Genomic DNA, 467,682 nt, shown 5'->3' on the forward strand with positions numbered 1-467,682 from the left:
TGTGTGTACGCATGCGTGTTGTTGTATCATGGAACTTGTACATGTATGGCGTGCTTTGTTTGTTGATTTAAGATCCTTCCTGATCGTGTCTAGAAACATAATACTGGCGACGAGGACGGGATATAACAAAGATTAATGGCTTCTTTTGGGAAAATTGACCTATTCCAGCCGGAATCTGAGGAGTTCTCGGCGTATCTAGAACGAGTAGAACTTTATTTCGAAGCAAACGGGATCAAAGAAGATAAACAAGTACCAGTTTTTCTTAGTCTGTTGGGAGCGAAGACGTACAGTCTTTTAAGGACGCTTGTTGCACCGGAGTCTCCAAGGAGCAAATCGTTTAAGACGCTAGCAGAATTGTTAAAAGATCATTACGAACCCAAGCCCTTGGTGATCGCCGAGAGATTTACGTTTCACAGAAGAAACCAACGTCGCGAAGAATCTGTCATGCAATACTTAGCGGAGCTTAGAAGATTGGCCACTCATTGCAAATTTAAGGATCATCTTGACGAAGCGTTGCGTGACCGCTTCGTCTGTGGTTTGATCAGCGAGACCATTCAGAAACGACTATTGACGGAAGATAACCTTGATCTCAAACGTGCACTGGAGCTAGCACAAGGAATGGAAGCAGCTCACAGAAATGCACAAGTGCTTCAGGACAACAGCGAAACTACTGAATTAACAGTAGCACACAGTGGTAGCAGGGGACCCAATACAGTTGCTCAGATGCAAGGAGAGGAGGAAATTGATCGGGTCAGCAGGTACCCCAGGACACAAGGAGCCAGTAACACAGGGAGGAGTTGCTATAGATGTGGTAGAAGTGATCACCTGGCACACAATTGTGTCCACAAAGACTCAGTTTGTCATCACTGTAAGAAAGTTGGACATTTAGCAAGAGTATGTCGAAGCCAACCACAAAGTAAAGTGCCAGTAACCAAGAACCATTGGGTGGAACAAACTACAAGTAAACCGGAAGAAGATGTCACAGACCTTGAAGAAGATGTGATATTTAACCTAACCTCAAGGACGACACCACCCTACCAAGTAGTAGTGGAAATCAATGGGCAACTGATCCCCATGGAGATTGATACTGGAGCAGCGGTGTCAGTGATGTCTCAAGAAAGTTGGGAGGCCAGATTTGCAGAGTTAACCCTGGAGCAACCTTCACTGTGTCTCCGTACCTATACGGCAGAGAAAATGGCAGTTTTGGGAGAGACGTCGGTAGTGGTGAGGTATGGTAAATATAAGGGTACACATAAATTGTATGTTGTAGAGGGCACGGGTCCTACCTTACTAGGCCGAGACTGGTTGCGTTCCATACCTCTAGATTGGGCTAATATCAAGTCAGTATCGGGAATTGATTCCAATGTAGATAGGTTAATGGGAAAGTACCCTGAGGTTTTTCAAGAGGGGTTGGGCACATTGAAACACTTCAAGGCCACACTTCACTTGCTACCAGGTACCACTCCCCGCTTTTGTCGCCCTCGTCCCCTTCCTTTTGCAATTAGAGAGCAGGTAGAGGGGGAACTGGACCGTCTAGTTGAGCAAGGAATCCTGCAGAAGGTCGATTATAGTGATTGGGCAGCCCCAATTGTGCCAGTGCCAAAGAGTGATGGGGCAGTACGCATTTGTGGCGACTATAAAGTAACCATCAACCCCTCGCTGCAGGTGGACAAGTATCCCTTGCCCAGGCCTAATGACTTGTTTACATGCCTAACGGGGGGTAAGGTGTTTACCAAGCTTGACTTGACAGCCGCTTATCAACAAATGTTGTTGGATGAAACATCTAGTAAATTAGTAACCATCAATACCACTAAGGGTCTTTTTAGATACACGCGGCTTCCTTTTGGTGTAGCCTCGGCACCGGCAGTATTCCAAAAGACAATGGAAACCATCTTACAGGGTATGCCACAAGTTATTTGTTATTTAGATGACATTTTAGTTACTGGTCGTACAGAATCCGAGCACACTAAGAACTTAGAAGAGGTGTTGTGCCGATTGCAAGAGCATGGAGTCCGACTAAAGAGAGAGAAATGTTGTTTTTACAAAACTTCTGTGGAGTATTTAGGACATAGCATTGATGCTAAGGGGGTGCACACTACCAAGAGTAAGGTTAAGGCTATTCAGGAAGCACCTATACCTAGAAATGTACAAGAACTTCGCTCTTTTCTAGGGTTGTTGAATTACTATGCTAAATTTATTCCAAACCTGGCATCACTGTTGCGACCGCTGCATGTTCTTCTACAGGCAAAACAACCGTGGAGATGGACTAAGGATTGTACCACTACATTTAACAAGGCCAAGAACCGTCTGGTAGTGGCACCAGTGTTAGTGCATTACGACCCTGACCTGCCGCTGTGCCTAGCTGGGGATGCTTCTGCTTATGGTGTTGGGGCTGTATTGTCCCATGTCTTCCCAGATGGCTCAGAGCATCCCATTGCTTTTGCGTCACGCACCCTCACTTCCAGTGAGCGTAATTACGCTCAAGTAGAGAAGGAAGCCCTCTCCCTTATATTTGGGGTAAAGAAGTTCCATCAATATGTTTATGGCAGGGAGTTTACTCTGGTGACTGACCACAAGCCGCTTACCACCATACTGGGGCCCAAAGACTCTATTCCATCTCTGGCTGCTGCTCGGTTGCAACGCTGGGCATTATTACTAGCCGGGTACTCTTACAAACTCAAATTTAAGCCTACCAGTACACATGGCAATGCTGATGGCCTTTCAAGGCTACCGCTCAACGATTCTACTGCCGTGGGCTACTTACCAGATGCTGCAAACTTTAATATTGCACAAATTGATGCGTTGCCAGTGACATCCGCAGAGTTGGAAGTTGCTACACGAAAGGATGTTGTTCTCAGCAAAGTCTTGTATTACACTAGGACGAGGTGGCCAAATACCATTAAGGAGCCTTTCAAACCTTACTGGAATCGACGCTTGGAGTTGTCTATTGAAGGTAACACACTCTTGTGTGGGGTACGTGTAGTTGTACCACTAGCGCTTCGTCAGCGGATTATGGAGGATCTTCATCAAGGCCACCAAGGTGTAGTGCGCATGAAGGCACTGGCTCGAAGCCACTTTTGGTGGCCAGGAGTAGATAAGGACATTGAGGAGCTAGTGAAGAGTTGCTCTGCTTGTCAGTCAGTGAAGCATGCGCCTGTTAAGGCACCATTGCATCCTTGGGCTTGGCCCACAGTTCCATGGGATAGGGTACATGTAGATTTTGCTGGCCCTTTTGCCGGTAAGATGTTTTTATTAGTAGTGGATGCGCATTCTAAGTGGCCAGAAGTGTGCATTATGTCCACTACTACCGCTACCAAAACTGTTAATGTCCTTCGAGAAATCTTTGCTAGATATGGCTTACCGCAACAACTTGTTTCAGACAATGGCCCCCAATTTGTAGCCGAAGAATTTTCCTTGTTTTTGAAGTTAAATGGTGTCAAACATATCCGGTGTGCTCCATACCACCCTGCCTCCAATGGTGCTGTTGAGAGAATGGTCCAAACCATGAAACAATCTCTCAAGGCAGGGTTGAGTCAGGGAGTTCCAGTTGAGCAAGGTTTGATGAAGTTTTTGTTACAGTATCGTATTACCCCACATGCTGTTACTGGTGCATCGCCTAGTTCCTTATTTTTGGGCCGTACTATACACACGCGTCTTGATCTTCTCCACCCTAATATAGGCTCAAGGGTGCAAGCTAAGCAACTACACCGGAAAGCTACTGTAGATACTCACCGGCGGTTATGCCAGTTTGCTGCTGGGCAGCATATTATGACACGAGATTTCTACAATGGGGCAAGGTGGATACCGGGTACCGTAGTAGACCAGACAGGGCCAGTATCCTATAGAGTTCGGGTCCAAGGGGGGAGGGTATGGCGTAGGCATGTAGACCACTTGTTAGAAGCCAGTGGTGAAGGTGTTCACCGAGACCACTTACAACAGAATGCTGACAGTGAATTGGATGTCATGCCTGACAGTGAATTGGATGTCATGCCTGGGAATAACTCTGCCTTACGGCCTCCCACTACTGGACAATCTGACACTGCAGCTCAAGCTGATGAACAGTCTGAACCTGTTGCTGATGCAGACTCGCAAGGTCACGAGGTCACAGATGCTGGAACTGAGTCAACAGAGTCTCCCAGATATCCCACAAGACAGAGAAGACCTCCACCACGCTTCAAAGATTATGTTGACAGTCAAGGGGTGCATCAGATTTAGTGGGGGGGAGATGTTGTGTATCTACTGAACTTATAGTTATAATTGTAATTGTGATTTCTACTTGATTTGTAATTATCAATATGGTATTTATATCTGATTGTAATCGATGATCATGAGTGTGTGTACGCATGCGTGTTGTTGTATCATGGAACTTGTACATGTATGGCGTGCTTTGTTGATTTAAGATCCTTCCTGATCGTGTCTAGAAACATAATAATAGTCAGTAACAAGGCTTAATATTTGAACTAAATCTAAGTTAGTAAAGCTTTTACAAACCTTTTGGAACTATCATTTAATAGTATGGGCAGCTTTTCTGGCTCCAAATTTGGCAGCTGTAGACGTAGGCTCCAGGGGCGGATCTAGGATTTATAAAAAGGGGGGGCTAACTCAAGGTACTAATCTCTTGGGTAGAGATGTGTGAAGCACACTTCCCAGCATGTGAAGCATGCTGGAACTAGGGGGGTCTGGGGGCATACCCCCCCCCAGGAAAAATTTTGAAAATAGATGCTAAAATACTGCAATTTGGAGACATTTCCACATAAAATTCATAATATTTTCTGCCTGTAGATATTTTATATACTGCCTCTAGATTGTAGTAGGTATGGCTCTCTGAAGCATTTTGCTAATGGAAAAGTTTGGGTAGGTTACAGACAACCAAGTACATGATGCACCCCTCTCACAATTGCACAACACTGAATAGCTAGATGCATGTTAGAATAATAATGTTGAAAGTGGAAAATTTTGAATTTTGAACAATACAAGATTGAATCTGAGAGCATTTTCGATGGAAATTGTGTACCTGAATTAAGTATTGCCATACATATTAACTACACAAGTAGATGAATGAAGCCCTTTAAACAGACCAATGCACTTCATTGTATGCATAGGTGCTGGTAGATTTGGAAAAATTCTATAACAGAACTAACTACATGTTTCCAGTGAATGTTCTATTAGAGTAGTTAGCTGACTGCTCTATTAGAGTAGCTATCTCGATCTTGTACACCTCCAATGCTGATCCAAGTCCTTGTTGCATAAACTTTAGCATAAATCCACTGATAATACCTTGGAAAGATGTTTATAAAGTGGTTTTATGAGTATTTGTATTATTAGTGATCATATAATTATGCTAAGACAAAATTTCATTATAATACTCAGCATATTGATCAAGTAAAGCCTAAATATGAAGGGGGGGGCTTCAGCCCCCAAAGCCCCTCCCCCTCCCCCCTGGATCCGTCCCTGGGCTCTGGTGGAACAGCTATAGCGCTAAAAATAGAATACAAAGCTTTTGCTAAGTAAAAGGCCATAAACTGAGTCTATTTTTGTATGAATTTTGTGAACTTTATCGAAAGAACCTGTTACTGGCTAGCTAGCTAGAAGTTGAGTTATAGACTAGGTCTATTAGCTAGTCCCCGGCATAGCTGGTGGTGTGTTACTAGTTGAATACACAACAACTAGTTTGTTATCTAGTTAGTTAGTGTAGCTTAATAGTTAGTTAGTTTACTGACCTGTTAGCTAGTTAGTGTATTAGGTAGGATATTATGTTGTTGGTTGGTCTTGTTGTTAACCTGCAGCTGGAGCAGCCATAAAGTGAGTGATAAATTGTGTTGTGTAAACTCAGAGGTGGAGAGTATTAAAGAAAAACTGTTTTAGGGGGTTTAGAATAAATTGTTAGTATATTCTCGCATACTATAAATATACGGACTTCCTGCATAGTGAAACTTTAAAAATAATAAAATGCTAAATTGTAGGATTTTCTTGTAAATTCGTAATATCCGGAGTCAGTACATAAAATGATGCTAGTAAGTATTAAAATGGCTGACCTCCTATCTGTAGCTAACTGACCAGTTTAGCTATGACCGGAGTTGGTGTAGTTAAACTGCAGCAGCCGGCTAGTGTGTGAGCCATTCTGCTCTACTCCATCTCTGAGCAACTGTCATGAGGGAAACTAGTCTGGTTGAGGTGGTTAACATATTCTAACAAGTCCACACATTCCCATTTCTGCCCACATCCTTTAATGGAAGTGACACAAAATTTTCATTATGGCTATTTCCACCTCATGGATTTGTAAATCTGCAAAATTTTCATTATTGTATTAGTGAGTTTGTTGAAGTGTCTTGCTCAAGGTTTTCAGCCATAATGAATAATAATCGCCCGCCATCATCATTTTAGGAAATGTTTGAAATGACAATCAACTTGGTTTGGTGTTAAATAAAACAATTCTTATCAACTTTTACAATAAAATAACAACACGTGTGTGGCGGGATAATAGTTGTAAAATAGTACAACAACATAAACTAAACTGAACTACTAGAAGTGTTACAACCAGTAAACTGTTAGCTTCTCTTGTATTCCTTGACTTCTTCTCTTTGTGTTGATTTCTTGTTCTATTGATCTAATCCTGTCCTTAATTGCTGGAGGGTAACTGGGAACAACTAGCAGTTGTATAGTATTATTGCCCCTCAGGGCTTGTAGTATCCTTGTTATGGCTTCCCCACTAATGGGGTTGCCACTCATCCTCAGCTCCACTAGTGACTTGTTGGTAGCTAATGATGTAGCAATGTCCTCAGCCACATCATCAGTAATGGTGTTGTGTTTAATGTTGAGCTCCTTCAACTTGTTAGTATCCTTCACTGCAGTGAATAGTGTTCTTGCTGCAATGGAGGATAATGAGGTATAGGACATGCCCAGTCCTGTTAGCATAGAGGAGGGATGGGTCAACATGGTGTAGAGCTCTTCACTCTCCCCAATTGTGTGGTTAACACTAATCATAAACACTTCTACTTTGCAACTGAGGACAATGTCACTGATGAAGGAGGAGGATGAGCTGGTGAGGCCATTATTGATCAACCACAAGTTGTTGATGATGACGTCACCGTTCTTGAGGTACTTGTGGATGGTGTGAAAGCCGCGATCTTGGATATAGCAGTCGGACAAGTTGAGCTCCACCCATTGCTTGTGGGAAGAGGAGGTGAGGAAGAGTGATACACACTCGAGATCAGTAGCTGATAGGCTAGTGAAGCTAAGATGGATTTCTTTGTTATTGAAGATTTCTGCCTCTTCGATGGATTTACACATCCTGTCATCTCCAGCCTCCTTGAAGCATCGATACAGGCGAAGACATTTTAACTGATTCTTAAGAAATTCACTGGAAATGTCGGTATTATTGTTTCCACCAGACAGGAATTGTTTAAAAGAAGATCGTTGTCCCTTCGTGAGTGTGACGTAAATGAAGAACATGTTTGCGTGAAGATCGCTCCAGAATTGCTCGCGAAGGAGACGAAACTCTTCGTCTTGTCGAAGGTCAGTTATAATATAGTTAGCCGCTAGGTATTCCTGAATAGTGAGGTGGAGGAAGTTAAATGTCGTTGTTTTCCCTGTAAGGCTAAAATGTTGTACAGCTTGTAATAGCCCAAAGCCATTAGTCCCCCCAGGAGTAGCTACCATGTCTGGACAAGCTGCTCGAATTTGTCCAGACGTAAATACCAGTTTGTTATTGTTAAGGGCCTCAAATGAGAGCTTGGCTAGTTGTTTAACTATCTTATCGTAGGGCTCCGGCAGGGTTGTGATATCAGTGATGGTGTCAGGTAGAGGGTGACCAGACTTGGCAAGATGTCGGCAGATGGTGAGACAGATGAAATATTTGTATAATTCTGTGGAATTGCTAGGGAGGGGAAAACCATTTTTATGTAAGAACAAAATGACGACCATGTTAAATGGAACAAAACACAGGCTATTGATGGTGACATGATGCTGAAGATATTGGGTGAGCTGTTTGATTTTGTGTGGTTGTTTCTTGAGTGCCTGTTTTATAAACTGTTCTCTCTCTAGTTCAGCAAATCCCAAGATGTCTACCTTGAGAGATGCTCGTTCACGAAGACTCACTGAGGCATGTGGACGAGATGACACTACTATACCACAAAGGGGTAACAATTTACGATTTAAAATTTTAGCAATTAAACTACTTTTTTGTAGTTCTGCTGGAAATTCATCGTAACCGTCTAAAAGAAATGTGATGTCTTTCCCACCATTTGCAAAAAGATAATCACTGCAAGCTGTTGAAATTTCCTTAGCTTTGCTGTCTCCTTCACAGAAAAGACAAAGAAGATCACTGATTGATGTAACCCTCCAAATGTTGGGATCACGCAGACAAACCAGCAACACTATTTTAAACAATGTTAATAATAGAGTCTTTCCCCATTGACATGCAATGTGTTTCAATAAAACAGATTTGCCTATGCCAGGTGCACCTTCGATTAGTACAAATCTTTTCCCATTACTCTCCTCCAATGGGGTTAGGATTTCTGCAACTTATTTAGTGACAGTGCTGGTATTGAGGACATGTTGTAATGTCTTGTGGCTGTCTAGCTTACGATGGTGTTTGGGAGCTAACTGACCACTAGCTATTGAGTCAATGTCACCTGTTTGGGTTAGCTTGGCCATTTCCTTATCTTGTTCTTTAGTACGCTGCTCTTGATGCTCGATGAGAACTAGTGGTGTATAATCCTTCGGTTGATCTGGTGGCCATGTGTCTTCATCAACACTGTCTTGTACATGTGAATTAATCATGGCCACCCTCTGGGATAGGATGGAGACTTCTACAGGATAAACAGCAGCTAATGTGGAGTACACTACAGTACACTTCACCTTTGACTGGATCAGTGATAGTCAACTTGTCCGTGTTGAGTTTGGGCTCAACTTGACCTAACCAAACAAAACATGTCATAACTAGCTACTAGCAATAGTTACTATACATAATTATTGTAACAACACACAATACATGTACAAACTATATAGTTACCTCTAACTGGATCACCAGACACTGCTGGTGACTCAATGGCAGTGAACAATTTCTCCCATGAAGCAGTCGTGTCCACCCTCAACCACTCTGAGAACATTTCATTACAACAGTCCTTGACACTGTGTGGGTTGTCCTTTCTGATGGCTCTCAGTTTAGCATCAGTCAGACCCAGTTCTACTCCTATCTCCCTCCAGTCTGCAGCATATTGTGGTGTGACATGTCGCTGGAGCTCCAGCAGTGTTGGAGTGGTGGACACTGTTAATCAATTTTCACATAATTTTTTTTTTATCATATCAAAGTTAAATTTCATGTTCTAATACCTTTGTTAACATTTTTAAACTGGTGCAGTCCTTGAGAAGTAGAAGAAGTAATATTACCCATTGTAATTGTACTAAAACACAGTACAGCTGCAGGTAGATGGTAGTTCACAACTACAAAGAGCTGACGGCCTTCGTGATCAATGAATATAATGGGTAACTAGCCACACCCTTCTTATTATTGAAATGACTCATTTTCAACGTCACCTCCGTTATTATAGTAAAGGGCGCGCGATAGGTAAGTCCATCAGGATGACGTTGCTAACTTACAACAGAATTAGAAGACGATTGTTTATAATTCGTGTAACCTAGCTCACATGACATACCCTTTTTGCGTGTATATCCTTTTATGATACATCATTCCTTTATCAGTTACATCACATGTTCCAGAGGGGTTTTTCCCCGATGTCTAGCCGCAATGGTGTGAACACCAGTGACAGTTTATGATTGGTGTTCCATCAAGTCATGTCCTTGAATGATGTGCACACTGCAGCCTCTGTTGGACACACAACTGCTGTGCCTGTCTACTGTTGCCCCTTCCCCACCCCACACACAGACAAATAATTTATACATCACAACATAGATTGACTGTAGTCATCACAAATCAACTGTTGTAATATATTAAACAATTTGTTATGATTAACAATTGCTGGAGAAAAGTTGTTGATAATTTATTGACTTGTTCATCTGATCATTTCCTCCAGTACTGTAGGAGAAAACACAACACATTACAACATGGTCAACCACAATATACTACACTAGGAGCCCATAACCACTATAAGGAGCAAAGGAATATTTAACATCCATACATGACCTCTACTGACTGTTGTTAAATTCCAACTACACCTTGTGGTATGTATGGACTCCTACACACAACACACTCTGATACAGTCACTCATATGCACACGCTTTAGCTGCTACTGTTAAAATTTTAATGGTCATGCCTACCTAGTAGTGAAATATAGGGCCACCTGTACACCAATAAGGTACATGCTAGAGTTAGTGTTGGAATTGTGGAATTTTTGATTGGCCGTAAATATTATGTCAAACATTTGAACAACAAGATTTTGAAATATTTTTAGCGGATCAAACAGTACTACAAATGAGCCAAATTTCAAGATCATGTGTAATTGCATCCATGAGTTATTAAATATTTTTGAGGGTTCAGCTCAACGTGAACATACTATAGAGGTGTACCGATATAAGAAAACCAAACCGATCTGATATGGTTTGAAACCGATACGATACCGATCCGATATACCGATATAACTAAGTGTAGTTATTTATATTTGAGGAACCACATATGCCATGTTCAACTTTATTTTAACCATAGATATACTAAACTTTACAACGGGATTGGAAATGGAAGTAACTCACGTGACGTCTCTGTACAAATTCCCAATGTGACGTAACAAGTTCGAAAAAACATCCGTGTTTCGCTTGCGCTAGTTAGTCGCCATAGATACTGTCCGTAGTTACGAGCACGATATTATTTCTAATGGCTTTATTTGCCAACTATTAGCAATTTATCCGCTTTTAACTTGACGAATCGGTTAACCTAGCCTTGTACACAATAACAGGAATGCGTGTGCAACCACAAGAGGCTCAATACCAGAAATTTGAGGTCATGGGCCTACTAATTAAAAATTAAATTGACATACAGTGTTGTATTGGCAATACATCTCAAATAGCGGTGTACAATGTCCGCTCTGTAGTGAATGTAATGAAATATGTATTAATAGAGGCTAAATGACCCATTTGGTAGGATTGAAGTCCGTCTACATGTGGCAATACAGACTATGGTTCAGTAGGCCCAAATGTATGGGTTTAACATACAATAAACTCACTCACCCTACGAAGTAGGTTGAATCTGTAACCAATCATTTTCACCTTATTATTAACGCGTAGGCTAAAACCTTCGCTAAATACAGCCATCTACTTGTGGTTCCAGGCCGTCCATAAATGTCCAGCGATGCTCCAACAAACTAGAAACTGCTTCAGTCTATGACGTATTGCCTACGTCATTCGTCATTAATAGGCAAATCCAGCACTGACCTTACTTAGAAAGCTCAATCCAACTAATTATAGGTGTTCTGTTTTCTCCAGCACGTAAACTACGAAAGTAGTAGCTAGCTGAAACCGGCGCCAAATGAGATAGTCTACTTTTCAGGGTATATTAAACTCATGTAGCTACATCGAACTAGAAAATGCTTGTAATAAAATCAGCAGATTATGATGGATGTTCTTTTTTAAACTAAGGAGTTTTGAGCATATATGCAGTTTATGCACGTACACAGCGCAACACATAGAGCATGCTCTCGTCTAGGGGGGCCTGGGGGCATGCCCCCACCGGCAGAAGATTTTTTGAGAATTTACCCATCTAAGGTTAAATCTGGTGTAAATTTGGACCAAAAATTGCTTGACTAGTTATGCTAGCGATAATAACAAAGCAAAACGACTGAAATATGATGTGATAGACCAGCTTCCTACAGGACAAGACACTTATGGCATACGCGTTGTGATACAGGCTACACATTACCAGAAATTTAGTACATTTTTTGGTCGTGTGCATTAGCAGTGGCGGATCCAGGATGGGGCATTTGGGGCAAATACCCCCCCCCCCCTTCACGAAATTGCATACAAGATCGAGATACTCTAATAGAGCAGTCAATTACTCTAATAAAGTAGTCACAATGTTCATGAGGCAGTGTAGCTTACCTATGAAGCTATAAATAGGATTTTATTTTACGTAACAGACGTGATATAGTTGGTAAGGATAACTAGCTATTATTGTTGCGACCTTTTTTTTTTTTTTTTTTAGTTTTTTTGGTCTTCAACTGTTTTTGAGAAAGGTGCCCCCCCTCTTTCCAAACTCTGGATCCGCCCCTGATTAGTGTAGACAACCTGTGTAAAATATTCATATAATACAATCACTTTTGAATGCGATGTTTTTAAAGCTATGCATATGTTGGAATAAATGTCTAATGATTGAAACCAACACATTCCAAAGGGTTTGAAGCCATTTAGTCCCTAACCACGATATTATCTTGCACTAACCTCAAAATTTGCTTCCACTTAGTACACTTCAAAGCCATACTGTGTATGTAGTGTGTGTCTGTGTCTGCATGGTTTAATCTAGTCTGGCGCCGCCCGCCCCTTCACATAAAGTAAGGGTCTGGTGAAATACAGATACTAAATCATTTCTAGCGCCCAGGTTCGGCGCTAGCCAATCAGTGCATGCCAATGACGTTCACACAGAAATCGCCTTGGCAACACAATGCTTTTGTTCGAATTGAAGTGCAATCATCTGACGTAACAAGCATTACGTGCGCTGTTTAATTGAATTCCTTTTGAAATGATAAGGTATTTGTATTTCACCAGACCCTTACTTTTTGCGAAGGGGCGGGCGGCGCCAGAATAGGTTTAATCATGGCACATTTATACCTCATAAATTAGAGTGTTAACCACATCAAAGGGATACTCGAAATAACTGTTTGTGTGCTTTAACTTTCTCAGTTAAGGAACATTGTGTGAGATATAAACTTTTTTTTTCAATTTCTGTTGTAATTTACAAGTACATGTTCCTTTATAGCCTGCAGCTCGTCTATACAAAACCATTCATCCGGAAGCCACAAGTCACCGACTAAACTGATGATTGTTTCTAATGTGCATGCATGTGTGCATGTTATTGCATTTTGAGTTGATTGACTATAATGTAGTCTGTATCCAGGGGCGTAGGCAGGATTTCCAAAAGGGGGGTTCTGCCCTAAGTATAGAATCTCCACAGCGGAGGTCTGGGGCCGTGTACACGTGTAAACATGTGTATTCTTATAAATTCATTCGCAATAGCGAGTAGAGGTACTTGAATTCCTCTGCCTTAAGACCTGTAGCTACCCATTTCAGTGGATTTGTGTAAGTTAATTCAGTTCTAGTTAACCAGTATCACGATTTAAAAAACTTAACTCTGAAAAGGGGGTTCGTCCGAACCCTTTGAACCCCCCTGGCTACGCCCCTGGTATCATCACAACGCGTACGCCATAAGTGTCTTGTCCTGGAGGAAGCTGGTCTATCACATCATACTTCAGTCGTTTTGCTTTGTTATTATCGCTAGCATAACTAGTCGAGCAATTTTTGGTCCAAATTTACACCAGATTTAACCTTAGGCCACTCCAAGTCATACCTTAGTTTCTGGTCACTCCCAAGCCTACAAATGGATGCGGGCGGGCGGATGATCAGGACTTCATGACTATAGACTCTACTGTGACAATATACTGTATGGTATTATTATTTGCTCAATTTAGCAAATTCATGTTGATTTTATACTTAACCAACAACATAAGTAGTTGTGCTTCGGCAAAAAATGCACTAGGAAAGTTGTTGATGGATCATGGCTAGCTATACACTGATGTATAGCATTTAAGTATATATTTATTTATTTATTTAGAATATACTATAGGAAATGTTTTGCTCATGTAGCTACTTATGCTTTCCAAGTGAAATAAATGTCTCATTAGCTATGTCAGGAAAGTATTACTATGACTTATAGCTAAGTTGTTCAAATGATCATGATACACAATGAAATTTAACTTCTATTTTCACATCAGAAATTCTTCATTCAAATGTAAAGTCTTAGCCCACTAGCTATGTGTTTCCAGCCTTCTATTCAGTAACCTTGAGAAAAGTAACTGTCAAAGTTTTGAGTCATTGAGTGCATGCTCCAGACTACTGTTTTTTAGTGATCATCTGGGAATGTTTAAACTATAAGGGTTTCTACTTGCCAATCTAATTTTAGTTATGGAAAAGTTTTAAGTTTTAGCTCACCGAATGTTGCCGGCTTTCCATACCCCTGTAGTGTTCAGTGATAAGGAATTAGACTAATCATTAGAGGACTACATTTGAATTATAAAGTTAAAGCTATGGCCCATCTGCATGGACTAGTAGTTAATGCTACTGAAATTACTTTGGTTACAGAAGCATTAGTAACAGTTATAATCTGAACAGCTATATAATCAAGGACAAAACTAGCTATAGTTAGAAACATTTTATTAGTGTGGCATATATACCTAATATTAGAGTTAAGAGTAGTGTGACTGCTCTATTGGAATCCCTGAATGCTCTATTAGAGTATATCGATCTTTTGCAGTAAAAAATAAGTGTCTTGCTGGGTCACGTGCACTTAAGCACCTGTAATATTAACAATAGTCCTCATAAACTAGGGTTTCAGGTTTACCATGCAGGCGGGTGACCAGAAACTAAGGTTTGACTTGGTGTGGCCTTAGATGGGTAAATTCTCAAAAAATCTTCTGTGGGGGGCATGCCCCCAGACCCCCCTAGACGAGAGCATGCTCTAGGTTTTGCACTGTGTACGTGCATATATGCTCAAAACTCCTTACTTTAAAACAGCACCCATCATAGTCTGCTGATTTTATTACAAGCATTTTCTAGTTCGATGTACGTGATTTTAATATACCCTGAAAAGTAGACTATCTCATTTGGCGCCAGTTTCAGCTAGCTACTACTTTCGTAGTTTACTTGCTGGAGAAAACAGAACACATATAATTAGTTGGATTGAGCTTTCTAAGTAAGGTCAGTGCTGGATTTGCCTAATGACGTAGGCAATACGTCATAGACTGAAGCAGTTTCTAATTTGTTGGAGCACCGCTGGACATTTATGGACGGCCTGGAACCATAAGTAGATGGCTGTATTTAGCGAAGGTTTTAGCCTACGCGTTAATAATCAGGTGAAAATGATTGGTTACATACAGACTCAACCGACTTCGTAGGGTGAGTGAGTTTATTGTATGTTAAACCCATACATTTGGGCCTACCGAACCATAGTCTGTATTGCCACATGTAGACGGACTTCAATCCTACCAAATGGGTCATTTAACCTCTATTATACAAAATTTCATTACCTTCACTGCAGAGCGGAAATTGTACACCGCTATTTGAGATGTATTGCCAATCCAACACTGTATGTCAATTTAATTTTTAATCAGTAGGCCCATGACCTCAAATTTCTGGTATTGATTATAGTCAATCAACTCAATTAATTTAAAAATGCAATAACATGCACACATGCATGCACATTAGAAACAATCATCAGTTTAGTCGGTGACTTGTGGCTTCCGGATGAATGGTTTTGTATAGACGAGCTGCAGGCTATAAAGGAACATGTACTTGTAAATTACAACAGAAATTGAAAAAAAAACAAAGAAACAAACAGTTTATATCTCACACCATGTTCCTTAACTGAGAAAGTTTAAGCAAACAAACAGTTATTTCGAGTATCCCTTTGATGTGGTTAACACTCTAATTTATGAGGTATAAATGTGCCATGATTAAACCATGCAGACACAGACACAGACACACACTACATACACAGTATGGCTTTGAAAGTGTACTAAGTGGAAGCAAGTTTTGAGGTTAGTGCAAGATAATATTGTGGTTATGGACTAAATGGCTTCAAACCCTTTGGAATGTGTTGGTTTCAATCATTAGACATTTATTCCAACATATGCATAGCTTTAAAAACATCGCATTCAAAAGTGATTGTATTATATGAATATTTTACACAGGTTGTCTACACTAATGCACACGACCAAAAAATGTACTAAATTTCTGGTATTGAGTAAGGGAAAGTAAAGTACATGATAAGCCGTAAATATGGACCAATTCTACTCAATAGTGAACTGACATGTCCACACTCACCATGGGTACCAATGGATAGCCCTTGTCAGACGCAGGAAAAGTTCAAAAAAAAAAAAAGAAAAAAGAAAGCTGAGATATGCAAAGTTTAGCGAAAAAGTACAGTTTTAACATCAGGGGAATTTTGACGCCTTACACATGAAAATGAAAGGACCTATTCTGCCCAATAGTGAACTGACATGTCCACACTCACCATGGGTACCAATGGATAACCCTTGTCAGACCCAGGAAAAGTTCAAAAAAAAAAAAAAAAAAAAAAGCTGAGATATGCAAAGTTTAGCTAAAAAGTACAGTTTTAACGTCAGGGGAATTTTGACAACTTACACATGAAAATGAAAGGACCTATTCTGCCCAATAGTGAACTGACATGTCCACACTCACCATGGGTACCAATGGATAACCCTTGTCAGACCCAGGAAAAGTTCAAAAAAAGAAAAAAAAAAAAAAGAAAGCTGAGATATACGAAGTTTAGCTAAAAAGTACAGTTTTAACGTCAGGGGAATTTTGACGCCTTACACATGAAAATGAAAGGACCTATTCTGCCCAATAGTGAACTGACATGTCCACAATCGCCATGGGTACCAATGGATAACCCTTGTCAGACCCAGGAAAAGTTCAAAAAAAAAAAGAAAGCTGAGATATGCAAAGTTTAGCTAAAAAGTACAGTTTTAACGTCAGGGGAATTTTGACGCCTTACACATGAAAATGAAAGGACCTATTCTGCCCAATAGTGAACTGACATGTCCACACTCACCATGGGTACCAATGGATAACCCTTGCTCTTTGTTATTCACAGAGAAAAATTATACTCCGTGTTGTTTGTAATAAAAAGCCACCAGTATGTCAAGAGGTAAGCGAATTATGTTATGGCCACACTGTTTCATTTTTGTAGACTTTTCACAGATTCTCTGTGTTGGGAAGCAACTTAGGTAGTTTTGTTTTGAAATCTATATCAAGTGTGTAGTGTAATGGGCAACTTGGATTTATTGTATCAATTGTCATATTGTATAAAATTACTGCTTACCACTTTACACTTGTGGACTTTTAGTACGCCCATGACCAATGCTAGATATCAATTTACAATACCATCAACTGCTACCACACTTGGGGGGTGTAAAGTGTGTGTTGGATTGCTCTGAAATCAAAGCTGTATGGCATGGGGATGAAAGACAGAATCTTCTAATAAGACACAAAATTTTGAAGAAATCATCCAAGCCACATGATTAGCCACCCATCAAAGAACACCAAATGACAGTGTACTGATGACCAACAAGCAAGAGCTCAAGATGCACTACCAAATTATATGTTTAAACAGTACATGTACTTTCGAAAGAAGTGACATAACACTTATAGCTACACTGCACACGTAATTCATAATCACGTACACATATTACACTGTACAGTTAAAATATCCAAAGTGTATGGTTTGTTTGTTAGTTAGTGTGAGAAATTGTTGACTTAACACATTCTGGCTGTAGTGGTGGGGCTACCTTTAGCCAACTCTGTAGCAATGGTGAATGGCTTGTGTGATTAACTGAAGTCATACTGGGACCAATCAATCATGTTTATCCACTTTGTAGTATAATGCCACATAAGTACTAAAGCTTCCATACAGGCCTCCTGCAAATCTATGAAATCATAGAATGACCTGGACTGGGAATTGAAGAATGTGGCCTGGTGGACCAAGTGTTCTATTAGACACAGTATGGTATGCAGGGGCAGTGGAGAAGGGGGGGGGGGGGGGGGCAATAGGGGCTGCAGCCCCTGTGAAAAAAACTATGGGGTGGGGGGGGGGGGGGCTAGCCACTCTAAAATTATCTGTAGCTCTGATGGAGAGCCTAGCTTAATAGCATCATTCGAGATACTCTAATAGAGCAGTCACAGCAGTGCAGTAAGCTACGTATGCAGTTATGAATAAGGAGATACAGTCTAGTTGGTAGGGGGCAATTACTGCGAGCAGGTAGTGACCTTTTTTTGGTCTTCGACTTACAACTAGGCCATGGAATCACTAAGCTAGACCCTCAGCCCCCCCCTAAATATAGATGTCTCCGCCGCCTCTGATGGTATGGAATGCACTGCATCTAAAGTCCGTTCTTTCAAATATACGACTCAGTACAAGGTCACGCGTCGTTGAAATCAGTCACTAAGGCCACTCCAAGTCATACCTTAGTTTCTGGTCACTCCCTAGCCAACAAAAGGATGCGGGCAGGCGGATGATCAGGACTTCAGGACTATCATAGACTCTTACATATACACCAGTAATACTGTAATGTTATTAATTTTGCTCAATTTACCCATTTCATATTGAGTTTACAACCAAGCTTAACCAACATTCTTATAGCATAACAATTGCTCTTACCATCATTAGAATACTGCTCAACCATCTGGGACCCCTATCATCACACTAGTATTAGTAAACTAGAAATGATTCAACACCGCGCTGCTCGTTTCGTTGTGAACAAACCCTGGCACAGATCTAACCAAAACCATGATAGCATCACAGACATGTTAACCAGTCTTGAATGGCCTACACTTCAAAACAGAAGAACACTTGCTAGACTCACCTTCCTATTCAAGATTGTCAAGAACTTACTAGCAATACCTGATCATTGCTTACCGTCACCAACTCCAGTGTCCTCCACCCATGCTCAACATCCTCTCAAGCTAACTCAATTGCAAACAAGAGTTGATGTGTACAAATACTCCTTCCTCCCTCGAACAATTATTCAATGGAACTCCCTTCAAATTCCTAACATCGACACAATAGATCTTGATACATTTAAGAATGCTGTAAGTAATATAATATAATATGTGATTGTAATGCTCATTAGTGTGTTGCCCCTAGTGGGCTTTGCTAATTAACAATAATAATAATAATAAAAAGTAGTTAATTATGCTTCTGCAAAGTGCACCAGGAAAATTGTTGATGGCTAGCTACACTGCTGAGCACAACAATGTGTAGCTAACACTAAGGAAAGGTCTGCTCATGTAGCTACTTTTGCTTTACAAATGAAATGTTTCATTAGCTATGTCAGGAAATTATTATTTATTAGCTAGCTAATAATAATCCAAAACTATATTAAAACATCAGAAACTCTTTCAAATGTGAAGTCTTAGTCAACTATATATGCATGTGTTTCCAGCCTTCTATACAGTAAACCTTCAGTAAAGTAGCTGTCAAAGTTTTGAGTTGAGTTGTTGAGTGCTCCAGGCTAGTGTTTTTCAGTGATCATGTGGGAAAGCTAAGTTAATGTTTTAACTAAGGGATGCCATGCACTTGTTAATTTAGGACCATACTTGCAATTATTTAATCATGGAAAAGTTGAAGTTTGAGCTACCCAAATGTTACCGGATTTCTAGCAGTGATCAGTGATAAGGAAGTCCAAGTTTAGATCCACTAGAAGAGTTACTAGATTAATCAGAGGACCACATCTGAATTGTTAGGAAAGTTTAAGCTATCATGATGGTATATCTGATCATTAGGCTAGTGATCAATGCTACATACATACTGTACTGAAGTTACTTACTGGCAACAGAAGCATTACTAATAGCTATATAGCTAATCAAGGACAAGTCAAAAACGTTATAGTAGTATCTGTCTATTCTAGTATTAAAGTTAAGGGTAGTGTGACTGCTCTAATAGAGTATCTCGATCCTTTGCAGTGTTTAAAAATCACTGTCCTTGGTCACGTACACTTAAGCGCCTGTAATATTAATAATAGTCCTCATAAACTGGGGTTCCAGTTTTCCATGCGGGCGGGTGACCAGAAACTAAGGTTTGACTTGGTGTGGCCTAAACAAACTGGATAAATCATGCACCAGTGTCCAATGTGACACTACCGAAAATTCGCCGAAATACGGCTCTTGCAAACTCTTGCTATTATCCTGGAAGACTTAGCTGCTTCATCCTGAAGTGAAGTTAGCGACAAACAGATAACTACGGACACACCTGCTCGCCATCATCGTCCTTAGCAACCGCACTATGACGTAAACCGAAACACGGATGTTATGGTGCGCGAGTTCCGTTTCCAATCCCTATGTGTATAGTATATCTATGTTTTAACTACTGAAGAAACTACTGAAGAAACTACTGAAGACCGTCTTAAGATTATTGGCTATGCTTGGTTACCCATGGTGGTGTGGTCTCTATTGACAGGCACCCACAAATATTTTAATACATGGCCCTGCCAAGATTAGTCCGGATTACTCCACATTTTAATGGCTTGTAGAGATGGCTGGTTGTTTTATACTTTTCTCTTGGTTCATCTTATTGCTGTTTCCCCAGGCCAACCACTATGAGTGTTTGTTGTATGATTGGTAAGCTTTGTGACAACAAAACAGTAATTTATCCATGCACTTAGACGGCTTCGCGTACTGCTTTTAGACAAAGAAGATAACTACTGTTTCCCGCCCTTGTTAGCTAAATAATAGATAATAGGGTTTATAATGTGGCTTGATCATTGGACAGTGTCCTCAAGATAGTCCAGTTGTATATCGGTGTATCATATCAGTTTTTAGCAGCAATATCGGCTCCCACCGATATAGTATGCACCTATCAATGTCAAGCCCCACCCCACCCAGTACGGGCTATGTGGGGCGTTAGGAGGGGATTTGAACTTAAATTTTGCCCCCAGGGGTGGGGAATTTGAACAAGCGCTCTATAGTAGCATAGATCCTTTACAGTAGGTTTATACGTGAAGCGCGAGAGCACACGTGATAAAACCGCAGCACATCGTGTACCTTTGCCACTGTGGCTTCTGTTTTTACAACACGTTGGTTCTCAAATCCCCTTCCTATCCCCACCTCATAGGGTGGGACTATGTGGGGATTTGACCTGATAATTCACCCCCAGGTAGGGGAATTTGACTTTCCACTTGATCAAATCCCCACTATATCCCCACCCTCCCCGTACTGGGGGGGGTGGGGCTTAACATTGATAGGTGCATAGTAGAAATGTCTATATCGGCTATTGTATCGGTATATTGGTACACCTCTAAAATAAATTACATATTTTACAGGAGAATAAGGCACAAGAGAATATTTTACACACTGGCCTCATGCAATTTACACAATGTATTTGTGACAGCAAACAATTGTGTTAGCTGAAGGTTTGATAGTTTATAGCCACAATTAGTTCAACCCTGATCAGTGAAACACATTACATCATCATGTAGGTTACATCTCAATGTCAGAATTTGAGAGTTGTTGTCAACTACTGGAGCAGGTGACTGGGACACATTTCCCTCCAGAAACTGTCAAAAACATGGCTGTTGCCATGGATATCAACCATGATGGACTAATTTGTTTTAATGAATTCCTTGAATCATTTTGACTCTGTGACACATGATCAACTTATCACAATAATTATTATTTATCAGAAATGTGAAAACATTATAAATACACTATTATTATGTACATTATAAAATAAAATCATTGAAATGATAAAGGATTTACCTATCGCTAACTGACGGACAATGGAAGGTCATCGTCCATAGTTACACTCTCAATGTACTTTCTAAGTTTTTTATGTGTTTGTATTGACATGGTAGCAATAGTTTGGTCGATAAGGTACTGTGGTAACCAACCCTAGCAACACACATGTTAACATCACCATGGCAACAAGTTAGGTAGTCACACACCTTCAGGTCAGTATCACACAACCAAACAAACAGAGTGTTCTTATCATCAACTGAAACTAACTTGTATCTTCCAGGACCATTCTCTCCTCTGTCAGTGTACAACCAGTATGGCATTATAGAACATGACAATTTTATGTTTCACAATGTGGCAGGTCAAGTATTTTGACAAACTAGATCACATGATCCCTTATAAGACTACTAAGATGGTTATACACTCCTGTATATTGTACTAGTAGTCAATAGTGTAGTAATAATGGAACTATGGAATATGGAGAAGTTTATTTCAGAGGAGGATTAACTCCTATACTTGTATCAAGATACTCTAATAGAACAGTCATAAAATCCAATAGAGGGTACACACCAGGCCTGGTACACACACACACACGCACTGTATTATTCATACCAAGAGCATCAGTATAATTATCCCTTTGGCCCCTACGTTAATAAATAAAAGTGTTTCGTTAAATGCGAAAGCCACTATATTGGCTCTTGTTACATGCATGCGTTCAAACACACATTTTGTAAACGAAACATCCTATGAATATACAGTTTGGATCACGCTACTCTGCAGTTAACGGATATTATCCTAAGCTTTATCCGAACATTGTATCACATTTGAGCGTGATGTAAGGTGAATTTGCGTTTGAAAGAATTTTTAAGACAATACTTGCGACGATACTACCTGTCACAAAGGAGAGACAGAATGTAAAAGTTATATGATGTTGTAGATCTATCCTTCATGAGCAGTTTAATGCAAACCACGAAGAAATAGGTGGTCCCTACATGGAGTAACAGGAGCCCAAGTTTCTATGTCAAAATGCGTATTTTTTGTGAAATGTCTTTCGTTTTAAAGAACCATTTAGGGGCCAAAGGATTAAAGTGTACGGCACCAAACACCTCAAATTCTTGACAGTGAACAACCATCATGAATCTCATATAAAATTACTTTGACTTGGGTACAATAACTCACCACTAGAGCTAAACAGAGCTACTCACTCAACATGTACAAATAGTTGAGTGTAGCTTTGGGATCTTTATAATATATTTTTACTTAAGTCACAATTAGACAGTGAAACATAAACAATTCTTTTCTTACCAGAGTGTATCACCAGTTACTATTAACAACACTATCCTACCATTATGTGACTGTCTCAGCAAAAATCCATCTAGTTTGCACAACTTCCAAATTTATATAAACCAGATGTGTACCACCAGGTGAGGGGGGGGGATGCATGTGCCTGGTTTCCTAAAATTGGTTTGGTCAAAACTGTGTGTCTGAGTGTCAGTATGTCTGTCCAACATCCACATGAGCAAACAGGCTTTGAGTTACAGAAAATAAACAATGAATAAAAGTTGTTACGTACTGTATTAAAATTTAGCTTTCTGTTTACGTTGTGTTTACTTGAGAGGATGTGGCCAGATCAGGTGAAACAGTTTAGTAGAGGTTAGCCTATGTGCTGTAACATCTGTATATAACGACTGAAAAACAACACAACAGGCCTTGTATGCTACCAGGAATGGCATATCTTCTCGAGTTGAAAGGGGGTGTATCCCCTTTGTACGTGAACAAAAATTAATGGCAGCCATGAGGCTTTGTGAAAATGAAAACACAATAGACAAACCATAAAACAGTTAAGAAGATACTTCTTCACGTAATTTGTGGTTTAAAGTGGTTTGCTCAAGTTACACTTCCTTAGCAATGTTTTGTAACAATACATGCAGTACATTAAAATTAAATGTATTTAGTATTTCACCAATTATTTTGTAATTTATCAATTATGTTGCTATGCATGGCGAGAAACAAATTAATAGCATGCTGTGTGTTAAGAGTTATATATTCAAGGGATGGTACGTATTTACTGGGCGCCTGGTTTTTAGGAGTAGAAATCAACTTGTTTGTTTTCTCAGAATTATCTCTAGTGTCCAAGGAATGGATCACCAAAATTTCAGAGTAATTTTGTCCTAGACAGTAGGAAGAGTAAGGAAATTGATTTGTACAGTAACTATATTAAAAATAAAATAAAATACACTTTTGTTCTCACTAGTCTACAACATTGAGATTAGCTTAAAATGTTCACCAAGGAGTGGCAAATCCATCAAGGTATAGTGTTAGTCCTGTAGTCACTTACACATATGGTATGAAGGTAGTTTTACTGAATGAGAACAATTTTGTTTACGTTTACTCCATCGTAAACAAACACACACAACACACATACTGTTCAAACTACAGCAACAAAACAAACATTTTTCAAACTCTCCATGAGCAGGTGAAAAAGATGGTGTATAGTTTTGAGTCTGGCTTCTCTGAATAATGGCTTGATTAAAATTTGCAAATTTTTTCTTCGTATAATTATAGCATGTGTGATTTAACATTATTTTTTAAATGAACACATGCTTGTGTGAACTAGGTGAGTTTTTGCTGAGATAGTACAAGTCACATATATGGTAATACACACTGACCTAATTCTTCTACTCTTAGAAGGCATTGAGTCATGTGAGACAGCCTTCCCTACTGCGTAGTATGCTACTCCCAGTAGCGTACGGTGACAAAATCCCTACATGATGACAATACTGTAGGTGACAACACACACTCAATGTTGGACACAACAACATGTCAAGTATACAAGGGATTACTGAAATATCACCGTTGATAATAAAAAGGACAAATACAAGGAAAATTTAGGAACTTTTTAAGTTCAATTAGTTCAATTAGGGATCACTGCAAAATGTAGTGAAACAAGAGAGATTGACTATACCTGCAGATACACTTGAAGGAATTCATTATACTAAACCTTCATGACCCCTAATAAACAATATTATCATACTGTACTGTATGACAGGTATAAGGAAAAATAGGAATTTTAGGTTCAATTAGGGATCATAGAAAAAAGTAGAGAAACAAGGGAGGTCACCTACACCTGAAGATATACTAGTGGACATCTGATCCCTAATTCAGTCATGTGTGTAGACTGAAGTAGGGATTAAATGTCCACTAGTTGAAAGGGGGCATGTCCATACAAAAATTAAGAGCAACTTGCCAAGATGATTTGCGTAAGAAAATGTGATAGACAAAGTTAAGAAGATACTTCTGTACATTACTAGTGGGTTAAAGTGGTTTGTTCAAAGTACACCTTCTTAGCAGTGCATAGCAACGTAATTACAGAACTACAAAATATTTCATCTATTACAAAATACAAATTACTATGATAATAATTCTTCATGTAGCAACAAAGAATAAATACACATTGTTAATTAATTCCAGTTAGTAAATGTTTGCTGCATGGTGGCTGGTGTTTAGAAATAGCACAACATCAACTTGTTATATAACATAATTATGACTACTGAACCAGCACACACTGTATCAAAGGAAAGAATGTGCTAGGCTTGTAAATTTTTCATCTGAACACACGTTGTCTCAACAATCAATTACTGAAGAGTGAAGTGGTCATTATGTTTTGTTATCAATCAAGTGGTTACGGCATTTAGTGTAACAGCAGCTAGTCAACATAGCCTCAGGGAAGCTGTATCACGCTATCATTCATCAACACCTTGTGTTGTTGTCAGCAAAAATAACTGGAACACAGAATTAGTCCATGATGCATGTATTGTACATACTGTGATTGGCGAAAAGGTACGTCTCAGGACAAAGCAATGAAACAGTGAAGAAATCAAGCCCACAGCCTTATCAACTGTTGATTTATACGGTATCAGTCACTTATAGAAACTTGTTGGTAGGGTTTGGTGTTGGTCTGAAGGCTTGGTTATGCCTAACCAATACTGCTAAGCTGTCAAAAAGGAAAAGTGAGGCTGGTTTCTAAGAAAGCCCAAACCTCCATGATCCCTACTATACAGTACTACCATACTGTATGATTATCATTGACTCAAATATTCCACTAGTTATAGTATTTGGTAACATTTTGATATAATGTGAAACTTAATCAGTACAAGTGTTCAACTATTATAACAATTAGTTTGTTGACATGTAAAATGTGTGGAAAGGAACCTTTTCACAAACCAGGTCACATATCTATCTTAAAATGTTTCTGATATACACCAAATCAGTGTATCATACAGTACGATAGTACTGTATAGTAGGGACCACAAAGGAGTAGGCGTGGCCCACAAAATAACATCACCCAAAAACAGCATCAATTTCCCCTGACGATGATGAGGCAGTATTGGTTAAGTAAAACTAAGCCCAAACAAGTCTTCAGATTGACCCGAAACGCTTTCAACAAGTTGCTATGGAATTTATTTATTTTAATTTATTTAACAGAATTTTCTACTGACTGACTGATGCCTTCAGACAAGCGTAACTCAATAACAACTAAGGCTACGGGCTTGAGTTTTCACTGTTCAAAGTTGCTTCAGCCTGAGAGGTGCCTTTTGGCATACTGCAGTATGTACAATGCATTCTTCATGGACTTACCAGTGTCCTCCTTTGTGTCCCATTCATCTTTGCTGACAGCGAAGTGTCGATTTGGCAGTAGCACATGATGGCTTCTCTTCGTAACAGAAATCGTCCGTATTTTTCATAGTGGCTATTTTGATTGCAAAGGTGCTTTTCATACAGTTCTTGATTCGTACTGCTGTGTAATGGGTTGAACATAGCCAACAATGAAGCGTAATGGATACTTCACTTTTCAGACAATAATTGATATAGCTGAGGTGCGCAGTGCCATTTCAGATTCGGTATGCGTGGGTTCACCAGTCATTTACAAAAAAAAAAAGTTAACAAACAAGTATACAGAAATATTTGGAATTTTAAACTAGAGTAGGGACAGTAGCACATCGATAAAAAGTACTGAAACAAGCTGGAGTAGTGCATGATATTAAATCACAGTAAAACAATAAGAAGTGTTATATCCCTACTGTGCATTTCCATTATGGTATCTTGAGTACAGTAGGGATATAATACTTCTTATTGTTTTACTGTGATTTAATATTGTGCACTACTCCAGCTTGTTTCAGTACTTTTTATTGATGTGCTATGGTCCCTACTCTAGTTGAAAATTCCAATTTCTGTATACTTGTAGTGTGTTAGTAAGGTGTTTACAATTTGTACTTACATACCAACAACAGTTTCTATAACACTTGATACAACTACTCACACACTTCCACCTCATGTTGTAGTAGCTTACCTTGTACTGATAATACCTCCTCCTGCCTCGGTAGACACCACATATGTTAGGTCGGTGTTTTCATTGATACGATAAAATGACTATATTCAAAACAAGCTGTCATTGTAGTCATGTGAGCCACATGTTACCTCGGCAACTGCAACATGCGGGTTCCAATCCACCTGATGTTCAAACTGATAATATACGAATTGCCATAGTGTGATAATGTTGACGTTAATGATGCTCTGTGTAACAAAATCTGATTGGCTGTATTGCTTATTGACAAACCCAACTCACTCCTCCACTTCTTACGGCCACCTATAGATCGGCTGTAGCACATGACCCCACCCTACAGTGCGTGACAACATCATTGGCATGGAAATAATAGTGACACACCTCTTGTCGCTCTAGTTTCCACCCATCCAATGAGGACAACAACTCTTCAGTCACTGCCAGGCTCTCCACACCTTGTTGTATATAAGAGTGATCCTATAGTGACACTAGTAATGGTGTTGTATACTACACCACTAGCTCACCAGTGCTGACAGTGTTGCTGCCTCTATCTCTTCTGACTCTTCAGGAACTACATCAAACCTCTGTACACTGGGACTATCTGTAGGGGAATACAACACATAACACTTTGTAATACTCACTACACTATAAACTATACAAACCACACAAAGTTGACTGTCCTATACATGGTCACACCTACCCAGTGAAACATGGGACACCTGTACACTACTCAGGTAATTACTACAAAGGTAAATCCCCCTGGTACAGGATTGGTATCCTACAGGAGGCTGTACCATGTATCACTGGTGAAGGTGCGGACACCTGCAGAACCTCTTGTATACACACAAACAGACAGACTTACGTGGAGGTGATGTTCTAGGAGTCACAAACACACTGGTGGTCATGCTAGGTGCAGTGCCTCTCCTCGACTCTTGCACAAGTTGAACCCCTCCACTAATTCTTGAAGTACTCTCCTCCAAAATGACACCATGAGATGGTTTCAGCTTGCGGGGCCATAACCATGCCTTCCAGCTGAGCCAGTTAATTTTCTTATACTTGCTTAACTCCTTCGGTAGGTACTGGAAGGAATACAATGTAACAAAACCACTACCTCAAAATAATAGGAGGATGTTAGCCATTTTTAAACCAAACGTGCACCCACACTCAGGCTGACTGTGGGCATGCACCTAGTTTAATTTACTGAAATTGTTCTCATAAAAATGTGAGTGTACCTATCTGTCTATTGTGAATTGTGTATCTGTGGTCATCAAAGTCTGTGGTGTAAATGAGCCAATGAGAACGAGATTTGAATAGGATTACTCACATGTGATTGCCTATTTCAAATCGAAAAAATACTTTATGACTATGGATGCAGAACCCACAATATCTCTCATGTTAAGCCACGTGAGCAAGTCACCAAAATGGAGAAATAAAGGCTCATTAAATTAAAGCAAAGGTATGCTTTGGCTCAAAAGTGGTTTCATTTCAACTAAATGGGTAGAGAAGTTTACAAAATGGCCACTTAAGTACTACCTCATATTTTGAACCCTGCACAATTGACTTACATTAAACTCCAGGAAGAAGAACTCTAAAGGCAAAGGACAACACCAGAATGAAGAAGGTCAATATGTACACTAGACAATCACAATCTGACTCTCGGTGATACTAAATCAATGACATCATAACATACATTACCATGACAACCTTACATCAAACTGAACAGCCTTGATCAATACGACAACAGATTCAATACGACAACAGATGAAGCCGCAGTAGTGATCTATAACCATAGCAACTTAATAATGACATCATACAAGATACGGGGCAAACAGTTGAGCTTGTCATAGTCCGGAAAGTATTTGTCATTTAAATATTTTCATGGTTTGCTAGTAACCACAAAAATTTAAACTATTTCAACAAAATTTTTCCAGACTACAATATAAACAATAAATTGAAGGGATTGTTATATCATTAAGTTTGTATGTGCCTTTTATAAAAAGTCGTGAAACTCATTTTAAGAATTATAAGTTCAAATTGGGATCAAAGAAATAAAAAGTAGCGAAACAAGGGAGGTCACCTACACCTGAAGATATACTAGTGGACATTTAATGCTTCATGGACTTATCTGTGTCCTCCTTTGTGTTCCATTTATCTTTGCTGACAACAAACGGTGACAATTAGCAGTAGGGCAGCGTGATGGTTTCCCTACATAACAGGGATCGTCTGAAATTTCTGTTGTGAGTGGATTGATTGCAGAGGCCCTTCACGTAATGTTCTTCCTTAGTAACACTGTGTAACAGGCTGAACATAGCTGAAAGTGACCACTTTACTTTTCAGTAATCTACTATATAAAGCTGAAAAGCTGTCTGTCTGTCTGTGACCCAGCTAACTCCCAAACAGCAGCACCGATTGATACATAAGACGGCTAGTGTGGCAGTTAAGTAGCTGTTTCTAATGAGAGGGCAAAAGGTGTTGATGGTGGGATAACCAGCACTTTTGATGATAGGGAAAATGCTCACCCCTAGTTACGCCTCTGTATACGTGACTGTTGTGTTAGTGTGACTGTTCTATTAAAGTATCTTGAGTCAGCCAAGGGGTGTACAGCTAGCTATAGACCAATAATGGGTAAGATCATCTTGTTTACTGGTAATAAAATATGTAGCTAGATCATTGAAAGGTGTCGTCTCCACACTCTATTGCTATTAGTCTACCTAGATTTTTATTTGGTGGGCATGGTTGTGAACCTATCACAAACGGGATCCCAATTGCAAATTCGAAGTTGCAGATATCTAGCTAGTATACCTCTTGTAGTAGCGCCAGGACTGAAGTGCTTCTGAAATCCAGCTTTGAAATAATTCTGTGGCATCTAAATATGCTACTGAATAAATTCCTTGGTGCCAGCTTGATGGCGACTAATATGCAGCAAATCCGGGGTGCACTTTGCTACACCAACAATCTGAATAGTAACATAATGGAATAAACATACTGGCGATGATACAGCAGCGATATAATTTCAACACACACTGGTCCCCATAAAGTTATGACTGGTCCCCATAAAGTTATGACTGGTCCCCATAAAGTTATGTGCATCATGTGATCAAAATATTTTTAAAATTCCATGGGAAGCTGACACGTGACGTGCATCTTAAATGTTCGAAAATGGATTCCAAGTTGTGTGAATCAGTGCGATGTGTAATGACAAAATAATTGACTTGAAAAGTGTTTTACTGAATTTTAATAGATGTTACCGTAGCTACCAGTCCACGGACAAGAGTCCTAGTTCAACTCCGCTAAGTCGACACAGCTGGTCAGTCGTAGAGAACTAAGAGAAGAATGAGATAATTGACCTATGCGGAATCTACTAAAATAATGTTTGATTTTTTGGAAGCCACTGGCTCTTCTATTCTGGCTTAATTTGAAGGCACATAGGAAACTGGAAGATGCGGGAAATTCCAGTATGCATGTGGACTAAAGGATTCATTTTATGATGGAGCTAAATAAAGGCAAGGTCAAGTTGTAATATGTATAGTGAAGGTCACATGCATGCACAAGGTTTTGGTGTGCTGTTATTCATCAAGTCTCCTGCGCCTTTATTTAGGATACGGTGTATTTATTATTATGCCCCCTGGCTTTTATCTAGGCGTTTTATTGAAAGCATGGGGATAGGATACTCAGTGGACGATGGTGATTCATTGTCTCTGTTGCTTAGTTTATGCAATGATATTTTGTCTCAGCTAAGTATTAATGTATCTACGTATTTTCTTATGATAGTTAGATTTGGCAGCACTTGGCTACAACCATCGTGATCATCATCTTCATCGATGGATACATACAAATACAAAGGAAAGCATAGTTAGAGGCATGCATGCAGTAGGTGTATTAATACCTTATAGCTATAGGCATTGTGTGCATACACCTTTCATAAAACCTTATATAATGCCTCACATGAAGGTGAGCATGTTTTTTGTGTGCATGTATGTTGCATTTCCCTACCATCAGAAATTTTCTAGCTATGCTCCTGCACGTATACAGTCAACTAGCTGCGCTACAACAAAAACTTGACACACTAGTATTTGAAAAATTTTTTTGTTAATTTAAAAATGAAGTAGGGATCTATGCAATAAAAACTAGGAAAGCAAGACAGGAATGATGGTATTACAGCATAGCTTGGTGGGAAAGTCCCTACTTCAGCACATAAGCTATAATTTTGTTCAATGCCAAAGTAGGGACTTTCCCACCGAGCTATGCTGTAGTAATACCATCATTCATGTCTTAATAGTTTTCCTAGTTTTTATTGCATAGGTCCCTACTTCATTTTTAAATTAACAATTTTTTTCAAATACTAGTATGACTTAAATAATGAGATAACCTGTCCGCCGGTATTTGTTATTTTATGAGAAGCTGATAAGGTAATCATCAGGTATATTGGTTTCATTGTACCACAGATCTTAAAAACAAACGAAAATAAAATATGTGACCAGATCTGCAAAACCCCACATGTTCACACATTTTCAAATTGCATTTTTGCACATTATTAGGATTCTGTTTTATTACATTTCATTTATCTACAACTGTACGTACTGTAGACAGCCAAAGGATGGTCAACTGAAGTTTCAGTCCAAAATGCTGACAGATTTAGATGCAGTGCTACTAAGTGGTAACAACAGAATAATTGATGTATTCAGTGTGGTGGTGTAGCCAGGCCTTCAGCAATGGGTGGGCACACTCACCCACACATTTCACCCCATGCAACTATCTAGCAGAAAATGTGAGTCCATCCTTAGTGGACCATATACATACATGTGGCTTAAAAACTGTTTCAAAAGTGCATAAATGTGTCTAGCTGGCTATACGCTATGCTGCTGTTCCTGCAGCTTATTTCACTACTACTGCACGAATGATATAGAAGCTAGAAATAAAAACTAACATATTACACCTCCTTGTCTTGTTCTGTTAGCTCATCTGCACTTGTACACAACTCTTTCTACTCTTAAGATAGTCGTATGGCTTATTCGCAGTCACCACTGAATCTATCGTCTCTAACTGACTTATCTAACACCAGAGAATTTAATTTTCCTTTATCACTTTAGGCCATTTGATCTCACCAATAACAGAACCCGTGCTGCTACGCACAACAGTGTTCCTCTTTCCCCTGCCTAAAATTGGGATCACGTGATGCTGTGCATTAAATAGAAAGCACCAAAACTACTCGGATCACACAATATAATCATTGAACTTATCTCACTAGCACAGCTGTTGATTTACAGTGCTGTCAAGGTAGGCACTACTCATTTCTTGTTGGTAATAGCATTAATGGGTGTGCGCCAATGTCCCAGGAAAATATGGGTAGGCATGTGCCCACCCTTGACTATGCCACTGGTACAGTGATAGTATACGGACAATTAACTACAGGTGTTTAATTAAATGACCACAACTTACAAATGTAGTCTTATACGGAGTTGTAACTTACACCGCAACATTTTCAATGAACAGGCGAATCCATTGCCAGGGCCGGTTCATTTTTTTAACATTGGGTGGGCCAAATTGTTACATACTAAAGTAACTACTGTGCTTGCAAAATGCAAAGCATTTTTCCCTCTAGGGGGTAGCCAGTATCCAGCTTAAAATTTTTGCCAGTCCATTTATCCAGTTTGAAAATCCAGTTGAAAGCTGCCAGTTGAAAGCTGCCAGTTGCAGCTAATGTTGGTTTAATATTAACTTACAAAAGCTTGATCAAACCTTGTTAAGTTACGTATTGTCTTCTCCGTGATAGCCTTCTGGCAAGTGTGGCAAAACACTACATCAGAATATAGTTAATGAAGAAAGCTACCCCATGAATGTTGGCAAGAGCAATTCCTTAAAACCATGTATCTCTGTGGGAAACCTAAAAGTAGTAGCATAGGGATGAAATGGCTTGTCCAGTTTAATGTCAACATGTGTTGTCGCCAATCCTAATTAAATAAAAGCCATAAATGCCTGTCCTAAATAAAGACCGGGGGTGCCTGTCCTAAATAAAGGCCAAGGGTGTTACCTTACAAGGTTCAGGGAATGATGTGAGATAACAATTATGAATGGCCTCCTACAACAACTACAACTATGACAAACAATGTCAACAGTAGCTGTTACAAGGAGAAACATGAGTCAGCTGCTTCAGTGACAATTGGGAACCAGGAATCAGAATGGTATGTGTGTAGCTGAGCAGTTGCATCTCCTTGGTAATGAAATCGGCTCTGCCATATTTTTGTTGAACCCTGGCAATTGCTTGGTTACTGTGGTAGCATTTATCTGCATTGTAGCAACTTTGGTTTAGTGTATAACATTGGTATGGTACGGTGTGCTATTGTAGGTTGTTCTAATCAATCTCCAGAAGACAAATGCCACTTTTTCAAGCTTCCAGCAGTGATACAACACCAGAGAAGCCAAATATGTGAAGTGACATCAGAATGGAGACAGACTTGGTTAAAGGCAATTTCACGGGAAGATTTGACTAAGAAAAGCTTGGCTAATGTGTTTGTCTGTGGAAAGCACTTCAAAAAAGGTACAAGCTTTAGCTGGCAAGCTAAAGGTAGCTATACTATTACCACAGATGACTAGGATATGCATATTCGGTGTAGCAACTGCATACATCACCATGGGCTAGTGGAGTAGCTATATTGTAGCTGTGTGTCTATAGAAATACAAAATTTAGCTTCCAAAAAAAAAAAAAATTGCTTCAACATGAGAACAGGCTTCCCCTAATCCTACCATGCATGTACAATGAGCAGATTCTACATCTCCATCATCTTTGCATTTAACCCACATTGAGAGGAGGGGTTCATTAGCTCTCTGCAAATGTCTAACCTATAGTGTAAGTATGATGTAATGTACGGTGACCTCAGTATAACATGATTTACCACACCACATACATATAGCCAGATATTATTATTATTATTGTACAAGACAGCTATTGCACTCTATATACAAGAGCCACACAATTAGCAGACAGAAGGTAAACGCTTGCTAACTACTACACTAGTTGAACCACCGCACGAGTACAGATACAGCCTTTCCAACAGTCACAACTCTATTATTGTCATCAAGTTTTTGACACCAAGGACATTTACAAACCCGCTTTCAAGATACTTATACGTTTCTAAGCTTTTAAATGCCTTAAATTTTTCTGATGTATAAAACTCTCTGCCAGGACCAAGAAGTCCTTCTGTATGAAGCTGTTCTGCTGGGATGCAGTATGGATCACCTATGCCTGAAACCTTTTCTAAATATCTCCTTTTGTTACTAAGGACTAAATTACTGGCGTATTCACTGAGTCTCTGACTTAATTCAGGTGATGCCATTAGTTACACAACTCTAGCCTGCAAAAAAATATGGCGACTGATTTTGTTACAAAGGAGATGTAACCACTCTATTGCTCAGTTAAAAATATTTAGGGCAGTAATTATTGGGTGGACTATGGCCCACCTGGCCCACCCTCTTGTCCATTGCTTGGTAAGTTATGTCTTAATGGTCCTTCCAATGACCATGCAGGACGAAAGCAAAAATCGGAGAAAAAGATAAAGTGAACCACATGTCCAACACAAACTCAAACTTCTCTTTCTTTATGGAACACAACAATAACAAGGTTTTGTTGTTAGCACTTTCCATCATCACTAAACAGATGATCAAAAATTTACAGAATTTTTCTTTCATAATTCTAAATTATTGTACCCTTTGTGTTTAATACATTTATCAGGCTTGAGCAAACATCTCGGATTATTACAGATCCAGTCACAAATGTTGTAGCATTTCTACATAACAACACAAATACAACTTTATTGTCACAGATGTTTTAGCCCAACTTATTAAAAGGACAGTAACATGACACAATGATCCTCAGGTATTAACAACTATAACATTTCAACCATACAAGTTGTGATCACTAATAATGTTTAAGCCTATCCCCTGTACTGACTTGACACATTACACACACTGTAACAACACACATGCTTGTAATATACCAAAGGTGGCTTACTCACCACAGATCCAGACATGAGGAACTCAAATCTTTAAGTTGAACCATCTCAGAACTATACATTTTGATCTCATTCCTCTAACTGCTCATGATTATCCAGTAGAGTCTACATGATGGCAATAGATGAAACAACATGGATGTCTGTATGTGTGTACAGTATATGAGTACATTTAATAGATGTATAATTACACAGCGTATGGTTATTGTTTTCAAAACAGACAATATATACAACATGTGTCAACAACTAATCACTCACTTTGGCAGTGGTTCCATCTTGACCATAATCCACACTACAAGCTAATGGATCTTTTCCTGTCATCCATCACTCTACCTCAGTGACATCACCATAATACTGTGTTAATACAACATACACACATACAGGATGTACTACAACAAGTGTTGTTACAAGTACACAAGGACATAATACATGTACACTACATATACACACAAACACACATGTCATACACACACAATGTACACACATATTATTACAACATACTGTAATATACATACCTGTTGTTGTTGATTACCCTCTTACAGTCTTTGTTTACTATTAGCACATAACACTCATTCAGTTTCTTCCACCTCTCTTGTAGAGTGACTATCCTCACACCAATAGCCTTACTGGCATGGACTGCCTCCAACTTGACGAAATGTTGTCGATGTCCTTCTATCTGGTGTTCAACAACTTGATGTTTCTGTTGTAAGCTAATAAGAAGATTGTATTAACACACAGTTAGGATATACACACTCAAGATGTTAAAAAGTTTAGATAAATCATTAATAAACTGAACAACTTCACTATATTTTCTTACTATGGACTATTTGTGTATGTGTAACGGAGTCTCCTTAAACTAACTATATATATTCATATGTAGTGTATGTACAGAATAGAGTACAATCAAATTAAACAGTGTTACAATAGACAATAAGGTGTAGTCATATCATGTGATGTAACACTACATGTCTACCTCATGTAATACACTTGTTCATGGTACATCATTCATTACCAGATCTACAAGATTACCACATGTTAGTGTAAGATTAATTCACTAGAATGGATGACATCATGGATGAAATATTTAAAAGATTTCGTAATTTTGTGAGCACTTGTTTCACAATGAAGAAGGTGACAACAACATAAATTTTGATTCCCAACACAAGAGTAATTTTAAATTTTTTGTTTCATCTCAGTGTTCCCAAGGAGACGTAAGATATCAGCATTAGTCTGCCTTGTATTGAATGAGTGATTCACTATCTTTTAAGTGTTCACCTTCACCCTGGTTGTGGGAAGGACATAATTAACTTTACCCAGCAATGGCTTTGTCTGTTTATAGAGAACTTGATGGTGTAAATTGCATCTCTGTAGAGAACTACATTTGCAAGTTACAACCATTTTATTAAGCACCTGTAGTTTAAATTCCATATTGTCACTGTACAAATCGATCTTTCTGTTGTCACCACTTTGTAGTGCTGTAGCCTCACAAGTTCTCTGCTTCTGAGGCAGAAACTTTGGTTGACCATTCCTTTGGCTTCTAGAAAATTTAAATTTGAAAAACAATGCACTAAAATGTGAGGTTCTTGTAGATCTGGTCACATTTAAATACATACAATGGATAGATATGGTTTCATTGCACATGTCAAGGACTGCAGACCCCACACTGCATAACCTACACTACACGTGCGCGCACGCGCGCGCGCGCACACACGCACACACACACACACACACACACACACACAAACTTACTGTATAAGACAGTTCGGACATCTTTGCCAGTATCAGCTTGTGCTCTTTCTCCTTCATCCACACCTCCTCCTCTTCAGTTTGATGAGAAAACTCTTGCACTTTATGGGATTCCTGTAGTCGTTGGTGACATGTTGGTGAGGTCAGCACAAGCCTTGTCCATCTGAGCCAGTTTTTGTTTGATAAGTAAACTATCTGGATGACCTGGGGAATGTATAATGTACCGTACCCATGTGATCAGTTGGTTTAACTGTGGGTTTAATATGGAATATATATAACAAGAACAAAAAAACATACATCATGTGATTGACATATAGACTGACACTGGTGGTTCACAACACAACCATATATGGTGAATACAATAATAAACAACCACAACAGTAATTAGTAACAGGAAGCAATAATATTACCAAATGTGGACATCAGTTAGGGCTGATTGAAATTTACCTTCGAACATTCGAAGCTTCGGTGTTAGCTGTCAAGTTACAGGTTTGCAGATGATGTACTGTTGTATACTACTATTCACTCACAAGATGACTGCCACAGACTACAGCAAGACTTTGACACTTTAGAACGGTGGGCACTAGATTGGAAAATGTCATTTAATTTACAAAAATGTGAATTTCTCAGAATTACCAACAACAAAACACCCAATATTAGCTCAATACACTCTGCAAAACCAAACTATAAAGGAAGTAACTCATGCAGAATATTTAGAGGTGACTATTGATAAGAATTTATCCTGGTCAGAGCATATCAAACAAATAAATAATAAAGCCAATAATGTAAAATGCTTTTTACAACGTAATATAAGCAGGTGTCCCCCCAAACCAAAAGTAATTGTTACGAGGCTCTTGTTAAACCTATATTAGAATACACAAGCACTGTCTGATCACCCCACACACAGAGAGATATTGATACCATTGAAAATGTTCAAAGGCTGTTCAGCAAGATTTGTAACTAACAATTATTCCCGGTATAGAAGTGTGACTGAAATGTTATCCAACCTGAGCTGGCCCACGTTAACCAGATGTAGAAATGAACAGAAGGCTATAATGTTATATAAGATCATAAACTGCCAAGTTGACATAAATGCTGACAATCTTCTTATTCCTAACCCTGACATCTACCACATCAGAGGACACAATAACAGATTCATGATACCTACCAATGACAAGGATTGATTCTTACAAATTTTCTTTTTTTCCGTCCGCTATTAAAATTTGGAATTCCTTACCCCAACATGTGATTAATTTGACAGAGATTGAACAATTCAAGTACAACCTAACTGGTCTAGACACTATTTAATTAATTGATTGGTAATTATTTATGATTGTAATTGTACTATTGTTTCTTTTGTGCACCACATTCTTCTTGAGGTTTGCACAATACATTTCATATTTCATATTTCTTGTATTTATGCACATCCTTCTTAAGTTTTATCTATCTAATCCTATTTAATAAGTCATTTGGAAAGTGCATAGCAGCAGTACTGAATGGTGTGATCGATCTATTGCAAATGGGCGTGTCTGCTATACTGCAATCATGTATAGGTAAACACCAAGTAATGACTAAAAGGATGTTTTCCATGTCTATCACCTTATAAGGTGTTTTAAGGCTACAACTATGGTAGCAAGCTGAATTGCAATGGTTTAAAAGTGGGCGTGGCACACAAAGATCAATTGTAAAGAGAAGAAACTGATCACACAAGAAGAATAAGCAGCTGCAATAAAAGACAACAACGTTTCTTTGTAATTCCTTTGTAGACCATGAGTGCATTACGAAGCTTCAAAGGATAGTTTTATAATTTGAAGTTTACTTAACCTTCGAACCCATGAAACATTTGAAGCTTCATCCCAGCCCTAGTATCAGCGTAAGCTAATCAATTTAACAGTATTTCCATATAAGGTGACACCCAGTACTATAAATACACTGGTGTAACATGTGGATAACACAAGTGATAAAGACATGACTACTATTGTTTTACTACAATGTAAACAAACACATGTAACTCATGTTTGTTTCATGGTACAGAAAGATATTCTTACTCTACGTGAAGAGGAAAATCCATTGGTATATTAGATATTTCAATTCAACTCTTCCTTCACCGTTTACTGAATTGATAAAATGTTCATAAACTTGAACAACAAGGGTAGGTTTATAGGGAGGTGTTGAAGCACCCTTCTCCAAAATTTTACATGAAGCTACTAGAAGCTGTACAGCAGGTGCAATCGCATCTTGCACTTGTGGTGTGTGTGGGCAATGAAAAGATGGAAATTAAAGGGAATGACTAATCTCTATTAAGAATTAACAAAATGGTTATACCTGAGGCTGCTAAAAATGTTCTAAAGAACAGTCAACAGACCCTACAAGACAGTGTGTAAGCTGAAATTAAACCCTCTTCTTGACCTGTGTACTGATCTCACCATTGTGCTTAAAGTTTATAGCTAGGGTTTAGCTGGGACTACATTGAAATTTGAATTTCTACTAATACACTAACTACTAAATGGTAAATTAATCACAGTATGGGAACTGACATCTTAAGTGTCTAGATGATCTGACATGACCGGTAGTATAGATTGGGAAATATTTTTGCAACAAAACAATTTGTGTAGTAAAATTTCATCAAATTTTGAAAGTTTTATATGTTACACAGAATTGTGTATGATGTTATGGAAGAATGAGGGATTTACAAATTAGGGATCTAGGGTTTAGCTGGGACTACAGTAACTTCATGCACAATGCTACAACCCTGATAAACCTTACTACAGTCAACAGTTTCTTTACAACATACACAACACAATTATTATTATTTACACACTCATTCCAACCAACCATGATCAATGAACTTGTTAGCTTGTCATCTTCATCCTGTCAGTGATGGTAACAATATTATCCTCCAACAAGCTATACTTGTGTAGTAGGTCTTGTACACTTAGTAAGTGTTTATCATAGTCCTCTGACTGTAGTGACATCTAGTGGTAGTGGAAGGAATATAATAACATGTTGGTAATGTGTTCATGTGGATGATATATGTACACCCAATCTGTGTAGAACACCAACACTTCAATTGTTATTTTTTTAGAATTTTAAAACACTCTAATAGAACATCTGTGTATTAAACACAAGTTGATGTGCTACTTCTAAAAACCAGGCGCCATGCAGCTAGTTGTGCAATAATACATAATTAATTTATTGTAATTCTCGAATTTTGTAATTCATGAATTTTTTGTAATTCTTCAATTATGCTGCTATGCACTGCTAAGGAAGCGTTTGTTAAACAAACCAACAAACCGCTTTTAACAACATATTATGCACAGAAGTATCTTCTAAACTGTTTTATAGTTTGACTATTGTGTTTTTCCCCACAAATTGTTTCGAAAAAGCCTCACAGCTGCTCTTCATTTTCATTCAGGAACGTAGGGGATACGCCCCCTTCCCAACTCGATGGGGGCTATTCCTGGTAGTCTACGAGGCTAGCGCTGTTGTTTCTCGATTGTTAAAACCTGAAGGGAAGGTAATTCACGAGGTAATTCACAAAGTCTGAGGAGACTCGCTCAACCCGTATTTCAGACCACCGAAAAGAAACAACCCAAGAGCAAAGTTTAGCTGTGCGGAAGTTTAGTACAGCCTTCATTTTGCTTTTATTTCTTACATAAAAGCTGCTTTTACCATTTAACGATTTTGCTCACGTCGGTGTGTACAAACATAGATAGGTAGAAGGTACAGACAAACATAGATAGGTAGAAGGTACAGACAAACATAGATAGGTAGAAGGTACACATACACACACACTTTTACGAAAACAATTTCAGTAAACCAAGTGCATGCCCACAGCTGGCCTTTGGCCGGCTGTGGGCACAGGCCTGGTTTAAAAATTTCACTGAGGTTCCACCAAAATTGTTTTGTTGAACACACTCAACAGAATCATCATGTATATACATTGAACACAAAGTCTAGAGGTGTATTACACATGTACACACACACACATGTACACACACACATGTACACACACACACACACACATGTATACACACACATGTACACACACACATGTACACACACACACACACACACACACATGTACACACACACACACACACATGTACACACACACACACACACCTGTATTATTCCCATATCAGTGAGACACTCATCTCATTAAATTTACAGTCATCAGATCTCTCTGACTGGTCATGTGATCTTACAATAGTCCACTTTAGCCAGTAATGTATCCCACATGTTCTGTATTGACTGGATCCTGGTATATAATACACATATACAATGATGGTTACAACACAACATGTTTCACACACCTAGACTGTATACTCTAACTATCATGATAACTTTCTTGTGATAGTTCTCTACCAAGTTCCCTGATGTCTTCAATATGTGTGGACTACATAATAAAGTAGTAATCAACATTAGTATAGTGTAGTACATATTTCTTGATCTGATCCTTTTACAGTCAACAGATAATCAAATCAATTGATCATGAACTACTTCATTAAGTTGTTATAAGGGACAATAACACTTGTGTGGTGGGTAGACTACAAAATTGTTTGTGTAAGTGAATTTGATCACACAGATGACACTGTTCATTAACATTACAGAGTTCTGTTCAATTACTCTAATAGAACATACAAAGTTGACAAAACACTCTAATAGAACAGTCACTATAAACACTACACTACCTACCCTGTATTCCACATCAGTGTGGATAGCCTCATGTCTCTTTAGTGCAGAATGCATGTCACGTCCATTATCCATTTCATCAAGTATTTGTGTCATGTCGTAGGCAAACTCCTCTGCTAAGTGTTCCAGTTTTTCTTGTCTACATGCAAATACACCAGGAATACTTTAATGGGGCAGTACACCAAGCCATACAAGTGCAGAAACCATACAAGTGCCACAAGTATTTGATGTAGTTTTTATGCAATTAACAAGTGATTGTGGTTGGGAAATGAACAACAATTCTCACTTCCTTTTACAGCCTGCTACAACATTTTGTTGTGGAATTATATGTACAAGTACACAAAAAAAATTTGGAATTTTCATCTCGAGTAGGGACCATAGCACATCGATAAAAGTACTGAAACAAGCTGGAGTAGTCCATGATATTAAATCACAGTAAAACAATAAGAAGTGTTATATTCCTACTGTGCTCAAGATACCATAATGGAAATGTACAGTAGGGATATAACACTTCTTATTGTTTTACTTTGATTTAATATCGTGCACTACTCCAGCTTGTTTCAATACTTTTTATTAATGTGCTACAGTACCTACTCTAGTTGAAAATTCCAATTTTTTTGTGCACTTGTTTGTTAACTTTTTTTGTAAATAATTATTATGACTGGTGAACCCATGCATACCGCATCTGAAATGACGCTGTGCACCCCAGCTATATCAATTATCATCTGAAAAGTGAAGTATCCATTACGCTTCATTGTCAGTTATGTTCAACCTGTTACACAGCATTATAAATCAAGAACTGTTCAAAAAGCACCTCTACAATCAACATAGCCACTATGAAAAATACGGACAACTTCCATTACGAAGGGAAGCCATCACATGCTACTGCCAAATCGACACTTTTCGCTGTCAGCAAAGATGAATGGGACACAAAGGAGGACACTGGTAAGTCCATGAACAATGCATTGTACGTACTGTGGTATGCCAAAAGGCAACTCTTGTGCCGAAGCGACGTTGAACAGTGAAAAAATCAAGCGCATAGTCTTAGCCATTATCAAGTTACGCTTGTCTGAAGGTATCAGTCAGTCAGTCAGTCAGTAGAAAATTCCATTACATAATTTTAAAATAATAAATTCCGTGGCAACTTGTTGAAAGCATTTCGGGTCAATATGAAAGCTTGTTTGGGCTTACTTTTACCTAACCAATACTGTCTCATTGTCGTCTGAGACTGTTTTTGGGTGATGTTATTTCTTGGGCCACGCCTACTCCTTTGTGGTCCCTACTATACAGTATGATAAACAGGTTATTTAAGCCAAGTAAAATGATTATAAATGGCCTGGAAATGTAGCCACAAGAACAGCAGCACTAGTCCATTGTTAGACCATTAATTAACTGAACAAGCTTGTTTACTACAAGTTCTTGTCAGTGCTACAATCATGACAACATGACAAGTTAGTACCAGCTGCTAGAGCCTGGCTGTTCATGACTAGTCTCATGCCAGGCTACCGTCTGGTGACAATGCTCGAGTTTCTTGGGCCCGGAAGTGCTATCCAGCCAAAATATTGGCTGGCCAATCAGAATCGACGAGTTGTATAATCGCATGAATGTATTGGAAGTAGACGAAAAAGAAGATGATTTAAAGCCATTTATCAGAAGTTACTCATCAAGGTTGTTCAAAATGTTTGTTGTCAAGTTGTTTTCTCCGATCTCACCTTATGAATCGTGACTCGACGTTCCACCAAAAATGAAACGCTACCCTCTACTAATACGATAAATGAAGAGATCGCATCTAGTAAATGCCCTATTCTGAGTTTTACTTTATTCCTAGCCATTTTCGAATGGTTTTTCACTGTTTTAAATCGATTACGCAACTCCTCGATTCTGATTGGCCAGCCAATATTTTGGCTGGATCGCACTTCCGGGCCCAAGAAACTCGAGCATTGTCACCAGACGGTGTTTGCGCATTAGCGCGAGCCCGGTTGGGCATGAGACTAGTTCATGACCTGATAGAGCACAGGATAAAGTTTTTTTGCTACAAAAAAAAAAAAAAATTATATGAACTAGAGAGAAGATACCTTACTTAAAAAATAGCACTGTTAGTCTGTTACCATAGCTTTGCTCACAATTATCCCGTGAGAAGATCACTACAAGTTCACCATTTAGTGGTATAATGTAGTAAAACACAACATATTTCACCAGATGTAAAATCAGCACTTGTATGGCTTGGAACATACTGTCCCTTTAAGTACTAATCTCAGTACAAGTTGTCATGACTGGAAACTTCCATTATAGTATAGCGACACAACCCAAAAATTGTGCACTTTTTCATAAAGCCATGAAACTTTCCACATAAATAGTAGTCCTCAATACATGTATTTTTAGATATAGTACCATCGCTGATTTGACCTTTGGTGACCTTTACTGCCATTTTTGTACAGAAAATTGATTATTTTTGTCTTTAACTCCCTGAGGTGGTAATTAACTTGTTAAAACATGGTACCAAACAAAAGATCTTACTGATAGAAACAACTTGGTTTTTATTTGAAGTCAATAGGTGATTTCATTCTTAAGTTATGAGTATTTTTATTAGTTGCAAAATTTGATAAATTTATGCATAATTATCTGCCCACAGGTAATTCACACCTCAAGGGAAGGTAAATTTATCAAATTTTGCAGCTAGTAAAAATGATCATAACTTTGTAATGAAATCACCTATTGACTTCAAATAAAAACCAAGTTGTTTCTATCAGTAAGATCTTTTGTTTGGTACCATGTTTTAACAATTTAATTACTGCCTCAGGGAGTTAAAGACAAAAAATGATCAATTTTCTGTACAGAAATGGCCGTAAAGGTCACCAAAGGTCAACTCAGCGATGGCACTACATCTAAAATTACATGTCATGAGGAGTACTATTTATGTAAAAAGTTTCATGGTTTTATGAAAAAGTGCACAATATTGCCAATTTTGGGGGCTACGCCGCTATACTATTAGTAGAATTAGGGATTCCAAAATTAAACTGGGATGTAATAGTTTTAGTTATCAACCATTTTTGGTGTATTAGTTCAAGTTTTAAGTGACTGATACCATAACTGATAATTTATATGACGTCATTTAATTGTTGTTCAAGATGGTGGCATATACGTAGTGAATGAAATGGATCATTATGGAAAAACAAATGTGATGGATTTTAGAAAACCGATCCAAATTACACAACAGAGATGTTTCAAGATAACATTATAACTTGCCAAGGGATTGACCAATATCACTACCGATATTTATACAGTAGCAACAGTCTGTACATAAACAACTGGTTTCACATTATCCATGTGACTGTTTAGAATTATTATTCACTCTACACTATGAGAAGCCATATCAGTACACACACTTCTAGTGTTTGTTACTGGAAAGCTTATCACAGTCTTTACAAATGAAGCAATTCAGTATATTATAGTACCTTTGTACATAGGATAACCAAGGAAACTTGCTGTACCAGTTTTCTCACAAGCCATTAAAATACAGAGTAATGCAGAAATATTCGTTTAAGCTACCACCACAGGCAGAGCATAACATGAATACATACACATGTTGTACACTTCAGTTTGCTTAATGTAAATATCAGATCAACTATCGGCGTATTTTGGTGGCATCAATATCGGATATCGGTACATGTCAAAAACCCATATTGGTACACCTCTACAAGAGATAGACTTCAAAATGGAGGTAAACGTAGGTACAATTGAACTGACACAAGGGAACAAACACTTCACCACACTGGTAGTACACTACACAGGTATATCAACACTTCAACATCTACAAGTAGTCACTCACTAAAATATATCCCAGAGCTGAGTTGAACACTGCTGTAGCCTGTACAATGACAGGTTACCACAGGCTAATGTCTTTTCCTCCGGATCCCACTGTTTTTGTCAAGATGACACCGGATGAGACAGCTAGGAGGCATCACTTGACGACCAGTAATCTACATAGCAACTAGTTATTAACAGGTTAACATGATCTAGTTTACCTTTGTAAGAATAGTGGGTTGACCAGGGACATTATAGTGACTCTACCAGCAGGCAAGGAACCAGGATCATCTCTGGTTTCAATCGTCCTTATAGAGGTATACAATAGTTGACTAACACTAGCTCTACACTGCTTATCTTTACAGTAGCTCCAAGGCCATAGTTAGTGTTGGTAATGAAAAATCAATCTCTATAGTTTCTCCTCCAACTCTGGGTGATCAATCCTACATCAAAATCATAGGCTAATAATACGGTGATTTCCCTTGCTGTTTCTGTAGCGTACAATTTAAATATTTTTCAGTTTTCTTAATAAAAAATGGGCAGTAGCATCAGCGATGCTGTTAGCACACTTCAATCTTTGTACATTACATGTGGTCATTATACTATCGAAAACAGATGTCTGTTCTTGGGGAAATGGATGCTGTGAGTTTCCAAATCATAGTGTAAGAGAGACATCAGCTTGCATTGACACGTAAACACTGTAAAGTTCCACTAAATAAGGTCAGAAAAGGTGACCGGACCTTTTAAGCAAGTGTATTTTGTAGAGCACCTCATCTAATAACCCAAACAAGCACTGGACAACATTCTAGATGTTGCTTCCTCCCCATTTTGAGCCAAAATTCGTCTAATTTACTACACAGCTATACCCCCAAATAGAGGTATTTGGTCTCTACCAAACCCACTGTTTAAACTAGACCATTGGTAGGCTCCATCCCCTAGTCTCGCGTGGCCAGACCCTTTTTTCCCTGCAGTTGACCGCGCGCGGTCCGCACGAAAAAAAAAAGGGTCTGGCCACGCGAGACTATCCATCCCCTAAGTTACACGTTAGGGGGTCGATTTTTCATTGCCAACTCGACTTAGTCTGGTACATCGCAGACCCTATCCGCTGGGGCTTATCTATTAGAGATTATAAGCTCCCACTGGAAAGGGCGCTTATAATCTCTAATCGATAAGCCCCAGCGGATAGGGTCTGTGATGTACCTAGTCTCACGGCGCCCGACCCTAAAAAGAGGGTCTGGTGAAACTGTGTACAAAAAGTTTGGTGCTGCCGGAATGTTGGAAGCTCCAATCAGATCGCTCCATTTCAAATTGATTATGTAATGCGTACATTTCAAAAGATTCGCGGCTTACGGTTAATTACATCTGGTGACTTTGCCACTTAAAATCGTTGAGAAAACGGCCATACAATTCTGTTGGGTTCGTTATAATGTTGAATAAATAAAGTAGCACCATTAGTTTGGTAATGCTGTAAGCGGATCTGGTTGAATGGATGTTGTGACGTAAACAGTACACTTATGTAACACTTAAACGTCATCCAATAAACATTCCAGAGTTCAAATTTTTTGTACACAGTTTCTCTTTTTAGGGTCGGGCGCCGCGAGACTACGATGTACCAGACTAAACTCGACCATAGTCCAAAGTACACGTGATTACTCATAGTACAAACCTTCTCTTGATCATTTGTAACCAGGTTTGTAACACGAAATGACATCGAGTTGTCCGCTCTTCTCGAGGCTCTTCTCTGTGATCTCAGGATCTGCAAGCTACCCGACGCTACCAAGTGTCACGAAACTCCTGTAGACTCACTCGTCTTCTCAGCTATCATGTCCTGACTCCCGAATCATTCGTTCCTGTTTTCGCTTTCCTTCCGATACCCTCAGGCCTGCGCGGGTACACTACACCTGCTATGGCTGTTCTAAATAGTGCCTGTGCCTGTTCTTATTAGCGCACATTGTGCAAAATTGATGAGCCCATAATATCTATGATGAGTCGTTCATCAACTCCCCACAGGTGTGTTAGTCTCGATGTTAGTGTATGATGGTGAGTGGTCCACTGTACTCAAGGAATGGCCGAGTCACGTGTTCAATTTCGAGATGGATCTTATATTAGTTGGCTGCGTAGATAATCTATGATGTCGATGTTGAATACCTGCTTTCACGTAAGTGTGTGTATGTCTCTGCTATTGGATGATAACTGATTGTGTCCTTACACGCTCTTTATTCATAATCTCAATGCCATGTGCACTGTGGGTTCAAATCCGCGTAGTTTCAATTTCTTTATTATTACATGATCCTGATTGTATGTTAGTTCACTAATTTGTGTAAGAGCAGGACTCACAGGCATTTGCCTTTTTTTACCTGTATGATTAGGCCATACCTATTGGATTTTATGTTGTACAGACCTGACTGACTGTATTTTCAAGGGGTGGTCACTACAAATAGTCTTGTAGAACCATCTGTGACCAGAATCAAGGTTTTTGATCAACGAAAATATACCTTGATCACTTGATTTAGCCTTAAAAACAGCCTTGATTGCTTGATAATTTAGCACATATTTTTGTAAATTTTTGTTTTGGTTGTGAGCTAGCTTAATCACCGCTTTCTAGGACGTCTTGATCGCTTGGTTCAGTGCTAATTTACCTCTTGATCGCTTGATTTTATTTTGATCCTGGTTGCAGATGGTTCTACAGGACTATTAGTAGTGACTACCCCTTGATTTTTCATGACCTGAAATAATAGTGATAATCATATGATATACGATCATGTGTACCAAGATGGTCAGTGTTGTGTGTGCCAGTGAAAAGTCAGTTATTGGGATGACTCCTCTGAGGATCAAAGTCTTAAAGGTAATAGTGAAAATCTTCCAAACAAATCAGTTTCTTAGTACTCAAGAGGTTTGTTTCATTGTACAGTAATACATTGTGGTACTACAGAACACCCTATATGCTTCATGCAAGGCTTTTTGCAATTGTGGCTTGTTTATATGGTAAAATTCACCAATAATACTTGAATTTTCTATTGTGTATTACAATCATTATCAAATTGACCGACCTACCTACCCAAATTTTCTAAGGTTGCTTGTGCAACATAACATTCAATAGGTATGGTCTTATTATTATTATTTTAACAAAGCCATTTTGAACTGTGACTCAAATCTCTATCCTTTTCCATAATTCCTTGCTTGCTAACAAGAATCACTAAATTGATGCGATGATTTACGTATGCAAAGTTGTTAATTTCCCAGTTCCAAAATAATTATTTCTTTCTGTCAGTCATTCTTTCATTCAAGCATCGAGCCCACTGGTTATATGAAGGTAAGTGAGTTCGAGGCAAGTTGGAGTAGGCCTGAGACCGTGAAAGACATCATTATGCTTAATAGGCAAATAGGGTCAGGGTCGGGTTCAGCTTTGGTTTCTTCTTCACCAAGTGCAGATTCTTCATATAGGTTACTTCTTGAATCACATTTATAAGTAGGGAGGGTACGTAAGGGCTAGTAGCCAGCAGCAGTAGCAGAGCCAGTACGACACCGTCACTCATTCGGTAGACTCCACTAGATACTAAAAGCATTGTGGGGCAAACCTGATCTAGAAGACTTGGTAAGCACATTAATATGTTAGCCAGTTATAGGATCAGTAGCTAACACTTGAATTGGGTAACTTTGACCCCTTGGATGGTGTGATCTTTGCTGAAATATCACCAAAAATCATATAGCTAGCTCTGATCAATAATTCGTAATGTTTGTATGAGGGACCTACAGTAGCTATATAGCTATCTTGATCTGCACAAAATCAAGTTCAATTTTGATCAAATAATAACACCTAGTTACATCTCTACTGGTGATAGAGAACTGTTGACTGGTCTTGATAAAGTCAAACATTTATTCTACACACTACTGAGTGTTTTTGTTGAATATGATACTCCCCCATACAAATATTACACATCTTTCCCTTCTTCATTGAAGTGTGACTTCCCATGGTCATTGCAGTACACCTAACTCTCTCACACTCTGCACCTAGCCAATTTATATAAACCGCCATTATAGAATAAAATGTCATACAGTAGCTAATTGTTTAGTTTGTACTGAATTTTGTTTGTCTTTGATTGTTGGGCCATTCTTAGCTTGTCACGTTCTCTTCTCATTAATCTCTCCTCTCTTTCCATATTGGTCCAGAAATTATTATCATAAGTATGATTGATTGTTATGATTACAAGTAAAGTAGTTGCCATTCTTCACAAATAATTAGTCTTCTGGTATAAAACTTTGAAAAAAGGAAAAGACAAAAATGCAAAACTTACTGGGCTTAAACCCTGGACCAGCAGACTGATTCCTTCAGACAAACATAACTCAATTGAAAAGGTAAGTGAATTTTCTACTGTTAGTGACTTGATTGATGGCAGAGACGCTTCCCATTCATTTATAATGTTGTGTAATGTGTTGTAATAACTACTTCACTTTGTGGCAGTAATTGATAGTTGGGGGGTGTGTTCAGAAGCTTGTCACCATTGTTTCTTTTGAAGCAGTATAGCAGTCATAATTATTTACAAAGAAATAAACCAAAAATTACTAGGAGTTTTAAGTCCGATTAGTGATCATTCTATCTATCTATATATAAAAAGCCGTCCGTCCATCACGCCGCTTACTCGCCAAACTTGGTGTGAATCGGCACAATCTATGCTGATAATGAAGCACTCATCATCCGGCTACTCTTAAGATTGTTATCACGAGTTCACGCATGCTTCCATTCGCTATCTACAGCACGTAGAAGGCCAAGATGTAGACAAAACTCGAGCAACATTCCTTTGAAAACCACAGCACATACCATTCAAGTGGTAGAACACCTGACTAGTGTGTTTAGAGGTCGTGGGTTCGAATCCACGTGTTGGCAGATTTTTTTTCTTTCTACTCAGTACCTTTTTGTGTACACCTTTTTAAAACACGACTTTTAGCTCATTGTATCTTGGCATGCAAAGCACATATCGATGTGGGACTTTAGCAAAATTAAATGCCCCTCATCTGACAACTTGAGTGTTGTTGTAGCAAATCAATACGTGCTTTTGTTCACTCTTTGTAGGGCTGGTGTAGGGAAGGATCACTGAAAAGTTGAGTTACATTCCTGTCAAAACCACAGATAAACAACTGTGGTGATCTGTGCACCTCCCTTAACCCCAAGTTATTATAACCCCGTCTAGGTCATAACTTTTTTTTTCACTTTTGGGACCTTTTTGATGCACCTTTTTGCTCTATCTGTTTCATGCAAGTCTTCATCTACAAACTCTTATGCTCAGTTTTTCAGCACTGGCACTTAACTGCCTCACATCATAGGGACTCTTATAGCACTTTTGGGATAGGGCAGGCAAATTGCCAACATATTTGTCCATCTGTGTGTTGGTCCAGTGTGTTGTATTAGAGTAGGTAAAAGCTTTCACCAGTATCCAGAATATCTACATCTTTGTTTTAAGCACATAGGTGTGCACTGGCATACAAAACTGTTTGTTCAGATTTACCTCATTACTGCTGTAGTAAATAGGCAGCTTGCATGATTACTACTGTGCATCTGATAAATGTTAATACTGGAACCATGTAGATACCGTAGTTTACACTGAGGAACTGCATCTGACCTGGCACAACTGTTTCACTATAATCCTGCTTACATGCTTTCACTCTAAAGGATCATACATTACCTTAATGGTCAATTACACTGCAGGTGTTTTAAACTGGTTTTTGTATGGTAAGATTGTGTTGGCTTTAAATTATGCTGAAGTTAATTTCTCTTTGTGACAGTCAGTAAGGTAAACATCATGTAGAAACTGAAACTGTACCATGTGTACACCACCTGTAATGTAGGGTATACTGTATATACAATTGCCTTAGCTCACATGCAGTTTAACTAATTAGCCTTGCATGCTCATTATTTCACTATATGTACTACATAAGGATCATGTAGGACACTAATATTTATGCTTGGTTCCCAATATATTAATTATTGTTACATTAGTTGTCCTGCACGTAAGCAGCCAAGGTTTTATTTGTTCTTCACAGCACGTTGAAGTCACTGGTAGGGAAGACGCACTGAATAATTGAACTACATTCCTGTCAAAACCACAAACAATAAACTTTAGTGTTTTGCATCATTAATTCCAGCAGGATGGCTAAGGTAACCTCGTACTGTTAAAAAATGTGACATCACCATGTACTGTACATAGCTACATGAGCAGTGCTGGTGTTTAATGCTTGGTCCCACTTCCTGGCATTAAAATGTTTAATGTGGAGGTGGTCCTGTATGTAGGTCAGCTACCAATGCTAGTATATAATATAGTGGACATTTAATCCCTACTTCAGCCTATACCCATGACTGAATTAGGGATTAAATGTCCACTAGTATATCTGCAGGTTTAGGCTACCTCCCTTGTTTCTCTACTATGATCCCCTTAATTTTTCCTTATACTTGTTGTTTACTTATTGTAACATTATTATGACTGGTAAACCTGTGCATACCGTTTAGCGATGTTCAGCTTGTTTCACAACATTACAAAATGAAGAACAGTATGAGAAGTGACTATTCTCATTTACAAATGTAGGGAAGCCATTGAGGTACTGCCAATCGACACCTTGGGCTGTCAGTAAAAAGAAATGGGATAGAAATGAGGACAAAGGTAAGTCCATAATATGTGCATTGTACGTATTGTGGTATGCCAAAAGGTACCTGTCAGGCTGAAGCAACGGCAAACAGTGAAAAAATCAAGCCCATAGCCTTAGCTGATATCGAGTTATGCTTGTGTGAAGTAATCAAACAGGTGAGCAGGCAATTAGTCAGTCAGTAGAAATTCCTTAAATGTTTTGTAGCTACCTATCGGAAGCATTTAGGGTCATACTGAAGGCACTTTTGAGCTTGGCTGTACCTAACCAATACTGCCAAGGCACCACGAAGGTATTGTGAAGCTGGTTTTTGCAGGCGATATTTTTGGCCAGAAAAGGTAGTGCTACACCATAACTTCATGATATGTCCTTCTACTCTCCTCAGTATATCATACAGTACTGTATATTAAGGATCATGGAGGTTTGGGCCAAGTTTGTTCATTTCTCTTTTATAATTTATGATGTACACATGACCAAACTAACTCAAACTCTCAACATTTCTAACCGAACTACAAGTGTGTCCTTTATACCTTCAGATGTAGACATTTCTTACTAGACCATTGTGAATATGACTGTTTGTGACATCATGCATCCATAAAAGTGCAATAATTGTTAGCGTTGTACCACACTCGTGACACTTAGGAGACATTGTTGTTACATCGTAACTTCACAATACACCCTTCTACAGGAGTATATGACAGTAGGATACTCTCCTCAGTATATATATTACAAACTGTTAATACTACCAAATTTATAGTGATTTTACAATGACAGACTATTCTATCATAACATGAACACACATACTACACACACATGAATACTATTGTGTACATAAAGGAACACACACTACACTATCCTCTACTACACACTGATGGAGTATACAATATCAACAAGTGATGTGTTCATTATGAAGTATCATAATCCACAGGGTCATCACTGGAGGTGGTCCAGTCTAAAGTTGAAGAAGTAGTGTCTGGTCTAAGTGATGTACTGCAGAGTGAGCCCCACCCCTTATGATGTCATCAGTGGAATTATTTTGTGCTAGTCCAAGAAGTTGGAGCTGATGGAGTGACAACAAGTGTTGATGTTGTCCTTGTTGAAGAGACATTTTGAGAAGTTCCAGTCCTCACATAGTCACAACCAAAATGACAAGGACACCATCCCAAGGACAAACAGTCAGGGACGAAGTTGGAGAAAGCTAAACGTTCTCTTGCCAGCTCATTTGAAATCCAAAGTACAAAATGTTGTGTACATTATCACTATTAATATTATTATTATTATTGTTGTTGTTACTTGTAGGGTAAAAGGAATAAAGTGAAACAACAAAAGGTAAAAATTATTATACAGTACACACTAGTACTCCTCTAGTATTTGAATGTGTAATTTGATTATGACATGTTGTCCTTAATTTAAGACATTTTATTATACAATACTTTAGTTACTATTCCATTGGTGACCCACAATGACAACCTGTATCATACAGTACGGTAGTACTGTATATTAGGGATCATGGAGATTTGGGTTTTCCTAGCCAAAAAAAAATCACCCAAAAACCAGCTTCACAACTCCATCCTGGCACCTTGGCAGTATTGGTTAGGTATAACCAAGCCCAAAAATGCCTTCAGTACGATCCTAAAGGCTTCCAATGAATTATTACGCAATATAAACAATATTTATTCAATGGAATTTTCTACTGACTGCCTGCCTGCCTGCCTGCCTGCCTGCCTGCCTGCCTGCCTGCCTGCCTGCCTGCCTGCCTGCCTGCCTGCCTGCCTGCCTGCCTGCCTGCCTGCCTGCCTGCCTGCCTGCCTGCCTGCCTGCCTGCCTGCCTGCCTGCCTGCCTGCCTGCCTGCCTGCCTGCCTGCCTGCCTGCCTGCCTGCCTGCCTGCCTGCCTGCCTGCCTGCCTGCCTGCCTGCCTGCCTGCCTGCCTGCCTGCCTGCCTGCCTGCCTGCCTGCCTGCCTGCCTGCCTGCCTGCCTGCCTTCAGGCAAGCATAACTCTATAACAGCTAAGGCTATGGGCTTGATTTTTTCACTGTTCGACATCGCTTTGTCCAGAGACATGCATTTTGGCATACCGCAGTACGTACAATGCACACATCATGAACTTACTTTTGTCCTCCTTTGTGTCCCATTTCATTTTGCTGACAACCCAAGGTATCGATTCACAGTAGCTCAATGCATGGCTTCCCTATAGTACGTTTGTAAACGGGAATCGTCCGTATTTTCCATGGTGACTGGATTGATTGCAGAAACGACTCTTACACTTGTTCTTCGTTTGTAACGCTGTGTAACGGGCTGAACATAGCTGAAAGCGAAGTGTAATGGCCGCTGCACTTTCGAGGCAGTAATTGATAATTGAGGGAACACGAATCATCATGTTTTCGTGGTGACCCTTATAAAAATTATTGCCTGTTATCAGCCTTCTGCAAGCCTGTCAATGTTATAATGTCACTAGCCTGTCACAGTACTGTATTCAAGATTATACTGTTGTACCATTCCTGGGGCAGGCCTGTCTAGCAGGATTGCTGCAGGATTGGTAATAGTATTGTGGCAGGTATGTAATTTCAATTTACAGGCCTGTCACAGTCAAGGACCGAGGTATCCTGAAAAAAACATTGTACAACAGCCCTGGAACATACATGTAATGTGTTGCTATGGTGATCACTGTTGCTACTGGTTACTGTATTGCTTAGCTCACTTAGCAAGTTCCTCCACCATAGAGATTATTTATCACGACACACTACCATATGTCGTGCGGCCAAGAAAGCCGACGACCACACCATGAGTATATTGACAGGAAGAAAGAAAACAGCTTTTTCATGCGTGCATAGCTCCATGGCCCCTTGTCCAAAGCACATCATTTTTGCATTATAGCTGTCGCTCAGGTAGGGTACACCACACAGAAAATTTGATTAAAATTGCAATAGCCATTTACGAGATATGGGCGTTCAAAGTTTCATTTTAATTTCTTTGTTTTTTTCTTATGCAGTACAGGGGCTTCGATTTTTTTCTTTTTGCACACTTTGCAAAAATTGCTATAAAATGCAAACGTGTAACTCATTTGCCTCGATCTTTGGCACAAATGAAGAACGTGTAACAGTGGATTCATGTACCAAGTTTGTTGTGAATCTGAGGAATATTCAAGGAGTTATGAGCATTTATTCACATAAAAAAATATCAAACTTCCATCACGGCTACAGGGTAAACCAAGTATAGAAGTAACTTGAAAATTGGTGTGTAGATAGGCGTTACTTTGTTAAACTAACATTCAGGCTGCTAATAGTTCGTGCAACGTGTGTTAATTACGAGTCCTAGTGCATCGTGAAGCCACACGACTAGAAAGTTCCATAAAGCATTTAAAGCATAGCCGCGAGTGCTATCTGAAAAATAAAGTACGAGGTGCGTGGCCGAGATGCTAATAAAGCACTCGGCTTCGCCTCATGCTTTATTAGCATCTCGGCCGTATGCCTCGTACTTTATTTTTCAGATAGCACTCGCGGCTATGCTTTAACATATACATAGATCTACCAATAGAAGTTCTAGATTGTTCTAGAACATTCTATGTATGTTCTATTGGAAGTCCTCAAAAAATGTGCACTCTATTAGAGTATTACAATAATATTTTCAAATATTGAATTAAGTCATGCAATGAAATACATGTATAAAGTCTGTCTTAAATAATCATCATAGTATCTACATAGAAAAGAAAAAATGTGAGTAAAAACAAACCTCAAAGTCAGCCATAGGTGGCTTTTGGGCCTTATAAAGTACAAAAAGAAGTGAAATCACACAAAAACAGCCAAGCTGTGAAAAAATAGTGCGGCCTTAAAAATCCTGGGTGAAAAAAGTTGTGAAATCAAAGGTGGCGGCCAAAAAATAGCTGCAATGATGTTAATGCTAAAAAAAAATTTAATAATGGCTGTAGCCACATAACATGCTTCGTGGCTGAACGAAGGGCGCTGGGAGCCATAATTTATTGATACTAATTCGTGCATTAGAATACTTTATATCAATGAGCCTTATCCACAATGACGTTTTATGACATCACGAGAATAAAAATGGCCGCGATAGTTGGGGGACTGTTATACAAGCGCCTATGGAGAAAAATTTTTGATTGCTCATATTTCAGCCAGGAAAGAAGATATCGAGTTCTAAACAAAAGATGCAGTCAAGTTTTATATAAGACATTACGATAAACGAGTTTTGTCGTGTTTCAAATTTTTTTCTAAATAGTGTACGTTTTCAATAGCTTTTGTTACTTTATAACCATACCTGTTGGTTAATGGTCAATGTACCACTCTGCGTGGGTAGTTCAAAGGCACCACCAGTGCCATAATTTGTATATTGCACTGCTACAGACCGCAGCGAGTGCATTATAACTTATAACGCACTGGTTGCGGTTTTGTAGACCACAACGAGTGCATTATAAGTTATAATGCACTGACCGCAGTGCAATATACAGATATTGCACTGGCTGCGGTTTTGTGCAGCATACCACAAGTGCCGGTGGCGAAGACCACTGCGACACCTCACCTAATAGGTGGAAAGACACTTCATAGATCACTCGAATTCTTTTATAGCCTGACATGTAAAGGTCGATTGTGGGCTATAACGTCACCAATACGTATAATGTTTTCAAGCAGCCAATGGCGATTGAAAAAGCCAACGCGGGTGGCCACAACTCTAGTCTACATATATAAACGTACTTATACACCTTACTAGTCTGGTGCCATCTTAGCCCAGATTAAACTGTAGTCCACTTCGACAATGACTCAATAAAACAAATAAATATTAGAGGTGTACCGATATAGAAAACTAAACCGATCCGATACCGATACGATATGGATTAATCATTTTGAAACCGATACGATACCGATACGATATACCGATATAACTAAGTGTAGCTATTTATATTTGAGGAACCACATATGTCATATTTAACTTCATTTTAGCTACTGAAGAAGAAACTACTGAAGACAGTCTTAAGATTATTGGCTATGCTTGGTTACCCATGGTGGTGTGGCCTCTATTGACAGCTCAGACTGTAAGGCACCCACAAATATTTTAATACATGCCTCTGCCAAGATTAGTCCGGATTACTCCACATTTTAATGGCTTGTAGAGATGGCTGGTTGTTTTATGCTGTGCTCTTGGTTCATCTTTTTGCTGTTTCCCCAGGCCCACCACTATGAGTGTTTGTTGTATGATTGGTAAGCTTTGTGACAACAAAACAGTTAATTATCCATGCACTTAGATGGCTTCGCGTAGCGTGCTGCTTTTTAGACAAGGAAGATAACTACTGTTTCCTGCCCTTGTTAGCTAAATAATAGGGTTTATAATGTGGCTTGATCATTGGACAGTCCTAAAGATAGTTCAGTTGTATATCGGTGTATCGTATTGGTTTTTAGCAGCAATATCGGCTCCAACCGATATAGTAGAAATGTCTATATCGGCCACCGATATGATACGTATCGGTATATCGGTACACCTCTAATAAATATATTCTAAATAATACTAACCTTTATGTTCGATTGTGGGAACCAGTTTTGTCATGCCACCAGATTCGAGTTTAGCCAGTGTAAATAGTAAGAATTAGACTAGTATCGTTTAGTAGTTAGGTTTTGTTTACTTAAACCGTCTATTTGGCTGCTTTTTTTCGCTCGAGAGAATCACTATGGTGATTGGTCTGGTGCTAGGTCTATATGGCACGCTGGCATGCTGAGCACTACATGATGAGAGTCGAACAGCAAATACAGGTTAGTGATGTAACCCATGGCGTACTGGCTTTCAATATCTCAGGTGGCTGCGGTGCTGCGGGGGGAACGTCATCGCAGCGTCTGGCTTGGTTGCCCACAATCGATGTTAGAGGCCTGGCCTTTGTGGGTGCTCTGCCTGTATGGGCGCACTTGCCTTCAGGCCCTCAGGCTCGTGCGTTTATATCAGGCAGGGCGCTCGTGGCCATTGTATAACTATATAATATCTCCATGCCAAGCTGAAATATGAGCGATCGAAAATTTATCTCCATGGGGGCCTGTATGGCAGTCTCCCAACTATCGCGGCCATTTTTATTCTCGTGATATCATAAAACGTCATTGTGGATATGGCTCATACTGAGGTGTTGGGGTTGAATGGGTTGAACTTTTCTTTGAGATCACATGAGATGTTTGATGACGCATGACCAACCTCCTCTTCCTCTCCATCTTCCTATTATATATTAAAGGTTTCATTTTGTATTTATAATCTTGCTAACAAGTAAACTTTTCATTGTGGGATTCAAAATGTAGCAGCTTTACATCCACACCTCAAAATGAATGAATCTTTACAGGCCTGCCACAGATTTTGACTATTTCACAGGCTTGTTACCAGTTTATAGTACAGGCCTGTATAAAATGCTACACAGGCCTGTTGTACACAATAGAGCAGGTTACAGACCTGCTAACATACAAAAATGACTAATTCCATGCCTGTACCAGGACTGAATTTTTGTAACGGGACTGGATTGTTGCAGAGACACTTCTTCTACTGTTTTTCGTCTGTAGCGCTGTATAATGGGCTGAGCATAGCTGAAAGCCAAGCTTAACAGCCACTACACTTTCAAAGCAGTATTTGATAGCTGGGGCACGCGTTCTGACAAAAACATTAATTCTGGTGCCAGCCTTTCTTTTGATGCAGTATGCGTGGGTTCACCAGTCATAATAATGTTACAAAAAAGGTAAACAAACAAGTTTAAAAAATGAGGAATTTTAAGTTCGATTAGGAATCATAGAAAAAAAAAGTAGGGAAACAAGGGAGGTCACCTACACCTGCAGATATACTAGTTAACATTTAATCCCTAATTCAGTCTTGGTCTTGCGATATAGACCGAATTTGGGATTAAACGTTCATTAGTATATCTGCAGGTGTAGGCAACCTCCCTTGTTTCCCTAATTTTTGTTCTATGATCCCTAATCGAACTTAAAATTCCTCATTTTTCCTAAACTTGTATCAGGTAGTAATGATGTTAACATTTCGATGTAATTTAATTAACACCTAATGTCCTAGAAGTGATGTATATGCTATTAAAAGTTGTCAGGTTGTCATAGTGATGGTTGTGTACATTTTCTGGTTGTCCTTCATGATGAAGTTGTTATATTGTAGTCGTGATAATGTGTGAGGTGTTATGTTGGTGGTAGTGTTGTAAGTAGTGATGTGGTCAGGATCATGGATAATATATATGTTATACATGGATTGCAAATGTACATAAAAAGTGTATTATGAATGGTATACAGTCTTTGTAATACATCAAAAAATTTTTACAGACTTGATATTGGTAGAATAACACAATTCTCTCAAAGTTGCAGAATGTTTTAAAACATACAGAGCCTTGTCATCAGATGGTAGTGTCTTGTTATCATCCATAAAGTTGTTTTGTTGTTGGTCGTTGCCTAGTTTAACAGTTAACTACTATGACTGTTTGTGGTTAGTATGTTGCTCTGGTAGGTTAGTGTAGGGTAATCTCTGACTAGGTGATAGTGAAAGAAAGGATAGCTACTCAATTTAAAGAACACAACTGTGTTTTATTTCTTAAGCTATTATAACCTGATGTAGGATAAGCTAATGCTGAATTATCAAGTGGATGAGGTGTGAATGGCAATGTTTATCATGGCAGTGTAAGTGTATACTTACACATACTTGGCACAGATGAAGGAGCAGTAACTGTTCTGTTTTTTTTTAAGCAACAGAATGTGGTGAGTTGGCTTCGTGTGAAGCTACACCACAGTGAAACGTTAAGACAACTATGCACCTGGCAACGGAAGCTACCAATATTCACTCATAGAAACTCAAGTTCATTCCATTGCTATTTACTAGAAGAATGAATACTAGAATCAGTTTTGTATAAAATATTACTTCCTCTGCATAAAATAGTTGGTTTCAAAGTTTGTCCCATAAACTTTTGTTACAAGAAATGTTTCACCGTTTTTGAATGTCCTTAATTTAAGACATTTTAACATACAATACTTTTAGTGACTATTATTGAAAAGATGTTTGTTAAATTGTTTGTTGTAATTTATTCACATTGATGGTATTGTATGATGCAATCACCTAATCAGTTAGTAGGTAAATCAAACATATTTCTTGTGTAAACTGAGATTTCCACTAATGGACCACAACACAAACGTGATCTCATATGACAACTATTTGATAGTTCCACTATAAGAAATGTGTAGAGGAGTTCATTATTTTGTATGGGCCTCATTCAATTACTACTCACAAGTGAGCAAAACATGTGTTAACAAAATCTACTCCAACTACTTGTGTACAATATAAGGGGCACGAAGTGTGGATGGATTAGGTGTTGTTCAGTTAGAAGTATCCAATCCAGTATGGGGTGTCTTTTCTATGATTTGATATTTAGTTCGTAGGATTTTGATTGGTAGAAAAGTTTGGAATTGTATGTTTATGATGGGACCCACCTTTGTAGATGTGGGTGTGTATATTAATTCTCCTTATTAGTATCAGTTGACATTAATGTCTTAGGTTTATTGAAGTGTGGTATTGTATTGAAAGGGACCATCTTGTTTATGCTTCACCAAGTTGGCTATCTCACTAGAGGCCCTTTTAATGATCACAACTCTTTGATTCAGAGCATGTCAAGCTACGTAACAACATCAATAGTCCACCAAATGATGATAGTGACCAGACAACATCACCACTAGCTGAGGCTACTGTACCACTTAACAAACCACTCAGGATCACCACTAAACCTCCACTACCTGCCGATCAGTTCCCCATCAATGATTGATGTTAGCAGCCGTTTCTTGCACACTGCCTTTGATTTCACCCTGCATGTAGTTAGTTTTTTCATTATACAGTGGAACCTCAGTTATCTGAACCCCTTGGGACCAGAGGTGGTCCATAAGTCTGAAAATTCCGTATCTCTGAAACTGTGTATAAATAACCTTAAAATAGCATAAGGAAAAAAAATTGAATTATCGTTATTTTCAACTACCCTAATAGAACAGTCACTACTCTAATAGAGCAGTCATTTCCATAGTTTGGTTAACTGAGAATACGGATAAGTGGGGTCCGGATAACTGAGGTTCCACTGTACGTTCTTCAAAATTAAAACCTTCAAAATTCATATTTTGCTGTTCCTACGAAAATTTCTGTTCAAAAATAACCAGTTATACGGTACTCATTTTTTAGCATGCCTTAATCATATGATCGTCACATATTGCACTTCATCTTCATGGTGTTTAGCTCGATTTCTTCCAAACCAAAAAAGGGTTTGAGGTTTGATAGTTAACCTACTACCTACATAGCAATTTTCATTAGCAGATTTACCCTGTACACCTGACAACATATTAGTGTTGATTGATTGGTAATAACTCCACAACTGTTTATCTTGTAACTTGTTACCAAGATTGGCCTTTAAGTGTGCAAAAGGAAAGAGAGAAAATGATCTGTGAAGGTTTTTGTAACTCTTGAATGCCTGTGGCAATTATACTCAAACTTGGTACATGGACTACTGAAGGTGAAGAGCATTTCCAATCAAAAATTGTCTCATTTCATAAAAGCAGCACGGATGAAAATTGTGTCCTATCAACAACCACTGGAGTGGCATACTGGCTCCACATGACACACTACCATGTGTCTTACAACACACACACACACACACACACACACACACACACAGACACAGACACAGACACCACTGTCTTCCAAATAAAGCCCTATTACATTGTCACACTTACCCAGTGAAATATTGTGTGCTATGAGTCAGTGTTGGCAAATTGTCCCAGGACAGGATTAGTACCGTAAAGGAGTACATGTATGTCTCACAGGTGAAGTGTGGGCAGGTCCCCATCAATACAGCTGGGTAGACTACTTCCCCAGTTAACACCAGGTTCCCATTAATACAGCTGGGTAGACTACGTACTTCACCAGTTAACACCAGGTTCCCATTAATACAGCTGGGTAGACTACTTCACCAGTTAATACCAGGTCACCATTAATACAGCTGGGTATACTACTTCACCAGTTAACGCCAGGTCACCATTAATACAGCTGGGTAGACTACTTCACCAGTTAACACCAGGTCACCATTAATACAGCTGGGTAGACTACTTCACCAGTTAACACCAGGTCCCCGTTAATACAGCAGGGTAGACTACGTACTTCACCAGTTAACACCAGGTCACCATTAATACAGCTGGGTAGACTACTTCACCAGTTTACACCAGGTTCCCATTAATACAGCTGGGTAGACTACTTCACCAGTTAACACCAGGTCCCTATACAGCTGGGTAGACTACTTCCCCAGTTCATATTAATACAGCTGCATAGACTGCTTCTCCCTTAGAGTAGTTCATCCACCTGAGTTAGGTGTTGTTTAGGAGCCCAGGAATAGGTGGACACAGTTTAGTGGATAATATGAAACTGATAGGTTAACAGCGTGAGGAGTTTGGATTAGTCAAACATGGGATTTTGGAAGGTTATGAAACCGCTTTTTGTAGATCCGATCACATTTTTGCTTTGCTTAGCTCACTACTGTAATAGAACATACACTTGTACAAAATACTCTAATAGAACAGTCAGATTTTACTGCTGACAATCAAGGATGTACCAAACTACTTATAACATGTATTAGTCTATTGTACACCTAATGTACATGTAAAGTCACTGTGTGATTGCTCTTCTATAGACCTGCTATTTCTGGAAGTCATTGAGGCAATATTTAAAGTGAGACACAGTTATCCTCATACAGCTAACACTCACCATCCACACACAGAGACTGCTATAATAATGCTAACACTACTTCAAGATCCCCTGATCCAATGTGTTGACATGGAGGACACCATAGACTACATCAAGAATGAGATACCAGTGAAGGTCATGGATAATGTACAGGACATTGTTGAGGCTGTACTGACACGCGACATCAATGCGAGATAACACTACAAAGACCCTTTACACTCAGTGATGTGTTCGATTAGGTCTTGGTCCTGTTGGTGTAGAGACTTGTTACTGGTCCCACTGACATCAACTCTGGGATATTCATGTCAATAGCTAAACTAGTCACTGGTGTCTATGATACAGGAGCAAATCACAAGGTAGTGTCACCACATCCTAGACTAGTCTCATCTCATCCCCTCACAGGTTGGAGGAGTTGCGTAAGAACCTTCAGTGTCCTCCACTAAACAACCAGTACACACAGAGACCATACTACAGGATGACATGTTACACACACCATCACTAATTTCACAACTCTTCATTCCCGTGGGTGCCCTACACATGTATAGATATAGTATACCACAATCGGTTCCATAGATAGTAGAGGGTGTATTAGTGTCCTCTACTATCTAAGGAACCATTTCTCATGATTTTAGTAGTCCAAAGGTGAGGCTATGGTTTGGGTTTAGCCATATTCATTCAGGGTACCAGCTTGGTACAGTGGTTAGGGCTCTAGTGTATTATGAAAAGTCACAACAGGCATTGTGAAATTAGTGCTACCCCCATATATGGTCTTGTCAATTGTTTATTTCATTTTATCGAATGTAGTATTTAAGTTGATTACATCATCATGTTGGGGCTTCCCCATTAACTAATATAGGAACTATTCTATTTTGTTCAGTGAAGTCCTACATTCACCTTGTATAGGAACACCCTCTGAAATGTGGACAAGTTTGATAATCGTGACTACAGTCACATACCCTCTACAGTAGTGTGAAGATGAGGTGTTAAGTGTTTCATCCTGTTGGCAGTATTATATTATATTTATTACTGTGCAGCAATCAAAAGATTATAACGCACAGGTGTGATCATAAAAGTTACTTAAGTTATTACAAAACTCATTAGGGGTAGAGGAATTAATTACATCATCAGGGAGTTGGTTCCATAATTTGATGGTTGATGGGAAAACTAGTCCCATGTGGTACACACATCTTGGATCATGAGGTTGTAATATGACATAGTTGTAGGATGTACCTCTCTAATGAGGACACTGTTTATCAGTGAATATATGGCTTCTATTATTCAGTACAATTGAGAACAGGTAGTAGCTCACTTCCAAAATAGTAAAACACTCTGAAAACGTTCACCTAATGCTTGGTCTTCAATAAGTAGTTACATTGAATGGGACTTTTTTCTTCCTGCACGCATCTCCGTAAGCTACGTGATGTCTATGAAGGAGCCTTGTGGCGGTAAATAACACAACACATGCCCTCGGGCAAAGTATGGCGAATAGCCAAGTTTGGAGTGAACTTGAATACAGCAACTCCTTGAATCGTGTTAAACAAATTAAGCGCAAGTAGCGCTTACTCTGAAAAGGCGGGATAGTTTCCAGCTGCTTATTCGTTGCTAGGAAATGAAAAGTTGAGAGCAAGTTGAAGTTGTTAGAGTAGCTCGTTGTAGTGTGGCTATAGTCAGTAACAAGGCTTAAGACTTGGACTAAGTTAGTAAAGCTTTTACAAACCTTTTGGAATTATCATTTAATAGTATGGGCTGCTTTTCTGGCTCCAAATTTGGCAGCTGTAGACGTAGGCTCTGGTGGGACAGCTATAGACTACAAGAACGTCGCAAATCAGCTAGACTAGTTTTACTATATAAAGTACTACATGATTTATTAATTATACCGAACTGTTATCTCCCATTTAAATCTACTGTATTACGGACCCGACACTCACACAACTTTAAACTAGTACCTTACCAACCAAGAATTGATGTATATAAATATTCCTTCCTCCCAAGAACTGTACCAGAATGGAATAGATTAGATGATGAGATTATTGAGACTGACTGTGTTGAAGAATTTAAGCAAAAATTAGCCCCTTCTATGTATATAGTTAAGTAACTTATCGTAGTTGTATATATTTTTATAGTTTATTATTGTAATTGTACATATGTATATAATTAAGTAACTTGTCGTAATTGTACATACTTATATAGTTAAGTAACTAATGGAAATTGTACACATGTAATTGCACATCAGCATTATACCCCTGGAGGGTCCTGCTGATTAACAATAAATAAAAATAATAAAAAAATAAAAATAGCGCTAAAAATAGAATACAAAGCTTTTGCTAAATAAAAGGCCATAAACTGAGTCTATTTTTGTATGAATTTTGTGAACTTTTATCGAAAGAACCTGTTACTGGCTAGCTAGCTAGAAGTTGATTTATAGACTAGGTCTATTAGCTAGTCCCCGGCATAGCTGGTGGTGTCTTACTAGTTGAATACACAACAACTAGTTTGTTATCTAGTTAGTTAGTGTAGCTTAATAGTTAGTTAGTTTACTGACCTGTTAGCTAGTTAGTGTATTAGGTAGGATATTATGTTGTTGGTTGGTCTTGTTGTTAACCTGCAGCTGGAGCAGCCATAAAGTGAGTGATAAATTGTGTTGTGTAAACTCAGAGGTGGAGAGTATTCAGGGGCGTAGGCAGGATTTCCAAAAGGGGGGTTCTGCCCTACACGTGTACACGTCTAAACATGTGTATTCTTATAAATTCATTCGCAATAGCGAGTAGAGGTACTTGAATTCCTCTGCCTGAAGACCTGTAGCTACCCATTTCAGTGGATTTGTGTAAGTTAATTCAGTTCTAGTTAACCAGTATCACGATTTAAAAAACTTAACTCTGAAAAGGGGGTTCGTCCGAACCCTTTGAACCCCCCCTGGCTACGCCCCTGGTATTAAAGAAAAACTGTTTTAGGGGGTTTAGAATAAATTGTTAGTATATTCTCGCATACTATAAATATACGGACTTCCTGTATAGAAAAACTTTAAAACTAAAAAAAAATTGCTAAATTGTAGGATTTTCTTGTAAATTCGTAATATTCGGAGTTACTACATGAAAGTGATGCTAGTAGTATTAAAATGGCTGACCTCCTAACTGTAGCCAACTGACCAGTTTAGCTATGGCCAGAGTTGGTGTAGTGTTGCTAAACTGCAGCAGCCGGCTCCATTCTGCTCTACTCCATCTCTGAGCAACTGTCATGAGGGAAGCTAGTCTGGTTGAGGTGGTTAACATATTCTAACAAGTCCACACATTCCCATTTCTGCCCACATCCTTTAATGGAAGTGACACAAAATTTTCATTATGGCTATTTCCACCTCATGGATTTGTAAATCTGCAAAATTTTCATTATTGTATTAGTGAGTTTGTTGAAGTGTCTTGCTCAAGGTTTTCAGCCATAATGAATAATAACCGCCCGCCATCATCATTTTAGGAAATGTTTGAAATGACAATCAACTTGGTTTGGTGTTAAATAAAACAATTCTTATCAACTTTTACAATAAAATAACAACACGTATGTGGCGGGATAATAGTTGTAAAATAGTACAACAACATGAACTAAACTGAACTACTGAAAGTGTTAGATGAACTCAACTGTTAGCTTCTCTTGTATTCCTTGACTTCTTCTCTTTGTGTTGATTTCTTCTTCTATTGATCTAATCATGTCCTTAATTGCTGGAGGGTAACTGGGAACATATAGCTCTTGTATTGTATTATTGCCCCTCAGGGCTTGTAGTATCCTTGTCATGGCTTCCCCACTAATGGGGTTGCCCCTCATCCACAGCTTCACTAGTGACTTGTTGGTAGCTAACGATGTAGCAATGTCCTCAGCCACATCATCAGTAATGGCGTTGTTGCTAATGTAGAGCACCTTCAACTTGTTAGTATCCTTCACTACAGGGAATAGTGTTCTTGCTGCAATGGAGGATAATGAGGTATTGCTCATGTACAGTCTTGTTAGCATAGAGGAGGGATGGGTCAACATGGTGTAGAGCTCTTCACTCTCCCCAATTATGTGGTTACCACTAATCCCCAACAGTTCTACTTTGCAGCTGAGGACAATGTCACTGATGAAGGAGGAGGATGAGCTGGTGAGGCCATTATTGTTCAACCACAAGTTGTTGATGATGACGTCACAGTTCTTGAGGTACTTGTGGATGGTGTGAAGGCCGCGATCTTGGATATAGCAGACCCACAAGTCGAGCTTCGCCCACTGCTTGTGGGAAGAGGAGGTGAGGAAGAGTGACACACACTCGAGATCAGTAGCTGATAGGCTAGTGCCGCCAAGATTGATTTCTCTGTTATTGAAGATTTCTGCCTCTTCGATGGATTTACACATCCTGTCATCTCCAGCCTCCTTGAAGCATCGATACAGGCGAAGACATTTTAACTGATTGTTAAGGAATTTGCTGGAAATGGCGATCTTATCGTCTCCACCAGACAGGAATTGTTTAAAAGAATATCGTTGTCCCTTCGTGAGTGTGACGTAAATGAAGAACATGTTCGCGTGAAGATCGCTCCAGAATTGTTCGCGAAGGAGACGAAACTCTTCGTCTTGTCGAAGGTCAGTTATAATATAGTTAGCCGCTAGGTATTCCTGAATAGTGAGGTGGAGGAAGTTAAATGTCGTTGTTTTCCCTGTAAGGCTAAAATGTTGTACAGCTTGTAATAGCCCAAAGCCATTAGTCCCCCCAGGGGTATCTACCATGTCTGGACAAGCTGCTCGAATGTGTTCAGACGTAAATACCAGTTTGTTATTGTTAAGTGCCTCAAGTGAGAGTTTGGCTAGTTGCTTAACTATCTTCTTGTAGGGCTCCGGCAGGGTTGTGAGATCAGTGATGGTGTCGGGTAGAGGATGACCAGACTTGGCAAGATGTCGGCAGATGGTGAGACAGATGAAATATTTGTATAATTCTGTGGAATTGCTAGGGAGGGGAAAACCATTTTTATGTAAGAACAAAAGGACAACCATGTTAAATGGAACAAAACACAGGCTATTGATGGTGACATGATGCTGAAGATATTGGGTGAGCTGTTTGGTTTTGTGTGGCTGTTTCTTGAGTGCCTGTTTTATAAACTGTTCTCTCTCTAGTTCAGCAAAGCCCAAGATGTCTACCTTGAGAGATGCTCGTTCACGAAGACTCACTGAGGCATGTGGACGAGATGACACTACTATACCACAAAGGGGTAACAATTTACGATTTAAAATTTTAGCAATTAGACTACTTTTTTGTAGTTCTGCTGGAAATTCATCGTAACCGTCAAAAAGAAATGTGATGTCTTTCCCACCATTTGCAAAAAGATAATCACTACAAGCTGTTGAAATTTCCTTAGCTTTGCTGTCTCCTTCACAGAAAAGACAAAGAAGATCACTGATTGATGTGACCTGCCAAATGTTGGGATCACGCAGACAAACCAGCAACACTATTTTAAACAATGTTAAAAATAGTGTCTTTCCCCATTGACATGCAATGTGTTTCAATAAAACAGATTTGCCTATGCCAGGTGCACCTTCGATTAGTACAAATCTTTTCCCATCACTCTCCTCCAATGGGGTTAGGATTTCTGTAACTTGTTTAGTTACAGTGCTGGTATTGAGGACATGTTGTAATGTCTCGTGGCTGTCTAGCTTACGATGGTGTTTGGGAGCTAACTGACCACTAGCTATTGAGTCAATGTCACCTGTTTGGGTTAGCTTGGCCATTTCCTTATCTTGTTCTTTAGTACGCTGCTCTTGATGCTGGATGAGAACTAGTGGTGTATAATCCTTCGGTTGATCTGGTGGCCATGTGTCTTCATCAACACTGTCTTGTACATGTGAATTAATCATGGCCACCCTCTGGGATAGGATGGAGACTTCTACAGGATAAACAACAGCTAATGTGGAGTACACTACAGTACACTTCACCTTTGACTGGATCAGTGATAGTCAACTTGTCCGTGTTGAGTTTGGGCTTCACTTGACCTAACCAAACAAAACATGTCATAACTAGCTACTAGCAATAGTTACTGTACATATTGTAACAACACACAATACATGTACAAACTATATAGTTACCTCTAACTGGATCACCAGACAATGCTGGTGACTCAATGGCAGTGAACAATTTCTCCCATGAAGCAGTCGTGTCCACCCTCAACCACTCTGAGAACATTTCATTACAACAGTCCTTGACACTCTGTGGGTTGTCCTTTCTGATGGCTCTCAGTTTAGCATCAGTCAGACCCAGTTCTACTCCTACCTCCCTCCAGTCTGCAGCATATTGTGGTGTGACATGTCGCTGGAGCTCCAGCAGTGTTGGAGTGGTGGACACTGTTAATCAATTTTCACATAATTTTTTAATCATAATTTCATGTTCTAATACCTTTGTTAACATTTTTAAACTGGTGCAGTCCTTGAGAAGTAGAAGAATTAATATTACCCATTGTAATTGTACTAAAACACAGTACAGCTGCAGGTAGATGGTAGTTCACAACTACAAAGAGTTGACGGCTTTCGTGATCAATGAATATAATGGGTAACTAGCCACACCCTTCTTATTATTGAAATGATTCATTTTCTACGTCACCTCCGTTATTATAGTAAGGGGCGCGCGATAGGTAAGTCCATCAGGATGACGTTGCTAACTTACAACAGAATTAGAAGACGATTGTTTAAAATTCATGTAAGGCCACTCCAATTTGTTTTTATGTTTCTGGTCATCTGAAGTTTGGTTTTAGGTGCGGGCGGGCGGAATTCAGCAACAAAGCAACAATGATGTGACTGCTCAATTAGAGTATTTTTGTGATTTTCTGACTGTTTTATTAGAGTATACAGGGCCGGAGGAGGGAAAATTGGGTTGGTCAGGCCATTGACTATAATGTTGAAATTGCTACTGTATACATGCCAATGAGAGAGGAGCTGTTGCACAGTGTGTGAAGCACACTCTGCGAAGTGCGAAGCACGAGCATTCTAGGGGGGTCTGGGGGCATGCCCCCACAGGAAATTTTTGAAAATTAGACACTCAGATATGCAATTTTAGTGATATTTCACTGCTAGTTAGCTATATAAATATGCTCAGGTCTATCTGTTGTTCTTCAGACTTTCTATACTATGTATAATTGTAGACCTGACATAGCTACAGCAGAGGACACAGCATGAAGCTTGCTGTATGGTTCATTTAGTTATAGCTAGCAATTAGAAGTTCAAGGGGGGTCTGGGGGTGCAACCCCCAGGAGCTGCAGAATTTTTGCAATTTAAAGGTTTGAAAATGCCTTAAAATTTAAAATTGATGCTAAATTTTAAAGTAAAACTAGCTAGCAAATTGCAACTTTCCCCCCAAATTTCACAGGGAACCCATGCAGCATGGCCCCTTTAGCTAGGATATAATTACTATACAGTGAATTCACACAGCTACAATAAAATGCTACACAGCTGTATACTACTATACTGGTTTGTATGAAGTGAACGGATCATCACGTAAATATACTGGTGGACAGTCACGAGACCAATCAGCATTCGAAAATGGCGCGATGTGGGTGAGACTGAGAGTTTGCTCGGTATCTCGACAGGACGAGTGGGTAGTTGAAGAGGAGTGATTTCTACTCAACATCTCATCCAGATGGCCACCATGTAATGTATGAGTGTGCAGCTTCTTGCCGAGGAATGAGTCATCTGGTTTGTCACTGCCAGCCCTTCGCCCAGTAAAGGAAGCCAAGAGAGACAAGCCAAGGAATGCTAATGATTATTTTATGAAGATTGAATTGTGATATAAGTGTGTTGGTTTAGAATCAAAGAAGATACCTGCCTTACACGTGATAAATGCCAACTGTCAGCACACGTGATACTGTTCGTAGAACCCACAATCATTTCTGTACAAAACGATACGAATGCAATGCTGTACTGTAAGGTAATTGGAGGTACTATACGTGTAGTTCTGTGCTTTAGTTAGGCTGAGAAACTAGGTAACTACTCGTGTCATGCATTTTCAATAACATCTGTAAAATGTACGTAGCTACATGTAGATGTGATCGTCCAAAGATTGCATGAGAGTAATGTAGCTAGTTCGAGCTGGTCAGCTAGTTGGTTCAACTCCAGATTATTGGTCCGGCTCAGGCCTGACCAACCGGACCGTCTCCTCCGGCCTTGGTATATCGATCTGTACTATGCACTATTCCCATTTCTTGCAGGTTTTCACTGATAAAAGACATATAGTGACACGTAAGCAGTTAGATTTAGCATGTTTGTAGCAGCCCAATATTTGTTTCTGAAATCCAGCCTTTTCAAAAACCTGATGCGGGCATATTCCCCATGTATTTCTGAAATTTCACTTTCTGCCAAAAGGATGCGGGCGGTGGACCAGAAACATAATTACCAATTGGAGTGGCCTAACCTAGCTCACATGACATACTCTTTTTGCGTGTATATCCTTTTTTATGATACATTATTCCTTTATCAGTTACATCACATGTTCCAGAGGGGTTTTTCCCCGATGTCTAGTCGCAATGGTGTGAACACCAGTGACAGTTTATGATTGGTGTTCCATCAAGTCATGTCCTTGAATGATGTGCACACTGCAGCCTCCATTGGACACACAACTGCTGTGCCTGTCTACTGTTGCCCCTTCCCCACCCCACACACAGACAAATATACATCACAACATAGACTAAAATATTGACTGTAGTCATCACAAATCAACTGTTGTAATATATTAAACAATTTGTTATGATTAAAATTGCTGGAGAAAAGTTGTTGATAATTTATTGACTTGTTCGTCTGATCATTTCCTCCAGTACTGTAGGAGAAAACACAACACATTACAACACGATCTACCACAATATACTACACTAGGAGCCCATAACCACTATAAGGAGCAAAGAAATATTTAACATCCATACATGACCTCTACTGACTGTTGTTAAATTCCAACTACACCTTGTGGTATGTATGGACTCCTACACACACCACACACTCTGATACAGTCACTCATATGCACACACTTTAGCTGCTACTGTTAAAATTTTAATGATCATGTCTACCTAGTAGTGATATATAGGGCCACCAGTACACCAATAAGGTACATGCTAGAGTTAGTGTTGGAATTGTGGGAAGCCAGAATAGTACACCACAGGATACTGTAGTGTGAAGGCAGGGCCGTAGCCAGACTTTTATTTGGGTAGGTTCTTTTAGAAAAAAAGTGGACCTTTTTTGAGGCTCTTTTTATATCAGCATGCGAAGCATGTTGAAACTAGGGGGGTCTGGGGGCATGCCCCCCCCCCCCCCAGGAAATTTCTTGAAAATAGACACTAAAAGGTTGAGATTAGTGGAATTTCAGTCAATAAAATTAACAATTTTTAGGTAGGCTCAAGACCAGCTATTTAGATGACATCTGGGAAATATCTCTACTGCTACTGTAATTATACCACCTGTGATTATACCATCTGTGTCTATAATATATTGGAATGTCACAGTGAATAAGAATGGGAAAGATTGAGCGCTCTGTTGGATTGTGCATTGAAGCATGGATGCTATTTATGGGCTCTGCATGGGAGGGGCTTGCCCACCAAAAATTTTATATTATGAAAGTTCTAGTTTAGACAACAAATATGGTTTGTAAATAAATTAAGTAATTACATACAGATTTTAGAAGAAAACGTAATTCTGACTGATCTATTAGAGTGATTGTTTTATTAGAGTGATTGTTCTATTAGGGTGGTTGACTGCTCTATTAGAGTATCTCGATCTTGCATTGCATTACAAGCACTGAATGAGCCAGCTACTCGGAGCACTTAATTTAGCTTCCTATTAGTGGTGTTTATTAAACTGGAGCTAATGGACTTTTGCTACTGAAAATTTGGACTTGTATACTAAAATTGTGGACCTTTTCGCTAAAATTGTGGACCTTTTTACTGAAATTGTGGACCTTTTCCCCAAGAGGGTGGTTCTTCCGAACCCCCCCTGGCTATGGGCCTGGAAGGTGTGGACACTTAAAGTCACACCTGATTCTCACTGGTCATGTGAGACATTGACGGTTAGTTGGCATTTGCTTCCCCTATTGATACAGCTAGGAAAACTGGTTCCAGTTAATACCTGGTCTCCAGGTCCCTGTTTTTGAGGAAAACTTCTGCGAATTTGGCAAGAGCCTGAGAATAGCATCTTGAATCACCAAAGTTTCCCTCCATACACTACGATCGGCTTTTATTAGTTTGACATGGTCACTATAATGAATTGGTCTCGTTAATAAGATCATGACATAAACCTTACCTATGTTTGGGACCTAGCCATTGACATGAGGTGGTCTTATTAATGAGGTCAGGAAGTACACCTTAGCTATGTTTGGGACCTACTTGACATGGACACTACAATGAGGTGGTCTTATTAATGAGGTCATGAAGTACACCTTAGCTATGTTTGGGACCTACTTGACATGGTCACTATAATGAGGTGGTCTTATTAATGAGGTCATGAAGTACACCTTAGCTATGTCTGGGACCTACTTGACATGGTCACTATAATGAGGTGGTCTTATTAATGAGGTCATGAAGTACACCTTAGCTATGTTTGGGACCTACTTGACATGGTCACTATAATGAGGTGGTCTTATTAATGAGGTCATGAAGTACACCTTAGTTATGTTTGGGACCTACTTGACATGGTCACTATAATGAGGTGGTCTTATTAATGAGGTCATGAAGTACACCTTAGCTATGTTTGGGACCTACTTGACATGGTCACTATAATGAGGTGGTCTTATTAATGAGGTCATGAAGTACACCTTAGCTATGTTTGGGACGTACTTGACATGGTCACTATAGTGAGGTAAAGAAGACATACCTCTTCAAAGTTCTCTTCCACCAGACTAGAGTGTTGACACTTTTGAGTCAATTTCTTCTGCACTGTTGTAGCCCAGTTGCAGTAATACCTGAAATATGATAATACTGGAATTCTTTTATAGACAAAATACCTCATTATCAGCTTGACAGGTGTCATAATTCTTGACCATGCGATGGTGAACTGAGGGGTAAGTAGTTCTAGTGTTCCTTGTGAACCAAACAGCTGGTGTATGTTAGATATTGAGATAGTGTTTCATGTAAACTACAAGGAAATGAGAGAAAAGCCATCATATTAACAACATGAGTAAAACTACATAAGTTAGGTGAGGTGAATCCTTGGACACACACTACCACAGATGGGGCAGTATTACCCCACAAGTGGGTGTGGCAAGGAAAGAAGAATACAATATATATATATTACAGTTGCTGATATACACGTTTTAACAATTTGATTTACTTTAGGTTGGGTGAAATTAATTGAATACAGTTTGTATAGTGTATACAATTTCATCACACTTGTCACATATTATGTGTTATAAACTAAACAATGATTTTTCACTGAATCATACAGTACGATAGTACTGTATAATAGGGACCACAAAGGAGTAGGTGTGGCCCACAAAATAACATCACCCAAAAACCAGCCTCAATTTCCCCTGACAACAATGAGGTAGTACTGGTGAGGTAAAACTAAGCCCAAACAAGCCTTCAGATTGACCCGAAATGCTTCCAACAAGTCGCTACGGAATTTAAAATAAAAAAATTAATGGAATTTTCTACTGACTGAGCAACCGACCGACTGAGTAAGTAAGTAAGTAACTGACTGATGCCTTTAGACAAGCATAACTCGATAACAGCTAAGGTTATGGACTGGAATTTTTCATTGTTTGATGTCGCTTCGGCCCGAGAGGTGCCTTTTGGTATACCATAGTACATACAATGCATTCTTCATGGACTTACTAGTGTCCTCCTTTGTGTCCCATTCATCTTTGCTGACAGCGAAGTGTCAATTTGGCAGTAGCACATGATGGCTTCCCTTTGTAACAGAAATTGTCTGTATATTTCATAGTGGCTATTTTGATTGCAGAGGTGCTTTTCGAACAGTTCTTGATCCAAAATGCAGTGTAACGGGTTGAACATAGCTGAAAACTATTCGTGATGAATACTTCACTTTTCAGATAATTGATATACTGTATAGCTGGAAAGTTTGGCGAATTTGGCGAGTGAACGATGTTTCGCCAAACTAAAATCCACCAAATTGCTTGGCCAATACAAATCTGTAGTGCCATTTCAGATGTGGTATACGTGAGTTCTAATAATAATATTTTCAAAAAAAGTTAACAAACAAGTACACAGAAAAATTTGGAATTTTCAACTAGAGTAGGGACCATAGCACATCAATAAAAAGTACTGAATCAAGCTGGAGTAGTGCATGATATTAAATTACAGTAAAACATCCATTATGGTATCTCGAGCACAGTAGGGATGTAAATAGCATTTCTTATTGTTTTACTGTGATTTAATATTGTGTGGACAACTGATTATTAACATAATTTAGTACCAGTTATAGAAGAGTTTAGAATACTGGCAAAATAACCCAGCTATTGTATATGCTGTTAAATTAAATTGCACAAAATAATGTCTGTGATTGCATAATCAAAATATCAGTACACACACATATCATGTTATTGTGATATTCTGACATGTTGATATGAATATCACCAACAAGTATATGTTAAAGCATAGCCGTGAGTGCTATATGAAAAATAAAGTACGAGGTGCACGGCTCAAGATGCTAATAAAGCACAAGGCGAAGCCAAGTACTATATTAGCATCAAGGCCAAGCGCCGAGTACTTTATTTTTCATATAGCACAAGCAAGGCTATGCTTTAAATGATTTATGGAACTTTCTAGCCGTGTAGCTTCACCATACACTAGGACTCGTAATAAACATGCATTGCACGAACTATTAGCAGCCTGAATGTACACAAACTAGTTTAACAAAGTAACTCACGCGTAGTTCATCATAGTTTGGTAAGACGTTCATCGCGTATTTTGGCAGGTTTGGGTCGTAACCTACATCAATTCTATTTTGACACATGGTGAAGTATTTCTGTGATATCTCCAGGACTTGTCTGTTTACATTAACAGACGTAACAGCAACGTCCCACCCATCATCGAAACATTTAGGTATGTCTATAAAAGCAATCCAGTGGTAGAACTTGTATTGGCTGGGGTGATTGATCACTCAGCGCGGCGAGGCTATCAGCCTTCACCGGCTTGGGTGATTGGTCATACTGGCGTGAGCCCCACAGGCTATTAGCCTGCTAAAGCACATGGTACAACTGTGCTTTATTGCCCACAAAGAGTGCTTTATTGTGAATAAAGCACTCTTTGCGGTGCAATAAAGCATTGTTTGCCCTAAAGTGTACTTTATGAAATTTAAAGTACACTTTTCCCTTTGATCTCCCCCACGCAAAGTTCTATAATACATAATAATGTAGTCTTGGTATTGTACATACCTCACACACCACCAGTCAGGGTTAGTCTTCTCAACAACTAAACAGACACACATTGTAATCCCACAATGAAAAATAATTACTACATGTAATACTGGCATGTACGTGTACAGTAAATTAAATACTTATTGTAGTTTGTATGAAATGAGCAGTGTGGTTGCCAAAGGAAGCAGAAAGGAGGGTTGGGAGCTTATAGCTTCCCTCCTCCCTCAGAATGATATGCCAAAATTATTCTTCTTGGAGTGAGGCTGAAAACCATGAAAAAGAATATACTCGAATAGAACGCTCAAATACCCTAATACAACAGTCAAAGAACTTAACGTGGTCCTAAAATTAGGTTAAAAACAAATTGAATCACTGATCTCTTACTTTGAGACTTGGTACATATCTTACCATTGTACCAAGTATTTCCAGTTGTCTAAAGGCTGTTTTGTATTGCTTATCAATGTAAATTATTAGTTATAATGTACAATATCTTGTAAAGTATTTGTACAAATGTTCCTTATCTCTTCCTTCTCAATACTTGTCCCTTACACTTACACAAAGCCTTCACTTGTGGTAATCTTATCTCTTGTACCATATCTTCATCAACCTCACGATCCTCAGTAAACTCTTCCTTATATTCCACCTCCACTGGGACCTCTTGTAGTGACCAGATCTTCTGCTGCTGTCCAATCCTGTGTATTAAGGGTTATCGTAATAGAGAAGAAATGTGGTATGTAAATGAACTGATGAGTTATTGTACTTGTGTTTGACCAACAATTAAGGACGGTGGATTTAAGCAACACTAAAACGTCACTAACTGCCAAATCAGGTTGCTTGATTTCATTGTACCACAGGTCTTAAACAACATACTAAAAATATGTGACCGGATCTGCAAAATCCCACATGTTCACACATTTTCAAATTCCATTTTTGCACATTACTTGGGTTCTATTTTACAAGTACACGCACAGTAGGGATATAACACTTCTTATTGTTTTACTGTGATTTAATATCATGGACTACTCCAGCTTGTTTCAGTACTTTTTATTGATGTGCTATGGTCCCTACTCTAGTTGAAAATTCCAATTATTTTTGTGTACTTGTTTGTTAACTTTTTTTGTATATAATTATTATGACTGGTGAACCCACGCATACTGCATCTAAAATGGCACTGTGCATCCCAGCTATATCAATTATTGTATGAAAAGTGAAGTACCAGTTGTCAGCTATGTTCATTGAACCCATTACACAGCATTTCAAATCAAGAACTGTTCAAAAAGCACCTCTGCAATCCACGCATACCAAAAGAAAGAAATGGTTTCCTGCACACCAGTTTATTGCCTGAAAAGTGAAGTATCCATTATGCTTCGTTGTCAGCTATGTTCAACCCGTTACACAGCAGTACGAATCAAGAACCGTTCGAAAAGCACCTCTGCAATCAAAATAGCCATTATGAAAAATACGGACAATTTCCGTTACGAAGGCAAGCCATCACGTTCTACCGCTAAATCGACACTTTGACAGCGAAGATGAATGGGACACAAAGGAGGACACTGGTAAGTCCATGAAGAATGCATTGTATGTACTGCGGTATGCCAAAAGGCACCCTCTTTGGCTGAAGCAACATTGAATAGTTAAAAAATCAAGCCTGTAGCTTTAGCTGTTGTTTTGTCTGAAGGCATCAGTCAGTTACTCAGTCAGTCAGTACAAAATTCCATTATTAAAAAAAAAAAAAATTCCATTGAAAGCATTTCAGGTCAATCTGAAGGCTTGTTTGAGCTTACATGTAGTTTCATTTAACAATTTTGCCTCATTGTCGTCAGGGAAAATTGAGGCTGGTTTTTGGGTGATGTTATTTTGTGATCCACGCCTACTCCTTTGTGGTCCCTACTATACAGTACTATTGTACTGTATGATTACATTTCCTTTATCTACAAATGTACATACTGTAGACAGCCAAAGGATGGTCAACTGAAGTTTCAGCCCAAAAAGCTGACAACTTTAGATGCAGCGTTACTAAGTGGTAACAACAGAATGATTGATTTGTACTGTGATTGTACGGACAATTAACTACAGGTGTTTAATTAAACTACCATAGCTTACAAATACAGTCTTATATACGGAGTTGTAACTTACACCACAACATTTTCAATGAACAAGTGAATTGCTTGGTAAGTTGTGTGCTACTGGTCCTTCCAATGACCATGTAGGACAAAGTCAAAAATTGGAGAAAAGATAAAGTGAACCACATGTCTAACACAATCTCAAACTTCTCTTTCTTTATGGAACACAACAATAACAAGGTTTTGTTGTTAGCACTTTCCATCATCACTAAACAGATGCTTAAAAATTTACAGAATTTTTTAACCAGGCTTGCGCCCACAACCGGCCTTTGGCCGGCTGTGGGCGTACACCTGGTTTACTAAAATTGTTTTCGTAAAAGTGTGTGTGTGTACCTATCTATCTACCTATCTACCTTTGTCCGTACGTACCCACATGAGCAAAATCGTTTAATAACAGTAAAAGCAGCTTTTACGTAAGAAGTAAAAGTGAAATGAAGTCTGTAGTAAACTTCTGCACAGGTGAACTTTGCTCTGAGGTGGTTTCTTTTCGGCAGACTGAAATACGGGTGTGGTGACTTTCCTCAGAGTACCTTCCCCTTGAGGTTTTCAGGCATTTAGCAACTGAAAAACAACGGTGCAGGCCTCGTACACTACCAGGAATAGCCTATCGCTTCGAGTTGAAAGGGAGCGTATCCCTTACGTATGCGAACGAAAATGAAGAGCAGCTTTGAGGCTTTGTCGAGAGAATTTGTGGGAAAAAACATGTTAGTCACACTATAAAACAGTTTAGAAGATAGTTCTGTGTGTAATATGTTGGTAAAAGCGGTTTGTGTAACAAACGCTTCCTTAGCAGTGCATAGCAACGTAATTGAACGAATTACGAATATTTCATGAATTACAAAATACGAGAATTAGCTAATAATATTATGGCACAACCCAAAACTACCCTATTATAAAGTAGTAATACATAGTTGGTTAATTCATAGTAGTATATACTGTCTAGTTAATTCCAGATGAGTTAGCTAGCTGCATGGCGCCTGGTTTTTAGAAGTAGCACAACATCAACTTGTTTTCTTTCATAATTCTAAATTATTGTACCCTTTGTGTTTAATACATTTATCAGGCTTGAGCAAACATCTCGGATTATTACAGATCCAGTCACAAATGTTGTAGCATTTCTACATAACAACACATGTGCAACTTTATTGTCACAGATGTTTTAGCCCAACTTATTAAAAGGATGGTAACATGAGCGTAAATTGGATGGCTGCAGGTTTGAGGCTATCTAGGTCCAGTCATGGATTTTTTCTCCTTTCTGCAACTTTTCAAACACACCTTAAGTAGCTAATGTCTTAGTAGCTAAAGTCTTTGAACAGGCTGTAGGACCAGGTGTCCTACAGATTTTCAGCACTTGTGCTGTAAAGCTTTAATAAATTTTTTTTAAAAATGACACAATGATCCTCAGATATTAACAACCATAACATTTCAACCATACAAGTTGTGACAACTAATAATGTTTAAGCCTATCCCCTGTACTGACTTAACACATTACACACACTGTAACAACACACATGCTTGTAATATACCGAAGGTGGCTTACTTACCACAGATCCAGACATGAGGAACTCAAATCTTTATGTTGATCCATCTCAGAACTATACATTTTGATCTCATTCCTCTAACTGCTCATGATTGTCCAGTAGAGGTAGTCTACATGATGGCAAATAGATGAAATAACGTGGATGTCTGTACGTGTGTACAGTATAGGAGTACATTTAATAGATGTATACACACTGTATGGTTATTGTTTTCAAAACAGAGAATATGCAGAACATGTATCACTCACTCACACACACAGCACACTCACGCATGCACGCACGCACCCACCCACATACACAAACACACACATATTATTACAACATACTGTAATATACATACCTGTTGTTGTTGATTACCCTCTTACAGTCTTTGTTTACTATTAGCACACAACTCATTCAGTTTCTTCCACCTCTCTTGTAGAGTGACTATCCTCACACCAATAGCCTTACTGGCATGGACTTGACGAAATGTTGTCGATGTCCTTCTATCTGGTATTCAACAACTTGATGTTTTTGTTGTAAGCTAATAAGAAGATTGTACTAACACACAGTTAGGATATACACACTCAAGATGTTAAAAAGTTTAGATAAATCATTAATAAACTGAACAACTTCACAATATTTTCTTACTATGGACTATTTGTGTATGTAGTGTATGTACAGAATAGAGTACAATCATATTAAACAGTGTTACAATAGACTAATTCACTAGAATGGATAAAACATCATGGATGAAATATTTAAAAATTATAAAAGAATTTGTAATTTTTGAGCACTTGTTTTGCAATGAAGAAAGGTGACAACAATATAATTTTGTTCCCCAACACAAGAGGAATTTTAAATTCTTTGTTTCATCTCAGTGTTCCCAAGGAGACGTAAGATATCAGCATTAGTCTGTCTTGTATTGAATGAGTGATTCACTCTCTTAAATTTTCACCTTTACCCTGGTTGTAGCAACGGCTTTGTCTGCTTATAGAGAACTCGATGGTGTAAATTGCATCTCTGTATAGAACTGCATTTACAAGTTATGACCATTTCATTAAGCACCTGTAGTTTAATTGCCATATTGTCACTGTACAAATCGATCTTTCTGTTGTCACCACTTTGTAGTGTTGTAGCTTCACAAGTTCTCTGCTTCTAAGGCAGAAACTTTGGTTGACCATTCCTTTGGCTTCTAGAAAATTTAAATCTGAAAAAAAAAATGCACTAAAATGTGAAGTTCTTGTTGATCTGGTCACATTTAAATACAGTGGAACCCCTCTAAGACAGACACTACTGAGGAAATATATCCTTTATATGGAGGTGTCCCTATTTAAGGGGTTTTCTAATATTTTATTTTAATGCATGAGACTAGACCAAGTGGTGGAGCAAGATGAGTTATGGTACCATGTGAACCAGATATGATCAGTTTAATAGCAACAGAAGTGATGTTATTGATCATGGGTTACCTGTGGTGTGTGGCCTCTACTACACTATCCAGACAATTACTGAGGTACCACAAAAATGTTATACATGCTCCCATTAAGACTTGTCCAGATTACTCCATATTTGATTAGTACTCAAGATGGTTGGCTATACAGTTTATCCTGTAGTGCAGTGTATTCTTAAAGTACACCAGCTACTATTATCAGAACACCTGGGTAAGAACATTAATAGCAGTACACCTGTACTTGAAGTATATTCATATGGCTTCTCGTAACTTCAGCGTTTTAATTTGTCTCACACTTTGTAGAACTAGGTAATACAGTGTTTCTACATTAAATGATGTAGTTCGATTGATACAGCTGAGAGATGATAAGTTGTTATAAGGGACAATAACACTTGTGTGGTGGGTCAACTACAAAATTGTTTGTGTAAGTGAATTTGATCATACAGATGACACTGTTCATTAACATTACACAGTTCTGTTCAATTACTCTAATAGAACATACAAAGTTGACAAAACACTCTAATAGAACAGTCACTATAAACACTACACTACCTACCCTGTATTCCACATCAGTGTGGATAGCCTCATGCCTCTTTAGTGCAGAATGTACGTCACATCCATTATCCAGTCCATCAAGTATTTGTGTCATGTCTTCCAACCAGTTCTCTCTTAGTGATGACTTGTAGGCAAACTTCTCTGCTAAGTGTTCCAGTTCTTCTTGTCTACATGTAAACACACCAGGAATACTGTAATGGTGCAATAACCCAAGCCATACAAGTGCTGAAATCATACAAGTGCAACAAGAACTTAGTGCATTTTTATGTAATTAAGAAATGAACAACAATTCTCACTTCCTTTTACAGCCTGCTAAAATAGCAGCATTAGCCCATTGTAGAACTGAACAGGCTTGTTTACTACAAGTTCTTGTCAGTGCTACATTCATGACAACATTACAAGTTTGTACCAGCTGTTAGAGCCTGTCTGATGTGGCTGTTCGTGATGGGAGTGTATAAACAGTGGAATGGACTACTGGAATAGTGGAATACTGGAATGATTGGATTGAATTTTAAAAGTTCAATATTATTTTTACATCTGAATAAGTACAACTCCTCCCCTTATGTAAGTAAATAAATAGTATACTTCACCTCACCATTACAAATGTAATGTACTGTAAAGTCAGTTATGAACATGGGAATACCAAGAAGACACCTAACTTAACCCTTGTTCCTTTTTTTTAAAAAAAAAATTCTACGTTACTAATTTATAATTTGTTATGGCTTCGTACATGGAAACTCATGTATTTTACTGCATACTTTTACATCATCCATAACTCATGTGGTGTCACCTGCATCAGCAAATGGATACACCTGTACAATCTGTATAAAGTAAAGTTTGGAAAAGTAAGCTGCACCACGTCAAAACAGAAATGTGTGACCGATTCGTTCTCAAGGCTATTTTACCTGCTACAAAGAATCAATGTGTGGAATCTCCCATGAAAGATGCTTTGAACTGCAACGCAAATGAAGCAGTGTTATCACCAAATTATTGAATGTGATTCACTCAATGAATTTCTGATTACTTACGACAACCAAGGCTGGACCTACTTATTATTTTATGCCTAATTTTGTAATTATGTATACTTGTTCCTATTGTTGTACTGGAGCTGTGATGTTTCAGCTCCCTGGGATACTATCAGCAACAAGCTGCCTATCCCAGTCACAAATCAATCAATCAATGAATCAATGAATCAATGAATCAATGAATCAATCATTCAATCAATCAATGAATCAATCAATCAATCAATCATTCAATCAATCAATCAATCAATCAATCAATCAATCAATCAATCAATCAATCATTCAATCAATCAATCAATCAATCAATCAATCAATCAATCGATCAATCATTCGCATCAGCTGCAGTCCAGTGATATGCGAGCCACTGAAGTGGAGAGTCGTCATGAAATCTGTTACCAGTTTGTCAGAGACGGGAACAATGCAAGACAAGAGGTGAGAAGAGAGAAATGGACTTTACCGTAGTTGTGATGAGTCAAGAAAAGAATTTTCTGAGTCTGGTCTTTACACTAGCTGTGGAAAGATCTAACGACAAATTAAAACTGGCTAAATGTAGAGCTGCAGAATTAGACTGAGATGATGAACAACATGATGACATGTGAAAAATTGCAGAAACTATTGAAGCAACACAACTAGATGAACTTGACAAATTGTTTACTGAAGGTGATGCGCACGGTTTGGGAGGGGTACTCAAGAATATTTTGGAAATGGATCATAGGAAACAGAGAGATCAGTTTCTTCATGATCAAGCTACAAACAGTAAGTGCTGCTTATTTACCAGTATACTATTTCAGTGTAGTATACTATTACCAGTATACTATTTCAGTGTACTTTGTCATAATAGCCTGTGGGAAAAAGAGTAATAATTGGAGTATGATAACTATCAGAATTGGTAATCTGTTGATTTTGCCTGTGCATTGCTTAAAACCATTTGATAATTTCTAGCATTAGCTGTGTTTACGTGAAGCCCAGCTGCTTACGAGGCCTCAAAGAGTTTTAAGATTCTACAGTTACCTTCACAGATCACATTAGTCACACACAGGAACCTTTCTAGGGCTACCAGCAGACGCATTGAAGATCAGATGGCTAACTCCACGATTTACAAAGAGTGTGTGAAGGATGGAAAGAGAGAAGATGGAGTATTAATATGTGATGAAGTGGAGGTAGCTTGCCAGCTCATGTGGAATTCTCAAAGTCAGAAACTTATGGGTTTCATGGCAAAGTATGTAATGGGAATCATTTTGTATTCAACCATCTGTTATTTTACAACTTGGGATTTACTACAAATTGATGTGTATGTCTTTTAAGACTTTTGTAAGTAGTTCTTTGTCACTTATCCAGGATACTTTGTATCACCTTTATGCATATCAAGCTCAGCTGTGAGACGTATTGCAGGAGGGAAACTAGATTCAGTCCATCATGTTGTGCACACCCAATTCAGCAGTGTGTTGCTCCACACCACAGTGGAAAGCATTGTAGAGACCAAACCACTACTATTATTGAACTACCCTTAGTAAAGAAACAATACAATAAAGTACACAAACCATCATAAATATTATATATTTAGAATCTTTACCTCCTTCAGGGTACTATCAACATTACGAAGCATTGGTATGAATGTTGGGTGTGGGAAGTACATGAAACCGAGGTCACAGGACTTTAGATAATTAGACTTATCTTTAGAGTTAATCACTTGTAAAATTGTTATTTCTTGGGAAATGTGATCTTTTCTACTAAATGGTGCTGTGTTAATATCATAAGTGTAACATTTCACAGAGTGCAGCTCCTCCAAATCTATAATATATGTCATCCCCATCCATTGACATTACTACCGGTGCTTCATCACAGTCTTCACTTTCCTTAATGAGCGAGCTTTTCCTTCTCTATCATCTTTCTTTAATTTTTTATTGGCTTTGCCTTTTGTTGATGCAGTAGGCGGTGGCTTAGTTTCACTCCTTCCTCGACTACTTCTGGGTGTGCATTTCTTGGCGTTCCTGCCCAAACACATTTGCTGTAAGTTTCTGATGCTTGGCTCATGTTCCATTGATTCACCTAGAGCCGTTCTATTCACCATATCGATATTCTCTGAGGTGTTGCGATTCACCTTTATTCTTGTCGAGCTTCTTGTTGCCATGTCTGTAGTCGGGACGATTTACAGAATTTTCCGTTATAGTATGGCACATTCCGCTGCAATAATTAAAGTGAAGCCATAGCACTTTATGGGCTCATTTATATACATTTATACTAGCGTCGGATACTCTTCCTAAACACTATTATAAACTATTGGTTCCACTGTATAACATAATCTAACTAGTACAATTACAAAGTAAACAGTGAACAAATCTCATGACACAATGACATCACCCACAACAGATACTTACCAGGTATAGTAATAGTATAGGAGTAACCATTATCCCCTATCATCATCACCATGACAACACCACATACTAGTACTCACTCACTAAAAAACTCCCCAGAGCTGAGTTGAACACTGCTGCAGCCTGTACAATGACAGGTTACCATGGGAACATCATGATCAACAAGAACTAACATACATCATTTCCTCCTACTGCCTTTGTCAAGATGACGGCAGATGAGACAGGAGGAGGCATACACCCGACAACCAGTAATCTACATAGCAACTAGTTATTAACAGATTAACATGATCTAGTTTACCCTTGTAAGAATAGTGGGTTGACCAGGGACATTAGTCGTAGTGACTCTACCAGTAGGGAGACCAGGCAGGGAACCAGGATTAGCGTATATGACTGGACAAACAGGTACATCCTGATATTCATCATAGCTTGAGTGAGGTCCTAGAGACAACTAATAACACCTAATGACTGCAGTTAGCTACCTCTGTTCTCATTGACATTCCACTGGTTAGGAATATTGCCATCACTGAAATGTACTTTACCGTCACCTCTGGCTTTAATGGACCTTGGATATATAATAGTTGACTATCACGTGCAGCAGCTCCACTCTGCTTACCTCCTTTAGCTCCAAGCCAAGGCCATAACTTAGCCCACGTGATTACACACACTACGCCAAGTAAAAACCAATTCTTTTTAATCCTTTGTAACATATTAGCAGCCAAATGACATCGTGCTGTGCGCTCTTCCTTGTCATCTGCACCACCTGTCATCTACTACCATGTGATCAAAGCCGTGTGGTACCAGTAACTTACTAGTTCTAAATAGTGCACACAATTGTTCTAATTAGTGCTACTAATGAGTTTGCAGCTGTGTTTGTATTATGTGTGTTGGTTCAAAGAAAGGGATTTTAAAGTGGTTTCGTCAAGGATGGATATCTGCTTTCGGTTCAGCTTTCAGGTACTTTCATTGTAGGCCTACGTAGTTAGAAATGAAAAGGTTTAATTGATGATCTTTCCCTGCCATATTTAGGGTATCACAGTAAAATCATTTTCACACCTAATTTTTCAAAGTTTTCCCTGGGGAAGGGGACCCCATGTGCTTTGCACACTTGTAGTAATCCTCTCTAAAACCATAGATAACTCGATAATCTATAACCCCCCATTTTAACTTACCCCCACCCCCAGCTTAACAATCTGGAGGATTGAGCCCTACATAGTATCAATAGTTCATGTTATGGACTATTGATAGTATAGATTCATGTATGTCTGCTGTTGTATGGCTGCCAATGGTTGGTTTAGTATCTATTGGCCAGTGTTGTACATACACATCAATTAACATCAAATGAGGTTTTCATGAACAATTGTCCCTACCCATTGTAGGGTGGTGGTAGCTAGTGTATAGTCTTGCATAGCCAGACCCTATTTCTCCGAACGGCACTTATCGATTGGAAATTATAAACGCCTGCTCCGAAAGGGTCTGGGGACTCTACAATAGAATAGTTCTGCAGGCAGATCACTGTGTGATAGTAACGAAGCGGTAAGCCAAAGAGCTCTCGTAATACTAGACTCAAAGCAGAGAGCATTTCTCTTTAGCTACAACTTATAAGTTACATAACAACCAACACCACAACATGGTTACAATCAATCATATTACTGCATGCGACTGCACGTAACTGTTCATAATTATGTAATAGTACAGTATTAACTGGTCGTCGGTCAATTCTCGACATCCTCCGGGGCAGGGCCAAGGATCTCCTTGCTCCATTCAGATATGTTTTCCTTGGCCTTAGCAGCAGAACGTCTTATTGGGCGTTGTGTCATCAGTGGTGGATGTTCATCATCATCATTCTTAAGTTCTGTAACAGTCTCATTCTCACCAGTCGATATCTCTAATGGATAAAGTTTAGAAATTGGTCGGTTTGTTCTTCCACTATTGGTCTTCACTTCTACAGCCCGAACATATCCATCGTTCCCCTTGATCAGCCCCTTGATCACTGCCATTTTCCAAGTAAACCTAGGTGAATCATCATGTATGAGCACCACATCTCCAGTTTTAATTGTTTGAGGAGCACATGTTCCCTTCACCTTGTAGAATTCTCTAAGGGCAGTGAGATACTCTTGCTTCCAGCAACCTTTGAAATGTTGAAGTATCTGGGCTTGATGGGTGAAAGCTTCACGGATTATTGGGCCAGTAATGTAGTCTGGATCTGTAATATCTTCCTCACTAACTTGTTGATATGGTAATGCTCCAATCCTCCTTCCATATAGTAAATGTGATGGACATAGTGGTTCTGGATCGTTCAGATCAGTTGAAGTGTATGTCAGTGGGCGATCGTTCAAAATGGCTTCAATTTCAACGACAATAGTTTGTATTGCAAGCAGTGATATAAATGTCCTCCCGAGCACCTTCTTGAGGGTGGTCTTGGTAAGCCCAATGAGCCTTTCCCAAAAGCCACCATACCATGGTGCTCTTTTGGGTATGAACTAGCTGCCATGTTGTCCCTTGTTTAGTTAGTTGTTCACTAAGGGTAGTAGAGCTAAACATCTTCTCGAGTTCCTTTGCAGCTGATTGATAGGTGGATGTGTTATCCGAGATCATGAGTCGAGGAAGGGACTTCCTGCCAACAAACCTTCTAAATGCTTGCAGAAAGTTCTCCTCTGTTAAGTCAGTTACAACTTCCAAGTGTACAGCTCTTGTGTTGGCACATGTGAATAAACATATGTACACTTTCTGTTCTCCTCAGTTACGTACAAACAAAGCTCCTGTAAAATCTACTCCCGTTACACTAAACGGTGCAGCACACAATGTGTGTGACTTGGGAAGTGGAGGTGCCTCTGGTACAGAGTATGGCCTTCCTGAAACCTTTCGGCAAATTACACATTTCCTTACTAAATTTCTCACTGTCTGACGAATTCTAGGTATCCAATACCTTTGGCGCAGAGCTGTGATAACACTGTTTACTCCACTATGGAGTTGGTTGACATGAGTCATGTTGATGATTAGGCTTGTTAGTGAATGCTTTGTTGGCAGAAGGTAGGGAAATTTTGACAACTCACAAAGTGGTGCATTGTGAATTCTTTCACCGCATCGAATGAAGCCATCCTTGTCCAGAAATAAATGGAGCTGTCTCACAAGTGACTTCTTCTTTCTAGAATTAGATTGTAGATGTTTGACTTCTTGATGAAAGTAAGTCTGTTGGCAGTTGTAAACCCACTTGGATAGAGAATTGTTTATTTCTTGGGTGGAAAGTATTCCTGTGAGGCGAGCATTGGGATTCTTAGTGTTGTGGATAAATCTTGAAAGGTAAGCAGTGATTCTTAGCAGCCTTGTCAAAGAACTGTAATTGGAAATTGATAGAATCCTGTGCAGGCCTGTCTGTTCAAATGACATTGCTTTATCATTGACCACCTCATCAATGGTAGGCTCTGTCTGCAAATGTGATATTTCAGTCTCATTCTGTTTCCACTGTGGCCAACTTGATTGCTTGGTAAGCCAAGATGGACCGTACATCCAAAGAGAATCATAAAGCACTTCACTATCTGTTCCTCTTGTTAAGAAGTCAGCAGGATTATCTCCAGTAGGACAGTAATTCCACAGTGTTGGTGGGAAAGTCTGAGTGATTTCCTGGATGCGATGTGAGACAAATTGTAACTTCAACTGTTTCTTGCTGGAAATCCAATGCAACACAATTAGACTGTCTGACCATATATGGATTGGGATATCATGATAATGGCCACCTAAAGAGGTAATAACAAACTTGTGGCTACAAGAGCTGCCATAAGCTCCAGTCTTGGGAGAGTAAGTTTGCTAAGTGGTGCAACTCTTGTCTTTGCAATAAGAAATGTTGTGTGACTACCATATTGAATGTATACCACAGCTCCATATGCCTTGAGACTGGCATCTGCAAAGGTGTGGAGCTCTTGAACTTTGTCAGAGTCATTGTCCAAGGGAAAGTACTGTCGTGGAATTGTTACTTGAATTGCCTTCTGTAAGCTGTCTACTATGCTACTCCATTTGTCCTTCATTGTGGCTTCCAGTGGTTCATCCCAATCAATGTTCTTCTCCCAGAGTTCTTGCATTAACAGCTTGGCACGTATAGTAACTGGAGAGAGAATGCCCAGTGGATCAAAGATCCTGGATGAGCACTGTAAAACTTTCCTCTTGGTAACACCTGAATCAAGAGTAGAATCAATTGGCTTTGGTGAAAAGCTTATTCTGTCTGTTGATAAATCCCAGCTTAAACCTAGCATGTTTACTATCTTGTTAGAGTCAGCAATTTTCTCTTCTTGTACAACAGCTTGTAGTTGGGGGCTGTTAGAAGCCCAACTCCTCAAATTAAAATTTGCTTCTGACATGATAGCTCTTGCTTTCCTGAAGTATTGCATGACATTCTCTTCAGTAGCACCACCTGAGATAATGTTGTCAACATAGAGATTCTTTCCTATGTTTTCAGCTATTTCAGAGTCTTGATTTTTGAGATGGAGTCGAAGAGTGGCATTCAACATAAATGGTGAACTGGTTGCTCCAAATGGCACCACTTTGAAACGATAAGTGTCAAATTCTGATTCTGGGTCCTCTGGATTTGACAGCCACAGGAAATGGGTAAAATCTCGGTCATCATGATGGAGTTGTACGTGTAAAAAAGCTTTTTCAATATCTGTAGACACTCCATACTTGTGGATGCGAAAACGTAAAATAATCGAGCAGAGATCATTGATCAAAGGGCGTCCAACTTCCAGGCAGTCATTATGACTTGGATAATTACTCGACATTCCGCAACTGCAGTCATAGACTATGCGAATCGGGGTTGTACTAGACTCTTTCTTTACATGGTGGTGAGGTAGGTAATGTGCTTGACCATTACCCAGAAAAGGTGTCTGATCAATTGCTACTCTTTCTATGAACCCTCTTTTCTCTTGTTCTTTGATGATTTGATCATAGGTTCTCATGAGGTCTGGTGTGCCTGCTAGACGTCGGACTAGAGATCTGGTTCTTTGCTTGGACACCTGATAATTTGATGGCAGTGGTGCATGGTCTTCCTTCCAAGGGAATTTGACCACGTAAGACCCATTGTCTTGTCGTGTGATTGAACTATGCAAGTAAGTGTCCATGAAATGGTCAGAGTCTTTCTCAGCAGGAAAAGTTCCACTGGATTCAATCATCCAAAATTTCTCAAGTGTTTGGTCTTCATTTACGTGATTACCCTGAATAGCAATGTGCATGCTTGTGATTTCATTGCAATGATCTGAGACAGCCAATGGACCAGAAAGAAGGTAGCCCAGCTTGGATTGTACCGCTGTAGGTCCATCTCCTCTCACAACATGATCTTCCACAATTTTCCAATAATAATCAACCCCAATCAATAATGATATGTCAAATCTGCTGTGGCTTACCATTGAATGTGCTAATGTTAAATTTCTCAAGTAAGGAAGTTCTTGTAACTTTGAACTTGAAATGCACTGAAGTGGGGCAGCAATCTTAGGAACTATCAACACTGACAGTGGAATCATTTCACCTGTGTTACTGACAATTCTAACGGAGGCCACATCTAAATACTGGGGTGACATGGCATCAGTTCCAAAGGAAGCCAGAGAGACTTGCTCTTGTCGAAGAGGTGTTAACTGTAATGTGTCTGCTAACTGTAATGTGTCTGCTAACTGTAATGTGTCTGCTAACTGTAATGTGTCTGCTAACCCTTTAGATATAAAGGAGCGTTGGGCACCTTCATCAAATAGAATGTTCGCAGTAGCACTGCCTACATCAGAGATAACATTAGTCACTGCAGTTTTAAGTAAGCAAACAGAGTTATCAGGGTTGCATAACACGAATGTTTGAGAATCAGTTAAAGCTATTGTGGCTGCTACAGGAATGGTTTCCTTTGGCGTTTGATTAGATTTTGCTTCAGTAGACTTGCTTGAACTATCCTCCATAGACTGTTGTGGCTTTGTACTGACAGCATTACAGATGCTAGTGTGGTGTTTATTGTTGCATTTCTTACAGCGAGCATGAGAAGTGCATTGGCTAACTCTGTGTTTGCCCAAGCAGTTGAAACAGAGTCCTTCCCTTTTTATGTGTTCTAACCGTTTCTCAGTGTTGACAACTGCATTACAACTATTTGTAGTGTGTATGCCCTTACAATAGACACATGTAATCTTCATAATTGGCCTACTGGTACCTTTATCTGATCTGTAATTCCTGTGGTGGTCAGCACTTCCAGAACCAGTATGTAGGGAAGCTGTAATCATTGGTGGTGTATCAAGTGGGCAGGTAGTGGCTGCTCCTTGCTCAAGTATTTGAATCTCTCTTAGCAGTGCCTCTTGGAGCTGATCAATGCTCCAATTCGAATTGTTTTGCTCCCTTGCTAAATTATGTCTGACCTCTGCTGGTAGTTTGCCCCAAATAATTGGTATCAATAAAGCACCATATGATTCCTGAATTATGCCCAAGGAGAGCAACCCTCTAATGTGACCCTCAATAGTGTCATAAAATGCTCTAAGATCAACCATTGCATTCTTTGGATTGGGAAGATTCAGCAGTGCCTGCATGTGTGCATTCTTAACCTTGTCTGTTTGTCCAAATCTCTCTTTCAATATGTCAATAGAATGAGAATAATTCGCATCAGTGAGCGGAAAACCTGCCACAGCTCTTGCAGCTTCTCCCTGTAGCTGAGCTCTCAAATAATTAAATTTCTGCACTCCTGATAAGGTAGGGTTCAAGTCCACTGCTGCACTGAAGGAGTCCCAGAAAGTTTGCCAAGATAGAGGTTCACCACTAAAGGTTGGTAAGCTCAACTTTGGAAGGCGACTGACACTGCTCTGACTCATCGTACTTCCATGACTGCTACTGTTACTTATCTGATTCTGAATCACCTGACCATCCTCAGACGGGTTTATCACATTGTGTGATTGTTGCGCTGGCAAGAAAGGTTGTGCCGACAGGCTAAGACTTGGGCCTTGACTTGAGTCTTCATGTCTCATTGGGGTGTGTGGCTCTGTAGGTATGGTCGAATATGTTTTCCGAGTAAGAATTCACTTCATTTAGTCCAATCTTTCAATAATAGTGTCTTGGATCTCGTCAGCTTCATATACATCCTTTTCAAGTTCCTCTGGCTCTACTATGAGCACTGAAATTTTCTCGTCCAGCTCTCGAAGTATATCTCTCTTCCGAGTAAGTTTCTCAAGGGATGTGCTCAAGGTAGCACGTTGTGAGTCGTTCAGTGGTTCGCTGGACTCTGTTATTTCGTCTACACTGTGGTAGAGCTTCATTAAGTGAGAGCGGTATGCTCTGCGAGACGCCTGTAAGTGCTTCAGTTCCGGGCCTCCATTGTTTCCGGAGTCGACAGTAACTGTGGTAAAGAGAATACAACAACTACAAGTTTCTCAGAGTAAATTTGCTTGCCTTCTGGGGTACCGTTCTCACTCCAAATGCCACGGTACCACAGCTTTTTCATAACGGGTTACAAAGGTAGGCGTAGCTAGCCGTAAGGCGAAGCGAATCCTGGTCACAGCACCAATTAATGTGTGATAGTAACGAAGCGGTAAGCCAAAGAGCTCTCGTAATACTAGACTCAAAGCAGAGAGCGTTTCTCTTTAGCTACAACTTATAAGTTACATAACAACCAACAGTACAACATGGTTACAACCAATCATATTACTGCACGCGACCTGCACGTGACTGTTCATAATTACGTAATAGTACAGTATTAACTGGTCGTCGGTCAATTCTCGTCAATCACTCCTGGGTAGGGGAGTGTTAATTGACCTGAACCACGAACTAAAGAGGTGACAACAACTGAGCAGGCGCTTATAATTTCCAATCAATAAGCACCGTGTGGAGAAATAGGGTCTGGCTACGTGAGACTTTCTTGTGTACAGGTTGTGTCGATCTTCATGTACATCAGGAGGTATATGGAATTGGGACTGAACCGTAAAATGTTATCCACTCAAATACAGCCAAGCTGTAAATAGGCGCAGCCTTCAAAAACCTGGGTCAAGAGTTGGGGCGAAGAAGATTACTAATGCGGCCTTTAAAACCCTATCATTACCACCACTTCTTGGCTGCTACCTTTGATTTCACAACTTTTCACCTAGAGAAAAGGCTGCACCTTTTTTATAGTTTAGCTGTTTTGTTTTTTTTTTGTTCTTTTTTTGTTTCACTTCTTTTGGAGGATTGGCTTTTACTACCATACAGACAAATTGATGATTGTTATTACAATCTAGCAGTTATTATTAAGGGTTAGGTGTTGTGGAGGTCCATGATTTGAACCCTGGACAACTTTGTTTTTGCTCCTTGCTGACTGTATATTAAGAGTACCTCAGCTCCATGATCCTACAATTGTTGGTTACTGCTCTGTAACTCGGCAGCTATTACTCCAATTTCTTTCAAACATACAGTACAGTGTAGTAGGGATCATGAAGGTTTTTCTGGTCTAATAATCATCCCAAAACCTTCCCTCCATGTCATCTTGAATTATTGGTTAGTATAATCAAACCCATAAATGCCTGCAGAGTGATCCCAAACTCTTCCAACAAATTTTGTGGATCTTTAAAATATATATTGAACTGAATTTTCTGTTGACTGTCTGACTGATGCCCCCAACCAAGTATATATCCTTTGTCCTTAATTGTGTCCCATCTCCACTATTGTGTAGTTGTTGATTTGTGATAACACGTAATGGCTTCAGCTGAGCTTGAGAGATGTCTGTAATTTCTGTAGTAACTAAACTGATTACAGAGACACTTCTCATGTTGTTCTTTACTTGTAATACTGTATAACGGCAGAACATGTCTGAAAATGATGCAGAATGACCACTCCACTTCTCAGTACCGTATGATACAAAATTTTGGCAGGAGAAAATTTTTTGCAAATTTGGCAAAATGATTTCAATTCACCAAAATATTCTAAATAGACAGAACGCAGTATGACACAAACATTCGCCAAAATATTATCTGCCAAATTCACCATGAATTAAGTTTGTCCCATAAACTTTTGTTACAAGGAATGTTTCACCGTTTTGTGTATTTGATATTGTCCTTAACATACAACACTTTTAGTTACTGTTATTGTACACATTTCTTGTAGTGGAACTATCAAATAGTTGTCATATGAGATCATGTTTATATTGTGGTCCATTAGTGGAAATTGTGGTTACCTTAGTGTACACAAGAAATGTTTGATTTACCTACTAACTGATTAGGTGATTGCATCATACCATCAATATGTAAACAATTGAGCAAACATCTTTTCAGGCGTTCAGTGTTTTGTATGGCCCCCCATTTTACGAACTCTATCCACCCAGTACGGCTCACCCCTACTGGAGGCCCCGCCATATGGCGTACACCACACTGGGCAAAGGCTTCCTTCCTTCCTCGGTCACTGGGAAGTCAATCTATAAGTTGTCAAACGAGCAAACCCGTGATCTTATTAGTTAGGCAACAAAACCATTTTATTACACACATTGTTATTATTGAAAGAACTGAATCTGATAAAAGAATTTCTACCAATTTTAAGCACCATATTTGGTTGTGCAATTACGTGTAGCAGTACATCAGGGCTATAACACAAGTGGTGATGTTGTCTGGTCACTAACATCATTTGGTGGACTATGAATATTGTTAGCTTGACATGCTCTGAATTAAAGAGTTGTGATCATTAAAAATGGTTGACATTAGTAGCCATTTCTTGCACACCGTGTTTTATTTCTGCATGTCAAGTCCGAGATCTGCTCCCAGTTGCACCTCAAGCCCGTCTCTGTCACAAACACTCTTAACAGCTAGTTTTAATTACTTAGCAATCAAATTCAAACAATATGGACTTCAAAAACATAGCCTAATAGTATTACTAAGTTCAGCATAAGAAGTGTCAAAGCTACAACGTGGTGGATCACATGTCACTGCTCTTCTTCAGATCACGTGCCTTACAGCACTCTTTCACAGTCCAGTTGATATATATCACTTGTTTGTGTAATTATTAACTCCCAAAATTATCCATAAGCTGGTTATGGGACTGAAGTTTTACTGTAGGAAGAAGGGAAAATAATATTTTTAATATCAACTATTAAATTGTTATAATAGAATATCATCATACACCAAAAGGACAACTTCCTTGTAACATAGCTGAATCCTCTGCTGAACTCTGTACACAACACAGGGTCTTCGGGTTACTAAATTCCATAGAACCCTGTGCCTTAAAGTCTAAGACCTTCTTCATGTTTATTATACACACTAACACTGACAACACATCACCACCTGGAAATTAATCTTAAGAGATGTAGTAACTGTTTCTTTCTACTAATTAATGCTACATTTAGCAGCTGTCAAGAGTGTTAAGGTACAACAACTACATAAAGGGTCTAAATAAGTTATGACTACAGACCACAGGGGTCTACATAATATAGTAACCCAATCGTCCTGTATTGTGTCACCTCAGTGAATATGTAGCTGACTGCTGTAATACTACTCGTCAATATATGACATGTTCACAAAAGATTTTCTTGTTGTAGTGACTGGTCAACCGAGCACTTAATTTAATTTTGTCTTGTAATTATTGTTGCTATTGTTTTTGTTTTTTTACATGTACACACACCTTGCCGTGCCCACAAGATCTCATTTGCTTGATCTTACTGTGGTCACATGAGACCGAGAACTAATAATGTATTGTATGTATCATCTTATTACTAATGATGGTTCTCTCTCTGGTGACTATACTATTACAGTATTATCTCAATCATACAATTGCAAGTACAGTGAAACCTGTCTATTCCGGTCATCATAGTTCATTGAGGAGGTGGCTGCATTATACAGGTCACTTTGTACACAGTTGGCACATGTTGGGATTTTTATAATGGCCAGTTTAGACAGGTGACCTCTTTATGCAGTGACCTGATTAGACAGGTTTCACTGTGATTTTTTCATTACAACTCGATGGTTGTAAATCTGATATCCGTTTTATTAGCATACCTTAATCATATGATCGTCACATATTGTTGCTTTTTACACTTCATCTTCATGGTGTTTAGCTCGATTTCTTCCAAACCACAAAAGGTTTGAGGTTTGATAGTTAACCTACTACCTACATAGCAATTTTCATTAACAGTTTTACCCTGTACACCTGACAAAATATTAGTGTTGATTGGTTGGTAATAACTCCACAACTGTTTATCTTGTAACTTGTTACCAAGATTGACCTTTAAGTGTGCGAAAGGAAAGAGAGAGAAAAATGAAAGAAATTAAAATGATCTGTGAAGGTTTTTGTAACTCTTGAATGCCTGTGGCAATTATACTCAAACTTGGTACATGGACTATTGAAGGTGAAGAGCATTTCCACAGCAAAAATTGTCTCATTTCATAAAGGCAGCACGGACGAAAATTGTGTCCTATCAACAACCACTGGTGTGGCATGCTGGCTTCCACATGACACACTACCGTGTGTCTTACAACACACACACACACACACCACTCTCTTCCAAATAAAGCCCTGTTACATTGTCACACCTACCCAGTGAAATATTGTGTGCTATGAGTTAGTGCTGGCAAATTGTCCTAGGACAGGATTAGTACCATAAAGGAGTACATGTATGTCTCACAGGTGAAGTGTGGGCAGATCCCCATCAATACAGCTGGGTAGACTACTTCACCAGTTAACACCAGGTCCCCGTTAATACAGCTGGGTAGACTACTTCACCAGTTAACACCAGGTCCCTGTTAATACAGCTGGGTAGACTACGTACTTCACCAGTTAACACCAGGTCCCCGTTAATACAGCTGGGTAGACTACGTACTTCACCAGTTAACACCAGGTTCCCATTAATACAGCTGGGTAGACTACTTCACCAGTTAACACCAGGTCACCATTAATACAGCTGGGTAGACTACTTCACCAGTTAACATCAGGTCACTATTAATACAACTGGGCAGGTCCCTATACAGCTGGGTAGACTACTTCCCCAGTTCATATTAATACAGCTGCATAGACTGCTAATCCCTTAGAGTAGTTCATCCACCTGAGTTAAGTGTTGTTTAGGGGCCCAGGAATAGATGGACACAGTTTAGTGGATAATATGAAACTGATAGGTTAACAGCATGAGGAGTTATGATTAGTCAAACATGGGATTTTGGAAGACTATGAGACCGCTTTTTGTAGATCCGATCACATTTTTTGCTTTGCTTAGCTCACTACTGTAATAGAACATACACTTGTACAAAATACTCTAATAGAACAGTCAGATTTTACTGTTGACAATCAAGGATGTACCAAACTACTTATAACATGTATTAGTCTATTGTACACCTAATGTACATGTAAAGTCACTGTGTGATTGCTCTTCTATAGACCTGCTATTTCTGGAAGTCATTGAGGCAATATTTAAGGTGAGACACAGTTATCCTCATACAGCTAACACTCACCATACACACACAGAGACTGCTATAATAATTGTAACACTACTCCAAGACCCCCTGATCCAATGTGTTTACATGGAGGACACCATAGAATGCATCAAGAATGAGATACCAGTGAAGGTCATGGATAATGTACAGGACATTGTTGAGGCTGTACTGACACGCAACACCAATGCGAGATAACACTACAAAGATGAGTATCCCAGAGTTGATGTCAGTGGGATCAGCAGCAAGTCTCTACACCAACAGGACCAAGACCTAATCGAACACGTCACTGAGTGTAAAGGGTCAATAGCTAAACTAGTCACTGGTATCTATGACACAGGAGCAAATCACAAGGTAGTGTCACCACATCCTAGACTGGCCTCATCTCATCCCCTCACAGGTTGGAGTTGTGTAAGAGCCTCCAGTGACCTCCACTAAACAACCAGTATACACAGAGACTATACTACAGGATGACATGTTACACACACCATCACTAATTTCACAACTCTTCATTCCCGTGGGTGCCCCTACACATATATAGATATAGTATACCACAATCGGTTCCATAGATAGTAGAGGGTGTATTAGTGTCCTCTACTATCTGAGGAACCATTTCTCATGATCCTAGTAGTCCAAAGGTGAGGCTATGGTTTGGGTTCAGCCATATTCATTCAGGGTTCCTGCATGGTACAGTGGTTAGGGCTCTAGTGTATTATGAAAAGTCACAACAGGCATTGTGAAATTAGTGCTACCCCCATATATGGTCTTGTCAATTGTTTATTTCATTTTATTGAATGTAGTATTTAAGTTGATTACATCATCATGTTGGGGCTTCCCCATTAACTAATATAGGAACTACTCTATTTTGTTCTGTGAAGTCCTACATTCACCTCGTATAGGAATGCCCTCTGAAATGTGGACAAGTTTGATAATCGTGACTACAGTCACATACCCTCTACAGTAGTGTGAAGATGAGGTGTTAGTGTTTCATCCTGTTGGGCATGCCCATGTGGTACACACATCTTAGATCATGAGGTTGTAATATGAAATTGTTGTAGGACATACCTCTCGTTTATCGGTGAATATGTGGCTTCTATACAATTGAGATCAACTTCCAAAATAGTAAAACACTCTAATAGAACGTTCACCTAATGGTCGGTCTTCATCACTTCAATAAGTAGTTACATTGAATGGAATTTTTCTCCTGCACGCATCTCCATTAGGTGGTGATTAAATCTCGGATAAGCTACGTGATGTCTATGAAGGAGCCTTGTGGCGGTAAATAACACAACACATGCCCTCAGGCAAAGTATGGTGAATAGCCAAGTTTGGAGTGAACTTGAAGTACAGCAACTCCTCGAATCGTGTTAAACAAATTAAGCGCAAGTAGCGCTTACTCTAAAAGGCGGGATAGTTTCCAGCTGCTTATTCGTTGCTAGGAAATGAAAGTTGAGAGCAAGTTGAAGTTGTTAGAGTAGCTCGTTGTAGTGTGGCTATAGTCAGTAACAAGGCTTAATATTTGAACTAAAACTAAGTTAGTAAAGCTTTTACAAACCTTTTGGAACTATCATTTAATAGTATGGGCTGCTTTTCTGGCTCTAAATTTGGCAGCTGTAGACATAGGCTCTGGTGGGACAGCTATAGTGCTAAAAATAGAATACAAAGCTTTTGCTGCTTTTGCTGCTTTTGCTAAATAAAAGGCCATAAACTGAGTCTATTTTTGTATGAATTTTGTGAACTTTTATCCAAAGAGCCTGTTACTGACTAGCTAGCTAGAAGTTGACTTATAGACTAGGTCTATTAGCTTGTCCCCGGCATAGCTGGTGGTGTGTTACTAGTTGAATACACAACAACTAGTTTGTTATCTAGTTAGTTAGTGTAGCTTAATAGTTAGTTAGTTTAGTGACCTGTTAACTAGTTAGTGTATTAGGTAGGATATTATGTTGTTGGTTGGTCTTGTTGTTAACCTGCAGCTGGAGCAGCCATAAAGTGAGTGATAAATTGTGTTGTGTAAACTCAGAGGTGGAGAGCATTAGAGCAAAACTGTTTTAGGGGGTTTAGAATAATTTGTTAGTATATTCTCGCATACTATAAATATACGGACTTCCTGCATAGTGAAACTTTAAAACTAACAAAATGCTAAATTGTAGGATTTTCTTGTAAATTCGTAATATCCGGAGTTACTACATGAAAGTGATGCTAGTAAGTATTAAAATGGCTGACCTCCTAACTGTAGCTAACTGACCAGTTTAGCTATGGCCGGAGTTGGTGTAGTGTTGCTAAACTGCAGCAGCCGGCTCCATTCTGCTCTACTCCATCTCTGAGCAACTGTCATGAGGGAAGCTAGTCTGGTTGAGGTGGTTAACATATTCTAACAAGTCCACACATTCCCATTTCTGCCCACATCCTTTAATGGAAGTGACACAACATTTTCATTATGGCTATTTCCACCTCATGGATTTGTAAATCTGCAAAATTTTCATTATTGTATTAGTGAGTTTGTTGAAGTGTCTTGCTCGAGGTTTTCAGCCATAATGAATAATAACCGCCCGCCATCATCATTTTAGGAAATGTTTGAAATGACAATCAACTTGGTTTGGTGTTAAATAAAACAATTCTTATCAACTTTTACAATAAAATAACAACACGTGTGTGGCGGGATAATAGTTGTAAAATAGTACAACAACATAAACTAAACTGAACTACTAAAAGTGTTACCATGGCCAGAACTCAACTGTTAGCTTCTCTTGTATTCCTTGACTTCTTCTCTTTGTGTTGATTTCTTGTTCTATTGATCTAATCATGTCCTTAATTGCTGGAGGGTAACTGGGAACAAGTAGCTCTTGTATTGTATTATTGCCCCTCAGGGCTTGTAGTATCCTTGTCATGGCTTCCCCACTAATGGGGTTTTCACTCATCCTCAGCTCCACTAGTGACTTGTTGGCAGCTAATGATGTAGCAATGTCCTCAGCCACATCATCAGTAATGTTGTTGTAGCTAATGTAGAGCTCCTCCAACTTGTTAGTATCCTTCACTGCAGTGAATAGTGTTCTTGCTGCAATGGAGGATAATGAGGTATTGTCCATGTTCAGTCTTGTTAGCATAGAGGAGGGATGGGTCAACATGGTGTAGAGCTCTACACTCTCCCCAATTGTGAGGTTATCATTAATCCACAACTTTTCTACTTTGCAGCTGAGGACAATGTCACTGATGAAGGAGGAGGATGAGCTGGTGAGGCCATTATTCCACAACAACAAGTTGTTGATGATGACGTCACAGTTCTTGAGGTACTTGTGGATGGTGTGAAGGCCGCGATCTTGGATATAGCAGTCCCTCAAGTGGAGCTTCACCCACTGCTTGTGGGAAGAGGAGGTGAGGAAGAGTGACACACACTCGAGATCAGTAGCTGATAGGCTAGTCCAGCGAAGATTGATTTTTTTCTTATTGAAGATTTCTGCCTCTTCGATGGATTTACACATCCTGTCATCTCCAGCCTCCTTGAAGCATCGATACAGGCGAAGACATTTTAACTGATTGTTAAGGAATTTGCTGGAAATGGCGATCTTATCGTCTCCACCAGACAGGAATTGTTTAAAAGAATATCGTTGTCCCTTCGTGAGTGTGACGTAAATGAAGAACATGTTCGCGTGAAGATCGCTCCAGAATTGTTCGCGAAGGAGACGAAACTCTTCGTCTTGTCGAAGGTCAGTTATAATATAGTTAGCCGCTAGGTATTCCTGAATAGTGAGGTGGAGGAAGTTAAATGTCGTTGTTTTCCCTGTAAGGCTAAAATGTTGTACAGCTTGTAATAGCCCAAAGCCATTAGTCCCCCCAGGGGTAGCTACCATGTCTGGACAAGCTGCTCGAATGTGTTCATACGTAAATACCAGTTTGTTATTGTTAAGGGCCTCAAGTGAGAACTTGGCTAGTTGCTTAACTATCTTCTTGTAGGGCTTCGGCAGGGTTGTGAGACCAGTGATGGTGTCGGGTAGAGGGTGACCAGACTTGGCAAGATGTCGACGGATGGTTTGAAAGATAAAGTGATGATGTAATTCAGTGGAATTATTGGGAAGGGGAATTCCCAGTTGGTAGAGGAATAAAAGGATGGTCATATTCAATGGAGCAAAACAAACACTACTGATAGTTGGGTGATGGTGAAGATACTGGGTGAGCTCTTTGATTTGGTGGGGGTTTCCCTTAACTGACTGTTCAATGTAGTGTTGTCGTTCCTGTTCAGTGAAGCCCAAGATGTCTACCCTGACAACTGCTAGTTTCCTAAGACTCACCGAGGCATGTGGACGAGATGACACTACTATACCACAAAGAGGTAGAGTTGTTCGATTAAGAATATCTGTGATTAAATGGTTCTTTTTAAGGTTTTCTGGTAATTCGTCATAGCCATCAAGAAGGAGAGTGATATCTTTACCACCATTTGCAAGAAGGTAATCACCGCATGCTGTTGAAATTTCGTCAGTTCTTTTATCTGTGTACCCTTTGCAGAATATTTTAAGGAGATCACTGATTGATGTAATACTCCAAATGTTGGGATCACGCAGACAAACCAGGAACACTATTTTAAACATAGATAGTAATAGTTTCTTTCCCCATTGACATGCAATGTGTTTTAATAAAAAAGATTTGCCTATGCCAGGTGCACCTTCGATTAGTACAAATCTTTTTCCATCACTCTCCTCCAATGGGGTTAGGATTTCTGCAACTTGTTTAGTTACAGTGCTGGTATTGAGGACATGTTGTAACGTCTCTTGGCTGTCTAGCTTACGATGGTGTTTGGGAACTAACTGACCACTAGCTATTGAGTCAATGTCACCTGTTTGGGTTAGCTTGGCCATTTCCTTATCTTGTTCTTTAGTACGCTGCTCTTGATGCTGGATGAGAACTAGTGGTGTATAATCCTTCGGTTGATCTGGTGGCCATGTGTCTTCATCAACACTGTCTTGTACATGTGAATTAATCATGGCCACCCTCTGGGATAGGATGGAGACTTCTACAGGATAAACAGCAGCTAATGTGGAGTACACTACAGTACACTTCACCTTTGACTGGATCAGTGATAGTCAACTTGTCCATGTTGAGTTTGGGCTCCACTTGACCTAACCAAACAAAACATGTCATAACTAGTTACTAGCAATAGTTACTAACTAGTTACAATGTTGATCATAATAGGTGCCTGAAAAGCATTGAGCATAATAAGGAGAACACTTGTCATGCTATAAATCCTTACTTGTCAAAACACAAATCCTAGATATACAGTGGACCTTTGGTTATCTGAATACCTTTGTTCTCAAGAAATGATAAAAGTGTTGGATAACTGAAGCCCATACATTAATACAGAACTCTGTGAAACTCTAATAGAACATACACCTGTACTCAAAATACTCTAATAGAGCAGTCATTTCTGGTTTCAGATAAACAAGGGTTGAATAAATGAGGGTGTACTGTATTTTAATAGAACAGTCAGAAACTCTAATAGAACATTCAGGGAGCTGACTGTTTATTAGAGTATGTTGATCTTTTCCTTTGATATACATTTTGACAAGCAGACATACTGAGGCATAGCAACTGGGGGTTGCAGGGGCTAGAGCTCCATCCACTCTTATTTTAAAAGGGCTTATTTTTTGATATACTCTAGTTATAAGAGTGGTCAAATACTCTAATAGAGCAGTCAAATACTTTAATAGAGCAGTCAAATACTCTAATAGAGCAGTCATATACTCTATAGTGCAGTCAAATACCCTATAGGGCAATCAAATAAGTTAATACTCTAATAGAGCAGTCTATAGCAGGGGCATAGGCAGGATTTTCAAAAGGGGGGTTCTGCCCTAAGTATAGAATTTCGTAGGTGTGCACATGTAAACACGTGTACACGTGTAAAAATGTGTATTCTTATAAATTCATTCGCAATAGCGAGTAGAGGTACTTGAATTCCTCTGCCTGAAGACCTGTAGCTACCCATTTCAGTGGATTTGTGTAAGTTAATTCAGTTCTAGTTAACCAGTATCACGATTTAAAAAACTTAACTCTGAAAAGGGGGTTCGTCCGAACCCTTTGAACCCCCCTGGCTACGCCCCTGTATAGGGCAGTCAAATACTCTAATAGGGCAGTCAAATACACTATAGGGCAGTTAAATACTCTAATAGAGCAGTCATATACTCTATAGGGCAGTCAAATACTCTATTAGAGCAGTCATATACTCTATAGGGCAGTCAAATACTCTAATAGAGCAGTCATATACTCTATAGGGCAGTCAAATACTCTAATAGAGCAGTCATATACTCTATATGGCAGTCAAATACTCTATTAGAGCAGTCATGTACTCTATAGGGCAGTCATATACTCTATATGGCAGTCAAATACTCTAATAGAGCAGTCATATACTCTATATGGCAGTCAAATACTCTAATAGAGCAGTCATATACTCTATATGGCAGTCAAATACTCTAATAGAGCAGTCATATACTCTATATGGCAGTCAAATACTCTAATAGAGCAGTCATATACTCTATATGGCAGTCAAATACTCTAATAGAGCAGTCATATACTCTATATGGCAGTCAAATACTCTAATAGAGCAGTCATATACTCTATAGGGCAGTCAAATACTCTAATAGAGCAGTCATATACTCTATAGGGCAGTCAAATACACTATAGGGAAGTTAAATACTCTAATAGAGCAGTCATATACTGTATAGGGCAGTTAAATACTCTAATAGAGCAGTCATATACTCTATAGGGCAGTCAAATACTCTAATAGAGCAGTCATATACTCTATAGGGCAGTCAAATACACTATAGGGAAGTTAAATACTCTAATAGAGCAGTCATATACTGTATAGGGCAGTCAAATACTCTAATAGAGCAGTCATATACTCTATATGGCAGTCAAATACTCTATTAGAGCAGTCATGTACTCTATAGGGCAGTCATAAACTCTATATGGCAGTCAAATACTCTAATAGAGCAGTCATATACTCTATATGGCAGTCATATACTCTATAGGGCAGTCATATACTCTATAGGGCAGTCATATAGTATATTAATTTAATTTATTTATTAAGGCTTTACAGCACAAGTGTTGAAGGTCTATAGAACACCTAGTCCTACAGCCCGTTTAAAGATGTTACATAAGTGTGTTTGAAAAGGTGGAGAAAGGAGAAAAAATCCATGACTGGGCCTGAGCAGCCTCGAATCTGCAGTCATCCCATTAGCGCTCGAACACTTACAGGAGTCTGCCAGGCAGTCAGGATATTTTCTCCTTCTCATATCCATAGGAACTCTAGGGAGTGACTTATTATCTCAAAGTACCCCTTGTGGAACCAAACGGACATTAGTTTATTCATTTAGTCTAATAGAGCAGTCAAATACTCTAATAGAGCAGTCATGTATTAAAGCAAAGTTAAGCCAAAAATAATTGTTACAAAATTTAACCTCAAAAGGCAAAAAAAAATTCACCCCAGACCCCCTAGAAGGTGTGTGTTCCACATATAGTGAGATTTACACATTGTACAAATTGTATCAACCAGTCACCACCTTACCACCCCTCACTTTAAATTTTGTGCCTAGCATCTGCAAAGGATTTATAGTCTCTACTTCAGCCACTTATTATTATTTACCCATAAAGTACACATTTGTTAACAAAACAACTGACAAATAATGTTGAACATGATAACTGTTCAAAAGCATAATAGGTGAATCCCTAATTGTAACAACGCACAATACATGATAATTACCTCTAACTGGACCACCAGACACTGCAGGTGACTCAATGGCAGCAAACAATTTCTCCCATGAAGCAGTGGTGTCCATCCTCAACCACTCTGAGAACATTCTGTTACAACACCATTTCAGGTTGGTTGGGTTTCCAGCTTCTATTTCCCTCAGTTTAGCATCAGTCAGACCCAGTTCTACTCCTATCTCCCTCCAGTCTGCAGCATATTGTGGTGTGACGTGTCGCTGGAGGTCTCTTTGCGCTGGAGTGGTGGACACTATACGATAATTATAATGAACAATAGCATAAAATTCACGCTTTTAAAATTAGCAGTTTAAATTTTCGCGTGACATTGACCGCACCTACCTTTATTACTACATTTAAACTGTTCTAGTCCTTGACCAACAGTACTAGTAGCCATCAAAATATACACACAATAGTAGTTGAAGTAGTCCTGGGTGTATGTAGTTATATTTGAAGAGGCCGCGCTGTAATAGGTATTTATAAAGGGCGTATTACACGAGACGGTTCTGTATGGCTCACCAGTTGCCTATTCACTTGTCAGTCAAACTCCTACGCTCTTTACCTTGTAATCGTCTACTCGATCGGAACCACTACAGGAATTTGATCCCTTTTCGCCGAGGGGTCCGCAACGCAACCTGAATCTCGTACACCTTGAGCCTGAATCTTTGTGAATCTTTGAATCTTATCACGAGATTTTCCGGAGATTTCCCGGATATTGATCACGTGATCTACGAAAAATTCGCGATCAGCTGGAGGTGTTACCTCGTGTCGTTCGAGGTGTCGTTGCACTGACTTGGCTAACGCAAGAGCTCACCTTTGTCTGTTGCTAACACTGGTCCGTTGTGATAGCTGGCAATAGCTCAGGTGTTGACTGTGTTGTACAATAGTTGGTTATTCGATCAGTGCTAGCTCGATATCTGAAGCTACAGTGGATTTGGCTCAGGACTTGGACAGATGCGAGGGCAGCTTGGAGTGAGGTGTGGAAGGCAGACTAAATGATGACAGGTACATAGAAAACAAACCACTTCGCGTATGGATGCGTATGAAGGACAAAACTTTGCTGTCACGGTTATAAATCGTGTTAAATCCATGTTTCATCAAGAAGTTTTGTCAAGCTAGGTTAAAAGCCTAATCCTTGAATAAAATCAACAGGCTTAATAGTGTTGAGACTAAATTGAGGACTGAATTGCAGCCATGTTGTGCTTTTTCAATAATACCAAGCTAACAGTCAAGGTTGAAGTGCCAATTTCCTCATATTCATTCTTTGCAAGCAAGATTTACAGAAAATGACACCAATGCCCACAGGATTGACATCGTTGCAGATACTTTTGGCAAACCGTAATCATTGAGTAGTAGCATCAGCTAGTGGAAATGCTGATAGTGCTGATGTTATTCTATATGATTCTAAGTACTCTTTGCTCCATGAGCACACAAGATTACTGCTGTCGCAACTTGTGTTTACCAAGAACAAGTATTTTACCGTTGGAATTGCTAGTGTTAACAAACAATCTGGAGACAATGATTGTGGACTGTTTGCAGCCGCTTATATTACCAGTATTGCCCATGGACAAGATCCATCATCAATTGTGTACAATCAAGGCTTGATGAGAGAACACTTACTTACTTGCCTTGAGACTAAAAGAATGGTCCTATTTCCGACTATCAGGGAGAGAAGAGTGCTTCAATCAAAGATTGTGAAAACAGAAGTGTATTCTAGTGTTACTGTAGGTCACCAAATGACAAGAAAAAGGAAATGGTGTGATGTGGCCAAATGACGTGTAAAGAATGGTTTCACTTTGAGTGCATAGGCACTGATAACAATATTGTACCAGGACAAAAATGGTTTTGTAAAAACTGTAAATGAAAAGTGAAATCCTTACAGTTAATATGTTATGTTAGTGTACACACGGCATGATTACTTGTCATGCATGATCTTGATGTTGGTGTATAGATGTATATAGTACATAGTTTTCTTCTGAATCTCAGTCCAACTTAGCCATCTCCATGGCATGTACTAAAAATGGTGAGGTATATTTATATACATGATACATCTGCTACAAGAAATATTGCACTTGTATAATACGAGCAGCTACAACTGCAAATTGCCTAATGGCACTATAGTGGCAGCCTATATAATTATATATAAGCTGGACATTCGGTAGTTAAATTTTGGTACAAGGAATCATCACAGAGCCAGTATGAAGAGCTAGCTAGCTACTGAGTCCATGCTGCTTGATCAGTGTTGTCCAAGTTACATAGCTACAATGCCAAACTTATTATATTCACTAGCTGAAGAGAGAGAGAAAACCATCATTATTATATGAGACACAAACATTTACACTAACATTAAGGAATCCTCGGTCACATGCGACCACCAGACATGCAGGGTTGGTTAAAAATGCCTGGGTGGGCATGGCAAGGGAGTACAAAACATAAAGAAAGTATACATGCACGGTACATTTAACTAACTAAAGAGTCAGTCTGGGGAGGCAGGAAACCACTCACGACAATCCCTAGTCATAAATATTCTTTGAGATGCTGTAATACACTTCTGCGAAGCAGAATCCAAAACTTCCCTTAGAGCTGCTTTTGACACTAATATATCCTGGTGAACATTATTTAGTCGCTAGAATGCCGACCGCTGAGCTTTGGCCGGGCTAAATTTGATTGAATCCTCGACGGCGAATCTCGGGTGAACCTCACTGCCTGAATCTAGGGTGAATCTCACTGAATATATACTCGGGTGAATCCCACTGAATCTCGAGTGAATCCCACTGAATCTTGAGTGAATCCCACTGAATCTTGGGTGAATCCCACCGAATCTCAGCGAATCTGCATGAATCCCGGGGAATCTTAGTGAATCTCGACTGAATCCCTCGGAATCCCTGAATCTCCGGTGAATCCGTAAAGATTCTGAATCTCGTACGCGATTTCGCTGCGTTGCGGACCCCTCGCTTTTCGCAGCCAGTTTGATATGGGACTTCCGGTAGTGATTTACATAGTGGGGGCGTGGCTGGTCCACTAATTAATTATAATATATTCCTCTGAATGACAAAACAGATTAATTGGTTAATATTTAATATTGCTGAGAGGGGGCTGATACTGGACACATACTGGTACTACTGGTATAACGAGTTAGCTACCATCATGTCCTCTAGTGGCTACTGCTCACGTGTTTACCACAAAACCCTCTACTACTGACAATTACATCAAATACAATGTGTATATTATCCAGTTGTTGTCTCCTCATTAGTTACATCACATGTGTCAGAGGGGTTTTCCCTAATGTCTTTCCAGGCTACAATGGTGTGAATACCAGTTACAGGTGAGTTAGTGATGGAGTGTGAGAAGTGTTCCATCAAGTGATGTCCTTGAACAATGCCATATTGTACTAGAGATGAGCACACAGCCTCCTTGTTGTTCAGTTGGACACACAACTTGTAACACCTGTTGAACTTGTCCACTGCTTGTTTGTAGTCACCCTAAATGATAGCAGTACTATGAGCCACTATTACATAACATCTACAAGTTCCTCTAGCTAACCAAACAATTGCTCATTTGTCCAATAGCACTACAAGCTTTAGCAAGTTGATCCTACAGACCAGCCTTCTCACTCACTTCAACATACTGGTCAAGGTAGATCAACTCACCCAAACTACAATGACACATTAACATCACATCATTCAACTGATCATCACCTCTCATAAGATCTTGTTAATGCCTCACAAGCCAACCCAACACCTTCATCATTCCCAAAGTGTTTACACCTCTCCAAATACAACCTGTGATACTAAAGGGACCACACTATTACCAAATATGGTCTACACTTGTATTGCTAGCCAAATTTCAACTATTGAATGACATCTACATCTAGCACACAGTTCGTCAGTCACCCCCTGTAGTAGACACGCCACAATCACGGTCATGTGATCTGATAAGAAATTATTTCTAGATAACATTTGTAGTTAACTAGTTTTGTGTTAGCCTAAGTAATTTTTTTGATGAGTTACAACACAACAACATGTACAGATGGAGATATTATTTGTATATGAATTACACTTGTTGTCATGTAACTTAATTAACATTATAAACTGTAGTACTGTAACAGTGTAGTGGTGTGTAGCTTTGGTGGTCAATTCTGAAGTACTGGAATACAATTCAGACTATAGTAGCTGATTACAATAACATTTCAGTGATAACAGGTAGGGTAGGTGACAATTATATCATATTTCCGTCAAGGTATTTCCCAGGTAATACTTTATAGCTGGAAATTTTCACAAATTTTGCAAGTAATGAGATGACTTTGTGAATTATAATCATGAAATGTTTCAGGTTTATACACACAGCTATTACCTACCAAATACATTTTCTAGACTTTTGTGAATTTAAATATGCAAAAATGTAGACATACAGACGGACAGCTTATAATATTGTAATGTATTAAAAATGTGTTAATTGTTAGTTAGTTCCAGTTGACCCATATCCTCCTGATCCTCTTATAGTATCATCCAGTTCATCAACCTCTACTACTGATGGAGTAGCTATCCTCTCTATTATCAACTGAGCTATCCTGTCTCCTTTATGAACTGTATGAGTAGAGTGATCAGTGAGGTATGGTGTAACTGAGGGGTCTGTAACTTGGTGTACAAGATTTCATGGCAGTATTTGAACATTTCGTTGGAAACATTTTTGTGTTAATTGCAATACTTGAATCATGTGATCTTAAGTTCCAAAAACTTTAGATTTCAAAATCAAATCTCTAACAATGCTGTACAAAAGTTTAAGAGTTGCAGACTCCTCGTATGAAATCATTATGCTACACATACTGAACTATCATACAGTACGATAGTACTGTATAGTAGGGACCATAAAGGTGTAGGCGTGGCTCATGAAAAAACATCACCCAAAAACAGCTTCAATTCCCCCTGACGACAATGAGGCAGTATTGGTTAGGTAAAACTAAGCCCAAACAAGCTTTCAGATCGACCCAAAATGCTTTCAATAAGTTAATTGCTAAGGAATTTTCAAAAAATTATTAAACAAAATTTTCTACTGACTGACTGATGCCAAAGGCTTGATTTTGTTTGACATTGCTTCGGCCTGATAGGTACCTTTTGGCATACCGCATTACATACAATGCATTCTTCATGGACTTACCAGTGTCCTCCTTCATCTTGGCTAACAGCGAAAAGTGTTGATTTGGTGGCAGCACATGATGGTTTCCCTTCATAATGGAAATTGTCTCCGTATTTTTCATAGTGGCACTATTTAACTGCAGAGGTGCTTTTTGAACAGTTTTAAATTCCTAACAGGTAGAGCTGGGTGATATCACAATTTCCTCCCAATGATATATCGCTATCATGATATTACTAAATATCACAATATCCATACTAAGGTGTATAGCAATAAGAAATAACCAGCACTTTCCTTGGATATAATTTGACTAGCACTTCCATCAAAGAATTGCATAAATATGTGTAAATAAGCAGAATTACACTAAATACAGAGAATCACTGAAATACGACATTGCAATTTGAAGACAGTAAGTCACAGTATCAGATGTAAATATCACGATATACAATAATATCGTGATATTGCCCAGCACTAGTAATGGTTGAACATAGCTGACAATGAAATGTAATGGATACTTCACTTTTCAAATGATAATTGATAGCTGGGACGTGCGGCACCATTTCTTTCTTTGATGCGGTATGCATTACGTGGGTTCACCAATCATAATAATTTCGTTTAACAAAAAGTTGACAAACAAGTACACAGAAATTTGGAATTTCCAACTAGAGTAGGGACCATTGCACATTGATAAAAAGTACTGAAACAAGTTGGAGTAGTCCATGATATTAAACCACAGTAAAACAATAAGAAGTGTTATATCCCTACTGTGCCATAATGGAAATTGTCATAACAATTTAATGCTGTTACAATAACGTGTGTGTCTTTACAAGTGTAGGAGTGTGTGTACCCTTTATTGGAGTATATGACTGTTCTATTAGAGTATCTTGAGGTAGGAGCTAATCCTCTCCTGTAATAAACTTCCTAGTTTCTTTTAGGGCTGGGACGAAGCTTCGAATGCTTCGTGGGTTCGAAGGTTAAGTAAACTTCGAATTATAAAAGTATCCTTCGAAGCTTCGTAATGCACTTATAGTCTACGAAAGAATTACAAATAAACGTCATTATCTTTATTGCAGCAGCTTATTCCTCTTGTGTGATCAATGTTCGTCTCTTCGCAATTGATCTTCGTGTGCCACGCCCACTTTTAAACTATCGCAGTTCAGCTTGCTACCATAGTTTCAGCCTTAAAATACCTTATATAGTGATAGATAATACATGGAAAACATACTTTTAGTCATTTTTCGGTATTTACCTGTGCATGATTGTAGTATAGCGGACACGCCCATTTGCATTCGATCGATCGCGTCATTCAGTACTGCTGCTATGCACTTTCCAAATGCTTACTAACTTATTAAATAGGTTTAGAAAGATAAAACTTAAGAAGGATGTGCATAAATACAAGAAAACCTGTAACTTGACAGCTAACAACGAAGCTTCGAATGTTCGAACATTTTATTAGCAAATATTCGAAGGTAAATTTCAATATTCGTCCCAGCCCTAGTTTCTTTGTTACTACACTATTAACTACTAGTACAATAGATACAATTATTGGATGGCTAGCCACCAGTATGAGAATTTCTACCCTACTCAACCCATTTAGGGCTCCAAGTGCTATGCTGAAAGAAGCCATATAACTACTGTTTATTGCTGAAAAGTTCATCGCAGTATAAACAATGAAGCAGTTACAGTACTTTAGAATAAATGTCACAGGACAACCAAGGAAACTTGCTGTACCAATCTTCTTCACAAACCATTAAAGGGACACTAGTGTGACACTAGCAAAGCCTTGTCCACTATATACCATATTAGACTATGATATAGCTCATTTAGAGGGTTACTAAATCACTTAGTCATCTGACATGCTCATTTAGTCACCTACACATGTTCATTTAGTAACCCGCCCTCAGGCAATTTTGTACGTGAAAAATAATTATAACACGAAAGGTACACTGGAGTACTTGATAATACTGTAATACAATTCTTCTCCGTGTTCTGCGATAATTCTGGAGAAATAGTAGACTAAGTGGCATATCTACTATAGCTCTAGCTGTTACTCTAGTTACCGGTCGAATAATTATTTTTGTGGGCGCTGTAAGGACTTCAGGAAGAAACCGTTCTGCTATTCTGCATTGCTCTTTCATGCCACCCTAATGCTCTGGCTATAAAGGTATGTACTTTAAACCATAGTCTAAATAAGTTAGACACCGCGACCAACGGGAACTAAGCAATTTAGTAACCCCTCTGGCCCTTAGTAGCGCCCTCGCTGCACTCGGGACGCTACAGCCTCAGGCCATCAGGGTTACTATAATCGCTTAGTTCCCTTGGTCTTGGTGTCTAACTATTATCTAGTGTCCATTAAGTACAGCTGTAATCTGAGTTCTGCACATTTCATTATTTCAGACATCAAAGATAAAATTAATGGTTTTGTTTGAAAATCTTAATTTCATTTCTGTAGCCCCAACAGTATGCACGTCTGTTTCATTACTTGTTCATGATTATCACAATTTGAGGTGTAATCTCTCACATCTTCATAGTCGGGTAATCAAGACAACAGTAGCAGGCCCTCAGAATTCATACTGATTACATCATAGTTGTAACATGGACATGAGTGCCCATGTTACAGCTAATATGTAACACTTCCATTCAGGCTGATAGCCTTGATGCCAATACAAGTGTAACTACTGGATTTGTTTTATATGCATGTCTGAAAGATTTGATTTTGGTTAGGCAGTAACATTGTAGCTACAATTGTTATAATAAACGGACAAGTCCTACAGATATCATGGAGAAGTTGAGTAGGGCTAATTTCAGGGGATTCACAAGTGTTTTAATGCTTTCACATTGTTTAAAGACTAATCACAATGTATACTAAAGACCTAAAGGGGTAGGCTTCGTTATAGAGTGGTTAACTTGTGTCATCCGTAATGTGGGGCATGTCCCTCGGGCGTGTCTGCATTCAAAAACATGCTGAAACACTTGTGAATGCACTGTTAGACTAGTTCTTACCTTTAAGTAACATTTCCCAACTTGTAGAACTGCAAGGATACTGAAATGCCTTCATTTGAGTGCTTCTTGTGGTGATCATCACGTGAGCATTAATTTATTCTCACAGTTTGAGATTTTATAAAACAAACAGAGGGTGGTACCGTTACTTTATCCACGCTGGCTTTGATCAAAGTGGCTTGCTCTTTTAGAAGTGAAATCAATTGCAGCAAATCACACCCACTTTCCCGTGATATATAGACCTTATTCATTTAGAACAGTAAGCGCCCTCTGATATCATGCAAAGCCATACAAGGATCCCTATTTACCATGGTAATAGCTTTATGGACACCATTTTGAGTTCTAAAACTGGGCGAGCACCAACGGTTGCTATCATGTTACTATAGTTATGGTACTGCAAATGGCAAATTTGGTGGAGAATTGTTATGTTACTATGGTTTCAGTACTGAAAATGGCAAATATTGGTGGACAACTCCTTCGCAACGAGATATAAGCGCTATGAAATTAATTCAGTGAATAAGGTCTATTTCAGTGTATACCAGTGTACATTTAGATGTCTCCCTGTAAACACATGGCAAATGTATCCTCTGGAATTCCTTTGATCTGAGGTGTGAAAGTGTTACATACTAATGTATCACTTGTGGTTATGTGCCAGTCAATTCCTCTAGAAATTGTATTACTGTGTATGTGCATCTCCTCCACCCACACACTGTACTGGCCATACACTGTTTGTACATGTAATGGTTGTAACACGAGCATGAGGGCATACATATCAGGTAGAGGTGTGTGATATATCGAAAATTTATCGATATCGCGATAATTTTCCGGTATTATTATCTTATCAAATTCGATATTGCAAATGCTGATCTCGGTATTTTATGGATTAATTGATATATCGAGAAAATTTAGATAAAATTACAGTATTTTGGTCTGTGATTGTGCAATCGCGCTAGAAATAAAGGTCAGTTATGTGCAATTTAACCATTTAAAAGCTTATCTACCAGTTTCCTAGGCTTGTTAGTAGTACTACATAATGTTTTCAGTGGATCTATTACATTTAAAGCACATCTATAAACATCGGCTGCCCACTTAATTAATTTTCCCACACCATTTAATTAATTATCGAAATCAAATCGATATCGTGATATTTTACTAATTATCTATCGATATTATATCGAAATCGAAATCCTGATATCGCACACCACTAATATCAGGCAAAGCCTGAATGCCTCGTGTTACAGCTAATATGTAAGACTGTACCTAGAGTCACGGCAATCACATGAATAAATAAAAAAACTTTGACAAAAAACCTAAGAAAACAAACAAACAAACAAAAAAAGGGTTATAGTTATTATATTAGTTTCATAGTTATTATATTAGTTTCATAGTTATTATATTAGTTTACACTATCATCATGGCTCTTGTAGCTATTAGCTTTTACTGTTGATCAAATATCAGTTGCTACTCAATGGTTGTCAGTTGTTAAAAATATACTAAAGAAGTGCAACTAAGCCTCCACCATAGATAAAGTCAGTCCTCTGTTTCCCGTCTACTGCCCACATCTTGCTCCAAATGTTTCATTATTCTGTATTCTTCCATTATTTTCCTTGTATTCTGTACAGGGTCAGTAACAGCCATCTTGTAACAGTGTCAGCAGTGTGATCAAGTTGGTACAAACTCACATTTGTGTTATTGTTAACAAGGAAGGTACAACCTTAAGCGTGTTCTTATGATAGTGCCAAGCAACAATGGCTTGAAAAACTGCCAATCTTGTAATGGAAATGGACCGCCCATATGCAAATACGTTTGAGTCCAGGACGGGAAACAGAGTGTTTATATGGAGTGGCCTAATATACCCTTTTCAGCAGGAGTATAATAATGCCTCAATGTGAGGCAGGTAGTGAGTGAGCTACTCACTGATGTATGATGACGTCTTGTTGAGCACATGTCTTGTTTAACTGGCAAGACACCTGACACTCAAGTGTAGGAGCACACAGAGTTACCCCCTCCACATGTGCTTACATAGCACTTATTAAATGGATTTTAAAGCACGGGTATTACATAGATTTTGAATTAAGTGCTGGAGACATCATTTGGGTATGCACTTCTGTGCAAAAACCTGTTATATACAAATGTATTTTAAAATTAAAATTGTCGTGTCCTTTTCCAACTACCTGCCACAAACCATCAACAAACTGCTTAATTAAATATTACAGCATTTGTAAGGCTGCTCTCCAGCTATAGTGTAATATTCTCAGTTATCCAGACACAATGTCCAGACAATAATAAAGTGAACTGCAATATTGACTGGAAATTGTCTGGTTGTCAAACGTTGTTTGAGCTCTGTACAATATAGCAGAAAATTTTGGCAGAAGATTTTGGTGAATTGATCTTTGACAGAAATTGGCAAATGAATACACCACAGTACATTACCAACCCAATTTAGATACCACAAATGACAAAAGTTTGGCAAAATATTGAAGCCTGATTTTCAAAAATTTCCTTGGGGGGGGGGGGGCATGCACCCAGACCCTCCTAGAAGCAGAGTGTGCTTCATACACTGTGTGGTCACCTTTAACAAAATCCTAGATCTGCCCCTGGCCTATTTAAAATTTCTGGTTATGCCCCCGAGAGTGTAAGCCTTGGCATATCTTTGGAGACATACAGTAACACTATTAAAGTCACAACAATCCAAAATGGTATATGCAAAAAGTTTGATGTAAAAACATTTGTAGATGAGTGACTATGGAATGATTCAGAGGTAAGTTTTTGTAGCTAGGCAGTTATATAATAGCCAATTATTTGCATGATGAGGCCAGGATTACCTGTTTCTCATACACAAAATTTCCATGAGGGTGGGAGGTCATTTTTCATTATTCATTATTAAAGAAAATACTCCAAATCAAGTTGTCTGTTACTATAAAGGTTAGCTAAAGTCTTTTAAGAACTAGTACTTACACTTTACCATCATTTCTGAGGTGCAAGTGATATTTGCTGTGGTAGGGTTGGGAAAAAGCTTCGAATGTTTCGTGGGTTCGAAGATTAAGTGCAGTACTGCTCAAACGCAACGTCATCTTGCAAAAGTGTGAGCGATCAATAACTCACTAATTAAAGGGCATGGCACCTGTTTCGCTCACGAGTATTCATCCTGTTTCTTTTGGGATGAACATTGGCAAGTGAAATGGGTGTCACAACCCTTAATTAACGAACTGTTTAATCACTCACACTCTCGCAAGGTGACGTTGCTTTTGAGCGGTACTGTAAACTTCAAATTATAAAAGTTTCCTTCAAAGCTTCGTAGTCTACAAAAGAATAAACGTTACCACTTGCAATCCATCGATCACGTCAGGTACTGCTGCTATTTCAAACGTATTAAATAACATTAGAAATATAAAACTTAAGAAGGATGTGCAAAATACAAGAAAACCTGTAACTTGAAAGCAAACACCAAAGCTTCAAATATTTGAACATTTTATTAGCAAACATTTGAAGGTAAAGTTCAATGTTCATCCCAGCCCTATTTGCTGTGCTGTAATATGATAGCCAGTCTTCTTAGCTTCAAAATACATGTGCACGTGATTGATAACAGCAATAATGAAATTAGAGGAGTTGGGTTAAAAAGGGATGCAGGCAGGGATGAGAAACAATTAATCCAAGTTTGTCTGGGGATTTGGAAGTTTGAACACGAAAGGTGATCTATGCAATCTACTAAAATACTCTAACAAAACAGAACAACCAAATACATTTGTACCTATGGCTGTGCTTACTGAACTTTTAATAGACGATATGCACACTTTATTACTCGAACGAAAAATGATCAATTAAGTGTAGATGGCGCAAAACTCAACGATAACTTAAAAGCGAAAGTCCCATACAAAAGTATGGGAAGCAAATGCGGCTCGAGCAATAACTCACCACTCGAGCTAAGGACAGGCCATCTCGCTTGCCATACACTTCTTTCCCGCAAAAGAAGTGCATGGCAAGCAAGATGGCCTGTCCTTAGCTCAAGTGGTGAGTTATTCAAAAGAAGTGTATGACAAGCAAGATGGCCTGTCCTTAGCTCAAGTGGTGAGTTATTCAAAAGAAGTGTATAGCAAGCAAGATGGCCTGTCCTTAGCTCAAGTGGTGAGTTATTGCTCAAGCCGCATTTGCTTCCCATACTTTTGTATGGGACTTCCGCTTTTAAGTTACTGTCGAATTTTGCTCTGTCTACGCTTAATTGATCATTTTACGTTTGAGTAATGCACCTATCAATGTCACGCCCCACCTACCCCAGGTCGGGTAGCAGGTGGGGATTCGTCACCCAAGCTCGTCCCCAGGGTAGGGGCATTTGCAACGTGAATACCTGTACTTTTCCATACTGTTGTGATTCCCGGGATAATTAGTAGGGGATTCGTAACTCAAAGTTGTCCCGGGATAATTAGTAGGGGATAATTAGTAGGGGATTCGTAACCACCAGTCAGGGTTAGTCTTCTCAACAACTAAACAGACACACATTGTAATCCCACAATGAAAAAAATATACTACATGTAATACTGGCATGTACGTGTACAGTAAATTAAATACTTATTGTAGTTTGTATGAAATGAGCAGTGTGGTTGCCAAAGGAAACAGAAAGGAGGGTTGGGAGCTTATAGCTTCCCTCCTCCCTCAGAATGATATGCCAAAATTATTCTTCTTGGAGTGAGGCTGAAAACCAAGAAAAAGAATATACTCGAATAGAACGCTCAAATACCCTAATACAACAGTCAAAGAACTTAACGTGGTCCTAAAATTAGGTTAAAAACAAATTGAATCACTGATCTCTTACTTTGAGACTTGGTACATATCTTACCATTGTACCAAGTATTTCCAGGTGTCTAAAGGCTGTTTTGTATTGCTTATCAATGTAAATTATTAGTTATAATGTATAATATCTTGTAAAGTATTTGTACAAATGTTCCTTATCTCTTCCTTCTCAATACTTCTCCCTTACACTTACACAAAGCCTTCACTTGTGGTAATCTTATCTCTTGTACCATATCTTCATCAACCTCACGATCCTCAGTAAACTCTTCCTTATATTCCACCTCCACTGGGACCTCTTGTAGTGACCAGATCTTCTGCTGCTGTCCAATCCTGACCATCCTGTGTATTAAGGGTTATCGTAATAGAGAAGAAATGTGGTACGTAAATGAACTGATGAGTTATTGTACTTGTGTTTGACCAACAATTAAGGACGGTGGATTTAAGCAACACTATTAAAACGTCACTTGCTGCCAAATCAGGTTGCTTGATTTCATTGTACCACAGGTCTTAAACAACATACTAAAAATATGTGACTGGATCTGCAAAATCCCACATGTTCACACATTTTCAAATTCCATTTTTGCACATTACTTGGATTCTATTTTACAAGTACACGCACAGTAGGGACATAACACTTCTTATTGTTTTACTGTGATTTAATATCATGGACTACTCCAGCTTGTTTCAGTACTTTTTATTGATGTGCTATGGTCCCTACTCTAGTTGAAAATTCCAATTATTTTTGTGTACTTGTTTGTTAACTTTTTTTGTATATAATTATTATGACTGGTGAACCCACGCATACCGCATCTGAAATGGCACTGTGCATCCCAGCTATATCAATTATTGTATGAAAAGTGAAGTATCAGTTGTCAGCTATGTTCATTGAACCCATTTCAAATCAAGAACTGTTCAAAAAGCACCTCTGCAATCCACGCATACCAAAAGAAAGAAATGGTTTCCCGCACACCAGTTTATATTGCCTGAAAAGTGAAGTATCCATTATGCTTCGTTGTCAGCTATGTTCAACCCGTTACACAGCAGTACGAATCAAGAACCATTCGAAAAGCACCTCTGCAATCAAAATAGCCACTATGAAAAATACGGACAATTTCCGTTACGAAGGCAAGCCATCACGTTCTACCGCCAAATCGACACTTTGACAGCGAAGATGAATGGGACACAAAGGAGGACACTGGTAAGTCCATGAAGAATGCATTGTATGTACTGCAGTATGCCAAAAGGCACCCTCTTTGGCTGAAGCAACATCGAATAGTTAAAAAATCAAGCCTGTAGGTTTAGCTGTTGTTTTGTCTGAAGGCATCAGTCAGTTACTCAGTCAGTCAGTACAAAATTCCATTATTAAAAAAAAAAAAATTCCATTGAAAGCATTTCAGGTCAATCTGAAAGCTTGTGCGAGCTTACATATGTAGTTTCATCTAACAATTCTGCCTCATTGTTGTCAGGGAAAATTGAGGCTGGTTTTTGGGTGGTGTTATTTTGTGATCCACGCCTACTCCTTTGTGGTCCCTACTATACAGTACTATTGTACTGTATGATTACATTTCCTTTATCTACAAATGTACATACTGTAGACAGCCAAAGGATGGTCAACTGAAGTTTCAGCCCAAAAAACTGACAACTTTAGATGCAGCGTTACTAAGTGGTAACAACAGAATGATTGATTTGTACTGTGATTGTACGGACAATTAACTACAGGTGTTTAATTAAACGACCATAGCTTACAAATACAGTCTTATATACGGAGTTGTAACTTACACCACAACATTTTCAATGAACAAGTGAATTGCTTGGTAAGTTGTGTGCTACTGGTCCTTCCAATGACCATGTAGGACAAAGTCAAAAATTGGAGAAAAAGATAAAAGTGAACCACATGTCCAACACAAACTCAAACTTCTCTATCTTTAGGGACTACAACAATAAAAAGGTTTTGTTGTTAGCACTTTCCATCATCACTAAACAGATGCTTAAAAATTTACAGAATTTTTTAACCAGGCTTGCTGAAATTGTTTTCGTGAAAGTGTGTGTGTGTACCTATCTATCTACCTATCTATGTTTGTCCGTACGTACCCACATGAGCAAAATCATTTAATAACAGTAAAAGCAGCTTTTACGTAAGAAGTAAAAGTGAAATGAAGTCTGTAGTAAACTTCTGCACAGGTGAACTTTGCTCTGAGGTGGTTTCTTTTCGGCAGACTGAAATACGGGTGTGGTGACTTTCCTCAGACTGCTTTCCCCTTGAGGTTTTCAGGCATTTAGCAACTGAAAAACAACGGTGCAGGCCTCGTACACTACCAGGAATAGCCTATCGCTTCGAGTTGAAAGGGAGCGTATCCCTTACATACGCGAACGAAAATGAAGAGCAGCTTTGAGGCTTTGTCGAGAGAATGTGTGGGAAAAAACATGTTAGTCACACTATAAAACAGTTTAGAAGATAGTTCTGTGTGTAATATGTTGGTAAAAGCGGTTTGTGTAACAAACACTTCCTTAGCAGTGCATAGCAACGTAATTGAACGAATTACAAATATTTCATGAATTACAAAATACGAGAATTAGCTAATAATATTATGGCACAACCCAAAACTACCCTATTGTAAAGTAGTAATACATAGTTGGTTAATTCATAGTAGTATATACTGTCTATGGTTATTCCAGATGAGTTAGCTAGCTGCATGGCGCCTGGTTTTTAGAAGTAGCACAACATCAACTTGTTTTCTTCCATAATTCTAAATTATTTTACCTCTTGTGTTTAATACATTTATCAGGCTTGAGCAAACATCTCGGATTATTACAGATCCAGTCACAAATGTTGTAGCATTTCTACATAACAACACATGTGCAACTTTATTGTCACAGATGTTTTAGCCCAACTTATTAAAAGGATGATAACATGAGCGTAAATTGGATGGCTGCAGGTTTGAGGCTACCTAGGTCCAGTCATGGATTTTTTCTCCTTTCTGCAACTTTTCAACAGTGATGGGCAAGTTACTTTTTAAAAGTAACTAGTTACATATTACATATTACTTGCAGCTGAACTATTTAGTTACAGTTACATATTACCAATAAAATAAAGTAACTGTAATAATATTACATATTATATTACTTTGTGCCCACAGCCTTAAGCTGTCACGTTTGAAACTACCACCTTATCACGTGACATGATTGCGTTGTTAGACAATGTACAAATCTTGATTATAAGTAAGAAGCTGGTGAATAAGCCTCATTCAGTAGTCTTCATTACTTCGTTGTGGCTAGGCGTTACTCAGTGGATTACTAACGAGATCAGTAACTTCGTTACTTGTAGTAATACTATTACGTAATATTAGATTCGTTACAGTAACTATATTACTTAGGTAACGCGTTACATTTGTAAGTAAAGTAACTTGAGTTATATTACCTGTTTTTATAGCGTATTTCGTTATATTACTTAGTTACCACAAAAGTAATAATATTACGTAACGCGTTACTTATGTAACGCGTTACTCCCAACACTGCTTTTCAAATACACCTTAAATAGCTAATGTCTTAGTAGCTAAAGTCTTTGAACAGGCTGTAGGACCAGGTGTCCTACAGACCTTCAGCACTTGTGCTGTAAAGCTTTAATAATTTTTTTTTAAAAAATGACACAATGATCCTCAGATATTAACAACCATAACATTTCAACCATACAAGTTGTGACAACTAATAATGTTTAAGCCTATCTCCTGTACTGACTTAACACATTACACACACTGTAACAACACACATGCTTGTAATATACCGAAGGTGGCTTACTTACCACAGATCCAGACATGAGGAACTCAAATCTTTAAGTTGAACCATCTCAGAACTATACATTTTGATCTCATTCCTCTAACTGCTCATGATTGTCCAGTAGAGGTAGTCTACATGATGGCAAATAGATGAAATAACGTGGATGTCTGTACGTGTGTACAGTATAGGAGTACATTTAATAGATGCATACACACTGTATGGTTATTGTTTTCAAAACAGAGAATATGCAGAACATGTATCACTCACTCACACACACACAGCACACTCACGCATGCACGCACGCACGCACCCACACCCACACACACACAATGTACACACATATTATTACAACATACTGTAATATACATACCTGTTGTTGTTGATTACCCTCTTACAGTCTTTGTTTACTATTAGCACACAACTCATTCAGTTTCTTCCACCTCTCTTGTAGAGTGACTATCCTCACACCAGTAGCCTTACTGGTATGGACTGCCTCCAACTTGACCTTCTCTCCATTCTGACGAAATGCTGTCGATGTCCTTCTATCTGGTGTTCAACAACTTGATGTTTTTGTTGTAAGCTAATAAGAAGGTTGTATTAACACACAGTTAGGGTATACACATTCAAGATGTTAAAAAGTTTAGATAAATCATTAATAAACTGAACAACTTCACTATATTTTCTTACTATGGACTATTTGTGTATGTAGCATATGTACAGAATAGAGTACAATAGTGTTACAATAGACAATAAGGTATAGTCATATCATGTGATGTAACACTACATGTCTACCTCATGTAATACACTTGTTCATGGTACATCATTCATTACCAGATCTACAAGATTACCACATGTTAGTGTAAGACTAATTCACTAGAATGGATAAAACATCATGGATGAAATATTTAAAAATTATAAAAGAATTCGTAATTTTTTGAGCACTTGTTTTGCAATGAAGAAAGGTGACAACAATATAATTTTGTTCCCCAACACAAGAGGAATTTTAAATTCTTTGTTTCGTCTCTGTGTTCCCAAGGAGACGTAAGATATCATCATTAGTCTGTCTTGTATTGATTGAGTGATTCACTCTCTTAAATTTTCACCTCTACCCTGGTTGTAGCAACGGCTTTGTCTGCTTATAGAGAACTTGATGGTGTAAATTGCATCTCTGTATAGAACTGCATTTGCAAGTTATGACCATTTCATTAAGCACCTGTAGTTTAATTGCCATATAGTCACTGTACAAATCGATCTTTCTGTTGTCACCATTTTGTAGTGCTGTAGCTTCACAAGTTCTCTGCTTCTAAGGCAGAAACTTTGGTTGACCATTCCTTTGGCTTCTAGAAAATTTAAATCTGAAAAAAATGCACTAAAATGTGAAGTTCTTGTTGATCTGGTCACATTTAAATACAGTGGAACCCCTCTAAGACAGACACTACTGAGGAAATATCCTTTATATGGAGGTGTCCCTATTTAAGGGGTTTTCTAATATTTTATTTTAATGCATGAGACTAGACCAAGTGGTGGAGCAAGATGAGTTATGGTACCATGTGAACCAGATATGATCAGTTTAATAGCAACAGAAGTGATGTTATTGATCATGGGTTACCTGTGGTGTGTGGCCTCTACTACACTATCCAGACAATTACTGAGGTACCACAAAAATGTTATACATGCTCCCATTAAGACTTGTCTGGATTACTCCATATTTGATTAGTTATCAAGATGGTTGCTATACAGTTTATCCTGTAGTGCAGTTTATTCTTAAAGTACACCAGCTACTATTATCAGAACACCTGGGTAAGAACATTAATAGCAGTACACCTGTACTTGATGCATATTCATATGGCTTCTCGTAACTTCAGCGTTTTAATTTGTCTCACACTTTGTAGAACTAGGTAATACAGTGTTTCTACATTAAATGATGTAGTTCGATTGATACAGCTGAGAGATGATAAGTTGTTATAAGGGACAATAACACTTGTGTGGTGGGTCAACTACAAAATTGTTTGTGTAAGTGAATTTGATCATACAGATGACACTGTTCATTAACATTACACAGTTCTGTTCAATTACTCTAATAGAACATACAAAGTTGACAAAACACTCTAATAGAACAGTCACTATAAACACTACACTACCTACCCTGGTGTCCACATCAGTGTGGATAGCCTCATGCCTCTTTAGTGCAGAATGTACGTCACATCCATTATCCAGTCCATCAAGTATTTGTGTCATGTCTGCCAACCAGCTCTCTCTTAGTGATGACTTGTAGGCAAACTCCTCTGCTAAGTGTTCCAGTTCTTCTTGTCTACATGTAAACACACCAGGAATACTTTAATGGGGCAATAACCCAAGCCATACAAGTGCTGAAATCATACAAGTGCAACAAGAATTTAGTGCATTTTTATGTAATTAAGAAATGAACAACAATTCTCACTTCCTTTTACAGCCTGCTAAAACAGCAGCATTAGCCCATTGTAGAACTGAACAGGCTTGTTTACTACAAGTTCTTGTCAGTGCTACATTCATGACAACATTACAAGTTTGTACCAGCTGTTAGAGCCTGACTGATGTGGCTGTTCGTGATGGGAGTGTATAAACAGTGGAATGGACTACTGGAATAGTGGAATACTGGAATGGTGGAATACTGGAATGATTGGATTGAATTTTTAAAAGTACAATATTATTTTTACATCTGAATAAGCTCAACTCCTCCCCTTATGTAAGTAAATAAATAGCATACTTCACCTCACCATTACAAATGTAATGTACTGTAAAGTCAGTTATGAACATGGGAATACCAAGAAGACACCTAACTTAACCCTTGTTCCTTTTTAAAAAAAAAAAAAATTCTACGTTACTAATTTATAATTTGCTATGGCTTTGTACATGGAAACTCACGTATTTTACTGCATACTTTTACATCACCCATAACTCATGTGCTGTCAGCCGCATCAGCAAATGGATACACCTGTACAATAATCCGTAGAAAGCAAAGTTTGGAAAAGAAAGCTGCACCACGTCGAAACAGAAACGTGTGACCGATTTGTTCTCGAGGCTATTTTATCTGCTACAAAGAATCAATGTGTGGAATCTCCCATGAAAGATGCTTCGAACTGCAATGCAAATGAAGAAGTGTTATCACCAAATTATTGAATGTGATTCACTCAATGAATTTCTGATTACTTACGACAACCAAGGCTGGACCTACTTATTATTTTATGTATAATTTTGTAATTATGTATACTTGTTCCTATTGTTGTACTGGAGCTGTGATGTTTCAGCTCCCTGGGATACTATCAGCAACAAGCTGCCTATCCCAGTCACAAATCAATCATTCATTCAATCAATCAATCAATCAATCAATCAATCAATCAATTATTCAGTCAATCAATCAATCAATCAATCAATCACCTCAGCTGCAGTCCAGTGATATGCGAGCCACTGAAGTGGAGAGTCGTCATAAAATCTGTTACCAGTTTGTCAGAGACGGGAACAATGCAAGACGAGAGGTGAGAAGAGAGAAATGGACTTTACCGTAGTTGTGATGAGTCAAGAAAAGAATTTTCCGAGTCTGGTCTTTACACTAGCTGTGGAAAGATCTAATGACAAATTAAAACTGGCTAAATGTAGAGCTGCAGAATTAGACTGAGATGATGAACAACATGATGACATGTGAAAAATTGCAGAAACTATTGAAGCAACACAACTAGATGAACTTGACAAATTGTTTACTGAAGGTGATGCGCACGGTTTGGGAGGGGTACTCAAGAATATTTTGGAAATGGATCATAGGAAACAGAGAGATCAGTTTCTTCATGATCAAGCTACAAACAGTAAGTGCTGCTTATTTACCAGTATACTATTTCAGTGTAGTATACTATTACCAGTATACTATTTCAGTGTACTTTGTCATAATAGGCTGTGGGAAAGAGTAGTAATAATTGGAGTATGATAACTATCAGAATTGGTAATCTGTTGATTTTGCTTGTGTATCGCTTAAAACCATTTGATAATTTCTAGCATTAGCTGTGTTTACAAGAAGCCCAGCTGCTTACGAGGCCTTGAAGAGTTTTAAGATTCTACAGTTACCTTCATGGACCACATTACAGTCATACAAAGGAACCTTTCTAGGGCTAGCAGCAGACGCATTGAAGATCAGATGGCCAACTCCACGACTTACAAAGAGTGTGTGCAGGATGGAAAGAGAGAAGATGGAGTATTAATATGTGGAGGTAGCTTGCCTGGAATTCTCAAAGTCAGAAACTTATGGGTTTCATGTCAAAGTATGTAATGGGAATCATTTTGTATTCAACCATCTGTTCTTTTACAACTTGGGATTTACTACACATTGATGTGTATGTCTTTTAAGGCTTTTGTAAGTAGTTCTTTGTCACTTATCCAGTATACTTTGTATCACCTTTGTGTATATCAAGCTCAGCTGTGAGACGTATTGCAGGAGGGAAACCAGATTCAGTCCATCACATTGTGCACACCCAATTCAGCAGTGTGTTGCTCCACACCACAGTGGAAAGCATTGTAGAGACCAAACCACTAGTATTATTGAACTACCCTTAGTAAAGAAACAATACAATAAAGTACACAAACCATCATAAATATTATATATTTAGAATCTTTACCTCCTTCAGGGTACTATCAACATTACGAAGCATTGGTACGAATGTTGGGTGTGGGAAGTACATGAAACCGAGGTCACAGGACTTTAGATAATTGGGGATGGCAGATTTATCTTTAGAGTTAATCGCTTGTAAAATTGTTATTTCTTGGGAAATGCTATCTTTTCTACTAAATGGTGCTGTTTTAATGTGTTGATATCGTAAGTGTAACATTTCACAGAGTGCAGCTCCTCCAAATCTATAATATACGTCATCCCCATCCATTGACATTACTACCGGTGCTTCATCACAGTCTTCACTTTCCTTAATGAGCGAGCTTTTCCTTCTCTGTCATCTTTCTTTAATTTTTTATTGGCTTTGCCTTTTGTCGATGCAGTAGGCAGTGGCTTAGGCTCTGTTTCACTCCTTCCTCGACTACTTCTGGGTGTGCGTTTCTTGGCGTTCCTGCCCAAACACATTTGCTGTAAGTTTCTGACGCTTGGCTCATGTTCCATTGATTCACCTAGAGCCGTTCTATTCACCATATCGATATTTTCCGAGGTGTTGCGATTCGCCTTTATTCTTGTTGAGCTTCTTGTTGCCATGTCTGTAGTCGGGACAATTTAAAGAATTTTCCGTTATAGTATGGCGCATTCCGCTGCAATAATTAAAGTGAAGCCATAGCACTTTACGGGCTCATTTATACACATTCATACTAGCGTCGGATACTCTTCCTAAACACTATTATAAACTATTGGTTCCATTTTATAACATGATCTAACTAGTACAATTACAAAGTAAACAGTGAACAAATCTCATGACACAATGACATATCACACACAACGGATACTTACCAGGTATAGTAATAGTATAGGAGTAACCATTATCCCCTATCATCATCACCATGACAACACCACATACTAGTACTCACTCACTAAAAAACTCCCCAGAGCTGAGTTGAACACTGCTGCAGCCTGTACAATGACAGGTTACCATGGGAACATCATGATCAACAAGAACTAACATACATCATTTCCTCCCACTGCCTTTGTCAAGATGACGGCAGATGAGACAGGAGGAGGCATACACCCGACAACCAGTAATCTACATAACAACTAGTTATTAACAGGTTAACATGATCTAGTTTACCCTTGTAAGAATAGTGGGTTGACCAGGGACATTAGTCGTAGTGACTCTACCAGTAGGGAGACCAGGCAAGGAACCAGGATTAGCGTGTATGACTGGACAAACAGGTGCATCTTGATATTCATCATAGCTTGAGTGAGGTCCTAGAGACAACTAATAACACCTAATGACTGCAGTTAGCTACCTCTGTTCTCATTGACATTCCACTGGTTAGGAATATTGCCATCACTGAAATGTACTTTACCGTCACCTCTGGCTTTAATGGACCTTGGATATATAATAGTTGACTATCACGTGCAGCAGCTCCACTCTGCTTACCTCCTTTAGCTCCAAGCCAAGGCCATAACTTAGCCCACGTGATTACACACACTACGCCAAGTAAAAACCAGTTCTTTTTAATCCTTTGTACCATATTAGCAGCCAAATGACATCGTGTTGTGCGCTCTTCTTTGTCATCTGCACCACCTGTCATCTACTACCATGTGATCAAAGCCGTGTGGTACCAGTACTAGTTCTAAATAGTGCACACAATTGTTCTAATTAGTGCTAGTAGTGAGTTTGCAGCTGTGTTTGTATTTATGTGTGTTGGTTCAAAGAAAGGGATTTTAGAGTGGTTTCGTCAAGGATGGATATCTGCTTTCAGTTCAGCTTTCAGGTACTTTCATTATAGGCCTACGTAGTTAGAAATGAAAAGGTTTAATTGATGATCTTTCCCTGCCATGATTAGGGTATCACAGTAAAATCATTTTCACACCTAATTTTTCAAAGTTTTCCCTGGGGAAGGGGACCCCATGTGCTTTGCACACTTGTAGTGATCCTCTCTAAAAACATAGATAACTCGATAATCTATAACCCCCCATTTTAACTTACCCCCACCCCCAGCTTAACAATCTGGAGGATTGAGCCCTACATAGTATCAATAGTTCATGTTATGGACTATTGATAGTATAGATTCATGTATGTCTGCTGTTGTATGGCTGCCAATGGTTGGTTTAGTATCTATTGGCCAGTGAACGGCACTTATCGATTGGAAATTATAAACGCCTGCTCCGAAAGGGTCTGGGGACTCTACAATAGAAAAGTTCTGCAGGCAGATCACTGTGTGATAGTAACGAAGCGGTAACCCAAAGAGCTCTCGTAATACTAGACTCAAAACAGAGAGCATTTCTCTTTACCTACAACTTATAAGTTACATAACCAACACTACAACATGGTTACAACCAATCATATTACTGCATGCGACCTGCACGTGACTGTTCATAATTACGTAATAGTACAGTATTAACTGGTCGTCGGTCAATTCTCGACATCCTCCGGGGCAGGGCCAAGGATCTCCTTGCTCCATTCAGATATGTTTTCCTTGGCCTTAGCAGCAGAACATCTTATTGGGCATTGTGTCATCAGTGGTGTATGTTCATCATCATCATTCTTAAGTTCTGTAACAGTCTCATTCTCATCAGTCGATATCTCTAATGGATAAAGTTTAGAAATTGGTTGGTTTGTTCTTTCACTGTTGGTCTTCACTTCTACAGCCCGAACATATCCATCGTTCCCCTTGATCATCCCCTTGATCACTGCCATTTTCCAAGTAAACCTGGGTGAATCATCATGTATGAGCACTACATCTCCAGTTTTAATTGTTTGAGGAGCACATGTTCCCTTCACCTTGTAGAATTCTCTAAGGGCAGTGAGATACTCTTGCTTCCAGCAACCTTTAAAATGTTGAAGTATCTGGGCTTGATGGGTGAAAGCTTCACGGATTATTGGGCCAGTAATATAGTCTGGATCTGTAACATGTTGATATGGTAATGCTCCAATCCTCCTTCCATATAGTAAATGTGATGGACATAGTGGTTCTGGATCGTTCAGATCAGTTGAAGTGTATGTCAGTGGGCGATCGTTCAAAATGGTTTCAATTTCAACGACAATAGTTTGTAATGCAAGCAGTGATATAAATGTCCTCCCGAGCACCTTCTTGAGGGTGGTCTTGGTAAGCCCAATGAGCCTTTCCCAAAAGCCACCATACCATGGTGCTCTTTTGGGTATGAACTAGCTGCCATGTTGTCCCTTGTTTAGTTAGTTGTTCACTAAAGGTAGTAGAGCTAAACATCTTCTTGAGTTCCTTTGTAGCTGATTGATAGGTGGATGTGTTATCTGAGATCTCGAGTCGAGGAAGGGACTTCCTGCCAACAAACCTTCTAAATGCTTGCAGAAAGTTCTCCTCTGTTAAGTCAGTTACAACTTCCAAGTGTACAGACAGCTCTTGTGTTGGCACATGTGAATAAACATATGTACACTTTCTGTTCTCCTCCTGTGTTACGTACAAACAAAGCTCCTGTAAAATCTACTCCCGTTACACTAAACGGTGCAGCACACAATGTGCGTGACTTGGGAAGTGGAGGTGCCTCTGGTACAGAGTATGGCCTTCCTGAAACCTTTTGGCAAATTACACATTTCCTTACTAAATTTCTCACTGTCTGACGAATTCTAGGTATCCAATACCTTTGGCGCAGAGCTGTGATAACACTGTTTACTCCACTATGGAGTTGGTTGACGTGAGTCATGTTGATGATTAGGGTTGTTAGTGGATGCTTTGTTGGCAGAAGGTAGGGAAATTTCGACAACTCACTAAGTGGTGCATTGTGAATTCTTCCACCGCATCAAATGAAGCCGTCCTTGTCCAGGAATAAACGGAGCTGTCTCACAAGTGACATCTTCTTTCTAGAATTAGATTGTAGATGTTTGACTTCTTGATGAAAGTAAGTCTGTTGGCAGTTGTAAACCCACTTGGATAGAGAATTGTTTATTTCTTGGGTGGAAAGTATTCCTGTGAGGCGAGCATTGGGATTCTTAGTGTTGTGGATAAATCTTGAAAGGTAAGCAGTAATTCTTAGCAGCCTTGTCAAAGAACTGTAATTGGAAATTGATAGAATCCTGTGCAGGCCTGTCTGTTCAACTGACATTGCTTTATCATTGACCACCTCATCAATGGTAGGCTCTGTCTGCAAATGTAATATTTTGGTCTCATTCTGTTTCCACTGTGGCCAACTTGATTGCTTGGTAAGCCAAGATGGACCGTACATCCAAAGAGAATCATAAAGCACTTCACTGTCTGTTCCTCTTGTTAACAAGTCAGCAGGATTATCTCCAGTAGGACAGTAATTCCACAGTGTTGGTGGGAAAGTCTGAGTGATTTCCTGGATGCGATGTGAGACAAATTGTAACTTCAACTGTTTCTTGCTGGAAATCCAATGCAACACAATTAGACTGTCTGACCATATATGGATTGGGATATCATGATAATGGCCACCTAAAGAGGTAATAACAAACTTGTGGCTACAAGAGCTGCCATAAGCTCCAGTCTTGGGAGAGTAAGTTTGCTAAGTGGTGCAACTCTTGTCTTTGCAATAAGAAATGTTGTGTGGCTACCATATTGAATGTATACCACAGCTCCATATGCCTTGAGACTGGCATCTGCAAAGGTGTGGAGCTCTTGAACTTTGTCAGAGTCATTGTCCAAGGGAAAGTACTGTCGTGGAATTGTTACTTGAATTGCCTTCTGTAAGCTGTCTACTATGCTACTCCATTTGTCTTTCATTGTGGCTTCCAGTGGTTCATCCCAATCAATGTTCTTCTCCCAGAGTTCTTGCATTAACAGCTTGGCACGTATAGTAACTGGAGAGAGAATGCCCAGTGGATCAAAGATCCTGGATGAGCACTGTAAAACTTTCCTCTTGGTAACACCTGAATCAAGAGTAGAATCAATTGGCTTTGGTGAAAAGCTTATTCTGTCTGTTGATAAATCCCAGCTTAAACCTAGCATGTTTACTATCTTGTTAGAGTCAGCAATTTTCTCTTCTTGTACAACAGCTTGTAGTTGGGGGCTGTTAGAAGCCCAACTCCTCAAATTAAAATTTGCTTCTGACATGATAGCTCTTGCTTTCCTGAAGTATTGCATGACATTCTCTTCAGTAGCACCACCTGAGATAATGTTGTCAACATAGAGATTCTTTCCTATGTTTTCAGCTATTTCAGAGTCTTGATTTTTGAGATGGAGTCGAAGAGTGGCATTCAACATGAATGGTGAACTGGTTGCTCCAAATGGCACCACTTTGAAACGATAAGTGTCAAATTCTGATTCTGGGTCCTCTGGATTTGACAGCCACAGGAAACGGGTAAAATCTCGGTCATCATGATGGAGTTGTACGTGTAAAAAAGCTTTTTCAATATCTGTAGACACTCCATACTTGTGGATGCGAAAACGTAAAATAATCGAGCAGAGATCATTGATCAAAGGGCGTCCAACTTCCAGGCAGTCATTATGACTTGGATAATTACTCGACATTCCGCAACTGCAGTCATAGACTATGCGAATCGGGGTTGTACTAGACTCTTTCTTTACATGGTGGTGAGGTAGGTAATGTGCTTGACCATTACCCAGAAAAGGTGTCTGATCAATTGCTACTCTTTCTATGAACCCTCTTTTCTCTTGTTCTTTGATGATTTGATCATAGGTTCTCATGAGGTCTGGTGTGCCTGCTAGACGTCGGACTAGAGATCTGGTTCTTCGCTTGGACACCTGATAATTTGATGGCAGTGGTGCATGGTCTTCCTTCCAAGGGAATTTGACCACGTAAGACCCATTGTCTTGTCGTGTGATTGAACTATGCAAGTAAGTGTCCATGAAATGGTCAGAGTCTTTCTCAGCAGGAAAAGTTCCACTGGATTCAATCATCCAAAATTTCTCAAGTGTTTGGTCTTCATTTACGTGATTACCCTGAATAGCAATGTGCATGCTTGTGATTTCATTGCAATGATCTGAGACAGCCAATGGACCAGAAAGAAGGTAGCCCAGCTTGGATTGTACCGCTGTAGGTCCATCTCCTCTCACAACATGATCTTCCACAATTTTCCAATAATAATCAACCCCAATCAATAATGATATGTCAAATCTGCTGTGGCTTACCATTGAATGTGCTAATGTTAAATTTCTCAAGTAAGGAAGTTCTTGTAACTTTGAACTTGAAATGCACTGAAGTGGGGCAGCAATCTTAGGAACTATCAACACTGACAGTGGAATCATTTCACCTGTGTTACTGACAATTCTAACGGAGGCCACATCTAAATACTGGGGTGACATGGCATCAGTTCCAAAGGAAGCCAGAGAGACTTGCTCTTGTCGAAGAGGTGTTAACTGTAATGTGTCTGCTAACTGTAATGTGTCTGCTAACTGTAATGTGTCTGCTAACCCTTTAGATATAAAGGAGCGTTGGGCACCTTCATCAAATAGAATGTTCGCAGTAGCACTGCCTACATCAGAGATAACATTAGTCACTGCAGTTTTAAGTAAGCAAACAGAGTTATCAGGGTTGCATAACACGAATGTTTGAGAATCAGTTAAAGCTATTGTGGCTGCTACAGGAATGGTTTCCTTTGGCGTTTGATTAGATTTTGCTTCAGTAGACTTGCTTGAACTATCCTCCATAGACTGTTGTGGCTTTGTACTGACAGCATTACAGATGCTAGTGTGGTGTTTATTGTTGCATTTCTTACAGCGAGCATGAGAAGTGCATTGGCTAACTCTGTGTTTGCCCAAGCAGTTGAAACAGAGTCCTTCCCTTTTTATGTGTTCTAACCGTTTCTCAGTGTTGACAACTGCATTACAACTATTTGTAGTGTGTATGCCCTTACAATAGACACATGTAATCTTCTTAATTGGCCTACTGGTACCTTTATCTGATCTGTAATTCCTGTGGTGGTCAGCACTTCCAGAACCAGTATGTAGGGAAGCTGTAATCATTGGTGGTGTATCAAGTGGGCAGGTAGTGGCTGCTCCTTGCTCAAGTATTTGAATCTCTCTTAGCAGTGCCTCTTGGAGCTGATCAATGCTCCAATTCGAATTGTTTTGCTCCCTTGCTAAATTATGTCTGACCTCTGCTGGTAGTTTGCCCCAAATAATTGGTATCAATAAAGCACCATATGATTCCTGAATTATGCCCAAGGAGAGCAACCCTCTAATGTGACCCTCAATAGTGTCATAAAATGCTCTAAGATCAACCATTGCATTCTTTGGATTGGGAAGATTCAGCAGTGCCTGCATGTGTGCATTCTTAACCTTGTCTGTTTGTCCAAATCTCTCTTTCAATATGTTAATAGAATGAGAATAATTCGCATCAGTGAGCGGAAAACCTGCCACAGCTCTTGCAGCTTCTCCCTGTAGCTGAGCTCTCAAATAATTAAATTTCTGCACTCCTGATAAGGTAGGGTTCAAGTCCACTGCTGCACTGAAGGAGTCCCAGAAAGTTTGCCAAGATAGAGGTTCACCACTAAAGGTTGGTAAGCTCAACTTTGGAAGGCGACTGACACTGCTCTGACTCATCGTACTTCCATGACTGCTACTGTTACTTATCTGATTCTGAATCACCTGACCATCCTCAGACGGGTTTATCACATTGTGTGATTGTTGCGCTGGCAAGAAAGGTTGTGCCGACAGGCTAAGACTTGGGCCTTGACTTGAGTCTTCATGTCTCATTGGGGTGTGTGGCTCTGTAGGTACGGTCGAATATGTTTTCCGAGTAAGAATTCACTTCATTTAGTCCAATCTTTCAATAATAGTGTCTTGGATCTCGTCAGCTTCATATACATCCTTTTCAAGTTCCTCTGGCTCTACTATGAGCACTGAAATTTTCTCGTCCAGCTCTCGAAGTATATCTCTCTTCCGAGTAAGTTTCTCAAGGGATGTGCTCAAGGTAGCACGTTGTGAGTCGTTCAGTGGTTCGCTGGACTCTGTTATTTCGTCTACACTGTGGTAGAGCTTCATTAAGTGAGAGCGGTATGCTCTGCGAGACGCCTGTAAGTGCTTCAGTTCCGGGCCTCCATTGTTTCCGGAGTCGACAGTAACTGTGGTAAAGAGAATACAACAACTACAAGTTTCTCAGAGTAAATTTGCTTGCCTTCTGGGGTACCGTTCTCACTCCAAATGCCATGGTACCACAGCTTTTTCATAACGGGTTACAAAGGTAGGCGTAGCTAGCCGTAAGGCGAAGCGAATCCTGGTCACAGCACCAATTAATGTGTGATAGTAACGAAGCGGTAAGCCAAAGAGCTCTCGTAATACTAGACTCAAAGCAGAGAGCGTTTCTCTTTAGCTACAACTTATAAGTTACATAACAACCAACAGTACAACATGGTTACAACCAATCATATTACTGCACGCGACCTGCACGTGACTGTTCATAATTACGTAATAGTACAGTATTAACTGGTCGTCGGTCAATTCTCGTCAATCACTCCTGGGTAGGGGAGTGTTAATTGACCTGAACCACGAACTAAAGAGGTGACAACAACTGAGCAGGCGCTTATAATTTCCAATCAATAAGCACCGTGTGGAGAAATAGGGTCTGGCTACGTGAGACTTTCTTGTGTACAGGTTGTGTCGATCTTCATGTACATCAGGAGGTATATGGAATTGGGACTGAACCGTAAAATGTTATCCACTCAAATACAGCCAAGCTGTAAATAGGCGCAGCCTTCAAAAACCTGGGTCAAGAGTTGGGGCGAAGAAGATTACTAATGCGGCCTTTAAAACCCTATCATTACCACCACTTCTTGGCTGCTACCTTTGATTTCACAACTTTTCACCTAGAGAAAAGGCTGCACCTTTTTTATAGTTTAGCTGTTTTGTTTTTTTTGTTTTTTTTTTGTTCTTTTTTTGTTTCACTTCTTTTGGAGGATTGGCTTTTACTACCATACAGACAAATTGATGATTGTTATTACAATCTAGCAGTTATTATTAAGGGTTAGGTGTTGTGGAGGTCCATGATTTGAACCCTGGACAACTTTGTTTTTGCTCCTCGCTGACTGTATATTAAGAGTACCTCAGCTCCATGATCCTACAATTGTTGGTTACTGCTCTGTAACTCGGCAGCTGTTACTCCAATTTCTTTCAAACATACAGTACAGTGTAGTAGGGATCATGAAGGTTTTTCTGGTCTAATAATCATCCCAAAACCTTCCCTCCATGTCATCTTGAATTATTGGTTAGTATAATCAAACCCATAAATGCCTGCAGAGTGATCCCAAACTCTTCCAACAAATTTTGTGGATCTTTAAAATATATATTGAACTGAATTTTCTGTTGACTGTCTGACTGATGCCCCCAACCAAGTATATATCCTTTGTCCTTAATTGTGTCCCATCTCCACTATTGTGTAGTTGTTGATTTGTGATAACACGTAATGGCTTCAGCTGAGCTTGAGAGATGTCTGTAATTTCTGTAGTAACTAAACTGATTACAGAGACACTTCTCATGTTGTTCTTTACTTGTAATACTGTATAACGGCAGAACATGTCTGAAAATGATGCAGAATGACCACTCCACTTCTCAGTACCGTATGATACAAAATTTTGGCAGGAGAAAATTTTTTGCAAATTTGGCAAAATGATTTCAATTCACCAAAATATTCTAAATAGACAGAACGCAGTATGACACAAACATTCGCCAAAATATTATCTGCCAAATTCACCATGAATTAAGTTTGTCCCATAAACTTTTGTTACAAGGAATGTTTCACCGTTTTGTGTATTTGATATTGTCCTTAACATACAACACTTTTAGTTACTGTTATTGTACACATTTCTTGTAGTGGAACTATCAAATAGTTGTCATATGAGATCATGTTTATATTGTGGTCCATTAGTGGAAATTGTGGTTACCTTAGTGTACACAAGAAATGTTTGATTTACCTACTAACTGATTAGGTGATTGCATCATACCATCAATATGTAAACAATTGAGCAAACATCTTTTCAGGCGTTCAGTGTTTTGTATGGCCCCCCATTTTACGAACTCTATCCACCCAGTACGGCTCACCCCTACTGGAGGCCCCGCCATATGGCGTACACCACACTGGGCAAAGGCTTCCTTCCTTCCTCGGTCACTGGGAAGTCAATCTATAAGTTGTCAAACGAGCAAACCCGTGATCTTATTAGTTAGGCAACAAAACCATTTTATTACACACATTGTTATTATTGAAAGAACTGAATCTGATAAAAGAATTTCTACCAATTTTAAGCACCATATTTGGTTGTGCAATTACGTGTAGCAGTACATCAGGGCTATAACACAAGTGGTGATGTTGTCTGGTCACTAACATCATTTGGTGGACTATGAATATTGTTAGCTTGACATGCTCTGAATTAAAGAGTTGTGATCATTAAAAATGGTTGACATTAGTAGCCATTTCTTGCACACCGTGTTTTATTTCTGCATGTCAAGTCCGAGATCTGCTCCCAGTTGCACCTCAAGCCCGTCTCTGTCACAAACACTCTTAACAGCTAGTTTTAATTACTTAGCAATCAAATTCAAACAATATGGACTTCAAAAACATAGCCTAATAGTATTACTAAGTTCAGCATAAGAAGTGTCAAAGCTACAACGTGGTGGATCACATGTCACTGCTCTTCTTCAGATCACGTGCCTTACAGCACTCTTTCACAGTCCAGTTGATATATATCACTTGTTTGTGTAATTATTAACTCCCAAAATTATCCATAAGCTGGTTATGGGACTGAAGTTTTACTGTAGGAAGAAGGGAAAATAATATTTTTAATATCAACTATTAAATTGTTATAATAGAATATCATCATACACCAAAAGGACAACTTCCTTGTAACATAGCTGAATCCTCTGCTGAACTCTGTACACAACACAGGGTCTTCGGGTTACTAAATTCCATAGAACCCTGTGCCTTAAAGTCTAAGACCTTCTTCATGTTTATTATACACACTAACACTGACAACACATCACCACCTGGAAATTAATCTTAAGAGATGTAGTAACTGTTTCTTTCTACTAATTAATGCTACATTTAGCAGCTGTCAAGAGTGTTAAGGTACAACAACTACATAAAGGGTCTAAATAAGTTATGACTACAGACCACAGGGGTCTACATAATATAGTAACCCAATCGTCCTGTATTGTGTCACCTCAGTGAATATGTAGCTGACTGCTGTAATACTACTCGTCAATGTATGACATGTTCACAAAAGATTTTCTTGTTGTAGTGACTGGTCAACCGAGCACTTAATTTAATTTTGTCTTGTAATTATTGTTGCTATTGTTTTTGTTTTTTTACATGTACACACACCTTGCCGTGCCCACAAGATCTCATTTGCTTGATCTTACTGTGGTCACATGAGACCGAGAACTAATAATGTATTGTATGTATCATCTTATTACTAATGATGGTTCTCTCTCTGGTGACTATACTATTACAGTATTATCTCAATCATACAGTTACAAGTACAGTGAAACCTGTCTATTCCGGTCATCATAGTTCATTGAGGAGGTGGCTGCATTATACAGGTCACTTTGTACACAGTTGGCACATGTTGGGATTTTTATAATGGCCAGTTTAGACAGGTGACCTCTTTATGCAGTGACCTGATTAGACAGGTTTCACTGTGATTTTTTCATTACAACTCGATGGTTGTAAATCTGATATCCGTTTTATTAGCATACCTTAATCATATGATCGTCACATATTGTTGCTTTTTACACTTCATCTTCATGGTGTTTAGCTCGATTTCTTCCAAACCACAAAAGGTTTGAGGTTTGATAGTTAACCTACTACCTACATAGCAATTTTCATTAACAGTTTTACCCTGTACACCTGACAAAATATTAGTGTTGATTGGTTGGTAATAACTCCACAACTGTTTATCTTGTAACTTGTTACCAAGATTGACCTTTAAGTGTGCGAAAGGAAAGAGAGAGAAAAATGAAAGAAATTAAAATGATCTGTGAAGGTTTTTGTAACTCTTGAATGCCTGTGGCAATTATACTCAAACTTGGTACATGGACTATTGAAGGTGAAGAGCATTTCCACAGCAAAAATTGTCTCATTTCATAAAGGCAGCACGGACGAAAATTGTGTCCTATCAACAACCACTGGTGTGGCATGCTGGCTTCCACATGACACACTACCGTGTGTCTTACAACACACACACACCACTCTCTTCCAAATAAAGCCCTGTTACATTGTCACACCTACCCAGTGAAATATTGTGTGCTATGAGTTAGTGCTGGCAAATTGTCCTAGGACAGGATTAGTACCATAAAGGAGTACATGTATGTCTCACAGGTGAAGTGTGGGCAGATCCCCATCAATACAGCTGGGTAGACTACTTCACCAGTTAACACCAGGTCCCCGTTAATACAGCTGGGTAGACTACTTCACCAGTTAACACCAGGTCCCTGTTAATACAGCTGGGTAGACTACGTACTTCACCAGTTAACACCAGGTCCCCGTTAATACAGCTGGGTAGACTACGTACTTCACCAGTTAACACCAGGTTCCCATTAATACAGCTGGGTAGACTACTTCACCAGTTAACACCAGGTCACCATTAATACAGCTGGGTAGACTACTTCACCAGTTAACATCAGGTCACTATTAATACAACTGGGCAGGTCCCTATACAGCTGGGTAGACTACTTCCCCAGTTCATATTAATACAGCTGCATAGACTGCTAATCCCTTAGAGTAGTTCATCCACCTGAGTTAAGTGTTGTTTAGGGGCCCAGGAATAGATGGACACAGTTTAGTGGATAATATGAAACTGATAGGTTAACAGCATGAGGAGTTATGATTAGTCAAACATGGGATTTTGGAAGACTATGAGACCGCTTTTTGTAGATCCGATCACATTTTTTGCTTTGCTTAGCTCACTACTGTAATAGAACATACACTTGTACAAAATACTCTAATAGAACAGTCAGATTTTACTGTTGACAATCAAGGATGTACCAAACTACTTATAACATGTATTAGTCTATTGTACACCTAATGTACATGTAAAGTCACTGTGTGATTGCTCTTCTATAGACCTGCTATTTCTGGAAGTCATTGAGGCAATATTTAAGGTGAGACACAGTTATCCTCATACAGCTAACACTCACCATACACACACAGAGACTGCTATAATAATTGTAACACTACTCCAAGACCCCCTGATCCAATGTGTTTACATGGAGGACACCATAGAATGCATCAAGAATGAGATACCAGTGAAGGTCATGGATAATGTACAGGACATTGTTGAGGCTGTACTGACACGCAACACCAATGCGAGATAACACTACAAAGATGAGTATCCCAGAGTTGATGTCAGTGGGATCAGCAGCAAGTCTCTACACCAACAGGACCAAGACCTAATCGAACACGTCACTGAGTGTAAAGGGTCAATAGCTAAACTAGTCACTGGTATCTATGACACAGGAGCAAATCACAAGGTAGTGTCACCACATCCTAGACTGGCCTCATCTCATCCCCTCACAGGTTGGAGTTGTGTAAGAGCCTCCAGTGACCTCCACTAAACAACCAGTATACACAGAGACTATACTACAGGATGACATGTTACACACACCATCACTAATTTCACAACTCTTCATTCCCGTGGGTGCCCCTACACATATATAGATATAGTATACCACAATCGGTTCCATAGATAGTAGAGGGTGTATTAGTGTCCTCTACTATCTGAGGAACCATTTCTCATGATCCTAGTAGTCCAAAGGTGAGGCTATGGTTTGGGTTCAGCCATATTCATTCAGGGTTCCTGCATGGTACAGTGGTTAGGGCTCTAGTGTATTATGAAAAGTCACAACAGGCATTGTGAAATTAGTGCTACCCCCATATATGGTCTTGTCAATTGTTTATTTCATTTTATTGAATGTAGTATTTAAGTTGATTACATCATCATGTTGGGGCTTCCCCATTAACTAATATAGGAACTATTCTATTTTGTTCTGTGAAGTCCTACATTCACCTCGTATAGGAATGCCCTCTGAAATGTGGACAAGTTTGATAATCGTGACTACAGTCACATACCCTCTACAGTAGTGTGAAGATGAGGTGTTAGTGTTTCATCCTGTTGGGCATGCCCATGTGGTACACACATCTTAGATCATGAGGTTGTAATATGAAATTGTTGTAGGACATACCTCTCGTTTATCGGTGAATATGTGGCTTCTATACAATTGAGATCAACTTCCAAAATAGTAAAACACTCTAATAGAACGTTCACCTAATGGTCGGTCTTCATCACTTCAATAAGTAGTTACATTGAATGGAATTTTTCTCCTGCACGCATCTCCATTAGGTGGTGATTAAATCTCGGATAAGCTACGTGATGTCTATGAAGGAGCCTTGTGGCGGTAAATAACACAACACATGCCCTCAGGCAAAGTATGGTGAATAGCCAAGTTTGGAGTGAACTTGAAGTACAGCAACTCCTCGAATCGTGTTAAACAAATTAAGCGCAAGTAGCGCTTACTCTAAAAGGCGGGATAGTTTCCAGCTGCTTATTCGTTGCTAGGAAATGAAAGTTGAGAGCAAGTTGAAGTTGTTAGAGTAGCTCGTTGTAGTGTGGCTATAGTCAGTAACAAGGCTTAATATTTGAACTAAAACTAAGTTAGTAAAGCTTTTACAAACCTTTTGGAACTATCATTTAATAGTATGGGCTGCTTTTCTGGCTCTAAATTTGGCAGCTGTAGACATAGGCTCTGGTGGGACAGCTATAGTGCTAAAAATAGAATACAAAGCTTTTGCTGCTTTTGCTAAATAAAAGGCCATAAACTGAGTCTATTTTTGTATGAATTTTGTGAACTTTTATCCAAAGAGCCTGTTACTGACTAGCTAGCTAGAAGTTGACTTATAGACTAGGTCTATTAGCTTGTCCCCGGCATAGCTGGTGGTGTGTTACTAGTTGAATACACAACAACTAGTTTGTTATCTAGTTAGTTAGTGTAGCTTAATAGTTAGTTAGTTTAGTGACCTGTTAACTAGTTAGTGTATTAGGTAGGATATTATGTTGTTGGTTGGTCTTGTTGTTAACCTGCAGCTGGAGCAGCCATAAAGTGAGTGATAAATTGTGTTGTGTAAACTCAGAGGTGGAGAGCATTAGAGCAAAACTGTTTTAGGGGGTTTAGAATAATTTGTTAGTATATTCTCGCATACTATAAATATACGGACTTCCTGCATAGTGAAACTTTAAAACTAACAAAATGCTAAATTGTAGGATTTTCTTGTAAATTCGTAATATCCGGAGTTACTACATGAAAGTGATGCTAGTAAGTATTAAAATGGCTGACCTCCTAACTGTAGCTAACTGACCAGTTTAGCTATGGCCGGAGTTGGTGTAGTGTTGCTAAACTGCAGCAGCCGGCTCCATTCTGCTCTACTCCATCTCTGAGCAACTGTCATGAGGGAAGCTAGCCTGGTTGAGGTGGTTAACATATTCTAACAAGTCCACACATTCCCATTTCTGCCCACATCCTTTAATGGAAGTGACACAAAATTTTCATTATGGCTATTTCCACCTCATGGATTTGTAAATCTGCAAAATTTTCATTATTGTATTAGTGAGTTTGTTGAAGTGTCTTGCTCGAGGTTTTCAGCCATAATGAATAATAACCGCTCGCCATCATCATTTTAGGAAATGTTTGAAATGACAATCAACTTGGTTTGGTGTTAAATAAAACAATTCTTATCAACTTTTACAATAAAATAACAACACGTGTGTGGCGGGATAATAGTTGTAAAATAGTACAACAACATAAACTAAACTGAACTACTAAAAGTGTTACCAGTAAACTGTTAGCTTCTCTTGTATTCCTTGACTTCTTCTCTTTGTGTTGATTTCTTGTTCTATTGATCTAATCCTGTCCTCAATTGCTGGAGGGTAACTGGGAACAACTAGCACTTGTATTGTATTATTGCCCCTCAGGGCTTGTAGTATCCTTGTTATGGCTTCCCCACTAATGGGGTTGACACTCATCCACAGCTCCACTAGTGACTTGTTGGTAGCTAATGATGTAGCAATGTCCTCAGCCACATCAGTAATGGCGTTGTTGTTAATGTTGAGCTCCTTCAACTTGTTAGTATCCTTCACTGCAGTGAATAGTGTTCTTGCTGCAATGGAGGATAATGAGGTATTGGACATGTACAGTTGTGTTAGCATAGAGGAGGGATGGGTCAACATGGTGTAGAGCTCTTCACTCTCCCCAATTGTGTGGTTATAACTAATCCACAACTCTTCTACTTTGCAGCTGAGGACAATGTCACTGATGAAGGAGGAGGATGAGCTGGTGAGGCCATTACTGTCCAACCTCAACTTGTTGATGATGACGTCACAGTTCTTGAGGTACTTGTGGATGGTGTGAAGGCCGCGATCTTGGATATAGCAGCTGATCAAGTAGAGGTCCATCCACTGCTTGTGGGAAGAGGAGGTGAGGAAGAGTGACACACACTCGAGATCAGTAGCTGATAGGCTAGTGCAGCTAAGATCGATTTCTTTGTTATTGAAGATTTCTGCCTCTTCGATGGATTTACACATCCTGTCATCTCCAGCCTCCTTGAAGCATCGATACAGGCGAAGACATTTTAACTGATTGTTAAGGAATTCACTGGAAATGGCGATCTTATCGTCTCCACCAGACAGGAATTGTTTAAAAGAAGATCGTTGTCCTTTCGTGAGTGTGACGTAAATGAAGAACATGTTCGCGTGAAGATCGCTCCAGAATTGCTCGCGAAGAAGACGAAACTCTTCGTCTTGTCGAAGGTCAGTTATAATATAGTTAGCCGCTAGGTATTCCTGAATAGTGAGGTGGAGGAAGTTAAATGTCGTTGTTTTCCCTGTAAGGCTAAAATGTTGTACAGCTTGTAATAGCCCAAAGCCATTAGTCCCCCCAGGGGTAGCTACCATGTCTGGACAAGCTGCTCGAATGTGTTCAGACGTAAATACCAGTTTGTTATTATTAAGGGCCTCGAGTGAGAGCTTGGCTAGTTGATTAACTATCTTCTTGTAGGGCTCCGGCAGGGTTGTGAGATCAGTGATGGTGTCGGGTAGAGGATGACCAGACTTGACAAGATGTCGACGGATGGTTTGAAAGATAAAGTGATGATGTAATTCAGTGGAATTATTGGGAAGGGGAATTCCCAGTTGGTAGAGGAATAAGAGGATGGTCATATTCAATGGAGCAAAACAAATATTACTGATAGTTGGGTGATGGTGAAGATACTGGGTGAGCTCTTTGATTTGGTGGGGGTTTCCCTTAACTGACTGTTCAATGTAGTGTTGTCGTTCCTGTTCAGTGAAGCCCAAGATGTCTACCCTGACAACTGCTAGTTTCCTAAGACTCACCGAGGCATGTGGACGAGATGACACTACTATACCACAAAGAGGTAGAGTTGTTCGATTAAGAATATCTGTGATTAAATGGTTCTTTTTAAGGTTTTCTGGTAATTCGTCATAGCCATCAAGAAGAAGAGTGATATCTTTGCCACCATTTGCAAGAAGGTAATCACTGCATGCTATTGAAATTTCGTCAGCTCTTTTATCTGTGTACCCTTTGCAGAATATTTTAAGAAGATCACTGATTGATGTAATACTCCAAATGTTGGGATCACGCAGACAAACCAGTAACACTATTTTAAACATAGATAGTAATAGTTTCTTTCCCCATTGACATGCAATGTGTTTTAATAAAAAAGATTTGCCTATACCAGGTGCACCTTCGATTAGTACAAATCTTTTCCCAACACTCTCCTCCAATGGGGTTAGGATTTCTGCAACTTGTTTAGTTACAGTGCTGGTATTGAGGACATGTTGTAATGTCTCGTGGGTGTCTAGCTTACGACGTTTGGGAGCTAACTGACCACTAGCTATTGAGTCAATGTCACCTGTTTGGGTTAGCTTGGCCATTTCCTTATCTTGTTCTTTAGTACGCTGCTCTTGATGCTGGATGAGAACTAGTGGTGTATAATCCTTCGGTTGATCTGGTGGCCATGTGTCTTCATCAACACTGTCTTGTACATGTGAATTAATCATGGCCACCCTCTGGGATAGGATGGAGACTTCTACAGGATAAACAGCAGCTAATGTGGAGTACACTACAGTACACTTCACCTTTGACTGGATCAGTGATAGTCAACTTGTCTGTGTTGAGTTTGGGTTCCACTTGACCTAACCAAACAAAACATGTCATAACTAGCTACTAGCAATAGTTACTAACTAGGTATAATGTTGAGCATAATAGGTGCCTGAAAAGCATTGAGCATAATAGGGAGAACACTTGTCATGCTATAAATCCTTACTTGTCAAAACACAAATCCTAGATATACAGTGGACCTTCGGTTATCTGAATACCTTTGTTCTCAAGAAATGATAAGGGTGTTGGATAACTGAAGCCCATACATTAATACAAAACTCTGTTGAAATACTCTAATAGAACATACACCTGTACTCAAAATACTCTAATAGAGCAGTCATTTCTGGTTTCAGATAAACAAGGGTTGAATAAATGAGGGTGCACTGTATTTTAATAGAACAGTCAGAAACTCTAATAGAACATTCAGGGAGCTAACTGTTTATTAGAGTATGTTGATCTTTTCCTTTGATATGCATTTTGACAAGCAGACAGGCATAGCAACTGGGGGTTGCAGGGGCTAGAGCTCCATCCACTCTTATTTTTAAAAGGGCTTATTTTTGATATACCCTAGTAGAGTGGTCAAATACTCTAATAGAGCAGTCATATAGTCTAATAGAGCAGTCATATACTGTAATGGAGCAGTCAAATACTCTAATAGAGCAGTCATATAATCTAATAGGGCACTAATAGCACAGTAAAATACTCTAATAGAGCAGTCATATAGTCTAATAGAGCAGTCATATACTCTAATAGAGCAGTCAAATACACTATAGGCAGTTAAATGCTCTAATAGAGCAGTCAAATGCTCTAATAGAGCAGTCAAATGCTCTAATAGAGCAGTCATATAGTCTAATAGAGCAGTCATATATTCTATAGTCAAATACTCTAATAGAGTAGTCATATAGTATGTTAATTTTATTTATTTATTAAGGCTTTACAGCACTAGTGTTGAAGGTCTGTAGAACACCTAGTCCTACAGCCTGTTTAAAGAAGTTACATAAGTGTGTTTGAAAGGTGGAGAAAGGAGAAAAAATCCATGAGTGGGCCTGAGTAGCCTCGAATCTGCAGCCATCCAATTAGCGCTCGAACGCTTACAGGAGTCTGCCAGGCAGTCAAGATATTTTCTCCTTCTCATATCCATAGGAACTCTAGAGAGTGACTTATTATCTCAAAGTATCCCTTGTGGAACCAAATGGACATTAGTTTATTTATTTAGTCTAATAGAGCAGTCAAATACTCTAATAGAGCAGTCAAATACTCTAATAGAGCAGTCAAATACTCTAATAGAGCAGTCAAATACTCTAATAGAGCAGTCAAATACTCTAATAGAGCAGTCATGTATTAAAGCAAAGTTAAGCCAAAAATAATTGTTACAAAATTTAACCTCAAAAGGCAAAAAAAATTCACCCCAGACCCCCTAGAAAGTGTGTGTTCCACATATAGTGAGATTTACACATTGTACAAATTGTATCAACCAGATCACCACCCTTACCACCCCTCACTTTAAATTTTGTGCCTAGCATCTGCAAAGGATTTATAGTCTCTACTTCAGCCACTTATTATTATTTACCCATAAAGTACACATTTGTTAACAAAACAACTGACAGATAATGTTGAACATGATAACTGTTCAAAAGCATAATAGGTTAATCCCTAATTGTAACAACGCACAATACATGATAATTACCTCTAACTGCACCACCAGACACTGCAGGTGACTCAATGGCAGTAAACAATTTCTCCCATGAAGCAGTCATGTCCACCCTCAACCACTCTGAGAACATTTCATTACAACAGTCCTTGGCACTGTGTGGGTTGTCCTTTCGGATGGCCCTCAGTTTAGCATCAGACAGACCCAGTTCTACTCCTATCTCCCTCCAGTCTACAGCATATTGTGGTGTGACGTGTCGCTGGAGGTCTCTTTGTGTTGGAGTGGTGGACACTACATAGTAATGATTTTATTTCCCTACCTCCTCCTTCCCCCAAATTGTAATTATACTCATTAATTATACTCATTAATATACAATTATGACTATATATTAGTAATTATAATGAACACTAGCATAAAATTCACGCTTTTAAAATTAGCAGTTTAAATTTTCGCGCGACATTGACCGCACCTACCTTTATTACTACATTTAAACTGTTCTAGTCCTTGACCAACAGTACTGGTAGCCATCAAAATATACACACAATAGTAGTTGAAGTAGTCCTGGGTGTGTGTAGTTATACTTGAAGAGGCCGCGCTGTAATAGGTATTATAAAGGGCGTATTACACGAGACGGTTCTGTATGGCTCACCAGTTGCCTATTCACTTGTCAGTCAAACTCCTACGCTCTTTATCGTGTAATCGTCTACTCGATCGGAACCACTACAGGAATTTGATCCCTTTTCGCAGCCAGTTTAATATGGGACTTCCGGTAGTGATTTACATAGTGGGGGCGTGGCTGGTCCACTAATTAATTATAATATATTCCTCTGAATGACAAAGCAGATTAATTGGTTAATATTTAATATTGCTGAGTGGGGGCTGATACTAGACACATACTGGTACAACGAGTTAGCTACCATCATGGCTACTGCTCACGTGTTTACCACAAAACCCTCTTCAATAATGTACTGACAATTACATCAAATACAATGTGTATATTATCCAGTTGTTGTCTCCTCATTAGTTACATCACATGTGTCAGAGGGGTTTTCCCTAATGTCTTTCCAGGCTACAATGGTGTGAATACCAGTTACAGGTGAGTTAGTGATGGAGTGTGAGAAGTGTTCCATCCTTGAACAATGCCATATTGTACTCGAGATGAGCACACAGCCTCCTTGTTGTTCAGCTGGACACACAACTTGTAACACCTGTTGAACTTGTCTACTGCTTGTTTGTAGTCACCCTAAATGATAGCAGTAGCTACTATTACATAACATCTACAAGTTCCTCTAGCTAACCAAACAATTGCTCATTTGTCCAATAGCTCTACAAGCTTTAGCAAGTTGATCCTGTAGACCAGCCTTCTCACTAACTTCAACATACTGGTCAAGGTAGATCAACTCACCCAAACTACAATGACACATTAACATCACATCATTCAATTGATCATCACCTCTCATAAGATCTTGTTAATGCCTCACAAGCCAACCCAACACCTTCATCATTCCCAAAGTGTTTACACCTCTCCAAATACAACCTGTGATACTAAAGGGACCACACTATTACCAAATATGGTCTACACTACACTCACTTGTATGGACTTGTGTTGCTAGCCAAATTTAGACTACCGAATGACGTCCACATCTAGCACACAGTTCGTCATAGTTACCCCCATGTAGTAGACACACCACAATCACAGTCATGTGATCTGGTAACAAATAGTTTCTAGATAACATTTGTATATAGCTAACTAATCACACAGGCCTGTGACCTGTTGTGTTTGAGTCTAAGTAATTTTTTTGATGAGTTACAACACAACAACATGTACAGATGGAGATAGTATTTGTATATGAATTACACTTGTTGTCATGTAACTTAATTTACATTATAAACTGTAGTACTGTAACAGTACATCATCATGTAGGTTATATCTCAATGTCAGAATTTGAGAGTTGTTGTCAACTACTGGAGCAGGTGACTGGGACACATTTCCCTCCAGAAACTGTCAAAAACATGGCGGTTGCCATGGATATCAACCATGATGGACTAATTTGTTTTAATGAATTCCTTGAATCATTTCGACTCTGTGACACATGATCAACTGATCACAATAATTATTATTTATCAGAAATGTGAAAACATTATAAATACACTATTATTATTTACATTATAAAATAAAATCATTGAAATGATAAAGGATTTACCTATCGCTAACTGACGGACAATGGAAGGTCATCGTCCATAGTTACACTCTCAATGTACTTTCTAAGTTTTTTATGTGTTTGTATTGACATGGTAGCAATAGTTTGGTCGATAAGGTACTGTGGTAACCAACCCTAACAACACACATGTTAACATCACCATGGCAACAAGTTAGGTAGTCACACACCTTCAGGTCAGTATCACACAACCAAACAAACAGAGTGTTCTTATCGTCAACTGAAACTAACTTGTATCCTCCAGGACCATTCTCTCCTCTGTCAGTGTACAACCAGTATGGCATTATAGAACATGACAAATTAATTTTATGTTTCACAATGTGGCAGGTCAAGTAATTTGACAAATTAGATCACATGATCCCTTATAAGACTACTAAGATAGTTATACACTCCTGTATATTGTACTAGCAAATAGTGTAGTAACAATGGAACTATGGGATATGGAGAAGTTTATTTCAGAGGAGGATTAGCTCCTATACTTGTATCAAGATACTCTAATAGAACAGTCATATAATCCAATAGAGGGTACACACACTGTATTATTCATACCAAGAGCATTAATTAAACCTTTGGCCCCTCGTTAATAAATAAAAGTGTTCCGTTAAATGCGAAAGCCACTATATTGGCTCTTGTTACACACATGCATGCGTTCAAACATATATCTCGTAAAAGAAACATCCTATGAATATACGGTTTGGATCACGCTACTCTGCAGTTAACGGATATAATCCTAAGCTTTATCCGAACATTGTATCACAATTGAGCATGATGTAAGGTGAATTTGTGTTTGAAAGAATTTTCGGCTGTTTTTAAGACAATAGTTGCGACGATACTACCTGTCACAAAGGAGAGACGGAATAAATAAGGTTAGTAAAAGTTATATGATGTAGATCTATCCTTCGTGAGCAGTTTAACACAAACCACGAAGGAATAGGTGGTCCCTACATGGAGTAACAGGAGTCAAAGTTTGTATGTCAAAATGTGTATTTTTCATGAAATAACTTTCATTTTTAAGAACCATATAGTGGCTTTAGGGGCCAAAGGGTTAAAGTGTACGGCACCAAACACCTCAAATTCTTGACAATGAACAACCATCATGAATCTCATATAAAACAAGTACACGAAAAAATTTGGAATTTTCAACTAGAGTAGGGACCATAGCACATCGATAAAAAGTACTGAAACAAGTTGGAGTAGTCCATGATATTAAATCACAGTAAAACAATAAGAAGTGTTATATCCCTACTGTGCTCAAGATACCATAACGGAAATGCACAGTAGGGATATAACACTTCTTATTGTTTTACTGTGATTTAATATCATGGACTACTCCAACTTGTTTCAGTACTTTTTATCGATGTGCTGTGGTCCCTACTCTAGTTGAAAATTCCAAATTTTTTCGTGTACTTGTTTGTTAACTTTTTTGTAAATAATTTTATTATGACTGGTGAACCCATGCATACCGCATCTGAAATGACGCCGCGCGCCCCAGCTATATCAATTATCGTCTGAAAAGTGAAGTATCCATTATGCTTCGCTGTCGGCTATGTTCAACCCGTTACACAGCGATATGAACCAAGAACTGCTTGAAAAGTGCCTTTGCAATCAAAATAGCCACTATGAAAAATACGGACGATTTCCGTTTCGAAGGGAAGCCATCACGTGCTCGCGCCAAATCGACACCTTTCCCTGTCAGCAAAGATGAATGGGACACAAAGGAGGACACTGGTAAGTCCATGAAGAATGCATTGTACGTACTGCGGTATGCCAAAAGACACCGGTCGGGCCGAAGCGACGTCGAACAGTGAAAAAATCAAGCCCGTAGCCTTACCCGTTATCGAGTTACGCTTGTCTGATGGCATCAGTCAGTCAGTTACTTACTTACTCAGTCAGTAGAAAATTCCGTCAAATAAAAAAAATTTAAAATTCTGTAGCAACTTGTTGAAAGCGTTTCGGGTCGATCTGAAAGCTTGTTTGGGCTTAGTTTTACCTCACCAATACTGCCTCATCGTCGTCAGGGAAAACTGAGGCTGGTTTTTGGGTGATTTTATTTCGTGGGCCACGCCTACTGCTTTGTGGTCCCTACTATACAGATACTATCGTACTGTATGATTACTTTGACTTGGGTACAATAACTCACCACTAGAGCTAGACAGAGTTTCTCACTCAACATACACTACTTTTCAGGTAGAGGAATTTGTTGCTAGCACTCATGACTGGTCTATTATCATGTAATGAAGTAATTCACTAAGCTACAACAATGTTGTGATGTGTTAAAGAAACACGTGTTCATTAGAACATTTTAGGTCTTTACCAGGTGAACAGTTTAGTAGAGGTTAGCCTGTGTGCTGTAACATGTGTATATAACAACTGAAAAACAACATAACAGGCCTTGTATGCTACCAGGAATGGTATATCTTCGCGAGCTGAAAGGAGGCATATCCCCTTGTACATGAACAAAACTTAATGGCAGCCATGAGGCTTTGTGTAAAAGAAAACACAATAGACAAACCATAAAACAGTTAAGAAGATACTTCTTCATGTAATTTGTGGTTTAAAGTGGTTTGCTCAAGTTACACTTCTTTAGCAATGTTTTGTAACAATACATGCAGTACATTAAAATTAAACGTATTTAGTATTTCACCAATTATTTTGTAATTTATCAATTATGTTGCTATGCATGGCGAGAAACAAATTAACAGCATGTAGTGTGTTAAGAGTTAATAAATTCAAGGGATGGTATTTACTGGGCGCCTGGTTTTTAGAAGTAGAAATCAACTTGTTTGTTTTCTCAGAATTATCTCTAGTGTCCAAGGAATGGATCACCAAAATTTCAGCTTGTGGTGAGTAATTTTGTGCTAGACAGTTAGTCTGGTTGTTGAAGGGTTGGACCTTGAAGTAATTGGTATAGAAGAAAATTTGGTATCAAAAGAAGCAGAATTCTTTGTAGAATGACATATCCAAAGTCCACCAATAACAACTTTGGGGAAATCTTTTTATTCCTTATTAAATTTTTTACCGCCAACATTTTCAAGGATCATGTTATTTTGTACAATTCACAAACTGTAAAACAAATTACCATAAAACTATATATATATAATATTGTTTGCTATTGTCTAAGGAATTTGATTATGCAGTTTTTGTTTACACAACGGTAACCAGTACTAACCACAAGAATCTTATAAAGCCATAACTAGTAAAAATCGGACTGTCAGCTTTGTGAGAACATTGTAACACTAGCAAACAGTGTACTAATGTTCCTTACAATACAATAAACACTGCCAGTCTTCTTATAATTGAAGCAAAATACGTTAAGGCTGGTTTTCAGGTTCTTTACAACTACGCATATGCAAACACACACATGGCCTAAAAGCCTCTTATGGAAAAGTTGCACTACAATTTCGTAACTTACCTCCTGCCTTTGCTTATCCTTCTCTTGTGTAGACTACATGGTTATCGTTTCAACATCTCTTTAGTATGCTAGAAACACACCACAGATGAACAGGCGATTACGTAATGTTACGCGGAATAGTGCGCGAAGGAATCATTTACCCATGTTCCCGTGCTTGTAGGGGCGTACAATTTTCAGGATAGGTGCATTTAACGTATGAAGAAAGTCACAGCATGTCGCGAGGTTTATAGCATCAGGCAGAACGATCAAGCCTGCAAACTATTTTTGATGATCTTGCTTGTATTATTTCAACTGTTTGAGTCACAATGGCTGATTAAATGTTACACATGGTGTTGGGATATTCAGTTGTTCAGCTTGACTTTGGATGTACATCAATGTGGAATATAATGTAGTTATCATCAAGATGGGTTCAAATCAATAATGGGCAGAAGGAGTACCTCAGATTTTCAAAAAGAACCGTGGCAGTTAGAAAAGGCTTTCTGTCTGCATAAAACCTGAACAATTTGTTTTAAGTATGGCTGAATGTCCATCCACAGTGCCAGAGAAGATTAGAGTATAGCTGTAATGGCATAGTGTATGGAGTTTGTAATTCATTGATTGTCAAAACAGCTATAGATAATTCCCATACCATGCAAGTTACCACTACCATCTAATGATGCCACATTGTGGTCAACATTATCTGCAACCCACTGACACTCTGCAAGCAAGTTATCAAGGCTTTCACTCTGAATAACAGATTGTGTGTATCTGTTTACCTCATCATAAACTGATGGAGTAATCTAGCTGTGACTGTTCATTTACAACCCAAACCCATCTCAACACCAATGCCAAATAGTGTAGTGGTTATAACAGATTTTGGTCTTGCAGACTGTATAATTGAATGACCAAATCACCAATGCTGTTCTGCTCAGGTTGTATAAGTAAGAGTCACCAGGAATGTTTGCAGATGGCATGGTAACCATTCCAATAACATTAGCATTAGCAATATCTTCATTAGTGGGGTATGATTTTGTATAATGTATTCTTTCCCTAATTTCAGCCCTTACGATTTTAGCTGCAGCACTAACTTACTAAGCGCTCTGCTTCCTCTTCTATGTTTTCTTTCTTTTCCAAATACCATTTGTCATTGATAGTATAACCTGCCATGTTTCTAAAGCACGAGACACACCCACACCCCTTAACCTCTGCAAAGAATATGCAGCCTTCATATTGTTCGTGTAATTTTTGTTTTAGCCATTTAGGAGTATAAGTGTCAGATCCTCCAGAAAATTCTCTCATCTTGTCATGCAATTCTGATAGTGTATAGAGCTTGGCATCAGCCTCTGATTCAAGCCACTGGTCCAACATGTGGAACCAATGCGGAACCAATGCAACATCCCTTTGTCCTCGGGCCTACCTGGAAACTTTCTATTGATTAAGTGTTTCCTTTATTTAGCAAAAATCGTGAATAACAATTTGCATGGCAGGGGCTTCCCTAAAGAGCGGTAGAGTGGCACAGCACCACTCTACTTTATTCAAAGTTCCTTTGATGTGGTAATAGGAATGTATATAATTAACAAATTGACTTTGATGTTGGTAGCAAATTGACAGTTTCACCGCTCTACTTTGTTTGGCTGGGGAAAGCTCTGCATGGTAATTTGCCTCTGCTGCAACTAAGTCAAAACAGCCATACAGACGTTTTTGAGCCTCAGATGCCCACGTATCACCCCTTTTGTCACAACACTCTAGTAGATTATCACGCATAGTAAGTGTTGTAACATTGTGTATTTTGTTTCTTTCTGGGTGGCGAGCATCACTTTAACTTTTTCCCCACATAGCATGCAGTTTTCTTCCAATTAAATGATATCAAGCTAGATATCAACCTTTTTGCTTGTGGAAGCTGATCCTCTTCAACACTGCTGCAACAAGTGACCCTTCTTTGGTTCGACTGCAGCTTTTATGTACTAAGACTTTTGCAATGGGAGTCTGACTGATACATTTAGTAAGGTGGGAATGAAGCATTCGATGTCCACATTCTTTACTGAAACTAATAAGGCTCATAATATAATATTACCCTTTTCTGTCACTGTGATAGCTTTATCACTTTAAAATTCTTGTTTGCATATGACACAACTGTCTACTTCAATTGTGCTAACTGCTCCTGAAGATCCCTCTTCGACTATGATAAAACTTGGTCTACAGACAAAATACACACAACTTCAAAGCAGCTACCAAATTTTAATGCAGTTAACTTGTTGATGATAATACAAAAATTAAAGATAAATTAATAATGATCATTACTACATGCGTAGATAGTTAATAGTCAACAGCTTACCTTACAATAAAAGCTTTATATCGCGAATTTCAGTGATCAAGCGCTAAGCTGGTGTAGCTCTCAGAAGTTAGAAGTACTTTAATAAGCTCAACTAAACTCAAACACTTAATACTGTACTCATACAAACAACAAATTATGCTCTGTATTTATACTACAAAAACTGAATTACTTTACTGCCTGATGGAAGACTTACAAAAACAAAAGACCTAATACAGCAATAGAGTCACTTTAACATTGTAAGGCTGCCTTATATCTATAATAATTAATCATACATCATTTCCTAATTACAAAACAAAACTCCACCATTGCTAGGTGTATACTAGTCTGGCATAGCCCAACCTGCATGCGGAGTACTCCAGCTATTCCAGACATACATAGGCCATTATTTAGCCACACACCTGGTAGCTACGTATCTTCTAAAATAATAATGGTGAAAGATGCTTATTGACATTTTGCATTAATGTTATACAAATTGTACACTTGGCATTTTTGATGAAACAAGTCAAGTATGGGTGTAAGTTCATGTTGAAAAACTGAAGTCAGGCTAATTAATATAAATGGTCATAAATTAAATTCCCCGAATGCCATTGAGGTGGATTTTGGATATGTTGTTGTCTGAAAAATTCCGCTTCTTTTGATACCAAAATTGCTTCTATACCAATTTCTTCAAGGTTTGACCCTTTTTTGATGTTTAACAGCCAGACTAAGTAGGAAGAGCAAGGAAATCAATTTGTACAGTGACTATATTAAAAATAAAATAAAATACGTTCTCATTACTCTACAACATTGAGATTAGCTTAAAATGTTCACCAAGGAGTGGCAGATCCATCAAGGTATAGTGTTAGTCCTGTAGTCACTTACACATATCATATGGTATGAAGGTAGTTTTACTGAATGACAATAATTTTGTTTACGTTTACTCCATCGTAAACAAACACACATAACACACATACTGTTCAGGCTACAGCAACAAAACAAACATTTTCAAACTCTCCATGAGCAGGTGAAAAAGATGGTGTATAGTTTTGAGTCTGGCTTCTCTGAATAATGGCTTGATTAAAATTTGCAAATTTTTTCTTCGTATAATTATAACATGTGTGATTTAACATTATTTTTTAAATGAACACATGCTTGTGTGAACTAGGTGAGTTTTTGCTGAGATAGTCACATATATGGTAATAAACACTGACCTAATTCTTCCACTCTTAGAAGGCATTGAGTCATGTGAGACAGCCTTCCCTACTGCGTAGTATGCTCCATTCTTGTACTCCCAGTAGCGTACAGTGACAAAATCCCTACATGATGACAATACTGTAGGTGACAACACACACTCAATGTTGAACACAACAACATGTCAAGTATACAAGGGATTACTGAAATATCATCGTTGATAATATAAAGGACAAATACAAGGAAAATTTAGGAACTTTTTAAGTTCAATTAGTTCAATTAGGGATCATTGTGAAATGTAGTGAAACAAGAGAGATTGACTATACCTGCAGATATACTAGTGGACCTACTTCAGTCTACACACATGACTGAATTAGGGATCAGATGTCCACTAGTATATCTTCAGGTGTAGGTGACCTCCCTTGTTTCACTACTTTTTTCTATGATCCCTAATCAAACCTAAAATTCCTAATTTTTCCTTATACCTGTCATACAGTACAGTATGATAATATTGTTTATTAGGAATCATGAAGGTTTAGTATAATGAATTCCTTCAAGTTGAAAGGGGGTGTGTCCATACACACACACACACACTAACAAAAATTAAGAGCAACTTTGAGGCTTTGCCAAGATAATTTGCGTAAGAAAATGTTATAGACAAAGTTAAGAAGATACTTCTGTACATTATTAGTGGGTTAAAGTGGCTTGTTCAAAGTACGCCTTCTTAGCAGTGCATAGCAACGTAATTACAGAACTACAAAATATTTCATCTATTACAAAATACAAATTACTATGATAATAATTCTTTATGTAGCAACAAAGAATAAATACACATTGTTAATTAATTCCAGTTAGTAAATGTTTGCTGCATAGTGACTGGTGTTTAGAAATAGCACAACATCAACTTGTTATATAACATAATTATGACTACTGAATCAGCACACACTGTATCAAAGGAAAGAATGTGATAGGCTTGTAAATTTTGTACCTGAACACATTGTCTCAACAATCAATTACTGAAGAGTGAAGTGGTCATTATGTTTTGTTATCGATCAAGTGGTTACGACATTTAGCATGACAGCAGCTAGTCAACACAGCCTCAGGGAAGCTGTATCATGCTATCATCCATCAACACCTTATGTTGTTGTCAGCAAAAATAACTGGAACACAAAGTTAGTCCATGATGTGTGTACTGTACATATTGTGATTGGCGAAAAGGTACGTCTCAGGACAAAGCAATGAAACAGTGAAGAAATCAAGCCCACAGCCTTATCCACTGTTGCTCCCACAACATACCATATCATACACCATACACCCACTATACAACTCTTTGGATTGTGCCACCACAGAAGGTTGGCTATAATAATTATTGACTCTTGCACAGCATACAATAAGAGACACTACAAAACTGATCAAACTTGAATTATATAGCTACATTGCAAAATCTGTATGTTTTGTGGAGTGGGGGCTAGCAAAATTATAATAAACTGAACAAAAAAATTTTGAGCTGACCAGCCCAGAACAACTCAGGGAAAAAACCTACAGGCACACTTTCTTTTTTTTTTTGGCCATGTAGGAAAAAACCCAAAGTGCTCCACTCCAGTGTGTGTGCCAGTATAAAGTCAAAATTATGAGTCTCCTTCTCCTACGATCAGTTATCTAACATCTGAGTCAAGGAAAACCAGAAGGGAGGGTGGGTGGGCCCAACCTGTAACACTCTTGTGGCCTAGAATGAATTATAATATTTCACAACACACTTTTATACCGAGCATCACGTGCTACGCATGACACAACCATGACGTATTAACGTGGGAGCTTATTTTCTGTCTAATTCATTTCATTCAAACGCCAGAAAATACACATTTATACGGTATCAGTCACTTATAGAAACTTGTTGGTAGGGTTTGGTGTTGGTCTGAAGGCTTGGTTATGCCTAACCAATACTGCCAAGCTGTCATGAAGGAAAAGTGAGACTGGTTTCTAAGAAAGTCCAAACCTCCATGATCCCTACTATACAGTACTACCATACTGTATGATTATCATTGACTCAAATATTCCACTAGTTACAGTATTTGGTAACATTTTGATATAATGTGAAACTTAATCAGTACAAGTATTCAACTATTATAACAATTAGTTTGTTGACATGTAAAATGTGTGGAAAGGAACCTTTTCACAAACCAGGTCACATATCTATCTTAAAATGTTTCTGATATACACCAAATCAGTGTATCATACAGTACCGTATAGTAGGGACCACAAAGGAGTAGGTGTGGTCCACAAAATAACATCACCCAAAAAACAGCCTCATTTTTCCCTGACAACAATGAGGCAGTATTGGTTAGGTAAAACTAAGCCCAAACAGGCTTTCAGATCAACCCAAAACGCTTTCAACAAGTTGCCATGGAATTTAAATAAAAAAAATTACTGACTGACTGATGCCTTCAGACAAGAGTAACTCAATAATGGCTATGCTTGGTTTTTCTCGAAGTTGCTTCAGCCTGAGAGGTGCCTTTGGCATATTGCAGTACGTACAATGCATTCTTCATGGACTTACCAGTGTCCCCCTTTGTGTCCTATTCATCTTTGCTGATAGCGAAAAGTATCAATTTGGCGGTAGCACGTGATGGCTCCTCTTCGTAACAGATATCGTCAGTGTTTTTCATAGTGGCTAATATGATTGCAGAGGCACTTTTCAAACAGTTCTTGATTCGTAGTGATGGGTTGAACATAGCCAACAATGAAGTGTAATGGATACTTCACTTTTCAGACAATGATTGATATACCTGGGGCACGTGGCGCCATTTCAGATGCGGTATGCGTGGGTTCACCAGTCATAATAATTATTTACAACAAAAAAAAGTTAACAAACAAGTATACAGAAAAATTTGGAATTGTCAACTAGAGTAGGGACCATAGCACATTGATAAAACAAGCTGGAGTAGTCCATGATATTAAATCACAATAAGAAGTATTATATCCCTACTGTGCATTTCCATTATGGTATCTTGAGCACAGTAGGGATATAACACTTCTTATTGTTTTACTATGATTTAATATCGTGCACTACTCCAGCTTGTTTCAGTACTTTTTATCGATGTGCTATGGTCCCTACTCTAGTTGAAAAGTCCAATTTCTGTATACTTGTAGTGTGTTAGTAAAGTGTTTACAATTTGTACTTACATACCAACAACAGTTTCTATAACACTTGATACAACTACTCACACACTTCCACCTCATGTTGTAGTAGCTTACCTTGTACTGATAATGCCTCCTCCTGCCTCGGTTGACACCACATATGTTAGGTCGGTGTTTTCATTGATACAATAAAATGACTATATTCATAACAACCTGTCACTGTGGCCATGTGAGCCACATGTTACCTCAGCAACTGCAACATGTGGGTTCCAATCCACCTGATGTTCAAACTGATAATATACGAATTGCCATTGTGTGATAATGTTGACATTAATGATGCTCTGTGTAACAACATCTGATTGGCTGTATTGCTTGTTGACACACCCACCTCACTCCTCCACTTCTTACGGCCACCTATAGATCGGCTGTAGCACATGACCCCACCCTACAGTGCGTGACAACATCATTGGCATGACAACAATAGTGACACACCTCTTGTCGCTCTAGTTTCCACCCATCCAATGAGGACAACAACTCTTCAGTCACTGCCAGGCTCTCCACACCTTGTTGTATATAAGAGTGATCCTATAGTGACACTAGTAATGGTGTTGTATACTACACCACTAGCTCACCAGTGCTGACAGTGTTGCTGTCTCTATCTCTTCTGACTCTTCAGGAACTACATCAAACCTCTGTACACTGGGACTATCTGTAGGGGAATACAACACATAACACTTTGTAATACTCACTACACTATAAACTATACAAACCACACAAAGTTGACTGTCCTATACATGGTCACACCTACCCAGTGAAACATGGGACACCTGTACACTACTCAGGTGATTACTACAAAGGTAAATCCCCCCGATACAGGATTGGTATCCTACAGGAGGCTGTACCATGTCTCACTGGTGAAGGTGCGGACACCTGCAGAACCTCTTGTATACACACAAACAGACAGAGTCACATGGAGGTGATGTTCTAGGAGTCACAAACACACTGGTGGTCATGCTAGGTGCAGTGCTTCTCCTCGACCCTTGCACACGTTGAACCCCTCCACTAATTCTTGAAGTACTCTCCTCCAAAATGACACCATGAGATGGTTTCAGCTTGCGGGGCCATAACCATGCCTGCCAGCTGAGCCAGTTAATTTTCTTATACTTGCTTAACTCCTTCGGTAGGTACTGGAAAGAATACAATGTAACAAAACCACTACTTCAAAATAATAGGAGGATGTTAGCCATTTTTAAACCAAACGTGCACCCACACTCAGGCTGACTGTGGGCATGCACCTAGTTTAATTTACTGAAATTGTTCTCATAAAAATGTGAGTATACCTATCTGTCTATTGTGAATTGTGTATCTGTGGTCATCAAAGTCTGTGGTGTAAATGAGCCAATGAGAACGAGATTTGAATAGGATTACTCACATGTGATTGCCTATTTCAAATCGAAAAAATACTTTATGACTATGGATGCAGAACCCACAATATCTCTCATGTTAAGCCACGTGAGCAAGTCATCAAAATGGAGAAATAAAGGGTCATTAAACTAAAGCAAAGGTATGCTTTGGCTCAAAAGTGGTTTCATTTCAACTAAATGGGTAGAGAAGTTTACAAAATGGCCACTTAAGTACTACCTCATATTTTGAACCCTACACAATTGACTTACATTAAACTCCAGGAAGAAGAACTCTAAAGGCAAAGGACAACACCAGAATGAAGAAGGTCAATATGTACACTAGACAATCACAATCTGACTCTCGGTGATACTAAATCAATGACATCATAACATACATTTCCATGACAACCTTACATCAAACTGAACAGCCTTGATCAATACGACAACAGATTCAATACGACAACAGATGAAGCCGCAGTAGTGATCTATAACCATAGCAACTTAATAATGACATCATACAAGATACGGGGCAAACAGTTGAGCTTGTCATAGTCCGGAAAGTATTTGTCATTTAAATATTTTCATGGTTTGCTAGTAACCACAAAAATTTAAACCATTTCAGACAAAATTTTTCCAGACTACGGTATAAACATTTACATACAATAAATTGAAGGGATTGTTATATCATTAAGTGTGTATGTGTGCTTTAGCCTTTTATAAAAAGTCGTGAAACTCATTTTAAGAATTATAAGTTCAAATTGGGATCAAAGAAATAAAAAGTAGCGAAACAAGGGAGGTCACCTACACCTGAGGATATACTAGTGGACATTTAATGCTTCATGGACTTATCTGTGTCCTCCTTTGTGTTCCATTTATCTTTGCTGACAACAAACGGTGACAATTAGCAGTAGCGCAGCGTGATGGTTTCCCTACATAACAGGAATCGTCTGAGTTTTCTGTTGTGAGTGGATTGATTGCAGAGGCCCTTCACGTAATGTTCTTCCTTAGTAACACTGTGTAACAGGCTGAACATAGCTGAAAGTGACCACTTTACTTTTCAGTAATCTAATATATAAAACTGAAAAGCTGTCTGTCTGTCTGTGACCCAGCTAACTCCCAAACAGCAGCACCGATTGATACATAAGACAGCTACGTAGTGTGGCAGTTAAGTAGCTGTTTCTAATGAGAGGGCAAAAGGTGTTGATGGTAGGATAACCAGCACTTTTGATGACAGGGGAAATGCTCACCCCTAGTTACGCCTCTGTATACGTGACTGTTGTGTTAGTGTGACTGTTCTATTAAAGTATCTTGAGTCAGCCAAGGGGTGTACAGCTAGCTATAGACCAATAATGGGTAAGATCACCTTGTTTACTGGTAATTAAATATGTAGCTAGATCATTGAAAGGTGTCGTCTCCACACTCTATTGCTATTAGTCTACCTAGATTTTTATTTGATGGGCATGGTTGTGAACCTATCACAAACGGGATCCCAATTGCAAATTCGAAGTTGAAGATATCTAGCTAGTATACCTCTTGTAGTAGCGCCAGGACTGAAGTGCTTCTGAAATCCAGCTCTGAAATAATTCTGTGGCATCTAAATATGCTACTGAATAAATTCCTTGGTGCCAGCTTGATGGCGACTAATATGCAGCAAATCCGGGGTGCACTTTGTTACACCAACAATCTGAATAGTAACATAATGGAATAAACATACTGGCGATGATACATCAGCGATATAATTTCAACACACACTGGTCCCCATAAAGTTATGACTGGTCCCCATAAAGTTATGTGCATCATGCGATCAAAATATTTTTAAAATTCCATGGGAAGCTGACACGTGACGTGCATCTTAAATGTTCGAAAATGGATTCTGAGTTGTGTGAATCAGTGCGATGTGTAATGACAAAATAATTGACTTGAAAAGTGCTTTACTGAATTTTAATAGATGTTACCGTAGCTACCAGTACACGGACAAGAGTCCTAGTTCAACTCCGCTAAGTCGACACAGCTGGTCAGTCGTAGAGAACTAAGAGAAGAATGAGATAATTGACCCATGTGGAATCTACTAAAATAATGTTTGTTTTTATTTTGGAAGCCACTGGCTCTTCTATTCTGGCTTAATTTGAAGGCACATAGGAAACTGGAAGATGCGGGAAATTCCAGTATGCATGTGGACTAAAGGATTCATTTTATGATGGAGCTAAATAAAGGCAAGGTCAAGTTGTAATATGTATAGTGAAGGTCACATGCATGCACAAGGTTTTGGTGTGCTGTTATTAATCAAGTCTCCTGCGCCTTTATTTAGGATACGGTGTATTTATTATTATGCCCTCTGGCTTTCATCTAGGCATTTTATTGAAAGCATGGGGATAGGATACTCAGTGGACGATGGTGATTCATTGTCTCTGTTGCTTAGTTTATGCAATGATATTTGTCTCAGCTAAGTATTAATGTATCTATGTATTTTCTTATGATAGTTAGATTTGGCAGCACTTGGCTACAACCATCGTGATCATCATCTTCATCGATGGATACCTACAAATACAAAGGAAAGCATAGTTAGAGGCATGCATGCAGTAGGTGTATTAATACCTTATAGCTATAGGCATTGTGTGCATACACCTTTCATAAAACCTTTTATAATGCCTCACATGAAGGTGAGCATGTTCCTTGTGAGCATGTATGTTGCATTTCCCTACCATCAAAAATTTTCTAGCTATGCCCCTGCACGTATACAGTCAACTAGCTGCGCTACAACAAAAACTTGACACACTAGTATTTGAAAATTTTTTTTGTTAATTTAAAAATGAAGTAGGGATCTATGCAATAAAAACTAGGAAAGCAAGACAGGAATGATGGTATTACAGCATAGCTTGGTGGGAAAGTCCCTACTTCAGCACATTAGTTATAATTTTGTTCAATGCCAAAGTAGGAACTTTCCCACCGAGCTATGCTGTAGTAATACCATCATTCATGTCTTAATAGTGTTCCTAGTTTTTATTGCATAGGTCCCTACTTCATTTTTAAATTAATAATTTTTTTCAAATACTAGTATGACTTAAATAATGAGATAACCTGTCCGCCGGTATGTGTTATTTTATGAGAAGCTGATAAGGTAATCATCAGGTATATTGGTTTCATTGTACCACAGATCTTAAAAACAAACGAAAATAAAATATGTGACCAGATCTGCAAAACCCCACATGTTCACACATTTTCAAATTGCATTTTTGCACATTATTAGGATTCTGTTTTATTACATTTCGTTTATCTACAACTTTATGTACTGTAGACAGCCAAAGGATGGTCAACTGAAGTTTCAGTCCAAAAAGCTGACAGATTTAGATGCAGTGCTACTAAGCGGTAACAACAGAATAATTGATGTATTCAGTGTGGTGGTGTAGCCAGGCCTTCAGCTATGGGTGGGCACACTCGCCCACACATTTCACCCCATGCAACTATCTAACAGAAAATGTGAGTCCATCCTTAGTGGACCATATACATACATGTGGCTTAAAAACTGTTTCAAAAGTGCATAAATGTGTCTAGCTGGCTATACGCTATGCTGCTGTTCCTGCAGCTTATTTCACTACTACTGCACGAATGATATAGAAGCTAGAAATAAAAACTAACATATTACACCTCCTTGTCTTGTTCTGTTAGCTCGTCTGCACTTGTACACAACTCTTTCTACTCTTAAGATAGTCGTATGGCTTATTCGCAGTCACCACTGAATCTATCGTCTCTAACTGACTTATCTAACACCAGAGAATTTAATTTTCCTTTATCACTTTAGGCCATTTGATCTCACCAATAACAGAACCCGTGCTGCTACGCACAACAGTGTTCCTCTTTCCCCTGCCTAAAATTGGGATCACGTGATGCTGTGCATTAAATAGAAAGCACCAAAACTACTCGGATCACACAATATAATCATTGAACTTATCTCACTAGCACAGCTGTTGATTTACAGTGCTGTCAAGGTATGCACTACTCATTTCTTGTCGGTAATAGCATTAATGGGTGGGCACCAATGTCCCAGGAAAATATGGGTAGGCATGTGCCCACCCTTGACTATGCCACTGGTACAGTGATAGTATACGGACAATTAACTACAGGTGTTTAAGTAAATGACCACAACTTACAAATGTAGTCTTATACGGAGTTGTAACTTACACCACAACATTCTCAATGAACAGGCGAATCCATTGCCAGGGCCGGTTCATTTTTTTAACATTGGGTGGGCCAAATTGTTACATACTAAAGTCACTATTGTGCTTGCAAAATGCAAAGCATTTTTTCCTCTAGGAGGTAGCCAGTATCCAGCTTAAAATTTTTGCCAGTCCATTTATCCAGTTTGAAAATCCAGTTGAAAGCTGCCAGTTGCAGCTAATGTTGGTTTAATATTAACTTACAAAAGCTCGATCAGACCTTGTTAAGTTACGTATTGTCTTCTCCGTGATAGCCTTCTGGCAAGTGTGGCAAAACACTACATCAGAATATAGTTAATGAAGAAAGCTACCCCATGAATGTTGGCAAGAGCAATTCCTTAAAACCATGTATCTTTGTGGGAAACCTAAAAGTAGTAGCATAGGGATGAAATGGCTTGTCCAGTTTAATGTCAACATGTGTTGTCGCCAGTCCTAATTAAATAAAAGCCATAAATGCCTGTCCTAAATAAAGGCCAAGGGTGTTACCTTACAAGGTTCAGGGAATGATGTGAGATAACAATTATGAATGGCCTCCTACAACAACTACAACTATGACAAACAATGTCAACAGCAGCTGTAACAAGGAGAAACACGAGTCAGCTGCTTCAGTGACAATTGGGAACCAGGCATCAGAATGGTATGTGTGTAGCTGAGCAGTTGCATCTCCTTGGTAATGAAATCGGCTCTGCCATATTTTTGTTGAACCCTGGCAATTGCTTGGTTACTGTGGTAGCATTTATCTGCATTGTAGCAACTTTGGTTTAGTGTATAACATTGGTATGATACGGTGTGCTATTGTAGGTTGTTCTAATCAATCTCCAGAAGACAAATGCCACTTTTTCAAGCTTCCAGCAGTGATACAACACCAGGGAAGCCAAATGCGTGAAGTGACATCAGAATGGAGACAGACTTGGTTAAAGGCAATTTCACAGGAAGATTTGACTAAGAAAAGCTTGGCTAATGTGTTTGTCTGTGGAAAGCACTTCAAAAAAGGTGGTAGCTACACTATTACCACAGATGACTAGGATATGCATATTCAGTGTAGCAACTGCATGCATCACCATGGCCTAGTGGAGTAGCTATATTGTAGCTGTGTGTCTATAGAAATACAAAATTTAGCTTCCAAAAAAAAAAAAAAATTGTTGCAACATGAGAACAGGCTTCCCCTAATCCTACCATGCATGTACAATGAGCAGATTCTACAACTCCATCATCTTTGCATTTAACCCACGTTGAGAGGAGGGGTTCATTAGCTCTCTGCAAATGTCTAACCTATAGTGTAAGTATGATGTAATGTACGGTGACCTCAGTATAACATGATTTACCACACCACATACATATAGCCAGATATTATTATTATTATTGTACAAGACAGCTATTGCACTCTATATACAAGAGCCACACAATTAGCAGACAGAAGGTAAACGCTTGCTAACTACTACACTAGTTGAACCACCGCACGAGTACAGATACAGCCTTTCCAACAGTCACAACTCTATTATTGTCATCAAGTTTTTGACACCAAGGACATTTACAAACCCGCTTTCAAGATACTTATACGTTTCTAAGCTTTTAAATGCCTTAAATTTTTCTGATGTATAAAACTCTCCGCCAGTCCTTCAGTATGAAGCTGTTCTGCTGGGATGCAGTATGGATCACCTATGCCTGAAACCTTTTCTAAATATCTCCTTTTGTTACTAAGGACAAAATTACTGGCGTATTCACTGAGTCTCTGACTTAATTCAGGTGATGCCATTAGTTACACAACTCTAGCCTGCAAAAAAAGATGGCGACTGATTTTGTTACAAAGGAGATGTAACCACTCTATTGCTCAGTTAAAAATATTTAGGGCAGTAATTATTGGGTGGACTATGGCCCACCTGGCCCACCCTCTTGTCCATTGCTTGGTAAGTTATGTCTTACTGGTCCTTCCAATGACCATGCAGGACGAAAGCAAAAATCGGAGAAAAAGATAAAGTGAACCACATGTCCAACACAAAATCAAACTTCTCTTTCTTTATGGAACACAACAATAACAAGGTTTTGTTGTTAGCAGTTTCCATCATCACTAAACAGATGATCAAAAATTTACAGAATATTTTCTTTCATAATTCTAAATTATTGTACCCTTTGTGTTTAATACATTTATCAGGCTTGAGCAAACATCTCGGATTATTACAGATCCAGTCACAAATGGTTTAACATTTCTACATAACAACACAAATACAACTTTATTGTCACAGATGTTTTAGCCCAACTTATTAAAAGGACAGTAACATGACACAATGATCCTCAGGTATTAACAACTATAACATTTCAACCATACAAGTTGTGACAACTAATAATGTTTAAGCCTATCCCCTGTACTGACTTAACACATTACACACACTGTAAAACACACATGCTTGTAATATACCAAAGGTGGCTTACTTACCTCAGATCCAGACATGAGGAACTCAAATCCTGTCTAAGTTCTTTAAGTCAGAGCTATACATTTTGATCTCATTCCTCTAACTGCTCATGATTGTCCAGTAGAGTCTACATGATGGCAATAGATGAAACAACATGGATGTCTGTATGTGTGTACGGTATACGAGTACAGTATATGAGTACATTTAATAGATGTATAATTACGCAGTGTATGGTTATTGTTTCCAAAACAGACAATATATACAACATGTGTCAACAGCTAATCACTCACTTTGGCAGTGGTTCCATCTTGACCATAATCCATACTACAAGCTAATGGATCTTTTTCTGTCATCCATCACTCTACCTCAGTGACATCACCATAATACTGTGCTAATACAACATACACACATACAGGATGTACTACAACAAGTTATAGTTATATCCCATTACGAGGGTGATATCATTGTTATTACACGAGTCTGAGGCGGAGCCAAGGACGAGTGTAATAACAATGATATCATCCGAGTATACGGGATATAACTGTTTTATATCCCAGTGCGCGGGAGTGTGCAGAAGTTTACGGATAGTAAATTAAGTTCTGGTTTAAGTTCCTGTCACTGTGCTCAAGGTTTCGTCCGAATTGTGTGGAGATTCTACTTCGTAGCTACAAGAGACCTTGCATACTGCCTACAAACTGTAGCGAAGGGTGGTGTTACGAAGCAGAGGTTCCAGGTACGATTCGCCTTCGTCAGAAGTTGGTATGGTGGTGTCGCGTGATGTGCAAGAGAAAAAAAAAGACCAACAAGTGGCTACCGTAGTCCGAGATAGAACGATAAAACTAGAGGAAGTTAGTTCTTCACCACAGTGACCATTGGGAGCGATTGCTGGAGCGAAATCGTCACAGACTGTTCTTGACATTTGTTAAACTATCGTATTGGTAACTTGTAGTGTTACTGTGTAAAGGATTAACAGTTTTCTTGTAAGATTTAGCTAGTTTTAAGTGCTGTATTGGTGTGTTTTGTATCAATATTTCCTTATTTGGCTCTTTGTTCCATTGGTAAAAAATACCATTCACGGTTATTATGATGTCACGAACGAGACTGAGTGGCTCCGCAACAGGGTGATAAGTTCGTTATTACTGGGTGATAACTAATATATCGTACAGTAGCAGCGCCGCTCTGTCTAGCTGTATGGTAGTTATAACCCAGGGCGGCGCTTTGATACTCCCACGCACTGGGGTTTAAGTGTTGTTACAAGTGCACATTCACAAGGACATAATACATGTACACTACACACACACACAAACACACATGTCATACACACACAATGTACACACATATTATTACAACATACTGTAATATACATACCTGTTGTTGTTGATTACCCTCTTACAGTCTTTGTTTACTATTAGCACACAACTCATTCAGTTTCTTCCACCTCTCTTGTAGAGTGACTATCCTCACACCAATAGCCTTACTGGCATGGACCGCCTCCAACTTGACGAAATGTTGTCGATGTCCTTCTATCTGGTGTTCAACAACTTGATGTTTTTGTTGTAAGCTAATAAGAAGGTTGTATTAACACACAGTTAGGGTATACACATTCAAGATGTTAAAAAGTTTAGATAAATCATTAATAAACTGAACAACTTCACTATATTTTCTTACTATGGACTATTTGTGTATGTAGTGTATGTAGAGAATAGAGTACAATCATATTAAACAGTGTTACAATAGACAATAAGGTGTAGTCATATCATGTGATGTAACACTACATGTCTACCTCATGTAATACACTTGTTCATGGTACATCATTCATTACCAGATCTACAAGATTACCACATGTTAGTGTAAGACTAATTCACTAGAATGGATAAAACATCATGGATGACATCATGGATGACATCATGGATGAAATATTTAAAAGTTATAAAAGATTTTGTAATTTTTTGAGCACTTGTTTCACAATGAAGAAGGTGACAACAACATAAATTTTGATTCCCAACACATGAGTAATTTTAAATTCTTTGTTTCATCTCAGTGTTCCCAAGGAGACGGAAGATATCATCATTAGTCTGCCTTGTATTGAATGAGTGATTCACTCTCTTTTAAGTGTTCACCTTCACCCTGGTTGTAGGAAGGACATAATTAACTTTACCCAGCAATGGCTTTGTCTGTTTATAGAGAACTTGATGGTGTAAATTGCATCTCTGTAGAGAACTACATTTGCAAGTTACATGCAACCATTTTATTAAGCACCTGTAGTTTAAATTCCATATTGTCACTGTACAAATCGATCTTTCTGTTGTCACCACTTTGTAGTGCTGTAGCCTCACAAGTTCTGGCAGAAACTTTGGTTGACCACTCCTTTGGCTTCTAGAAAATTTAAATTCGAAAAATAATGCACTACAATGTGAGGTTCTTGTAGATCTGATCACATTTAAATACATACAATGGATAGATATGGTTTCATTGCACATGCCAAGGACTGCAGACCCCACACTGCGTAACCTACACTACACGTGCGCGCGTGCGCACACACACACACACAAACTTACTGTAAGACAGTTTGGACATCTTTGCCAGTATCAGCTTGTGCTCTTTCTCCTTCATCCACACCTCCTCCTCTTCAGTTGGATGAGAAAACTCTTGCACTTTATGGGATTCCTGTAGTCATTGGTGACATGTTGGTGAGGTCAGCACAAGCCTTGTCCATCTGAGCCAGTTTTTGTTTGACAAGTTAACTATCTGGATGACTTGGGGAATGTATAATGTACCGTACCCATGTGATCAGTTGGTTTAACTGTGGGTTTAATATGGAATATATATAACAAGACCAAAAAAACATACATCATGTGATTGACATATAGACTGATACTGGTGGCTCACAACACAACCATATATGGTGAATACAATAATAAACAACCACAACAGTAATTAGTAACAGGAAGCAATAATATTACCAAATATGGACATCAGTTAGGGCTGGGATGAACATCAGTTAGGGCTGGGATGAATATTGAAATTTACCTTCGAACATTCGAAGCTTCGGTGTTAGCTGTCAAGTTATAGGTTTGCAGATGATGTACTGTTGTATACTACTATTCACTCACAAGATGACTGCCACAGACTACAGCAAGACCTCGACATTTTAGAACGGTGGGCACTAGATTGGAAAATGTCATTTAATCTACAAAAATGCGAATTTCTCAGAAATACCAACAAAACACCCAATAATAGCTCAATACACTCTGCAAAACCAAACTATAAAGGAAATAACTCATGCAGAATATTTAGGGGCAGTGGCGTAGCCAAGGGTGGGCATGGGTAGGCATTTGCCCAACCATCACAGTTTCTTGCCCAACCATCACAAACTTTTGCCCAACCATCACAAGTAGCTTAAGATTCACGCAAGGATTCACAGCAGCACACAAAACAATCCTACTTTAATACTGTAAAGCGTAAACGTGTACCTCATTTGTTGAACCATGACTTTGAAGAAGGGATCGTGATAGATGGTGTATCACGTGATCCATTACACGGGAAAATCCCTTGGGAAGTCCCTATAATTACACTCTTTGGCGCGATTTAAATTCGAAATTTAAAATGGAGCTCAAACGTGGTACACTATAGTCGTAGTACCGTATCTCTAAGTCACAGTGAGTGATAATCGTCAGTAGGATTCAGTGTGGATGGTGCTGGCAGCAAAAGATTTCGTTTCAGTGGACTTGTCAAGCGTATTTTTGGATAAGGAAAGTACCATATAGCCTAACTTACTGCTGATGAAAGAAAATGGGAAAACCTACTCTTCTATAGATAACAACAATGGCAGACGACTGGAAATGGAGAAAAGGTCAAGTCATTATAAAGTGTCACGTGCACAATTTGTACTGATTAACCGAGTTGTGGTTGGCACCAGATTCATGCAAAATGTACATTGGCTGCTATAAGTCTGGGACAAAGCATTCTTGGCATGTTGATATTTGTGATAATACTCATTATAGTTCATAAATTAGCGTCCCCGGCCTTAATTTGGGGCCATGTGGCGTTTACTTTACAATGCATTACATATCGTTGTGGTGGTTGGTCTGTAAGCTATACTGCCGGTTGATTGTAGTAAATATGTGATGAACTGTTTATATTGTTGGTTCTTGTAGATTCAGCAGTTTGATGTCATGTGATGCTCGGCTACGACGATCGTCGGTGGATGCCTGCCCTACGAGTTTAATAGAATAGCATATAGCTAGCTAGTAAATTTTTGCATGCATGCAAGCAGCCGATTTGCTTATACTATAGCATAGGTAGTGTAGGCCTTGTGTGCATGCACTTTTCAAATTTTTCTTTGATAATGTCTCACATGAAAGTGAGCGTGTTTCTTGTGTGTGTAGTTAAGTTGATGTTATGCCCAACCATCAAATATTGGCTGGCTACGCCCCTGTTTAGGGGTGACTATTGATAAGAATTTATCCTGGTCAGAGCATATCAAACAAATAACTAATAAAGCCAATAATGTAAAGTGCTTTTTACAATGTAAGATAAGAAGGTGTCCCCCCCAAACCACAAGTAATTGTTACAAGGCTCTTGTTAAACCTATATTAGAATACACAAGCACTGTCTGGTCACCCCACACGCAGAGAGATATTGATACCATCGAAAATGTTCAAAGGCGTGCAGCAAGATTTTTTTCTGTCCGCTATTAAAATTTGGAATTCCTTACCCCAACATGTGATTAATTTGACAGAGATTGAACAATTCAAGTACAACCTAACTGGTCTAGACACTATTTAATTAATTGATTAGTAATTATTTATGATTGTAATTGTACTATTGTTTCTTTTGTGCACCACATTCTTCTTGAGGTCTGCACAACACATTTCATATTTCATATTTCTTGTATTTATGACATCCTTCTTAAGTTTTATCTTTCTAATCCTATTTAATAAGTTAGTAAGCATTTGGAAAGTGCATAGCAGCAATACTGAATGATGTGATCGATCTATTGCAAATGGGCATGTCTGCTATACTGCAATCATGTATAGGTAAACACCACTAATGGCTAAAAGGATGTTTTCCATGTCTATCACCTTATAAGGTGTTTTAAGGCTACAACTATGGTAGCAAGCTGAATTGCAATGGTTAAAAAGTGGGCGTGGCACACGAAGATCAATTGTAAAGAGAAGAAAACTGATCACACAAGAGGAATAAGCAGCTGCAATAAAAGACAACAACATTTCTTTGTAATTCCTTCGTAGACTATGAGCGCATTACGAAGCTTCAAAGGATAGTTTTATAATTTGAAGTTTACTTAACCTTCAAACTCATGAAACATTTGAAGCTTCATCCCAGCCCTAGTATCAGCGTAAGCTAATCAATTTAACAGTATATAAGGTGACACCCAGTACTATAAATACACTGGTGTAACATGTGGATAACACAAGTGATATAAAGACATGACTACTATTGTTTTACTGCAATGTAAACAAACACGTGTAACTCATGTTTGTTTCATGGTACAGAAAGATATTCTTACTTTACGTGAAGAGGAAAATCCATTGGTATATTAGATATTTCAATTCAACTCTTCCTTCACCGTTTACTGAAGTGATAAAATGTTCATAAACTTGAACAACAAGGGTAGGTTTATAGGGAGGTGTTGAAGCACCCTTCTCCAAAATTTTACATGAAGCTACTAGAAGCTGCTGTACAGCAGGTGTAATCGCATCTTGCACTTGTGGTGTGCGTGGGCAATGAAAAGATGGAAATTAAAGGGAATGACTAATCTCTATTAAGAATTAACAAAATGGTTATACCTGAGGCTGCTAAAAATGTTCTAAAGAACAGTCAACAGACCCTACAAGACAGTGTGTAAGCTGAAATTAAACCCTCTTCTTGACCTGTGTACTGATCTCACCATTGTGCTTAAAGTTTATAGCTAGGGTTTAGCTGGGACTACAGTAACTTCATGCACAATGCTACAACCCTGATAAACCTTACTACAGTCAACAGTTTCTTTACAACATACACAACACAATTATTATTATTTACACACTCATTCCAACCAACCATGATCAATGAGCTTGTTAGCTTGTCACCTTCATCCTGTCAGTGATGGTAACAATATTATCCTCCAACAAGCTATACTTGTGTAGTAGGTCTTGTACACTTAGTAAGTGTTTATCATAGTCCTCTGACTGTAGTGACAACTAGTGGTAGTGGAAGGAATATAATAACATGTTGGTGATGTGTTCATGTGGATGATACATGTACACCCAATCTGTGTAGAACACCAACACTTCAATTGTTAATTTTTTTAGAATTTTAAAACACTCTAATAGAACATCTGTGTATTAAACACAAGTTGATGTGCTACTTCTAAAAACCAGGTGCCATGCAGCTAGTTGTGCAATAATACATAATTAATTTATTGTAATTCTCGAATTTTGTAATTCATGAAATTTTTGTAATTCTTCAATTATGCTGCTATGCACTGCTAAGGAAGCGTTTGTTAAACAAACCAACAAACCGCTTTTAACAACATATTATGCACAGAAATATCTTCTAAACTGTTTTATAGTTTGACTATTGTGTTTTTCCCCACAAATTCTTTCAACAAAGCCTCACAGCTGCTCTTCATTTTCATTCATGAACGTAGGGGATACGCCCCCTTCCCAACTCGATGGGATAGGCTATTCCTGGTAGTCTACGAGGCTAGCACTGTTGTTTCTCAATTGTTAAAACCTGAAGGGAAGGTAATTCACGAGGTAATTCACAAAGCCTGAGGAGACTCGCTCAACCCGTATTTCAGACCGCCGAAAAGAAACAACCTCAGAGCAAAGTTTAGCTATGCGGAAGTTTAGTACAGCCTTCATTTTGCTTTTATTTCTTACATAAAAGCTGCTTTTACCATTTAACGATTTTGCTCACGTTGGTGTGTACAGACAAACATAGATAGGTAGAAGGTACAGACAAACATAGATAGGTAGAAGGTACACACACACACACACACACACACACACACACACACACACACACACACACACACACACACACACACACACACACACACACACACACACACACACACATGTACACACACACACATACACACACACATGTACACACACACACACACACACCTGTATTATTCCCATATCAGTGAGACACTCATCTCATTAAATTTACAGTCATCAGATCTCTACGACTGGTCATGTGATCTTACAATAGTCCACCTTAGCCAGTAATGTATCCCACATGTTCTGTGTTGACTGGACCCTGGTATATAATACACATATACAATGATGGTTACAACACAACATGTTTCACACACCTAGACTGTATACTCTGACTATCATGATAACTTTCTTGTGATAGTTCTCTACCAAGTTCCCTGATGTCTTCAATATGTGTGGACTACATAATACAGTAGTAATCAACATTAGTATAGTGTACTACATATTTCTTGATCTGATCCTTTTACAGTCAACAGATGATCAAGTCAATTGATCATGAACTACTTCATTAAGTTGTTATAAGGGACAATAACACTTGTGTGGTGGGTCAACTACAAAATTGTTTGTGTAAGTGAATTTGATCATACAGATGACACTGTTCATTAACATTACAGAGTTCTGTTCAATTACTCTAATAGAACATACAAAGTTGACAAAACACTCTAATAGAACAGTCACTATAAACACTACACTATACCTACCCTGTATTCCACATCAGTGTGGATAGCCTCATGTCTCTTTAGTACAGAATGCATGTCACGTCCATTATCCATTTCATCAAGTATTTGTGTCATGTCGTAGACAAACTCCTCTGCTAAGTGTTCCAGTTTTTCTTGTCTACATGCAAATACACCAGGAATACTTTAATGGGGCAGTACACCAAGCCATACAAGTGCAGAAACCATACAAGTGCCACAAGTATTTGATGTAGTTTTATGTAATTAACGAGTGATTATGGTTGGGAAATGAACAACAATTCTCACTTCCTTTTACAGCCTGCTACAACATTTTGTTGTGGAATTATATGTACAAGTACACAAAAAAATTTGGAATTTTCATCTCGAGTAGGGACCATAGCACATCGATAAAAGTACTGAAACAAGCTGGAGTAGTGCATGATATTAAATCACAGTAAAACAATAAGAAGTGTTATATTCCTACTGTGCTCAAGATACCATAACGGAAATGTACAGCAGGGATATAACACTTCTTATTGTTTTACTGTGATTTAATATCGTTCACTACTCCAGCTTGTTTCAATACTTTTTATTAATGTGCTACAGTACCTACTCTAGTTGAAAATTCCAATTTTTTTGTGTACTTGTTTGTTAACTTTTTTTGTAAATAATTATTATGACTGGTGTACCCATGCATACCGCATCTGAAATGGTGCTGTGCGCCCCAGCTATATTAATTATCATCTGAAAAGTGAAGTATCCATTACGCTTCATTGTCAGTTATGTTCAACCTGTTACACAGCATTATGAATCAAGAACTGTTCAAAAAGCACCTCTACAATCAACATAGCCACTATGAAATATACGGACAACTTCCATTACGAAGGGAAGCCATCACGTGCTACTGCCAAATCAACACTTTTCGTTGTCAGCAAAGATGAATGGGACACAAAGGAGGACACTGGTAAGTCCATGAAGAATGCATTGTACGTACTGTGGTATGCCAAAAGGCAACTCTTGTGCCGAAGCGACGTTGAACAGTGAAAAAATCAAGCTTATAGTCTTAGCCATTATCAAGTTACGCTTGTCTGAAGGTATCAGTCAGTCAGTCAGTCAGTCAGTAGAAAATTCCGTTACATAATTTTAAAATAATAAATTCCGTGGCAACTTGTTGAAAGCATTTCGGGTCAATATGAAAGCTTGTTTGGGCTTACTTTTACCTAACCAATACTGCCTCATTGTCGTCTGAGGCTGTTTTTGGGTGATGTTAGTTCTTGGGCCACGCCTACTCCTTTGTGGTCCCTACTATACAGTATGATAAACAGGTTATTTAAGCCAAGTAAAATGATTATAAATGGCCTGGAAATGTAGCCACAAGAACAGCAGCACTAGCCCACTGTAGACCATTAATTAACTGAACAAGCTTGTTTACTACAAGTTCTTGTCAGTGCTACAATCATGACAACATGACAAGTTAGTACCAGCTGCTAGAGCCTGGCTGTTCATGACCTGATAGAGCACAGGATAAAGTGGTTTTTTTTTGCTACAAAAAAAATAAAAATAAAATTATATGAACTACAGAGAAGATACCTTACTTAAAAAATAGCACTGTTAGTCTGTTACCATCGCTTTGCTCACAATTATCCCGTGAGAAGATCACTACAAGTTCACCATTTAGTGGTATAATGTAGTAAAACACAACATATTTCACCAGATGTAAAATCAGCACTTGTATGGCTTGGAACATACTGTCCCTTTAAGTACTAATCTCAGTACAAGTTGTCATGACTGGAAACTTCCATTATAGTATAGCGACACAACCCAAAAATTGTGCACTTTTTCATAAAGTTATGAAACTTTCCACATAAATAGTAGTCCTCAATAGATGTATTTTTAGATATAGTGCCATCGCTGATTTGACCTTTGGTGACCTTTACTGCCATTTTTGTACAGAAAATTGATTATTTTTGTCTTTAACTCCCTGAGGTAGTAATTAACTTGTTAAAACATGGTACCAAACAAAAGATCTTGCTGATAGAAACAACTTGGTTTTTATTTGAAGTCAATAGGTGATTTCATTACAAAGTTATGAGTATTTTTATTAGCTGCAAAATTTGATAAATTTATGCATAATTATCTGCCCACAGGTAATTCACACCTCAAGGGAAGGTAAATTTATCAAATTTTGCAGCTAGTAAAAATGATCACAACTTTGTAATGAAATCACCTATTGACTTCAAATAAAAACCAAGTTGTTTCTATCAGTAAGATCTTTTGTTTGGTACCATGTTTTAACAAGTTAATTACTGCCTCAGGGAGTTAAAGACAAAAATGATCAATTTTCTGTACAGAAATGGCCGTAAAGGTCACCAAAGGTCAACTCAGCGATGGCACTACATCTAAAATTACATGTCATGAGGAGTACTATTTATGTAAAAAGTTTCATGGTTTTATGAAAAAGTGCACAATATTGCCAATTTTGGGGGCTACGCTGCTATACTATTAGCAGAATTAGGGATTCCAAAATTAAACTGGGATGTAATAGTTTTAGTTATCAACCATTTTTGGTGTATTAGTTCTAGTTTTAAGTGACTGATACCATAACCAATAATTTATATGACGTCATTTAATTGTTGTTCAAGATGGTGGCATATACGTAGTGAATGAAATGGATCATTATGGAAAAACGAATGTGATGGATTTTAGAAAACCGATCCAAATTGCACAACAGAGATGTTTCAAGATAACATTATAACTTGCCAAGGGATTGACCAATATCACTACCGATATTTATACAGTAGCAACAGTCTGTACATAAACAACTGGTTTCATATTATCCATGTGACTGTTTAGAATTATTATTCACTCTACACTATGAGAAGCCATATCAATACACACACTTCTAGTGTTTGTTACTGGAAAGCTTATCACAGTCTTTACAAATGAAGCAATTCAGTATATAGTACCTTTGTACATAGGATAACCAAGGAAACTTGCTGTACCAGTTTTCTCACAAGCCATTAAAATACAGAGTAATGCAGAAATATCCGTTTAAGCTACCACCACAGGCAGAGCATAACATGAATACATACACATGTTGTACACTTCAGTTTGCTTAATGTAAATATCAGATCAACTATCGGCGTATTTTGGTGGCATCAATATCGGATATCGGTACATGTCAAAAACCCATATCGGTACACCTCTACAAGAGATAGACTTCAAAATGGAGGTAAACGTAGGTACAATTGAACTGACACAAGGGAACAAACACTTCACCACACAGGTAGTACACTACACAGGTATATCAACACTTTCAACATCTACAAGTAGTCACTCACTAAAATATATCCCAGAGCTGAGTTGAACACTGCTGTAGCCTGTACAATGACAGGTTACCACGGGCTAATGTCTTTTCCTCCGGATCCCACTGTTTTTGTCAAGATGACACCGGATGAGACAGCTAGGAGGCATCACTTGACGACCAGTAATCTACATAGCAACTAGTTATTAACAGGTTAACATGATCTAGTTTACCTTTGTAAGAATAGTGGGTTGACCAGGGACATTATAGTGACTCTACCAGCAGGCAAGGAACCAGGATCATCTCTGGTTTCAATCGTCCTTATGGAGGTATACAATAGTTGACTAACACTAGCTCCACACTGCTTATCTTTACAGTAGCTCCAAGGCCATAGTTAGTGTTGGTAATGAAAAATCAATCTCTATAGTTTCTCCTCCAACTCTGGGTGATCAATCCTACATCAAAATCATAGGCTAATAATACGGTGATTTCCCTTGCTGTTTCTGTAGCGTACAATTTAAATATTTTTCAGTTTTCTTAATAAAAAATGGGCAGTAGCATCAGCGATGCTGTTAGCACACTTCAATCTTTGTACATTACATGTGGTCATTATACTATCGAAAACAGATGTCTGTTCTTGGGGAAATGGATGCTGTGAGTTTCCAAATCATAGTGTAAGAGAGACATCAGCTTGCATTGACACGTAAACACTGTAAAGTTCCACTAAATAAGGTCAGAAAAGGTGACCGGACCTTTTAAGCAAGTGTATTTTGTAGAGCACCTCATCTAATAACCCAAACAAGCACTGGACAACATTCTAGATGTTGCTTCCTCCCCATTTTGAGCCAAAATTCGTCTAATTTACTACACAGCTATACCCCCAAATAGAGGTATTTGGTCTCTACCAAACCCACTGTTTAAACTAGACCATTGGTAGGCTCCATCCCCTAGTCTCGCGTGGCCAGACCCTTTTTCCCCTGCAGTTGACCGCGCGCGGTCCGCAGGAAAAAAAAAAGGGTCTGGCCACGCGAGACTATCCATCCCCTAAGTTACACGTTAGGGGGTCGATTTTTCATTGCCAACTCGACTTAGTCTGGTACATCGCAGACCCTATCCGCTGGGGCTTATCTATTAGAGATTATAAGCTCCCACTGGAAAGGGCGCTTATAATCTCTAATCGATAAGCCCCAGCGGATAGGGTCTGTGATGTACCTAGTCTCACGGCGCCCGACCCAAAAAAGAGGGTCTGGTGAAACTGTGTACAAAAAGTTTGGTGCTGCCGGAATGTTGGAAGCTCCAATCAGATCGCTCCATTTCAAATTGATTATGTAATGCGTACATTTCAAAAGATTCGCGGCTTACGGTTAATTACATCTGGTGACTTTGCCACTTAAAATCGTTGAGAAAACGGCCATACAATTCTGTTGGGTTCGTTATAATGTTGAATAAATAAAGTAGCACCATTAGTTTGGTAATGCTGTAAGCGGATCTGGTTGAATGGATGTTGTGACGTAAACAGTACACTTATGTAACACTTAAACGTCATCCAATAAACATTCCAGAGTTCAAATTTTTTGTACACAGTTTCTCTTTTTAGGGTCGGGCGCCGCGAGACTACGATGTACCAGACTAAACTCGACCATAGTCCAAAGTACACGTGATTACTCATAGTACAAACCTTCTCTTGATCATTTGTAACCAGGTTTGTAACACGAAATGACATCGAGTTGTCCGCTCTTCTCGAGGCTCTTCTCTGTGATCTCAGGATCTGCAAGCTACCCGACGCTACCAAGTGTCACGAAACTCCTGTAGACTCACTCGTCTTCTCAGCTATCATGTCCTGACTCCCGAATCATTCGTTCCTGTTTTCGCTTTCCTTCCGATACCCTCAGGCCTGCGCGGGTACACTACACCTGCTATGGCTGTTCTAAATAGTGCCTGTGCCTGTTCTTATTAGCGCACATTGTGCAAAATTGATGAGCCCATAATATCTATGATGAGTCGTTCATCAACTCCCCACAGGTGTGTTAGTCTCGATGTTAGTGTATGATGGTGAGTGGTCCACTGTACTCAAGGAATGGCCGAGTCACGTGTTCAATTTCGAGATGGATCTTATATTAGTTGGCTGCGTAGATAATCTATGATGTCGATGTTGAATACCTGCTTTCACGTAAGTGTGTGTATGTCTCTGCTATTGGATGATAACTGATTGTGTCCTTACACGCTCTTTATTCATAATCTCAATGCCATGTGCACTGTGGGTTCAAATCCGCGTAGTTTCAATTTCTTTATTATTACATGATCCTGATTGTATGTTAGTTCACTAATTTGTGTAAGAGCAGGACTCACAGGCATTTGCCTTTTTTTACCTGTATGATTAGGCCATACCTATTGGATTTTATGTTGTACAGACCTGACTGACTGTATTTTCAAGGGGTGGTCACTACAAATAGTCTTGTAGAACCATCTGTGACCAGAATCAAGGTTTTTGATCAACGAAAATATACCTTGATCACTTGATTTAGCCTTAAAAACAGCCTTGATTGCTTGATAATTTAGCACATATTTTTGTAAATTTTTGTTTTGGTTGTGAGCTAGCTTAATCACCGCTTTCTAGGACGTCTTGATCGCTTGGTTCAGTGCTAATTTACCTCTTGATCGCTTGATTTTATTTTGATCCTGGTTGCAGATGGTTCTACAGGACTATTAGTAGTGACTACCCCTTGATTTTTCATGACCTGAAATAATAGTGATAATCATATGATATACGATCATGTGTACCAAGATGGTCAGTGTTGTGTGTGCCAGTGAAAAGTCAGTTATTGGGATGACTCCTCTGAGGATCAAAGTCTTAAAGGTAATAGTGAAAATCTTCCAAACAAATCAGTTTCTTAGTACTCAAGAGGTTTGTTTCATTGTACAGTAATACATTGTGGTACTACAGAACACCCTATATGCTTCATGCAAGGCTTTTTGCAATTGTGGCTTGTTTATATGGTAAAATTCACCAATAATACTTGAATTTTCTATTGTGTATTACAATCATTATCAAATTGACCTACCTACCCAAATTTTCTAAGGTTGCTTGTGCAACATAACATTCAATAGGTATGGTCTTATTATTATTATTTTAACAAAGCCATTTTGAACTGTGACTCAAATCTCTATCCTTTTCCATAATTCCTTGCTTGCTAACAAGAATCACTAAATTGATGCGATGATTTACGTATGCAAAGTTGTTAATTTCCCAGTTCCAAAATAATTATTTCTTTCTGTCAGTCATTCTTTCATTCAAGCATCGAGCCCACTGGTTATATGAAGGTAAGTGAGTTCGAGGCAAGTTGGAGTAGGCCTGAGACCGTGAAAGACATCATTATGCTTAATAGGCAAATAGGGTCAGGGTCGGGTTCAGCTTTGGTTTCTTCTTCACCAAGTGCAGATTCTTCATATAGGTTACTTCTTGAATCACATTTATAAGTAGGGAGGGTACGTAAGGGCTAGTAGCCAGCAGCAGTAGCAGAGCCAGTACGACACCGTCACTCATTCGGTAGACTCCACTAGATACTAAAAGCATTGTGGGGCAAACCTGATCTAGAAGACTTGGTAAGCACATTAATATGTTAGCCAGTTATAGGATCAGTAGCTAACACTTGAATTGGGTAACTTTGACCCCTTGGATGGTGTGATCTTTGCTGAAATATCACCAAAAATCATATAGCTAGCTCTGATCAATAATTCGTAATGTTTGTATGAGGGACCTACAGTAGCTATATAGCTATCTTGATCTGCACAAAATCAAGTTCAATTTTGATCAAATAATAACACCTAGTTACATCTCTACTGGTGATAGAGAACTGTTGACTGGTCTTGATAAAGTCAAACATTTATTCTACACACTACTGAGTGTTTTTGTTGAATATGATACTCCCCCATACAAATATTACACATCTTTCCCTTCTTCATTGAAGTGTGACTTCCCATGGTCATTGCAGTACACCTAACTCTCTCACACTCTGCACCTAGCCAATTTATATAAACCGCCATTATAGAATAAAATGTCATACAGTAGCTAATTGTTTAGTTTGTACTGAATTTTGTTTGTCTTTGATTGTTGGGCCATTCTTAGCTTGTCACGTTCTCTTCTCATTAATCTTTCCTCTCTTTCCATATTGGTCCAGAAATGATTATCATAAGTATGATTGATTGTTATGATTACAAGTAAAGTAGTTGCCATTCTTCACAAATAATTAGTCTTCTGGTATAAAACTTTGAAAAAAGGAAAAGACAAAAATGCAAAACTTACTGGGCTTAAACCCTGGACCAGCAGACTGATTCCTTCAGACAAACATAACTCAATTGAAAAGGTAAGTGAATTTTCTACTGTTAGTGACTTGATTGATGGCAGAGACGCTTCCCATTCATTTATAATGTTGTGTAATGTGTTGTAATAACTACTTCACTTTGTGGCAGTAATTGATAGTTGGGGGGTGTGTTCAGAAGCTTGTCACCATTGTTTCTTTTGAAGCAGTATAGCAGTCATAATTATTTACAAAGAAATAAACCAAAAATTACTAGGAGTTTTAAGTCCGATTAGTGATCATTCTATCTATCTATATATAAAAAGCCGTCCGTCCATCACGCCGCTTACTCGCCAAACTTGGTGTGAATTGGCACAATCTATGCTGATAATGAAGCACTCATCATCCGGCTACTCTTAAGATTGTTATCACGAGTTCACGCATGCTTCCATTCGCTATCTACAGCACGTAGAAGGCCAAGATGTAGACAAAACTCGAGCAACATTCCTTTGAAAACCACAGCACATACCATTCAAGTGGTAGAACACCTGACTAGTGTGTTTAGAGGTCGTGGGTTCGAATCCACGTGTTGGCAGATTTTTTTCTTTCTACTCAGTACCTTTTTGTGTACACCTTTTTAAAACACGACTTTTAGCTCATTGTATCTTGGCATGCAAAGCACATATCGATGTGGGACTTTAGCAAAATTAAATGCCCCTCATCTGACAACTTGAGTGTTGTTGTAGCAAATCAATACGTGCTTTTGTTCACTCTTTGTAGGGCTGGTGTAGGGAAGGATCACTGAAAAGTTGAGTTACATTCCTGTCAAAACCACAGATAAACAACTGTGGTGATCTGTGCACCTCCCTTAACCCCAAGTTATTATAACCCCGTCTAGGTCATAACTTTTTTTTTCACTTTTGGGACCTTTTTGATGCACCTTTTTGCTCTATCTGTTTCATGCAAGTCTTCATCTACAAACTCTTATGCTCAGTTTTTCAGCACTGGCACTTAACTGCCTCACATCATAGGGACTCTTATAGCACTTTTGGGATAGGGCAGGCAAATTGCCAACATATTTGTCCATCTGTGTGTTGGTCCAGTGTGTTGTATTAGAGTAGGTAAAAGCTTTCACCAGTATCCAGAATATCTACATCTTTGTTTTAAGCACATAGGTGTGCACTGGCATACAAAACTGTTTGTTCAGATTTACCTCATTACTGCTGTAGTAAATAGGCAGCTTGCATGATTACTACTGTGCATCTGATAAATGTTAATACTGGAACCATGTAGATACCGTAGTTTACACTGAGGAACTGCATCTGACCTGGCACAACTGTTTCACTATAATCCTGCTTACATGCTTTCACTCTAAAGGATCATACATTACCTTAATGGTCAATTACACTGCAGGTGTTTTAAACTGGTTTTTGTATGGTAAGATTGTGTTGGCTTTAAATTATGCTGAAGTTAATTTCTCTTTGTGACAGTCAGTAAGGTAAACATCATGTAGAAACTGAAACTGTACCATGTGTACACCACCTGTAATGTAGGGTATACTGTATATACAATTGCCTTAGCTCACATGCAGTTTAACTAATTAGCCTTGCATGCTCATTATTTCACTATATGTACTACATAAGGATCATGTAGGACACTAATATTTATGCTTGGTTCCCAATATATTAATTATTGTTACATTAGTTGTCCTGCACGTAAGCAGCCAAGGTTTTATTTGTTCTTCACAGCACGTTGAAGTCACTGGTAGGGAAGACGCACTGAATAATTGAACTACATTCCTGTCAAAACCACAAACAATAAACTTTAGTGTTTTGTATAATTAATTCCAGCAGGGTGGCTAAGGTAACCTCGTACTGTTAAAAAATGTGACATCACCATGTACTGTACATAGCTACATGAGCAGTGCTGGTGTTTAATGCTTGGTCCCACTTCCTGGCATTAAAATGTTTAATGTGGAGGTGGTCCTGTATGTAGGTCAGCTACCAATGCTAGTATATAATATAGTGGACATTTAATCCCTACTTCAGCCTATACCCATGACTGAATTAGGGATTAAATGTCCACTAGTATATCTGCAGGTTTAGGCTACCTCCCTTGTTTCTCTACTATGATCCCCTTAATTTTTCCTTATACTTGTTGTTTACTTATTGTAACATTATTATGACTGGTAAACCTGTGCATACCGTTTAGCGATGTTCAGCTTGTTTCACAACATTACAAAATGAAGAACAGTATGAGAAGTGACTATTCTCATTTACAAATGTAGGGAAGCCATTGAGGTACTGCCAATCGACACCTTGGGCTGTCAGTAAAAAGAAATGGGATAGAAATGAGGACAAAGGTAAGTCCATAATATGTGCATTGTACGTATTGTGGTATGCCAAAAGGTACCTGTCAGGCTGAAGCAACGGCAAACAGTGAAAAAATCAAGCCCATAGCCTTAGCTGATATCGAGTTATGCTTGTGTGAAGTAATCAAACAGGTGAGCAGGCAATTAGTCAGTCAGTAGAAATTCCTTAAATGTTTTGTAGCTACCTATCGGAAGCATTTAGGGTCATACTGAAGGCACTTTTGAGCTTGGCTGTACCTAACCAATACTGCCAAGGCACCACGAAGGTATTGTGAAGCTGGTTTTTGCAGGCGATATTTTTGGCCAGAAAAGGTAGTGCTACACCATAACTTCATGATATGTCCTTCTACTCTCCTCAGTATATCATACAGTACTGTATATTAAGGATCATGGAGGTTTGGGCCAAGTTTGTTCATTTCTCTTTTATAATTTATGATGTACACATGACCAAACTAACTCAAACTCTCAACATTTCTAACCGAACTACAAGTGTGTCCTTTATACCTTCAGATGTAGACATTTCTTACTAGACCATTGTGAATATGACTGTTTGTGACATCATGCATCCATAAAAGTGCAATAATTGTTAGCGTTGTACCACACTCGTGACACTTAGGAGACATTGTTGTTACATCGTAACTTCACAATACACCCTTCTACAGGAGTATATGACAGTAGGATACTCTCCTCAGTATATATATTACAAACTGTTAATACTACCAAATTTATAGTGATTTTACAATGACAGACTATTCTATCATAACATGAACACACATACTACACACACATGAATACTATTGTGTACATAAAGGAACACACACTACACTATCCTCTACTACACACTGATGGAGTATACAATATCAACAAGTGATGTGTTCATTATGAAGTATCATAATCCACAGGGTCATCACTGGAGGTGGTCCAGTCTAAAGTTGAAGAAGTAGTGTCTGGTCTAAGTGATGTACTGCAGAGTGAGCCCCACCCCTTATGATGTCATCAGTGGAATTATTTTGTGCTAGTCCAAGAAGTTGGAGCTGATGGAGTGACAACAAGTGTTGATGTTGTCCTTGTTGAAGAGACATTTTGAGAAGTTCCAGTCCTCACATAGTCACAACCAAAATGACAAGGACACCATCCCAAGGACAAACAGTCAGGGACGAAGTTGGAGAAAGCTAAACGTTCTCTTGCCAGCTCATTTGAAATCCAAAGTACAAAATGTTGTGTACATTATCACTATTAATATTATTATTATTATTGTTGTTGTTACTTGTAGGGTAAAAGGAATAAAGTGAAACAACAAAAGGTAAAAATTATTATACAGTACACACTAGTACTCCTCTAGTATTTGAATGTGTAATTTGATTATGACATGTTGTCCTTAATTTAAGACATTTTATTATACAATACTTTAGTTACTATTCCATTGGTGACCCACAATGACAACCTGTATCATACAGTACGGTAGTACTGTATATTAGGGATCATGGAGATTTGGGTTTTCCTAGCCAAAAAAAAATCACCCAAAAACCAGCTTCACAACTCCATCCTGGCACCTTGGCAGTATTGGTTAGGTATAACCAAGCCCAAAAATGCCTTCAGTACGATCCTAAAGGCTTCCAATGAATTATTACGCAATATAAACAATATTTATTCAATGGAATTTTCTACTGACTGACTGCCTGCCTGCCTGCCTGCCTGCCTGCCTGCCTGCCTGCCTGCCTGTCTGCCTGTCTGCCTGCCTGCCTGCCTGCCTGCCTGCCTGCCTGCCTGCCTGCCTGCCTGCCTGCCTGCCTGCCTGCCTGCCTGCCTGCCTGCCTGCCTGCCTGCCTGCCTGCCTGCCTGCCTGCCTGCCTGCCTGCCTGCCTGCCTGCCTGCCTGCCTGCCTGCCTTCAGGCAAGCATAACTCTATAACAGCTAAGGCTATGGGCTTGATTTTTTCACTGTTCGACATCGCTTTGTCCAGAGACATGCATTTTGGCATACCGCAGTACGTACAATGCACACATCATGAACTTACTTTTGTCCTCCTTTGTGTCCCATTTCATTTTGCTGACAACCCAAGGTATCGATTCACAGTAGCTCAATGCATGGCTTCCCTATAGTACGTTTGTAAACGGGAATCGTCCGTATTTTCCATGGTGACTGGATTGATTGCAGAAACGACTCTTACACTTGTTCTTCGTTTGTAACGCTGTGTAACGGGCTGAACATAGCTGAAAGCGAAGTGTAATGGCCGCTGCACTTTCGAGGCAGTAATTGATAATTGAGGGAACACGAATCATCATGTTTTCGTGGTGACCCTTATAAAAATTATTGCCTGTTATCAGCCTTCTGCAAGCCTGTCAATGTTATAATGTCACTAGCCTGTCACAGTACTGTATTCAAGATTATACTGTTGTACCATTCCTGGGGCAGGCCTGTCTAGCAGGATTGCTGCAGGATGGTAATAGTATTGTGGCAGGTATGTAATTTCAATTTACAGGCCTGTCACAGTCAAGGACCGAGGTATCCTGAAAAAAACATTGTACAACAGCCCTGGAACATACATGTAATGTGTTGCTATGGTGATCACTGTTGCTACTGGTTACTGTATTGCTTAGCTCACTTAGCAAGTTCCTCCACCATAGAGATTATTTATCACGACACACTACCATGTGTCGTGCGGCCAAGAAAGCCGACGACCACACCATGAGTATATTGACAGGAAGAAAGAAAACAGCTTTTTCATGCGTGCATAGCTCCATGGCCCCTTGTCCAAAGCACATCATTTTTGCATTATAGCTGTCGCTCAGGTAGGGTACACCACACAGCAAATTTGATTAAAATTGCAATAGCCATTTACGAGATATGGGCGTTCAAAGTTTCATTTTAATTTCTTTGTTTTTTTCTTATGCAGTACAGGGGCTTCGATTTTTTTCTTTTTGCACACTTTGCAAAAATTGCTATAAAATGCAAACGTGTAACTCATTTGCCTCGATCTTTGGCACAAATGAAGAACGTGTAACAGTGGATTCATGTACCAAGTTTGTTGTGAATCTGAGGAATATTCAAGGAGTTATGAGCATTTATTCACATAAAAAAATATCAAACTTCCATCACGGCTACAGGGTAAACCAAGTATAGAAGTAACTTGAAAATTGGTGTGTAGATAGGCGTTACTTTGTTAAACTAACATTCAGGCTGCTAATAGTTCGTGCAACGTGTGTTAATTACGAGTCCTAGTGCATCGTGAAGCCACACGACTAGAAAGTTCCATAAATCATTTAAAGCATAGCCGCGAGTGCTATCTGAAAAATAAAGTACGAGGTGCGTGGCCGAGATGCTAATAAAGCACTCGGCTTCGCCTCATGCTTTATTAGCATCTCGGCCGTATGCCTCGTACTTTATTTTTCAGATAGCACTCGCGGCTATGCTTAAGCCGAGTGCTTTATTAGCATCTCGGCCACGCACCTCGTACTTTATTTTTCAGATAGCACTCGCGGCTATGCTTTAACATATACATAGATCTACCAATAGAAGTTCTAGATTGTTCTAGAACATTCTATGTATGTTCTATTGGAAGTCCTCAAAAAATGTGCACTCTATTAGAGTATTACAATAATATTTTCAAATATTGAATTAAGTCATGCAATGAAATACATGTATAAAGTCTGTCTTAAATAATCATCATAGTATCTACATAGAAAAGAAAAAATGTGAGTAAAAACAAACCTCAAAGTCAGCCATAGGTGGCTTTTGGGCCTTATAAAGTACAAAAAGAAGTGAAATCACACAAAAACAGCCAAGCTGTGAAAAAATAGTGCGGCCTTAAAAATCCTGGGTGAAAAAAGTTGTGAAATCAAAGGTGGCGGCCAAAAAATAGCTGCAATGATGTTAATGCTAAAAAAAATTTAATAATGGCTGTAGCCACATAACATGCTTCGTGGCTGAACGAAGGGCGCTGGGAGCCATAATTTATTGATACTAATTCGTGCATTAGAATACTTTATATCAATGAGCCTTATCCACAATGACGTTTTATGACATCACGAGAATAAAAATGGCCGCGATAGTTGGGGGACTGTTATACAAGCGCCTATGGAGAAAAATTTTTGATTGCTCATATTTCAGCCAGGAAAGAAGATATCGAGTTCTAAACAAAAGATGCAGTCAAGTTTTATATAAGACATTACGATAAACGAGTTTTGTCGTGTTTCAAATTTTTTTCTAAATAGTGTACGTTTTCAATAGCTTTTGTTACTTTATAACCATACCTGTTGGTTAATGGTCAATGTACCACTCTGCGTGGGTAGTTCAAAGGCACCACCAGTGCCATAATTTGTATATTGCACTGCTGCAGACCGCAGCGAGTGCATTATAACTTATAACGCACTGGTTGCGGTTTTGTAGACCACAACGAGTGCATTATAAGTTATAATTCACTGACCGCAGTGCAATATACAGATATTGCACTGGCTGCGGTTTTGTGCAGCATACCACAAGTGCCGGTGGCGAAGACCACTGCGACACCTCACCTAATAGGTGGAAAGACACTTCATAGATCACTCGAATTCTTTTATAGCCTGACATGTAAAGGTCGATTGTGGGCTATAACGTCACCAATACGTATAATGTTTTCAAGCAGCCAATGGCGATTGAAAAAGCCAACGCGGGTGGCCACAACTCTAGTCTACATATATAAACGTACTTATACACCTTACTAGTCTGGTGCCATCTTAGCCCAGATTAAACTGTAGTCCACTTCGACAATGACTCAATAAAACAAATAAATATTAGAGGTGTACCGATATAGAAAACTAAACCGATCCGATACCGATACGATATGGATTAATCATTTTGAAACCGATACGATACCGATACGATATACCGATATAACTAAGTGTAGCTATTTATATTTGAGGAACCACATATGTCATATTTAACTTCATTTTAGCTACTGAAGAAGAAACTACTGAAGACAGTCTTAAGATTATTGGCTATGCTTGGTTACCCATGGTGGTGTGGCCTCTATTGACAGCTCAGACTGTAAGGCACCCACAAATATTTTAATACATGCCTCTGCCAAGATTAGTCCGGATTACTCCACATTTTAATGGCTTGTAGAGATGGCTGGTTGTTTTATGCTGTGCTCTTGGTTCATCTTTTTGCTGTTTCCCCAGGCCCACCACTATGAGTGTTTGTTGTATGATTGGTAAGCTTTGTGACAACAAAACAGTTAATTATCCATGCACTTAGATGGCTTCGCATAGCGTGCTGCTTTTTAGACAAGGAAGATAACTACTGTTTCCTGCCCTTGTTAGCTAAATAATAGGGTTTATAATGTGGCTTGATCATTGGACAGTCCTAAAGATAGTTCAGTTGTATATCGGTGTATCGTATTGGTTTTTAGCAGCAATATCGGCTCCAACCGATATAGTAGAAATGTCTATATCGGCCACCGATATGATACGTATCGGTATATCGGTACACCTCTAATAAATATATTCTAAATAATACTAACCTTTATGTTCGATTGTGGGAACCAGTTTTGTCATGCCACCAGATTCGAGTTTAGCCAGTGTAAATAGTAAGAATTAGACTAGTATCGTTTAGTAGTTAGGTTTTGTTTACTTAAACCGTCTATTTAGCTGCTTTTTTTCGCTCGAGAGAATCACTATGGTGATTGGTCTGGTGCTGGGTCTATATGGCACGCTGGCATGCTGAGCACTACATGATGAGAGTCGAACAGCAAATACAGGTTAGTGATATGGCCCATGGCGTACTGGCTTTCAATATCTCAGGTGGCTGCGGTGCTGCGGGGGGAACGTCATCGCAGCGTCTGGCTTGGTTGCCCACAATCGATGTTAGGGGCCTGGCCTTTGTGGGTGCTCTGCCTGTATGGGCGCACTTGCCTTCAGGCGCACTTGCCTTCAGGCCCTCAGGCTCGTGCGTTTATATCAGGCAGGGCGCTCGTGGCCATTGTATAACTATATAATATCTCCATGCCAAGCTGAAATATGAGCGATCGAAAATTTATCTCCATGGGGGCCTGTATGGCGGTCTCCCAACTATCGCGGCCATTTTTATTCTCGTGATATCATAAAACGTCATTGTGGATATGGCTCATACTGAGGTGTTGGGGTTGAATGGGTTGAACTTTTCTTTGAGATCACATGAGATGTTTGATGACGCATGACCAACCTCCTCTTCCTCTCCATCTTCCTATTATATATTAAAGGTTTCATTTTGTATTTATAATCTTGCTAACAAGTAAACTTTTCATTGTGGGATTCAAAATGTAGCAGCTTTACATCCACACCTCAAAATGAATGAATCTTTACAGGCCTGCCACAGATTTTGACTATTTCACAGGCTTGTTACCAGTTTATAGTACAGGCCTGTATAAAATGCTACACAGGCCTGTTGTACACAATAGAGCAGGTTACAGACCTGCTAACATACAAAAATGACTAATTCCATGCCTGTACCAGGACTGAATTTTTGTAACGGGACTGGATTGTTGCAGAGACACTTCTTCTACTGTTTTTCGTCTGTAGCGCTGTATAATGGGCTGAGCATAGCTGAAAGCCAAGCTTAACAGCCACTACACTTTCAAAGCAGTATTTGATAGCTGGGGCACGCGTTCTGACAAAAACATTAATTCTGGTGCCAGCCTTTCTTTTGATGCAGTATGCGTGGGTTCACCAGTCATAATAATGTTACAAAAAAGGTAAACAAACAAGTTTAAAAAATGAGGAATTTTAAGTTCGATTAGGAATCATAGAAAAAAAAAAGTAGGGAAACAAGGGAGGTCACCTACACCTGCAGATATACTAGTTAACATTTAATCCCTAATTCAGTCTTGGTCTTGCGATATAGACCGAATTTGGGATTAAACGTTCATTAGTATATCTGCAGGTGTAGGCAACCTCCCTTGTTTCCCTAATTTTTGTTCTATGATCCCTAATCGAACTTAAAATTCCTCATTTTTCCTAAACTTGTATCAGGTAGTAATGATGTTAACATTTCGATGTAATTTAATTAACACCTAATGTCCTAGAAGTGATGTATATGCTATTAAAAGTTGTCAGGTTGTCATAGTGATGGGTGTGTACATTTTCTGGTTGTCCTTCATGATGAAGTTGTTATATTGTAGTCGTGATAATGTGTGAGGTGTTATGTTGGTGGTAGTGTTGTAAGTAGTGATGTGGTCAGGATCATGGATAATATATATGTTATACATGGATTGCAAATGTACATAAAAAGTGTATTATGAATGGTATACAGTCTTTGTAATACATCAAAAAATTTTTTTACAGACTTGATATTGGTAGAATAACACAATTCTCTCAAAGTTGCAGAATGTTTTAAAACATACAGAGCCTTGTCATCAGATGGTTGTGTCTTGTTATCATCCATAAAGTTGTTTTGTTGTTGGCCGTTGCCTAGTTTAACAGTTAACTACTATGACTGTTTGTGGTTAGTATGTTGCTCTGGTAGGTTAGTGTAGGGTAATCTCTGACTAGGTGATAGTGAAAGAAAGGATAGCTACTCAATTTAAAGAACACAACTGTGTTTTATTTCTTAAGCTATTATAACCTGATGTAGGATAAGCTAATGCTGAATTATCAAGTGGATGAGGTGTGAATGGCAATGTTTATCATGGCGGTGTAAGCGTATACTTACACATACTTGGCACAGATGAAGGAGCAGTAACTGTTCTGTTTTTTTTTTAAGCAACAGAATGTGATGAGTTGGCTTCGTGTGAAGCTACACCACAGTGAAACATTAAGACAACTATGCACCTGGCAACGGAAACTACCAATATTCACTCATAGAAACTCAAGTTCATTCCATTGCTATTTACTAGAAGAATGAATACTAGAATCAGTTTTGTATAAAATATTACTTCCTCTGCATAAAATAGCTGGTTTCAAAGTTTGTCCCATAAACTTTTGTTACAAGAAATGTTTCACCGTTTTTGATTGTCCTTAATTTAAGACATTTTAACATACAATACTTTTAGTGACTATTATTGAAAAGATGTTTGTTAAATTGTTTGTTGTAATTTATTCACATTGATGGTATTGTATGATGCAATCACCTAATCAGTAGTAGGTAAATCAAACATATTTCTTGTGTAAACTGAGATTTCCACTAATGGACCACAACACAAACGTGATCTCATATGACAACTATTTGATAGTTCCACTATAAGAAATGTGTAGAGGAGTTCATTATTTTGTATGGGCCTCATTCAATTACTACTCACAAGTGAGCAAAACATGTGTTAACAAAATCTACTCCAACTACTTGTGTACAATATAAGGGGCACGAAGTGTGGATGGATTAGGTGTTGTTCAGTTAGAAGTATCCAATCCAGTATGGGGTGTCTTTTCTATGATTTGATATTTAGTTCGTAGGATTTTGATTGGTAGAAAAGTTTGGAATTGTATGTTTATGATGGGACCCACCTTTGTAGATGTGGGTGTGTATATTAATTCTCCTTATTAGTATCAGTTGACATTAATGTCTTAGGTTTATTGAAGTGTGGTATTGTATTGAAAGGGACCATCTTGTTTATGCTTCACCAAGTTGGCTATCTCACTAGAGGCCCTTTTAATGATCACAACTCTTTGATTCAGAGCATGTCAAGCTACGTAACAACATCAATAGTCCACCAAATGATGATAGTGACCAGACAACATCACCACTAGCTGAGGCTACTGTACCACTTAACAAACCACTCAGGATCACCACTAAACCTCCACTACCTGCCGATCAGTTCCCCATCAATGATTGATGTTAGCAGCCGTTTCTTGCACACTGCCTTTGATTTCACCCTGCATGTAGTTAGTTTTTTCATTATACAGTGGAACCTCAGTTATCTGAACCCCTTGGGACCAGAGGTGGTCCATAAGTCTGAAAATTCCGTATCTCTGAAACTGTGTATAAATAACCTTAAAATAGCATAAGGAAAAAAAATTGAATTATCGTTATTTTCAACTACCCTAATAGAACAGTCACTACTCTAATAGAGCAGTCATTTCCATAGTTTGGTTAACTGAGAATACGGATAAGTGGGGTCCGGATAACTGAGGTTCCACTGTACGTTCTTCAAAATTAAAACCTTCAAAATTCATATTTTGCTGTTCCTACGAAAATTTCTGTTCTAAAATAACCAGTTATACGGTACTCATTTTTTAGCATGCCTTAATCATATGATCGTCACATATTGCACTTCATCTTCATGGTGTTTAGCTCGATTTCTTCCAAACCAAAAAAGGGTTTGAGGTTTGATAGTTAACCTACTACCTACATAGCAATTTTCATTAGCAGATTTACCCTGTACACCTGACAACATATTAGTGTTGATTGGTTGGTAATAACTCCACAACTGTTTATCTTGTAACTTGTTACCAAGATTGGCCTTTAAGTGTGCAAAAGGAAAGAGAGAAAATGATCTGTGAAGGTTTTTGTAACTCTTGAATGCCTGTGGCAATTATACTCAAACTTGGTACATGGACTACTGAAGGTGAAGAGCATTTCCAATCAAAAATTGTCTCATTTCATAAAAGCAGCACGGATGAAAATTGTGTCCTATCAACAACCACTGGAGTGGCATACTGGCTCCACATGACACACTACCATGTGTCTTACAACACACACACACACACACACACACACACACACACACAGACACAGACACCACTGTCTTCCAAATAAAGCCCTATTACATTGTCACACTTACCCAGTGAAATATTGTGTGCTATGAGTCAGTGTTGGCAAATTGTCCCAGGACAGGATTAGTACCGTAAAGGAGTACATGTATGTCTCACAGGTGAAGTGTGGGCAGGTCCCCATCAATACAGCTGGGTAGACTACTTCCCCAGTTAACACCAGGTTCCCATTAATACAGCTGGGTAGACTACGTACTTCACCAGTTAACACCAGGTTCCCATTAATACAGCTGGGTAGACTACTTCACCAGTTAATACCAGGTCACCATTAATACAGCTGGGTATACTACTTCACCAGTTAACGCCAGGTCACCATTAATACAGCTGGGTAGACTACTTCACCAGTTAACACCAGGTCACCATTAATACAGCTGGGTAGACTACTTCACCAGTTAACACCAGGTCCCCGTTAATACAGCAGGGTAGACTACGTACTTCACCAGTTAACACCAGGTCACCATTAATACAGCTGGGTAGACTACTTCACCAGTTTACACCAGGTTCCCATTAATACAGCTGGGTAGACTACTTCACCAGTTAACACCAGGTCCCTATACAGCTGGGTAGACTACTTCCCCAGTTCATATTAATACAGCTGCATAGACTGCTTCTCCCTTAGAGTAGTTCATCCACCTGAGTTAGGTGTTGTTTAGGAGCCCAGGAATAGGTGGACACAGTTTAGTGGATAATATGAAACTGATAGGTTAACAGCGTGAGGAGTTTGGATTAGTCAAACATGGGATTTTGGAAGGTTATGAAACCGCTTTTTGTAGATCCGATCACATTTTTGCTTTGCTTAGCTCACTACTGTAATAGAACATACACTTGTACAAAATACTCTAATAGAACAGTCAGATTTTACTGCTGACAATCAAGGATGTACCAAACTACTTATAACATGTATTAGTCTATTGTACACCTAATGTACATGTAAAGTCACTGTGTGATTGCTCTTCTATAGACCTGCTATTTCTGGAAGTCATTGAGGCAATATTTAAAGTGAGACACAGTTATCCTCATACAGCTAACACTCACCATCCACACACAGAGACTGCTATAATAATGCTAACACTACTTCAAGATCCCCTGATCCAATGTGTTGACATGGAGGACACCATAGACTACATCAAGAATGAGATACCAGTGAAGGTCATGGATAATGTACAGGACATTGTTGAGGCTGTACTGACACGCGACATCAATGCGAGATAACACTACAAAGACCCTTTACACTCAGTGATGTGTTCGATTAGGTCTTGGTCCTGTTGGTGTAGAGACTTGTTACTGGTCCCACTGACATCAACTCTGGGATATTCATGTCAATAGCTAAACTAGTCACTGGTGTCTATGATACAGGAGCAAATCACAAGGTAGTGTCACGACATCCTAGACTAGTCTCATCTCATCCCCTCACAGGTTGGAGGAGTTGCGTAAGAACCTTCAGTGTCCTCCACTAAACAACCAGTACACACAGAGACCATACTACAGGATGACATGTTACACACACCATCACTAATTTCACAACTCTTCATTCCCGTGGGTGCCCTACACATGTATAGATATAGTATACCACAATCGGTTCCATAGATAGTAGAGGGTGTATTAGTGTCCTCTACTATCTAAGGAACCATTTCTCATGATTTTAGTAGTCCAAAGGTGAGGCTATGGTTTGGGTTCAGCCATATTCATTCAGGGTACCAGCTTGGTACAGTGGTTAGGGCTCTAGTGTATTATGAAAAGTCACAACAGGCATTGTGAAATTAGTGCTACCCCCATATATGGTCTTGTCAATTGTTTATTTCATTTTATCGAATGTAGTATTTAAGTTGATTACATCATCATGTTGGGGCTTCCCCATTAACTAATATAGGAACTATTCTATTTTGTTCAGTGAAGTCCTACATTCACCTTGTATAGGAACACCCTCTGAAATGTGGACAAGTTTGATAATCGTGACTACAGTCACATACCCTCTACAGTAGTGTGAAGATGAGGTGTTAAGTGTTTCATCCTGTTGGCAGTATTATATTATATTTATTACTGTGCAGCAATCAAAAGATTATAACGCACAGGTGTGATCATAAAAGTTACTTAAGTTATTACAAAACTCATTAGGGGTAGAGGAATTAATTACATCATCAGGGAGTTGGTTCCATAATTTGATGGTTGATGGGAAAACTAGTCCCATGTGGTACACACATCTTGGATCATGAGGTTGTAATATGACATAGTTGTAGGATGTACCTCTCTAATGAGGACACTGTTTATCAGTGAATATATGGCTTCTATTATTCAGTACAATTGAGAACAGGTAGTAGCTCACTTCCAAAATAGTAAAACACTCTGAAAACGTTCACCTAATGCTTGGTCTTCAATAAGTAGTTACATTGAATGGGACTTTTTTCTTCCTGCACGCATCTCCGTAAGGTGGTGATTAAATCTCAGATAAGCTACGTGATGTCTATGAAGGAGCCTTGTGGCGGTAAATAACACAACACATGCCCTCGGGCAAAGTATGGCGAATAGCCAAGTTTGGAGTGAACTTGAATACAGCAACTCCTTGAATCGTGTTAAACAAATTAAGCGCAAGTAGCGCTTACTCTGAAAAGGCGGGATAGTTTCCAGCTGCTTATTCGTTGCTAGGAAATGAAAAGTTGAGAGCAAGTTGAAGTTGTTAGAGTAGCTCGTTGTAGTGTGGCTATAGTCAGTAACAAGGCTTAAGACTTGGACTAAGTTAGTAAAGCTTTTACAAACCTTTTGGAATTATCATTTAATAGTATGGGCTGCTTTTCTGGCTCCAAATTTGGCAGCTGTAGACGTAGGCTCTGGTGGGACAGCTATAGACTACAAGAACGTCGCAAATCAGCTAGACTAGTTTTACTATATAAAGTACTACATGATTTATTAATTATACCGAACTGTTATCTCCCATTTAAATCTACTGTATTACGGACCCGACACTCACACAACTTTAAACTAGTACCTTACCAACCAAGAATTGATGTATATAAATATTCCTTCCTCCCAAGAACTGTACCAGAATGGAATAGATTAGATGATGAGATTATTGAGACTGACTGTGTTGAAGAATTTAAGCAAACATTAGCCCCTTCTATGTATATAGTTAAGTAACTTATCGTAGTTGTATATATTTTTATAGTTTATTATTGTAATTGTACATATGTATATAATTAAGTAACTTGTCGTAATTGTACATACTTATATAGTTAAGTAACTAATGGAAATTGTACACATGTAATTGCACATCAGCATTATACCCCTGGAGGGTCCTGCTGATTAACAATAAATAAAAATAATAATAAAATAAAAATAGCGCTAAAAATAGAATACAAAGCTTTTGCTAAATAAAAGGCCATAAACTGAGTCTATTTTTGTATGAATTTTGTGAACTTTTATCGAAAGAACCTGTTACTGGCTAGCTAGCTAGAAGTTGATTTATAGACTAGGTCTATTAGCTAGTCCCCGGCATAGCTGGTGGTGTCTTACTAGTTGAATACACAACAACTAGTTTGTTATCTAGTTAGTTAGTGTAGCTTAATAGTTAGTTAGTTTACTGACCTGTTAGCTAGTTAGTGTATTAGGTAGGATATTATGTTGTTGGTTGGTCTTGTTGTTAACCTGCAGCTGGAGCAGCCATAAAGTGAGTGATAAATTGTGTTGTGTAAACTCAGAGGTGGAGAGTATTAAAGAAAAACTGTTTTAGGGGGTTTAGAATAAATTGTTAGTATATTCTCGCATACTATAAATATACGGACTTCCTGTATAGAAAAACTTTAAAACTAAAAAAAATTGCTAAATTGTAGGATTTTCTTGTAAATTCGTAATATTCGGAGTTACTACATGAAAGTGATGCTAGTAGTATTAAAATGGCTGACCTCCTAACTGTAGCCAACTGACCAGTTTAGCTATGGCCAGAGTTGGTGTAGTGTTGCTAAACTGCAGCAGCCGGCTCCATTCTGCTCTACTCCATCTCTGAGCAACTGTCATGAGGGAAGCTAGTCTGGTTGAGGTGGTTAACATATTCTAACAAGTCCACACATTCCCATTTCTGCCCACATCCTTTAATGGAAGTGACACAAAATTTTCATTATGGCTATTTCCACCTCATGGATTTGTAAATCTGCAAAATTTTCATTATTGTATTAGTGAGTTTGTTGAAGTGTCTTGCTCAAGGTTTTCAGCCATAATGAATAATAACCGCCCGCCATCATCATTTTAGGAAATGTTTGAAATGACAATCAACTTGGTTTGGTGTTAAATAAAACAATTCTTATCAACTTTTACAATAAAATAACAACACGTATGTGGCGGGATAATAGTTGTAAAATAGTACAACAACATGAACTAAACTGAACTACTGAAAGTGTTAGATGAACTCAACTGTTAGCTTCTCTTGTATTCCTTGACTTCTTCTCTTTGTGTTGATTTCTTCTTCTATTGATCTAATCATGTCCTTAATTGCTGGAGGGTAACTGGGAACATATAGCTCTTGTATTGTATTATTGCCCCTCAGGGCTTGTAGTATCCTTGTCATGGCTTCCCCACTAATGGGGTTGCCCCTCATCCACAGCTTCACTAGTGACTTGTTGGTAGCTAACGATGTAGCAATGTCCTCAGCCACATCATCAGTAATGGCGTTGTTGCTAATGTAGAGCACCTTCAACTTGTTAGTATCCTTCACTACAGGGAATAGTGTTCTTGCTGCAATGGAGGATAATGAGGTATTGCTCATGTACAGTCTTGTTAGCATAGAGGAGGGATGGGTCAACATGGTGTAGAGCTCTTCACTCTCCCCAATTATGTGGTTACCACTAATCCCCAACAGTTCTACTTTGCAGCTGAGGACAATGTCACTGATGAAGGAGGAGGATGAGCTGGTGAGGCCATTATTGTTCAACCACAAGTTGTTGATGATGACGTCACAGTTCTTGAGGTACTTGTGGATGGTGTGAAGGCCGCGATCTTGGATATAGCAGACCCACAAGTCGAGCTTCGCCCACTGCTTGTGGGAAGAGGAGGTGAGGAAGAGTGACACACACTCGAGATCAGTAGCTGATAGGCTAGTGCCGCCAAGATTGATTTCTCTGTTATTGAAGATTTCTGCCTCTTCGATGGATTTACACATCCTGTCATCTCCAGCCTCCTTGAAGCATCGATACAGGCGAAGACATTTTAACTGATTGTTAAGGAATTTGCTGGAAATGGCGATCTTATCGTCTCCACCAGACAGGAATTGTTTAAAAGAATATCGTTGTCCCTTCGTGAGTGTGACGTAAATGAAGAACATGTTCGCGTGAAGATCGCTCCAGAATTGTTCGCGAAGGAGACGAAACTCTTCGTCTTGTCGAAGGTCAGTTATAATATAGTTAGCCGCTAGGTATTCCTGAATAGTGAGGTGGAGGAAGTTAAATGTCGTTGTTTTCCCTGTAAGGCTAAAATGTTGTACAGCTTGTAATAGCCCAAAGCCATTAGTCCCCCCAGGGGTATCTACCATGTCTGGACAAGCTGCTCGAATGTGTTCAGACGTAAATACCAGTTTGTTATTGTTAAGGGCCTCAAGTGAGAGTTTGGCTAGTTGCTTAACTATCTTCTTGTAGGGCTCCGGCAGGGTTGTGAGATCAGTGATGGTGTCGGGTAGAGGATGACCAGACTTGGCAAGATGTCGGCAGATGGTGAGACAGATGAAATATTTGTATAATTCTGTGGAATTGCTAGGGAGGGGAAAACCATTTTTATGTAAGAACAAAAGGACAACCATGTTAAATGGAACAAAACACAGGCTATTGATGGTGACATGATGCTGAAGATATTGGGTGAGATGTTTGGTTTTGTGTGGCTGTTTCTTGAGTGCCTGTTTTATAAACTGTTCTCTCTCTAGTTCAGCAAAGCCCAAGATGTCTACCTTGAGAGATGCTCGTTCACGAAGACTCACTGAGGCATGTGGACGAGATGACACTACTATACCACAAAGGGGTAACAATTTACGATTTAAAATTTTAGCAATTAGACTACTTTTTTGTAGTTCTGCTGGAAATTCATCGTAACCGTCAAAAAGAAATGTGATGTCTTTCCCACCATTTGCAAAAAGATAATCACTACAAGCTGTTGAAATTTCCTTAGCTTTGCTGTCTCCTTCACAGAAAAGACAAAGAAGATCACTGATTGATGTGACCTGCCAAATGTTGGGATCACGCAGACAAACCAGCAACACTATTTTAAACAATGTTAAAAATAGTGTCTTTCCCCATTGACATGCAATGTGTTTCAATAAAACAGATTTGCCTATGCCAGGTGCACCTTCGATTAGTACAAATCTTTTCCCATCACTCTCCTCCAATGGGGTTAGGATTTCTGTAACTTGTTTAGTTACAGTGCTGGTATTGAGGACATGTTGTAATGTCTCGTGGCTGTCTAGCTTACGATGGTGTTTGGGAGCTAACTGACCACTAGCTATTGAGTCAATGTCACCTGTTTGGGTTAGCTTGGCCATTTCCTTATCTTGTTCTTTAGTACGCTGCTCTTGATGCTGGATGAGAACTAGTGGTGTATAATCCTTCGGTTGATCTGGTGGCCATGTGTCTTCATCAACACTGTCTTGTACATGTGAATTAATCATGGCCACCCTCTGGGATAGGATGGAGACTTCTACAGGATAAACAACAGCTAATGTGGAGTACACTACAGTACACTTCACCTTTGACTGGATCAGTGATAGTCAACTTGTCCGTGTTGAGTTTGGGCTCAACTTGACCTAACCAAACATAACATGTCATTACTAGCTACTAGCAATAGTTACTATACATAATTATTGTAACAACACACAATACATGTACAAACTATATAGTTACCTCTAACTGGATCACCAGACAATGCTGGTGACTCAATGGCAGTGAACAATTTCTCCCATGAAGCAGTCGTGTCCACCCTCAACCACTCTGAGAACATTTCATTACAACAGTCCTTGACGCTCTGTGGGTTGTCCTTTCTGATGGCTCTCAGTTTAGCATCAGTCAGACCCAGTTCTACTCCTACCTCCCTCCAGTCTGCAGCATATTGTGGTGTGACATGTCGCTGGAGCTCCAGCAGTGTTGGAGTGGTGGACACTGTTAATCAATTTTCACATAATTTTTTAATCATAATTTCATGTTCTAATACCTTTGTTAACATTTTTAAACTGGTGCAGTCCTTGAGAAGTAGAAGAATTAATATTACCCATTGTAATTGTACTAAAACACAGTACAGCTGCAGGTAGATGGTAGTTCACAACTACAAAGAGTTGACGGCTTTCGTGATCAATGAATATAATGGGTAACTAGCCACACCCTTCTTATTATTGAAATGATTCATTTTCTACGTCACCTCCGTTATTATAGTAAGGGGCGCGCGATAGGTAAGTCCATCAGGATGACGTTGCTAACTTACAACAGAATTAGAAGACGATTGTTTAAAATTCATGTAAGGCCACTCCAATTTGTTTTTATGTTTCTGGTCATCTGAAGTTTGGTTTTAGGTGCGGGCGGGCGGAATTCAGCAACAAAGCAACAATGATGTGACTGCTCAATTAGAGTATTTTTGTGATTTTCTGACTGTTTTATTAGAGTATACAGGGCCGGAGGAGGGAAAATTGGGTTGGTCAGGCCATTGACTATAATGTTGAAATTGCTACTGTATACATGCCAATGAGAGAGGAGCTGTTGCACAGTGTGTGAAGCACACTCTGCGAAGTGCGAAGCACGAGCATTCTAGGGGGGTCTGGGGGCATGCCCCCACAGGAAATTTTTGAAAATTAGACACTCAGATATGCAATTTTAGTGATATTTCACTGCTAGTTAGCTATATAAATATGCTCAGGTCTATCTGTTGTTCTTCAGACTTTCTATACTATGTATAATTGTAGACCTGACATAGCTACAGCAGAGGACACAGCATGAAGCTTGCTGTATGGTTCATTTAGTTATAGCTAGCAATTAGAAGTTCAAGGGGGGTCTGGGGGTGCAACCCCCAGGAGCTGCAGAATTTTTGCAATTTAAAGGTTTGAAAATGCCTTAAAATTTAAAATTGATGCTAAATTTTAAAGTAAAACTAGCTAGCAAATTGCAACTTTCCCCCCAAATTTCACAGGGAACCCATGCAGCATGGCCCCTTTAGCTAGGATATAATTACTATACAGTGAATTCACACAGCTACAATAAAATGCTACACAGCTGTATACTACTATACTGGTTTGTATGAAGTGAACGGATCATCACGTAAATATACTGGTGGACAGTCACGAGACCAATCAGCATTCGAAAATGGCGCGATGTGGGTGAGACTGAGAGTTTGCTCGGTATCTCGACAGGACGAGTGGGTAGTTGAAGAGGAGTGATTTCTACTCAACATCTCATCCAGATGGCCACCATGTAATGTATGAGTGTGCAGCTTCTTGCCGAGGAATGAGTCATCTGGTTTGTCACTGCCAGCCCTTCGCCCAGTAAAGGAAGCCAAGAGAGACAAGCCAAGGAATGCTAATGATTATTTTATGAAGATTGAATTGTGATATAAGTGTGTTGGTTTAGAATCAAAGAAGATACCTGCCTTACACGTGATAAATGCCAACTGTCAGCACACGTGATACTGTTCGTAGAACCCACAATCATTTCTGTACAAAACGATACGAATGCAATGCTGTACTGTAAGGTAATTGGAGGTACTATACGTGTAGTTCTGTGCTTTAGTTAGGCTGAGAAACTAGGTAACTACTCGTGTCATGCATTTTCAATAACATCTGTAAAATGTACGTAGCTACATGTAGATGTGATCGTCCAAAGATTGCATGAGAGTAATGTAGCTAGTTCGAGCTGGTCAGCTAGTTGGTTCAACTCCAGATTATTGGTCCGGCTCAGGCCTGACCAACCGGACCGTCTCCTCCGGCCTTGAGTATATCGATCTGTACTATGCACTATTCCCATTTCTTGCAGGTTTTCACTGATAAAAGACATATAGTGACACGTAAGCAGTTAGATTTAGCATGTTTGTAGCAGCCCAATATTTGTTTCTGAAATCCAGCCTTTTCAAAAACCTGATGCGGGCATATTCCCCATGTATTTCTGAAATTTCACTTTCTGCCAAAAGGATGCGGGCGGTGGACCAGAAACATAATTACCAATTGGAGTGGCCTAACCTAGCTCACATGACATACTCTTTTTGCGTGTATATCCTTTTTTATGATACATTATTCCTTTATCAGTTACATCACATGTTCCAGAGGGGTTTTTCCCCGATGTCTAGTCGCAATGGTGTGAACACCAGTGACAGTTTATGATTGGTGTTCCATCAAGTCATGTCCTTGAATGATGTGCACACTGCAGCCTCCATTGGACACACAACTGCTGTGCCTGTCTACTGTTGCCCCTTCCCCACCCCACACACAGACAAATATACATCACAACATAGACTAAAATATTGACTGTAGTCATCACAAATCAACTGTTGTAATATATTAAACAATTTGTTATGATTAAAAATTGCTGGAGAAAAGTTGTTGATAATTTATTGACTTGTTCGTCTGATCATTTCCTCCAGTACTGTAGGAGAAAACACAACACATTACAACACGATCTACCACAATATACTACACTAGGAGCCCATAACCACTATAAGGAGCAAAGAAATATTTAACATCCATACATGACCTCTACTGACTGTTGTTAAATTCCAACTACACCTTGTGGTATGTATGGACTCCTACACACACCACACACTCTGATACAGTCACTCATATGCACACACTTTAGCTGCTACTGTTAAAATTTTAATGATCATGTCTACCTAGTAGTGATATATAGGGCCACCAGTACACCAATAAGGTACATGCTAGAGTTAGTGTTGGAATTGTGGGAAGCCAGAATAGTACACCACAGGATACTGTAGTGTGAAGGCAGGGCCGTAGCCAGACTTTTATTTGGGTAGGTTCTTTTAGAAAAAAAGTGGACCTTTTTTGAGGCTCTTTTTATATCAGCATGCGAAGCATGTTGAAACTAGGGGGGTCTGGGGGCATGCCCCCCCAGGAAATTTCTTGAAAATAGACACTAAAAGGTTGAGATTAGTGGAATTTCAGTCAATAAAATTAACAATTTTTAGGTAGGCTCAAGACCAGCTATTTAGATGACATCTGGGAAATATCTCTACTGCTACTGTAATTATACCACCTGTGATTATACCATCTGTGTCTATAATATATTGGAATGTCACAGTGAATAAGAATGGGAAAGATTGAGCGCTCTGTTGGATTGTGCATTGAAGCATGGATGCTATTTATGGGCTCTGCATGGGAGGGGCTTGCCCACCAAAAATTTTATATTATGAAAGTTCTAGTTTAGACAACAAATATGGTTTGTAAATAAATTAAGTAATTACATACAGATTTTAGAAGAAAACGTAATTCTGACTGATCTATTAGAGTGATTGTTTTATTAGAGTGATTGTTCTATTAGGGTGGTTGACTGCTCTATTAGAGTATCTCGATCTTGCATTGCATTACAAGCACTGAATGAGCCAGCTACTCGGAGCACTTAATTTAGCTTCCTATTAGTGGTGTTTATTAAACTGGAGCTAATGGACTTTTGCTACTGAAAATTTGGACTTGTATACTAAAATTGTGGACCTTTTCGCTAAAATTGTGGACCTTTTTACTGAAATTGTGGACCTTTTCCCCAAGAGGGTGGTTCTTCCGAACCCCCCCTGGCTATGGGCCTGGAAGGTGTGGACACTTAAAGTCACACCTGATTCTCACTGGTCATGTGAGACATTGACGGTTAGTTGGCATTTGCTTCCCCTATTGATACAGCTAGGAAAACTGGTTCCAGTTAATACCTGGTCTCCAGGTCCCTGTTTTTGAGGAAAACTTCTGCGAATTTGGCAAGAGCCTGAGAATAGCATCTTGAATCACCAAAGTTTCCCTCCATACACTACGATCGGCTTTTATTAGTTTGACATGGTCACTATAATGAATTGGTCTCGTTAATAAGATCATGACATAAACCTTACCTATGTTTGGGACCTAGCCATTGACATGAGGTGGTCTTATTAATGAGGTCAGGAAGTACACCTTAGCTATGTTTGGGACCTACTTGACATGGACACTACAATGAGGTGGTCTTATTAATGAGGTCATGAAGTACACCTTAGCTATGTTTGGGACCTACTTGACATGGTCACTACAATGAGGTGGTCTTATTAATGAGGTCATGAAGTACACCTTAGCTATGTTTGGGACCTACTTGACATGGTCACTATAATGAGGTGGTCTTATTAATGAGGTCATGAAGTACACCTTAGCTATGTCTGGGACCTACTTGACATGGTCACTATAATGAGGTGGTCTTATTAATGAGGTCATGAAGTACACCTTAGCTATGTTTGGGACCTACTTGACATGGTCACTATAATGAGGTGGTCTTATTAATGAGGTCATGAAGTACACCTTAGTTATGTTTGGGACCTACTTGACATGGTCACTATAATGAGGTGGTCTTATTAATGAGGTCATGAAGTACACCTTAGCTATGTTTGGGACCTACTTGACATGGTCACTATAATGAGGTGGTCTTATTAATGAGGTCATGAAGTACACCTTAGCTATGTTTGGGACCTACTTGACATGGTCACTATAATGAGGTGGTCTTATTAATGAGGTCATGAAGTACACCTTAGCTATGTTTGGGACGTACTTGACATGGTCACTATAGTGAGGTAAAGAAGACATACCTCTTCAAAGTTCTCTTCCACCAGACTAGAGTGTTGACACTTTTGAGTCAATTTCTTCTGCACTGTTGTAGCCCAGTTGCAGTAATACCTGAAATATGATAATACTGGAATTCTTTTATAGACAAAATACCTCATTATCAGCTTGACAGGTGTCATAATTCTTGACCATGCGATGGTGAACTGAGGGGTAAGTAGTTCTAGTGTTCCTTGTGAACCAAACAGCTGGTGTATGTTAGATATTGAGATAGTGTTTCATGTAAACTACAAGGAAATGAGAGAAAAGCCATCATATTAACAACATGAGTAAAACTACATAAGTTAGGTGAGGTGAATCCTTGGACACACACTACCACAGATGGGGCAGTATTACCCCACAAGTGGGTGTGGCAAGGAAAGAAGAATACAATATATATATATTACAGTTGCTGATATACACGTTTTAACAATTTGATTTACTTTAGGTTGGGTGAAATTAATTGAATACAGTTTGTATAGTGTATACAATTTCATCACACTTGTCACATATTATGTGTTATAAACTAAACAATGATTTTTCACTGAATCATACAGTACGATAGTACTGTATAATAGGGACCACAAAGGAGTAGGTGTGGCCCACAAAATAACATCACCCAAAAACCAGCCTCAATTTCCCCTGACAACAATGAGGTAGTACTGGTGAGGTAAAACTAAGCCCAAACAAGCCTTCAGATTGACCCGAAATGCTTCCAACAAGTCGCTACGGAATTTAAAATAAAAAAATTAATGGAATTTTCTACTGACTGAGCAACCGACCGACTGAGTAAGTAAGTAAGTAACTGACTGATGCCTTTAGACAAGCATAACTTGATAACAGCTAAGGTTATGGACTGGAATTTTTCATTGTTTGATGTCGCTTCGGCCCGAGAGGTGCCTTTTGGTATACCATAGTACATACAATGCATTCTTCATGGACTTACTAGTGTCCTCCTTTGTGTCCCATTCATCTTTGCTGACAGCGAAGTGTCAATTTGGCAGTAGCACATGATGGCTTCCCTTTGTAACAGAAATTGTCTGTATATTTCATAGTGGCTATTTTGATTGCAGAGGTGCTTTTCGAACAGTTCTTGATCCAAAATGCAGTGTAACGGGTTGAACATAGCTGAAAACTATTCGTGATGAATACTTCACTTTTCAGATAATTGATATACTGTATAGCTGGAAAGTTTGGCGAATTTGGCGAGTGAACGATGTTTCGCCAAACTAAAATCCACCAAATTGCTTGGCCAATACAAATCTGTAGTGCCATTTCAGATGTGGTATACGTGAGTTCTAATAATAATATTTTCAAAAAAAGTTAACAAACAAGTACACAGAAAAATTTGGAATTTTCAACTAGAGTAGGGACCATAGCACATCAATAAAAAGTACTGAATCAAGCTGGAGTAGTGCATGATATTAAATTACAGTAAAACATCCATTATGGTATCTTGAGCACAGTAGGGATGTAAATAGCATTTCTTATTGTTTTACTGTGATTTAATATTGTGTGGACAACTGATTATTAACATAATTTAGTACCAGTTATAGAAGAGTTTAGAATACTGGCAAAATAACCCAGCTATTGTATATGCTGTTAAATTAAATTGCACAAAATAATGTCTGTGATTGCATAATCAAAATATCAGTACACACACATATCATGTTATTGTGATATTCTGACATGTTGATATGAATATCACCAACAAGTATATGTTAAAGCATAGCCGTGAGTGCTATATGAAAAATAAAGTACGAGGTGCACGGCTCAAGATGCTAATAAAGCACAAGGCGAAGCCAAGTACTATATTAGCATCAAGGCCAAGCGCCGAGTACTTTATTTTTCATATAGCACAAGCAAGGCTATGCTTTAAATGATTTATGGAACTTTCTAGTCGTGTAGCTTCACCATACACTAGGACTCGTAATAAACATGCATTGCACGAACTATTAGCAGCCTGAATGTACACAAACTAGTTTAACAAAGTAACTCACGCGTAGTTCATCATAGTTTGGTAAGACGTTCATCGCGTATTTTGGCAGGTTTGGGTCGTAACCTACATCAATTCTATTTTGACACATGGTGAAGTATTTCTGTGATATCTCCAGGACTTGTCTGTTTACATTAACAGACGTAACAGCAACGTCCCACCCATCATCGAAGCATTTAGGTATGTCTATAAAAGCAATCCAGTGGTAGAACTTGTATTGGCTGGGGTGATTGATCACTCAGCGCGGCGAGGCTATCAGCCTTCACCGGCTTGGGTGATTGGTCATACTGGCGTGAGCCCCACAGGCTATTAGCCTGCTAAAGCACATGGTACAACTGTGCTTTATTGCCCACAAAGAGTGCTTTATTGTGAATAAAGCACTCTTTGCGGTGCAATAAAGCATTGTTTGCCCTAAAGTGTACTTTATGAAATTTAAAGTACACTTTTCCCTTTGATCTCCCCCACGCAAAGTTCTATAATACATAATAATGTAGTCTTGGTATTGTACATACCTCACACACCACCAGTCAGGGTTAGTCTTCTCAACAACTAAACAGACACACATTGTAATCCCACAATGAAAAATAATTACTACATGTAATACTGGCATGTACGTGTACAGTAAATTAAATACTTATTGTAGTTTGTATGAAATGAGCAGTGTGGTTGCCAAAGGAAGCAGAAAGGAGGGTTGGGAGCTTATAGCTTCCCTCCTCCCTCAGAATGATATGCCAAAATTATTCTTCTTGGAGTGAGGCTGAAAACCATGAAAAAGAATATACTCGAATAGAACGCTCAAATACCCTAATACAACAGTCAAAGAACTTAACGTGGTCCTAAAATTAGGTTAAAAACAAATTGAATCACTGATCTCTTACTTTGAGACTTGGTACATATCTTACCATTGTACCAAGTATTTCCAGTTGTCTAAAGGCTGTTTTGTATTGCTTATCAATGTAAATTATTAGTTATAATGTACAATATCTTGTAAAGTATTTGTACAAATGTTCCTTATCTCTTCCTTCTCAATACTTGTCCCTTACACTTACACAAAGCCTTCACTTGTGGTAATCTTATCTCTTGTACCATATCTTCATCAACCTCACGATCCTCAGTAAACTCTTCCTTATATTCCACCTCCACTGGGACCTCTTGTAGTGACCAGATCTTCTGCTGCTGTCCAATCCTGTGTATTAAGGGTTATCGTAATAGAGAAGAAATGTGGTATGTAAATGAACTGATGAGTTATTGTACTTGTGTTTGACCAACAATTAAGGACGGTGGATTTAAGCAACACTAAAACGTCACTAACTGCCAAATCAGGTTGCTTGATTTCATTGTACCACAGGTCTTAAACAACATACTAAAAATATGTGACCGGATCTGCAAAATCCCACATGTTCACACATTTTCAAATTCCATTTTTGCACATTACTTGGGTTCTATTTTACAAGTACACGCACAGTAGGGATATAACACTTCTTATTGTTTTACTGTGATTTAATATCATGGACTACTCCAGCTTGTTTCAGTACTTTTTATTGATGTGCTATGGTCCCTACTCTAGTTGAAAATTCCAATTATTTTTGTGTACTTGTTTGTTAACTTTTTTTGTATATAATTATTATGACTGGTGAACCCACGCATACTGCATCTAAAATGGCACTGTGCATCCCAGCTATATCAATTATTGTATGAAAAGTGAAGTACCAGTTGTCAGCTATGTTCATTGAACCCATTACACAGCATTTCAAATCAAGAACTGTTCAAAAAGCACCTCTGCAATCCACGCATACCAAAAGAAAGAAATGGTTTCCTGCACACCAGTTTATTGCCTGAAAAGTGAAGTATCCATTATGCTTCGTTGTCAGCTATGTTCAACCCGTTACACAGCAGTACGAATCAAGAACCGTTCGAAAAGCACCTCTGCAATCAAAATAGCCATTATGAAAAATACGGACAATTTCCGTTACGAAGGCAAGCCATCACGTTCTACCGCCAAATCGACACTTTGACAGCGAAGATGAATGGGACACAAAGGAGGACACTGGTAAGTCCATGAAGAATGCATTGTATGTACTGCGGTATGCCAAAAGGCACCCTCTTTGGCTGAAGCAACATTGAATAGTTAAAAAATCAAGCCTGTAGCTTTAGCTGTTGTTTTGTCTGAAGGCATCAGTCAGTTACTCAGTCAGTCAGTACAAAATTCCATTATTAAAAAAAAAAAAAATTCCATTGAAAGCATTTCAGGTCAATCTGAAGGCTTGTTTGAGCTTACATGTAGTTTCATTTAACAATTTTGCCTCATTGTCGTCAGGGAAAATTGAGGCTGGTTTTTGGGTGATGTTATTTTGTGATCCACGCCTACTCCTTTGTGGTCCCTACTATACAGTACTATTGTACTGTATGATTACATTTCCTTTATCTACAAATGTACATACTGTAGACAGCCAAAGGATGGTCAACTGAAGTTTCAGCCCAAAAAGCTGACAACTTTAGATGCAGCGTTACTAAGTGGTAACAACAGAATGATTGATTTGTACTGTGATTGTACGGACAATTAACTACAGGTGTTTAATTAAACTACCATAGCTTACAAATACAGTCTTATATACGGAGTTGTAACTTACACCACAACATTTTCAATGAACAAGTGAATTGCTTGGTAAGTTGTGTGCTACTGGTCCTTCCAATGACCATGTAGGACAAAGTCAAAAATTGGAGAAAAGATAAAGTGAACCACATGTCTAACACAATCTCAAACTTCTCTTTCTTTATGGAACACAACAATAACAAGGTTTTGTTGTTAGCACTTTCCATCATCACTAAACAGATGCTTAAAAATTTACAAAATTTTTTAACCAGGCTTGCGCCCACAACCGGCCTTTGGCCGGCTGTGGGCGTACACCTGGTTTACTAAAATTGTTTTCGTAAAAGTGTGTGTGTGTACCTATCTATCTACCTATCTACCTTTGTCCGTACGTACCCACATGAGCAAAATCGTTTAATAACAGTAAAAGCAGCTTTTACGTAAGAAGTAAAAGTGAAATGAAGTCTGTAGTAAACTTCTGCACAGGTGAACTTTGTGGTTTCTTTTCGGCAGACTGAAATACGGGTGTGGTGACTTTCCTCAGAGTACCTTCCCCTTGAGGTTTTCAGGCATTTAGCAACTGAAAAACAACGGTGCAGGCCTCGTACACTACCAGGAATAGCCTATCGCTTCGAGTTGAAAGGGAGCGTATCCCTTACGTATGCGAACGAAAATGAAGAGCAGCTTTGAGGCTTTGTCGAGAGAATTTGTGGGAAAAAACATGTTAGTCACACTATAAAACAGTTTAGAAGATAGTTCTGTGTGTAATATGTTGGTAAAAGCGGTTTGTGTAACAAACGCTTCCTTAGCAGTGCATAGCAACGTAATTGAACGAATTACGAATATTTCATGAATTACAAAATACGAGAATTAGCTAATAATATTATGGCACAACCCAAAACTACCCTATTATAAAGTAGTAATACATAGTTGGTTAATTCATAGTAGTATATACTGTCTAGTTAATTCCAGATGAGTTAGCTAGCTGCATGGCGCCTGGTTTTTAGAAGTAGCACAACATCAACTTGTTTTCTTTCATAATTCTAAATTATTGTACCCTTTGTGTTTAATACATTTATCAGGCTTGAGCAAACATCTCGGATTATTACAGATCCAGTCACAAATGTTGTAGCATTTCTACATAACAACACATGTGCAACTTTATTGTCACAGATGTTTTAGCCCAACTTATTAAAAGGATGGTAACATGAGCGTAAATTGGATGGCTGCAGGTTTGAGGCTATCTAGGTCCAGTCATGGATTTTTTCTCCTTTCTGCAACTTTTCAAACACACCTTAAGTAGCTAATGTCTTAGTAGCTAAAGTCTTTGAACAGGCTGTAGGACCAGGTGTCCTACAGATTTTCAGCACTTGTGCTGTAAAGCTTTAATAAATTTTTTTTAAAAATGACACAATGATCCTCAGATATTAACAACCATAACATTTCAACCATACAAGTTGTGACAACTAATAATGTTTAAGCCTATCCCCTGTACTGACTTAACACATTACACACACTGTAACAACACACATGCTTGTAATATACCGAAGGTGGCTTACTTACCACAGATCCAGACATGAGGAACTCAAATCTTTATGTTGATCCATCTCAGAACTATACATTTTGATCTCATTCCTCTAACTGCTCATGATTGTCCAGTAGAGGTAGTCTACATGATGGCAAATAGATGAAATAACGTGGATGTCTGTACGTGTGTACAGTATAGGAGTACATTTAATAGATGTATACACACTGTATGGTTATTGTTTTCAAAACAGAGAATATGCAGAACATGTATCACTCACTCACACACACAGCACACTCACGCATGCACGCACGCACCCACCCACATACACAAACACACACATATTATTACAACATACTGTAATATACATACCTGTTGTTGTTGATTACCCTCTTACAGTCTTTGTTTACTATTAGCACACAACTCATTCAGTTTCTTCCACCTCTCTTGTAGAGTGACTATCCTCACACCAATAGCCTTACTGGCATGGACTTGACGAAATGTTGTCGATGTCCTTCTATCTGGTATTCAACAACTTGATGTTTTTGTTGTAAGCTAATAAGAAGATTGTACTAACACACAGTTAGGATATACACACTCAAGATGTTAAAAAGTTTAGATAAATCATTAATAAACTGAACAACTTCACAATATTTTCTTACTATGGACTATTTGTGTATGTAGTGTATGTACAGAATAGAGTACAATCATATTAAACAGTGTTACAATAGACTAATTCACTAGAATGGATAAAACATCATGGATGAAATATTTAAAAATTATAAAAGAATTTGTAATTTTTGAGCACTTGTTTTGCAATGAAGAAAGGTGACAACAATATAATTTTGTTCCCCAACACAAGAGGAATTTTAAATTCTTTGTTTCATCTCAGTGTTCCCAAGGAGACGTAAGATATCAGCATTAGTCTGTCTTGTATTGAATGAGTGATTCACTCTCTTAAATTTTCACCTTTACCCTGGTTGTAGCAACGGCTTTGTCTGCTTATAGAGAACTCGATGGTGTAAATTGCATCTCTGTATAGAACTGCATTTACAAGTTATGACCATTTCATTAAGCACCTGTAGTTTAATTGCCATATTGTCACTGTACAAATCGATCTTTCTGTTGTCACCACTTTGTAGTGTTGTAGCTTCACAAGTTCTCTGCTTCTAAGGCAGAAACTTTGGTTGACCATTCCTTTGGCTTCTAGAAAATTTAAATCTGAAAAAAAAAATGCACTAAAATGTGAAGTTCTTGTTGATCTGGTCACATTTAAATACAGTGGAACCCCTCTAAGACAGACACTACTGAGGAAATATATCCTTTATATGGAGGTGTCCCTATTTAAGGGGTTTTCTAATATTTTATTTTAATGCATGAGACTAGACCAAGTGGTGGAGCAAGATGAGTTATGGTACCATGTGAACCAGATATGATCAGTTTAATAGCAACAGAAGTGATGTTATTGATCATGGGTTACCTGTGGTGTGTGGCCTCTACTACACTATCCAGACAATTACTGAGGTACCACAAAAATGTTATACATGCTCCCATTAAGACTTGTCCAGATTACTCCATATTTGATTAGTACTCAAGATGGTTGGCTATACAGTTTATCCTGTAGTGCAGTGTATTCTTAAAGTACACCAGCTACTATTATCAGAACACCTGGGTAAGAACATTAATAGCAGTACACCTGTACTTGAAGTATATTCATATGGCTTCTCGTAACTTCAGCGTTTTAATTTGTCTCACACTTTGTAGAACTAGGTAATACAGTGTTTCTACATTAAATGATGTAGTTCGATTGATACAGCTGAGAGATGATAAGTTGTTATAAGGGACAATAACACTTGTGTGGTGGGTCAACTACAAAATTGTTTGTGTAAGTGAATTTGATCATACAGATGACACTGTTCATTAACATTACACAGTTCTGTTCAATTACTCTAATAGAACATACAAAGTTGACAAAACACTCTAATAGAACAGTCACTATAAACACTACACTACCTACCCTGTATTCCACATCAGTGTGGATAGCCTCATGCCTCTTTAGTGCAGAATGTACGTCACATCCATTATCCAGTCCATCAAGTATTTGTGTCATGTCTTCCAACCAGTTCTCTCTTAGTGATGACTTGTAGGCAAACTTCTCTGCTAAGTGTTCCAGTTCTTCTTGTCTACATGTAAACACACCAGGAATACTGTAATGGTGCAATAACCCAAGCCATACAAGTGCTGAAATCATACAAGTGCAACAAGAACTTAGTGCATTTTTATGTAATTAAGAAATGAACAACAATTCTCACTTCCTTTTACAGCCTGCTAAAATAGCAGCATTAGCCCATTGTAGAACTGAACAGGCTTGTTTACTACAAGTTCTTGTCAGTGCTACATTCATGACAACATTACAAGTTTGTACCAGCTGTTAGAGCCTGTCTGATGTGGCTGTTCGTGATGGGAGTGTATAAACAGTGGAATGGACTACTGGAATAGTGGAATACTGGAATGATTGGATTGAATTTTTAAAAGTTCAATATTATTTTTACATCTGAATAAGTACAACTCCTCCCCTTATGTAAGTAAATAAATAGTATACTTCACCTCACCATTACAAATGTAATGTACTGTAAAGTCAGTTATGAACATGGGAATACCAAGAAGACACCTAACTTAACCCTTGTTCCTTTTTTTTAAAAAAAAAATTCTACGTTACTAATTTATAATTTGTTATGGCTTCGTACATGGAAACTCATGTATTTTACTGCATACTTTTACATCATCCATAACTCATGTGGTGTCACCTGCATCAGCAAATGGATACACCTGTACAATCTGTATAAAGTAAAGTTTGGAAAAGTAAGCTGCACCACGTCAAAACAGAAATGTGTGACCGATTCGTTCTCAAGGCTATTTTACCTGCTACAAAGAATCAATGTGTGGAATCTCCCATGAAAGATGCTTTGAACTGCAACGCAAATGAAGCAGTGTTATCACCAAATTATTGAATGTGATTCACTCAATGAATTTCTGATTACTTACGACAACCAAGGCTGGACCTACTTATTATTTTATGCCTAATTTTGTAATTATGTATACTTGTACCTATTAGTGATTGTACATTGTTGTACTGGAGCTGTGATGTTTCAGCTCCCTGGGATACTATCAGCAACAAGCTGCCTATCCCAGTCACAAATCAATCAATCAATGAATCAATGAATCAATGAATCAATCATTCAATCAATCAATGAATCAATCAATCAATCAATCATTCAATCAATCAATCAATCAATCAATCAATCAATCAATCAATCAATCATTCAATCAATCAATCAATCAATCAATCAATCAATCAATCAATCGATCAATCATTCGCATCAGCTGCAGTCCAGTGATATGCGAGCCACTGAAGTGGAGAGTCGTCATGAAATCTGTTACCAGTTTGTCAGAGACGGGAACAATGCAAGACAAGAGGTGAGAAGAGAGAAATGGACTTTACCGTAGTTGTGATGAGTCAAGAAAAGAATTTTCTGAGTCTGGTCTTTACACTAGCTGTGGAAAGATCTAACGACAAATTAAAACTGGCTAAATGTAGAGCTGCAGAATTAGACTGAGATGATGAACAACATGATGACACGTGAAAAATTGCAGAAACTATTGAAGCAACACAACTAGATGAACTTGACAAATTGTTTACTGAAGGTGATGCGCACGGTTTGGGAGGGGTACTCAAGAATATTTTGGAAATGGATCATAGGAAACAGAGAGATCAGTTTCTTCATGATCAAGCTACAAACAGTAAGTGCTGCTTATTTACCAGTATACTATTTCAGTGTAGTATACTATTACCAGTATACTATTTCAGTGTACTTTGTCATAATAGCCTGTGGGAAAAAGAGTAATAATTGGAGTATGATAACTATCAGAATTGGTAATCTGTTGATTTTGCCTGTGCATTGCTTAAAACCATTTGATAATTTCTAGCATTAGCTGTGTTTACGTGAAGCCCAGCTGCTTACGAGGCCTCAAAGAGTTTTAAGATTCTACAGTTACCTTCACAGATCACATTAGTCACACACAGGAACCTTTCTAGGGCTACCAGCAGACGCATTGAAGATCAGATGGCTAACTCCACGATTTACAAAGAGTGTGTGAAGGATGGAAAGAGAGAAGATGGAGTATTAATATGTGATGAAGTGGAGGTAGCTTGCCAGCTCATGTGGAATTCTCAAAGTCAGAAACTTATGGGTTTCATGGCAAAGTATGTAATGGGAATCATTTTGTATTCAACCATCTGTTATTTTACAACTTGGGATTTACTACAAATTGATGTGTATGTCTTTTAAGACTTTTGTAAGTAGTTCTTTGTCACTTATCCAGGATACTTTGTATCACCTTTATGCATATCAAGCTCAGCTGTGAGACGTATTGCAGGAGGGAAACTAGATTCAGTCCATCATGTTGTGCACACCCAATTCAGCAGTGTGTTGCTCCACACCACAGTGGAAAGCATTGTAGAGACCAAACCACTAGTATTATTGAACTACCCTTAGTAAAGAAACAATACAATAAAGTACACAAACCATCATAAATATTATATATTTAGAATCTTTACCTCCTTCAGGGTACTATCAACATTACGAAGCATTGGTATGAATGTTGGGTGTGGGAAGTACATGAAACCGAGGTCACAGGACTTTAGATAATTAGACTTATCTTTAGAGTTAATCACTTGTAAAATTGTTATTTCTTGGGAAATGTGATCTTTTCTACTAAATGGTGCTGTGTTAATATCATAAGTGTAACATTTCACAGAGTGCAGCTCCTCCAAATCTATAATATATGTCATCCCCATCCATTGACATTACTACCGGTGCTTCATCACAGTCTTCACTTTCCTTAATGAGCGAGCTTTTCCTTCTCTATCATCTTTCTTTAATTTTTTATTGGCTTTGCCTTTTGTTGATGCAGTAGGCGGTGGCTTAGTTTCACTCCTTCCTCGACTACTTCTGGGTGTGCATTTCTTGGCGTTCCTGCCCAAACACATTTGCTGTAAGTTTCTGATGCTTGGCTCATGTTCCATTGATTCACCTAGAGCCGTTCTATTCACCATATCGATATTCTCTGAGGTGTTGCGATTCACCTTTATTCTTGTCGAGCTTCTTGTTGCCATGTCTGTAGTCGGGACGATTTACAGAATTTTCCGTTATAGTATGGCACATTCCGCTGCAATAATTAAAGTGAAGCCATAGCACTTTATGGGCTCATTTATATACATTTATACTAGCGTCGGATACTCTTCCTAAACACTATTATAAACTATTGGTTCCACTGTATAACATAATCTAACTAGTACAATTACAAAGTAAACAGTGAACAAATCTCATGACACAATGACATCACCCACAACAGATACTTACCAGGTATAGTAATAGTATAGGAGTAACCATTATCCCCTATCATCATCACCATGACAACACCACATACTAGTACTCACTCACTAAAAAACTCCCCAGAGCTGAGTTGAACACTGCTGCAGCCTGTACAATGACAGGTTACCATGGGAACATCATGATCAACAAGAACTAACATACATCATTTCCTCCTACTGCCTTTGTCAAGATGACGGCAGATGAGACAGGAGGAGGCATACACCCGACAACCAGTAATCTACATAGCAACTAGTTATTAACAGATTAACATGATCTAGTTTACCCTTGTAAGAATAGTGGGTTGACCAGGGACATTAGTCGTAGTGACTCTACCAGTAGGGAGACCAGGCAGGGAACCAGGATTAGCGTATATGACTGGACAAACAGGTACATCCTGATATTCATCATAGCTTGAGTGAGGTCCTAGAGACAACTAATAACACCTAATGACTGCAGTTAGCTACCTCTGTTCTCATTGACATTCCACTGGTTAGGAATATTGCCATCACTGAAATGTACTTTACCGTCACCTCTGGCTTTAATGGACCTTGGATATATAATAGTTGACTATCACGTGCAGCAGCTCCACTCTGCTTACCTCCTTTAGCTCCAAGCCAAGGCCATAACTTAGCCCACGTGATTACACACACTACGCCAAGTAAAAACCAATTCTTTTTAATCCTTTGTAACATATTAGCAGCCAAATGACATCGTGCTGTGCGCTCTTCCTTGTCATCTGCACCACCTGTCATCTACTACCATGTGATCAAAGCCGTGTGGTACCAGTAACTTACTAGTTCTAAATAGTGCACACAATTGTTCTAATTAGTGCTACTAATGAGTTTGCAGCTGTGTTTGTATTATGTGTGTTGGTTCAAAGAAAGGGATTTTAAAGTGGTTTCGTCAAGGATGGATATCTGCTTTCGGTTCAGCTTTCAGGTACTTTCATTGTAGGCCTACGTAGTTAGAAATGAAAAGGTTTAATTGATGATCTTTCCCTGCCATATTTAGGGTATCACAGTAAAATCATTTTCACACCTAATTTTTCAAAGTTTTCCCTGGGGAAGGGGACCCCATGTGCTTTGCACACTTGTAGTAATCCTCTCTAAAACCATAGATAACTCGATAATCTATAACCCCCCATTTTAACTTACCCCCACCCCCAGCTTAACAATCTGGAGGATTGAGCCCTACATAGTATCAATAGTTCATGTTATGGACTATTGATAGTATAGATTCATGTATGTCTGCTGTTGTATGGCTGCCAATGGTTGGTTTAGTATCTATTGGCCAGTGTTGTACATACACATCAATTAACATCAAATGAGGTTTTCATGAACAATTGTCCCTACCCATTGTAGGGTGGTGGTAGCTAGTGTATAGTCTTGCATAGCCAGACCCTATTTCTCCGAACGGCACTTATCGATTGGAAATTATAAACGCCTGCTCCGAAAGGGTCTGGGGACTCTACAATAGAATAGTTCTGCAGGCAGATCACTGTGTGATAGTAACGAAGCGGTAAGCCAAAGAGCTCTCGTAATACTAGACTCAAAGCAGAGAGCATTTCTCTTTAGCTACAACTTATAAGTTACATAACAACCAACACCACAACATGGTTACAATCAATCATATTACTGCATGCGACTGCACGTAACTGTTCATAATTATGTAATAGTACAGTATTAACTGGTCGTCGGTCAATTCTCGACATCCTCCGGGGCAGGGCCAAGGATCTCCTTGCTCCATTCAGATATGTTTTCCTTGGCCTTAGCAGCAGAACGTCTTATTGGGCGTTGTGTCATCAGTGGTGGATGTTCATCATCATCATTCTTAAGTTCTGTAACAGTCTCATTCTCACCAGTCGATATCTCTAATGGATAAAGTTTAGAAATTGGTCGGTTTGTTCTTCCACTATTGGTCTTCACTTCTACAGCCCGAACATATCCATCGTTCCCCTTGATCAGCCCCTTGATCACTGCCATTTTCCAAGTAAACCTAGGTGAATCATCATGTATGAGCACCACATCTCCAGTTTTAATTGTTTGAGGAGCACATGTTCCCTTCACCTTGTAGAATTCTCTAAGGGCAGTGAGATACTCTTGCTTCCAGCAACCTTTGAAATGTTGAAGTATCTGGGCTTGATGGGTGAAAGCTTCACGGATTATTGGGCCAGTAATGTAGTCTGGATCTGTAATATCTTCCTCACTAACTTGTTGATATGGTAATGCTCCAATCCTCCTTCCATATAGTAAATGTGATGGACATAGTGGTTCTGGATCGTTCAGATCAGTTGAAGTGTATGTCAGTGGGCGATCGTTCAAAATGGCTTCAATTTCAACGACAATAGTTTGTATTGCAAGCAGTGATATAAATGTCCTCCCGAGCACCTTCTTGAGGGTGGTCTTGGTAAGCCCAATGAGCCTTTCCCAAAAGCCACCATACCATGGTGCTCTTTTGGGTATGAACTAGCTGCCATGTTGTCCCTTGTTTAGTTAGTTGTTCACTAAGGGTAGTAGAGCTAAACATCTTCTCGAGTTCCTTTGCAGCTGATTGATAGGTGGATGTGTTATCCGAGATCATGAGTCGAGGAAGGGACTTCCTGCCAACAAACCTTCTAAATGCTTGCAGAAAGTTCTCCTCTGTTAAGTCAGTTACAACTTCCAAGTGTACAGCTCTTGTGTTGGCACATGTGAATAAACATATGTACACTTTCTGTTCTCCTCAGTTACGTACAAACAAAGCTCCTGTAAAATCTACTCCCGTTACACTAAACGGTGCAGCACACAATGTGTGTGACTTGGGAAGTGGAGGTGCCTCTGGTACAGAGTATGGCCTTCCTGAAACCTTTCGGCAAATTACACATTTCCTTACTAAATTTCTCACTGTCTGACGAATTCTAGGTATCCAATACCTTTGGCGCAGAGCTGTGATAACACTGTTTACTCCACTATGGAGTTGGTTGACATGAGTCATGTTGATGATTAGGCTTGTTAGTGAATGCTTTGTTGGCAGAAGGTAGGGAAATTTTGACAACTCACAAAGTGGTGCATTGTGAATTCTTTCACCGCATCGAATGAAGCCATCCTTGTCCAGAAATAAATGGAGCTGTCTCACAAGTGACTTCTTCTTTCTAGAATTAGATTGTAGATGTTTGACTTCTTGATGAAAGTAAGTCTGTTGGCAGTTGTAAACCCACTTGGATAGAGAATTGTTTATTTCTTGGGTGGAAAGTATTCCTGTGAGGCGAGCATTGGGATTCTTAGTGTTGTGGATAAATCTTGAAAGGTAAGCAGTGATTCTTAGCAGCCTTGTCAAAGAACTGTAATTGGAAATTGATAGAATCCTGTGCAGGCCTGTCTGTTCAAATGACATTGCTTTATCATTGACCACCTCATCAATGGTAGGCTCTGTCTGCAAATGTGATATTTCAGTCTCATTCTGTTTCCACTGTGGCCAACTTGATTGCTTGGTAAGCCAAGATGGACCGTACATCCAAAGAGAATCATAAAGCACTTCACTATCTGTTCCTCTTGTTAAGAAGTCAGCAGGATTATCTCCAGTAGGACAGTAATTCCACAGTGTTGGTGGGAAAGTCTGAGTGATTTCCTGGATGCGATGTGAGACAAATTGTAACTTCAACTGTTTCTTGCTGGAAATCCAATGCAACACAATTAGACTGTCTGACCATATATGGATTGGGATATCATGATAATGGCCACCTAAAGAGGTAATAACAAACTTGTGGCTACAAGAGCTGCCATAAGCTCCAGTCTTGGGAGAGTAAGTTTGCTAAGTGGTGCAACTCTTGTCTTTGCAATAAGAAATGTTGTGTGACTACCATATTGAATGTATACCACAGCTCCATATGCCTTGAGACTGGCATCTGCAAAGGTGTGGAGCTCTTGAACTTTGTCAGAGTCATTGTCCAAGGGAAAGTACTGTCGTGGAATTGTTACTTGAATTGCCTTCTGTAAGCTGTCTACTATGCTACTCCATTTGTCTTTCATTGTGGCTTCCAGTGGTTCATCCCAATCAATGTTCTTCTCCCAGAGTTCTTGCATTAACAGCTTGGCACGTATAGTAACTGGAGAGAGAATGCCCAGTGGATCAAAGATCCTGGATGAGCACTGTAAAACTTTCCTCTTGGTAACACCTGAATCAAGAGTAGAATCAATTGGCTTTGGTGAAAAGCTTATTCTGTCTGTTGATAAATCCCAGCTTAAACCTAGCATGTTTACTATCTTGTTAGAGTCAGCAATTTTCTCTTCTTGTACAACAGCTTGTAGTTGGGGGCTGTTAGAAGCCCAACTCCTCAAATTAAAATTTGCTTCTGACATGATAGCTCTTGCTTTCCTGAAGTATTGCATGACATTCTCTTCAGTAGCACCACCTGAGATAATGTTGTCAACATAGAGATTCTTTCCTATGTTTTCAGCTATTTCAGAGTCTTGATTTTTGAGATGGAGTCGAAGAGTGGCATTCAACATAAATGGTGAACTGGTTGCTCCAAATGGCACCACTTTGAAACGATAAGTGTCAAATTCTGATTCTGGGTCCTCTGGATTTGACAGCCACAGGAAATGGGTAAAATCTCGGTCATCATGATGGAGTTGTACGTGTAAAAAAGCTTTTTCAATATCTGTAGACACTCCATACTTGTGGATGCGAAAACGTAAAATAATCGAGCAGAGATCATTGATCAAAGGGCGTCCAACTTCCAGGCAGTCATTATGACTTGGATAATTACTCGACATTCCGCAACTGCAGTCATAGACTATGCGAATCGGGGTTGTACTAGACTCTTTCTTTACATGGTGGTGAGGTAGGTAATGTGCTTGACCATTACCCAGAAAAGGTGTCTGATCAATTGCTACTCTTTCTATGAACCCTCTTTTCTCTTGTTCTTTGATGATTTGATCATAGGTTCTCATGAGGTCTGGTGTGCCTGCTAGACGTCGGACTAGAGATCTGGTTCTTTGCTTGGACACCTGATAATTTGATGGCAGTGGTGCATGGTCTTCCTTCCAAGGGAATTTGACCACGTAAGACCCATTGTCTTGTCGTGTGATTGAACTATGCAAGTAAGTGTCCATGAAATGGTCAGAGTCTTTCTCAGCAGGAAAAGTTCCACTGGATTCAATCATCCAAAATTTCTCAAGTGTTTGGTCTTCATTTACGTGATTACCCTGAATAGCAATGTGCATGCTTGTGATTTCATTGCAATGATCTGAGACAGCCAATGGACCAGAAAGAAGGTAGCCCAGCTTGGATTGTACCGCTGTAGGTCCATCTCCTCTCACAACATGATCTTCCACAATTTTCCAATAATAATCAACCCCAATCAATAATGATATGTCAAATCTGCTGTGGCTTACCATTGAATGTGCTAATGTTAAATTTCTCAAGTAAGGAAGTTCTTGTAACTTTGAACTTGAAATGCACTGAAGTGGGGCAGCAATCTTAGGAACTATCAACACTGACAGTGGAATCATTTCACCTGTGTTACTGACAATTCTAACGGAGGCCACATCTAAATACTGGGGTGACATGGCATCAGTTCCAAAGGAAGCCAGAGAGACTTGCTCTTGTCGAAGAGGTGTTAACTGTAATGTGTCTGCTAACTGTAATGTGTCTGCTAACTGTAATGTGTCTGCTAACTGTAATGTGTCTGCTAACCCTTTAGATATAAAGGAGCGTTGGGCACCTTCATCAAATAGAATGTTCGCAGTAGCACTGCCTACATCAGAGATAACATTAGTCACTGCAGTTTTAAGTAAGCAAACAGAGTTATCAGGGTTGCATAACACGAATGTTTGAGAATCAGTTAAAGCTATTGTGGCTGCTACAGGAATGGTTTCCTTTGGCGTTTGATTAGATTTTGCTTCAGTAGACTTGCTTGAACTATCCTCCATAGACTGTTGTGGCTTTGTACTGACAGCATTACAGATGCTAGTGTGGTGTTTATTGTTGCATTTCTTACAGCGAGCATGAGAAGTGCATTGGCTAACTCTGTGTTTGCCCAAGCAGTTGAAACAGAGTCCTTCCCTTTTTATGTGTTCTAACCGTTTCTCAGTGTTGACAACTGCATTACAACTATTTGTAGTGTGTATGCCCTTACAATAGACACATGTAATCTTCATAATTGGCCTACTGGTACCTTTATCTGATCTGTAATTCCTGTGGTGGTCAGCACTTCCAGAACCAGTATGTAGGGAAGCTGTAATCATTGGTGGTGTATCAAGTGGGCAGGTAGTGGCTGCTCCTTGCTCAAGTATTTGAATCTCTCTTAGCAGTGCCTCTTGGAGCTGATCAATGCTCCAATTCGAATTGTTTTGCTCCCTTGCTAAATTATGTCTGACCTCTGCTGGTAGTTTGCCCCAAATAATTGGTATCAATAAAGCACCATATGATTCCTGAATTATGCCCAAGGAGAGCAACCCTCTAATGTGACCCTCAATAGTGTCATAAAATGCTCTAAGATCAACCATTGCATTCTTTGGATTGGGAAGATTCAGCAGTGCCTGCATGTGTGCATTCTTAACCTTGTCTGTTTGTCCAAATCTCTCTTTCAATATGTCAATAGAATGAGAATAATTCGCATCAGTGAGCGGAAAACCTGCCACAGCTCTTGCAGCTTCTCCCTGTAGCTGAGCTCTCAAATAATTAAATTTCTGCACTCCTGATAAGGTAGGGTTCAAGTCCACTGCTGCACTGAAGGAGTCCCAGAAAGTTTGCCAAGATAGAGGTTCACCACTAAAGGTTGGTAAGCTCAACTTTGGAAGGCGACTGACACTGCTCTGACTCATCGTACTTCCATGACTGCTACTGTTACTTATCTGATTCTGAATCACCTGACCATCCTCAGACGGGTTTATCACATTGTGTGATTGTTGCGCTGGCAAGAAAGGTTGTGCCGACAGGCTAAGACTTGGGCCTTGACTTGAGTCTTCATGTCTCATTGGGGTGTGTGGCTCTGTAGGTATGGTCGAATATGTTTTCCGAGTAAGAATTCACTTCATTTAGTCCAATCTTTCAATAATAGTGTCTTGGATCTCGTCAGCTTCATATACATCCTTTTCAAGTTCCTCTGGCTCTACTATGAGCACTGAAATTTTCTCGTCCAGCTCTCGAAGTATATCTCTCTTCCGAGTAAGTTTCTCAAGGGATGTGCTCAAGGTAGCACGTTGTGAGTCGTTCAGTGGTTCGCTGGACTCTGTTATTTCGTCTACACTGTGGTAGAGCTTCATTAAGTGAGAGCGGTATGCTCTGCGAGACGCCTGTAAGTGCTTCAGTTCCGGGCCTCCATTGTTTCCGGAGTCGACAGTAACTGTGGTAAAGAGAATACAACAACTACAAGTTTCTCAGAGTAAATTTGCTTGCCTTCTGGGGTACCGTTCTCACTCCAAATGCCACGGTACCACAGCTTTTTCATAACGGGTTACAAAGGTAGGCGTAGCTAGCCGTAAGGCGAAGCGAATCCTGGTCACAGCACCAATTAATGTGTGATAGTAACGAAGCGGTAAGCCAAAGAGCTCTCGTAATACTAGACTCAAAGCAGAGAGCGTTTCTCTTTAGCTACAACTTATAAGTTACATAACAACCAACAGTACAACATGGTTACAACCAATCATATTACTGCACGCGACCTGCACGTGACTGTTCATAATTACGTAATAGTACAGTATTAACTGGTCGTCGGTCAATTCTCGTCAATCACTCCTGGGTAGGGGAGTGTTAATTGACCTGAACCACGAACTAAAGAGGTGACAACAACTGAGCAGGCGCTTATAATTTCCAATCAATAAGCACCGTGTGGAGAAATAGGGTCTGGCTACGTGAGACTTTCTTGTGTACAGGTTGTGTCGATCTTCATGTACATCAGGAGGTATATGGAATTGGGACTGAACCGTAAAATGTTATCCACTCAAATACAGCCAAGCTGTAAATAGGCGCAGCCTTCAAAAACCTGGGTCAAGAGTTGGGGCGAAGAAGATTACTAATGCAGCCTTTAAAACCCTATCATTACCACCACTTCTTGGCTGCTACCTTTGATTTCACAACTTTTCACCTAGAGAAAAGGCTGCACCTTTTTTATAGTTTAGCTGTTTTGTTTTTTTTGTTTTTTTTTTTTGTTCTTTTTTTGTTTCACTTCTTTTGGAGGATTGGCTTTTACTACCATACAGACAAATTGATGATTGTTATTACAATCTAGCAGTTATTATTAAGGGTTAGGTGTTGTGGAGGTCCATGATTTGAACCCTGGACAACTTTGTTTTTGCTCCTCGCTGACTGTATATTAAGAGTACCTCAGCTCCATGATCCTACAATTGTTGGTTACTGCTCTGTAACTCGGCAGCTGTTACTCCAATTTCTTTCAAACATACAGTACAGTGTAGTAGGGATCATGAAGGTTTTTCTGGTCTAATAATCATCCCAAAACCTTCCCTCCATGTCATCTTGAATTATTGGTTAGTATAATCAAACCCATAAATGCCTGCAGAGTGATCCCAAACTCTTCCAACAAATTTTGTGGATCTTTAAAATATATATTGAACTGAATTTTCTGTTGACTGTCTGACTGATGCCCCCAACCAAGTATATATCCTTTGTCCTTAATTGTGTCCCATCTCCACTATTGTGTAGTTGTTGATTTGTGATAACACGTAATGGCTTCAGCTGAGCTTGAGAGATGTCTGTAATTTCTGTAGTAACTAAACTGATTACAGAGACACTTCTCATGTTGTTCTTTACTTGTAATACTGTATAACGGCAGAACATGTCTGAAAATGATGCAGAATGACCACTCCACTTCTCAGTACCGTATGATACAAAATTTTGGCAGGAGAAAATTTTTTGCAAATTTGGCAAAATGATTTCAATTCACCAAAATATTCTAAATAGACAGAACGCAGTATGACACAAACATTCGCCAAAATATTATCTGCCAAATTCACCATGAATTAAGTTTGTCCCATAAACTTTTGTTACAAGGAATGTTTCACCGTTTTGTGTATTTGATATTGTCCTTAACATACAACACTTTTAGTTACTGTTATTGTACACATTTCTTGTAGTGGAACTATCAAATAGTTGTCATATGAGATCATGTTTATATTGTGGTCCATTAGTGGAAATTGTGGTTACCTTAGTGTACACAAGAAATGTTTGATTTACCTACTAACTGATTAGGTGATTGCATCATACCATCAATATGTAAACAATTGAGCAAACATCTTTTCAGGTGTTCAGTGTTTTGTATGGCCCCCCATTTTACGAACTCTATCCACCCAGTACGGCTCACCCCTACTGGAGGCCCCGCCATATGGCGTACACCACACTGGGCAAAGGCTTCCTTCCTTCCTCGGTCACTGGGAAGTCAATCTATAAGTTGTCAAACGAGCAAACCCGTGATCTTATTAGTTAGGCAACAAAACCATTTTATTACACACATTGTTATTATTGAAAGAACTGAATCTGATAAAAGAATTTCTACCAATTTTAAGCACCATATTTGGTTGTGCAATTACGTGTAGCAGTACATCAGGGCTATAACACAAGTGGTGATGTTGTCTGGTCACTAACATCATTTGGTGGACTATGAATATTGTTAGCTTGACATGCTCTGAATTAAAGAGTTGTGATCATTTAAAATGGTTGACATTAGTAGCCATTTCTTGCACACCGTGTTTTATTTCTGCATGTCAAGTCCGAGATCTGCTCCCAGTTGCACCTCAAGCCCGTCTCTGTCACAAACACTCTTAACAGCTAGTTTTAATTACTTAGCAATCAAATTCAAACAATATGGACTTCAAAAACATAGCCTAATAGTATTACTAAGTTCAGCATAAGAAGTGTCAAAGCTACAACGTGGTGGATCACATGTCACTGCTCTTCTTCAGATCACGTGCCTTACAGCACTCTTTCACAGTCCAGTTGATATATATCACTTGTTTGTGTAATTATTAACTCCCAAAATTATCCATAAGCTGGTTATGGGACTGAAGTTTTACTGTAGGAAGAAGGGAAAATAATATTTTGAATATCAACTATTAAATTGTTATAATAGAATATCATCATACACCAAAAGGACAACTTCCTTGTAACATAGCTGAATCCTCTGCTGAACTCTGTACACAACACAGGGTCTTCGGGTTACTAAATTCCATAGAACCCTGTGCCTTAAAGTCTAAGACCTTCTTCATGTTTATTATACACACTAACACTGACAACACATCACCACCTGGAAATTAATCTTAAGAGATGTAGTAACTGTTTCTTTCTACTAATTAATGCTACATTTAGCAGCTGTCAAGAGTGTTAAGGTACAACAACTACATAAAGGGTCTAAATAAGTTATGACTACAGACCACAGGGGTCTACATAATATAGTAACCCAATCGTCCTGTATTGTGTCACCTCAGTGAATATGTAGCTGACTGCTGTAATACTACTCGTCAATGTATGACATGTTCACAAAAGATTTTCTTGTTGTAGTGACTGGTCAACCGAGCACTTAATTTAATTTTGTCTTGTAATTATTGTTGCTATTGTTTTTGTTTTTTTACATGTACACACACCTTGCCGTGCCCACAAGATCTCATTTGCTTGATCTTACTGTGGTCACATGAGACCGAGAACTAATAATGTATTGTATGTATCATCTTATTACTAATGATGGTTCTCTCTCTGGTGACTATACTATTACAGTATTATCTCAATCATACAATTACAAGTACAGTGAAACCTGTCTATTCCGGTCATCATAGTTCATTGAGGAGGTGGCTGCATTATACAGGTCACTTTGTACACAGTTGGCACATGTTGGGATTTTTATAATGGCCAGTTTAGACAGGTGACCTCTTTATGCAGTGACCTGATTAGACAGGTTTCACTGTGATTTTTTCATTACAACTCGATGGTTGTAAATCTGATATCCGTTTTATTAGCATACCTTAATCATATGATCGTCACATATTGTTGCTTTTTACACTTCATCTTCATGGTGTTTAGCTCGATTTCTTCCAAACCACAAAAGGTTTGAGGTTTGATAGTTAACCTACTACCTACATAGCAATTTTCATTAACAGTTTTACCCTGTACACCTGACAAAATATTAGTGTTGATTGGTTGGTAATAACTCCACAACTGTTTATCTTGTAACTTGTTACCAAGATTGACCTTTAAGTGTGCGAAAGGAAAGAGAGAGAAAAATGAAAGAAATTAAAATGATCTGTGAAGGTTTTTGTAACTCTTGAATGCCTGTGGCAATTATACTCAAACTTGGTACATGGACTATTGAAGGTGAAGAGCATTTCCACAGCAAAAATTGTCTCATTTCATAAAGGCAGCACGGACGAAAATTGTGTCCTATCAACAACCACTGGTGTGGCATGCTGGCTTCCACATGACACACTACCGTGTGTCTTACAACACACACACACACACACCACTCTCTTCCAAATAAAGCCCTGTTACATTGTCACACCTACCCAGTGAAATATTGTGTGCTATGAGTTAGTGCTGGCAAATTGTCCTAGGACAGGATTAGTACCATAAAGGAGTACATGTATGTCTCACAGGTGAAGTGTGGGCAGATCCCCATCAATACAGCTGGGTAGACTACTTCACCAGTTAACACCAGGTCCCCGTTAATACAGCTGGGTAGACTACTTCACCAGTTAACACCAGGTCCCTGTTAATACAGCTGGGTAGACTACGTACTTCACCAGTTAACACCAGGTCCCCGTTAATACAGCTGGGTAGACTACGTACTTCACCAGTTAACACCAGGTTCCCATTAATACAGCTGGGTAGACTACTTCACCAGTTAACACCAGGTCACCATTAATACAGCTGGGTAGACTACTTCACCAGTTAACATCAGGTCACTATTAATACAACTGGGCAGGTCCCTATACAGCTGGGTAGACTACTTCCCCAGTTCATATTAATACAGCTGCATAGACTGCTAATCCCTTAGAGTAGTTCATCCACCTGAGTTAAGTGTTGTTTAGGGGCCCAGGAATAGATGGACACAGTTTAGTGGATAATATGAAACTGATAGGTTAACAGCATGAGGAGTTATGATTAGTCAAACATGGGATTTTGGAAGACTATGAGACCGCTTTTTGTAGATCCGATCACATTTTTTGCTTTGCTTAGCTCACTACTGTAATAGAACATACACTTGTACAAAATACTCTAATAGAACAGTCAGATTTTACTGTTGACAATCAAGGATGTACCAAACTACTTATAACATGTATTAGTCTATTGTACACCTAATGTACATGTAAAGTCACTGTGTGATTGCTCTTCTATAGACCTGCTATTTCTGGAAGTCATTGAGGCAATATTTAAGGTGAGACACAGTTATCCTCATACAGCTAACACTCACCATACACACACAGAGACTGCTATAATAATTGTAACACTACTCCAAGACCCCCTGATCCAATGTGTTTACATGGAGGACACCATAGAATGCATCAAGAATGAGATACCAGTGAAGGTCATGGATAATGTACAGGACATTGTTGAGGCTGTACTGACACGCAACACCAATGCGAGATAACACTACAAAGATGAGTATCCCAGAGTTGATGTCAGTGGGATCAGCAGCAAGTCTCTACACCAACAGGACCAAGACCTAATCGAACACGTCACTGAGTGTAAAGGGTCAATAGCTAAACTAGTCACTGGTATCTATGACACAGGAGCAAATCACAAGGTAGTGTCACCACATCCTAGACTGGCCTCATCTCATCCCCTCACAGGTTGGAGTTGTGTAAGAGCCTCCAGTGACCTCCACTAAACAACCAGTATACACAGAGACTATACTACAGGATGACATGTTACACACACCATCACTAATTTCACAACTCTTCATTCCCGTGGGTGCCCCTACACATATATAGATATAGTATACCACAATCGGTTCCATAGATAGTAGAGGGTGTATTAGTGTCCTCTACTATCTGAGGAACCATTTCTCATGATCCTAGTAGTCCAAAGGTGAGGCTATGGTTTGGGTTCAGCCATATTCATTCAGGGTTCCTGCATGGTACAGTGGTTAGGGCTCTAGTGTATTATGAAAAGTCACAACAGGCATTGTGAAATTAGTGCTACCCCCATATATGGTCTTGTCAATTGTTTATTGAATGTAGTATTTAAGTTGATTACATCATCATGTTGGGGCTTCCCCATTAACTAATATAGGAACTATTCTATTTTGTTCTGTGAAGTCCTACATTCACCTCGTATAGGAATGCCCTCTGAAATGTGGACAAGTTTGATAATCGTGACTACAGTCACATACCCTCTACAGTAGTGTGAAGATGAGGTGTTAGTGTTTCATCCTGTTGGGCATGCCCATGTGGTACACACATCTTAGATCATGAGGTTGTAATATGAAATTGTTGTAGGACATACCTCTCGTTTATCGGTGAATATGTGGCTTCTATACAATTGAGATCAACTTCCAAAATAGTAAAACACTCTAATAGAACGTTCACCTAATGGTCGGTCTTCATCACTTCAATAAGTAGTTACATTGAATGGAATTTTTCTCCTGCACGCATCTCCATTAGGTGGTGATTAAATCTCGGATAAGCTACGTGATGTCTATGAAGGAGCCTTGTGGCGGTAAATAACACAACACATGCCCTCAGGCAAAGTATGGCGAATAGCCAAGTTTGGAGTGAACTTGAAGTACAGCAACTCCTCGAATCGTGTTAAACAAATTAAGCGCAAGTAGCGCTTACTCTAAAAGGCGGGATAGTTTCCAGCTGCTTATTCGTTGCTAGGAAATGAAAGTTGAGAGCAAGTTGAAGTTGTTAGAGTAGCTCGTTGTAGTGTGGCTATAGTCAGTAACAAGGCTTAATATTTGAACTAAAACTAAGTTAGTAAAGCTTTTACAAACCTTTTGGAACTATCATTTAATAGTATGGGCTGCTTTTCTGGCTCTAAATTTGGCAGCTGTAGACATAGGCTCTGGTGGGACAGCTATAGTGCTAAAAATAGAATACAAAGCTTTTGCTGCTTTTGCTGCTTTTGCTAAATAAAAGGCCATAAACTGAGTCTATTTTTGTATGAATTTTGTGAACTTTTATCCAAAGAGCCTGTTACTGACTAGCTAGCTAGAAGTTGACTTATAGACTAGGTCTATTAGCTTGTCCCCGGCATAGCTGGTGGTGTGTTACTAGTTGAATACACAACAACTAGTTTGTTATCTAGTTAGTTAGTGTAGCTTAATAGTTAGTTAGTTTAGTGACCTGTTAACTAGTTAGTGTATTAGGTAGGATATTATGTTGTTGGTTGGTCTTGTTGTTAACCTGCAGCTGGAGCAGCCATAAAGTGAGTGATAAATTGTGTTGTGTAAACTCAGAGGTGGAGAGCATTAGAGCAAAACTGTTTTAGGGGGTTTAGAATAATTTGTTAGTATATTCTCGCATACTATAAATATACGGACTTCCTGCATAGTGAAACTTTAAAACTAACAAAATGCTAAATTGTAGGATTTTCTTGTAAATTCGTAATATCCGGAGTTACTACATGAAAGTGATGCTAGTAAGTATTAAAATGGCTGACCTCCTAACTGTAGCTAACTGACCAGTTTAGCTATGGCCGGAGTTGGTGTAGTGTTGCTAAACTGCAGCAGCCGGCTCCATTCTGCTCTACTCCATCTCTGAGCAACTGTCATGAGGGAAGCTAGTCTGGTTGAGGTGGTTAACATATTCTAACAAGTCCACACATTCCCATTTCTGCCCACATCCTTTAATGGAAGTGACACAACATTTTCATTATGGCTATTTCCACCTCATGGATTTGTAAATCTGCAAAATTTTCATTATTGTATTAGTGAGTTTGTTGAAGTGTCTTGCTCGAGGTTTTCAGCCATAATGAATAATAACCGCCCGCCATCATCATTTTAGGAAATGTTTGAAATGACAATCAACTTGGTTTGGTGTTAAATAAAACAATTCTTATCAACTTTTACAATAAAATAACAACACGTGTGTGGCGGGATAATAGTTGTAAAATAGTACAACAACATAAACTAAACTGAACTACTAAAAGTGTTACCATGGCCAGAACTCAACTGTTAGCTTCTCTTGTATTCCTTGACTTCTTCTCTTTGTGTTGATTTCTTGTTCTATTGATCTAATCATGTCCTTAATTGCTGGAGGGTAACTGGGAACATCTAGCAGTTGTATTGTATTATTGCCCCTCAGGGCTTGTACTATCCTTGTCATGGTTTCCCCACTAATGGGGTTGTCACTCATCCACAGCTTCACTAGTGACTTGTTGGCAGCTAATGATGTAGCAATGTCCTCAGCCACATCATCAGTAATGTCGTTGTAGCTAATGTCGAGCCTCTTCAACTTGTTAGTATCCTTCACTGCAGTGAATAGTGTTCTTACTGCAATGGAGGATAATGAGGTATTGCTCATGTACAGTTCTGTTAGCATAGAGGAGGGATGGGTCAACATGGTGTAGAGCTCTTCACTCTCCCCAATTGTGTGGTTATAACTAATCCTCAACAGTTCTACTTTGCAGCTGAGGACAATGTCACTGATGAAGGAGGAGGATGAGCTGGTGAGGCCATTATTGTACAACCACAACTTGTTGATGATGACGTCACAGTTCTTGAGGTACTTGTGGATGGTGTGAAGGCCGCGATCTTGGATATAGCAGTGCCTCAAGTCGAGCCACACCCACTGCTTGTGGGAAGAGGAGGTGAGGAAGAGTGACACACACTCGAGATCAGTAGCTGATAGGCTAGTGGAGCGAAGATTGATTTCTTTGTTATTGAAGATTTCTGCCTCTTCGATGGATTTACACATCCTGTCATCTCCAGCCTCCTTGAAGCATCGATACAGGCGAAGACATTTTAATTGATCGTCAAGGAATTCACTGGAAATGGCGATCTTATTGTTTCCACCAGACAGGAATTGTTTAAAAGAAGATCGTTGTCCCTTCGTGAGTGTGACGTAAATGAAGAACATGTTCGCGTGAAGATCGCTCCAGAATTGTTCGCGAAGGAGACGAAACTCTTCTTCTTGTCGAAGGTCAGTTATAATATAGTTAGCCGCTAGGTATTCCTGAATAGTGAGGTGGAGGAAGTTAAATGTCGTTGTTTTCCCTGTAAGGCTAAAATGTTGTACAGCTTGTAATAGCCCAAAGCCATTAGTCCCCCCAGGGGTAGCTACCATGTCTGGACAAGCTGCTCGAATGTGTTCAGATGTAAATACCAGTTTGTTATTGTTAAGGGCCTCAAGTGAGAGCTTGGCTAGTTGATTAACTATCTTCTTGTAGGGCTCCGGCAGGGTTGTGAGATCAGTGATGGTGTCGGGTAGAGGGCGACCAAACTTGACAAGATGTCGACGGATGGTTTGAAAGATAAAGTGATGATGTAATTCTGTGGAATTTTTAGGAAGGGGAATTCCCAGTTGGTAGAGGAATAAGAGGATGGTCATATTCAATGGAGCAAAACAAATATTACTGATAGTTGGGTGATGGTGAAGATACTGGGTGAGCTCTTTGATTTGGTGGGGGTCTCCCTTAACTGACTGTTCAATGTAGTGTTGTCGTTCCTGTTCAGTGAAGCCCAAGATGTCTACCCTGACAACCGCTAGTTTCCTAAGACTCACCGAGGCATGTGGACGAGATGACACTACTATACCACAAAGAGGTAGAGTTGTTCGATTAAGAATATCTGTGATTAAATGGTTCTTTTTAAGGTTTTCTGGTAATTCGTCATAGCCGTCAAGAAGGAGAGTGATATCTTTACCATCATTTGCAAGAAGGTAATCACTGCAAGCTGTTGAAATTTTGTCAGCTCTTTTATCTGTGTACCCTTTGCAGAATATTTTAAGAAGATCACTGATTGATGTAACCCGCCAAATGTTGGGATCACGCAGACAAACCAGTAACACTATTTTAAACATAGATAGTAATAGTTTCTTTCCCCATTGACATGCAATGTGTTTTAATAAAAAAGATTTGCCTATGCCAGGTGCACCTTCGATTAGTACAAATCTTTTCCCATCACTCTCCTCCAATGGGGTTAGGATTTCTGCAACTTGTTTAGTTACAGTGCTGGTATTGAGGACATGTTGTAATGTCTCGTGGCTGTCTAGCTTACGATGTTTGGGAGCTAACTGACCACTAGCTATTGAGTCAATGTCACCTGTTTGGGTTAGCTTGGCCATTTCCTTATCTTGTTCTTTAGTACGCTGCTCTTGATGCTGGATGAGAACTAGTGGTGTATAATCCTTCGGTTGATCTGGTGGCCATGTGTCTTCATCAACACTGTCTTGTGCATGTGAATTAATCATGGCCACCCTCTGGGATAGGATGGAGACTTCTACAGGATAAACAGTAGCTAATGTGGAGTACACTACAGTACACTTCACCTTTGACTGGATCAGTGATAGTCGACTTGTCCATGTTGAGTTTGGGCTCCACTTGACCTAACCAAACAAAACATGTCATAACTAGCTACTAGCAATAGTTACTAACTAGGTATAATGTTGATCATAATAGGTGTATGAAAAGCACTGAGCATAATAGGGAGAACACTTGTCATGCTATAAATCCTTACTTGTCAAAATACAAATCCTAGATATACAGTTGAGCCTCGGTTATCTGAATACCTTTGTTCTCAAGAAATGATAAAAGTGTTGGATAACTGAAACCCGTACATTAATACAGAACTCTGTTGAAATACTCTAATAGAGCATACACCTGTACTCAAAATACTCTAATAGAGCAGTCATTTCTGGTTTCAGATAAACAAGGGTTGGATAAATGAGGGTGTAATGTATTTTAATAGAACAGTCAGAAACTCTAATAGAACATTCAGGGAGCTGACTGTTTATTAGAGTATGTTGATCTTTTCCTTTAAAATGCATTTTGACAAGCAGACATACTGAGGCATAGCAACTGGGGGTTGCAGGGGCTAGAGCTCCATCCACTCTTATTTTAAAAGGGCTTATTTTTTGATATACTCTAGTAGAGTGGTCAAATACTCTAATAGAGCAGTCAAATACTCTAATAGAGCAGTCATATAGTCTAATAAGGCAGTAAAATAATAATGCAGTAAAATACTCTAATAGAGCAGTCAAATACTCTATAGGACAGTCAAATACTCTAATAGAGCAGTCATATAGTCTAATAGAGCAGTCATATAGTCTAATAGGGCAGTAAAATAATAATGCAGTAAAATACTCTAATAAAGCAGTCAAATACACTATAGGGCAGTCAAATGCTCTAATAGAGCAGTCAAATACTCTAATAGAGCAGTCATATAGTCTAATAAGGCAGTAAAATAATAATGCAGTAAAATACTCTAATAGAGCAATTATATACTCTGTGAGGCAGTCAAATACTCTAATAGAGCAGTCAAATACTGTAATAGAGCAGTCATATACTCTAATAGAGCAGTCATATAGTATATTAATTTAATTTATTTATTAAGGCTTTACAGCACAAGTGTTGAAGGTCTATAGAACGCCTAGTCCTACAGCCTGTTTAAAGATGTTACATAAGTGTGTTTGAAAAGGTGGAGAAAGGAGAAAAAAATCCATGACTGGGCCTGAGCAGCCTCGAATCTGCAGCCATCCAATTAGCGCTCGAACACTTACAGGAGTCTGCCAGGCAGTCAGGATATTTTCTCCTTCTCATATCCATAGGAACTCTAGAGAGTGACTTATTATCTCAAAGTACCCCTTGTGGAACCAAATGGACATTAGTTTATTTATTTAGTCTAATAGAGCAGTCAAATACTCTAATAGAGCAGTCAAATACTCTAATAGAGCAGTCATGTATTAAAGCCAAAAATAATTGTTACAAAATTTAACCTCAAAAGGCAAAAAAAAATTCACCCCAGACCCCCTAGAAAGTGTGTGTTCCACATATAGTGAGATTTACACACTGTACAAGTTGTATCAACCAGATCACCACCCTTACCACCCCTCACTTTAAATTTTGTGCCTAGCATCTGCAAAGGATTTATAGTTTCTGCTTCAGCCAATTATTATTATTTACCCATAAAGTGCACATTTGTTAACAAAACAACTGACAAATAATTATTGAACATGATAACTGTTCAAAAGCATAATAGGTGAATCCCTTATTGTAACAACGCACAATACATGATAATTACCTCTAACTGGACCACCAGACACTGCAGGTGACTCAATGGCAGTAAACAATTTCTCCCATGAAGCAGTCATGTCCACCCTCAACCACTCTGAGAACATTCTGTTACAACACTGCTTGACATCACGTGGGTAGTTGACTTCTATTTCCCTCAGTTTAGCATCAGACAGACCCAGTTCTACTCCTATCTCCCTCCAGTCTACAGCATATTGTGGTGTCACATGTCGCTGGAGGTCTCTTTGTGTTGGAGTGGTGGACACTACATAGTAATGATTTTATTTCCCTACCTCCTCCTTCCCTCAAATTGTAATTATACTCATTAATAATTTAATATACAATTATGACTATATTATTATAATGAACACTAGCATAAAATTCACGCTTTTAAAATTAGCAGTTTAAATTTTCGCGCGACATTGACCGCACTTACCTTTATTAGTACATTTAAACTGTTCTAGTCCTTGACCAACAGTACTGGTAGCCATCAAAATATACACACAATAGTAGTTGAAGTAGTCCCGGGTGTATGTAGTTATACTTGAAGAGGCCGCGCGCTGTAATAGGTATTATAAAGGGCGTATTACACGAGACGGTTCTGCATGGCTCACCAGTTGCCTATTCACTTGTCAGTCAAACTCCTACGCTCTTTACCGTGTAATCGTCTACTCGATCGGAACCACTACAGGAATTTGATCCTTTTTCGCAGCCAGTTTAACATGGGACTTCCGGTAGTGATTTACATAGTGGGGGCGTGGCTGGTCCACTAATTAATTATAATATATTCCTCCTATTAATATTGTTAGTGGGGGCTGATACTCGACACATACTGGTACTACTGGTATAACGAGTTAGCTACCATCATGTCCTCTAGTGGCTACTGCTCACATGTTTACCACAAAACCCTCTTCAATAATGAACTACTGACAATTACATCAAATACAATGTGTATATTATCCAGTTGTTGTTTCCTCATTAGTTACATCACATGTGTCAGAGGGGTTTTCCCTAATGTGTTTCCAGGCTACCGGGCAATGGTGTGAATACCAGTTACAGGTGAATTAGTGATGGAGTGTGAGAAGTGTTCCATCAAGTGATGTCCTTGAACAATGCCATATTGTACTCGAGATGAGCACACAGCCTCCTTGTTGTTCAGCTGGACACACAACTTGTAACACCTGTTGAACTTGTCTACTGCTTGTTTGTAGTCACCCTAAATGATAGCAGTAGCCACTATTACATAACATCTACAAGTTCCTCTAGCTAACCAAACAATTGCTCATTTGTCCAATAGCACTACAAGCTTTAGCAAGTTGATCCTGTAGACCAGCCTTCTCACTCACTTCAACATACTGGTCAAGGTAGGAGATCAACTCACCCAAACTACAATGACACATCAACATCACATCATTCAATTGATGATCACCTCTCATAAGATCTTGTTAATGCCTTACAAGCCAACCCAACACCTTCATCATTCCCAAAGTGTTTACACCTCTCCAAATACAACCTGTGATACTAAAGGGACCACACTATTACCAAATATGGTCTACACTACACTCACTTGTATGGACTTGTGTTGCTAGCCAAATTTAGACTACTGAATGACGTCCACATCTAGCACACAGTTCGTCATAGTTACCCCCCTGTAGTAGACACACCACAATCACAGTCATGTGATCTGGTAACAAATAGTTTCTAGATAACATTTGTATATAGCTAACTAATCACACAGGCCTGTGATCTGTTGTGCTTGAGTCTAAGTGATTTTTTGATGAGTTACAACACAACAACATGTACAGATGGAGATAGTATTTGTATATGAATTACTCTTGTTGTCCTGTAACTTAATTTACATTATAAACTGTAGTACCGTAACAGTGTAGTGGTGTGTAGCTTTGGTGGTCAATTCTGAAGTACTGGAATACAATTCAGACTATAGTAGCTGATTACAATAACATTTCAGTGATAACAGGTAGGGTAGGTGACAATTACATCATATTGCCTAAACAATGTCAAGGTATTTCCCAGGTAATACTTTATAGCTGGAAATTTTTGAGACAATATTTTCACAAATTTTACAAGTAATGAGATGACTTTGTGAATTATAATCATGAAATGTTTCAGGTTTATGCACACAGCTATTAGCTACCAAATCCATTTTCTAGACTTTTGTGAATTTAAATATGCAAAAATTGGATTTTACACAATTTTACAAGTTTCATTCCTCAACAGTTTACCATATATGGTATGTAAGTTAAACCCTCAGCAGTGCCTTCGAATGTCAACACTATAAATTGGTGAATGTAGACATACAGACAGACGGATAGTTTTCAGTTTTATAACAGTGTGTGTAATGTATTAAAAATGAGTTAATTGTTAGTTCCAGTTGACCCATATCCTCCTGATCCTCTTATAGTATCATCCAGTTCATCAACCTCTACTACTGATGGAGTAGCTATCCTCTCTATTATCAACTGAGCTATCCTGTCTCCTTTATGAACTGTATGAGTAGAGTGATCAGTGAGGTATGGTGTAACTGAGGGGTCTGTAACTTGGTGTACAAGATTTCATGGCAGTATTTGAACATTTCGTAGGAAACATTTTTGTGTTAATTGCAGTACTTGAATCACATGATCTTAAGTCCCAAAAACTTTAGATTTCAAAATCAAATCTCTAACAATGCTGTACAAAATTTTAAGAGTTGCAGACTCCTCGTATGAAATCATTATGTTACACATACTGAACTATCATACAGTACTATAGTACTGTATGATAGTACTGTATGATAGTACTGTATGATAGTACTGTATGATAGTACTGTATGATAGTACTGTATGATAGTACTGTATAGTAGGGACCATAAAGGTGTAGGCGTGGCTCATGAAAAAACATCACCCAAAAACAGCTTCAATTCCCCCTGACGACAATGAGGCAGTATTGGTTAGGTAAAACTAAGCCCAAACAAGCTTTCAGATCGACCCAAAATGCTTTCAATAAGTTAATTGCTAAGGAATTTTCAAAAAATTATTAAACAAAATTTTCTACTGACTGACTGATGCCAAAGGCTTGATTTTGTTTGACATTGCTTCAGCCTGATAGGTGCCTTTTGGCATACTGCATTACATACAATGCATTCTTCATGGACTTACCAGTGTCCTCCTTTGTGTCCCATTCATCTTGGCTGACAGCGAAAGGTGTTGATTTGGTGGTAGCACATGATGGCTTCCCTTCATAACGGAAATTGTCTCCGTATTTTTCATAGTAGCTATTTAATTGCAGAGGTGCTTTTTGAACAGTTCTAAATTCGTAACAGGTAGAGCTGGGTGATATCACAATTTCCTACCAATGATATATCACCACCTGAAATATCACGATATTACTAAAAATCACGATGTCCAGTCAGATGAAATTTCAAAATAATGGTGATCTTTTTAAAAAAAATTCGGCTGTAAGTGTTTTCTTGTCTTTAATGCTGTAACTGATGCTGAATGGAGTAACACTATTCTATAAAGGTGATTTTCACTGTGTATGATATTTTCATGGTGGTTTTTAGACTTTGCTTTATTGGTAGCATGATCACTTTAAAGGGACCCTACTAAATGGTATGACTGTACTGTTTGATTATTACTAAGACCACGTCACATACAACCAAGTAATGTGCCAACATGACAACCTAACACTAGGACAAGACATATACAGTGTATAGCTACCATACCGGATGACGGCTTGTCGCTTCATTTCTCCAGATTAGCACCTGTTCAAAAAATATACCACATCGTTGGGTTAGCTCACCTTAAGCTGGTACTAGGTTACCTGATGAGCACAGTGTGGCTGGCGAAACATTCATGTCGTGACAGTGGACCATTGACACTACCAGTTAATCTTGTAACACCCCTCCTTTCACTTCCCCTCTCTCGCACATGCACACCCACAAACCCAAGTCACGTATAAACCCATCACAGAATGTCTGATTCAGAAAATGAATCCTTCAAGGAATCTTATGTCATCTTAAGTCTCCACACCCTCCCCAGACCCATTAATAGGAGACGACTTAACCGACCTTAACATGGATGACATATCACTTATAAACCCCATCCCAACACTACAGAACCGGCTGGCTGCAGAGTCCTCTATAACACCACCAACCAATACTGTGTCCCATAGGATGAACAGTGTGGAACAGTCGAGGAAAGACAGGCTGAAATCCCTGCTTATCCTCAGGGCACCACGACCGGTTGAGGCTGCCCACCAAACCTCCAACAAAAGTTGTTAATAATTTTATGTGCTTTATCAGTGATACAAAGTGTATTTGGTGGAGGACAGCCATTCTTAGCAGGTATTGACCTTTATTATGCTCTTCAACATTGTACCCTACCAAACTGAGAGTGTTCCCCTATCTAACAATATCTTGCTACACCTAGCTATGATCAATCAATGGGACAACCAACTAATAGGTCATGTAACACTTTCACACTTTAGATCAAGGGAACCGCCCGGGCTACATTTCATATGTAGCCCAGCTAGCCAGGCTACATACCAAATGTAGACCGGGCTACAACTGGGCAGTGATTATATAGATGTTGATGCTGAAATCGATTGTGGGGATCGATTAATACTCACGTGATTAGGAGCACGACTTGGATTTTGCCATGAAAACCACTCATACGGAGAGCATTTTGTTATCCTTGCCATCCTGCAAGTTGAAAAATGTTGGGCTAAGGTGAAAACTAGTGCTATAGTTTATTCATTGATCATTTCCACACGTTTTCAAATATGGACATGCTCCCATCATGAAGCTACCACTCTGCACGGAGTAACCACTCTACAAGCAAGCTTACCTGTCTAGGCCTTTAGTGAACTGCGTAGTTTTTCCATAAACAATTCAATAGCACTGATTAAAACATCAAATTCGGGTAACTGAAATTCTCCAAGATATCCCATAATCGAAAATTTTAGGTATGCATATATAACACAGCCAGTGGCTGCACTCGTATTGGCTTGGGTGATTGATTGCCCTGTACAGGCTATCAGCCTAGTAAGTGTTACATATTCGCTGTGCCTAGAGTCATGGTGCTGCTAAAGTCATGGCGCAGTCACCCAGAATTCACACACTAGTTGTATGAAGGTAAGTTTTTGTTGAGTTTGAGGCGAGCTAGGGGTGGTATGAGTCTAGTATTCCCCGAGTATTCGACTTTAGGGGATGCTTCTTGTACTTTAGAGTTAGGGTTAGGGTAAGGGTTCAGGTTTAGTTTCTTCTTTACTGGTGTATAGGATTCTTCATGAATGACATATATAAGGTACAAACTAAGGGAGCAGGGTAGCTGGGACCGCAGTGATACAGTGGTAGGGTGCTGGGATAGAGTAGGGGATGTCCTGGGTTCGAGCCTCGCTTTAACCATTTTTTTGTTTGTTTGTTTGTTTTCTTAGGTTTTTTGTCAAAGTTATTATTTTTATTCATGTGATTGCCGTGACTCTAGGTACAGTCTTACATATTAGCTGTAACACGAGGCATTCAGGCTTTGCCTGATATTAGTGGTGTGCGATATCAGGATTTCGATTTCGATATAATATCGATAGATAATTAGTAAAATATCGCGATATCGATTTGATTTCGATAATTAATTAAATGGTGTGGGAAAATTAATTACGTGGGCAGCCGATGTTTATAGATGTGCTTTAAATGCAATAGATCCACTGAAAACATTATGTAGTACTACTAACAAGCCTAGGAAACTGGTTGATAAGCTTTTAAAATGGTTAAATTGCACATAACTGACCTTTATTTCTAGAGCGATTGCACAATCACAGACCAAAATACTGTAATTTTATCTAAATTTTCTCGATATATCAATTAATCCATAAAATACCAAGATCAGCATTTGCAATATCGAATTCGATACGATAATAATACTGGAAATTATCGCGATATCGATAAATTTTCGATATATCACACACCTCTACCTGATATGTATGCCCTCATGCTCATGTTACAACCATTACATATACAAACAGTGTATGGCCAGTACAGTGTGTGGGTGGAGGAGATGCACATACACAGTAATACAATTTCTAGAGGAATTGACTGGCACATAACCACAAGTGATATATTAGTATGTAACACTTTCACACCTCAGATCAAAGGAATTCCAGAGGATACATTTGCCATGTGTTTACAGGGAGACATCTAAATGTACACTGGTGTATACTGAAATAGACCTTATTCACTGAATTAATTTCATAGCGCTTATATCTCGTTGCGAAGGAGTTGTCCATCAATATTTGCCATTTTCAGTACTAAAACCATAGTAACATCACAATTCTCTGCCAAATTCGCCATTTGCAGTACCATAACTATAGTAACATGATAGCAACCGTTGGTGCTCGCCCAGTTTTAGAACTCAAAATGGTGTCCGAAAAGCTATCACCATGGTAAATAGGGATCCTTGTATGGCTTTGCATGATATCAGAGGGCGCTTACTGTTCTAAATGAATAAGGTCTATATATCACAGGAAAGTGGGTGAGATTTGCTGCAATTGATTTCACTTCTAAAAGAGCAAGCCACTTTGATCAAAGCCAGCGTGGATAAAGTAACGGTACCACCCTCTGTTTGTTTTATAAAATCTCAAACTGAAATCAATTGTGAGAATAAATTAATGCTCACGTGATGATCACCACAAGAAGCACTCAAATGAAGGTGTTTCAGTATCCTTGCAGTTCTACAAGTTGGGAAATGTTACTTAAAGGTAAGAACTAGTCTAACAGTGCATTCACAAGTGTTTCAGCATGTTTTTGAATGCAGACACGCCCGAGGGACATGCCCCACATTACGGATGACACAAGTTAACCACTCTATAACGAAGCTTACCCTCTTTAGGTCTTTAGTATATGTTGTGATTAGTCTTTAAACAATGTGAAAGCATTAAAACACTTGTAAATCCCCTGAAATTAGCCCTACTCAACTTCTCCATGATATCTGTAGGACTTGTCCGTTTATTATAACAATTGTAGCTACAACGTTACTGCCTAACCACAATCAAATCTTTCAGACATGCATATAAAACAAATCCAGTAGTTACACTTGTATTGGCATCAAGGCTATCAGCCTGAATGGAAGTGTCACATATTAGCTGTAACATGGACACTCATGATTTGCCTGATGTGTATTCCCTCAGCCCTCAGGCTGAGGGAATACATATCAGGCAAATCACTCATGTCCATGTTACAACTATAATGCAATCAGTATGAATTCTGAGGGCCTGCTACTGTTGTCTTGATTACCCGACTATGAAGATGTGAGAGATTACACCTCAAATTGTGATAATCATGAACAAGTAATGAAACAGACGTGCATACTGTTGGGGCTACAGAAATGAAATTAAGATTTTCAAACAAAACCATTTATCTTTGATGTCTGAAATAATGAAATGTGCAGAACTCAGATTACAGCTGTACTTAATGGACACTAGTATGGTATATAGTGGACAAGGCTTTGCTAGTGTCACACTAGTGTCCCTTTAATGGTTTGTGAAGAAGACTGGTACAGCAAGTTTCCTTGGTTGTCCTGTGACATTTATTCTAAAGTCCTATAACTGCTTCATTGTTTATACTGTGATGAACTATTCAGCAATAAACAGTAATTATATGGCTTCTTTTAGCATAGCACTTGGAGCCCTAAATGGGTTGAGTAGGGTAGAAATTCTCATACTGGTGGCTAGCCATCCTATAATTGTATCTATTGTACTAGTAGTTAATAGTGTAGTAACAAAGAAACTAGGGCTGGGACGAATATTGAAATTTACCTTCGAATATTTGCTAATAAAATGTTCGAACATTCGAAGCTTCGGTGTTAGCTGTCAAGTTACAGGTTTTCTTATATTTATGCACATCCTTCTTAAGTTTTATCTTTCTAAACCTATTTAATAAGTTTGTAAGCATTTGGAAAGTGCATAGCAGCAGTACTGAATGACGTAATCGATCGAATGCAAATGGGCGTGTCCGCTATACTGCAATCATGCACAGGTAAACACCGAAAAATGACTAAAAGTATGTTTTCCATGTATTGTCTATCACTATATAAGGTATTTTAAGGCTGTAACTATGGTAGCAAGCTGAACTGCAATAGTTTAAAAGTGGGCGTGGCACACGAAGAGACGAACGTTGATCACACAAGAGGAATAAGCTGCTGCAATAAAGATAATGACGTTTATTTGTAATTCTTTCGTAGACTATAAGTGCATTACGAAGCTTCGAAGGATACTTTTATAATTCGAAGTTTACTTAACCTTCGAACCCACGAAGCATTCGAAGCTTCGTCCCAGCCCTAAAAGAAACTGGGAAGTTTATTACAGGAGAGGATTAGCTCCTACCTCAAGATACTCTAATAGGACAGTCATATACTCCAATAGAGGGTACACACACTCCTACACTTGTAAAGACACACACGTTATTGTAACAACATTAAATTGTTATGACAATTTCCATTATGGCACAGCAGGGATATAACACTTCTTATTGTTTTACTGTGATTTAATATCATGGACTACTCCAGCTTGTTTCAGTACTTTTATCAATGTGCTATGGTCCCTGCTCTAGTTGAAAATTCCAAAAAATTTTGTGTACTTGTTTGTTAAACGAAATTATTATGACTGGTGAACCCACGCATACCACATCAAAGAAAGAAATGGTGCCGCATGTCCCAGCTATCAATTATCATTTGAAAAGTGAAGTATCCATTACATTTCATTGTCAGCTATGTTCAACCATTACTAGTGCTGGACAATATCACGATATTATCGTATATCGGGATATTTACATCTGATACTGTGACTTACTGTCTTCAAATTGCAATGTCGTATTTCAGTGATTCTCTGTATTTAGTGTAATTCTGCTTATTTACACATTTATACAATTCTTTGATGGAAGTGCTATATCCCAAGAAAAGTGCTGGTTATTTCTTGGAAAATATTGCTATACCACCTTAGACTACAACAAGTTTGATACTGAAATTTGATTGGCTGAAAACGTGGTCTCTAAATCTCGTAGAGCCACGGTCATGTCCAATAGAGACCACGCTCTGAGGCGATACGAAACACGATAATTACGCGCCTGTAACATTGGCAACGCATGGGTGTTTAAATGGCTAGTAACAGCCGTACTGAATTAGAGGGAGGTGTAATGGGCTTGTTTGTACTAATCAACACTACATTACTGGCTTACAAGCAGCTGTCGAGGCACAACAACAGCAACAATGAGTTGTAGTCCACTCGCTGAGTCCAGTACTTCGATACATAGCACGCGCCTGTAACATTGGCAACGCATGGGCGTTTAAACGGGTAGCAACAGCCACGCTGAGGTCCCGCCATGTCAGGGAGGTGTAGAGGGCTTGTTTCTAGTAATTAGCCATACTTTTCCTATTTACAAGCAGCTGTCAACTCAAGGTACAATAACGAGTTGTAGTCTAAATAAGTTAGACGTCAAGAACCACTGGGTTCTACGGGATTTAGAAAACCCTCAGGCCCTTAGTAACGCCCTCGCTGCGCTCAGGCGCTACAGCCCAGGGCCTTCGAGTTTTCTAAATCCCGTAGAACCCTGGTTCTTGACATCTAACTATTATTTAGAGGGCAAACATAGCCACCATTTTACACCACAGTAACAAACTCGCTGGTGGGATGTGCCTTTTGTAGTTTTGATGAATGTCTGCCTTCTGCATTTTGCCATTCCTTTTATCTTAAATTAAATGGTCATCTTCTTCATGGAAACCATACCAAGGCATGAATTTTCCCTAACATTTCCTTGAAGGAGCTATTTAGATGCCGCAAAACTATTTTAGGTGCTTAACAGACTGTAGTACCTAAGCTGTGATTTTAAAACAATTGCCACACCCCTTCAACAATCAGAACATTCCACAACAATGATCTAGCTCCGTGGGAAAACAAGGCATTATACCACATCCATTACCTTGATCTACTCCATAGCTGAGTGGTGAGATTGAGATACTCTAATACAATAGTCACACTTGTATGTCATAGCTATGCTCTAGTAAAAAGTTAACAAACTAGTGCAATTAATTTTAAAATGATAAAGTAGGGTTCCAGGGATAAAACGTAGTGAAGCAAGAGATGATGGTGACTAGGAGGGAAAATCCCTAGCTACTTGGCATTGTATGTGGGAAAATTCCTACAATGCCAAGCAGTTAGGGATTTTCCCTCAAAGCTACCATCGTCTCTTGTTTTACTGCCTTTTATTGCTAGAACCTTACTTCATTTTTAATATTTTATTGCCACTAGTAATATCACATGACTTCTCATGTTGGGGCTGTGGATGAAACTTATTTTTAGTTACTGTCTTAAAAATATGTTTTGTAAACTTTTCCCCTTTGTCAAAATAGTTAGCTTAAGCCAATTTTATAATTTCAATAAATGGCAGCATTTCAGTGTTGACAAGTTAGCTAGCTAGTTCATGCTGTATTTTATAGTGTACCAAGTGTTTAGCAGGAGTTCATTAGCCCATAGGGCAAGGAGTATACAACTACCAAATAGCGAAATCTAAATTAACGTAGGCGATCCACTGTCATAGCAACCCTGTATTTAATAATAGTAACTATCTATTTATTCAATATACCGTATACAAGTATATTTATTTTTTCTTTGAGCGAGAATGGCAGATAAAGAGCCCTGTACGTCTTCTCAGGTGAAACGGCCCTCCTCTCAGATAGATACTCCTAAGAGACCAAGGGTTACGTGAAATACGGTTGAAATAATTCTGTATAAGGCAATTTTATTTATAGTAAAGCTCGTTGCCATGCCACTACTCCTACGTTAATTTAGATTATGCATTTTGTACTATCGGTACGGTCGTTGTATACTCCTCGCCCTACGGGCTTATGAACTGGTGTTTAGGGACAATTTAAGTAAACTTCTAGGATGTATGTACTTAATGAAATAAGGACATCTTGTTAATAAAGTGTTACTATTAGAAATGCACAGATACAACAAAATTATGGATTATATAATGTATTGCAGTATGGTGTGTGGGCAGATCATAGGCTACCACCAGTGTTACAAATAATTGTAACATGGCTAAGTACCTCATTTTGGCCACACAGTCTGGCCACTAATTAGTTCAAAGACTTCAAACGAAGCCAAACATCAGACCAACACAGGAAGTCACAATACAAGGTTAATACATCAAGGACTGACAAGGAGGTAAATTGCTCTGGAACGAATGAACACACAACACTGCACTCATCTCGAATGGGAAGCAGTACAACCGCTGGGCTGAACCGATATCTGTATATCACACGCTCATTTGCCAATAAATTAAGCTAACCAAGACTAATATAGCACTGTACCACTCAACAATCAATATCAGACTTCAGCTACACCCATCTAAATGATGCGGAAGCAGTACAATGGCTGGAGTGATTGACATCAATGATGGCACCTCACGCTCCATAACAAAACATGCTACCAATAATAAACTAGAATTAACTAACCATCAAGACAGCAATTAGTGAGTAAAATCGTTCCTTGTACACAGCACTCAGCTATAGCCAATATTAGCTTTGTGTTCTTGTTCCTTCCATGTTACAAATAGGCACCTTTGATCTGCACATGCGCCATACCATAAATCAGTTAGAACACACCCATGAGGTTTGTGTGTGTATGTGATTTGTAAACATAACATCTGAGGGCCACAGGCCCGAAGGTGGAGTTGTTTACAAATCAGATACAAACCTCATGGGTGTGTTACAACTATTACTAATTATATTGGGGTAGTTCAGTGCTGTATCCTGGCCACACAGTTGTGTCAGCAAGTTAACCTACACTTAGAAAGCAGCACAAATAATTCTCTTTGATGTTGACACAGTTAATGAGGTGACCAAACCGCGCCCTTGGGTTGTCAACCCTACTATAAACCTCCAGTGGGTATCTAACATACACTTACATCCCAGAGCGTGGGAGTATCAAAGCGCCGCGCTGGGTTATAACTACCATACAGCTAGACAGAGCGGCGCTGCTACTGTACGATATCACCCAATGATAACTTACTTATCACCCTGTTGTGGAGCCACTCAGTCTCTTTCGTGACATCATAATAACCGCAAATGACATTGTTTACCAATGGAACAAAGAGCCAAATAAGGAAATATTGATACAAAACACACCAATACAGCATTTAAAACTAGCTAAATCTTACAAGAAAACTATTAATCCTTTACACAATAACACTACAAGTTACCAATACGCCGGATAGTTTAACAAATGTCAAGAATAGTCCGTGACGATTTTCGCTCCAGCAATCACTCCCAACGGTCACTATGGTGAAGAACTAACTTCCTCTAGCTTCATCGTTCTATCTCGGACTATGGTAACCACTTGTTGGTCTTTATTTTTCTCTTGCACACCACGCGACACCACTATACCAACTTCTGACGAAGGCGAATTGTACGTGGAACCGCTGCTTCATAACAGCGCCCTTCACTACAGTTTGTAGGCAGTATGTAAGGTCTCTCTTGTAGCTACGAAGTAGAATCTCCACACAATTCGGACAAAATCTTGAGCACAGTGACAGGAACTCAAACCGGAACTTAATTTACTATCTGTAAACTTCTGCGCACTCCCGCGCAATGGGATATAAAATAGTTATATCCCGTATACTCGGATGATATCATTGTTATTACACTCGTCCTCCGCCTCGGACTTGTGTAATAACAATGATATCACCCTCGTACCGGGATATAACTATAACTAATTCAGCCTCAATTAGTGGAGACCCCATTTTCATAGTTATTATATTAGTTTACACTATCATCATGGCTCTTGTAGCTATTAGCTTTTACTGTTGATCAAATATCAGTTACTACTCAATGGTTGTCGGTTGTTAAAAATATACTAAAGAAGTGCAACTAAGCCTCCACCATACATAAAGTCAGTCCTCTGTTTCCCGTCTACTGCCCACATCTTGCTCCAAATATTTCATTATTCTGTATTCTCCATTATTTTCCTTGTATTCTGTACAGGGTCAGTAACAGCCATCTTGTAACAGTGTCAGCAGTGTGATCAAGTTGGTACAAACTCACATTTGTGCTATTGTTAACAAGGAAGGTACAACCTTAAGCGTGTTCTTATGATAGTGCCAAGCAACAATGGCTTGAAAAACTGCCAATCTTGTAATGGAAATGGACTGCCCATAGGCAAATACGCTTGAGTCCAGGACGGGAAACAGAGTGTTTATATGGAGTGGCCTAATATACCCTTTTCAGCAGGAGTATAATAATGCCTCAATGTGAGGCAGGTAGTGAGTGAGCTACTCACTGATGTATGATGACGTCTTGTTGAGCACATGTCTTGTTTAACTGGCAAGACACCTGACACTCGAGTGCAGGAGCACACAGAGCTACCCCTCCACATGTGCTTACATAGCACTTATTAAATGGATTTTAAAGCACGGGTATTAAATAGATTTTGAAATAAGTGCTGGAGACATCATTTGGGTATGGACTTCTGTGCAAAAACCTGTTATATACAGATGTATTTTAAAATTGTCGCGTCCGTGTCCGCCTTTTCCAACTACCTGCCACAAAATATCAACAAACTTTATTAAATATTACAGCATTTGTAAGGCTGCTCTCCAGCTGTAGTATAACATTCTGAGTTATCCAGACACAATGTCCAGACAATAATAAAGTGAACTGCAACGTTGACTGGAAATTGTCTGGTTGTCAAACGTTGTTTGAGCTCTGTACAGTATAGCAGAAAATTTTGGCAGAAGATTTTGGTGAATTGATCTTTAACAGAAATTGGCAAATGAATACACCACAGTACATTACTAACCCAATTTAGATACCACAAATGACGAAAGTTTGGCAAAAGATTGAAGCCTGTCTTGTACTTCTGTACTGGGATAAAACTGTATGGATCTAAGATGGCAGTAAGACTGTCAGCTTTTTTCCAAAGTTTGTTTCATTTCTCTGCTTGAGAATCATTGCTTGGCATAGCTTTCATTGTGATATGGTCTGTCAAAATCGAAATTCGTCTTTTGCAGTGAAAGGTAAAGTGGATGGGAGAACTCAAAACAAATTGAGAAACCACAAGTGAAACAATAAAGCCGGGAGTTTAACGTGTGACAAAGCATTAGCTCTAGCTTCACAGGCTGAACTCTCGACTGAAATATCATTCAATGTGAGATGTATAGCTTTGTAATGTACCATTACACTGGAAAGGGTAGATACATGTGCCTACAGATCCAGAAACACCTAATTTTCAAAAATTTCCTTGGTGGGGGGGGGGGGGGGGGGGGGGGCATGCGCCCAGACCCCCCTAGAAGCAGAGTGTGCTTCATACACTGTGTGGTCACCCTTAGCAAAATCCTAGATCTGCCCCTGGAGTCTGCCTCACCTATTTAAACTTTCTGGTTATGCCCCCGAGAGTGTAAGCCTTGGCATATTTTTGGAGACATACAGTAACACTATTAAAGTCACAACAATCCAAAATGGTATATGCAAAAAGTTTGATGTAAAAACTTTTGTAGATGAGTGACTATGGAATGATTCAGAGGTAAGTTTTTGTAGCTAGGCAGTTATATAATAGCCAATTATTTGTATAATGAGGCCAGGATTACTTGTTTCTCATACACAAAAAAATTGGATTTCCATGAGGGTGGGAGGTCATTTTTCATTATTCATTATTAAAGAAAATACTCCAAATCAAGCTGTCTGTTACTATAAAGGTTAGCTAAAGTCTCTTAAGAACTAGTACTTACACTTCACCATCATTTCTGAGGTGCAAGTGATATTTGCTGCGGTAGGGTTGGGAAAAAGCTTCGAATATTTCGTGGGTTCGAAGATTAAGTACAGTACTGCTCAAACGCAACGTCGTCTTGCAAAAGTGTGAGCGATCAATAACTCACTAATTAAAGGGCATGGCACCTGTTTCGCTCACGAGTATTCATCCTGTTTCATTTGGGATGAACATTTGCAAGTGAAATGGGTGTCACACCCCTTAATTAACGAACTGTTTAATCACTCACATTCTCGCAAGGTGACGTTGCTTTTGAGCGGTACCGTAAACTTCAAATTATAAAAGTTTCCTTCAAAGCCTCGTAGTCTACAAAAGAATAAATGTTACCACTTGCAATCCATCGATCATGTCAGGTACTGCTGCTATTTCAACGTATTAAATAACATTAGAAATATAAAACTTAAGAAGGATGTGCAAAATACAAGAAAACCTGTAACTTGAAAGCAAACACCAAAGCTTCAAATATTTGAACATTTTATTTAGCAAACATTTGAAGGTAAAGTTCAATATTCATCCCAGCCCTATTTGCTGTGCTGTAATATGATAGCCAGTCTTCTTAGCTCCAAAATACATGTGCACGTGATTGATAACAGCAATAATGAAATTAGAGGAGGTGGGTTAAAAAGGGATACAGGCAGGGATGAGAAACAATTAATCCAAGTTTGTCTGGGGATTTGGAAGTTTGAACACGAAAGGTGATCTATGCAATCTACTAAAAAACTCAAACAAAACAGAACAACCAAATACATTTGTACCTATGGCTGTGCATACTGAACTTTTAATAGACGATATGCACACTTTATTACTCGAACGAAAAATGATCAATTAAGTGTAGATGGCGCAAAACTCGACAGTATCTTAAAAGCGGAAGTCCCATACTTTTGTATGGGACTTCCGCTTTTAAGATACTGTCGAGTTTTGCGCTGTCTACGCTTAATTGATCATTTTTCGTTTGAGTAATGCACCTATCAATGTCACGCCCCGCCTACCCCAGGTCGGGCAGAGGTGGGGATTGTTGGGGATTTGCAAATGCGAGAATGCAAATTCCCCACCCCTGGGGACAACTTTGAGTTACGAATCCCCTACTAATTATCCCGGGAATCACAGCAGTATGGAAAAGTACAGATATTCATGTTGCAAATGCCCCTACCCTGGGGACAAGCTTGGGTGACAAATCCCCACCTGCTACCCGACCTGGGGTAGGTGGGGCTTGACATTGATAGGTGCATAATAAAGTGTGCATATTGTCTATTGAAGTGGCAGCTACACTAGACTACTACAATAATCATCACTTACCATTATAATCCATTTTGGACAAGTTAAACATCACTACCCCAACACACCCCCTGTAGTCTCGGTCTATTACTCCAGCTATAACAGTACCACGTGAGCAACCAGTAACCATGGTAACATTATTACCTCCCGTATCCAGGTGATGTTTCCAAGCTAAACTCGACCTCGGAGCTATAGTAACACGGATTAATAAACGGTGTGTTGCTAATAATCTATGTTACCAATTCTGCCGTAACATCCTTCAGGAATTGCCACTGCGATATCCGTCTTCACCAGAGCCTTCCCTTCAGCAGGAACCATGAGGTCGTACGCGCTACACGCGAGTCACGACGTACGCTATATTATCATAATTCAACACGACCACACCTGTATAAGTCATAACCCGCTGCTTCATCTGAACATCGTTTAGGTAGTGTTGCGTTACTGGACAATTTCTTACAGTACAGAACTAAACGTCCAGTCATTTTGTCCGCCTTTGATTATTCGCGCCAATATCACGTGATGAGTTGGCAAGCTACCAAGCACGTGACTACCGTACCAGTATTTGTCTCTCGGCTACTGTTCTCTGGCAAGCGTGTCTAGTTGTTAACTGTGTTTAGTTGTTAACTGTGTTTAGTTGTTAACTGTGTTTAGTTGTTAACTGTGTTTAGTTGTTAACTGTGTTTAGTTGTTAACTGTGTTTAGTTGTTAACTGTGTTTAGTTGTTAACTGTGTTTAGTTGTTAACTGTGTTGTCATGTGTGTTATTGCATACAAATTATCCTTTTTCCCATCAACCATCAAATTATGGAACCAACTCCCTGCTGATGTAATTAATTCCTCTACCCCTAATGAGTTTTGTAATAACTTAAGTAACTTTTATGATCACACCTGTGCGTTATAATCTTTTGATTGCTGCACAGTAATCAAAAGATTATAACGCACAGGTGTTTTTTTTTTTTGTTGTTTTGCCTTGCCATGCCCACAGTGTAGTCCTCTACTTTTTGTGTTCGCATGCTGTCCGAGGTTTCACATGCCTATTTGTTTTGTTGTACATCTTTTCATCACAATTGTCAATGATGGTTCTCTCTCAATATAAATAAATAAATGAATTGGTGTAGGTGGTATCGCACGTGAGAGGCGACTATGCTAGTCTCGCGTAGCCAGACCCTATTTCTCCGCACGGCGCTTATCGATTGGAAATTATTCAGGGCAGGCCTTATAATTTCCAATCGATAAGCGCTTTGGCTACGTGAGACTATAGTATGTTCATGTTGAGCTGAATCCTGAAAAACAGCTAAAAATTAAAAGTGCTGGATCCTCCAGCAGTATTTGGAACTATTCATAAATATCACACTAGATCTTCTCAGAAATTTATTCAGCCAGCATTTTGTAGACTATCCTCTACTAAGAAACTGTTTAGACATGAGTGGCACACTAATTAGGTTAAGTACCTATGTATATATTGTAGCTTATATATTTTTTGTATTTTGTCCTTCCTTGCCATGCCCACATTGGTTCCATTCATGGTCCTGATTGTGGTTGCCATGCCCACATTGGTTCCATTTATGGTCCTGATTGTGGTTGCCATGCCCACATTGGTTCCATTTATGGTCCTGATTGTGGTTACCATGCCCACATTGGTTCCATTTATGGTCCTGATTGTGGTTGCCATGCCCACATTGGTTCCATTTATGGTCCTGATTGTGGTTGCCATGCCCACATTGGTTCCATTTATGGTCCTGATTGTGGTTGCCATGCCCACATTGGTTCCATTCATGGTCCTGATTGTGGTTGCATGTTGCCTGAGGATTCACATGCTCACACTTTTGTTTGTTGTACATAATTTTATTTTCATCAATCATGATGGTTTCTTCTCTATTAGCTAGTCCTCAGCATAGCTGGTGGTGTGTTACTAGTTGAATACACAACAACTAGTTTGTTGTCTGGTTAGTTAATAGTTTTATTAGTGTAGTTAATGGGTAATTCCATGTCAAATCAACCAGGAATTTAGGGTTACCTCTCGGAATTTGACGAAACTTGGTGTGTTTGTACTTTGTAGTACCTGTGGTGCTTATCACTCATGCAAATATTTAGATCCATGCACCCCATAATAGTTTCTGATTTATGACCACAAATATTTTGAATATTTCATGAAAAATTGGTCCATCTGTAGTTATAAAATCAACTGTATTGTGTAAATATTTTTAAACACAATTTTCACTGATGGAAGACTGTTGATTGACCTTTCCAGCCATCCCTAAATTATGGGATATCTACTTAATTGTGGTTCGAAAGTACTGTATTGGAAACTTTAATCCTTTATTATTTTAAAAAATGCTGTTTGAAATTTTTCGAATTTTGTGAATAATGATTGGGTCATTGTCTATATTAGATAAAAATTTTGTGGTGGGACCACAATGGGCTCAAGAGATATAATGAATTATGTTGTGGTATGCAGTGGAATTTTGTAGTCTATTATTGCCATATGGGAGTGTACACCTCCAATAATCACTTGCAACAAAGCCATGCCAAGTTTGTCTTACAGAGTGAAGATGTCTAGGTGCAGTGCAACCTGTATTAGTGACCACCTGTATTGAAAGACCATTTATGTGATGCAGTAAATTTTACTTTTGTAATTGGATAGCACCAAAGTATCAACCCTTTCTAGCAAATCCAAAAAATGGTCCTAATTAGACACATGGACTTTAAATGAGATCACCATGCATCCACAAACATGTGAATGTTGTACCATCTCTTCAGAAATACTTTATTAAGTGATATCCTGCCATAGTGCACCTACATACATAGCCCCACTGCACACTATTCAAGTTACATACATGGCTACATACGTAGGTACAACAGACCTCCTCAAAAAGGATACCCAGGAACCTTGATAGCCAGGATATGTTTAAGTATTTTGCTGCATTCATGCTTTAAAGATCAGTACAGGAAAATGTGGTCAAAATGTTTACATCCTGTGTGAGTATGTTCATGAATTTATGATTTGATCTTCAAAGTGGTCATGAGTATAAAGTAATTTAGTTTTCACACATTGAGGTACAACTAATGCCTTGTATACGGTAAAACCCCTCCATTCCTAGTTCCATATAAAGTGCTCATATTACAGAAACCACAGAAGCATCTTGGTCCAAATGTATGTGCACCATTAGTAGGGGCAGATCCAAGAGGGGTGCACCATGACCAGCATAGTAGGTAGCTATATAAAGCAGAAGTAGAGAACCCTGGAGCTACAGGTATCTTATGACTGAAAATTATGATGTAGGTTTAGTTTTAAGCACAAATATCTAATAAATCATGCTTTCTAAGTAGTGAAGAACTGTAGGGATCATGCAGTGACAAGTTCAGTTACAAATCCAAAGTAAGTTGTTGTATAGAATGACATGCAAAGAACCAAATGCATTTAAATTCCTAGCAGGCTATTATTATATTATATAGCTGAGTGTACACATGTCCATGGATTAGTGCCACAGATGCAAGTTGCAATTACTGTGGAGGTTAGAGTAATTGACTGAATGCTCTTTTGGAGTATCTCAATCTTCTGTATGACTTTTTGGAGAGGAAGAGGGGCACGTGCCCCCTGTGCCCCCCCCCCCCCCCCCCCCCCCCCTCTGGATCCGCCACCAACTAGAGTGGGAATATAAACAGGCATCCTGCTTGTCAAGGTGTCTAGGTATCCCTTTGAGGAGTTTTGTTGTGTGCATGTACCTATGCAACCACATACACAACTCAAATAGGGATAAGTCCAGTACAGTGGGATTCAACTTAATAGAGAAGGTATTTCTGAAGAGATGGTACAACATTCACATGATATGTTTATGGACACATGGTCGTCAGGTCTGTAATTTAAAGTCAGCCTGTCTAATAAGGACCCATTTTTGGGATTTGCTAGAAAGGGTTGATGCTTTGATACTATACATTAATATCCAACTTCAGCACATGATGGTCTTTCAATACAGGTGGTCACTAATATATATATATATATATTTTATGTCTACGGAAGTCAAATTACTATAAAAGCACATATCAAAACATTTGTATACATGCACTATAGATTATTGAAGTTCCACAGGCCAAGTCAATAGCCAGATCTTGCAATTGTATACGTATTACATCTGTGGTGTGTCGATCTTGAACCACTTAAACACATCACTGCTGAGCGGAGTAAAGAGTAAGAGAGTTTACATCTTATCCAACATAGAGTTTGACTATATAGATGATCCCGTTTCTCAGAAATAAAAGTTGGTCACTAATACAGGTTACACTGCACCTAGACATCTTCACTCTGTAAGACAAATTTGGCATGGCCTTGTTGCAAGTGGTTATTGGAGGTGTACACTCCCATAATGGCAATAATAGACTACAAAATTCCACTGCATACCACAACATAATTCATTATATCTCTTGAGCCCATTGTGGTCCCACCACAAAAATTTTATCAAACATAGACAATGACCCAATCATTATTCACCAAAAATTCAAATAATTTCAAACAGAAAATATAAAGGATTATAGTTTTCAATGAACTAGATATCCCATAATTTAGAGATCACTGGAAAAGTCAATCACAGTCTTCCATCAGTGAAAATTGTGTTTACACAGTGCAAAGTTATAGTAGATTTTGTAACTAGCGATGGAGCAAATTCAGTTTCATGAAATATTCAAAATATCTGTGGTCATAAATCAGAAACTGTGGTGTGTATGGAGCTAAAACTTTGCATGAGTGATAAGCACCACAGGTACTACAAACACACCAAGGTACATCAAAATCTGAGAGGTGACCCTAAATTCCTGGTTGATTTGACATGGAGTGACCCTTATTAGAAATAGTTAGTTTACTGACCTGTTAGCTAGTTAGTGTATTAGGCATAGGTGATTTTAAGGGGGGGCCAAGGCCCCCCCTGTTAAAAAATAACTTTTAAAAAATCTTGGGGAAAAGTTGCTGTATAGATTGGCATTGTTATTTTTAGCATTTTTCATGTTTTTAGAACAAATTTTAGGCTGTTTTCAAGCCTTTAAATTGCAAAAATCCTGCAGCTTCTGGGGGTTGCACCCCCATACCCCCCTGAAAATTCTACTTTATACTATAGCCAAACAACAAAAGTTATGTTGTTCCCTACTGGGCCCCCCCTGTAGGTCAGGTCTAGAATCGCCACTGGTATTAGGTAGGATATTATGTTGTTGGTTGGTCTTGTTGTTAACTGCAGCTGGAGCAGCCATAAAGTGTAAACTGAGAGGTGGAAAGTATTCAATAGGGCAAAACTGTTTTAGGGGGTTTAGAATACTATAGGGGACGCGTCCAGTAGTTGCTGTGAGTAGTCGACTTTAGGGGACACGTCCAGTAGTTACCACGAGAAATTGACTTTAGGGCATCCATCTAGTAGTATTAGAGTTAGGGTTAGAGTTCAGCTTTGGTTTCTTCTTCACCTTAAGGTTACGTTCTTCTTACTATATATAGCTTACTTTGTGAGTCACATTTATAAGATAGAAAAGAAGGGAATCAAGGGAGCTAGCAGCAGTAGCACACTGGGCTATCACACTGGGATCCCGGGTTTGATCCCCATCAGGATTGCACTCTTTTTTTTGCCTTTTTGGTACCTTTTTTTGTCCAAGTTTTATAGGGATATGTGATACCCGGGAAAAAGGGATGCGGGCGGGGATGAGAAACAATAATTATTAATCAAGTTTGCCTGGCCTTAATGGAAGTGACACAAAATTTTCATTATGGCTATTTCCTCCTAATTGATTTGTAAATCTGCAAAATTTTCATTATTGTATTAGTGAGTTTGTTGAAGTGTCTTGCTCAAGGTTTTCAGCCATAATGAATAATAACCGCCCGCCATCAGCATTTTAGGAAATGTATGAAATGACAATCAACTTAGTTTGGTGTTAAATAAAACAATTCTTATTAATTTTACAATAAAATAACAACATGTGTGTGGCGGGATAATAGTTGTAAAATAGTACAACAACATAAACTAAACTGAACTACTAAAAGTGTTACCAGGACTTAACTGTTAGCTTGTCTTGTATTTCTTGACTTCTTCTCTTTGTGTTGATTTCTTGTTCTATTGATCTAATCCTGTCCTTAATTGCTGGAGGGTAAATGGAAACAACTAGCTCTTGTACCGTATTATTGCCCCTCAGGGCTTGTAATATCCTTATCATAGCTTCCCCACTAATGGGGTTTTCTCCAGCTCCACTAGTTATTCGTTGGCAGTTAATGATGTAGCAATGTCCTCAGCCACATCATCAGTAATGGCGTTAAAGCTAATGTAGAGCACCTTCAACTTGTTAGTATCTTTCACTACAGTGAATAGTGTTCTTGCTGCAATGGAGGATAATGAGGTATTAAACATGATCAGTCTTGTTAGCATAGAGGAGGGATGGGTCAACATGGTGTAGAGCTCTTCACTCTCCCCAATTGTGTGGTTACCACTAATCACCAACACTTCTACTTTGCAGTTGAGGACGATGTCACTGGTGAAGGAGGAGGATGAGCTGGTGAGGCCATTAAGGTCCAACCACAAGTTGTTGGTGGTGACGTCACAGTTATTAAGGTACTTGTGGATGGTGTGAAGGCCACGATCTCGGATATAGCAGTTGGACAAGTTGAGCTTCACCCACTGCTTATGGGAAGAAGAGGTGAGGAAGAGTGACACACACTCGATATCAATAGCTGATAGGCTAGTGCCGCTAAGATTGATTTCTTTGTTATTGAAGATTTCTGCCTCTTCGATGGATTTACACTGAGCGCCCCGATTTACACATCCTGTCATCTCCTGCCTCCTTGAAACATCGATACAGGCAAAGACATTTTAACTGATTGTCAAGGAATTTGCTGGAAATGGAGATCTTATTGTCTCCACCAGACAGGAATTGTTTAAAAGAAGATCGTTGTCCCTTCGTGAGTGTGACGTAAATAAAGAACATGTTCGCGTGAAGATCGCTCCAGAATTGCTTGCGAAGGAGATGAAACTCTTCGTCCGGTGGAAGGTGAGTTATAATATAGTTAGCCGCTAGGTATTCCTGAATAGTGAGGTGGAGGAAGTTAAATGTCGTTGTTTTCCCTGTAAGGCTAAAATGTTGTACAGCTTGTAATAGCCCGAAACCATTAGTCCCCCCAGGGGTAGCTACCATGTCTCGACAAGCTGCTTGAATGTGTTCAGACGTAAATATCAGTTTGTTATTGTTAAGGGCCTCAAGTGAGAACTTGGCTAGTTGCTTTACTATCTTCTTGTAGGGCTCCGGCAGGGTTGTGAGATCAGTGATGGTGTCAGGTAGAGAGTGACCAGACTTGGCGAGATGTCGACGGATGGTTTGAAAGATAAAATGATGATGTAATTCAGTGGAATTATTGGAAAGGGGAATTCCCTATTGGTAGAGGAATAAGAGGATGGTCATATTCAATGGAGCAAATCAAATATTACTGATAGTTGGGTGATGGTGAAGATACTGGGTGAGCTCTTTGATTTGGTGGGGGTTTCCCTTAACTGACTGTTCAATGTAGTGTTGTTGTTCCTGTTCAGTGAAGCCCAAGATGTCCCTGACAACTGCTAGTTTCCTAAGACTCACTGAGCATGTGGACGAGATGACACTACTATACCACAAAGAGGTAGTACTTTCCGATTTAAAATTTTAGCAATTAAATTGCTCTTTTGTAGGTCCCCTGGAAATTCATCATAACCATCACAAATAAATGTGATGTCTTTCCCACCATTTGCAAAAAGGTAGTCACTGCAAGCTGTTGAAATTTCCTTAGCTTTGTTATCTCCCTCACAGAAAAGACAAAGAAGATCACTGATTGATGTAACCCGCCAAATGTTGGGATCACGCAGACAAACCAGTAACACTATTTTAAACAATGTTAATAATAGTGTCTTTCCCCATTGACATGCAATGTGTTTTAATAAAAAAGATTTGCCTATGCCAGGTGCACCTTCGATTAGTACAAATCTTTTTCCATCACTCTCCTCCAATGGGGTTAGGATTTCTGCAACTTGTTTAGTTACAGTGCTGGTATTGAGGACATGTTGTAATGTCTCGTGGCTGCCTAGCTTACGATGGTGTTTGGGAGCTAACTGACCACTAGCTATTGAGTCAATGTCACCTGTTTGGGTTAGCTTGGCCATTTCCTTATCTTGTTCTTTAGTACGCTGCTCTTGATGCTGGATGAGAACTAGTGGTGTATAATCCTTCGGTTGATCTGGTGGCCATGTGTCTTCATCAACACTGTCTTGTGCATGTGAATTAATCATGGCCACCCTCTGGGATAGGATGGAGACTTCTACAGGATAAACAGTAGCTAATGTGGAGTACACTACAGTACACTTCACCTTTGACTGGATCAGTGATAGTCGACTTGTCCATGTTGAGTTTGGGTTCCACTTGACCTAACCAAACAAAACATGTCATAACTAGCTACTAGCAATAGTTACTGTACATATTGTAACAACACACAATACATGTACAAACTATATAGTTACCTCTAACTGGACCACCAGACACTGCTGGTGACTCAATGGCAGTAAACAATTTCACCCATGAAGCAGTGGTGTCCACCCTCAACCACTCTGAGAACATTTCATTACAACAGTCCCTGACACTGTGTGGGTTGTCCTTTCTGATGGCTCTCAGTTTAGCATCAGTCAGACCCAGTTCTACTCCTATCTCCCTCCAGTCTGCAGCATATTGTGGTGTGACGTGTTGCTGGAGGTCTCTGTGTTGGAGTGGTGGACACTGTTGACAAAAAAAATTCATTTAAAATTTCACATTTACTAGGTTAAACAAAACCTTTGTCAAGATTTCTAAACTGTTCCAGTCCTTGATCAACAGTAGCCATTGAGAATTAAATTTCATAAAAAGGAGTAACGCTAAAATCTGACATAAAACAATTCCATACTAGTAAGACTGGCATACCAGTTACTTTCGCTCGTAACCAATCGAGTGATTTAACAATGAAAGAAGTGCTAACCAGCCATGCCCTATACAGTGTGCAAAATTCACCAATGGCATTTGATTCCCATTTTTAAGGGCGTCTGGATTCAGTGGAATGGAATGGTACTTTGGTAATTTCAATTGGTGGTCACCTCTTTATAAAGACCACCTTCTAACAAAGACCACCTCTTTAAAGACCGTTTTAACTTTAATGTTTAAATGTTGTTTTAGAGTGTATCCCCATAGAATGGTCTTATTGATCAGTTGCATTGTGCGCCACATGCCTAGTGATATCTGATTTGTAATACAGCAATATACCCCATGTAAAAACAGTTTGGCTGTATAAAGTGACGTCCCCATCAAACTAAAAGTAACTGACAAACTAAAGGAGCTATTATTTGGGTGAGGCCAAGAAATGCTGACAAATAACTTGCTATAATTTATAAAAATTTGGTCCATCATCATTCACTCGTACAGTCTTGCTGCATTCCTAATTAATTCCCTGTAACTCTAATTGGCTAGTAATTTATTATTATTAGCACTTTACAGTGACCAGCACTGAAGGTCTGACAGTAACATGTGCTGCAGCCTTAGGATTGCCTAACCTAATTCAAGGACTTAGAACTAGCTGCCTTTTTTCTCCTCTACAACACCGGACTATTGAGAGAGGTACCAATTTACTAGCCAATTAGATTTACAGGGAATTAATACAGTCAGATTGCATAAGTCAATGATAAAGGACCAAGATTATTGTAAATTATACTGAGTTGCCAGTATATATTGACATTCATTTCTAGATATTAGCTCCTTTAGTTGCCAGTTGCTTATAGTTTCGTGGACACATATTTTTTGTATAGCCAAGCTGTTTTTTGTATGGGGTATATACCTATTACTGTATCATAAATCAGATATCACTGGCGCCGGCTTTTCTAGGGGACATAACATGTGGCACACAATTCATCAATAAGACTGTCTTATAGGGCTCTAAAACAACAATTCAGATATTAAAGTTAAATGGTCTTTGTAAAGAGGTGGTCTTTGTTAGAGGTGGTCTTTTAAAAGAGGTGATCACTAATTGAAATTACCTAAGTACCGTTCATTCCATTCCACTGAATCCAGACCCCCCATTTTTAATATGTAGTGCGGTTTCTTAACCAAATATGGAGATTCCTTTATGGTAGGGGGCGTGACCGGTCTTTACCAAAAAAGTTGTGTGGGGGCGCTCTTCTGCGTGGAAACCTAATGAACAATGATCGCGTGATAGAATCCGCGTAAATTGGAGACCATAATTGATTGTTTACAATAGAGTGTGGAATAGAAGTGATGGTCGATGAAACGAGTTCGTTACATCTGTCACATCTCAGTGCTACATAAAGACGATGGGTTGTGGCGCGCAGGGTGGAACTATAAAAATGGTTTCGCATCATGTGACCGTCAGCAAACTAAGCAAATCTGAACGCTGTGAGTTATCAAGCACCATAGAGGGGAGGGGCTAAGTTATCTATTACAGCAATCAGAGCGGCCATATTGATACAGCAGTGGTACAGAAGATACGTAGCGAGGATGGAAACTAGAAGACGTTGTGTGTGGAGTATATTTCAAAAGTTAGAGTACATCAGTGAGCAAGATCAGTTAAAAGTAAGTGACAGTCTTGCTGACCTGTCAACTATTCACTACTACCATGAAACAGTTACAATCCTTCTTTGGTAACATGTTGGTTCACTACAAGTCACTACAAGGTGAGCCATACAGTGATAACTGGTGTTGTTGATATGTTACCATAGGAACTAACAGGCGTAGTCTACAATCTATGGATGGTAAGGTTATACATGTGATACACACATGTCTGACATTACTTACAGAAGATGATGGTCCACACTTGGATACAGTGAAGGTACCTGATGACTATGATGGACCTCATGTCCAGTTGCCGATGACACTTAAAGGGCTTCAAACAATGATTGTCAGTTTTAAACAAGCTAAGGTGGGTATATTGTGGGTGTGTCACTATTAAAGGAACATCATTTTACAGATACTCCATGATCATTATGTGATGTTGATATTGACTAAAGTGTGCAAGTTGTTACAATCACTACCCAACATCACCAAGGCAACCACTCATATATCACAACAAATTACTATCTGTGGTACGTCATAATTTTGTCATCACTTCAAACCATTACCTGTCTTCAGCCGACTAATTTGTAGCTAATATCCCCACAAGCAGTTTACCTGTAGAAGTGACAAAACACTTATTCGTGCAACAAATTTTTCGCGCAGATTTAAATTTATTTTACATGACTGCTCTATTAGAGTATCTTGATGTTCCTGTAATGGTAGCTACAATGGTAAGAATATCAGTGATGTTCTTTGACGGGTGACGTGTCTTGAAAACCAATAGTTATAATATTAAAGATAGTCAGACACATAGTTAATTTGGCAAATACTGTTTTATTTTTGTTGTAAAATAACTTCATAATTATTTTGCTCCACTCTCTATCTAGCCAAAATGCCTGCTACTAATTTTTAGATCTCTGGGTGGCCTGCAGGTAAATTCATGATGGGTTGGCTTTCTTTCAGCCCTCCTAGGTACTTGTTGTAGGATACCTTACTCAAGATTTTTGCTAAGGCTCCTAGGCTAGTGGTAAACACCTCGTACAGGCTCTGCCTTCTGTGTTCACCCTCCAGTGCCTAACTGGTAAAGTTGATAATAAATAAATAAAACTCATTATCAGTATTAAAAAATTCATATAATATTGTCATAAATTTTTCATTCTTACTTATTGTGTAATATCTAAACTATGGGTACATCTAGTTCCCAGTGCTGCAAATACTCTAATAGAGCAGTCGGCATAAAGTTACTTGCATTTTGTTCAGTGTCAATCATAATTATATTAACAAGAAATTATTTGCATGAAAAATAACACAAATTGTGATAGCTAGATTTAATGATGTATAAATTTTGCATATTTAAGGCAAATTATGATGGTACATTGTTCATAGCCATATATGGCAGTGTGAATGTTTACATAGCAAGGTTGGTGTCTAAATTAATACCTCCTTCATGTGTGTCAAATTAGGATCAGAGTACATGTTTGTATTTAATGACAACTTTATAAAACTGTACAACACAATACCATGTGTCCTGTTTATATTGTTTGTGTATGTGCAGTGATAGCCAATGAGATCACAGAATTCAAATTTGCTACTCAAATTCCATTGGCTATTCACCACACATGTACTATGTAGCCACTACTACCAACCAGGAGTGTCACCACTGCCAAATGGTCAGGTTTTAATCTAAGAAAATATTCAGTTACTCTAATAGAGCAATCAAATATTCTAATAGATTAGTTCTAAAAACTGTCAATCTGACCACTTTAAATTTCATGGCTACCAACCTGTGTATGTGTGGAGTGACATTGTACATGGTTGTCTAGGTGATCTCCATGGTAACTTAGATGATTTACTGATAATATTTCACAAGGTAAGGTTGAATGATGAAGCAACACAACATGTTGTAGTGACTACAGAATGGACTACCTGATAATGACAACCCTTACATCTTCAATGGTGACTTTGTTGACAGGGGAAGTTATTCAGTTGAAGTTGCTCTAATATTATTCTCTCTCTTGCTACTCTATCCATCTGCCATTTTCATTAACCGTGGTAACCATGAGGATTACATCATGAACATAAGGTGAGTGTGTATGTATGTGTAATCGTGCAGTATTTGTTCGTGCATATGTGTACCAGTGTGTGTATCTGTGCGTGTGTTCTGTAAATAATCCACCATTTTCTACAGATATGGATTTGTTGATGAAGTGACAATGAAGTATCCAGTAAGGAACTGTGTTGTTACTTGTCTAATAGTTATTGATCACAAGTGTAGGACAATGGTCATACTATAATATCACTATTTAATGAAGTATTTCGGTGGCTACCTGTAGCATGTCTGATAGACGGTAAAGTGTTAGTAGTTCATGGTGGAATATCTCCTTCTACTGATCTCAAACATCTCAACACTATCAACAGGAACAAGGTGATCTTATATCTTATGAAATGTTAATGTGTTCACATGGTTCTGTTGGTAGTTGTGTTTAGAGTGTTACACATTGTTCAAACTATTCTAATGATAAATTTTACTACTGTATACCTGGAAATTTTTGTGGTACGTAATTTTCACGGTTTTCGTGGTTAGTACCGTGAAGTTTTACATCATACCATGAAATTTTATCACATGAAATTTTATATAGCTTCAACTCACCATCCTGAAAGTGGTGTTGTGTGATAGTAGTTGTAGGCATATGTGGACTCCACATGTGCTTACAAATAGTATCACTCATTCCCAATTTTAAAGTGGGCGTGGTGAAAGAAGTTAGCCTACTGCAAGATTAAACTGTGCCTCACACAGAGATCGGCTCTACTGTGCTACTTGGTTTTTATGTGCTTTATTAATCTGTATGATGTTTGAAGTTAAAATCAATCCAAATCTTTCGTAGCTGTGTAGCAGAGAACAAAAATTTTCGAACCGATTGATGAAAACTAAAATGTGAAAATCCTGGGTAAAGAAGCATCCATGAAATTAAAGCGCAAAAATCCTGACAAAAGTACATAATCGTGAAATATACATTCCACAGAAATTTCTGGGTATACGGTATTAATCTTCAACTACATTGCTAATCTAATAATGTGTTGTATTCCAGTACAAGTCACTACTACAACCACAAGGAGGTAGCAGTATAGCAACTGGTGATAGTGACAAGGATTGGAGGCAGGTAAGGGGAGGGAGGGCTATGGGTTAGAGGAATTAACGTTAGGCAGCAGCTGGTAATAAGAATCAGATAAGGGAGTGACATAAGGGGAGGGAGGGAGGGAGGGAGGGAGGGAGGACTGTATGATCACATATATAGTAGAATGGATTCCAGTCTGGTTATTACCACCCAAAAATAGTCTCCCTATTATCTCACTAGTTATTTGATGTGTTATGGAGTGATCCTGTACCAACCAATGGCAGTAAGCCAAACACAATGAGAGGAGGTGGAGTCTACTTTGGTCCGGACATCACAGACAAGGTGTTAGACAGGAACAATATCAGTTTATTAGTGAGGTCACATGAGTGTAAGGATGAGGGGTATGAGGTTACCCATAACAACAAGGTATATTATATGATGTCATGTGACTTCATGTGATGCTATACTGGGTCAGGTGATCACAATATTCTCCTCATCCAATTATTATCAACATGGTAGTAACAAGGGAGCTTATCTTAAGATGACTCCTAACAGGGAACTACATTTTGTACAGTTTCTCAACACTAATAAAGATGGACACTTAAAGTTGTCATTAAGACACAGGTAGTGTATCACTGGTTGTTATATCATTAACTAACTGTCCTACAGAATTAGTGTGATAGAATCGTCCGCCATTAAAGAGCTGAGGAAGCACATCAACAGTAACAGGACTAACCTGTTGAACCAGTTTCAACAATACGACACTACCCAATCTGGTGATCAGACATGTACTGCACATTTGTAAATCAAAATGATTATCATACAGTACTATAGTAGGGACCACAAAGGAGTAGGTGTGGCCCATGAAAAAACAACCAGCTCTGACGACGATGTCGCAGTATTAGTTAGGTAAAACTAAGCCCAAACAAGTTTTCCGAAATTCTTTCAACAAGTTGGTACAGAATTTAAAAGAAAATTATTTAACAGAATTTTCTACTGACTGACTGACTGACTGAGTAACTGACTGATGCCTTCAGACAAGCGTAACTCAATAACAGCTAAGGCTACGGGCTTGATTTTTTTCACTGTTCGACGTCGCTTCGACCTGAGAGGTGCCTTTTGGCATACTGCAGTATGTGCAATGCATTGTTCATGGACTTGCCAACAGGGGCAGAGGAGACACCTTTAGGCTGGAGGTCTTCTAGCTTGGTGATGCCATGGCCCAGCTGTAACTCAAAGACCAAGATCACCACCTGCTGGCAATAGTTGCCCCTCACCAACTATTTATAACTACAGATATCTACCTTTTGTGTATCCCTTTAAACAATAGTAATAATACATACGTACCTTGCTACACTGCTCCTCTGAAGAATACTATGACTGCTCTATTAGAGTATATCAATCTTGACTGCTTTATTAGAATATCTCGAATTATTGATGCTATTGAGCTAGGCTCTCAATACAGCTATAGATAATTTTAGGGGGACTAAATAATTCTTTTTCACAGGGCTACAGCCCCCCTCCTTTCTCCACCACTCCTGCTTATCAGTGTCCTCCTTCGTATCCTTTGCTGACAGCGAAAAGTGTCAAGTTGGCGTTAGCACGTAGTGGAACAGATAGTGGCTACTTTGATTGCAGATGTGAAAATTAATTTTTGTGTACTTTTTTTGTTAACTTTTTTGTAAATAATTATTATGACAGGTGAACCCCATATCACATCAAAAGAAAGAAATGGTGCTGTGTGCCCCAGTTATATCAATTGTGAAGTATCCATTATGCTTCATTGTCAGCTATGTTTACCCCGTTACATCAAGAACTGTTCAAAAAGCAACTAGAGTAGGGATAATAGCACATCGATAAAAAGTACTGAAACAAACTGTAGTAGTGCATGATATTAAAGTCCCTCAGGTCTAGATTTATCACTGATCAAAATCCACAGGTTAATACAGTGATTGTTATAAAATTAAGGAGACACATTTAGTTACAAAGAGGAGGGCCTGGGGTGTTTCCCAATAATGCTCACCATCAGGCAATCTCTATAGGAACAATTACAGTATGCCAATGGGTGGATTCCATGGAAACAGTACTCCAGTTAGGCCTGCCATGGCACACACTGAAACATCAACTAACACAGATCAACAAGGATGGTAGAGTGGTCTATTCTACTGGACTGGATGAGTTTTGTGTTAAGGACAAACTAAAGGTGATTACTCTTATTAAAGTGCATCATCTATGTCCCTCATACAGGCTGGAGCTAAGATTACAGAAACACTTTATCGCAACAGAACAACAATAGAAACAATCTTCAAGTTAATTGATCAAGATAATTCTGGTAAGAACTTTGATATTGTCACTTGTAGGCTGGTAATAGTATCAAGCCAATTTAATATGTGACCCAGTCTGGGAAAACTGGTCTTATTGCCTATTTAAAAGTATAGTAATAATAGTATAGTAGCTGGTAATAGTATCAAGTATTGTGTCAGTAAAATATTTCAGAAGTTAAACAAGTACACAGAAAAATTGGAATTTCAACTAGAGTAGGGACCATAGCACATTGATAAAAAGTACTGAAACAAGTTGGAGTAGTGCACAATATTAAATCACAGTAAAACAATAAGAAGTGTTATATCCCTACTGTGCAACATAGTACTGTATAGTAGAGACCACAAAGGAGTAGGCATGGCCCACGGGATAACATTGATATCACCCAAAAACCAGCCTCAATTTTCCCTGACGACAATGAGGCAGTATTGGTTAGGTAAAACTAAGCCCAAACAAGCTTTCAGATCAACCTGAAACGCTTTCAACAAGTTGTTACAAATTTTTAAAAAATTATTTAACGGAATTTTCTACTGACTGACTGAGTAACTGACTGATTCCTTCAGACAAGTGTAACTCAATAATGGCTAAGGCTACTGGCTTGATTTTTTCACTGTTTGACGTTGCTTCGGCCCAACAGGTGCCTTTTGGCATACTGCAGTACATACAATGCATTCTTCATGGACTTACCAGTGTCCTCCTTTGTGTACCATTCATCTTTGCTGACAGCAAAAAGTGTCGATTTGGCAGTAGCACGTGATGGCTTCCCTTTGTAACGGAAATCATCCATATTTTTCATAGTGGCTATTTTGATAGCAGAGATGCTTTTCGAACAGTTCTTGATTCGTACTGCAGTGTAATGGGTTGAACATAGCCGACAAAGAAGTGTAATGAATACTTCACTTTTCAGACAATAATTGGGGTATGTGGCGCCATTTCAGATGCGGTATGTGTGGGTTCACCAGTCATAATAATTTACAAAAAAAAGTTAACAAACAAGTACACAGAAAATTTTGGAAATTTCAACTATAGTATGTTCACGTTGAGCTGAATCCTGAAAAACGCCTAAAAATTAAAAGTGGATTTTTTCTCAACAGAGTTAACATTTCAGCCAACTAGATGATTATAGGTAACAGCAAAGGTGTCAACAACAGACACGTACGGTTTGGCTCCATTACAAGTTCGAGAAAGGACTGTATTGGACAATGTACTTATATGGCTTCCACATAGGAATGTATTGTGAAAATTTTGATTGACTGTAAATATTATGTCAAACATTTGAACAACAAGATTTTGAAATATTTTTAGCGGGTCAAGCAGTACTACAAATGAGCCAAATTTCAAGATCGTGTGTAATTGCATCCATGAGTTATTAAATGTTTTTGAGGGTTCAGCTCAACGTGAACATACTATAGAGTAGGGACTATAACACATTGACCAAAAGTACTGAAACAAGCTGGAGTAGTCCATGATAGTAAATCACAGTAAAACAATAAGAAGTGTTATATCCCTACTGTGCTCAATATACCATAATGGAAATGCACAGTAGGGATATAACACTTCTTATTGTTTTACTGTGATTTAATATCGTTCACTACTAGGACACTAGTAACTGCATTGTATGTACTGCGGTATGCCAAAAGGCACCTGTTGGGCCGAAGCGACATCAAACAGCGAAAAAATCAAGCCGTAGCCTTAGCCATTATCGAGTTACGCTTGTTTGAAGGCATCAGTCAGTCAGTCACTAGAAAATTCCGTTGAAGAAATATATTCTTAAAATTCTGTAGCAACTTGTTGAAAGCATTTCAGGTTGATCTGAAAGTTTGTTTGGGCTTAATTTTACCTAACCAATACTGCCTCATTGTCGTCAGGGAAAAACGAGGCTGTTTTTTGGTGATATTATTTCGTGGGCCATGCCTACTCCTTTGTGGTCCCTACTATACAGTACTATCGTACTGTATGATTTTTTTTTTAATTACTCCAGTATACTATTACTTCAAAAGTTTTTATTATAATATACAATGTGTATGACAATAGCAAACAATAAACACACTACAACGTATTTGTGTACTTCATGTCAAAAATATTTACTGACCATTTCATTGGGTGTATGCATGTTTACAAAATATTGAGCTATTCTAATAGAGCAGTCACTTACTCTCAGATACATTCTAATAACAGTCAGCTGTCCAGTATAAATGTGACCAGCTGAGCAGACACCAACATACTGACAATATTAAGTATCATGAAGGATTGGGCTTTTCTGGCCAAAAAATATCACCCTAAAACCAGCTACCTCACAATATCTTCATAGTATTGGTTAAGTATAGCCCAAAAGTGCCTTCACTATAAACTGAATTGCTTCTAAACAATTGCTATAGTGCATGATATGAAACATACTATAAGATATAGAACTAACTGTAACATTTGCTATGAAGTTTTTAAATGATATTATTTAGTGATTTTCTACTGACTGACAAGCATAACTTGATAACGGCTAAGGTTCGATGTTGCTTCATCCTGACAAGTGCCTTTTGGTATACTGCATGCACACATCATGGACTTACCTGTGTCCTCTTTTGTGTCCCATTTGTCTTTGCTGACAGAGCAAGGTGTTGATTCATGGTATACCATATAGCTGGTAATTTTCGAAAGGTTTTATTTTCGGATATTTCAAAAAGGCCCTTCTCTTCGAAAATAAATTCCCACGCCCGGTTGTTCTTCGAAAATAAATTCCCACAAGTGAAAGCAACGATCCAACTTTTGGTGATTTGTTTGTGTGTTCCTCGAGTTTTAGCTCAGTATTGCTGATGATAATGGGAAAACTGTATCATTACTGTACCAATAACCAGAAAACAGGTGATCCAGAATGGGAATTGATGCCGTCTGCTCTATAATCTATGCTAGCTACGATCGAGCATGCGAGCCAGTGTATTTATTCCACTCGAAACTCCCTCAGTCTTCTCTCCAGTGTACAGGGATGGGGGTTATTCCATCAGTAAGTCAGTTTTTGGCAAACATTCACACATTTTCATAATTTGTGATACGAATTTCCATTTATTTGAAATCCATCCGGACTTCGAAATAAACACTCTTCGAAATTAAAATCCTTTGAAATTCAGATTTTGCTCCTTGTGCGAAATTTTCTGTTTCGAAAATAACCCGCTATACGGTAGTACCACATGATGGCTTCCCTACATTTGACAGGAATTAATAGGAATTGTTTGACCCTGTGTTTGACAGGACAGGACAGGACTGACTGCAGAGGTCCTTCTCCAAATATTCTTGATTTGCAACACTGTGTAACAGGCTGAACATTGGAAAATGAAGTGTAATGACCACTATTTCAGTAATTGATATTTGGAGCATGTGTTCAGAAACAATAAATCTGGTGCCATTCTTTTTGTTCTAATGTGACGTGTGAGAGTTCACCAGTCATAATAATGTTACAAAAATAATAAACAATCAAGTATAAGGAAAACTTCAGAATTTTAAGTTTGATTATCAAATAGTGAAGTGGCCAATATGCTTTGTATTCAATCCATTACAGTGTTACAAATGAAGAACACTACACGGACATCTGCAACTTGCAAATGGGACAAAAAGGAGAGCACAGGACTGCGGTATGTCAAAACGTAACTCCAAAACAAGAGTGAAACTTTGGCTTTCAGAGAAGCAATAAAATGGAATTTAAGGAATGTGTGGGTTTTGCTCAGCCAGTCACAAATAACATAATACCACACCTTGTTTTCTGATGTTAAATAAATTACATATTTTACAGGAGAATAAGATAAACAGAGTGAACATTTTGCACACTGGCCACACCCAATTTCCATCAATGTATTTGTGACAGTAAACAATTGTGTTAGCTGAAGGTTTGATATTTTATAACCACAATTAGTTCAACCCTGATCAGTGACACATTAATAACACATTACATCATCATGTAGGTTATATCTCAATGTCAGAATTTGAGAGTTGTTGTCAACTACTGGAGCAGGTGACTGGGACACATTTCCCTCCAGAAACTGTCAAAAACATGGCGGTTGCCATGGATATCAACCATGATGGGCTAATCTGTTTTAATGAATTCCTTGAATCATTTCGACTCTGTGACACATGATCAACTGATCACAATAATTATTATTTATCAGAAATGTGAAAACATTATAAATACACTATTACTATTTACATTATAAAATAAAATCATTGAAATGATAAAGGATTTACCTATCGCTAACTGACGGACAATGGAAGGTCATCGTCCATAGTTACACTCTCAATGTACTTTCTAAGTTTTTTATGTGTTTGTATTGACATGGTAGCAATAGTTTGGTCGATAAGGTACTGTGGTAACCAACCCTAACAACACACATGTTAACATCACCATGACAACAAGTTAGGTAGTCACACACCTTCAGGTCAGTATCACACAACCAAACAAACAGAGTGTTCTTATCATCAACTGAAACTAACTTGTATCCTCCAGGACCATTCTCTCCTCTGTCAGTGTACAAGCATTATAGAACATGACAAATTAATTTTGTGTTTCACAATGTGGCAGGTCAAGTATTTTGACAAACTAGATCACATGATCCCTTATAAGACTACTAAGATGGTTATACACTCCTGTATATTGTACTAGTAGTCAATAGTGTAGTAACAATGGAACTAAGGGATATGGAGAAGTTTATTTCAAAGGAAGATTAGCTCCTATACTTGTATCAAGATACTCTAATAGAACAGTCATATAATCCAATAGAGGGTACACACACACACACACACACACACACACACACACACACACACACACACACACACACACACACACACACACACACACACACACACACACACACACACACACACACACACACACACACACACACACACACACACACACACACACACACACACACACACACACACACACACACACACACACACACACACACACACACACACACTGTATTATTCATACCAAGAACATCAGTTAAAAGTGTACGGCACAAAACACCTCAAATTCTTGACAGCGAACAACGATCATGAATCTCATATAAAAATTACTTTGACTTGACTCACCACTAGAGCTAGACAGAGTTTCTCACTCAACATACACTACTTTTCAGGTAGAGGAATTTGTTGCTAGCACTCATGACTGGTCTATTATCATGTAATGAAGTAATTCAATAGACTACAACAATGTTGTGACGTGTTAAAGAATCATGTGTTTATGAGGACATTTTAGGTCTCTACAAATAGTTGAGTGTAGCTTTGGGATCTTTATAATATATTTTTACTTAAGTCACAATTAGACAGTGAAACATAAACAATTCTTTTCTTACCGGAGTGTATCACCAGTTACTATTAACAACACTATCCCACCATTATGTGACTGTCTCAGCAAAAATCCATCTAGTTTGCACAACTTCCAAATTTTTATAAACCAGATGCGTGCCACCAGGGGAGAGGGAGAGGGGGACGCATGTGCCTGGTTTCCTAAAATTGGTTTGGCCAAAACTGTGTGTCTGAGTGTCAGTATGTCTGTCCAACACTCACATGAGCAAACCAGCTTTGAGTTACAGAAAATAAACCTTCACTCAATGAATAAAGGTTGTTACGTACTGTATTAAAATTTAGCTTTCTGTTTACGTTGTGTTTACTTGAGAGTATGTGGCCAGACCAGATGAAACAGTTTAGTAGAGGTTAGCCTGTGTGCTGTAACATCTGTATATAATGACTGAAAAACAACACAACAGGCCTTATATGTTACCAGAAATGGCATATCTTCACGAGCTGAAAGGAGGCGTATCCCCTTGTACGTGAACAAAACTTAATGGCAGCCATGAGGCTTTGTGTAAAAGAAAACACAATAGACAAACCATGAAACAGTTAAGAAGATACTTCTTCACGTAATTTGTGGTTTAAAGTGGTTTGCTCAAGTTACACTTCCTTAGCAATGTTTTGTAACAATACATGTAGTACATTAAAATTAAATGTATTTAGTATTTTGCCAATTATTTTGTAATTTATCAATTATGTTGCTATGCATGGCGAGAAACAAATTAACAGCATGTAGTGTGTTAAGAGTTATATATTCAAGGGATGGTATTTACTGGGCACCTGGTTTTTAGAAGTAGAAATCAACTTGTTTATTTTCTCAGAATTATCTCTAGTGTCCAAGGAATGGATCACCAAAATTTCAGCTTGTGGTGAGTAATTTTGTGCTAGACAGTAGGAAGAGCAAGGGAATCAATTTGTACAGTGAGTATATTAAAAATAAAATAAAATACACTTTTGTTCTCACTAGTCTACAATATTGAGATTAGCTTAAAATGTTCACCAAGGAGTGGCAGATCCATCAAGGTATAGTGTTAGTCCTGTAGTCACTTACACATATGGTATGAAGGTAGTTTTTTACTGAATGACAACAATTTTGTTTACGTTTACTCCATCGTAAACAAACACACATAACACACATACTGTTCAGGCTACAGTAACAAAACAAACATTTTCGAACTCTCCATGAGCAGGTGAAAAAGATGGTGTATAGTTTTGAGTCTGGCTTCTCTGAATAATGGCTTGATTAAAATTTACAAATTGTTTCTTTGTATAATTATAGCATGTCTGATTAACATTATTTAAAATTTGTTATTCTTAAACACATGTTTGTATAGTGTGAGTTTTTGCTGAGATAGTCACATATATGGTAATAATTACTGACCTAATTCTTCCACTCTTAGAAGGCATTGAGTCATGTGAGACAGCCTTCCCTACTGCGTAGTATGCTCCATTCTTGTACTCCCAGTAGCGTACGGTGACAAAATCCCTACATGATGACAACACTGTAGGTGACAACACACACTCAATGTTGAACACAACAACATGTCAAGTATACAAGAGATTACTGAAATATCACCGTTGATAATATAAAGGACAAATACAAGGAAAATTTAGGAACTTTTTAAGTTCAATTAGTTCAATTAGGGATCACTGCAAAATGTAGTGAAACAAGAGAGATTGACTATACCTGCAGATATACTAGTGGACCTACTTCAGTCTATACCCATGACTGAATTAGGGATTAAATGTCCACTAGTATATCTTCAGGTGTAGGCGACCTCCCTTGTTTCACTACTTTTTTCTATGATCCCTAATCAAACCTAAAATTCCTAATTTTTCCTTATACCTGTCATTTAGTACACTATGATAATATTGTTTATTAGGAATCATGAAGGTTTAGTATAATGAATTCCTTCAAGTTGAAAGGGGGCGTGTCCATACACACACACACACACACACACACACTAACAAAAATTAAGAGCAACTTTGAGGCTTTGCCAAGATAATTTGCGTAAGAAAATGTTATAGACAAAGTTAAGAAGATACTTCTGTACATTATTAGTGGGTTAAAGTGGCTTGTTCAAAGTACGCCTTCTTAGCAGTGCATAGCAACGTAATTACAGAACTACAAAATATTTCATCTATTACAAAATACAAATTACTACGATAATAATTCTTGATGTAGCAACAAAGATTGTTCAGTTAGTAAATGTTTGCTGCATGGTGGCTGGTGTTTAGAAGTAACACAACATCAACTTGTTATATAACATAACTATGAGCACACACTGTATCAAAGGAAAGAACGTGCTAGACATGTAAATTTTGCATCTGAACACGTTGCCTCAACAATCAATTACTGAAAGAGTGAAGTGGTCATTATGTTTTGTTATCAATCAAGTGGTTACGGCATTTAGCGTGACAGCAGCTAGTCAACACAGCCTCAGGGAAGCTGAATCACGTTATCATCCATCAACACCTTATGTTGTTGTCAGCAAAAATAACTGGAACACAAAGTTAGTCCATGATGTGTGTATTGTACATATTGTGATTGGCGAAAAGGTACATCTCAGGACAAAGCAATGAAACAGTGAAGAAATCAAGCCCACAGCCTTATCCACTGTTGATTTATACTTGGCTGGAGGTATCAGTCTCTTATAGAAACTTGTTGGTAGGGTTTGGTGTTGGTGTGAAGGCTTGGTTATGCCTAACCAATACTGCCAAGCTGTCATGAAGGAAAAGTGAGGCTGGTTTCTAATAGTGTTGCACCGATATGGGATTTTGCCGATATTCCGATAACCGATATTGGATAATATTTTCAAGCCGATAAAGGTAGCCAATCCGATAAAGCACAGCATGTCCATCTTGTAGCAATTTCTACTAGAACTTTGACTATGAAGGGTCAATTTAACTTGTTTATAGCAGCAGTATTGCTATAACGACAGCTGACAGTACAATGAAGCAGTAATAACAATGTTTTAATGCAGGAATAAGCGACTCGATGCATTTGTAAACATGACGAGCATGTATTTCTAAATACATACATGATATCTGTATCTGCTGCTTTTTTCATGATGGTGCCAATCCGATACCGATATACAAAAAACACAGCCGATACATGGTTTTTCCGATAACCGATCCGATTATCGGTGCAACACTAGTTTCTAAGAAAGCCCAAACCTCCATGATCCCTACTATACAGTACTACCATACTGAATGATTATCATTGACTCAAATATTCCACTAGTTACAGTATTTGGTAACATTTTGATATAATGTGAAACTTAATCAGTACAAGTATTCAACTATTATAACAATTAGTTTGTTGACATGTAAAATGTGTGGAAAGGAACCTTTTCACAAACCACGTCACATATCTATCTTAAAATGTTTCTGATATACACCAAATCAGTGTATCATATATAGTAGGGACCACAAAGGAGTAGGCGTGGTCCACAAAATAACATCACCCAAAAAACAGCATCAATTTCCCCTGATGACGATGAGGCAGTATTAGTTAAGTAAAACTAAGCCCAAACAAGCCTTCAGATTGACCCGAAACGCTTTCAACAAGTTGCTATGGAATTTATTTATTGATTATTATTTAATAGCATTTTCTACTGACTGACTGATGCCTTCAGACAAGCGTAACTCAATAATGACTAAGGCTACGGACTTGATTTTTTCACTGTTCGAAGTCACTTCAGCCTGAGGGGTGTCTTTTGGCATACCGCAGTACGTACAATGCATTCTTCATGGACTTACCAGTGTCCTCCTTTTGTGTCCCATTCATCTTTGCTGACAGCGAAAAGTGTCAATTTGGCAGTAGCACGTGATGGCTTCTCTTCATAACAGAAATCGTCCGTATTTTTCATAGTGGCTATTTTGATTGCAGAGGTGTTTTTCAAACAGTTCTTGATTCGTACTGCTGTGTACTGGGTTGAACATAGCCAACAATGAAGTGTACTTCACTTTTAATTGATATAGCTGGGGCGCGGCGCCATTTCATGCGTGGGTTCACCAGTCATAATAATTATTTACAAAAAAAAGTTAACAAACAAGTATACAGAAAAATTTGGAATTTTCAACTAGAGTAGGGACCATAGTACATCGATAAAAAGTACTGAAACAAGCTGGAGTAGTCCATGATATTAAATCACAGTAAAACAATAAGAAGTGTTATATCCCTACTGTGCATTTCCATTATGGTATCTTGAGCACAGTAGGGATATAATACTTCTTATTGTTTTACTGTGATTTAATATCATGGACTACTCCAACTTGTTTCAGTACTTTTTATTGATGTGCTATGGTCCCTACTCTAGTTGAAAATTCCAATTTCTGTATACTTGTAGTGTGTTAGTAAAGTGTTCACAATTTGTACTTACACACCAACAACAGTTTCTATAACACTTGATACAACTACTCACACACTTCCACCTCATGTTGTAGTAGCTTACCTTGTACTGATAATGCCTCCTCCTGCCTCGGTAGACACCACATATGTTAGGTCAGTGTTTTCATTGATACGATAAAATGACTATATTCATAACAACCTGTCATTGTAGTCATGTGAGCCACATGTTACCTCGGCAACTGCAACATGTGGGTTCCAATCCACCTGATGTTCAAACTGATAATATACGAATTGCCATAGTGTGATAATGTTGACGTTAATGATGCTCTGTGTAACAACATCTGATTGGCTGTATTGCTTGTTGACACACCCACCTCACTCCTCCACTTCTTACGGCCACCTATAGATCGGCTGTAGCACATGACCCCACCCTACAGTGCGTGACAACATCATTGGCATGACAACAATAGTGACACACCTCTTGTCGCTCTAGTTTCCACCCATCCAATGAGGACAACAAATCTTCAGTCACTGCCAGGCTCTCCACACCTTGTTGTATATAAGAGTGATCCTATAGTGACACTAGTAATGATGTTGTATACTACACCACTAGCTCACCAGTGCTGACAGTGTTGCTGCCTCTATCTCTTCTGACTCTTCAGGAACTACATCAAACCTCTGTACACTGGGACTATCTGTAACACATAACACAGTGAAACATGGGACACCTGTACACTACACAGGTGATTACTACAAAGGTAAATCCCCCTGGTACAGGACTGGTATCCTACAGGAGGCTGTACCATATCTCACTGGTGAAGGTGCGGACACCTGCAGAACCTCTTGTATACACACAAACAGACAGACTCACGTGGAGGTGATGTTCTAGGAGTCACAAACACGCTGGTGGTCATGCTGGCTGCAGTACCTCTCCTCGACTCTTGCACACGTTGAATTCCTCCACTAATTCTTGAAGTACTTTCCTCCAAAATGACACCATTAGATGGTTTCAGCTGGCGGGGCCATAACCATGCCTGCCAGCTGAGCCAGTTAATTCTCTTATACTTGCTTAACTCCTTTGGTAGGTACTGGAAGGAATACAATGTAACAAAACCACTACTTCAAAATAATAGGAGGATGTTAGCCATTTTAAAACCAAATGTGCAGGCTGACTGTGGGCATGCACCTGGTTTAAATTACTGAAATTGTTCTCATAAAAATGTCAGTGTACCTATCTGTCTATTGTGAATTGTGTATCTGTGGTCAACAAAGTCTTTGGTGTCAATGAGCCAATGAGAATGAGATTTGAATGGGGTTATTCACTTTTGATAGGCTATTTCAAATCCAAAAAAACTTTATGATTATGGATGCGGAACCCACAATGTCTCTTTATGTTAAGCCATGTGAGTAAATCATCAAAATGGAGAAATAAAGGCTCATTAAACTACCCCAAAGATATGCTTTGGCTCAAAAGTGGTTTCATTTCAACTATAGGTGTAGCAAACTTCAACAGCTGAGATTTTGAAGTGTTTAACGACCAAATAAAAAACACTTTAGTAGGCCTTGTAGGCTACTGCATCACTTGGGCTTGAAAAGAGGTGAGTTACCTTCATGTGCAAATGAAAATGAATGGTAGCCTAGAGGCTTGGGTGAGAAATATTGTAGGAAAAACAACAACACAATAGAGAAACTAAGAACAGTTGAAGATACCTGAGTGCAACTGTGCATAATATGTTGTTTTAATTAATTAATAGAATAGCACTTCCTTTGTAGTACATAGAAACATTAGAAAATTACAAAATAATTCATGAATTACAAATCCAAAATAACAACTACTTAATTAACTGTACATTACTATGTGATAAGTGAAATGGGTAAAAAAGTATACAAAATGGTCACTCAATTACCACCTCATATTTTAAATCCTGCACAATTGACTTACATTAAACTCCAGGAAGAAGAACTCTAGCCATGGAAAGGCAAAGGACAACACCAGAATAAAGAAGGTCAATATGTACACTAGACAATCACAATCTGACTCTCGGTGATACTAAATCAATGACATCATAACATACATTACCATGACAACCTTACATCAAACTGAACAGCCTTGATCAATACAAAAACAGATGAAGCCGCAGTAGTGATCTATAACCATAGCAACTTGATAATGACATCATACAAGATACAGGGCAAACAGTTGAGCTTGTCATAGTCCAGAAAATATTTGTCATTTGAATATTTTCATGGTTTGCCAGCAACCACAAAAATTTGTTCAACAAAAATTTAAAACAATTTCAGCCAAATTTTTTCCAGACTACAATATAAACATTTACATACAATAAATTGAAGGGATTGTTATATCATTAAGTGTGTATGTGAGCTTTAGCCTTTTATAAAGAATTGTGAAACTCATTTTAAGAATTATAAGTTTGACTAGGGATCAAAGAAATAAAAAGTAGTGAAACAAGGGAGGTCACCTACACCTGATGATATACTAGTGGACATTTAATCCCTACTTCAGTCTATACCCATGACTGAATTAGGGATCAGATGTCCACTAGTATATCTTCAGGTGTAGGTGACCTCCCTTGTTTCACTACTATGATCACTAATCGAACTTAAAATTCCTTATACTTGTTAGGGATAATGAAGGTTTGGGTTTTTCAAAAAATATCACCCAAACCATCCTCACAATACCTTCATGGCACCTTGGCAGTATTGGTGAGGTATAAGCAAGCCCAAAAGTGTCTACAGAGTGGCCAAATAAGTTGCTACAGAATTTTAATTTTTTTTATTTATCAGAATTTTCAACTGACTGACAAACTGCCTGCCTGTCTGTCTGTCTGATTCCTTCAGACAAGCGTAACTCGACAACCACTAATGCTATGGGCCTGATTTTTTCACTGTTAGACAATGCTTCGGCCCGGACTGGTGCCTTTTGGCATATCGCAGTACATACAACACATGCTTCATGGACTTATCTGTGTCCTCCTTTGTATCCCATTCATCTTTGCTGACAACAAAAGGTGACCATTCACAGTAGCACAGCGTGAACATAATGGGTAGTTTTCTGTTGTGAGTGGATTGATTGCAGAGGCCCTTCACATAATGTTAATCATTTGTAACACTGTGTAACGGGTAACACTGTGTAACGGGTAACACTGTGTAACAGGTAACACTGTGTAACGGGTAACACTGTGTAACGAGCTGAACATGCGTAGCTGAAAGCGAAGTATAGTGGCACTTCGCTTTTCAGTAATAATTAATAGATGGGATGCACGTTCAGATGTGAAATTAATTTAATGGCATGTCTGACATCATCCTTCCCTTTTATGCGGTATGTGTGGGTTATAATTATGTTATTAAAAAGTAAACAAACAAGTAGAAGAACAAGTTGATGTTGTGCTACTTCTAAAAACCAGGCGCCATGCAGCTAGCTAACTCATCTGGAATTAACTATAGACAGTATATGAATTAACCAACTATGTATTACTATTTTAAACTCATATTTCGTAATTCACAAAATTTCTGTAATTCGTTCAATTACGTTGCTATGCACTGCTAAGGAAGCGTTTGTAAACAAACCGCTTTTACCAACATATTACGCACAGAAGTATCTTCTAAACTGTTTTATAGTGTGACTAACGTGTTTTTTCCCACTCAACAAAGCCTCAAAGCTGCTCTTCATTTTCGTTCGCGTACGTAAGGGATACGCCCTCTTTCAACTCGAAGGGATACGCTATTCCTGGTAGACTACGAGGCCTGCACCGTTGTTTTTCAGTTGCTAAACGCCTGAAAACCTCAAAGGGAAGGTTATTTATAAAGTCAGAGGAAAGTCACCACACCCGTATTTCAGACTTTCGAAAAGAAACCACCTCAGAGCAAAGTTTACCTGTGCAGAAGTTTGATATAGATTTCAATTCACTTTTAATTCTTACGTAAAAGCTGCTTTTACCATTATTTAATGATTTTGCTCACATGGGTGCGCACGGACAAACATAGGTAGACACACACTTTTATGGAAACAATTTCAGTAAACCAGGCACGCCGGTTGTGGGCATGCACCTGGTTTAAAAAATTAGGAATTTTCAGTCATATTAGAATGACACAAGGGAGGTCACCTACACCTGCAGATATACTAGTGGACATTTAATCCCTACTAATAAATAGGGATTAAATGTCCACTATCATACAGTACAATAGTACTGTATAGTAGAGACCAAAAAGGAGTAAGCGTGGCCCCTGAAATAAGATCACCCAAAAACCAACCTCAATTTCTCCTGACGATGAGGCAGTATTGGTTAGATAAAACTAAGCCCAAACAAGCTTTCAGATTGACCCAAAACGCTTTCAGCAAGTTGTTATGGAATTTTCTACTGACTGAGTAACTGACTGACTGATTGATGCCTTCAGAGACAAGCATAACTCGATAATGGCTAAAGCTACGGGCTTGATTTTTTCATTATTCGACATCGCTTTGGCCCAAGAGGTGCCTTTTGGCATACCACAGTACATACAATGCATTCTTCATGGACTTACCAGTGTCTTCCTTTGTGTCCCATTCATCTTTTCTAACAGCAAAACGTGTCGATTTGGCGGTAGCACGTGATGGCTTCCCGTATTTTTCATAGTGGCTACTTTGATTACAGAGGTGCTTTTCAAACCAGTTCTTGATTTGTACTGCTGTGTAACGGGTTGAACATAGCCAACAATGAAGCGTAATGGATGCTTCACTTTTCAGATGATAATTGATATAACTGGGGGCGTGGCACCATTTCTTTCTTTAGGTATGTGTGGATTGCAGAGGTGCTTTTCAAACAGTTCTTGATTCGAAATGCTGTGTAACGAGTTGAACATAGCTGCGTAATGGATACTTCACTTTTCAGACAATAATTGATATAGCTGGGGCGCGCGGCACCATTTTCAGATGCGGTATGCATTGGTTCACCAGTCATAATAATTATTTGTAAAAAAAGTAAACAAACAAGTACACAAAAATATTTGGAATTTTCAACTAGAGTAGGGACCATAGCACATCGATAAAAGTACTGAAACAAGTTGGAGTAGTCCATGATTGTAAAACAATAAGAAGTATTATATCCCTACTGTGCATTTCGGCTGTGATTTAATATCGTACATTACTCCAGCTTGTTTCAGTACTTTTTATCGATGTGCTATGGTCCCTACTCTAACTGAAAATTCCAAATTTTTTTTGTGTACTTGTTTGTTAACTTTTTTTGTAAATGATTGGTCAGACAGGTAGTCAGTCAGACAGCCAGTCAGTAGATAACTTAATTACTGAACAATCCTATTGAAGTGTTACATTTTTATACCTAATCAATACTGCCAAGACACTATTGTGAAGTAGCTGGTTTCTGGTCAGTATTCCCTTATTGGAAAACCCAAACCTCCATGATCCCTACTATAAACTACTACCATACTTTATGGTATACACATGTTTGTATGTAGTACACAGTAGCTTGATCCAATCACATTGATATTTATATTAACATTCTACTTGCAAACTATGACGCTTTGTTAAATCAATTGTGGTTGTTCCAAGTATTTAAATTTTTTTTTGACAAAGCCCTTCAGCAGTGATTACCCCACATCAAACATTACTTACTACTATTGCAATTCTTGTTATCATCCTCACTACTCCATAGACCACTAGTAATATCAAACCTCTCAGAGCTGACATGAACTGGTTAACAACAAGCAGTAACATCACCATGACAACAAGTATACTCACTAACCAAAAGGTCAAATAAGGAATGTTCAAAGTCAAACTCTATCCCATCAGAAACATCACTATTCTCTATACTAGTAGATGACTGCTGCTGTTGCTGTAGGTACAACAAAACAACACAACAAGTTATAATCATCCAGACAACCTACAATACAGTAGAGGCTTACAACACAATTCCTATCCTCACCCATGGACTATGAAATACTAAACATAAATCGTAGATACCAAATTCTTGAGTTAGTATGTGAATTGTTTTGTATTATTGCAATATATCATTGTATTTTGATATTTTTGGGGCAATACACTGATACTTTCAAATCCTGTATTGTCCCACCTCTACCTGTAAACCATGTGGATAAGTGTTGTGTTTTGTTGTGTCCTCAAACTAATCTCATTCACAGTAATACTCACCACTACTCCACCAGTTCCTTCAAGAGCTAACAACAATTGAGTTAGAGTGAGATTATAGATAAGTAGACTTCTCCCATCCTCCAACTAACAATCAGGAATATTAACAATACTTCACTACAAGTCAACTAGCCTGTGTTGTCATGTAAACAGACGAGTCCTCCTTGCTTGTCTCTGGTTGCTATAGAAACACAAATCAACATAATGACCACAGCACTCATTTGAAACTACTAGTATACAAGTGGACTACAACTACTTTTGACTTCAGCTTAAACATTCCATCTATGTTAATAAATCCACACCAAAAAAGTGTGTGGTAGGCATAAACCCTTTTCAGCTAATCCACACTTATTGTAGTGATATATCTTGTGGGTGGTTGTGATCCATGCATCCTGTAAAGCTTTCTTTGGCCAGCTACTGGTGGTATGTACAGTGAAGTGTTCAAACAAAACTGAAACCAACCAGAACATTCAGTTTGCTTAAACGCATTATATAGTCTATTTGATATTTCACATTTTAGTCTCAATACAACATCTAGGATTTCTACTCTCACTTAGAACTCTATGAGGGATAACTTATGAAGGTGTCTAAAAGGCTGTGTAGCTCTGTGAATTAAAAAGTCAAGATGTCACTCCAATAACTTAATGACCTGTGATAGTTGATCAGCCAAGACTGATGATTTTCAATGTTGCTTGTTGAGTTTTCTAACTGATTTTAGTTACCAATATACCATGCACACACACACGTACTACTTTACTAAGTTTCTTCTATCATGGAACAGTTTTGCCATCATCAGTACTGGAGGCTACCAGTTTGTCATCATATTAGTTGTAACGTACTATTTATTGTGTGAGTTGTATTTTGTGTGCATTGTGTACACTTTTTGTTTACAAAGCTCCATTGAAAATCAGCACAAGATTTCCTGTACAAGTATTAGATTTACATGGTTACAAATTTGTAGTACACTCCTTGTAAGTGATGTGGATGTTGCCAATACCAATTTCAGTATCGCCTAACTATATTGAGAATTCACTGATTTGAGAGCAAAAACATTTCAACTTTGGAATACACAGACCAAAGCTTATTACATCATTTCAGTAACAAACACAATTGATCTCTCAAAACGTTTATATGCAACACAGCTAGGTCCCCAACTATTAATCTAGTAGTACCTTCAGGTAAAATAATAACTCCATTCATACAAACTCCGATGCATGTACACAACTTGACTAGCATGTAAATACACTACACATTGTTATCTTGGTGTAATGCGCATATCAATGTTTTGCCCCACTACTATGAACACAGGCAGAGGTGGGGATTTGAACATTTAAAAATTCTTATCCCCACTACCTGGGGCTACTTTTGATGTCAAATCCCCCACTTATCCCCCAGTAAAAGACCACGAAACACCCGGCTACGTGCCCTCGTAGCATCAACTACTCCAGCACCTGGGGCACGGTTTGAGGTCGATTCCCCGACTAATCCCCGCCTAGCCCCCACTTCTGCCCGTGTTCATAGTAGTGGGGCAAAACATTGATAGGTGCATAACATACACGCGCGCACAACCCATTAAATGCGCACCGCTTCATAGACGATCCACAACAGTAAGATGATCATGAAGTCCATTAGTACTAGTATCATGAAAGGTATGACCAAATTTCTTTCCCTTTTCCTCTTCAAAATTGTCCTCGCCATCCGTCCCTGGGGCTGCCCGGGGCCTGCTTCCGGTTGTGAAGAGAACACTACCCGGTATTCCCCGCTGTCCCCCGTAGAGTCATCACGTCTTTGGATGGAGGCATCTTGCATCGACGGCTCCATCATAATTACATGTCACCATCTGTGTAAATCCTTCTTCCTCCTCCTACCTGTGCATCATTACGCCCCGCGCGTATGGGAGATAATTTATAGTTTAGGCGCTTTCGCTGATTTCGCGGTTTTAGGGTTATCAGCGAAAATTTTATCCTTGAAATATTTTTATACCTCCATATAGTCTAATACATTTTGGGAGTGTTTGCAAATTCGCGAAAATTTTATTTTTAGCAACATTGCTCAACCTCGGAATATTTAGGCTATACGGTATGTTTACTGTTCATGCTGAGCCTAAATATTTCGAGGGGCAGATTTTTCGAGATTGAGCAATATTGCTAAAAATAAAATTTTCGCAGATTTACAAACACTCCCAAAATAATTATAAGGATGTCTAAATATTTCAAGGGTAAGATTTTCGCTGATAACACCTAAAACCGCGAAATTTTCCCCCTCGAAATATTTAGGCATGCTAAGTGAAGCGCCATATAAAAATTATTAAGTATACCTGCTAAAACACAGTCCCAACCATAGATAGTATACACTATCTATGTCCCAACATACACAACTTAATATAAAATTTTCATTATACAAAATAATTAAGTTATACAACTTCTTTATAGGAGGGGAAGTCCTCTATACGAAACACTTCTTCAGTTTTATAAGACAAATATTCTCCATATTTACCAGTCCGATGTAGTCTACCCTTACTAGTACCATCCTTCTCATTACCAGCTATTGATATGGTATCCCCTACCATCAGATCTAGTTCACTATTCTTCTGTGGAAGATGAGGGTAGATAGCTCTGACATGATGTCCCTGCATTCCACCATAGTAATACACATCATCCAGTGAGTGGAAGTATTGAGAAGCATCAACATGATAAGGTTGCATCAACTCATATGCTAACCGACAAACCTGTAAAGACAATGGGATATAACTACTGACACCAATCACATCATTATCCACCATCCCACACTATAGCCTGGAGGTGAGAGTGTACAAATGGTGACTTATCCACTGTACTACACATACCACCCACACAGACAAGTTGTAACAAATAATGTCTGGGATAAAGTAGAGTCTTGCTGGGCCAATTTTAGTTGATCAATATTGGTACACGCAAGATCAATTTTAGAAACCAAACTTGGCCTAGCCAACCAAAATTGGATATATTACCAGGTTGACAAGGTTTAGCATAATAAGACACGGATAGGGCTTCACTATTCACCACCTAGCTAAGGGTTTATGTAGTGGATAGAGGCAACCAACTGCAAGGTACATAGCTGGAGTGATATTACCTGCTAAGATAAATATTCTAATAGAGCAGTCAAGCAGCCAAACAATTAATAACCGATATCATCACCAGTAGCTATGCACACCATGGGTTGAGAGAGATTTTATCTGTGGACTATGAGCAGTGCGTCTGTGAGCTGTGGCTCTAAGATTTAAGGTTGAACAAGTGGGACATTGTATGCTGCTGTTCCACTAACATTCTAGCAAAGTGTGAACATGGACAATAACCTTAACTAATATCTCACTGTATTGTGTACACCAACTATTCAGTACTTCTCACATTTAAACATTACATTGCACATGATACACAAGTTGTAATGTGGCTGAGGTGCTGGCATGGAGAACATTAGTTGAAAGTTGAATAGAATGTCACCACAAATGAGTTGTATAGTGGTAAGTCAGTCACCTATTCAGTGCCAAATTATTTTGGCATAAATAAACAGGTGGCTAGTCGTGATCAGGATAATACCCTGACCAATTCAGTCTTGCTGACTATTTTTAGTGTTCAGCTGGGATCATTTTCAGGAGACGAAATAGAATAATATGGTTGCCAGTAATGACCCAGTTAGACCATTTTTCTTAAACCAATTTTGCTGTGACAGATTCACCAGTTCTTCTGCACTCACTCAACCAACTCTTAATAAGGTTATAGCATTACCTGTGATGAGAAGGTACACACCAAAAAGTCCGTTTCTGCAAGGATCTGGATGTCAAAGATGACACCAAAAAGTGAATTGAGTGAATATCTTGTGCCAGTTCCAGCTGACTGAGAAATCTTATTATCGCTGACAAACTGGTAATTAGAATACCTGGAAATACACACATTCTGTGACAGCAGTGATAGTTTAACGATTAGAATACTATTGTAATTCTGTAAACATAAATAATTGTGAGGTGTACAAATCACAAATCTCCATTCAAATCACAAATCTCCATTCACGATGGTTAAAATGTGTCAGAGTAAGTGGGTGACAATTATAGTGAAACAATTAGTGATTTGAGAATGTTTGCTAACATGAACATTTGCCAATATGATGTGGCTACTAATTGAAGGTGTGGCTATTATTCGAGAGTGGCCACTACTCAAGAGCAGCATAAATTGCAATGATGAAATACTGGTCTTTAAAAAGTTTGACACAACATAATATTATTTTTTGTCATCTTGTAAAATGCCAAAATTTATTAACACGTACAGTTTACTAGCAGAAGCAAAATGTTTATGTCAAAGGAAGGTACGTCTGTGATAATCTAGCTACAAGCAGAATCTAATTGATTTCAAGCTACACCTAGCTAGCTTGGCAAGCCAACCGACTATGTTTGTAATTTGAAACTCTTTGCAATGATGTTAGCTGCAATGAAATTAGCTGCTCCAGCTTAAGAATTTTAGAATTGTTAGAAATGATTCACTGATTTAAATTCATGTCAATGCAGGATTTTTTAATGACAGATTTTTGCTGAGATACATAAGCTGTTCAACTAGGAAGGTATATTCCTACCCACCACTAACTTATGAAACACACAGGTTGTGTATACTAGTGTGAACAATATTAGTGGATGTCCTTCAAGTTTTAAGAAGCTATAATCAAGAATTCACAATGCTATAACTCCAGCCACAAGTATATTCTTGGGTGCCATAATTGTTAAGGTGTAGCATTTACTGTAGCAACAATTAAACTGTGACACTCACTTCCTCTTAGCTTCTTCTAGCAACTGAGGATCATCAGTGGCCAGGAATACTCTCCTCTTATCAACCTCCAAGCCAGAGGTGATGGCACGTTGGTTGTACCACTCATTGACGTGTGCCATGTATTCATCTATACCATGAAATGCTGCCTCCGTACCAACCTTATCCGTCCGTCTGACATGTATGCTACAACACTATATAATTACATTGATAACAGCAAACAATTTTGTACCCAACAATCGGCCTCTTGAATCCTATCTCCTTTCTCTTCTGATTAATATAATCAGCTAATTCTTTGTTAGGTCTTAACAAGTATCTGAAGATCTGTCCAGCCCACCACACAAACGGGAAGCCATGAAATGCAAGCAGTTTCTCAGCCAAGTCCTTAGGAAATGCCATTGGCATTTGGGGTGGTCTAGGACCCAACATTTCCACTATTGGTACTTTCACTTCCAAAACATTTTCAGTGCTTCCCGACCACCTCTCACCATGTGTATTAGCTACCTTACAAGTGTCACTGAGAGGCATAAACACACTGTCCCAGCCCTTGTTATCAGCATACTGCCATGAGTGAGACTCCAAGATCAGTGTGCGCTGTGTGGCATAAGCTAGCACAAAGCAATAACCAACATGATGAATCTGACAGCCATATCCACAAGGCTTGGTCAAATCACAAATCAACTTTCTTGCTTTCTTGCAGTCTTCAGGATTTTGCAAGTAACGGAATCGTTTCTGAACCAAGTTTGCTAAATCAATGGAGGCTTGTTTTTTCCATGCAGCAATACTAGGATGTTGTTCTAAGTGATCCAGGTCTGCAATAATGGTCTTCTCTTGGTGGCCAATATCTTCTAACAATTTATCAATATCAGTTGAGCAACTACCTGACTGTTTCATGGCTTTTAGCCGAGCACGAAGATGCCACCACAATTCCTTTACTCCATTTCTCGCCATAAACCTCTGCTTGAACATTTCCTGTAAGGCTGTCACGTTGCCAGTAGTTTCAGTATGGCTTGCTAATTGAGTTTGATGGTCGAGTGAAAGTTGTCTACGTTCTAATAAATGCTCGCTATTAACTGGCTCGTTCAAGTTCCGCTCGTCTTTATTCTTTAATTCCCTTATGCTGATCATTTCTTCTGTTTTTAAATTAAATCTTTTTGCTTCGTCCACCCTCCCCTCAAGGTCACTTAACTTTTTAGCATCTTCTTCGCTAGTTTTTATTATACTTGCTAACTGCATCTCCAAGTGTATTAGAACTACCACACATATTAGAATACCGAGGACGATAAATCTGCTCTTCTTTAACGAACCTAGTCTTAGTACCATCTTGGAATATTTATATAATTACCACAAGTAATTACAGAATTATTAATTACAATAGTAATTATAAAAGTAATGGACAGAGAAAATGACAACACCTGAATTTTCTTCTTACAAAATTACTGTGAAAAATGAGTTTTGAATTGTAGAGATTTTTCATTAATATATCAAACTTCCTGGCTTTCACTCTTGTCATGATAATATTTCTTAGGCAACAAACTGGCCTGTATGTTAGGCATGACCCCTCCTTCAGCAATGGTCACATTACACAATAGTTTGTTTAGTTCCTCATCATTTCTGATGGCCAGTTGTAAGTGACGTGGAGTAATCCTCATTTTCTTGTTGTCCCGAGCAGCATTCCCCGCCAGTTCTAATATTTCAGCAGCTAGGTACTCCATGACTGCCCCCAAGTAGACTGGGGCTGCCCCTCCAATCCTCTCAGCATAATTGCCACTTCTTAGCTGGCGGTGAATTCTTCCAACAGGGAATTGCAGGCCTGCTCTAGCAGAGCGAGACCTCACCTTAGAAGAGCCTTTGGCGAGCTTTCCTCTTCCAGAAGACATGCCGCTATAGAAACAAGCGCAACCTGTTATAATTTTAGTGCACGTGTTGTAATGTTTCCGGCCCACAGCAGAAGCCCGGATAGGCACGTGACTCTGCTATGTAACTAGGTTGCTATGTGTTTATAACTACGCCCCTACGTCTTCCTTGGTTTACACTCCCAAGTTGATTGAGTCAGGTGTGTGAGCGCCGTAGGAACGAAATGTTAAATCCTTTTAAGAAAAGCCACCAGTATAACGTGGCCAAGAATTCCTTTGTTATACGAATAAACTTACTGGACGGTACTTCGACTGAGTTTAATCTACAGCCGATCGTGACGGGAAATGATTGTTTGGAGAAGGTAGCACAAACCCTGGACATGGACTTACAAGAGGTATGAGCGTTTACATAAAGTGTGTATTAACGGAACGATAGTATTAGCGGCTGTAGCATATAGTACGTGTTTGGCAGCTAGGAAGTGTTATGTCTTGATGCCTTTGATATCAATTTGGTCACTTGTAGGAGGTCTACACCCGCACATTGAATACTAGTTGTAGTGTTTCCTTAAGACATACCTCCACTTTATGAGCTCATTATGTTTCAGGTCCGATTCTTTGGCCTACAATACCAGAGCAAATATGACTGCCCCAGGTGGGTGGACAGGAACACTGGCCTTAAGAAACAGCTAGAAAAGTATGCTCTTGGAGGAGCTAGGAATGCTGAACTAAGTTTCCGTGTGCAGTTCTATGTAACGAGCGTGTCAAAGCTGCAGGATGAGATGACCCTGTAAGTATTCATAGCTCATACCAACACTCTAGGTGCTTACTGGCAAACAAATGGCTTCATTGCCACTTGTGTGGCTTTATTGTGTAGGCTTTTCTGTGGAATTCATCCTTCCTTTCTTACACTTTCAGTTACCTCTACTTTCTGCAACTGAAGCACTTGGTCCTGGGAGGTATGCTCCCATGTGTTGGAGATGTAGCGGTGAAGATAGCATCATATGCTCTCCAAGGTGAGCAACCCTTTTCCGTGTACCAGGTCATTATGTATCTCCCTGTAGCTGAACTAGGAGACTATGAGAATGATGAACAAGTACAGAGTTATATTGATGAGTACCAGATCTTACCACCGGTACATAGTTGAGGTTGTCACATGATATCTATTGGTCTCCTTGTAGAGCATCAGTTCTTCTGGAACCATTAAGAATTTAATAGATAGGACAGTAAAGTTATATCAACGCCACAGGTATGTAAAGTATTAACATCATAGACATGGTTAATGGACTGTATTGTACAGTGGAATGTCAGCTAGTGCCTCAGAGCTAATGTATATTAGGATAGTACAACAACTACCAGATTATGGCCATGAGTCTTACGATGCATTGGTGAGTTATTAACATCTTATAATGAGGGGTAGTGTATTTGATGGTGTTATAGGATGGGGTTGGAGCCCCCTTGAAGATCGGTGCTTGTTTTATCGGTATATTTGTAAAACACTCTAATGGACAACCAACAATATTCTTCAAGTAAGCTACACTAAACACGTTTGCTGTGCCACATTACAATATTGTTAGGTGGCCAGATGTGTACAGTATGAAAGCAAAGGACAAGAACTTTGGCATAGAAACTGCTACAGAGACTGTCATGTTCAGAATGGTGAGGACCAATATGGTGTATTGTATATTGTATATTGCGATGTTACTATTGAATACAGCGTGATCGTCCATCAGCTAAATACTTGTTACGGATGATGATTGAACAACATTGCTTTTATCATCCTCCTCCACCAAAAAGCAAGAAGCCACATGGATTAGGGTATGGAATGTTAACTGTAAACACTTTACACGTGTTAATATGTACTTGTAGTGGTAGGTCTACATCACTATCTCATTCCATTGATCAGACTGGCACCAAACACATCACTGATCCTTACTCTAGGGGCTTTAGTAGGACTTCACTAGGGAATGCATCAGTGAGTGGTTATCAATTATAACCACCATCTAGTCATTGTGTGTGCTGTGTAGATTATTAGTACTCCAAGAAGAGAGATCTTATTAACTACTGATTCTCCATATCCTCGTGAGTAACTATGCCTTCACTATATACCTGTAACTAGTGACCACCTCTTATTGTAGGGTCACATTATAGACTACCATCGACTGCAGAAAGTGCTCATAGCAAGAGCCCTCCTCCTAACACTAACACTGATCTCATGTATGTTGTGTGTGATTGTGGTATTGTTACATCATCGTGATATTTACAGCTCTCCCAAGGACATTACAATTGATGTTGAAATAGAGGCAGAGGCTCAGCCTCAGATCAGACAATCTCCAGAGAGAGGTTCATCACGTCGACTGAAACTATCCAACGGTCATGCCACAGCTGCTAATGGTCACATAGATGGGCCTACAGAACAATTAGACGACAATGAAGAGGTCACTAATAAGGATACTAGTGTAGTAAGGAGAGAGTCCAATAAGATATTAGCTGATAATAAAGAGGAGACCAAGGGAGGCAGTGCTGTAGTGAGAAGAGAATCAAGCAAAAAGTTAACTGATAAAATTCCACTTATATCTGTGATCCGTCGGGATTCCAGTAAGACTAGCAGAGATATGAAGAAGTTACCGATCACTACAGAGAAATATCACCAAGTGATGGCCGACCTTGGGCCTAAACCTGCCATTATTGATGACTCAGTCAATGATAACAATAGCTCTCCAAAGATGTCAAAATACAAGCCACGTGACCTACATTCTAGTAGTGACACGGTCAGAACAGGCCAGAGTAATATGGAGATAGACACAACTAAATCAAGTTTAGCCAGTCTGGGTAATGGGGCAGCTGTGAAGCCTCGACAAGCATCAACAACTTCCAATGACCTGCCACCAGTGTTCTCTCCGAGTATTGTGACCACTGATGGTCCCTCAGTATCAGGGGTCGCCCCTAGGGAAACTGTGTCCACTGTATCAAGCTCAGTATCAGACATCAATGATCTTGAGAAATACCTTGATGACTCTGATGATGATGATGATCTTGATCAAGTTGTGGAGTTGACTGCTGCTAAACCAGTAGTCACCAAAAAGTCAAGAAAGAAGTCATCAAGTTCTTCATCAAAAAAGAGCCCAAAGAGTAGACAATTCAGCAGTGGTATGGACAATGGTGGACTATCACCTCCACCAGCAGCAGAACCCATTAAAGTTAGTAATGTACTGTATTATGACAGAGGCCATTTATTATAAGTGGACTACTAACAACACTTGCACAATGCCAGCTAGGCTATTGTGTGTACATGTAGCTAATGTTATTAAGTGTTGGTGTTGTCACAGGGAGAATTACTGGAGCAGAAGATTAACAGCAACGAAGTGTTTGAGGAGTATGGACACATTGCAAAAAGGAAAATAGTAAGCTGGTCCATGTTCTTCATTGTATCATTGTTACTATATTGTAGGGAGCCACTTATTCTTCTAGTAAACTATCAGACAATGTCATCAAGAACAGATACAAGGACATCTTACCATATGAGGTATTACATCACTGATGTGGGGGTACACCTTGTCTATACATGTTCTGTAGGACACCAGAGTAAGACTGAATCCTAATAACAACTTAACAGGCAATGACTACATCAATGCCAATCATGTTAATGTGAGGAACTGTGTTGTGTAGTATGTGAACCCCTCTAAGACCCCTCTAGTCACTGGGGAATGTTAACAGTGTCCCATGTTAAGTGGCCTTAATTCAGGGGAGTTTTGAAGTACTATTGTATGTGGAACCTAATCGGTCAACTTGCTGGAGGACCAAAGTTTGTTTGTGATTTCAAATGCCTGTATTTAGCCTTCTCACCCAGTCCCTAGTTGGGATATAATGGTGTCCTGTAGTTATAATAATTACAACTATTCCACTTGTAGTACACTGTGGGTGGAGTGACAAAGAAGTTCATCGTAGCTCAAGGCCCACTACCCCACACTTCTACTGACTTCTGGCAGATGATCTGGGAAAATGATGTACACGTTGTCGTCATGACATCTAACATTATGGTGTGTTGTGTGTCATGTTGTCATTACTCATAGTCACAATAACAGGAGAATGGTCATGCTAAGTGTCACCAATATTTCCCTGCCGATGACAGACCATCTGATGGTCCTAATCACGTACAATTTGACCAGGTATGATCATTGTTAGCCATAACTTCATATTATTATTGTTATGATGACAGTATCGAGTGACCAGTCAGTTTGTAGTGTCTGGATGTGTGACAACAAGAGGCTTAGTAGTCAAACATATCCCCAGTAGTAAAGTGAGTATAAACAATACCCCATATATCAACATATTGATCATGTGTGTAGGAGAGGGAAGTAATACAACTACATTATACAGAATGGCCAGATCATGGCATTCCTGATGATCCTCAACCCTTCATTGGTATGATGACATCACTTGTGTTGTTGTTTAGTTCTTATCCTAACAGGATTTGTCAATGAGTTGAGATCACTAAGGAAGAGGTTTGATTCATCCTCCCCAATAGTCGTACACTGTAGTGCTGGGGTGGGTCGGTCTGGTGTTGTAGCACTGACTGAAATGTTAATAGATAAAATAGATATTGGAGAGGTAACCCTACACTGATTAAAATAACAATATGAAATATTTTGTTTGTTACAGTTCATTGACATACCCAATTGTCTGAAGGAGTTGCGGCAGCAGAGAATGGTACTGGTACAGACTCCCATGCAATATAAATTTGTGTACATGGCGTTGCTACGCTACATACAGTCGTCAAGATTAATTTAACGCATATCACTTTGTAACACTTTTTATTGCCATGGTGATAAATTTTAATAAATCGCGAAATTATTATTTATACTTCCGGTGTAATTTACATTCGTGGTCAAGCCCCTTAACACTGGGGCGTAAAATAATAAATAATGGAAACAATTAACGTTGATGTAGAAGAGCTGCACCAATCACTGAGGAAAGCCATCGAGCAATCCTCGCTCGCAACGGAGGATCTTAAAAGACAGCTAGAGGAAAGGTAGGGGCGGACCTAGCTAGGTGGGCGTGACGTGGTGTATTTGTTCCTCAGGCAAACAGAAATCCGCCAAAGGATTGCTCAAAACAAAATTGTTGAAGAAGAAAGAAATGAAGTAGCGAAGGACGTACATCAAATACAAACTGAAGTACACCAGCTGATTGAAGAGAACAATTTACTGAAGAAACAGCAGAGACCATTGTCACTGTAAGGCCATTATATAATATTGTTAGCTAGGCTAGCTGCTGCTGCTGTACATGTAGGACACAACATCAATGTGTGGATGGTAAGTCACCAGCAGAGAACGCTGACCTACAAGCAGCCGAGTCAAGAAATGCACAGGTTAGCCGGTGTCTAAGTTGCTAGCTTCATGTCACATGCAGTCTTGTGCAGTTTTGCTATTACTGACCTATAAAATTTTGATGTGGTCTGAGTCAGATCATTCTAATGTATAATTTAATGTGATGTGATATCCATGTGGTGGTAGCAGGATGTTTTCTTTATATCATAATTATAAGCAGCAGTTTTGACACTAATAGGAAATTAAGTTTGGCAGTTGGTGGATTTTCAATGAAATCGTCAAATTTAAAACCACCAAATAACCAGCTAGCTAAAGAGATCAAAAATATGGGAAAATCCAAGGGAAGCCAGACCAGTAAACCCACACAACTAACCTATCACTTGAGCCTTCATGTATTAGATGGTTCCTCTTGCTCACAGAAGCCCATGCTGATCATTTGTGCATGGACTGGATATTTGAGAACTTCAGCAATCACATCACTCTAATATAATTATTTTCCCACCAAATTTTCTGCTACCACAGTACCATTCACAAAGAATCCTAATAGAGGATACAAAACCAGTAGTGGCTGGTGTCTATGTGTACCTGTCAGTCTTCCACTCCAACAATCACAGGTGACAGGCTAGACCAACAGCTAGACTGACAGGTCATGCACTACCTGCCCCTTCACAAGTTCTAGGGAGTGGTCCTCACTAGACTAGGTGTTATCCAATCAAAAACAAGTTCCGCTTACCACTGAACTGATTGCTTGACCTGAGCAGCAATTTTAGCCCTTCATTCTTGCTGTTTTACCATTGATGGCTGATAACATGTAGTTATTAAAGTAACTAAGAAAAGTACATTGTGAGTCATGTGAGTTGTTTTGTGAGTTGTTTTGTGAGTTGTTTTAAATAAAAACCTATGACACTAATAATCATCACTGAGTTAACTTTGTGTGACCTAAATTCAAAGTTATTATAACATGCAGTTTGACACTTTTAATGTGAAATCCAAAACTGAGTTAATAACACCCACCATTATTACCTCTTGCTGAAACTATAGAAATATTGGATACTAATAAATTGCATGTAATGGCTGCTTGGAATATGATCCTGAGTGAAGCCTGACAGCTACTACAGGTACAATGGTCTCAGGTCAATATTATAGTAAGGATATTAGTGCTGTAGTTTACACCATACAAGTGTTCAGTACAATAGCTACCATGAATATGTTACCAACCAGAGAGGGTCGTGATCCTAGAAAATAAAACTGCTAATATCCTGAACTTTGTTGATCAGCAAAAAAAAGTTACATTTAGAATTAATCCCACAGAGTAAAATAATATCACTTGAGTGGTATGAAAATTTTGCACACAGGTAAAACTTTAAGCCCCTCAAGAATTTGTAATTGTATGGTATCCTGTGACTTAATGTTGGGTAATTGCTGAGAAGCTTTGATAGTGCTAACTGAACACCTACAGATTGATGAAATTTAATAAACACCTACCAAATTTACTGACGTGTTAATTTCAAAGTCATTCATTCTGAGGTTTCCTTATATAACAGGGTTTCACCAGAATAGCAGTCGCTGTTACTTCTGTCCTTCTACTGCAGTATCATATACCACATACAGAATGGGAGGAATGGTAGTGTATACAGTATGAACTAGTGATATCAATACTATGGGCATATGAGGGCAAGTGTATAACATTGTCTTGCTCCACATTTCACCTATATACTGGTCTCTGTAGTCAGTTGTCATGTTTTTGTTTTCTTGTAGTTATCAAAGAGACTTGCAAAAGCCGAAGCTGAGTTGCAAGCATTAAGAATGGCACAATTAAGGTTGGAAAATACTGCAGCAACTAAAACTGCTACACAAAATGCTTGTAAGTTGACAAGTTACTAACTGTGTGGTCAGCTCTGCCATATTGTATAGCTCTAATAGAGAAGTTATATTCTGCTCAGAAGGATCGTGACAAAGCTGTCACGTTCAAGGTTAAAACTATTGAAGAGGAGAAATTGTTAGCAACTAAAAGATTAAATGCTCTTGAAAAACAACTACAGAAAGAGAGAGCAGAATTAAACAGGTACTCAACTTTATAACATTTGACAATTATGATATTATCACAGGGGCAAGCCTGGTAGTGATGTTAGTCAAAATGTTGAGAAGGTATTGTCCATGTATGGTGTCCTTACTAAACATGTGTGCAATAGTTGTTACCATCATTACTCCATGACCTGGGGGAAGCTAAAGGTGCTGAACAGGTTGAACAAAAGGGACAGGCATTACTGGAGCATATTCAAGAGTGGCAACAGTTGCACAATTTCCCCAACAACACAGCTCAGGTAACTCATCATAATGATATGGCCAGCAGATAACTTTGTGTATAGCTACAGGCCGAGATTGACCGGTTGAAGAAACAACAACAATTAACTGCTGTAGAGCACAAGTTAGTAAACAGTGCACAATACAAAGCATTACAGGTAAGGAAGATGGTGTAGTTGTTCATGTTGTATTGTGACCTTCTTAGGATCAGCTGATAGCTGTTAGCCATGAAAAAGAGAAAATATCCCGTCAACTAGAAGAGCTAGAATCTGAATACGAAGACATGCGTATTTTATACAGGTACGTATGGTATTATCAACATCAACTGGGGCTAACGTTGTTATGACGATAGCTTACAAAGACAGTTGACACAAGAGGGAAAGATCCATAAACAATATCAAGAAAAAGTTGATCGTTACCAGAAAAAAATGGATTCAACAACCAATCAACTTGCAGAGATGAAGTCACATTTGAATGTCTCCATTAAAGAAAGGAACACAGCAATACAAGAGAGAAACCAGTTAGCACAAGACCTGCTTACTGAACAGGAGAGAAGTGAAAAGTGAGCCTTGCAATTGAGTTAACAGGTTTGACAAGTATGCTAAACAGGTTGGACAGGATAGTGATGGTACTAAGAAGGAAAGTACAAACTTCAAGTGCAGACTCCACTCCAACTCATATATAGCATGTCATGTATTATATTCTTCCAGCAGAATGAGATAGCTACCACCTTGCTCCTCTAGATCTGTAGTGGTGATAACTGGTTGGCTATTGTACCCCATTATGTTACAGCACACATTACAGTAATGACAGCTGACATATACGTACAAGTATGTGTAACATGTATAATTATTGTATGGTAGGCTCACGTGCATTTCAGTGTTAATGAATTAGAGACATGTGGTTGACACATCTCCTCATGTTACAGTATGTGGTACCCATGAGCCCACTGAATGGTCTCAAAATCTGTCTGTTTACCCCATATAAGGTTATAATTCATTTTTGTAGTTGTAGCTTGACTTTCATGCTGTTGTGCGAATTGTACAGACTTGATAAAGTGAGTGATTCAAAATCTCCAGACTGCTCTGTTGAAAAGCAGAGGAGGTAGCTCCCCTGTGGGGGGCGCAGTCACTTAATAGTGGCTGTGTCTGCCCTACCTCTGAGGAGATCTGGGATAAAACTACTACTATACTAAACTACTATACTAAACTACTATAACTACTATACTAAACTACTATACTAAAAGGTAGAATTGTTCAGATAACCGAAGCCCATACATTTATACCAAAGCCCTGCTGAAATACTCTAATAGAACAATCACTACCAATTTCAGATAAACGAGTGTACAGAAAGATGAGAGCCAGGTAGGATCTACTGTACAGGATCAGAAACGCTCTGAGTAGGCCAAACAGGAAAAATGGGTGTGCATGTGTGAGACACACCCACTGCTACATCATTAATGATCAGTACAAACACTTCAGTACTTGTGCATGTGACAGTGTGTCACTCCAACACCAGTGATGTCATCATAGTCATATTAGGAGAAGTCTCACAGACACCCTTTAGTACTCCATGAAAACTTGGATGGTGGGACTATTTCAAAAGTACTGTGGATGACAGACCTATTATATTATTTGATGATACCCTAATTATGAAATGTTTGGTAACAACCTCAAGCTGTAGCTTTAATAGATTTAGCTAGGTGACTGTTCTATTAGAGTAAATTGTTATCACAATGATACTTATATGTAAAAACTTCACAAAGAACTTTTAACAACACCAGATGAAGTACTCTCTGGCTTGTAAGCCTTACACACGGCTAGGGGCCCAGAAATAGAGCAAAGAAAAAACGTAGCGGAGGCCCCAGATTATAATACAAAAATCAAGCGCGGGCGCTTAACAGAGACATGACCACATGAATTTGGTAGAATCGTTTGAAGTCACTTGATAACAACTCCATCAACAAAGCAGCTTAATGGAAGTGAGTGCTGTAGTAGTGTGAATGTGATACTAGTATGATTTGTTGCTTTCCGTGGTGTTCTAATTAACGCACAGTCACAAGTAGTACGCCACTCGGTACACACGTTGGTGTTTCGATCACTTAAACGAACTCATGATATGTTCTTATCAGAAGAGGGTCAACCAGTCAGTGAAGATGATAAAAGGTATTGTTGATGTGTTGTTGTTGATGTGTTGTTGCAACATAAAATGAATCCCTACACATTCACAGCCGACAACAGAAGGTCTCATGTAAAGTACGAGATGAGTATAGCGTCTTACAAGATGTGATGTTACCTAGTGAGGCAGCTAGCAGGCTGAGGAGTGTACCAGCTAGTAAACCAGTCAATACAGGTGGAGTAGAGTAGTGTGTGACCTTGTTGATATTACTTGGTATACTGTAGGTCCCCAGGTAACCATGGTTACTGGCAGACAAGCATATCCTAGTGGTCCAGGTATGTGATTGTTGTACTGTGATCTGTGTTGTATGTACCGTGGAAACACTCTAGCTTGATCTCTTCTTACAAAATTAACTTTATTTATTGCTGCTATGGGCCTAGCTATGACTACCTATAAGCTAGGATTCTGCCTCACTGTGTGTTAGGTTAGTACTTGGGTATACCACACACCTGGAAATGTTCACTTGATATAGACTCGTGTTTTTTTTGCATAATTCCGAATGCTAAACAAAATTTGTGTGGAGTGTATTAAATCATTTCAGGATGTTCAGTTCATTAAAGTTCTTGTTGTTTTGATTGTGTGAGAGAGTCAGAATGTGTTGATGTTACTATACATGATGATGGTATGGCTCAATGGTGTATAATCTCTTTTTTGTCCTCTGACTAATCACCAACAAGGAAGATCTGATTGGCTTGGCTATGCCTTTGTGCTCTGACTGTTTGGTGCCTGGCATTGCCTCCTAATTTTCATTAAAACAAAGCCCATCTCAACTAATATCTTTTACTGTACACGTCTCCCTTATCTGCATCACTTCTCTACTGTTAATGTTGTTGTGTGTTGGATAGTCTCAGTCAATGTGTGGGATATTGTATGGGGTCTTGTTTGTCTAGAATGACTAGGATGGCTTCTTGTTCAAGCCTTAGGCTATTGGCTTTCTCTAGATCTGCTGTGCCATAGAATTGTGGGGTTGCCATCTGAGTGGTCAAATTCACACTCCATAGTCTTGTGACAATTGTGTGAAGCATTGTGTCTGGATCAGAAATTCAAATTTCATGTCAGCAGAAGTGAGGCAGCATATCATCACAATGAGTGAATGGGTCTATGTTTATGTTGCAATGTATGCACATAATATTGTGTTGACTGCATTTTGTAGTGCTGAAGTTCTCTCAGCAGCCTACTAAGTGTTTTGCTGCAGTTTATGCCACAGACTATTCCATCTATTTATCAGTAATAGCAGTGTTTATGAACAGGTTCCCCTTCATCACAATGTTGATACTGTTGTCAGTTACTATAACATCACTATTGCCACTACACACAAGTTAAACCTTTTCAGTAGGGACCACAAAGGGATTGGGTGTGGCCCATGAAAAAACATCACCTAAAAACCAGCCTCGGATTTCCCTGACAACGATGAGACAGTATTGATTAGGTAAAACTAGGCCCAAACAAGCTTTCAGATTGACCCGAAGCCCTTTCAACAAATTGCTACTGATTTTTTTTTAAATTTATTAAACGAAATTTTCTACTGACTGACTGCCTGACTGACTGACTGACTGACTGACTGACTGACTGATGCCTTCAGACAAGCATAACTCTATAATGGCTAAGGCTACGGGCTTGATTTTTTCACTGTACGACGTCACTTCGGCCTGAGAGTTGCCTTTTGGCATACTGCAGTACATACAATGCATTCTTCATGGACTTACCAGTGTCCTCCTTTGTGTCCCATTCATCTTTGCTTACAGCAAAAGGTGTCAATTTGGTGGTAGCACGTGATGGCTTCCCTTCGTAACAGAAATCGTCCGTATTTTTCATAGTTACTATTTTGATTGCAGAGGTGCTTTTGATCCATACTGCTGTGTAACTGGTTGAACATAGCTGACAACAAAACGTAATGGATACTTCACTTTTCAGACGATAATTGATAGCTGGATGCGCACACGCTGTTTCTTTCTTTTGATGTGGTATGTGTGGGTTCACCAGTCATAATAATACAAAAAGTTAACAAACAAGTACACAAAAATTTTTGGAATTTTCAACTAGAGTAGGGACCATAACACATCGATAAAAGTACTGAAACAAGCTGGAGTAGTGCACGATATTAAATCACAGTAAAACAATAAGAAGTGTTATATCCCTACTGTGCTCAAGATACTGTAATGGAAATGCACAGTAGGGATATAACACTTCTTATTGTTTTACTGTGATTTAATATCATGGACTACTCCAGCTTGTTTCAGTACTTTTTATCGATGTGCTATGGTCCCTACTCTAGTTGAAATTTTTTTTGTGTACTTGTGATGTATAAAATCACATTTAACAGTTAAAGAAAATCGGTTATTGGAATATTGGCAAAATGTCATATTGTGCTCTTCTGTCTCATATCAAGGTGTCCTTCAGGTATGTGACATACCGGTCACCATCTGTTAGCTGAGAGTATCGAACACTTGTTATTCCTGTGTGATGCTTAGCATTGGTCATGTGATACTTAGCATTGGTCATGTGGTATAGAAGTGTTGATCAGTAGCTGAACAGACCTACCAGGTAATGTATGGAGGAACTGGAATTGCTAGCTAGTAGCGTTATAATCAGTTTAAAGGACAACAAAACCAGCTGGTGACGGCAACACTATTGCATATGATCAAATGTGCTGACAATGGGAAAGGAAAAGATATTAGCAAATATTCTGGAGGAATTAGCTGCCAATTGTGTTCCTATATGTGCTATGTGAGACTGTGAGACGTATGCGATAAACTTTTTTTTGACAGTTTTTTTTTTTACTACATCCACTTTGTGTCCATGAAAATAGCAGGAGCTGCTTGATGTTCACTATTTGGTGGAGTTGTCTAACCTCAAATAGTTTCTCCCTTGCAGATTTCTTGCCATATACAGTTATTATGGTAGTTAGGTATTTCCCAGTGAAAATATATGGATGACTCAAAGCCCCTCATGTTTTGTTGTATTTGGCACTGCACAACCTCATGTTACACTGTTGCCATAGTAACTGTTGTTATTTTGCAGGTGTTCAATTGTCAATGGAGACCAGTGTGCCAGTTGACCCACTACCTGTTAACCCTATAGTAGTACAAGACAAGCAGAGGTGAGTTTGTGTATGTGTAGTAGTGTAGACTACACAATCCTAGTCTCAGGCTATTTTAACTACAAAGCAGTTTTTTGTATGTGTGTTGGATGGTTAGTTAAGTCGGTATAATATGATTAATTTGGCCGTTGCTATTCATACGGCTGTCACAAGATCTAACCTAAAACTTAGACAAAAAGGATCCCTAACAGAAAAGGTGCAACACTTTGGAGGATTTAAACTCAAGAATTCTACCACTAAGCTGTGTCGCTACCAGCTACCCACCTCCTTTAATTTATACCTTGTAAATGTGAGCCAATCGAAACCTAGTTAAATACGCCCAGGTGGAGAAGAAACCAAAATTGAACCCGACCTTAATGCCAACTGAGTTTTTCCTGTTAAGCAGCGTAATGATGTCTTTCACTGTCTGTATGAAGGTGAGTTTGAGGTGAGCTTAGGGTTGGCTTGGCTTTTCTGGGACATTCGCTTCACTCACCTCAACTCTAGCTCACCTTAAACTCACCAAAACCGCTTAATAGTCGAGTCATGAATGATTGCTAATGCTACAAATAACAAAGTTGCCATACAAAAAGCCACTCCAATTAATATTTGCTAGCTTAGGAACAATCTACATGTCATTATGATAGCTGTGTCACTTGCCAGTAACTAAGTGTGCATTGTCCCTCAATTTGTGATGGGCTTAAATTCTTGTAGATTCACTGGAATGATGAAAGTGTCAAATTTGTGAATTGTCTGATAGAAATACTCTAATAGAACAGTCATATCAATCTCTATTGTTTGTGTAGTGTATAGCATAATGTAATATGTCTTCATGTTATCCCAGTCCATCTACTGGTCATTCTGTGGCAGATATTGTCGGCAGATCAAGGGTAAGTGTTTCTATACATTAGTATCCATGGTAACACCATGCTATGATGATAGGAGTTAGTTACAGTGAGCAATAATCAGCTAGTGAGACGGACGGCAGTTATTAAACCAACATGGCATGCTCCATGGAAACTGATGAGGGTATGGATATTAGTGTTTGTGTGTTACATCATGTGATCTCATGTGAACATCAGGTGATCAGTGGTCATCTAGGATGGGTGAGATGTGTTACTGTTGATCCTAGTAACAGTTGGTTTGCTACTGGCTCTAGTGACCGAACTATTAAGGTAATTACACTACTGCTCATGTGATAATGATGATGTCATAATAGTTGATACTGTGAATTGCATGCTTTGTGACCACTAGCTAATTTTTCCTCATCAGAGTGTATGTCTGTTGGGACCAAAATATTTGTCCTTATTATAGAGGTGTTTTCTATTGTGTCCTTATTAGGAGAGTTTGTTAAGTGAGGTTTAAAGCAGCCTCACAACACTTCAACGTGGTCTAATTGGGGTTGTTTGTTTGTTTGTTTGTTTTACGATTGTTTACAACATATTATTGTAATGTGCTTTTTTTTATTTGCAAATCACATGTACAGGTTGCATGTAAATATATGAATTTTTAGTCAAGTATTCTTTGCACAATATTATTAACTCTTGATACAGGTGTAAACTGTTTTTATGTAGAAATATTTATTATGACAATTTTGTACACAAAACAAAATATTGTTATTGAGAGAAGTTGTTAACAATCTGATTATAACTGGACCAATATTACGAGCTGTATCTCACATTTATCATGTTGTACGTAGATCTGGGAGCTGGGTAGTTGCAAGTTGAAGTTGTCACTCACTGGCCATATCAGTGCTGTTAGAGGATTAGCTGTCAGCTCAAGGCAGCCATATTTGTTCTCTTGTGGTGAAGACAAGCAAGTGAAGTGCTGGGACCTTGAGATGAATAAGGTGTGTTGTCATGGTGATACGGTATATCCTGTTAACCCTAATGGTCTCAGGCAATGATGAAAGTGTTGGCTCCATAATTGAAACCATTCCATACAGTATCATACACTACGATAGTAGTACCACAAAGGTGTAGGCGTGGCCCACGAAATAACATCACCCAAAAAACATCCTCAATTTTCCCTTACGATGATGAGGCAGTATTGGTTAGGTAAAACTAAGCCAAAACAAGTTTTCAGATCGACCCGAAACGCTTTCAACAAGTTGCTACAGAATTTTAAACTTTTTTATTCAACGGAATTTTCTAGTGACTGACTGATGTCTTCAGACAAACGTAACTCAATAACGGCTAAGGCTACGGGCTTTATTTTTTCACTGTTTGACGTCACTTCAGCCCAAGAGGTGCCTTTTGGTATACCATAGTACATACAATGCATTCTTCATGGACTTACCAGTGTCCTCCTTTGTGTCCCATTCATCTTTACTGACAGCGAAAAGTGTCGATTTGGTGGTAGCACGTGATGGCTTCCCTTCGTAACGAAAATCGTCCGTATTTTTCATAGTGGCTACTTCGTTTGCAAAGGTGTTTTTAAAACAGTTTTTGATTTGTACTGCTGTGTAACGGGTTGAACATAGCCAACAACGAAGCATAATGGATACTTCACTTTTCAGACGATAATTTATATAACTGGGGCACGTGGCACCAACCCTTTCTTTCGGTATGCGTGGGTTGCAGAGTTGCTTTTCGAACAGCTCTTGATTCGTACTGCTGTGTAACGGGTTGAGCATAGCTGACAACGAAGCGTAATAGATATTTCACTTTTCAGACGATATAGCTGGGGCGCACGGCGCCATTTCAAATACAGTATGTGTCACCAATCGTAATAATATTATTTACAAAAAAAAAGTTAACAAACAAGTATTTCAAAAAAATTGGAATTTATAACTAGAGTAGGGACCACAGCACATTGATAAAAAGTACTGAAACAAGCTGGAGTAGTCCATGATATTAAATCACAGTAAAACAATAAGAAGTGTCATATCCCTACTGTGCATTTCCGTTATGGTATCTTGAACACCTGTAACACTTCTTATTGTTTTACTGTGATTTAATATCGTGCACTACGCCAGCTTGTTTCAGTACTTTTTATCGATGTGCTATGGTCCCTACTCTAGTTATATATTCCAATTTTTTTGAAATACTTGTGTATATAGAGCATCACCCAAATACTGTAATAGAGCAGTCATTTTAATTTCAGATAATATTATTACTGTTATACCATGACAGGTGGTTCGTCACTACCATGGTCACTTGAGTGGTGTCTATGACCTAGCCCTCCACCCAACCATTGACGTATTAGTAACATGTGGTAGGGACGCTAGTGCTAGGGTGAGTGGTGCCTGAGGCAATGAATGACATGTATCACATTGCCATATTAGGTATGGGACATGCGTACAAAAGCTTGTATACACTCGTTAACAGGTCACACTAACACGGTGGCTTGTGTGAGGTGTCAAGCAGCTAACCCACAAGTGAGTGATGATCACATGTTGGTCACATGTTAGTCACATGTGTTATAGGTCATCACTGGATCACATGATAGTACCATAAGATTATGGGACCTCGCTTCCGGCAAGACCAAAGCTGTACTCACTAACCACAAAAAGAGCATTAGAGCAGTAGCTCTTCACCCTAATGAGTAAGAGTGTAGTTAAATATTCAAGTTAAACTATTAAATGTTCAGTTAAGTCTATGTGTTCTGGTCCTTCCAACTAACCTAAATTGACAAGGCTAGTTTTTTTGTGATTTTTAGTCTCATTTTTTAATGTGATGTGTTTTATTTGAGCTTGGAGTTCCAAGCAAACTGTTATGTACAAAGTTTGATCAAAAGGGTGTCTGCATGAAAAAAGTGTTTCGGCAGTAAATCTCTGCACTTTTCACCATCACCACTGCTATATGGTGTGTCTTTTTTGTTTCATAATTACTATACATGCTGTGGGCCCAAAAGACAAAACCTCTTGTGAACAAAGATCGGATGCCATGACACAAAAAATCAATCCAATTTTTATGACATAAAAATTGTATTGTACAAAAATTGATCTGATTTTTGTCACACAATTAAGTTACCATATTTCCTTAGTTACCATATTTCCTTAGTTACCATATTTCCTTAGTTAAATACTGCACCTTCAATAGTAGCCACACCTTCAATAGTAGCCACACTTTAGTGGTGTAATGATCAATTATTCTTAAACATTGTTTTCAGGCATTGAGTGGTGACCAATTTAGCATAGTCACCACATCAAGTAAGGTAATAATAAATGTTACAGCTTTTAACCAAGTAAATCATTTTTTCCTTCGCTTTAATTATCACATTAGTAACTTCTAGATGATACACACCACCAGACCTCACGACACAAACGGTGATGTTGCTAGTTGAGTATCCGAGATGAGTACCAATGGAACTAATAAAATAATACCTCAGTCATTTAGGTTAGCTGTGCAGCACTGGTTAATGGCTGTGAGAGACATTTGCGTTCACATCTCAACCATGTCTGCCAGTCCTCTTCTAACTTGGTTAAAATCTACGATGAGTACTGGTGAAGAAGAAGGGATTAGTTTAAGTTCATTACTCTCACTTTATTGTCAACGTTTTACACGAGTTTGTCAAGTTGTCTAAGGACACTCCATACCACCAAATATGCAATCTGTATCCCATCATCCACAACTCAGCGGTTTTAGGGGAATACCAACCATTTGTTGAACTTAGAAACAGTGGAACTCTTCAGAGTAGTGGCTATACATGGAATGATATTGTAATCACTACAAGTTACCCAGACTACACTTTGGAGCCTTATAATTAAGCTAATTATGAGATTAAAGGTTTACTGATGAATTGGATAACATTTTATGGGGACTGTAAAGAAATCACCCTAACTATGGACAGCAATTACTACAGGGATATTGAGACAAACAGACATAATAGTGCAGTGTAGAAGATTGAGAGAGTGTGTAGCTAGAACTAACCCAGTTTGCTTGCTGGCTTCAAGTTGTGACAAGGCAAACGTAATCTGTGCTGCACAGCGACATTTTGTGGCATATTTATGACCACTATTTATCAGATGGCACATGAGGTACTGATATTGTATAATAGTCTATTTGTAATGTGTTGCCACACAATAAACAAACTATCAAACTAAGCAACTGAGCTGTATCCAGATAGTGAAACAGAATCTTTGAATGAAAAAGACTTCAGTTGTGAAACACAGATAGTCCGGTAGTTTTTGTATGGGCTCTATATGTGTGCTTCCAATCCAGGTAGGGGTGTCTATTATCTATGGTTACACATTTATTATGATTATGATTAAAGTACCTGGTAAAGGCAGAGCCTGTATACCAGAAGGCTTACAGATCCAGTACTGTTATTTGCCCATTCCTGTAGTCAATATGCTCAATTCTTCAGAACAGAGAAGAGGAGTGGATCACCCAAATTTTTGTGTGTACATTGCATTTGTAATGATAATGTGATTAATTGCGTGGGCGGGAGAGTCTACAAGGTCTGCTACAGCTTTGTCACTAATCCCAGACTGTGTGGCTCCATTAGCCACTTGCCTAGACTGCAAGCTGTCTGGATCAAGTCACCACCTGGTATGGTTTTTTTGCTGCATTCAGCATAGTTTTCAGGTTCATGTTTCTCCCTGTGTCACATGCTAGTTTGTTGCCTCCCTGCTGATCCCTAGAGGGATAATGATAGCCTCTTTCATGGAAAAGGAAGTCAAGTAGTTATGAGCCAGCTTATCAAACAGTGTTTTTAGCGGGATTTCAGACGGGCGATTGACAAATTGTGTGGGTGGCCGATAGGCCTGCTATACCATACTTTCACAGACAAACAAGCCGAAAAGGTTACAAAACAGTTTTAATGTTTTATCAATGTTTTTTCTGCATTCAACACTGATATGTTCATTACCATCTTTACTGAATGATGGTGAGTTTCAGTAATTATTTCCACTTTGTTACCTAATACCAAGAGTATATACCAGCAGCGGAGGAAGTAGTTGATATGAAGGGGGGCTGGGCTGACCCAGACTTATTTCTATAGTTTGGTAAGGTGAGACCAAAAAAAAAAAAAAAAAAGGTCGCAACCAACTGACAAGAGCTTTCCACCTCACCAGCTACCATTTCTAGCTGATAAACTACATAAAAATCCTTTCATAGCTCACTACACATTGACTACTTTATTAGAGTGACTGCTCTATTAGAGTATCTCGATCTTTATCACGGTTTTCAGCCCCACTCCAAGAAAGATAATTTCGGTGTGATATCATTCTGAGGGGGGGGGTAAGCCCCCTAGCCCCCCCCCCCCTTTCCGCCGCCTATGGTATATACTCTTGCTAATACTGATATTTGCAAAGTGGCTAATGTCAGTTGTTACCGATTATTCAACCAATTATCTGTACAACACTACACAGCTGGGGTCCAGACAATCATTGCTGATGCCCAGGCAGTGAGCCTGGTAATGGTGTGATCTGCCCTAGCACATACAGACTGAAATGCATCCCTTCTGTCTTTTGGAGTATCTTGCGAACAGTTGCTATCGAAAATCACGTTTACCAAGGTTTCTCCCTCAATTAGTGAACTTCTATGTAATGCCCAGCATCATGTGATTACATTTTAAGATTTGAACGATCATTAGTCAAAAGTGCTGCAATTTAGTGAAACTGCTCAGTGAACAACAACACTGGAATAGTTTTATTAGACGTCGGGTAGACTGACAGCCAATTCCTACCACTAGTAGCTTACTAGGTACACATATACACTTTAAAAAGGCAATTGTGTAATAAGAATCCATAGAGATGGGGTAGTATTTCCTGTAAAGTAGTTTGTATGGGGACAGTCGGACCTTGTGCCCGGAAACGCTGAAAGCTAGCTACGCCCCTGGTGTCCGTTGTCAGCTTAAAATGTTAGCAAGCTGACAGCTGGGTCACGGCATTGTTAAAGTTTAGTCTCCAATTATAGCTGTGATGGCAGCTATAAACAAAGTTTGGTCTTCAATACACGTTGGTAGTGTCTTCAACATGTGTTGGCTGATATTACATCAGCTCCTTCATCGTCCTCAACAGTTATAACCACTTGTCCTATTGGTACAGGACAACGAGTTGTAAATTGCAGAAAGGCCTTTAAATCTGTATGTAAAGCAGAGTAATGTTTAACACAAGTCATAATATTACCATCACTATCTGTATCTTCAATGAACACTTTAGTGGTTTCCTTTATTCCACTCTCATGTAGGATGGCACATCTTATGGTGTCACTTCACCAGATAAAAGCAAATACCATAAAACACATCTGTGAAGTGACAGATCACAATATCCCTCACTTCTAGAACCTGCAAACCATCACCGAATGAGTCGAGGAATGGCTTCCTCCAGTGTAGTACCTCATGCAGACAATAGTCTCTAATATATCCACCGGTGTTTTTGATACCTGAAAGCAGTGTGCTAGCATACGCCTCAAATCAGAATCACAACCACTCTTCTCCATCAAGTTAAACAATTTCTATCTATAATGAAGCAAACATCTCATTGGTGGTGCTGTCTCAAGCTGTGAAAGAACAATCATTGATAACTTAAATTTAGCATGTCATAATTAATTCAATAGTACATTTTACTTTCATCCCACATCATCAACAGTTACACAAGGTACTGGCTGATCAGCAGCTCACCCAGAATAAGGTTGTGATGGTGAGTTCTGGTGTGTAGGACTTACAAGATGACAAGACTGAAGCCTTAAAAGTGGCATAAAAGTGATCTCCCAACAGATAATCATCTAATTCTAACTTAGCATAAAACATACAATCTATGAGGATAAAAGAGTCTGCTGTTGTCAAAGAGCTAGCAGTATTAATGGAAACATCATCGATGCATATTCTTGCACTGTTAGTTGAACTGATGTTACACTACCTCCATCATTGCTTATTGTACAAGAGTAGGTATTATCATCAGATGATGTCATATTAGTCATTTTACATCATGTTCTGGCAAAAAAAAGTAAGACAAAACGAGGGTGGAAATTTCTGAGTGGCTCTGCATGACTCCCCCCTCGACTGTGTAACATATGTAATATATAATTAAATTAGTCCGTTATTGGGAGCAATGGTATGTCACTGGCATTGGGGTCCAATAGCATCTTTAGGTGTATTATCTCCAACTCCATCTTGGTACTACAGTGGTGCTCTGGTAGTCATAGCAGCAGGTATCACAGTGAACATGGCTGGTGTTCTGGGAGACTCAACTGCAAGTTGTCACAGTGGGCATCACTCTTGCTCTGGAAGGAACAGTAGTGGACATTACTTGCTGTCTGGTACATACATAAGAAGTGGTAGTGGGTATACTTGCAGGAGAGATGACAACTGTTCTAGGTATGGAACTAGTACTACTACTAGAGATGTATGGAGATTTTGTCAAGTGGATATAAATAGCACCCAATCCTGCTAGTTCGTTAACTGCTCTACCATCTCATTCAAAACCTTGTTTGTACCGTGGGACTGCTTCCCTGCCATGTGTAATGGTGTTAATCAGCAGAGCCAACCTCGCTCACATCTGGGATCAAAACTTACAACTTGCCAAATCTCATTCCGTACATCACTCTCTTTAGCAGAAACCTGTGCTAGTAATCTTCTTATCACTATATCTTTGTCTGACCATGTAAAATTTTTCAGGTGCATTTGACCTCATATTTAAACTCGTACAATTTCTTTTGAAAGGAATCAGCTCACTGGCATCTTGTGTCACTGCCATACTATCCTTTTCTTATAGACTTCATTGATGGAGAATCCATTAGCACCAGGACTGTATCTACCTGGGGGCCATTATCCTTCTCAGCTATTTTATCACCTACAAACAAGCGGTAATCATTGCTGTAATACTACTGTACTTTGTTCAGTTTCACAACTTAATAATTATATTGCTCTATCTCTTGTGGATTATATCCAAAGGTCTTCATCAGTTGGTAGAGAGGTAGTGGAGACATCAACCAATGCAGACATTATACCTGTTCAGTTTAAAAAGTTAATGAATACACACCGGCTTTACACTGTACGTATACAATAGCCTTCACATCTTACACACTGGAAATAATGTTTTGCTCACTTGTGTAGGAGAGACAAACATAGATACAAATATTTGTTTTAAAGTATTTTTCATGAAAGCAGGTGCCCAGCATTTACTTTCCCTTCAGTTTGAAATGAAATAATCATGAAATGAGCAGAACACTTCCATCCATTGAAATCTCATCAGAACTTGTTAAACAGGTTATACCTTTTCTGTTTCTGCAACTTCATCTGCAATACACGAGCCATCTAAAATAAACACACAAGTCATTGTACAAATATCTACCAACATTTCCGTCAGGCTTGGACTCGATGAGCTCCTATTTCCGTATAACAAATTATTTGCAGTACAGAATATGTGTGGTTGAAGTTTTACAATTGGCAAAATTGCTCACATTTTCAGGACTGTATATGCTGTAGTTATAGCCTAATAGTTAAATGTGGCTTCTTTGCTAATATCATGTTAGCAGACTGCTAAGTCACTGAAAGACTACCAAACGAGATGATCACATGGGAATCTCCTAATCAGTAACCTTCAGGAAGTGGTTTGTTGTGATCCTGCTGCTCTGAAACAGTCACCTTTTTCCTGAGAGTTCTACATGAATACCAGCCAGCTCCAGAACTTCTTGTATTCATCATGTATTCATCAAGTGGTTGCTGGTGTGATGAAGTTTGACCAGGACTTTGAACTGTTTGTTAGCAACGACTTGACTTTAGAGCAGCGTTAGCACCTTATAATGTCTACAAAGGGATCAGAACTCTAAGAACATAACAAAAAAAATATATTTCTTGAGTGGCTTCCCTAGCCACACCCTTTGGTGTGAACCAGCAGCAGTAGTGATATTGTTTGTTTTGCAAAAGTGGTTAGGGTTAGGGTTAGGGTTTTGGTGAAAATACCAAACCACTTTATTTGCACATATAACATAATCAGACTGATCATCATGGAAGGAATCCTAGCAGATGAGTAATTTTTGAAGAAAGCGTGATTGCAGCCAGCACCCTGATTGAACAGGCTATACTACCAGAGATTATATGGTGTTGGTTAACAAACCAAGACAGGACATAACGGATAGTGCACCATCATCTAGTGGAGAAGTGATCTCAGCAGTCATACTGATTGCAGGTACCAGTGAAGACATGTCTTGTGCAGGCAGCACTCACAGTGCAAGTTCTGACAACACTATGTATTGTTACTGCAATGGGACAGATGATGGCACTGAAACGATATGTTGTGATAATGATAACTGTGCTAGTGGTCAGTGGTTTCACTACAGTTGCATACACATAAAGAGAGCTCCACGTGGGAAGTGGTATAGAATAATACAGTAATACACATGTTCAATGTGTCTAGTTGCTGGTTTTGTTGTACATTATTAATATTCTAATTAATTGGCACTATAGGTTCACATAAATTTAACTAATGCATAGCAAATCACCATCAGTTTATCTGCTGATGTCAGCACTATCTGCCATTATAAACTTATTGGTAGAGTCCCTTCCAATATTGTGTACTTCTGCTTAATGACACCAAGCAACCTTTCAACATGGATCCTAATGACAGCCAGTCCTGTACTTTATATGATAACTGAGCTTTCCCTTTGGTAGATGATGGCAGTACGTATACCAACAAGTTTATAGATGTTAAATCCTCTGTCCACCAGGACTAAGTCACCAGGTAACAAAAGTTGTAGCAGTCCGCACTCTTGTGTAATTTGCTTGTCTGACACCCTGCCTCCTCCCCGTGCATTCGATACGAACGATACTGTCCCTTGTGGAGTAATCCCAATTAAACGTTTGATTGTATTATGGCATTTGTAATTTGAACACGTCTGGGATCTTGCCAAAAAGTTCATTGCTCATTCAATGAATATTTCAGTGCAATCTATGATTACTACAGTCTTACCAAACTTTGATCAAAGGCACTCGGGGAGTGTGGTTCGTACTTCTTCCCTGGTTGGCCAGCAAATCAAAAATTTCAGTGCAATGTATAAAATATTTAGCCATTTGTGAATTATCTTAGACACAGTAGATTCTGTTATGCCAAATCGAAAAGCCAAGTCTGCATTTTTAAGATTGAGTTGGAGCTTCAATATGGTCAACTTCAGTATGGTTAGTCAATTTATGGCAGCCATGCTCAGTGGTGGATGGTAAACAATCACAGCATAAATCAATAACAGCTTTCAAAGTGTCATGATCAGGTAATCTCATGTATAAAACTTCACCATATTTTCATTGTCTTGAAGAACATTCATTGAGATATCATTTTGACTCTAGTTCTGTTCATATCTTTCACAGCTTATGCTTCAATGACATCTTCTGTTGTTGAACATGAAGTGCCCCCTCAATGTTTTCTTTCAATTCAGCATTTTATGCTTCTAAATTAGTATTCTTTGTTGACTTGTTCCATCTGCTTGCTTAAATCTATCTGAACATTTCTCATCTCTGCAGTAAATTCAGCAGCAGTTCCTTTATCTGTCTGTCCTGATATGCTCTGCCAAAGATATTGTGTCATTGTGGTGACCAATAAGCCAATTAAAAGTCAAATGATAACAATTGTTTTGGATTTAAGAATTTCCACGCTTGTGTTAACTTCTTCTTTGTGTATTCCTCCTTTACCTGTGTAGTCGGTTCTTGTTAACTTGTATCCAATTCCTTGATTTTGGCTTGAACATGTTTGTTTATTTAAAAATTCTACAGTGACCCTTCTAATTCCCTACACCTTGCTTCTCTCCAGACTTTAAGCTACTCAATTTCCTGAAATGCCTCATTAAGCAGCATTTGTCCTCTACAACATGCTCACTACATTGTGGCACTAAGCCACCATCATCATCACCACCATCGTCATTCTCCAGTTCAACAATATTTTCCAGCTTGCAATTGCTCAACATGTGACACCCTTCGGTTTGCTGCAAATCATCACCATGAACCTCAGCATTATCAGCTGATGTTATCTCCTGCTCCCCAATGGGTCAAACAGTTATCCTTACTGGGGCTTTCTTCTGATGCTGAAGCCTTTCTTCTTCATTGATACTACTGTTTTATGTTTTAGAAGTTCTGTCCTTCTTTCTTCAGTAGTAAATGAAAATAACATAGTCTACATGAGTTGGATCTAAAGATGGTTTACTTATAGAATTGCAATCGTGCAAGTAACAACATTTAACTAGCTACCTTCAACAAAATGTGCACCACACAGGCGACTGATTCTGTAGCATGCCAAGGTTTTGTCGGTTGGCACGCTGGCATTCTCTTCGAATCCCAAGCTTCTCGTCTGTTTAAATTGGCAGGGAAACAATGAAATCATATTTGTAACCTCTTTGATGGTTGGTACATCCATAAGTAACACAATTAATCATCATCTTCTTGGAACTTTCAGAAAGATAGCTAACGGAAAGAAAGGAAAATATAAATACATTTATCACCACAGTGAAGTTCAAGGGTTAATGCCTCTCAATGATACTGAGAAACAAAATCTGTGGAAAAAGTTATACCGCCATGTAAATCTCTTCTGCTGAACTGTAACTTATCGCTACTATTACTTATTACTAGCATTCAAACAAACTTGCTTCTTCACTCAACTGCATATATAGGAAACACTTTGTTTCATTCACATCCAATATGGCGGCTCGAGTTACTAACAGATTACGTAGTTGATAGTATGCTAATAATTTACATGATCTCGCAATTTTCGAAAGTCCTTTACAACTTGTGATGGAAAATGCTCAGCGGGTCCATCAGACTCCTTTATCCTTCTAGTTTTCCGTCCCAATCTCCTTCTTCATCACTTGGTCTGGTTAAAAATACTGTGAGATAAACCAAGTACATGTAATGGACCAACCACCGATACCTTCTATCCACCAGGCTTATAAATTTGGTAGATGTATCATCGACCACTACACTCCCTTCGTTTACATGTGTACTATAACTATGCCCACTTTTAAGCCACATCATGCTGCACTAAACTACTTCAACACCAAATTCCAGTTGATTTCTTCATGTAGCCATCCACTACCTTTGATAACATCATCATCATAGTGGACAAAGCACATACAACACACGTTGTCATCTGTGTTTTCACCATTTCCATCTGAGTAAGATCTCTGTGTTACTGGCCCTGCTGTGGTATCTATATGTATTGAGGGGTATGGCTTAACTATGGATAGAAATGGTTCAGGTGTAGAGGGATGTAGCTACATCATGAAGGTTTTGCTCTTATTAGGTTTTCTTTTTGATGCTTTAGCATTCTCTTCCTTGCTCTTTCCTCAGCTTTTTTAGCCCTCTCTTCTTTCTTCTTCTGAAGTAACTCTTCTCTCTCCTTCTCTTTGCAGCTTTTTAATCCTTTTTTCCAGTTCCTTCTTTTGCTGTTTCTTTTCAAGTAATCGTAGACCTTCATCACTGCTCGTAAGAAGTCGTGCATGAGTAGTAGGTCTCTTTGGTACAGCAGAAGTAGCCAATGCAGGACACACCAAAAAATCTGATAATTTAATAATGATGACGTAGGCCCTAGTAAAATTAACACACATTCTTACAGCTTCCTTATTACCAGGTGACAACTTACTCAAATTGTTATAGGTCAGCTCCTCACTGAGCACAATGACATTGCTGCTAGAGGACGGCATCACTGCGACACTGTTACTTGTGGGGACACTGCTAGAGGACGGCATTTCACTGTCACAGGTAACTGGTACACTGCTACCTGAGAGGTTGTCAGGTGTCAAATTCCCTACAATGTGCTCTGGATGATTCAAGTTAAGCCAACTGTTGGTCGGAACATGCATCAAACCCCTCTTCAACTCGTTTCTCAAATAAAGCTTCCTGTTCTGCAGTGAAATGTTGTCTTGCTGCATCTTGATCTCTACAACATCTTGATCTCTACAACATCTTCAACACTACCACCATCAGTAACAGTTGCAGAAGATTCACTGTTACCACCCCATTGCCTCCATTAGCTGAGGTTGGATCCTTCCAACAGCTGAACAGTTAAATGGATATACACCACAGGCTTTAAACCAGTAATAAGATTTGCTGGGGTTATTGCAGCTACCCAGGCCTTTGCAAACAAGCTACTGAAATTGAACTTGGTAATAACATGACCAGGATTTGATTGAAGAAATCATGAGCAACCTTTCACCACTGAGTTTTAAGGGGGAAACAGCACACAATCAAGTGGCTGAGTTTTGTGTGTTGTATGGGGTGGTAGGCATAGGATTTATCTCTGGCATAACGAATAACTTCTGGTTGGTTATGTGTACTGTGCCCATTGAGAATCACAACAAAGGTTGGGGCACTCACAGAATTGGTGAGGAAATGATCACTTAACCAGGGCTCAACCCAGAATATAAACCTAGAGGGGGCGAAGTAAGTTGCTTCGGATTCTAGGGGGGTCTGGGGGCATGCTCCCCCAGGAAAATTTTGGTGTAAATATACTCAATTTTGGTGAAATTTTACTGTGATGCCATTGAATATTGACCTTTGGATAACTTTGGAACCTTTCCATTTCTCAAGGCTTTAGGTATAAACCTAGGGGGGGCAATAGCTAACCCAGAGGGGGCCTGTGCCCCCCCGCTCCCCCCTAGATTAACCCCTGTTAAACATGGTCCATTGTCATCCATCCCTTGTCACTGCATCCGTTCATTGTTCCTGGAACTTCCTGCCTTTATATTATTTTCTCCAACATTTTAATATTTGCTACCCTAAAAGACTGGAGAATGGGTTTACATTACAATTTCTAAATCAGTTAAACTTCACTGTCAGCTAGGCTGTAGCATACTCAGTATATATGTACAGGAAACTAACCCTTCCTTCCTTCCGCCATATTCTTCAGCCAGAATAGAGACACTAGTAACCTTCACTGTGACAAGTTTGACACTTACACAACACACTTCACTGATACCACATTGTTTTGAGCCTACACTCGATAGTATCATTATGTCACTCAGAAAGTTTTCTGAAGCATTGCAATATCAAGCCAATATTTTGTGTTATGAAAATTGGACCAATTCTTGTACTGCAGCATAAAAATTGGGCCAATTGTTTGTATGCGAAAGATATAAATTGAGTTGATTGTATCTACAGCAAAATAGTAAAATTGAAACAAAAGGCACATCACAAAATTTTGCTTAATGATTGTGCATAAATCCCTTCTCCCAAAAACACAAACAGGAAACACAGTTCCTCAGTTAACCTCAGAACACACAGTTCCTCAGTTAACCTCAGAACACACAGTTCCTCAATATGTGTTCAGATTACATATACTTTATACTATATGGCAAGGGGGAAAATTTTGTGATTTTCATGGATTGGCAGCTACCCATGAAATTTTCAGCTACCCATGAAATTTTCTCTGTCTAATTTGCAGCTTGATCAAAATGGCATATTGAAATTTCTGCCTTTGAAAATATACAGTATACAGAGCTTTGGGCTGGAGCCCGTTGGCCTGGACCAGTTGTCAGCTATTATACTTGAACATGAATAGACTGTATTACTCTAATAGAGCATTCAGTAAATATAGAGTATTAGTAGATAATATAGCCACTGTCACTTGATATGTTGTGTTGTTTGTGTGAGTTCTAGTCAATCATCTCCTAATTGGTCATGTGATATTTTCCATTAGCAATTACAATCAAAATTGCTTCACTATTCGTAGTATAGTATCATAGACTAACATGAAGTGGTACTGTAACACAATTATTACCGGGATATGTCCTTGAGAAAAAGACTTCATATATACAAAATAGCCTTCAGATGTCATTTCACAAATTCAGAACATTCACTGCATTCCGGTGTGGTCGATGGATGGCCTGACCACCACTCTCTGGACTCCTTCAGTGAAACACTCTAATAGTACATACACTCAAACACTTTGATATTTTTTGCATCGGGAAAAGGGAGGAGTCAATTTTTTACCAAGTCAATTTTGTCATGTAGCTTATATCATACAGTATGGTACTATCATATAGTGTATAGTAGGGATCATGCAGAACTGGGCTTTTCCAGCCAAAATATCATCCTAAAACCAGTTCCCTCCATGACAACTTGGCCGTATACAGCCAAGCCCAAAAATGTCTTCAGACCAACCCCAAATTTTATTCTGACTAACTGATTCCTTCAGCCAAGCATAACTCATCAATGGATATAGCTATGAGCTTGATTTCTTCACTGTTTGATGTCGCTTCATCCCGAGATGTGCCTTTTCACTATCCACAGTATGTACAATACACACATCATGGTCTTTCCTTTGTGCCCACTTCTTTTCGCTGACAATTCAAGGTGCTCATTTATTCATAATAATGCATTAGTGGCTTCCTGCTATTAATTTATTTAGTACGTGCTGCTCGACTTTCTGTGCTGGTACGCTTGTTTCTTGTGTGTTTGACTTCAACTGATTGTTCCAGATGACGGGTGGATAAGAACTTATTCTTAGCAAAGTAGAACAGGCACATACTGATTTAATAGTTGGCATGGTTTAATTTCTCAACACTGCTTTGTGGTGTGAGTTCTTTTTGCTAAGATATTTCATTCTATGAACACTTGTTATTGTTGTATCAGTACACCTAAATATGTGCAAAATTGCAGTTTATGTTCAATGAAAAAAGTGATGGTGTCTTCTTTGATTGACTTCCCATAGCTACATCAATTCATCTTTATGAAACAAACTAGTTACGTAGATTGATCACCAGTTCTATAAAAGGAACACAAACAAGTATAAGAAAAGATTAGGAATTTTAAACTAGAGTAGGGACCAATAAAAAGTACTGCAACAAGCTTGAGTTAGTATATTATGACAGCAAATTACTGTAACACAAAAAGAAGTGAATATCCATACTGTGCATTACTTTTTATTGGTCCCTACTCTAGTTTAAAATTTGTAACATTATAACAAATATCTTTCTATGACTTGTGTTGTCACATTCCTGTGTTGAATTATAAATTGTACAATTTATTGATTTCATTCTCCTCCTCACACAGTTTCTCGTTTGCATCAGCATCACCAGATAATATTAAACAGTGGAAATTCCCTGATGGCAATTTCATCCAAAACTTGTCGGGTCACCAGAGTATAGTGAACTCTCTGTCAGTGAACCAGGATGGAGTGCTGGTATCAGCAGGTTAGTAACTACAATAACCAGTGGCCATTTTGTACCGATGTGTTTCCCCACAGCTGATAATGGAACAATACACTTCTGGGATTGGAAAACGGGCTACAACTTTCAAAAACAACAGACGATAGCTCAGCCAGGTTCCCTGGACAGCGAAGCTGGAATATTTGCAACTACATTTGACCTCAGTGGTTGTCGACTGATCACAGCTGAGGCTGACAAGACCATCAAGATATACAAGGAAGATGAGACAGCAGTAAGTTATGATCAAGGGTGTCATCAAGGGTGTCAAAACCATTTGTGAACATAATCAAAATCAAATGAAGTGATCAAAAGTCTTGATCCCAATGAAGCCCTTTTTTATTGCTGGGAATTGACAATCTAACATCTAGTAAATGATACAAGTTAGTGTTCTCGATAAACTCTTGTAAAGACATCTTGATCACTTCATTCATGGCTACTCAATAGCTCTTGTTACACTATTCTTTTATAGACTGAGGAGACACATCCGATCAACTGGAAGGCTGATGTGTTGAAGAGGAAAAGATACTAAACAACATAACACTACACACACACATTTCACTGTAATTGTCTATTTCTCACTTTGCGGTTGATGTAGTTAAATAAATCAGAAATAAAAGTAATATTGAAATACAATTAGAAATACGGTTGGGTGCAGCAGCAACAGACACGAGGGATGAGTGTCAGTCTTATACGATGTTTGCAGATCAGTAGAAATAGTACAGGTAATGTGTCACGTGATATATTGATCGTCTTATTGCATTACACGATGTAGTATGGCGTGGAATAGTCCGTATATACGCCACCGACAAGGACTCCCCTCCACGTCAACATATTCATCAGCCACAGGCTAGACATGAACGAGTGTTCGGGCGTAGAAATCTACTGGAGAGACGTAAGGCTCACGTGACTACAGTACTCTCAGGGGTAGTCACTACCAATGGTCCTGTAGAACCGTGATCAAAACGATCAAAGAGTTACCTTTGCAGATCAAGAAGTCCTAAAAGTGGTGATCAAGCTAGATAATGAGAATTACAAAAGTATGTGTTATATTATCAAACACTTCAAAATCAATTAATCAAGGTATCAGTCACACATCTTGATCGTGGTCACAGATAGCTATTGGTAGTGATACCCCTTGACCCATCAACCTGGGTCCAGGGCAGAGTAGAAGATCACAGAGATATGACAAATTCCCATATATGGTTGCAGGGAGCTATGAGGAGCTGATGTTGGGGGTGAAAGGGAAGAAACAGAAGAGAGGTAGTCGGGCTAAAGCTAGTAAGAAGGGAGGCAGTAAGATGGTGGAGGAGGATGTAATGGAGCTTGGTTATGGTAACACTATTACTAGTACACTACACACAATACTATATCAATAAGGTCACGATGAGATCCACTGGACTGGGATTAGTCGATATCTACCACATCTGCCACGTAACCCGCTGGACTGGGATGGCAAGGTAAAGGCTAAGGTGGATGGTTATAGGATGTCTAAAGATGAGGAGAAATTAGGACGTTTCCTCAAGAACAGCTTGAGTAAGGAACAAAGCAGTTGCAGGGGCAGATCCAGACTTTTAAAAAGGGGGGTTCCCCTTTGGAATTGCAACTTCAACCTAGCTGTAAGTTGAAGACCAAAAAAAAAAAAAAAGGTCATCACCTGCTGACAATAGCTGCCCCTCACCATAGATCTCGAGTAAGAGAGGCTCTTTCAAAAGGGGGGTTCCATGGAACCCCCCCCCCCCCCCCACCTGGATCCACCCCTGAGTTGGTGTAAATATCACTTATCTCATAATCTCAAAAATTCAACATTGACAACTCTAATATTATTGCGTGTATGTCTGTGTCATATGTGTCCCAGAACCCCTCTAACCTTCTCAACACAACACATTACTTTCCTAGCTAATAAATAACCCTTAACCCTGTGATGTGTGACCTCCTCTGAGTGACTGATAACTCATCTTGATATCATTACTAGCTCATGATAAGGATTCTTCATGGAGCAGCTGGAGCAAAAGAGGGACAGGATGGACAGGAAGGTCGTGGGGTGGACGCCATGTCTCTTTCCCTGTGCTACCTGATGGAAGTATGATAGTAACGTTGTCTCTGTGTTGTTATATGATGTTTAGGGGAACTACGAGACTTTGACTCCATTGTAATAGAGGTGAGCTTTTTAACTACTTGTGAGTTATACACTACACTATAGGCTGGCCAGCTATGCAATAGAGTCAATAGATGTAAAATGATTATCACAATATATTACAGTATGTATTTTGTGTAAGGTGTGCATTCTATTAGAGTAATTCAATAGAAGCTTTATCAGAAATTCTGAACGCACTCACTGAGTTCAGATAATAGATGGACCACTATTAATACTCCAATAGAAGACACACACTAGAGATTATCTACACTTCCTGTAGGTGACGAGGGTTAGTCATCAGACAACTGCTGGTAGACAAAGATCAATTAGAGCTCTGGTTGTCGTGGGCAACAATAATGGTGTAGTAGGTGTGTTAACATCACTCCATTACCTTGTGTGATGGTGTGCTCTTAATAGGGTTTGCTATTGGTAAAGCTGATGAGACATCTGATGCCATCAACAGGGTCAGTATAATATAAACAAGTAATATAGACACATAGTATACCATCCCCTTAAACTAGGAACCCGTCAATTATGCTGGCATAATAATGAGCATAATAGGTTGTGCAATAATATAAATTATTACTTATCAAAATACATAATTATCACAGAAAAAGATCAATATACTCTATTCTAATAGAACAGTCAGTAACTAAAACAGGTGGCTGACTGTTCTATTAGAGTATATCGATTTTTGTGACGGGCATTTTGGCAAGTAGGGATTTACAGTCTGTGCTTCAGCCTGGAGTCAGCCACTCTATAAAGTGCAGTTATTAGAATAACATGAGAACTGAGGTATAAATATTGAGCATTAATTTAAGCATAATAGGACCACCAACTATCAGTACAATATTTGGCTAACACAAATCTTGTCTCTGTAAGGTGTTGAGCCTGTTTTGAGGAAAGGTAGTAAGTTGCTATGTTGTGTGGTTCATGACAGGCTAAGAACAAGGCTGCAACAAAACTGTACTTCATCGATCGTTGTGATGGCCACACTAGTAAGTCTTCACCCTCGTAGTGTAGTCATGTTACAACTTGTCCAGTCTACCATAGTGTTAAGGAGAAGTTCTGTAAGACCATTGTTACTATGGAGAGGAGAACACCTGGTAATCACATCAACAAGTGTATGACATCACATTAGTTCCCTCCAATCTTACAGGTCATGGTTTGAGGTGTCAACGAGCAATAGCAGCTATTTGTGAGTTAGCTGGAATAAAAGATATCCGAGCTAAGATCACTGGACCAACGACACTTATTAATTTAGTACCAGCAACATTCAAAGCTCTATTAGCTCAGGTGAGTGTGTCATATCACAATAGACAAATTCCATAATAAGGCTTTATAGCATATAGAAATAACGGTTGCCCCTAGCAACCTGAATTTCCCATTATTTTTAGGTGATAATGTCTAAAGTAACTTCTCTAAATTTTGAAAGGATAGCATATATATGTCAAGATATCACATTTTGAAATTTGTGGTTTTCCCATACGTATCTATGTGAGGGGCTACAGTTGCCCCTTCTGGGCAATCACAAAAATGAGGTATTTCAACATATGCAGAAACTAAAAATTCAAAAGTACACATATCTCAACTTTACATAATTTGTTGGTGTGAATGTCAACAATAATCTCTCCATAGATAGTGTATAGGTCACGACATTCTTTGAATCCCATGATTTGTGTGATTACTGAGAAGGGGCAACTGTTGCCCCTCTCATTGATAATGTATGGGAAAATTGTAACTTCAAAATGTAATATCTCATGACTTACATATGCTATCCTTTTAAACCTTGGAGAGGTGACTTAAGACATCGACACCTACAAATGCAAATTTTAGGTTGCTAGGGGCAACAGTTGATTTTTTTCATTATTATGAAATTTGTCCATTGTAACCTCCATATATTGGACACAAGCATAGTTTTCCTACAATGAAGTGTTTCAGAGGTGAAATATAGGGAAAGTAGCTTGTTGGGACCAATATTTTTGTTCTTAATATTGAGTTGTTGTTTTTCTTTGTCACAAGGAGTTTTGTTTATCATTCTTATGTACAGAAGCCACATCAAACACTAGCAGACCAGTCCGGGTTACATGTGGTCGAGATGAGGAAGGAGATGTTTAATAGACCAGTGGTAGTAGCATCACCCACTGACAGTACAACAGCTAGCAGTGAGGTAGCTAGACAACTTGGAATGACAATGAACACACCATATCTACCGTACAATACACACAAACGAACACTATGATTGTGAATGTGTTGTAATAGCTTGTTCAATAGCATCAACTTGTTCTAATAGTCCTTCTAGTTTCTGCTGTGTCAGCTCAAACCTGATCAAGTCCCCTTGCTGTAGAGTAACACCATTAAAACATACACTAACAACAAAGCTGTGATCACCTCTAGTTTCATTTCTACAATGGCAGTTGGTTGGTTGAGTTGGTCCAAATGACGAGCCTTCGTACACACATCAATCCTCCAGTTAAGGCTCTTCATCTGATTATCCCACGTGCTGTCCTTCACCAATGTGTCGTGGATCTAACATTCATCAGGTAATTGATGTGGACAAGTACAACATTTGGAGGAGGTGTAATGCTTGTTTACTAGCTAGGAAAGTGATGTGTTGTGTTGAGAAGGTTTCTAAGGGATCTGGGACACATACTATGACAAGTAGCCAACTCCATGCTCTGTACACTGTTCATAAATGGACTAGGTACACCATCAGTTTCAAACATTGTTTAGTTTATGATCAGATGACAACACCAAAACTATATATTGTGTGGTATAATTTCAGGATTAAAAAATGATGAAATATCTTACAATGGTCAATACGTATTGTATTCACCCAGTAATTAGTAGTCAATGTGTAAAATCTACTGACAATGTTCTACCTTGCTAACATTCTGTGCTGCTAATAACATCTCAACTACTGTAGTGAGTAATAAGGTACAACACAGCTATCCCTACTGTGGACACAGTTGACTATTAGTTTTTGTTATCACACCTCGGGTTTGTAAATATTGTCTTGTGTGTAATCAGCAAAGCCATAAAGGGGAACACCCTAATGTACTAATAAAGCATAATATCTAGTTCATCATTGCTAAACTACTAGAGTGGAAGGTGACTAAAAACAGTCTATTGGCTACTCCAAAGCATCCACCAACCATTACTGCTAGCTATCTATTTCTGGTTTGTCTTGTATATATACTATTCAAGCTCAGTGACAATTGTAATCCCTGAAAACATGTCAGTGTATCAACCTTTGACAGCCAATATGTTGGGCATCAACATACAAAACAGGGTTTCATGGCTCTTCAATAGTTTAAATGAAAGTGCCTCAGAATGTACCAGAAGCAATCTAAGAGACCAATGGAGCAGCAGGTACACGAGAATACATCGGAGTAGCAATTTACAAAAGTCTAAAATGTAAAAGTTTCTGAAGTGGCATATCACATTCTCAGATACCTAAGAATTGCACCAAAACCAATCTAAGAGAGTCTAAAGAGCAGAGATTTTCTGGAAAGGCATGTCACATTTTCAGGTACCTGAGAATGCACCACAAGCAATCTGACAGTCTAGTGGGCATGGCCCTTAGGTACCGTGCACATAAAAGTAAGCACAGAGATGCCTACACTATCACCCTTTCACTCTGTATTTTAATTCACCCTTGAGTCCTTTCCTACTGCCAAAAATGCAGTATAGTTAATCTGTTGTGGAAACACTAGTCAAGAACCGTTAATTTTGAAACTATACATATATGAGCCATGAACACGCTCCTATTTAATTTATCATAGTTTGTGCATGGGACCACCCACCATTCCTTGTGAAATCAATAATTTGTTTCCACGTTGGAGGCAATTTGCTCACCTTTGACTTGTGTGACTGCCAGAACTTTGTAATAGTAGCTGCCTCGCTAGCAGTCAATGCTCCCTATATGGATGTTAGGGCACTACCACAAGAACTATTCTTACCTACCTCTCGTTTCTGCATCTGAGACTTCAGGAAGGCGTCCAACTGATTGTAATTCATATCTGCAGTAGCAATACTGTTTAGTAGTAACTGAAATCTCCTCAACTTCTGGTTGAATTCTGCTCCCAAGGCACGTGACGTAGCTGTATTAGCAAAATCAGCAACGAACCTGTTTCAGAAATCCCGCCCAACACTTCCGTTCTCAATAGCTCATCACTAATGCTGTCATCCTTAAAGTATACTCGCTTGGCTATTCCATTCAGGAACGCTAAAAGAGTTTTATCCACTGCAGCCGGCGCCGCCATGTTAGTATTTCGCGCAGTTAAAATACAGTGGGCATTTATTAGAATTATTCACCATGGAAACGTAAATAGACCCGCAGGTCTGCAATGGAAGGAGTAGCAGTAGAAGTGACCACCTCTATATCACCGACCACCCACCTACACGACCATGTCAGGGAGGCCACACAGCTATTCGTTCTAGCGTTGGACAGTGAGGAATGTTCAAAGTGAGTGAGTATAGTTGCTGGTGGGAGGCTTGGTCCCATTACATCATACCTACCCAGGGATTGGACCTTGCTTTATGAAGAGCTGGAGGCCATTGGTGATGAAATGTGTCGTGTAATAGAACAGGATGCTCAAATACAACATTACCTACAGAGAGTTTTCTGTTATGCTCAATTGTACACTCAACCAGATATCATTAATCAGATGCAGAAATACTTCCCATCAGCTATGACACAGATTATTAAGGGAGCATTATCCCCTAGTATTTATCACAAGCTGACTAGCCCCACCAGTAGCAGTCAGGAGACTAAGAGGACACCAACAAAACACAAGAAAGTGCTGACACATCATTCTAGTACTTACAGTCCTCGATTGTCTATTCCACAAACATTTATTGGCCCTGAAGTTAGTACTAGTGAGGTAGAGAGTGCAGCTAGCAGTGTAGCTAATGATGTGTTAGCTTTCCATCGCAATTTAGAACATGTTGACTTGTCGTGGCCATTCTCTATAGCATCTAGTCCTCAACCACCAACTGACGGTTCTCCCCCTAAACTATATCAACACTATAGGCTGGAGCCTGTCTATGACCAGCTAGATAATTTAGCATCTCAGAAAGATTCTGTGGAAGTTAGCAGTAATAAGAGCAAGAAGAAATCGTTTTGTTTAAAGACAGGTTATGATGTAGTCAATGGGTTTGCACAAGGTAGATTAAAACAACACGAGCTAATTTACCTCAATCATTACCCTACTGATATCAAAGATTTCAACCCATACAATCTTGTGGTGGTTTTGCCTTATAAGGTACAGCCAGATCATTACATAGCATCACGGTTTGGCTTCTTTAACATTCATGCGGATGGTAGCACCGACCCCATACCATTCTCAATATGGTGTCGAGATGCTGCGCTGTTCACTACTCTAAGGAGAATACCATTCTTCAAGAACTACTTGATAAGGAAAATGCTGACTAGATGGAGGACTAATGCTAGATATCATCAATTCATTCATGTACACAGAACAATTGAGAGGATACACTTGCAGTACTTCCCTGGTGTACCACAAGCATTGCTGCAAATCTGTAACTTAGGCCAGGAGCTACTCAGTTTGAAGTTTTACTCTTTCAAGCCATTGAAGAAATATTCCTTGGAGGAGCTGAGGCAATGTCTGGACTCGTCTCATTCAAAAGCTGAACATTACTTGAGGAGATTCTTCAGATATTCTCACAGGATAATATCAACTGTGGTGGACAGTAGTCATCAACGAGTGATCAGTTTGGACACAGAGCTACGTCACCAGCCGGCCGTGTATGAAGTGATGACTCCTATGTCTGTCGAGGTGACAAATAGGGCAAGAATAGAACAAGACCTGGAACAGGCACGTTATCGTGCTGGTAGGATGGGAGAGCTAACAATTCTGGTAGACCAAATGCTCCATCATTGTCTACTACAACTAGCTAAGGACAACTCTACCCACTACCTCAACTTGTTACTACAAACTAATGATGATGATGATCTTATTGAGGATGATCAGTCAACTAGTAACTTCTCAGCTGCTAGTAGCACAGTTAGTAGTAGTGTGGGGGGTAGACCTGGTAGTTCTGTTAGTGGTACTGTGGATGATGTACCTGATGCTCTACTACTAGCAAAGTTTGACTTTAACCAACAAGGTACCTAGTTGTTGTGTATTGTATACAAGATGACTGTTCAATTAGAGTATTTCATGTACATGCTATGACACTTGTACTACCTGTACTCTTACCTGACATACTTAATATGGTATATGCAGTGGGTTATAATATTCTTGCAATTGAAAATGGAGTACACACAGAAGGTGACTGCTCTAATAGAGTGTTTCATGATATTACAGGTATCCTATCGGTGGTTCCACCAGTAGATGATATGGTTAATACACTGGTCACTTCACTACACAACATCATCAATGTGATCTCATCTACTAGTACACACGTTAATAAGAACACATCCACTAAACCAGTCCACTCCACTAGTAGTACTCTGAACACTCTTAAGGTGAAGGGACAAGCTGTACAGTTGAGGATTAGTCCACTACTGAGGGATAACTTCAGAGATCTACTACAAAATGAGTAAGCCAGTCACTATATTAGCTACAATAGTATTTACCTTAATATAGTGACCAGTTAGCCATGGACTTGTCTCAATTGGAGGAAGTGACCAGTTCAGTGTCTGAAGAAATTGACAACTTCTGTCATCGTCAGTCATGGCTGAACAAAGTGAAGATGTTTGTTGACACTTATTCCCATACTGATGTTGAGGACTACTTGACACCTAAGAAGTTTAAGGTTTGTGTTATAGTACGGGACGGGTTCGTTGGCTACTATATATGTTACACACGGATGTTACTTTTTCTGGTTGTGTAACTAGACACTGTTACTACCTGTGGACATCCTGAGTGAAACGTCAGCTCATTTGCCCGGTAACAAAGCTGCACACACGCTAGCTACCAGTCTTGCTTCTGATGCTTATTAAAATGACTGGCACTGTTGCTGTTCATCACTTGCTGCTTTGCTGGTGCTTGCAACTAACTGCTGCCATGGCTGTAAATGTTAGTGCTTCTTACAGCTTGCATTATTCTGCTGCAGCTGCTGCTGCTGCTGCTGCTGCTGCTGCTGCAAGCAAGCAAGAACAGTAAGTTGCAAGCTGTAGCAGCAAGCCACAAGCAGCATCAGATAGCCTGCAAGAGCAAGCTTCAAGAAGTAGCAACTATTTGTAATTGTGTGTTTTGAATATCCTAATGATTGTTTTGCTCTCTCAAGCTTTAGCTACTTACAACATTTACTTCAGGATAGCTAACAAACCCAAATTATACTATGACTAAACGTGACATTCATTCTAGCATGCATGTACCCCAAGACCTAGCCAGTTGGTGCAACTGGACAAAAGTTGCATATCCATGTGTAACATTAACTTATTTGAATAATTGAAGTCTTGCACAATAGCCTCATATAAAATAAAGAGGTTTTCCACTTTTGGAGATTAAAATGCAGACTTAATTTTTACCGTTATTATTATGGAGAAATTCTTAGCATGTTAAGAGAGGTAACAACTTGTGATATTTTATTAATCCATAACAGGAGACGATGCAGAACTTGCGTACATGGTTGTGTGACCTGAGGGCTCTACCAGAGTACAGATCCTGCAAGTACTCCTTGATGTGTATCAACATGAAGAACATTGTGTGTAGACTGACCCCACTATTGGACAACATCTCAACTACACTAACATCAGCTGCCGATAATAAGATCATCAGTGTGGGGGACCAGCTACAACTTGACATCACTCAATACAATAATGTACTAACATCATATGTGACTGGGTACATGGGAACATGGCATGTGGGCACATTGCACGACAAGTAATATCTTAGTACTACTACCGTATTAGACTGAAAATTGCCACGGCTATAGCACACAAAAAAATTTTATAATTAAAAGTTATTAGTTATAAAAGTTTGAGAAGGTAAGTGTCCACATGCCCAGTTTCCACAAACTCAGTCACATTAGCCGACATACTGATATACATCACTTACTGATAGGCTCTTGTGGAGAAGAGATATGACCTGGAGGGATTTGCTGGCTACTCATGGCAGATCCGAACTACTGAACAGTTTATAGCTACAGCTGATCCTCTAGTAAAATTTGTACAACAGATGAGTGATGTGATGATGTGTCTGGAGTTGTGTGGAGATGAAGAGTATTGTAAACAAGTTGTTAACTTGTGGAACACCTTCATTGTCACCTTCCAACAAGCTAAGGAGTTTGTATCCCTTCAAACACCACTCAAGGCTCAGGGACTGGAAGAAAATATCAGAGTAAGTGAGTGTGTGTGCGTGCGTGCGTGCTGAGTGAGTGAGTGCATGTGTGCGTACGTGTGTGTGGTGTGTGTAGCATGGTGATTGCAGTGTGTGTGTGTGTCTGCCTGTCTGTCTGTACTGTACTGTGAAGTAGTGTCCATCTATGTACTGGTATGATAGTGACTATTTTGTTAGTCAAACGAACAAGAAGGGATAACGCTGTTTGAGATCATCAATTCAGGAGAGTACATTGATCCATTATCAGACCCTCACCACATCATCTTACAAGCTAAAGAGGTCAGTAGCTAGTAGTGTAAACCTGTCACACATAACCGGTTAAACAGGTTCAGGACCGGATGTACATCATCAGGTCACACCTGTTGGGCCTGAACAAGTGGAAGGAAGCCATCACAGGACAGCCACACGACATGTCATTGTTATCTAAGTTAACTAATGGTGTGGACACCAGACTGGAGTTGTGGAAGTATCGTAGAGTATACGACTCTGTGTTGAGGGACTGGTTGAACTGTCCCTTCAAACAAGTAAGCTATCACTATAGTGAGGTCACTGGTCACATGTCCCTATACAGTTAGATGTGTCCCATGTTGCTAAGAAGATATCAGAATGGATTAAAGCAGCTAATGAACTACAACAACAGCTACCAGCTGAGGATCAAGTGGTCGATGACTGGATGGCTAAACTGGTCAACTTTCAGGGTCGTATCCCATTGTTGGAGTGTCTTACTGCTAAAGCTATTAAGGTACACACAATTACCATATATGACTTGTTATAATAATAGTACCTATTGTAGACATTCCACTGGCATTCCATATTCTCTGTGCTGGGTCAGCATTATAACCCAAACAACTCGTTCACCCTCGGGGATCTGTTGCTCTACAATATTGATGGACATGCCTCACTACTGAGAGAGATTTGTTCCAGTGCAGTAGAAGAACATCAGCTACAACAAGATCTTGCCAAGATACAAGCCTCATGGGATGCTGCAGTCATTAAGATAACAAGATTTAGTGCTGACAAATTCTCATTTGCTATTAAGCCAACATCTAGGAGTGGATCACGGTCTAGACCTCGAGAGAAAATGGCCACATTTCTGATAGAAGGTGTTATCCATACATCACATGCCTTCCATCAACTGTCCAAGATGGATAATTGTGATCAGCTAAACATGATGACTGAAGATCACATGATCCAACTACAGACCTTACTCAGCCTACCATATGTTACACCATTTAGAGGTCAAGTGGAGACGTGGATAACATCTCTATCACAACTACTGGAACTGATCAGTATGTTAGCTAACTGTCAGACTATGGTAAGGTGTAACTACCAGCTAATATCACTGTGTAATATATTATATACTAGTGGCTGGGACTGTTGGATCAGTTTCGTCTGATCAATGACAGTCTACATCAATCGTGTGGTGTTGATCAGTTACAATTAGCTACTGAACGTCTCCAAGAAGTATTTGATAGTATCACAGATGACCCTAGAGCTATGTCCCTACTGGCAAAGAAGAGAGGACAGAAAGGATTTAGGGAGATGCAAGGAGAAGCCCTGAGATTTAGCCTTGACTCTACCTACAAGTTAATGGTTAGTGGACATAACAGAGTATACCATGTAGGCCATGATGTATGTTTCATGGATATACAGGGGGTCAAGGCTTTTGTAAAACTAGAAACAAATTTGCTAAGATGGTTGCAGATTACACAAATAGTAACAAAGGGACTAACAGAAATGAAGAACTTCAGTTCTTCAACCACTAGATAAGATACTCTGATAGAGCAATGTATAATAATATTAAATATTCTTACTGCTTTGTACTATTGTAATTTTGTTATTGTTTTTGTAGAGTATATAATAATAATAATAATCATATACTCTAATAAAACAGTCAGGTACAACTAATGATTCGACCTAATATGGATGTTATCTATTAATGGTAGGAGGGTGTTGTGAAGGCAATAACTGATCAGCTAGCTGAAGCATGGAGGGTGTGTCCTCGTCTCTACTACATCACTACTAAAGAGGCCCTACCATTATTATGTATTAATACTAACACTGTTAAACTGTTACCAACCATCAGTAAGATGTACTCCATTGTCAGTGTGAAGCAGTTAGACATCATATCTCATATGGATGATAAGGCTGAAGAGGGTAAGGACTAATATACCCCTCATTAATATATTATACATCTCTACAGGTGTTCAGTTAGTAATGGTGGAAGGATTGTATAGAGAAGAGATTGAGCTAGTGTCCCCACTACCCATCAGCAAGAAGCCAGTTTATCAATGGCTAGCAGGTCTCCATAGAGCACTACAGTTCTCAATAGCTTGTAATTTGAGGGAGTGTATTGCTGCTATACCAGCCGGGATATTCTCCAATAACAACACTTCTAATAATAATATTGATATAGTATTAGATGATCTGATGACGTGGTTGAAGCAGTATTCAGTACAGTGTGTACTACTGGCCCTAGAGGTACAATGGTGTAATATTGTTAGTACAGCTATCACCTCTATACAAGAACTAGAGTCAGCGAGGTAAGACCACTAACCCTAATTAGTGATCATAGTACTTGTTATAGGATTAATATGGAGAGATGTATACAGGTAGTGGCCTCAGCTATCAGACAAGGACACCACAACAATACGAGGCTGTACATTACAATGTCAAATATGATCATTTTACTGAGGAACAAGTTGGAACACATGAGTGGCCTGTTTGACGGAGGGCTAGATGGTTGGCAGTGGCAGAGTATAATTAAGTACTCGGTGGATGAAGGAAGGGGACAACAAGATGCCATTGAAGTGCAGAAATGTAGTTTCTCCACATTATCTGATGACTCAGTCAAATCTGTTAGAGGCAAAGTGTCAATCTACCCGGCTTACTGTATGATGGAGACAGTACAGTGTAGCAGTTGGTATGACTATGAGTACTGTTGTCCTACACAACTGCTAGTAACTGGTAACAATGAGGGACCCCTCATTAAACTATTACTATCCCTACATCATTATTATACTGGACTTTTGTATGGACCTGTTGGGTCAGGCAAGTCAGAAACAGTACGACAAGTTTCAATGGTAACATAATTGTAACTATACTTGCTATAATTCACTGTACATATCTTGTAGGTGTTAGGTAGACATTTCTACTGGCACATGTTCCACTCTGATGTGGCCATATCAGTGATCAAGTACTTGTTAGTAGCTGCTGTGTGTAGTGGATCAGTATTACTGTTAGCTGACTTGTCCAAATTGTCAGCTGATAATCTATTAACAATGGCCGACATGTTAAGGGTGATAAGAGAACAATTCTCCACTGCTTGTCTCAACAAGAATGTGCTAGCAGTGAGTGAGATATCTTAATGTATTGATGGACACAATGCACAAATGAATTTTGCAATATATTGTACATAACTTCATGATAGGTGTGTTAGTATAACTATGTAGTAACAGAGATACTGTGGAGGGTTCTTCACAGAGTTTCTAATATATAACATATTTACTCTATTGTATTATCATCACAGGCTAACACTAGTAGCAGGAGTAATGCTGAGTCTCGTAAGAGTAACAGGTCGATGGCCACTACACCAGGGAGTGGTGCCGGTCGGTCTCACTCAACAGGTCGGTCTCACTCCAGGAGTAGTGGACTATCAGATAAGACCAGTAGAAACAAGAAGAAGATGGACTGGTTTAGCGAGAGTGACCCGTTTAATAGTCACATCACTTGTAATGTGTCCGGACTATCACTAAACGCCAGCTCAGCATTCAGGTGTGTGCTAGAGTCCACCACTGGTAGGAGTGACCTCCCAGCATTGTTAATAGTAAGCATGTTTGGTTCCCTGCTCTACCTGTTATTGTATTATGGGATATAGGAACAAGTACGACCTGTTGAACTAGTTAAGCCAGACACCAGTTTACTACTAGATGTATTACTATTATCTGAAGGATTTGTACATGCTAAAGTGTTATCTAACAAGACATGTCAGTTGTGGAGTGTGATGAGCAACCAGGTGTGTGTGTAATGTATAGTGGTATGTGTACTGGGTAGTATTTGTTGTCTTCCACTATCTCCCATACAGGCAGCCTCTTCTGATGTGTACAGTTTAAGGAAGATAGTGAAACATGCTGCATGTTTGCTACAACAACAACGCAAACAAGATAATGATCAACAATTACCGATAGAGGAGGAATGTCTATTACAAGCTGTTTGGGCTCACTTTGACAGCAGGCTGATGCAGCCACACCAAGACAAACTAAATGATATACTACAAGCACATTATCCTAATACATTTCCTCGTCTGGTTGTGCAGGATGAGAAGACTTTGAAGGAAGCCATAGAATCAGAAATTACTGCACGACATTTGCAGTGTACACCATTGTTTGTAAATAAGGTGTGTTGTGTTTATCTCTCTGTGTGTACAGTAGTGTGTTCACACATGTACACACACACGCACACTTGTATCATATACTCACTGTTGTATTAATAAGTACATCTGCAATATTTCGATGTTAGTACATAGTTACTGAGGTGTTAACAAGACCACGGTACTACTATTTGTGTGAGACCTGTAAACATAGTCAAAAAGTGTCAACATCAGATACTTTACATACTCAAGGATGTCACATACAGGTATTACTGATCAGTGGTATAACTACCATTGAGGTAGCTACCTCAATATAAGAAAGATAATTTGAATAAAATAATTTAGTAATGCAAATATACTCTAGTAGAACAGTCAAATATAACTACACTATTGCTGATATATCATATCACTACTACAGTGTTGTGTCCATGTGTCCACCCTTATTATACAGGTACTGCAGCTACACCACAGCCTGTCATCTAATAAGATGGTCATTCTAGTTGGTCCATCATATTCCGGCAAGACCACATGTTATCGTATACTAATAGCTGCTTACCACAGACTATCCTACCCCTCAGTACACTGTATACCATTGAACATGTCAGCCTACACCTTTGAACAGGTATACCAGTTTGTGTGTGTGTGTATGTCCATCAGTGTATAATGTGTTCCTGTGTAGTTGTTTGGGTGCAGTAAAGAAAATGATCAACCAGCAATGGCTCATGATCAAGGAGCTGATCAGTCTGCTACTCAAGCTAGTGGTCAAGATCATGATCAAGCTAGCAGTGGTAATCAAGGGATGGTATACCAGTTACTAGCCCAGGTCACCAGTAGAGCTATAAGTGACAGTGGTCAATATTGGGTAGTGTGTGATGGTCCACTAGAATACAACAAGATGGAAGTGTTAGGTGAACTACTAACAGGTGATGGATCACTGTCATTGAATACTGGTCACAAGTTAACACTAACTGGTATAATATAATAACATCTTGATCATGATATTATTATCATTTACTAATAGGATCATGTAAACTAGTAATGGAGACTGATAACATGAACCATCTTCCTCCATCAGTGACCGGACGATGTGGTATAGTTCATGTTGATGGGTCAGTGGTTGGGTGGAGATCACTGGTGGATAGCTGGCTGGAACAAGCTCCTACTAGACATAGTTTGGGCTCCATCTGGTTAGTATTATACTAGTAGTAGTGTAATGTGATTATATTATTTGTAGTGTTGAGGCATTAACTGAACTGTTATTACAACTGGTCCCAACTGGGTCACACTTCATCACTCAACATAGTAGCCACAGTAATGATGATGTCACTATAAAGCTAGTCGTTACCCTACTAGCTATCCTCAGTGCACAGTTTCAGAGAATAGCTCCTGTCATGGATAGGCCAACCCAGTTCACTGCTAGCTCATCACGTTGTTTCAGCAGGGAGTCATTATCGAGCTCCACTTACTCCATGCACAACTTAGAGTCAGGCAGTATACAGATGACAGCTAGTAGTCAGTTAGCTGATCGTAGCTCAGCCTCCATTAGGAGTAGTGAAGCTAGTGATGATCGTGATGATGATGATGACCTCGTATCTGTTGATCTGGAGGCTGAGACAAGACGTAATCTTCAACGACAAATGACACATGTTTTCACCTATGCCTATACTTGGTCACTAGCAGCTCACAGCTCAACACAGTCAGTGATGATATGGTGATATATGTGTTGATAATGTGATCACAGGTGTATGTCATTACTGAATGAGTTTGTGAGGGAACAAGTCCAACAGGTTAGCCTACCTGTTGATCTACCTGATGGACCAGTATTGGACCTCTACTTGAACTTGAAGGACTTCACCTTCTCACTATGGAGCAGCCGAGAGAAGGATCCTCGTAATATAAACTATATCCCAACTGCTGAGGTGATGTATCATGTTAGAAGTTTAGTAATGTACAATTCCATAATGTTAGGTGGAGAAGTATGCTCACCTGATCGACCTGTTGGTGTCCTCAGGTAATCATGTGTTACTGGTTGGAGAGGAGGGTTGTGGCAAGACTAGTATGATAAAGGTGAACATCACCACATAACAACATTGTAATAATCTCCTCCCTACAGCATTTAGTACAACCAAGACTACATTCAGTAGCTCGTATACCAGTGACCAGTTCCACTAATCCTAGTGGGCTACAAGAACTACTGATACAGAAGAGTAACCAGATATTACGATTCTCCCTCAATAAACAAGTTGGCTCTAGTAGGAAAACTGGTTCATCAAGATATGTCATATTCCTCGATGACATACACACTGGAACAAAGAGGTGTCAACAGCTCATCTACCAGGTGTTAACACAACACACAATGATGGACCCACAGAGGAGCTACTATCAACACCCTCTGTATAATACTAGCATAATAGCTAGTTACACTCCTCACCACTCACTGGATCATAGGCTAACAGCTAAGATGTTCATTGTTCCAATATATCCCATCACTGACAAGACACTTCATAAAATATTCTATAAGAGTACCAGGTTATGGCTTCACCAGTTTCCTGATGGTACCATTGAAGATACTTCGCTGTTAGCTAATGTTAGTATGTTATTATTGTTATCATGGTAACTAGTGATTGTAATTGTGTAGGCAATGGCTGCAGCAACAGTTGGTATCCATAGCAACATTGTTACAAGGTTGAAGAGGTCATTGCCCCAGCCATACCACTTGTTCACCATCAAGGATTTAATGTGTGTGTATCATGGACTATTACAAATGAGTGTGGACACAGAGGGCAGCAGCTCTACTACACTACAAGAACAATTTGTACACAGATATCATTCTAGGAGAATGTCTGGTGTAGTGAAGGATAAGACGTCAGCTCAGAAACAGAAGGGGAGGAAGCAGCCACATAGTTTGTCCCTGACTAGAAGCATGAGATCTAAACAACATTTAAGAGTACCCAGTGACCACTCCACACTGAGAGCAGTGTTAAGATTATGGTGTCATGAGGTGACCAGGGTATATGCTGATAGGCTGGATAATAGCCGTGACAGGGTTTGGTTCCTGAAACTATTAGAGACAATATCCAAATATTGTTACTGTGGTAGTGACCCTACTAAGATGGCTACCGGTCACAATGTTAGGCCAGGTAGAGCTAGAGGAGCAGCCAGTCATACTCACAATACAATAAGTGATCTACAACAAATGGGTGTTAATATTGGTGTAGTGTTAGAACTATTAGCTAGTGATAAACAACTGTTACCAGTAGACCAACTGACCATGAAGGGAGAAGACATCACTGGACTAATGTTTGCTCAGTTAGATGGTAGTTATAGTGAACTAGGTGATGGACAGGTGATGGACTACCTCAATAACGCCATTGTGGAACATGATGAACAGTGTAGCAATGATGGTGATCGACTAGACTTGATATTGTTCAGAAGAGCAATAGAACATGTTACCAGATTGTGTAGAGTAATGGTAAGTGTTATTACTAGTTGAGTATTGTTCATTGTGTGATGTTAACAGAGACTAGGAGGAGGTCATGTCTTACTGATGGGTAATAGAGGAACTGGTAAGAGCTCATTAACAAGACTAGCAGCTTATGTTAAGAATTGTGAAGTGAGTGTTAATAGAATTACTAGTATTATTGTGGTTATGTCCTAATAGTATTGGTGTGGTTACAATTAGGATTTATCCAAGGGGGAAATTTTTTTGTGGGTGTTGAATTTCTAGGGAGAAATTTTCAGAAGACTGGAACAATGTCATTTTAATTAAGCTGTAAAATTGTCATGGATAGCTGCAACTGCAAAAATTCCCCCCTAAAACCCCCCCGATACAGTTGTACTAATACTATTATTGATGTTGTTATAGTTGGTAGAGCTACTACCTACAAGTCAGTCATCATTGAGACAGTTATTAAGAGATGTCTGTATCACTACTGGAATAGAGGCTAAGCCGGTTGTGTTATTAGTAGACCAGTCCAATGATCACCTACAAGTTGTAGTAGAGTTAATGAGTGAAGGTATGGTATATATTACAAACTGTACTGTCCCAGTCTAGCTCTAATACTACAGGAATAGTAGCTGGATTATTCACCCCATCAGAGTTACTGGTAATGAACAGTAGGAGGCCAGACAGTGCCGGTAGGATGGTGAAGAAGAAGGCTCGTACTGCTGATGCAGCTTATCAGCAACTAGCTGAAAGTGTATTGGAACACCTACATGTTGTAGTGTGTTGGAGTCCACCAGATAGCGACACTCCACTAGACAACTTACTGACCAATGGATGCATGTTCAAGGCCATATACAAAGCTTGCAGCTATGTTGACTTGTATGAACCATGGAGTAAGGACTCATACCTTGATGTGGCTGTACGCTGGCTGAAGGAGCAATCTATTCCTAGTTGGACAGAATGGATCGACTCTGCCAGTCAAGTTGAGGCTGTTGGATCATTAGCTGTTCATATCCATCTGACTAGCAGTAAAGTAGCTGGTCAGAAGTTAGCTGCTTCAGTGATATCACCAAGAACATTTCTTGAGTGTTTATCAATGTCAAGGAGTATAGCTCTTCATGTTAGGGACAAGGAGAGGGTAAGTATATAGTAGTTGTATATAGTAGTTGTATATAGTAGTTGTATATAGTAGTTGTATATAGTAGTTGTATATACTAGTTGTATATACTAGTTGTATATAGTAGTTGTATATACTAGTTGTATATAGTAGTTGTATATACTAGTTGTATATACTAGTTGTATATAGTAGTTGTATATACTAGTTGTATATAGTAGTTGTATATAGTAGTTGTATATACTAGTTGTATATAGTAGTTGTATATACTAGTTGTATATACTAGTTGTATATAGTAGTTGTATATAGTAGTTGTATATAGTAGTTGTATATACTAGTTGTATATAGTAGTTGTATATAGTAGTTGTATATACTAGTTGTATATACTAGTTGTATATAGTAGTTGTATATACTAGTTGTATATAGTAGTTGTATATACTAGTTGTATATAGTAGTTGTATATACTAGTTGTATATACTAGTTGTATATACTAGTTGTATATACTAGTTGTATATACTAGTTGTATATAGTAGTTGTATATACTAGTTGTATATAGTAGTTGTATATAGTAGTTGTATATACTAGTTGTATATAGTAGTTGTATATACTAGTTGTATATACTAGTTGTATATAGTAGTTGTATATACTAGTTGTATATAGTAGTTGTATATAGTAGTTGTATATAGTAGTTGTATATAGTAGTGTATATAGTAGTTGTATATACTAGTTGTATATACTAGTTGTATATACTAGTTGTATATACTAGTTGTATATAGTAGTGTATATAGTAGTTGTATATACTAGTTGTATCATAGATACTATACTAATAACACGGGATTGGAAGCTCCGTTTCGCACGCCGGCACTCCTTGTTGTACCAGAAGTAATGTGCTTAGCCTGTTACATCGTAGAAGAAGACGTTGCTAGGTCATGTCGACGGACTTATTTAGTGACTTATATCTTGCTTAGAGAAATAACATTATTTAGCTATAGCTACTGACTGTTTATACTAGTTGCCGGAGTATTATAATAGTGTAGGTGTTTAGCCGGCCAGTTTTATTCACGCTGAAGAATGCTATTGAGAGCGTTACTAAGGATAGTAGCTTCCACCTTCCAGTAGAACCCGCTTCCAGATCTCTGCGAGCCGCTTATAGATTGCTGGAAAGATATGAGCAATTCAAATACAACTTTGACTCTTTGGAAAGAGAAGTACTCCAGCCTATTTTGCTACCTCCAATAAGAAAAGAATTATCTTTTCAGACCAAGTAATCCGAATTGTACAGGGAGTACCATTCAATTCGAACTGGAGTAAGATTTCATGCTTTATGGGAGAAGTCCTTTGCTCAGGTTGGTATTGAAAATCCTGGACCCACATTTTATCAGGAAATAACAGATTTGCTGTATGAACAAATGAACAAATGATCATTTCCAGTTTGTCATGTGGATAGTGGGCCTGTAGACCAACCAATTACATATGAAGATGCCAACATAGTACGGTATGCTGCTGGGTATGTCTGCAGGAAGATAAAGGAGAAACTAGAAAAGAAGACATCCCCAAACCAGCAAATGATTAACTGTATGAATAGGTTAATAGAAGACACCATGGTGAAGTGTCACTGTCAGCAGAATGGATAGAGATGATAGATAGGGGATCATGTGAAAGATGGGACATTTTATCTATTTAATGCAATGGAGGAGGAAGTTAGGGAACATTTCTGTTTCCATCAGATGATTGAGAGGTACAAGGATGGTGTGATTAGCTCCATCATAGAAAACGAAGAGGTACAATTTCATTGGGCAGTGTTAACATCAGATATCAAGACAGAAGAAGCTAATGAATTACTGCTGATGATAGTAAAACTGTGGACTACCATATAAGGGGGTTTTCATTTGTCCGTGACTGGCTTGAACTATACAAGCAAAACAAACAGAAATCTATTCAGAAATCTAAACCTCTTCGTAAAGACATCAAGTGAACATGTATCTGTACTTAACAATAAGATTGTTATAACTATATACAATATTGTACATGTATAGAGAGAATTAAGTACTGCATTAATGAATGCATATGATCAGGTATATAATTAATATTATGATTTTCTCCTTTTAATTGGAACATCTGCATTGTCTTCCATTTCACATCCCATACAATTTCCCTTAACAGTTGCCATAGATGTTTGAATTACTTGTATTGCTTTGGAATTTTTGCAAAACTCTTGTGCACTTGGGTTGTCATTTACTCTTCTTCGCTGATGTTGTAATCCAAAAAACTTCTCCAGTGAATCTTGTGTTATTCGTCTGCTAAGAAACTCAGGGGCACCAGGCAATGAAAGCAGATATGGTACTAACTCAAGAAAAGATTTAACTACAAAGAACAAAAGGTGTATTAATGTCAATATGTCCATCAAATCTTACTGGTAAGTTTCATGCCATTAGATGTCTCCAGGCTCAATAGCATATTCTTCCTTTCATTGTCCTCGAAACCTTCTCTTTTAGCAACAGCCTCTTCCCATTTCTCCAGGTATTGTAATACTTCTTTAAGGAACTGCAACATTTAAGAATATACACAATTCAGATGAAAATTTTAATCATATACCTCTAGTCTAAAATCAGTACTTTTACGATGTGATTGCTTAAAAGCAGTTTGATTGTCCCAGCCTAATCAAAAAACTTGTTAATAAGGTCAACAAGTTGTGCAGTTGCCGCAACTTCCTCCTTTTTAGTGAACAACAGTGCATTTGCTACACTGTTGCTAAGAACCTGCCAAATGCATGCGTGGGCATAGTACACAAGCAAAATCCATGACCCCATACCTGTGCAGCTAGATCTACTCTCATCTCTGAAAAAGTAGTCAGGTATATGTGCTCATACTTTAGCTTTTTTACTAAAGAAGTACCAGGTGCCTCTCGTTTACTCCTTCCTTCAGTATACAGCTGAACAATGTGTGACTAGCTAATTGGCTTTTTGAACTGTAAAAATAGATAGCAATTAAGTATACAGTCAGCTACAAGGACTTTATTCATAATTATACCCAAAGTTGTCTGCTTGCAAAACAATTTATGATGGTTTTCAGGAGATGAGGAGGGTCTGAAAAAAAGAATACACTTCTATTTTCTGTAGTATACGGGTTTTTGACTTTGTACACTAACTCTTTGGATCTTGCAGGACCATGCAATCAGAATAGACGGCGATTTGCTGATAGGCCATCACATGTCAAACCAAACACTTTGAATCCGATCCTCTCTAAGCGTCCTACTGCTTTCCAAAACACATGAAACATTCAATCTCCACTTAAATTAGAACAGGGAAATTGGGCATATGGAAACTGCAAGCCACTGTAAAGACCTCTGACCATTAGAACCAGCCCATTGTCTTTGCTAGTGGCTGTCCATATGGTGTACTGCTTCTTTCCATTTGTTGTTGGAAGGAAGAAAGATGGGTGTCTATTTCTCCAAGGTTAGCAAAACCCACTAGAGCACCTACATGTATAGTAATACACAAAGCCTTACTATTGTATAATATACCTGACACTTTGTCATACACTAAACTCTCTCTAATGTGCATCTCATCCATAAGCACTACCACACACTTCTCATATTCTGGACAAGTAGTGAGTTTTGCTGCTTCGATTAGTTGTAAGTCAACATCACTAGAAAACCCAGAGGTGACATTACCAACATGGGTATAGTCACAAAGAGTTCGCCGCGATGGAAAGCAATGCAACCAGACTTTCTCAGGGCTTCATATCCACCACTAGAAAGATGGCAAAGATAAATGCACTACTTAATCATTGTTGGATTCCATCGCATAGCAGATGGTGACTTTGAGCGAGTAGCTTTAAGTTGTTGGTCCCAAAACAGGCGTTGAAATGAATTTGATGGAAACTTCCGCTGAATTTCTGCTTCCATTACAGCCAGCAAATCTTGATGAGTTTGTACATCAACACTTTCTCCACAGCTGTCAGAAAACTTTTCTAGTTGTACAGTAACTGCAGCTAGTTCTTCTTTTGTGTTTCTCACTTCCTGATGTAAGCGTGACAATCTTTCTTTAGTCTCAGATGGTGTTAAGCAGCAGTAATTCACATGGCTGTCTGGGAAGTTCTTTGCTCACTTGGTTGCAGCTTTTCAAAGCGACATGACATTGAATGCAGGGATTTTCTGTGGTCCTTACACGGTGGACAACGCACATCATCTAATGTCAGAACTGAACATTCAACATGACGGATAGTAGGAACCCCAGTCAGAGCTGTTTCTACACATGCTGATGGATAGTTTCCTATACACATGTAACATACTGTGAATACGATGTAGTTCTAATATAAATATACTTCATGACACATTTAGCAATGGGCCATGGATACCCTTTATGTGTAGCTCACTTTCTTTGTTCATAAATATGCCTTTTCATGATGGTACTAGTTTATGGAATTTCTCATCTGGATTACCTTGACAGATACTCAATTTGGCAAGATGTTGCAAAAGGTAGTTTACACAAGATGCACTGTTTAGTAATGCTGGTGTCTCTGTTGCTGGTATATTATGCTGAGAAGGCTCCACACCATACACAAACAAGCTCCATGTCAAGTCTTGGTTGACAACCACACTGAATTGAATCAGTGGTACACTTCTCCTCATTTGCAGTTTTGAAAACACCAGTTTTGACTCTCTACTCTCATCTTGTAGCAATGCAGTCCACCCTAGATGTGAGCACTGAGATGTGCACACATAATAATGTACTTATAAGCAGATACCTTGAGGCACTCCACCAACTGTCTCAATTCTATGTTTCAAGTCCTTGATGTTATCGGTGGTCACACCTTCATGTTATTGGTGGTCACAGTGGTAAAAGCACTGATTGGCAGTGAAACAACAAAAGAGCCAAGAGCTTCTTCAGTTCTCTGTTTCTTGGCTGCCTTAAGATGGTCTTCATTATTTCTGTGTCTTCATTATTTCTGTGTCTTCCTAGCTTAAACTTTCTTGGCATTTCTGTGAAAGTATAGCTAGAGTACATACAATACAAGATGTAATGTTCCCAGCTCTATAAGTTAATAAAACGTTAGCCAAGATTTGTAACTATTATACTAAGCCACTTTGGTATCATTAACCTTCAATATAATTACAGTAGTTGCAAGAAAGACGCTGAGAACTACTTGAAACAGGTACACAAAACTGGCCTACTTCGTGCCTCATTTGTATCAACAACACACTAGCTAATATGTTTAGCTGCACAGTGTATGGCACAAGCCACCCGGAATTGCCTCCACTTTAAAACAGTATCACTATCTTTCACTGTAGGTCGTTAATGACAGAGTATGGGGTACAAAATATACCGTTTCGTCATTTATGAGATAAATTAGGCCTACTTGTATAGAAAAATGCACTCATATTTCACCATGTATACGTACCTTTGTTCTTAATAACTTTTAGTGAAGTTTGTGCCAGACCTTTACACTCGACGTTTCTAACCCTTTACCAACTTGAAGGCGTAGCTAAGTAAGTGTGCACGAAACTACGAGGAGTGTGTAAGTGGAATGTACACGTAATATTGAGTCCGCGAACGGAGCTTCCAATCCCGTGTTATTGGTATAGTATCTATGGTTGTATATAGTAGTTGTATAGTGTAACTTCTCTGTAATGGATACTGTATTATCCAAACTTTTTGGGCCTTGAGTGTGATATAATAAATGAAGCCCATTCAGTTGAATCACTCTAATAGAACATACACTTGTTGACAAAATACTCTAATAGAACAGTCATTGGTTACAGTTAATTGATGGGCCATATAATGGAAATACCGGCCCAATTTTTGTTGCAATATAGAGGTTTTCCCCTTTCTGAAAGAGTCTTTCATAAAATGTTAAGATTGTAAGAGAGGTTCACCATAATGAAGGACCCATAATTTATACCTGTGCCATCCAGACCTTGCTGAGGAGTTACCAACAAGCTCTGGATAAGTTAGCAGAACTAGGGAGAGATATCAGAAGACTGGAGCAGAAAATTGCTGTACTGCAGCCTCAACTAGACACCACTCAGGCAGAGTGTGAGGCCATTATGGCGGACATCAACACTGAGAAACAACAGTACATGGAGGCCAATGCTAGATGTAAAGGAGCTGAGAGTACCATTAATACTGAGAGTATGAATGTGAAACAGTTACAATCAACTGTAGATGAAGAGTTTAGTAAGGTGAGTAGTCTAGTGGTTATTGTAATGATGTACAACAATATTATTACAGGTAGCTCCAGTGTACAAGAGAGCACTAGAAGCATTGTCCAATGTTAATGGTAATGATGTGATAGAGATGGCAGGATATGCTAATCCTCCTGAACAAGTTATATCTGTTGCTAACTGTTTGAGTGTGTTGTTTGACCGACCTTCTTCGTAAGTGTCTCCTTCACTGTTAGTACCATGTCATGTACACCCCTCCCCCCCATAGGTGGGCAGACTGCAAACTGTTGTTACTTAGTAAACACTTTCTTAAAAGCTTACGGTTTTTTGAAAGAGACAATCTTTCTAAGAACAAGTTGAAATTCCTTAGGAAGACAATAAAACAGTTACCAGAGACCCTTGACCCAGTGGTGGTCAGTCAGGCCAGTCAAGCTGTAGTGTCAATATGTCAGTGGATACAGGCACTAGTGGCCTACCATAACGTGAAGGAGACCATGGAACCTTATAGGAATAAGTTGAGTGTAGCTGAAGACATCTTGATGGAGGTATACTCCAACTATCTACTACTGCATGTTCACCCTTGTATTCACTATAGGCACATGAGACATTTGTAGCAATGAAGAAGGACATGTTGAAGATCAAAGACTCACTGGAGCTAAAGGTAAAAGATCACAAGGAGCTGGTAAGGAAAGCTCGTAACATCGAACAAGAAATTGAGGTAGTAAATAACTAATCGGGACATTTAACTAACATGTGATTACCATTAGGTGGAGCAGACAAAGCTGGATAAAGCTAGAGAATTACAGAAGGCATTGTCTGCACATGAACTACACTGGCAGAAAATGGCCAAACAAACTCAGGACAATATATCAACTGCTGCAGCTGACTGTCTACTGATGGCTGGATCAGCTTGTTACCTGTGTCTACAAGATCCTAACAATGTCACTGAATTATATGATAATTGGATCAGTTATTGTAAAGGATTAGTAGAACTGGGACAGGAGTCAAGGCCTACCACAGACCACACACATGAGAGGATTAAGACACGTGACAATTGTACACCAAATGATATGTTAGCATCACCAACTGAACGAGCCTTCTGGACTAAAGAGGATAGCTTTGCCGGACCAGTTATGTGTAAACAATTGTTATCAGTCAGAATAGCAGCCACATACCACAACAAACATCTTCCACTAATATTTGACCCTCATCAATTGTTTGTGCACAAGTTGAGATGCATGGAGGTCACTGAGGGTGAGATACAACTATTAGCTCAAGGGTCAGCCTCTCAACTAAACCAGTTTGCTAACCGAACATTTACCTGTCTACATGCATTATCTCCAGACATATTAACCCAACTAGATGGAGTACTGGGTAGGGTGGTGGTGATTGAGTGTAGTAGTCTAACAGAACTCAGTGATCAGGTGTTGAGTAAAGTGACATCATTGAGTAATAGAGTTTACCTTGTAGTGACCAGTGAAATGATTAGCTCATGTGATCTCACTAACTATTGTGTGATCAACTTCTCATTTGCCTCCAGTGACCTCACATCACACCTTCACCTGTTGATCATACAACTAGAGAGACCAGAGTTTATTATTAGACTAAGATCTGTACACAATGACCTTAACCTTCATGACAGGCAGATCACCAGTGGACAGGTGAGATATATATGGTAGTGACTCACTATAGTAATCACCCAGTACTATATATGGTCTATATACTGTCCCATGTACTATTACAGGAGGAAGTGTTATCCACAGTCAGGACTGCTACCCTACCACTGTCTCAGTGTGATCAACTGATGGACTTGTTGGTGCGTGTGGATAAGGTGGTGGACGTGGCTCAAGACAGGATTAAGGAAGCCAAGAAGCTACTTAGAGAGTTCAATTATCAGAAGATTAGTTACTGTCCCTTGGCAGAATTTGCTACCCTGATATTAGATGCTGTGAACAACCTCACACATATCCACTCATATTACAGTTTCTCATTGAACGCACTGCAAGCTATAATTAGCTCAATCATATCTAAATATGGACAAAAGAAGTTAAGAGAAGGAATGGCGATCCAGGCTCATGTGATGCAGATGAAGCAGTACTTATTAGCTGCTACTTATCAACAATTATCATGTCAACTATTCCATGATCATCACCTCTTGGTCTCCCTGCTACTCAGTACTAAACTATTACAAAGTACAGGGAAAGTGTCAAGTGATGAGGCTAGCTTGCTACTACTATTAGACACACATCATCCAACATTCACTAGTACTGTGTTAACATTAACTGGAGCTAGTCCACCAGCCTGGATGACTAGAAGGGTATGTAGTGACTACAAGGCTGTGAAGGGTACACAACAGATCATATCTCAGTATTGGTATAGATATAGAATGTAACTTTGACAATTAAAGTATGGGACGGTCATAGTGTATAAAGTTATGTTCAAAAAGTTGGCAAATTTCATGAGTCCACGTACTTCAGGCCCGGTCAATTATATAGTAACTACTTCACTGTAATATATTACAGGCATGGGCTGGAGTACATCACCTTCACAATCACTTCCCAGTGTTTGCTGGCCTACCAGACATCATCAACAACAATAGTCCTGAGTGGCAGGAATACTTTACAGTAAGCAGTGTATTGTATTGGTGTAGTGTAGTGTTATCCTAGTGTAGTGAGGTATTGTGTGTTATGTGTAGCTAGAGCAGCCATCACTGATGGGGCCAGCACCTTATTCTACTCAGCAGTTCAGCCTGTTTCAGAGGTTGATCTTATGGAAGATGATCCAGCCAGACCAGGTAACAATGATAGTGTTGTTGTCACTATTATAATACTCTGCTGGTCACTGTACAGATTATTGGAGCTGTGAAGAGTTTCATCTTACAAGTTCTCGGTACACAATACTGTAATTTCCCACAAGTCACTTCTCAACAGTTAATCACTCAACTGGATTCATCTAAACTATGTCTACTAATGTTACCAGCTAGTACCAGCCTAGCTACACTAGACCTCACTGGTCTACAACAGTTAGCTGACACTGTAAATGTGTCAATGGAGTGTGTGTCAGTACACAACACAAGTTTACTAGAACAACTACTAGAGGAGTTACCAAGCCGTGTTGATGTATGGTTGGTAGTGACTAACTTACAATTGTTACCTCAACCAACACTGGCCCTAGACAGGCTAGCTAAGGTAACAATACCATCAATATGTTACTATACTCTACTAGTGTGTACCTAGGTTATGTCACCTAGTGGTAGGGTGTTTGTGACATTACCAGCAGAACTATGCTCCAATCTGTCACCACAATTGTCAGGTCGAGTGATACGGATGGCATACCATGGGGTGGACGTGCCTACCATAATATCATCACAACAATCCCAAATAAGGAAGTTATATGGGGAATATCCCAGTGATCATGTCCCTATTAACTGGTTAGTAACACGACTACCACAAGGTGTTAGTTAATGATTACACAACAGGTTGATGACTGATCTCAGGTTTGCCACTGATGTGTTACAACACAACAACCACTCTGACATGTTACAATGGCTACTACAGGACAAGGAACAGGTCACAAACAGGTATGATAACCATATCCCAATAGTTACCATGTGTTACACAACAGTCAATACTATCCTATACTAACTGATGGACTGACTAAACCAAGTCTTAGTGAAGTACAGTCATTGGTGTCCAACCTGTTAGATGTCCTACCTAAACCCCTCACTATACAATACTCTAATAATGATATTATCAGCCAGTATCTAGCTCATGATCTAGTCCAGTTCAACCAGTTACTACACTACAATCATTGCTCACTGAAGAGGCTGGCTACACTACTTAATGGAGATCGTGATGGTATTGACGAGGAACAATTACAACTACTTCATGATATTGTTACTAACAAGGTCCCCTCATGTTGGCCTAACCCTCTGAACAGTTTACCAGTTACAATGGACCTTACCACTTACGTTGATCTGGTGGAGAGGAAGGCTTTATTCCATCAACAATGGCCATCAACTAATACTATAGATTTGGCACTATTCTCACAAATACCTACTTTACTGGATTCACTGAAGGTTCAATATTGTTGTGATAATGGCCTACAAGCAGAAGAAGCCTATTTATCATGTCAAGTGAGTTATCACCCATCACTAATAACCGTCACAGTCACATATCATTACAGCTACTATCTAATAACAATGATGATACAGCTACTGGAGAAGGTATCACGCTGAATGCACCACAACTATCACTAGTTACCAGCCAGTCAACTACTCTACCATTAACTGCAGTCAAACTGACTGGGACTAGATGTACTGATGTGCATGTCAAGTGTCCCTTATTGTTAACACATGGGCTTAACACAGTACACATTACCACCCTGTTGTTAGCCACACCATCACACATCACTCCAAAACAAATTGTGTACAAATTGTTATAATCATATTGATTGTACCTTTATTACAACATGCGTATCATTGTTTAACTCCAACATATGAGCATTCCCGTCCTGTCTTCTTTATTGTGGTCAACAGATCATCACCAGACAGTGATGATGTCACGTAGACTTTCTGCTTCTCCATGTCAATTTCAACCTGCTCCACTTCTATAAGATGTAGTACAGTAACGCGCGCCCCACATCACTCGTTATTAACCTTACCTGGTAAGCGGCCTAGTACTCGCTGCACAGCACCTGAACAGCCAGAGCAAGACATGGCTACGTTGTACTCGTGAACCTGTTAACATTTATTTCAAGTTAATACGATAGGATTACACGTTACCTTTGACATTTTGTAGGGGCGCGTTATAAAGAATTGTCTAGGGGGTGTGTCTCATGATGTACTTGTGGATACTAATCGCGTTATGTTTGGTTAGTGATAGACACTCTATGGAAGCTAGTAATAGCGTGTATTGTAGATAACTACTACCAGCTGTAACAGCTCGGAGAAAGAGGCGTGTGTCACTGGGGCTTATCCTCCAGCAAAGTGAGTGTGTCACTAGTCTGGCGTAGCCAGACCTTTTAAAAATAAAAGGTCTGGCTACGCCAGACTAGTGTGTCACATGATTGATGACACAACCTTAATAGTTAAATAGGGGCATGCTAACTGGGGTTAGTATATAGATAACAGTGTGCTGTGTACCTTTTATAGGTATTATATTCTAGCTAACTTATTAAGCCACTTTTTGATTAATATAGTTGCAAGAGTTTGTATGTGTTGTGTGTAGCTTTGTATATTGTAGTGTTACCAGGGAGTGTTACTGTGTGTGTTTGTAATGTTATGTGTACTCCAGTACGAAAGAACAGCTTTGCCGAGTACTGTGTTCAATCAATCTTGTGTTATGTGATCTGGTGTACACCAGCTAAACACCTACACAGGTTTTCAGTCTCAACCCTACTGTGTTATCACCCCTGCCTGCAACACTGTTTTCCTTACCACATGATTTTTAGTACCAAGGTTGGACCCAGATCAGTGCTGCTGATCTGGATAGCAATCTAGGTCGGGCCCCTGGATATGACTTGGTTTGAGACATTTGCAGGAGATGGTGACACAATTCCTATAAGTGTGCGTGGCTCATAAAGAAACTAGTCTGCTGCAAAATTAATTATTTTATGATGTCATCCAATCCAGGTCAACCTTTTATAAACTGGATGATGTTGACCTGTTTGATACCATTGGTGGCTTTATGTCCTCCTTATTATTGAACCTCTTATTGATGATTGTTCTTTTTGCAGTTTTTCAGCTGGCTATGACACTGGATATAAACTAGCTATCACAGATTATGAAAGTTACATCATTACAAGTACAGGGATTTAAAACTTTTCAGAGATCATAGAAAAAAAGTAGCGAGGTCACCTACACTGGTAGACATTTAATTCTTACATCAGTCTATACCCACAACTGAATTAGGGATTAAATGTCCACTAGTATATCTGCAGGTGTAAGCAACCTCCTTCTTTTTATTGCTATGATTCCTAATCCAACTTACAATTCTTAATTTTGTTTGTTTACTTTTTACTAACATAATTATGATGAACCTGCACATCAAAAGAAAGAATGGCACCAGACTTATAGTTTAAATTTGACCACGTGCCCTAACAATCAATTACTAAGAAATACCAGGTGGCCATTATGCTGTATTTTCAGCCATGCTCAACCCGTCGTTACACGGTATTACAAATAAAGAACAGTACAAGAAGGACCTCTGTAATAAATCCAATCACTACAAAAAGTATAGATGATTCCCATTATAAACAAAGGTAAGCTATCTTGCACTACTGTGAATCAAAACCTTGAGCTGTCAATGAAGGGGAAATGGGACACAGAGGGAACAAACCATGATGCATACATTGTACATACTATGGTATTCCAGAAGGCACATGTTGGGCTGAAGGGACATTGAAAAGTGAAGAAATCAAGTCTGTAGCCTCAGCAGTTATTGAGTTACTTTTGTCTGAAGGCGTTATATCAGATAGTTAGGGAGTAGAAATTAAAATTTCATAGCAATTTATTGGAAGTGTTTCGGATCGTACCGGATCATATACCTCACCAATACTGTCAAGAAGGAATTGTGAAGCTGAGAAAGTGCAAGCCTCCAGTACTATATGTGTCGCTTTTTTAATAATTTTTTTCCTGGTTAGATGGACTGCCCTTGCCACCACTCCCAGCACTAGGTGTTAAAGTGCTGGACAGCTGGAAATACCAGTAATCAAACAAGGCCACTAGACTCCAAGCGACCCTTGTAGTAGGCCAGATCAATACATTTATGGACTGCGATTTGAAGAGCGATGACCCCTTGTAAGTCAAAAACCAAAATAACGTAAAAAGGTCATTACATGATGACATTGACAATAGGTACACTTCACCAAGCATATTTCCTTATTTATAAGCTATAGACTGTTCCTCTGTGCCTGCTCTATTGGAGTACTATACCAGGGGTAGAATACAGCTGCATTTTATAAATTTAATATTTGAAACAGGTTCTATAATAAGTACTGGATTGCCTCAAATTACAGCCACTCCCATTTAGTTGCCGGGGTATAGGACACGTTGGATCTCAAAAGATAAATAACAAAGTGAAAAGCTCTTTGTCGTGTTCATTTAAAACTTGAATCTGTTTTATAAGCTGAGGAATACATCGAGGAGAAAATTGATGGTCTTGCAAATTCACCAGTCTTGTTAAGTTGCAATGGTAAATGGTTGCTTGAAAGAATTATAAATGTTCTGCCATAAAGCAATAGAAATTTGCTTGGTTAAATGTTGTACTTTACCGCACTTGAGTTTGATTTTAAAATTACGAGCTTAACATTGTTCCACATATTGAGTAGTTTACTACAACTAAAGTAATAAACACTGTGACATTTATATAGTCTTAATAATTAATCTCTCATTTGGCAACACATATGCCTTGGATAAAGTTCACCACCTCAGTGTGACAGGGTAACTGTAACAAGCACCTCAGTACACTATACCTAACATGTTTCTTATAGGATGCACTCAACTCTATTTGTATTTTCTACTGTTTCTCAACATGCGGGAGAGTATCTGCACTTCACAAGTGCTTTCATATTGACTTGCACACATCACGTTACAGCTGGTAAGTATGCACAGTAAAACACAGTGGAGTTATTTCACTTGTTGGTCATTTATAAATCTTATATTTCTGAAGGTAAGTAGCATAGGCTTCACTCTAACTAAAACTAGTGACCAGATTGTGGGTATGCTCTGTGTGTGGTGGGAGCTCATTTGTCATCCAAAACACTTACCTGTACTATGTACTAACTACTTTACACTGTACTGACTAGCTAGAACCAGCAGGTCAGATCAGGTCACATGATGTCCGATTTGTAAGATCATCCCGAATTGGATCACATGTGAATTAAATTAATTTTTATGATGCGGAAGGTACGTGTGTTAATTCTGCTGCAGCCCAGCTTCCTCCATGCCCACTTGTTGGGATTACTACTGTAGTTATACATGTAACCCTTATCAGTAGTATTACTTACTGTCTGTCAGTATGGGTCAAGCACTTATTTCAAGATGTTTGATATAATTACTTAAGAAATTAGATAACTATTTATGTCAAAATAATTGTGAACTGTTGTAGTGTCAGTGTCTAGTAACAATAAACACTACACCCCCTCAGGCCTGAAAACTTTCACTAAGTAATTATTCTAGAAGAGCTGGTAATGCAGGAATTCCTTACTCCTACTTTTGTCTGCTAGCATGTTGATGTTAATTTTATTGAGACAAAGAATTATAAATGAGCATTGCGCTGATATAAAGTACCAGTACAAACACAAATACTACACAATAACAACTACTTGTGAGCACATACACCTCAAAACAAATGCTTAAAATACTTGAGGTATACGCAAATCCATGTCCGTTGCTGTCTACAGGAGCCATGCCCAGTAATCGATTGTTATTGTACAAAACATAGTCCAGTCTTGCAGTAGCCACATAGTGATGTGTGATAATATCGATAGTGTGATAATTGTATGACAGTAATCCATTATTGTGATATGATAATAGCTTGTTCTGATTATTGTGAGTGCAATCAAGAAGATTTACTGTATTTCTGAAGATTTACTGTATTTCTGAAGATTTGCTCTTACCGTATTATATATTTCGGCAAGAGTTCATAATATAATTATGAGCTCTTGATAATATGAAAACTAAACAAGTGGGGTTTGTAATTATTGACCAGTCAGTGGGTTTGGTTCCATGTAAATTCACAGACGCTTTCTATAAACTTTGTGTATGCCTGCACACTTCAACATACTGTTAAAGTAGCGTGGCTACACATTGTGTACAAATGGCATCACACTTTTCTGATATTGAAGTTGGTGTGGCTCTAGTGCATGATGTATGATAATGATTTTGTTATATCAATTATCACGATACAATAGTTAATCACGATAGTAAGTCCGAATAATAAGTTGCACAATTTAAGTAGTAACTTTACCACACCGAAATCAAGAGTTTATAATATAGAAGGAGAGTTTTCATATTATGAACACTTGTCATGTATTATATTGTTAGTAGTACATGGAAGCCATCTTAATTATACCATTGCTATTTCTTTGTTCATAAGTATTGAGCAGAACTCCTAGATGTTCTCTTCTCTCTTGATTGTTTGATATATCACTCACAAGCCACAACTGGCCACATTAATGACCACTTTTCACACGTGTTAATATCTTCCTACAAGGTGGATATTATCGGGTGGAAAATATTAATCTCTTGTAACATCTATAAAGTGAAGAACTTGAATTTTTAATATATAGATGTTGGAAGATGAGATTCAATACAGATATTCCAATTAACACTACACTCATATTGAACTTATCTTATATTGTACTGCTTTTTTAGTTATGATGCAGTACCACATCTTACATAATCATATCCCATGATCCTCATGTAAAGATCTGTCGGACTACTTACTGTGTGATTAAACTCATTGCATAAATTTGTTAATATTGAAACAAATAATGGTATAGTATGGTATGGTATGGTTACTAGTCGCTATCTGCTACCACAGAACCTTATTACCTCTGTCTGGTAATACATACACGTACTAGATATACTATTCTGATATCCTGATAATATCCTGACAGTGCTATACACTAGATAGGGGACAATTGTGATATTAAGTGATGGATTATTGGTACCACAAGGTGACAGTTATCTTATGTTCATAAGATAAGTGCCAACTGACCACTGTTTCCCCAGACAACCTGAATAACAAGTTTGGATTAGCTCTCATTATAGATATAGTGAAGTGACTGAAGTCACTGTCAAATGATGGCCAATGACAAGTTCTGCTTCTTTACACCATTAACACTACTTTAGGCTGGCACTGACTGCTGAAGATAATGTGTTTGTCACATGATAGTCACATGATAGTGTATGTCTTTCTCCTGCTAGTTTGTTTGTGATACTCTAACAATCAAATATGTACATATGGTAACTGGTGGATTGCTGGTATTCGTGAAAAGTTGGCTACTTTATTGTCAGTGTATGTACAACTTTGTGGGCTGATAAAGCTCCAGCAACAAGGCTTCCTACAGGGCTTTAGCTCTATAACATTTATCTAGCTATATACCTATATATGTACATATGGTGAACAATTCTCATGCCACTGTTGCTATGGCTACCAAATGACATGTGCATATCACATGCAGTAACACCCAACAGAATGTGATAACAGTTAGTGCCTCTTTTGAAGTGGGAAAGTGTTAAAATTGCTCTTTGATTATTGCATGGTTAATAATTTGGAACAGAATAAGTGAAGTGTTTTATGTTACCCATATACAGCATATCTGATGTAATCCTCCTCACTGTGTTCTAATTGTTTAGGGAGGATAAGATTCCTTGGTATGTGATCAACCTTGATCAACCTCCTGATCAACGATGGGACACTTTGACACTTGCCAAGACTACTGAGGTTTTTATTATCATTAAAACAATTTTGTATTGTTGTTTTGTAGATGAAGGCAATGATTGGTGAGATCAAGAGACTGGCCAGCATTATTCTTAACGGCTCCTTGATCCCCTTGATTGATCATGACTTAGTATGACCCAACCTCATGATGGTATAATGTTACATGATTGGCTATCTGCACAGGCACCACTTGTTGATGAGCTTCCTTTTCCATTTGGAGATGAAATCAAAGGAATTGCAAAGACATCAAATATTCCCCTTGGTATGTTAAGTGACTTAATAGTACTAATGCTAATGCCATTAACAGGTGAAATTGTACTCTACAACATCTTCTATGAGATATTCACTGTCTGCACATCAATTGTTGCACGTGATGAAAATGGTAAAATGTTTCATGCTAGAAATCTTGACTTTGGTCTTTTCATGGGGTAAGTAAGCAATAACAATATATACAATAATGATATTTACAAGTGTTATATATACACACACACACATCAAATGTTCAGACATGTTGTCCATGATGGTTACAGTCTAGCAGTGTTGACAGTAGGGAATGGGATGGGAGTGGTAGGGAAGGGCGAGTAAAGAGTGTTCGGGGAGGTATGGTTTGTGGTACCTGCTGCTGCGGCAACATATGGTGTTTGCGTTGACATTGAAGTAGCCAGAAATGTGCTGTATTGAGTATTTGGTGATGTCATACCAGTAGCAGTAGTGTAGTTTTGAAATGGAAGAGGTGGCATTCCATTCATCCCTGGCAAAAAACTGTTATAAGCTGCAGCAGCTGTATTAATCCTCATCAGGTTTGCTTGTTGTTGAAGACTTTGAAGATGTCTCTGCCTGTAGCGAGATCGTACTCCAACACTTCCAGTACGTTGCTGCTTCCTCCATCTTGCTCTCCTGTTTTGAAACCAGACCTGTAACAAAACAATATCACTTAGCTGTATAAGTGACATAGTGGGTAGCTACCTGTAGCCGTGACTCAGAGATTCCCAACCTTGCTGACAGCTCTTCTCGAAGGAACACGTCAGGATAATGGGTTTGTGAGAAGACAAGTTCCAGCTGGTCCAACTGATAGTTGCTATATGCTGTTCTGGTTCTCTTCACTTTTGGACGTTCTTCAATGTCCTCACCATCTTCAGTGTGCGTCGACTCCTCATCACTACCATCTTCGTCTGTACAGGAGGGAACAGCCATACATGACAACAGATAGGGAATCTGGATGTCTTTTGTGTCTCTGTTATGTGCGCATTGTAAAGGGAATCCCAACACGAGAGGTTTCACGGTCTGGAGTTGCTGACCGTGAAACCCCTAAAATTACTATTGTCCCAAACTATGATCCAGCATAATATTAATTTATTATAGTGCAATTAGAGTATCCTTACCACTGGCAGGAGTGACTACTTCTGGTTTCACCATTATGGACACCACATTGTTATTGTTAACATTCTTCTCCAGCAGTTGACCAGCCTGATGATCACTGGCCCCATCTTCTGATGCCAGTATACATTTAGTAACTGAGAAATCTGATGGCTGACTATCACCATTTCCTAGTAACAACACATTATCCTAATGTTATTATGTACTTGTAAATACTGCCTTAAAATGGTGGTCACTCTACCTCTATACTAACTACTCTACAAGCTATCACAGCTAAAAGTAGTTAAAGTTGCTAAAACTAATCTACAGTTATAAACTAAACTACTGCTAGGAGCTAAACTAAACAAGCTAAAGAGTTACTAGTTATAATGCTCACCTGACTTGTTATCTAATTCCTGGTCTTTGTTTGTGGCCTCTCCTATAGTCTTCTCCATTCTCTACTCAAAGGTAACTTGCAAAATCGAGCCCTCACCAGTGACCAGCTCAGCTTCACAATGATTACAATACTAATATTATTATTCTGCTGAGGTGTTGATAGCACAAAGGCAGTGCTAAATTTTTTTCCAAGAGGTTCTGATATGGTTAAAGTGATCAAAGGAGACCTAGCATTTAACACTTTTGACTAGTGTAAATTCTCCTTGACTAGGTTAATGTACAGAGGTAGTAAGTGTCACATTTTATCAGCACCTGATCACTTGTGGCTCTTGCTGGCTACATAGCTACAACTATCACTATGTGTGTATGTGGTTGACAGGTGGGACATCTCCAATGACACTTGGGCACTCACTGAATTACTCAGGCCATTGGTGGTCAACTTGAACTTTCAGGTGATCACTATATAGTATACCAGCTATTTACCTATCACTGTAGCAAAATGGAATGACAGTTTTCAAGACAGTAAACTTTGCAGGATACATTGGAGTATTGTCTGGGATCAAACCTGTAAGTTAACGCTGTTGAATATATAATCTTGCTTGTTGATCATGTGATCAGGGTGTGTTCACTTTAACAATGAACGAAAGGTTCACAGTTGATGGTGGATATATTGGTTGGTTACCATGGACCAAGTGTAAACCAATAGTCACATTGTCGTGTAGGGCTTCTTGAGTGGGTATTGGGGAAGAGAAGTGGCCATTGGATGAGCTTCCTTACCAGAAACACTTTGTCAAATGCTGACAGGTCACTATTAACACTCTGTATGGTGTTACCAGTTCTTTGTGTACAGTTTCTCAGAGGCGGTCAACATGTTGGCTAACACTGAGATGTTAGCCCCAGCATACTTCATCCTTGGTGGTGTTGCCGAGGTAACAACAACAATATTGGTTATATGCTCTAACTTGTCTGGCTGTATAGGGTGCAGTGATTACTAGGGCAATAGAGAAGAGTCTTGACATATGGAGGTTAGCAGGTCATCTAATCACTTTATCATATGAAGTGATAACGTAGGCTGAGTCCTACTAATGATACCTGGTTCTTATTGGAAACTAATTATGATCACTGGAAACCTGCTCCAGTCATAGATGATAGACGAACACCAGTGAGCTAGCCTGATCACCTACAGCTGGTAATACTGTGATCATTATTAACAGGGGATCAACTGTATGAATCATATGGGACAGCAGGTATTGAGTTATCAGTTGAGCCACATAAACTTATTATTAATTCTTATCCCTACCAATTGTAACACTGGTAGCTAAATTCCTCCCCCCCCCCCAATCACCAACCTTTAATGTTAATAACTAACTAAAGCAGGTTTAAAAAGTTGAATTGTGTTCTGAGTCATGTGAACTATCCCATTAGCTATAGTAGTTGATAATGTCCACTGTGAGAATAAGTTTATGTGGCCTTGTAGCCTATAGTGATTACCATATTTGTACAGGAGTTGTCCCTAGCTGGATTATTCAATGTGTTATCCACTAGACCAGTATTGAACAAGGTGAGTATTTATCAGCTAATGATTCAAGCTATTGTGGAGGTATCGTTATAGCTGACGACTTACACTGCTCTGATGCAGGTGGATGAAGGCTACCTGGAGAGTTACCTGCGGTACTGCCCTGACCCGTGCTGGCCCTGGTAGCCCCTATCATTAACACTTGTTGAATGTTTATTATAAATAATGAGGCGCTATGATTAGTTAGCGGTTAGCTAGTGTGACAAAACAGTTGCCATGCCCACAAGAAGCCAGCATGCCCCGCCCCTATGTGTCATGTATTGTGGGTTGAGCTGCGATGGAGGCGGACCCGTTTGATGAAGGTACAGACCTCGCATAGTGTGTGATATTTCACTTCTTCACACGATCACTTGTAGATTGGGCTTCCTTATCTTCCCACACGAGTTGGTCACGAGACGAGGATACCTTATCATCGATATCACTTACTTCCGTGAGATCGTTTGATCTTCCCGCAACCCATTCGTTAGTTGATGGACCCCAATCATCCCGTCAGTATAATCACCCGACTATTATTAGAGATGGTAAGATGGTGTTCTTCTATTATTACATACACGTGATCACTTATAGTTACTGTCAACCATAACTCATTTTACCTGCTCGACGACTCTGGCTTGGTCAAATGGGACTACCAGACCCTACGAAACACTAGAGTGTTCCAGTTCCCAGCCTACAAGCACAAACTACTAAAAGCTGTGACCTACTGCAGCTTCTACAACGTCTACTTTGTCCTTACGATGGACAACAAAGTAAAAGTGAGTTATTAGCTATGAATCATACAATAGTAACTTGGTAACCTGAGACTAGGCTCCTGATCCTTATACTGTACATGTAATTGTCAAATTATGACTTTATCGTCATAGCATACCTATCTGGGTACTCAGGATAAGCTGCCTCAGTTAGTCCAGCCTCCTAATCTTTTTCATTGACCTACGTATGAGAGAGAGAGAATAAACGTCTTAATGATTAAGACAAAATATACATTACAAGCATACAGGGGCCTAGACACAGGGGTACCATGTGCTGATGGATCAGTACAGGAGCCCTGGCAAGACTTACATTAACTAAAGGTAAATTAAATTACAATACACACACACACAAAAAAAAAAAAAAACTATATCTACACATATGTAATACTTAAAGTTTACCTAAGGTGGTCTAAAAGATCCCAGCCCGGGGAGGCTCTAGAATTAAAAATTCTGATGAAAGAGCTGAAGCAGCTTCATCCGTAGATATCGCGTCGCTGTTGAGAGCCTCCCGGAGCGGGAATATCATTGAAAACAATTCTTCGTCAATCAAAGGCCAGTCAAATTGTGCTCGGGTCGCAGGTTGCGAGGAGGAATCTCTTTGAGCTACCATCTGGGCCTGTTCAAACACGAATGCTCATACATTAGTCTATATACATTTAAACTTTCATTCCACACAAGCGTTATTAAGCTATACGTGTTTGATTGCTTGAATCATTCTTGTTGGGTCAACTGGTACTGAATCAAAATAATATATTATTTTACTCCACTGTCTAATCAACTTCTAGTTACAAAGATAGCTACATAGGCAGCACTAAAGTTTAGCATACTGATAATGTCTAGATACATTTCATTTCAAAAGAGTGTTCACTTGCATGTGGCAACTGACTGCTCTATTAGAGTGTTTTGATCATTTTGCAATAATTACAAATTAAAATCCACTTGTATTTTCAAATTGCATTGGTCAGGTCCATGTTATAACTTTTCAAATAGTACTATGGCTATGCAATTTTGTATTACACTTTTGTCCAACCCAGCTACAAATGTTTTAGTGATTAATTGAAATGTTTGACAATCCTGTAGGTGTTCAATAAACACTTCAGTGAAGTACATTGTTTAGAGTTACCAGCTGAGCAGTCTAAAGTGTCGTGTATAGCAATCAATGATAGGAGCCATCAGCTAATAACTGGTAGTCTGGGTGGTATCAAGGTCAGTCACTAACTGTTCATATAGTTGAAGTGTGTCATGGTGACCAGTAGGTGTTTAACTATAGTAAAAATGTGTCAAGTAGTAGAGTTAGTAGCTACAAGACAGTTGAGCCGATGTCTCAATACTCCCTGGTGATCAGTCACAGCTCATTACACACAGAGGGGATATGGATTAGAGGCTTGTCAATAACTGATCGGCTGATAGGGTACAGTGGTTATGACGTTTTAGTCTACTCCATTAATGCTGTTCTATTGATTCATTTGAAGAGGTCACTTACAATCTGTCATCTGATAATAACTAATAAACTGTTGTAGGTTACATCAAGGCTTTGTTACTGGCTGTGTGTTTCTGCCGTCACTGAAATATTTTGTCACCTGCTCTGACGACTGTACAGTGAAGGTGTGGTCAGAGTCCGGGTCAATGATTGATTGTTTCACCAGTCACATCAAGGTATAGGTCAATATTGGTGATCACATGATCTCATGTGATCAACAGGAAGTTACTGGTATGCTAGTACACCCACACTGCCCCTGGCTAGTATTAACAACTTCACTGGATGGTACTATCAAACAGTGGAACATGGCAACATTACAAATGGAACACAGGTTATAGGCCATGTTGTTGTGCTCAGTTTATCAGTCATCATTTGTTTGTAGTGTAACCAGCTGTGTAGGAGAAGTGAAGATGATGAGAATTGTTAACCACAGCTGTTTCTACATTGTGTCTTCATCGTCAATAGAACTGTTTGAGTTCAACCACTTCACTCAGTACTGGGCACTTTGCCACTCTGCAATGCACCAAATATTACCAGTAATACAGGATGGGAGACAACCTAAGATACTAGCAATCGGAGTTGATGGCAGGTGTGTATCTAACAGTTTGGTGCATTGTAAGAGTAGTGTCCTGTATAGTGTTAGATTGTATTCAGCTAAACTGGATCAGGGATACCACCTTACTACTGTCCTACCATCTCACCAGATTGCACCAGTGCTCAGTGTGGCATACTCTCCTAATACACACACGCTTTGTACCTTACTAGATCCTAACAAGTTGTGGGTATACAACACAAGGTGGGTAACATTGTGTTCATACATCATAACATAGATCTTCCATGACACAGGTTTAATCCTGCTCAAAGAGTGACCGAGATATCTGGCAGTGATCTAGCTACTTTAGTTGCTGCTAATAATTTATTATCTTCGGTGTTACCTACTGGAATAAGACTACATCATAAAAAAGATGTGTGCAGTGTGTGTGCATGTGGTACTCAAATGTTGCTAGGGATGATGGTAAGTTTACACTGACAAGATATGTTAGACATGTTGTTCCCAGGATGGACGAGTTATTGTACTTGTACCAGATGAAGATAGTTTTCAGACGATGGGATATCTGCAAGCTTTTATCTCAGCAGTTAGTTACACTGCTAGCTAGCTGGTAGTAGGATTGGCTGTTGCCTTAGGTTACTTTACTGAAGTATGATGTTGTCTTGAACACGTTAATGTGCTCCAGTAATCAAACAGAAGATGTCAGTGTACAATTATGGGATGTTACTAGTTGGAGTTTATCTGCAGTTGTACAGTGTAACTCACTACTAGTAGACTGTGCTGTGTTGGTACGCTATTGTGTTTGATGATAACATTTCTAGTGTGATCGCGTGTAGGAGAATTGTGTAATGACTGGACATGATAGTGGTCTTGTACAGCTCATGAGACTAACTGACTCTTCTTCAATGGACAATGCTAATAATAACAGTTAGCTCATCATCTTGTTATAATATGATATAGCTATATGTGTTAGGTAGTGAAGTTGAAGATACTAGAGTCACTTCGGTACAATCCTCTCACACATTCTCATTATTTGCAATTTCACAGTAAGACATTGTAGATAACGTTTCACACATTAATTCAGTATTGTTGTTCCAATAGTTCCAATAATGTGATCAGACTATGGAACACTCAGTGTGTCTTGTTGCTGGAAGTCCACCTAGCAACAATCCACAGCTGTTGTTTCCTCCCTGGTCAAGCTTGTCTCATAGTTGACCTTCACAATCATTTATATAAAGTAATGTTGGATAAAGGTGATTGTATGAAATTTTTACTTAAGCCGTTTAAGTATTATTATATATTATACAGTTTTACCACAGACTTTGCTCATGTTACGTAAGGAATGTATAGAGACAACATCAACTAGTGTTACTGGTACAGTACCATGACAGCATGTGTGATAGTAGAGTACACTCGATTACAGATTCTGTTATAATTGATGACCTCACTAATTCACCAGAGCTCACGTTACAACAATATCTGGTAAATACACATAACAGTGAAGGACAAGTGGTAATTATTAGTATATTGTTCACAGGCTGGTGCAATGGTAGCATCAGCTTCAAAAACATCAGAGCAAAGAAGCCCTTCTTCAGAAGATGAAGTATTATAAGTTATTAAAATGTTTTTAGTTATTGGTGACCATATTAGGTCAGTGACGATGAGTCCAGTGTAACTTCTGCTGCAGCTACTAACACATATTTGTCTCCACCATTGTCTCCAGTCCCTTCAGCGTGGTCCTTCCCTATCCTTGGGCAATCCTTGTCTGATTATTCTAATACTTCAGGTACAGTTAAATATCATACAGTACAATAGTACTGTATAGTAGGGACCACAAAGGAGTAGGCTTGGCTCATGAAAATACATCACCCAAACATCAGCCTCACTTTTCCCAGATGACAATAAGGCGGTATTGGTTGGGCAAAACTAAGCCCAAACAAGCCTTGAGATTGATCCAAAATACTTTCAACAAGTTGCTGTGGAATTTTTAAAAAGATTATTTAACAGAATTTTCTACTGACTGACTGACTGACTGACTGAGACCAACTGACTGACTGATGCATTCAAACAAGCATAACTCAACAACGACTAAGGCTACCAGCTTGATGTTTTTCACTCTTCGAAGTTGCTCAATCCGAGAGATGCCTTTTGGCATACCACAGTATGTACAATGCATTATTCATGACTTACCAGTGTCCTCCTTTGTGTCCCATTCATCTTTGCTGACAGCAAAAAGTGTCGATTTGGTGGTAGCATGTAATGGCTTCCTTTTGTAACAGAAATGGTCTATATTTCGTAGTGGCTACTCTGATTGCAGAGGTGCTTTTCAAATAGTCATTGATTCATACCGCTGTGTAATGGGTTGAACATAGCTGACAGCAAAGTGTAATGGATTGGATACTTCACTTTTCGGATGATAATTGATAGCTAGGGGCGTGACACCATTTCTTTCTTTGATGCAGTATGCGTGGGTTCACCAGTTATAATAAAAAAAGTTAACAAACAAGTACACAAAACATTGGAATTTTCAACTAGAGTAGGGACCATAGCACATTGATAAAAAGTACTGAAACAAGCTGGAGTAGTGCATGATATTAAATCACAGTAAAACAATAAGAAGTGTTATATCCCTACTGTACTTTCCATTATGGTATCTTGAGCACAGTAGGGATATAGCACTTCTTATTGATTTAATATCATGCACTACTCCAGCTTGTTTCAGTACTTGTGTTATGGTCCCTACTCTAGTTGAAAATTCCAATGTTTTGTGTACCTGTCATTATATTGTAAGCTATTCCTAATCTTAGATCATCCGATGGATGCAGACTCTCTAACTCCTTCACACACTGACACAATTACTACTAGTGGACAAACTAGAGCAGATCACACTGAGACAGAAACACCTGTTGAGGTTGTTAGTAGTGAACAACATCAGTGGAGCAATGAAACATCAATGTCACAGGAGAAATCTAGTCCTCCGATATTACTGGATAATAATGACTTGATTATTTCCAGACCAACTACTAGTAAACAGTTGAGTACTAAGAAGACTGCAGAAATAGCATGGCAGAAATCACACATTGTTAATAAAAAGCCTTTAAAGAGAAAGACGCAAACACCTACGGTAGTTAAGATGTCATATTTTGATAGTCCAGGAGAGGTAACTACACCAGTTATACCAAAACATCAAACTAATTACAAGGTAAAGAAGAAGAAGAAGAAAGTGCCAGTAGCTGCTAAGTCTTCATCTCATAATAATAACACTACATTAGTTGATACTAGCCATACTACAGTGGATGGTACCCATCTACCAGGTAGTAGCAGTGATGGATTATCAGCTGATGATAAAGTTGATATATCTAAATTATCACTAAATAGTTTACCTGTTACTGTTAGTAGTAAAATTTCAGCTAAAAGTGATGTTAGCACTGTGAGGATCACAAGACATGTCGGCCATAGTAATATTAGTAGTAAACATGTATGTGATAATCCTACCAGTAGTGGTGTAGCCAGCTCTGATAGCAATGATGATGTTACTACTACTACTAACAATAACAATTCTGTTACTGATCACACCAGTACTATTGTTAGTGTGAAGAGTGTTAATTATGATAGTACAGAGATTAGTAATGTACCTCACTCACAGAAGGTGATAGGACACAGCTCACCTAGCAGTCGATCCACAAGAAAGTCCAAGTTAGTTTGATGTGATTATATCATCATAATTTAATTGATACCAGTAGGAGTTCAAGATTAGCTAACAGTATGGTCCATACTGGTCGGGGATGGCAGGTGGATGCTATTGAGAGGTAACCACTCTATTATGTACAGAGTTATAGTGACATGGTTATGGTTAGAGCTAGGCAAAGAAGCTCTGTACAGCTTAAGAGACAAGAGGATGCTCAGCTTCATAGAATACAAAGAGAAGTTGAGAAGAGACTGGTCCAATCTGCTACCCACCTCAAATGCTATCACCAGGGTATGCCCCATATTATATTAATCTTTATAACATACTCACTGCAGCATCCAGATCAAGTTGGCGTCGCCCTATTGAACAGGCAACGTCAGTTACTAGCCTGAGGACAAGTAGTGACCATGATGTGCAAGTGGAAGAAAACTCTTTCCACCAACATAAACTTGTTTGTAGTAATTTTCGATTGAATTTATATGCTCATGAAAAATAGAATTGTGAATTACAAACTGTAATTATAAATTATACAAATAATGTAGTACAGAAATGATGGGATATATTTGTATACACATTAATTTGATGATCACGAGTGTTTCTTCTTGAGGTGACTGACAAGAGTTTGTTTGTAGATATTCCATGAGTGGTGCTCTCTAATTCTCTTCAACATTGTCTCTTGAGAAGGGAATTGTTGTACCTGCCGGCACAGTTACAATAGCTTACAATACTGGCTACAATGTATTGTACCTGTTTGTACAGCCATCTTCTAGACCGATCTCCCATGTACAACTTGATAAAACTTTTAGCTATCAAAATACACTCACTGCCATTGCTCACCTGCACAGCATGTAATTAATATGGAATCAAATTAGCAGATACACTGCTAAATCATAAGTACCACCTTAGGGTTAGGGTTAGGGTTAGGTGCAGTACTTGTGGGGTCTTGTTATTATCATACTGTGCATTACTGTACAACAAAAATTTGATGAATTGTCAGTTTACCAGAATTAAAGCGCCAAAATCTAGTATCAAGAGTTAGTTAATAATGTTATGCCTTACCCAATCCTCAAAACATGTGCAGGATATCAGGAATCATTAAACCTCAGCTTGATGCCAATATATAGTATGATTGTCAAAGATTTCTAGTGTCTTGTCACAACATACTGGTCAACATGTACAAAGGCTCATACATCTGATATGTAAATTATGGATTAGCTATCATGTAACCTACCAGACTAACGCTGGGTTCATCCTCATATAACATGCTGGACAATCCCTACATGATTATGATAAACATGTCACTTATTGCAGCAGTTGCAGCATACAAAAATGTCCTTTGGCTGAAGTAGCTGAAGTTGAACTAATATTGGTTTCCCCTTGTTCTTTTCTCCATCCTGTAATGTTACCATGACAATATCATGTCATTACACAATATTACTTGAAAGCTGGGGAATGTTGCTCTTCTATCTCGTAGCTTGTGAAATTCACCTAAAAAGAATCAGAAGTGTTTGATCACTAGTCACTATCAACTCACTATTATTATCATGATCAGTAGCTGCACTCTACAATGATGATAGATGTTATTATGACGTGGTGTAGTTACTAACCATGTGGAGCTGAGTGGATAAGGGAGACTGGGTGGATAAGGGAGGCTTGGCTGATGTGTCACCTACAATAGATGGGACATAGATGAAATCTTTTTTCTGACGGTGAAGGGTTGCAACTTGGACAATATAGCCCCGAGCTATGTAACTTTCTAAAGCTGTTAAGCTGTTACATTTATTGTGATGGTGTTGAGATCAACTATAACTAGCTATAGTACATGTTCTTCTAACAGCAGAATACCAGACAAGAGCAATAAGGCTACAGACAAAGCATATATGGATGACAATTGAGTCCTATACAGTACATTGCAGCTGGCAATTCTACATGTTTGAAACAATCTAGGTGGATTTTGCCATTATATAGTAAATTGTCATAAGCTTTGAGTCACTATTGCAATCACTATATATCTTACTAGAGACATGAGAGCTACAGCAGAACTGATATACTTGACACTTCAACATCAGGCAGGGTGTACATCAGTGCATTGTAATAATTATTACATCATCATCATTACATCATCTCCCATGCAGTCACTGTATATATAGATGACTATATCATGTATCATATCATTTTTTACCAGGGGCGTACCGAGGGGGTTTCCAGAGATTTCAGGAAACCCCATTGGATTTTACACACCACTTGAAACATTAAGAAATTGAAACTTCAGGTTTCCAGAATCTGGAATCTATCATGAGGACACATTTTAAACTTTTATCTTAGTTAAATAATAGTTTCTAACATAATAGCAACACTTATAGCATTGTTCTGAATTACGATGTTGGTGAAAAGATCGAGATACTCTAATACAGCAGTCAGGTACCAGTTTTTTACTTAGCTGTAGTGGAAGCCCCTTTTCAAAATTCCTGCATATGCCCCCTGGATGCTATATTGATATGAGGTCAAACTGTACTGATATTATTGTGTATTGTGATATATCAACATATTATACCTTAGGATTATAATCACCGACAATCAAATTATTGTACATTGTGGTTAAACCGAATGATATGTAATGTTTCTTGAAGAAATAAAATAGGTCACTCTTTCCCTTAAAAACAACATACACCAATGTTTAGGCTGCACCTTTGTATAGAGTGCAATATATCTCTATTCTGCACACAGTAATATTGCAACTCTACTAAACACAATGAACACACACAAGCCACACATTGTAAGTGGCTTAGCACATTCGTAACAAGTATGTGGACTCTTATCACTTAGTTGGGAAGCCACATGTTGTGGATGAGCCATGAGGTAGATATATCTACCACTCATTCATACATCATTGTGAATTGGTTTTTAACACTGAGGTGATGAATTGTACATGTTGAGATCACAAATATTTAATGACATAGAGGAAAAAATTATAGTGCTAATTGAGTTTTAATTAAGCATACAATTATACCGCTTTTCAACGGTATCGTTAGATCCACTCACCAGTTAAAGCTTTTTGGTGAGTCTTTGGTTGAGAAGTGGAAGAACTGTTATCTATAAACCTTTTGACAACACGACAGCTTCCCTGGAGTAATCAATTATAACAAGTGCACAGCTATATAATAATACTCACCGACATTACAACAAATATATAATCAGATTTTCTGCTGTCCTTCACGATCACAGCTCTAGGCCTGCAGCAACACATGGAGGTTACAGGTAGCAACAATGTTTACTGATGTGATTACTTGTAGTAACTTTGACTGCAAATTGCACTGGATAACTCATCAAGTGGCCATTGCTTTAACAATGATACAGTTCTGAGGTGTGTTTGGGTATAGAACATATACAAAAAGTTAGTTACTACAAAACCTGCAGAAGGAAAAATGTTTATTGTCTTGGTAACTTCTTTTGCTCTGTCTTAGTGACAAGTCAACATAATCCTACATGTCAGGATCACATGATCCTCTAGTAGCTTGGCCCACTTACACTTCTGCTGATTACAAATAATTCAACTTGATCTTGAGCATAGCAACTTGATATTCTGTGATTCCTGTCAATTATATCAGTATCCTAGCAACAGAAGGCACCATACACTGTAGGTGTCAAGCAGTGCGGATGGTCTTACCCCAAAACTTGATCCTGGTGGGTAAGTGTTAATCACATTCCCAATATGACTAGAGTGTAACACACTACCACCAACTTCCGCAACTATTAGGTAACAACGACAGAAGTAAGTACGTAGCTGCAGCAACCAAACTGCAGCAGCAAGCCATAGCAGCAGTAGCATAGCCTAAGCAGCAGAATAGGCAGCAGAATAGGCAGCAGAATAGGCAGCAGAATAGGCATCAGAATAGGTAGCAGAATAGGTAGCAGAATAGGCAGCAGAGTAGGTAGCAGAATAGGCAGCAGAGTAGGTAGCAGAATAGGCAGCAGAGTAGGTAGCAGAATAGGCATCAGAATAGGCAGCAGAATAGGTAGCAGAATAGGCATCAGAATAGGCAGCAGAATAGGCATCAGAATAGGCATCAGAATAGGTAGCAGAATAGGCATCAGAATAGGCAGCAGAATAGGTAGCAGAATAGGCAGCAGAATAGGCATCAGAATAGGCAGCAGAATAGGCATCAGAATAGGCATCAGAATAGGCAGCAGAATAGGCATCAGAATAGGCAGCAGAATAGGCATCAGAATAGGCAGCAGAATAGGCATCAGAATAGGCAGCAGAATAGGCATCAGAATAGGCAGCAGAATAGGCATCAGAATAGGCATCAGAATAGGCAGCAGAATAGGCATCAGAATAGGTAGCAGCAGTGGCATCAGCAACAAGCCAAAGCAGCAGCAGCAGCAAGTCACAGCCGGTACCAGTATATGTACAACAGCAACAGGTAATAGAAACTACAATGATTCACTCACCAGTTCCAGACAATACCAAATAATAACATGTTGGTTCATATCCAGTAGTGTAGATAACCCTGTTAGCTGCTAGCCTACCAACATCACACTGTAATTACTCATACTACATATAGTACTGCCTGGCTCACTGTTGGTACCATCCTTGTTTACATATGCTCTTCTGTATTGCTACAGGGTAGTCATTGAAGGTGTGACATATTTGTAGTTCTTTATGGGCCTGCGGTGACTATGGTAACATGGATCATTACAACAGCTACACACCTTCTCTAAACCTTCAATGGATCTGTTCCATGGTGGACACGTTAAGAAATGTTGTGTCTCGTCAGATAACACTGTGCCGGGCTGCCATTACTAACACATAATACAATGGACCAGGTTTTTGTGGGGTCTTACCACTGAGCTACCCGGTGTGCCAGATCGCTGCAGTAGTCTCTGCTGGATTTTCTCAGTTAGTTTTCTCTTATTCTCCGTCGTTGCTAGCTCTAGTATAGTTGGCTTCTTGCTTGTGTTCTGTGCAGCCACTTGCCTACCAGTTTGATTTTTAATTTTTAGTTACTGCACTTGGCAACCAGTTTAATTGACAAGTAACAGACATACCACAATTCAAACTACACACATATATTTTACAGAGCTGCCCATACACTGCACAAATATTATGGTCTTGAACGTACTCTTGTTGCACTATTAGCATTCTTGGCGTCCAAGCTTTAAGGATCAGCTTAATCATGTAAGAGAGTCGCGACAACGACCTTAGTACCTGCCATTAGCCACACCCACAATGTACTTTACTCGCACATTTATAACATCTTACCCGACTTTCTGGACTTTTTGTATCCATTCTATAATATCGGACCATAGATATATCAGACCTCTTCTAAACTTCCGCTACACCATAACCATAGATCGTAACTGGCGCAAGAAGAGTGTAGATAAGCCGCCCACGCGTTTGATCACGCGAGTACATAGTACACGCCCAGAGACATTAGTAGTTACCAACTGGGCGTGCACTGTTGTAGCACATTTGCAGCTAAAATACTTGTTGTACACAACACCTATCAATGCAGTCGGGAAACAGCATTTCTTTGTGGCGGCGCCATACTAAGTCTGGCACGGCCGCCCCAGACTAGTCTCGTGCCCAGCCGGGCTCGCGCTAATGCGCAAACACCGATGCTCGACTTTCTTGGGCCCGGAAGTGCCAGCCAGCCAAAATATTGGCTGGCCAATCAAAATCGAGGATTTTTATAATCGCTCGAAACTATTAGATAGTACGGCTGCAGTAGTGCAGCTAGCAGCTGCTCAGTTCTTTTGCTTATTTTCAATATGGTACTGAAGTGCACCGTGTGCACGAAAGACGTACCAGATTCATCTTATCGCAGAGGACTTGGTAGTGATCCAGGTGGGTGTTTGCGCATTAGCGCGAGCCCGGCTGGGCACGAGACCAGCCCCAGACTAGCGCCATACAGTGTGTGTACCAGTAAGAGCCTTCAAAAATATTTATTGTACGCATGCGCAAAGTTTGAATTCACCAGGGATGGATTTTCTGACCGGCAGCAAGACCGATAGCCTTCTAGTCTGGGTAAGTGATTTTTGTGATTAAGTAGAGTACTTTTATGTTGTGTATATTAGATCAACTCGTTCAAGTTAGACACAAAGGTTGGAAACCTCTCTCAATTGTCTGACGGCGTACTGCTGACCGAGTGTCTGCGACTTCTGTAAGATCATTCGGTCACGCGTACTGTTTGTTGTAGTCATTTCACTTATAGCGAGTTCAGACTGGATAATACTAATAGCCAGTTACCTTTGGAGTTTGTTGTGAAGAAACTGAGCGGTAAGTTCACGTATCGGTACACGTAGCTATTTATAGCAATATGAATATTGAATGATTCTACCGTAGATGTGTACGGTTGTGATTTGATGAGCAACAAAGTGTTGGACTTTACAAAGATTAGTGCTGGACAAGAGGCAGAAATTGCCAAGGTAAAGAAGTGTAGACAATCACAGCCTTTTATTATTATAGTAACTTACAGCTGTTGGTGCTGGTGTTGTGTGCTGCAGTGAAATATAGTGAAAATGGTTCATTCATTGAAGCAATTCGGTCACTACCAGAAAGTGTTCAATTTGATCTCAAGTACTTCATTGAGACTACTTTAGAACAAGTGGACAATGGCAATTTATCATCAGGAGTATTCACGTTGGGTAAGCCACCAATTCAAGTCTCATTCATTGTTACACACACTGTTACAGGTTTAGACAAGGTCCAGCCTACTCCACCATCAGTGGCCAGTGTTAGGTCTCAACATGTCATTTCTATTGCTTCACCAGCTGTTCATCATTGGCTGTGTTCTCCATGTCCTAGTGATGTACCCACACCAAAGGTGTCAAACCATCAGGTACATTGTTGTGTTTGTATTGTAGTGTGTGTGGGTGGGTGGGTGTGTAGTGTGTTTGTGTTTTGCGTGATGAGTTGGTGTGTGTATGTGTGTAGTTTATATGGTTTCTTTACACAGCACGCTTTACGGCTCATTTATAGATTGTCCTATATATAGAGCCAAAATAAAGTCTCTCCTAAAAATATACATTCTCATAAAATACAAAGAAACCTCATCTCAAGTGAAGCGGTACAATAAATATTCTTTTTCATAACCACAGAAAAATACAGACAATAAACAATTCCCGTTTACAAATGTATGGAAGCCATGTATCGCGCTACTGCGAATTGACACCATGAGTTGTCAGCATAAAGAAATGGGACACACAGGAGGACAAAGATGCGTGCATTGTATGTATGCAGTATGCCAAAAGGCATGTCTTGGGACAAAGCAACGTCGAACACTGAAAAAATCAAGCCCGTAGCCTTAGCCATTATCAAGTTACACTTGCCTGAAAGCATAAGACAGGCAATAGAAAATTCCATCGACTAAACAATCTATTGAAGGCACTTTTTGGCTGCCAAGGTGTCAATGTTATTGTGAAGCTGGTTTTAGGATGATTATTTTGGTCAGAAAATCCCAAATCTCCATGATCCCTAATATACACTACTACCGTACTGTGTGATAACCTGCTAACAAGTCTTGTCTTTTACTTTAGTTTGTCAATGTGGGTATATGGACAGACACAATGTTCCAAATCCAATTTTGGTTTAATTTAAAAAGTTTTGAAGCAACTCCAATATTTCACCCAAAAAATTTATTATTCTGGTATGTTGTACTCTGTAGGAATGCTATATTATATTCCTCACAATACAACGAACTGTTCACTTTCAAGTATTGATGCAGAGGAATACCTAGGATGTTAGGGTGGTTGTAGCACATTGTCTAGGTGTCTTATGGCCTAGGGTTACCATCAATTTTTGTCCATACTACAAAACTAAGGATGTTACCCTTCAAATGTGACCGGGCCTGCGAAAATAGGGGATGTGGGCACAAACTGCACCCTATCACGTAACAAGTCATATCTCAGTACTACAATGGAACATTTTCATTCTGTCACTTGTAGTATACAGCCAACTAAATCATACAGTATGATAGTACTGTATGGTAGGGACCACAAAGGAGTAGGTGTGGCCCACGAAATAACATCACCCAAAAAGCAGCCTCAGGTTTCCCTGATGACGATGAGGCAGTATTGGTTAGGTAAAACTAAGTCCAAACAAGCTTTCAGATCGACCCGAAATGCTTCAACAAGCTGTTACGGAATTTTTTTATAAAAAAAAATATTTAACAGAATTTTCTTGATACCTTCAGACAAGCATAACTCGATAACGGTTAAGGCTACGGGCTTGATTTTTGCACTGTTCAACGTCATTTCAGCCCAAGAGGTGCCTTTTGGCATACCACAGTACATACAATGCATTCTTCATGGACTTACCAGTGTCCTCCTTTGTGTTTCATTCATCTTTGCTGACAGCGAAAAGTGTCGATTTGGCAGTAGCATATGATGGCTAATTCCCTTAGTAATGGAAATTGTCTGTATTTTTTTGTAGTGGCTATTTTGATAGCAGGGGTGCTTTACAAACAGTTCTTGGTTTGTACTGCTGTGTAACGTGTCGAACATAGTCAACAACGAAGCGTAATAGATACTTCACTTTTCAGACAATAACTGATGTAACTGGGGCGCGTGGCACCAGTTCTTTCTTTTGGTATGCGTGGATTGCAGAGATGCTTTTCAAACAGTTCTTGATTCGTAATGCTGTGTAACGGGTTGAACATAACTGACAACAAAGTGTAATGGATACTTCACTTTTCAAACAATAATTGATTTAGCTGGGGCGCAACACCATTTCAAATACGGTATGCGTGGGTTTGCCGGTCATAATAATTGTGACCATCTCAGTAAAAACCTGTATTGTTTGCACAAACATGTGTATTGAGAAAATCGAAATTTTAAAATAATTCGTAAAATTATGCATGCTACAAAAAAAACTACGCAGTTTTTATCTGGCCAGTACTCGAAGAAGGAAGACTCAAATCAATTAAAACTATATACCATCTTATTCACCTATTCATGGAGAGTTTGAAAATCTTTGTTTCATTTCTCTAGCTCAAACGGTATGCATGTCATGTGCGTTTGTTTAGGATGCGGTAAACGTAAACAGAATTGTCATCCAAACCGCCTTCATATTCATATGCGCAAGTATCTACAGGGCTAATACTATGTGCTGACCCAGTTTACAGCCAAATTGCAATGTTGTAGACTAATCCAAATGGAAGTTATGGCTGTAAATGTAAGCACCTGTAGTTTATTTTCAGTATAGTTGCTGTACAAATCAATTATCTTGCTCTTCCTACTGTCTAGTGCTATAATTCCAAAACTACACACCACAGAAGGCTGAAACTTTGGTGGTCTATTCCTTGGACACTGCAGATATTGCTGAGTGAATAAAGAAAAAAATTTTTAATTGTGCAAACAAGTTGGGTTTTTGCTTAGACAGTCACAATTATATTTTACAAAAAAAAGTTTGCCAAACAAGTACACAGAAAAATTTGGAATTTTCAACTAGGGACCATAGCACATCGATAAAAGTACTGAAACAAGCTGGAGTAGTGCATGATATTAAATCACAGTAAAACAATAAGAAGTGTTATATCCCTACTGTGCTCAAGATACCATAATGGAAATGCACAGTAGGGATATAACACTTCTTATTGTTTTACTGTGATTTAATATCGTGCACTACTCCAGCTTGTTTCAGTACTTTTTATCAATGTGCTATGTTCCCTACTTTAGTTAATTTTTCTGTGTATTTGTGTTTAATAAGTGCTGAAAATTACATGGTCACATGATAACCACATGGTCACGTGATAACCACATAAAAAGTTATATGAGTCATGAAAGTTTGAAAAGGTAGGCAAATTTCATTGTGCCCACATGCCTTATTTTCGCAGGTCCCAGTCACAAATTGTAACTATCCGATTACTATTAATCTAAACCTGTCCTATAACGTTACACTCAGGACCGGAGGAGGGAAAATTGAGTTGGTCGGGCCATTTTTATATGTTGAAATTGCTACTATATACATGGTGCTACCATTGAGAGAGGAGTTGCTGCACAGTGCATGAAGCATGCTATGCGAAGTGCAAAGCACAAGCATTCTGTGGGGGTCTGGAGGCATGCCCCCACAGGAAATTTTTGAAAATTAGACACGCAGATATGCAATTTTAGTGATATTTCACTGCTAGCTAAATATGCTCAAGCCTATCAGTTGCTCCTCAGATTTTCTATACTATGTATAATAGGTAGGTCAAATTGTAGACCTGACATACAGGTAGGGACACAGCATTAAACTTGCTATATGGCTCAGTGTACAGTCAGTAGAAGTTCAAGGGGGGTCTGGTGGTGCAACCTCCAGGAGCTGCAGGCTTTTTTGCAATTTATAGGTTTGGAAATGTCTTAAAATTGATGTTAAATATTAAAGTAAAACTAGCTAGGAACTTCCCAAATTTCACAGGGAACCCATGCAGCATGGCCCCCTACTAGAATACCCTATAATTAAATTGTTTATGACTAGGCACTAGCTAGCTGTATACAGTGAATTCACACGGCTACTGTATAATAAAAAGGCTATACAGCTACAGTATATTATACTGGTTTGTATGCAATGAAGTGAACGGATCATCACATAAATATACTGGTGGACAGTCACGAGATCAATCACTATTTGAAAATGGTGCGATGTGGGATGAGACTGAGAGTTTGCTCAGTATCTCGACAGGACGAGTGGGTAGTTGAAGAGGAGTGAATTCTCTCATCCAGATGGCCACCGTAAATGTATGGGTGTACAGCTTCCTGGCCTGGAATGAGGCACCTAGTTTGTCATTGCCAGCCCTTTGCCCAGTAAGAGAAGCCAAGAGTGACAAGCCAAGAAATGCTAATGATTAAGATTGAATTGTGATATAAGGGTGCTGGTTTAGAATCAAAGAAAGCACCTGCCATACACGTGATAAATGCCAACTGTCAGCACACGTCATACGTATAACCCACAATCATTTCTGTACAAAACTATACAAATGCTATACTGTACTGTAAGGTAATTGGAAGTACTGTACTTGTAGATTTGTGGTTTAGTTAGGCTGAGAAACTAGGTAACTACTCGTGCCATGCATTTTCAATAACATCTGTAAAATGTACGTGTAGATATGATCGTCCAGAGATTGCATGAGAGTAATATAGTTCAAGCTGGTCAGCTAGTTGGTCAAGCTCCAGATTATTGGCCCGGCTCAAGCCTAACCAACCGGACCGTCTCCTCCGGCCTTGACACTGTAAACATGCATAACACTTAGTCTTTTTTTCACCCAAGTCATTACAGTATAACTGATTATTCACTTTGCACATCATCTTACATGGCAGGTTTACTAATATCAGGAGTTTTGATTATTTAATAGCTATGGTGTAATGTGGTGTTATGTATTATTATGGTGTAATGTGGTGTTATATATTGTACTAGGAGTATGGTGGATTACTATTTTTCATGCCATAAAGTGCTGATATCTCCTGTTGTGATCACATTGATCAGGAAAATTCACAAACACAATATTATTATTTTATGTAATAATAAACTAACCTTATCATCCATTTCACTTCCCTTGTGTAATTGTTGTTTAGCTGTTTGAGGAGGCACTAGAAGCTCAAGAAATGAACCACAAGTTACGGCTGATGGAGAGAGATCTGGAGATACAACGATCACTAGTCATGGAGTACGAGAGTGAAATTGATCAGCTTAATGTAGAGAAGAACAATCTAAGTTAGCAGTCACGAGTTTGTAATTGTTCACTATTATTTTCCAACAGTCCTTGGTTTAGCTGAGAGGGATGAACAGCTGCACAAACTACAAGACAAGTGTGAGGAGTTGGATCACATGATCGGGATAAGATTGCAACTGGAGCAGGCTGAGCAGACCATTAGGACGTAAGCCATTGTTGACATATTGTTATGGTAAATGATGCTGCTTCTAATAGTTTAGAACAGCAGCTGGAGACTTCCCAGAGGGATGAAAGTGATAGAAGTGAACTGCAGAGGAAAGTCAATGGTCTCAGTGAAGAGGTTGAGACAGTCAAACAAGTAAGAATTCGAATTGGCTGTCAAACTGCCTTGAGCTATCACAATAATGGGTTCATTATAGGGGATCACCCAGTATTTGCAAAAATTCTAATAGAACGCACACCTAATAAATATTACCTTAAAAAGCATTATACAGTACGATAGTACTGTATAGTAGGGACCACAAAGGTGTGGGAGTGGCCCATGAAAAAACATCACCCAAAAACCAGCCTCACTTTTTCCAGATGACAGTGAGTTAGTATTGGTTAGGTAAAACTAAGCCCAAACAAGCCTTCAGATTGACCTGAAATGCTTTCAACAAGTTGCTACAAATTTAAATATATATATATAAATAGCAGATTTTCTACTGGCTAACTGAGTAACTGACAGACAAATGTAACTCGATAACAGCTAAGGCTACGGGCTTGATATTTTCACTGTTCGACATCGCTTTGGCCCTAGAAGTGCTTGTTGGCATACCGCAGTACGTACAGTGCATTCTTCATGGACTTACCAGTGCCCTCCTATGTGTACCATTCATCTTTTCTGACAGCGAAAAGTGTCGTTTTGGCGGTAGCACATGATGGTTTCCCTTCGTAATGGGATCGTCCGTATTTGTCATAGTGGCTAAGAGGTGTTTTTCGAACAGTTCTTAATTCGTACTGCTGTGTAACAGGTTGAGCATACGTAGCTGACAACGAAGCGTAATGGATACTTCACTTTTCAGAGTGCGCGGCGCCATTACAGATGCGGTATGCGTGGGTTCACAAGTCATAATAATTATTTACAGAAAAGTTAACAAACAGTACACAAAAAAATAATTTCCAACTAGAGTAGGGACCATAGCACATCGATAAAGAGTACTGAAACAAGCTGGAGTAGTGCACGATATTAAATTACAGTAAAACAATAAGAAGTGTTACAAGTGCTCAAGATACCATAGCAGAAATGCACAGTAGGGATATAACACTTCTTATTATTTTACTGTGATTTAATATCATGCACTACTCCAACTTGTTTCAGTACTTTTTATCGATGTGCTATGGTCCCTACTCTAGTTGAAAATTCCATACTTGTTCTTAACTCAAAAAAACCACACCCCAAACTGAGCTGTTTCTATGCCATAAAAGATTGTGCTCAGGGTCAGGTTTATTGTTTGTGCAGACCTCAAGAAGAGTACGACTCACAAGAGTTATACTCACTACAATTCAGTTGCAAAACAGACAAAAGGAGGGTGTGTCACTGGTTATACAGTGGCCCCTCCATTATCTGGCCATCGATTATCTGAACTTTCTGTTATCCGAACTGTGGAAGTGACTGTATTTTAACTGAGTTCTGTATATATTCATTTATCCAAACCTTTCCGTAGGCATTAATAGTGACCTAGTGAGATCTGGCTAGCTAGGCTGGGCCATTCAAGGTTAGACAGCATTTCAGTGACACTGACATGGTGACACTGGCATGGTGACATTGGCATGGTGACATTGGCATGGTTGTTAGTTGCAAACCTCACTGCTTATCTTGGAGCATTTTCAATAGTTGAGCATTTTCAATGGTATTTTTGTGTGGGGTAACCAGACTGTGTGGCTGTGAATAGGTTTAACAAAAGTTTTGTAGCAATTACTTTTGATTTGGAAGGGACTCTTTCACTCAAGGTATGTTTTAAAAAGCAATTATTGGCGTTTTTAATAATTTGTTTGATTTGCTCTGACCAGGATAAACTTTTATTGATAGTCACACCTAACCACTTAGCTTGTCTTACTATGCAGAGTATATTGACCTAATAATTAGGGTGTAAGAAATTTTGTAAGATAAATTTACCATCCAGCTGCCCACTGCTCCAGAGTGTTAAAGTCCTGTTGTAATCTGTGACAGTCATCTTGCAAATGGATTGTAGTACGTGAACTAAAACTGAATAAATGCAATTCTTAGAAAATGGTATGCATAATATGCTTTGACCTTTGGAGGATAATGAGGTTTTAAAATCCACACATCAATAACACATCTTGGTCCGTATATAGCTACTCAAATGTATATTAACATCCCTAACACCCCTGTTATGTTGGCTGTGCTTACCCAAACCCGGGTGCATGATTGGCTTAGTTTGGGAAACATTGGGCAGCCCAGAACGTGGCTAAGTGAAGTGCCTGACCAATTTAGTACACGTCTTCTGCGTTACACTTGTCATCTTATGAATGTAACGAACATCATGGTCAATCTACCTGGCCAAGCAGCTTCACTGCACACTTTTAGTTCTGGTTACCAGGTGTATGCATGGGTGGGTGTTTATGTTTTCGGCACAATATCTTGATTTCTCCCCAATGATGAAGGATACTACTTGTCTCTAATAATTTCACCAGTGCAACATGTGGTATGCGTACTGTACTAATAAACGGTGTATGGTGCATGTGACCTATTGTCCCCCACTACCCCTATGTCTTATAATATTCTGTTAACTTTTATTTACTGAGTAAAATAACAATTTTACAACATTTTCTTGTTGTGACATAATTTATGAGTGGCAAATCTACACATACCACATCAAAGGATAGAATGGTGCAGGCCTGTCAATCACAACATTCTGCAGCTGTGTTCTACCCATTATGTGTGTCTGCAACTAATCCTATCATTACGGATTAGTGTAACTAACCGTGTATCCTGACTATCAACTATTGAAAAGTGAAGTGGCCATTCTGTTCATTTTCAGCCATGTTTTATCCTGTAACATGTATACAGCATTACAAACAAAGAACAGTACAAGAAGCATCCCCCAGCAATCAATCCACTGACTGGCAGTTCTTGTGATAGCCAGCACTAAAGTCATCACACCATAATCAACACCTACGCAGTCTAAACCTTATAGTCCAGATAACTGGACCTAAACATACGTGCCTTGCACAAAGTGCTGTAACTTTTGAAGTGTCTGTCCTATGGCTAGAAATTTTCATCATTCTACTTGTGATGTAACAAGGGTTAAATGATAACTAGGATTTTACTAATGCTAAACGGTGAAACCATGTAAGTAACTTTTCAGTAAGGAACACGCAAACCTTTTACGTACCTTTATGAAACCATAACTTGATGGTTGTTGCCCCTGACAAGTACCATTTGCATTGCCATTTAACCTCTATTAGGCCATATATGACTCTTGTGATTAAACCCACAATTGAAAGTAAAAGAATTTTGAGACACGGAAGCATGAGAACAAGTTGTTGTTCATTGCTTTGTAACAGGCAAGCTACTGTAGTTAAGTGTCCATTTAAATCTCTTAAGTACTCCAGTATTACTTTTGAGCAATGTGTAGTTTTAGGCTATAAGAATAAAGTTACTTTGCCATGTAACTTTTTTTTTGAAAGTCTGATAAAAGGTTGATGAAACATGTTAAATTGACTTTAATTAGAAAGTTCTCTTTCCCATTGGTAAGTAAAGGTAGGGTGATGTTGCTGTCATCTAACTCTAGATGGTATGGCGGTATTCCTAAAGTATAGTAACAGCTCATTAAAATGCCTTCTCCTATGATATGTACCAGTTATATCACCAGGGGCAGTTTTAGGGGGGGGGTTCTGGGATTTCCAGAAACCCCCTCTGAAATAGTGCGCTCCCCTATGATTCGTCTGGGTGATAAAAATTACAAAGAGTTATACATACTGTATTATATTATGGCTTTTTTATCGGAAAAACTTCATACTTCTGCCTCTGAAATCACAGCATTCAAAACCACGTAGTGACCTTTTTTGTTTGTTTGTTTGTTTTGTTTTTTTTGGTCTTCAATTTGCAGGTAGGCTGAAGTTGCAATTCCAGAGAATCTGAAACGCCCACTGAAAATTTCTAGATCCACGCCTGATCACCTACACCTGTAGCTCTAGCCAAAGCATTATTTGTATATACACTCCGTGATCTGCATGACTGTTGTATTAGGGTGACTGTTGTATTGGGGTGACTGTTGTATTAGGGTGACTGTTGTATTAGGGTGACTGTTGTATTAGAACATCTCAATCTAGCCACTGATCATAGCAACACTAAGGAGATGGTCACAGTACTTCTATTCTGACCAGTATAAGTACAGCTGACATGTTGTACTGATCAACTACACTGTAAATCATTAAGGGGAGTGGTCACCGTCCTGAGTGTTAAGGATGTGTAGTCACCATACTCAGAATTTTGACCATCAATGGTGCAGCTTTGCACTTTCTCTTGTACTCTTCAAGCAGTTCTGTGCCTCTAAAGAAAGTGTTAATATCCTTGATATGGTATCCATAGGTGTAGAAGGTCTTGGAGCCACAAAAGGCAAATGTCATGCATTTGTAGTCCGGTAGATTTAAGGTTGGACCCGGAAAAAATTCAAAGAAAGCTGATTTTGGTATCATTAGAAAGCAAATTTTTCATAGAATAACATATCCAAAATCCTCTAAAATTCACCTTGGGGAAAAATTTTTATGGCCAATTTAGTATTGAGGCATATGTGACTGGATTCGGGAAAGTGGATCTTCCACACATATCCATTTTACCAACTTTGACAACTCATAACTTCAGATTGGAAAATGGTATTGACTTGAAATTTGATCAGTAGTGAGCACCAGCATCACTTATTAGGTGGAGAAAATTTCAGATTGATTTTATTTATTTATTAATGCTTTACAGCACAAGTGCTGAAGGTCTGTTGGGACACCTGGTCCTACAGCATGCTCAAAGACTCAGCTGTGTTTGAAAAGTTGGAGAATGGAGAAAAAATCCATGACTGGACCTAGGTGGCCGATGATATTCACGTTGTACACTAAGTTGTGGAAATGCATTTGGTAGACCTATTTTTGCAAATCTGGTCATTTGTGGCTAACAAAAATGCATATTATCCTTAAAATATTTTCTCATAAGAAATTCATTGCAATCAATATTAGCTGTATGAAATAAGAATAAGACTGGTTATAGAAATAAAAAAGGTGCCTATCATGTAAGTTCTGAACAAATATATTTGTCACGATTATTGTAAACAGTTTCCTCAGCACTTCTGCAATTCTCTCCCCTTCAACTGCCACATGCTGCAACATACTTTAATCCATGATTACGCTGAGAGCATAATGTTGCTACCACATGGATTTGCAGTAGAAAGCTTGAATTTATATTGTACAAAATTAAGTTAAGACGTCTGGTGCTAGTCCCATGTCTGTTATCATACAGCCTCGATCCTTCTAGTTTCCAGCTCCATTATGGTAATGGATCAAGTTAGTCATTAAGTTCCTTCTAATGAATAACTTGAAGATGCACGTACAAGTTGTGAAGTGTGTTGTTCTTGTAATCATTTGCACATCATTTTCTTCTTGATTAGGCCAACTTTACCCTGTTCAAATGTTGCAGATGTTGTATCACAGCCACTCCATGCAGGCATGTGAAAAGAGAAGATGTAATTATGACGTTACAATAAGACCCATGTGCCCAATAATGTCATCAATTTTCCTAACCTCTGAAAGAATATATATATACTTGCTATGCTCTGGTGCACCATGCATGAGGACAAGAACATCGGTGTCATCAGCTACAACACACTTTACTTCCTTCAATTGCAAATTGAAGTGCACATTGAACAATCAGTGTGTCAGTATCCAAATTACTCTGATGCACAACCTGGCCATCATCTCTCAGATATTGGACAATCAATTGATGTTTGCTCTTTTCATTTGCAAGAAAACTTCCTGGCTTTTGTATGCTTCCATAGATTCACTTGACTGAATATCTGCACCTGCACATACCATAACATACCTGGGGATGCTGACAGCCCTACACACTGATTGCACACATGGAGATTCTGACATACTGATGGTCCAATGCACACTTCAATTTTATAAATTGAAAAAAAAAAGGAAGTAGAGTGAATGTTGTAGCTGATGACAACAATGAAGTTCTTGTGTTACTGGTGCACGCTGGAAGCAGAACATGACAAGTATGTATCTCTTTTCATTCAGAGGTTGTAAAACATTTGAAGATTTGGAAAAATGATGACATTATTGGGCACATATGTAAGTCCTCTTTTCACATGCCTGGGGTGGCTGTGATACAATGTCCGCAACATTTGAATAGGTTAAGTCGGCCTAATCAGCAATCAAATGATGTGCAAATGATTGAAAAGTTAATGATGGATTGTATAATGCAACAATTGCACATGTTGAAAAAGTTGGAGTTTGATGGGAATCAGTCTGATTCATTGAGGAGTCTCAGGTATACAAAACAAAGTACTTGGAAATGGCATCAGAAAGTTATTACACATGTGAGCTGTGAAAGTGTGCTGACCCTTGCAGTTGGATGGAGTTTTCAGGATCAATGGTTTTAGCTGATGCAAGAAGTTATTCATTGGAGGGAACTTAATATGGGGCTGGAAACTAGAAGGATTAAGGCTGCAATCGATGATGATAGACATGGGACCAGTCCCATAGATCATATATATTAATTTTGTACAATATAAATTCCAGCTTTCCACTGCAAATCCATGTGGTAGTAATATTATGCTCTTGTTGCAAACATGGATTATTAGTGTGTTGCAAAATCATGATTTTTGGATGAGAGATAGTTGCAGAAGTGCTAAGGAAACTGTTTCTTATGAAAACATAATTTAAGGATACACATTAATTTTTTGTTTGTCACAAATGACCAGATTTGCAAAAATGGGTTTGCAAATGCATCCGATTGAGAAACCACAACTTAGTGTTCAAGTTGAATATCAATCTGAAATTTTCTCCACCTAATAAGTGATGCTGGTGCTCACTACTGATCAAATTTCAAGTCAATACCATTTTCTAATCTGAAGTTATAAGTTGTCAAAGTTGGTATAAATGGATATGTGTGGAAGATCCACTTTCCTGAATCCAGTCACATGTGCCTCAATACCAAATTGGCCATAACAAATTTTCCCCAAGGTGGATTTTGGAGGATTTTGGATATGTTATTCTATGAAAAATTTGCTTTCTAATGATACCAAAATCAGCTTTCTTTGAATTTTTTCCGGGTTCACCCCTTTTTTCAGTTATATCTACCGGACTATTGTTATTATACTGGGGTTTACGTGACATCACTGGCAGGCCATGTGTTGTGTAGTTTAGTTTCTATCCTTGTGACTGCATGGTCATCATGCCAAAAAATCAGTTTATTTTTGGATATTTTTTTTTTTTGCTTGCTTGCTTGCTTTTAATGTAGGACTTTTTTTTAAAAGTCAAGACTTTCTGTAAAGTCACATATGGGTTCTTAGAGGGAAAGTTTTGGCGGGTATCTTTAGTATTGGGGGATCCCTACTATACAGTAATATTGTACTGTATGAAAAAAAGTGTTTATAGAAAATCTATTTGAAAGTGCCACTAAATAGTATGTGAGGTAGTTAAATTTGAAAGAGGTTTACCTGCATAATTTTCGTCCTGAATTTTGATCTCTTTATTTTGTACCATAAGGCAACTTGTGAGCTTAGTGAGTTTACTACCTCTCTTTGTGTCTGTTTGATTAGGCAAGGAATGTACTACAAGTTAAACTACTCAAGAGCCAACATCAGGTGAAGGAGTTAGAGTTTGAAGTGTCCAATCATCAAGCACAATCTTCTCGCAACCTAAAACGATACAATGACACTTTACAGAAAGTTGAGGGAATGAGTAGAGAGATTAATGAACTACGAGACAGTATGGAACAGCAGAAGCAGAGTGCAGCGATAGTTGCAGAGGAGAATCTTCAACTAAAACATAATAATGGTCGGCAGAGAGAAGAATTGACTCTATTTCAAGAGCAGTACACTGCAGCCATGTGTAGTGTTGGCAGTAAGGAACAAGAAGTTGAACGGCTTCAGGTCAAGCTGGAGGAAACACAGAGGAGCTTGTCTGGTGAAGTCAATGCTGGTAGGCAACAAATAGAAGTGTTACAGGATCAGGTGACCACCCTTACTGAGAGAGTGAAGCAACTAATGGCTGACAGTGAAGAGCAACTGAAAGAGTTTGACAGGAAAGAACACTCCTTATCTGCTGAGTTGTGTTCAGCTAAGCAGCTGGTAAGTTCCAACATGTAACATATCTACACACATATACAGTATTATACCTGTTGACAATGCTATGATTGAATAACTTCTTTAATTTTCTATTGTAATAGTCAAACATCCACACATAGTATCATGTGCATACATTAGCCAATGGTAAATGTATTGCTAGTTACCTGTACTGCATGTTGTGTAATATTTCTGTGGGCAACTTTAAGGCTAGAACTACCGTAACAACAAGAGTTCAAAATATACAAAGAAAGTATTATGAACTCTTGGTAGCAAGCTAAACTGCAATGGTTTAAAAGTGGGTGTGGCACATGAAGATCGGTTGAGAGGAGACAAACATCGATTGCACAAGATGAATAAGCAGCTGCAATAAAGATAACATTTATTCTTTGGTGGGCTATGAGTGCATTACGAGGCTTCAAAGGATAGTTTTATGATTCGAAGTTTACTTAACTTTCAAACCCATGAAACATTCAAAGCTTCATCCCAGCTCTATTAAACAGCATGTTACCCTGTGATTAATGATCGAGTAGAATAACATAGATCATGTGATTAATGATCGAGTAGAATAACATAGATCATGTGATTAATGATTTGAGTAGAATAACATAGATCATGTGATTAATGATTTGAGTAGAATAACATAGATCATGTGATTAATGATCGAGTAGAATAACATAGATCATGTGATTAATGATCGAGTAGAATAACATAGATCATGTACTGAAAAGTTTGGTGGGAGGAAACTTTGGTGCCAAATTTCTGCATGGGATTTTGGCAAGGAAAAGTTTGGTGAATTTATTAGTATCAGATTTTTATTAGACAAACAATTTGGTGGAATTTGGCAAAACACCACTTACTCGCCAAATTCACCAGCTTTCCAGGTGTTCGATATTTTAGTAATTTTCTTTATATTGCCATTAATGGTTGCTGTGTTTAGTCTGAATCTGCCACTAAACTAAGTGAAAACATGATAGCTAGAGTTCTGGCACTGCCAAGCGGATCCCTGAAGGCGTAGCAACACTTCACTGCTTTTAAGAGTGAGCTGGAGTTCATCTTTGGTCCTTACTACGCTTTCCTTGTACAATAACTGTTGAATACTAGGTTGAATAACATGAAAAACTGATTTTAAAAACCGTTGTCGCATGTGCATTTGAATTTCCATTTTGCATAAATGAACAATTACTGAAATATCCATGTTAAATATCTGTTATTATACACAATCATTAATCACGGGGTAATACAGTGTTTGAGGTTACTATCAATGGTATCATAACATGCTGTAAACAGTAGTACCACAATTAATCCTCTAACCACCAGGCTTTCCGGTAAAACATACCATGGACAAAAAATGGGGCTGTATTAGCCAACCTGTATGGATATAATTTTCATGCAATAAATTATTCCACAAGGGATCCATTTACCCAAGTAACCGGGACCCTGTGGGCGTGAGGATTTTAGGATAAACGCACTGCATTATTAAATGCACAAACAAGCTGTAGCGAAGTCGAAATTGTAGTCAGCGCATAAGTTATTAGATCGATCTGCCATATGGTGGTTATGACGGTTAGAGGGTTAAAATATACAACAAATAAACAAGCTGGTCACTTGGGGAGGTGGTAGGATCAGGAATATATCATTAACTTTGTACAGCTTATTGAAGAGTTATTACATATATACAAAGGCTGACAGGTCTACTACGTGTATGTTCTTTATAAAATTTTTGCAATATTGTTTCTGCTTAATAACTTACCTACAGTTGTAAGCTCATATTCCATTTGTCTTAAACCTGTCATGATGATTGTATTGTGTTTGTAGGTGACATCAGGGGAAGCCAAAATTGCCATTTTGACAAGTGAAAGAGACGAAGTGTCACTATTAGTTGCTAAGCAACAGGCCTCCTTGGATTCATACAAACAGACAGTAAATGAATTAGAACAACAACTTACCGTTACCAAAGAAACAAATGACCAAGAAATTGCAGAACTCACAGAACGTTTGTGTGTAGCAGAAACTGACCTAAGTGTCACCAGAGACCAGCTGCAGGGTGAGCTAAACAAGCAAGTACATGAAGCGGAGACATATTGTGACAAAGTTGCTTTGCTAGAAGAGAAGCTAGAATTATTGCAGGCAGAATATACCGAGGCTGAGGAGTGGCATCGCAAAGAACAAGAGCAACATGTGACAGAAGTGACCAGGTTGAGTAACAATTGTCAGAGGCAAACTGCTGAAGTAGCAAAGCAACTTGACCAAGTCACTAGCAAGTGTGAAATGGCAAAGAATAAACTAATTGATCAGCATCGTCTAGAGTGTGAAGAATTGTGCAACAAGTTGTCAGTTACAGATACCAGATGTGCAAGTCTTCAGAATGTCATTGATGAGAAGAACAAAGAGTTTAGTGACATTTCCAATCAACTCCAACAGTTACAGGTAGCTAAAGAAGCCATCTCACAGGAGGTAACACAAGCCCAACTTGTTGCTAGCCAACAGGAACAACAACTCAAAGGTCAGGTCAAGATGTTGTCTGCTGAAGTGGAACAATTACGTGGTAGAGAAATGGCAACAGTTTCAGAGTACCAAGCTTACCGGAATGTGATGCTGCAGAAAGAAGCTAGTTTACTACAAGAAATGGAAGACTTGAAACAAGCTAATTGTTTAGTTGAACAAAAACTGAAAGACACAATTGAAAACTGTCACAGTGAAGTCACTGTACTAGAACATAAACTACAAACAGAATACAGTGAGGCTGAAGAGTGGCGTTGCAAACAAGAGCAACACTTGACAAAAGTGACCAATGATTATCAGAGGCAAACTGCTGAAGTGGCAAAGCAACTTGAGCAAGTTACTAGCGAGTGTGAAACAACAAAGAATAAACTAATTAAACAACATCGAGAGTGTGAAGAACTGTGCCAGAAATTAACAGCTAAAGAAGATGAAAACAATAATCTTCAAAATACTTATGCTAAGAGGAACGAAGAGTTTTCTGATATTTCCAATCAACTCCAGCAGCTACAGGAAGCAAAGGAAGTCATCTCACAGGAGGTAATACGAGCCCAACTTGTTACTAGCCAACAGGAACAACAATTCAAAGGTCAGGTCAAGGTGTTGTCTGCTGAAATGGAACAATTACGTGGTAGAGAAATGGCAACAGTTTCAGAGTACCAAGCTTACCGAAATGTGATGCTGCAGAAAGAAGCAAGTTTACTACAAGAAATGGAAGAGCTGAAGCGAGCTAATTGTTTAGTTGAACAGAAATTGAAAGACACAATTGAAAACTGTCACAGCGAAGTCACTGTACTAGAACAGAAGCTACAAACAGAATATACCGAGGTTGAAGAGTGGCGCCACAAACAACAAGAGCAACATTTGACAGAAGTGACCAGGTTGAGTAATGATTATCACAGGCAAACTGCTGAAGTAACACGGCAACTTGAGCAAGTCACTAGCGAATGTGAAACAACAAAGAATAAACTAATTGAACAACACCATCGAGAGTGTGAAGAATTGCGCCAGAAATTAACAGCTAAAGAAGATGAAAATATTAGTCTCCAAAATGCTTATGCTAAGAGGAACGAAGAGTTTTTTGATACTTCCAATCAACTCCAACAGCTACAGGAAGCAAAGGAAGTCATCTCACAGGAGTTAACACAAGCCCAACTTGTTGCTAGCCAACAGGAACAGCTACTCAAAAGTCAGGTCAAGGTGTTATCTGCTGAAGTGGAACAATTACGTGGTAGAGAAATGGCAACAGTTTCAGAGTACCAAGCTTACCAGAATGTGATGCTGCAGAAAGAAGCTAGTTTACTACAAGAAATGGAAGACTTGAAACAAGCTAATTGTTTAGTTGAACAGAAACTGAAAGACACAATTGAAAACTGTCACAGCAAAGTTACTGTACTAGAACAGAAGCTAGCATCATTACAGATCGAATATACGAAGGCTGAGGATAGTCATCGCAAACAACAAGAGCAACATGTGACAGAAGTGACCAAGTTGAGTAATGATTATCAGAGGCAAACTGCTGAAGTGGCAAGGCAACTTGAGCAAGTCACTAGCGAGTGTGAAACAACAAAGAATAAACTAATTGATCAGCATCAACTAGAGTGTGAAGAATTATGCAACAAGTTGTCAGTTACAGATGCCAGATGTGCAAGTCTTCAGAATGTCATTGATGAAAAGGACAAAAAGTTTAGTGACATTTCCAATCAGTTTCAACAGTTAGAGAAGACAAAGGAAGCAATCTCACAGGAGTTAACACAAACCCAACTTGTTGCTAGCCAACAGGAGCAACAACTGAGGAGTCAGGTTGAGATGTTGTCTGCCAAGATGGAGCAGTTAACTGCAGAATATAAAAGTTTTCAAAACATGGTGTTGGAGAAAGAAGCTAGTTTGCTCCAAGAGATTGAAAATCTGAAGCTATCTAATTGTTTGTGTGACCAGAAACTAAAGGAAAATGTCAACATTAGTACCAGTTTGGAAGAGAAGCTGAAGAAGTCTCACATGACCATCACTGATTTGGAGAGTTGCTTGCAGAGGGTGAGAGATGAGCACCAAGTGACAGTTACATCATATCAGGAAACCATTGACAAGGAAGTGTCTAACAACAAGGATATGGAAGTGAAGACCAAACAGTTAGAGGATGAACTGAATCAAGTGAAACAAGACTCTCTGAAATTGTCTCAAGATCTAGAGCAAACACAGTCATGTCTTGTAAAGAAGGAAGCTGAAGTAGCAGAGAAATTGTCCATGTGGCAGGAACAAACTGACCAATTGATGGAGACTAACCAACTGACTGTACGTAGGCTAGAAGATGATAACTGTAAGCTTCAACAGAAGCTGTCTTCACAAAAACTAGCAATCCAAGAGATATCCAGTCAGTTAACAAGCACCAAGCATGAGCATCGTGAAGTTGTGAACTTGCTAGAGCAGAAGACTAAAGAGTTCCTTCACCTTCAGACAGATTACCAAGTTTACAGGAAGAACGCCAGTACACTAGCAGAGCAGAAGGAAGCCAAGATCGGAGAATTACAATCTCAGTTAGATGATAACAAGCAGCAAAGTGATTTGCAGTTGCAGGCTCTGACAAGAGAGAATGAGGAGCTCGTAAAATCAGTGGATAGGCTGTGCTCTCAGCAGAGTTTGATGAACAGCCAAATGGAGCAAGAATGTGTTAGAAAATTCAACGGTTTAGAGCTGGAAAAACAGGCCACAATGGAACAGATTGCTAAACTACAAGTAGAGATGACCTCTCTACTCAATGAGCTTGAAGGACTTAAGTGTGCACAGAAAGAGACAAATGATTGTCTAGATGTGGAAAGAGATAAGAATAATGTCTTGGAGAAAGAACTGCAACAACTAAAAGTGATGAACAAGGCTTTTGAGAAGGAGAATGCTCGTATCAATAGATTACTAGCACAGCAGAAATATGGACCAAATAACAGTAAACTGATGGTGGACACTGAACAAGCTCATCTTCAGCAGCTACACTCTGAGATGGATCAAACAGTAGTAGCTCATGTGATACCATCATCACCACATGAAGGTAGTGGTCGGTTGGAAGAGTTGATGGCTCGCAATTCTCTAATCCCACCTCACCTCAAGTCCTGTTATCCAATTGAGCTGCAACTACAGTGTGGTACACCGAGATCTTCTGAACAAAAACTAAAGAGAAATGTGGAGAAAAGCAGTTGCTTTGATGTGTCCCCTCCTAGCAAGCGACCTATCAACAGCCGTAAACAGCAAAAATCACAAGATTCACCAGATAGTGTACAACGACGACTCAGTGCTCCACCCACACCGACCTCCCGGCAGCCATCAGTCAGTACTAGAATGAGATCAAAACTTCAGTTAAGGTCATATTTGAATGAGGAGCAGGATGAGAACAGAGCTCCAAACAGAGTCAGTGATGCTTTTGAGATCAGTTTGACTGCAGGTGACAAGTCAGTAAAGTCACAAGCTAAAATGGAGGAGAGGAGAGCTAAAGTGTTTCAGCGAATGACAGCATCCAGAAAACCAACTGCAACACAACAAGTCCAGCAATCAACTATAGTAACTAACAAGCCATTGTGTACAAGAAACACTTCCAAGAAATGATAAGTGTTTTACTAGTATTTACTTGTAATGAGTTATGGAGTGTCATTTTTTTTTTTTCATTTGAATAATCAACGTCTTGATTGTAAATTGTTTGACAGTTATAAATTTGCTCTTAAAAATTATACTCTCTGTTCAGCAAAGATAAAGGCCAATGTATAGTTTGCATACTTATGTATTCCCAATTCTTTTATTTTTGGGACTGCCACACAAACACCAATGACTTAACACTGATGCTACAATAATTGTGTTGTTGGTACTTACTAACTGATCATTAGAAAATGGTATGCATAAAACCCTTTGATCTTTAAGAGATAATGAGGACATTAAAATCCCTAAGAGACTTCTGGAGAGGTTCTCAAAGATTCTCATGGTAGGTCTTGAACTACACTTGTACACCATCATACTCTACTAGTCTTGTGTTCTGAGTCACAGAAAGGAGTTTGTTGTTTAAATATCATAGCTGAGTCTATAATATATAGCCCAGGATCCTAAAGACAAATGCAGGCTGACCAGACAGTTTTGTATTGTTCCTTTCCTTATCTTAGTATTAGAGTGGCTAGTTATACTATTGGTAGTAAAGTAGGTGGATTGACATCACTCCTTCACAATCATGACCACAATTAGGTCTACTCATAATTAATGAACTGCTCCAGTCATCAAACGTAGAAACGCGAATCTTTAAACAGATTATGTGCAAGTAGCGCTTACTCTGAAACGGCGGGATAGTTTCCAGCTGCTTATTCATTGTTAGGAACTAAAAGGTTGAGAGCAAGTTGAAGTTGTTAGAATAGCTCGTAGCTAACTAGTCAGTACAAAGGCAAAACACTAAGTCATATTTGTAGTAAGGCTTCAGTACCAGTTTGGCTTGCTATGAACTCGAGTCTTGACAGCTGCTCTTAGTCTAACAGAACTTCAAGTATTTTACTAAAAGTAAGATTTCTGAGAGCTTATAGTCTAGTGAAAATGCCTGTTACTGGTTAATAGCTACTGAGAAGTCGAAGCAGTATCTTCTCAGTAGACTAGGTCTATTAGTCCCTGGCATAGCTGGTGTACATGTGTTACTGGTTGCAATTGAATACACAACAACTAGTTTGTTATCTAGTTAGTTAGTGTAGCTTAGTAATCAGTTAGTTTACTGACCTGTTAGCTAGTTTGTGTATTAGGTAGGATATTATGTTGTTGGTTGGTCTTGTTGTTAACCTGCAGCTGGAGCAGCCATAAAGCTGGTGAGTGATAGATTATGCTGTCTAAACTCAGAGGTGGAGAGTATTAGGGCAACAGTTTAGGGGGTTTAGAATAAATTGTTAGTATATTCTTACATACTATAAAAAAAAACAGACATTCTGTAAACTGGAAAGTTACAAAATTGTTAAATTGTAGGATTTTCTTGTAAATTCTTAATATCCGGAGTCAGCACATTAAATGATGCTAGTAAGTAATCTGCAAGTATTTAAATGGCTGACCTCCTAACTGTAGCTAACTGACCAGTTAGCTATGGCTGGAGTTGATGTAGTGTTGCTAAACTGCAGCAGCCAGCTAGTGTGTGGTCCATTCTGCTCTACTCCATCTCTGAGCAACTGTCATGAGGGAAGCTAGTCTAGTTGATGTAGTCAACATATTCTAACAAGTCCACACATTCCCATTTCTGCCCACATCCTTTAATGGAAGTGCCACAAAATTTTCATTATGGCTATTTCCACCTCATGGATTTGCAAATCTGCAAAATTTTCATTATTGTATTAGTGAGTTTGTTGAAGTGTCTTGCTCAAGGTTTTCAGCCATAATGAATAATAACCGCCCGTCATCATCATTTTAGGAAATGTTTGAAATGACAATCAACTTGGTTTGGTGTTAAATAAAACAATTCTTATCAACTTTTACAATAAAATAATAACATGTGTGTGGCGGGACAATAGTTGTAAAATAGTACAACATAAACTAAACTGAACTACTAAAAGTGTTACCATCAGTAAACTGTTAGCTTCTCTTGTATTCCTTGACTTCTTCTCTTTGTGTTGATTTTTTTAGTGATCTAATCCTGTATTTAATTGCTGGAGGGTAACTGGGAACAACTAGCACTTGTATCGTATTATTGCCCCTCAGGGCTTGTACTATCCTTATTATGGCTTCCCAACTAATGGTGTTGTTACTCTCACAGCTTCACCAGTGACTTGTTGGTAGCTAATGATGTAGCAATGTCCTCAGCCACATCATCAGTAATGACGTTGTAGCTAATGTTGAGCACCTTCAACTTGTTAGTATCCTTCACTGCAGTGAATAGTGTTCTTGCTGCAATGGAGGATAATGAGGTATTGTCCATGTGCAGTCTTGTTAGCATAGAGGAGGGATGGGTCAACATGGTGTAGAGCTCTTCACTCTCCCCAATTGTACGGTTATGATTAATCCTCAACATTTCTACTTTGCAGCTGAGGACAATGTCACTGATAAAGGAGGACAATGTCACTGATGAAGGAGGAGGATGAGCTGGTGAGGCCATTATTGCTCAACCACAAGTTGTTGATGGTGACGTCACGGTTGTGGATGCTGTGAAGGCCTCAATCTTGGATATAGCAGCCATACAAGCTGAGCTCCACCCACTACTTGTGGGAAGAGGAGGTGAGGAAGAGTGACACACACTCGAGATCAGTAGCTGATAAGTGGCCAGCGAGTTGAAGATCGATTACCTGCTGGCAATAGTTGCCCTCCACCAACTAGACTATATCTCCTTATTTATAACTACATACGTAGCTTGCTACACTGCTCCTCAAAAAATACTGTGACTGCTCTATTAGAGTATCTCGATCTTGAATGCTCTATTAGAGTATCTCGAATGATGCTAGGCTCTCCATCACAGCAACAGATAATTTTAGGGGGACTTAGTCCCCCCAATAATTTTTTTTTCACAGGGGCTGCAGCCCCTTGCCGCCCCCCCCTCCCTTCTCCGCCGTACCTGTCTCCCGCCTTCTTGAAGCATCTATATAGGCGAAGGAATTCACTGGAAATGGCGATCCTGTCGTCTCCACCAGACAGGAATTGTTTGAAAGAAGATCGTTGTCCCTTCGTGAGTGTGACGTAAATAAAGAACATGTTCGCGTGAAGATCGCTCCAGAATTGCTCGCGAAGGAGACGAAACTCTTCGTCTGGTCGAAGGTCAGTTATAATCTTCATAAGTTGATTATAATATAGTTAGCCGCTAGGTATTCCTGAATTGTGAGGTGGAGGAAGTTAAATGTCGTTGTTTTCCCTGAAAGGCTAAAATGTTGTACAGCTTGTAATAGCCCGAAGCCATCAGTCCCCCCCAGGGGTAGCTACCATGTCTGGACAAGCTGCTTGAATGTGTTCAGACGTAAATACCAGCAGGGGCGGATCCAGGAACTGGCAAGGGGAGGTGCACAAACAGGAAAGTTGTATTATCTAGTTCAGCCTGAGTGCTGCATTTTTTGAAGCAGCAAATAATCACCTCTTAGTAATGTCTCACTGTTGATTTTTGCCATTTTGGCCTTTTCAGATTTTGTGAAGTCTTAAAAGTTGTTTAAAAGGCTCTGAATGTCTTACGTGCCACCAAGTTATTACCAAGTTTATTCGATTTACCATACAAAACTCGTCTAGAGAGACTTGGTTTATATTCACTGTACTGTAGACGTCAAAGGGGAGATCTAATTGAGACCTACAAGATATTCAGTGAATGGTTACTATGACATCAACCCTACCTCATTTTTCACTTTGAGTAATCATACGGATACCACCAGAGGTCACGACCGTAAACTCTTTAAATTTCGATCTCAGCTGCTAGTGAGGCATAATTTTTTCACCAACAGAGTTGTTGGAATTCTCTTACAGCAGATGTTATTTCTGCACCAACCGTAGCATTATTTAAGAAGAATCTTGATGATTTATGGAGAACAACAAGATATGGGCACTCTCAAAGGCCTGCGGCCTAGGTCTTCTTTGGATAAATATTTTGACTAGCTAAAGTACTATTCAAGTTTGAGAGCTGTACAGTACCACTCTATACAGAATTGCCTATCATTTTAACTTCTGAAATCGTCAGGTTTACAAATGATTGAGACCAGAAGCACTTCAGAGTTTTACCATATTCTTGTACAGGCTACAGGCCTGGGGTAGGAGCAAAACAGCTAAGAAAGGGACATAATTACTTAGCTAGTACCACTTGGGTAACTAAACTTTTTTTTTTCCCCTTACTTTGGCCCCTTTTCTGTTGCACCTTATTCAGTTAGTAAGTCAAGTCACTAAGTCAAGTCACTAGGCCTAAGTCCTTGTAGGTTAGGTAATCCTAACTTCCTAAAGCTGCAGCACATGTTGCTGTCAGACCTTCAGTGCTGGTCACTGTAAAGCACTAATAATAATAATAATAATAAACGCTAATCTTGTATACATTTTTTTGTGGGTTGGAAATGTTTCCACTACAGTGCACACCCCCCAAAACTTTTTTGAGTGCATCAGCTAAATGGTTTTGACACGACAGAACAGCGAATTCGCTAGGTGCAAATCTCTGGCTCCGGTAGGCACCTAAGTAACTTTTGACCTACCAGTATTAGTGGCTTTAGGCATATCTCAACCTGGATATTAAGCCTTCTCCTTCATCTTCTACCATACAAACACTTTGAAAATGGGTGGTTATTTGGGGGGTGCGCTCCAACGCGGATTGCTTTGAGCAAATGTACACGAGTAATTGGATCACGTGTCTCCGTTTCCAATCCCGGGTACGTAGTATATATATTTTACAGCTAGTTTGACTGTTAAATGGAACAAAACACAGGCTATTGATGGTGACATGATGCTGAAGATATTGGGTGAGCTGTTTAGTACAATTAGTATGATTAGTACAAATGTTTTCCCATCACTCTCCTCCAATGGGGTTAGGATTTCTGCAACTTGTTTAGTTACAGTGCTGGTATTGAGGACATGTTGTAATGTCTTGTGGCTGTCTATATAGCTTACAATGGTGTTTGGGAGCTAACTGACCACTAGCTATTGAGTCAATGTCACCTGTTTGGGTTAGCTTGGCCATTTCCTTATCTTGTTCTTTAGTACGCTGCTCTTGATGCTGGATGAGAACTAGTGGTGTATAATCCTTCGGTTGATCTGGTGGCCATGTGTCTTCATCAACACTGTCTTGTGCATGTGAATTAATCATGGCCACCCTCTGGGATAGGATGGAGACTTCTACAGGATAAACAGCAGCTAATGTGGAGTACACTACAGTACACTTCACCTTTGACTGGATCAGTGATAGTCAACTTGTCCATGTTGAGTTTGGGCTCCACTTGACCTAACCAAACAAAACATGTCATAACTAGTTACTAGCATAAATCAGGAAAAAATGTGCCATAGAAAATTTTCGTGCATTAAAATTTCGACGTAACTTTCAAAAATTTTTGACAATAATAATACGTTAATATTCTGTAAATTATTCTGACTCATAATTATTTTAGTGCAGTGCATCCACTGTTGTTGACAGTACATGTAAAGGATGAGCAGATTGAACAGTGGCCACCATAGCATCATAGCTAATTATTTGTAAATTATTCATATACTATTTCACCAGCAAATTGAACTTCTCTTTCTTCTGCTGCTGCTGAGCTGGACTGCCACATCTAGTACACACCTCAGGGGTGGATATCTTGAGGTTTCTGGAACTGGTCAAGTTTTTAGGCATAATTTTGCATTGCTGGAAGGTTCAGATTGAAATACTCTAATAGAGCAGTCAACTACCCTAACAGAACAGTCACATTTTATAAATTACTTAATCAGTAAAAATAGCCTAAAACTTCATTGCTTTTGCAAAATTTTAGCGGTAACTAATAAGAAATCAAACCGAGAGTTCATATAGAAGTAGCTAGTACATTCTTCAAAATAAAATAATAATATTGGAACTTAAGGATTCGGTGGCATCGACTCTACCTGATGGTGTTACTATTGCAAGGCGTTCAACAACGTCCTTGACAAATGACCTCGTAAGTATTAAGAAGTAGCTAGTACAATCTTCAAAATAAAATAATAAACCTTCAACTGCCATGCATGCTACGTGACCAACTTTGCCTATCATTTCATTTCCTTCAGTAGCACTCAGTTATAATAGTACATGCACGTAGCAAGTTAAATTTTAAAGCTTCCTGGACTGGAGGGACATTCTCCATAACTGTTTCATGCTACATTGGGGGGCTTATATACAAGGACCATTGGTATGGTTAACTATATTCAATTGTCCAGTAAACTTTAGCTATGCAGTTGCCATTTTGCTCCATAACTATTCTGAAGCAATGATATATATGGTAACAGCAAAATAAAGTCTAACTCCATCTCTGTTCATTTCTAAAAATTGTTCATTTCTGCACATGCATGGCTGTCAGCCATGCAGTGTTGTTCTGATTGCATTTAAACCTGTACATGGTTTAATGACTAAAATTTTTAGAGCATATACTGACTTACGGATTATGATGCTGCAACTAGTTAGACAGACACATAAAGTAGTCTGTATCCGAGATTCATCCCTTGAATCTGAAGTTTTATCCATAGTTTTACCCATGTACAGGTGTACAGATTTTTTCTTTTTAAAAGAAATCTCCATCACTGCCCCAAACATCTACGTGAACTAGCATATAAACAACTTGTAGTACCTGTGTTAGAGTACTGTTCACCAATAACCACCAATCTTATATCAATGGTCCAGCATACAGCTGCTCATTTTGTGACAGGAAAACCGTGGAGAAGAGATCAAAGAGATAGCATCACTAACGTCTTTAACAACAACATTAAATTGGCCAACACTACAAGAACATTGCAGACAGTTTACTACCTATACCTAGCTGTTAATCTTCCAATAAGATCATCTGTATCAAGGACCCACTTTTCACACAATTTTTAAACTTGTACCTTACCAACCCAGAATCGACTTATATAAGTAGACCTTCAGGTCTGTAATTTAATAGTTACGCTCTTAAGTTTAATTTTGTATTGATCTGTACAGTCCTGTAAGTAAAGTATTAAATAAAGTATACTCCTTCAAATTCCTTCCAAGAACTGTGCCCGAATGGAATAAAGTGATGATACTATTGAAACTAACTGTGTAGAATTAAACAAAAATTAACACTACTCACGTAATAATTATTAACTGTATTTGACTGTAACTACTGTACTGCACATCAGCATTATACCCCTGGAGGGTCCTGCTGATTAATAATGATTACCAAGCTATAAGTGAGCTGCAATAATGATGGTAAATTAAACCGACACATACCAGATAAAACATCAGGGGTGGCTTACTGTAAGTATAACTCTCCGTTAGCAGCCGTCTCTTAATTAGGACCATCTCTAATATTTAATCAATTAGCAGCGTCACTAAACTGTTCAAGTTATACTCTATTAGCTACAGCCAAAAATACTTACATATTATAGTAGTGCAATCATGACTGACAATGGCATACTGTGGAGACCTTACCTCCTATCAACTAGGATTCTAAGCCTTATAAAAATCCTTTTGGATAAAAACTTGCAAGAAATTTGGTAGAAAGTTTGTGTGTATATTCCAATAGGGAGCCATGTCAGATTTGACCTTTGGTGAGGCAATGTAATGTTCACTTTTGTCTGAATTGTCTCTAAATCCACAAACTTGGTGTCAGATTAAAGCTATATTACCCTAAATCATAAGTTGGTTTACAGGAAGTCCATAGCTATACACGCAGTGAGTTTGATGGTCACTATTTTCTGCCTCCCACACACAAGCTTGGGAATATTAAGGTTTACTTATATATGCATGACAACTTACCAGCATGATAGGTCAGTGAAGTAGCTACCGTGCATGGGGTACAATACAATCATCAAGGTATAGAAATTGAAAATTGATTTACAAAATTATACTGTTTTCATATGCACATTTCAGTGAAACCTTAGTTGATTCATTGTCATAGCCAAGACACTTGCTTACAGGTTTGTAGATTGCAACTGCAAAAACTTTTGAATTTGCATTAACTGTGCATAAAACCTGTATAGAAATTTAGGCAGCTTGACACTACACTGCAGCTAGGGGCATGACATGGGGATAAATTAAATAGCTATAAGTCTAAATTTGTAAAATAGCTGTAAGTTAAACTATTGTGTACCTATTTTTGCTACAGGTAACATGAGAATTATAAGACTATAACATTAAATTCCTATAATAATATTTATGGACTCTCAAATAATATATATAGAGTAAATCTGACATTGTTAGTGGTATCAACAAGACTTCTTCTATGAGATATTACCTTGCTAATCTGACATTGTTAGCAGTATCGACAAGACTTCTTCAATGAGATATTACCTTGCTAATCTGACATTGTTAGCAGTATCGACAAGACTTCTTCTATGAGATATTACCTTGCTAATCTGACATTGTTAGTGGTATCGACAAGACTTCTTCTATGAGATATTACCTTGCTAATCTAACATTGTTAGTGGTATCAACAAGACTTTGTCTATGAGATATTACCTTGCTAATCTGACATTGTTAGCTGTATCGACAAGACTTCTTCTATGAGATATTACCTTGCTAATCTGACATTGTTAGCAGTATCGACAAGACTTCTTCTATGAGATATTACCTTGCTAATCTGACATTGTTAGTGGTATCGACAAGACTTCTTCTATGAGATATTACCTTGCTAATCTGACATTGTTAGCGGTATCGACAAGACTTCTATGAGATATTACCTTGCTAATCTGACATTGTTAGCAGTATCAACAAGACTTCTTCTATGAGATATTACCTTGCTAATCTGACATTGTTAGCAGTATCGACAAGACTTCTATGAGATATTACCTTGCTAATCTGACATTGTTAGCGGTATCGACAAGACTTCTATGAGATATTACCTTGCTAATCTGACATTGTTAGCGGTGTCGACAAGACTTCTATGAGATATTACCTTGCTAATCTGACATTGTTAGCGGTGTCGACAAGACTTCTATGAGATATTACCTTGCTAATCTGACATTGTTAGCAGTATCGACAAGACTTCTTCTATGAGATATTACCTTGCTATAGTATGTTCACGTTGAGCTGAACCCTGAAAAACAGCTAAAAATTAAAAGTGGATTTTTTCTCAACAGAGTTAACATTTCAGCCAACCAGATGATTATTGGTAACAGCAAAGATGTCAACAACAGACACGTACGGTTTGGCTCCATTACAAGTTCGGGAAAGGGCTCTAATGGATACTGTATTTATATGGCTTCTCCATATGAAATGTATTGTGAAAAATTTGATTGGCTGTAAATATTATGCCAAACATTTGAACAACAAGATTTTGAAATATTTTTAGCGGGTCAAGCAGTACTACAAGTGAGCCAAATTTCAAGATCGTGTGTAATTGTATCCATGAGTTATTGAATGTTTTTGAGGATTCAGCTCAACGCGAACATACTATAATCTGACATCGTTAGCAGTATCGACAAGACTTCTATGAGATATTACCTTGCTAATCTGACATTGTTAGCAGTATCAACAAGACTTCTTCTATGAGATATTACCTTGCTAATCTGACATTGTTAGCAGTATCGACAAGACTTCTTCTATGAGATATTACCTTGCTAATCTGACAAAAAAAAATTCTGTCTGATTGCATGGTGGTTGGATTACAGAGGTTTTACTGTAGTTGGTCAGCATCAGTAAGCAACTCACTACCATATGACATCATCACTGCATTGATCTACCATTTTAAATTACAGTGCATGTTTACAGGTATTGTAATGATAACTATCCCCAGTGCATCTAGTGGGAAAGTAATGCTACACACCCCTTATACCCTATACACCTACCGGCAGATTGACAATCAAAACATTTGTCCAAAAGTGATGTGACTGTATATGTTGTTTTAAGGTATAAATTGTCTAAAGAACTTGCAATTTAATTCAATATAGTATAGAGTACCACTAGCCAAACAGATTAGCTAATGTGTACAGATCACCATTCACCAGTGAGTGCTTTCTCGTATACAACAAACCAACATGATAATCCTTCAGCAATTTAGAGTGCATGAACTGTGGCAGTGTTACTAGTCAATTGAGTTTAAGAACAAGCTATAGTGCACCAAGCCATGTACTTCCAAAAATTGAAATATATGTAACACCCTGATAATGGTAACTATGTTACACAACAGTGATACATTGGGAAAAAGTAAGCAGTTGAAGATCACAATTACCATGGCAACTAGAGGTGTGCGATTATCTAGATATATCCGATTATCGAGATATCATAAGACTTATTGAGATATAAGGGGGTGATAGGTTTATTTATCTAGATAATAGTAAACTTCTGTAAATTACTTGTATACCAAAGAATATCTGATGGTGTAGACACCCCCTGGGGGCTCCAACTCTCCTACCACTTGGAAACATTGTTAAAATTAACATTTTCAACTTTTTTTGTACTCTTCAAATTGCAATTTGCTCACTTTACTTGTAAATATTACAACAAATAATTGTTTCAATTATCACTAGATATGTTACATAATCAAGGTTTAAAAGAAACATCAAGATATGTCTAAATTTGTCATCACACATCTCTAATGGCAACAGACAAATAATTATGCACTTTATTATATGAATTTACTGGTTTTCTTTAAAGTGAATTTCCTTTTACATACTTTGCTATATCTTGGTATGCATGCATCCACACTGGATGGGGAACAATTCCTGTTAATTTTTTTTTTTGCTTTTGTTTGTCATGATATCAACAATTGTGTGTTCTATTAGAGTGTTTCCTTTAACTAGTGCTATGTATAATATTCAATACTCTTAAACATTCAGTAGGTTCTAATGAATGCATTGTTTGACCATAATATTTCTTTTAGTGCATAACAGACTATGTTTTGGGAAGCCTTGTATGAACTGTACAGAGCACCCTTAATACAATTATAATAGTGGACCCCTGTAAAAGGCAAGTATATCGTATGATCTTCTTTGGGTGCCATCTCATGTGTGAATGTGCTATCAGTTGGCAATTATGTTTTTGTGTTATTCCTGCAGAACTTGAAAGATGAAGATAGTGTTTGTGCAGTTAGCTATGGTTGTTCCCAGGTAAATAATGGCTAGAAAAGCTGTCAATCTTATTTGTCTTACAGAATTGGGGAGGTACAGCTACACACACAGAAACCTGAGTGACTACCAGGGACCTACCCTGCTAGCCTGTTTACAAACTACAGTACGCTTATGAATACATTATATAAAATTATAATTGCTTGGTCTTGGCATTACATGGGTAATGAAATGTACATTAGGGTATATTGTAAAATCTTATTAAAAAATTTCAAATTCAGTTTAATGATTTCAGGCCAATTATTGGTAGAGTAGGCACAACCTGGGTACATAGAGTTCATAACAAGGTTGATGAGGTAGAGCTTTGATCATAATGGATCACCATGTCTGAGCAAAGGACGGGAAACATAATTCATTTGGATTGATCTTATGCACTTGTCAATTTCATGCCCCACCCCCGGGCGTCCCCACACCCCAGGTGGGGATTTGACATTGCTTCTTGTCCCCACCCCTGGGGAAATTGACAGTTGTCCAATTTACTGATAGATTTTTGGTTGTTGCATTTCTAAACAATAAAATCGCACTTGCTATGATTTTACTAGCTACAGGGCAGGTTTATTACTAGTTGCATGCGCATGAAATATTCGCTTAGCCATCCTTGAGGTGTTGTCAAATCCCCTATTTGGGGGTGGGGACATAGTGGGGATTTGACAGCCGATTTTGCCCCAGTAGTGGGGAATTTGACACCACGATTTGTCAAATTTCCTGTATCTCCCCCCCCCCCCGGGGGTGGGGCATGAAATTGATAAGTGCATTATAAGCCCCAGTAAGAAGGGTCTGCCCATGTACCTATTATAATCCATTCAGTGCCAGCTCCTGACAGTTGGCATAGCTAATCAGAGCTACACACATACACTCATACAGTACAGATAACTACTTTGCCACGTTACAACACAGGTAAAAAGGAAAGCGCGGTACAGTCGGGTAGCTACGCGGACCTCACAACAAACAAGAAATTTCCTCTTCAGTCTAACGTTTTAGAGCACTGAGCTGTCTCTCGAGCTGTCCGCTGAGCTTCACGCTGCACATCTTTGATTTTGAGATATCAAAACCCATAATCGAAATTTATCAAATATCACGTGTCTGTACCAATAGGCGAAGAGACGAGGTAAGTGTATCCTTGTAATCCTCCATGATACACCAGTGTTGGGTTGTGTTTAGTGATCGTACAGGTTGTAAGTAAAATTCTTTACATTATGAACACGTGTTGACGTTTTATAGGATGCCTGGGAAGAGAAAATCAGCGTTAAAAGAAGTGGTCACCCGTGAGTACACTGTCAACTTGCATAAACGCATTCACGGAATGTAAGTTCGTAATAATAAATGTTAAGTTTATACTTAGATGTAGCTGCGTAGTTTAAACCATGCGAGTGGATTTTCTATTTAACGCCGACTGGTATATTTGATTTGCAGAGGATTCAAGAGACGTGCTCCTCGCGCCATTAAGGCCATCAAGCAATTCGCCGAGAAGCAGATGGGTACACCTGATGTACGTATTGACACAAAACTGAATAAGGCAGTCTGGACTAAGGGTATCCGGAATGTACCATATCGGATTAGAGTGAAGTTGTCAAGGAGACGTAATGAGGATGAGGAATCAGTGCACAAGTTGTATACGTTAGTGACTCATGTCCCTGTTGCCTCTTTTAAAGGTATAATACTAGCTTGTTGTTCTTCTTGTTACTATGGTTACTTCAATACAGGGCTGGAGACAAAAGTTGTGGACATTCAAGACTAATTATTTGTGTCACTATGTCATATTCAATTGATAAGTTTCCAGCTCTATACAATGGTGGTGAATGGGGTATTGTTGACAAGTATAGAAAATTGGGGAATTTCTCATGAAGTCATGTCGGTGAATGTGGGGATATTCCCTTTTTTGGGACTCTGGTGTTAATGTAAACAATGTGGTTTAGTTTGTCTGAAGTGGTGTGTAGGGTTGGTGATGTGCTGTGATCAGTGTGATGTGTATATTGACACCCAACAGTGTAATATAGAATTGCTCTTTCGAAGACACTCATCATAATGCACATGTTTGATTGATAGAAGACATGGTAGTCCTTGAGTCTATACATTGCAAACCCATTTTTTACATCAACCCCCATAGCTGTTGTATGTATTGTCTTGTTTGTTGTTGATAAACCTGTTGTAAAAGGAGCAGAGGTTGGTCACACATCATAGCCTTACTACAAGCAATTACACAACATAATATGGTGCCTGAAATTAGCTGTTACTATACACATTCAGTATACACATTCAGTATACATAATGTAGCATTGGTGTCTTGGTTATGCAAGCCACACTGTGTTGGGGAGCTGAAAGGACTCTGGGAACCGTAATAACATTTTATTTATCAATATCAATTTGCACATTAGAATATATCAATACTGAGTTGTTAAACTTTTCTTTAGATGTTTGATGACTCATGACCAACCTCCTCAGAGCAGCTTTTTGCCCATTGTATGGAGTTTAAAAACTACTGTAATTATCGTGAAAATTGTTACATTAAAAAATATATTTGGGATTTCATGTAATTAATCATACATACAATAATTCTAAATACAATAGCCGTACAATAAAAAAGTCTTAATATAGTATGGGGTACAACAACATAGCAGCTGTTCCAATAACATACTTAGCATGTAACAGCATTGCCCAATGTGAGCACTGTCCATTGGTGGTCACTAAGCAACCAACTTAAAGGTGAAAGGTAGTTTTGTTATTAGGCATAGTATTGAATGATTGGGGCGAGGTTCCTTGCATAGGAAGGGAATCAACTCCAGCCAAGATTTTCACCTCAGCATTTAAGTCTAACTGTTCAGCACAGAAGTCCAAGGTTTGCTCAAAAGTACTGGAAACAGGAGAGCATGCAATGTCACCAAACATGTCTTGTTGGTATCGGCTAGCACTTGGAGGAGTTCTTGGCTGTGGGGAATAGCTTGGCGACAACCTGGCCATCTTCTGTTGAGGCGGCACAAAGGGGGGAGGGCTTGGTGAAGGTCTCTGATTGTAATACATTGTTGGAGCTGCAGATGGGATGAACAGGAATGGTAGTGAATTGCTCCGTAACTTGTCTTTGCCAGTTACTACGACGACATGGGATTGAACTTGCTCATTAAATGGAATTTTTGGTGTCCTCACAACCAGTAAGTTCTAATATATAAGAGGTCACATGATGTCTGGTTGTAAGAATGCAGTAATACAACTCACTTGATGACACTCCTCCTTAACAACCACTCCAGGATAGCTCCTAGTCACCTTAGCAACTTGGTCTGCAATCTCAACCTCAAACAACACAGTTGCTGTAATAATAACTTGATTATGGGACAGTGACATTAAAGAGTGAATTACTTACGATTGCCAATCATCTTTGAGCCTCTGATCCACACCTCATCTCCTCCTTCAACTGAACCATACTCATTCTTTATAGCGTGTAACTCTGCACACTCCACTTTGGCAGCTACAAGAAGTGATACCATAAAATACTACTAACTAACATTGGGGGGAACCACTTACTTAGCTTGATTGACTGAGACATCACAGTACACGTCACATTTCCATTAACTGTAGCCACTTCAGCTTGAAATAGCAGATATCCAAGTGACTCGTCATATTTTTGTGACTTTTGTTTCTGTCGACCTCTGCCACTGAGATTCCTTTCTCTCTTAATCCTCAACTGATCAAACCTGCACAAGAACACTCTCATTGATCCTGTTACTAATTGTGCCTTAATGAAGACTTACTCAACAGTCATGTCAGGGCTTGTAACTCTCTTAGTCATGTTAGTCAGCCTGTAAAACAGCTGGTCATCATCACTGGCTGACAGACTGCACACTCCATGAGTGGTCCCATCCTCGTGAACTAGACTGACTGTTATCTGTGCACTAACGTGCTGGTCCATGTTGTGGCCATCAACCATGACCTGTGTAATAAATCATATATGAACTACACCAGTACAAGTCTTATCTATATATCTCACCTTTACTTTAGGATAAGAGTTTTGTGATCGTCCCTTCAAGGGACCACGACTACCTTCAGAAGCATATCTTGCTCGGTAATGCTATAAGAAATGAAACACAATAATAAAGTGTATCATATTATCATCACAGCTCACCTCTTCAGGTTGTTCCAACACTTCCAGCCACACTCTACAATTGCTTTGGATAGAATGGACTGCTTTGGGAGATGACATTGATATGCCACTCTCAGGGGAGGGTGGTACAAGAACATCACCAATAACATTACGGTAATCATTGTCCTTGAGTCTCTTGGGTGACCCAAGAGGGTAGTGTGTCGACCTCTTGCGACCAGAACGGCTTGTGTTGAAGCAATCTTCGTCACTTGACAATGGACTATTACTACAACTACTATCCGTATAAGCGACGCTGAGTGCGTCTGATAAAAATGACTCTAATAATATATCATCAACTTCTGCATCAGTAGCTGGTAAAGCACCTGTTGAGAAAGGTATGAAGTAGTTAGCAGCAGTAGAGGGATTGTAGCAAGGTGCAAACAAATAACTACTACTACTAGCATAACTAGCTAACATACTTTCCATCAATCGATCACTGGTAATGTCCAATCCAACGGATACTGCTTGAAATGAATTGCTGCAAGACATGTTAGTCCCTTTATAGAAACTTGACAGGAAGTTGACCGGATGAGCTATTTCCTCTGCGTGGGTGATTGTAGAAGGTGAACTCGGATGAGCAAATGTTAGAATTGCTGTTACTGTCACGATCAATCATACGAATTAAATCTCTGGTGCACTCGTGAACGGCGCGTAGATAATACTGCAATAAGCAGTCAGGTATATATACTAAACTGAAACGTTTAGAATAAGATATGGCTGTCCTATAAAGAACAATAGTTAACTTCGCTTAAGCGAAAAGGGAAGGTTACGATAATCCTAATCGACTCCTTGCACTGACGATCTTCTTTTTCTAACAGGTAAGCACAGTGCCTATTTATATACTTCGATTACATCATTGCTAAATTTAGTAGGGACGAGCCACAAAGGGATTTTTAGCCTAGTAACCGAAATAATTTTGTATCGAATACCGTGGATGTCTTCATTACAAAAAGAACTTCTCAAAAAGTCCCTCCCTCCAACAGCGAGGTAGTTACGAGGGAGAAATGTCTTTGTATCGTGTGAATACACTAGAAATATTATAAGAATATGTTGTTTGTAAGGGAACAATGGGGGCCTGTATGATAATGAGGACATGTAACCTGTATATATCATCTTCCTTAGTATAGCTGGAAGGAAACGCAAAGGACATCAGTACACCCCTCTACCATGGACCAGTCACTTTGATGGCTGCCAAGATGTCAAGGTGCACTCTAGAGGAATATCCTTCCATATATCATAATTGGGTCATGATGATGTAACTTCCCTTGACCTTGAAATAATCATTTAGGGTGTACCTTACGGGGGACACAGGACCAGTCGTGTTTCTTCTTCATGGTGGGGGACATTCAGCGTTCTCTTGGTGCTTGTTTACTGTGAGTTGCGTTACAGTGTGGGTGGTGGGGGCACAGTCTTCATTGACTAGACGTGTTGTTTTATGTGTTCTAGTCAGCACTAATGAGGTTGTGTGAGTGTCAGGTGGTTGCCATGGATATACGTGGGCATGGTGAGTCCTCACCCACGGAGCACGTGACTCTGTTACCGCCACTGTAGGGTCTACCATGACTGCAGCTGAGGATGATTTATCTATTGATACCTTAATAAGGTATGCATCCATTATGGGTGCTAATTACCGGACATTTCTCACTGTGTTTCTGTTGAAGAAAACTTTATGTTTAATCTGGCTGTCATGTGACTATTCTTCCTATAGGGATGTTGAGGCTGTTGTCACCGGTTTATATGGTAACGAGGCACCACCCCTGATCTTGATGGGTCACAGGTAGTCGGATACACTGAACACCTCTCTGTAACAAACAATTTAATATACCAACAAATTTTGTGCTGAAATAGAGAGGTTTTTCCTATTCCAGAAACAAACATGTATGATCAAGCCAGACCAAAATATTTGAATAATTATTAGGGAGGTGTTTTCTATTGTGTCCTTAATTTGAAGGGTTTATTAAGAGAGGTTTCAGGTAATGATGGACAAACGTTTGATATTAATTCTGCCCTGCAGCATGGGTGGAGCTATAGTTCTGAGATCAGCCAATCGAATTGCTTCACTGGTGGGAGTGGTGGTGATTGATGTTGTGGAAGGTATGTAACTAGTGGGTGGGTACACTAATATGATTGGCTGGTTTATTGGTATAGGAACAGCGATGGATTCACTGTCTGGCATGCAGTCGTTTCTTAGTAGTAGACCAAAATGTTTCAGATCATTAGAACATGCTATAGAATGGAGGTGTGTTTAGTATCAATAATGTGTGTAGTGTGCGTGCGTGTGTGTGTGTGCACGTGTGTGTAGTGTGTGTGTGTGTGTGTGTGTGTGTGTGTGTGTGTGTGTGTGTGTGTGTGTGTGTGTGTGTGTGTGTGTGTGTGTGTGTGTGTGTGTGTGTGTGTGTGTGTGTGTGTGTGTGTGTAACGTGTGTGTGTAACGTGTGTGTGTGTAACGTGTGTGTGTGTAACGTGTGTGTACACTGTAGTGTAGTAATGTAATACATACATACATGGGTGAGTTATGTGTGTTGCCAACTTCCTCATGGTGGACTAGTAACATGCCACTTGTTGGTGGTGTGCACCTTGTCCCTGACTGTGTGGTGGAGACAGGGTTCCCTCTCATTTGCTAGCCGACAACAACAAGGATTACATCATCATTCACATCATGCTTTAGTGCAGAAGAAGCCTTTGCTTCCATGGACTAGGTAATGACTAGATCATGCGAGTGAGGTTACAGTTACTGCAAGTGAGGTGGCAAGGTAGCACTTCATTCATGCCTCTTCTGCTTGAGGTCTTTAGACAGAGTTACTTGCTATCGTCCATGATCTGTTTGCCATCCTAGGAGGTGTTCTCACCTTCAAATCTTGTAGGTGGGTTGGTCAACATCTCTTGACCAGAGTTAATATCATGGTGGACCAGATAGGTATTTTTGTGCTGTTGCATGCACACCACAACTATGACATAAAAGTTGTAGTACATACTGGTGTAGTACATACTGGTGTAGTACATACTGGTGTAGTACATACTGGTGTAGTACATACTGATGTCCTATATCACACACATATTGATCTTCAATAGCTGCATCCATAGTCCTATCAGCTTGGCGGGTTTCTGGGGAATCTTGTCTGACAAGTTTAATACTTTACAAGAGGTTATTCCCCACTATAACACATTCCAGACTACACATCTGTCAGCTACACTGCTATGTTGTTGATCCTGTGTGCAGTCACTGCCACCCACTTCATACAAACATTAATGATTTAGTTGGTATGGTAGCCATTCCTACCTGTTACTTCATGATCCGGAACAGATCAATTATGTTAGGCCCAACAGAAGTTGTATTAGGACAATATGAAGTTCATTGTCTGCCTAAACAGTTCCTACTTATTAATGCTATGAAATGCAGCACGCTACCTGTCTTGTGATGTGTTGCTTGGAGCCTTACTTCATTTCAATTAACACAAAGATGGAACTTGGGGGAAATCCCCAACATCAATTTGTTTTACCTACATACCAGTAATGGAATATGATTATATACAAACACACAATGAATCCCATTGGCTGTATTACTTGTAGCTGGGTTTGTACCTGCTAGGAGGTGCTAATTGCTGATGTCAAGTTTTTTGTGGTTTCATTGCATTTCTGTATCATGTCAAGACATGTCACTACTAATGGTTTATAACTGGTGAGTAACTTTACCAAGTAGATCACCGTTAAATGTATTAGAGTCTGCAGCTTTCTTTCAACACTAAACTATCATACCATTGATTGCTAGCTGCTGAGTTGGCTAGAGTTAGTTGAGACTTGCTAGCTGCTGAGTTGGCTAGAGTTAGTTGAGACTTGCTAGCTGCTGAGTTGGCTAGAGTTAGTTGAGACTTCTTGTAGTTTTGTTTACCATCAGGAATGATTTAGTGCCCGTCATAGCCATCTGAGATAGTGGATTATCTCTCTCTACAGCTAACAACATACAATTAGTATACTGCCATTGGTCCATTTTGTGTGAACACATAAGAGCTACATAGTGGGCCACTAATAGGGGAATACCCCACTATTATTATTATGAACTCTTGCTCCTTTAACAAAGACACGGTAGTTCGTAACTATCTCCTTAGTTATGTTTCCCCTTAATTCTTATAGCCAACTGTGTGCAGTAGCCTGTGCTATACATGCATCCCGTACGTAGGCTATGGTTACTATGGTTGTTGAGTCAGTACACTTCCAAAAAGCACTATAAATTGGCAGGAAGATTATCATGAATGGTGTTGAAGTGCACAAACTCCTCTACAAGTCATAGTAACTGGAAGCCATTGTGGTGGGTATGATTTTTCTGAAGGTAGTGTTAGATAGTGGCTAGCCTGTGGGTATAATTGGAACAGGTGTTGATGTCACTAATTATTTTGTTCATTAATCATGTTGTCAATTTGTCACTTCAATTACTGAATGCCAGGAGATGTTGGTGTAAGTGTAGCCATATACAGTACAGCCTGGTGTTGATATTGGTAACACTTTTCGTCCCATTCACAAGCAGTATGGGTAGTACTTGTATATTGTGATGTATTGTGTTGGGGTGGGGTGGCTGATTGAAGGTTTGTGCACACTACAATATTGTAAGTGAATTTAATTGTTTAACTGATGGGCTATTATATTATGAGGTGGTTAACTTTATCCTATAGTATTAGGAGTGGTCAACTGAGGAACGTCACATCAGCAAGGATCTCCATTCCTGGACAAGTCAAGAGGTAAATGGTCATCTACCAACATTTACTGGTCACCATGGTAACTACAGACAAGGGGATGCTGTTAGTGTAGATGTTAGGGAGGAAATTGTCCAATCAACTGCTGATGGTGTTGCTACAACAACCACATCATCTCTGGACACCATCTCGGAAGATGATCATGCAATGCCTGCCCCTCCCCCTCCTACTTCCACGGTAACCATATACCCGTAATAATACTTGTTATAAGCCCCTGTGGCTTTCATTAGGTAGTGTATGATTGGCGTGTAGACCTGAGCAAAACAGAACCATATTGGAGAGGTGATCATGTGATCCATAGCAATGATATCATGTAAGATCACATGTAGGATGGTATGAGGGGATGTCCCAAGTGTTCTTGTCTTGTCCGGGCTCCAAACTACTAATACTAGCAGGTGGGCAATAATTAAAACAACATGTTAACTGGGTGCTCATGTAGGAGTGGATCGATTGGACAAGGAGTTGACTATTGCTCATATGCAAGGTATCAGCTTGTGGTTTAGTGTGTGTAGTAGTAGTGTATGCTTTGTGCATTGTAGCTTCAGGGGGCATGGCTAGGATTTACCTCACAATTGTAGCACCCCTGACATCACTAATTACTTTTGCTAAACTACTAGATCTTCTACAAGTGGCAGATGACTCAGTCATTCATTTAGTCTTGTAACTGACTCCATCAGTTTTGTAATGCCTTATCCCTATTTGTTTGTCAAGACTAAGTTTTTTAGACTTGACAACCATCTACCTACCATTTGTATGTTTGTGCAGTAGATGCCTCACCCACCAACCCTGGAACATCAAATATTGTCTATTGTAAATCACAATAATGTTACTGATCCCAGACCTGTAATTCAGCGGCAAAAAAAATTCAGAATATAATTCTAATGACTGTTCTGTTAGAGTTTCTTGATCTTACCAATAAAGTAGGGCTGTGCGATAATAGCGATAATACGATTATCGCGATAGGACGAAGGGTTATCGAGATAGCGATATTATATTCCTTGTAATCGATTATTATACGATAATTAATTATGATGCAATTGCTTACGTAATCATGTTATTCATGTATCTCGTGATTCACCTTGTGTTGTTCTGTTTTATCTGCGTTAGTGAAATGAGCACTTATAGTAGTGCGAGTAGTGATTCTAGCAGTGACTCAAGCAGTGAGTGTCGCGATAGTCCTCGTGAACTGTTAAAGCTTGAAAAAGCAAAGAGTCCTGTTTGGGAATACTTTGGCTTCCCAGCGGAAAATGGGCAGTACTTGGAGAAAGATAAAAAGAAGCGGACTGAAGTCTACTGTACGCTCTGCCCAAAGAAGATGAACTATCTTGGAAACACCACCAATATGATCTCTCATTTGGAATACAACCACCGCTCGGAATATTTGAAAGTAAAAGCCAAAACGGCAACTGGTCAAAAGTGTAGTGCCGTGTCTGCCAACCAACCACCCATTAGTGAAGCTTTCCGTCAGTTCGAGCCACTGTCAACAAACTCGAAAAGGTGGAAAACTCTTAACCAACCAGTAAGCCATTGTATAGCAAAGGATATGTTGCCCATTAGCATAGTCAACAATGTGGGATTTCAGGCTATGTTGCGTACTTTTGAGCCAAGATACGTGGTTCCTGATAGGAAGACCTTCTCACAGAATTACATTCCAGAAATTTATCAGAGTGAGAAAGCAAGAATTGCTGCTGCTATGGCACGTGGTCTAAAGAATTTTTCACGTACCACAGATGGTTGGACCTCCCGTGCTAACCATAGTTATATTACACATACTGTGCATTATATTGATGAATTATGGAACCTACAAGCTCACCTTTTGGACACTGCTGAAATGCCATTGGAGCACACAGGTGTCAATTTAGCTGATGAGTTAAAGGATAGCCTTGCAAGGTGGGATCTTAAAGATGATGATCTTGTGTCTATAGCCACTGATAATGCACGAAACATTGTTTGTATAACTGAAATACTGTCATGGCCTCACTTTGGTTGTCTAGCCCACACTCTTCAAATTGGAGTTAAGAAAGCTATGGAAATTCCACAAATATCAAGAGCTCTTGCTCGTGCCCGCCGTGTAGTGACCCATTTTCATCACTCTTCTAAGTCTTCATATATATATTAAAGCAGAAACAAACAGACTTGCATGTTGAGGAACTAAGTTTGGTTCAAGATGTCACTACACGGTGGAACTCATCGTATTACATGCTGAAACGTTTGCTTCAACAGCGTCAGCCACTGTGTGCTACCTTAATTGAAATTTTTAAAAAACAACAGATTTCATGCCTAGTGATGCTGAGATTTCAATAATGGAAACATTTTTGGAAGTTTTACAACCCATTGTGGAGATCACTGAGACACTGGGTGGTGAAAAACTAGTAACCATTTCAGCCGTAAGACCACTATTATACAAGCTTTTGTCAATACATTTGGTTGAAAATTCTTCAGATTCCTCACTGGCTAAAACAATGAAAAAGATTGTGATGGGTGATCTCAAAGATCGTTACGATGATGTCATGAGCTTGATTAACAAGGCATGCTTCCTTGACCCTAGATTTAAAGCCCTTGCTTTCATGACTGACAGTGACAAGAGCTTTACAATTGCTTCTGTGGAAGAAGAAGCACAAGAGTTGAATGACTAACGGTATAACAATATTGTTTATTGTGAGACTAAATTTAACAACCATCACTTACTTGAAAGTTCTTTAGTGTTCTGTGTTATATTGTATGATCATTATCGAGATAATATCGTTTATCGAGATAAATAGGCTTTTATTATCGGAATTTATCGAGATATAGGTTTTTCCATTGTCGCACAGGCCTACAATAAAGGTATATTATTTCATCTCAAGACTACTATATATAGCACAGTGCTTTAACTGATTTAAAGAACTTTCAAGTTCAAGTTGGAGCCTGAGTTAAACATGCATGAAACTATTCAAGACTCACCAATCAACTTCACTCTGGATGGATACCTTGAAGACCATCCTTCAGGTATCAGTAAACTAAACATCTTCTGCCCACACACAGTGCTGTAACTATCTCGATATAGCATTGTGGTCACCAGTGTAGCACTGTGGTCACCAGTATAGCACTGTGGTCACCGGTATAGCACTGTGGTCACCAGTATAGCACTATGGTCACCGGTATAGTACTATGGTCACCAGTATAGCAGTGTGGTCACCGGTATAACACTGTGGTCACCGGTATAGTACTGTGGTCATCAGCACTGTGGTCACCGGTATAACACTGTGGTCACTGGTATAGTACTGTGGTCATCAGCACTGTGGTCACCAGTATAGCACTGTGGTCACCGGTATAACACTGTGGTCACCGGTATAGTACTGTGGTCATCAGCACTGTGGTCACCAGTATAACACTGTGGTCACTGGTATAGTACTGTGGTCATCAGCACTGTGGTCACCAGTATAGCACTGTGGTCACCGGTATAGCACCGTGATAACCGGTATAGCACTGTGGTCACCTGTATAGTACTGTGGTCACCAGTATAGTACTGTGGTCACCGGTATAGTACTGTGGTCACCGGTATAACACTGTGGTCACCGGTATAGTACTGTGGTCATCAGCACTGTGGTCACCAGTATAACACTGTGGTCACTGGTATAGTACTGTGGTCATCAGCACTGTGGTCACCAGTATAGCACTGTGGTCACCGGTATAACACTGTGGTCACCGGTATAGTACTGTGGTCATCAGCACTGTGGTCACCAGTATAACACTGTGGTCACTGGTATAGTACTGTGGTCATCAGCACTGTGGTCACCAGTATAGCACTGTGGTCACCGGTATAGCACCGTGATAACCGGTATAGCACTGTGGTCACCTGTATAGTACTGTGGTCACCAGTATAGTACTGTGGTCACCGGTATAGTACTGTGGTCACCGGTATAGCACTGTGATCACCGGTATAGTACTGTGGTCACCGGTATAGCACTGTGATCACCGGTATAGCACTGTGGTCACCTGTATAGTACTGTGGTCACCAGTATAGTACTGTGGTCACCGGTATAGTACTGTGGTCACCGGTATAGCACTGTGATCACCGGTATAGTACTGTGGTCACCGGTATAGCACTGTGATCACCGGTATAGCACTGTGGTCACCTGTATAGTACTGTGGTCACCAGTATAGTACTGTGGTCACCGGTATAGCACTGTGGTCACCAGTATAGCACTGTGATCACCGGTATAGCACTGTGGTCACTTAAACTGTTCCGTATGGCAAACTCTGAAGTTCTTTAAAGTATAAAGTATAGTATTTATAATTATACCATGCAAAAAGCAGTGTGCAGGTTTTAGTTAGATGCCACACACAGCACACTTTAAAGGGGCACATTGTCAACACATTACAATTTTCTGTCCCAAAACTGTCAAGTGGGAAGCACCCAGTAGAACCCTTCCCCTGCAGGAAGTACATTAGTTGTCACCATCTGGTACTGACTGTACTGAGCTGCACTGAAGCAACTCAAACTGCCACTTATTGGGAAAACAATTTATAGACTTCAAACATCTACCAGCTTATACTAATCAGTAAATAGAGATCATGGAGGTTCAGGTTTTTCCGGCCAAAAAAATCACCCAAAACCAGCTTCACAGTACCATCCTGGTACCTTGGCAGTATTGCTTACAAGCCCGAGTGTCTTCAGTATGACCCTAAATGTTTGCAATAGATTGTTACAAAATAAAAATAAAGATTAATGGAATTCGCTACTGACTGATTGTCTGCCCGTCTTCAGGCAAGCGTAACTTGGCAAGCATAACAGTTAAGGCTACAGGCATGATTTTTTCACTGTTCGATGTCGCTTCGTCCCAACATGTGCCTTTTCGCATACTGCAGTATGTACAATGCATGTATCATGAACTTACCTTTGTCCTCCTTTGTGTCCCATTTCTTTTTGCCGACAGTCCAAGGTGTCAGTTTGTAGTAGCATGATGCATGGCTTCCTTACGTTTGTAGATGAATGGGAATTGTCTGTATTTTCTGTGGTGACTGGATTAATTGGTACTTCTAATACTGTTATACCTGAATTAGGATTAAATGTTCACTAGTATATCTGCAGGTGTAGGCGACCTCCCTTGTTTCCTTACTTTTTCCTTCTGTGATCCCTTAAAATTCCTTATACTTGTCTGATCTTATTGCATGTTAGAGTACACGTAGGTATGACTTCAACAACCTATCAGCAATGAAGGGCGGGAGGGAGTGATTCATCCAAACTTCTTTGGCTACACTACTGTGTAGTGTCCAGTGGAACCTCTTAAAGGCCTGTGACACACTGAATATTTATCCTCTCTTGTTTCTGTGGTCCCTATGGTCATCTACCAATACAATTTTGATAGAGGAAAACCTCCTTATTATAACAGTTGAAATCAGTTGGTCTTAAAGTGTATATTTAGAGGTTCCTACTGGTTACAAGTCATGTGATCACAAGGACTAGTTGTTTATATTAGTGTGTGTACTGTTACTAGAAGTACGGTGCTACAGTGGAATCTCTTTACCATAGACATTTTGGGACCCAAAATTTTTGGCCACTTTTTGCTGTAATATAGAGGTTTTCCTCTTTCAGAAGTAAATAATGTATTAACCAGACCTGTTGGAACCAAAATTTTTGTCCTCATTATGGAGGTGTGTCCTTAATTCAGGGAGTTTGTTATGAGAGGTTCCACTGTAATACTAATCCCTGGTTACAGGCAAATTCCAGTTACATGTGATGGCTGGATGTGGTCATGTTGTACATGAGGATAATCCTGACAAGGTTAGTGTGATCATGTGATCCTCATCATGTGACCATACCACACCCCCACAGGTGGCACAGATAGTCGGCACTTATCTCGTCAGACACAAATTTGCTAAAGGCAAAGAAATACAAGTACCACTGATCCCTTAGTAGATATATTAGCTGTTATTATATTATATCATTTCAATGACAAATACAACTACCACTAATTCCTTATATAGTGGTAATATTATGATAAATATCATTTCAATGACCATTCACACAAAGTTGTTTCTGTTCAACCCAGTTCCTTCTGTTGTCTTGGATACCTTGTAGTAATGGCTGTAGTGACTCTGTCATGTTAGCAAATGTCTGGTAATCATGACAACAGTGATGTCAGCACAAATACAACTGGTGTCGCGTCTTACCGAGTACACTGGTAGATAGATCGAATTGAAGTCAACTTCCTGTGGTCCATCATGGCCTACCCAAAGTGGAGTGGTCAGGACATGGCTCATGCACTGCTTGCTGTAATTAGATATTTGGGATTCTCGATACAACTAATGGGGTTTACTATGGCTCAGTAGATATTTACACAGAGCTTTTGCCTGTATATCTTGATGGAATTGATGATACTGTGTGATGTGTAGCAATGCTTTTCTGGCATTTCAAAACAGACTAGATTGGCGTGAGTGTTATGTGATAAATGACCAAACTGAGTCCATCATTTGTTAGCTTTACCATAATGGATGCTTTTGGGACTAATAATATTTCTTGAACTTCCTCTTTATGAAGCCAGACAGTTTATTGCATAGCTTCAAGGGTAATATGATAAACTAAGGGCCTAAAATGTTTGAATTTTCTAGTCCTTCATTCAAGAAATTAATCAAGAAGCTTAACCCATTGGCTCCAAGTGTAGCTCATTACTATCCTTCAAAGAACTCATCAGCTATATACACACTCAGCCACTTACACACATCCCATAGTTACACTACTACACTGTCCTAGTTGTAGTTCACCTTCTGTTGTATCTCCCATGTTTAGTGATGGCTGCTAGGTCACATGCTGTCATCATCGCCCTAACAATAGTCACCATGACAACACGATGCTAGTTAGTCAAGAGGCTACTCACCTGAGCAGTTCATGATGACAATCCTTATTCCACTCAGGTTAGTCTCTTTTCATTAACTGAGTAAACTGGTCCCTTTTCCTGTAAATAATAAGATATTGACCATGGTGAACACATTGATACATGACTACAACAAGTAACCATTATAGGATAGCTTGTCCCTCAGGACCTTTGGAACATGAATAAACATCCGAGAGCACTCACATGAAAAATCAATATTAATTATGTTCATGTCTCAAAACTGTTATTACATGAAATAGTTGGAAAATCACTGATCTTCAACGTGTGTTCAGTAGACCCTTTGTGAAGTTGTTGGATAATGTACTGTTGGACTGGAGTATGTTCTATTAGAGTATTTGAATGAAGCTAGGCATGTGTACAATGCTGGAATGATTTTGGTGGTAAAATTTAAAAATATTTCCAGAATAATTTTTCTTGCAGTATCAGAAAATTTCATAAAATCGGTACAAAAGGCTGAGATACTCTAATAGAGTAGTCACTTTATGGAACAGTCTTAACTCTTTAATGTTGGAATGATCATGAAGCTTCACGTACAACTACACGTGTACTTTCTTAATAAATAGAGCAATCAAATTAGTTAGACAGTACCTGTATAAATTAAAGTGGTCACCAGTAGTCAAGGGACCTTATTCAGTTAAGGACAAATATGTCCAAAAAGATCTCCCTTTTACCAAGAGTGTTAATTACACATGATATTCCATATAGTAACGCAGATTTCAGTAATTGTTTGTTTACGTGAAATGGTAGTTTGAAATGTGCACATGGCAACAGGTTAGCCCCACATAGCCAGCCCGGCCAGTATTCTCTCATGTGTGGGTGGTGTTCAACAAAAGTAAAGGTAGTGAGTAGCAACAGATTTTTATTCATCAGTTTTTTGTGTTATTCAACCAAGTATTTCAACAGTTGTTCTACAAGGAAAGTGTAGTAAGGACCCAACATAAGTCAAGTTAACTCCTGAAAGCAGTGACACAAATGAGAGTGTTGCCACGCCTTCAGGGAACTGCCAATCAGTGGTGTAGCCAGAATTTCATGAGTATCTGGCTACCAGGGCTTTCAGCTGTTGTTACCAGGGTAACTGTAGTTATCAGGGTATGGGCTGTGATTACCAGGGTTGGGGTGGCTATGCCATTGGGGCTAACCAAATAAAAGTCAAGCACTACAGAGAGGACACCTATTTATTTTTATCAAGCTGAGAAGGCAGCACTGCTGATACACCCAAGGAAAATATTATGATTTACAATTAGATTAGTTAATTAGATGTTAGATTGAAATATAGTTAATGAATTGGATGCTACTGTGGTTGGTGGTAATGTGTTAATTGTTCTAGGGAAGAAACTTCATATTATGAAGATGTTCTGGTAAACAGATATATTAAAGAGGATTGGTGATGAGGTCTTGTTAGGGTGGCATGTTTGGGGTAGTATGGTGGTACTTGAAGTGTGATAAGGTTATTGTTAGCTTAGGAATAGTCTAGCTTTCTTCTCTCTTTCAAGGTGGGCCATTGTAATTGTTGGAGCACTGATGTCACACTGCTGTATCTACTGTAGTCATTTAACATCCAACGGGCAGCTCTTCTTTGAATCTTTGGTAATGTAATCTGCATAGTAGGAGTCCCAGGTAGGCCGAACAAGACTGAGATATGCAGTTGCTTTAGTTGATTGGAGGCAGTTGGAAAGGTAATTTCTCTTAATGAAATAAAGTATTTTAGATGCCTTAAACACAGTGTTGTGTATTTAATAGTTATACCATGGCCGCAAGGAATTTTGCTGATATAAACACCCAAAGCCCGAGGTCCACGCATCACCCAAGCGCTTGCTATACAGATCATTCGTCTTAGAATATAGTAATCTAAACTTAGCAACTACACTGAGCCTAGCTTAACTTCCAAACCCAAACCCATAATTAAATGCTCTGTGTCTCAATATAACAAGTCAAAGCGTACTGTATCTTCAAACTGGTTGGGCATCAAAGCGATGAGCAAACCGCATTCCCATGATATTGCAATTTCCCGGGTAATATGTCAGTTAAACCCTGAACGGCACCTTTGAATACCCATGCTAAAGTGGCATATGCATGTGTGAAATAAAGCTAAGGACAATTTAATATAGGATAGTATAGGATAATTAATTTAATTCAATTTAATTTTAGGATAGTTTATAGCTTATGGATACACAGTAGCAATTCTTTGAATCTTCTCAATGTTGATATTGCAAACTGCACAATAGGGGTCCCAGGTAGGCTGAACAAGACTGAGATGTGAAGTTGCTGTAGTTGATTGGAGGTAGTTGGAAAGGTTTCTCTTGATAAAATAAAGTACTTTAGATGCCTTAAACATAGTGTTGTTGTTGATATGTGAAATAAAGAACATTGTTTTGTCAAGCATCACACCTAGATAAGGATCAAAGGATGTTGAGTGATACTTTTCAGGCTATCAATAAGATAGCTTGTAAGAAGTGGACTAAGATCTGTAGCATTGTACATTGACACATTTCAGTCTCACCTGCCAGCATTTGCACCATTCAATAATTAGATTAAGGTCTTGATATCTCAGTATCTCTTGGGGAACGGTACAGAATACAGTCATCTGAAAATAATCTCAATGTTGAAGAAATACCAAATCCACACCTTACTGGGAAATGTGAATGTATTAATAGTATCAACTTGTTTAGACACTAATGGGTAATAACAAAGAAGACAGAACTTGTATGATATCCAGCTATAGTTTCACCACATTACACCATAATAACTGTGATTACATTACAAGTGCCATACATGTTCACCAATCACCATGGTGATATTGTAGGCTTGTAACTAAATATCGCAGATATAAATAGTACAGGACTAGTCCTCATGCAGAAGGAAGTCATCTTCACATTTGTCTACAACTGATCTCTTGTCAATCATGGGTACGTGTTTATGTTACAATGTGACACAAAAAACATCACTAGTACAGACAGATAGGGTAATCGCATGATCATTACAGACACAGAGGGATCACATGATCAGACACAGAGGGATCAAATGACTGGAATTACACAGCAAGATCAAGAATAGCCTTCTCTAACTTGTAGTCCTGTTCCTCTAGTCCACTGAACCCTGTAAGGGGTAGATGTGTGGTTGTAACTGTGTGTAGCTGTGTTTGTGCGAGGCTACATAGCCAAGTGGCTAGAGCATTGGCCTGGCAATCAAAAGGTTCCAGGTTTATGCCATTTAGTGTCTTTGAGCAAGAAACGTTACTCTCACATTGTGTATTGGCTGGTGTCAACTGGGGAAGCAGCTCACCCAGCCGTAACATCAATGGGTACCTGGTGTTTACTGGGGGAAGCAAATGCCCAACTGTCCTTGTCTCACTTAATGGTGTTGGGTTGTTGTGGAACTTTAGGTTCCATTCTCTCCACGAGACCTGGACAGTCCTTCTGTGGGTTCCCCCAGGAGGATTTGCCTGCACAAGGCTAAAGTGTCTGAGTGGTGTACAGGAATCATCCCAGTGTGACATGCCTGATTGCACACCTGAAGTGTTTATCAGGGAAGTTGGTACCAGAAACCAACTGACCAACCTACAGTATCTGATTACTGTTGTTGTTAGGGAAATGACAAATGGAGAGTAACAGGTGTCCCTCCCTCCCTACAAGCATTACACCCATGATATATGACAAGCCTTTGAAAGAGAGCAGTGTTGTCATAAGCTACATACTATACAACCAGCAACCTTACATGTACACAACTACACATACTGTACAATAGGGAGTATTGTCACTAACAAGTTTCAGCTGTTCATTACACTGCCTCATAGCTAACAAATAAGGTAGCTACAGCTTTAACTATCAAGTTACTATGGTAATAATGTTTTGACTCCAGATACACCACTTGATGGTTATTCTCCTATACTGCTGACTCACCTTACTATTAAGGATTGAGTAAAATGATGTCTGCATGCATGAATGATGGAGTAGCCAGTACCTGAGATAGCAGTATACAAGAACACCAGTAGCTGATTCTCAGCACATTGTACTGATTGCACCCACAAGTAACACTACCAGCAGTGATCATGAAGATGAAGACAACAGGTTGTGGTGTTACTGCAGTAAACCTAGCTTTGGTGATGTGTGACAACATACAATGTACAATCCAATGGTTCCATTTTGACTGTGTGGGGATACAGTGCCGACCTACAGGAAAGTGATATTGCCCTTCGTGCCATTAACTACCAAAAATTCAACAAACAATTATTCCAATGGTACAACATATGGACACATATTGATACATGCACAACACACCTTTACTGTTTCATCTACAACTATCATTATTACTAGATATTAAACACCTTCCAGTATAGTGTATTTTATCTGCTTTAGTGCTCTCTACTGTTTACATACTGTGGACAATTCACTACTCCAGTCAATCTCTTGCTTCTCTAGTCGCTTCTTCCCCTTCGTGAAAGGCAGACTTTTGACTTCTGCTAGATACATTCTGCAACACAACATCACCTACAAAAAGTATTCAAATATACATTCAATGCTGTGCAGTGTGGTAGCTACCAGGAAGAAGTAAATCCACAATTCCTGACCACTCCGCCATTTCCTCCTCACTCATGTGACCTCCTGCACAATGAAATTGTCCCTTGTGGAGTAATGCCTATTAAAAACTTTACAGTGGAGTGATGCTTATAATTTAGGGTTACACCAATACAGAAAAATACCTACTGATCCGATACCGATACCTATAGCAGTAAATTCTCACCGATACATATACTGATAATTGCCATACAATTTACATACCTATCTCTCAAGTTAGCTATGTCTGAGTTAGAGTGTTACAATCTTTTCCATGCAAACATACAGTTGTTCAATGTTTTAATAAAGCAATTCCTGCACCTTTTATGCTAGAATAATGCTCAACACTATTTCCAGCCTGTTATACCCCACGTTTTGCTAGCATAGCATTTATGATGATGGTTATGATGATGACGATTGGTGTGAATGGCTATTAATTGGTATCAGAATACCTAAATAACTGATACCGATCGATACCAAAATTCCCAATATCGGCTCCGATTTGATATCGATCCAATTATCGGTGGAACACTATTATAATTACTCCACACTTGTGTATGAGCCAGAAGGTCACTAGGGCACTCAATGAATACTTCTGTACAGTCAATTATAATGCAGCACTTCCTAACAAAACTCCAGAATGACATAGGCATTGTCAATCTCAAAACATGTCTTTCTGGTCAGTTATTTTAAAAGATGTCTTTGTAGCTGCTACATTCAGGATAATTCCTTGAAACAGTTGATGGATGGACATCAAATCTGCATCCAATGTCTTTGTTAAAAAAGGTTAAAGTGAATCTTAAGGAAAAACACTATCATTGATGCAAGTTTTAGTAACTTGCTATGACTGGTTAAGTGTGGAGAGATTAGCACTAAACAATACCCACTCTGGCATCTGGTACTCTCACGTGTATATCCCAAGTTCAAGGATTGTGTCCAGTCACATCATACAGATCAGATGGTATTCCTATATAAACATTTATAACATGATACAAAGATTGTAACTAAATGATTACACTATCACAATGTCATGTTCAATACTTAACACTACAAGTACAGGTTGACAATAGCAGCCTGCATGGCTTATATTATACCAGAAATGAAATAACGCTCCCAAATGAAGTGACAGTCGATTCCTTCCTGTTAATCTCCATAATCCAAACAACATTTAGCACATAGCTCCTTTGTTGTTTCACCCTGATGTGCTAAATAACAACAGGTATAGAGAAAAAGGAAAGTCCTTTGTCATGCTTGCCTCTACTCACAATCACAATTATCCCTTTCCTTACAGAACATGCTACACACACTGAACACTGCACACATCATCAGCCATATCCACTGTAGCCCTACATCACACCACAGATCAGCTACCCACAATATAGCTGTCTTACTGTCTGCATGGAAACACTTTGCAAAACAAATAAACACGCTGACAGCTGTGCACAAGTCAGCTCTGCCTACCACACCAGCTACCTGCAGGGCAACACATCACATGTGAATCAAATGTGCAGTCCTTACCGCTTCACTGTGGATAGGGTGTACAGTAAACAACAGAGAAGATAGTAAGGGTACACCAGTACTGTACATCAACTGGACTAGCAACACAAAACATAGTTTTCTGGTGGAATGTACGATTTTAGAGACATTATCGTATAGAACTGCACATGTTACCCAACTCTTATGACTGAGACGTCACAGTGTATGACCTACAACAAATCTACTTTCATAGACTGAAAGAAGACTTCAGGTGACACCACACAGAGTATGTTGCCAATTTGACAAGAAGGATGATGGCAGAGCTTCTCAACATGTCTCAACCGTTAGGGAGGTTTCATATTTGATGATTATGAAGTGATAGTCAGTAACAGTGACGTGGTAATCCTATCACTAGTAAGACCAGCCACAAGTCTTACCGTTGTATTAAGGTATCACTTTAACTACTGGTGGAGTAGGGGATTGGATCCATTAGATATGTTGGTGTCCCACCCATCAGCAAAGATCCCAATTTATTTTTCTGATATCCTAAAAATACTGGTGTAGTCAACTTTGCCCATCAACTTGAAGTGACAGATTAACCAGTTTCTCTGTGTCATGGCAGCATCTTGTGGCTCAGCTAGCTTTTCTGGTGATGAAGATAAATTTTCCGGTAGCCTATTGTAATATGGGTGATTGATTTTTTTTTTTGCATTCTCTTTTGAGCCCACAGACAAGGCTTAATGGAACCTTTGATGTCATCTTCCCCTTGCTGCCTCACAGTTTCAACAGTTTCTGCAGACATGATGTCCTATCTTGACTCTAAGGTCCTTTCCTTATCAACTTGAAATGCTTGCAAAATGGCAACAAGTTCAGTCCATATAATACTGCTCTACATCCTCTTCTAAGGACGATTATAGACTCTGGTCCTTTATTACACGAGAAATCTGTCTTGGACACACCCACTTAATGGTATTATATATATTATGACATACAAAAAAATAAGTGATATAATATTAATAAGGCTTATGAACTATATGACATATTTGATGGCATCTTTATATGGACATTCCAGGGTGGCATGGATTAATGGTTGTACTGTATAAATAGCAACCTTCTTTATGTATAAATGGCAAATGGCTGTAATAATTTCGGAGTATTCATACTGATATGGTGTTGAGAATGAAGCTTGCACAATAACCAGAAGCTACCTCATCATAGGAAACCGTATGAAGAGTAGAAAATGGTCTTAGGTGACAAGGAGTGAGTCTAAAAGAACAACTAATGCAAAAGGGACTGTAACTTGTAGATTGTTACTAGAATCTCTTCTTTTTGAAGTTACAACCAGCACGTACACTCTAGGATCCTCCAGCAAACAGCCGCACAACAGCTGTGTGTAATTCTCTAGGTAGAGGGAAAGTAGAAACAGATTTGTTGGAGATCGCTAATGAAGTGCTCACCAAGCTACCTACTGACTGGGATTGTGTAACATCAAAGAGCTAGGCACCTGTACTCTATCACCGAGTATATTTATCTGGGGTAGTACACAATCCCCCAGGGGGTGGGTATACTGACTGAAGAACTATCCTGAAGATTTGCAGCTCTTGGAATAAGATGTGATATACAAATACAGGATGGAAGCACAACAGTAGTGGATTTCAATGCAAACCAGGAGTAAACGACTTGAATGCGTGTGGCTGTAATGTATTTAGAATCTAAATAAATTTCAAATAGAGTTGAGAACTATTTATTTACCCTGCAGACAGTGTTGATGTTGTCTGCCTTGGAATTCTGATGAAACTGTCACATCCACTGGCATTATTTCTTGTGTGTAATAGTCAAAATTGTTATTTACTTTTGTGTTTATCATTGTGTTTGCTATGTGAGATCTGAATACAAAAATGCTTTGTACTAATGTGCCATGTAAGGTTTTGTCACAAAACACCTCAAGAATCTAATAGTACTTGCACTTGATGACTTCTGATGTACACTAGATGGTCTATTGCGTGTGTACTACATACACTGTGATGGTACCTTGAGAGTAATACCCCCCACAGAATCATTACTGGAAGAATCATTTCAACAGACATCTGAGAGATGCTAAAGTGTATAGTGAGCTTCAGCATCATTATTGGTGGCCAAAGATGTACCATTGGAGCCAAGGTTGCTTAACAAGTGGAACTTATTGTGCTGGGCATTCAGTACGTACCCGATTGACACTAATACCAGTCTCTGGGACAATTGATCGTGAGGGGACTGATGTAGTTCTATGCTCAAGTAAAGGTAACCAGTACGTCTTCATGGACCATTTGACAAAGTGATCAGAGATCTTTGCTGTACATGATAAACTGTAGGTGGAAGATATTGAAAGCGTCATGGTGTCCCAGCTGAAATCTTGTCAGACAGTGGAAGGCATTTTTATCAAGACTAATAAGAGAAGTTACACAACTAATAGGAATTCACTAAACAAACACTACAGTGTACCACCCTCAAACAGATGAGGTAGTGGAATGATTCAAATTCATTCAATCATACAATAATGACTGTGTTAGTCAAAAGGGTGGCTGTGACTGGGATCAGAAACTCCCTTATGTCCTATTTGCTTATCGAGCTATTGAGCAGCAATATCACCTTTCTACTTGCTCTATGGTCATGATCCCAGGTTGCCCACTGAAGCTGCACTAACCCCTGCTAAGGTAAGGTCACAACTGTAGTGTTGTTTCAGTTAACTGTAAAAGTACTTTTAGTAAGGTGAATATATTTAAGTTATAACTATAACTAAAATCAAATCTATATTATTACTAAAACTGTAACTGCTTACAATATAGCAAGTTGATCTTATCACTAAAACTGTAACTGCTTAATAAAATTAATGTATTTGATACTACTTCTAAAACTATATGCAACTAAAATATCTATATCATATAGTTATGTGCATACTATTAAATCTATAACTAATAAAAACTGTTTGACCAAAATTCACGAACTCAGTAATGTAGGTACTAGGTAGTAGTGATGGCCTATAGTATACTAACCGTTTTTGTTAATGGTCACTGTAATTTAATGCTTTTAGCTAATGGCTACATTTATGCATACCTGCTTCAACAGCCCCTATTGAAAGAGTATTTTCTACAAGTGGGGAATCGACATCTGGCAAACGTAACAGACTTACTGATAGTAACTTGGAAAGGGAAGTTCTACTAAGAAAGAATAAGGAATACCTGGGACAGAGATTGCGTCAAATGCACTATATTAAGTGTTGTATTAATCTATATTATTAAAAAATTGACAGGTCTTGTAATACAAAGATTTTGTATTACTAAGCTGGAAAAATGGTACTGAAATTATAACAAGAGTTTCATTCACATAAAATATAGTCACTTGGTGTTTACTATTAAAGCTAAACAAGGTTTTCTTATGCACAACTAAAACTATAACTAAAAGGTTTTCAGATACATAACTAAAACTGTGTCTACAAAACTAAAAGGTTTTCAAGTTTTTAACTATAACTAAAACTAAAACATCAAAGAGTGAATAACCATAACTAAATCAATAACTAAAAAGAATTAAGAAAGATTACTACAACTAAAACTAAAACTAAAATTATTGATGAAACTAGCTACAACTAAAACTCCATACTAAAACTCCATACTAAAACTCCATACTAAAACTCCATACTAAAACAACACTAGTCACAAGTTGATCTGTGTGAGTATGGCATCAGAAGCAGCAGAAACTGGGATAAGATCAACACGTCAGACCACCTAACTTTTCAACCGGAGAGCAAGTGTTCTATTGGAGCCTGCTGAAAAGACTGGGGAGAGCAGGAAACCAGTAACATGGATCCTACAGAGTTGTTAAACTGGCAAACAACAATGCTCATATCCAAAGATTGGATAGGCCAAAATCAGATGCACTGTTGGTGGCCGTAGATCATCTCAGGAATGAAATTTTGGACAATCAGTTTCGGCCAGCAGAACAAGTCAAAAACAGACTAACCAAGGTAACAAGTCAAGCAAAGTCAAGCCAACTCATCCCTATCACTAGTACAGGAGTGACCTTGGACTGGAAGGTTAAGGAAACGTCAGCTAGTGGCCGCAGACTTAACCAGGGGTGTAATGAACTGACTCAGTAACCATAGTAACTATAGTATATATATTCTGCATGCCTTGTATAGTCTGCTTGTGCATGCGCAGACCACAGGTGGCAGACATTTAGTTAAGAGAATTAAAGAGAGACGTAACTAAGGAGAAGTGTCCTTGTAGCTGTTTGGAATTACACATCGTCATTACACATATACACATGTGCAACATACATAATTTTATTATCCATGAATAGAACAGCCACTGCATGTAACACTTAACAGTTGCTGGGTATATATGAACACTTGCATCTGCAGCACCGTCCCACGGCACATTTAGCCTGTTAGGAATTTTGCAGATAAAACGCAAAAGATCCTTTGTATGCCACTCCATATGACAATCAGCTCATAACAGAATTGTTTATGTGTCACTGATCCCTATAACTCTTGATCAACTCAGACCACTTAGAAAGAATAAAACATTAAAAAGTTCAACCTTGAAACATACAAAGTACCTTTAGCTTCTAGGAACTGTGCCCCCAGGCCCCGTGTTTCATATACGTACTGTCCTGGTGCACCCCCCATCATGACATCTCTACAAACCTTTCAATTATATCATCCTCAGTGATTTTAGTGCTATCATCATTGGTACAATCTTTGCCCATGTCTAAAGAATTCCACAGTACAAGCTTCCATGAACTCAATTAAGAATTAAACACAACTGATTAAAAATTCACTAAGTGTATGTGAAATACATAATTTTATTATTTTATTTATTAATGCTTTACAGCACAATTTATCAGCACTGTGAAAAAGGTGGGATATAATATGGTATTTCCAGTGGCTTATTGAATACAAATAAGCCTTCATATATGGTTTCAGTATGTTTAACACGGTTGTATACAATCACTGGACTGGACTGGACTACTGGACTCAGGTGTTTTCCCTTTTTAAACCAGGCGCACGCTTACAGCCAGCCTTCGGCCGGCTGTAGGCGTGCGCCTGGTTTACTGAAATTGTTTTCATAAAAGTGTGTGTGTGTACCTATCTACCTATCTAGGTTTGTCCGTACGCACCCACGTGAGCAAAATCGTTTAATAACGGTAAAAGCAGCTCCATGACTATAACTAGTACAACAATACATATACATGTGCTGTATGGTTTGTGCTTCATGATAAGACAAATGGTAGTCGTACAATAGAGATTATGCCAAGAGAGAGAATTGCACACAATCCTAAGATAACAGACAGTGCCAAGTAGACAGGTTCACCTGCATATTTTACATTCATGTAGCAATAACTACAGCCAGTTGCCCAAACATGTGCCAAAAAAAAAACAAAAAAAAAACAACAAAAAAAACAAGTCCACTAGTCCAGTCCAGTGATTGTATACAACCGTTTAACACATTAACTAAAGCCTTACATGAGATTGTTAGTATAATACAGGTTGTACCAAGCTTTTTTGTATTCAATAAGCCACTGGAAATACCATCTTATATCCCTCTTTTTTCACAGTACAGCTTTCTGCGATCACAACTGTTTTGGTGATGGAACTGGTGTGAGCAGTCATGTAGGTCCGCAACACTTGACCTATTTCTCTTCAAGCTTTTCCGGTCACTACACCAGTAGAAATAGCAAGATACAAAGCTCTGGGATAGCAAAGGTTATGTGCCACTTAGATGATTCCTCAGTCTGTACTTTGCTAGCTTGTTGCATATTCAACACCAGACCTTGAAGAGAGCACCATGCCGTGGTTGTGTTCATGCTCACAAAGTGTTGGTGAAGCCTGTTCAGCACCTCCATTTTATAAACACAATAAAATTTAAACTATTAAAACTTAAAACTGGACAAAGTTGTCCAAATACCCTCCCTCAGTGATGTCCCTACTTTTTTTCATGATCCCTAATTGAACTTGAAATTTATTTTTCTTTGTTTACTTTTTTTGTTGACTGGTGAACCCACACATACCGCATCAAAAGAAAGGATGGCAACCAAAATTAATTTTTTCATCTGAACGCGTGCCATAGCTATCAAATATTGCTTTGAAAGTGCAGTGGCCATTATGCTTCAATTTCAATCATGTTCAGCCTGTTACACACAAAAAAACAGTAGAAGTGCCTCTGCAATCAATCCAGTCACCATGGAAATATGATAATTCGCACGTCCCAACTATCAATTACTGCCTCAAAAGTGCAGTGATCATTACACTTCGCTTTCAGTCATGTTCAGCCTGTTACACAGCGTTACAAACGAAGAACAGTGTTAGAATAATATATTGCCTCTGCTATCAATCCAGTCACCACGGAAAATATGGATGACTCCCATTTATAAACGTACTGTAGGGAAGCCATGGAATTGACACCTTGGGCTGTCAGCAAAAAGAAATAGGACACAAAGGAGGACAAAGGTAAGTCCATGATACATGCATTGTACGTACTGTGGTATGCCAAAAGGTACATCTCTGAACGAAGCGACATCGAACAGTGAAAAAATCAAGCCCATAGCCTTAGCTGTTATTGACATACGTACACTTGCCCGAAGACATCAGGCAGTTAGCCAGCAGAAAATTTCATTAAATATATATTTTAAAAATTTAGTAACAAATTATTGGAAGCCTTTAGGATTATACTGAAGGCACTTTTGGGCTTGGTTATACCTAACCAATACTGCCAAGGTGCCAGGATGGTATTGTGAAGGTGGTTTTTGGTGATTTTTTTTGGTCAGAAAAACCCAAATCTCCATGATCCCTAATATACAGTACTACTGTACTGTATGATATCAAGTGCAGTCACTTACTCTAATGAAACAGTCAACTTAGAATCCATAATTATAATATAGCTATAATATACAGCAATCACTTATATATATAAAAAACCTTGGTTTAGCACAAATTTCAGTAATGATTTTGAGAATATTAGGTGTGATGCGACTTCGTCCCGAGATGTGCCTTTTTGCCAACTGCAGTTAAGTACATGTATCATTGTCCTAGTTCTCTTCAGTGACAACGCAAGATGTGCAGTAGGATGATAGAGTCTCCCTGAGACTGTGGTGGTAGCTATAAGCTCATCGAATATAATTTTACCTCTGAAAAAGGACAACCTCCTTATACCAGTTAAAAATTTGAAAGCGCCCATTAAAAATTAGAGCTCAAGGTTACATACACTGTAGACAGACACCACATGGTTGCAATCTTCCCATCACATGTTTGTAGTAGTGTATACATGTGATATTACTAATTGCTGGTTACAGGCAAGTTCCTGTTACTATGTGATGGCTGGGTGTGGTCATGTTGTACATCTTGACAAGGTTAGTGTGATCATGTGACCATACCACACCCTCACAGGTGACATAGCTAAAGGCAAAGAAATACAACTACCACTAATTCCTTATATAGTGGTAATATTATGATAAATATCATTTCAATGACCATTCACACAAAGTTGTTTCTGTTCAACCCAGTTCCTTCTGTTGTCTTGGATACCTTGTAGTAATGGCTGTAGTGACTCTGTCATGTTAGCAAATGTCTGGTAATCATGACAACAGTGATGTCAGCACAAACTAGTTTATTTTTACGTCTTACCGAGTACACTGGTAGACATATTGAGTCAATGAAGTCAACTTGCATCTTAGGAAGATCACTCTTCTTCTTGCGGTCCATCATGGCCTACACAAAGTGGTATGGTTAGGACATGGCTTCTGTTTTAATTGTATCAGTGATATAACAAACAATGAATTGAGTGGGACTTGGTGGAATATTTAGACAACGTAGCCTCAAGGTTTAATCGTTTTCAACAGGCTCTAGTATTTCTTATCAAAATCAATATAATCTGTTTTGTGTGCTCAAAACAACATATCGCTCCTTGAAAGTATTGTGAAGAACAACTGTATTATAATATGGTGTGCTGTTTGTTTGCCTCTTAATGGGTTGATTCGAAAAAATTGACTCAGTTTTTATAACACGCATAAAAAATCGACCCAGTCTTTTGAGGCATGCAAAAAAGATTTGGCATCAGAAAAAGCATGCAAAATATCGACTCGGTATTTGTAGCTGACACGTAAGTATCTGCATGACTGCAGCATTTTACGGAACAAGTACTCTGGCTTCAGTTGGGTTTGAGCAAGTGTAGTTGTGATAAAATGTTAAAGGCCGAGCCGGAGATGGCAAGTGAAGAGAAGAAGACAAGGTAACAGAACCGAAAGAAGATGTACAATGATGTGAGGTAGCATGCTAGCCTCATGCCTCAATGGTCCAGTGTGTTGGTAGCTAGCTAAGGGCCTAAAAATATGTTCTAGTTTTTACTGGTTCGCTATAACTCAATATTAAAGCATTTTCATGTCTGTTGCAGATAGCTAGCTTAGTTCAAGGAAAATTCCGGATACTACATTGAAGAGGACTATACTACATTGAGGAGGACTATACTAAATTGATGAGACTGAAAGTTCTGTTACAAAGAAACTGTAAAGCAGTCACGTGCATTAAAAAAAACTTAGACAAAAAACTTGAAGCGAAAAAAAAAAGTTGCCTCAGCTGGGGCTCGAACTTGGGCACCCATACTCATAATCCATGCTTGTAACCACCATACCACCGGTGCTGCAACTACTCACCTCCCTTAGTTTCTACCTTATAAACGTCCAACTGAAGTGAGTTCTATATATAACAAGAGTGAAAAAGAAACCAAAGCTGAACCCTACCCTAACCCTAACAACTACTTTTTGCGTGCCCTAAAGTACAAGACTTGAGGCAAATTAATGGTCGCATTCCTTAAAGTCGACTACTCGGGGCATACTGGATGCATGCCAACCCTAGCTCGCCTTTATACGACCAGTGTGTTTAATAATCCAGTTAAATGATGGACCATATAGCCGTTCATGTTCATAACCGGTGCCGGCACTATATCCACTTTGTAATAATTATTACACTTCAATGTTTACACCAATCACAATGGAAACACCCCCACTGATGAGTGAGCCACTGACACCAGACCTATTCAGGTTGACACTAATAGTGTTGTTGAACTATTAAATCCTTAGAGACTCACAAGGTTACTGGACCTGATGAATTTCGAGCACTATTTTTGAAGAAATCCAGTGAACTCGCCCCCTCACTTACTCTTATTTTCCAAGAATTGTTAAACCAGTGCTCCTTACCATCTGATTGGAAAAGGGTGCATATTGTACCCATTTCTAAGAAGGGCAACTGAGCTATCCCTAACAATTGCAGACCCATTTCCTTGGCTTGCATTTGTTCAAAAATTCTGGAACACATGTATAGTTTATTGACATGTATTATTTTGCTCGTTTATGTCACCATAACATGTGACCACCACATGACTTTTGTGTCGCTTAAGTGCCAATATATGTTAACTGTTAACGCAATTTGCTGAAACCTTGAATAATGGAGAGTAGTCTGATAATATCTTTAGATTTTTCAAAAGTGTTTGACAAAGTGTCCCATCACCATTTATTTCACAAGCTCCATTATTATATGGCATTCGTGGAGATATATATTAAATTGGACTTTACCTTAAACAGATCTCAATGTGTAATAGTTGATGGTCAACAAAGTGACTGGACTGGAGTACTATCTGGTGTTCCTCAGGGTTTTACTCCCCTACTGTTCCTTTGCTTCATTAATGACCTTCCTAACAGAGTTACATCCAAGATAAAACTGTATGCAGATGATATGTTATTATCTGCTCACAAGATGACTGTCACAGATTACAATAGCACCTTAAATACTTTGGAACAATGGGAAGCTGACTGGAAAATGTCGTTCAACTAATAACAAAAATGTGAATTTCTTACAATCACTAACAAGAAGCAGCCAATATTAGCTCAATATACACTGCACATGTTAAGTATTTAGGTGTGACTATTTGGTTATAGAGACAGTAAACAAATTACAAGTTTTTGCAATTGAATTCGTTCCGTTTGTGTGATAATATATTAAACTGTATATTTAATATTAACTGTGTGCGTCTATTTGATGTTGTACACGTGATATAATAACAAGATTTGGGCGGTGATATAATAACAAGATTTGGGCGATTTGGGGGGCATTTAGTCTCCTGACAGCTGGAATTCGGGTGTTGTGTCGTGTGTAGTGTCTGTATTGTTAACATGCCAATATACAAAAACTGCTACATTTGGGGGCTTGTCCGCTGTGCGAACAACACAGGAACAAGTCAGAGCGAGTAAACAAGCAGATGACTGGAACTTGGAAGATGCCCAAACAGAAGCAGAGCACACTAATGGCCACTGAAGCGATTAAAATCCAGCTGGACACCCTGCAATTAGAATATCAAGCCTTACAAGTAGAGAATGCTAAACTACATGGTGAAAACCCACAGACCGCACAGGAAATTGATACGGAAAGGGAGGAGCTGACAGTTTTGAAGAATGAAGAGGACGAACTTCGTCAGAACTTACATGCTAGCAGGGAAGCGGAGTTTCAGCTGAGTCAACAGAAAGAAGTTGTTGAAGAAGAATTGAGTGAGGTTAAGAAAAGAATTGAGCAGGCAAATGAAGATTTTGGAGGGAAGGAGGCGGCCACGATACAAGAGATTACGGAGCTCCGGGAAGCAAATGGTAGGCTTCTATTAGAGTTAAAGTGTGCTAAACAACAATTGAATTGTGTGAATTTTGTTCGTTTGTCTGCTGAACGTAATAAAGTCGAAAGACTGCAAGTTCAGTTAAGCACTGGGCGCAGTAATGAGGCCTCATTGCGCAGCGCTGTTGAAGGTACCATCAGCAGTGGTAGCTCACCGTTTGTAGAACTTGTTGAACTTACTGTGGGCAAGAGTTCGTCTAGTGAAGATGTTACAACTACTGTGAGTGTGGCGAAGTCTTTGGACTTAGTCTCAACTTCGAACTCGCCTTTGTTGTTGACGTCACACACCCCTAGTGTACAGTCTGCAGTGACGCTGCTACACCCTTCTCAAGTCCAGCCCTTTTCCAAGTTTAGTGGGAGTAATGAGAACGAAACCTTCAAGGAGTGGCACAAGCAGTTTGAGTTAGTGGCGACTGTCTGCGGATGGGACTCTCACTTTAAGCTCGCTAACCTAGCGACGAGACTACAAGGACAGGCCTATTCCTTCTACAGAATTTGCACAACTCAGCAACGATCCACATATGACAGTTTAGTGACGGCTATGTCACAAAGATTTACTCCAGTCCGAATACAATCGGTACAAAGTGGATTGCTCCACAGTCGTAGGCAGAAGGTTAATGAGAAAGTGGATGACTATGCACAAGACTTGAGCAGGTTGTATCAGGAGGCTTATCCCCAAGCTAACTAAGGTAGTCAAGAGGCTGAAACCATGGGTAAGGCAGTATTGGCTTACCAGTTTGTGTCTGGACTCCTACCTGAGATCCAAGTGAAGGTGGCTGGTATTGAAGGATCATGTGATCAGTTGTGGATCAAGGCATGTTTTGAAGAGGCCAAGTTAAGGGATTTATCATCCCGAGACAGTAATAGTAAGTCAATCCAGTTGAAGCCTGACAATAACCACTATCGTTGCTACAGCCATAGTGAGACACTGAGTCGTAAGTGTTATGTGTGTGCTAAGGTAGGACACTTGGCTAAGGACTGTCCTCAGCAGAGAAGAGGGAAACCTGCAGAGTCTCGAGGTCATCAGCAGAAATCACAGCAGCAGTCTGGTACTACCTCTGGTAATGGTGCTAATCATCATGTAACCAGTGAATTGAGTGAAGTTAAGGGTAATGATTGTTATAAGGTCAAGTATGGGACAAGTCTCAGTGTTCGTCCCAGAGTAGTCGTTTGCGAGCAGAGGCTCCTAGTTTCATTCCAGCTGTTGTCCAAGGTATGGCAGCTGAAGTTGGTCATAATAATTTGAAGTCTGGTGAGTCCAGCAAGTCTCAGCTGTGTGCTGAGGTTGAATCTATTGAGAGCAACAGTGAACTGAAGTCCAGTGAGTTGCAGCTGTGTGCTGAGGTTGGGTCTATTGAGACCAATAGTACACTGACATCTGGTAATAACGGTGATTCTCAGCTGAGTGCTGGGTTGGAGAGCAATAGTTTGAAGTCTGATGTTCCTAATGAATTTCAGTCGAGTACTGATGTTGAGTCTATTGAGATGAACAGTGATCCCAAGTCTGGTGAGTCCAGTGAGTCTCAGCTGTGTGCTGAGGTAGAGTCTATAAAGACCAATGTGAAACCTGGTGAGTCCAGGGAGTCTCAGCTATGTGTTATTGTTAAGCTGGAAGTGAAGTTGGAAGTGAAGCTGTTACGGGCCACACGTTTGCCAGCCCGTCATGCTAAGGTAGTACAAGCTCAAATTTCAGCTGGTGCTGTTAGTAGTGGAACATATTTGTTTATGTTGGAACCTGGAAAGTGTCAGAGTGGAGAGTCAGATGTGATTGTATCTACCTCCATTGTTCAACCTAACAGTGACGGATATATTAAGGTGCTTATAGAGAATCATGGTGTGTGTCCTGTTCACTTAGAAGCTGCACATGTTGTGGGGTCATTGTCATCCGTTACTGAAGTACCTAGTGAGAACTTTCCAGGACTGTGGGATAGGCAATTTGAGCCAGTGAGTGATGACAAAGTAGATGTTATGTTGTGTAACCTGCAGCCCAGAGTTGAGTCACTTCTCCAGTCTGTATCTGTGGAGCTTGGATGAAGCTGATGCAGTCCAGTTACAGTCACTGATTAAAGACTACGCTGATGTTTTTGCAATGTATCACCTGGAGTTGGGAAGAACTGAACTAGTTCAGCATGTGGTTGATACGGGTAGTCACCCCGATTAAGCAACCTCCTCGCTGGATACCATTTTCATTGCGTCCGAAGGTAGAGACCCTTGTACAGGAGACGTTGACCCAAGGAGTTGTGAAAGAGTCCAGCAGCCCATGGGTGAGTCTCATTGTTTTGGTGTCAAAACAAGATGGTACCACAAGATTTCGTGTGGATTAATGCCGACTAAATTCTGTGACGAAAGTTGATGAATACCCACTGCCTAGGGATGACTGCTTGGATCTCTTATTGGGCCACACTTATTTTAGCACACTGGATCTTGCTAGTGGATACTGGCAGGTGGCCATGGCAGAAGAATCCCAAGAGAAAACTGTGTTTGTCACACATAATGGACTATATGAATTTGCTGTGATGTCGTTTGGATTGTGTAATGCTCCAGCTACATTTCAGCGACTGATGAGTAGAGTGTTGAAGGGACTGATCAATGAGAAGTGTATGGTATATCTCGATGATATTTTAGTGATGGGACAGAGTTTTGCCGAGCACATATCAAATCTCCAAGAAGTGTTTAACAGGCTGCGAGATGCAAATCTTTGTCTGAAACCCAAGAAGTGTCATTTTGTGAAGAGAGAAGTACTGTATCCTGGTTATGTTGTGTCAGAGTCAGGGATCTCAGCTGATAAGAGTAAAGTTGAAGCTGTTGAGAAGTTTCCTGTCCCTACTAGTGTTAAACAGGTACGATCTTTTGTTGGTTTGGCGTCCTATTACAGACATTTCATTCCTGGATTTTCTAAGATTGCAGGCCCATTGTTTGCACTTACTAAGAAAGACTCCCTGTTTGAGTGGTCCCCAAGTTGTCAGCAAGCATTTGAGAGGCTTAAGCAATTGTTGACAACTGCCCCAATCTTAATCTTCCCAGATTTTAAAAAGAGATTTATTCTTGAAACTGATGCCTCAGGAGTGGGCCTGGGTGCTGTGCTTTCTCAGAAGCAGTTGAATGGAAGATTGCTCCAATTGCTTACGCTAGTCGAACATTGCAACAGCATGAGACCAAGTATGGAATATCAGAGTTGGAGGCTTTAGCAGTGGTCTGGGCTACCAAGCATTTCAGAGCTTATTTGTACGGACACCCATGTGATGTGTATACTGACCATGAAGCTTTGTAGGCTCTACTGAACACCCCACATCCTTCTGGTAAACTGGCTAGGTGGGGAATGGCACTCCAAGAGATGGATTTACACTTGCACTATTGACCTGGTAAAACCAATCAGAATGCTGACACTCTGTCTTGTACACCCATTGACACTCAGTCAGAGATATTTGTGGAACCTGATGAAAAGTTAGTTGCCACACTCTCAGTCCCCGAGGTTTCAGATCAGGATGGGGAGAGGATTGGTTTAGTAAAGAGTCAGATGGATGATGATGAATTAAGACCAGTCATAGAATTTTTGAAGAATGGAAGTTTACCTACAAATGAGAATGCTGCCAGAGAATTGGTGTTACCGTAGATTTCGGCATCTCTAAATATTCAGCACTCCCCGTGCTTTGAACACAATGTGCTCTAAATTTCGGCAAGCATAGGAAAGTTTCTAGTTATAAGCGCGCTAATTTTTTGGCACTTGGATTACTAGTTGACGAAGGTCTCTTGAGTACTGAGGGGGGATTCCCAGTGACCTCACACAATATTCTACTGAGGATTCCCAGTGACCTCACACAATATTCTACTGAGGATTCCCAGTGACCTCACACAATATTCTATCTCGATTCTGGATGAAGCACCAAGTGTGAAATTGTTCAGGGAACGTACCCAACGATATCATCCTGTGACATCATTCACAGCTACTGCAAAACCATCATTTCTGTTCACAGAATAAAATCTCTCCTGGCCTCACATCTCCTTGTAACATGATATACCCTCAGATAATGTTTTGTTAAGTCATGGAGCACTTCATGCAGCACCTAGTAGCAAGATTTATCACGAGATAGTTTAATAATATTATTGATTGTGGTTTCTATTTTTATTAATTGTTGAAATCCTTAATATTACGTCTGGGTGATTGTATTCAAAAGCGATGTAGTAATGACATTGACCATCCCTCCTGGATAATGTAGGTAATCATAGTATATAGCGCTGTGGCCAAGTGAGTGTTGTGGAATCGTCAGCTCAGCCTCAAGGCATTCCTGTTGGTTCCTGTAGAAAGAAATTCATAAAGTAAGCAGTAAACGGATCGCAAATAGCTAACATAGCCATGAAACGTGCAGACTGTATTAGGGATAGATCCCTAACAATTCGACAATAGCACCGGGTTTGTACATTTTTTTCCTAATTGTTTGGCCAGACATGAACGGAATTAATTTATTTCTGCCGAATTTTTAGGGAATCTACGGTAAACAAGAAACAGTATGTTTTACTAGATGATGTTCTATATCATATGGTCACAGGTGGTACGCTACGCGTGATACCCCCAGTTAAGTACAGACGTGACATAATCATGGAGGCTCATGATGGAAAGTTTGGTGAACATTTGCAAGATGCGAAAGTCTTTGGTCAAATAAGCAGAACTTACTGGTGGCCTGGGATGCGTAAAGAGGTAACACTGTATTGTAGATCTTGTGAGAAATGTGCTTCACGTCATGTAGGAAAGGCTATTAAGCCACCACTAACACCCATTCCTGTCAATGGACCGTTTGATTGAGTTGGTGTAGATGTGATCAAGTTCCCCCGGAGTTCAAAAGGAAATGCCTACGCTGTTGTTTTTATGGATTATCTCACTAAGTGGCCAGAGGTCTTTGCCACCCCAAATCAGACTTCTCTGACGATTGCAGAACTGCTAGTGAAGAATGTTATTAGTCGTCATGGGGTACCAAATTTTTGTCTAAGATAATGATTGATGTGTATAAGCTGTTAGGCATAAAGAAGGCCAACACAACTGCCTACCACCCCCACACTGATGGGCTGGTGGAGAGGTTCCACAGAACACTTACTGATATGTTAGCCAAACGCGTACAGCGTTCAGGGAAGGATTGGGATGAGCAGCTCCCATATGTACTATTTGCTTACAGGAGCAGTGTACAGATGTCTACACAAGAGAGTCCTTTTTATTTGTTATATGGGAGAGACCCCTGTCTGCCTGCAGCTGAAGTACTTGCTGCCCCAGATGATCGACGTACTGTAGACCTGCGTGACTATAAGACAGAATTCTGTCATCGGTTTACCAAAGCTTGGAAGCTGGCTCAAAGTGAAATACAGAAATCACAGAAATCCCAGAAAGAGTACTATGATCGGAAAGCTACACCTGTAAAGGTACATGTTGGTGATCGAGTGTTTGTATAGGCTTACAAATTTGCTTGTCCTTACAAAGGCCCCTACAGAGTACTTAAGCTATATGACAATGGTGCTCAAGTGAAGCTTGTTAGCAAGCCTAATTCACAGTCAATTAGAGTTGCACTGAACCGGGTGTGTTTGTGCCCTGCTGATATAGTAGATGTGGAAAATGACAAGTCAAATGTTACAGAAATGGAACATGTAGATCAGCCAAAGAGACATTGTGATACCGAGAACCCTGTGTCACCTGACAGTCCAGAAAGAGAGGACCCATGGTCCAGAAGACTACGTCCCAGAGATAAAACTGATCATCGTGGACGCTGATCGGAAAGGATGGGAATTGTGATAATATATTAAACTGTATATTTAATATTAACTGTGTGCGTCTATTTGATGTTGTACACGTGATATAATAACAAGATTTGGGCAGGCTTAGTCTCGCTGACAGCTTGAATTCGGGTGTTGTGTCGTGGGACAAACTTATCCACGAATTTATCCACGGACGAATTTAACTGCAAAAGCGACAAATTCTATTACAAAAGCGACGAATTCAATTGCAAAAACCTGTACCAACAATACCAAATACTTCTTGCAATGTAACTGATTCCAAATGATAATTGCAGAGGAATTTTTAGCCATCAGGTTAAAAAATCTTTTGTCATGGCCTCTGGTGTGTCATGGCCTCTGGTGTGATGAATGTAATAGCATTATAGGAATAAGGAAATCATCTGCATTATTATCAATTTGGTGAGATATAATTTTAATAACACTGTAGCTTTCTGTTCATTCATCCATCTGGCTAAGGTAGCATTTCAGTGATGCTGGCATATCTAGAACAGTTGTTAGGTACAAAGTGTGTGTGTACATTTTTGATGGCATCAATATCTCTTTGTGTGTAAGATGACCAGACTGTGCATGACTGAATATTCTAAAATCAGAGTTTTGTAACAGTTACTTGTGATTTGGAGAGGACACTTGTTCACTATCCCAACACGTGATTGATTTTACAGAGATTTACCAATTCAACCACAGCCTGGCTGGACTAGAAACTGTTTAATAATTTATCAATGTGTATAGTAAATATTGTATAATCAACATAAGATGTTTTTCTTTGTTTTGTAATTGACAATAGTAATTGTACCCCTTTTGTGCATCATATACCGGCTCTTTTTGAGGTCTGCACAGCAACAACAACAATAACAACAACAACAATAACAACAATAATTGAATAGTACTGGATGATCTCAGCTACACATCAGAGACTGCATGTGGACAGGGAGAGGCAATCCTGCAAGGGCTAGTGTATAGCTGCATACGTTTCCTAGTACATGCTTAGACACTTAGCGAGCTACCAACAACAAAACACTCGCTTGAAGTCAACTGAAGCCAGAGTACGACTTTCCGTAAAATGTTGCAGTCACGCAGATACAACCTATGCAGGTAGCTATTGTATTTTTGCGGGTCAGCTACAAATAGCTACCGAGTTGATATTTTTGCATGTTCCTTCTGATGCCAAATCATCTTTGCATGTCTCAAAAAACTGAGTCGATTTTTATGTGTTACAAAAAACCAAGTCCATAAAGAGGCATAACTTTGAAACAAACAGCACACCAAGCGAATAAGTTTGGGGTTTGCAGAAAATTGACCCATCAAAAATAGGCATAATTTTGAAACAAACGGAGCACCATATTATAATGGATATTTTGGTAATTTTGCTACAATATAGACATTTCCTCTTTATGGAGCCAGGCAGATTATCACACAGCTTCACTATGGTAAGATTATAAATTAGGGGCCTAAAATCTTTGTCTCTTGTCAAAGTTTCTCTATAATCCTGCATTCAAGTAATTGGCTAAATGTTTCACCACTCACCATTGGCTCCAGGTGTAGCTCATTCCTCTCCTTGTCTCCTTGTTCAAAGAACTCATCAGCTACACACTCAGCCACCTACACACATCCCATATTTACACTACTACACTGTCCTAGGTGTACTTCACCTTCTGTTGTATCTCCCATGGTTTAGTGATGGCTGCTAGGTCACATGCTGTCATCATCATCGCCCTAACAACAGTAACCATGACAACATGATGCTAGTTAGTTAAGACACTACTCACCTAAGCAGTTCATGATGACAATCCTTACTCCACTCGGATGTATCTCTCTTCCCTAACTGTGTGAATTGATCCTTCTTCCTGTAAATAACACGAGTGACCGATCACTGTGAACTCTGACACAATAAAAATGATGTCAAGACAGTGGTAGTTGCTGTAGGATGCCTTGCTCCCACCAGGACTTTGGATTGAGGTATATATGAACAACATTTTTTTATAGTATAGGTCCCCATACCTCAAATTTGTGGCTGTACTAGCTGGCTGTAAAATGACTAATCTACAGTGTCATTAGTACATGACATTATCTTGTAGCAACTTGTTTGCCAAGGATTGAAATTATACTGCAAGTGTATGTTCTATTAGAGTATTTGAACTGTAGTGTGTAATGTATTGGCTTCAGTTATCATTTTATCTGAACACCTTTATCACAACCTGACACCATTGTGGTTACCAAGTACATATTGTTTGGGAAAACATTATAGTCAACTATTACAGGTCCCACAGTAGATGGTCCAAAATTACTAATATCTTGAAAAAGAGACAATCTTCCAAGCAGGAATTGAACATGCAGCTAAACTGATACTATCATGTAAAATGCTCTAATAGAACAATCAAATTAGTTAGGGTAACCTATTGGGTAACCTCCCTGACTAAATGAGTGGTGATTGGTTGCTATTCAGTTGGCTACGTTGCAAGGGGTTGGATTTTATTACTCGATTTGTGCTGCAGGGGTTGTATAATTTTTTGTAAGGATAAAACCTTAATTAGTACCACACTTTGAGAATGCACTACTAATGTTTTAAACCTGCCACTACTAACTATTCTGTAATACGTCATTACAACAATCACAACATGTTCCTAGACCTTTCTTTTGCTCAAGCACAACCATGTCATGGCTTGTGTTCTGCGGTCAGTTTACTAACTAACTTATATCTGGAATTTCAATTGTGTGACAGCCATGTAAGTTAATCAGGACTATACCTTCAAGATATAGTATGTGAGCAATATTTACAAAAGTATACTGCAGTACTATTCAAGGGTGTGGTACAAGTAAAATTGTTTTCAAAAACAAGGATGAAACCCTTTGAACCACACTGTAATACTACTCAAGGGTGCGGCACAAATCAAGTTAATATGGTACCTTCTTGGACGTAACTCCTTATTTGTCCCTAAATCAATGATTTCTTTCCTTGACAGAGCACAGCACTTGTATGGTATCAGAGTATTGTTTCACTACACATCTACAGATATAATTAATGTTTACCATGGAAATAATTGTAGGTCTGTAACTATTAATAGCAAGAGTTAATAATAGTAGGGAGGGAGAGTGTCTAACGCTCAATAGGCCTGTATAAAATGAGCGCGTAAGACAATCTGGCTTCTTGGCCAGACGTGTTGATTGCATGAAGGGAGATGTGAAATGAGGCAAGCCGCAGAAGGACATTATCGATACTACTAGCTGTTCACGAATCAGTCTCATGAGCAACGTGCGAGGCAGCGTGTGCAATCAAACATGTCGATTTACGATGAACAGCCCTCGGTACTGGCCAAAATTGAAGCAGAAACAGTTCAGCATAGCAAGAAGAAGCGTCAGAGAAGATCAATGAGGAAAGCTGAGATGAAGCACACTCGGAAGCACAGGTAGAATTGCATCACGAATCTACCGTTCAGCCACGTCCCGAGGTAAGGCCCAAGAAGAAGCGTCGGTCGAGGAGTGATGAGCTGGAAGTAACCAAGAAGAAGTGTCAGACGAAAGCAATGGCAAGGAAAAGAAGCGGCGCCGATGAAACACAGCCTGAAGAATCCCAACCTAAGAAAAAGCGCCAGATGAAAGTTATGAACGATTTCTCTCTGGTTCTTCCATCACTCACTGGAGTAGCCATCTTCGCATCACTGCTTTCTCACCAACTATCGATTTTGCAAGGCCATACAAAATGTGACATAACGTGTTTATTGCGGTCATCAACACTATAGGAAATTACAAAGATATACGATAATAAGCGGGGTGCTCTACGCGCTCATTTTATACAGGCCTATTGAGCGTTAGACACTCTCCTTCCCTACTATTATTAACTCTTGTTAATAGCATAGGAGCAAATCTATTGTAGTCCTTATGCAGCAGGAAATCATATCCATGTGTTATTTGAATGTACCCAGAACCAATATAATCTCTTGTCAACCATAATACATGTATGTTACAGTCACACAATATACTGTGATTATAAGAACACCATTACTAGATGGATCACATGATCATTACAGACACAGGTAGAGGGATCACATGATCACTACTCACTGGAAGTACACAGCAAGGTCAGTAGCTAGAATAGCCTTCTCCAACATGTTCACTACTAACTTGTAGTCCTGTTCCTCTAGTCCACTGAATATGTTGTTACCCTGTAAGGGGTAGATGTGTGGTTGTAACAGTGTGAGTGTGTAGTGTGCACACATAACTGTGTAGTGTGTGCATTCATGCGTGTGTATGTGAGTGTATGTGGTGCATGCGTGCGTGTGGTATAGATTTTGTTGGCATAAGAGGTTAATACTACATGTTAACCAGGCGCACATCCCACAGCCAACTGAAGGCCAGCTGCTGCGCATGGTTACTGTAATGACCTCTGTATATCCGAAATGATGTCACAAATGTAATTCCAATAGTGGGGGGGGGGCTTTAATACAGATGTTTGTGGAGAAGACTTTTTGATCGGTCATATTTTAACCGAGAAAAACAACAAAAAAAAACGGAGCTACAGCCAACAGGTAAGTTTATAAGACATTAAGTATCTTGGAAGCTTTTTGATTGTAGATTTCGACTATAGCATAAATCTGTCTTTTTATTTATAACCATACCTGTTAGTTTTGAGTTTTGTACCTTCTATCTTAATTGGCTGAAATACGATTGATCAAAATTTTTTTCTCGAGAAAGGGGGCATGTTTACATGAATGAAAAATGAAGGGCAACCTTGAGACTTCCTCCATACAATTCGCATGAGAAAAACACACTGTCACAGCAGTTGAGAAGATACTTCTGTGAATAATTTGCAGTTTGTTATGTATTACGCTTCCTTAGCAGTGTCTAACAAAAATCTAATTATCTAGCTGAATCAATAACATGAATTAACTAAATTATATACATGGTTGATTAATTACCTGTTTAGTTAGAATGGGAGTATTAACTGCATGCCTGGTTTTTAGAAGTAACATAACTTGTTTTCTTGTTATCCAATACAATATCACACATGTCATGTTCATGAAGTGTTTATCAGGGAAGTCGGTACTAAGAAACCAACTGACCACCCTACAGTATCTGATTACTGTTGTTGTTAGGGACACAACAACTGGAGGGTAACAGGTGTCCCTAGGTCAGGAAAACTTGATGTTACTTGTTTCTCATCCACAAAGATTGTGGGAGGTCGTTTTTCATTATTCATTAAGAAAATACCCCAAATCAAGCTGTCTGTTACTATAAATGTTATATTTAAGAAATGCTACTTATGTTTTACCACTGTTTCTGAGGTGAAAGTGACATTTGCTGTGTTGTAAAATGATAGCCAGCTTTTCTACAGTAGCATCAAAATATGTGTGCATGTGATTCATAAAAATTAGAGGTGGTGGGGTAGGGATGAGGGTGGGGATGAGAAACAACCAGGTTTGCCTGGCCTTCCTAATAGCATTACACCGATAATACAATGGCTGAAAGACCTACTGTATATGACTAGCCTTTAAAAAATAAGTGCTGTAATAAGTTAATTAGTTACGTCATATAATAACCAGCAACCTCACACGTACACAGCTGCTACACATACAGTATGGAGTATTGTCACTGACAAGTTTATTACACTATTTCTTATGCTAGATAAATAAGGTAGCTACAGCTTTAAGGTTACGGGTTAGGCGCTTAACTTTAAAGGGGAGTTTGTAAAAGACGGAATAAGGAATAGAGGAATAACGGAATAACTCGCATCACAACGAACGGGCATTTATATGGCTTATGCAATGTTAGGGTGATTGTACTGTTACAGCTGTGAACTCATCCGTCGTAGATATCCTTGCAATGTTAGGGCGATTGCGTGTACTGTTACAGTTGTGAACTACACTGCTTCGTCACTCATAGCCGTCCTAGCGAAGTGATTACTATATGCTCTTACTACTACTACTACTGTATGTAGCTAAGTATCATTGCGCTAGCACAGCTAGAATATACAGTAGTTAGCTATTAGTTTCGTTTTAAGTCTTCATCCTTCCAGTGGAGGGATGAAGACTCGAAAACGAAACTAATAGCTAACTACTGTATATTCTAGCTTAGCTACATACAGTAGTAGTAGTAAGAGCGTATAAGTTATGGGATCTGGTACTTACCAGATTACCTTTAGTGCAATTGTATACAAACTCACTTTTATTGTTGTACAACCATGTACACCTGTAACATTGCACTATAAAGCTAATAATTGAATTGAATAATTGTATAGTAATCATTTCGCTAGGACATCTATGAGTGACGAAGCAGTGTAGTTCACAGCTGTAACAGTACACGCAATCACCCTACCTTGTAAGGATATCTACGAGGGATGAGTTCACAGCTGTAACAGTACAATCACCCTAACATTGCATAAGCCATATAAATGCCCATTCGTTGTGATGCGAGTTATTCCGTTATTCCGCTATTCCTTATTCCGTCTTTTACAAACTCCCACTTTAAAGCGTTGTATAGCCACGTGATAATAGCAGAGGAATCATACAAAGTGAGTGTTAATAATTTACTGCAGAAGGTAGTCAAGCATAAAATTAAGTCCCTGCAATATGGTTGAACCAGCATTTAGCGCTACAGCTTAATGTGGTTATTATTCATCAAAAATAGCAGCTGTCAGCTAATTAGTACTAAATTTTTATGGCAGTGTCAATGGGTGGTTATATTATCTAGGTCCTGTCGTGAAGACTTTGTGGGAAAACTGACTAGAGGCTGGTTAATTATCGTATCTTTCAAGGATAATGGCGATTAGTTGGACCTAGAAATCACTAAATAATAGATTATTAATGCTAAATATCATGGGCTGGCTTCCCATGAAACCTGGTTTTTGATGAATAGCAACTCAACAGTTTCGCTGTTTAGTGCCTACATTTCTGTACAAGCGCCTCTCTTGTTGAGTGTATCACCGCTTTTGGTATTTCTTGTACGTTGATATGCCATGTTATTTTAGTGTGTTCTTCCGTGCAAAACAGTTAAAGCAGAACTATAAGCAAAGCACCTACAAAATTATTTACTGGGTAACCTTAACAAGTATAAGAAAAAAAATTGGAATTTTAAATTAGATTAGGGACAATGTATAATGCCACAGTAGGGATATTCACTTCTTATTGTTTTACAGTATTTGGACATTATGTACTACTCCAATCCAGCTTGTTTCAGTACTTTTTATTGCAGCACTATACACTGTCCATACTCTAGTTTAAAATTCCTAATGTTTTTCTTATACTTGTTTGTGAAGTTTTTTTGCAAGCTCATGACCACTAAATATCTGCTGAGTTACTCACAGCACTATTGTACTAGATTATGACTCATACAATAACAACTGATCAGTGGGCGTGGCTCTACATAAGCCTGCAGACAATAATGGATGTGGATTCGTGCATACCTACGGACTGATGAATGGGCGTGGCTACCATATGTCTACAGACAGTACTTTATGTAAGTGGGCGTGGCTCACAAAGAGGCAGAGCTACACTATGACATGCAGTAACATGTCCACCTTTAATTTAGCATGTGGGGTCAGACCCGAATAATCTGTAAAGCGGGACCTGGATGACCCGACTCGGTTTAACATTGTTACTAAATAAACTATATTTATTGACTTATACATTGCTATATAGTTCGTCGTGAGTTGCTCTCTCTGATCGATATCAACAGCGAGTCACTTATGCATGTATTTTTGGTGCAACCAGCGACCACGTGTATTCCAATAGTTTGATGCAATATACACTGGTATGGAAGCCGTACTGTAGTCTATTAACATTCAGCGGTAGAACCTTGACTGATGGCCATGGTAAAGAAGGATAAAAGGTAAGACAATAGCGCAAGCATTGTATGTTTATCAATATACCAAAGGTTTTTTCTTAAGCGAACTAGAAACGTTTCTACAAAAAAATTAGGGCTGTAACTGTAGCCACTTTTCCGCTACGCTTGACTGAAGACGTCAGGCAGGCAGGCAGGCAGGCAGGCAGGCAGGCAGGCAGGCAGGCAGGCAGGCAGGCAGGCAGGCAGGCAGGCAGGCAGGCAGGCAGGCAGGCAGGCAGGCAGGCAGGCAGGCAGGCAGGCAGGCAGGCAGGCAGGCAGGCAGGCAGGCAGGCAGGCAGGCAGGCAGGCAGGCAGGCAGGCAGGCAGGCAGGCAGGCAGGCAGGCAGGCAGGCAGGCAGGCAGGCAGGCAGGCAGGCAGGCAGGCAGGCAGGCAGGCAGTAGAAAATTCTGTTGAATAATTTTTTCCTATATTCTGTAGCAACTTGACGCAAATGTTTCGGGTCGATCTGAAGACACTTTTGGGCTTGGTTTTACCCAACCAATACTGTCATGTTGTTGTGAGGAAAAATCGTGGCAAGTTTTTGGGTTATATTATACCATGGATCGCCCCCACACCTTTGATGTCCCTAATATACAGTATTATTGTACTGTATGATGATAAATTCACTGTGTTTTGACCCCAGATACATACATGAGTATTCCCCCACTCTGCAGGCAGAAGGTTATTCCCCCATCCTGCAGACTCACCTTACTATTAAGGATCATAATTGAATGAGCAAAATGATGTCTCTCCATGATGGAAGTGCTGTACAGAGTAGCCAGTGGTGAGCAGCTCCTATTAACAGTGTAACAACAATTAACAACAACTTGTAACAATACTTGGCCTGAAAGGCATTGTTGGTGCCCCTGTGGTCGATGTCATGACACAAACATGCTACTATCAGTGATAGGGTCTCCAGTGGTGACAACACGTTTCCAAGGTTACCACTCTAATATTAACAACAATAAGTTACTGTGTGATTACCATGGTAACCTGTACCGTTATCATGGCAAACATGGTCTGTGATACACTGAAGGCATGTCTCCAATTATGGTACTTGACTGCTCGATAATTCCGTCTCACTGTATACAGCCAGTTACATAATACCTACCAGGAGACAATGTGTCAGACAGACACACACAAGCATGCACACACCACATACACCTCTGTAGATATCCAAAACACAGCTAATCAATGAACCACTGCTGAGGTACTTGTGGTGTACCACTCATTATTAGGTACTTAAGGCAAATCCTCCTGGGGTAGGACTAGTAACTAACGTATCATGTTCCCCCAGACAGAGGTTACACAGTACTTAAACTTGCACAATGACCCCCAACACTTCTAAGTAAGATACGGACAGTTGATTCCCCAGTTGACACCAGGTACCCACTATATGGCTGGGTAGACTGGAGCAATGTATTTCTTACATGTGAAAAGCAACCTATATACCAGTGGGTCCAGAGAAAAGGTACAATGTACACACAATAACCTCAAACAAGACATAACTCTAAGCTGAAAATATATTATTGAAAGCTAACAATACAGTAGTTGCAACAATAACCAGTTCCTTACAAGTCACTGAAACACTAACTGAAACTAACACCACTATACTATGACAAACACTATACCATGTTTGAAACAATAAACTACCATATGTATCGTCATAGAAACACTATACCTTATAATCAATATTAAATGACTGGATCAAATTCAGTTCACTGAACATTGAGATACATGCTAGCAGTGTTTTATCATCTGATAAACTTGTGTCGTTGAACTGAAATGAGTACAAGTCCATCTCCTTAGCAACAGGCACCACTGCAGTCTATAGCAACAGTTAGTACAATAGTGACAATATACACACTGTAGATGAGTTTGGGTTAACAGTGTGCACGTTGAGTTTAGGAAAGTGAATATCTTACTCAGTGGCATAACTAAATCCGGGCCTACCCGGACCCAGGCCCGGGTGTCAGCAATCAAGTCACGCCCACGGAATTAGCAATAGAGTAGCAGAAAAGACTATTTCATCGAATAATCAATCGAGACCTTGACAACAGCACACATTTTTGGCTGCAAAACAGCTATATTACCTTTTGTTATTGTGAAATTACTTCAAACTGCCAGGTTATCCGTATAAGCGCCTCTAGAAACAATTATCGCTTCGATAATTTAGCTACTTTAATAGCTTTACTTGTGAATACGACTTCAACTTATTGCACTGGGCCACAAGTCTAGTTACGCCACTGATCTTAGTACACAGTAGATAACTACATGTACCATAAAGGAATGTCTAGGATTAAAGTCTATTTATGACAAATCTTACATATTGGATCACTTTGTGCTAAGCACTCTTCCCAAACTTATCTATATCCCAACAGAGTGGATAAGTGACTAGTTGCACTTATCCACACTTGAGCACACTAACCGCCAAATAAGCAGAATCTTCACTGCTAGCCGTTGTGTGGTAGGACATTTGCTGTAGGGGGGAGGGTGATCAGAGTTGTAATGATGACGACGGTAATGCTAACCTCTAGTGCTACAGAGTAGCGAGCCAGAGCCTTACACTTCTGTTCATAGTTTATCACGTTGTGGATACCCAGGCCACAAAATATTGCAAACATCTACAATATGTCACTATATTATACCAAGCATCACATTCATTCACTCACCTCAAAATATCTCTCATCATTTTCATCAAATGGCAAACCATTTAGTTTATTGATTAGCTGAGCAACACCTACAAGCATGTTGTCATAGCGATGAGGTAAATATGGAAGTCATACCAATGATATCATCTCCGTTGTATATTGGCATGCACAACAGGCTCTTGATATTGCCCTCAAGCTATATGAGATCACATGAGATGATCATGTGATATCATGTGATACTCACCAATTGTTGATCATCCTGTAGTCGGCATGGCTACAAGTAGTAACGATAGTGTGACCTACTAACCAACGAACAAACAACAAACCTTTCCTGTCTGAGCCACACCCTTCACCACCTCATCACAAGCCGGAGTGACTTGTTCACTGCTCCTGAAAAGAGACTGATTTGCAATGAGCCTTATCCGAGATTACATCACAGACATAAAATGGCCGCTGTAGTGTGGGGAAGTTTGTAAAATTTGTATGGGCGACTATATATGGGAAGAAAATAATTGAATGGCAATATCTCAGTTAAGACGGAAGATATCGGGTATGGTTATAAATTAGCTGAAAGAATAGGAATCTAGTGTTGTTTTGAAAATCAACCAAAAGTCGCTTTTATGCACTTATTGTAATGTCTTATAGCCATACCTGCTAGTTAGAGTTCGACATCTTCCTTCTTGGCTGAGATATTGCCATTCAAATATTTTCTTCCCATAGTTGCCCATACAAATTTTACGAATGTCCCCACACTACAGCGGCCATTTTTATGTCTGTGACGTAATTTCGGATAAAGCTCATTATTGATCAACAAAACCCCATGGGGATCAGTTCATGCAATATTAAAAATCCTGAATCTCAAAATTCGGCTGAAAATAATGTACAAGTACAAAGTTAGTGATGAGATCATTTGCTTGTGGACAAACCAATAATTATTGTCTCCCTATAATTCCTTCATTAAACAATTAATTGTTACCATCAGAAAGTGCACTAAGGGTTGATACACAATTAAACACAACAAGTAACATTTGAGATGTCCAGTGATAAGTAGTTAGATCACTGAGGGGTCATGTATATCATCTGCAGTGACAGGGATTTGATGGCTGTCTCAAAACTGCAAAGGTTTTTCTCATGAATTCCATATTGTTATTATGAAAGAGTTGTGTTTCTTTATTATCAAGGAAACAATTAGGAAGCAATTGGAAAAGTGTGGGAGGTACATTAGGTTGGCTAGTGATTATGTAAACATCTCACCATCAACGAGGGGTTCACCATGAGCAAGACTTGAGAGTTATAGCCAGAAAGTGTTGATAGATTTATGCTACAAAATTTATGTAAGCAAGTAGAAGATAATCTCATTGCTTAACAACTTGGTATTCACAGATAACCACCATACAGAGAGATTATGAAGATTTCTAAAATGGCTTACAAGGCTTCTGTTTTGTGGCTGCTCCCATTACTACTGTAACTTCATGCTTGCCGTGCACTTAAGCTATGGAAAGCATAGCCTGTTATCATGGCACGACTATCTGACAGATTGTATCTGGAACAGCCTGCCCACATCATTAGCTGAAATGAGTCATTAAAATTAATAACTTTAAACTAACTTATTAAAAATAATATTTTTATTGTTGACACATGTACCAATGTGTTGTTAACATGTTTGTCCAGTGAAGTACAGCTTTACCTGATGTTTAAATAACAAGAAAAACAACTTATTCATGGTAATGATATGAATTTGTCAAGCTTATCACCATCAAAGTCTTCTCATACCATTTACACAGGACAATGTGCAGGACATGAATACGGATACAATCCCTGGGAACCATCATTAGCTGTAATACTGGTCTAGCAAACATCCTTCCTTCTGTACAACACTTAACCCCTTGATGAACTACAATAGTGTTACCTGCCACACTTGATGTCTCCTCCTCCAGTGAAGACGTTAGAAAACGTGATATGCTACAAATTGTCACCAAGTAACCATGGTAACTGCTACCTCATACCCACCTCCTTATTGGTATCCAATAGTAACACAGTACAGCGTTCACATTTCACCAACTCAGTAGCCTGTAGCATGACTTGTGTCACCATCCGGTCAAGTGATGTTTGATCTTCAAACAACTTCTTTGCTAAGCTGAGCAGCAACTGTTGCCACTAGCAATCAAATAAACCAATCAGAATTGAGCACAACTTACTCTGCTCCGTTTGCTCTCCATCAATGATTGCTCATACAGTTTAGCATTAGTCAAGCCAATAGCACAAAATGTCATGTATGTTCTGAAGATCTGTGGATCAAGTGATAACCAATGGGCATGTAGCTAGCTAGACTAAACATCTAAACAAATGGCTCACTTTAACATCTGATGGAGTGAATATTTCGCTGCCTCCAGATTTGTTAATAACTTGGGCTACACCGATAACCTGTGAACAGACATGTAATATGTATAGTAACACACAACACTACCATCCTGTTAGCTACCTGCCCATCACTGTTTGAAAGAGGTGTACACAATATGCTTTTTGTAACATATCCTGTCATCTTATCTACTTGTTTATTAAACCTCTCATCCTGCAATAACGTTATATAATACCTACAACATTTGCACAGCTACCTCATAGGCATCCGCGATATTGACAGTTTCTCTTGTTTCAGCTGCATACCCCACAATACCAACTCCACATTTGATGCGAATAGCATCTGATTCATCATGCACCGACTCAGCTACGCTGGAGCCCTCTCTGACATCAAACAAACGTGACACTAGATAACAGTTATCGCCTTGGCCTTCCCTCAGAAACAGCGAGGAGCGGTCTGCATTTAGCAAGATATTGACGTTGATAAGTATCTTGTGGCTCAGGCTGTTCACGTCCAGCTCGTCTGCAATGTCCCTCACTAACTCCATAATTAGCTCATTTCTGTCCATCCTTCTCAGCTCGTGTGAAGATTTCCTGGAAGGGACGCTCTTCCTTCTGGAAATATCCTTCCTTGGGTCCGCGAAGGGGTCTGCTCCAAGTAGGGGCGTGTTTCCATACTTCTTCGAGTAATATCGCATACAGAAATGAGGATGAGCATCCAGCCAAGCTGTAACATCATTACTGCTCAACTCTCTCGCTGCCATTATTGTTATTATAATTGATTGTCCTAGCACCAAATATGTAGAACATTAAATATTGTTTGCACGCATCGTTTATAAGGCTTCCCTAATTTTACTCATTAATTTCTGCAAGTTTTGTTTGGCAGACTGGTTGTTTGGGTCGCGACTTACCGCGTTGCTATAGCTTCGTTCAGCTAGCTGATATTCTCCCATCCTATGGTATAATACACCTGTTGATATGGAGTAATATTATTAAATTGGGGGTACATGTGGTTACCCAAATTGCCACGGTAACTGCTGATATGAGGATCAATGTCTATTGCCTTCTTCAAGTATTTCTCAGCATCCTGTAGTGCCATGTTCTGTCATTCCACATCTCTAGCTACCTTAACCTTACCTGGCAACGGTCGGTTCTGCCCAGTAAGCTGCCCAGACTGTAGTAAAATGTGGATGTTGACGGGAGGACATCTATGGCTTCCCTCCAAACTTCTTCAGCTGTTTGCAGCTGGCCTACAATATGGTGATAACTATGTTATTCCCCCAGTGCAGGATATCCAGCCCACAAAATAATTAGATTACTAACCAATGTTGTCATACATTAGTGCCAAGTTATTCCAAGCATTGCTATGGTCTAGTTTTTGACCAATAGCAGCTCTGAATGATGCAGCTGCTGCATCATAATTCTTCATGTCTAAATACTAGAAACACACAACAAATCAGTTTAATTCCACCAAATATCCTAACCAGATTTCCCAAGTTGTAATAAGTGTCAGGATAAATCCTGCGATGTTTTAGTGCATTACGATAGCTCTGTTCACCTTCCTATCACAACAATACTAACAACATCCATCCAATAATGATATCAAGTGTTATAACATGAGATTATAAATGGTAGAGTGAACGCTCTGCTACAACAAATCCAACTCTGAAGAATAAGTTACTTGATGGGATGAACGGTATAACCATCCACACAGCACACATGATGACTATCCTGTTGATAGCAGACATCATTAATATATATATCATTGTGTGTACCCCCTCACCACCACACACACACTACACACAGACAGACACACACACCTTCTATTCTCATCACAACTACACATTATACAGTATGACAGTGTAGCCACACAAAGAATCAGGAATATGATGACAAAGATGGATCGCTGGTCCAACAGTGATTCCAGTAAAGGAACACAACCCATCGACCAATCAAAACAGAGCCAATAGGGGCACAATAACAACCAGATGTTGATGGAGTAGATGTAGTGATAAGTGAGAAACTGTCAACAAACACATCTCAACTGAAACACTTGATTGTGAATAGCATTACTGGCACCATCGCCATTAGACTGACCAATAGGACTGTATGACTGTGGTGACTATAAAGAACTTAATGATTATTATGTGATTGAGAAGTGAGAAGTCGATTCTATGCTCTACTAATTCTAGTAGGGTTAGTAGTCAATTTATAACACAAAACTTCCTTCATTGGGGATTAGTAATGACAGAACACTTCCAGGATGACAATGGCTGCATAAAAAATTAAATAGTTTCCCACAGTATAATTAATACAGTTTGTATTTGTGTTGCTGTGTGCCACAATTAGATCTCATAATATTATTATTATCATTAGCTACTAATAGTGGTCCTGTTGGTGCACACATTGGTAAACCTCCTGGCTACAGTTTTATCATCATGTAACAGGTGAACTGTGCACACACCACATTATAATGATTGTATGCATGCTATAATTAGAGAACTTTCTGAACTTGCTGTGGTTGTACTATTGTTGGTTGTCGGAATTATTGTGTATCTAGTTGTGTGTATCTAGTTGTGTGTATCTAGTTGTGTGTGAGTGAAATAAGTTGGAATACCACATTGGCAGCGGAAACTGGTTATGTACGTATTATGGTGGAGAAGCATATCAGTATTCCTAAGCCCTTCTGTATGGGTGACATCAGTGAATGGTTTCTAAAGTTTGAAATCTGCTGTAAAGCAAATAATTGGAATGACAAAACTAAATCGGTAAAACTACACACTCTTCTTGAAGGAGAAGCACTGACTGGAATTGAGCGAGGTGGACCAGTCAGATTACAAGAAGGCTAAGAGAAAATTGTGTAAGAAGTTGACCCCAATGGAATTGGTTTCACTGGATGATTTCCACAAAAGAAAACTCTGTCCAAGCAAAGCGTTGTCAGTATTCTATTACGATCTAAACAAGCTATTTGGCTTGGCAATGCCTCCCTTGGAAGCAGCAAGCCAGAAGCAGCAAGCCAGAAGCAGCAAGCCAGAAGCAGCAAGCCAGAAGCAGCAAGCCAGAAGCAGCTGTTGTCACATCAGTTGTTGGCAGGTCTACCAAACTCTGTAAGCAGACAGCTACAAGCAATGATGTAGACGAGAGGGCACAATTACTCCTTATGATGGACAAGCAGAAGAATTTAGCAGCTGTGTCAGAAGGCCCTAGAGAGCCCACTGGTGAACTAAAACACCTACAGCAACAAATTGCAGAGCTTACAGAACAAGTAACATTAATATCTACTTCCAGTCGTCTTAAAGATGTGCCACATTGTTTCAGCCAGGCCATTCCAACACCAGTGTCCCTCCTGTACCCTCAATGTCACAACCAGCAACACCGGTGCTATAATTGTGACATTCTAGACCGCATAGAAAGAGAATGTCGATCATCCCATTGGGAACGATTTTGGGAATTCTGTGATGGCCACCAGACATCCCCGAACATAGGCTATTCAGACACTATTATAGTTGCAATCGTGCACACACGGACTTCTGTTATAAATGCACATATTGGGGGAATACTAATGCTGGATTCAGGCTCTACTATTTCTCTCTTACGGCATGATGTGATGGTTTCACAAACATCAAATCCGCTGTCACTCCCTCTCCCATCTAAATGTCTGGTGACAGCATCTGGCCAGCCTCTAAAAGTAGGCTGTGTGTCATTGCCTGTGTAATTACAAGACAATGCCTCAGTCCTTGACCAATTTGTGACAGTACCATTACAGCGATATTAGGTGTTGACTTTTTACAACAACATGCTCTTCAATTAGGTTTCTCAACTAATCCAGTTTCTATACTTCCACGAGAATTCCATAGCTGTAGTGATCCAGCCCTTGTAGTGGTGCAACCAGTGGTAGAAGAAGCATATATGGAAACAGGTTAAATCTATGTTCATTGATGGCTATTAGTGATCCAGTGATTGATATGATAGAAGATTACACTGTTCAACAGTCTGGTAAACCACCTTCCTTCGAGTTTCCAGAACTTATTCCTGCATCATTGACACCAATACTGCACCAGTGTGAATCTTTATTCAGAAATATTCCAGGAGCCACTACCACTGCTTTCCATCACATCCCCACATCTGGAGCTCCTGTAAAGACGCAGTACTACATGAACAACTTTGTTTGATGTTAGAGCAAGGGATTATTGAGGGGAGTGGTAGTCTGTGGATGGCTCCAGCAGTGTTTGTACCAAAAAAATCCATTTGTGTATTGAATATAGAGAATTAAATGAAAGAATCAAAAAAGATGTGTATACACTTCTTCTTGTAGTTGAAGTTCAGTACTGCCTTGCAAACTGCTGTTATTTTTTTCAAGATTATATCTCCAAAGTGGTTACTGGCAGTTGCCAGCACACCCAGATGACTATTACAAGATGGTTTCTGTCCTGGGTCAGGAATGGGACTGTACCACTTCAAGCAGATTATGTTTGGCCTAACTGGAGCTCTGGAATCATTCCAGCGACTCATGGACAAAACCATGTGTGGACTTCCTTATGTATTCTCATATATCGATGATGTCTTGGTACACTTAAGAATGAAGAACAACAGGTAGTTCTCCTGGAAAAACATTGATTGCCCCTGAGGGTGAGACTTGCATCAGACAGTCATTGAAAAAACTTGTTACGTATGGTTGTCATGTGTTCACTGCTGCAAGTATGACCCCCAATAACACGAAGATGCAGGCAGTTTGTGATTGGCCAACTCCAACAAATGTTACAGTACTGCAGCAGTTTTTGGGTCTGGCATCATATTATCAGTGCTACATATCTGGTTTCTCTGCCATAGCAGCACCTCTGAATGGGTTGGTACAAAAGGGTACCACATACACTGTTGTACTGATGCTTTTCAAGCATTGAAAACAGCTCTGACCCAGGCACCCATTCTGGCTAATCCCAACTTATATTCCAATGCTACCCAATTTGTCGTGCTAGTGCTGAGGGGCTGGGAGCAGTACTGGAACAAGACAGCCGTGTCATAGCATATGCAAGTTGTACCCCTAACAAAGGCAGAACGTAACTAGCTACAGTGTTATTCAGAAGGAACGGCTTGCTGTTGTCTACTCACTTAAACAGTTCCATCACTACTTGTTGGGATGCAAGTTTCACTTGGTCACTGATCATGCCCCACCCCAGAGGGTGTCTGCACAAAAGATGGAGGACATGCTCTGTCAGTGGATCCTGGCAATGCAAGAATTTGATTTTGACATAAAGTATCATAAGGGCTTTGAATCTCAATGTAGATGCTCTTTCCTTTGCAGTGAACTAAACCATGTAGAGACTGCAGCAGTTACTATTACAATGTCTTCCACACAGCTGTTACGCCAATGCCAACAACAGGATCCAATCACCAAACAACTCCCTCAGGCTCTTGAAACCTCCACTTTGTATCCTAAAGACAAGCAATGGAATTAGTCTCCTCTACACCGTTACAGACAACTGTGGCCCCAGCTTCTTTTGGTTGATGGAGTAGTATGTCGCTGTTATGTCCCAGACCCCAGGGGCATATGCAGGAATTTTGAAAAGGGGTTTCCTCTACAGCTAAGTGACTGTTATATTAGAGTAATTTCCTGACTGCTTTATTAGAGTATCTCGATCTTTTCACCAAAATCATAAGCTATAAGTGTTGCTATCATGTGAGAAACTATTATTAACTAATGTTCCATAATAGATCCCAGATTCTGGAAACCTGAAGTTTTCTTAATGTTTCAAGTTGTGTGTAAAATCCAAAGGGCTTCTCCTCCATACGCCCCTGGACCCATGGACTGATACTGTTACAACCAGAGGCTCTTCAGCATTGCCATGATGAGGCTCACCTTGGATTTCACCTTCGGGAGGAAGCCTACTGGGTTAACATGACCAGGAATGTGACAGTCGGCAGTGTGAAAATGCAACAACCAGTAACAACACCAGTACAAGTCCAACTGGTAAGCCTGGAAGATAATTACTATTGATGTCTTAGAGGTACCCCTGTCTGTCAACAATAACCAATACCTCCTAGTTATACAGGATCACTTTACGAAATGGGTAGAGGTAATTTCCATGCCTGATCAAACTGATCAGTGTGCTTGAACCAGTGAGATTGTTGCAGTAATGGGTAACCCAGAGATTGTTCATTTCAACTAGGGACGTAATTTTGAAAGTGCACTATTGAAGTGCATGTTAGAAGTGTTTGGAGCCAGCAAATCTCATACCACAGCTTATCATCCTCAAGGGGATGGTATGGTGGAGCAGTTAAACCACACAATTTTACAAATGCTACGCTGTTGTGTGAACACCAAAGATGACTGGGAAAGTATCTACTACTGGTACTTTACACTTATCACACAGTAATGTATTCTTCAACGGGTATGTCTCCCTTAAAGTTTATGTATGGAAGAGCTCCCAAGATGACATTGTTCACTAAGACACATGCTTTTGCTCCATATTCCTATCAAGCACATTTTTAGTGTAAAACTAGCAGAAATGAATGACTAATACCAACCTTGCGGTAGTAGCCACTAGACAAAAGAAAACTATGAAAAAATTACACTCAGTCAATAGTTTAAGGCAGGTGGTTGTGTGTGGCCATCTATTCCTACAGCAAAGAAGCAATGGGATGGTTGACGGACAATTAAAGCAGTTAAGAGTCTTCTCAACATGGAGATCACAGATGGGAAAAGGTGCAAGGTAGTACGTGTGAACCGTCTACACCCAACAAAACATTGGTGATCAGTTGTGTCAAGAAGAAAACACTGTTAGCTGACTCCACCAACAATTGATCACTTTATTGACTACTCCCCAGACTTTTCAGCTGTTCGGAGGTACCCATCAAGAGTTAGAAGACCATCACTCAGATACACTCAGATATACAGAAAGCAATACTTGAGCTTGAAGACAAGCTGACACTGAAGAGGGGCACATGTAGCATGTGAACTAACTAATGCACACACTACATTATAATGAACGCATGCATAATTAAAGAACTTTCTAGAGTTGTGGTTGTACTATTGTTTGTCAGAAATATTGTGTATCTAGTTGTGTGAGAGTGAACTAAGTTGGAATACCACAATCATACAGTATGAAAGTAGAGGAACATGTGAACTGAGTATTGTCATTGTCAAAATAATTTTTTTATTAACTTTCTGTGGGAGCAAGTCCTGTCCATGTTTCCCTTGACTTAATGGTGGAGTTGTTGAGGGTTATATCATGTTGCTTCACAGCTTTGCATTCCCATATATACTAGCAATTAATGATTTTGCAGTTATAATGGTGTCCCTCACATTACTTATTTGTCAGTATTTGTCAGTCAGTACAACATTTCATATAGCACAATCACCCCCTACTCGTGAATACCTTGCTATGAAACAGTAATCATTCTTTCTTCCTCTACAATTGTTGTTGCTCAACTGAGCACAGTAAACTAAATGTTTACAAGGGTAAATCTGCCAAATTTGCTAAGGTAAAGTTTCCCTTCATGCAGCAAATAGAACTGATTATTACAACAATAAACAGTTCTGTAACCCATTAAACATCACACATCACTATGGTAACATATCACCATGGTTGCAAGTCACTATATGGTTACATAGTGGTACTCACCCTGGTTACTATGGAGTCAGCAAATGATGCTGGATTATCGACTGGTTAAAATGAAGGCATCCCAGTACCCATGATGTAGTATCTAACGGCAACAGCACATGCTGCACATGTCAACAACACTCCCTGACGACACAACACAGACCGTAGCTGGTCTGACTGAAAAAACACTTGATCATGAACATCAAATACATTATAACCCAACCTTTGACATCAAGTAACTGTTAGAGAATAAACACTTCAGCTCCACTCCACAATACACCACCACATCATACACTAAACACACTCCCTGTAATTATAATGGAAAATGTCCACATTTTTGTTCCAATCCGTGAAAATCACCCCTTAAAATATGCAGCTTTGGTCAAACTGGCATTATAAAAAGATCATAAATTTTCTCCTTGAAATTCAGAGTAATGGTCATCTGCAAAATATTTTTCTCCTTGAAAATATCCCGCTATACAGTACGCAAAGAAAAGTTTCGTAGATGAGCAATTATGGGGAAGTTTGAGAAAATATTTTGTAGCTGAAGAGTACTTTACGAAACTTTTCCGACTATTTACACACTACACTACAATACTAACTATTATGGTATCCCTTGTTCCTTACACATGTTACACACACTGAACACTGCACACATCATCAGCCATATCCACTGTAGCCCTACATCACACCACAGATCAGCTATATAGCTGCCTTACTGTCTGCACGGCAACACTTCGCGAAACAAATAAACGCGCCGAAACACAGCACAGCTGCGCACAAGTCAGCTCTGCCCACCACACCATCTACCTGCAGGGCAACACATCACGTGTGATTCAAATGTGTAGTCCTTACCGCTTCACTGTGGATAGGGTGTACAGCGAAGAGCAGAGAAGCCAGTAAGGGTACACCAGGACCGCCAACAATAAACGTGCAGCTGAGCAGGTAGAGATATGGAATGGATCCAATCCCCCACTCCACCAGTAGTTAAGGCAATACGTTAATACAGTTAGTGGACGGTAAGACTTGTGGCTGGTCTTACTAGTGATAGGATTACCCCAAGTCATTGTAGAACACTCGCTCCAATGGACTACTAGTCGACACATCACCGTTGCCAACTATCGCTTCATTATCATCGAACACAAAACCTCCCCAACAAGTTTGTAGGTAACACAAAATCGCTACAAAAAATATAATCAAGCATTGTGCAGCAAGCGATGGTGCCATCTATACTATTCTATTAAGTGTGCACCCTATAGCAGTTAAAAACAGTGAAGTTGCTCTAATAGCGAACTGTTAACACAAGCTAGCCTCATCTTCTTTGATGGTTGTTCCTTACTCATTCGGGAGGGGTCATCACGAGGAGTCCCATCAAAACTTCTCTTGGATGAGGTTGGGGAACTCTTACCAGATGAAGATTTTGACTTTTCTGCTGTTTTCTTGTTCGCCGTTTTACTACGTGTCTGTGGTTGAGATGTGTCATCTTGGGAACCAGCACCATCCTTGTCACCAGCGGAAGCTCCACCATCCTTGCCACCTGCAGAAGCTCCGCCATCATCTTTCTTATCATCCTCCGCTTTCTTCTTGGCAAGGTACTCTGCGTGGTGTCGCCTGAAGTCTTCTTTCAGTCTATGAAAGTAGATGTGTTGTAGGTCGTACACTGTGACGTCTTCATAAGAGTCGGGTGACATGTGTAGCTCAATACGATAAATGTCTCTGTGAACCAAATCATCGACCTTCTCAAGGATAACCTTCATCAAGTAGTCAATGTAGACATAAGGAAACTGCCAGAAGATTATGGCTGAGGAATTTGCTCCTTTCATCCAACCACGGAACTGGAAAATGTGCCTACCAATCTTGTAATGCTCCGAGATAATGGCTTTGACACGTAGTACGTCGTCGAAGGTTAAATTTCTTTTATTGTGAACAAGAGTTCGTACGATGAAGCGATCATTTAGGTACAATTTAACACCTTCAGGTTCGGCAGGAATGATTTCAACTTTACTATGAAATTCACTAATATATCTCAGGAGGTCTGGCCTGTCCATCTCCAGACACAATGCTTCCATGACATCGCCATCTCTGGAGTGAACCAACTTGTTACGTTCCATCGATATGAACAGATTATCAGGAGTGTCAGCCTCCCTCATGTACATCCCAGTGAACAAGGGGCTACCATCAAACATCTTCATTGACTGCAGACAAAATATTCCAGCAGCCTCCATATCTAGGTCCATGCATTTGGACACGTCGACTAACATGGAAGAAAAGTGGATACTGGTGTGGTCAATTTTCCCCATTGACTTAAAGTGACGGATCAGCCAGTTCCTCTGCACCGTGGCGGCATCTTGTGGTTCAGCTTGTTTTTCTGGCGGTAAAGTTTCTGGTAGTCTATTGTAAATATGGGCGATTGGTTCTAATTTTTTCGCATTCTCTTTTGAGCCCACAGACAAGGCTTGACGAAACCTTTGATACCCTTCTTCCCCTTGCTGCTTCACGGCTTTAACAATCTCTGCAGACACGATTTCTGGCGAGCGCCCTATCTTGACTAAGGTCGCTTCCTGTTCTTTACTTATCAATTTGAAACGCTCGCAAAATGGCAACAGATAAGTCCATTTAATACTGTCCCACATCCTCTCCTTTATCTCTTCAGCGTCTAAAGGATGATTAGACTTGGGCCCTTCTTCCTCTTCATCGTCCGAGAAATCCATCTTGGCCACACCCACTTAATGGCACCACGTGGCTTCAGTAGCATCACGTGAGTACGAATCAGCTAAAACGATGGCTGGTGCTGAAGTAGCCCGCCTGGAAACTCACCTCAATGTGTTGCACCACCAATCACCTTAATGCCATAATTTACTCTTACAACACAAGGATCTTGGTATCATTTTCTCCAGCAATCTCGAATTGATCAACTGCATGGACTTTCCCCCCAAATACTAAATAATATGAAATAAGACAGACTATAAAACTATTACTACTAAAGCATATAAAATTCTAGGCTTGATAAGACGTACACTTAGGGTCTATTGTATAGAAGCTAAAAAGCAACTCTAACTTACATTTCCTTGGTTAGATCACAAACAATGTCACTGCTCACAAATATGGAGACCTCAGCTATAGTTAGAGATATAGTTAACCACCCTGGAATGTGTGCAGCTACAAAACTCATACTGAATGACTACATCTCATCTTATAAATCAAGGCTACAACAACTATTAATGTACATCTAGCTATGAACTGACTGATTTAATGTTTCGATCTGATCAAATCCTTGAACACACCAACAGACATCAGAAATTATATCTCTTTCAACACCAACAGTACTAGATCTGGAAGCCACTTGAAACTACACCATCCTAGGACATTATCCACCACTCATCATCATTTCTATTTCAATCAAATTGTAAGACTTTGGAATCATCTACCTAGCTGTTATAAACTTATCCTTACCACGTTACGTCATCAAACAAAAACTTACAAAACATCTATGGGACCATTTAACGGTTAACCTCAACTCTGATCAATCCTGTTCATTTCATCTCTTATGTCTATGCCACTGATGCTCAAGACAACTATAGTCTCTGCCAATTTTCCTGATACTGATCTGCAAACTAGTAATATGTACATAGTTACTCTACATAGTAATAAGTAGTTGTAATGTAGTTAATTAATGTACATGTATAGTTGTACATTTCTGTCTGTGGGCACAGGTTACGCACAGACCTTTCATACAGGCTCTCCTGCATCAAAAAGCTTTATAAATAAATAATAAATAAATTCTGGAATGCTAGTCAATCATAAATAAATTATTACTATAGTAGCTAGTGTTGCCACCACTGTGTGGCTAGCTATGTATACCAGTAAAGAAACATAAGGTAAGTGTTCCTAATATGAGACAGTACATAATATGGGACACTTTGATAATTTGAGCTATAATTAGGCACTTGCTTCAATGTGTGTAGCATGCTATAAAATGCCAGTTCTCACAAGTGTGTAAAAATTTTAACTAAATCATGAGAGTTATTGAAGATGTCGATATAGCGTATAACCATGTAATATTCAAGCTTAATTTTGCTGTCTAAAATGATCCTGTAAAAAGCTGGTAAATACTTTGAAGATGATGAAATACAATCATGTCAATGTAGCACGGCATCACATCTTCATAACATGTTGTTTGAAACATTGTCTATATCCAAAAGGTAGAAAAAGTAATTACTCAGCTAAGGAGTTAGTTTTGGCATGTTTCAGTAACATCTCAAGTGAAGGAAACACATACAGTGATTATATCTGCCTCTGCATTGGTATTGTGTACTGCACTGACTGTTGATATACTTTGTTTTTATTGAAAAGATGTATTAGTAAATGTTTTATATAGCTACCTTGACATAAATTAGAAGCTATTTGTAATGTCAGTGTCTGAAAGTAGAATTGTCTCATAATATGATCAGCTGTTTCATAATTACGTACGAACATTTACATGCCAGGAAGCCATACAAAGAAATTCTGCTCTCTTGATTGTAACCAATGTCCATCAAATTTTAATGTTCTATATACAACATAATTATCGGTGTGTACCTGGTCCAAATTTTATTGCCTTATGTGCTTTCTGCTCCAAGTTAGAGCTAGCTAGAGGATATTGAAATAGTTTACACACTTTTCTGTCTCATAATACGTACACTGACAACATTGAGACACCTTACAAGTTCTCATTATTGGGTTATGCTATATGGCTAGTTTTTTGACTGAATTTAATAGACTAATTGATGAGTCTTTGGTCCAAAATTTAAGTCCCTATGAGTTATCTATGTGCAGTAATATTCAATCATCCTATATATAAGTGTCTCATGATAGGAACACTTACCTTAGCTACAATAATTGATGTTCAGGTGGTCCAGCACTGGTCACTAAGGATATCCATATAGTCTAGGATTGACTGAGAGAATTTGAAAATGTTCTACCTGACCCTGCCTCTGATGGTCAGTGTAGCCACAATATATAGCTAGCTTATACAGTGCTATAACTGGTAATTGTCAAGTTGATTTGATGTAGGTATACTCTTTGGATGTGGTGACAAGTATCTATAGGTGACGGTGAGTCATAGGTGACGGTGAGTGATAAGCTGCATGGACAGCATGCCGGTCCTAGCTAATTGTGATTGAGCTGCGAGGTTATGATTTATACTATGATCCTCTGGAAATCAGCAACTATACCGTTCTTTCTTGCCAGAGCAGCAGCAGCACACAAAACAGACAAATAAACATAGCTAGCAAACA

The 467,682-nt window shown here is 39.0% G+C and overlaps 37 protein-coding genes and 12 long non-coding RNA genes across 137 annotated transcripts; 20 read left to right on the forward strand and 29 right to left on the reverse strand.

Annotated features, from left to right (window-relative positions):
• Nucleotides 1-6,531: 6,531 nt before the first annotated feature.
• On the reverse strand, nucleotides 6,532-7,923 carry LOC136237806 (NLR family CARD domain-containing protein 3-like). The gene has a single exon (XM_066028013.1). The coding sequence runs from the start codon at nucleotides 7,921-7,923 to the stop codon at nucleotides 6,532-6,534; it is 1,392 nt and encodes a 463-aa protein (XP_065884085.1).
• A 544-nt stretch (nucleotides 7,924-8,467) lies between these two features.
• LOC136238913 (uncharacterized) lies at nucleotides 8,468-9,497 on the reverse strand. The gene is made up of 4 exons (XM_066029561.1): nucleotides 9,334-9,497; nucleotides 9,014-9,268; nucleotides 8,860-8,916; nucleotides 8,468-8,810 (listed from the first exon to the last, which is right to left on the reverse strand). The coding sequence occupies exons 1-4, from the start codon at nucleotides 9,392-9,394 to the stop codon at nucleotides 8,524-8,526; spliced, it is 660 nt and encodes a 219-aa protein (XP_065885633.1). The 5' UTR covers nucleotides 9,395-9,497; the 3' UTR covers nucleotides 8,468-8,523.
• A 12,180-nt stretch (nucleotides 9,498-21,677) lies between these two features.
• LOC136238911 (stAR-related lipid transfer protein 3-like) lies at nucleotides 21,678-29,690 on the reverse strand. 2 transcript variants are annotated; one of them, XM_066029551.1, is made up of 10 exons: nucleotides 29,612-29,690; nucleotides 28,519-28,589; nucleotides 27,672-27,888; nucleotides 27,334-27,410; nucleotides 27,194-27,286; nucleotides 27,090-27,146; nucleotides 26,947-27,042; nucleotides 26,819-26,898; nucleotides 24,138-24,232; nucleotides 21,678-21,765 (listed from the first exon to the last, which is right to left on the reverse strand). In XM_066029551.1, exons 1-9 carry the CDS (start codon nucleotides 29,673-29,675, stop codon nucleotides 24,202-24,204), a joined length of 786 nt encoding a protein of 261 aa, XP_065885623.1. In that variant the 5' UTR covers nucleotides 29,676-29,690; the 3' UTR covers nucleotides 21,678-21,765; nucleotides 24,138-24,201. The 2 variants fall into 2 exon arrangements, with proteins under 2 accessions (XP_065885623.1, XP_065885624.1); XM_066029552.1 differs by lacking the exon at nucleotides 21,678-21,765 and adding an exon at nucleotides 23,733-23,830.
• A 4,966-nt stretch (nucleotides 29,691-34,656) lies between these two features.
• On the reverse strand, nucleotides 34,657-85,659 carry LOC136238916 (sodium/bile acid cotransporter 7-A-like). Of its 5 annotated transcripts, XM_066029572.1 has the most exons (12): nucleotides 85,442-85,659; nucleotides 85,308-85,390; nucleotides 85,127-85,266; nucleotides 85,006-85,081; nucleotides 84,913-84,951; nucleotides 84,832-84,867; nucleotides 81,433-81,598; nucleotides 79,788-79,970; nucleotides 79,454-79,559; nucleotides 76,342-76,478; nucleotides 75,805-75,841; nucleotides 73,459-73,544 (listed from the first exon to the last, which is right to left on the reverse strand). In XM_066029572.1, exons 1-7 carry the CDS (start codon nucleotides 85,593-85,595, stop codon nucleotides 81,509-81,511), a joined length of 618 nt encoding a protein of 205 aa, XP_065885644.1. In that variant the 5' UTR covers nucleotides 85,596-85,659; the 3' UTR covers nucleotides 73,459-73,544; nucleotides 75,805-75,841; nucleotides 76,342-76,478; nucleotides 79,454-79,559; nucleotides 79,788-79,970; nucleotides 81,433-81,508. The 5 variants fall into 5 exon arrangements, with proteins under 5 accessions (XP_065885648.1, XP_065885644.1, XP_065885646.1 ...); XM_066029576.1 differs by lacking the exons at nucleotides 73,459-73,544; nucleotides 75,805-75,841; nucleotides 76,342-76,478; nucleotides 79,454-79,559 and adding exons at nucleotides 34,657-34,774; nucleotides 34,822-34,923; nucleotides 35,074-35,169; XM_066029574.1 differs by lacking the exon at nucleotides 75,805-75,841.
• On the forward strand, nucleotides 46,969-98,020 carry LOC136238918 (uncharacterized). 21 transcript variants are annotated; one of them, XM_066029607.1, is made up of 9 exons: nucleotides 51,563-51,713; nucleotides 51,760-51,854; nucleotides 51,904-52,034; nucleotides 52,625-52,693; nucleotides 52,742-52,930; nucleotides 52,996-53,025; nucleotides 62,383-62,420; nucleotides 62,468-62,791; nucleotides 62,838-63,251. In XM_066029607.1, exons 5-8 carry the CDS (start codon nucleotides 52,781-52,783, stop codon nucleotides 62,631-62,633), a joined length of 384 nt encoding a protein of 127 aa, XP_065885679.1. In that variant the 5' UTR covers nucleotides 51,563-51,713; nucleotides 51,760-51,854; nucleotides 51,904-52,034; nucleotides 52,625-52,693; nucleotides 52,742-52,780; the 3' UTR covers nucleotides 62,634-62,791; nucleotides 62,838-63,251. The 21 variants fall into 21 exon arrangements, 17 of the variants coding, with proteins under 17 accessions (XP_065885674.1, XP_065885686.1, XP_065885678.1 ...); XM_066029608.1 differs by having other exon boundaries at nucleotides 51,904-51,988; XM_066029614.1 differs by lacking the exons at nucleotides 51,563-51,713; nucleotides 51,760-51,854; nucleotides 51,904-52,034 and adding exons at nucleotides 46,975-47,218; nucleotides 47,666-47,905.
• LOC136239201 (protein NLRC5-like) lies at nucleotides 65,923-68,896 on the reverse strand. Its single transcript, XM_066029928.1, has 4 exons — nucleotides 68,836-68,896; nucleotides 68,529-68,783; nucleotides 68,379-68,435; nucleotides 65,923-68,329 (listed from the first exon to the last, which is right to left on the reverse strand). Exons 1-4 carry the CDS (start codon nucleotides 68,894-68,896, stop codon nucleotides 66,051-66,053), a joined length of 2,652 nt encoding a protein of 883 aa, XP_065886000.1. The 3' UTR covers nucleotides 65,923-66,050.
• A 628-nt stretch (nucleotides 98,021-98,648) lies between the features above and the next one.
• Nucleotides 98,649-101,884, forward strand: LOC136238926 (uncharacterized). The gene is made up of 7 exons (XR_010693279.1): nucleotides 98,649-99,197; nucleotides 100,401-100,580; nucleotides 100,659-100,912; nucleotides 101,160-101,375; nucleotides 101,427-101,535; nucleotides 101,585-101,650; nucleotides 101,709-101,884. It is a non-coding gene; the product is annotated as an uncharacterized lncRNA (long non-coding RNA).
• LOC136238905 (protein NLRC5-like) lies at nucleotides 99,801-105,575 on the reverse strand. Of its 2 annotated transcripts, none has more exons than XM_066029543.1 (5): nucleotides 105,477-105,575; nucleotides 105,300-105,421; nucleotides 104,956-105,195; nucleotides 102,263-102,319; nucleotides 99,801-102,213 (listed from the first exon to the last, which is right to left on the reverse strand). In XM_066029543.1, the coding sequence occupies exons 2-5, from the start codon at nucleotides 105,352-105,354 to the stop codon at nucleotides 99,923-99,925; spliced, it is 2,643 nt and encodes an 880-aa protein (XP_065885615.1). In that variant the 5' UTR covers nucleotides 105,355-105,421; nucleotides 105,477-105,575; the 3' UTR covers nucleotides 99,801-99,922. The 2 variants fall into 2 exon arrangements, with proteins under 2 accessions (XP_065885615.1, XP_065885614.1); XM_066029542.1 differs by having other exon boundaries at nucleotides 104,956-105,210.
• Nucleotides 105,576-108,013: 2,438 nt separating this feature from the next.
• Nucleotides 108,014-108,761, reverse strand: LOC136239152 (uncharacterized). The gene is made up of 3 exons (XR_010693372.1): nucleotides 108,656-108,761; nucleotides 108,501-108,612; nucleotides 108,014-108,439 (listed from the first exon to the last, which is right to left on the reverse strand). It is a non-coding gene; the product is annotated as an uncharacterized lncRNA (long non-coding RNA).
• A 489-nt stretch (nucleotides 108,762-109,250) lies between these two features.
• On the reverse strand, nucleotides 109,251-112,138 carry LOC136238929 (uncharacterized). 2 transcript variants are annotated; one of them, XR_010693286.1, is made up of 3 exons: nucleotides 111,340-112,138; nucleotides 110,115-111,280; nucleotides 109,251-109,543 (listed from the first exon to the last, which is right to left on the reverse strand). It is a non-coding gene; the product is annotated as an uncharacterized lncRNA (long non-coding RNA). The 2 variants fall into 2 exon arrangements; XR_010693285.1 differs by lacking the exon at nucleotides 111,340-112,138 and having other exon boundaries at nucleotides 110,115-111,325.
• Nucleotides 112,139-117,541: 5,403 nt separating this feature from the next.
• On the reverse strand, nucleotides 117,542-127,974 carry LOC136238914 (sodium/bile acid cotransporter 7-A-like). 2 transcript variants are annotated; one of them, XM_066029563.1, is made up of 11 exons: nucleotides 127,736-127,974; nucleotides 127,602-127,684; nucleotides 127,421-127,560; nucleotides 127,300-127,375; nucleotides 127,207-127,245; nucleotides 127,126-127,161; nucleotides 123,798-123,963; nucleotides 122,023-122,232; nucleotides 121,678-121,783; nucleotides 118,072-118,217; nucleotides 117,542-117,571 (listed from the first exon to the last, which is right to left on the reverse strand). In XM_066029563.1, the coding sequence occupies exons 1-7, from the start codon at nucleotides 127,887-127,889 to the stop codon at nucleotides 123,874-123,876; spliced, it is 618 nt and encodes a 205-aa protein (XP_065885635.1). In that variant the 5' UTR covers nucleotides 127,890-127,974; the 3' UTR covers nucleotides 117,542-117,571; nucleotides 118,072-118,217; nucleotides 121,678-121,783; nucleotides 122,023-122,232; nucleotides 123,798-123,873. The 2 variants fall into 2 exon arrangements, with proteins under 2 accessions (XP_065885635.1, XP_065885634.1); XM_066029562.1 differs by lacking the exon at nucleotides 117,542-117,571 and having other exon boundaries at nucleotides 117,598-118,217.
• Nucleotides 127,975-136,047: 8,073 nt separating this feature from the next.
• LOC136238928 (uncharacterized) lies at nucleotides 136,048-140,170 on the forward strand. Of its 2 annotated transcripts, XR_010693284.1 has the most exons (4): nucleotides 136,048-138,623; nucleotides 138,722-139,343; nucleotides 139,393-139,712; nucleotides 139,759-140,170. It is a non-coding gene; the product is annotated as an uncharacterized lncRNA (long non-coding RNA). The 2 variants fall into 2 exon arrangements; XR_010693282.1 differs by lacking the exon at nucleotides 136,048-138,623 and having other exon boundaries at nucleotides 138,660-139,343.
• A 632-nt stretch (nucleotides 140,171-140,802) lies between these two features.
• Nucleotides 140,803-143,984, forward strand: LOC136238925 (uncharacterized). 2 transcript variants are annotated; one of them, XR_010693278.1, is made up of 8 exons: nucleotides 140,803-141,338; nucleotides 142,530-142,568; nucleotides 142,617-142,709; nucleotides 142,788-143,041; nucleotides 143,289-143,504; nucleotides 143,556-143,664; nucleotides 143,714-143,779; nucleotides 143,838-143,984. It is a non-coding gene; the product is annotated as an uncharacterized lncRNA (long non-coding RNA). The 2 variants fall into 2 exon arrangements; XR_010693277.1 differs by having other exon boundaries at nucleotides 142,530-142,709.
• LOC136238909 (protein NLRC3-like) lies at nucleotides 141,939-146,853 on the reverse strand. The gene is made up of 5 exons (XM_066029548.1): nucleotides 146,711-146,853; nucleotides 146,535-146,656; nucleotides 146,098-146,352; nucleotides 144,389-144,445; nucleotides 141,939-144,339 (listed from the first exon to the last, which is right to left on the reverse strand). Exons 2-5 carry the CDS (start codon nucleotides 146,587-146,589, stop codon nucleotides 142,064-142,066), a joined length of 2,643 nt encoding a protein of 880 aa, XP_065885620.1. The 5' UTR covers nucleotides 146,590-146,656; nucleotides 146,711-146,853; the 3' UTR covers nucleotides 141,939-142,063.
• Nucleotides 146,854-146,966: 113 nt separating this feature from the next.
• Nucleotides 146,967-179,292, reverse strand: LOC136238910 (stAR-related lipid transfer protein 3-like). 11 transcript variants are annotated; one of them, XR_010693260.1, is made up of 26 exons: nucleotides 179,012-179,290; nucleotides 177,567-177,788; nucleotides 177,371-177,521; nucleotides 174,054-174,189; nucleotides 173,670-173,752; nucleotides 173,479-173,614; nucleotides 172,406-172,545; nucleotides 168,901-169,145; nucleotides 167,711-167,903; nucleotides 166,633-166,733; nucleotides 166,366-166,469; nucleotides 160,132-160,202; nucleotides 159,988-160,087; nucleotides 159,285-159,501; nucleotides 158,947-159,023; nucleotides 158,807-158,899; nucleotides 158,703-158,759; nucleotides 158,560-158,655; nucleotides 158,432-158,511; nucleotides 155,197-155,301; nucleotides 148,451-148,538; nucleotides 148,266-148,397; nucleotides 147,653-147,769; nucleotides 147,515-147,606; nucleotides 147,360-147,471; nucleotides 146,976-147,304 (listed from the first exon to the last, which is right to left on the reverse strand). XR_010693260.1 is itself a non-coding variant. In XM_066029549.1 (11 exons), exons 1-11 carry the CDS (start codon nucleotides 161,309-161,311, stop codon nucleotides 148,272-148,274), a joined length of 1,074 nt encoding a protein of 357 aa, XP_065885621.1. In that variant the 5' UTR covers nucleotides 161,312-162,186; the 3' UTR covers nucleotides 148,159-148,271. The 11 variants fall into 11 exon arrangements, 1 of the variants encoding a protein (XP_065885621.1); XR_010693261.1 differs by having other exon boundaries at nucleotides 159,988-160,056; nucleotides 160,113-160,202; XR_010693255.1 differs by lacking the exon at nucleotides 159,988-160,087 and having other exon boundaries at nucleotides 146,974-147,304; nucleotides 166,362-166,469; nucleotides 179,012-179,292.
• On the forward strand, nucleotides 179,254-229,967 carry LOC136238919 (uncharacterized). Of its 19 annotated transcripts, none has more exons than XM_066029626.1 (9): nucleotides 183,843-183,993; nucleotides 184,040-184,134; nucleotides 184,184-184,314; nucleotides 184,905-184,973; nucleotides 185,022-185,210; nucleotides 185,276-185,305; nucleotides 194,683-194,720; nucleotides 194,768-195,091; nucleotides 195,138-195,551. In XM_066029626.1, exons 5-8 carry the CDS (start codon nucleotides 185,061-185,063, stop codon nucleotides 194,931-194,933), a joined length of 384 nt encoding a protein of 127 aa, XP_065885698.1. In that variant the 5' UTR covers nucleotides 183,843-183,993; nucleotides 184,040-184,134; nucleotides 184,184-184,314; nucleotides 184,905-184,973; nucleotides 185,022-185,060; the 3' UTR covers nucleotides 194,934-195,091; nucleotides 195,138-195,551. The 19 variants fall into 19 exon arrangements, 17 of the variants coding, with proteins under 17 accessions (XP_065885693.1, XP_065885705.1, XP_065885697.1 ...); XM_066029627.1 differs by having other exon boundaries at nucleotides 184,184-184,268; XM_066029633.1 differs by lacking the exons at nucleotides 183,843-183,993; nucleotides 184,040-184,134; nucleotides 184,184-184,314 and adding exons at nucleotides 179,260-179,503; nucleotides 179,951-180,190.
• On the forward strand, nucleotides 190,869-192,081 carry LOC136238931 (uncharacterized). Its single transcript, XR_010693288.1, has 2 exons — nucleotides 190,869-191,651; nucleotides 191,719-192,081. It is a non-coding gene; the product is annotated as an uncharacterized lncRNA (long non-coding RNA).
• Nucleotides 197,981-201,056, reverse strand: LOC136238907 (protein NLRC5-like). Its single transcript, XM_066029546.1, has 4 exons — nucleotides 200,898-201,056; nucleotides 200,591-200,845; nucleotides 200,437-200,493; nucleotides 197,981-200,387 (listed from the first exon to the last, which is right to left on the reverse strand). Exons 1-4 carry the CDS (start codon nucleotides 200,956-200,958, stop codon nucleotides 198,109-198,111), a joined length of 2,652 nt encoding a protein of 883 aa, XP_065885618.1. The 5' UTR covers nucleotides 200,959-201,056; the 3' UTR covers nucleotides 197,981-198,108.
• Nucleotides 203,161-217,865, reverse strand: LOC136238915 (sodium/bile acid cotransporter 7-A-like). Of its 7 annotated transcripts, none has more exons than XM_066029569.1 (14): nucleotides 217,648-217,865; nucleotides 217,514-217,596; nucleotides 217,333-217,472; nucleotides 217,212-217,287; nucleotides 217,119-217,157; nucleotides 217,038-217,073; nucleotides 213,632-213,797; nucleotides 211,987-212,169; nucleotides 211,653-211,758; nucleotides 208,549-208,685; nucleotides 208,012-208,048; nucleotides 205,621-205,751; nucleotides 205,491-205,552; nucleotides 203,161-203,308 (listed from the first exon to the last, which is right to left on the reverse strand). In XM_066029569.1, exons 1-7 carry the CDS (start codon nucleotides 217,799-217,801, stop codon nucleotides 213,708-213,710), a joined length of 618 nt encoding a protein of 205 aa, XP_065885641.1. In that variant the 5' UTR covers nucleotides 217,802-217,865; the 3' UTR covers nucleotides 203,161-203,308; nucleotides 205,491-205,552; nucleotides 205,621-205,751; nucleotides 208,012-208,048; nucleotides 208,549-208,685; nucleotides 211,653-211,758; nucleotides 211,987-212,169; nucleotides 213,632-213,707. The 7 variants fall into 7 exon arrangements, with proteins under 7 accessions (XP_065885641.1, XP_065885637.1, XP_065885636.1 ...); XM_066029565.1 differs by having other exon boundaries at nucleotides 205,491-205,578; XM_066029564.1 differs by having other exon boundaries at nucleotides 205,491-205,751.
• An 876-nt stretch (nucleotides 229,968-230,843) lies between the features above and the next one.
• Nucleotides 230,844-234,078, forward strand: LOC136238924 (uncharacterized). 3 transcript variants are annotated; one of them, XR_010693275.1, is made up of 7 exons: nucleotides 230,844-231,404; nucleotides 232,608-232,787; nucleotides 232,866-233,119; nucleotides 233,367-233,582; nucleotides 233,634-233,742; nucleotides 233,792-233,857; nucleotides 233,916-234,078. It is a non-coding gene; the product is annotated as an uncharacterized lncRNA (long non-coding RNA). The 3 variants fall into 3 exon arrangements; XR_010693274.1 differs by having other exon boundaries at nucleotides 232,608-232,646; nucleotides 232,695-233,119; XR_010693273.1 differs by having other exon boundaries at nucleotides 232,608-233,119.
• On the reverse strand, nucleotides 232,002-236,963 carry LOC136238906 (protein NLRC5-like). The gene is made up of 5 exons (XM_066029545.1): nucleotides 236,822-236,963; nucleotides 236,644-236,767; nucleotides 236,218-236,472; nucleotides 234,467-234,523; nucleotides 232,002-234,417 (listed from the first exon to the last, which is right to left on the reverse strand). The coding sequence occupies exons 2-5, from the start codon at nucleotides 236,696-236,698 to the stop codon at nucleotides 232,130-232,132; spliced, it is 2,655 nt and encodes an 884-aa protein (XP_065885617.1). The 5' UTR covers nucleotides 236,699-236,767; nucleotides 236,822-236,963; the 3' UTR covers nucleotides 232,002-232,129.
• Nucleotides 236,964-237,114: 151 nt separating this feature from the next.
• LOC136238933 (tetratricopeptide repeat protein 29-like) lies at nucleotides 237,115-238,337 on the reverse strand. The gene is made up of 4 exons (XM_066029640.1): nucleotides 237,775-238,337; nucleotides 237,637-237,720; nucleotides 237,479-237,593; nucleotides 237,115-237,423 (listed from the first exon to the last, which is right to left on the reverse strand). The coding sequence occupies exons 1-4, from the start codon at nucleotides 237,825-237,827 to the stop codon at nucleotides 237,235-237,237; spliced, it is 441 nt and encodes a 146-aa protein (XP_065885712.1). The 5' UTR covers nucleotides 237,828-238,337; the 3' UTR covers nucleotides 237,115-237,234.
• A 149-nt stretch (nucleotides 238,338-238,486) lies between these two features.
• On the reverse strand, nucleotides 238,487-252,835 carry LOC136238932 (uncharacterized). The gene is made up of 5 exons (XM_066029639.1): nucleotides 252,675-252,835; nucleotides 252,530-252,621; nucleotides 252,435-252,479; nucleotides 252,312-252,386; nucleotides 238,487-238,713 (listed from the first exon to the last, which is right to left on the reverse strand). The coding sequence occupies exons 1-5, from the start codon at nucleotides 252,770-252,772 to the stop codon at nucleotides 238,583-238,585; spliced, it is 441 nt and encodes a 146-aa protein (XP_065885711.1). The 5' UTR covers nucleotides 252,773-252,835; the 3' UTR covers nucleotides 238,487-238,582.
• Nucleotides 245,630-260,265, forward strand: LOC136238934 (uncharacterized). Of its 5 annotated transcripts, none has more exons than XR_010693292.1 (7): nucleotides 245,630-245,651; nucleotides 258,773-258,952; nucleotides 259,031-259,303; nucleotides 259,551-259,766; nucleotides 259,818-259,922; nucleotides 259,972-260,037; nucleotides 260,090-260,265. It is a non-coding gene; the product is annotated as an uncharacterized lncRNA (long non-coding RNA). The 5 variants fall into 5 exon arrangements; XR_010693293.1 differs by lacking the exon at nucleotides 245,630-245,651 and adding an exon at nucleotides 252,488-252,504; XR_010693291.1 differs by lacking the exon at nucleotides 245,630-245,651 and adding an exon at nucleotides 252,785-252,876.
• Nucleotides 260,266-262,438: 2,173 nt separating this feature from the next.
• Nucleotides 262,439-272,518, forward strand: LOC136238936 (serine/threonine-protein phosphatase with EF-hands 1-like). 4 transcript variants are annotated; one of them, XM_066029642.1, is made up of 17 exons: nucleotides 262,440-262,705; nucleotides 262,755-262,882; nucleotides 262,935-262,983; nucleotides 263,029-263,061; nucleotides 263,107-263,228; nucleotides 263,277-263,391; nucleotides 264,685-264,731; nucleotides 264,778-264,944; nucleotides 265,050-265,086; nucleotides 265,137-265,286; nucleotides 265,951-266,022; nucleotides 266,218-266,403; nucleotides 266,453-266,601; nucleotides 266,647-266,753; nucleotides 268,020-268,180; nucleotides 268,225-268,309; nucleotides 272,247-272,518. In XM_066029642.1, exons 1-17 carry the CDS (start codon nucleotides 262,624-262,626, stop codon nucleotides 272,417-272,419), a joined length of 1,863 nt encoding a protein of 620 aa, XP_065885714.1. In that variant the 5' UTR covers nucleotides 262,440-262,623; the 3' UTR covers nucleotides 272,420-272,518. The 4 variants fall into 4 exon arrangements, with proteins under 4 accessions (XP_065885713.1, XP_065885714.1, XP_065885715.1 ...); XM_066029641.1 differs by having other exon boundaries at nucleotides 262,439-262,705; nucleotides 263,029-263,228; XM_066029643.1 differs by lacking the exon at nucleotides 263,029-263,061.
• Nucleotides 272,420-286,070, reverse strand: LOC136238937 (stAR-related lipid transfer protein 3-like). Its single transcript, XM_066029645.1, has 16 exons — nucleotides 285,738-286,070; nucleotides 284,287-284,334; nucleotides 284,157-284,240; nucleotides 283,753-283,842; nucleotides 283,623-283,700; nucleotides 280,088-280,141; nucleotides 279,936-280,043; nucleotides 278,865-279,081; nucleotides 278,612-278,688; nucleotides 278,472-278,564; nucleotides 278,368-278,424; nucleotides 278,225-278,320; nucleotides 278,097-278,176; nucleotides 275,021-275,125; nucleotides 272,712-272,799; nucleotides 272,420-272,658 (listed from the first exon to the last, which is right to left on the reverse strand). Exons 1-16 carry the CDS (start codon nucleotides 285,975-285,977, stop codon nucleotides 272,533-272,535), a joined length of 1,641 nt encoding a protein of 546 aa, XP_065885717.1. The 5' UTR covers nucleotides 285,978-286,070; the 3' UTR covers nucleotides 272,420-272,532.
• Nucleotides 286,071-286,531: 461 nt separating this feature from the next.
• Nucleotides 286,532-290,309, reverse strand: LOC136238089 (alpha-(1,6)-fucosyltransferase-like). The gene is made up of 4 exons (XM_066028417.1): nucleotides 289,176-290,309; nucleotides 288,947-289,129; nucleotides 287,918-288,068; nucleotides 286,532-286,881 (listed from the first exon to the last, which is right to left on the reverse strand). Exons 1-4 carry the CDS (start codon nucleotides 290,264-290,266, stop codon nucleotides 286,567-286,569), a joined length of 1,740 nt encoding a protein of 579 aa, XP_065884489.1. The 5' UTR covers nucleotides 290,267-290,309; the 3' UTR covers nucleotides 286,532-286,566.
• Nucleotides 290,310-290,427: 118 nt separating this feature from the next.
• LOC136237807 (late histone H2A.2.2-like) lies at nucleotides 290,428-290,823 on the reverse strand. The gene has a single exon (XM_066028014.1). The coding sequence runs from the start codon at nucleotides 290,821-290,823 to the stop codon at nucleotides 290,428-290,430; it is 396 nt and encodes a 131-aa protein (XP_065884086.1).
• Nucleotides 290,824-290,923: 100 nt separating this feature from the next.
• LOC136238093 (tyrosine-protein phosphatase non-receptor type 21-like) lies at nucleotides 290,924-295,659 on the forward strand. The gene is made up of 22 exons (XM_066028422.1): nucleotides 290,924-291,194; nucleotides 291,405-291,586; nucleotides 291,715-291,812; nucleotides 291,861-291,931; nucleotides 291,978-292,045; nucleotides 292,097-292,184; nucleotides 292,237-292,325; nucleotides 292,374-292,455; nucleotides 292,514-292,614; nucleotides 292,666-292,771; nucleotides 292,824-292,878; nucleotides 292,935-293,013; nucleotides 293,063-293,996; nucleotides 294,126-294,200; nucleotides 294,248-294,322; nucleotides 294,373-294,444; nucleotides 294,708-294,836; nucleotides 294,882-294,965; nucleotides 295,016-295,096; nucleotides 295,146-295,221; nucleotides 295,268-295,407; nucleotides 295,459-295,659. The coding sequence occupies exons 1-22, from the start codon at nucleotides 291,024-291,026 to the stop codon at nucleotides 295,585-295,587; spliced, it is 2,985 nt and encodes a 994-aa protein (XP_065884494.1). The 5' UTR covers nucleotides 290,924-291,023; the 3' UTR covers nucleotides 295,588-295,659.
• LOC136238096 (mirror-image polydactyly gene 1 protein-like) lies at nucleotides 295,651-299,338 on the forward strand. Its single transcript, XM_066028426.1, has 11 exons — nucleotides 295,651-295,828; nucleotides 295,880-296,032; nucleotides 296,089-296,167; nucleotides 297,885-297,990; nucleotides 298,041-298,191; nucleotides 298,235-298,274; nucleotides 298,319-298,450; nucleotides 298,496-298,588; nucleotides 298,636-298,730; nucleotides 298,783-298,992; nucleotides 299,040-299,338. Exons 1-11 carry the CDS (start codon nucleotides 295,722-295,724, stop codon nucleotides 299,113-299,115), a joined length of 1,242 nt encoding a protein of 413 aa, XP_065884498.1. The 5' UTR covers nucleotides 295,651-295,721; the 3' UTR covers nucleotides 299,116-299,338.
• Nucleotides 299,339-300,255: 917 nt separating this feature from the next.
• On the forward strand, nucleotides 300,256-321,382 carry LOC136238094 (pleiotropic regulator 1-like). Its single transcript, XM_066028423.1, has 15 exons — nucleotides 300,256-300,411; nucleotides 300,486-300,595; nucleotides 300,661-300,782; nucleotides 300,833-300,883; nucleotides 303,630-303,708; nucleotides 304,532-304,577; nucleotides 304,630-304,716; nucleotides 304,770-304,862; nucleotides 305,387-305,536; nucleotides 306,822-306,923; nucleotides 306,974-307,066; nucleotides 307,115-307,233; nucleotides 320,608-320,747; nucleotides 320,801-320,994; nucleotides 321,232-321,382. Exons 1-15 carry the CDS (start codon nucleotides 300,406-300,408, stop codon nucleotides 321,289-321,291), a joined length of 1,452 nt encoding a protein of 483 aa, XP_065884495.1. The 5' UTR covers nucleotides 300,256-300,405; the 3' UTR covers nucleotides 321,292-321,382.
• On the forward strand, nucleotides 321,340-325,188 carry LOC136238097 (small ribosomal subunit protein uS5m-like). Its single transcript, XM_066028427.1, has 12 exons — nucleotides 321,340-321,484; nucleotides 321,535-321,654; nucleotides 321,972-322,094; nucleotides 322,140-322,295; nucleotides 322,735-322,842; nucleotides 322,886-322,920; nucleotides 323,177-323,264; nucleotides 323,314-323,360; nucleotides 323,837-323,894; nucleotides 323,940-324,002; nucleotides 324,056-324,192; nucleotides 324,947-325,188. The coding sequence occupies exons 1-12, from the start codon at nucleotides 321,436-321,438 to the stop codon at nucleotides 325,136-325,138; spliced, it is 1,176 nt and encodes a 391-aa protein (XP_065884499.1). The 5' UTR covers nucleotides 321,340-321,435; the 3' UTR covers nucleotides 325,139-325,188.
• On the reverse strand, nucleotides 325,086-327,195 carry LOC136238099 (COMM domain-containing protein 1-like). The gene is made up of 5 exons (XM_066028429.1): nucleotides 327,026-327,195; nucleotides 326,863-326,975; nucleotides 326,755-326,817; nucleotides 325,288-325,425; nucleotides 325,086-325,237 (listed from the first exon to the last, which is right to left on the reverse strand). Exons 1-5 carry the CDS (start codon nucleotides 327,159-327,161, stop codon nucleotides 325,133-325,135), a joined length of 555 nt encoding a protein of 184 aa, XP_065884501.1. The 5' UTR covers nucleotides 327,162-327,195; the 3' UTR covers nucleotides 325,086-325,132.
• Nucleotides 327,196-327,201: 6 nt separating this feature from the next.
• Nucleotides 327,202-350,796, forward strand: LOC136238090 (dynein heavy chain domain-containing protein 1-like). The gene is made up of 42 exons (XM_066028418.1): nucleotides 327,202-327,364; nucleotides 327,422-329,028; nucleotides 329,229-329,463; nucleotides 329,511-329,679; nucleotides 330,472-330,690; nucleotides 330,933-331,208; nucleotides 331,386-331,487; nucleotides 331,535-331,732; nucleotides 331,780-331,950; nucleotides 332,002-332,523; nucleotides 332,574-332,801; nucleotides 333,155-333,365; nucleotides 333,412-333,751; nucleotides 333,796-334,291; nucleotides 334,343-334,558; nucleotides 334,738-335,034; nucleotides 335,086-335,223; nucleotides 335,293-335,604; nucleotides 336,029-336,199; nucleotides 336,257-336,548; nucleotides 336,599-336,764; nucleotides 336,812-337,273; nucleotides 337,319-337,496; nucleotides 337,546-337,644; nucleotides 337,691-338,164; nucleotides 338,216-339,049; nucleotides 339,098-339,190; nucleotides 339,443-339,593; nucleotides 339,646-340,160; nucleotides 346,054-346,320; nucleotides 346,370-346,515; nucleotides 346,571-346,847; nucleotides 346,898-347,020; nucleotides 347,070-347,963; nucleotides 348,047-348,619; nucleotides 348,825-348,926; nucleotides 348,998-349,096; nucleotides 349,152-349,490; nucleotides 349,539-349,732; nucleotides 349,781-349,882; nucleotides 349,927-350,437; nucleotides 350,488-350,796. Exons 1-42 carry the CDS (start codon nucleotides 327,246-327,248, stop codon nucleotides 350,743-350,745), a joined length of 13,176 nt encoding a protein of 4,391 aa, XP_065884490.1. The 5' UTR covers nucleotides 327,202-327,245; the 3' UTR covers nucleotides 350,746-350,796.
• On the reverse strand, nucleotides 342,124-345,810 carry LOC136238101 (uncharacterized). Of its 5 annotated transcripts, XR_010692750.1 has the most exons (8): nucleotides 344,886-345,810; nucleotides 343,660-344,831; nucleotides 343,285-343,614; nucleotides 343,167-343,222; nucleotides 342,949-343,104; nucleotides 342,732-342,895; nucleotides 342,551-342,680; nucleotides 342,124-342,500 (listed from the first exon to the last, which is right to left on the reverse strand). It is a non-coding gene; the product is annotated as an uncharacterized lncRNA (long non-coding RNA). The 5 variants fall into 5 exon arrangements; XR_010692747.1 differs by having other exon boundaries at nucleotides 342,949-343,614; nucleotides 343,660-344,410; nucleotides 344,514-344,831; XR_010692749.1 differs by having other exon boundaries at nucleotides 342,949-343,222.
• LOC136238100 (copper transport protein ATOX1-like) lies at nucleotides 350,689-351,181 on the reverse strand. Its single transcript, XM_066028430.1, has 3 exons — nucleotides 351,086-351,181; nucleotides 350,965-351,040; nucleotides 350,689-350,910 (listed from the first exon to the last, which is right to left on the reverse strand). The coding sequence occupies exons 1-3, from the start codon at nucleotides 351,092-351,094 to the stop codon at nucleotides 350,780-350,782; spliced, it is 216 nt and encodes a 71-aa protein (XP_065884502.1). The 5' UTR covers nucleotides 351,095-351,181; the 3' UTR covers nucleotides 350,689-350,779.
• On the forward strand, nucleotides 350,946-360,286 carry LOC136238098 (acid ceramidase-like). Its single transcript, XM_066028428.1, has 16 exons — nucleotides 350,946-351,174; nucleotides 351,222-351,289; nucleotides 356,666-356,753; nucleotides 356,797-356,880; nucleotides 356,934-357,012; nucleotides 357,058-357,178; nucleotides 358,882-358,954; nucleotides 358,998-359,069; nucleotides 359,121-359,175; nucleotides 359,225-359,306; nucleotides 359,353-359,431; nucleotides 359,481-359,527; nucleotides 359,574-359,664; nucleotides 359,717-359,749; nucleotides 360,007-360,063; nucleotides 360,115-360,286. Exons 1-16 carry the CDS (start codon nucleotides 351,139-351,141, stop codon nucleotides 360,202-360,204), a joined length of 1,155 nt encoding a protein of 384 aa, XP_065884500.1. The 5' UTR covers nucleotides 350,946-351,138; the 3' UTR covers nucleotides 360,205-360,286.
• On the forward strand, nucleotides 360,220-367,120 carry LOC136238092 (uncharacterized). 2 transcript variants are annotated; one of them, XM_066028420.1, is made up of 23 exons: nucleotides 360,220-360,380; nucleotides 360,435-360,599; nucleotides 360,646-360,830; nucleotides 361,905-362,030; nucleotides 362,081-362,298; nucleotides 362,345-362,480; nucleotides 362,526-362,635; nucleotides 362,687-362,893; nucleotides 362,942-363,100; nucleotides 363,151-363,319; nucleotides 363,363-363,440; nucleotides 363,490-363,642; nucleotides 363,691-363,781; nucleotides 363,828-363,900; nucleotides 363,956-364,107; nucleotides 364,163-364,228; nucleotides 364,278-364,336; nucleotides 364,392-364,457; nucleotides 364,505-364,640; nucleotides 365,662-366,550; nucleotides 366,595-366,663; nucleotides 366,712-366,833; nucleotides 366,878-367,120. In XM_066028420.1, the coding sequence occupies exons 1-23, from the start codon at nucleotides 360,356-360,358 to the stop codon at nucleotides 367,036-367,038; spliced, it is 3,615 nt and encodes a 1,204-aa protein (XP_065884492.1). In that variant the 5' UTR covers nucleotides 360,220-360,355; the 3' UTR covers nucleotides 367,039-367,120. The 2 variants fall into 2 exon arrangements, with proteins under 2 accessions (XP_065884492.1, XP_065884493.1); XM_066028421.1 differs by having other exon boundaries at nucleotides 366,598-366,663.
• Nucleotides 367,005-372,212, reverse strand: LOC136238095 (cyclic nucleotide-binding domain-containing protein 2-like). The gene is made up of 19 exons (XM_066028425.1): nucleotides 371,806-372,212; nucleotides 371,666-371,751; nucleotides 371,388-371,520; nucleotides 371,256-371,336; nucleotides 371,123-371,211; nucleotides 370,995-371,068; nucleotides 370,210-370,292; nucleotides 370,071-370,154; nucleotides 369,954-370,024; nucleotides 369,830-369,901; nucleotides 369,715-369,775; nucleotides 369,585-369,666; nucleotides 368,150-368,211; nucleotides 368,077-368,104; nucleotides 367,981-368,030; nucleotides 367,868-367,936; nucleotides 367,774-367,818; nucleotides 367,290-367,379; nucleotides 367,005-367,239 (listed from the first exon to the last, which is right to left on the reverse strand). Exons 1-19 carry the CDS (start codon nucleotides 371,848-371,850, stop codon nucleotides 367,129-367,131), a joined length of 1,416 nt encoding a protein of 471 aa, XP_065884497.1. The 5' UTR covers nucleotides 371,851-372,212; the 3' UTR covers nucleotides 367,005-367,128.
• Nucleotides 370,352-370,888, reverse strand: LOC136239204 (ATP synthase subunit a-like; the record flags this gene model as incomplete). Its single annotated transcript, XM_066029932.1, is given in 1 exon segment — nucleotides 370,352-370,888. A coding segment is annotated over 1 exon segment (537 nt), but the record flags the coding sequence as incomplete, so codon positions are not given.
• On the forward strand, nucleotides 372,205-392,753 carry LOC136238091 (early endosome antigen 1-like). Its single transcript, XM_066028419.1, has 11 exons — nucleotides 372,205-372,570; nucleotides 372,621-372,706; nucleotides 372,758-372,822; nucleotides 372,889-372,971; nucleotides 373,022-373,190; nucleotides 373,239-373,384; nucleotides 378,096-378,234; nucleotides 378,281-378,398; nucleotides 378,449-378,551; nucleotides 386,014-386,544; nucleotides 388,357-392,753. The coding sequence occupies exons 1-11, from the start codon at nucleotides 372,526-372,528 to the stop codon at nucleotides 392,629-392,631; spliced, it is 5,760 nt and encodes a 1,919-aa protein (XP_065884491.1). The 5' UTR covers nucleotides 372,205-372,525; the 3' UTR covers nucleotides 392,632-392,753.
• A 2,796-nt stretch (nucleotides 392,754-395,549) lies between these two features.
• On the forward strand, nucleotides 395,550-403,906 carry LOC136238622 (uncharacterized). Its single transcript, XR_010693096.1, has 3 exons — nucleotides 395,550-395,781; nucleotides 403,660-403,710; nucleotides 403,755-403,906. It is a non-coding gene; the product is annotated as an uncharacterized lncRNA (long non-coding RNA).
• LOC136238618 (uncharacterized) lies at nucleotides 397,418-405,015 on the reverse strand. Its single transcript, XM_066029189.1, has 3 exons — nucleotides 404,703-405,015; nucleotides 397,868-397,924; nucleotides 397,418-397,818 (listed from the first exon to the last, which is right to left on the reverse strand). The coding sequence occupies exons 1-3, from the start codon at nucleotides 404,782-404,784 to the stop codon at nucleotides 397,532-397,534; spliced, it is 426 nt and encodes a 141-aa protein (XP_065885261.1). The 5' UTR covers nucleotides 404,785-405,015; the 3' UTR covers nucleotides 397,418-397,531.
• LOC136238619 (large ribosomal subunit protein eL31-like) lies at nucleotides 404,698-405,518 on the forward strand. The gene is made up of 4 exons (XM_066029191.1): nucleotides 404,698-404,836; nucleotides 404,950-405,033; nucleotides 405,142-405,380; nucleotides 405,432-405,518. Exons 2-4 carry the CDS (start codon nucleotides 404,951-404,953, stop codon nucleotides 405,464-405,466), a joined length of 357 nt encoding a protein of 118 aa, XP_065885263.1. The 5' UTR covers nucleotides 404,698-404,836; nucleotide 404,950; the 3' UTR covers nucleotides 405,467-405,518.
• A 715-nt stretch (nucleotides 405,519-406,233) lies between these two features.
• LOC136238616 (nuclear factor of activated T-cells 5-like) lies at nucleotides 406,234-408,707 on the reverse strand. Its single transcript, XM_066029184.1, has 8 exons — nucleotides 408,280-408,707; nucleotides 407,843-408,183; nucleotides 407,708-407,788; nucleotides 407,472-407,650; nucleotides 407,245-407,414; nucleotides 407,084-407,188; nucleotides 406,939-407,030; nucleotides 406,234-406,881 (listed from the first exon to the last, which is right to left on the reverse strand). Exons 1-8 carry the CDS (start codon nucleotides 408,347-408,349, stop codon nucleotides 406,426-406,428), a joined length of 1,494 nt encoding a protein of 497 aa, XP_065885256.1. The 5' UTR covers nucleotides 408,350-408,707; the 3' UTR covers nucleotides 406,234-406,425.
• On the forward strand, nucleotides 408,393-418,623 carry LOC136238617 (protein phosphatase methylesterase 1-like). 4 transcript variants are annotated; one of them, XM_066029188.1, is made up of 15 exons: nucleotides 408,393-408,538; nucleotides 408,983-409,078; nucleotides 409,140-409,233; nucleotides 409,307-409,364; nucleotides 409,412-409,463; nucleotides 409,569-409,637; nucleotides 409,875-409,954; nucleotides 410,009-410,099; nucleotides 412,528-412,593; nucleotides 412,641-412,785; nucleotides 412,839-412,890; nucleotides 412,938-413,003; nucleotides 413,048-413,092; nucleotides 418,311-418,375; nucleotides 418,427-418,623. In XM_066029188.1, exons 4-15 carry the CDS (start codon nucleotides 409,316-409,318, stop codon nucleotides 418,505-418,507), a joined length of 861 nt encoding a protein of 286 aa, XP_065885260.1. In that variant the 5' UTR covers nucleotides 408,393-408,538; nucleotides 408,983-409,078; nucleotides 409,140-409,233; nucleotides 409,307-409,315; the 3' UTR covers nucleotides 418,508-418,623. The 4 variants fall into 4 exon arrangements, with proteins under 4 accessions (XP_065885260.1, XP_065885258.1, XP_065885257.1 ...); XM_066029185.1 differs by having other exon boundaries at nucleotides 408,398-408,847; XM_066029186.1 differs by lacking the exon at nucleotides 418,427-418,623 and having other exon boundaries at nucleotides 408,396-408,847; nucleotides 418,263-418,364.
• Nucleotides 418,567-430,350, reverse strand: LOC136238620 (uncharacterized). 3 transcript variants are annotated; one of them, XR_010693093.1, is made up of 6 exons: nucleotides 422,117-422,520; nucleotides 421,987-422,070; nucleotides 419,469-419,546; nucleotides 419,356-419,415; nucleotides 418,765-418,864; nucleotides 418,567-418,708 (listed from the first exon to the last, which is right to left on the reverse strand). It is a non-coding gene; the product is annotated as an uncharacterized lncRNA (long non-coding RNA). The 3 variants fall into 3 exon arrangements; XR_010693092.1 differs by lacking the exons at nucleotides 421,987-422,070; nucleotides 422,117-422,520 and adding an exon at nucleotides 430,197-430,350; XR_010693091.1 differs by lacking the exons at nucleotides 421,987-422,070; nucleotides 422,117-422,520 and having other exon boundaries at nucleotides 419,469-420,511.
• On the reverse strand, nucleotides 423,133-425,235 carry LOC136238621 (uncharacterized). 2 transcript variants are annotated; one of them, XR_010693095.1, is made up of 3 exons: nucleotides 424,025-425,235; nucleotides 423,764-423,973; nucleotides 423,133-423,655 (listed from the first exon to the last, which is right to left on the reverse strand). It is a non-coding gene; the product is annotated as an uncharacterized lncRNA (long non-coding RNA). The 2 variants fall into 2 exon arrangements; XR_010693094.1 differs by having other exon boundaries at nucleotides 423,133-423,973; nucleotides 424,025-425,006; nucleotides 425,134-425,229.
• A 2,624-nt stretch (nucleotides 430,351-432,974) lies between the features above and the next one.
• LOC136238615 (cGMP-specific 3',5'-cyclic phosphodiesterase-like) lies at nucleotides 432,975-462,600 on the reverse strand. 5 transcript variants are annotated; one of them, XR_010693088.1, is made up of 29 exons: nucleotides 462,428-462,600; nucleotides 456,290-456,536; nucleotides 456,129-456,243; nucleotides 455,943-456,055; nucleotides 455,823-455,892; nucleotides 455,713-455,775; nucleotides 455,063-455,592; nucleotides 454,930-455,019; nucleotides 454,803-454,871; nucleotides 454,646-454,735; nucleotides 454,458-454,595; nucleotides 454,357-454,409; nucleotides 452,774-452,837; nucleotides 452,692-452,721; nucleotides 452,583-452,643; nucleotides 452,469-452,536; nucleotides 452,328-452,420; nucleotides 452,225-452,275; nucleotides 451,478-451,624; nucleotides 450,796-450,903; nucleotides 450,636-450,745; nucleotides 450,504-450,591; nucleotides 446,040-446,140; nucleotides 443,747-443,824; nucleotides 443,630-443,693; nucleotides 443,505-443,579; nucleotides 435,116-435,234; nucleotides 433,173-433,256; nucleotides 432,975-433,116 (listed from the first exon to the last, which is right to left on the reverse strand). XR_010693088.1 is itself a non-coding variant. In XM_066029181.1 (28 exons), exons 3-28 carry the CDS (start codon nucleotides 456,232-456,234, stop codon nucleotides 433,012-433,014), a joined length of 2,649 nt encoding a protein of 882 aa, XP_065885253.1. In that variant the 5' UTR covers nucleotides 456,235-456,243; nucleotides 456,290-456,536; nucleotides 462,428-462,600; the 3' UTR covers nucleotides 432,975-433,011. The 5 variants fall into 5 exon arrangements, 2 of the variants coding, with proteins under 2 accessions (XP_065885253.1, XP_065885255.1); XM_066029181.1 differs by lacking the exon at nucleotides 435,116-435,234; XR_010693089.1 differs by lacking the exons at nucleotides 432,975-433,116; nucleotides 433,173-433,256; nucleotides 435,116-435,234; nucleotides 443,505-443,579 and adding an exon at nucleotides 444,885-444,984 and having other exon boundaries at nucleotides 443,631-443,693.
• Between the last annotated feature and the right edge of the window lie 5,082 nt (nucleotides 462,601-467,682).

The sequence above is a fragment of the Dysidea avara genome, chromosome 11, assembly GCF_963678975.1.
Source record: "Dysidea avara chromosome 11, odDysAvar1.4, whole genome shotgun sequence".
In the NCBI taxonomy this organism is placed as follows: domain Eukaryota; kingdom Metazoa; phylum Porifera; class Demospongiae; order Dictyoceratida; family Dysideidae; genus Dysidea; species Dysidea avara.

What these genes read in the sequence shown, in the direction of transcription:
- LOC136237806 (XM_066028013.1), bottom strand. Translation starts at nt 7,923, where the DNA reads ATGGTCGTCATTTTGTTCTTACATAAAAATGGTTTTCCCCTCCCTAGC.
- LOC136238913 (XM_066029561.1), bottom strand. Translation starts at nt 9,394, where the DNA reads ATGGGTAATATTACTTCTTCTACTTCTCAAGGACTGCACCAGTTTAAA. An exon ending in GTTTAAAAATGTTAACAAAG is followed by an intron (nt 9,269 to 9,333) that starts GTATTAGAACAT and finishes ATTGATTAACAG; the next exon opens with TGTCCACCACTCCAACACTG. An exon ending in GTCTGGTGATCCAGTTAGAG is followed by an intron (nt 8,917 to 9,013) that starts GTAACTATATAG and finishes TTGTTTGGTTAG; the next exon opens with GTCAAGTTGAGCCCAAACTC.
- LOC136238911 (XM_066029551.1), bottom strand. Translation starts at nt 29,675, where the DNA reads ATGCCACAGAATTATTTCAAAGCTGGATTTCAGAAGCACTTCAGTCCT. An exon ending in TCCTAGAACATCACCTCCAC is followed by an intron (nt 27,411 to 27,671) that starts GTAAGTCTGTCT and finishes ATTCCCCTACAG; the next exon opens with ATAGTCCCAGTGTACAGAGG. An exon ending in GTAAGAAGTGGAGGAGTGAG is followed by an intron (nt 27,043 to 27,089) that starts TTGGGTTTGTCA and finishes TTTGTTACACAG; the next exon opens with AGCATCATTAACGTCAACAT.
- LOC136238918 (XM_066029602.1), top strand. Translation starts at nt 52,781, where the DNA reads ATGTTGTCCTTGTTGAAGAGACATTTTGAGAAGTTCCAGTCCTCACAT. An exon ending in ATAAAGTGAAACAACAAAAG is followed by an intron (nt 53,026 to 62,382) that starts GTAAAAATTATT and finishes GCTCTTCTATAG; the next exon opens with ACCTGCTATTTCTGGAAGTC. An exon ending in TCATTGAGGCAATATTTAAA is followed by an intron (nt 62,421 to 62,467) that starts GTGAGACACAGT and finishes CCATCCACACAC; the next exon opens with AGAGACTGCTATAATAATGC.
- LOC136239201 (XM_066029928.1), bottom strand. Translation starts at nt 68,896, where the DNA reads ATGGGTAATATTAATTCTTCTACTTCTCAAGGACTGCACCAGTTTAAA. An exon ending in GTTTAAAAATGTTAACAAAG is followed by an intron (nt 68,784 to 68,835) that starts GTATTAGAACAT and finishes ATTGATTAACAG; the next exon opens with TGTCCACCACTCCAACACTG. An exon ending in GTCTGGTGATCCAGTTAGAG is followed by an intron (nt 68,436 to 68,528) that starts GTAACTATATAG and finishes TTGTTTGGTTAG; the next exon opens with GTCAAGTGAAGCCCAAACTC.
- LOC136238916 (XM_066029576.1), bottom strand. Translation starts at nt 85,595, where the DNA reads ATGACAGGTGGTGCAGATGACAAGGAAGAGCGCACAGCACGATGTCAT. An exon ending in GAATGTCAATGAGAACAGAG is followed by an intron (nt 85,267 to 85,307) that starts GTAGCTAACTGC and finishes AGTTGTCTCTAG; the next exon opens with GACCTCACTCAAGCTATGAT. An exon ending in AACCCACTATTCTTACAAGG is followed by an intron (nt 85,082 to 85,126) that starts GTAAACTAGATC and finishes GTTGCTATGTAG; the next exon opens with ATTACTGGTTGTCGGGTGTA.
- LOC136238905 (XM_066029542.1), bottom strand. Translation starts at nt 105,354, where the DNA reads ATGGCTACTAGTACTGTTGGTCAAGGACTAGAACAGTTTAAATGTAGT. An exon ending in GTTTAAATGTAGTAATAAAG is followed by an intron (nt 105,211 to 105,299) that starts GTAGGTGCGGTC and finishes ATTATCGTATAG; the next exon opens with TGTCCACCACTCCAGCGCAA. An exon ending in TATCACTGATCCAGTCAAAG is followed by an intron (nt 102,214 to 102,262) that starts GTGAAGTGTACT and finishes TTTATCCTGTAG; the next exon opens with AAGTCTCCATCCTATCCCAG.
- LOC136238914 (XM_066029563.1), bottom strand. Translation starts at nt 127,889, where the DNA reads ATGACAGGTGGTGCAGATGACAAAGAAGAGCGCACAACACGATGTCAT. An exon ending in GAATGTCAATGAGAACAGAG is followed by an intron (nt 127,561 to 127,601) that starts GTAGCTAACTGC and finishes AGTTGTCTCTAG; the next exon opens with GACCTCACTCAAGCTATGAT. An exon ending in CTATACTATTACTATACCTG is followed by an intron (nt 123,964 to 127,125) that starts GTAAGTATCCGT and finishes GTTTACATGTAG; the next exon opens with ACAAGAAGAACTGGAACACT.
- LOC136238909 (XM_066029548.1), bottom strand. Translation starts at nt 146,589, where the DNA reads ATGGCTACCAGTACTGTTGGTCAAGGACTAGAACAGTTTAAATGTAGT. An exon ending in GTCTGGTGGTGCAGTTAGAG is followed by an intron (nt 144,446 to 146,097) that starts GTAATTATCATG and finishes TTGTTTGGTTAG; the next exon opens with GTCAAGTGGAACCCAAACTC. An exon ending in TATCACTGATCCAGTCAAAG is followed by an intron (nt 144,340 to 144,388) that starts GTGAAGTGTACT and finishes TTTATCCTGTAG; the next exon opens with AAGTCTCCATCCTATCCCAG.
- LOC136238910 (XM_066029549.1), bottom strand. Translation starts at nt 161,311, where the DNA reads ATGCCACAGAATTATTTCAGAGCTGGATTTCAGAAGCACTTCAGTCCT. An exon ending in TCAAGGCTGTTCAGTTTGAT is followed by an intron (nt 159,502 to 160,131) that starts GTAAGGTTGTCA and finishes TATTCTTTCCAG; the next exon opens with TACCTACCGAAGGAGTTAAG. An exon ending in TGTGTGATACTGACCTGAAG is followed by an intron (nt 148,398 to 148,450) that starts GTGTGTGACTAC and finishes GTGTGTTGTTAG; the next exon opens with GGTTGGTTACCACAGTACCT.
- LOC136238919 (XM_066029621.1), top strand. Translation starts at nt 185,061, where the DNA reads ATGTTGTCCTTGTTGAAGAGACATTTTGAGAAGTTCCAGTCCTCACAT. An exon ending in CAGCTCATTTGAAATCCAAA is followed by an intron (nt 185,211 to 185,275) that starts GTACAAAATGTT and finishes TGTTACTTGTAG; the next exon opens with GGTAAAAGGAATAAAGTGAA. An exon ending in ATAAAGTGAAACAACAAAAG is followed by an intron (nt 185,306 to 194,682) that starts GTAAAAATTATT and finishes GCTCTTCTATAG; the next exon opens with ACCTGCTATTTCTGGAAGTC.
- LOC136238907 (XM_066029546.1), bottom strand. Translation starts at nt 200,958, where the DNA reads ATGGGTAATATTAATTCTTCTACTTCTCAAGGACTGCACCAGTTTAAA. An exon ending in GTTTAAAAATGTTAACAAAG is followed by an intron (nt 200,846 to 200,897) that starts GTATTAGAACAT and finishes ATTGATTAACAG; the next exon opens with TGTCCACCACTCCAACACTG. An exon ending in GTCTGGTGATCCAGTTAGAG is followed by an intron (nt 200,494 to 200,590) that starts GTAACTATATAG and finishes ATGTTTGGTTAG; the next exon opens with GTCAAGTTGAGCCCAAACTC.
- LOC136238915 (XM_066029567.1), bottom strand. Translation starts at nt 217,801, where the DNA reads ATGACAGGTGGTGCAGATGACAAGGAAGAGCGCACAGCACGATGTCAT. An exon ending in TTGGCTTGGAGCTAAAGGAG is followed by an intron (nt 217,597 to 217,647) that starts GTAAGCAGAGTG and finishes TATATATCCAAG; the next exon opens with GTCCATTAAAGCCAGAGGTG. An exon ending in GAATGTCAATGAGAACAGAG is followed by an intron (nt 217,473 to 217,513) that starts GTAGCTAACTGC and finishes AGTTGTCTCTAG; the next exon opens with GACCTCACTCAAGCTATGAT.
- LOC136238906 (XM_066029545.1), bottom strand. Translation starts at nt 236,698, where the DNA reads ATGGCTACCAGTACTGTTGGTCAAGGACTAGAACAGTTTAAATGTACT. An exon ending in GTTTAAATGTACTAATAAAG is followed by an intron (nt 236,473 to 236,643) that starts GTAAGTGCGGTC and finishes ATTACTATGTAG; the next exon opens with TGTCCACCACTCCAACACAA. An exon ending in GTCTGGTGGTCCAGTTAGAG is followed by an intron (nt 234,524 to 236,217) that starts GTAATTATCATG and finishes TTGTTTGGTTAG; the next exon opens with GTCAAGTGGAGCCCAAACTC.
- LOC136238933 (XM_066029640.1), bottom strand. Translation starts at nt 237,827, where the DNA reads ATGTGGACGTCATTCAGTAGTCTAAATTTGGCTAGCAACACAAGTCCA. An exon ending in TTAACAAGATCTTATGAGAG is followed by an intron (nt 237,594 to 237,636) that starts GTGATCATCAAT and finishes GTGTCATTGTAG; the next exon opens with TTTGGGTGAGTTGATCTCCT. An exon ending in GACAAATGAGCAATTGTTTG is followed by an intron (nt 237,424 to 237,478) that starts GTTAGCTAGAGG and finishes GCTATCATTTAG; the next exon opens with GGTGACTACAAACAAGCAGT.
- LOC136238932 (XM_066029639.1), bottom strand. Translation starts at nt 252,772, where the DNA reads ATGACTGGACGTTTAGTTCTGTACTGTAAGAAATTGTCCAGTAACGCA. An exon ending in AGGATGTTACGGCAGAATTG is followed by an intron (nt 252,480 to 252,529) that starts GTAACATAGATT and finishes GTGTTACTATAG; the next exon opens with CTCCGAGGTCGAGTTTAGCT. An exon ending in ACATCACCTGGATACGGGAG is followed by an intron (nt 252,387 to 252,434) that starts GTAATAATGTTA and finishes GTACTGTTATAG; the next exon opens with CTGGAGTAATAGACCGAGAC.
- LOC136238936 (XM_066029641.1), top strand. Translation starts at nt 262,624, where the DNA reads ATGGGTTGTGGCGCGCAGGGTGGAACTATAAAAATGGTTTCGCATCAT. An exon ending in GTGTTAAGGACAAACTAAAG is followed by an intron (nt 268,181 to 268,224) that starts GTGATTACTCTT and finishes TCCCTCATACAG; the next exon opens with GCTGGAGCTAAGATTACAGA. An exon ending in AATTGATCAAGATAATTCTG is followed by an intron (nt 268,310 to 272,246) that starts GTAAGAACTTTG and finishes ATCATCATGTAG; the next exon opens with GTTATATCTCAATGTCAGAA.
- LOC136238937 (XM_066029645.1), bottom strand. Translation starts at nt 285,977, where the DNA reads ATGATGGAGCCGTCGATGCAAGATGCCTCCATCCAAAGACGTGATGAC. An exon ending in AAGGAACTGGTGGAGTAGTG is followed by an intron (nt 283,843 to 284,156) that starts GTGAGTATTACT and finishes TTGTACCTACAG; the next exon opens with CAACAGCAGCAGTCATCTAC. An exon ending in CACATGTTGCAGTTGCCGAG is followed by an intron (nt 278,177 to 278,224) that starts GTAACATGTGGC and finishes TTATGAATATAG; the next exon opens with TCATTTTATCGTATCAATGA.
- LOC136238089 (XM_066028417.1), bottom strand. Translation starts at nt 290,266, where the DNA reads ATGGTACTAAGACTAGGTTCGTTAAAGAAGAGCAGATTTATCGTCCTC. An exon ending in TTCAAGAGGCCGATTGTTGG is followed by an intron (nt 289,130 to 289,175) that starts GTACAAAATTGT and finishes ATAGTGTTGTAG; the next exon opens with CATACATGTCAGACGGACGG. An exon ending in TGTGTACCTTCTCATCACAG is followed by an intron (nt 286,882 to 287,917) that starts GTAATGCTATAA and finishes TTGTCTTTACAG; the next exon opens with GTTTGTCGGTTAGCATATGA.
- LOC136237807 (XM_066028014.1), bottom strand. Translation starts at nt 290,823, where the DNA reads ATGTCTTCTGGAAGAGGAAAGCTCGCCAAAGGCTCTTCTAAGGTGAGG.
- LOC136238093 (XM_066028422.1), top strand. Translation starts at nt 291,024, where the DNA reads ATGTTAAATCCTTTTAAGAAAAGCCACCAGTATAACGTGGCCAAGAAT. An exon ending in AGCATCATATGCTCTCCAAG is followed by an intron (nt 291,813 to 291,860) that starts GTGAGCAACCCT and finishes ATCTCCCTGTAG; the next exon opens with CTGAACTAGGAGACTATGAG. An exon ending in TACTGATTCTCCATATCCTC is followed by an intron (nt 292,879 to 292,934) that starts GTGAGTAACTAT and finishes CTCTTATTGTAG; the next exon opens with GGTCACATTATAGACTACCA.
- LOC136238096 (XM_066028426.1), top strand. Translation starts at nt 295,722, where the DNA reads ATGGAAACAATTAACGTTGATGTAGAAGAGCTGCACCAATCACTGAGG. An exon ending in AACTGCTACACAAAATGCTT is followed by an intron (nt 297,991 to 298,040) that starts GTAAGTTGACAA and finishes CATATTGTATAG; the next exon opens with CTCTAATAGAGAAGTTATAT. An exon ending in GAGAGAGCAGAATTAAACAG is followed by an intron (nt 298,192 to 298,234) that starts GTACTCAACTTT and finishes ATATTATCACAG; the next exon opens with GGGCAAGCCTGGTAGTGATG.
- LOC136238094 (XM_066028423.1), top strand. An exon ending in TGGAGTGCTGGTATCAGCAG is followed by an intron (nt 320,748 to 320,800) that starts GTTAGTAACTAC and finishes GTTTCCCCACAG; the next exon opens with CTGATAATGGAACAATACAC. An exon ending in ACAAGGAAGATGAGACAGCA is followed by an intron (nt 320,995 to 321,231) that starts GTAAGTTATGAT and finishes ATTCTTTTATAG; the next exon opens with ACTGAGGAGACACATCCGAT.
- LOC136238097 (XM_066028427.1), top strand. Translation starts at nt 321,436, where the DNA reads ATGAGTGTCAGTCTTATACGATGTTTGCAGATCAGTAGAAATAGTACA. An exon ending in CCCTGTGCTACCTGATGGAA is followed by an intron (nt 322,843 to 322,885) that starts GTATGATAGTAA and finishes TATGATGTTTAG; the next exon opens with GGGAACTACGAGACTTTGAC. An exon ending in TATGGAGAGGAGAACACCTG is followed by an intron (nt 324,003 to 324,055) that starts GTAATCACATCA and finishes CCAATCTTACAG; the next exon opens with GTCATGGTTTGAGGTGTCAA.
- LOC136238099 (XM_066028429.1), bottom strand. Translation starts at nt 327,161, where the DNA reads ATGGCGGCGCCGGCTGCAGTGGATAAAACTCTTTTAGCGTTCCTGAAT. An exon ending in GGGCGGGATTTCTGAAACAG is followed by an intron (nt 326,976 to 327,025) that starts GTTCGTTGCTGA and finishes CCTTGGGAGCAG; the next exon opens with AATTCAACCAGAAGTTGAGG. An exon ending in TTGTAGAAATGAAACTAGAG is followed by an intron (nt 325,238 to 325,287) that starts GTGATCACAGCT and finishes GTTACTCTACAG; the next exon opens with CAAGGGGACTTGATCAGGTT.
- LOC136238090 (XM_066028418.1), top strand. Translation starts at nt 327,246, where the DNA reads ATGGAAGGAGTAGCAGTAGAAGTGACCACCTCTATATCACCGACCACC. An exon ending in CTTATGTTAAGAATTGTGAA is followed by an intron (nt 339,191 to 339,442) that starts GTGAGTGTTAAT and finishes ATGTTGTTATAG; the next exon opens with TTGGTAGAGCTACTACCTAC. An exon ending in TTGTTTGACCGACCTTCTTC is followed by an intron (nt 346,516 to 346,570) that starts GTAAGTGTCTCC and finishes TCCCCCCCATAG; the next exon opens with GTGGGCAGACTGCAAACTGT.
- LOC136238100 (XM_066028430.1), bottom strand. An exon ending in AGTACTAGGCCGCTTACCAG is followed by an intron (nt 350,911 to 350,964) that starts GTAAGGTTAATA and finishes TACATCTTATAG; the next exon opens with AAGTGGAGCAGGTTGAAATT.
- LOC136238098 (XM_066028428.1), top strand. Translation starts at nt 351,139, where the DNA reads ATGATGTACTTGTGGATACTAATCGCGTTATGTTTG. An exon ending in TACTAATCGCGTTATGTTTG is followed by an intron (nt 351,175 to 351,221) that starts GTTAGTGATAGA and finishes CGTGTATTGTAG; the next exon opens with ATAACTACTACCAGCTGTAA. An exon ending in TAGATGATAGACGAACACCA is followed by an intron (nt 359,665 to 359,716) that starts GTGAGCTAGCCT and finishes CATTATTAACAG; the next exon opens with GGGATCAACTGTATGAATCA.
- LOC136238092 (XM_066028420.1), top strand. Translation starts at nt 360,356, where the DNA reads ATGGAGGCGGACCCGTTTGATGAAG. An exon ending in AAATGTTGCTAGGGATGATG is followed by an intron (nt 363,320 to 363,362) that starts GTAAGTTTACAC and finishes TGTTGTTCCCAG; the next exon opens with GATGGACGAGTTATTGTACT. An exon ending in TAGTAGACTGTGCTGTGTTG is followed by an intron (nt 363,643 to 363,690) that starts GTACGCTATTGT and finishes GATCGCGTGTAG; the next exon opens with GAGAATTGTGTAATGACTGG.
- LOC136238095 (XM_066028425.1), bottom strand. Translation starts at nt 371,850, where the DNA reads ATGGTCCGATATTATAGAATGGATACAAAAAGTCCAGAAAGTCGG. An exon ending in AAACATTTTTCCTTCTGCAG is followed by an intron (nt 369,902 to 369,953) that starts GTTTTGTAGTAA and finishes AACACACCTCAG; the next exon opens with AACTGTATCATTGTTAAAGC. An exon ending in TCACCAAAAAGCTTTAACTG is followed by an intron (nt 368,212 to 369,584) that starts GTGAGTGGATCT and finishes CATCTATTGTAG; the next exon opens with GTGACACATCAGCCAAGCCT.
- LOC136238091 (XM_066028419.1), top strand. Translation starts at nt 372,526, where the DNA reads ATGGATTTTCTGACCGGCAGCAAGACCGATAGCCTTCTAGTCTGG. An exon ending in TGTAGAGAAGAACAATCTAA is followed by an intron (nt 378,235 to 378,280) that starts GTTAGCAGTCAC and finishes ATTTTCCAACAG; the next exon opens with TCCTTGGTTTAGCTGAGAGG. An exon ending in TGTGTTCAGCTAAGCAGCTG is followed by an intron (nt 386,545 to 388,356) that starts GTAAGTTCCAAC and finishes TTGTGTTTGTAG; the next exon opens with GTGACATCAGGGGAAGCCAA.
- LOC136238618 (XM_066029189.1), bottom strand. Translation starts at nt 404,784, where the DNA reads ATGGGTTTTGATATCTCAAAATCAAAGATGTGCAGCGTGAAGCTCAGC. An exon ending in ACAGCTCAGTGCTCTAAAAC is followed by an intron (nt 397,925 to 404,702) that starts GTTAGACTGAAG and finishes TTGTTTGGTTAG; the next exon opens with GTCAAGTGGAGCCCAAACTC. An exon ending in TATCACTGATCCAGTCAAAG is followed by an intron (nt 397,819 to 397,867) that starts GTGAAGTGTACT and finishes TTTATCCTGTAG; the next exon opens with AAGTCTCCATCCTATCCCAG.
- LOC136238619 (XM_066029191.1), top strand. Translation starts at nt 404,951, where the DNA reads ATGCCTGGGAAGAGAAAATCAGCGTTAAAAGAAGTGGTCACCCGTGAG. An exon ending in CATAAACGCATTCACGGAAT is followed by an intron (nt 405,034 to 405,141) that starts GTAAGTTCGTAA and finishes TTTGATTTGCAG; the next exon opens with AGGATTCAAGAGACGTGCTC. An exon ending in CCCTGTTGCCTCTTTTAAAG is followed by an intron (nt 405,381 to 405,431) that starts GTATAATACTAG and finishes ACTTCAATACAG; the next exon opens with GGCTGGAGACAAAAGTTGTG.
- LOC136238616 (XM_066029184.1), bottom strand. Translation starts at nt 408,349, where the DNA reads ATGTCTTGCAGCAATTCATTTCAAGCAGTATCCGTTGGATTGGACATT. An exon ending in ACTCTTATCCTAAAGTAAAG is followed by an intron (nt 407,651 to 407,707) that starts GTGAGATATATA and finishes TTTATTACACAG; the next exon opens with GTCATGGTTGATGGCCACAA. An exon ending in GTCTCAGTCAATCAAGCTAA is followed by an intron (nt 407,189 to 407,244) that starts GTAAGTGGTTCC and finishes CACTTCTTGTAG; the next exon opens with CTGCCAAAGTGGAGTGTGCA.
- LOC136238617 (XM_066029185.1), top strand. Translation starts at nt 408,795, where the DNA reads ATGTCTTCATTACAAAAAGAACTTCTCAAAAAGTCCCTCCCTCCAACA. An exon ending in GTCAAGGTGCACTCTAGAGG is followed by an intron (nt 409,079 to 409,139) that starts AATATCCTTCCA and finishes GACCTTGAAATA; the next exon opens with ATCATTTAGGGTGTACCTTA. An exon ending in GACTATTGCTCATATGCAAG is followed by an intron (nt 413,093 to 418,310) that starts GTATCAGCTTGT and finishes CCCTGGTTACAG; the next exon opens with GCAAATTCCAGTTACATGTG.
- LOC136238615 (XM_066029181.1), bottom strand. Translation starts at nt 456,234, where the DNA reads ATGAAGAATTATGATGCAGCAGCTGCATCATTCAGAGCTGCTATTGGT. An exon ending in ACTAATGTATGACAACATTG is followed by an intron (nt 456,056 to 456,128) that starts GTTAGTAATCTA and finishes ACCATATTGTAG; the next exon opens with GCCAGCTGCAAACAGCTGAA. An exon ending in AGCTACACCTGGAGCCAATG is followed by an intron (nt 433,257 to 443,504) that starts GTGAGTGGTGAA and finishes CACTTTGTGTAG; the next exon opens with GCCATGATGGACCGCAAGAA.